The 408,866-nt window shown below is 40.2% G+C and overlaps 18 protein-coding genes and 3 long non-coding RNA genes across 60 annotated transcripts; 14 read left to right on the top strand and 7 right to left on the bottom strand.

The window, feature by feature from the left end:
* Positions 1-39,556: 39,556 nt before the first annotated feature.
* On the bottom strand, positions 39,557-111,712 carry KIF14 (kinesin family member 14). Of its 8 annotated transcripts, none has more exons than XM_072041640.1 (31): positions 66,115-66,855; positions 65,847-66,014; positions 61,929-63,107; positions 61,303-61,557; positions 60,640-60,718; positions 59,865-59,963; positions 59,239-59,291; positions 58,624-58,654; positions 58,159-58,266; positions 57,138-57,254; positions 56,506-56,624; positions 55,523-55,695; positions 54,774-54,918; positions 54,604-54,667; positions 54,221-54,405; positions 53,362-53,464; positions 52,990-53,150; positions 51,991-52,138; positions 51,117-51,269; positions 50,394-50,520; positions 49,715-49,808; positions 48,816-48,954; positions 48,211-48,311; positions 47,437-47,531; positions 46,487-46,708; positions 46,142-46,326; positions 45,068-45,226; positions 44,231-44,350; positions 42,670-42,744; positions 41,923-42,061; positions 39,557-41,788 (listed from the first exon to the last, which is right to left on the bottom strand). In XM_072041640.1, the coding sequence occupies exons 3-31, from the start codon at positions 63,017-63,019 to the stop codon at positions 41,397-41,399; spliced, it is 4,932 nt and encodes a 1,643-aa protein (XP_071897741.1). In that variant the 5' UTR covers positions 63,020-63,107; positions 65,847-66,014; positions 66,115-66,855; the 3' UTR covers positions 39,557-41,396. The 8 variants fall into 8 exon arrangements, with proteins under 8 accessions (XP_071897741.1, XP_027318943.2, XP_027318944.2 ...); XM_027463142.3 differs by lacking the exons at positions 65,847-66,014; positions 66,115-66,855 and adding exons at positions 63,808-63,959; positions 64,241-64,701; XM_027463143.3 differs by lacking the exons at positions 65,847-66,014; positions 66,115-66,855 and adding exons at positions 63,808-63,959; positions 64,046-64,128.
* Positions 67,959-73,408, top strand: LOC140003014 (maestro heat-like repeat-containing protein family member 6). The gene is made up of 14 exons (XM_072041646.1): positions 67,959-68,196; positions 68,601-68,704; positions 68,891-69,045; positions 69,363-69,510; positions 69,909-70,096; positions 70,186-70,323; positions 70,611-70,725; positions 70,958-71,095; positions 71,345-71,521; positions 71,689-71,847; positions 72,151-72,252; positions 72,381-72,477; positions 72,627-72,686; positions 72,996-73,408. Exons 1-14 carry the CDS (start codon positions 68,076-68,078, stop codon positions 73,190-73,192), a joined length of 1,899 nt encoding a protein of 632 aa, XP_071897747.1. The 5' UTR covers positions 67,959-68,075; the 3' UTR covers positions 73,193-73,408.
* On the top strand, positions 76,804-82,253 carry LOC140003124 (maestro heat-like repeat-containing protein family member 6). Its single transcript, XM_072041957.1, has 14 exons — positions 76,804-77,041; positions 77,446-77,549; positions 77,736-77,890; positions 78,208-78,355; positions 78,754-78,941; positions 79,031-79,168; positions 79,456-79,570; positions 79,803-79,940; positions 80,190-80,366; positions 80,534-80,692; positions 80,996-81,097; positions 81,226-81,322; positions 81,472-81,531; positions 81,841-82,253. Exons 1-14 carry the CDS (start codon positions 76,921-76,923, stop codon positions 82,035-82,037), a joined length of 1,899 nt encoding a protein of 632 aa, XP_071898058.1. The 5' UTR covers positions 76,804-76,920; the 3' UTR covers positions 82,038-82,253.
* On the top strand, positions 85,129-91,134 carry LOC140003123 (maestro heat-like repeat-containing protein family member 6). Its single transcript, XM_072041956.1, has 14 exons — positions 85,129-85,922; positions 86,327-86,430; positions 86,617-86,771; positions 87,089-87,236; positions 87,635-87,822; positions 87,912-88,049; positions 88,337-88,451; positions 88,684-88,821; positions 89,071-89,247; positions 89,415-89,573; positions 89,877-89,978; positions 90,107-90,203; positions 90,353-90,412; positions 90,722-91,134. Exons 1-14 carry the CDS (start codon positions 85,490-85,492, stop codon positions 90,916-90,918), a joined length of 2,211 nt encoding a protein of 736 aa, XP_071898057.1. The 5' UTR covers positions 85,129-85,489; the 3' UTR covers positions 90,919-91,134.
* Positions 94,010-100,016, top strand: LOC140003132 (maestro heat-like repeat-containing protein family member 6). Its single transcript, XM_072041968.1, has 14 exons — positions 94,010-94,803; positions 95,208-95,311; positions 95,498-95,652; positions 95,970-96,117; positions 96,516-96,703; positions 96,793-96,930; positions 97,218-97,332; positions 97,565-97,702; positions 97,952-98,128; positions 98,297-98,455; positions 98,759-98,860; positions 98,989-99,085; positions 99,235-99,294; positions 99,604-100,016. Exons 1-14 carry the CDS (start codon positions 94,371-94,373, stop codon positions 99,798-99,800), a joined length of 2,211 nt encoding a protein of 736 aa, XP_071898069.1. The 5' UTR covers positions 94,010-94,370; the 3' UTR covers positions 99,801-100,016.
* On the top strand, positions 102,776-108,781 carry LOC106018697 (maestro heat-like repeat-containing protein family member 6). Its single transcript, XM_072041643.1, has 14 exons — positions 102,776-103,569; positions 103,974-104,077; positions 104,264-104,418; positions 104,736-104,883; positions 105,282-105,469; positions 105,559-105,696; positions 105,984-106,098; positions 106,331-106,468; positions 106,718-106,894; positions 107,062-107,220; positions 107,524-107,625; positions 107,754-107,850; positions 108,000-108,059; positions 108,369-108,781. The coding sequence occupies exons 1-14, from the start codon at positions 103,137-103,139 to the stop codon at positions 108,563-108,565; spliced, it is 2,211 nt and encodes a 736-aa protein (XP_071897744.1). The 5' UTR covers positions 102,776-103,136; the 3' UTR covers positions 108,566-108,781.
* Positions 111,713-111,858: 146 nt separating the features above from the next.
* On the bottom strand, positions 111,859-139,222 carry DDX59 (DEAD-box helicase 59). Of its 8 annotated transcripts, none has more exons than XM_038182669.2 (9): positions 139,155-139,222; positions 138,846-138,978; positions 119,278-120,106; positions 117,315-117,482; positions 116,674-116,763; positions 116,018-116,269; positions 115,004-115,156; positions 113,907-114,035; positions 111,859-112,195 (listed from the first exon to the last, which is right to left on the bottom strand). In XM_038182669.2, exons 2-9 carry the CDS (start codon positions 138,884-138,886, stop codon positions 111,932-111,934), a joined length of 1,926 nt encoding a protein of 641 aa, XP_038038597.2. In that variant the 5' UTR covers positions 138,887-138,978; positions 139,155-139,222; the 3' UTR covers positions 111,859-111,931. The 8 variants fall into 8 exon arrangements, 7 of the variants coding, with proteins under 7 accessions (XP_038038597.2, XP_038038596.2, XP_038038598.2 ...); XM_038182668.2 differs by having other exon boundaries at positions 139,057-139,195; XM_038182670.2 differs by lacking the exon at positions 139,155-139,222 and adding an exon at positions 133,833-133,950 and having other exon boundaries at positions 138,846-139,099.
* Positions 122,463-123,565, top strand: LOC119717567 (uncharacterized). Its single transcript, XR_005267351.2, has 2 exons — positions 122,463-122,916; positions 123,467-123,565. It is a non-coding gene; the product is annotated as an uncharacterized lncRNA (long non-coding RNA).
* LOC140003015 (uncharacterized) lies at positions 128,627-131,624 on the bottom strand. Its single transcript, XR_011810916.1, has 2 exons — positions 129,137-131,624; positions 128,627-128,872 (listed from the first exon to the last, which is right to left on the bottom strand). It is a non-coding gene; the product is annotated as an uncharacterized lncRNA (long non-coding RNA).
* Positions 139,223-139,345: 123 nt separating the features above from the next.
* Positions 139,346-218,666, top strand: CAMSAP2 (calmodulin regulated spectrin associated protein family member 2). Of its 4 annotated transcripts, none has more exons than XM_005029168.6 (18): positions 139,346-139,866; positions 150,938-151,197; positions 180,075-180,236; positions 180,894-180,977; positions 186,486-186,518; positions 190,718-190,859; positions 193,875-194,014; positions 201,356-201,449; positions 202,543-202,630; positions 205,195-205,265; positions 205,773-205,842; positions 206,614-208,825; positions 209,957-210,093; positions 210,563-210,783; positions 211,803-211,875; positions 213,255-213,370; positions 214,198-214,316; positions 215,381-218,666. In XM_005029168.6, the coding sequence occupies exons 1-18, from the start codon at positions 139,728-139,730 to the stop codon at positions 215,684-215,686; spliced, it is 4,467 nt and encodes a 1,488-aa protein (XP_005029225.1). In that variant the 5' UTR covers positions 139,346-139,727; the 3' UTR covers positions 215,687-218,666. The 4 variants fall into 4 exon arrangements, with proteins under 4 accessions (XP_005029225.1, XP_005029224.1, XP_005029227.1 ...); XM_005029167.6 differs by having other exon boundaries at positions 211,776-211,875; XM_005029170.6 differs by lacking the exon at positions 186,486-186,518.
* A 4,583-nt stretch (positions 218,667-223,249) lies between these two features.
* WDR47 (WD repeat domain 47) lies at positions 223,250-246,349 on the top strand. 5 transcript variants are annotated; one of them, XM_027463666.3, is made up of 17 exons: positions 223,250-223,457; positions 224,267-224,383; positions 228,205-228,371; positions 229,901-229,984; positions 230,438-230,522; positions 232,159-232,961; positions 234,548-234,674; positions 237,088-237,266; positions 237,377-237,408; positions 237,517-237,634; positions 238,457-238,532; positions 240,333-240,490; positions 241,947-242,116; positions 243,072-243,242; positions 243,660-243,791; positions 244,256-244,474; positions 244,946-246,349. In XM_027463666.3, the coding sequence occupies exons 2-17, from the start codon at positions 224,279-224,281 to the stop codon at positions 245,086-245,088; spliced, it is 2,769 nt and encodes a 922-aa protein (XP_027319467.1). In that variant the 5' UTR covers positions 223,250-223,457; positions 224,267-224,278; the 3' UTR covers positions 245,089-246,349. The 5 variants fall into 5 exon arrangements, with proteins under 5 accessions (XP_027319467.1, XP_027319465.1, XP_027319468.1 ...); XM_027463664.3 differs by having other exon boundaries at positions 223,252-223,457; positions 237,377-237,634; XM_027463665.3 differs by having other exon boundaries at positions 223,253-223,457; positions 234,551-234,674; positions 237,377-237,634.
* Positions 246,350-247,143: 794 nt separating this feature from the next.
* Positions 247,144-261,763, top strand: CLCC1 (chloride channel CLIC like 1). Its single transcript, XM_038182912.2, has 11 exons — positions 247,144-247,407; positions 249,044-249,139; positions 249,969-250,076; positions 251,006-251,227; positions 252,347-252,487; positions 252,938-253,031; positions 254,121-254,218; positions 254,298-254,444; positions 255,035-255,325; positions 255,886-256,135; positions 259,446-261,763. Exons 1-10 carry the CDS (start codon positions 247,255-247,257, stop codon positions 256,114-256,116), a joined length of 1,581 nt encoding a protein of 526 aa, XP_038038840.1. The 5' UTR covers positions 247,144-247,254; the 3' UTR covers positions 256,117-256,135; positions 259,446-261,763.
* On the bottom strand, positions 257,270-283,013 carry GPSM2 (G protein signaling modulator 2). 5 transcript variants are annotated; one of them, XM_027463670.3, is made up of 15 exons: positions 282,828-282,984; positions 273,971-274,283; positions 267,504-267,725; positions 266,302-266,437; positions 265,729-265,871; positions 265,112-265,235; positions 264,717-264,832; positions 263,918-264,073; positions 262,995-263,103; positions 262,460-262,589; positions 261,760-261,830; positions 260,376-260,552; positions 259,428-259,590; positions 259,091-259,308; positions 257,270-257,890 (listed from the first exon to the last, which is right to left on the bottom strand). In XM_027463670.3, exons 2-15 carry the CDS (start codon positions 274,030-274,032, stop codon positions 257,726-257,728), a joined length of 1,992 nt encoding a protein of 663 aa, XP_027319471.1. In that variant the 5' UTR covers positions 274,033-274,283; positions 282,828-282,984; the 3' UTR covers positions 257,270-257,725. The 5 variants fall into 5 exon arrangements, with proteins under 5 accessions (XP_027319471.1, XP_027319470.1, XP_071897745.1 ...); XM_027463669.3 differs by lacking the exon at positions 282,828-282,984 and adding an exon at positions 282,550-282,766; XM_072041644.1 differs by lacking the exon at positions 282,828-282,984 and adding an exon at positions 276,766-276,896.
* A 46-nt stretch (positions 283,014-283,059) lies between these two features.
* Positions 283,060-293,820, top strand: AKNAD1 (AKNA domain containing 1). 2 transcript variants are annotated; one of them, XM_038182910.2, is made up of 15 exons: positions 283,060-284,008; positions 284,564-284,681; positions 284,794-284,945; positions 285,054-285,113; positions 285,604-285,737; positions 286,080-286,215; positions 286,551-286,705; positions 287,194-287,287; positions 287,848-287,939; positions 289,310-289,395; positions 290,537-290,656; positions 290,743-290,853; positions 291,136-291,217; positions 292,126-292,207; positions 292,601-293,820. In XM_038182910.2, the coding sequence occupies exons 1-15, from the start codon at positions 283,115-283,117 to the stop codon at positions 292,718-292,720; spliced, it is 2,436 nt and encodes an 811-aa protein (XP_038038838.2). In that variant the 5' UTR covers positions 283,060-283,114; the 3' UTR covers positions 292,721-293,820. The 2 variants fall into 2 exon arrangements, 1 of the variants encoding a protein (XP_038038838.2); XR_005267416.2 differs by lacking the exon at positions 292,601-293,820 and having other exon boundaries at positions 291,147-291,217; positions 292,126-292,189.
* A 689-nt stretch (positions 293,821-294,509) lies between these two features.
* Positions 294,510-318,206, bottom strand: STXBP3 (syntaxin binding protein 3). Of its 3 annotated transcripts, XM_072041933.1 has the most exons (20): positions 318,052-318,198; positions 315,622-315,725; positions 314,517-314,566; positions 312,826-312,907; positions 310,528-310,604; positions 309,808-309,886; positions 307,747-307,847; positions 306,988-307,142; positions 305,233-305,323; positions 304,515-304,639; positions 302,957-303,061; positions 302,380-302,437; positions 302,108-302,173; positions 301,604-301,684; positions 300,532-300,670; positions 299,827-299,933; positions 299,246-299,344; positions 298,249-298,334; positions 297,304-297,452; positions 294,510-295,182 (listed from the first exon to the last, which is right to left on the bottom strand). In XM_072041933.1, exons 2-20 carry the CDS (start codon positions 315,638-315,640, stop codon positions 295,091-295,093), a joined length of 1,761 nt encoding a protein of 586 aa, XP_071898034.1. In that variant the 5' UTR covers positions 315,641-315,725; positions 318,052-318,198; the 3' UTR covers positions 294,510-295,090. The 3 variants fall into 3 exon arrangements, with proteins under 3 accessions (XP_071898034.1, XP_027319482.1, XP_071898035.1); XM_027463681.3 differs by lacking the exon at positions 315,622-315,725 and having other exon boundaries at positions 318,052-318,206; XM_072041934.1 differs by lacking the exons at positions 315,622-315,725; positions 318,052-318,198 and adding an exon at positions 317,384-317,863.
* Positions 318,205-341,762, top strand: FNDC7 (fibronectin type III domain containing 7). 4 transcript variants are annotated; one of them, XR_011811105.1, is made up of 15 exons: positions 318,205-319,007; positions 319,486-319,504; positions 320,157-320,414; positions 322,196-322,450; positions 323,210-323,470; positions 323,990-324,247; positions 325,354-325,608; positions 326,320-326,577; positions 326,983-327,237; positions 327,980-328,234; positions 328,791-329,051; positions 329,708-329,737; positions 330,211-330,274; positions 340,384-340,439; positions 341,106-341,761. XR_011811105.1 is itself a non-coding variant. In XM_021278116.4 (14 exons), the coding sequence occupies exons 1-13, from the start codon at positions 318,945-318,947 to the stop codon at positions 330,246-330,248; spliced, it is 2,466 nt and encodes an 821-aa protein (XP_021133791.1). In that variant the 5' UTR covers positions 318,205-318,944; the 3' UTR covers positions 330,249-330,274; positions 340,384-340,554. The 4 variants fall into 4 exon arrangements, 1 of the variants encoding a protein (XP_021133791.1); XR_011811107.1 differs by lacking the exon at positions 323,990-324,247 and having other exon boundaries at positions 341,106-341,762; XR_011811106.1 differs by lacking the exon at positions 320,157-320,414.
* Positions 335,055-343,207, bottom strand: PRPF38B (pre-mRNA processing factor 38B). Its single transcript, XM_013107741.4, has 6 exons — positions 342,802-343,207; positions 339,806-339,874; positions 339,328-339,479; positions 339,183-339,243; positions 336,577-336,800; positions 335,055-336,276 (listed from the first exon to the last, which is right to left on the bottom strand). The coding sequence occupies exons 1-6, from the start codon at positions 343,084-343,086 to the stop codon at positions 335,418-335,420; spliced, it is 1,650 nt and encodes a 549-aa protein (XP_012963195.2). The 5' UTR covers positions 343,087-343,207; the 3' UTR covers positions 335,055-335,417.
* A 90-nt stretch (positions 343,208-343,297) lies between these two features.
* Positions 343,298-368,572, top strand: HENMT1 (HEN methyltransferase 1). 9 transcript variants are annotated; one of them, XR_011811108.1, is made up of 11 exons: positions 343,298-343,496; positions 344,648-344,773; positions 346,516-346,647; positions 347,491-347,603; positions 348,706-348,840; positions 349,116-349,298; positions 350,027-350,204; positions 351,745-352,222; positions 355,907-355,976; positions 363,250-363,368; positions 368,553-368,572. XR_011811108.1 is itself a non-coding variant. In XM_005028543.5 (8 exons), exons 3-8 carry the CDS (start codon positions 346,531-346,533, stop codon positions 352,153-352,155), a joined length of 1,137 nt encoding a protein of 378 aa, XP_005028600.1. In that variant the 5' UTR covers positions 343,298-343,496; positions 344,648-344,725; positions 346,516-346,530; the 3' UTR covers positions 352,156-353,368. The 9 variants fall into 9 exon arrangements, 7 of the variants coding, with proteins under 7 accessions (XP_005028600.1, XP_071898037.1, XP_012963205.1 ...); XR_011811109.1 differs by lacking the exons at positions 363,250-363,368; positions 368,553-368,572 and having other exon boundaries at positions 355,907-356,230; XM_005028543.5 differs by lacking the exons at positions 355,907-355,976; positions 363,250-363,368; positions 368,553-368,572 and having other exon boundaries at positions 344,648-344,725; positions 351,745-353,368.
* On the bottom strand, positions 356,347-378,594 carry EEIG2 (EEIG family member 2). Its single transcript, XM_027463684.3, has 11 exons — positions 378,259-378,594; positions 367,079-367,199; positions 366,426-366,455; positions 365,842-365,958; positions 365,039-365,085; positions 361,552-361,655; positions 360,511-360,606; positions 359,743-359,929; positions 359,525-359,652; positions 359,126-359,195; positions 356,347-358,794 (listed from the first exon to the last, which is right to left on the bottom strand). Exons 1-11 carry the CDS (start codon positions 378,498-378,500, stop codon positions 358,752-358,754), a joined length of 1,185 nt encoding a protein of 394 aa, XP_027319485.1. The 5' UTR covers positions 378,501-378,594; the 3' UTR covers positions 356,347-358,751.
* A 139-nt stretch (positions 378,595-378,733) lies between these two features.
* On the top strand, positions 378,734-383,427 carry LOC119717599 (uncharacterized). The gene is made up of 3 exons (XR_005267419.2): positions 378,734-380,300; positions 380,423-380,589; positions 382,719-383,427. It is a non-coding gene; the product is annotated as an uncharacterized lncRNA (long non-coding RNA).
* A 1,902-nt stretch (positions 383,428-385,329) lies between these two features.
* SLC25A24 (solute carrier family 25 member 24) lies at positions 385,330-408,418 on the top strand. Its single transcript, XM_027463683.3, has 10 exons — positions 385,330-385,646; positions 396,465-396,591; positions 397,038-397,125; positions 397,587-397,698; positions 400,261-400,419; positions 400,761-400,913; positions 401,867-401,974; positions 403,724-403,891; positions 405,043-405,193; positions 405,868-408,418. The coding sequence occupies exons 1-10, from the start codon at positions 385,464-385,466 to the stop codon at positions 406,044-406,046; spliced, it is 1,428 nt and encodes a 475-aa protein (XP_027319484.1). The 5' UTR covers positions 385,330-385,463; the 3' UTR covers positions 406,047-408,418.
* Positions 408,419-408,866: the final 448 nt, after the last annotated feature.

Raw genomic sequence — 408,866 nt, 5'->3', positions numbered from 1 at the left:
ATATAAGCTAGTCCAAGCATGAAGGGCAGTAGGACACTCATATGGAAAGCCAACTTTGTCCCTCAGTTATCAAGATAAGAAACCTGTCATTTCTCTCATTCACTCTGTCAGCCTTGAGATACTCCAAGCAGACTTACCTCTGTGTTGTACACCCCATATATCAGGAAGATGAAGAGACCCTGTAAAATAAAATGGAGGGAAAAAGCTGTTAACTCTAATCATTTCAGCAGTAGAAATACCTGAAATAAACTTTCCTGGGAACAGACAAAAGAAGACACACTTCATCAAGGTCAATTTATTTTTCTATTTTTCAACATTATAAGCTGTACCTTGAGCATTTATTTGATAACGTGGGAGTACATCACCTACGATGTTTGTGGTATTCAACTGTTTGGCAATGAAAAACTCGGCACACCAAGGGATCTAAAACACTAATTAGAAAAATTAATTTTAGGTTTGAATGATCTTCTGAACAAAACCACAAAATACATTAAAAATATGAAAACAGATGCTACTGCGAATGAAGAAGGAGCAAACATCTCTACTTCTCTTCATTATTTTTTTTTGTTTTGTTCTGTTGTATTGTGTTGTGTTTTTTTTTTTTTTTTCAATTGAAACCAGGAAAAAATTTATATTACCAGATTCTATACTAAAAAGATACGTATATACACACATACATGTATATGGACAAATATACACACTCCATTTCACAATTTTATAAGTCTAAGTAGGAAGAAAGCAAGAGATGCATGAGGGCAGAAAGAAGATTTAATGCAAACAAGCAAATAGTATAGATGAATAAAAAGAAAAAAAAAAAAAAGCTTTCTTGATATTGCACTAGAATAGCACAACACTAGCTAAAAACAACTAAGATATTCCCATTGATGAGTTTTCTCTGAACCTTTTCCCCTTATTGAAACATCTTTTTCTAGGACCTAAGTTAACACTAACACATTACCAATTCTTGCAGTCTGCAGTCAGGATACTGAAAAATGTGGGCAAATTACTAGGAAGAAAAGCATAGCAATTTGAAATAAAATGTAAAACAAAAATTTCCTTAGGAAAGACATTTGTAACACAGATTCACTCAGTGCTTATAACCATTTTTTTAAATTCATTTGTAAAATGACCCTTTCTTGTAATACTAATAATTACTAATGCTGGTAATTACTAATAAATACATGTCCATGTATCCATAAAAAAAATTGAAATTGAGTGTGTTTTTTTGTTTGTTTGTTTGCTTGTTTGTTTTTTTTTACAGGAACATACACTTAAGTAACAAAAAAAATCAAATTTTTTTATCCAACATGCAAATTACCTGAAGACAGCTGGATTAATTCTGGAGTTGTCCACCAGCAAAATCACTATTTTATTAGACAGGGAGCAATAACAGTTATCATTCATATGTAATGTTTCCCTGGAAAGGGAAGGTGTAAAGCCCTTGGGAAATAATAACAATAATAATAATTTTTTTCATTTCTTTTGTTAAAAATAAATTTAAAAACAAAATCCAACACCTTCTTTCAGTTATTTGCAGATACTATCAGTGAACTCAACAAGATATAAAAAATAGATTCAGAGAATATAACCGGAATCCAGAAACACTGCAACTCAGACCAGTAAATTTCTCATAAGCATAATTGCTTGTAGAATAAAGTCCCACATCTCTCTTTAAATTTATTGTTAGCAGACCATTCTGACTCCTTTCATAATATTGTCCAAAGTCTGCATTTAGACTATGAAAAAACAGACTGGAAACTTTCTCTAAAGTTACAGTTAAATAAAATTAGTTTTATCAGAGATAAAAGTAAATATTGAGGTTATAGGAAGAAAGATAAGCACGTCATAAAAAAACATCGAAGGTAGGCTACTGGCAGCTGATTAATCAGTTTAGTCAACATATAGCAGTGCAAGCAGCACCACAGTTTTTTTGTGTTTTTTTTTTTTTAACTGACTATTCTGAAAAAAATCAGTAAGCAAAATGATTTACTACAAAGCTTTTGAGGACTCATTAAGTTTTTGATACTACTGAAAGCTGTCAGTGACAACTTTTAACATTAATGGTAACAGTATAAGCATAAACAGTGAAAAAAATACAAAAGTTATTTTAGCTTTATTATTTATGAATCTGATTGCAACCTACTATATATATTAAAAAAAAAAAAAAAAAAAAAAAAAAAAAAAAGAGGAGGCGGATAAAGCGTACACCTTTAGTTCCGCCTTATCTTCATTGTCAGGTTCCTAGGATTTTAGGGACTTCCCTGCTGGGCAACAGGCCAGAACAGGTAGAGGCAGGGAGTCACAGAATCACAGAATTGTCTAGGTTGGCAGAGACCTCAAGATCATCGAGTCCAACCTCTGACCTAACACTAACAAGTCCTCCGCTAGGCCATACCACTAAGTTCAACATCTAATGATCAGATACAGATGAGGACACAGAGAATGATCAGCTGTTCCTAAAAAATGAAACAGAACAAACTGAAATATTTTTATAGATTATTATATATATATACTTATATATGTGTATATGTACGTACATATGTTTATACACACACACATATAAATTATTTCTCAGGCTACTCTGAATAGTTAGCAAAATCATACAGTGCCTGTTACGCAGAGATACTTCCAAGAGTGAAAAGTCTTGCCAAAACTGTCAATTAAGACAACTGTCAATTAAAATTAAAAATTATTCATGCTTTCTGGCACACTGGAACACTTTCTTTTTCCCTAGCAAATGTGGAAATGCACAGATATTGTTTTAATCATTTTTTATGCTCTTCTGAAGTCTATTGATTTCATATAATCACAGGTGAAAACGAGTTAGCTACTTAGGTTTGGATATACAGTAATCTTACAAAAACTTCAGAAACAAGTTATTAAGGTTCCCGTATCTTAAATTGGCATGCCAAGTTTTTAGTTTTATTGAGCTTGATAACAGCTCATATAAATATTTAACTGTTGGAGATATGAAGTGCTGTGGGCATGCTTATCTTAAACCTTCACATAGACTTCTGGGAATAATTTTTTTGGTTTGTTTTCGGAGGGAAGTTTCTCTCTCTCTCTCTCTCTCTGTTTTTGTTGTTGTTGTTTGTTGTTGTTTTGTTTTGTTTTGTTGTCTTGTTTTTTTTTTATTTGTTTGGTTGGTTTTTGTTTTTGTTTTGGAGGGGGCGGGGGGGGGTTTGGGAGGGGGAGGAGACACTTGAACATCAACAAATTACTTTAATCCAGTCAGCCTAACAAGGATTTTACTTATTGCTGCAGTAAGTTATGAGATATTAGCACCCACAAACGATAATGAGGGGTAGTTTTCCACAAAACACCGACATCCAAAATTACCAGTACAGGATTGTTTGTGGTTAGCCTGAGACCAAAATAAAGAGGTAAAGATCCTCAGGTGCTTTGAAATGTTAAAAATTATATGGTCTTACATAATTGATAGTTCAGCTTCTTTAGCTCATTAGTTGAAAACAAATGAGAGTTTCTCTGTTCTTCATCAGACTGTGGTGTTACCCACATTGTGGTTCTGTAAGCGGCTGCCTCAACTCTTCAGTTGCTCAGGCTTGTCAGTTCTTTGCACTTGGGAATTAAGTTGTGTTGTGATCAGGCCAATAATAAAAAGTTCTGGATAAAATTACATCGGCTGGGATTAAAAACAAATCCTTCATTAAGAAGTACAGCAGCCTTTTTTTGTGTCTGTGCACGCGTGCCAATCGCATGTACAAACACCCAGAGTAAATGTAACTGCATTGGGCTAGGTAGTGTATAAACACAGAGTAAAGCAGCCCATGCCTTGAAAAGGTTAAATTCTAGATGGAAAAAAAAGCAAGCTATGTGTAGAGAGAGAGGGAAAAAAAATAGAACACAACAGCACAATTGTCATTTTTCAAATCTACCAAGAACAAATCCTACTTTTCAGTGAGACATCAACTAGCAGCCAAAAACCTTCAGCTGAGCTACAAACCTGCTTTTTGGAGACGGAAGAACAGAACCTCTGCACACTTAATTACAGTTGTATTTGCAACTCTCTGCAGGGCATAAATTGATTGCTCAGCTTTTAAATTTGGCAGGTCTTAATAGAATTATCCTTGCTATCTTGAATAAATCAGTCTGTGGACAGTTCGCATCTTTAGCAAGTTTGTCAGGATCTGTTCCAATTTGGGCGGTACTACTGAAAGTTGATGCTCTTATCAGAAGCACATTCTACTTTATGGCAACACAAGTCTTCAAAGCAGGTTTTTTTTAATCAGTCCATCCCCCATCTTTCTTCCCTAACCTCCCCGCCAATTTTAACATTTGTCTTTAAATCTGTCACTATTTGACATTTCCTAAAAGCTTTCTTTTATAGACAGCATATTTCATTCAACATCATATAAGTTACAATTATTTTTGGTATAGTGGGGAATGTTACACCAGTACTTTTAATATTTCCCTTTTGAACAGTTTTCAACACACTTATCTTCAAGAAAGATACTTAACCCTTCTCCTGTTAATTTTTTGAACATTTGTTCTTTTGTTTGATATAACTAAAAAGATTTTCAAGAGCTCTGAACTACTAAAATTCAGACAAGTACTTTGTCAGGTCAATTAAATAAAATCATATTAACAAATTATGCATGTAAAAACTGTATAGAATTAAAATTATATATAAAAAAAAAAAAACATTCTTAGTAAATAGCTAATACCAACAATATTTTAAATCATTCCTCTACTATGAATTTAAAACTGCCCTTCACTGAAAAAAAAAAAAAAAAAAAAAAAGTTAATTGCAAGAAATTTTCTGCTGTATAGGAAGACAGACAGAAAGAGATTATACATAGCTGTACTGAACTAATTCTGCTTATTTTTAATTAATAAAAAGTTACTGTATTGTGGCAATGGAAACTGCAGAGCACTACAAGTAGTGCTCACTTCACTCACACAAGCAGCCTCTGTAATCCTAAAAGAATTAAAAATTGTCTTGGCAATGATAGATTAGGGTTTACTGTTTTAAATCTGAACCAGCGCTGTAATCTGGAAGCCTCAGAAAAACTTTGTCCATACAACATCAGTGTTAACACACATGACACCCAGCCCCAAAGTTACATTTTGTTTCTAGAATAGATGAAAAAGTTCCTTTAGGGTGTTATCAATCTTTATTTCTACAGTTAACAAGTTTGACATTTGAAACAGTACCACTTTGGAGTTTCTAAATCCATGTCCCACAGGCACTGTCCTGCTTCTGCAGTCACCACGGAAATCCTGGCAAACAGGAAGAGATAGCATGACTGATTCAGATTTTCTGCCTCTAAAAACTACAAGTTTAAAAATGAAAAATGAAGCAAAAGGTTTCTGGTGCTAAAAACTAATAACTCCCCAGAACTGGTAATAGTAATAATAATAACAAGAGTAACAATAATAAAGTCATAGCAAAGGCTCTGGAGCAAACAAGCATCCTACTCTGTCAAAAATTCTTTGGTATGATCTTGGAGATGAATTCCTCTCTACCTCAGCTGTGTGTAGAACAGGATGCTGTTTCCTTAGTTCAGAGCCATATTAGGAAGGAACTTTCATTAGTGTCAGATGAAGTAGAGATGAGTAGGCAGAGAATCACTCTGCTTCCGCACCAAGAATTCCCGCAAGAAATGTAGCATACATTTTTTTAAGGGTTTGTTTCGTACTTACTACAGATGGATGATCTACTATCATAATGTGCAAAACTTAATGAAAAAAAATCATATTTAGATGCGATGCTATAGCACCTATCCTCAAAAACATGTGCTAAGGAGCCACATAGGAAATAACAGATGAAACTGTATAATACATGCAGTAGAATATCTGAACTAGGACATCAAAAGAGCAGCTCATATTGTCCACAGCTTTAAGCAAATTAACATTTCGTATTGCTTTCTGCTACCCTGAAGTTTGTCTCAGATAAAAGTCAGCAATAACTTCTCCACACAAAGGTAATTTTAGAATGATAGGAAAATTTCATGTAAGTTTTTATATGGCAGGTGTAGCAAATTTGCGACTTCACTTAAGTATATCATCTGACTTGTGTTTTTTTTTAAACAACCCTACCAAAATCCTGTTGGAGAACCTGGATAATCCTGCACTGATCTACTTTTTCTGAGGTTATTGGTGTCCTTTTTTTCCACCTGTCTGTCCAGATGACTATTTGACTTTTACTGTAATTCTATGAGCAGTTAGATTACATGTTTTTTGTTTTTTTTTAAGTGAACTTTATTATGCAAAAAGAAAAAGATCCCTTCCCCTGTCAGCAAGTCTTTTGAGTGACTTGTGTCTCTCTTCAGTTACATCTTACAAATAAAGATATTGTTTTGTAGCATACTGTTTGCATGCAAAGCCAAAGCATGAAGCCATATTGAATTTGAATTAAAATTAGTTAAAATACCTATCAAAAATCTAGAGATAAATACAGTGATTCCAGTCACCAAGAGAGTGACTGTTAGGCTTTTGTCCAGTTTTTCAGGCATCTGCTGTTCACTCAGACACAGTGTTCAAACACAGCTAACGCCTACTCAGAGCTTGGTCTTGCTATTCCATTGCTTAATTCCCCTGCAGACAAGAAGTGTCCTTCTACACAGCACTGTACTTGGAATACCAGCAGTTGGAAAAGAGCTGCAAATTTCATTCTACCTGCTTACATTGAGCAGCTTATAACTTCTTCCAGCTGCCATCTGTTCCTCGTGACAGTCATCAGCTCAGAGATACCTCTTCTGTTTTTAAACTATGCTTTCTCACCTTACAAGAATTTTTCCAAGTACTTGTACTGAGCTATGGAAATGCAGGACAATACTTTATATTTCACCCAAAGAATTAATTCATGATATTTAAAACAATAACATCAAGCTAAAAAATTTGTATTGCAAAATTTTTAAACGACTCTCTCATTTTACAGGTTAATTTGCTCCATCCAAAGTAAGTTCCCATACATAATAAGTGTGAAATCTAATTGTGGTGAGTCATGTGGTGCAAAGTACATTGATTCATACCACATCAAGCAAAAATCTGCATTCCCTATGTTTACTAGCATCCCACAACAGTTAGCCAACTTAGTCAAGATCATTCACAGGCATTATTACATTATTGCTAAAGGTAAGTACAGGAGGAAAAAGGTTCTGTCTTTTGGGAAATTAAACAGTTATTAAAAGGCAGATTATACTATAAGAATCTCTGTAAGATCTCTACAATACAGCTAGAATACAATCAAAGTATAATCCCAGTGTTTCTGATATATACAAGGTTATATTTCCAAGCATTTCTCCACCTTATACTCACAAACAAGTACACGTATTGCAAAAGACCCCAAGGCTGTAGCACATGCTGGAAAGTACTTGAAACTGCCCTATCTTTTGACATTTAGTAATTCAAATATTAAGGTTAGAGTTTCTCTGAACATGCAGACCCTGGAAAATCTTCAGTGAAGTGCAGTGAATGTAATGTTCACTTTTCTAAATTTATTTTCTTGAACTCATTAGAAATAATAGTCAGAACCCACAAACCTATGGCCAATGGCTGAAAAACACCTATTTGTCATCCATAGCCCCAAGCCGGGATTTTTCCACAGATTTGAAAACATTTAGAACAGCTCCTCATACTACATCCTAAGCATTCTTATTTTAATATATATATATAAAAGTGCAATAAGTACTTACACCTAATGGTTGAGTGTGTTGGATTTTATTTTATTAATTATTTTTTAGCTATAACTCTGGGCAGAACTTTCACAGCTTAAAATATTTAGAAGATACAATAGTACACTTACATTTTCACACATTCTAAATGCAGTTATCCATCCTAGATTTCACTAGTAGCCTAAAAAAATAACTCCTAAGAGTTTTCTATCTAAATTGTCTCCAGTCAGATGGATTCATGATAGACTCTGTTTCCTATAGAGCTAATCTCCTTACTAGGAGTTTTGCCACGTCCTCTTTACTTTTTATGTCAGATCAACTCTGTTTGTATTAGATGTAGAGATATGGGTAACATGGTACCTGAGGCCTCATTCCAAATACATCTGTGCCTTTCACTTTAGGTTCCTAATGCTGCCCTCTGTATTAGCTGAATCCCTTTTGGGCTTTCACAGGAGAGTTCTGCTGAAGTGAGGAAAAGGACTCTTGGTACAAAGCAGTAAAGGTTTTGCTACCAAATCCCTCCAGAATGAACAGAAAACTGCATAAAGACAAGACAGCCTGGAGTGCTGTCTCTGGAGCTACTCCAGCACTCTCCTTTAAGTAAATCCTTTTCTAGAATAATACTCAACTTTAATATTAAAGACATTGCAGATGTCCTTAGACATCTTAGTTGTACTGATTATAAAATAAATTACAGAGTGAGTTAGATTCCAAGTGCTACTGCTGATCTGGAAATCTCTGCTGGGCCCATGATAATACATTGTTTCATTCAAGGCCATACATTTTCTCATTTATATTATGTTTACCAATACAAACTTACAAATATACTACAAATCCTTAGCAGGATGAGCAATTACCCAGAAATAGTTGTGGTTTGTTGTTTCTTTTTTTTTTTTTTCCTGATGCTTTTTGTCTTACAATTCTTCCTACTAAGGTAAGATCTGGTTTTCACATGGAAAAAAAAAATAGTGGCAAATATTAGTGTTGTAACTTCAAATTTATACTTTCAAAATGATAATTCAGATGCAAAAATAAAAGGCCAGATGTTTCCAAATTTTATTCCAGGTGTCAAATACAGTGTTTTGAGAAAGAAACTTAGAAATTTATACTAAGTCTTAAAAAGTTAAATGTGAAAATAGTTTCCAAAGGTCATGCTTACATTCTCTTGATTGTTCCATAGCAAATATGTTCAGTTTACAGTTTGAGTTCTTTCATGAGCCAGCACTGCCATGATTGTGAAAGCTGAGATGGATTCTGATTGCTCATGCATAATCAAGTTATCTCAGCTATTTAGATTTACAATGCATGTTGGGTTGCAAAAATGCCTTTGAAATTTTGCTTTCAATCATGTGTTGTTGCAGTTATAGTACAGACAAACCACTGTGCTTACATGCTTTGAAGGAATCTTCATAATTTTCTTGCATACTATTCAAGGAAGTCTTAATCTGCTGAGCTGAAGATGGTAGTTGACCTTTAGAAAAAAACAATAAGTATAAAATAGTATCTCAAGTATATTTAATAAAGAGAACATACAGAACTTGTCCACTTGTCCTTACAAAAAAAAAAAAAAAGCCCATTTAACAGTAGCGCTGAATGAAAAAGTGATTTTTTCAATCACTGTCTGAAGATAGGCACTGAAACTAATTGCGACTTTAGGATTGCCCCCGAAGGCCTATGTTATCTGTTTTTATGGCACAACCAACAAAACCACTTACTAATGGGGAAAGAATGGGGGAAAATAAATTTTTAAATCTGATTTGATTTCTTGTTGGAATTTTTGAGTCATTGTAAAAGTATATTTTAAAATGGTGGATTTTAAAAGGTTGAGCATATTAAAACAAATTTACACCCCAAAACAACTCACATTTTCACTATGCCTTGAGAAAACCATTCTGAAAATTCTGGTGCTAGTTCATGTATTTCTGTTGAACAAGTTTATATTTCTGCCCAATTCTAAATAATTCATAATTCAGCCAAGAAAATTTAAAATGACAAGGAAAAAAAAAATAAGGTCTATTTCCACATTAGCTTGCAAATGGGACAAAGTGCTCGAGCATCATATTTTAAGAAAAACAGTCATTTAAGTTCTATGTTACAAAGAATCTTCTCACTTCCATTTGCACTGCCTCCTTCAGCTGTTGTTATCTTTCATCAGCAGCCATCCTCGTGTTCTATTTAATATTGAAGGAGCACTATCAAATTGTTTTGGAGAACTAAAAGAAAAAAAAAGAAAAAGAAAAAAGAGGCTCAACCACCACAGATACACACAGATCAGAGTATATTTTCCTCAGAGTATGTTTTCTTTGTGCCAATTTTCTTAGTTGGAGTCCTTTCTACTTTTTTTTTTCCTCCTCTCCTTCTCTCCATATTTTCAGTGCTTTTTTCATCATTAATACTATTATTGACCATCAACAACCATCATGGAACATTTTTGTGCCCACCATCCCACTTTTCTCTTAGTGTTGTCCTTATGTATGTGGATAGCACGAAAGGGGAAGCAGCCATTCCATGAAACACAAAGCCACCCAGGGGCAATGTTACCAGTAAGTAAGAGTCAAACAAGAAGAGGAGCAGAAAAGTGTGAAGTCAGAGTCAGTATCAGGCTGCTCGGACAAGTGCAATAAAAATAGATCAGAAAAGATGGGCTAAATGCCAGAGATGTAGTCCCAAGGCTAGACAGCACAAAAAATCTTAAAGATAACTATGAAGAGAAACAATTCTGCAGCTTCCAGGAGATCACGAATAGGATATCTGTACAAGCAAGGAATTAATTGAATGCACATTGCATTAAATCCTCCTTTCAAAACAGAGGCAATCACCTGCAGTTCAATCCATTTTTAATCTATCCAGAAGAAAATGCACTTTAAAAGTACAGTGAGAGTTAGAATATCACGTAATGGCTAAAAACAAAAAAAGAGTTCGATGCAGAGTGATTTAAACCGAATCTTTGTTGACCACTCAAAGCACTGAAAGAGCCTATAGGAGAGCAAGGATGAAAAGCAAGGATGAAAATAGATACAGAAACGAACATTGTTTTCTCCTGTTGTCTTCCTTTTACTATATTTTACTATATATCTATATATTTGCATATTACCAAAAATGTTTATAGATCCAGTAGCCATTTTCATCAAGACTGTGCGTTGCCCAATTAATAATTTACTTGAGCTAGCTACAAGAGCAGATTAGTAGCAATTGAAGTTCTTTCCTGTTGAAAAACTCTTATGTCACAGGGTCAGTAAACACAGAAAGAAGCCAAAGAGTCTCCTAAGGCCTGAGAGAACTAAATTAATTTTAGGGAAAACAGGGTTTTAGTAGGAACACAATTGTTTGTTTGTTTGTTTAAGGTAGTCTTATAAGAAAAATCAAATCAACAGCATTGCTTTTACATCTGATGTAATACTTGGAAACACCCAACTAGTCTGGAGAACTCCAAGATATAAACACTGAATGGAAGAGGAGGTTTCATATTCCGCATCTAAGAGCGAATAAGAGATGTTGTTTTGTTGTTATGGTTTTGCTTTTTTGTTTGTTTGTTTTGTTTTATATCTCCTCCAAATATTTTAGATTTTTCTTCCAGAAAGTATTTTTCACCATGATTAGATTGGGTAGATTGCATGAAATTTTAATTTTAAGAGATGTATTCTAACAGCAATAAGCCATGCCAAGGCGTGCATTACTAGACTTATTGGCAAGTCTTTCCAGTGATTGATAGCGCTTGGTCTTTAGCCTGATTCGTTGCAATGAACTCAGGACATGCACTAATAGCCTACAAACATACATCTTTCTGGGGCTTATTACTACTACATGTTATTCAAACCAGCACAACGTGGCTTTCTAAGTATTCCCCTAGATTTAGAGAGTACTGAAAAACAAAGATTTTGTGTAGAGTTAAAAGAGCACAGTGTGTTTCGGGTCTTGGAAAAAACATCATTTTCAGTTCAAAGAGACAATACATTCGAAGTTCCAATCAGCACTTAATTTTGTGAATGCAACTTCAGGTACCATGCTGGGATTCCATTCCAAAAGCTGATGATAAACACACAACTGGTGGAAGTTGGTCCTACAGTGAATCTAAAAAAGGATCGTATGAAAGATTTTTTAATAAAAAAAGCACAATAAAGAAACAATTCTATGTCACTTATCACAAGAAATACATTGAGGTTTCAGTGCCTGAAGAACATGGACCGACTCTACTATATTTACAAGCTACATTTACTGTCTCAGTCTACAAAGCACAGTAATTCTAACAAAAAGCTGCCTGAAATTATGAGAGCATAATTACTGGCCTATAGAAACTCATTCATCAGTATCTACAAATTCCTGTACGCTGTATGTTTTACCTGCATCATCTTCATATTTTCGAAAATGTTCTTTCACTACTGCAATGGATTGATGTGTTATCTTGCGTGTGTATGCACAATATGCAACACTAATTGTATTCATGACATGGAACATTTTCTTTGGCTGATGGACTGAAAACAAGAACCCTGACTTACATGATTACTCAGTTAAAAAATAATTTTGATGTTTAGCTCATTATGGAGCATGTTTAAGAGCTGCAGTGCATCCATTCTGGAACTTCAGTGTTCCTATAGAATCCTATGTGATTTGTTTATGATGTGGTGATGATTGACTGTCAGTTACTAATAAATGGTAAATAAAAAAGTAACCTGTGATATTAAAGTACTACATTAGCTACATTGTGATTAAATTACAGTAACACCGCCAGCTATAAACCTTTATAGAATCTCCTCAGCCATGCAGTAATTCTCCTAACTATACTATTATGTAGAGCACAAATATTTCTTTGTAAGTCCAAAGCAATACATCAGGGAAGCATTTACTGCTAAAGCTAGATTGAGAGTAAATGCATCTTGGGTTGCTATGAATAAAGCTCTAGCTTCTCATTACTTTATGACAAGACACAGAAATTCACTTTACTTTTCATTTAAGCTTTTCTGCTCCAGTTTATAGATGTATGCCTTCACGCTTTTATTCCCTTCTCGCTTCAGCCGTACGTAATAAATGATTATAAATTTTCACATTTGACCACCTCTCTGCTAGTCTCATGCTTAATGCACAAAGTTGGGAAGCTGCAGGTAAAAATTTCACAAACACTTTTATTTATGATGTTGTCCTTGGTAACGGAAATTTCAATGTACTGAAATGAAAAGTATGATTAAAGGGATACGACGTCCTGACAAGGATAGTAGAGGGCAGCCTTCTATTTCCCACTGAAAATATATAATACTTTTCTGACATCAATTTCATAGAGAATAGACATGGGCTAGTCATGAAAAAAGACACAAACACGTTTTTAACTTCAGTGTTGTGCTGTCTGAAATGAAACTTATTCCAGAAATATCTTGCCCAAGTAACAGCTTTTAATTTTGAGTCAGACAGAGCTAATTTTGTGTAAACAAAAAACATGTCACTGTGCAATTAAAAAAGAAAAACTGTCTTAATGTTTTTTCTGCAAATTTTTTAAAAATACAAAACACCTCTCCACCTCTTAAGAGAGATACTCTCTTCTCATTTCCTCTTGTCACTTTCCCTATCACTTTACTACTACAATAAGATTTATTGCTTGGAGATTTTGTCAGTTTCTGGATCTAAATTCATTTTAGCTAACTTGTATTGTCCTACAGAGCCAAAGAGTTGTGAAGCATTTTAGTAGTGCCCTAATAACAACTGGTTTGTTTTAGCTTCTCTTTATTAAACTGGAAAAAGATATATATCTATACGGCATTAGCAGTTTTGATCCTGTTCATGCACAGAGGTGAAGGGAAATGAAATCACATTAGGTTTATGTTACTAAAAATTAACTTATTTTGGCATGTGATATCACCAATTAAAATAACTTTTTAACTTTAAAACAAATATAAATAGCCACTAAGCACCTGCTAGCACTTACCATAAAGACAAATATTTTATTCACTTTCCAATACAAATATCAAACATAGCTTTGAAATTTCATGTTTATGAAAATAACAATTGAACAACACCTACATTCCAGAGACCTAGAAATCAAATGGTGTTTAAATATATTAAGAAAAAGGGATTCAAGGAGAAGTAAAAAAAAAAAAAAAAAAAAAAACAAACAAACAAAAAAAAAAAACACTTCTATATTAAGGCTTTTTAGAAGTTAAAAAAAAAAAAAAAAAACACTATGTAGATGAACTGGATAGTTCAGGACTTCTCTACATGAAACACTGAACTTTTCACCCCTAAATGACTGTTTCCAATCCTGCTTGGATTGGTACAGACTAAAACTTGCTTCTATACATTGGATGTTCAACAATATATACAAAGCTCTTAGTTTATATTCACTGACAGATGGGTCTGTGTACACTTCACACTGAACATTTTCTGTAACTAGCATTAACAGGCATAGTTAGCAGAGAAATAGCAATGACCAAAATATTATTCTAATCCTGTGGATTCCATACGTTACTGCCCGTGCAGGGCAGTTATACCTTTTCTTTAAGGGTACAAATGATTTGAAGAAAAAAAATCCAGAATGTGATATCAGTACTAAAAAGTTATGCTTATTAAATTCTTAAGGCATTGTATGAAGACAGTAGTTGAGGATTTAGCATTTGCTATTTTTTTTCCTCCTTCCCCTCTTTAAAAGTGGGTAAGCAGCATTCTGTTACAGATACCCAATCATTACATTATTAAGCAAAATATCTCATAGACGTACACAACATTTTTCAGTCTGGACTCCTAACAGCATCATACCTTCTTCACTAACAGGAGCTGCAAATGTTTTGTGACACATCCCATTTGTTTGCTAGCTATCACAGAACCCCGAAAAATACATTATGTCCTCTGTCAGTTATTTAAAAAAAAAATCACAAAGCATAACGAAAACAAAATTACCAGCAATTATCATTTGAATTTCTATCTTAATCTATTTCAGATTGAAAGTTACTCCGAGGTTTTACACCTTGATATTTTTTCCTATCTTACCACCCAATTACAAGCTACTGTGGTCATTTAAATGATTCCTTGTATAATCGTTGCCATTATAATACCAGCAATCTACATTACTGAGTATCCTGCATAGTATCCTTACTGAAGCACACTTGATTCTAAACGCATTTTAATATTTGCAGTTTGAAACCTGACAAAAACCCCTTAGAGTAGACATATGGTATCAATTATGCCAAATAAAGCATACAGGTTAGAAGTACCACAGCAGAGATCACACTTTCTTTTTAACTCGCTAATGTCTCTGACCCCTCCGTACAAAAGCACTTTAATCAACATTTATATGTAACTTTTTCTTTTTTTTTTTTTTAGCCTTACCATTTAGCAGGCTGTAAAAAATGTTTAGCAATCAATTATACACATCAAGTTGATATGCTGCAGGACTGAGGGTCATTTAAGCTTAGAACTACATCTGAAAGAGTTTGGGCAAGCCACGTGGGGAGCAAACTAGCTTTCCCCTTTTTAGATTTGCAAGCAAAAGGACAGCTTAATTAAACCCAATAGAGAGCATCCCCTCAACGTTTCTGAAGCTCGCAGTAAAAGCACTGACAGCCATTCTGGGGCTCAAGAGCGTTTGGGCTGTGCGTACACACAGCACCGATAAGAAATGTCACCATCAAGTGATCATACTAGATAAATTTTATTCTGATTGCCAGGCCTAATCCAGCGCTGGAACAATAACCTAAATCTGGACCTGGCTACTGTTGTCTGGTATGAGATATGGGTCAGTAAACCTAAGTGCTCTATTTGTAATCATAAAAAGAGAGATAATGCATAGGATGCTAAACTATTGCTTTGCCTCCCCTTCATCTTATGGGGAAATTGATGGTGCATATTCTCCAGAATGATAGGGAGAGCATGTGGCTGATTAGGAATTAGGGATTTGCTCTGACTATGGATCTTTGTAAGAAACTTCTTTCCCTTCTCACCAGTATTTTCAGGAGAACGTGAGTAATAAGACTGTTCAACTAAGGTAATGCTTTTAGGGGAGGTTTCTCAGTGAACTCCACCTATTCTTTCCAGGTTCATACATGTACGTAGCCCAGCTTCTGAGCTTTTAAAGTGTCTCCAAGATGTCACATTATTTGCAGAGGCTCTTTGCTAGCCTCCAACTAAGCTAGTGTGAAAAACTGCAGCAGCTTTGTGACTTTCTCCCACTGTCACTGACAGGGAGCAGCGATGCTTATTTTACAAGTGTTTTTTGGCTAATATTAATCCCATAGCACCTGTTCCAATTGTGCTCTCTGTTCAGACCTTCTCAATTACTCATGGTGCCCAAAAGAAAAAAGGGGGGTGGCATTTCACTTCGACATCCTCATTTTCAGGTAAGTTCTTACTCAGAGAACAAGTCAACAGTGATACAGGAGATACAGTTTAGAGGTTTGACTTTGTTTTTCTCTGCTATAGTCTTCAAAATTAGGACAAGCAGCACTCTGGAACTGCATAGGACATCAGGTGTATTGTGTATACACAGAACAGACTGCATACTTTCCGTGCATCCCACACATTCGCAGTGCCTCAGCACGTGTGCTATAGAGTTAACAAATGTCCAAACACCTGGGATTCCACCTAGCTGACAATTCAGGATTGAAAAGATCCAGGGAAATCCAGACAAACAGTAGCCCTGTTTTTGAAATCTTTCCCAATGTAAGGAAGCTCTGTAGTTACACAAGTTAAATAGTAAAATGCGGTTTAGTTTGGAAGACCTCAAAAATAAAGTTTCTTGACCTCATTTTTGATGGTCCTTAACCTGCATTGGGCATTTGTCTGAATTATTACAGATGCATCGATCTGACTTCAAGCTGAAGTTACTAAGGTTTTATAAGACTGCAATAAAGCTTTCTTTGCATTAGCCAGCCAAGCACATAAACATTTTAATGAACTGTTTTTACATGGTTCGTTGAGTAGCTCCTGGTCTCCTATGATACAAATCATTTCTCTGTCACACTCAGCCCTCTCACAGGCCTTTCTTCTCAGCATACGAGATGCAAATTGAATAGCACTTCTATGGAAATCCAGCAAACACTACATTCCAGTCAGTATAGCTCCCGATATTAATTGTTTAAGCTGTTGTGTCAAATAAAGAAATTCTCCAGCAATCACCAGCAATGAGACAGAACATGTACAAAAGCAAGCTTCACTGTTATCGTGGGCAAACTGCTAGGGACCACTACAAAATAAGCCTCTTGGAGCTACCGCATTGCACCGCAAGCGTTTCAGACAATGAACTACAGTGTTGCCATGGAGTACTGGGGGAGCTAAATTGTCATTAATCATAGACCAGACCATCTCCCAAACAGGTATTTATTTTATATTGACCTAAAAGCTGAAATAAATTATTGAAATCAACATCAACGCAGAACAAATCTCTTTGGAATAATTAAGTAGCATTAATGATGAGCATTTTGGTGTATTCCAGTCAACCTTTAAAAAGCAACATGAAAAGCATAAAATATTTATTGTTATGTTTTCAAACAAACTTTACGACATATTATGTATTTTCGAGATTAAAGATTAGTTCTAACACATGATTTAATAATGAATGCAAATTATGAATGAATATTTAACAAACCATATCACGTTTTATGTCTTAACATATCCTTTGCCATTACTGTGACTGAATGAGAAATGGCTCTGTGATGTATTGTCCTGCTGCCTAGAGCTCTGGTGTTTTCACCTTGATATGGCCTTTAAAATAAATTAATTTGTTAACGTTTAAGAACTCTGTGTAAGGGTTGACATAAGACATTTGTAAGTCTGTTTATGATTGAACGAACCACACGCTAATCAGATAATATTTATTTTAAAAAGAATTTATTTGGCCAATTGTTCCAAGAAAAAGATTTGGAAATGTTTATTTCCAAATTGAGTTTAGGACTAAGTGGTACTAATGGTACCATAAAGATATTATATAGTGTTAATATAACCTGAGTATTAAAAACATAATGAATTTGCTATTTATGAACCATTAAGTTGTACCTCAACCCTAGAATAAACTTGATATCATTACAGACCTATTAATAACTTTGCTGTCCCTTTTACTTCTCCTTATCCTTCTTCCCATCACCGTTTTCCTCTACAAAATCACAGAGACATATTTTGAAGACATTTGTAAGGTGAATTAAATTGTTTTTTAAAAAATCAATATTTTATTTTGTTCTGGGCAATATACTCCAATATTTTGTTTGCTTAATTGGAGGTTTCACGAAGTTCTCCAAGTTTTAGTGAATGAAATTATAAATCTCATATCTGCCAGTGTTCAACTGACCTGACCACATAGATCATTGTCCTAATCTAGCTGGCTAGGAATCAGACCTATTGTAAGTTTTAACAAGAATTTGACTAGGAACATCATCTAATTACATATAATTCTAAATATTTCAAGAAGAATTTTAAAAAGAGAAAATTTGAATAAGGATTTTCCTCTACTTGCCCTTTCAACTCAGTATTTCTACATCACTTAATGATCCAAAGTACCTAAAGCATCAGATATTTAAGGGAAAAAAGAAGAAATATTAACATTAAGAATGGTAAGAGCAGAACAAGCCAGGAAGGATCAGATTCAAAAGGACACTGCAATTAAAGGACAGTAAGAAACAATGAAGTGATTATCCTTAGGTGAGGAACAAAGTCAAAATAAAAGGGCATTTCCTAACTGACAAGGCAATTCTTACAATAGCAATTCTTACTCTCCTCTGCTAGGATCTGTCTTTTCTGTCTGCATTGCACTATCACAGAGCTTTGGATATCCATTTGCTTTCACATTATGTGTTTTCTCATATTTTCCCCAGCATTTCTTTATCTCCTGCTGTCTTCTTGCAGTCATCTCTCCCTCTTCATTTTCTTCTATAATTTTCTACAAATCTTTGTCTCTACCAACGACCATCTATCTCATTGCTGTTTTCTCATGTTCACATCAAACTATTTCTGACATAAGCTTATCTTATGGTCAATTTGATGATCACTCCTATTTAGGCTCCAACTCAGTTCCGAATTTTTTTTCGTCTGCCTACTTCTGTATCTCGTGGAAAGCTGCCACCATCACAAATTCACTCTCATTTCACCTCTTGAAAGAGATCTGAGAGTATCCAGTACTTCATCATGGACTAAAAATGCAGGTGCTGCCTTGGATTTGGAGAGATTTTATTTTGAAGCCTTTCAAGAGGGCCTGGTAACTCAGTTCAGATACTACAACTAGTGGTATGAGAAAGAGAAAGCAAGCAGTGCCAGGTAGGACTATCTTGTCCACTGAACTGCTGTATGTCCATGTCCTGGCTTATACGAAGTTCTGTGATTGTACAGACTGATTCCCAGCCTAACCATAGGGAAGGACAGATGAAAGAAAAGGTGAGAAAGACAACTGTGTGAGGGTTATTCTGCGTTTACCCTTGTTTTCAGTTCTAAAAAGCTATTATTCTCATGGCACGCTGTAGTTCTGTGCTGATCTCTTCTCATATAAACAAAAACCTAAATTGAACACGGGATGACAACCTAGTTTCACACAGTAAAACAGCTTTTCAGTTCACCAGATCATTACTGATGATCCAGGATGCTTTTTTTTCCAGACCACAATCCAAAAAAAAAAAATATCTTTTATTTCTCTTTCCCACATTTTCACCTTCCTATACTGAAACTCAAACTCCCCTTAAACACTTCAGACCAGTGTCTTCTCCCTTTGTCTCCAAGCGATTAATGCAGCTGAGATAAAACACCATGCTTGGAAGAGAGAAGAATTTAAGAAGCCAGGAAGCAGAACAGACTCCAATGGGAAAGCTAACCAAATTTAGGTTTAACCATCTCTGCTCTCCATGTGTTAGCCTGTAATGCGAGGCCTGATACTCTTTTCGAGCCCAATTGAGATGACCATTTTTTTCTCAATGAGCTTAGAATAAAGCTAACAACAATCTCCTTGGAAAGATTTCCAGTGGAGATGCACGGATTTGCCTGCACAGCCACTGCTACGTCTCAAGTTTCTCAGCAGGCAGCGACCCCGCGCCCAGGCCCTGCCCCCATGAAAGCCAACTGGAGCAGCTCCAGAGACTTGGTCGTGTCTGATACGGGGCTTGGAGGTAGCCAACAACCATAGGTCAACAAGGAGCTCTTTCCGTAGATGTTGCTCTCTCACTCAACTCTCCTGAGCTCCTAAAAAGCACACACTAGGTGCAGCCTAATATGCTAGGTAAGAAGCATTAAAACATTAAGCATCACTGCACACTAAAGCCAAGAGCGGGGAAATCACTCCACCCGTGGCCACATTAAATTCGAGTTGAGGTTCACACAAAGTGGCAGTACAATATTGCGTTCATATTCATGTTGTGTTCATTCTGCCACACGTACCTAGCTACAATCTCCATTTTGAAAGCCAGCGGTTATACCTATGTCCAGAGGAAAACAATCAAGCAAAATTCAGATGTGTGAGACAGCGTTGTTAAACTGTTCGGGATAAACAAGGGGTTTCAGAAAGCAGCAACACTTTCAGTGTTTGCACCTGAAAACTTAGGAATGAAGAAAAGAGAAACAATTTCTGGCTGAAGTATAGACAAAGAAGATAACCCTCCCACAGGAGCACAGCATGATAAGTAGCCACAGCGAGAATCACTGTGATCAGTCAGAAAGGCAGGAGAGTTATTAGCTTAGCCCTGAACCTCCTACTTAATGTGGGGCCAGTGGTGATAGTTAACAGACCCTGGCTAAGGTGACAAGCTTTGGACCTGCTTGAGGAAATCCAATTGAGAAGCAGCCAAGAGGAACAAGAAGCTAGAAACAGATGTTCCAGCCACCAGGATGTGCACACATTTAACCTGAATATGTAGAAAAAAATATTATTTTCTATAGATAGTGATTTCATCTCCTTCTGCAGCTCGGGTACTGTCAGATCTCATTATCCACAGCTCAAGTGCTTCCTTCACATTTCGGAACAGATCTTAAATCCAAGCGGAACTGTTTGAGTGATGGCTACTGAATAAAGAACTCAAGGCACTGGATTGATATTCTGAAGATGATTCTAGCATTCAAGCAAAACAAGGCTAAAGACATGGGAATACAAAAAGTTGAATTCCAACAGAGAGTTGAAATAGCTCCTAATAGCCATTCAACACTCTGCATAAACCATCAGGAAAGCTAGCTTTCTTTCGGCTGTCAATTCATATTTAGCAACTGCTGCTGATTGCATGTACTTCTATCCAGAGAAAACTAGATCACTGCCAGAATGGGACAGAAACAGGTTCGTCAAAAGGAGCTAATTGCACTCAAAGGTGATTTGTGCCAAATACAAAAGAAATACACAGATTAGCTTTGGACTTGGACATCTCTGGGCTCCACAGTGTACAAAAGAGTGTAAACAAGTCTTGTGGGATATTATTTTCGTATACACAATATACACTCTGGTGCACATTTTCCTTTTCAGTTCTATAAATCTGATTAACATTCATGAAAAGTATATATGCACCTCAGGAGGAGAAAACACCCCCACTATGTCAGTTTTTACAACAAATTTCCTGTTCTCAACACAACATACATCTGGTCCAATTTCAAACATTTTTTTTTTTAGGGATGTAAAACATCCCTAGGTAGTTACTGCTAAATTTGTTTATGGTTCTACATTAAAAAAGTAAAATAAATGAAATATGCAAAAGAGAAACTAATACCAAAGACTGATTGCAAAAGCCTATCTGAGCACACAAGGAACAGTGAAATATCTTTACAACCAACATTTTGTTCTGTCTTCTAAGCCAGTATAGCTTTGGAGGATGGGATTAAAATAAACTACTCCTTCAAATTATAACTAATGTAACTATGTTCTCTTTTGCTGACATTTCCGAAGTAAATAATCACAGTAATTTCCAAAATAATCATAAATAAGTCCCTTGCTAAAGATTTTTTTAATTGCTTCTAATTAACAAAGTATGATAAATTATTCTGACATTTAACTTAAAAGAATGTTTAAGTCAAGTAATATCATAGCACGGAGAAAAAAAAAGGAGTGGGGGGATTAGCACATAAAATTAAAAACTTCACTAACCAACCAATATGGTATTTGTATGTAATCAAAGATATGAAACCTTTCTTCATTCTTAATTCTGGATCTTAAATTCTCAAAGTCAGGTGCTAAAGATACATTTTTTCAAATTATAAGCTGTAGATATAAGGATATAGAAATTTTTGTTCCACATAAATTTATGGTGTATTGTTTCTTACAAACCCAAAGCAAAACTTTGAAGTATGCAAATAATAACAACTTTGGAAACATCTGGAGAAAAAGTTTCTTCCTAAGGTAGGTTCTACTTGAGAGTAACTCAGTGGTCAAAAGGTCAGGAATATGCCTCTCCCTTCATACATACTTAAATATTTCATCTAAGCCACATACAACTTTCCTAAAATAAGAGATTTGAAATAAATAAATAAATCTTGTATGTACTGACTAAAATACCTGTAATGAACAAAATACTTGCTCCACTTGCACGTAATATGCAATTCAGTTTCTTCTCGTACTTCTGTGGACATAAACATCTGTATAGGTCTAACTAGAGACATTTTTTGGTAGCCTACAGACAGGCTTAAAATTCACACCTCTAGATCAAGCTAAGATGCTTCAGTTGTTCTGCAGCCTCCTTCCCCTGAGCTGCAGCAGTGTATTTTACATCACACATTAATCCTGACGTCACTAGCATCAGAAATACCACCTGGTCTTCCAGTGCTGAAAGGACTCCAACCTACACAACAGTTCAACACCTTACATCGAACCAAGGTCCAAAGCAAACCTCTCCCCTTAGCCAAGAAACCCCATCTCTATGTTGTTTCAAAATTGATTTAACAAAAACAACAGCAAAAAAAAAAAAAAAAAAAAACACACACACACACAATTCTGGTGCCAACCTCCACAGATTTCTCCATAGGACTCTATATACAAAAGACAAGGCCTGAATATCCAGGGACTTTTTGGAGGCGGGTTCTACTTTCTGTTTTTGCGGACGTTGACCCATGACTGGACATCCTAATTAGTGCTTCAATATAGCAATCAAAAACAGTGAATGTATTCTATTATCACACCATACCTCTAAGAGCCTTTCTGCATGTTAAAATAATTCTTATTTCAGCATTGTTCTTTGCAGGCCTAGCACACTGAAAAGACATCAAGTTCAACAAGCAACTCGGATTTTCATATAAAGCAATATATAAGACCCTATGAGTTCAGTTCTCTTCTCCATAATAGGTCTAAGTTAGATGCAACTGTTTCAAAACACGTAAGGCAAAGAAGTTCACTAATTACACAAGTTGAATCTTTTCATATTTAAGCATGCATTTATGTGTGTGCATATGACAACACAACCAGCTTAATATAGTTAAGTAAATCAGTTAAATATTTGTGGGCTTGTCTTGTGGCTGAGTGCGAGTACAAGCATCAACATTTTGAAGCCTCCCCAAAAGCACTCCTTTCAGCAAATGTGGGTTCTGTTTAAAGACTTGACTGTGCTTCACTGCCTACAGATTTATTAGTCATGAGTATTACATGACATTGATTGTGAAATGGTTCAACCAATTCTTCAAATTGGCTCTGAAATACTACCTTGTGTACTATGGGGTCATTCTATGAAGTATGTTGGAAATTCCTCTGAATATTTTCCAGGGTGATTCCGCTGAACAATAGCAGGTTTGGGGATTATGAGGTAAGTGCCAAGAATATTCTGTATACAGCCACATTTAAAGTGACTGTGGTTATATTAAATTAATAATGTATGAGGAATTCTTCACTACCACAGTGCAACTGGAAGCCTGCAGAATATAAAGGACAACCATCCAAAAAAAGTCACAAAGGCTAAAGGCTGCTAAGTTTCCTCTGGCCACAGATTCAGATGTGCATTTGTGTGAATTTTATCTTTTAAACTGCATTGCAAACATAGTTAAAAAACTTCAGTTGGACAGGTATTATCTCCATTAACAGGTGGGGAAGCTGAAAGCGAAGAGAATTTCCAAACATCATTCCTCCAGAGGCCTTAAAATTATCTGGGCCTGCTTAAGTACTGATCAACTTGTACAGCTATTTTTTTCATGTGCCCTGATGACTTGTTTTGGACAGCTATTAGATACCTTGCAAGTAGCAATCAATTTACTGTTACAAGATTTATTCTGTAATGCTAAGGGCTGAGATTACAACAGGCATTTCAGTATCTGACAGACTGCACTGCTGTGCTCCCTGTGTCATTTCCGTTTGGTTTTTGTTTTTGTTTTTCTGGTTCTGTATATGGCACTAGATTTGTACTGCAAATATGTTTTCTCTTCAATACCTGGAAAATAGAGTTATTTTCTAGCTCTCTGTCATTTGTTCTTTTGATAAAACATATCTGAATTCTTAAGTTACAAATAGACTTTCTCAATTTCTATTTCAATACTTCTAACAGTAGACTGTGAATCAGATTATTAGGACATAATAAATATTCAACATCCATATGAAATTTTAAGTGCTTTCAGCAGAACCTAAACAATATAATTTCCTGAAAGATAAATTAGGCAGACACAAGTCAGACAACAGATACGGGATACCAGAATGATCTTTAAGCCATCGGGCACTGTTCTAACAGGTTATTACAGTCTTTTCCTAATAACACAGGAGCTTAATACTAGAAGTAGATACCTATTTGGACAGCTTGCCTGCTCTAAGATTTGAAAGCAAAATTTTTCATCCCAGATTAATCTTTTCTCTATGAAAACATCATAGAGAAATCAGAAATTGTGGGGTATAGAAACACAGCTTCTTATTTTACCTTTTTCTTTCTTTCTTTCTTTTTTTTTCCTTTTTCCCTAGGAATATCTAGAAAAGAGTTACTGAGTTACTGCTACTAACCCTTCCTGCCTTGCAGAGGGCTATAGCCTTCATATTGCCCACAGGAGCATCAATTAGATTTCAGTATATTATGAATAAATTCATGCATCTATATGGGTATTAAGAGATTTTTCACCTAATGTAACTAAGTGAAACAGTACCAGGGGAGTAGTCATAAGATCACCACTTCCACTTCAAAAGTCCAAGCTAAAATGCCCTCAAAGATTGAGGGTCATTCCACCTCACCATGCTGAGCTACATTTCATGGCTTGCAACAAGTTAATCTTACTTGGTGCTGTGAAGAAATGTCACAGCCCAGCCCAGGACGAACAAACAGAAATCAAAAAAACATATAGGTGCCATCTCTGCTGTCTATAACACAAACACCTGAAGTCTATATGCAAGGAAACAAGACTAAAGCAAATGTCAGCTCCAAACGTCCTTGTTTTGTCCTTGTTTTCATGTTTCGGTCAGATTTCTATACTGTCATTTCTCGTGCAATTAGGCTAAGGTACCTTTGTTTTCAACTCCACTCAAAATACAATTTCCTGATCTAATCCTGTTTATTACCAGTGTGAACATTTTTTGAGCATAAAAGGTATCCTAGCAACATTAATGACCCAAACATTAATACTTAAAAAGGCAGTATGTCAATTTACTGAAGCAAATTCCTTTTTGCCCCCAAGTAATCACACCAAAAATGCTCCCTAAAAGATAAGTGAGGGTCTTTCTCACAGAACCTCCTTCCCTCAAATAAGCAAGACATCGTCTGTGATCAAAGCAGCATAGTAACTTTCAAAATATATAAAATTAGATCTAAATGTTTTCCTGTTACATCATAAAAGGAGGACAACTCTATTTTTTTTTTTTAAAGATATCTAGATGAAACCTTGGAAAAGCTTTTAACTTGCAGATACATTGCTATAATATATTTAGTCACCGTGTGTTTCGTGAAGTACTGTATCAAGCAAAAGCAACATAAATTTCATAACAAAATATTTTATATCCATATTGGAAATGCAGATGCATGTGCCTTGCAAATGACTGGTGTGTTTAAAGTATGAAGTTGATTGACACATGCTTTCACTTAATGATGGTAATTACAAAGAATAACAACTCCAAACCACATCTGTTCAATATAACAATCTTGTTGTGCTATGCAGATTACATTGAGAGCTGTCAGAAATGCCATTTTACCACAAATCATGCATAAGCACATTTGTAAGACAAGAAACAGATTAATAAGCATCAACACTTTTCTGTAAACACTTGTTGAAGAGAATAAAAGCTGTTAGCACTGAAGGAAATGATACAACAGTGGATGCTTTTTCTATCAAGTCTGAAATAAGAAATCACAGGAAGGACAAAAGTGCAGGCTGGATCCCTGAAGAACAAGAACCCTGTAGCAGATCAAGATGTGTAAAACTCAGCACCCACACCTCATATGAGAGATATTTAACCATACTTGCTCTTTGCTTTTGATCAATTTTCACTTATCTTCCTTTAACAAAACACTCAATAATATAGAAAATAACATCTTTAGACAGTATCAAATTCAAGCATCTAAAATACCGTACCGAAAAGAAAGCTTAGTTCTAAGTAAGCACAGATACAAGTCTATAAGAATTATTTGTTCATTATTTTAATATTCTTTTATCATTTTGAAAAAAAAAATAGCGCTTTCAGTGGGGTTATTTTTTTTTCAATTGCATAATATTCAAATGAAAATTGAAGTTAAAAAAACTGAATGAAGAAAACTAAAATAATTGAGTCATAAACGCTACGAACTTGTTACCACATTGTAATTGTAGGTGCCTTTACTCAAAGGCTGTTTAAGATTCAGGGTCATGTTTTTTCTACAGCAAAGGAGCATGGAATTATAGGCAGGCAGTCATATGATCTCAGACAAGTCATTAATGTAACATGACTTTGTTTGCTTTTGTATGACACAAGGCATTACAGGATATAGCTGACATACAATATAATTGTAGAATAAATAAACAGAATGGTTTGAAAACAAACAAAAAAAAAAGGTCCTTAGATATGTTCATCTTAGTAATATAACTTTTTCTTTCAATTTTTAGATAAAAAATATAATCTCTGAGAAATAATTTTCCACTAACATGACTTAGTTATTCCTAAATAATCAGCAGAGAAACTTGATTTGGTACATACAAATAATACAAATTTAACAGATTATCTTTTGGGCTGTAAGTATTTTCCAAAGTTGTCTGAATGTATTCTTGCTCACAGCCCACCACAGTGAAATAACTGTATACTTCCTGCAGATTTAGCCAGAAATGAGACCTTCTGCATGCAGCATTCACTTTCAAGTTTAGCTTCAATTTTCTTGTATTGCTCAAAGTTTTTGTTTTTTAATTTTTAGCAATAATGCTGACAGAGTTGTCTCAGGCTGTCTCAAGCATACAGATAAGCCAACAGTGATTTACATCACACCCAAAGATTTCATAAAGAAAATATTTACTACATAAGTATTATAATCTAGAACATGTCTAGAAATAACAGAACAGTTATTACCATGTTGCAGGCTTATTCAGTTGCAATAGAGCAAACAAAATTTTTGAGGCCAATAGGAGATATTCCCACAGAATATCAGATCCTATATCCTGCAAAGTTCTTCATTACTGAGACAATCCTCCTCAAGTTCATACAAAGTTATGATTCAGCTCCTATTTTGTATAAAAATCAACATAGCTTTAGTGTTGTTCTGTTAAAACTGTATGATTCTTATCAAGGTACTGAGCCACTTACGAGATCATGCTGGAGATCACGATTTCCAATAAAAAAAAAAAAAAAAAAAAAAAAAAAAAAAAAAAAGAGGGAGAAATATTTTTTAAAAGTATTCAGAACTTCAGAAATTTGCATTTATAAAGTGTCTACAAAACCTACTGAGCATTGCAACAAAAACGGCAGCTACCAGGATTTTAACACACCATAATATTGCTTCTATCAAGCTATTAGCAATAAAGTTTACATTGAGCGATTATTTATTGCACTGTCAAGCAGAAACTGCGATATTACTTAGCCAGCAGGTTTGCAAACTGTGTCACTGCATGAGCCAGGGTTGAAAGTTCTTGACTAAGGGGTGCACCTGCCCCTCAGAACCATTGTTTAACTCTCTCTTCAGGGTAGAGCACAGCATGCTTCCTAGTGCAGCAGCAAAGGATTCTTTAATGCAATATTCTTCATCACAACAAATATGTAAGCCTGAACAAATTTTCTCAGAAACAGCTGCTTCTATGGTATCTTGGCATTTGAGTAAATGATTTGCAGAAATTCCACAGGGAAGGAGGTACTTTAAAGGCTGCCAGGGAGTGTGATAGGGCTAGAAGAAGAGTGAAGAGGCACAGCTGTGACAGCTGAAAGCAGGATAAGCTGCCACTGATCTGTTTCTATGCTTATCACAACACCCATTAATCAATTCCAATCACAGCAGGCCCACCAACTAAACTACACTCCACCTCTCAAAAACTGACTACTCAGCCTTGTAATCCTCTTGAAAAATTGTTCATCTGAAAAAAAAATGTCAGAGGGACACTGTATTGCTTACTTTATTAAAATAAAGATATTTGTACTAAAATCATAATAATAACCCAGCAACATTAAAATATCCACAGGCCTTTCTTCCTAATTGGATTCAATATTTTGTTTACTTGATTTTTTTCTGCAATTTTTACTTTTATTTTCTGCCTTTTCTAAGTTGTGCTATAGATGCTACTTGTAGTGAATTTAACTTGACAGATTGCACTGTCTTCAAGTCAATCTGGAATATAAAATGGTTTATACCCTATAATTAAAAAAAAAAAATCCCTAAGTATAATTCTCATTAAAAAAAAAAAAATAGAACTAGAATTGCATTTAAAATATGACAAAATACACAAAATTATATAACAAGTTAAATTAGCTAAAGGCACATTCTAGCTGATAGTAAAATATCAATTATTTTAAAAGTGTGTTTTAATAAGTGTACTTCCCATTGACATTAAAGCCATCATATACTTGAGTTGTATTCTGAAGAAAAGAACTGAAAGGACATCACTGCTCACTACTTTTATATACCACCAGTTAATGTGGATGAGCAAATTTTGCAGGTTTTGAAGGAACAGTCTGATTTGTTCAGTACTTAAATTGCAATAATACTTGGTCACTAGAACAGCTGAGTAGGCAGTTCTGTAATCTGTTTGCTTGGTCACTAATTTTCCAGTCATTAAGGCATTTTAATTCCTGCTTTTGTTGACCCCAGGTCTATCCACACCAAAGCAGAAGTTGCAGATTCAGAGAACGTAAGAAATAATTAAAAGCAGAATGACGAAAAACATTTCTACCCAATGCCAGTTCCATGAGATGTTAAAGGATAGGAACACCTTTCCATAGATTTTCAGAAGTCAAGTTTGGCTGAGAGAGCTCTCTTGGACCAAGGAGGAAGGATATCTGAATTCCAGGCCCCCAGTGCTGTTACACAGAATTCAGTCCAGTGTTGACAGGCCAAAAGCTTTAAGCTCGACCAGGCATCAAAGAAAGCACTTAATCAGAAGCCTGGATACTTATAGCCACCACTTGGAAGGATTAAGTGCACTCGGTGTATCTCTTTGCAATGTCAGTTTAGAAGTAGGAAGCAGCTTTTCAGAATAACTAAATGGCTAAAGAAGCTGAAGTCCCTTTACTATTCAGAGGTATCTTTGCGCTAAATAACAGTTTTTCAAAAAAATCCCAGTCTGATACAACACTTTAGCAATCTCTTTATTTATGCAGCTGTCACATCTTTGAATAATTGTATTCAACCTTTTTATTTTAATAGTGGTATAGGTTTACAAGAGCTAAATACCTGTTGTGGCATTTGTGAAATTTCACTAGTTACCAGAGAATGGCACTGGTATTTTCCAAAGGCTACATCACAAATCCATGTGATATATACAGCTTCATTACATGTGTATTTGCTAAGAGTTGCTATCGTTTATACAGCATTGATAGTTTTCTAGTCGATATAAAAGTAAAGAGATCGTAGAATAATTACCATACAACGGCACAGAACAAACAGCAATATTTTATACTACTCTCTCAAGTAAATGGCAGCCTGCAATGGTTAACTTTTGAATTCTTTCTTTATTTTTTAAGGTGGTGTCAACTGTCAAAGAGTCAAGAGACATCTTTCATGATAACCTTAAATATCTTGTACTACCAGGCCAAAATTCTGAGAGATCTACATGTTTTCATGGAATATCACATGACCTACCTTTTGTCTGTTATTAAAATTATTCTGACAAATAGGTGATTATTTCATATGCATTGATATTGCAGAATGGACAGAAACATGACGGGGGAATTCAGGAAATGGAATCAAATCATTTAAGTGATGCAGCATTTGAAACAACTTTTGTAACTACAAAAAACTTCGCAAGAACAACTGCAACTCACTTTACTATGCACAATGTCTTCCTACCTTTTGTTGTCATCATCATGTTGGAGATTTAAGGAATTTATGTGTTTGTTTGGTTTTTTTTTTAGAAACAATAACATGACATAAGAAAAGCTACCTGTATAATATAAAGAAATGTTGATTCTCAGTCCCTGAGAATTAAATCCCCAGCTATAGTTTCCCAATTAAGTTTTTGCACTTGTTTTCTGCTCTAAACCCTTCAGGACAGAGATTTCCTCTATGCTTGGAAAATGTCTACCAAATGTTGAGTTAAAGCACAAGTTAAATAGCAAAAACAAATACCTGATCTAACAAAAATCCTGATGCAGCCCCTGCGGTAGCAAACTTTAAAAAGTTTCACCCTCTTCAAACTACTTTTATAACCTGAGTTTTAGTTTACACTAGAATAGAAATGTCTATATATTCCTCATATAAAAATAAACAAGAAAAGCTGAAGGGAGAAAAAAGTGCTTCCAGCAGACAAAGCACAGGCTAAGCAACTACAGGCAGCATGAACCTAGAGGTCTGCATCTCATGAAAATGGAATATAACAATGTGCTCTCAATATTGTGACATTTGAAAGTACAGAAGTAATAGAAAACAGATCAGATGTGCGCACACATAAGAATGTGCTTACTCTTTATTTGCAAAGAAAACATACTAGCTTGGAAATCTATCACATACGAGGTCTGGATGAATCTAACAGAAATACAGTAACTCAGTCAGAAATTACTATTCTACATGAATATGTAGAATATTCATATGGCTTTTATTAACCTATTTTCATCATAAAAAAAGAACATAGATAAGCTGTAAAAAGAAATGTACACAGCTCCTTATTTACACAAGCAAATACTCAAATGACACAATCAGAGAAAGTGACTGTAAAAATAAAATTATCTTATTCAATATAAAAGCTAACTGTGCATTTGGAGTTATATTTTCAATATAACAAAGTTTTACTAGTACTTCTTATTGTGACTTTACAGCGCAGACAGAAATGGGAAAAGGGGTTAGTGCACTGCATATGGAATTATTACCTTCCTATTGAAAATGCCTGACAGATGAATCCTTCCTCAAAAAGACATAGGAAATGAAGACATATCATGACAGGAAAATTTCTGGTAAGCAATAATCACGCTAACAGTAAAAGGTATCAGCATCCAGCTAAATACATGGCTTCCATCTTCTAACACCTAGACAAGGTAGAAAAATATTTCAGATTCACATTATGACTTCAGTTTCAAACAAACTTCCCATTTAACTTAAATATACCAGCCACAAGAACCTATTTTTGGGAGTATCTGTTTCTATGCAATATTCTGTTTCCAAAATATTTTGGTGATCTTCAGACATTTACGAAACAGTTTATTACATACTATTAACAGCAAAGTCTTTCAAGGATTTCTTCTTCAGTGTTTAGAATTTTCTCTGAAAGCTCCCGTTATCTCAGAAATCAGAATAAGAGACATTTATCTTGTTTTGCATCTCTGTGCATTTGTGCAGAAGAGGTCGCTGGTGCCTTTAGCAGTATTCTCTGCACTGAGAAGCGTGTGCCTTCTCAGCGTACAGTGCTGCACATAGCATGGGACTGTATTCTCTGGGCATCATAACCTACCAATACAGTGTTGCCACTGCAATGTGTCATAAATGTGTTTTATGTATTGTATATCTTACTGAAGTCTCATCTTTCCTAGACCACTGCTGTAAACGAATAGCGTGGAAGTCTAGTTTCAAGCAGAGTAAAAAGGGGTCATTTCAGTGACAGACATAAATGCAGGGTCCAGAGGGGTTCTGGGTACAGGTAAGCAAAACTGCAGGGCTCACCTGCATGCAGTGCTCCTAAGTTCAATCAGCAAAGCCAACTTCAATTATTGCTGCATAGAAGATTTTTGTCTACAGTTAGTTTTAGAAAGTTAACTGTAAGTTCCCGTACAGTGTTGTAACTGTTTCCATGCAAAGTACATACTAAATTAAGAATTAAACTCTTGTGACAATTTATGCATAGGCTATTCCCTAAAGGCTTAGAAATATAAATCATATAAACAAGACCCTGCAAAAGAACGTATTTCTTCAATAAGGGCTGTTCATATAGACAGAATTAGACCAACGATTTGCTGTGTAACCGAGGTAGGAGCCATCCAATCTGTTTGCATACTTGCTCTGCAACAGCGCCTTTCCCTGCCAGATCTGTAGAACAGGAAATAGTTTCTCACCTTTACAAAGCACTCTGAGATCTACTAGACAAGAAACACGGCAGATTTTCACATAACTCCAGCCACAGCAGGAGAACAGGAGATAGTGTTACAACAACTCAACAGCATCAGAAGTTGGAGAGATCAAGCTGCAACTATTATGATCCAAGTACATTAGCACTCTGCAAAGAGAAATCCTCTCTAAGATTTATCTGCCAAGAAATGTACCTAACTCGTGGTTTTCTAAAAACAAACACAACAAAAACAGCAGACCAGGAGATGTATTCAATACTGATCTGTCTACTAAGTGTATAATATTGCCTATTAGGTACAAAAAAAGATTTTTGTTTCTTTTTAGAGATGGGGCTGTTTGCTTTACTAGTGTTGCTTTCATTTCACATCTACTCATAATATTTGTTGACTCTTTTATTTCACTGCAACACCATTAAAGCGAAGACAGAATTCTGGAAGAATCCCACACCACCAAGACAGTTAATAAATTCCTTTCTAAACCCATGGTCTCAGTTTTTGTAAGCACCATAAATAGGCAAGTTGGATTGCTTTCTCTCCTTTTTTATGCTGTTATTGGAGGGGTGGGACATAGGTGAAATTGGAGGTAAATGCAGATTGCTCATTAAATTAAGAAACACTCCCAAAAATGTTCTCACAATCTGATTTACAACCTCGTTCTCCAAAACAGCTTAGCCAAGGCTGGAGAGACATATTTATGGTATATCTCAGATCTTCTTATACATTTAGATACATTGCAAAGTTATGATGTAAAGTGTGCTAACATATAGCAGGCAATATTTTAAAACAGAAAAGTTACCAAATAGGTAACTATTGAACTTCTTGATGACAATCAACAGTTTTTCTTGATAATGTTCCTTTTATTCGGAAGAAACATAAAACCTTCATTTTCACCTTGAGAACATATTCGCCATTTGTATTTACAAAGTTGATCTATATATTTAGAAAGGGGGGAAAACAAACAAACAAAACCAAAAAAAAATACAAAAAGACTGCAAGCATTTTCTTACCTGCTAGTTAAAACAGGTGACACCAGTTTGCCATTTCCATTCTGAATTTCATCCTTGATCCCCTATGTGACTGGCAGGAAAAAGAAAGAGCCATCTAAGATCCTGTGCAGCAAAACACTAGTTTATTTTAAAGCACTCTGGTGAATAGAAGTGACTGAAGAATGAGCAATAAACAAGCATAAAATTTGCTTCATTGGGCCATCATCTCTCCCTGCTTTTCACATTCCAATATTAAACTTGAAATTATAAAATGATTTCTTCTGTACTAGTCCTAGTGAACAACAGATGAAAATTTATTCCTTGAACTTGTTTATATATTAAAGTACACTATTTTAGAAATACACTTATGACATTGAGAAAAAACGTTATTGAATTTTATTTTGCACAATCAATCAAAATCGCATATTTAAAATAAATATTAATATTAATAAACTGAAAAATACTATGCTAACAACGTGAAAAACTAAGTCAAGCAATGTGCTTATTTTTAACAGCTATTATCACCTTCATGGTTGTGCTGTAGCTTTCATACAATTACTTACAGGACTATATAATAAAAAAATATTCTATAAGCTATACAAGCCCCAAATAGATTGTCTATGGCAATGAATTTTTTGATAATAATACGGTGTGAGCATTAACTTTTAGTCGGAGCTGAGATTCCTCCCATGCCTCCTCAGCAGATGCCGCCTGAAGCCTGCAACCCGAATACCCTTGTGAGACACTTCCATCTAGTGGCTGCAGGTGCAAGAACTGCGCCGCGGTAAATGCTGCAGGGCAGGCACTGTATATATAAACTTGGTATGGGTTGCTGTTTGGTTTCGTTTGGTTGTTGGTGGTGGTTTTAACACTTGATTAACAGTCTTGTGGAGAGATCCAAGTTTATGAGAAGGGGTTCATCTTGCATGTTACTGGTTATAACCAAACAAAAACTGAAGGCCAACTAAACCAACAGTGATAGAAACTTTTCTGATTCTACTCTCATTAATCAATAAATATTTAACAAATGCTTTCAGGAATATAGCTTTGATATTTCAGGGGTAAGAAACAAGTTCAGAAATCTTGAAAGAATTTCCCTGGATGGGGAAGGTGGCAGTGGGGGAACAAAACAGAAGACCAACAGAGGCCCATTTATCAACTTTGCTGTCCACTGCTGAGGACAGCTCAGGAGTTCAAAAACAACATTTATTTTATTCCACTCTTACCCTTCTGACTTTGTCAAACCCCTTGTGGCACAACTTTCTTTTACAAGCTGCTTAGGACACCTACTGCCAAGCATACTACAGATTTAACCTATAGGACACTTCACGTTTTAAACAAAGTATTTGACATTAAATATTTGATCTTTAACTTTCATCTTCATATTTTGTTGATTCACCTTAGGTTGGTTTGTTGTTTTTTGTCTCCTTGTATACATACACAGATAGTGAAGTTATACTACAAACTGATGGTAAAGAATTTCAGATTCCATTTGCTGTTTATAAGGTTGATTTTCTTTCCCTTGTATGTAGACCATCATCTTCAATAGTTCATCATCTTCATGAAAACCACCCTGAGTTGTCATTCTGCACTCCTTTTCTAGACAATAAGATTTACACTATACATTTACAGAAAATGCAGGAGTACATTTAAATTTAAGGTAATTACAGCAAACAAAATTACTAAAAAGCACAATTCTTAAAATAAAAACATTCTACTTTTTTAATTTTATTTATAATGCCTGAAGAATACCAGCACTAGTACTTTGCTATACCAAGAAACACTCAAACTTCCCCTAGCCACTAATGCACCTGATGGAACCTAGCTATCACAGTAGCACCCAATGCAGTCTCAGCAGAGATCAGACCTCTATTGGAGAGGTTACTACCCCAAGATTGTGCTAGTAGCTTACAGTCAAAATAGGTAGGCACAGGCTCCCAGAAACAGGAAACATACAATTTGAATAAAAGGCTTTAGCAGAAAACTGGAGAAGTGTCCATGTGTATGAATAGACATTTTCAAAGTAAAATAAATAATAATAAATAATAATAAATCTCTGGGAACACAATACCAGGGCCTGAACAAATCCTTAGAAGGCAGATAAAACCATTGAGACAACTCTAGACAAGCTGATCCAAAGATACTAGAAAATTATCACCACAACCAAAATGTACTAATCATTAGTTGTTCTACTTCCTATTCAGAGCTCGAAAGCTATTCTTCAGCTTGTAGGAAATGAGTTTTATTTCAGATCCATGACCAGTTCTTGGGCTATTGTTTTACAGATATGCCTTTTACACATTTATATGTATACAGATAGCTAACTACATATAGACCTTTACGTCAGAGTACAAGAATTTGCACAAATACACTTATGTGAGTTTGTATCGCAGCTTCTTGTTTTTCCAACATAATTTCTTTATCAATACCATTGTACGCACGCTAGGGGGAGTTGTAGAAATGCATTGATTTTATAGAAAATTACATCATAGATGAAACAGTTAACACACATATCACTTTAACATAATTCAGTAAATGTATTTTTATAGCAATATAAAATACAAATAGGCTATGAGACCAAAAGCAGAGCATTGTACTAAAATGTACTGATGCAGTTTAACAAATATCTTAATCACTATAAATGTTTCAAAATCACACTTTTAAGTAACAAGCCAAATCGTGGTTAATTGGTTGGTTACTTATTTTTGGTTGGTTGTTTTTTTTGTTTACCTTTTGAAGTTTGTCTCTTTCCTGCATATAACTCTACCAAAAAAAAAAAAAAAAAAAAATTGGACACTAGCTTATTGCAAGGTAAGTAATGTTACTAAAGCTACCAGATTTGTGTAGATATTAATGAAATAATGTTTGTAATAGGCTTTAGGAAACTGGATGAAAGACACTGAGTACAGTTAAACTTCATATGATTTTTGTTATTATTATTACAAATAACTGTTGTGAGTTCATCTATTTTCCCTTTTTTCCTTCAACTCTTCATAGACCTTTCTGAATTACTAATATTAATTGAGATATTCAGAATTAACTCACAAGACTGAATGATACCTCCAATATTTTTTTTTTATATTGTCTACGGTGCTCACTGTTGGTGATATGTCAGCTCAGGAGACTTCTTCAGTTTTGTTCTGTTTTCAATGCAACAGTCAAGTTATACAAACATGGATTAGGAAAAATACCATCTCCTATTCTAGAAGACAATATCGTCAGAAACACAGACACATGAAAACAAACACAGACATGCCAAAACAACAACTAAATAGAGGGCAGGGGGGAAAAAAATCAAGTCTAGCCAAATTGTATTACTTATATATTCCAAGTCCTAAAAACAAATAAAAATAAAAATAAAAATAAAAATAAAAATAAAAATAAAAATAAAAATAAAAATAAAAATAAAAATAAAAATAAAACAGAAGATGACAAAATATGATTTGTACTTTTTAATATAAAAATAAAAGGGCTTCAAAAATTGAGCAACCCATCCTTTGGAAAAGGCATGAACACTATCTCACTTCCTACTGAAAGCTAGGAAGCAAATGCTAAAACAAATAAAAACCACAACCTTACCATGAGATTAGAAAAGTTGTATAAACTTCAGTAAGCAACAGGACTCTTCTAATCACAGTATGTTAAAGTATATAATGAATGTGAAGAAATTTCCTGTCCAAAACCAGCAGCCTGTATTCACAGAGCATTCGCAGAAACAGATGTAGTCTCCTCTTCTGCCTGCAGGTGCCATTACTGGACAAAATTAAATGGCAACTTGCGTTTTTTCTTCATCTGCAGTATTCTTATGAGTGCTGTAAGAGTTTACCTATACTTAATTTCTAACACTGGCATGTGTCCTTTACGAGGCATAAGCATAACATGCCTTTTTCTAAAAATGTATTTAGATACAGTACGCCTCAAAAGATGGGCTAATGCTGTATAGAAGCTTCTCAAGTAATCTGCTGTTCATATTATGAGGATATGCTTCTCTCAGGATGGTTACCTGTGTCTAAAACAAAGTTTATTTTATCCTGATATGGAATAAAAATGAACTGCTTAGTTCATCAAACTAATCCATAGTTGATTCCTATGTTTCGACCAATTTAAATAACAAAGATCAATTTATTTGACATTTTAGTGTGGTAGCTTATCTCATCATGCTAGCTGATATTAAGATGTGTAATTTTAGTCTTATTTTCCTACTATAAACAAATAAAACTAGAGGCTGAGTTGTAAAACATAGTAAAGTATCAACGCTCTCAGAATCAGTACAACATATTAACATTTCCGTATAAAGTTTTTCAAATAAACTACCGAAGGGAAAAATACTTATTTCTTAGTAACTTCTTTAAGTTACTAGTTATAGTAACTTTAGTAACTTCTTAAGTTACTAAAGAAGTAACTTCTTTAAGTTACTTCTACTACAAAGAGAATGTGGATGGTGAGTTAGAGCTTTCTTTGTTTCTATTTTCGAATGCAACTACAGGGAAGATACCTGAATAACGTCCCCCACTACTTTGTATTTGAAATTAAAACAAAGCGAAGTCCCCAGTCCCTTTCCTTTCACGTTAATTATTAAAGTTCCATCAGAAAACCACCTGAAGTTCTAGTTACTTAAAAAAAAAAAAAAAAAAGAAAAAAAGAAAATCTGACTGAAGAACGTTTTCTTGGGGGAATAAAAAAGGACATCAAAGGAGAAGAGGAGAGAAGAAAAAAACCACTAACTACTGATTAAATGAATACATTAAAAAATAGAGCCATTATAACTTCAATAAACAATACCTCCTGTTCAAGTCTCTAAACATGTATTCTTAACGCTTTCCCCACCACCACCCCTCTCTGTGCATGTTTCTGATTGTTTCACTTTTTTTTCGCCCCTTTCCGAGACAGTTGAGAACTGTAAATTTGAGGTAAATGGGTGCACACCCACAATGAGAGAAAGGCCCCATTGAGAGACTCTCTGGGCACTTTCCTAAAAGCCACAGGTGAGCCAACACGACCCTTCACTTCAGAGTCAGACATTGGGATTGGCCTCACAGTTGTTGCACTGCTCCAGCCCCGTAATGAGGAGTGATTTGTAAGTGTGCAGGAGAACTGAACAAATAAGCAAAAGGACTGAACAGTTACCTGCTAGAAGTAAACATCTTAATCCTATTAACAGCAGTTGATTAATAAAGGTATTCTAATGACTGCTGGTTGTGATACCAGTCCCATGTCAATTCCACCAGGGAAATTTACACTAATGCATTCCTGTGGAAGTAATTAACAACTCTGTCACATACTAAAGTAATTCTTCTGAAACTGTGCTCCATAGTTACTATCACAACAAATACTACCAGTCTGCCAGAAGCTATTCAGATTCTGACTTCAGTCAGATCTCCAAATATGCAAGATGGAGAATAGATCAGGACTGCAAAATCCTTCATCTTGGCAGCATGAGGCTCTACTTCATTTCACCACTATGCCCAGCAGGTGACATAGACACTGTGCTCAGCCATGTCAATTGCTCTGCTGACCCAGGCCTAACTCACACCTACCTCTAACTACTTGGAACAGCAGAAACTAACGTACCATTCACAGCCATATCAATCCATCCCAAAATCTGCCTGCCTGCCATGATCCCAGTTCTTTGACATTGGTAATTTATAGGTTGACCAGCCTATAGTTATAAATATACCTTACTCTGATGGTATATTACACCAATAGATTACTGGAGCTCCAGCCAGGCTGGCTGATGTATTAATGCAATATGTTATGAGCACTAGCCCACCCTGATGATGTATGGTCACCATACATACCATAAGAGTGAAGTACTTCAATGATGTATAACTGTAACAAGGGCACCAAGCTGAAGAAAACACTAGCAGAAGTAGGTTTTGTTGACATATGCTAAAATGTAAATATGATATTAAGGTGCTTTAATCAGTTTCTACAATTCACCTTAGCATGGATGAGGAGAACACAAGCTACAGGAAGCTATTGGCAACATTTTCACTCATCGTTCAAAAGCCAGATGTGATGGGATTGAAGTTGCCCATCAACTTTCTGCTACCTCAGTTAAAACTATCAGAACCCGATTTGTTTGCATGGTGTTTTTCTCATGGTTTTGATAAAGGCTAAAAACTGAAAGTCAGTGTGAGCTTTGAGTTGTGACAACCTTGTTCTTTCATTCAAAAAAAATAAGTGAACAAATTCTAATAATACACAGAACCAGTTCTTCTCATTAAATAGAAAAAAATGCAAATATGATTAATCATCTAGCAGGTGGAATGTCAGCAAGTAACAGACTTTAATATCTTTGCAACCAAAACTTAGCATAACACCACAATATTAACAAATGGGAAAAGAAGGGAGTATTATGACCTTGATATGCATAGATTAAGTCACAAGTATTCAGCATCTAAACGTGTGCTGTTAAATGTCTTAACAGAGAAACTTAAAGTAGTCACTCTTCGGGTTTCACTTGAGTGCTATAGAAAAATATCTTTTATTAGTATTTCAGAATGTTACATTGCAATACTACCAGCAAAGGAAGGTCTCAAAAGCAACTGTGAACAGAAGAAAACTGGCAAAGAACTTACATGTGTTGTTGTACAGGTTTTTACAGAAGCCGTAGAAACTGGCGATCAGTTACATGATTCAGTTTCACAATACTTGCACTTAGATACATGATTCAGAAGAACCACAAATGTTTTTAAAACTTTCAGCCAAATACAAAATTGTACATTTACAGAAGTATAAATATATCAGGATTGTATTCACACTTATAAACATAAAAATCTGAGTAACTGAATAGACTTTGTTAACCCCTGAACAGACCTGTAAAGGTCTCTAAAGAAAGCAACTAAGCAACACTGCACCTCATGTGAGATAGAAATCAGCAGATAAAAAGTGTCAATTAATTTTCATGGTAGAACCGCACTGCAAGACATTTTTGGACAAAATATTAAGGTACACTAATCTTCAGAAAAAGATATGAGTTATGGATAATTACCATAACAGCATAATTACCTTTCTACATTTCCATCACGGCAGATAAGCACAAAACCACCAAATGACAGCATTGGTTACTACTATGAAAGTTATCACAGAAAAACGATGACTGATTCTCTTCAATGTAGTCCATTTGTAGAAAATGGTTTTAAGAGCCTGAACTGTTCTCACAGACTGAATCTCTCAAGATGCTGTGCCTCTTCTCTCAGAAGAAAAGATGGTATCTATGAATACCTGGCTCAGAAGCTTTGAAATAAACAAAAAACATTTAAGTGTCAGCTCCCAATTTTCTCAGCATGATTATGAGCAAGATGTGTGAGGTCCAGGCCTCCTAGTACGCAGTATTAAGGAATAAATATTCTTAAAACATTTTCATCCTTGCAGTTAGCTTTCAATGGCTTCAGCCAACAGACTAAAAGGTACGTGATAAACTACGTCTACAGTAAAAAGCACAAGGAAGTAGTTGACTGGCAAAGTCACCGTTTCAGCCTAATGAAGGTCCACTTGTAATGCTGCTGTCATTCTAAAAGCAAAAAGCATAGGAAACAATCCACAAAAGGCAAAGAGGAAGATCTGCTCCCTATCCTTTCACCAAATCACAGCCCAGTACAAGCAACAAAGGAACATGAGGAACATAAACATACAGCAATAGTCTTGTAAATAGCTCAGAGCAGCACAGTTAAGCTTAGGCCATAGCACGATGTTAACTTCTGGAGGCAGAATGGTAAGCTAATCCAACAGGTGACACGGAAGCAGTGGAGCACAACATTCTCTCAAACTTAAATTTCAGCATCAGTGACATGAATCAATCTTGTCTGCATTTATCACTGGGAGTTTTGTTATAATTCCTGAGTATAGAGTCATCTAGATTTACAGAATACCTGTGAAGGATGTTTAGTGATGCGTGTAGATTTGGTTATAATACATCTTTACCTCATTTTTTACCTTGAAAGTGTGGAACTTGAACCCCATCCAGCCCTACATCTCTAATACATACATTCTAGTTTTACTTGTAGATTGCTTACCAGTGCAACTCTCCACAGCATCATGGGATAACTCGCATATTATTTAGGAAGAGCTATGCTTCTAATGCACTGTGAATTAATACTGAAAGCGATTTGAGCAATCAAAGATAACCTCTAGCAACACCACACCTCACGAACTTACTTTAGAATGAGTTGAAGAGCATTATCACTGTTACTTCAGGCCAAGATTTTTCAATGGACTACAAAACCACTGAAGATATTTTTTGTGATATATTACTTTCCCCTCATAGAGTTTCCCTGAATTCTTGATAGTATTTTATACCCACTGTATCTTGCCAAGTGAGAGCTCCTCTGGAAACGTAGGTGGTGACTGGAGTTTATACGTGTGTTTTGGAATCCCCTTCAGTTTCAAAGGAAATTCATCTCCACCTGTTTCACTTTGGCTTCCTTCGGTCTCAGTAGTTTCATTACACAGAGGCTGAGATTTCAGATTTTGCTGCCCTTGGTCAAGTTCAAAATTCACAATAAGGGAATCAACCAGAGAGTCCAATTCATCCAAGTTCATAAATGGCATGGGTGTTCTCTGGATAGGATTGTTTGTAGAAGTAGAAGCCAAAGGAAATGAACTGAAATAATTGTACAAACATCCAGATATGAAACAAATCTCTCCTGCAAAGCTCCTGAGAGGGCTTGTGTTTCTGAATGACCCTATGAGAAACAAAAACAGTAAGAATTAAATGCGGTATTCTGCAAAAAGAGACCAGTCTTCCCTTCCTCTTGCTATACATGTCTCCTTTAGTCTACATGTTATTAGCAAGACAGGCAATAACCCAGGTAAATACCTTGTAATGTAGAAGAAACGATCTGATAGACTTCAGTGAGGCACTGCTCCAATTCCAAGTATTTCACAGCGATCTTAGTACTTCTCTTGATTTCCATATACACATAATCTTCTTCTGGTAATTGAGATTCTACTTCTTTCTGTATTAATAAAAAGCAATTTTACAAGACCCAAGTACATGACAGGAATGTTTAATAGTTAATACATTATTATGGATTTAGTCACACAAAACAGGCCACTGAAATATAGTATGAAAGTGATATTAGGTTACAGTACATAAGACAGCTCTGGAAAGAAGTACATATCATTGAAAGAAGGAAAAGAGAAAAAAATAAACTAACTCCCAAAAATGCTCTTAATGGCATTTTAAAACATCTGTCCTGCCTTTTAATTCAAAATATCAATAGCTGTGTGCATAAAATATTGCAGTAGCTATTTATACCACTATTACCCTAGCATTACTGAACTTCAGGGTGTTCATAATAAACACAAATGGACAAGGATAAGCTACAAGTAGCTCTAGAAACACCAAGTGAAATGAAAACCAAGCATCTTTGAGTGGAAATGCAGTGGCTAGAACAGCTGCAATGTTCCAATCACAAGAATGCCACTGAGCAGGAATTGTCATCATGAAACTGTAAATATGGCAATTTCAGATCCAGGTAGTTTCAGATTTGTTTTGTTAAGTGTATCCGTTACATTTAAAACCCAGCTTCAAAGCCCACATTAGGTGAAACATTTCCCTTACCTTTCTGCAAGAAGAGATGTTATTTTCAAGGAACCTGGCTAATGCCACAGCATCATCCCTTATTCGATTTTGAATCTACAAAAGAATTTTTAATTATATTGCACACTTCATTCAAGGCACAGTAAAAGTACGTGAATCTTTTAGAAGCATAACAATGAACACCAGCATGCTGATGAGGAAAACATTCAAAAGCAAGAGTTTCTGCAATATGACATGTATTTTTCAAATGAAATTATTAACAATGTTGTCTACCTGTTCACATATCTGCAAGACTTCATATAACCCCTTAACACAGGAGGGTCAAATGAGCAAAAGTAAGCGCTCACTAAAGAAAGGTTCTCCAGTAATTTTTATATCGCTGCCATTCTAAGTGGCGGGGTAAGCTCTTAGCTAATACCTTTGTGTTCTCTTTGCAGCTTCGCACTAGCTGGAGACATTAGCCAAAACATTAGCTCAGCCAACAACAAGCATGTATAGGATCTCTGCTAGTAGATAAAAATCTGCTGCAAGCGAACAGAAATATTGATAAAGCAGACTGCTCGATTCTTTTTGCTAGAAACATGAAACGTTTTGGAGTTAAGTAGACAGAAATATAAAAGATATGGGGCAGTTTCACTGCTACCTGTAGGATTAAGAAACAGTGAAAATCTGAGTAAAAAGAAATTTTTGCTTTCCTTGCAACAAGCAGTTTATCACTCTTTTCCAACTGATACGAACCATTTACTCCAGATCATTTATTATCTACTTTTGAACAGAAATAAATTCTTCAGAAGTATGTATCATATCTAGCCCAACTCACTATTCAGACTTTCTTACTGGCCACAGCCCTGCAAGTTTATCAGCTTTGACAGAAAAAAAAAAAAGAGAAATCCATGGTACAAGACAGGATTGCTCAGATACAGGTACACTGCCACCATTGGTCTTGACAGTACAAAAAATGTTAAAAGATAACACTGAACTATTTTAATATTTAGACGGCACATTGTTTGGGACTAGGAGCAAAAGAACCATATGTGACAAAATAAAGTCTACAAAAAAAAAAACAGTCTTTTAAACTTCATCATCTTCTCAAAAATAATGGTGTAGGAAAAAGAGGTGTTTGCTATTATCATTATAAAATAGCAATTAACTTTTAGGATCATAAGACATTACTAAGTGTTTTTTTGTTTGTTTGTTTTATACAAAACAACTTAAGAACAGTATACAGAATAAAAAAATGGCATCTTCATCATTTTGTCCAGTGGCAGCTTTGTGAAAGTTTTTTGTATTCTCCTTCTTCCTCATGATTACACTATGAAATTCTATCCAACGTGTCCCCAAAGTGCCCTTCAATTCAGAAATTACTCTGAATTAAATACATTTAAATGTTCAGATTACATATGGGTGAAAGGCTAAACACTGGAAAAAAAAATCTGCAAGACTGGCCTCACCCATCTCAAACTTCTGTTCAACTGTAATAGCATTCCACACAATCTTTCTAAAAGAACAGCTGAAAAATAAGAAATATGATCAAGTGCCTCTAAAAATGTATCAGTTGTTTATAATCTTCTTGAAATCTCACCTCATTTTGTGGATGTTGTTTCAATAGTTCTTCCTGCACCGTTCTTGCTTTTTCCTGTACTGTTTCTGTAAGAAAGTCCAGCCCCAAACCTACTCCATCATAAACAGCAAGTACGAAGTCCTTTTAAAATAAAGGTTCAAAACATAATGATTAAAGGAGTTGATTTGGCCTAGAAGCTAAAACAGATTTTCCCATAACGGACTAAAAACAATTTGGGGGCGTGGGGTGCAAATTGTTCAGCGCTGGCCTATTCAGACACATGTGATTCTCAGATCACAGTGGCTCAGCACTCTAACCTCCTTTTCCCCAATTTTCTTCACATTTCTAAAAATTGAGTGTGGTATTCAGCCAGATTATTCATATTAGTATTGAATTCTATTGAAGTAGGTATACTTATGCAATCTCTGCAGAGATGAAACCCTAAAAGCACAGCATTTCTTCTTGCTTGTAGGTGAAACTCATACAAACTTAAAAGTTTGGGATTTTTGTTTCATTGTTTTTTATTTCAAAAACATTCAGGGCATTAACACATTTATATTAACACATTTTTTCCTCCAGAGGAAGAAAAAAAAGGAGTATTAGATAAACTGAAAACACTTAATTGATCAAATTGTTTTATATAACCATTATAATTATGAGCTTGTTTACTTGAAAAAAAAAGTGAATGTCAACATGTATATTACTTCATTATTTAGTGCTGTATCCTAGGACACAGAAGCACAAAGAATACAAAGGAAAAAAACAAAGATATTGTTTGGAATAAACGTAAAGTTTTCAAGCTCGAGTATTTTTGATACTCATCTACAAAGCCATTATTTCTAACAAACATTTTTTCACCTGTAGACTAGTTGCAGGAATGTCGTTCTCTTCAAAAATGGAAATATCAGTTCTTGTGAATACTGCCAAGTGTCCTATGCATTTAATTGTTTGTTTTACTGCTTCGTTCACTTTGCTCTGTGCTTCTGTTACCATTGAGGAAATATCTGAAGAACATCCCTTAGAAACAAAAGCGTTATCATTCACTGAAACTAGCAAGCATCACTGGTCAAACAGCACAAGACTTTGAGAGAGGTTGCACTGCATGATAGTTTAATTTGTTTTCAGCTTTCTATCTTCCCACTTCCAATGACTTATCTACTACATCTAAAAGAAGCCAATGCAGCCATCAAGAAAAATGGTATCATTATACTACGCAATTAAAATAGAATTACTCTTCACAAGGCTGTACCAGGAATAACATTTACCAGTGACTGGTTTTATAAATCCATAAACAGTAGCACTTTCCAGAATACAAACTAGCAATCACGATTGTCACTGTATATTTTATTTTCCCCTTTTACCTTCATGGAAAACAAGAGGGCTAAGTGGCATTCCTATCATCACTTTGAATGATTTGCTTAATTGTCAGATAAAACTGGTATCTGAATTACAGATACTTTTGAGGATACCTGTGTGACTCAAAGAAATACAGGTATGATCCAATTAATAGTATCTATGGTAATTCTAATTTTATAGTTAAAAACACAAACAAAAAAATAAAAACACCACCCCATCCACCCACAACAAAAGCAATGCATCACATTGATTCTGTGCCATCCTTGGGAAGCAGAACCTACCAGATCAGGACTGACAGCATACTGACAAACTTTTGCTGTTGTCAGGGCCTAGACACAGAAGTCTACATCACACTGAACTAGCAAAACAAAAAAAAAATATATATATAGTACCAGTTTAGCCGGTACAAACATACCCTTTGCTATTCATTTTCCATAGGTCTGTCTATTTGTTGTTTTATATGCTAGGTATTTAACTGTGTTTAGCCCATCTGTAGTCTATATTGTTTTAATGCACAGAACTTCTCTACACACAGCAGTTGAATTATATTTTCTTCTTCCAAAATATATACTTTACCTGCAACAGTAACTGTAAATAACCTCCCAGGTTCTTTACTTCCTGTTTCAATTCTTCATCAGTCTTCACAGAGCTAGGGCTCTTTTGCACATGGTTAAGCCAAACCTTGACTAGAACCACAAGCTGGCCAAACACAGAGGTGATTTTGATGCTGTAGGACTGAGCAGCAGGATCAGTAGAGAAAACTAAAAAAGAAATAGGAGATCTATCAGCAGGTCTGCTCTGCAAATAAAAGTAGGAATATTTATTCTTTCCCTCAGCAAACATACGAATGCTTGTAAGTCTGAAAGACAAAACAAGACATTTAATAATGTTTACTTCAATAGTTATGAAAGTGAGACTTACAATTTTTTTGACATTCTTCATCTTGCTGTTCATAGGCTTTTGAAATGGCAGAAACTCCAGAGAAAATGGTAAACAAATTCCTTAGGAGATGATCTGCTATGCTCTTTCTCCCTTCATGATTCTGTTCCAGTAAATCTAAAGCTGAACTTACAGATTCTTTGCAAATTCCAGGAAGAAGTGATTCAGAGAAGTTTGGGCATATGCTGGATTTACTCTGTGAACCTGTAAGGTGAAAAAGTAAAATACATTGTCAAGAAACTCTTCACAAGAATAAGCAGTCAGAAAATCCATATAATGACTATTTTGTATTTCGTAATTCTACATAGTTTTTAGATTCAGTTAGTACAAAGAAATTCCCCAGTGAAATTCTTTAACATTAATCCATCTTTTTCAATAATGGAACCTACGGAGACACAGAAAATAAACCTCAGCCAATCTAAAATAACTCCATAAAAACATTTGGAAGCCTGAGGCATCTAGTTTTTCACCAAAAAAAAAAAAAGATAAAACCTGACAAAGAGCTAGGGGAAACCTTAGCAGTTAAATGAATAGCAACAACTCAAGCACAGTCTCCAAATGATTGTATCAGGATTCAGCCTCAGGCAATTTGTTACATGAATTATCCTCATCTCCAGTAAAAATGCTTAGTTAAGGATGGGGTAATGTTTCAAGTAAAACTCTTTCAACAGGGCTGAGAGGGATGGTTAGGAAGTTTTCACTCTAAAAAAAACAATCAGAGAAACCAAAAAAAGATCTACTGTTAACAGCTTGATATTATCAGCTTGAATACATTACAAACAAGACATTTTCCAGTTTGTTCTCTGGCCCACACTTTTTTAGATATGTTTTTAAAAATAAGTATTAGAAGTACATGTGTTTTATACAGATAGTATTTTCATCAAGTTCTCAGTATGAAATGAAAGGTGATCTACCTGTATATCAATAAATACCTGAAATATAGGAAGTTTGTGTATCATGGGTTGGTTCCAATTTTATACCAGACAAACATCTAGAAATTCTCTTGTTCTTCATTAAACTTCTACTTCTAGAAAGGATGAGAGAAGAAAAACATAAAAGACAAAAAAACAACCTCTCCCCTAGTGCCCACTGAAGATGCAATGAATATTAACAACCACCAGACAAAAAATATTTATATGTACATTTTATAATATATTCTTTTTATATTAAAAGTTGTATATGTACTCTTTTGGATCTTGTTTGTTGGACAGACTAAATTGCTTCTGTAAAGTCAAATGGGAAGGTTTTTTTTCTTGGTAAAACAGATATATTCTACGAAGCTCTCCACCATCAAACAAGCCAAAAACTTCTTTAGGCTGGCTCTGGTTGCTTGCTTAGTCCCTGGCACCCAAGACCAGTTCTTGATAAGAGAGCAATTTGAGAAGCGTCAGCCAACCTTTAAGTTGTGAAACAGCTGGAAGGAGACTCATAAGGAACTCCCCCACTCATTTTGGGAGCTGTGTTTAAGCTTAGGCACTTGCCCTTGGTACTGCCTGACTTGTTTTAACTGTGCTTTAAGCTTTCCCCACTCCTCACAAATGGTTACATAACTTTTCACTTAATTTATAAGTTTAGCACTATAAAAAGGTAAAAGAAGAATTCAGAAATAAAAAGTTCCATGAGTGGCAGAAAAGCACGTTTACATAATTATACAAATTAACTTCTGCTTTCTTTCAAGCATAGCTGAAGGAGCTACAAATTATCACCTTCTCCTGGAAAGAGAGGAAACTGAGGCATCTGAAAGGTCGGGTTCCCATTCATCAGCAGGGTCATAAAACACATCAGCAGCTTTATTGTTATCATTACTCTGGAAAACAAAGAAAACAGAGGAGGAGTGTTAAGCAGAAATAGAGTGACAACGAAGCATCCAACCCATAGATGAAGTCAACATTTTGGCTGTACAATAGCAGATTCAATGTTTTTCTTTTTGTTAGAATAGATGTAATCTAGAAAATAATGGACTGCAAACTACGTTGAGATGTAATTGCTAAAAATAAATAATTTAAACATATATTTAAGAATATATATAAATAAATAATTGACTAAAAATAAATAAATATAATGTTTAGCAAAGACAACCAACTATCTGGCATCTGAGATATAGGAATACCAAGTTTAGAAAAAAATACAGTTTTTCAGAGCTTTCATATGCCTTCTGAGTAATAAAGGAGCACACGTTTAAAAAATAAAAATAAAATTAAGAACACATTGAAAAAAAAAAAAAAACAAGCTTCCCATCCTATATGATTATTGTACTCTCTTCGAGAAAACACTACAAATTATTAGTGTTTTTTCCTCAGTTCTTACTGACCTCATAGAGTTCTTTCATTGCTGCTAGTTTGCATTCAAATTTCTCCAGGCTCCAGAACGTTGCTATTCCCAGTTTGATATTACGAACCTGCACTTGAATAGAAGATACTGTTCCTGTTTTATCATCAACTTTGTCGCGCCTAAGAATTTGAGAAAGTTTAAAAAAATAATGACAACTAAGTATAAAAACTCTAATTCATGTTTCAAAAATAAAATATTTGCAGGAAGGAACAAATAAAGAAGTTGATAACAAGTCCAGTAATCCAAGCCTGGGACATCAAATTTCTCACAAAACACAAACATTAAGTATCAGCCACTAAACTTTTTATGAAAAACAAAAAAGGAATCTCTGTAATCAGAGAAAGAAGTCAGTACTAGCATACAAATTCCTGGTTCTCAAGAATCTCAGAACTAAATATATGCTACAGAACTCTACTGGCAAAGTTCTTGTTCTCCTGCTAAGAACACCTGGCCATTATAGGGATCAACTTCTAGAACGCTCTCTTCAGCTATGACTGACAAGTAACACAGCACAGCAAGAGATCTATAGAGTACAATGGATTTGAATTCTTGCTATCTGCTATTTGCATGTTCTGAGGTTTTTACTGTGTGTTTTAGGACTGTTTTAATAAGCAAAACAAAGCATGATGGACAAAGATATCATGAGATTCACCTCCAAAGCACATGTGATCCAAAAATGAATTGTCTAATGTAAACATTTAAAGTCTTAATAAAAAACTCTTCAAACCAACATTGCTAAGCTACACACTACACTAAACCTAGCTGAGAAAAGTGAAATGTCATGTCCAATTTAACAAAAAGCTGTTACAAGAAAAGCAAACAGTACAGTGCACTTCCAGCATCCCCACCATATTTGTATAAATCCACTCAGATACTCACCTGCAGAAAACAGTGTTTTTCCCTAGTTCATTACTAATGGTGTTGGCCTCTTTGATCATCACAGATAACTTCAAAGAATTCCAGTTAAGAGGAACTAATAAAGAATATAGGACATATTGATTAAACTGATCAAACAACACTTTGCAACAGCTAAAAGTTTAAAAAAAAAAATCAAATAGAGTTTAGCTATTAGTAGCTCTCTCAATAGCTTGGGAGGGGGAAAAAAGGAAAAAAAAAGGCCTTCCCAGCCAAGATAACACTTCAAAAAAGAACACATAAAGGGTATTTCAGAAATAGAGACATAACACTAGACACTATGTAGTACACTACTAAGAGGTAGGAAACTAAACAGAAACAATTTTTAGTCTAGTTTCCCCAGTGAGTTAAAATCTTAACTAGTTCAGCCAGACAGAGGAAGGGCTTTTAAGTAATAGGGGAAAATGCAGATTACATGTATATCTGCCAAACCACCCTGACTTTTGATTAAAACAGATCTCTTCGCACTGTCTGATAAACATTGCTTAAGAAGGTAAAGGATCATAGGAACCATAAGGCTCTCATCGTTCCAGACTGTTAGAGAAGTGTTGGAGGAAGAAAGAAAAAGGGTTCACAGCCACTAAATCCAAGTCCACTGAGCAAGAAGTCAGCATTGCTCCTGCAACATTATGTACACACGTACTAGTCATAGTTTTATTCCCACTTCCACGGTTCTTCTGAAGGGTTTGTATTTCTTCAGCAATCTTCTGTTTCTCAGCTTCCAGAGCCTGAAGTATCTTTGCATGATGAATACTATGATCTTCCAGAGCCTGAGAAAGAGGAAAAAAACCGAAGCCTATCACACTCAATGGTGTTTACTTATGTGAAATATTTTTGTTGCTGTCATTTTAAGGACTATTAGAGCAGAATGAAACTTATCTTCCCCATCTGCCATCAGTATGAAGCCCTTCATGTTTAAACTTCAATTTTCTTGTTTTACTTACATACCCAAATTCTTAAAATAAATATTAAAATGAAAAGGATGTAACATTAAAAAAATGAAATAGAATTTGTTGCAGAAGTCAGATATATGAATACCAGCCAAAAAACATTACCACCACATTAATTGTTAGAGTCGTACCTTTTGGCGTACGAGCAAAATGGTTCATGTGACATAAGAAATAACAAGGTCAGTACTAGTTTCTCTCCAAAGTGTATGCTTACCTTCTGAGTATACTATTGCAATCTAGTTATTTGTGTAAAACCCACACAGAAGAAAGATATTCGGAAAAAGAGTCCCCCAAGCCACTGTGTCATCCCTCCCTTCTGCCCAAAAACCAAACATATCATGTGGTGCAATGATTTATTTAAAAGGCAAGGTTTATCACCTAAAAAGCTTTGGGTTTGTTTGTTTGTTTTTAAATACCTGCTTCGTAGCTAAGGTCTCCACTTCCAAACGCTTCTTGTTGAAGTGTAATTCTAGCTCAAGATTTTGCTTTGCCTTCTCTAGCTCCTGTATTTTAGTTGCAGCCTTTTGGTTTTTCAGTTCTTGCATTTGCTTCTTACGAGATTCTTCTCTCTAATATAATAAAGGACAGACAAAAGGAGGTATACTACTTGTACAGCATTTCTGATCCATCCTGTAAGCAGATATCAAGGTTTATTTTTACTTCAATACATTGAGAATATGCAGCTCCTGTGGACCACTCAAGCCCACTGCCAGCAATGAAAGGTTATACGAATGAAAGCTTCACAAGCATCACATTATGCCATCTATAGCATGTTTAAGAAATAAAATACTCCATCTTTATTATTGTTTTGCCATGATGCACAATTCTATACAGAATAATAGTCTTGTAAATATTTTTACATTATATAACAAACAAGCACGCAAACTTAGCAGAAAAAAACCAACATGTTCACTAAAACACTAAAATTGTAGTAATTTACATAGAAGAAAATCTGTATGCAAAAAATCACAAGTTACATCCTTATCAAATTCACACTGGATTAATATTTTAATTCCTAACTACTTCTATAAACCAAAATGGCTAAAATAATTCTGAAGAGGATATCTACTTTACAACTTTTTGTGTGAGCAACAGTGACTGTATTTATGTATATATGTTTAAATAACTCCCTAAGACAATGTTACGATATGCAAGAAAAAAAAAAAGAACAATAACCACCACATAAAACACAACAAATAAATCCCTACATACCACTGCTTCTGTTTCATTACCTTCTGACTTACTGTACTTTACTGCTATGTTTTATACAATGATGCTAAGGCAACTTACCACCTCTGCTTCCAGTGATTTTATTTTGCTTTCATAAGCTTCTTTTTGTGATGTCAGTTCTTGCTGAATCATCTCTTTTGCTATTTGGACACTTTGCATCATTTCTTCCTTGGCTTTGAGTCGTGCCTCTTCAATTTCTGATTCAAGCCTACAAATGGAAACATCATACACATAAAATGCTGGCTTTAATCTCTTACAACTTGCATACGGATTATATTCTCATTCACTTCTATCATAACAGGAAGAGTTACTCTACAGCCTCCAAACTTAACAGTGAAAATGTATTTCACAATTTTAATTTTTTACGTAGGTATTTTTGATTTCACAGGGGAAACAGACACAGGTGAAAAAGAAAAAAATCCTAATATTTCACACTCTACTTGATTTCCAAATTTATTGTATTATCTATATGTTGCAAAATTAAAAAACGTAATAGAAACTTGCTAAATCACACTAAGATGAAGAAAAGTATATTTTAAGTCAATGAGACTCACACTTATTAACTCCCAGGAAAGAAGCAACTACGAATAACACTGCACTACCTGAAATTCTCCACTATCACAGACAACCAAGGTCATAACTTTGGTCTCTCGTCTCCTTTCGTAGCATGTTTGTTTTTCAGCTTTGTGCCATTCTCTAAAACATCAGAAGTCAATTTCTGACTCATTATGTGCCTGGGGAGAAATGCAACTAAGGAGATAAACTACTCAGTGGACCTCTGTAGCTTAGTGTTTCTTAAATCGTGGTCTGTTTTCTTGACAAGTGAACTGCATTGTAGTGATCATCTCATATTATTTATACACACACACACACACACACTCACTTCAGCTAAGTCTGGGACTTACATTTCCATTATAGAATTAATTAAAAATAAGCATTGTTTTCCAGCTTTCATGTACAGTGAAATAATTAACGACCTTAAGTTTCTTAGTAAAGTTATTGCATAGTTGCATTAACAATTGTGAATTTATTCTTAGAATAAAAAGATACAATGCTTACTGAGTTTTCTGTGCAATAAGCAGCTCGTTCTTTGCAAATTCAAAATCTTTAGGACCATCATGCAAAAGTGTAGTCCCACAAGATGGTCTCTTAACTTTCTGAACCTCTACTGGATGATTAAACCTGAAATAATGGTCTCCCCCAAGGATCACTCGATCACCCTACAGGAGGAAAAAAAAAGGGTTCATTCTGTAACTTCTATATTTATAGGCTTGAAACAGAGAAGGTAGGAGTAGAAATTGAAGGGGAACACAGAAGTATTTAAAGGTTTCAGAGCCCTCTTAGAAAACCTTTAGTCTGAAATTGTAACATTAATACAGCTACAAAATCTACACATGCTTATATTCTTCTTTTACCAAGTCAATTACTTACATGATGCAGAACTGTCGGGTCTAAAATGCATTTCCCATTTACATATGTCTTTGCTTCTCTCCGTGGAATAATACTCACTTGGCCAAGGTTATTTTTTATAACGCTGAAAACAAGAAACATTTGTGATATCAGTAGCTTATGTTAATTGTAAGCGATGTTTCTTAATGTGTAAAAATCACGCTGTACATAGTATGCTGTTATCCTTTTTCTACATGTAGAGTGTCTTCTTCCTGTTTAGTTACGTTACACAACTCCTGAGTGACCTGTATGTTGGAAGAGAATCTGTACTTAAATTTAAGAACTTTCTACTAAAAAAATCGTTATGATACCCTGTCATCTGAGCATTTCTTTGATAAAGCGTAATTTCTCAACATATCCAGGTCTTTCCTATTTTCAGTAATTGATTCGTTAAATTTCCTCCAGCATTCTGTCTAGGATCCATAGCACAGGATGCACTTCAAACATTTCAGAAAGCTGGCCAAGTTGTTCTCTAGTTTCAGTTTTAATTGAAAATTGTAAAGGCATTTCACTATTACATTAAGTTGAATGGGAGAGTTATAGACAGCACCATTTGATCAGGTCCTTCTCCAGAATTTCTACATGAACAGAAAATTTCACTCCACTAACAAAATATACTAAGAAGTTAAACTACCTTGGTTAACAGATTTCTACGGAGAAATAGAACGAAGTTACCTTAGTCACTGAAGAATACAAAAATTATCCTTCAGTAATATCTTCCCTAGTTAGAAAACCATATTTTGTTAGAAGGAAGAGCGACTCCAAAAGTAGGAGAAAGCCCAGAGCAAGAGATACTTCTGATCTAAGTATAAGAAAAACAAAATCAAAGAATACTACGTACCAATGGTCATCAGCAATTAGCACTCCAGAAAGCTGGATATCATGTTTTGAATTCGGTGTATACCTTCCAACTGTAGTTTCTCCTTCTTTAATCATATACAACAGCACCTCAGAAAGCTGGGGATCTTCACTGAGATTAACAAGGTTTGGTAAGTGATTGTCCATTTTGAATGCAATTCCTGCTTTCTAGATAAAAGAGATACCAGCAAAAAAGACAATTTACTTTGTGTATCCAAATATCTATATTAATCTGTTAAAAGAACAGCATTCATGAAACCAAATCTTTGAACTACTCTAATTCTTCTGCAAGAATTGCCAATGTTATTTTTTTCTGTCCTAGCTCCTATGTAAAGTGAAAGGACAAGTGGAAGAAAGAAAACATACCTGCAATTCCTTTATATCTTCTAATTTCCTCTTTTCTGCTTGCTCAAGTTTTTCTTTCCAGGCCCTTAATATATTAAGGGGAAAAATAACTTAACACTGTCTTAGGAGCAAAATTAAACCATATACATTTTCCCACTTGCTTTTTTAGAAGATGTTATTGACTGTCCCACCTTTGCATTTCTGCTGTGTCCCTCTCCTGTTGATGCAATTTCATCCTCAGAGATGTTATTTCCTGCAAATAACGCCTGTATTTTTCAGGATCAGTGTTCTGAGCACTTTTCTGTGCCTTCAGTTTTTCAATTTCAGCTTTCAATTCTATATTAGACAAACCAAAAACACAGTACACACACACACACAAATTACAGATAAAATAGTATTTAGACATTTCAGTACAATACTAGAAAATTTATCCTTGTATCTAATTAAAAGCAAAACATCTTTCCCTGTTAAAGGTTCTCAACTGTTGCCCAAGATACTGTCTTTGGAAAGGAAAAAAATAAAAATAAACACAACTCACAAAGACAAATAGAATTACAAAGAAGATATCCTGTTAGACTAGTTGCAAGATTATACATGAAAACCAGAGAGGAAAGATTTTTGTATTTAAAAATCACAAAGCACCTGATTAGTGTGTTATTAGGAAAAACTGAACACAAATAATACTCAGCGGTAAGCATCATTGGGGCATACCAGAGTGTTATTTATGAATTGAATCAATTTTTAAAAGTTAATGAAACAGCAAAACTGTCTCAAAGATGACGGTGTGTGTAATTTATAAAAATCTTGACTAGCAAACATTAGAGGAGTAAATAAACCAGTGGTCAGCACAATTATTAGTAGTAATCTTTCTTATGAGTAATAAGTTAAACCCAGACAGAAATTAAAAAAAACTATTAAAAGCTGCAGATGTCAACCTCACCTCTGATCAACTTGGCATTCACATCTTCATTTACTTTAGCAGTGTTGATAATTGAACAAGCTTGTTTTGCATAGCGAAGAGTGCTGAGAGTTTCTTCTGTGCTGCTGGCAGCTGGACTTATTGTGGCAATCATAGCCGTTTGTGAATTTCCACCAAGACTTTCCTTCAATAACCTTCATTTGAGCAGAAATCAGAAGTTATTTCTCTCCCTCCCAGCATCAAAATCAAAGTTAAATCTGAACAGAATAAATACAAAATACCTAGGGTCTTGCAACTTTGAGAGTAGTGGGAGAGTGATTGACAGCTACTAATAGTACAAACCAAGGTCCTGTTTGTTCTTTATCTGATTTATTCTTCCCTCTATGTGTCACCTTGAAATGCGAGTTTCAGATTTCTAAGCAGAAAGATTATTTGTACTGGGTGCAGAAACACGGGAATTGCTCTAACAGCAAGCCATACTTTGTCCTTACCTGAATGTCACTGCGAAATTAGCACTAGGATGTGGAAGTAACTTTTGTGCTAAGCCACCTAAAAGCATCTGTCTTAGTTCAAATCACTTCAACCTGTTGCTATCAAACCCATCACCAGTAACACAAGAAGCATTACAAAACCAAAGTATTTGATGCAAGATGACATAACAAGTAGTTGAAAAACAAATGATACATGATGCAAAAGAGCTGTAACATTCGTCCCATGGTAAGACAGACAAGGAACAATACTAAAGTGAGGGTGGTATCAGCCAAGCATAGTAACACATTTCTTTGTGAAGCATATGGAGGAAAAGAGGTGATGAATGTACTAGACCCCAAATCAGAGATGGAATAACTCCATCTACCCTGCCTCTCCTATCACCCTACTTCTGCAGCAGGGGTCTTGGGGTGGGCTGCACAGCAGTCAAGGGGGAAATGGCTCCTGTGCAGAAGGGGAATCCACAACCTGCAAAGGCCTTTACTTCTATATAAAAAATTCTGGAGCATACATACCAAGTAAGGACAGACTCCCGGTAAGGAATGAAAGTTTTCTTTCCATTTTGAGACTGCTTTGAGAGTGCAGAAATAACCTTTCCAAGGGTTAAGAGTGATTTATTAATACTCACACCCTCCTACACAAAGCAAAAATAAAAATAATTATAATACAACTGTATTTACTTGTGTGATGTTAATGACTGTTGATTAACAATGTTAATTGTGCTTATTCAATGTGTAGTACAGATGTGCCATATTAAATGTCACCAATTAAAAAACAAGATGATACAAGAATATCCTAGATCTTCACTTGGAAATAACAGAGACCCCAGTCTTAAAGAGTCTTGAGAACCATGAAACCATTTCAGTCAGGCAGACTGAAAGAAAGGATCTTACTAGAACTGTTTACTGAATCCCAAGAAAAGGTGCAAGCCTGAACTCTGTGTACAGCATCTGAGACGTAAATGCAAAGTCAGCTGCTCATGCGTGCAGTTCACACTCATTCCTTTCAGATGATCACCAGGCCTGCACAGCAGAGGGAGTGTCTTGCCCAAGAACCCTGGTATGTGAGGATATTTGGGAGTTGAAGTTTAAGGGTATTCTGTGGAGTCTGTCTTTCCCTGCTCCACACATTTCCAATTGTGGTTTACCTTCAGCCTTTCTCCAGTGGTCTGAGCCGTAGAACAGCATTCGCTGCCTGCTAAATCAATTAGATTTATGTGACTGGTAAGACTACGGTCACGTTGCTGTTCATCCACAGATTCTACCTGAAAAAAGTAGAGAAGCTTGCACTTGAATCAAAATAAAAAGCCTGAGGACAAACAAAAAAACAACAAACTTTTCACTTAAAAAATACATAAATGAAAATCGACATTTCCATTTACTTTTTTGCAAGGACACCTTTGTGTACATTCCTGGAAGGTGACTAAACCCATACCATTAACCATAACATTAAGTGTTTGCAGTTGAATAACTATATAAGCATGAACTGCACAACACCAGATCCACTTAAATCCATAGTTTGCTGCTGAAGTTTGACTATTGCCTCTGGCCATTACCCACAGAAATCAGTAGGCTGTCACTGCCTTACATTAATGAAGATTAGTTAAATAGTCAGTGGAAAAGTCTCCAGGCTAATTCTGATAGAGAGTAGTAGTAATCCAGGGGTAAGAATGGTGAAGGGAAGGATGACAGACTAGGTAATTGTGCTGAAAAATTAGTACAGCCAAGAACAAGCAAACAAGTTATTTGTAAATAAAGAAAACTGATAGTGTGTAGACTACTGAGGAGCTCTACTTATTTCACTTCTGTTTTCAGGATTATCTCACAATGTCAGGTTTTGTCTCTTACACATCTGTAAGAGAAACGAAAAATTGTAGTGACCATATTCTGGAGACAAACAGGTGAGAGATATCCTGAACTACTTGAAACTATTCCTAGATCTGCCAGTCTAGGAATAATTATATTGCTTCTATAAATATATGTAGAACAGAGAGAACAGAATGTAATCATCAAAGCACATAAAATGAAACATGCTGGCTGCAGAGAAAGACGTTAAAAATTCACTGGCCTTTATTCACCTCATTCAAGTATACTCTGCCAATTCTCTAGGCATCACACAATTTTCTACTATACAAGTTGAACAGATAATTAAAACACACGCAGCAATACCTTGGTTTGTGTCATGACAAGGGTGAAGACAGAATGAGATCTAGAACTCTTGTCATTCATTACCGTAGCAGCTGTTGCTCTCTGCTTATTCCCTAGCTCAAGCCAACTCTGTAAGAGATAAGCCAGAACATGAAACCAAAATGTAATTTGAGTAATCAACTGCAGTTTAAAATGTTTGCAACTGAAATTATTAACATAAATGACGACTCTGTAAGGGAGAAATCAAAACCTGAGCTTAAGAGGTAATCACTTAAAGAGAGTGACGCATGCCTGTACGCATCTACTCAGCTCCACGACATAGGACTAATGCTCTTTATACTTCAGCATCATCAAGCGAAACATCACAGAATATTGGGCAACCTGTAAAGTGTGTTTTGTTGTTTTTTTTTTTTATTCCTTTTCATGGAATAGATTTTTCAGCAGCAACAGAAGAAGCAAGGAGATATATAACCAAATAAATCTTACCTGGATATCAGAGTAAGAACTGACAACATTCCTACAGAGGGGGAGAAAAAAACAAGTTTGTATTCAGACTGTTTCTTTCTGTGGTTTCCCAGTCACACGAGCTTTGAAACACTTCCTGACTTACAGACAAAATCCAAATATACCATGAAAACTCTTGTTGTCTTTAGACTTCCATTTGTTTCTAAACCTACTAAAATAATTCCAATTATACTAAGGCCAGTGGAAATACAGCAAGTCAAACTAGGGTACGTGTTTCTACAAAACTGCCTTAAACTAAGATTTTTCTTAATTCACTCGTGAGTTAACAGGCTTTCACAGAGCCTCAAAATAACAGCACGCCGTTTCAGGATTATGCCATAGATCTATTAAAAACGCAGGATGCTCAAGATCAGAAAAGGCCTCTGGAGATCATCTGGTCCAGTCCCCCTGCTCAGGGAACGATACCGAAAGCAGGTTGCCCATGACCATGTCCAAGCAGTTTTTGAAGCTCTCCAATGCCAGTCTGAAGATCTCCACAGCCTCTCTTTGCAACCTATTTCAGTGCTCCATCATCCCCACAGTAAAGGGAGTGCTTCCTGATGTAGTTAGGATTTTCTGAGAATAGCTAAGACTTACACTGTTAGGTCCTCCACATACGGTCCTAACACCGGGTGTTCCCTTACACGGAGCTGGTAAGAACAGTTAAAAAAGAAAACGACTGTTAGGATCAGTAGCAAACAGGCATCCCAGAAGATAAAAAATACACAGATATTTTTCAAAGTGAACTGACATTTCAGTAGGACCAAGAACTGAGGAGAGAGATTGTAGTGGATGAAATGCAGTGTTAATGCATTATCCATATATTTATATTATATTAATATGTTAATAATATTAATCTGAATTATGTATGTTATATCAATATAATCTGAAGATGTCCTAGACAAATAATATTCTATAGGTCTTTCTCATAAAGGCTGACAATATCTTCTTCACTTTGCAGATACAAGATGTTAACAATTTTTAGAGATTCAACTGAATCATTTTGCTTCTATTTCAGCAAGATTTTTTGCTTAGCATTTCTGGAGTGCCACACATTTTGCTTGAAGTCCTAAGACTTGCTTTTTTTAACCTGGAATTCCACCAGCAATTTAAAGTACTTAGATAACAAAGCAATGATCACTTGCCATCTGCGTATTTTTATTTACAGAATAAATGCCACTATTTTGAGATTGTGTATATACTTGTTTCTGTGTGCAACTTACTGGTTGTTTCTTCTGTCTGTTTTCAGCTTTGAAGACAAGCAAATCATGAATTTTCTCATTGTAAACTTCAAAATAGCTCATTTCAAGGTGATACAAGACCTAATAATAACAAAAAGAAATACTCATACAGCCCAAGAAACATTTCATCATTCTTTCTGTTTTGGAAGTTTACCAGATCCTTCTATTCAATAGGATTCTCTAAGATTACTATTACTATACCAGTCAACGTGGGGAGAAACAGAAAGAAAAAACACTTTAAATCATTCTGGAAAGGATCATCACACACACACACACACACACACACACACACACAAAAACTATTCTCAGAACAGAAAAGGAAACAAAACATTATTTACAACTCAAATTTTAAGCCTCAAGAATTAAGGCGGGCTTTGCTTAATTTTTATTTAAGTAGTTTCAGTAATACTGAACTAGGAAAACAGAATTAAAATACTATTCAAGCGTATTTCACATCAACGTGACAATGTTTTAAGATTAATTCATATGCTTAGAATTCTATTCTATCATGCCCTTAATTCTTCTGTACGTCATTGTCACTCAGGAAGCAAACAATGTTGTTTTGAACTAGCTAGAGAATCCTGTTAATCAGATGTGCTATCAAAAATAAGATCTCAATCAGCAATAAAATGCAGGCATTAGCAGTAAGTGGATCAGTACTAAGGTATAAAGAGAAGGAATGAAACAGTTATCAAGATACTGAAACGCACCAGTCTCCTCATAATTCAACAGAAGCTCGAACGTATAAACATACTACCTGTTGTTTGTCCATTTGACTGAAAAGATCTTCACAGAGTCTTGGAATTATCCCTCGGTCTTCATCAAACCCCATCATCCTGTAGTTACAAAAAACATTAGTTCAGTTTTTTCTCTCTTTATAGCTAGTTTTAATATTAATTGTAAAGCTAAAGTTAAAACATCATACATTTATTTAAGTAATAGAAACACCTAGTTACAGAAATAAACCTCATCTAAGTTGGCATGTGTTCAAGCAGGAGAGTGGACATGATGATACCTGAGGTCTCTTATAATTTCCATTTCACCCCTTGATAGGTAGAAAAGCCAAGGCAAAGAGAAACCCTAGAGTAACTGAAGATTAGTAAATTGTACTATAAACATGAAACCTATAGACGTTTCATATCCTAAAATGTATGTATACCCTATTCTCTGCATCCTGTCAGTGTAGTAATGCAAGCCCCTCTCCACCTCTGGCCTAGATGCTTTCTGCTCAGCTTCGCCACTGCAGAAAATAGTTTTAAATATTATTGTTTTCTTTATTTATATTGTCTTAAAACATATAAAAACATTTTAACACAACTTAGTAACTATTAAATCTATTACATATAATCTCTTCTCATAACTTCACACTGCATAGAAATTTGTGCCTGCAATATTTTAACAATTATTTTTAGGAACTTACGTGTATGATTTTCCAGTACCAGTTTGCCCATAAGCAAAAAGACACGCATTATAGCCCTCAAAAGCTCTTTCTAGGAGTGGCAGCGCCAAAGTTTTATAAATCATTGCTTGGCTTGCAAAATTAGGATGACACTTGTCAAAAGACCAGAAAGAGAAGTCATAACTGAAGGTGTAAACTTGGTTTGTGCTTGGATTTCGTACAGCTGTCTCCGAGCCACTCATGGAGACTACAGGAAGTGAGTTTTCATTTTTCTCTCTGAACAGAAGGAAAAAACATAATTAAAAAAAATAAAAGGCATAAGCTACATTCTTTAAGTTAGTAATTTCAATCAATCACCTTATGAAAATAAAAAGTGGGGTAACCATTGTTTAAAAACAGACCTGTCTGATGAACATAAAAAACATTCAAGCTCAAGTACTTTAGCTAATGACTATTTAAAGCATAGTCCCAAACTACCATGAAATGAATTCCTCTTAAAATCTTCACCTTGATGTTGAAATACTTGCTAATTTTGAAGTATATATTATTTGGCTAATGAAAAACAAACAATTCAGAAAATAAAACAGAAATGTACATACACTAAAGAAGGCATTATGTAGCATCAGAAACAAGTCCAAGATACAAACCTGTTACTGAAAGGCCGTACACGCACAGCTACAGTCACTTTGCTGTTTTCTACTTTGAAAATATCTTCCTCAGTGCTGTTGTTCTCTGTAAGCGTTTCTACTTTCTCTTTTGCACTTATACTCACAGGACAACTAGAAACACCGGTTTTCTTTTTTGACACCAACGGAGGATGAAGTGGTCGTTTATTTAAAGCTGACAGAGATGACTTATCCTGAAATGTGCTGTTCTTTGGTGTAAGCATAAATCCTTCTGTTGAACCTTTTGTTGGTATCCTTGGCCTTTCTAAACTGTTATGCTTTATCATTAAGTGTTGTAACCTTTGTTTTTCCTCTAGCTTATTTACATCACCTTTTTCATTCAGTTGCTCTCCTGATATCCTATTAATGTTCTTTGAGGTAACTAATTGCTCTGATATATGAGCTTCATTTTGAAGTTTTGAGTCAGCAGTGCTTGTCTTACGTTTTACAGGTGTGCGTTTGTCATTTTCAACATTGCCAAACAAGTCCTTGCTGTTCAGGTTAAAATGCATCTTCGTATTTGACTGACCCTCAGCTAATTTACAGCTTGGATTACCATGCCGAGTATCATTATTATTAATATTTGGTCGAAGTGCAGTCTTGTAATTTCTTTCTGCAAAGTCATTATTTTCTATTCCAGGCACAGCATTCCAATTAATTTTACTCTTCTCCACAGAGCCAGTCCTCACACGCCTCTGTAGAGTACATCTTTTGCCTGTTTGTGTATTTTCTATGCTCTGTCTTATTTTGTTATCTGATTGTTCACTGCTGGACACCAAGTTTTTGTTTACTCTTGTTCTCCTCTGGAGTGTTAATCTGTCCTGAGGCTTCAATGTAACTGATGCGTCGTTTGCATTATTACAGGCTGATATCACATAGGTGCTATTTACTTCCTCAGTCCTATTCCGAGATGATGAAAGAAGACCATCTTTTTCTTTTCCTGACATCTGTGATGTCAGTTGCTGCCCAGACATTTTGCTGCTGGTAAAAGCACTTCGTGAAGAAATCCTCTGAGAAGTGGTAGTACATTGTGTCTCTGAGGGATTTCTTGCAGGAACCTTGTAATCAGGCATTTTGTCTTCAAGCAAGTTAACGTTAGGATTATAACCAATACAACAGCTTTCCTAGAAGATTGTATCTCATTGCTTCTTCTCGCTGAACCTGGATAAACAAAGCAAAAATTTTATGCTTTTGACAGATATGAGGTGTATTTCAGGGCATAAAGAGCTCCTTACATATTCTGCAGTAAATATATGTTCCCAAACATTAACAATTAGTGTCCCCATCTCACCTCCAGCACTTAAAAATAGAAAAGAAGTCATCCTATACTTGAATGACAATCTCTACCCACAGTAGGCTATTTGATTCCATTTATTGAACTCTCTGATTCGCTTCAGAAACATCATGAAGCAGCACCATTTAATACGAAGGACAATCTAATTATTTAGTAACAAAGATGACCACGGACATTTGTTCCTAATGATTTCCAATGGTTCCCAAGTAAAAGGAATTCAAGTTCCTGCCTCCATTCACTCAGAACTATGCACACTGATGGTGCTTGACAACTAACAGACAACAACAGAATAACAACATTATTAACGGGGGCTAGGAAAGCTGCAAACACAGAGAACAGATATTTTTTTTCAGGATTCTTATATTTGAAAGCCAATGTCAAAATAAGGCAGTTAATAAAGACACCTGGTAGAATATGTTTGGAACTTATTTTAGATCACCACATTACATATACGCATAGCTAAAGCAACAAATAACTAACTGAACAGATTGAAGAAAAATTGTAAAGAGAGCATGGATACAACTTTCCACATTTTTAAACGTGGCAAAGATGAGAAACAACCCGTACAGAAAAACACCCTTTCACTGTTGTGTATGCAACAGGGCTGTTGTAGGAGTGCCACCACCACGCTCCGCAGACCTGTCAGGCGCTAGCAATTTGTCGTTAAAAATCAACAGTAAATCATCCGCCTCGAGATCCTGTAAGAACTGCGTGCATCGCTGAGATAAAAAAGTGAATGGTCACAAAGGGAGAGAAAAGAGAAAAAAAAAAAAAAAAAGGAAGTGTATCAAAGCGGCAACCTAACCCCTGCTTCAGCAGAAGGGGTTTGTAACGCTGAGCTCTGAAATTACGGCTCCGTCCACGGCTGCCCGCCCCCTCAGGGACCCTCCTCGGGGACCGCCACCACCCCCGAGGCCCCGACCCCCGCGGGCCGCCCCGGGCGCCGTGAGGGAGCCGAGCCCGGGCCCCGGCCCCAGCCCCAGCCCCGTCCCCGCCTCACCACACAGCGGCCACCGCCCGCGCTCGCCTCGGCCCCGTTTGAATGCGGCGGGCGGGCGGGGATTGGCTCGGCCCCCCCCTTCCGCAGGCGGGAGGAACGGGAGGGCCTGCCCCAGGAACACGGCAGCTGCCCCCGCCTCACGGAGCGGCTTTGTGGCTGAATGCCGTGTAGCTTGTGCTTACCCAGCACGCCCCTAGTCTGGGCCCCCTGTCCTGCAGCAAGTCATAGCTGCGCTTTTTCGCTCCAGCCAGGGGAGGGGGATTCAAAACAAAACCAAACCAAACCAGCCATGAAGATTTAAAGATCAGCTCGATACCAAAGTCATCCTCTCACACCGCTGTACTTTGGCCAAACAGCAGACAGACAACACCTAGCGGTACCCCATAACTACCTGGGAGGGCTGTCTGACTGACAGGGACATAGTAAGGCAGGAAAAAACTCCGAAAAAAATAACAACTTAATAATTTCTTAGCCTCAGTCCAAAAAAAAAAAAAAAAAAAAAAAGTTGTAGTAACTCTATAAGTAATGTTATCTTGATTGATAGAGTATTAGTCTGTTTTCCTGGAAGAAAAAAGAGCACCTGGTGCCGGGGACTACCAGGAGGTACACTTAAATAAGTAGCAAGAAAATGCAATCAGTTATACATTAATTACCCACTTTCATAAAAAAAAAAAAAAAAAAAAATCCCATTTCTTCCTTAAGTAGTTCACCCTATTTCTCTACAATGAAGCTACACTAACAACCAAGTCTTTCTACTATTGCAAAAGTGCTTGAACAGGAGTGGTTTGGAGGCGATAAAGGTGAAACTAAATTTTCTTTTTGAAAAGTTCATTACTGTTTACAAACAAAACCTGTATATACATTCATAACAGACCTCCGGTGACCATCCTGAGGATTAGGAAATCTTCTCAGCAGAAGCATTTATGTAAACTAAAAGGGGGGAGCTTCAGGGCTTCTTTTCAGAGACTCATCTGCCACCTTTTTTTTTATTCCTTTTGCGCAAAAGGTGTCCTTTACAAAGATCTTAACTTAGTATAATAACATAAAAATTACAAGGTGTCATGGTTCTGCTCAAGTGGGCAGCCGAGCTCCACCACAGCTGCTCTCTCACTCCCCCTCCTCAAAGAGGAATGGGGAGAAAATATGTGAAAAGGGCTCAAAGGTTGAGATAAGGATGAGAAAATCACTCAGTTATTATTGTAATGGGCAAAACAGACTCGGCATAAGGAGATAGTAAGATTTATTGCTCATTACTAACAAGCTAGAGGAGTGAGAAACAAAAGGAAAGAAACCAAAAGCACCTTCCCCCCCATCCACCCTCTTCCACCTCCTCCCCCCGAGTGGCGCAGGGGAACGGGGGAATGGGGGTTATGGTCAGTCTACAGCACTTCTTCTCTGCCGCTCCTTCTCGGTCACTCTCGTCCCCTGTGCTGTGGGGTCCCACCCACGGGTACAGTCCTTGATGAACTGATCCAGCGTGGGCTTCCCACAGGCAGCAGCTCTTCCAGAACTGCTCCAGATATGGGTCCATACCACAGGGTCCATCCCTCAGGAGAAAACTGCTCCAACCTGGCTCCCCCACGGGCAGCAGCTCCTGCCAGGTCACCTGCTCCTGCGTGGTCTCCCCTCCACGGGCTACAGGTCCGGCCCGGAATCTGCTCCGGCAGGGGTCTTCCACAGCGGCAGCCTCCATCGGTGCAGGGCCACCTGCTCCACCGTGGTCTCCTCCACGGGCTGCAGCGTGGAACCCTGCTCCACCGTGGTACTCCATGGGCTGCAGGGGGACATCCTGCTTCACCATGGTCCTCACCACAGGCCACAGGGGACTTCTGCTCCGGCGCCTGGAGCACCTCTCCCCCTCCTTCTGCACTGACCTTGGCGCCTGGAAGGCTGTTCCTCATTCCTCTCACTCTCCCAGCTGCTGTGTGGCGCAGCGTTTTTTTCCCTGTCTTAAATATGCTCTCACAGAGGCGCAAAACAACATCGCTTATTGGCTCGGCTCTGGTCAGCAGTGGGGCCCTTACCAAACATGGGGCAGCTCCTAGATCCTTCTCACAGAAAACACCCCTATGGCCCCCTGCTACCAAAACCTTGCCACGTAAACCCACTACATTCCACCCCTCGCCTCTGTTAAAAGCATAGTTAAGATTAATCACAATATCCTCTTACTTTACAATTATCACAGCCTTCTCAAACTTCATTTACTTCAAAAAGAAAAAGAATTCACCACACCAAAATAAACATAACACCATCACAGCACCGACAAGGTGGGCATTTTACACACACACCACCCCTCGTCCCTTCACCACGCTAACATCTCACAGTTACTGCTTTCTTAAATTCAAAGCCCTTTGAATTCTTAAATTCAAAGCCTGACGTCAGCTGGGGTGACCAGGTTGCAACCGAGGGCGAGCGAAGCGCACAGGCAGGAGAGCTGGGAGCAGACTGGAGTGCGATGGAAAGGGACGAGGGAAGCAGTGATCCGGTACACACCCAAACGGCTTCCCAAGCGGTGATCAATGGCTGTAGGGAACGGATGCCCTTTGGGGAGCAGAATCAGTGGGAAGTTAACTGGGGGCCAGTATGGCCAACAGAGAAGTAGGAGGAGATGCTGGACAATGCTCAGCATAAGCCTGTCTCGGTGGGACGGTTGCGGCACCCTCCTGCTGCACCGTCTGCACAGGAGTCTCTTGGCGTGGTGGTTGTTATAAGTTGCCCCCTTAATTAATTTTCAGAGAGCATTGCATTAATAATAGAAAGGAATTTATTGAGTAAGCAACAGCAAGCAAAACAGCGCTGGGCGGCCGGGGAATCTCGGCTCTGCCAACGGCGCGCACCTCACCCCCGCCAGGGTCCCTTTTTATATCTTGGTGATTTCAGGATTACGCAGCACATCCTGGTATATTCTGCGGCTGCGTGCGCTGTTGCTAGGGGGTCGTCTCTGTCCCTCTGGTGGTCGTGAAGATGAAGGCCGTAGTCTTCCTCGGCGTTGTGGTTCAACTTTTTTTTTTATTTTCTCATGTTGGCCCAGCATGAGACAGGAAGGCAGGATGTTGATACACTAGTTTAGCAACTTATCAGGAGATGGTTACATGAGCTTTGCAGCAGTGTCTTTAAACAAAAGAGACAACTGAGATGCAGAAGGAGAGAAGGGGAGGGGGGGTTCTCTTTTTTGTTACATTAAGCAAAAGAATTTTCATAGTGTCTAGCCAAGCATTATACAGCTCCTTACTTCAGCAGGGAGTTTTCACAACTCCCGTTCCTCAAACAGAACTCCTTGTTTTTATAATACAAAAGACAATGAACAAACATTTCTTGTGTATTACAGTGGTGACACTGCTGCGCTGCTCCCCAGCGTGCGGCAGGTCTGGGGCCCACCTGCCTTGATGGCTCCACAAGTTGTCACCACAGGTTTGGTGACCCAGCCCCACAGGTCCCTTCCCAGCCAGCGCTTGGTGGTCCTGTGACAAGGGGCTGCTGATGGGTGCTTCAGAGAGCTGGGGCACTGGGAAGCCGTGAGGGGATGGGGTGGCAGGAGGGGGCTGAGGGGCGAGGCAGGTGGCAGCGGGTCGCGGGGCCCTTTGTGAGCTGCCATGATGCGGGCTGTGTCCAGGCAACGGGGCACGGGGCCCTTTGTGACCTCCGGGATAGAAATGCTGCTGGCAGCCTGGTTTCCCCACTTTTCCTGGAGGACGAGGCGGGACAGGTCGGAAAGGAGTGGAGCTGCAAGGAGTCCCTGCAGAGCCACCCCATTCCTGCTGCCCGTGTCTTTGGTGCTTCCTGGAAGCGTTTCCCATCCCTGTGGTGGGAGCCCTTGAGGCCAGACCTCAGCAGCATGGCGGGGAGAGACCCCAGCATGCCCAAGCTGGCCTGGACGGAGGAGGAGGAGGCCAAGGTTAATGCCCCTCCAGCGCAGCAGCCCCATGAGCTGACCGAGGTGCAGGTGCTGCAGGCAGGTGAGAGGCTGAGCTGGGCTGAAGGGCTGGCAGCTGCGAGCTGCCTCTGCCCCTTGCCGTCCTCACAGGAGCTTCTGTCCCATGTGGCACGGGGCGAGGGGAACCGTCCAAACCCATGGGATGAGCAGGGAGAGGCAGGCCGTGGGCAGCCATCCTGTGGCTACAGACCTCTCCTGCGCCATGGCAGCAAGCACCTTGTGGGGTGCAGGGCTCTCCGCCCTTACCATGCCGCGTCTGCTGGGGAACACCTGGCTCCCATGCATGCACAAGAGAGGTTGGGCTCAGTGCCCAGCTAGTTCCTGGCTCGGGGATCACCCTGCCTGGGCAGCATGGTCTTGGCTGTGTCCTCCAGCCTCTCCCACGGACCCTCAGCTCTGTCTGTGCTTGGTCTTCACCAAATCCAGGCTGGGACCAGCCAGAACAGGAGCAGCAGCAACATCAGGAGCAGGAGGCCATTGCAGTCGAGCTGGATAAGCGTGTACTACACAGCGTCATCCCTCTACATCATGTAAGTATCCAGTCAGTGGCTCTCAAGCCCTTGGGGGATCGTGTGCCCCCCTTGAAGCTCTGTCTGCTGGGCATGTGACATCCTTTTTGGCCAGCCCTGAGTGGTGGGAAGAGAAGCGCTTGTCAGTGGACCCCAGGAAAGGGATTGCTCTGGCAGCAGCCCCACTCTCAGCCCTTTCTCCTTCAGGCACCGGGCATCTTGAGGAGCATCTACCAGTGGCTCGTGTCCAACACAGAACAGTCTGCCCAGCACCGCCTGGACAGGAGCCTTCTGGAACTGGCCGAGGAGCACCCCCACGACGTGGTGGTGACTCTGCTGCGCTGCTCCCCAGCGTGCGACAGGTATGGGGCCCGCCTGCCCTGATGGCTCGGGGCCCGTCAGCCTTTCGAGCCCATCCAGCGCCAGCTGCCAGGCAGATGGCAGTTTTCAGGGTGCTCTGCAGGGGCCGAGCCCTGCATCGCCCCATTTCCCAGCCCTGGCACGTCAGCCCCAGAGCCTGCCACCACAATCCCTCCCTGCCCCACAGGGCCCGCCAGGGGCTGCCTGTGAGGGGCAGGGGGCAGAGGCAGGACTGGCGGCCAGCCTGGGCCCCTCCACGGGTGCCCAGGTCTTGGTGCTGTGGCCAAGGCCCCCCTGACCCAGCTCTCTGGCCCTGCAGAGCTGCCGTGACCATGTGGAGGGTGATGGTCGTCTCATCCCGGACTAAAAAGAAGGTGATGGCAGAGCTGTGCCGCGTGCTGAAGGACTGGCCCTTTCACAGGACGTCCACCTCTGACGGGGACAACACGGATGTCTTCGCCCTGGCCGTGAGTTTCTGAACAAGCCCTCTCTCCCCCCAGGGGCTGCATCTCGGGGCAGCTATCCCTCCTCCCCTGTCACTACGTCTCCCTGCCTCAGGCGGTGGGCTGCAAACCTGGCTTAGGGCATTTTAGGGGACAGGCCAGGGCCAAGGCACAGCCCAGCAGGCTGCAGGGGCTGGGATGGAGAGCCCAGGCTGGTGGCAGGCCGCAGGAGGCTCAGCCAGGGCACACTGCCACCGCCCCAGGGAGGCTGCCTGTGGCTCAGCTCCGGATGGGAGCCAGGCCGGGTGCTCTGCCTGCATCTCCCGTGGCCCACGTCTGCACCTGAGCCTCGGCCTCCCACACTGGGGCCGTGCCACGGGGCTGGCTCAGCAGTGAGTGCCATCTCTGGGTCTTTTCTGCAGGCAACCAGGGTGCTGTGGGAGCTCCTTCGGCCAGCCAACTACCCAATGGAGGAGGAGATGAGCTTCTCTCTACCCCTGATGGTGTTGCTCTTCCAAATCTTCGCAAGCGCGCAGCAGACACCAGAAGAGGTGGAGACCTTCTTCAGGGAATGCCAGCAGGAGGAGGGCATTGCCACCAGCCCCAGCAGGTGCTTCGTCCCCCTCCTCCCATCCTTCCCATGGTCCTGGAGCCTGGGCCAGGGATCCGGGTGTGACCTGGGCTGTGCTCTGCCTGCAGGTTCGCACTGCTGACTCTGAAAGCACTGCTCTGCCATGTTGGGTATGATATGCTGGTGCTTGAATTGGGAAAGAGGAATATCTGGGAGATGCTACTCCACGCTGAGAGCCACCACTGGGCAGTGGGTCTGCTGGCCAGGTGAGGGCACTGAGGGACACCGGCAGAGCCCGGGGCGCGTGAATTGCCCGTGGGCACAAATGAGGTCTCCTCAGAAGGGGCAGGAAGCCCATGGTGCACCCGAGGTGCACACTGCTGTGGGGCACTGGCTTCCTCCCTGCAAGGAGAGGTGGGGAAAGACCAGGCCTCCGGGAGCATGAAATGCTGGTGGCTGCTGGAACAGAGCCAGGAGCACTTCACCCGTCCTGCTCGGGACTTCTGCTCAGGACTCCTGCTCAGGACTCACCCTGCCTTCTTCCCTCTGCCAGGGCGATGAAACATGTCTCAAGAACAGAGCGCCGACAGATTGTGCTGTATCTGGAAACGTGGCTCATCAACAACGAGCCACGCTGGAAGGTCCCTGCCATGGCCTTCCTGGTCGAGGTGAGCCCGATGGCAAGCGGTGCCGGCCTGAGCTGCCTCTCGCCACTCCACCCTCTGGTGGCCACAGCTGTGGGGAGAGGCCGGCCGGTGGAGCTGGGGCAGGGCTTCATCCCTTGGGGCTCATCCCCTTGGCACACACTGCCAGAGTGACACTTGTCTGCGGTTTCTCGTGCTTCCCGTGAGCGAGGTCTCTGCCGGCCAATTCCAGCCTTGACTGAGGCGTGTTTTTCAGATGCTGGCCTGTAAGGACCTCAAAATGGAGTGTCTTCGAGTCATGCAGCTCTTCCCAAGATACCTGAGGAGTGAGTGCACGGCGGTGCGTCAGCTGGTGCTCAAGGGCCTCAAAACGCTCAGCAGAAGACCCTATGTGGTAAGCAGGGTTCAGCTGGCTGAACACACCCCATTGGTGGTGTGGCTCTGGGCCAGGGATGCTGGCTAACACCGTTGCTTGGACTTGGCTGGGCACCGAGTGCTGTGGGAGCTGCTCCCAACTCTTGTGCCTCCCCATGCGCCTGCCCAAGTCCTCTGGGGCAGGACCGTGGCTTCTGGGCACTGTGGGCTCTGACAGCCTGAGAGTGTTTGCCAGCACAGCCCAACACGGTGTTGTTGCTCCCCACAGGCGAAAAAAATGGAGTTCCTGCTGCCAGAGATCATGGGGATACTGCCAGAGTTGGAAGGGGACGTGGCTGGAAATGCGCTGTTTGTGCTCAAAAACATGCTCAAGGAGATGACCATCAGCAAGGCCAACCCCACCGCTCTGCAGCTGGCAGAGAGGCTGCCAGCGTTCTTTGACAGTGTAAGGCTGAGGGTACAGGGCCCAGCGGGGGTCTCTGAGGGCCGGTGCCTTTCCTGATGGATGTTGGGTGCTGTCAGGAAGCATTGTGCCCTGTGAATTTTCACACCCTTGCCCAGGTGGGCCTGGAGCAGCTGGTGCTGAGGTCTTCGCTTCTTCCTTCCCACCAGGAATCCAGCTCCACGCAGCTGCAATCCATCCACTTCTTCAGAGCTGTGATGAGCCGCCTTTTTGCAGCAAGGGAGAAAGAGCAGCTGAAGACACACGTGCGCCAGAGCGTGATCCCGCTGTTCTTCCACTTGCACGACGAGAACCAGCAAGTGGCCGAGGTTGGCTTCTCTGCCCAGCGTGGGCATTTGGGGAGGGCGATGCTGACACCCCGGGGTGGGACTGAGCACCCGCAGTAGGGACGGAGCCGTGGGCTCTGCTGCCATCCCTGCTCCCTGCATCCAGCCCCAGCTCCCTCGGGCACTACACCGCGGAGCAGACGCCTGCTCCCTGTGGTCAGCCTGCCCCACACAGCGCCCTGGGCCGTGCAGAGGCGTGCAGCCCCTGCAGCCTCGCCAAGGGGCTGGGGACACAGGTCCCCTGAGAGCTGGGGGTGCCACTTCAAAGTCTCTGCTGCTCTTCAGGCCGCGGAGGAAACCCTTCTCGATGCTGCCAAATTCCTGCAGAGGACAAAGCTCGTGGACCTGCTGGAGCGAAAGCAAACATGGAGACTCGGCAAGTGCCTGGTAAGGACAGCTCTGAAGGCCCCGACCCAGACTGGACAAGCCCACAGCGCCCCAGGGCATGGGGCAGGCAGCTGTCCGAGGGGGAGGCTCTGCACCAGCCCCATGCCCTTGCGCTCTCTCTTGTGCAGCTGGAGGACAACAGCCTGGGTGAGCACCTGCGCCAGAGCCTGCCGTACCTGCAGAGCCCGCAGGAGCCCTTGCGATTGGAGGCTGTCACGTTCATCGGTGAGCCCGAGCCCCGGGGTCCCTCTGTGCCCGAGGGAAGGAGGAGGAGGTGGCCCGGCCAGCAGGGCCAGCGGGGGGTAGATGGGGAAGGGGTGCTGCTGGGAAGGGCTGGCGGGCAGAGTTTGTGACAGGCTGTGTGTACTACCTAGGGCTCATTGCACGGCGAGTGAGGGATTGGCGTGAGGAGGAGCTCCCCATCATCTATGAAGGTAAGTGAGGGCAGCGGGGTATCGGCGGATTGCCCCCTGCTCCTGCCTGGCCACAGGAAGAGCTGGGTGGCGCTGGCCACAGCAGGAGCTGGTAGAATCATAAAACCAGAGTCACAGAATGCTTTGGGTTGGAAGGGAGCTGTAACGTCATCGAACTCCAACCCATCTGCCTGGTCAGGGATGCCTCGCGCTAGACCAGGGTGCTGAAAGCCCTGTCCAACCTTGCTTGAATACTTCCAGGGATGGGGCCCTTCCCGGGGTACCCGCAAACACAAGCTCTGACCTTGCCTCCGCTCCTCTCTCTCACAGCCATTCAAGGCATGACGGACGACGTCAGCTCCTCTGTCTCTTCGCTTGCAACTGAGACCCTCTTCATTATACGAGCTGCAATGAGGTTGCCACGCAGTGTACCTGGATTACGAGGGCTGAGCTACCGGCTCTGGAAGGCGCGGAAGAAGTGCTCTGCACTGGCCTTCCTGTGCTGCTGTTGCTGTGCACAGGGATGATGGCAGGCATCCTGTGTGCTGGGGCCACCCAAAAGCGTGTGGAAGGCTGGGTGTCCCCTGGACTCTCCCAGCATGTGTCACACCTCCAGCCTTCAGGACCTTCTGCCCCCTTCGCTTGCTCCCAGATCTGCTTGGCCTTCCCCAGACAAGCAGTCCGTCTTCTTCCCCTCATCTGCGTGTCTTTCCTTTGCGGCAATAAAATCGTGGAAGACTTGGGCCCTGAAGTGACTGGGAACCTCCAGCGAATGGCTGGCTGTGGAGTAATTGCTGGGGGTGACTTAATGAGACTAAACATCTTGCCCCAGTTACGCCTGGGGAAGGAGTTCAAGCATATCGGTATCTCAACGGTGTGCTCATTGGTGGCCCCGGCGTCTTGTGTCTCTGTGGTGGGGCAGACTCAAAAGGATATAGTTGCCCGTCTTGACAGCTGAGGGCTCCAAGCTCCAGCAGAAAAGATAAAAATCCCAGGCCGCCATGCCACCCACGGGCTCTCACCTCACATGTGGCAGCACGGACCCAAAGGTCCCACTCGCCCCAAGCAAACTTTCCCGAAGTTTCAAGGATGCTGAGAAGCCCTACTTTACCTGGGAAAAGGGCCATTTGTAGTCCGTCCAGCTTCACAGGGGGGTGTCAGAACGATAAACCAAGAGCCAACCATTCTGCCAGGGCCCTCCAAAGCGCTCAAGTGACCGGTAACTGCCGGAACCCCACCCCTGCTGCAGGGGTGCAAACGGAATCCCTTAGAAAATGGTATGTGCAACGAGCTCCCTATGGGCATGCCCATCAAATAGAGGAGAGCACACCTCAGATTCTTCCCATGCGCTAACCAGTAGAGGTTAAGCCAGATGAGAAGCCCCCTTCCTGCCCCGGTGAACATGCTCCTCCCCAGTTTGAGCCCGATTTCAGCAGCGTGTGGTTCACTGAGGCAGCCCCAAGAAGGAGAAGCGTGGAAGTATCAAGCCGTAGCATTACTGCCCTGGTTCCGCTCGAGTGGGCAGCCGAGCTCCACCACAGCCGCTCTCTCACTCCCCCTCCTCAAAGAGGAATGGGGAGAAAATATGTGAAAGGGGCTCAAAGGTTGAGATAAGGACAAGGCGATCACGCAGTAGTTACCGTAACGGGCTAAACAGACTCGGCATAGGGAGATAGTAAGATTTGTTGTTTATTACTAACAAGCTAGAGAAGTGAGAAACAAAAGGAAAGAAACCAAAAGCACCTTCCCCCCCATCCACCCTCTTCCACCTCCTCCCCCCGAGCGGCGCAGGGGAACGGGAGAATGGGGGTTATGGTCAGTCTACAGCACTTCTTCTCTGCCGCTCCTTCTCGGTCACTCTCGTCCCCTGTGCTGTAGGGTCCCACCCACTGGATGCCATCCTTCATGAACTGAACCGGCGTGGGCTTCCCACAGGCAGCAGCTCCTCCAGAACTGCTCCAGATATGGGTCCGTACCCATATCTGAGGGATGGGGGTCCATCCCTCGGGAGAAAACTGCTCCAACCTGGGTCCACCCAGGTCTCCTCTCCACGGGCTACAGGTCCGGCCTGGAATCTGCTCCGGCAGGGGTCTTCCACAGCGGCAGCCTCCATCGGTGCAGGGCCACCTGCTCCACCGTGGTCTCCTCCACGGGCTGCAGCGTGGAACCCTGCTCCACCGTGGTACTCCATGGGCTGCAGGGGGACATCCTGCTTCACCATGGTCCTCACCACAGGCCACAGGGGACTTCTGCTCCGGCGCCTGGAGCACCTCTCCCCCTCCTTCTGCACTGACCTTGGCGCCTGGAAGGCTGTTCCTCATTCCTCTCACTCTCCCAGCTGCTGTGTGGCGCAGCGTTTTTTTCCCTGTCTTAAATATGCTCTCACAGAGGCGCAAAACAACATCGCTTATTGGCTCGGCTCTGGTCAGCAGTGGGGCCCTTACCAAACATGGGGCAGCTCCTAGATCCTTCTCACAGAAAACACCCCTATGGCCCCCTGCTACCAAAACCTTGCCACGTAAACCCACTACATTCCACCCCTCGCCTCTGTTAAAAGCATAGTTAAGATTAATCACAATATCCTCTTACTTTACAATTATCACAGCCTTCTCAAACTTCATTTACTTCAAAAAGAAAAAGAATTCACCACACCAAAATAAACATAACACCATCACAGCACCGACAAGGTGGGCATTTTACACACACACCACCCCTCGTCCCTTCACCACGCTAACATCTCACAGTTACTGCTTTCTTAAATTCAAAGCCCTTTGAATTCTTAAATTCAAAGCCTGACGTCAGCTGGGGTGACCAGGTTGCAACCGAGGGCGAGCGAAGCGCACAGGCAGGAGAGCTGGGAGCAGACTGGAGTGCGATGGAAAGGGACGAGGGAAGCAGTGATCCGGTACACACCCAAACGGCTTCCCAAGCGGTGATCAATGGCTGTAGGGAACGGATGCCCTTTGGGGAGCAGAATCAGTGGGAAGTTAACTGGGGGCCAGTATGGCCAACAGAGAAGTAGGAGGAGATGCTGGACAATGCTCAGCATAAGCCTGTCTCGGTGGGACGGTTGCGGCACCCTCCTGCTGCACCGTCTGCACAGGAGTCTCTTGGCGTGGTGGTTGTTATAAGTTGCCCCCTTAATTAATTTTCAGAGAGCATTGCATTAATAATAGAAAGGAATTTATTGAGTAAGCAACAGCAAGCAAAACAGCGCTGGGCAGCCGGGGAATCTCGGCTCTGCCAACGGCGCGCACCTCACCCCCGCCAGGGTCCCTTTTTATATCTTGGTGATTTCAGGATTACGCAGCACATCCTGGTATATTCTGCGGCTGCGTGCGCTGTTGCTAGGGGGTCGTCTCTGTCCCTCTGGTGGTCGTGAAGATGAAGGCCGTAGTCTTCCTCGGCGTTGTGGTTCAACTTTTTTTTTTATTTTCTCATGTTGGCCCAGCATGAGACAGGAAGGCAGGATGTTGATACACTAGTTTAGCAACTTATCAGGAGATGGTTACATGAGCTTTGCAGCAGTGTCTTTAAACAAAAGAGACAACTGAGATGCAGAAGGAGAGAAGGGGAGGGGGGGTTCTCTTTTTTGTTACATTAAGCAAAAGAATTTTCATAGTGTCTAGCCAAGCATTATACAGCTCCTTACTTCAGCAGGGAGTTTTCACAACTCCCGTTCCTCAAACAGAACTCCTTGTTTTTATAATACAAAAGACAATGAACAAACATTTCTTGTGTATTACAGTGGTGACACTGCTGCGCTGCTCCCCAGCGTGCGGCAGGTCTGGGGCCCACCTGCCTTGATGGCTCCACAAGTTGTCACCACAGGTTTGGTGACCCAGCCCCACAGGTCCCTTCCCAGCCAGCGCTTGGTGGTCCTGTGACAAGGGGCTGCTGATGGGTGCTTCAGAGAGCTGGGGCACTGGGAAGCCGTGAGGGGATGGGGTGGCAGGAGGGGGCTGAGGGGCGAGGCAGGTGGCAGCGGGTCGCGGGGCCCTTTGTGAGCTGCCATGATGCGGGCTGTGTCCAGGCAACGGGGCACGGGGCCCTTTGTGACCTCCGGGATAGAAATGCTGCTGGCAGCCTGGTTTCCCCACTTTTCCTGGAGGACGAGGCGGGACAGGTCGGAAAGGAGTGGAGCTGCAAGGAGTCCCTGCAGAGCCACCCCATTCCTGCTGCCCGTGTCTTTGGTGCTTCCTGGAAGCGTTTCCCATCCCTGTGGTGGGAGCCCTTGAGGCCAGACCTCAGCAGCATGGCGGGGAGAGACCCCAGCATGCCCAAGCTGGCCTGGACGGAGGAGGAGGAGGCCAAGGTTAATGCCCCTCCAGCGCAGCAGCCCCATGAGCTGACCGAGGTGCAGGTGCTGCAGGCAGGTGAGAGGCTGAGCTGGGCTGAAGGGCTGGCAGCTGCGAGCTGCCTCTGCCCCTTGCCGTCCTCACAGGAGCTTCTGTCCCATGTGGCACGGGGCGAGGGGAACCGTCCAAACCCATGGGATGAGCAGGGAGAGGCAGGCCGTGGGCAGCCATCCTGTGGCTACAGACCTCTCCTGCGCCATGGCAGCAAGCACCTTGTGGGGTGCAGGGCTCTCCGCCCTTACCATGCCGCGTCTGCTGGGGAACACCTGGCTCCCATGCATGCACAAGAGAGGTTGGGCTCAGTGCCCAGCTAGTTCCTGGCTCGGGGATCACCCTGCCTGGGCAGCATGGTCTTGGCTGTGTCCTCCAGCCTCTCCCACGGACCCTCAGCTCTGTCTGTGCTTGGTCTTCACCAAATCCAGGCTGGGACCAGCCAGAACAGGAGCAGCAGCAACATCAGGAGCAGGAGGCCATTGCAGTCGAGCTGGATAAGCGTGTACTACACAGCGTCATCCCTCTACATCATGTAAGTATCCAGTCAGTGGGTCTCAAGCCCTTGGGGGATCGTGTGCCCCCCTTGAAGCTCTGTCTGCTGGGCATGTGACATCCTTTTTGGCCAGCCCTGAGTGGTGGGAAGAGAAGCGCTTGTCAGTGGACCCCAGGAAAGGGATTGCTCTGGCAGCAGCCCCACTCTCAGCCCTTTCTCCTTCAGGCACCGGGCATCTTGAGGAGCATCTACCAGTGGCTCGTGTCCAACACAGAACAGTCTGCCCAGCACCGCCTGGACAGGAGCCTTCTGGAACTGGCCGAGGAGCACCCCCACGACGTGGTGGTGACTCTGCTGCGCTGCTCCCCAGCGTGCGACAGGTATGGGGCCCGCCTGCCCTGATGGCTCGGGGCCCGTCAGCCTTTCGAGCCCATCCAGCGCCAGCTGCCAGGCAGATGGCAGTTTTCAGGGTGCTCTGCAGGGGCCGAGCCCTGCATCGCCCCATTTCCCAGCCCTGGCACGTCAGCCCCAGAGCCTGCCACCACAATCCCTCCCTGCCCCACAGGGCCCGCCAGGGGCTGCCTGTGAGGGGCAGGGGGCAGAGGCAGGACTGGCGGCCAGCCTGGGCCCCTCCACGGGTGCCCAGGTCTTGGTGCTGTGGCCAAGGCCCCCCTGACCCAGCTCTCTGGCCCTGCAGAGCTGCCGTGACCATGTGGAGGGTGATGGTCGTCTCATCCCGGACTAAAAAGAAGGTGATGGCAGAGCTGTGCCGCGTGCTGAAGGACTGGCCCTTTCACAGGACGTCCACCTCTGACGGGGACAACACGGATGTCTTCGCCCTGGCCGTGAGTTTCTGAACAAGCCCTCTCTCCCCCCAGGGGCTGCATCTCGGGGCAGCTATCCCTCCTCCCCTGTCACTACGTCTCCCTGCCTCAGGCGGTGGGCTGCAAACCTGGCTTAGGGCATTTTAGGGGACAGGCCAGGGCCAAGGCACAGCCCAGCAGGCTGCAGGGGCTGGGATGGAGAGCCCAGGCTGGTGGCAGGCCGCAGGAGGCTCAGCCAGGGCACACTGCCACCGCCCCAGGGAGGCTGCCTGTGGCTCAGCTCCGGATGGGAGCCAGGCCGGGTGCTCTGCCTGCATCTCCCGTGGCCCACGTCTGCACCTGAGCCTCGGCCTCCCACACTGGGGCCGTGCCACGGGGCTGGCTCAGCAGTGAGTGCCATCTCTGGGTCTTTTCTGCAGGCAACCAGGGTGCTGTGGGAGCTCCTTCGGCCAGCCAACTACCCAATGGAGGAGGAGATGAGCTTCTCTCTACCCCTGATGGTGTTGCTCTTCCAAATCTTCGCAAGCGCGCAGCAGACACCAGAAGAGGTGGAGACCTTCTTCAGGGAATGCCAGCAGGAGGAGGGCATTGCCACCAGCCCCAGCAGGTGCTTCGTCCCCCTCCTCCCATCCTTCCCATGGTCCTGGAGCCTGGGCCAGGGATCCGGGTGTGACCTGGGCTGTGCTCTGCCTGCAGGTTCGCACTGCTGACTCTGAAAGCACTGCTCTGCCATGTTGGGTATGATATGCTGGTGCTTGAATTGGGAAAGAGGAATATCTGGGAGATGCTACTCCACGCTGAGAGCCACCACTGGGCAGTGGGTCTGCTGGCCAGGTGAGGGCACTGAGGGACACCGGCAGAGCCCGGGGCGCGTGAATTGCCCGTGGGCACAAATGAGGTCTCCTCAGAAGGGGCAGGAAGCCCATGGTGCACCCGAGGTGCACACTGCTGTGGGGCACTGGCTTCCTCCCTGCAAGGAGGGGTGGGGAAAGACCAGGCCTCCGGGAGCATGAAATGCTGGTGGCTGCTGGAACAGAGCCAGGAGCACTTCACCCGTCCTGCTCGGGACTTCTGCTCAGGACTCCTGCTCAGGACTCACCCTGCCTTCTTCCCTCTGCCAGGGCGATGAAACATGTCTCAAGAACAGAGCGCCGACAGATTGTGCTGTATCTGGAAACGTGGCTCATCAACAACGAGCCACGCTGGAAGGTCCCTGCCATGGCCTTCCTGGTCGAGGTGAGCCCGATGGCAAGCGGTGCCGGCCTGAGCTGCCTCTCGCCACTCCACCCTCTGGTGGCCACAGCTGTGGGGAGAGGCCGGCCGGTGGAGCTGGGGCAGGGCTTCATCCCTTGGGGCTCATCCCCTTGGCACACACTGCCAGAGTGACACTTGTCTGCGGTTTCTCGTGCTTCCCGTGAGCGAGGTCTCTGCCGGCCAATTCCAGCCTTGACTGAGGCGTGTTTTTCAGATGCTGGCCTGTAAGGACCTCAAAATGGAGTGTCTTCGAGTCATGCAGCTCTTCCCAAGATACCTGAGGAGTGAGTGCACGGCGGTGCGTCAGCTGGTGCTCAAGGGCCTCAAAACGCTCAGCAGAAGACCCTATGTGGTAAGCAGGGTTCAGCTGGCTGAACACACCCCATTGGTGGTGTGGCTCTGGGCCAGGGATGCTGGCTAACACCGTTGCTTGGACTTGGCTGGGCACCGAGTGCTGTGGGAGCTGCTCCCAACTCTTGTGCCTCCCCATGCGCCTGCCCAAGTCCTCTGGGGCAGGACCGTGGCTTCTGGGCACTGTGGGCTCTGACAGCCTGAGAGTGTTTGCCAGCACAGCCCAACACGGTGTTGTTGCTCCCCACAGGCGAAAAAAATGGAGTTCCTGCTGCCAGAGATCATGGGGATACTGCCAGAGTTGGAAGGGGACGTGGCTGGAAATGCGCTGTTTGTGCTCAAAAACATGCTCAAGGAGATGACCATCAGCAAGGCCAACCCCACCGCTCTGCAGCTGGCAGAGAGGCTGCCAGCGTTCTTTGACAGTGTAAGGCTGAGGGTACAGGGCCCAGCGGGGGTCTCTGAGGGCCGGTGCCTTTCCTGATGGATGTTGGGTGCTGTCAGGAAGCATTGTGCCCTGTGAATTTTCACACCCTTGCCCAGGTGGGCCTGGAGCAGCTGGTGCTGAGGTCTTCGCTTCTTCCTTCCCACCAGGAATCCAGCTCCACGCAGCTGCAATCCATCCACTTCTTCAGAGCTGTGATGAGCCGCCTTTTTGCAGCAAGGGAGAAAGAGCAGCTGAAGACACACGTGCGCCAGAGCGTGATCCCGCTGTTCTTCCACTTGCACGACGAGAACCAGCAAGTGGCCGAGGTTGGCTTCTCTGCCCAGCGTGGGCATTTGGGGAGGGCGATGCTGACACCCCGGGGTGGGACTGAGCACCCGCAGTAGGGACGGAGCCGTGGGCTCTGCTGCCATCCCTGCTCCCTGCATCCAGCCCCAGCTCCCTCGGGCACTACACCGCGGAGCAGACGCCTGCTCCCTGTGGTCAGCCTGCCCCACACAGCGCCCTGGGCCGTGCAGAGGCGTGCAGCCCCTGCAGCCTCGCCAAGGGGCTGGGGACACAGGTCCCCTGAGAGCTGGGGGTGCCACTTCAAAGTCTCTGCTGCTCTTCAGGCCGCGGAGGAAACCCTTCTCGATGCTGCCAAATTCCTGCAGAGGACAAAGCTCGTGGACCTGCTGGAGCGAAAGCAAACATGGAGACTCGGCAAGTGCCTGGTAAGGACAGCTCTGAAGGCCCCGACCCAGACTGGACAAGCCCACAGCGCCCCAGGGCATGGGGCAGGCAGCTGTCCGAGGGGGAGGCTCTGCACCAGCCCCATGCCCTTGCGCTCTCTCTTGTGCAGCTGGAGGACAACAGCCTGGGTGAGCACCTGCGCCAGAGCCTGCCGTACCTGCAGAGCCCGCAGGAGCCCTTGCGATTGGAGGCTGTCACGTTCATCGGTGAGCCCGAGCCCCGGGGTCCCTCTGTGCCCGAGGGAAGGAGGAGGAGGTGGCCCGGCCAGCAGGGCCAGCGGGGGGTAGATGGGGAAGGGGTGCTGCTGGGAAGGGCTGGCGGGCAGAGTTTGTGACAGGCTGTGTGTACTACCTAGGGCTCATTGCACGGCGAGTGAGGGATTGGCGTGAGGAGGAGCTCCCCATCATCTATGAAGGTAAGTGAGGGCAGCGGGGTATCGGCGGATTGCCCCCTGCTCCTGCCTGGCCACAGGAAGAGCTGGGTGGCGCTGGCCACAGCAGGAGCTGGTAGAATCATAAAACCAGAGTCACAGAATGCTTTGGGTTGGAAGGGAGCTGTAACGTCATCGAACTCCAACCCATCTGCCTGGTCAGGGATGCCTCGCGCTAGACCAGGGTGCTGAAAGCCCTGTCCAACCTTGCTTGAATACTTCCAGGGATGGGGCCCTTCCCGGGGTACCCGCAAACACAAGCTCTGACCTTGCCTCCGCTCCTCTCTCTCACAGCCATTCAAGGCATGACGGACGACGTCAGCTCCTCTGTCTCTTCGCTTGCAACTGAGACCCTCTTCATTATACGAGCTGCAATGAGGTTGCCACGCAGTGTACCTGGATTACGAGGGCTGAGCTACCGGCTCTGGAAGGCGCGGAAGAAGTGCTCTGCACTGGCCTTCCTGTGCTGCTGTTGCTGTGCACAGGGATGATGGCAGGCATCCTGTGTGCTGGGGCCACCCAAAAGCGTGTGGAAGGCTGGGTGTCCCCTGGACTCTCCCAGCATGTGTCACACCTCCAGCCTTCAGGACCTTCTGCCCCCTTCGCTTGCTCCCAGATCTGCTTGGCCTTCCCCAGACAAGCAGTCCGTCTTCTTCCCCTCATCTGCGTGTCTTTCCTTTGCGGCAATAAAATCGTGGAAGACTTGGGCCCTGAAGTGACTGGGAACCTCCAGCGAATGGCTGGCTGTGGAGTAATTGCTGGGGGTGACTTAATGAGACTAAACATCTTGCCCCAGTTACGCCTGGGGAAGGAGTTCAAGCATATCGGTATCTCAACGGTGTGCTCATTGGTGGCCCCGGCGTCTTGTGTCTCTGTGGTGGGGCAGACTCAAAAGGATATAGTTGCCCGTCTTGACAGCTGAGGGCTCCAAGCTCCAGCAGAAAAGATAAAAATCCCAGGCCGCCATGCCACCCATGGGCTCTCACCTCACATGTGGCAGCACGGACCCAAAGGTCCCACTCGCCCCAAGCAAACTTTCCCGAAGTTTCAAGGATGCCGAGAAGCCCTACTTTACCTGGGAAAAGGGCCATTTGTAGTCCGTCCAGCTTCACAGGGGGGTGTCAGAACGATAAACCAAGAGCCAACCATTCTGCCAGGGCCCTCCAAAGCGCTCAAGTGCCCGGTAACTGCCGGAACCCCACCCCTGCCGCAGGGGTGCAAACGGAATCCCTTAGAAAATGGTATGTGCAACGAGCTCCCTATGGGCATGCCCATCAAATAGAGGAGAGCACACCTCAGATTCTTCCCATGCGCTAACCAGTAGAGGTTAAGCCAGATGAGAAGCCCCCTTCCTGCCCCGGTGAACATGCTCCTCCCCAGTTTGAGCCCGATTTCAGCAGCGTGTGGTTCACTGAGGCAGCCCCAAGAAGGAGAAGCGTGGAAGTATCAAGCCGTAGCATTACTGCCCTGGTTCCGCTCGAGTGGGCAGCCGAGCTCCACCACAGCCGCTCTCTCACTCCCCTTCCTCAAAGAGGAATGGGGAGAAAATATGTGAAAGGGGCTCAAAGGTTGAGATAAGGACAAGGCGATCACGCAGTAGTTACCGTAACGGGCTAAACAGACTCGGCATAGGGAGATAGTAAGATTTGTTGTTTATTACTAACAAGCTAGAGAAGTGAGAAACAAAAGGAAAGAAACCAAAAGCACCTTCCCCCCCATCCACCCTCTTCCACCTCCTCCCCCCGAGCGGTGCAGGGGAACGGGAGAATGGGGGTTATGGTCAGTCTACAGCACTTCTTCTCTGCCGCTCCTTCTCGGTCATTCTCGTCCCCTGTGCTGTGGGGTCCCATCCACAGGATGCAGTCCTTGATGAACTGATCCAGCGTGGGCTTCCCACAGGCAGCAGCTCTTCCAGAACTGCTCCAGATATGGGTCCGTACCCATATCTGAGGGATGGGGGTCCATCCCTCAGGAGAAAACTGCTCCAACCTGGCTCCCCCACGGGCAGCAGCTCCTGCCAGGTCACCTGCTCCTGCGTGGTCTCCCCTCCACGGGCTACAGGTCCGGCCTGGAATCTGCTCCGGCAGGGGTCTTCCACAGCGGCAGCCTCCATCGGTGCAGGGCCACCTGCTCCACCGTGGTCTCCTCCACGGGCTGCAGCATGGAACCCTGCTCCACCGTGGTACTCCATGGGCTGCAGGGGGACATCCTGCTTCACCATGGTCCTCACCACAGGCCACAGGGGACTTCTGCTCCGGCGCCTGGAGCACCTCTCCCCCTCCTTCTTCACTGACCTTGGCGCCTGCAAGGCTGTTCCTCATTCCTCTCACTCTCCCAGCTGCTGTGTGGCGCAGCATTTTTTTCCCTGTCTTAAATATGCTCTCACAGAGGCGCAAAACAACATCGCTTATTGACTCAGCTCTGGTCAGCAGTGGGGCCCTTACCAAACATGGGGCAGCTCCTAGATCCTTCTCACAGAAAACACCCCTATGGCCCCCTGCTACCAAAACCTTGCCACGTAAACCCACTACATTCCACCCCTCGCCTCTGTTAAAAGCATAGTTAAGATTAATCACAATATCCTCTTACTTTACAATTATCACAGCCTTCTCAAACTTCATTTACTTCAAAAAGAAAAAGAATTCACCACACCAAAATAAACATAACACCATCACAGCACCGACAAGGTGGGCATTTTACACACACACCACCCCTCGTCCCTTCACCACGCTAACATCTCACAGTTACTGCTTTCTTAAATTCAAAGCCCTTTGAATTCTTAAATTCAAAGCCTGACGTCAGCTGGGGTGACCAGGTTGCAACCGAGGGCGAGCGAAGCGCACAGGCAGGAGAGCTGGGAGCAGACTGGAGTGCGATGGAAAGGGACGAGGGAAGCAGTGATCCGGTACACACCCAAATGGCTTCCCAAGCGGTGATCAATGGCTGTAGGGAACGGATGCCCTTTGGGGAGCAGAATCAGTGGGAAGTTAACTGGGGGCCAGTATGGCCAACAGAGAAGTAGGAGGAGATGCTGGACAATGCTCAGCATAAGCCTGTCTCGGTGGGACGGTTGCGGCACCCTCCTGCTGCACCGTCTGCACAGGAGTCTCTTGGCGTGGTGGTTGTTATAAGTTGCCCCCTTAATTAATTTTCAGAGAGCATTGCATTAATAATAGAAAGGAATTTATTGAGTAAGCAACAGCAAGCAAAACAGCGCTGGGCAGCCGGGGAATCTCGGCTCTGCCAACGGCGCGCACCTCACCCCCGCCAGGGTCCCTTTTTATATCTTGGTGATTTCAGGATTACGCAGCACATCCTGGTATATTCTGCGGCTGCGTGCGCTGTTGCTAGGGGGTCGTCTCTGTCCCTCTGGTGGTCGTGAAGATGAAGGCCGTAGTCTTCCTCGGCGTTGTGGTTCAACTTTTTTTTTTATTTTCTCATGTTGGCCCAGCATGAGACAGGAAGGCAGGATGTTGATACACTAGTTTAGCAACTTATCAGGAGATGGTTACATGAGCTTTGCAGCAGTGTCTTTAAACAAAAGAGACAACTGAGATGCAGAAGGAGAGAAGGGGAGGGGGGGTTCTCTTTTTTGTTACATTAAGCAAAAGAATTTTCATAGTGTCTAGCCAAGCATTATACAGCTCCTTACTTCAGCAGGGAGTTTTCACAACTCCCGTTCCTCAAACAGAACTCCTTGTTTTTATAATACAAAAGACAATGAACAAACATTTCTTGCGTATTACAGTGGTGACACTGCTGCGCTGCTCCCCAGCGTGCGGCAGGTCTGGGGCCCACCTGCCTTGATGGCTCCACAAGTTGTCACCACAGGTTTGGTGACCCAGCCCCACAGGTCCCTTCCCAGCCAGCGCTTGGTGGTCCTGTGACAAGGGGCTGCTGATGGGTGCTTCAGAGAGCTGGGGCACTGGGAAGCCGTGAGGGGATGGGGTGGCAGGAGGGGGCTGAGGGGCGAGGCAGGTGGCAGCGGGTCGCGGGGCCCTTTGTGAGCTGCCATGATGCGGGCTGTGTCCAGGCAACGGGGCACGGGGCCCTTTGTGACCTCCGGGATAGAAATGCTGCTGGCAGCCTGGTTTCCCCACTTTTCCTGGAGGACGAGGCGGGACAGGTCGGGAAGGAGTGGAGCTGCAAGGAGTCCCTGCAGAGCCACCCCATTCCTGCTGCCCGTGTCTTTGGTGCTTCCTGGAAGCGTTTCCCATCCCTGTGGTGGGAGCCCTTGAGGCCAGACCTCAGCAGCATGGCGGGGAGAGACCCCAGCATGCCCAAGCTGGCCTGGACGGAGGAGGAGGAGGCCAAGGTTAATGCCCCTCCAGCGCAGCAGCCCCATGAGCTGACCGAGGTGCAGGTGCTGCAGGCAGGTGAGAGGCTGAGCTGGGCTGAAGGGCTGGCAGCTGCGAGCTGCCTCTGCCCCTTGCCGTCCTCACAGGAGCTTCTGTCCCATGTGGCACGGGGCGAGGGGAACCGTCCAAACCCATGGGATGAGCAGGGAGAGGCAGGCCGTGGGCAGCCATCCTGTGGCTACAGACCTCTCCTGCGCCATGGCAGCAAGCACCTTGTGGGGTGCAGGGCTCTCCGCCCTTACCATGCCGCGTCTGCTGGGGAACACCTGGCTCCCATGCATGCACAAGAGAGGTTGGGCTCAGTGCCCAGCTAGTTCCTGGCTCGGGGATCACCCTGCCTGGGCAGCATGGTCTTGGCTGTGTCCTCCAGCCTCTCCCACGGACCCTCAGCTCTGTCTGTGCTTGGTCTTCACCAAATCCAGGCTGGGACCAGCCAGAACAGGAGCAGCAGCAACATCAGGAGCAGGAGGCCATTGCAGTCGAGCTGGATAAGCGTGTACTACACAGCGTCATCCCTCTACATCATGTAAGTATCCAGTCAGTGGCTCTCAAGCCCTTGGGGGATCGTGTGCCCCCCTTGAAGCTCTGTCTGCTGGGCATGTGACATCCTTTTTGGCCAGCCCTGAGTGGTGGGAAGAGAAGCGCTTGTCAGTGGACCCCAGGAAAGGGATTGCTCTGGCAGCAGCCCCACTCTCAGCCCTTTCTCCTTCAGGCACCGGGCATCTTGAGGAGCATCTACCAGTGGCTCGTGTCCAACACAGAACAGTCTGCCCAGCACCGCCTGGACAGGAGCCTTCTGGAACTGGCCGAGGAGCACCCCCACGACGTGGTGGTGACTCTGCTGCGCTGCTCCCCAGCGTGCGACAGGTATGGGGCCCGCCTGCCCTGATGGCTCGGGGCCCGTCAGCCTTTCGAGCCCATCCAGCGCCAGCTGCCAGGCAGATGGCAGTTTTCAGGGTGCTCTGCAGGGGCCGAGCCCTGCATCGCCCCATTTCCCAGCCCTGGCACGTCAGCCCCAGAGCCTGCCACCACAATCCCTCCCTGCCCCACAGGGCCCGCCAGGGGCTGCCTGTGAGGGGCAGGGGGCAGAGGCAGGACTGGCGGCCAGCCTGGGCCCCTCCACGGGTGCCCAGGTCTTGGTGCTGTGGCCAAGGCCCCCCTGACCCAGCTCTCTGGCCCTGCAGAGCTGCCGTGACCATGTGGAGGGTGATGGTCGTCTCATCCCGGACTAAAAAGAAGGTGATGGCAGAGCTGTGCCGCGTGCTGAAGGACTGGCCCTTTCACAGGACGTCCACCTCTGACGGGGACAACACGGATGTCTTCGCCCTGGCCGTGAGTTTCTGAACAAGCCCTCTCTCCCCCCAGGGGCTGCATCTCGGGGCAGCTATCCCTCCTCCCCTGTCACTACGTCTCCCTGCCTCAGGCGGTGGGCTGCAAACCTGGCTTAGGGCATTTTAGGGGACAGGCCAGGGCCAAGGCACAGCCCAGCAGGCTGCAGGGGCTGGGATGGAGAGCCCAGGCTGGTGGCAGGCCGCAGGAGGCTCAGCCAGGGCACACTGCCACCGCCCCAGGGAGGCTGCCTGTGGCTCAGCTCCGGATGGGAGCCAGGCCGGGTGCTCTGCCTGCATCTCCCGTGGCCCACGTCTGCACCTGAGCCTCGGCCTCCCACACTGGGGCCGTGCCACGGGGCTGGCTCAGCAGTGAGTGCCATCTCTGGGTCTTTTCTGCAGGCAACCAGGGTGCTGTGGGAGCTCCTTCGGCCAGCCAACTACCCAATGGAGGAGGAGATGAGCTTCTCTCTACCCCTGATGGTGTTGCTCTTCCAAATCTTCGCAAGCGCGCAGCAGACACCAGAAGAGGTGGAGACCTTCTTCAGGGAATGCCAGCAGGAGGAGGGCATTGCCACCAGCCCCAGCAGGTGCTTCGTCCCCCTCCTCCCATCCTTCCCATGGTCCTGGAGCCTGGGCCAGGGATCCGGGTGTGACCTGGGCTGTGCTCTGCCTGCAGGTTCGCACTGCTGACTCTGAAAGCACTGCTCTGCCGTGTTGGGTATGATATGCTGGTGCTTGAATTGGGAAAGAGGAATATCTGGGAGATGCTACTCCACGCTGAGAGCCACCACTGGGCAGTGGGTCTGCTGGCCAGGTGAGGGCACTGAGGGACACCGGCAGAGCCCGGGGCGCGTGAATTGCCCGTGGGCACAAATGAGGTCTCCTCAGAAGGGGCAGGAAGCCCATGGTGCACCCGAGGTGCACACTGCTGTGGGGCACTGGCTTCCTCCCTGCAAGGAGAGGTGGGGAAAGACCAGGCCTCCGGGAGCATGAAATGCTGGTGGCTGCTGGAACAGAGCCAGGAGCACTTCACCCGTCCTGCTCGGGACTTCTGCTCAGGACTCCTGCTCAGGACTCACCCTGCCTTCTTCCCTCTGCCAGGGCGATGAAACATGTCTCAAGAACAGAGCGCCGACAGATTGTGCTGTATCTGGAAACGTGGCTCATCAACAACGAGCCACGCTGGAAGGTCCCTGCCATGGCCTTCCTGGTCGAGGTGAGCCCGATGGCAAGCGGTGCCGGCCTGAGCTGCCTCTCGCCACTCCACCCTCTGGTGGCCACAGCTGTGGGGAGAGGCCGGCCGGTGGAGCTGGGGCAGGGCTTCATCCCTTGGGGCTCATCCCCTTGGCACACACTGCCAGAGTGACACTTGTCTGCGGTTTCTCGTGCTTCCCGTGAGCGAGGTCTCTGCCGGCCAATTCCAGCCTTGACTGAGGCGTGTTTTTCAGATGCTGGCCTGTAAGGACCTCAAAATGGAGTGTCTTCGAGTCATGCAGCTCTTCCCAAGATACCTGAGGAGTGAGTGCACGGCGGTGCGTCAGCTGGTGCTCAAGGGCCTCAAAACGCTCAGCAGAAGACCCTATGTGGTAAGCAGGGTTCAGCTGGCTGAACACACCCCATTGGTGGTGTGGCTCTGGGCCAGGGATGCTGGCTAACACCGTTGCTTGGACTTGGCTGGGCACCGAGTGCTGTGGGAGCTGCTCCCAACTCTTGTGCCTCCCCATGCGCCTGCCCAAGTCCTCTGGGGCAGGACCGTGGCTTCTGGGCACTGTGGGCTCTGACAGCCTGAGAGTGTTTGCCAGCACAGCCCAACACGGTGTTGTTGCTCCCCACAGGCGAAAAAAATGGAGTTCCTGCTGCCAGAGATCATGGGGATACTGCCAGAGTTGGAAGGGGACGTGGCTGGAAATGCGCTGTTTGTGCTCAAAAACATGCTCAAGGAGATGACCATCAGCAAGGCCAACCCCACCGCTCTGCAGCTGGCAGAGAGGCTGCCAGCGTTCTTTGACAGTGTAAGGCTGAGGGTACAGGGCCCAGCGGGGGTCTCTGAGGGCCGGTGCCTTTCCTGATGGATGTTGGGTGCTGTCAGGAAGCATTGTGCCCTGTGAATTTTCACACCCTTGCCCAGGTGGGCCTGGAGCAGCTGGTGCTGAGGTCTTCGCTTCTTCCTTCCCACCAGGAATCCAGCTCCACGCAGCTGCAATCCATCCACTTCTTCAGAGCTGTGATGAGCCGCCTTTTTGCAGCAAGGGAGAAAGAGCAGCTGAAGACACACGTGCGCCAGAGCGTGATCCCGCTGTTCTTCCACTTGCACGACGAGAACCAGCAAGTGGCCGAGGTTGGCTTCTCTGCCCAGCGTGGGCATTTGGGGAGGGCGATGCTGACACCCCGGGGTGGGACTGAGCACCCGCAGTAGGGACGGAGCCGTGGGCTCTGCTGCCATCCCTGCTCCCTGCATCCAGCCCCAGCTCCCTCGGGCACTACACCGCGGAGCAGACGCCTGCTCCCTGTGGTCAGCCTGCCCCACACAGCGCCCTGGGCCGTGCAGAGGCGTGCAGCCCCTGCAGCCTCGCCAAGGGGCTGGGGACACAGGTCCCCTGAGAGCTGGGGGTGCCACTTCAAAGTCTCTGCTGCTCTTCAGGCCGCGGAGGAAACCCTTCTCGATGCTGCCAAATTCCTGCAGAGGACAAAGCTCGTGGACCTGCTGGAGCGAAAGCAAACATGGAGACTCGGCAAGTGCCTGGTAAGGACAGCTCTGAAGGCCCCGACCCAGACTGGACAAGCCCACAGCGCCCCAGGGCATGGGGCAGGCAGCTGTCCGAGGGGGAGGCTCTGCACCAGCCCCATGCCCTTGCGCTCTCTCTTGTGCAGCTGGAGGACAACAGCCTGGGTGAGCACCTGCGCCAGAGCCTGCCGTACCTGCAGAGCCCGCAGGAGCCCTTGCGATTGGAGGCTGTCACGTTCATCGGTGAGCCCGAGCCCCGGGGTCCCTCTGTGCCCGAGGGAAGGAGGAGGAGGTGGCCCGGCCAGCAGGGCCAGCGGGGGGTAGATGGGGAAGGGGTGCTGCTGGGAAGGGCTGGCGGGCAGAGTTTGTGACAGGCTGTGTGTACTACCTAGGGCTCATTGCACGGCGAGTGAGGGATTGGCGTGAGGAGGAGCTCCCCATCATCTATGAAGGTAAGTGAGGGCAGCGGGGTATCGGCGGATTGCCCCCTGCTCCTGCCTGGCCACAGGAAGAGCTGGGTGGCGCTGGCCACAGCAGGAGCTGGTAGAATCATAAAACCAGAGTCACAGAATGCTTTGGGTTGGAAGGGAGCTGTAACGTCATCGAACTCCAACCCATCTGCCTGGTCAGGGATGCCTCGCGCTAGACCAGGGTGCTGAAAGCCCTGTCCAACCTTGCTTGAATACTTCCAGGGATGGGGCCCTTCCCGGGGTACCCGCAAACACAAGCTCTGACCTTGCCTCCGCTCCTCTCTCTCACAGCCATTCAAGGCATGACGGACGACGTCAGCTCCTCTGTCTCTTCGCTTGCAACTGAGACCCTCTTCATTATACGAGCTGCAATGAGGTTGCCACGCAGTGTACCTGGATTACGAGGGCTGAGCTACCGGCTCTGGAAGGCGCGGAAGAAGTGCTCTGCACTGGCCTTCCTGTGCTGCTGTTGCTGTGCACAGGGATGATGGCAGGCATCCTGTGTGCTGGGGCCACCCAAAAGCGTGTGGAAGGCTGGGTGTCCCCTGGACTCTCCCAGCATGTGTCACACCTCCAGCCTTCAGGACCTTCTGCCCCCTTCGCTTGCTCCCAGATCTGCTTGGCCTTCCCCAGACAAGCAGTCCGTCTTCTTCCCCTCATCTGCGTGTCTTTCCTTTGCGGCAATAAAATCGTGGAAGACTTGGGCCCTGAAGTGACTGGGAACCTCCAGCGAATGGCTGGCTGTGGAGTAATTGCTGGGGGTGACTTAATGAGACTAAACATCTTGCCCCAGTTACGCCTGGGGAAGGAGTTCAAGCATATCGGTATCTCAACGGTGTGCTCATTGGTGGCCCCGGCGTCTTGTGTCTCTGTGGTGGGGCAGACTCAAAAGGATATAGTTGCCCGTCTTGACAGCTGAGGGCTCCAAGCTCCAGCAGAAAAGATAAAAATCCCAGGCCGCCATGCCACCCATGGGCTCTCACCTCACATGTGGCAGCACGGACCCAAAGGTCCCACTCGCCCCAAGCAAACTTTCCCGAAGTTTCAAGGATGCCGAGAAGCCCTACTTTACCTGGGAAAAGGGCCATTTGTAGTCCGTCCAGCTTCACAGGGGGGTGTCAGAACGATAAACCAAGAGCCAACCATTCTGCCAGGGCCCTCCAAAGCGCTCAAGTGCCCGGTAACTGCCGGAACCCCACCCCTGCCGCAGGGGTGCAAACGGAATCCCTTAGAAAATGGTATGTGCAACGAGCTCCCTATGGGCATGCCCATCAAATAGAGGAGAGCACACCTCAGATTCTTCCCATGCGCTAACCAGTAGAGGTTAAGCCAGATGAGAAGCCCCCTTCCTGCCCCGGTGAACATGCTCCTCCCCAGTTTGAGCCCGATTTCAGCAGCGTGTGGTTCACTGAGGCAGCCCCAAGAAGGAGAAGCGTGGAAGTATCAAGCCGTAGCATTACTGCCCTGGTTCCGCTCGAGTGGGCAGCCGAGCTCCACCACAGCCGCTCTCTCACTCCCCTTCCTCAAAGAGGAATGGGGAGAAAATATGTGAAAGGGGCTCAAAGGTTGAGATAAGGACAAGGCGATCACGCAGTAGTTACCGTAACGGGCTAAACAGACTCGGCATAGGGAGATAGTAAGATTTGTTGTTTATTACTAACAAGCTAGAGAAGTGAGAAACAAAAGGAAAGAAACCAAAAGCACCTTCCCCCCCATCCACCCTCTTCCACCTCCTCCCCCCGAGCGGTGCAGGGGAACGGGAGAATGGGGGTTATGGTCAGTCTACAGCACTTCTTCTCTGCCGCTCCTTCTCGGTCATTCTCGTCCCCTGTGCTGTGGGGTCCCATCCACAGGATGCAGTCCTTGATGAACTGATCCAGCGTGGGCTTCCCACAGGCAGCAGCTCTTCCAGAACTGCTCCAGATATGGGTCCGTACCCATATCTGAGGGATGGGGGTCCATCCCTCAGGAGAAAACTGCTCCAACCTGGCTCCCCCACGGGCAGCAGCTCCTGCCAGGTCACCTGCTCCTGCGTGGTCTCCCCTCCACGGGCTACAGGTCCAGCCTGGAATCTGCTCCGGCAGGGGTCTTCCACAGCGGCAGCCTCCATCGGTGCAGGGCCACCTGCTCCACCGTGGTCTCCTCCACGGGCTGCAGCATGGAACCCTGCTCCACCGTGGTACTCCATGGGCTGCAGGGGGACATCCTGCTTCACCATGGTCCTCACCACAGGCCACAGGGGACTTCTGCTCCGGCGCCTGGAGCACCTCTCCCCCTCCTTCTTCACTGACCTTGGCGCCTGCAAGGCTGTTCCTCATTCCTCTCACTCTCCCAGCTGCTGTGTGGCGCAGCATTTTTTTCCCTGTCTTAAATATGCTCTCACAGAGGCGCAAAACAACATCGCTTATTGACTCAGCTCTGGTCAGCAGTGGGGCCCTTACCAAACATGGGGCAGCTCCTAGATCCTTCTCACAGAAAACACCCCTATGGCCCCCTGCTACCAAAACCTTGCCACGTAAACCCACTACATTCCACCCCTCGCCTCTGTTAAAAGCATAGTTAAGATTAATCACAATATCCTCTTACTTTACAATTATCACAGCCTTCTCAAACTTCATTTACTTCAAAAAGAAAAAGAATTCACCACACCAAAATAAACATAACACCATCACAGCACCGACAAGGTGGGCATTTTACACACACACCACCCCTCGTCCCTTCACCACGCTAACATCTCACAGTTACTGCTTTCTTAAATTCAAAGCCCTTTGAATTCTTAAATTCAAAGCCTGACGTCAGCTGGGGTGACCAGGTTGCAACCGAGGGCGAGCGAAGCGCACAGGCAGGAGAGCTGGGAGCAGACTGGAGTGCGATGGAAAGGGACGAGGGAAGCAGTGATCCGGTACACACCCAAATGGCTTCCCAAGCGGTGATCAATGGCTGTAGGGAACGGATGCCCTTTGGGGAGCAGAATCAGTGGGAAGTTAACTGGGGGCCAGTATGGCCAACAGAGAAGTAGGAGGAGATGCTGGACAATGCTCAGCATAAGCCTGTCTCGGTGGGACGGTTGCGGCACCCTCCTGCTGCACCGTCTGCACAGGAGTCTCTTGGCGTGGTGGTTGTTATAAGTTGCCCCCTTAATTAATTTTCAGAGAGCATTGCATTAATAATAGAAAGGAATTTATTGAGTAAGCAACAGCAAGCAAAACAGCGCTGGGCAGCCGGGGAATCTCGGCTCTGCCAACGGCGCGCACCTCACCCCCGCCAGGGTCCCTTTTTATATCTTGGTGATTTCAGGATTACGCAGCACATCCTGGTATATTCTGCGGCTGCGTGCGCTGTTGCTAGGGGGTCGTCTCTGTCCCTCTGGTGGTCGTGAAGATGAAGGCCGTAGTCTTCCTCGGCGTTGTGGTTCAACTTTTTTTTTTATTTTCTCATGTTGGCCCAGCATGAGACAGGAAGGCAGGATGTTGATACACTAGTTTAGCAACTTATCAGGAGATGGTTACATGAGCTTTGCAGCAGTGTCTTTAAACAAAAGAGACAACTGAGATGCAGAAGGAGAGAAGGGGAGGGGGGGTTCTCTTTTTTGTTACATTAAGCAAAAGAATTTTCATAGTGTCTAGCCAAGCATTATACAGCTCCTTACTTCAGCAGGGAGTTTTCACAACTCCCGTTCCTCAAACAGAACTCCTTGTTTTTATAATACAAAAGACAATGAACAAACATTTCTTGCGTATTACAGTGGTGACACTGCTGCGCTGCTCCCCAGCGTGCGGCAGGTCTGGGGCCCACCTGCCTTGATGGCTCCACAAGTTGTCACCACAGGTTTGGTGACCCAGCCCCACAGGTCCCTTCCCAGCCAGCGCTTGGTGGTCCTGTGACAAGGGGCTGCTGATGGGTGCTTCAGAGAGCTGGGGCACTGGGAAGCCGTGAGGGGATGGGGTGGCAGGAGGGGGCTGAGGGGCGAGGCAGGTGGCAGCGGGTCGCGGGGCCCTTTGTGAGCTGCCATGATGCGGGCTGTGTCCAGGCAACGGGGCACGGGGCCCTTTGTGACCTCCGGGATAGAAATGCTGCTGGCAGCCTGGTTTCCCCACTTTTCCTGGAGGACGAGGCGGGACAGGTCGGGAAGGAGTGGAGCTGCAAGGAGTCCCTGCAGAGCCACCCCATTCCTGCTGCCCGTGTCTTTGGTGCTTCCTGGAAGCGTTTCCCATCCCTGTGGTGGGAGCCCTTGAGGCCAGACCTCAGCAGCATGGCGGGGAGAGACCCCAGCATGCCCAAGCTGGCCTGGACGGAGGAGGAGGAGGCCAAGGTTAATGCCCCTCCAGCGCAGCAGCCCCATGAGCTGACCGAGGTGCAGGTGCTGCAGGCAGGTGAGAGGCTGAGCTGGGCTGAAGGGCTGGCAGCTGCGAGCTGCCTCTGCCCCTTGCCGTCCTCACAGGAGCTTCTGTCCCATGTGGCACGGGGCGAGGGGAACCGTCCAAACCCATGGGATGAGCAGGGAGAGGCAGGCCGTGGGCAGCCATCCTGTGGCTACAGACCTCTCCTGCGCCATGGCAGCAAGCACCTTGTGGGGTGCAGGGCTCTCCGCCCTTACCATGCCGCGTCTGCTGGGGAACACCTGGCTCCCATGCATGCACAAGAGAGGTTGGGCTCAGTGCCCAGCTAGTTCCTGGCTCGGGGATCACCCTGCCTGGGCAGCATGGTCTTGGCTGTGTCCTCCAGCCTCTCCCACGGACCCTCAGCTCTGTCTGTGCTTGGTCTTCACCAAATCCAGGCTGGGACCAGCCAGAACAGGAGCAGCAGCAACATCAGGAGCAGGAGGCCATTGCAGTCGAGCTGGATAAGCGTGTACTACACAGCGTCATCCCTCTACATCATGTAAGTATCCAGTCAGTGGGTCTCAAGCCCTTGGGGGATCGTGTGCCCCCCTTGAAGCTCTGTCTGCTGGGCATGTGACATCCTTTTTGGCCAGCCCTGAGTGGTGGGAAGAGAAGCGCTTGTCAGTGGACCCCAGGAAAGGGATTGCTCTGGCAGCAGCCCCACTCTCAGCCCTTTCTCCTTCAGGCACCGGGCATCTTGAGGAGCATCTACCAGTGGCTCGTGTCCAACACAGAACAGTCTGCCCAGCACCGCCTGGACAAGAGCCTTCTGGAACTGGCCGAGGAGCACCCCCACGACGTGGTGGTGACTCTGCTGCGCTGCTCCCCAGCGTGCGACAGGTATGGGGCCCGCCTGCCCTGATGGCTCGGGGCCCGTCAGCCTTTCGAGCCCATCCAGCGCCAGCTGCCAGGCAGATGGCAGTTTTCAGGGTGCTCTGCAGGGGCCGAGCCCTGCATCGCCCCATTTCCCAGCCCTGGCACGTCAGCCCCAGAGCCTGCCACCACAATCCCTCCCTGCCCCACAGGGCCCGCCAGGGGCTGCCTGTGAGGGGCAGGGGGCAGAGGCAGGACTGGCGGCCAGCCTGGGCCCCTCCACGGGTGCCCAGGTCTTGGTGCTGTGGCCAAGGCCCCCCTGACCCAGCTCTCGGGCCCTGCAGAGCTGCCGTGACCATGTGGAGGGTGCTGGTCGTCTCATCCCGGACTAAAAAGAAGGTGATGGCAGAGCTGTGCCGCGTGCTGAAGGACTGGCCCTTTCACAGGACGTCCACCTCTGACGGGGACAACACGGATGTCTTCGCCCTGGCCGTGAGTTTCTGAACAAGCCCTCTCTCCCCCCACGGGCTGCATCTCGGGGCAGCTATCCCTCCTCCCCTGTCACTACGTCTCCCTGCCTCAGGCGGTGGGCTGCAAACCTGGCTTAGGGCATTTTAGGGGACAGGCCAGGGCCAAGGCACAGCCCAGCAGGCTGCAGGGGCTGGGATGGAGAGCCCAGGCTGGTGGCAGGCCGCAGGAGGCTCAGCCAGGGCACACTGCCACCGCCCCAGGGAGGCTGCCTGTGGCTCAGCTCCGGATGGGAGCCAGGCCGGGTGCTCTGCCTGCATCTCCCGTGGCCCACGTCTGCACCTGAGCCTCGGCCTTCCACACTGGGGCCGTGCCACGGGGCTGGCTCAGCAGTGAGTGCCATCTCTGGGTCTTTTCTGCAGGCAACCAGGGTGCTGTGGGAGCTCCTTCGGCCAGCCAACTACCCAATGGAGGAGGAGATGAGCTTCTCTCTACCCCTGATGGTGTTGCTCTTCCAAATCTTCGCAAGCGCGCAGCAGACACCAGAAGAGGTGGAGACCTTCTTCAGGGAATGCCAGCAGGAGGAGGGCATTGCCACCAGCCCCAGCAGGTGCTTCGTCCCCCTCCTGCCATCCTTCCCATGGTCCTGGAGCCTGGGCCAGGGATCCGGGTGTGACCTGGGCTGTGCTCTGCCTGCAGGTTCGCACTGCTGACTCTGAAAGCACTGCTCTGCCGTGTTGGGTATGATATGCTGGTGCTTGAATTGGGAAAGAGGAATATCTGGGAGATGCTACTCCACGCTGAGAGCCACCACTGGGCAGTGGGTCTGCTGGCCAGGTGAGGGCACTGAGGGACACCGGCAGAGCCCGGGGCGCGTGAATTGCCCGTGGGCACAAATGAGGTCTCCTCAGAAGGGGCAGGAAGCCCATGGTGCACCCGAGGTGCACACTGCTGTGGGGCACTGGCTTCCTCCCTGCAAGGAGAGGTGGGGAAAGACCAGGCCTCCGGGAGCATGAAATGCTGGTGGCTGCTGGAACAGAGCCAGGAGCACTTCACCCGTCCTGCTCGGGACTTCTGCTCAGGACTCCTGCTCAGGACTCACCCTGCCTTCTTCCCTCTGCCAGGGCGATGAAACATGTCTCAAGAACAGAGCGCCGACAGATTGTGCTGTATCTGGAAACGTGGCTCATCAACAACGAGCCACGCTGGAAGGTCCCTGCCATGGCCTTCCTGGTCGAGGTGAGCCCGATGGCAAGCGGTGCCGGCCTGAGCTGCCTCTCGCCACTCCACCCTCTGGTGGCCACAGCTGTGGGGAGAGGCCGGCCGGTGGAGCTGGGGCAGGGCTTCATCCCTTGGGGCTCATCCCCTTGGCACACACTGCCAGAGTGACACTTGTCTGCGGTTTCTCGTGCTTCCCGTGAGCGAGGTCTCTGCCGGCCAATTCCAGCCTTGACTGAGGCGTGTTTTTCAGATGCTGGCCTGTAAGGACCTCAAAATGGAGTGTCTTCGAGTCATGCAGCTCTTCCCAAGATACCTGAGGAGTGAGTGCACGGCGGTGCGTCAGCTGGTGCTCAAGGGCCTCAAAACGCTCAGCAGAAGACCCTATGTGGTAAGCAGGGTTCAGCTGGCTGAACACACCCCATTGGTGGTGTGGCTCTGGGCCAGGGATGCTGGCTAACACCGTTGCTTGGACTTGGCTGGGCACCGAGTGCTGTGGGAGCTGCTCCCAACTCTTGTGCCTCCCCATGCGCCTGCCCAAGTCCTCTGGGGCAGGACCGTGGCTTCTGGGCACTGTGGGCTCTGACAGCCTGAGAGTGTTTGCCAGCACAGCCCAACACGGTGTTGTTGCTCCCCACAGGCGAAAAAAATGGAGTTCCTGCTGCCAGAGATCATGGGGATACTGCCAGAGTTGGAAGGGGACGTGGCTGGAAATGCGCTGTTTGTGCTCAAAAACATGCTCAAGGAGATGACCATCAGCAAGGCCAACCCCACCGCTCTGCAGCTGGCAGAGAGGCTGCCAGCGTTCTTTGACAGTGTAAGGCTGAGGGTACAGGGCCCAGCGGGGGGTCTCTGAGGGCCGGTGCCTTTCCTGATGGATGTTGGGTGCTGTCAGGAAGCATTGTGCCCTGTGAATTTTCACACCCTTGCCCAGGTGGGCCTGGAGCAGCTGGTGCTGAGGTCTTCGCTTCTTCCTTCCCACCAGGAATCCAGCTCCACGCAGCTGCAATCCATCCACTTCTTCAGAGCTGTGATGAGCCGCCTTTTTGCAGCAAGGGAGAAAGAGCAGCTGAAGACACACGTGCGCCAGAGCGTGATCCCGCTGTTCTTCCACTTGCACGACGAGAACCAGCAAGTGGCCGAGGTTGGCTTCTCTGCCCAGCGTGGGCATTTGGGGAGGGCGATGCTGACACCCCGGGGTGGGACTGAGCACCCGCAGTAGGGACGGAGCCGTGGGCTCTGCTGCCATCCCTGCTCCCTGCATCCAGCCCCAGCTCCCTCGGGCACTACACCGCGGAGCAGACGCCTGCTCCCTGTAGTCAGCCTGCCCCACACAGCGCCCTGGGCCGTGCAGAGGCGTGCAGCCCCTGCAGCCTCGCCAAGGGGCTGGGGACACAGGTCCCCTGAGAGCTGGGGGTGCCACTTCAAAGTCTCTGCTGCTCTTCAGGCCGCGGAGGAAACCCTTCTCGATGCTGCCAAATTCCTGCAGAGGACACAGCTCGTGGACCTGCTGGAGCGAAAGCAAACATGGAGACTCGGCAAGTGCCTGGTAAGGACAGCTCTGAAGGCCCCGACCCAGACTGGACAAGCCCACAGCGCCCCAGGGCATGGGGCAGGCAGCTGTCCGAGGGGGAGGCTCTGCACCAGCCCCATGCCCTTGCGCTCTCTCTTGTGCAGCTGGAGGACAACAGCCTGGGTGAGCACCTGCGCCAGAGCCTGCCGTACCTGCAGAGCCCGCAGGAGCCCTTGCGATTGGAGGCTGTCACGTTCATCGGTGAGCCCGAGCCCCGGGGTCCCTCTGTGCCCGAGGGAAGGAGGAGGAGGTGGCCCGGCCAGCAGGGCCAGCGGGGGGTAGATGGGGAAGGGGTGCTGCTGGGAAGGGCTGGCGGGCAGAGTTTGTGACAGGCTGTGTGTACTACCTAGGGCTCATTGCACGGCGAGTGAGGGATTGGCGTGAGGAGGAGCTCCCCATCATCTATGAAGGTAAGTGAGGGCAGCGGGGTATCGGCGGATTGCCCCCTGCTCCTGCCTGGCCACAGGAAGAGCTGGGTGGCGCTGGCCACAGCAGGAGCTGGTAGAATCATAAAACCAGAGTCACAGAATGCTTTGGGTTGGAAGGGAGCTGTAACGTCATCGAACTCCAACCCATCTGCCTGGTCAGGGATGCCTCGCGCTAGACCAGGGTGCTGAAAGCCCTGTCCAACCTTGCTTGAATACTTCCAGGGATGGGGCCCTTCCCGGGGTACCCGCAAACACAAGCTCTGACCTTGCCTCCGCTCCTCTCTCTCACAGCCATTCAAGGCATGACGGACGACGTCAGCTCCTCTGTCTCTTCGCTTGCAACTGAGACCCTCTTCATTATACGAGCTGCAATGAGGTTGCCACGCAGTGTACCTGGATTACGAGGGCTGAGCTACCGGCTCTGGAAGGCGCGGAAGAAGTGCTCTGCACTGGCCTTCCTGTGCTGCTGTTGCTGTGCACAGGGATGATGGCAGGCATCCTGTGTGCTGGGGCCACCCAAAAGCGTGTGGAAGGCTGGGTGTCCCCTGGACTCTCCCAGCATGTGTCACACCTCCAGCCTTCAGGACCTTCTGCCCCCTTCGCTTGCTCCCAGATCTGCTTGGCCTTCCCCAGACAAGCAGTCCGTCTTCTTCCCCTCATCTGCGTGTCTTTCCTTTGCGGCAATAAAATCGTGGAAGACTTGGGTCCTGAAGTGACTGGGAACCTCCAGCGAATGGCTGGCTGTGGAGTAATTGCTGGGGGTGACTTAATGAGACTAAACATCTTGCCCCAGTTACGCCTGGGGAAGGAGTTCAAGCATATCGGTATCTCAACGGTGTGCTCATTGGTGGCCCCGGCGTCTTGTGTCTCTGTGGTGGGGCAGACTCAAAAGGATATAGTTGCCCGTCTTGACAGCTGAGGGCTCCAAGCTCCAGCAGAAAAGATAAAAATCCCAGGCCGCCATGCCACCCACGGGCTCTCACCTCACATGTGGCAGCACGGACCCAAAGGTCCCACTCGCCCCAAGCAAACTTTCCCGAAGTTTCAAGGATGCCGAGAAGCCCTACTTTACCTGGGAAAAGGGCCATTTGTAGTCCGTCCAGCTTCACAGGGGGGTGTCAGAACGATAAACCAAGAGCCAACCATTCTGCCAGGGCCCTCCAAAGCGCTCAAGTGCCCGGTAACTGCCGGAACCCCACCCCTGCCGCAGGGGTGCAAACAGAATCCCTTAGAAAATGGTATGTGCAACGAGCTCCCTATGGGCATGCCCATCAAATAGAGGAGAGCACACCTCAGATTCTTCCCATGCGCTAACCAGTAGAGGTTAAGCCAGATGAGAAGCCCCCTTCCTGCCCCGGTGAACATGCTCCTCCCCAGTTTGAGCCCGATTTCAGCAGCGTGTGGTTCACTGAGGCAGCCCCAAGAAGGAGAAGCGTGGAAGTATCAAGCCGTAGCATTACTGCCCTGGTTCCGCTCGAGTGGGCAGCCGAGCTCCACCACAGCCGCTCTCTCACTCCCCTTCCTCAAAGAGGAATGGGGAGAAAATATGTGAAAGGGGCTCAAAGGTTGAGATAAGGACAAGGCGATCACGCAGTAGTTACCGTAACGGGCTAAACAGACTCGGCATAGGGAGATAGTAAGATTTGTTGTTTATTACTAACAAGCTAGAGAAGTGAGAAACAAAAGGAAAGAAACCAAAAGCACCTTCCTCCCCATCCACCCTCTTCCACCTCCTCCCCCCGAGCGGTGCAGGGGAACGGGGGAATGGGGGTTATGGTCAGTCTACAGCACTTCTTCTCTGCCGCTCCTTCTCGGTCACTCTCGTCCCCTGTGCTGTAGGGTCCCACCCACGGGATGCCATCCTTCATGAACTGAACCGGCGTGGGCTTCCCACAGGCAGCAGCTCCTCCAGAACTGCTCCAGATATGGGTCCGTACCCATATCTGAGGGATGGGGGTCCATCCCTCGGGAGAAAACTGCTCCAACCTGGGTCCACCCAGGTCTCCTCTCCACGGGCTACAGGTCCGGCCTGGAATCTGCTCCGGCAGGGGTCTTCCACAGGCAGCAGCCTCCGTCAGTGCAGGGCCACCTGCTCCACCATGGTCCTCACCACAGGCCGCAGGGGACTTCTGCTCCGGCGCCTGGAGCACCTCTCCCCCCTCCTTCTTCACTGACCTTGGCGCCTGCAAGGCTGTTCCTCATTCCTCTCACTCTCCCAGCTGCTGTGTGGCGCAGCGTTTTTTTCCCTGTCTTAAATATGCTCTCACAGAGGCGCAAAACAACATCGCTTATTGGCTCGGCTCTGGTCAGCAGTGGGGCCCTTACCAAACATGGGGCAGCTCCTAGATCCTTCTCACAGAAAACACCCCTATGGCCCCCTGCTACCAAAACCTTGCCACGTAAACCCACTACATTCCACCCCTCGCCTCTGTTAAAAGCATAGTTAAGATTAATCACAATATCCTCTTACTTTACAATTATCACAGCCTTCTCAAACTTCATTTACTTCAAAAAGAAAAAGAATTCACCACACCAAAATAAACATAACACCATCACAGCACCGACAAGGTGGGCATTTTACACACACACCACCCCTCGTCCCTTCACCACGCTAACATCTCACAGTTACTGCTTTCTTAAATTCAAAGCCCTTTGAATTCTTAAATTCAAAGCCTGACGTCAGCTGGGGTGACCAGGTTGCAACCGAGGGCGAGCGAAGCGCACAGGCAGGAGAGCTGGGAGCAGACTGGAGTGCGATGGAAAGGGACGAGGGAAGCAGTGATCCGGTACACACCCAAACGGCTTCCCAAGCGGTGATCAATGGCTGTAGGGAACGGATGCCCTTTGGGGAGCAGAATCAGTGGGAAGTTAACTGGGGGCCAGTATGGCCAACAGAGAAGTAGGAGGAGATGCTGGACAATGCTCAGCATAAGCCTGTCTCGGTGGGACGGTTGCGGCACCCTCCTGCTGCACCGTCTGCACAGGAGTCTCTTGGCGTGGTGGTTGTTATAAGTTGCCCCCTTAATTAATTTTCAGAGAGCATTGCATTAATAATAGAAAGGAATTTATTGAGTAAGCAACAGCAAGCAAAACAGCGCTGGGCGGCCGGGGAATCTCGGCTCTGCCAACGGCGCGCACCTCACCCCCGCCAGGGTCCCTTTTTATATCTTGGTGATTTCAGGATTACGCAGCACATCCTGGTATATTCTGCGGCTGCGTGCACTGTTGCTAGGGGGTCGTCTCTGTCCCTCTGGTGGTCGTGAAGATGAAGGCCGTAGTCTTCCTCGGCGTTGTGGTTCAACTTTTTTTTTTATTTTCTCATGTTGGCCCAGCATGAGACAGGAAGGCAGGATGTTGATACACTAGTTTAGCAACTTATCAGGAGATGGTTACATGAGCTTTGCAGCAGTGTCTTTAAACAAAAGAGACAACTGAGATGCAGAAGGAGAGAAGGGGAGGGGGGGTTCTCTTTTTTGTTACATTAAGCAAAAGAATTTTCATAGTGTCTAGCCAAGCATTATACAGCTCCTTACTTCAGCAGGGAGTTTTCACAACTCCCGTTCCTCAAACAGAACTCCTTGTTTTTATAATACAAAAGACAATGAACAAACATTTCTTGCGTATTACAGTGGTGACACTGCTGCGCTGCTCCCCAGCGTGCGGCAGGTCTGGGGCCCACCTGCCTTGATGGCTCCACAAGTTGTCACCACAGGTTTGGTGACCCAGCCCCACAGGTCCCTTCCCAGCCAGCGCTTGGTGGTCCTGTGACAAGGGGCTGCTGATGGGTGCTTCAGAGAGCTGGGGCACTGGGAAGCCGTGAGGGGATGGGGTGGCAGGAGGGGGCTGAGGGGCGAGGCAGGTGGCAGCGGGTCGCGGGGCCCTTTGTGAGCTGCCATGATGCGGGCTGTGTCCAGGCAACGGGGCACGGGGCCCTTTGTGACCTCCGGGATAGAAATGCTGCTGGCAGCCTGGTTTCCCCACTTTTCCTGGAGGACGAGGCGGGACAGGTCGGGAAGGAGTGGAGCTGCAAGGAGTCCCTGCAGAGCCACCCCATTCCTGCTGCCCGTGTCTTTGGTGCTTCCTGGAAGCGTTTCCCATCCCTGTGGTGGGAGCCCTTGAGGCCAGACCTCAGCAGCATGGCGGGGAGAGACCCCAGCATGCCCAAGCTGGCCTGGACGGAGGAGGAGGAGGCCAAGGTTAATGCCCCTCCAGCGCAGCAGCCCCATGAGCTGACCGAGGTGCAGGTGCTGCAGGCAGGTGAGAGGCTGAGCTGGGCTGAAGGGCTGGCAGCTGCGAGCTGCCTCTGCCCCTTGCCGTCCTCACAGGAGCTTCTGTCCCATGTGGCACGGGGCGAGGGGAACCGTCCAAACCCATGGGATGAGCAGGGAGAGGCAGGCCGTGGGCAGCCATCCTGTGGCTACAGACCTCTCCTGCGCCATGGCAGCAAGCACCTTGTGGGGTGCAGGGCTCTCCGCCCTTACCATGCCGCGTCTGCTGGGGAACACCTGGCTCCCATGCATGCACAAGAGAGGTTGGGCTCAGTGCCCAGCTAGTTCCTGGCTCGGGGATCACCCTGCCTGGGCAGCATGGTCTTGGCTGTGTCCTCCAGCCTCTCCCACGGACCCTCAGCTCTGTCTGTGCTTGGTCTTCACCAAATCCAGGCTGGGACCAGCCAGAACAGGAGCAGCAGCAACATCAGGAGCAGGAGGCCATTGCAGTCGAGCTGGATAAGCGTGTACTACACAGCGTCATCCCTCTACATCATGTAAGTATCCAGTCAGTGGCTCTCAAGCCCTTGGGGGATCGTGTGCCCCCCTTGAAGCTCTGTCTGCTGGGCATGTGACATCCTTTTTGGCCAGCCCTGAGTGGTGGGAAGAGAAGCGCTTGTCAGTGGACCCCAGGAAAGGGATTGCTCTGGCAGCAGCCCCACTCTCAGCCCTTTCTCCTTCAGGCACCGGGCATCTTGAGGAGCATCTACCAGTGGCTCGTGTCCAACACAGAACAGTCTGCCCAGCACCGCCTGGACAAGAGCCTTCTGGAACTGGCCGAGGAGCACCCCCACGACGTGGTGGTGACTCTGCTGCGCTGCTCCCCAGCGTGCGACAGGTATGGGGCCCGCCTGCCCTGATGGCTCGGGGCCCGTCAGCCTTTCGAGCCCATCCAGCGCCAGCTGCCAGGCAGATGGCAGTTTTCAGGGTGCTCTGCAGGGGCCGAGCCCTGCATCGCCCCATTTCCCAGCCCTGGCACGTCAGCCCCAGAGCCTGCCACCACAATCCCTCCCTGCCCCACAGGGCCCGCCAGGGGCTGCCTGTGAGGGGCAGGGGGCAGAGGCAGGACTGGCGGCCAGCCTGGGCCCCTCCACGGGTGCCCAGGTCTTGGTGCTGTGGCCAAGGCCCCCCTGACCCAGCTCTCGGGCCCTGCAGAGCTGCCGTGACCATGTGGAGGGTGCTGGTCGTCTCATCCCGGACTAAAAAGAAGGTGATGGCAGAGCTGTGCCGCGTGCTGAAGGACTGGCCCTTTCACAGGACGTCCACCTCTGACGGGGACAACACGGATGTCTTCGCCCTGGCCGTGAGTTTCTGAACAAGCCCTCTCTCCCCCCAGGGGCTGCATCTCGGGGCAGCTATCCCTCCTCCCCTGTCACTACGTCTCCCTGCCTCAGGCGGTGGGCTGCAAACCTGGCTTAGGGCATTTTAGGGGACAGGCCAGGGCCAAGGCACAGCCCAGCAGGCTGCAGGGGCTGGGATGGAGAGCCCAGGCTGGTGGCAGGCCGCAGGAGGCTCAGCCAGGGCACACTGCCACCGCCCCAGGGAGGCTGCCTGTGGCTCAGCTCCGGATGGGAGCCAGGCCGGGTGCTCTGCCTGCATCTCCCGTGGCCCACGTCTGCACCTGAGCCTCGGCCTCCCACACTGGGGCCGTGCCACGGGGCTGGCTCAGCAGTGAGTGCCATCTCTGGGTCTTTTCTGCAGGCAACCAGGGTGCTGTGGGAGCTCCTTCGGCCAGCCAACTACCCAATGGAGGAGGAGATGAGCTTCTCTCTACCCCTGATGGTGTTGCTCTTCCAAATCTTCGCAAGCGCGCAGCAGACACCAGAAGAGGTGGAGACCTTCTTCAGGGAATGCCAGCAGGAGGAGGGCATTGCCACCAGCCCCAGCAGGTGCTTCGTCCCCCTCCTCCCATCCTTCCCATGGTCCTGGAGCCTGGGCCAGGGATCCGGGTGTGACCTGGGCTGTGCTCTGCCTGCAGGTTCGCACTGCTGACTCTGAAAGCACTGCTCTGCCATGTTGGGTATGATATGCTGGTGCTTGAATTGGGAAAGAGGAATATCTGGGAGATGCTACTCCACGCTGAGAGCCACCACTGGGCAGTGGGTCTGCTGGCCAGGTGAGGGCACTGAGGGACACCGGCAGAGCCCGGGGCGCGTGAATTGCCCGTGGGCACAAATGAGGTCTCCTCAGAAGGGGCAGGAAGCCCATGGTGCACCCGAGGTGCACACTGCTGTGGGGCACTGGCTTCCTCCCTGCAAGGAGAGGTGGGGAAAGACCAGGCCTCCGGGAGCATGAAATGCTGGTGGCTGCTGGAACAGAGCCAGGAGCACTTCACCCGTCCTGCTCGGGACTTCTGCTCAGGACTCCTGCTCAGGACTCACCCTGCCTTCTTCCCTCTGCCAGGGCGATGAAACATGTCTCAAGAACAGAGCGCCGACAGATTGTGCTGTATCTGGAAACGTGGCTCATCAACAACGAGCCACGCTGGAAGGTCCCTGCCATGGCCTTCCTGGTCGAGGTGAGCCCGATGGCAAGCGGTGCCGGCCTGAGCTGCCTCTCGCCACTCCACCCTCTGGTGGCCACAGCTGTGGGGAGAGGCCGGCCGGTGGAGCTGGGGCAGGGCTTCATCCCTTGGGGCTCATCCCCTTGGCACACACTGCCAGAGTGACACTTGTCTGCGGTTTCTCGTGCTTCCCGTGAGCGAGGTCTCTGCCGGCCAATTCCAGCCTTGACTGAGGCGTGTTTTTCAGATGCTGGCCTGTAAGGACCTCAAAATGGAGTGTCTTCGAGTCATGCAGCTCTTCCCAAGATACCTGAGGAGTGAGTGCACGGCGGTGCGTCAGCTGGTGCTCAAGGGCCTCAAAACGCTCAGCAGAAGACCCTATGTGGTAAGCAGGGTTCAGCTGGCTGAACACACCCCATTGGTGGTGTGGCTCTGGGCCAGGGATGCTGGCTAACACCGTTGCTTGGACTTGGCTGGGCACCGAGTGCTGTGGGAGCTGCTCCCAACTCTTGTGCCTCCCCATGCGCCTGCCCAAGTCCTCTGGGGCAGGACCGTGGCTTCTGGGCACTGTGGGCTCTGACAGCCTGAGAGTGTTTGCCAGCACAGCCCAACACGGTGTTGTTGCTCCCCACAGGCGAAAAAAATGGAGTTCCTGCTGCCAGAGATCATGGGGATACTGCCAGAGTTGGAAGGGGACGTGGCTGGAAATGCGCTGTTTGTGCTCAAAAACATGCTCAAGGAGATGACCATCAGCAAGGCCAACCCCACCGCTCTGCAGCTGGCAGAGAGGCTGCCAGCGTTCTTTGACAGTGTAAGGCTGAGGGTACAGGGCCCAGCGGGGGTCTCTGAGGGCCGGTGCCTTTCCTGATGGATGTTGGGTGCTGTCAGGAAGCATTGTGCCCTGTGAATTTTCACACCCTTGCCCAGGTGGGCCTGGAGCAGCTGGTGCTGAGGTCTTCGCTTCTTCCTTCCCACCAGGAATCCAGCTCCACGCAGCTGCAATCCATCCACTTCTTCAGAGCTGTGATGAGCCGCCTTTTTGCAGCAAGGGAGAAAGAGCAGCTGAAGACACACGTGCGCCAGAGCGTGATCCCGCTGTTCTTCCACTTGCACGACGAGAACCAGCAAGTGGCCGAGGTTGGCTTCTCTGCCCAGCGTGGGCATTTGGGGAGGGCGATGCTGACACCCCGGGGTGGGACTGAGCACCCGCAGTAGGGACGGAGCCGTGGGCTCTGCTGCCATCCCTGCTCCCTGCATCCAGCCCCAGCTCCCTCGGGCACTACACCGCGGAGCAGACGCCTGCTCCCTGTGGTCAGCCTGCCCCACACAGCGCCCTGGGCCGTGCAGAGGCGTGCAGCCCCTGCAGCCTCGCCAAGGGGCTGGGGACACAGGTCCCCTGAGAGCTGGGGGTGCCACTTCAAAGTCTCTGCTGCTCTTCAGGCCGCGGAGGAAACCCTTCTCGATGCTGCCAAATTCCTGCAGAGGACACAGCTCGTGGACCTGCTGGAGCGAAAGCAAACATGGAGACTCGGCAAGTGCCTGGTAAGGACAGCTCTGAAGGCCCCGACCCAGACTGGACAAGCCCACAGCGCCCCAGGGCATGGGGCAGGCAGCTGTCCGAGGGGGAGGCTCTGCACCAGCCCCATGCCCTTGCGCTCTCTCTTGTGCAGCTGGAGGACAACAGCCTGGGTGAGCACCTGCGCCAGAGCCTGCCGTACCTGCAGAGCCCGCAGGAGCCCTTGCGATTGGAGGCTGTCACGTTCATCGGTGAGCCCGAGCCCCGGGGTCCCTCTGTGCCCGAGGGAAGGAGGAGGAGGTGGCCCGGCCAGCAGGGCCAGCGGGGGGTAGATGGGGAAGGGGTGCTGCTGGGAAGGGCTGGCGGGCAGAGTTTGTGACAGGCTGTGTGTACTACCTAGGGCTCATTGCACGGCGAGTGAGGGATTGGCGTGAGGAGGAGCTCCCCATCATCTATGAAGGTAAGTGAGGGCAGCGGGGTATCGGCGGATTGCCCCCTGCTCCTGCCTGGCCACAGGAAGAGCTGGGTGGCGCTGGCCACAGCGGGAGCTGGTAGAATCATAAAACCAGAGTCACAGAATGCTTTGGGTTGGAAGGGAGCTGTAACGTCATCGAACTCCAACCCATCTGCCTGGTCAGGGATGCCTCGCGCTAGACCAGGGTGCTGAAAGCCCTGTCCAACCTTGCTTGAATACTTCCAGGGATGGGGCCCTTCCCGGGGTACCCGCAAACACAAGCTCTGACCTTGCCTCCGCTCCTCTCTCTCACAGCCATTCAAGGCATGACGGACGACGTCAGCTCCTCTGTCTCTTCGCTTGCAACTGAGACCCTCTTCATTATACGAGCTGCAATGAGGTTGCCACGCAGTGTACCTGGATTACGAGGGCTGAGCTACCGGCTCTGGAAGGCGCGGAAGAAGTGCTCTGCACTGGCCTTCCTGTGCTGCTGTTGCTGTGCACAGGGATGATGGCAGGCATCCTGTGTGCTGGGGCCACCCAAAAGCGTGTGGAAGGCTGGGTGTCCCCTGGACTCTCCCAGCATGTGTCACACCTCCAGCCTTCAGGACCTTCTGCCCCCTTCGCTTGCTCCCAGATCTGCTTGGCCTTCCCCAGACAAGCAGTCCGTCTTCTTCCCCTCATCTGCGTGTCTTTCCTTTGCGGCAATAAAATCGTGGAAGACTTGGGCCCTGAAGTGACTGGGAACCTCCAGCGAATGGCTGGCTGTGGAGTAATTGCTGGGGGTGACTTAATGAGACTAAACATCTTGCCCCAGTTACGCCTGGGGAAGGAGTTCAAGCATATCGGTATCTCAACGGTGTGCTCATTGGTGGCCCCGGCGTCTTGTGTCTCTGTGGTGGGGCAGACTCAAAAGGATATAGTTGCCCGTCTTGACAGCTGAGGGCTCCAAGCTCCAGCAGAAAAGATAAAAATCCCAGGCCGCCATGCCACCCACGGGCTCTCACCTCACATGTGGCAGCACGGACCCAAAGGTCCCACTCGCCCCAAGCAAACTTTCCCGAAGTTTCAAGGATGCTGAGAAGCCCTACTTTACCTGGGAAAAGGGCCATTTGTAGTCCGTCCAGCTTCACAGGGGGGTGTCAGAACGATAAACCAAGAGCCAACCATTCTGCCAGGGCCCTCCAAAGCGCTCAAGTGCCCGGTAACTGCCGGAACCCCACCCCTGCCGCAGGGGTGCAAACGGAATCCCTTAGAAAATGGTATGTGCAACGAGCTCCCTATGGGCATGCCCATCAAATAGAGGAGAGCACACCTCAGATTCTTCCCATGCGCTAACCAGTAGAGGTTAAGCCAGATGAGAAGCCCCCTTCCTGCCCCGGTGAACATGCTCCTCCCCAGTTTGAGCCCGATTTCAGCAGCGTGTGGTTCACTGAGGCAGCCCCAAGAAGGAGAAGCGTGGAAGTATCAAGCCGTAGCATTACTGCCCTGGTTCCGCTCGAGTGGGCAGCCGAGCTCCACCACAGCCGCTCTCTCACTCCCCCTCCTCAAAGAGGAATGGGGAGAAAATATGTGAAAGGGGCTCAAAGGTTGAGATAAGGACAAGGCGATCACGCAGTAGTTACCGTAACGGGCTAAACAGACTCGGCATAGGGAGATAGTAAGATTTGTTGTTTATTACTAACAAGCTAGAGAAGTGAGAAACAAAAGGAAAGAAACCAAAAGCACCTTCCTCCCCATCCACCCTCTTCCACCTCCTCCCCCCGAGCGGTGCAGGGGAACGGGGGAATGGGGGTTATGGTCAGTCTACAGCACTTCTCTGCCGCTCCTTCTCGGTCACTCTCGTCCCCTGTGCTGTGAGGTCCCACCCACGGGTACAGTCCTTGATGAACTGATCCAGCGTGGGCTTCCCACAGGCAGCAGCTCTTCCAGAACTGCTCCAGATATGGGTCCGTACCCATATCTGAGGGATGGGGGTCCATCCCTCGGGAGAAAACTGCTCCAACCTGGCTCCCCCACGGGCAGCAGCTCCTGCCAGGTCACCTGCTCCTGCGTGGTCTCCTCTCCACGGGCTACAGGTCCGGCCTGGAATCTGCTCCGGCAGGGGTCTTCCACAGCGGCAGCCTCCATCGGTGCAGGGCCACCTGCTCCACCGTGGTCTCCTCCACGGGCTGCAGCGTGGAACCCTGCTCCACCGTGGTACTCCATGGGCTGCAGGGGGACATCCTGCTTCACCATGGTCCTCACCACAGGCCACAGGGGACTTCTGCTCCGGTGCCTGGAGCACCTCTCCCCCTCCTTCTTCACTGACCTTGGCGCCTGCAAGGCTGTTCCTCATTCCTCTCACTCTCCCAGCTGCTGTGTGGCGCAGCGTTTTTTTCCCTGTCTTAAATATGCTCTCACAGAGGCGCAAAACAACATCGCTTATTGGCTCGGCTCTGGTCAGCAGTGGGGCCCTTACCAAACATGGGGCAGCTCCTAGATCCTTCTCACAGAAAACACCCCTATGGCCCCCTGCTACCAAAACCTTGCCACGTAAACCCACTACATTCCACCCCTCGCCTCTGTTAAAAGCATAGTTAAGATTAATCACAATATCCTCTTACTTTACAATTATCACAGCCTTCTCAAACTTCATTTACTTCAAAAAGAAAAAGAATTCACCACACCAAAATAAACATAACACCATCACAGCACCGACAAGGTGGGCATTTTACACACACACCACCCCTCGTCCCTTCACCACGCTAACATCTCACAGTTACTGCTTTCTTAAATTCAAAGCCCTTTGAATTCTTAAATTCAAAGCCTGACGTCAGCTGGGGTGACCAGGTTGCAACCGAGGGCGAGCGAAGCGCACAGGCAGGAGAGCTGGGAGCAGACTGGAGTGCGATGGAAAGGGACGAGGGAAGCAGTGATCCGGTACACACCCAAACGGCTTCCCAAGCGGTGATCAATGGCTGTAGGGAACGGATGCCCTTTGGGGAGCAGAATCAGTGGGAAGTTAACTGGGGGCCAAAACCTTGCCACGTAAACCCACTACACAAGGAGAATGTTTCTTAGGAAGTCTGAAGTGATCACTTAGAAATATTAGAACAAGATGAACAGTATCTTCTCCATTTATGCTTTAAGACAAAAGACTACTGATTTTGAAAAAAAAAGGCTTACACAAAATAGTTTAATTAGGCACTACTTCTGTTACAACCCAGTATTTTGTATTTCAAAATAATGATGTGAATAAGGAGACATTGGGGAGGCAAGAACAATCCCCAGATAAGGAAGCGGCAGACAGACAGAGAAACAGATGTAAGGACTATAAATCTCGAAACAGAACATTGGAATTCATGATAAAGATACAACAAACAGAAGAATCAGCAAAAGCCAGCTCTTGCAATTAAGAAATGTGCCAACTCAGCAGAATCCTGACCAAAGGTGAAAAGTACACTGTGAGGAAGACTTGGGGTCTTCCTCCCAAAGACCACTGCCCACGTTCCGAAGGCCCCTGCCCACAATTCTTGGGAGGCTCTACGCAGGCACAAGGTGACAAAAGGCTAATTAGCATGAGAAGCGAGGGAAGGTGGGGATAGGTGATGAATATGTATAGGCCCTTGTAGAATATTGATTGTATAAATTCAAGACTGCTTTCCGCTTTGTGCATGCACGATAGGTGGAGAGATCCCCCGTGCATCCAGCGCTGCAATAAAGAATATACAACTTAAAGGAATTTTGGCTTCGATCTTTGAATCAATGTAAAAATTAGACTCCTTAAAAAATGAATATGTAAATTCCTTTTAAAAAGGCAATATACAAGACATCATAATTCTATGTTTATTTTTTGCCACACTTCCATTATAATTACAAATATACTTATGTCTTTGTTACCTCTGAGAATTATTTTTGTCATGTTTCCTAATGATGTCCATAATATTATCTCCTGTTACAAGACTATTCTGTAACTGCTTAAGTCTTTGTTGTTCCCTCCTCTTTTGGTCATGAAGATATGGGGAATTAAGCAGCTGTGGGGGAAGAATAGTGCCTGTTGGTTTTACTCTCTTCACAACATCCCAGAAGAGTTTCTTGCTGTTGTTATTGATAAAAGTTATTGCAGTTCCACTGTGACCCAGCCGCCCTGCTCTTCCAACCTGAAAAAGCAAAAACTCAGTTTAAGTTATCAGTATCAAATGGATTTCCTTCATACCTCCTTTATTTCCTATTGTAAAACAGGTTTAGGTGCAAACGTTAGTTAATGAAAAAGGCCAAATTTCTTTATCTCATCCCCAAAACACAAAGATTTGATACACTCACTTCCTAAATTCGGAACATCTGAAGCTGTAATTGAAATGCACCTAAAATTATCACTTGCTTATGGGGCTTACCAGAAGTCCAATGTTGATACTGAGATGCATGATACAGCCTATATAGGCAATCAAACGCTTATAGTAAATGTCACACACCTGTACATCAAGTAGGATATGTACAAATATTACCATAAAAAAAAAAGCTTTTATTTCAGTGTTCTCATGACTTAAAAGTATTTCTTAGTATTATCCTATTTTTAATACTATTAATTAGTATTAAAATTTAGAGAAGAATCTAAGACTCTTTATTTACGAGAAGAAATAGGATTGTAGTACTGGCATAATTCTGATGTGGGGAAAGACCATTTTTTATTTACAACTTGCTTGAAATCTAAACAGAAAGATAATAAAAAGCCAGACAGTAACTGCAGTTATTAACATGGAATACTGTAGATTAGGAGGCCTTCTATTCAGAACAGGGATAACTTCCAAGTTAGATCTTGTTGCTCAGGGTCTCGTCCTCCTGAGTTGCCAATGTCTCCAAGGACAGAGTTCCCACAACCACCCTGGGCAATTTGTTCCACTGCCTAACCACTCTCTTTATGAAAACCATCATTCCCTTTCATTGGGTCAGAATCTCTCTTGCAGCAAGTTATTTCTCATCCTTTCACAGTACATCTCCAAGAATAGTCTGTTTCTGTCTCCTCTGTAACCACCCATTACCAAATGGAAGACAGCAATTAAATCTCCCCTTAGCCTTTTCTTCTCCAGCCCACACAAGTACAGCTCCCTCACCACTCTTCATGTATCACGTGCACCACCCCCCTGACTTTGTCTGGATTTGTTCCACTTTGGTTTTGGTTGGCTTTTCTTGTAGTGATGTCCTCAAAACTGTACACAGAGTTATAGAGTACAGTGGCTTCAAGAATGGCAAAAAGAGGGTAGTAATCAGTTCTCATGACCTGCTACTACATATATGTAAATACACACAACTCACAAAACTTATTTTTAAACAGGAAATCCTCAGGCACATAACACACAAAAAAATCAGACACAGGAGATACTGGACCAGACAGAGGAGATACTGAGTAAGAAGAGAGAATGAAAAAGTATTAAATTTCCTCTGTTGTATTACATGCATACCCCACACTGCAGATCAGCTGCAGCAGGAAGAGGGTTGTTTGGCCTTTCTTCAGACAGACAGTAAAAACATGGTAAACTTTGGTTTCTGCATATGTATACAATTACAAAAGACAGTACAAAGTGGAAAGAATAATGTTGCAAGCAATTGTAAGTAATCTAAGAACAATGTTCTAGTTGTTGGCAACATACAGGAGATGCAAGAACAGTGTTCTGAATTTTTAGTAACTTGCATAAAAACATATAAGACAGTCAAGCCACTGTACTATAAAGACAATCTTGACAATCTTCTGAAGATAAAAATTATCTTTATGTTTGCATCTCAATTTACACTTCCATAAGTGAATGTCATATTTCAGGATACTTTTCAAATAATGCTTTGACAAATAACTAATACAATCTTTTTTATTTTTACCTGATGTACATATTCATCCATACTTGAAGGCATGTCAAAATTTACTACCAATTTGACATTGACAAGGTCAAGCCCTCGTCCGAGGACTCCAGTACTTACTATTACTTCATATTTTTCTTGAAGCAATCCCTGGCAAGTGAAGAAAAACAAAAATTACTATTTTTTATCTGTATTTCAAACACATCCAATCATAGGCTATAGTTACTCATAGAGTTGTGGTATAACACCAAGCTCTTACATACAGTTGGAAGAGAAATTCCCTGCAGTAAACACAGGGAAGCAGTAGGGGAAGGCACTGTGGGTGGCTTCTCCTTTAGGAAAACACAAACCTATTTGTGGGATTGGCTTTGCTCAAGGACCTGGGTGCACTTGGTGGTTGATGTAGAAAGATGGGGATATCCAGTGTGTGCCTCAAGGAGACGGGTGAAACTAACCTGTATTCTAAGTTGTATGGTTTGGGAAGACACTGCAGAAGCAACAAAGAGCTAACCTCACAAGGATTTGAGCGAACACAGTAATCCAAGCTGCTTCTCCTGTCCTGATTGACCACTTGAACAGATGGGGCCTAAGTCACTGCTGGTTCTTACGGACATGTTGTGAACTGAGAGAGGCCCATGGAAATGGAAGACAGTATCTATATATCTGTTAAGGCACAGGGGATAGTGGTGATGAGAATATACAAATCTGTATGTTGGATGTAACGATGACCAATGATTTTGTTTCATTGTGAAAGAAAGAATGGCCCCCTTTTATTCTTGATTTAAACAGGAGTATCATTTAGGAAGAGATAGAGAGAGAGACCAAAACCACGATACTAATAAAAAAGCATCAACTAAGGTTAAATGCATCTTCAAATTCCTGTTTCAAAGCAAATAGCCCAGGAAATAGTAGTGTCCAGTATTTATCTACATTTAAAATGGTCTCATCTGTAATTTTGCCTGGTCCCATCCATCTTCCTCTTCTCCCCCAGCAATACTGCAGGTTTTACTGCAGAAAAGCAGTAAATTATGATGTAACTCATTCAAATTATGCCACCTTTAAAACTACATTGGCCATTTTAAATCTATCAAAACCATTGTACTATATGAGGCACAAACCTGTAATACGGCTGTTCTTTCCACCTGAGACTTTTCAGAATGCATAGATGTACACTGTAGTCCTGTAATCTTATGAACAGCATCGCTCAACAGATCTGCTCCTAACTTGCAGTCCACAAATACCAACACTGGGGGCTTGAAGAGTTTCTTATCCTGGAAAATAAAACAGTTTATAGAAGAAGGTACTGCAACAGTTTGCCGCTCATCATCAGAAACTTGGATTCAATCTCTACTGATTATCTCTAATAGTAACAACACTTTTAGATGAATAAATATTCTTACATTCTAGATAAGAAGGAAAATGATGCCAGCCACGGAACTACACAAATTTGTACATCATAAACATATAATTATTTGTAAAGTCAGAACCAAAATTTTTCTCAATGCATACACTCTGAAGCCTTCTTTAAAAAAAAAAGCTACATGATAATTCTGACTTCCTTTAAGTTTTGAGGTTCAGTTAAAAATTCTTATTTATTTCTTGCATAACCTCAGCCACCCTCCCCAAAGTACTCTTAAAATATTCATATATTCATATGTAATTAAGGTCTGTATTATCCATACAAAGAAGATTCAAGAAAAAAAAAAAAAAAAAAAACACAAACGCTTTCACTGTTCTGTTTTTTTTCCATGATCTTTAAAATGACAAACCACCCCTATGCCATAAAGCAACTAGGACAGTTTAAGAAAATCCTGTTCCTCCTCTATTCACAGATAACCAGTGCAAATCTTTGAGGTGCCATTCTGTGAATCACAAAAGTATCAACGTTGTCTTTTTTAACTCAGTTCGCTGCAGAAAAGGAGGTGTGAGCGACAGGGTTGGAGTAATTCCTAAAACTGCCACTAAAGTTCCTGCATTGCAGCACCACTGAAATAGTTAGTGCAGTTACATGTTCAACATCATTCCACCTCCTCACTACATACCAATCAGAATTAAAGATGAGAACCTAACAGAGCTTTGTAAAGACACACAAGCACTTTTGTAAGTTGTCATGAGAAAAATATTACACTTACGTTTAGAATTTCAAACAGTTTCTTCTTTTTAGATGGTTCTTCTACCCACAAAATAATCTGGCGAACATTGGAACATGGCCGATTCTTTTCTCCGACTGTTATTCTTACAAAATCGTGCAGAAGCTGATTTGCTAGGTGTTCAATGCCCACTGGAATTGTGGCTGACACCAGGATGGTTTGATGATCATGAGAGATGTCTTCCAAAATATCCAGCACTTGCTGCTGGAAACCCATTTTTAACATGGTGTCCACCTGAGTTAAAAACACTAGGTCTGTACCAGACTCCTTACTAAAGAGCAAAATCCTGAGCTCAAATTCAAACATACACATAATGTGTATGATTGGCATGTAATAATCCAAATGCGGAGTACTTTGAGTTAGAAGAAAAGCTACCATGGGAAAATTAAAAATAACTGGTTCACAATGGTCTAGCAGTATTATCCTAGCTGTCAGGTATGCAAGCCCTCTGTAGCCAAAACAATATACATTGTTCAAACGCATTTAAAATTGTTAAAATGAAATTGTCTCATACATAAGAAATGTATTTTATCTTTATAGCAAGCATTCTTTACATTTAATCATTTTGACTAGGCACCCACAGTGACTCTTCAAGGACCTCTGCATAGGCAATACAGCCTTCGTAACTAAAAACTTACTTCATCCACGACGACAATTTTTATGCCATGAAGTTGAACAGAATTTTGCTTCAAGATCTCTAGAAGTCTTCCAGGTGTTGCTATTATAACCTTAAAAAAAAAAAAAAAGACAATAACAGGAGTTAAAAATTCCCTGAAAGGAGAGATGATTGTCCTAGAAAAACTATAAAGTTACAGCATTAAGGAGAGAAGGGCAGTAATTAGTTAAATTACTTATGTTCAAATAACTCCAGAAACTTTTATAGATAACTTCATGAATTATGAAGACCTAAAAGGAAATGGCTTTTTAGTATTCTAATGGTAATGTCTAAATACCAGCACTGTAATCTACATTAAAAAGAACTATTTTTGCTGTAAACTACAACTCTGTGACTAATAAAATGGCATGTTTCAGTCCTAGAAAGTGGAATGTTATGCGCAAATCTTTTTCAAAACCGAAAAGGCTACTGTATGTTTAACGTAAAATGTGAAAAAGTATTATTGTAAAAATTTCAATAGTTAACAATTGTTTTAGCAGTTTACACTTATTCAGGAAAAACTCCGCATCTTTGTATATATACGTAAACAGTAACATTTTTCTTTGCTGTGAGTATCACGGAAACACAACTCTCCAAAGGACCTTTCCCCACTGTGGTCTTTACCTTCACACTTTGCTTGAGACGATGAAGCTGCGGTGGCAGTGGTAAACCTCCTACCAGGAGAACTGTCCTCATGTTCGGTAAACCAACCATCAGTTCTTTAGCTTGTCTCTCTATCTGAATTGCTAATTCTCGTGTCGGTGCCAAAATAAGGGCAGATGGAGTTTCTGCCTAGAAAGGAGGGGGAGGTAGGAAATATGTTGAACTCAGAATTGCTTTAATTCTTAGGTTAAAAGCTTTCAAGATTACATCTTAGAAAACGAAAATACAAAATATATAGTGCAGATACAATTAGACTGCTAATATCTTTTCTGTGTGATCTGAAGACAGAATATAGAAAGGGATTATACCTGAAACAATATATACCAAGGAAGTCTACCCTTCAATTACTCAACTTTTGAAAACAAAAAATAATGAGTAAGTGCACTGTTAGAATAGCTTCCTGACAATAAAAAAGGCCCAGAAACAAAGAAATCTGCTGGGATTTGTTTCGTTTTTGTTTGTTTAGTTTTGTATTTTAGTTACTGCACTGAATTTACAACAGAAATTCAGAATAAATTCCACATGAACTCAAAATACAGGACGTTAGCTATCTAGAGAGAATGCAAAAACAGCTTCTAGAAGCCTTGATATTACAGGAACAGTATTTTTCTGGACCATGATTTGTTTCTTTCTGTTCTTCAACTGGAATATCTACAAATGACCAACAGAAGCAGGTTATTCCTTTCTTGCTGCATTATCAGAGAAGCTACATAGTTAAATACTTGTATCCAGAAGAACTTGGTTAAATTAAACACTGCTGCCTAGTTGGAAATAACTGAAAACTCACCACCACACAAAAAAGGCTTCTAAGTAGATGAAGAAAAGACAGGAACCATCAAATATTATCTCATAACCAGATTACCATTATGTTCTTAATGCCTCATTTCTCTGTTACATCAAAATGAAAATTGTATTAAACAAACAAAACCTTTTCTTGCGAAGTACATCAATGTGTATCCCAAAGAGGGAGAATTAAAGAGATCTTGTAGTAAAATACTGATCATTGAGAATCCAATTTTGTGCTTGCCATTATAAGAATATAACTGTCATGCAAATTTTAATGATAATCAGACAGAAGAGATACTAGAGTATAATACTCCTGTTGATAAATGCTTCTGTATAATCCCTAATGATATATAGTACTTTGAAGATTGTTACTTTTTTTTTTTAATTTTATATATGTATTTATATATTTTAAATTACTTAGACATTTAAACAGTCCAAAACATCTATTAGAATAAGGTATAGAATTTTCAAATATATTCTAATTCATCACTTTTTCAATAAAGCCACTAAAGCAATAGTGAACTAATATACAAGGTACAGAATACCATTTGCTGTTATTTCTCATCATAAATTCACATTCTTCTGAAGCACAGGTTTTCTTAACTGCTTTCTCCCCTCTTATATTACAAGCTCTTTGTAAAACCAGATGATATGGGGAGTTATATTACCCCAAATTACCGTAGTTATTTGATGGTCAGCTAAGACTATTTCAACACAAATTACTCCAAGGAATCATATAAATGTCAAAAATCTTTTTTAAGTCACCTGATGCATTACAATCTTGCAACAACTACTTGCAGAGTACCTGGAATCATTTGCATTTCCTATTTTAAGTCATTTAGGAAGTTTACCTCAAAATGTGTTTAGCTTTCTTAACAAGCAGAAACCATCACTAAGTAATATTAATGGAGATGATTTAGCTCCTGAACAAGGTGAAAAAACATTCAAAGTCATTAAAAATAATCAACAGACCACTCCACACACACACACCCCAAGAACCAATGCTCATCAGTCAAAAGTAAAATAAATAAACAATTTCCAATTAAAAAAAAATACTGCAATTACATTCTCAATTACACTGAGAATCCTGGAGACAGAGCTGCAAACCACTTTATCTAAATACATGCAGTTTTATTACCTCTTTTAAAACCTTCATAATAACAGGGAGTAGGAAGGCCGCTGTTTTTCCTGAGCCTGTGTCTGCACTAGCCACAATATCCCTCCCTAACAGACCAACAGGAATCATTTGCATTTGGATGGGAGTTGGGACTTCATAACCAGAATTCTTTAAATTGCTGTTTAAAGTTTCAGGAAAACCACAGTGTTCAAACTCTATAATGGGTCTTGGAACTTGCTGGCCCTGGATTGCAATACCTAATTGCAGTTTAAGGTTCTCAACCTGCTCATCTTGCAAGCCTAAAATAAAGGAGTGATCTTTGTAGAAATAAGGGGTATTAAGCAGGTCAGCTTCTGCTTGAGATTCTGCTTTTGTGGGCTGATCAGATTTCAGCTTTTTCTCCTTCTCTTGAATTTGCAGAAGGTGTTTGGCTTTACACTCCAGGCTACAAATATCTTCATCTGTTTTATCACAGATATACTCTCCGTATCGACCACAGACAACACATACAGGTTCTCCAGGCTCTGCCCAACGCTGGGATTTGCTGAAGGATTTTATGGGCTCTTCCAAAGAGCCATCTTCATTGGTATTTTGGTTGTCCTTTCCCAAAGATGTATTACCCAAACCAAGATTTGATGGAATAGCTACAGGTTCTGTGCATTCTTGTACAAGTTCATTCGAATCGCATCTTGAAGCAGAAGTTTCTGTTGTAACTGATTTACAGTCTTGGAGCTCAGCATTCTCCTCTAACAAAGGTTTTCCAGAAGACAACTTATTTTTCTTAGCTGTACAAGTTTTGTCCTCATCAGCACTCCTCTTGACTTTAACAGATCTTGGCAAAAACATGTTTCTGTACAGTGGAAAGAAAATTGTTAGATGTTAGAAACTACTATCACTGAGAAAGGTAAGAAGTTGAAGAAATAAACTTTCAAACCTAGGAACCAACCCTTAATCCTCAACAAGTTGTAGGAGGATAATCCTTTAAACGATTTTGGTCTTTGCCATGTTGATATAATGTAAAGTAATACTTTAAAACAAAATGGAAGCATGGAACAAAACAGAGACATCCACCTAGCTTCTGATATGAAAAAAAAAAAAAAACAAACAAACAAAAAAAACTTTTCATTTTCACTATCTACAAACTTAGTTAGTCATATTGAAATGCTCAGAAAGTTTTGTTCCTAAAATGACACATAGACGCAAAATACCCACTCTAGTTTAGTTTAGAAAATTGTTAAAAACAAACAAAATCATCAGTCTTGAAACTGACATGAAATTTATCATGACACCCTCCCAAGATCACTACTTTTGTTGTCCTTTTCAAAGTTCACCCAAATTTGGTAAAGCTGTAAACTTTGCAATCCACTTGGGGTCCAGCTCTGTTCAGGGAATCAAAGAAAAAGCAAACGCCTACGTGACCTATTTGCTAAGCCCCTGCTGTAATACAAGGAAGCTGAATTAAGTGCCCATAAGTAATTGTAACAATATATTCTGAAACTTGACCCCAAAGAGTCCTGGTGAATGGAGTCAAATCCAGTTTGAGGCTGGTCACTAGTGGCATTCCCCAGGGCTCCGTGCTGGGGCCAGTCCTCTTTAATATCTTCATCAATGATCTGGACGAGGGCATTGAGTGCAGCCTCAGTAAGTTTGCAGATGACACCAAGTTAGGTGCGTGTGTCGATCTGCTTGAGGGTAGGAAAGCTCTGCAGGAGGATCTGGATAGGCTGCACCGATGGGCTGAGGTCAACTGCATGAAGTTCAACAAGGCCAAGTGCCAGGTCCTCCACCTGGGGCGCAATAACCCCAAGCAGAGCTACAGGCTGGGAGAGGAATGGTTGGAGAGCTGCCAGGCAGAGATGGACCTGGGAGTGATGGTTGATAGTCGGCTGAATATGAGCCAGCAGTGTGCTCAGGTGGCCAAGAAGGCCAACGGCATCCTGGCTTGCATAAGAAGCAGTGTGGCCAGCAGGGCTAGGGAGGTGATCGTCCCCCTGTACTCGGCTCTGGTGAGGCCGCACCTCGAGTACTGTGTTCAGTTTTGGGCCCCTCGCTACAAGGACATGGAGGTGCTCAAGCGAGTCCAGAGAAGGGCGACGAAGCTGGTGAGGGGCCTGGAGAACAAGTCCTACGAGGAGCGGCTGAGGGAGCTGGGCTTGTTCAGCCTGGAGGAGGCTCAGGGGCGACCTTATTGCTCTCTACAGGTACCTCAAAGGAGGCTGTAGCGAGGTGGGGCTTGGTCTGTTCTCCCACGTGCCTGGTGATAGGACGAGAGGGAATGGGCTTAAGTTGTGCCAGGGGAGTTTTAGGTCGGATCTTAGGAAGAACTTCTTTACCGAAAGGGTTGTTAGACACTGGAACAGGCTGCCCAGAGAGGTGGTGGAGTCACCATCCCTGGAAGTCTTTAAAAGACGTTTAGATGTAGAGCTTAGGGATATGGTTTAGTGGGGACTGTTAGTGTTAGGTCAGAGGTTGGACTCGATGATCTTGAGGTCTCTTCCAATCTAGAAATTCTGTGAGTTCTGTGAAAACGTCAGATGCTCTCAGTGATCATTCGGTATAGCACAATCCACAAGCAAAGCACAAAATACTGTAACTTTACTCGGAACAAATCATGCCATGCACACCAATCCGTCAGCGCCTTTGCACACCAGTTTTCTAAAGGCAAAGGAAGCCACCCCCGTGTTTACAGAGAGCTTTTTGTCCCCTGTGCGATTCAAAGCAATTCTGAACGAGGAAGGACCATCAGCGACGCCGGATTAGCTAAAACCGCCGCCCGGGCACACGGGCCGATGCCGGGGGCCTCGGGGAATGCCGCGCCCCGCTCGCTGTCGGGCTGGGAGCCAAATTCCCCCCGCTGCCCCCCTCCCGGGCCGCCAGCCGTCCCCCGCCCTGCCCGCACCCCCACCTCCGTGCTGCCAGGGGGAGCCCGCCGCCTCTGCCTCCTTCCTCCTTCCTCCTTCTCCTCCTCCTCCTCCTCCCCGTCACACAGCAGCGACACCGCCTCCCGCCCCGCCGCCCGCCTCCCCTCACAAAATGGCGGCGGGCGGGGCGAGCTGAGGGAAGGGAGAGCCGAGGGAGCGGGGGGCGGCCCGCCGGGAGGAGCGGTGTCGGGCCGCCTCGGGGCTGCCTGAGGTGCCGCGGACACACACCGAGTTATTCGCAGAACACATCACTGCGTGTGACAGAGGCGCAAAATACGCTAAATAAATGCCTAGCACGTCTATTTACCCACTTAAAACAGGTACAAGGGCATGACGGAGCTGTTCATATATGGCAATCAAGGAAACGACTTTATTTCAGTAATAAGCACACTGTACTTATCCTGTTGCTATGTCACACTGGAGAACACCAGAATTTATCACATTTCGCAGAAGGGCAGCAGCAGCTTTCAGAAAGTTGGTGACCACCACCACTGCCTTCCTGCTAGCAGCTGATAAATGCTGGCAGCCCATCCGCCAACTTTTGTGGCAGTCAAGTGGACCAGAGGAGCCGGGAACAGTGTTCAAACATGCACACAAAGCTGGGGCAGGCGGGCAGGTGAGGCGCCCCAGCAGCAGTTGGCCCTGTGCTCTGCACCTCTCAGGATCCAGTCACGCTTACACAGCGGCTTGGCCTACGCTACGCTGGATTCCATTGTGGTGGATTTCTCACAGGAGCAAGGTCAAGCTTGTGCACATGGGAGGGTTTGGTCTGAGGGATTTTTAATTATCTGGTACAACTAGAGGACACGGTTAAGATATTGGAAAGATTAAATAGATATTATTAGAACCGAAAAAGTTCTAATAGAAAGTTCTAAAAGTCAAGACGCTCTTTACCCACACTCCTTGCATTCTTCATTGCCTGAAAATCTCCACCTTTCCCTAATTCAGCCTCTGTCATTCCTCTTTGTTTGCACTGACTTTTTTCCCTCCCAGAAAGCTTCTACCATGGAGTAATTTCCTGTTCTTACTTCCATTTTTGAGCAGTCCTTTCCAGAAATTCAAAACATCATTTGCTAAATAAAGACCAATATTTGAACAATATTCAATATGCTTCATATTCTATAAAGACCATATACATATGGGATGTTTTATTTGGGGTATCAGCTATTTCTACTTCTTTGCTAACAGTAGATTTCTGTGACAGAAATGTTAGCCTAACAGAAACAAGTGAATATAAAGAACATTAAAATAACTTTTTATAATAGTAAAATCACTTGTTTGTTTTGCAGAAAGCTACCATTCTGCCTCAACCTGCCATGAGAGAAAAGTTCTCGCTTCAATTACACCCAAACTCCTAAGATCAGCTAATACCAACCACACATAGCACAGCTCCTTACTGGTTTTGTTCTTCGTGCATATTCCTGACGCTCTGAGCTGCCAAGTGCAGAAGGAATAATGTAGCTGGTGGGTGTATTCCGTGATTCATTTTGGGATGCATGACTTGCAGTTTTTGCTCAACACCGTATTTGTTCCACGAGAACGCTGTTTGGTTAATAATGGATACTTTCTGATTAGGTACTTTTTTTATCATAATTTTGGAGACGCACATGTTACGTTGCATTTTTAACACCACTGTTATGTAACACACGATTATAAATATAACACAAATGGAGCTTGTCCAAACAGAAAGCCTGTCTTGACTGTTGTTAATACACGTTCTATTCCTCTCACTTTCCCAAGCTTTAAAAAGAATGCTGAAAAATATAAGAATAGATAACCTTGGCAAATTTCATTCCCATTCTTCCAGCTCTTGATGCTGCTAATGACATCTAAATAAAATTTTGAACTTCAAGTTTTGTACCTCTAGAGTTCACCAGATTGTACAAAATATGCCCAGATAAGATACCCTTAAAAATCCTATGGGAGTTTTGTCTTGGTATCCTTCCTCCTGAAAACTAGTTAGTTCAAACACTCGCTGAACTACGTTGGTTTTAAGTCCTGTTAGAAAGCCATTAATAATTAGGACAATCATTTAAGCATATTCTGCACAATTTATCCAGGGATATCTTTATCAAAAATCTTAAGGATTCCAGGTCATGTTAAAAAAATAGTACTAGCATCTGGATTTTGTGTAGTCACGTTGTTATTTTTTAAAGCACTAAAACTTTACAATTGCCTTGTCTTAGCAGTGAAATGAGCATCACACTCTATGCTGCATGTGTTACAGTACAATAGCTGCTACAAAAATTATCATGTGTGGTTACTAGAAATCCATCAAGTATTGTTATTAAAAATCCCTGTCCAAATATACCCCTTATCTAATTAATATGACTCTTGAGAGTAACTTCTTAAACAAATATTAGGAGTTAATGTTATAGCAATGTAATAGAGCACACACAAACCCACATGTGCAAACGAGCTAATGCATACTGACACAGATTCACCACAACAGATAATTCATAAATTTATACAATTTTCTGTTGGAATAGTGAAGATATTCACTACAGACGAAAAGGTAAATAATGAAAACTCGTTCAAACACAAATTACCAACATTAAAGGATGCCACTTTTTGTTCTATTTTAAATGATACCAAGAAGATTTTTCCATGTTCATTCATGGCTTCCATATCAAATACACAGAAAGCAAGTGTGGCATCTTGGATTCCTGCCTTCAAGTTAATACCAGATACTTTGCCCTACAGTTTCTAACATCTCACAGCCCTTCTATAGAAGAAGTATGAACAGACTTTTTGCATCACTTGTAAACAGTAAATAATTCAGTAACACAAGACTGGATTAAATCAGGAGACTAAAATCCCTCTATTCCCAGGCATGTTCAGAAGAAACAGGTGTTGTGCATAGTAAATCAGAGATGGTATCACAAGCATTTCAAGGAGCTGCTTAGCTGTAGCAGCTCTCCACAGTGATACCTGCCCAGAGCGACCCCTATTAATTAAAACCTCTACCAGAACACAACCTGTAGGCAGCTTTCCAAGAATCTGGCAAGAAAGGTATTCACAAGTTCCTTACAGGGTCTGATTAACATATAAATACACCTCAAAAGGTACGTGTCCAAAATGTTTTAATACGGTACATTTTAAGTTTTCTTTGTAGCGAAAATACCCTCATGCAAAGTCTGCATCTTCGAAATGGAGTGAACTCCCAGTGTAGGTAAACATTCTGAGAATGGACTCAAATTAGTGTCAAAATAGAGCCTAACACGTCACTCCCTCAAGTGGCAAGTGGCAGTACTGACAAATCTAAAAATTAAATTATGCCTCAAAAGAATGTATCAAGGGTGGTATTTTAGGTTTTCTTTATGGTATTATTTTAATTGTCTGCATATGTATCCTATGGATCAGGATAAAGAGCAAGAAATTCACAATGATGTCACTTACAGAATGATTCCCTGCAATTAAAAAAAAAAAAAAGCACATGCCACAGCACCTATATGTGGTGGCAACAACACATCTGCTGGTAGGGGGAAAAGGAAGGAGGCTGCCTTTCAGACCACATGGAATCAAACACACCTTTAGGGATTGGCCCTTTGTCTGCTCAACCTGATGCTACAAAATTCTTGTTTTTGTTTGCTTCTTTCGTGTTTAGGGATTTAGAAGCCATTTTGCAGATTTGTAGGTAAGGTAGTCAACAGCAGCTCAAAGCCAAAGCATGCTTAATGAATAGTTCTTTGACTGAATGAATCAGTGAGTCAATGACTCCACTGGTTTCTGAATTACAGCTTTGAAGCAACCACACAGGAAAAAAAAAAAAACTAGATAATCTAAAAATAAACAATGGTAGCTAACCATTAACTAGTCAATTTTGCTATTATTCATATAAATTGTCCTGATGTAGTACTGACATTTAACACACTACATTTATTTTGAGGCCCAGATTTATTTTTTTTTTTTAATTTTGCTTAATGCAAACAGGCAACTCCTGTTAGTAAATAATCAGTAAAAAATCAGTAAATAATAAGTAAAAGAAAGCCTGGACTAAGATTTTTAGGCTTCCTGAGCATTCTTTGTTTGAATAGCCACTTTCTATGGAGACACTGGTTGACATTAGTCTCTGCAGAAATTTGCAGTAAAATTGGAATTAATGCAAGTCTATTTAAATCTGAATACTTAAAGTATATTACTGAGCTGTGGGTTTGTTTGTTTTTAAAAAGCAAACAGCAGTCCTACCCTGAAGCTCTGGCACTGAATGCCAGATTCCCACAGGTACAGAATGTATTGATTTTTCTGTGCTAAGCCTGCCAGATGAGAAGCAGTAATCATCACCTATTTCTGCTATTTGTATTTTTGTTTTACTTCTTGTTTCTCCTTTTATTTCATTTACTGCTTCTTGTTTTACTTAGGAGTTTTAAATGTCATGTTTACAAAACACACTGCTTCTGGGCTTCTCAGCTTGGCTTTTTTTTTCTGTCATCAGTTTTTTCCTCTATTAATGTTACAGATCCAACTATTACACTGTACAATTCCTTAGGTGGCTAGAGTAAAATTTTATTCATGTTTTTCCATTATGTGACTGTGACACTAGCAGAGATCCACAGAAGTATTCTACAAAAGGTAGATGACCTATGTTTGACGTGCATTTCTACCTCCCTCCCCAATAAACCCTTTCCAACCATATTGCTTCTTAAGAGATGAAACCCTTTCTTGTTAACCAGCAAGTCAAATAAACTTAAGAGTTTATGCTCTGGTATGTTGCATTTGCACTACAGGGACAGTTGTGATCCATTACTGTGGCAGACTGAAAAGAAAAATCCATTATAAGCTTTTTGAATAACTGGATAAAAATGTCCATGACATCACTAAAGCTCTTACCAGCATTACTAATTTTGAAAACAGAAATCGCTGGACTAAGAATGCACTGGGAAACATGCAAGGGAGCTGCTAGAAACTAGACTTTTTACCAGTCTTGTTTAAAATCTATGCCAATATTAATCATTGCGTTTAACCTTATTTCCCTACAATACGTTTTGTCCTATTCTGCCTACCCATGAAGGCCTACTTGAATCCTTCACACAGAAATTATTAGAGGGCACAGAAAGGCTCTAAATGAATCTACAAAAGCTAACTCACTGCTGCCAGGGTAGAAGGCAAATTCAGGCTGTCTTTGCTGCTGACTGCCAGCTGCCACTCCTGGCTTTGGCAGCCAGTGGCAGCTGTTACAAAACAGAGGAGCCTTCCAGTGCCTGTACTTTCTGCTAGCGGCTGGCTAGGTGGCTACACAGCTCTAGGATTCAAGTCTCAAAAGCTTCCTTTATGTCAGTCTGCTACTGCTCAGAGTGACTGTTACTGTTGGGCTCTAGCCTACAGATTTTTAAAATCTAAAACGTTACCCTTTACACAGAGTATTCAATGCAGTCTTAATAGTTCAATTAAAAAAAAAAAAAAAAAAAAAACACTTCAGGGATAATTTTTTCCACTGACTCACCGTGAAGATCTCTGACGTTCATTTTGCAGACCTGTAACTTATTTGGCATTCTTCTCATTAGCAGAAATCTTAGTCACGTGCTAAATACTTTGTACATGACTTCCAAGCAAAACAGAGGATGAAGTAATTGTGACTAATTTACCTAAATAAATTTGCATCTTCAGCTAAAATCCTTTCCAAAAGCATTTTCTTGCAATATAGATACCTGGTCACTGAGTCGACCCTTTGTCCATGACTTTTTAACAGAAAAGAATGCCAGAGCTCAAAAGGAAAACATTTTATTACTTTCATTTATCTCCAAAATATGTGCATCATTTTCACTGCTCCTTCCCTAGAAGTGTTTCTTTCCTGTTTACTTCTTTTACACAGAGAAAAGAATGAGCAAAACAACTGTTAACATTTGCTATGGCTAACACTCATTTTTTCCCATAACTTTTTTCATAAACACCATATGCATAAATTTGAGAAGCTAGAAAAGCAGGGCTAGAGCCTCCTGCCAGTTCCTCTGTACTAAATAATGTATAATCACTTGCCCAAAGGTTTGTTTGTTTGTTTTCCTATCACCTGTGAGGCCATGGTTTTCATTAGCTGTAACAAATAACATAGTGGTAAAAAAGTAATCTGGATGTGGCCTTAGCAGCATTACCTTTCTGTCCTAATAGCCAGAATACACAATAGAGTGTTTATGCCAGCTGCACCAATACGGACAACACCTAACTCCATGTAGAACCTATCAACAGAAAGCTACCATGCTGAAATTTGAAATGGAAAAACAATTTTATAGTGGACAAATGGTTTGCATTATATAGCACCGTTAGTGCCAGCAATGATTCAGTGTCATTTAACTAAGACTTCAAATATAGTTCTGCCCCTTTAGTTCTTCATATAATCATTTTGTAAGTATTTCTATGCGAAGATGAAATAAGATAGCTTCCCGTGTAGTAGAACTTCTTTATTTTTTCTTAAAATGTATTTCAATATAGCTAAAAATGCCACAATCGAGTCATTACAGAACCAATGCACTACTCAGATTTTATTGAGTTAAAACACCTGTGCAATGTGTGAAAGCACATGTTAAAATTCCAATATTTCAATTTGCTCAGTTATTTTTCTTGCTTCATCAATACAAATAATTACCATTGATGTGATCATTTAACTAAATTTATCCTGGCACTTGGATATTCATGCACGGCAAGGATGAACTGCCCTCCCAGACAAATGCTACTGTATGCATACATGTGCAACAGTCATCCTACAAAACACAAATGCAGAGATTTAAGAATGACAGAGTAACAGCACTGAATAGCAAGTCTTGGAGTTATTTATACCTATCTCCTGGCATAAAGTGCCTAGGATGTAAGGGAGTAACACATTTTATGCTACATCCTAATCTGAGAAAACCAAAGCCCCATGGATCAGTTTGAAGATGGACTGAGGAAACAAGAAAAGGAGCAATCTGTGTAAATAGAAAATTAACTTCACCCTAGGCCTTAGTAGTCCATCTCTGAACACATACCTTGTCAAAGCTTGGCTCTAATTACAGGTTTCTCAGGTTGTTCTTATTTACATTCTTCTAAGAAACCCAGTTCAGACAAAACAACTGAGCTCCGAGTTCAAGTTCAGCTAACTTCGCACTTGCTGGTACCAGCACATTAATTCAGAATATCCCCTCAAATCCAAACCTAAAAAGTAGAAATTATTCCTGAATTTGAAAACAGCTTCCACTCCATCCCCTCTAAGTCCAGTGAAGACACTCTCAGAACATAGCTTGGCTCCTCTGATCAGAGAATGGCACTGCACCAAATACTGGATAACGTATGGATTTTTCACATAAATGTAATTCTTACACAGCTCAGCAAGGAAGAACACTATTAAATATGAAAACATAAAACTGAAGAACTATTATCTTATGGGATATATCTAAACTCAGTAATGTATAATTAAGCTTTACAGCATAAAAGAGAATGTTGTCTCTTTTAGACTACGCATAACAGCAAATACAGTTAAGGTGTGATAAAGCTGAGGCCTTGAAAGGACCGAGTAAGTGGAACTACTAATAAACAACAATTATACAAGACTATAGTATTCAAGGTTACCAAAAAAAAAAAGGAGATTATATCACTAAATGCTCAAGAAAAGAAACCCTTTAACTCCCTTGAGCTTTTGCTTCTATGAACCATTTATCACTATTTACCACTTAGTTACACTAAGTAGACAAACCTCCACTTCTCACACGTTGTGGCCCTAAGTTGTCAGGCTGTTTAATCACAGGTTGCAGGACCATGAAGCTCTGAAGATAAAGCCACAGATTTGTCCCGAATTTCAGCAAGTTTCCTGAACTTTGTTTGCTGTGAGAACATGCAGGCGATGCACTAGCTCAGGTTGATAAAGCATGGCAGCTATTAAAAAAGAAAGTGAGCCTAAAATACAGAACAGATCTCTCACTACCACACTTAAATGACTGCTCCCTATGCTTTTTATTAGAAAAATTCAAAGATGCCAGTAACCTTACAGCTGGTGACTCCACAATAACAGAGGGTAGCAAGACAGAAATAATGAATGCCTCCTTGTTAAGCAGTTTAGTTTGTACTGTTCCAAGAGAGATCTGCCAAGAACTTTCCATGCAAACCTTATTTTTCTGGGATTTGTAAGTTGGCTACAAAAAATTCCAGCATGATAATGCCTGCTTCAACTCAGATTATAAGTTTTAATATATACTTCTAAATTTTGGAATCACTTGAATTTACACTAAATAAACAATTTAGTACTTCATACATTTTTAGTTTTTATATTGAAAAAAATTCTGATTAGCAACTTTGCACTCCAGATCACTACGTGTTTTCTAACCCTTTGGGTATTAAAGTCTGAAGTACTGCAGTGTAAAAGGAGACTTTTGTGCTATATGTTAAAGACTCCACTGACGTATTTGCTTTTTAAGGAAAGCAATATGAAATTCTTATGAAAGACTCATGGGATTCTATCTGCTGAACAACTCAGTGGATTAAATCTGTGCAAATTCGTAATACAACTCAGCTGACTTGGGTGTTAGGATAGGTTGTGAAAAAAATTGGCAAAATAACACACCATTCTTACACAACGCTTAGAATTTCCATGTTAAAATGGTTTGGTTTTGTTTAAATCCAATGATTCAAAACTGAGCTGTGCTAAAGTCCAATTTCACTGCTCCAGCTTTCTTTTCTGGCACACAACCCATTAGGACAAGGTCATTCTGTACAGTTTCTTGCCACAGCAATATTGTTTTCAGTGGCAACTAGCAAGATACATAGAAATTAGATTTCAGACACAACAGAGGCCGAAGCCCATGCTAAAGAATCTCTCTTTCAGGCAATGGTGAGGTATCAAGAAGCAAGAAGGCTATGACAGTTGCCCAAGCACTGAAAAGAGCTGTGGACAGGTGGTGGCTTAGGCTCATGCCCAAGAGGAAGAAACCTCCCAGCAATTAAAAACTAAGAGAGAGAATCAAAATATACCAATCAATTGGTATGTTCTGGATATGTCTGGTGAGATCATTTCAAAGGAAATACTGGAAGGAACAGGGCCAGAAAATACCAACAGACAAAAGGAGCACAGAAATGTTTCTGCTCTCTAGGCTAATTTCTTTTTTTCCTTGGGGAGGAGGTGGGGGGGATGTCTAGAGCACGTTGGCCCCCAGAATATCTCTGCCTGCCTTACAGTTAAGCACAATTTAATACTAAGTAAGCCTATGAAACAGCAATTCTGCTGACAATATTTGCAATTCAGCCAAACATGCTGGGTATGTAAGGAAAAAGGCCAGAGACATGCTTCACTGGTCCCAAGTAGCCTGTGTGAAATGACATGGCTCTCATTCTCATTCCATTCAGCTTCAGAGTAAACTAAAGATGCAGGGAAACATCTCCCCTTGACATTAGTGATTTAAATACTTGAAAATAGAGCATTACTGCACTATACAACCTGAACAAGGAAAAAGTGTGGCTAGACAGACGAGACAAGTAAGAACAAAGAGCTCCTACCAGATCAGTGGGACTGGGAGCAAAAAACATAAGGTAGAGAAAAGGCTTCTGTGTTACCAACACCGTCTGTTCTGCAAGAAGCTGCAAAGGTAGGCAGTGGTTATAAGAGGGTGTTGGCCCTGGGAAGCATGACAGTGTGTCTTCAATGATTAAAGAGCCAGCAGAAGTGCAGACACACAGCATCTCCATGCAGATGGCTCTTAATCTTCTGCTGATACACAGGAAACCTGCTCTCTAGCAGCAGCGAGGATATTTCTGTGGGACTCAAGTAATGAAATCAGAGCAATATAATAATATCAAAGCCTTATTTGCTACTGCTTGCTACCCAAAACATTATCATTCTGACTCTGAACTAACATAGTTCATCACTTTGTTCTGCACTGTGACATCCTGGCCTCTGACTAGAGCTTCTACAACACAATACAACAAAAATAGTATTTATAATTCTTATTTTTCATCTCTTTGTGCTTCGGTATCCCACCTCCAATTCATCTCTTCCCCCAAAGAAGACAAATAGTGCTGCTAATTATACCAGCAAAAAAAAAACACTTAAAGCCTTGGTGGTAAAAGGGAAGAAAATACAGCACTGTGCTCTCTACTTCGCGTACACTTTCTTATTAAGCCAGTTTTTGCTTCCCAGTGTCTCTCTTCTGGTGACCACAACTTACTGCTCTTCCCAATCCTAAAAGAAAACACTGCCAGCTGAGACAGAGACTTAAGTACCCAATCCCAACAGACGCCCTATGCATAGCAAACTGCTCACTCAACTGAACAAGCTGGACCTGCATCAACGCAGGGGTTCATTGCAATGATATCTCTCCTGCTACCTTACGTTCTCCAGTCAGGCAATTGCTTCCTTTCTGTTAAGAACAGAAAATAAAGCAGGGAAGAGCTTGCAACAGACAAAATTTGCCAGACCAAAGAGAAACTTACAGATATATACCCCATCATCTCCACTTTCTTGTACGAAATCTCCAGGGGTTACTTCTGTTGCTTCACATAACCATCCCCTTGATTCAATGCAACGCCTACAGGCATGCTCTTACCCTGGCTGCATCTTCCCTCATTTAGTAAATTGTCATCTGTAAGGACTGTACTGTGGCTGTTAAGACAAAGCCTGTATTATGCGGGATTATGAAGAACTGTGCAGAACTAAGAGTCCCAGATGTTCTTTGTCTGGCTTAACTGTGTGCAGGGCAATGACCATCACAACCCGGGCTCACATATTCCCTTAAAGAGGAAGTTTCAGCCTTCCTTCATCCTTATTCAACTACACTGGGTACTACAAAGAGATGGCTCCGAGTCTGGCACCCTTGATTTCGACTGCCACTTCCATACTCTGTGCTAACAGTGGAACCATGGCTGCTCCCTGCCCAGGTAAGACAGCCAAGAGAATGCCTTGTGCTTCACCACAGCTGTGTATACTGTATGGTGGCAGAGCAACCCGGCCTCTGGTTGCTTTAGGGCAGCTGAGAAAGAGCTAGTTGATAGGTACTGGGGTGGAGCAGTTGATGAGAGTCTGCAGTTAAGCATATAGTCAGCTGAAGTCATCCTAAAGAAATGGGCTCTACTTCATAACATCAGTAAATGAAGATATGGTAATATATGGTGACTATATGGTAATATCCACACACAATATAGGGCAGTATTCACACACAGCTTTTAAGAAGCTGTCAAGAAGCATCATTACTGACATTAACAGAATGGGCAGAGAATTAAATTGTGCAATTCTTAAATGAGCAGAATCCTATTAGGATCAACATTTGTTTCAGCAGGAGAGCACCCGGATTAGTGTCTGCAGTAATGGACTATGATATTTACATGTTTATGTTAACTGGTCAAATAGATCTGCAGCAAAAAGTTGTAATTCTATCAATTTCCAATAAATTTCTATAGGTGTTATAGTAAAGGTGAAGTAAAAATCTCTTTAACATTACAGTTATTCACATAAAAACAAAATGCTCTTTATGAATCATTTAGCAATAGATACTGTCACTAACCAACCAAACAAAGAAACAGACCAAATGTAATACTGGAGTCATATGACTGGAGGGGCTTAAAGATGCAGGGGGCTGCACGCTGCTGGATGGGTACAAGGGAAATGACAGAGGGAAAAGCGAAATTATACAGAAGCCTTCAAGAAGACAGCAAAGTTACGGCAAACCGTTACAGATGGTATTAAAAAAATAAAATTCTAACCTTAAACAGCGGTGTGAAAGGTGCTGACATAACAGAGGAACTCTTTACGTGCCTTCTTGGTGAATAAACAGCTAATAGAAAAGTAACCATCCAATCCACTTAGCAGTTTTTCAACCTGCTGGAAACAAAGTGCAGGACATTAAATGCTGGAAAAGCTGTCACACCAGAGTAGGTAAAGCATCCCACGTATAACAGATGGGGACGTAAGTACCCCGAACTGTTGGGTGGTAGGCTAAGTGATTATGTGAAGGTTAACCAGAGCAGTGAAGACTAAACAAGCAGAGGACAGAACAACCAGACAGATGCATAAATCTTTTGTAGTTAATTTCTCTTTTGAGACTCTGTAGAAGAAAGAAATCATCCGGGTTATTGCTGCAAGAACAAATATTCTGCATGACACCTTTAACCCAGAAAGCCAATTACATACAGACTTAAATTTAATCACGTCTGTAGTGGCAGTGATTTCAAATGGGAACTACACATACAATTAACCTTAAAAATCTTTGTTGGAGCCTAGTATTTATTACTAAATATAAATGTAAACACATACATTTAGTTTAGGGCGACCATTAAAGTAATTGTTGCTCTTTCCATGTTTCTAATATATATTGAAATAGGAGACTATTTAAATCAAGTTGTTCTACATGAGGCTTAGACATCCTATACATTTTCGTACATTGAAAATGTTTCCAAATTAACTCTAAGGTACACTTCTTTAAAGCTACTCAGAAAATATTATAAACAAATTAAAATGATGGCAGAAGAGAACTAAATGTAGTAGAATTCTGGGCACTCAAATTGTGATGACCTTCCCATGTGTGCATAACCAAAATCTCCAGGAACAGCAAGGGTCACAATATACCGATGAATGGATACAGCACAACTCTTTGTGAAGCACACTTTCCGCAGCCACTTTTCAAAAAGCATTCCAGCTATTTGTCCTTTCCTAATAAAATCTTTAAAAAATCCTCAATAACATGCAACCTTTCTGGAAGTTAAGGGAAACTTAGAAACTGCCTAAAAATTCAGTGAATTAGATAATGATGTTTTGAAGTAGATAAATAGAATAAAAAAAAACCTTCTTCAGGTAGTTCTACACTATTCTCTTGCTTTCCCCTTCATCCACCTTCACTCCCATGCCTTCTAAAAACATAATTCTTTTGCAATTAATTTTTCCCATTCTAACAGAGCATTCTCTAGTATTTGCTGCTGGTCTCATTCAGACACACACAGGCTTCAAGGAAAACTGAAAGCAGGACCAAAAGATGGAAAACTAAAGTCTATTCATGCTCCACCAACACACACACATATGCTTCCAACAAATTACCTCTTTTGAGCACTGAAAACTTTCTTCACGTACAGAAGCAGAATGAAAAACAAAACATCCAGTCACTTCAGTATAGTTCAGGATAATTCAAGAGGAAAAAGCGCACAATTTAGTACTTGCTCTCATTCACACTTGGTAAAAAAGTCTTCCTAACTAATTTAAACTTCTTAGACCTGAATACACAATTCAAAAACTAGAGACACATCCATTTTCCTCTGAACTAGAGTACAAATAAAGCTTTACCTAACAGCTGTCATTATGGTAATAACACTGCATTTTATTTTTCTACAACATGTTTTTTGAATTAAATTACCCATTATAAAATTTATTTTACAGTGCAGCTAAGCTAGCTCTAGTCTTTAAAGGTAACATTTGTAAAATCATGCTTAGGATTTTCCTCAGAAAACAGTTCAGGCACCTAGATGGCCATAAAGGAAATAGATCTCTCTTATTGAAGGAGGGCAGGATCTATTCAATAGGTTTCCAACAAAAAACATTAGTTATAGTAGGGGAAACAGTAGTATTCTCTCTCTGCACACACACCCTGATGGTATTGGAACGTTAAGAAGAGAACAGTGGAATTAGGGAATACTACACAGTGCCCAGAAAGAGAAGTCATCGAAAAACCCCTGGCACAAGTACAAGTCCAGGAGATGGGCAGGACATGAAAGCTGCCAATGGGAAAAACAGATGTAAACCAACAAACAAAAAAATCTTGGAAAAGACACAAAAGTAAGCAGAGAAAAAAGGACAAGGGGAGACAAACCAACACATTGTAAGTATCAAGCAAGCTGAAAGTTTTCATTTCTGATTGCAAATTAACAGAAGTTGAAACATGAAAAATACTTAACTGTTCCTGCACTTTTGTATCATCCTGAAACAGGAAGAGCACACTCCCCTCCAAAATCATGCCCTGAGAAAACTCCTACCTTGCAGAAACTGCATACATACACGTACATTTCCGTAATGGCACCGGAGAAGTTTAATTATTCAGACAATCACTTGCACTTAACAACACCTATTAAAAAAATATACTTTCCTAACTCTCCTGCTTTTACTGGTCTTATCATCACTTACGAAGAAGTATTTAAAAAAATACTGTAAGATTTAAAGGCTGGCATATCATAGCATCATAGAATATCCCGAGTTGGAAAGGACCTGTAAGGATAAGGATCATCAAGTCTGACTCCTGGCACTGCACAGGTCTACCCAAAAGTTCAGACCATGTGACTAAGTACACAGTCCAATCGCTTCTTAAATTCAGACAGGCTTGGTGCAGTGACCACTTCCCTGGGGAGCCTGTTCCACTGTGCAACTACCCTCTCGGAGAAGAGCCTCTTCCTGATGTCCAGTGATATAAAACGTATCATATAACATATATATCCACATAGCAGTGATTCAATTTCAGACATCATCCTTATGTTGTAATATCTACCAGTGAATCCTTTATAGACTACTTGCTCAGTCTCATACATCCAACCCAGACCTTCTAAGGTCAACAAGCACACTTCTAAGGATTGCAGCAGGATGTGACTGGTCCTTCATCTGCACGTTGGCAGTCTGGCAGCATCACATCAAGCTGGGCACGCTGCCTCTTCACCAGGGGCTACAGGGCACACCTCACCCCTCAGCTGCTGCCCTTTCTGTCACGAGTGCCGTAACCTCTAGAAGAGCTAAGAAAAATAAATGGGAGCATCTTATGTAGGCAAATTTCATAGTAGTAATTAAAGATAATATCCCCACAGTGTTCTTCCTAGCCTTTTTCCAACATCAGGACTAAAGTATTACAGGCTAGAAAACTTTCCATAAACTGCTGTTTGTGGATTTTCCCTACTACAGTAGTTTAAAGCAGCTGTTGCTGGTTGGTATTGTAAATTAAAAACATTTTACTTCAATGTTATCACACAGTATTATTAAAAATATATAAATATATATGTATATAGAACTTATTCCAGCCTGAACATTCCCTAATCTAGTGCTAGCCCTAATTTAGAGTACGGACATGTACTCTACACACAGCTTCTTCAGAAGCCCCGTGAAATCTTGACACAAGTCAGAAAACCAAGATACATCATTGTTAGTCAAGGTCCGTTCCACTATCTCTCAAGGTTAAGACTATTAGCAACAACTATTAGCAACAGCCATCATCCACACCATTATCCATAGCTTCATGGTCAGATCTGTTCCTGGTGCCTGACACTGGCTACAGGCTTGGTACAACTGCTGGGTGCGTGACCAGGCACGTGACAGTGAAGAATCAGGTCTATGACATAATTTCAGAATAAAACCGGGCAAATGGGTTTCTTATCCAGGGGAGAGGGAAGGTGAGCAAAGGAAGGGAAAATGAAGGAAAAGACATCTGGGAGCTGCTGGTTTTATTTCTTAATGCTTTGTATTTCCACTTGGAATAAACTTTAAAGTATAAAATACTTTGCAACAAAAAGATTGTGTACAGAAGAGATTATCACTATTTAAAATATTTTGAGATGAATAGACAGGAACAAAGCAGAAGGGGATGAGTCCTCGCTCAGTTTTTCCACTTATCTCCTCTGGACAATTAAATTTTAATCGTTTTCCATGTTGACTGTCGATATCTTTAACAATGCAGTAACCAAGATCACATCTGGCATGTTTGCAAAAGCAGAAGAACTGGCACGAGCAACTAGTGGTGGTGGTCTTTTTCACTTACACAGACTTCATATTCATGTGTTCACTTCTAAAAGCAAGCTAAAAACATTTTTATTACACTTACCACAGCCCACCTGTTCTAAAAATTCTTCTGGGGCTTTTAAAATCTTGTGACCTTTTAAAGTGGACCCATACCCATCATACCTAAACAATGGCCTTAGAATTTTCATAATCATGTCTTCCTGTAAGTCAACCTAACTTTTAGGTATTTTCTTAGTCATACAAGAAGCAAGTGACTTGGAACATAGGAACTTGTTTTAGGTCTAATCATTTGAGGCTTTAAAGTTCCTGAATTCCAGGTGTTCGTTGTTATATACACAGGAGGGATTAAACAGGCTTTCCAGAAACAATGTAAAAAATCCGTATCAGGTAAAATAATTTTAAGTGTCTTATATGTAACTTAGTTCCAAAGTATATTAAAAAAAAAAAAAACACACACAATTAATTCAGGAAAACACACAAGTACAGGTGTAACTTTAGTTGTTGAAAGCTAAGTATGTACTCTTTCTGAATGCAGAACATGTTCCTGAGTCACACCTATATTTTAATTTGTTCTTATTCCTCTTCCTGCTGGGGAGGATCTGGGAATTTCAGCCATATGTGTGCTAAAAAAGGGATTTCTAAACTTTTCTCCTTCCCTGCCTCCTGCTGCATACTGCAAACAGCAAGCCCTTGTTTTGTAGCTGGCTGTGCAGCACTTATGAGCGGTATGCATGACAGCCTGGGAATCCCGTCCCAGAGAGCATGTGTCAGCAGCAGCTCCTCACACGCTGGCCTCCCCAAACCCCTCATTTATGTGCTCACTGCTGGTAACTACAGGCTGCTGGCACTAAGGCTGGGGAGCACAGCACGGCCTCCTAATGACAGCCTGGTATCACCAGCGCTAGCAGCAGGGCTAGCCGCGGAACCACGCCAAACCCTGTGCCCTGATCCATTTCAAGTCCTCTTTGGAAGTAACGAGATGACAATTTCCATAAAACACCCCCTGAAAGCCTTACCGCTGCGTGCCCGGGCTGCACCTAGAGCCTCCCCTCCACATTCAGCTGGGGGATATAGAGCTGCTGCCGGGCGGGCGGGGGGCGAGCGGGTGAGCTTATTCTTGCTCGGGGCAGCTCCCTTCACGGAAAACCTCTGCGAAAAAAGATTAAAAAAAAATAAGTTTCCAGTCAGGCGAAGCGGCTGCACAGAGCAGGAGACGCTCGGGGTCACCTCAGCGGGCCGGACCCGGAGGGAGGGCTCAGGCGGGATCCCCCCACACCCCTCACGGGGTCCCTGAGGGGGTCCCTGAGGGGGTCCCGCTCCCTCACCGCCCCCGGGGGCCTCGGCCCGGGCCCAGCGCCCTCCCGCCCCGCCCCGGCGGGGAGGCGGCAGCGCCTGCGCACGGCGCCTCGCCCGGCCAGTGCGGCAGCGGCGGGCGGGCGGCAGCCGCAGCGGCGGCGGCGGGCGGGGGGCCGAGGGCGGCGGCGGCGGCGGCAGCGCCCGGCTGAGGGGCGGTGGGGGGCGGCCGGCCCCGCTCCCGGCTCGCTGCGGGCCGCTGCGTTTTGTGGGGCGGGGGCCGCTCAGCCGGCGTTTTGACATCTCGGGGCCGGGCAGGGCCCGGCCGGCGGCTGTCGGGGCCGAGCCGGGGGCTGGCGGCCGGTTTTGGGGGGGGCGGTGGCGTGAGGGAAGCGAGACAAAGAGCGAGGAGGAGGAGGAGGAGGAGGAGGAGGAGGAGGAAGGGGACGCTCGGGCTCTGCCACATTCCTGCGCGGAGGAAGGCGGCGTTAGCCCGGCACGGCCAGCTGGGCTCCGCGCCCTCGGCTGCTCCTGCAGGAGGAGGAGGAGGAGGAGGAGGAGGATCAACCATGTAAGTTGGGAGCCGCGAGGGGTCCTGCAGGAAGATGGGGGATGCCGCGGACGCCAAGGAGATGAGGAAGACTTTCATCGTCCCCGCCATCAAGCCCTTCGACCATTATGATTTCTCCCGAGCCAAAATCGCCTGTAATCTCGCCTGGCTGGTGGCCAAAGCCTTTGGGACAGGTAGGTGGCGTCGGCTCCTTCCCGGCCTTTGATGCTGGTTCCTGCCTGGTGGCTCCGCTCCCGAGCAGCTGCCGAGGGGCGGCAGGAGGGGCCGGAGGAGGCAGCGCGGTCCTGGGGGGTTTCTCGGGTGTTGTTCCCTCAATCACCTTCTGGCCTCCTCAGCACCGCCGCCTCCTTCAGTATTTTCGTGTATTTTACAGCCAATGTAATTTTATTTTAGGATTTGAACTCTGCAAATCGTGGTTTGTCTTATTTTTTTTCCCGGGGTCACGCTTCTAGAAGGCCAAAAATAAATAATAATAAAAAAAAACAAGCCAGCACAACAAGTCTGTGTTTGGGTGTTTGAGAGCGGAATTGAGGGTTAGCGATGGAAATGGACGTGCGCTGCAGTTTTGACGTGTGTGCCAGTAGCCTGTAGCCATTTGAGTGGTTAAGCAATAAGAAGGATTTGGGGGAAAAGCGTTTAATGCCGGGTTTTGGCCTGCAGAGTACAGCAGGCTTTCCTTGTCCGAGTGTAAATAGAGCTGATTGTAATGCCTCCGAGAGGCGACACTTCTGGGTCTCTGAAATCCCGGGCCTTGAGGAATACCAGAGCTATTATCCTATCCTTGAAATGCTGTCAGGCGCTGAGGAACACCAGGCTGCAGAGGTCTTCTGAGGAAGGCATCTTGAAAACTTACCAGGCTGGGTGGTTTTGTTGTTGTTGTTGTTTGTTTTTATACTGTAGTATATTAATCGTCTGTTTTTCTATGATTTAAAAACAGGGGTTTTCTTTGAAAGGTGAGCTAAATGTTTGCAGTCTATATTTTCACCCCTCTCCTATGTAGAATAACAGGAAAAGGTCCCTCCTTTTGGAATTTTGTGGCTTTTGCATTTAAGGCCAGAGCATTGTTTTACATATTTCACCAGGGTTAAAGGTGTACCATTATGATGCCCCTGGGAACCAATGATATTTGACACGGGGCTTCCAAAAAGCCGCTTTCAAAGTGTTTGAACCCAGTGAAATTTTGCTAAGGTCAGTGACTACTGAAATGAAATGCATATTCATCACACGAGAAACGAAAACAGTACTTTGATGTTTTTCCATTATAAAAACCTGCCAGTAAGTATTCCCTACTTTCCTTTGTAAAACTGAGGAGGTATTTAATGCTTTTGTATAAGGCTTTATCAGCTTTGCAGGCATAAGAGGGAAATAGTACTAGTGATAATTCTTCAAGTCCTTGTTCCTAGGTGTTGAGAGATGATGATCTTTTTGAGTAGCTTGGCTTTATAGGCTGTATTTGTGGGGTGTTGGGTGCACAGTGCTTGTGCAATTGCATAACCCAGCATTCTAACCTGAAAAGCTTTTTCTATTGGAGTTGGACAAATTCTCAGGCTGTGGTTGAAATGTCTTGGTTCACGTTGGTGGCGTTGTTACTGGATGTGTAAATCAACTTCCTGGGTACTTGTCAGTTAACACTTTATGGAAAGCGTGATCCAAAACAGGTTCTTGTACTCCTTGTTACTGTGGTGGTTCAGAGACACACAAATGAGACATCGTTAGAGGAGGTGATAGCTCCTTTTGCCCCCTAAATAATTCCATAACCTAACTGGTAAGAAGAGAGCTAAACAAATGCACTTGTAGTGTCTATTCCCACGGTTCCTCTATCTGGTTAATATCACTAGTAGCTTCAGAGTTCCTGTCTAAAGCAGGGAAAAACGGTACACGAGACTTACATGTCTGCAATACAAACGCTTCCTTTATGCTTGGAGAGAAACAGAAGAACTGACCTTCACCTTTTCCAAGAAGGAAGGAAGTTTGACAGGGTTGGATTTTTTAAACTATTTGTTTTAGCTCTTCAGAGTAGATGACAACCTCAGCCACGTCTCCTGCTGGCTATCACTATATGCATTCATACAAAGGAATTACAGAGGATTATTAGAGTGCTTACAGAGGCCACGTTTTATTTCTTTTTTTAATCCTTGAAATACTGGAATTCCTTGAGTGGGTGGGGGAAGTGAAGGATTTTTCCCCACCCTCTCTGCAAGAAATGATTGCTGTTCACTTGGATTAATGAAAGACATAAGTTGCTGTGATCCACTGGAGAAGTCCATATCTTTATATATCAGATGGGTACATCTTTCAGCTCCAGTGGGCATGTTTTGCATTCCTAAAAGCATATTGTAGTACAGTCAAAATTGATGGGTAAAGCTTGAGTAGGAGTTGTGAAGAGAATTCTCTTGAAGAATAATTCTGGAATATGGAGCATCCATTAAGACGTAGCAGTGACTTTTGGTGGTTGATAATTGTTATCTGCATCGAAAACCAGAGACTGACTGTGTGTTGTTATCCGTGAAGCTGTGAGAACAGTCTGGCTGACAACATAGCCAAGTCAAAGTAAGTTGTCTTGCTGGTAAGCTGTCTTTATAAGAGTAAGTACACTAACATCTTGAAGGCATCTTGTTTGAAGAATATTTTATAGGAAGATTTTTTTTTTTAAGAAATACTGACTGAAGACAGCATTCATATTTATGTATTGACAGTCTAGGGTTTTGTATCTTGATGGTTCTTGTTTTGTTTTGTTTTGCAAAAAGCATCTCCATGTTAGTGCAGGATAGATTAAACATTTTGTGATAACATTTTGTGATGATTTTAGTGACACAGCTAACAGTAACTGAGGGGCAATGTTTGACCTTAGAAATGAAATCTGCAAGCACTCAATTTCAGCATTAGCTCCCAATGCTGGGAGTTAACTATTTGAGTATAGGAAAACTGCTTTCCGAAGGAGTGCTTGAATTGTGTTGATGATATTATATGTTTTGACTTAAAATATAATAATAATTACTAATCTTATTAAAAAGAATCTAATTAACAAGAATAATTTTTTAAAAGGTCTTGGTGTTTTGCTCTGTATCCTTTTTTTCTCAAACAACAAAAGTGAATGTCATCATTTTCAAGTATGAGGTTTTGTCTTCTCACTCTACTGTAGTCACAGAAGATGTAGCTGGAAAAGTTCTTCTGTCCAGCATCCTGAAGATAGGCTGAGCTAAATATACATTATTCCTGATGTTTGTTTAGCCTGGGTTCTTTTTTTGTTTTGTTTTTAATCTGTAATTATAGAGATTCCATTGTATGTCTGGTAGTCAGTTTGAATCCTTATATATCTCTAGATCTTGGAAGAGTATAATAATCTTGGTGCTTCTTGCCACATTGTAAATCCATTACTTCCTTGTTTTATTGCTGGTAGATGTGAGGACTGTGGACGCCTTACCTCTTTATAACACCTTTCACATAATAAAGACATCATCTCCTCTCTGTTCTGCAGTTTAGACAAAACATGCTTTTTTCAAATTCATTTTAAGTCAAGCGTTTCTGGATTCTTTTTTTCCTCTTCATCATGTCTTCTGTGATCCTGTTCAGCGTGAATGCTATACACGAACCTAGATCTAGTTGTCCAGAAAAGCCCTTGCCAAATTTACAGGGTAGATTTGAAAAAAATTACCTCATCTTTCCAACCTATAATATTCTTTTATTCACTAGAATATGTTTGTCATTTTTGCATCAGCCTAGAATTGTTGACTCATACAATTTGTGATTCACTATCGCTCCATATCTTTCGCTGCAGAACTACTGCCTACTCAGTTGTTCCCATCTTGTAATCGTGTGGTTGTAGGTTCCTGCTTTGCAGCTATACTTATATAACTGCATCCTATTTTCAAACCACTTCTTCCACTAATCAAAATCATCTTGAATTATAATTTTGTTTTCCAAAATGCTTTTAATCCCTTTGGAGCTTGGAATCAGTTCTCTAGAACCTCGGCCAGTGTGAATGAAAGCTCTCATTCTTGAACCTTGAACCATACATTCTTCCAATTTGGTAGGGAACCTCTGAATATTTTTTGAATATCTCTTTTTTTTCAGCCAGCTTTGCATCCAATTTTTAGTTTCTAAGTTAAGACTCTCTCTGACATTTATGATTCTGAGAATATTATGGGAACAATTTTAAAGTCAAGATAAACCTCTTGCTTTTCAACTATCCATACAACGTGTTATGCTGCCACAGTAATAAATTTCACTGACTTAGCATGATTCTTTTTGACAGGACTGAAGCTAAATAAAAGATGCACAGGTCTGAGTGCTTGCACTAAACCTCAGTTTGAGTGTTTTCTGCAGTCAAAACAGAACAGTCTATGTGGATTTTAACATCCAATTTGCCACCTATAGGTGTCTGAAGCAGTAGATTAGTTGCAGATGATGCAATTCATAAACATTAGCCAAGAAACTTAAAAATAGCTTGCTCCTGATGATTAATATGTTCAGAATTGATTATATGCTGCTACTTACTGCTGTTTGCAGATGTTGCCAGTAGAACCAGGAAGGGAGGAAATGCACATTGTATGTCTGACAGAAGCAAGTTTTAACTAAATACTCTCATTTGCTGTGCTGGTTGTTGCAGGCCAGAACGCCTCATCATCTTTCCTTAGCAGAACTCATTTCTTTACTCTGGCTCAGTTTGACAGCTAGCTAAAACTTGCACAAGAGTTGGGAGTATAAAAGCAGACGTTAGGGATTCTTGCCAGGATAACCTTTTATTTTTATATATATATATATATATGTGTGTGTGTGTGTGTGTGTGTGTGTATGTATGTATGTATGTATCATGATCTTTTTTCTCACCTTTCTAAACTATTTACTGACAAATTGATACTTTGGTCAATCCTACTAGAATCAGTTGATTGGACTAATCATTGACTGTGATGGTCTACTTGAAGTTTATTGTATCCCTAATTTCTGTCTAATGTATGAAACATGGTTTGACTGTAGATTTTTTCTATTTTTTATTTTTTTTTAAGTAAATGAAAGCAAGTGAGTTTTTGAGCTTAACAGGTTTGCCAAAGTCATTTGTAGTTGTAGACTGTGCATATACAGAAGTATGGAAGATGAATTATTAAGTTGTTAGGATTCTTACTACATGATAAAACACCAGGTAAGGGAGTTTATGATCTATTCCTTTAATGACTTCATGTTATCCAGCCTACCTGGAGCATAGATGTCATTAAAACTGAAGTGCCTGCCTGCAGAAGGTAATGTGAAGAGGCTAACGAAATGCTCATCTATGTGACAAGATGAAGTATACTTCCCTTTTACATTCTTCAACAATCATTGCCACTACTACAGCAGTCCTCTAACTTCATTCTTCCAGTGATTTAGGATAGTCAGTTGGGTTAATTTAGTGACTCCATGTTTAAAGGTGCTCTCGTTCTGTCTGTTCATGGAAAGTGAATTGGGAACTTCTCAGCTTTCCCATATGAGATGTTCTTGAATGAATGAATGCTTTTGGTGATCACAGTCCAGAAAATAGTGCTGGGGGTGAAAATCCCTCCAGGCTAGCAAGAAAAATTAAGCGACCCGCCCCTCTTCCCTCCCAAAAGTACATCATTACTGGTTCAGGTGGTAAAAATTGGAGATCCTTGTTACAAAGTTGAAATGCGTTTGCCTCATGCAAGAGTTGTATAGTTCTAGCAGTTTCTTAACCGTTTTATTTTTCTCAATTAGAAGCTAAGAGAGCCTGTAGTACAGACACCGAGGTAGATGTTTCACCTCCTGTCTGTGTAGTTATGGCTGACAAAAAGTTTTCTTTGTGGTTTGAGGTCCTTAAGTTCAAGAAGTGAGTTTTTATCTCTAAATTTCTGAAGTAATCCTTTTTTTAAAACAGTTGTAATAAAGATATGTTATCAAGATTACAAATGAGTGTGATGGGATTATAACTATATGATTATCTTTATTTCTTGTATCTCACCCATCTTGAAAACAAGTTCTGAAGGTATTTATGCAAGTTAGAGTTGATCCCTTTACTTCCAGGGGTAATTTTAAGTTATCCTTAGGTTTATCAGAACTTGAATAAATAGGCAGGTGTTGGTAAAGCGGATGTTATACTTTCCCGTTTTTTCCTGTATGCTTGGTGAGCATCTCCTGTTGTGCTACTGAAGACAGAATATGGGACAGGCTAGACACGTAGTGTGGCCCAGAACAGCTTTTCTTACGTGATGCTCAGTGCTTCAGAAAAATAACTGAGATCTGGATGGGGCATGAAGTTAGAGTCTGTTTTGTTTACTTTGTGGTGTTTGTTTTGTGTCTGAGATAAGAAATCTTTCTAGAAACGGAGACCCCTATAAAAAATAATAATAAAAAAAAGCCTCAGTGACACTATACCTGAAATTTAGATCTGATGTAACTAGCACTCTTCAAAACAATACTGAGTTGCAAGAAAATATATTTGGCTTATTGTTCGATAGCGTGTCTTCTATAAAACATTTTTTTCCATGCAAAGATCAGGCCTTCTGTTGTATTCTTCTTCAAGCAGTCATCACGACAGAGAAAATAGTTCTCTTCCTTTGTCCAAAATAGTCATCCATAGGCAAATGGCTTTTGTTGAGTTTATTTGCACAAGATTTCAAAAAAGACATGTTCCAATTGGTAAAGCAGGAGATGTAAGGTGAGGAGTAGCTTGCAATGTACTCAACCCCTTCGTATCTTTATGAGTTGTTTTCCAATTCAGTGCATGAGGCAGAACTGAGGACTCTAGGCTTTTTGTCAGGGTAAGCCTGTGGGTATTGGAAGCTACTTACTTGCTGTGTTTGAGGGTGGCAGGGCTTCTGTGTTTTTATTTCATGATGGCTCATCAGCAAGACACCCTCAGAATGTTATGTGAACTGCTTGCTCAGAGTGCAGAGCTGCTCCCCAAGGAGTGGACTAGCAGTCTATTTTTGTGGCATTTAGAGATGGGGGTAGGGCCTGGATTTGTTTTCACAGAAATACTTCAAATAAACAAGTATCTCTCAAGTTCAGTTTAGTTGCAGTGGAGAAAGGTAAGAATTGTGACAGCAAAAGTCAGTCTGCCCTAAGTCTGTAGAAGCTGATCTTCTAGGTAGTTGCTCCTTGGCACAAATTAGTCAAGAACAGCAAAGAAAGTGGCAGACAGAGCAAATCAAAGGCCCCTCCAAAACACAACGGCAAACTGAAATGTCTTCCTCATCTAGGAAGATGAGGAAGAGTTTCATGAGGAAACTGAAAATTCATCAAAAGCTATGTTATATGAATCTCGTCTTCCTGGCCTGTTCTTGGTCCTCAGGGACTCACCTTTCATGAAGGCTCTAGCTCTACTCTGGGTCGAAATGGCAATGTGGCATGTTAGCAAGTGGAGTCTGAATGGCAGAAACTTACATTGATACCGTATGGCAAAGGCATACCTTTGCTGGCCCGCAGAAAACGGCCAAGTGACTGAGTCCATTAAGAGCTGGCATAAATTCATCTACAGGTTTGTGCTAGGAAGTGCTTGAAGGTATTAGTCAGAACTTTCACAGAATAAATCTTTGTTAAATCTCAAAGCCTTTTACAGGTAGTTTTTTTCTTAATGTGCTTGTTGGTGGAAGTCAGTAACCTGCAGAGATGGAAATTTTCTAGTCTGAGGTTTAATGTGGCCTTTGGCTCCCAAGAATAGGGAAGCCCTAGTATTTTTAACTTGTTTATGTTATCTTCTGGAATAGAAGCCTCCATCAAAAAGGCCTCTTTTTGAAGTGTGTACGCTTCCTGAATGCAAGCATTCAAAAATCTGGAGTTGTTCACTATCGTAATCTTGTAGTCATGTAACTCAGGAATTATATTAGTCTATATGGAAATCTGGAAATTTTACCACAAAAAAAGTTAATTTTTAGAGAAAGCTTAGACTTTCCACATTATAATGAATAACTTTTTTCCAAGAAGGAAATGACACTGTCTCAAGGAGTAATTCATCTGAGCAGAGTTGTGTGTATGTTTTTTAAATAAAGCCAGTTCTAAAGGTAAATTCAGGGCTAGTAGCCATGAATTATTTTTAGGTAATTCCATCCCTTTAAAGTTAACTTTTAAACTTGAAAGGTAAGCTAGAATTATTTCATTTATAAACATCCCTTGTTTATTTTAAAGCTTGGAATGCATCCTTTCATGTTTTTCTTCTCCAAAGAGAACTTCTTTAAAAATAAAAATCAATCAATATCAAGAACAGGCTTCCAAAACTGCAACCTGTGATCCTGGTGACAATTTCAGGGGAGAAGAACGTTGTGAGCGCTCTCTGGACGTATGGTTTATCTTCCTGCTCCCAGCAGGGCTGTTTCCCAAACCAGCTCAGGCCTCTCAGGGTTTTGACCCACGGAGGCCTGAAGCCTGTGAGGTGGCAGCTTCCCAGCCTCCTGGGCAACCTGTTCCAGCGCTTGGCCACCATTCCTGTGGAGAATTCTCATGCTGAGCTGAAATTTCCCTCGTGGCAGCCTGTGACCGCTGCCTGGTTTGAGAACAGCCCGAGTCCGTCTGCCCGTGAGGTGCCTGCTGGGTGCTGCAGGCCAGGCCTCCCAGCCTCTGCAGCACATCCCCTGCTCCTCATGGGCTCAGTGTCCCCCTCATATCTCTAACATAATCACCCATATATCTCTAACATAATCACTCTTCTTTGCCACAAACTCCAAGGTCAATGGTACGTTGTGGCAGAATGTGCAACACTATTGATTATGAAACTGTTACTTACTGTTCCAGTTTAATATGAAGGACTCTTGTTAGCTGGGCAAGGAAAGGGACTGCTGAAATGCACATAATGGGCATCAGTGTTAGGGCACTGCCCTGCCTCACGGGGCAGTTCCACTCTCTCCAGTCATGCCGGCGCTGCTGCTAATAGCTTTTGGCCCCGTGGTGGTTGTGGCAGGGTGCTAGGCACAGCCGTCGGGTTGCAGCTCCCCTCGCATTGAGCTGCTGTGTTTTGCCCTGTGCTGTGCTCCTCAGCTGTCACAAGATAGCCTCCAGTCCAAATCTTCTGGCAGGATCCAGTCTGGCATCAGGCAGTCGGATACACACATTAGAAGTGGGGAAGAAGTGCATATCTTCCTGTGTGCAAAACTTAGGGAACTCTTTCTGAAAACAGGTTTTCATCTTGTTACAGCAGGGATTCTTTAGGTGTACGCTTTCACAATGGTTTGTTGTGTTGTTTTTTTTTTAACTTCAGAATATGTCTGCAGTCACCATGTCTTGTGGTAGCACCTTCTATCCATGTTCTGTTTCTCCAATAATTTTTAATTCCAAGTTTATTTTCATGAACACCATTAAGGTTCTATTCTGGGTTCATTTTTGTGACCACCAAGGAAAAAAAAGAAATGGCATAGGTATATTTTTCTCTCTTGCTGTATTTTTCAAATACAGAAATATTTTATAAAAAAATCTGTTTGTCTTTGATAGCTATCATCTTGATTTTCGTGTATTGTTTTTTTCCTTATTAAACCCCAGGAATGGATGTCCTTCTTTCATGACAAATACACTTAATGCATCTTGTCATTTTCAGGTATGTTTCAGAGATAAAGATCAGTAAAGACTCACAGGCAAAGGGTTTGCTGTTTCCTATCTTAAGATTTCTCCTCTGGCTCAATTTTGGGACTTGAAATCTGAATTTCAAACTTTCAGTCTTAAAATCCATTGTTCTGAATCTAAAGCGCAGAGTGCGTAACTGCTGTTTGTGTGTATCTAACTGCTCCTGCCTCAAGGTTTTGTTTGATGTGGTAATGAAGTTTTTAGGCTTTCTAAGAAATCACAAAGGATTTGATCTACTCATTTCCACCACCACCCCAGCCCAACTTCCCATGTAACTCAGAAGGTCTGATATTTGTCTTATCCTTTCTTGGCTAGAAGGCGGCCAGCTCTTCGTCTGGAGCCCTTAATGGGAGCACATGGGCAGTAATAGAATATGTATGAGGAAGAAGATAATCTGTTATTATCTTGTGATGGCATGTTCTGTGGGTTTTTCTCTGTCTCTCCTGCTCCACCCGTATTGGGCTGTTTACTCCACCCTCTGCTTCAAATCTCATCTGCGTAGCCATTTAGCCAGCTGAAGGCGGCGGGGATGGGAATTGGACAGAAACCTGGAGTTGCATCACTGTTTTCCTACACGCTTTGTTCCTTGCAGCAATTAAATAGGCTTTTCCACTTGGGTTCAGGGAAGGAATCACATGCTTTTTCTCTCATAAATGCTCTTGGCTTAACTAATTTTGAAACAATGTGGCCTGAAATTCTTAAAGGGGGATGTGGAGTATCTTGTAGTCCATATCTCTAGAAATGTGAAGTCTGAAATGACGTCCAAATTATTTTCCCCATCGCTGGTGATTTGTTTTACTTGATTTAATATCATATCAAATTAATTTGTAACTATTGCATGTATGGTAGACAGCAAGAAGTATACTCCCTCTTAGGCTTTATAAAGTATTTGGAAAAACTGTTACAGATCATCTTGGACTGCCAATTTTGGGGTTAAAATCGCAGTATAAACTTGAAAGAATTTTGCATAGCTTTCTGTTTGTACTAAGCTAGTTCATTTTAAAAGAAAAAAGTCTACTATTAAAAGAGAAGCACTAACACAAATAGGCAAATAACACTTCAGTATTTTGTCAGAAGAGGGATACCTATAATTTTCCTTGTTGTTTTTTTTTTTTTTTTCATTTTAATTTCATTAAAACTCTCATTTATTTATGCGTAACTGCTGGATTGTCATTCTGTGATGCATAACCTTTGACATAAGCAGCACAATACACATATATAAAACCTAGAAGGATGCTGACTGGAAGTTTCCCTTTTTGCCTCAGGAATTAATCTTTGCTCAAATGTTCCATTCCATTTTATTACAGTAACAGACGGTTTTTCTGTTTTTGAATGGACATTGTTTTGTCTCTAAATGTCTGACCTATATAATATTGTGCTGAAGGAACTTAGGATGTTTGAGCATGTATTTGGAAACTCCAGAAAATCTGAAATTAATGGTAATGTAAACCACAGGTTGTCCTTCTGGTGTAGCCTTCGCAGAGTGGAACTCTTTGAATTTTTCCTTAAGTTTCTATATATTGTTTAACTGTTACCTTTGTATGCAAAGTTACTGAGTAATGGTTCTGGCCTTCCCTTGAAGGTGCTTTCTGTGACATAATTTGGAGTCCACATGCTTAAAAACAAACCAAACAAGAACTAGTGCTATACCTATCCTTTCTAATACTGACAGGTGTTTTATTCATTTTTCTTTTTTGGTAGAAAATGTTCCAGAAGAGCTGCGAGAACCATTTTACACAGACCAATATGACCAGGAGCACATTAAACCACCTGTTGTTAACTTGCTGCTGTCTGCAGAACTCTACTGTCGTGCTGGGAGCCTTATTCTCAAGAGTGATGCTGCAAAACCACTTCTGGGTCATGATGCGGTTATACAAGCTCTGGCACAAAAAGGCCTTTATGTCACTGACCAAGAAAAATTGGTGACTGAACGAGATCTTCACAAAAAACCCATTCAGATGGTGAGTGTTTAAAGTTCACGTGTTTTCTACGTTTCTTCTGTGTACTCCCAAAAATTGCATACCTATTTCTTTTTAACATGCATCATTTTGTTAGTTGTTTTTTTTTTTCAAATGCATTTCATTACTGGGAGGCTTATGGTTGTTTTGTTTTGTTTTTCCATCTCCTCATAGCTGTCAGTACAAATGTATTACCTTAGTATTAATGATTGAAAACAACTATCATTCTGCTTAGTGCAAGTGTTACATTTTTAAACATAGTAGTGGCAGTGTGTTCACTTTCACTTCTGTTCTACAGCATTGACTGCGAGTGAAAATTTCTGTTTGAAAGGTAGTTTGAAAATTAAGGTGTGTTTTTAACCAGAGATCTCTGTAAGGATGGAAAAAAAAGTTGAGATCATGCAGGCTATTCAACCTAATAACATTTGGTAGTCACTAGTTACATATTAAATTACTGTAAAACTTAACAATGATATATTCTTTTATGAAGACTTAATATGCTTTTGCTTTCTCCAGTTACTTAAAACATAAGTTTAATAGATGAATGTTTCTGTTACTAATCTCCTAAGCCATGGATTCTCCTCCTTGATTGGAGAGGAAGGAAAAAAAAGTCTAAAACAGCTACATATGGCTGATCCTTTCCTCTAAGTTGTATATAAACTGGCACTATGATATAATAATCTTCAAAGTGAGGTATTTGAAACTGTTTTCACCTTCCTGTGTATTTAATGTTTGATACAGAAAATAAGAAAACAACAGTATGAGACTACTGGCATTGAGGTGACAACTTCCATTCTAACACAGAACATTACTCAAGTTTGTTCATTTGAAATAGCTTGCAATTTTTATTATGATCTCAATAGAATTACTGTTCCTACTGCACTCTGTTCTCTTGAACTCCTCTGGATTTTATGGTCAGCAATTTGTAGCTGCTGCTCAAATGGAGGAAAAATTAATGTAGCAATATTTTTATGCTCAGCTCATTGGGAGTGTGTGTTTACTGACATGTGAGAACACTACCAGCATTTGGCAGAGTATGACTAAAGGCAGCTTCTCATTTCATCAATTGTTACTGGTTGATAAGTTACAGAGGCTTTACGGGTGTGAAATTAAAGCTGCTGATTAGTAACTAATGATTTCTTCGATGCAGTATTGCCAGGAAGTACTAGACCTAATAGTTTGCACTTTGTTTTTGTTTTTTAGAGGTGGTAGTAGTCAATCTGATATCAAGATGAAATTCTGAATGTTGGCTTTGGTTTTATTTTTTGATTGAAAATTCTGTCCTGCTCAGAGTGCTCAAGATCTAAAAATGCCAATATTTCAACAGTAGCATAATGAAACAAGTCAAGACACCCTTTCTATGTGTTTTAGCTGTGATCACTGAATGCAGTGAACTTGAGATCTTACCACTCTGTTTTTTGATGTCGATATCCCTTTTATAAAGGAGAGCTCAGCAAAGAACCAGCAGCGTTTCAGTTAAAGAAGATATGGATATCAAATGAGGTGTTCTGAAGTGATATGAAACTTGCAGGATGTTTGCAGCAGTCATGAGGCGTTGGTTTAAAATGTTCATAGAAGTAAGAACTCTTAAAAGAATAAGAAACAAACGTCCTGACTGTTCATGTTTTTATGTAACTTCCATTCATGTCCCTGAATGAAGATAAGGTTGCTGACTTGCGTTTCTGAGTCCGGCTTTTTCATTTGATCCCTCTCTAGAGCAGTTGTACGAGGTATCTGTTTTCAGAGCTGTCAGTTGAGATATGTCTGTATTTTCCAATATGCCAATCTTTAATTTAGTAATTAATGTTGCTTAAAACACACTTCAGTTGCAGTCTTGTATTTCTCCAGTGCTTGAGGAAATCTGAGGCTCTTCCCTGTGTTGTTTAGGTGTGGTCCAGCAGGTACTTATTCAGGCATGAATGCTGTAACAGCCGGCATCCAAGATTTCTACTCTGGGTCACTTGTCCCTGCCTCAGTACCAGCAACAGATCCTACAATCATAGAATGGTTTGGGTTGGAAGGGACCTTAAAACCCATCTAATTCCAACTACCTGCTATGCGCAGGGACACCTCCCACCAGACCAGGTTGCTCACAAACCCATCCAGGCTGTCCTTGAACACCTCCAGGGACGGGGCTTCTCTGAGCAGCCTGTGCCAGTGCCTCACCACTTTCATTGTGACGAATTTCTTCCTTATATATAATCTAAATCTCCCCTGTTTTAATTAAAAGCCACTCCTATCACTCCACCCCCTGACAAGGAGTCCCTCCCCAGCTTTCCTGCAGCCCCCTTTAGTACTAGAAGGCTGCTGTAAGGTCTCCCCGGAGCCTTCTTTTCTGGGCTAGCTGTTTCATGAGCAGCTGTGCAACAGCTGGGCCAAGGCAATGTGACAGGGAACACCAGGAAGCCCAACTGTCCTGGGCAGAAGGACAGCCAAGTCTGACACAGTTGCTACCAGAGAAATGGCTGTGAAAACTGGAGTCTTGATCCTAATATTCGTAGCCCAGGGGTTTTAATTTGTCATGCCATGCTGAAGTCCCCAAGCAAATTCCTAGCAGCAGCACTGTGTCTTAATTAGGAAGTCTCAACCTTTTTCCTTATTACTCAGTAGGGTTGGCAGAGGATGTCAAATCTGGTGGTTGTACTATTGCCAGTCTTAAAATTATCCCTTTGACATCTTGCAGTACCTTTTCCTAGTCTTCCATATGTCTCCGTTCCTCCAACTCGTACTATGTAAGCTATATATCCTGTTTTAGAGCATGGAATGATTTTTCTTTTTCAACTATGTAGAACAGGAAAATCTGCATGTGTAATTAACTCATGCGTTCCTCTGTTGAGCCAGATTGTGTTAAACCTGTGCTCAGTCTAATTCTGAGTAATTTACTGGAAAGCTGTATGGTAGTTCTTACCTTTGTTATCCTGTCTTCCACATGAAAAAGGAAAAGATGATGTTTGTTAGAGGATATTGAGTGTTTTCTGCTTAGATGTATTGCATTTCTATAGCAGAGAAAGGGTGAGTTACCTTAGGAAAATAGGAAAAGAGATATGAGTACAGAATGGCTTGTTTGATTTATGCTCTGTGTGTAGCTGCAGTCAGACTGGGAATTGCTTGTACTGTGTACGTGTTTGTAGCAAAGGGATGGCTGCAGTGATTAATTCCTGGTTTGCTTCATGTGTGACTAGAATACTTAAAGCAGCGATGTCAAACGCTGGCCTTCACAGTTTCTTAGACAGCAATAACTGAACCTTTCGTTAGGGAGCACCTCATGTAATGGAAACCGAAAAGCCTGCAGTGGATGTGTTTCGTTCTTTATACATTTGGGTCAGGATGGGTGCTAGTTTCTGTGTTAGTTGTTACTGCATTGGTGTCTAATTGGGGAAACTGCAAGTTTTTGTGTATGTTTATAAGTATGCGTGTAAATCCATGTATATTGTATGTATGTGCATACATAAACTAGGTTCCTACATGGCAATGAATTGGGAAAGACACAAAATTAACAGACAAAAACAGGAGAAAAGGTTTCTGTTAGAGACTCCCCTGTGTAGGGTGGGGAAGTCTGTGTGGGGTCAGGCTTGTTTTGGTTTCTCATGTTTGGTTTGTTCACATCTTGTATTGTTTTTGTAGTAAAACTGAAAGCTAGGTTTTTTTTAGGCTTGTTCTGATTTAAAAACTTGTGATTGAAACTGTTCCTGAGAGACTGCATCTTGACACAGTATTTTATATCTCTTCAGTGGTACCTCTATTTCTGTTCTCCATCTATTGCAAGCCATTAATACTGTGTTTGCTTTTGTTAAATTTTATTATTTGATAGGATTCTCCTGTTGCTTTTATTTTTGGCAGGGGAGCAAAAAATGAAATACCACCTTATTGCTCTCCAGTTTGGAACTCAAGGAGTCTTGGTTCTGCCACTTTAGACTTTGAGCATTGCAAAAATAGACCAGAGCTTGAAATTGACACAACGTTCAACCAAGAACAGAAGTATTTTTGCTTCTGAAATCTATGCTCCAATAGTGAAAAAAGAATTAACTGTTACTTAAAAGGTTGATGAAAACTGAGTTGCAAAAACATGAGCAAGGCTACTTTGGCAAGTTCCAATGCGTTAACACAAAAAAAAAAGTCTTCAGCAGGCACTTCCATATGGAGATTTTGACAGGCTATAGAAATTAGAAATAAGAAATAGCTTAAGAATTCAGCACAGTTCTGGTAGTTATGCAATAATTTTTGCTTCCAGATAAACATGTGTAGGATCGGAGTTCAAATCAAGCTTAACTTTTATATTTCCAAGTTGATTTTTTCCATGTTAATTTATATATATTTTATATACATATATATATTCACATAGGATGAACCAGAGGAGACTTGGAGACAATTTTCAGCATTTTACCAATAATTGTATACTGACTGAATAGTATATTTATGGCAAGCCCAACCCTTTTACAACGAATTTTGGTATTTAATCATTCTGACCATTTTGTATCCATGTGCTAGTGGTCTCTGTCAATTTTCTTCAAGGGGTTGGAAGAACAGATAGATTCAGTGAGGAATTAAAAATGTTTTCCCTCCCCTAAGTCCCTGTAATGCATTTCAGCCATTTGGGGGGAAGGAATAAAGAAGCAGCATCTTAATTCTCTGCTGCCTGGTACTCTGCAGGGAAACTGCCTGATGCTCTGCAGGGAAGCTGAAGCTGCGTAATTACCCAAGCTGTGGACTTCGGTGCTGCCCAGTTTCTGTCCCTAACATGGCAGGGCCAAGTCTAACTAAATTTCAAGCTTGAGGGATAATAATGTGGAATCTGAAGTACCTGTTTAAAACCAGCGTGTATTAAGGGCTGAGGGGGAAAGAGCATGAACAGCTGTAGTAATACTATAGACTACTGCCAAGCTTGCACCAAAAATCTATCAATATATGACAATGAGGGCAGGAATGTGGAACGTGTTCACTTGATTTAAATACATAAAATACCTATTTCTTAAAATTTAGGGACTAGAAAGAGATGAGTGAATATGTCATACATAAACACTATCTCCAGGCAAATAGGCTATTATAACAATATTTTCTTTACATGATTGTCTCAATAGTGAAAAATGCTTAAAAACCAAACTACCACCACCACTGCCAATAAAAAAAAAGCATAATGCAGTCAAAAAGCTTGTAAGGTGTGCATACACCTGAACTCCTATTTGGAAAAATACTGCTGCAGAAAAACATTAGCCAGCTGAACAGTGATCTTAAATGTATAATAATTTTTGAAAAATGCTCTCATTAATCAAGAAACTCTGAAATTCTCTGTGTACTCCGTGTTTGTCAGCCAGTAGTGCACTATCATCCACATTGTTTATTAATTCAGCTGCAGATTACTTTCTTCCTTGAAAATGTCTCCTGTGAGGAAGTCTGGCAATGATTTTCTTTGTAGTGATTTGTGAACCTGGGCTACAGCTGATGCATAATTAGATGCCTGTATTAGCTTTTCAGTTGTGATCAGGAGTGCTCTTTTGATGCAAATCTCTATATCTCTCCCAGTTACTGGCTTGTGTTGCGGAGTGATCACAGCACAAACTCTGCCTCTTTCAGAAGCAGCAAAACTGGAAGATGTGCTTGCTCTAGGATCACATCTACAGTTACCAACCTGCCAAGGGGTACTCGTTTCACAGGAGCAGAGCTGATCTGAAGCAAATCTGAGAAGGGAGTAGAGGCAGTTCCTGGGACCTGTGCACCAGCTCAGCTCTTCTGTTGTCTGCTAGTAATGATGAAGTTAGTTGTGGCCTCTGAATTGTCTGGGGAAGGAAGGGGGATTGACGATGCCATTTTGTACCCGTAGCTAGAATCTGCATCTTTTCCTGGATAAGGCAGCAGACGATAAGTAGTTAACTCATCCTCCAATCCAGATTTTTGATCTCAGAGTGGATTCATTTGAAATGCCATTCCCTCTCATCAGAGGAATATTTATCCTTGACGAAGGACTCCAGCAGCTCACCCGTTAGCTTGCAGCTACACGCTGCAGCCTCTGCATGTTGCTGAATTCCTTTAACTCTGTAACGCAACAAGAAGTGTACTCACTTCGCAGAACAAAGAAATTGCATGTGGCTTCTGCCTTGAAGAATTTGTTGTCTGGTTTTGGGCGTGATGTAACAAGTTCCCATTCCTGTGCTATTGTGAATTACTTGTTAGTTAAGGGCACATAAAAAGAGCGTGCAGTTACTCGACTTGAGCCATGAGATACTACAATCTTAGTTAAAATAGCAGTCAAATATTAACTGACTTGTGATCCTTAAGCATCTTGCATGGCGGTATGCTTCAGTAATAAACAAAAGTAGTTTTGGCACAACCTGATTTTAGAATTATTTTCCTAGGTTTAGACCTTTCAGAGACTAACGCACCACACAGAAGGCTGGGCTAAGGTATTCCTTAGCTGTTCCATATTTTTCCTCTGTTTCTGCTGCAGACTGAGTTCTAGGTCAGTCTCTTCACACAAGTCCCTTGTCGGGTTCTCATTTGCTTAAGAAGAGTAATCTGGTATTTTTGTGAGGCTGTATCAGATACCCCATCTCCCTTTGGTTAGTATTGCACAGACATCTGTCCAAGGTAGGAAATCGGTGTCCCACAGGGGGGCGTGGATCCCAGGCCCCTGGGGCACAAGGTGTCAGTTTGTACTCTGCTTGTGGTAACTGCTACACTCCTGATAAACCTTGTTCTGCTCATAGGGTCCCAGCATATTCCATGCAGTTTATGTTGATTTATAGGCTCGGGATTTTGTTCTGCCATCTCACCCTGCTGCTTGTTTTTTAAACGTTTCTTATGCAAAATGTTTTTTTCAGTTTCATGTAAATAGCAGCAGGAACTGGGGATTGTTTCCAGGCTACCTTTGTCTAGAACTCTGTGTGCACAGAACCAGTGCAGATTATCAGTGCGAGTCACTGGGATGTGTTTTATTTACCCAGTTTTCTGGGACTGAAGAATGTATTTAATCTCAGTCTGTTCCTTTTCTGAAACTGAATTGTCTTTTTGATTATTTGGTGTTAATTCATTCTTTAGCACTGTTGATGATTAGCACGGGCTGTAGTCAAAAGAAACTGCAGCTGAACTAAAATTCCATATCTAAGTTGTTCTCAGTTTACTTTTATCCATACACATCTTAGCCTACAAATAGCTGAAAAGAAAAATTGTAGCAAAAGACAATTAGTTATTAGTAATCTCTTATGGGAGAAAATAGATATCTATTCATAGAGCATCATTTTTGAAGTCTGTTTAACACGGGCTATAGGCAAGTATGGGTAGGAATGAACTTCAGGCATGTAGGTATTGATATCAAATTTGTGAAAGACCTAAGTAACCACAAAGCCTTTGGCAACATCATTAAGGTTTCCATGGAAAGCTGTCTACTCAACTTGTGCACCAACTAATACAGCAGGTAGCAGAGCTGCTGATGCCAAAGTTGTCTATAAAGTGTACAAAGTAGGAGTACTTTGCTGATCCTTCCCAAAACTTTTAGTGCTTTAAAAACAAACAAAACTTTTCAAATTTACAACAGCCCCAACACAAGAAAACTGAAGTCTTCTGTTTCTTTAGCTTTAATTTTCACGCTTGTCATTTTTTTCCTCTTTTGTATCCTAAATTTCAGTACAAACGTCTGCGCAGGATCGTGGCTTTACTCAGGGTTCCAGCAACGTATCTGCAGTTTCAGATTGGCACTGATAAAAATTCTTGCTTGTAGAATAACACAATCTGATTGCTTTTTAACAGCTCTTGTAAGATTCATTTCAGTTGTGCAGGTTGAATAGGTCATAATGCTTTTATTGCATTTAAAGTACCTTCTCAGAACCATTGTAAACTCCCTGATCTGTGCAGAGCTGGCCTTAGAGCTCTCTTTGCCAGAGGAATGTAATAGGCAATGTTCAGGAACAACAACCAAGTACTTTGTGCTTGTTTTGATGTGAAATTATGGGCATCGTATTTCCTCACTCTCCAAAATGAGAAGAGAATATTGCAGAATATCTTCTTTCAATTGATATGTAACACTAAATAAACACTAACTAAACCAAACGACTATACTTAGAACGATGGCAGGAAATAAAGTGGAAGCATACCTAAGAGAAGCTGATGCTTTCCAAAGTCTCATGACTTTTGTGAGAAAATGCAGTAGTGCATCATTTTTGGTTGGCTGTTTTGTTCACTTCCTTGCAAATTAGGAAGCAAAGTGCTGCTGGGGCTGAAAAAATACTTGGTGTTCCTCTGCCTTAAGTTCACTACAGTTCTGAACCCAAAAGCTTTGGATTGTATTCTTGTTTTATGTTCTTTCTCACGCTACTGTTAATCTCACACAGAAAAGGGGAAGAGTAGGAAGGGCTTAAAACAGCAACAGCAACAACACAGCAATCCTGGAGCCACACAAGGGAAAACAGTTAAATGGAGCGACAGATTAGGAAAGAAAAATATTAAGAACTAAAGCCTGTGAAGGATGGCAGATATCATTTAGAAAACGCTTTCTAAACTGGTCAGGAAGTATTTTCATTAATCTTGAAAGAAATACGGTTTTGTTAAACAGCTTAAGATCATCTTCTCCCAGTTTTAACGATACTGCTTAAGTAGTGCAGTTCAGCTTTTGGCAGCAAACTGGCTGCCATAAAACTTTCTTTGTCTCTTTTTAAATATGTGAAAAGTTTATTTAAATATTTAGGAATGGTCTTAATTCTTCTTGGTTAAATACGTATTTGGAGTTACAGCAACTAAGCTGCTTCTGAAAGAAGAATCTGTGACTTGTTTTACAGACTACCTGGAAGATCTTTCTTCAGCGGTCTGTTTATATTACATGAAGAGAAATCTTTCCTAATGTTCTTCTGATGGATAGGGGAAAGCTAAAGATCCTGCACGTTTGTAGTAGGCAGCGACTTGGTTAAGAGCAGTGCTTTCTTCCTATTATGGAAAATAGTGAGCTGCATTCAGCAGGAGGTATGGGTCTGTCATGTAAACATAAGGAGAGCTTCACTACCAACTCTGTGGAGTACGCACACAGGCAACGAGGGGACAAAACAGCACTGAATGCTGAAGGAATACAGTTTGTACTCACCATAATGCAGCAGCTGCTCCCATGCACTACAAAAGAATGCTGCTAATCTACATTTGTTAATCTGCACACATGAACCTGGCAGTCCGCCCTCGCTTATCAGCCAAGAGCACACTCTGTCATCACAGTAGATGTATCATAACATTAAAATCTTTGTTCTTACAATCTCTTTGGAATTTAACAAATTTCTGGGACTTTTTTTTCCTCTGAAATTGAATGAACAAAGTGCTGTGAGGTGTTCATAGTATGTCCAGTCTTTATGTTTGTCATTTAATGAAATGCAGTAAATATCCGTACGCTTGAGTCTTTCATATGAAGTGGTAGGTTTTTATAAGTTTTCTATGGACTAATAGGAAATGTTATTACTTTGCAGAATGTGTTTCCAAGTTACCCAAAGTAAAATCTAATACATTTCTCCTATGTAAATAAAGCAGTGTAAGAGTTTTAATAAAACACTAACGATCTAGTAACTTGTTCAACTATTTAAATTACAAGCTAACTGCAATAGTGCTCTTCAACAAAGTGACTGTCTACAATAAACGTGGAAGATTTTCAGCTTGATGCTATCCACCAGGAATCCATCAGGAAGGGTATCTCCCAGCAGAAGATACCTCTCTGGCTTCTGAAACATGAATCTAACACCAGTGGATGAGAAGCAAAACATGTTTCAGAAAGAGATGCTACAACTTGATCATTTTTAGGGAGTGGAAAAAGCTATTTTTATCGCAATTTATATAATCATGTATCTGGATCATATATAATCTCTGCTAGCTGGAGATCTACAACAGTCTGTCAAGATTGATGGCATCTCTCAGAAGTTGAAGTGGCAAAAGCTCTTCATAAGCTTTAAGCTGGATGTGTTTGAAACACAGTTTAGAACACCTCCAAGTCAGTATTTATTAAATGACATTCCTATACAATGTGAAGTATGTATTGTATTTTTAAACTGCTTGGTTTAATAAAAAGAAGTGTCAGAAAAGAAGAGTTTTAAAGGATGAAAATTCCCAAGAATAGGAGACCTAACACACAGATACTGGGTGAGCATGTAAAGGTGGATCACACTAATTTTTCATTTGGAATACTGAGTTTTATAGGATATGACTATGAAATGTACACTAGGAAATCGCATACATAAACTTACGATTCTTAAAATAGATTTGAGGTATCTGTTACTAAAGGGTACTAATATCTTTTGAAGTAATCTGGATAGTGGCATTTAGGCAACTAACCTACTACTATAGTAGATACAAATTAAATGCTGTTAAAAACAGCTAGATAGCATGCCATTTAATAAATGCAATCTGTTTTATCAACATCATTTGTTTTGAGGCTCGCTTACAGGTCCTTTACCACCATAGCCCTGTTGTTACTGACATTTGCCTGCTGACCTGTGATTTATGAATTAAGCTCTGAGGTTTGGGGGCAGCTGTGAGGTCTTTTTTATTCCACAAAATTATTTTGCTGCATCAGCAGTCAGGAGAACCCTACCACAGGGTCTCAAAATTTCATGAGTAATGGCCAGGAGCGGATGAGCTAGTGGTGATGAGGAGGTAAGATACAGATCAGAGCAAGCAGGCAGTGATGAGATGCTCTCTCTGTCTCAAGCTGCAAGTGCCATTCCTAGGAGGTGTCTGGCTACCTCTGAAACCAGGCTAAATAATAAACGCTTCGGAGCCTTCCCAGGGAATTTGTTGTGATGATTCCACTGTCCTTATTGTTGCCTTTACTTTTATCCTACTTAAGTCTTTTCTGTTGCTGTGTCAGCCTCTTATTTTGTGCTGTGTCTCTGTGAACACGGAGAACAGTTCATTCCCTTCCTTTCTGTAGCACTCTTCTGTGGGCAGATAACGTCTTTCTTGCACTTTATTTTCCACACCTGAACTTCATGCAGAGTGTCCTCTGTTGGATCCTAACCCTTCTTGATATGTTGTGCAAAAAATGAACTCAGGATTTTACCTGGGACCTCGTGGAGGCTTGTAGGGCACAGCAGCTTCTGGGGCGTTTTGCAGCCTCAGGAATGCAAGTCACCCGGATGGAAGTGGCTGCTGATGTGCAGGTGACAGCACAACGTTGCATGCTCACGGTCAGGTGGTTATATGCTCTAGCATCAGATCCTGTCTGCTGACCAGCTGCCTCACTGTTTTCCCCCCTGTAATGATACAAAAGGTGACTTTGGACACTTATTTATTGTTTTGAAGCTGAATATACCACATTACTGCCTCATGCTCTTGGTGGAAAATGGCCTGTGTTTGATGTTTCAAGGACATGCTATGAGGGTAATAAACATTTTTAAAAGCTTCCTTTGCTATTACATAGCAGTAAGCCCAGGCGCTGTGTTTCTGGGGTATTGGTTTATGAAGGTAGCCAGCTTAGGTAAGGACCTCCACTTGCTTTTAAGAGTTATTACATTGATGCTTTTAATCACAGAGTTGTACGGGTTGGAAGGGACCTTGAAAGATCATCTGGTCCAACTCCCTGCCAAAGCAGGTTCCCTAGAGCAGGTTGCCCAGGTAGGCGTCCAGGTGGGCCTTGAATATCTCCAGGGGAGACTCAACATAATGCTGAGTGGAGAGAGAAAAAAAAAAAAAAAAAAAGGTTCAATGTGAAATGACTGTGTGGGGTTACATCTTAATTGATAAAAGGAAAACAAAGAAATTGACAATATGTTGATGGAAAGAAAATTCAGTTCAATTTTGAAGAGCTTTTACTCTTTTCCCTGTGCCTGACCTCCTGCCCCCCCCCCAAAAAAAAAAAAAAAAAATCTGTTATTTAGAAGTTCTACGTAAAGACATGTTTGTGCATATGAGGTTAAAAAAAAAAAGTTCCCATAGAAAGACTAATTTAGGGTAACTGTTCATCATTCTGTCAGGGAGCTTCATGACTTCTATGTTGCTGAATTTCTTATAGGGCAGTACACCTAACAGATAGGCTCTTGCAAAGAGCGAGAATGTTCAAACTTTGGACTTTAGCTTCATGTTCAGCAGCAGGAAGAAATACAGAGAAAACTTACAGGGTGGTTTGGGGGAAGTAGAATGGTATAATAATGAGGGAGCTGAAGAAGAGAGATGTCCAGAGACCAGTAGAGGACTGACAGAGAGGAAGTCCCTGGTGCTGCAAGTCCTGCTCAGTTTACTTACTGAACTCGCTGTCAGATTTAGGGTAGTAGCCAATAACTGCATCAGTCAAATAAACAACTCGGGTATATTCTAAGGTGTTATGGTGTCCCCCAGGTAATCCCCAGTGCTTTTTGTATTTATTTTTTTCACCCTAATTTTTAGTTAGAATTATGAATTGTATTTTCTTTAAGTCTCAACACGCATATGCTAGAAAATTCTTAATTTTCCAGGTCAGAGCTTTTTTTTTTTTTTTTTGGGGGGTGGGGGGAATCCCAATCCTGCTCAAGTACAATGTGCTTCTGAAAAACTAAATAGTAATTATAATACCCATAAGCCTCTAGGTACGGAGGGATAATTTGGTTTTCCCAGAACACAGGGAGACTGAGAATTTATGTAACAGGCTACATGTGGCTTGGTATTATTGGCTTGTACTGATTATGGGGGAGAGGGAAGGATAATGCAGCCTTGCTTGTTCTAACAAGATCTGATGTCTTAATGACTTAAACACAATTATGCTCTTATCATACATGTGGCTGTAGTGTCAATTCCTTAAGCTTAAGGTTCTTTTCCTCAAGCAACTTTAAACCTTTCTTTTATTAGAAAAGATACCAACTTTATGATAAATGTAGCTTGCTTCATTTTTTTGTTTTTTGTTTTTTGTTTTTTTTTTAAGCTGAAGTGGGCCCCTCCATTTCACTGTGATTTATTTGGTTCTCTTCTCAGCCCCCTCCTTACCCTTCAAATCTGAGAAGCAATTGCTTTACTCTGATCCGTTCTCTTCTTTAATCACTTTTCCCACAAATCTTGCATTCTCTTCAAACTTGATCAATGATGAGTTTTTCTTCCAGGCCATTAATAAATATAAGTAGTAAGAAATGGCAAGATAGCTCATCCCTGTGGTGTTTCTCAGAGAATTCACATGTTCAGTGACGATTTGGGGCTTAGAGTTGCATTTTAAGCTTAGCTGACCAGATTATAACTCCACTTAATGTATCTAGAATTAAAAATTCTATTTAATCAGGATGGATTAGTATCAAGTCAGATGCCGTGTACTTCTCAGCTACATTTATAAATGAGTTTTTAAAGAGTGGCTTATGTTGCATAGGTTCATATTTTTAATTAGTATTTTTATCTTTTTTTTTTTAATAAACCAAGCTGCTTTGTGACTCTGAAATTGTTTTACATGGGATGAGAAGAAGAATATGAATTCTTATAATTATCTGTATTGTCTGCTGATAATAATAATAATGATCCACTGTTTCATTGCTTCTAGTCATTTGGAATGTCCCCAGTGTTCTTAGTGTTACTGAAAGAATAGCACGATATGTACAAAGAGATTCTCTTTAAATTGTTTTGCAATTCTTTGATACAACTTTTTTTGTTCATTTATTAGCTTTAGTCTCTGAGATGAAGATGTAGGTTATGCATGAAATCGGTAGACTTGCAGGTAGTCCAAAGGCTATCAATACTATGCCTTTTGGAAGGCAGAAAAGACTTAAAGGTACTCGTTTCTGCAGAGCCAGACACAGTTCAGATATATAAGCTATCTTTCATACTGCATTATTTGTTTACGTCACTGCTTCTATGAAACTGGAACTATTGGAAGAAAATAAAACTTTGGGACCATCCATTCTAACAATTATTCAATTTAAAGTGTCGGTGTTGCATATTGTTCCCAACTGAGCTATGACTTCAGATGGCAACACAGGCAAGTTCAGAAGGGATTGCGTTTTGTGACCATGGAAGCAGCAGCTTGTGCAACAAATTGATAATGGGAAATAAAGCACTGAGCAGCCGATATGAATGGGATGAATAAATACATGCTGTGTTGAACTTACAGTAGAGTGGTGCTATATGCTTTTCGGAGGATCATGATGAATTTCTATTAAACCAGCTATCTTAGGCATCACTTTATGCATCTGAACTCCATTGAGGAATCATGATTAATGTCTCTGAATTGGTAAATAAACTTAATGATGCATATCGGTAAAATATTTATGCAAAAAGCATGTTTTTGCTTTTCAGAAAGATTGGAGAAGATAGGTGCTTTCATGTCTGAATTTAAATATGCATATCTCCTGTCAACCCCTTCGCCTTTATGAACAGCATTCAGTTATAAAATTTCAACATCATGGTGACTAACAATTTTCACCAGGTCAACACTGAGCGTACTTAAGGAGGACTATGACCTCCAGAGGTCCCTTCCAACCTCAACCATCCTGTGATTCTGTGACTACCTACAGAATTGCTGGTGGTCTCTTTTGCATTTGCAGTTTTCTTGAAAAATATGAAATTTCTTTCAGGATGGCTCAACTAGAAGTCCTTCTTATCAGGCCATCATCTGATTTGATCTCACAGGTGATCATGTTAGGGTTGAGAAGCTTCATTGTCCACCATTATTTCTTATCCTTAAACGTAGTAAGTATCTTCAGTCATCAGTGAAATGAGCAACCAGCCATCTTTATAAGGCTGAGAGCTTGGAGAGCAGCACAAAAGACTGCCTGCATTGTTATCTAAAATGTTACTACATTCTCTGGGGTAAAAAATGTCTGCTTTTCTTGCCAATTATATCGCTTTTTTCCTTTATGAAGGTCTTCGTTCATAATTACTTTTAGATAACACTTAACTAGCATCTTTATGAATAAATTCAAGTTCAAATCATGCAAGACTGATTTCCTAGTATTTTAAAATATGATTATTTGACTGTATTGTCCCTTTTGTTGTCTTATCCAAATTGTAGTCTTCCAGATTTTATCTGCTACTTATTTCATTGAGAAAAACACCATTCTTCCAGTATGATCACTGACTACATTTATCTTCAAGTTTTCCTGAAGAGACACACTGCTGATATTTTTGTTCTTGGTATTGCTTCAGTATCTTTCCCAACCCTTCTTTCAAGAGAATTTAAAATATGGTCTGAATTTGCAAATTTAATTCTAGTCAAATGACACTTTGTTTCTGACTGTTGTTCCGTTTATTTAATGGCCTCTGTCTGTCTTCTCCTTGTTATTTATCTTACAAATTCTTTCTTGTTCAAGTTCTTACAAGTATATTGGAGATAGCTGTTGGACTGGAGAAGAAGGAGACAAATTTACTGATGTGACAAAGGAAAGATGGAAGCGCAATCCAAATAGCTGTGGATTCTGATGAGCTTCCTTCCTGGCCAGCCAGCACATATTGAGAATTGTTCAGGAAGGCCCTCAGGATGCAGGTTTGAGGAAAAATGGGAGAGATTAGAGGGCTCAGGGTGGCAACTGGGTCTTCCATGAGGGCTGCGTAGGAGGGTAAAGGGAAGTGAAGTTACTGCTGAGCCTGAAGAACACAGTGCATCAATTCACAAAGCTTGGTTGTCATCAAGCAACTTAACAACTTTCTACTTCCTTCTATTTTGTTACCAAAAGATAACCAGAGCTGAGTGGTTGGAGATCCTTCCTGAAAGTTCTTCAGTTGTATCATCTAAAAGGTATCATCTCTCTGTGCCAACCCCGATAAAGCAGAGACCTCAAGATCTGTGTGTAGGCACGTTGTGATTATGCCTATTGCCAGGAATATCTTCTGCAGAAGGATGATAAATGATTTTCTTCTGCAGTATAACTCCCACCTCTCCTCCTCTGTCCTTGCAGTGGCATCTGTGTAGATGGTACTTTGCAGATTAAAATAATACACTGCAAATCGTTAGGCGTGACAGTATTACTTACCTTATTGTCATAGTTTCTGGGGCAGAAAAATGTATTTTAGTTTAAAACAGGAAATCAGAATATATTACAGGAAGTTAACGATTTTGATAATTGTTTTGTGGTTTTTTTGTTGTTTTTTTTTGATAATGCTTTTCTAGCCATGCATTAAAGTGATATTTGCACTGATGCCAGTTACTAGTGTTGCTCTAAGCCCACATGGAATTCAGTAGTGAAGTGTTACAGGTTAGCTTTGAGAAGAGACAAGGTGAAAATGAACTCTGTGGTGCACAGCTCAGGGAAATACCTTTCTTTGAGAAGTGTTGGATTACCGTGTGCTATATATCTGAGAAGAAGCAAAAAGCTTTTTTTTTTTTCTATCTTACTTTTCAATCAAAGTACAGGACCTACAGAACAAGTAAATTGATTCTCTCTGAAAATCTGGCAGTGAAGTATCTTCAGGACTTTGATTCATTGTACTACCAGCATCACTGTAACTAACACAGTAACAGGTGAGGGTCCCAACTTGCACTCTCTAAGTCACTTTCATGAGAACAGCAGGTCCACATGCAGGAAAGATTGATTTTAAATCCACTATTTACTTTGTAACTGAGGCTTCCAGATGAAAATATTTGTTTAGAGCATCAGAGACTTTCAGAGAATTTCCTCATTTGAGTAGTGCTTGAGTATGCTAAGTGTTCATGCATCTATAGTGTGTACTACATTGATTTTCTTTAGCAGAATTGTTTACTGTTTGGGATTATCAGGCAGACTGTGCAGACACTGTACTGGGCATTGCCTGTTAGCTGTGATTAAATGTGCTGTGATATTGCTTCTTTAGAGAATTATATACCAGTTTTTCTAACGGTGTCCATGCCACCTGGTGCTATTGCAATGCTGATTTTTATCTTCCTGAAATGGATTGGTCTGCCCATGCTGACAGACAGATTTTTAGGTTTGATAATGTTTTCCTTTGGGTTCTCAGGTAACATAAGTTACACTTACTGCCTTTTATTCTGACGGCACGTACTTCAAGCTGCTGACTTGTGTTTGCTCATACATTTAGTAGTGTATCTCACGAGCAGTTCAGACAAGCTTCCAATAATCACCCTTTCCCATTTAGGGATTAGGGGATTACAGAGTCGGGATGTTTGTAAAGAAAGAACAGATGTCTCTCGGTTTATAATTTTAGTGAGAAGGAGGTGTGGAAAAGAAAACACAAACATTTAAACACAAAGTGCAATAAGGCAGTCAGAGTTGGACAATCCAGTGAACAGCAATTTCTACATTGCTTTATTTAGTCCCATTAAAAAAAAAAATCATTAGTGGGATTCTTCTAGCAGTACCTTGTAGCAGTGTAGGAGTTTTTGGCCTGCCCTGATGTCATTCCTCTGTGGTCCTTATTGTTCACACCACCTTTTAAACACACAACATCTGTACATATTGCCTGCACTGATCTCACTATTGCAGCATGTGGCACTGCTGGTGGGGCATGATGCTTAATTATGGCTCTTATTTTCTGAATCTATTAAAGAAGATTTAAAAATCCTTGGCTTTCCAGAACCTTCCCTTCTCCACCCCTCTTCACAGTTCCCCCCAGCACAAGGAGGCATGGGCAGATAGGACAAGGGGCATGGTTTTAAACTAAAAAAGGTAGATTTAGATTAGAAGTTAGGAGGAAATTCTTCACTCAGAGGGTGGTGAGGCCCTGGCACAGGCTGCCCAGAGGAGCTGTGGATGCCCCATCTCTGGAGCTGTGGGCAGCCTGGGCTGGTGGGAGGTGTCCCTGCCCATGGCAGGGGGGCTGGAACTGGGTGGACTCTAAGGTCCCTTCCAACCCAAACCTTTCTGTGATTCTGTGGTTAACAGTGTGATTTAATAGCTGAGATTGGGGATCATTTGTTTTGCTGAAGCACGGGATCATTCATTTTACTGAAGCAAAGACTTTGTCATTATGCCAAGGCCTGTGTGGTTTCTGGGCAGCGTGCACTGACATCTCTTGTGCTCGTAGCAGAGGTTTCGAATAATGCCGCTGGTATTTACCGCTGGTGTTGGAGGCACAGCAGATGCCTACATGCATTCCAGAGATCGCCATCTTAACTCATTGAAAAGTGATATTTTGCAAATGAAAGGGTAGGAGTTAAGATTTGTCATCTTTCTGTGTTCTGCTCTTGTCTTCAGCTGTTTTGTCTGGTTTAGTTTCATTTATCATCCCGGCCTCTTACTCAGCTTGCCTCGGTTGGGGAGAAAAGGAGGAGCGGGATTTTGCCAAAGAAAATAGTTGTTTACCCCAATGTGAATGTTATTGCTGCAGCTTACTTTACCATTTTGAGAGGTACTAATTACGCAACACCTCCTGGAATAACATTATAAACCAAAAAGGCATGAGGAATGAGAACATGATCGTGTGTTTTATTGTTTTAATCTTTAAATAGACACATGAACTGGCAATTATTTCATTACCAAAGGGAAGTGGAGGGGAGAGACTTTTCCAATTCATTTTCATGCCTTAAAAAGTGTAACTTACAGTCAGATACCCGTGTAGCGTGAGACCAGGCCTCTTTTTTATCTTGGTTACCAGTTAACTAAGAGGTGCTCACAGCATCTCAGAGTGGGCTCCTGTCATGGCTTTTACCTTTGGGGAAAAAGCATTCTGGTGTTTTCTATGGGAGGGAGAGAGGGGCGCACAAACTGATTATCCTTTTGATTTTTAAAAAGGCTTCTTGGAAAGAAAATGTGCTTAGGGAAGATGGTATTATAATTATTTTCCATGCCTTCACCAAAATAATTTCTAAAAGGAAAAGTCTCAGTTACTATTCCAGTGAACTTCCCATTTTTGTGAAAAGCTGATAGAAAGACATTCTGTCACCTTGCCAGGACAGGCCTTAAATTCCAGATTAACTTCAAAGCGAAGAGGTTCTTGACAAGAGAAGCCTGTATCGTAGCCTGTTTGAAGATGTTCAAGATCAGTCGCAAGGAAGCTTGGTGTTTAGTCTGGATTAACCAAACCAGTGGAAAGGCTTTTGAATGCATTTACCAAAACGCTGTGCACCTTTCCCACTGATGTTATAGCATCTCTGTGGACCATTTCCATGCTTAGTAGCCACTGTTACAGCTGGCCTGTCACAATCCTTTAATCACTAGATGAAAAAATGTTGGTCAGCTGTCTGATTTAGTAATGCTATTAGTCAGCAGCTTGTCACCTACAAGGCTTTACGACAAGAACAGCCATAGGGAAGCAGGTTTCTTATAATCAGTGTAATTTCCTGTGTCTGTTTTAATTTCTTTAATGCTGCTGCTAGAATTCACTTAAGTAGGAGACTGGGAAATTTCTTTTGACCTTAGCTGTTATTTTGAAAGAAAATGTTTGACAAGGTCAATTTCCCTCTCATGTCTTACTGTGCTATGTTATGGTTCATAGATGTGATGTTGCTCTTAACCCTTCAGGAAAAGGACAAATACTTCCTATTCTTAATGTAATTGCCATTACAATAATGAGTATGATGACTATTTCTCTGCCTTTTTTATGGTTAATAAAGAATTAGTAAGGAATGTTCCTATGCAAATGCAGGAAGGTTTCATACGTTTCCATACAAAAATTGAAGCTAGTTTTTCTCTTTTTAAAGACAGCATGCTGAAATGACCAGGCATAATGTTCTGAATTCTTTAACTGATATTTTCCTGGATTAATGTAGATCTAAGGTGCTTAAAGATGTACGTTTGCCCAACAAACAGTAAAAATACACATTTGGACCAAGAAGAATGACCACCTAAAAGAAATGAAATGACTTCTGCAATAAAAAAAAAAAAAAAAAAACTTTGTTTACAATCAAAAATTCTTGCTAAAATGTCTTCACTGAGTTATTTAAGTCTTGATTTCCGATGTAGTATTTAAGCAAGAGTCACACACAGCTTTCAGCTATGAGGCACATCTCCTAAGGAAAGGGAGAGGAACGTAGTAGCTGAAATTTTACCCTTCTAGGCTGGTCCCAGCACTGTGCAGATGAAGCCACATCACCATAACATTAGTAAATGAAAATTTAGAAAAAAATGTGTAAGGAAAAAGGCAGAATGGAATTTATAAGGAGCCTTGTCAGATGAAAATGTAGGAATGTTTCATATAGCTCTTCACACACAAATTCAAGCTCGTTTCCTACGTTTGAAAGATAACATCCTGTTTGTTTTCCCACTTCTCATATTGTCTGGTGAAACCTTAGATTTATGTGGTAGGCTGAATTATGCTGAACAGAAGTCTGTATTGTTTATGCTTGTATTAAAGGAATACTTGATTTATATTGTAAAAGACAACAACGGCATGGTAACTTGTGTTTGCTTGTGCTGTGGATGACTTTGCAGGGTTTTGTTTGTTTATTTTAGCACCAACACTGGACTTTAGTTGAAGATTTCAATTGAATGTCCTATTGTACCAGTTTTTGGTTTGAGAAATGAGAGAACCACTTCTAATTTGATCTCTTTTACTATACATGTAGGAGAGGAAGTGGTCTGTATTTACCTGTATCAAATAGTGCTATGGAGAGCTCAGACTTGTATTCTCTTACTGAACCAAATGAGCTGCATAGTCTTCCTGTAGGGTTTAATTTAGCCATATAGTTTCCCTGAAGCTAGGATTTTGTACTGAGATTGAAACCAGCCAACTTTGACATGATGGAAGACATTAGGTAGGTGGTTGCCCAAAGAGACTGTAGGTTCTCCATCCTTGTTGATATTAAGAACGTGACTGGAGAAGCCACTGAGAAACAGGAGCTTGCTGGACCTGCCTTGAAGATATTGCTCTAAATGAAATCCAGAGGTCACTTCCAACATCAGGTTTTCTTTGACTTGGTGTTCTTTCAAATGTTATTTGAGGTTTGCTCCAGCAAATTGTAGAAAATGATCTACTACTTACATTCTGTGTAAAACTGAGAATCATCCTAAATTGCAATGAGTAATCAACCTTCCAATCTCTGCTGCGTGTCAAACGTAGTAAGTCAACAAACCAGTGTATCGTATTATTCATCACAGTAATGAGAGCAAAGAGAAAAATGACGCTAATTAGTACTCTGTGCAGAGGAGCTCATTATTAGACCTCACTTTGTCAGAACCCAAGGCCATAGGGCAGTAGAAAGAGATATGTTAAGTTGCGTGACAGTAGAGAACCAGTTTCATGGTAAGGAAAAGGCAAAACAGAAGTGTCATCAGTCAGAAAGCATGCTGCATCGCTTACCTGAGGAGCACAACTCTCATTTGTCATTCAGAAATGGCTATTGATAGTTTAATGGGAAGTAAATGAACTAGAAGTCTGGGTTGCAAGGTTTCAAAATGTCTCAAACTCCAGGGGGCTGTGGGTGGCTTTGTCAGTGGAACTTGAAGCACAAGGTGTTGTGCACTGGAGAAGACAGCCTCTGTTGTCGCTGCCTTAAATTAGTACCCCAGACCTACATATCCTCTTATTCTGGGATCTCAGCCTCTTTTCTTTCTCTCCCTTTCTTATACTTATAGCACACCCCCCAAATTCTGTAGCAGTGTGGCTTGTCTTGTCTCTGCTGCTGTGTCTCCACCCAGAAGTGGTGGTTCTCCAGTATTTCTGCGATGAACAGGCTAGGGTACTGCTGCCTGCGACAACAGCCTCCGGACGTGCTTAGCTGAGCTGCCGGAGGAGTTACACCACTGCTTGCAGTGGCATTGCCATGCAGGTATGAGTGAGTCAGGAAGAGGGAACTACTTCCCATTTGGATATGGATATGCGTGGTTTGCAACCCAAGCCCTGTCTCTCTCTTTCCCAACTCCTGTATTCTGCAAAGTTTGGTGGAGGTTGTTGTGACACAAAAAAGTTCAGATGGTATTTTATATAATTACTGTTTCTTCTTGGTTTAAATGTCTAGAGCATAAGAACAAGCAAACAATGCACGTTTGTGCAAGCACAAAACAAAAATTGTATGTTATTTTTGTTTCTAGTTTATCTGGACAGGGTTTGACTGTGCGATCTAGCAAAACCTTTAATTATCAACAAAAGCAAAATACTCCAGGAAATCTGAGGCCAGTGCTGTTTATTCCTCTAAATGTGTATAACTCATCTTGCTATCAGTTATCCTGTATTAATTTCTCATTTTAGTTTAGCCTATGTAACTGCAAATATTTTATTTGGGAAAATGAGAACTTGATATGAAGACACTGATGTGCCAGTTTCTGGAGTAATTCTTGGCGGAGTGTCTGTGTGGGGATATATAAATATATATATAAATATATATATTTTTTTAAGTAGTGTGAAACTCTAAAATGATAAAAATAATAGAATGACCTTCATTTGGTAGTTCTTGATTCCAGTACTCGTTGTGCAAGAATTTCATGTGTGGTTTTTTTTCACTCTGAGGAGACCTGGAAGGGTTCAGGGGCAAAGTCCCACTTAGTGATGTGATTCTAAAAGAATTTGGGAATCCGTTAAGCATTTAACTAGGATTGAGTTAATAGATTAAGATACTAAATTTCCTAACAAGCATTATGAAGAAACCTTAGGCAGGAGAACTGTTACCAAAATGCCTGACTTACCTAGCTTATATACTTAACAAATCTATTTCTAGATATGAATTATTTCCCATGTCAAATATATATAGTGAATCAAACCACGATGTTTTTATACATTTATGTAACTGATTACCAAATGTAAAAAGTTAACCAAATACGGCAGGTTATAATAAACACTGAAAATAAAAGCATTCCCCCGACCTTGCAGAACCTGTTACGATGTGTTTGGCATGACTCAGTAATGCCCGTTCTTGCTGAACAAGCATCTTACTGGAGCTAAGTGCTTGTTCCTCATGAAAATGCCATGAGGTAATTCAACATGATCATTGCATTGCAGGGCAAGAATAACGAGACAACTGGGCTTATTTTAGAGTTGTGCTACGCATTAGTATTGTGTGAGGCAAGTGAAGAAGTAAGTCCAAAAATTGTGACAAATGGCAGGACCGAATACTTCTGACTGTTCATTTTGTTCATCAGTCTTTTAAAAGTATCCCCTTTAAAGTATCTGAATTGTTTCAATTTTAGCACATAATAAATACATACATGATACAATAACCTTGAAGTTTGTAGTAGGTTTATTGCCTATTGTCTCCACTCATAATTTCCTTCCTCACCTCCTGCAGTATCAAGCCTTGCCTGTGCTTTCCATGAGCTGCAGTTCAACCCTTTTCCACTCCTAAACGAGAACTGGAATATAGATAGTCCTCTCATTATTCTCGTAGATTCTCTTAAGACGTGGACAGTTGTAATTTCAGTGATGTTTTCTATGGGAATGATCTCTTGGCTATTGTATTCTTTCTTATTTTGTTTCTTTCCAGTTATCCTTGTTCTGTATTAACTAGCAAATAACCTGCAGTAGTAATCATGACAGGAAATTCAACATTAATTCAAGAACTGGCATATACTGGCAGAACATTTGTGAGAATTGCCATTTTATTTTAGGAAATGTTACTTAGAGTTAGCATTAACAGATCAGCTATTTTTAAGAACGCACTAAACATTTAACATATTTGTAGTTTTAGTGCTTGCATGTAGTATCTTCAGGCTGAATTTCATCAAGCCCATGGAGTTTACTCTGTATGTTTTTGTTCACTGGAGTAGCTGTCTGCAGTGGTGTGAATGCTACATGTGAACTTTGTGACCCAAACTTGGTTGTTTTTTTTTTTGTTTTTTTTTTCTGTATTTTGAGAAATACATGGATCCAAAACCTTTTTTCAACAGGTGAGCACAGTTGGCAACAAGTATAGCTATTGATGCAAAAGGTGATAAACCATTCTCTCAGTTAATTGTAGTGATCTGATCTTTTTTGTTTTCTGTTCAGGTGCCCAGTCCAGCTTGGGCAAAATCTTTAGAGAGTTTAACTAGAAATGCATCTTTATTGTGCAAGTGAGAACTACAGTGTAAAGACTTTTTTCCTAAATGTGACCAAATTCCTTCACAAAATTCTTGTCAAAAAATTCTTGAACCACAACGAGCTTCCTTCCATAAGAACATAAATATGTATTTCTGTTTACAGAAGCCATGTCCTGTCAAAGATTGTCTATCAAAGCATAGTGAGATCAGGGGACATTTTTTTCTTCAATAAAAAAAAAAAAAATAAGGAAAGAGTTGGTGTTTTTGTTTGTGTGTGTGTGTTTGTGTGTGTGTTTTACACATGAAGATAACAATTATATCATCTACTTTCCTTCTTTTTTTCTTTATTTTTTTTCCTGTCCCTTGCCTCAAATACCAAACTGGGAGATGGTTTTATCTATGATTTTCCTAAAGGGCCAGGACAAAAGAGACTTCCTGACTTGGATCCTTTAATGGAGTATGGTAACTGTTCTTAGTAGTATGTAATAATAGCAGAGGTGTCTACAATATGCAGTATCTATCCATAAGTATCTGTCTGTGTACGATATCATGTACACCTTTATCACAGCACGTTTCTCTGTGAAGTTGTTGGCAGTTCTTCAAGGGAGATGGAGCAAGCTCTGTAACCGAAGATGAGGCAGACAGAGGAAGCATTAGCAGCGATGCTTCAGAATAATAATTCTACAGTTCAGTAAGCCTCTTACTGAACTATTCAGTAGCAGAAAATAAAGCTGTGGAACCTACATTAAAGAATCAGAAATGAACCAGTAATTATATGAGATTATTGAGTTAAAACTCTTAACATTCTGTGCAGGGTGGTGTAGCTGAGAAAGACGAAACCACGTTTGTCTTAAAAATAAAGTATCTCTAATAATATAGCATTTTGTATTTTTTTTTTTAATAATTCACACTGTGCCATACAAAATCTTAGTACTTTGCACCATTGTAGTGATATGATCAAGGAATGGAAAGATTATTTTTTTTTAATTTGGCTTAGACCAAATCTCAGCATAACTGTGATAAGTGCATTACTTCCTATGTTGTTCACTGCTCATGTATTATAGAAATATCTAGAAGAAAAAAAGAAAAAAGATTAATGCTTTTGTAAATCAGTCTATAAATGTTAATATAAAATAAAAAAATTTATTTATCCCTCAACAAAGTGTGTTTTTTTCCAAAATAATGCATATTTATTGAAATATGCTTTGCAGTTCTGGATGTGGGAGGGATATGACAGCGTGATATCCTGCCTGGCTTTCTATTCTGCGTGTCAGAATGCTGACGTGTTGGAGGAAATGGCAGGAGTTAGAGTACCATCTAGGTACCAGGCAGCAGCAGCTCCTGGGACTTCCTTCAGATGTTGTATTACAGCTTCTGTAGAGAAAGAAGACAATGCTGTGCAATGATCCCAGTTTCTGCCCAGCTGAGAACGGTATCGGTGTTTCTCTTTGGGTATGAAAGATCGCTTATTTATAACAAGGTTCAGTCACATTGTGGACCTTACTAGTAAAAATGGCTTCTCCCTTTTGCTTTATTAGCTCTACCTAAAATACACTGCGCAGTGAGATGCACAAGAAAGGGAACTTGACTGCTACAATAACTTGAAACTTATTTTTTTCAGAACTTCACCAGTTATGCTGATAAACACTGTGTTTAGAACAGTATGATATTACATTTTTTAGCACAGTTTTTAATTTAGGCTGTCTTGTTTAGCACAATGAATGAAAATATGTAAAAGAATGCAGCTTGTCTGACTTTCTCCAGGTTAAGTGGGGAAAAAACAGTGGAACAGTGTGTGAAATTAATTTAAAATGAAAATAAAAAAATTAAGTTATCTTACTTGTTATTTGTTTGCTTGCAGTGTTCTGGGGAGAAAAATCATATTTGATAACTTTTAATATTTTAATTACTACAGTAACAGTCTGTTAAATAAAATCTGTTTTTTTCAGATGGCAAAAATCTGTGAATTTGTGGATTGTTTCTCAGGATCATAGATGCAAATTGACTAAAGTTCTTATTTTTAATGTTCTATAAAAATGACCTTTTGAGTGTCCTATCTGAACTATAAGGAAAACAGGGTTGTGATGTGGGTCCCACTGGTGTGTGTGAAAGTTGATTAAACCTTGTTTTGATAGTACAGACTGGCTAAGGTCATCCTTTTTGTTCCTCTCTCTGTTTGCTTAAGTAGTTTGCGGTTCATTAATAATTTGCTAGAAACATTGAAAATAGGTGACTCAGCTAGCTTGTTGTCATTAATCTAATTTTCTCAATTCATTTATAACGTATTGAGCATATTGGTAGGCAGCAAGCAAGTAGTGAATAAAGTTTCAGAGTGGTAGCAGTGGTTTTTGAACTTTGCTCTATTGTTTTTCTCTCCAAACAGTCATTCAGCAACACGTGTATCAAACATAGACTGGGCAATGTTGTAGGTGTGTATTAAATACATGAATGTGTCGATGTTTGAGCCGAAGAAATGGACTGCATTTTAAGGTGTGGGTGTCAGAACTAAGTGGAATTTGTGTGAATGCTGTGGTAGAGTGAAGAGAGTTTTACATGTAGGCAAGGGTTTATTTTAAAAGTCACAGCTTAAATCGGAAAACTTACTGAAATCAAACCACAAATGTTGGTATGGGATGCAAAAGAATAGAAAGTACTCTTCCATGAAAGTATATATCCAGAAATAAAAACATTTTTGCAACTCACAGAAACTTAGGTTTCATTTTTGTAAATTTCATTTGTAGCACAGTGTAATGAGTTTACTTCCTTTAAATCACGTTTTCAGCCAATTTCTGTATTTATGGATACTGACTCTAAGATGTGAATAATCTGTTTACCAGTTTGTTTGCACACATATAGGTATTTTTCCTCTATAATGAGGGCAGACTTCACTGCAGCACCATGCCGTTTAATGCGATTCTTCAGCTGTTGCTTCATAACCTAATTCTGCAGTCTCTGAACCAAGCTGCTCAATGACTTCTTTCCATGTCATGATAAAACACCAGAGAAGGCAATGTACTTCCCTCCCTGTGTCTCAGGGTGTATTTAGGTGCAGGCCTTGGCCTTCCCCCAGCTTTGGAGTGTGTCAGAGAGCCTGTGTGTGAACGCACTGTGAGGAGCAGCTGTGTCACACACTGGGGTGTAGTTTTCCAGTCACCTGTGTTCTGCTCTGAGGTGAGAGCTTGGTCTTCAACCGAGGAGCTGTAATGCCTTAAGTCAATGTGTCTGCACACAGGAGGCTGAGGCAGGTCTTTTTCAGCTCCTAAACCACCATGGAACAAGGGGAACAGCCATTTCTGTGAACTGACTTCTTGCTCGGTATGGTGAGGCCTGCCCAGCCTTGTCCTTGAGGAGTCTGCTCCCTGCATCTTTTCAGGCAGGCACCTGAGTTACTGGGGGCAGGTGGCAGGTGGCTGAAGAGAAAGGATGTGTGGGCTGGAATGAGCCTTCTGGGTGCAAGAGATGGGCACTGACATCTTGTGAGGGGACGAAGAAGCGCCGGGTGATGCTGGTTACCGGCCCAGCCATGCTGCCTGTGCTTGCAGCATGGATAGAGTCTGCATGAGGCAGAAGGACTCACGGGGCACATCAGGGTGTGCAGAGCCTAAGCTCTTGCCAGGAAGGTTGCCTGTCAGGAACAGTTCTGTGAACATCTCTAGGTAATGTATACAGTAAGTATAGCCTGCCTTTTTTTGTCAAACAAAGCAGCTTAACTGCGTAAAAAATGGTGTGTGCTGCTCCCAAGGCCAGCATCCTCACTTTCTCTAGTAATACAAACACTAAGGGCAGCATGAAACCTGAATCTGTTGGTCTTTTTCCCCCCTCAGAATCCTGGACCAAGCAGTGTGTGTGCACAGCCTCAGCTGTGGTGATTACAGCGTATGGCTGCCTGACTCGTGTCGTTCATTGCTGTTGCCATGGCTGTAAAAGCTACCTTCTGAAATATTTATAGGAATATTTTCCTACAGAATTGAACTGAAGCGATGGTGTTAACGAGTGTTTGGGGTCTTTGTATGCAATGTGAGATGTGTTTAAAGGCAGTGTTTTCAAAAATAGCGTCCTTGGAAATCTGGAAATCGTTCTGGTTCAGGAGAAATGTTCCTTAATGCTTAGAAAGCTGCTGCTGTTCTCTACTCATGGAACAGAAACACATGTGTTTCAGAAGACAGTGCCTCTACAAACTGATATCACTTCTGTAGTCATAAGAATCTAAGGAAAATCCTGGTTGTTTGTGTTTGTTTGTTGTTTTTTTTTTATTATTATTATTAGAAAATGTGAAATAGTCCTTGTCTTTCAATACATAACAATATCAGGAGAAACACATCTGTTAACAGAAGATACATTTTATTTATAATGCCTATCATAAATCAAGTTGTGCATATATAACTATATCTACATAGAATCATAGAATGGTTTGGGTTGGAAGGGACCTTAAAGATCACCCAGTTCCAGCCCCCCTGCCATGGGCAGGGACACCTCCCACCAGCCCAGGTTGCCCAAAGACCCATCCCAGCTGGCCTTGAGCACCTCCAGGGATGGAGCATCCACAGCTCCTCTGAGCAGCCTGTGCCAGAGCCTCACCACCCTCTGAGTGAAGAATTTTGTATAAGATAATTAGTTTGCTAGAAGAAAAATAAATGTTTTCTGTCATTTTTTTTAATTAAGGTTTTTATAATTGTATCATCTTCCTGGATGATGAGTTTAAAAATAGGTAAGCCTCCACTTATGCAGTGTTCACATGATAATGATGGTTGTTTGCCAGCCACTCTCAGCTTTTATTTCCAGTACAAATAATATCGATCAGGCAGGGGGGTTGTTTTCACTAGGGTGAAAACTTCAGAAGATCTCTTTGGCTCTGATAAAACATCAAAGTGATTTAATGTTTGAATCATAAAAATTACTTATTCTTTCAAGTTCATTAATTTTTATTGATTTTACTACAAGTTATTTTAATTTGCAATATCTTTCCAGTAAATGTTCCTGTGCTTTGTGTTGCTTTCTCAAATCCACTATGCATATTTCTGTCATTTGTCTTTGATTCAAAAAGTGAAAAACAGAAAATTTATAGCTCTTACAGTTGCGGTCTTTGTGCATGTCTGGGTATGTTTGCAAACAGTAAGTAAGTAAGTGATTAGGCATTCCTGCTTCTCTTTGTAGAGCGCTCACTTGGCTATGATCGATACTCTTATGATGGCATACACTGTAGAGATGGTCAGCGTTGAGAAAGTAATTGCATGCACTCAGCAGTATTCATCCTTCTTCCAAGCTACAGATCTACCTTATGACATTGAGGATGCTGTCATGTTTTGGATAAACAAGGTATGTATATGGGAAAAGCAAGCTGTGATTTTCTTCGTAGCCCATGTAATTCAATTAGAGGTGGATAGGGAGATGTAGGTACATAGGTCTGTCAAAACTGCATCTGATGCAGATTGTGGCTTCATCTGCTGCGTGTGGATAGTAAAAAGCAAAGTTTGCAGAAATCGGTTAAACGCGGTATGTGAACAAGATGAATGACAAGTTCAAATAAAAAACAGTAATACTACCTATGACATTGACACGTTGACTATCGTGTTGATATTCTGTGATGGTTGGTTGAGGGTCTCTTGTTGGCCCTGTTAAGAGTTGACTTCATATTGTGTAATTTATCATGCAAGGTGTGTTCTGTTTATATTTGAATGCATTTTGCTTGAAGTGATCTACCTTCACCACGTAATCTAATCAAATGACAGCAACACACTCTTAATCAAATGTGATGAAGCATAATAAGGGAGGTAGTTTGAACAATGTAAAGCTAACAGCAAGTGACCTAAAATGCAGTTGAAACATTGACATTTGCTGGTTATGCTTCAGGGTTATAGAGTCAGAAATAAGTGTTCAATCTTTTCATTTAACTTGGTGGTGATTTACAGACCTTTAGAAAACTTGCAATTTCTACAGTTTGTTAGACCACTGAACAAGCTGTTTTGTCTCCAGGTAAATGAACATTTGAAAGACATAATGGAACAGGAGCAAAAACTAAAAGAGCATCACAGTGCAGAATCTGCAGGAGGTCAAAAGGTAGGTGTAAGAGTTAAAATGCTTTAAACAAGAATAAATTTATTTGTAAACAAAAACTACTTGCGTATGGTATGTATAGGCAGACATACATTTGCAGATATTGAACTTTTAACTGTTTGTTAAAGAAAGCTTTTAGTTTTCATAGAATATGGTGGGTTGGAAGGGGCTCACAAGGATCATTGAGGTTCATCTCCTTTTCAGTTGTTTTGTTATTAGTTTAATGATTTCCATGAAATGGTTATTTTAAATGTAACAATGGTAGATTTGCACTTCCTGTTCCTGTTGCTCTTTTTGACAAATAAATCTTCAGTATCAGGGAAACATCAGTTATATTAGTCTTAAGGAATTTTATTAAGTTAATGAATTCAAACTGCAGTTGGAACTAAGATGAAAAAGAAAAGCATATTTTTATTCATGTTTTTTTTAGTGTTTACCCTTGTGAGTTAGACGCATCTCAGAAGAGATAAATCTGTATGTGGCATCATGGGAAGCATTGCTCTGATCCATGATACCGGTTGATTACAAGTTTTATTATATAAACGATAAAATTGTTTGATACCCTTTCCTAACAAGTTTTTGTTTGGTTTGGTTTGGTTTTGTGGAGCTCAGTTAATTAAATAGCATTACATCCATTGAAATGTAGAAGGCTTGCATATGGTTCCAAAATACATAGAATTGCTTGTTTCAGAAGGAGATTATTTACCCTATTGTGATATAATTATTACTGGGGAATTGGTAGTCAATTAGATCACCCGTTGGTATTATCCCTGCACTTGAAAGCAGAACAGATTTCCTATCTGCTTAAAGATTGTAATCCTAGTTCCCTTCCTGGTCCTGTTTTTCTGTGAGCAGCTAGCTCCCTTTTAGTGCTTCTCCGAAGGAGTTGAGGGTTACCTGGCTAGATTAGAAGTCTGGCTTCAAAAAGCATAGATGCAATGAATGTTCTTGCACTTGTGGTTTCTTTTTAAACATAAGGAATGATGAAGGCTGATTAGTAGGTATGTGACTCAGCAAAAGAAAGCAGTATTCCTTACAGTTGTAGTGAGACCCTGATGCATGTGTTACTGTGTTCAGTAATGGCATAGAAGTTTTGAGAATACTAAATGCTTGACAGGTTCATTTCTCAAGTTAAAATAAAACAAACTGGGGGTGTGAAGCAAGTTAGATCCTCTGTCTTCTAGTGATTATTTTTTTCCTTGAAGATAATAGTAGGAAGTTTTATGTATTGCTTAGGTCATATTTGAAAGATTAGAATAATTTTTAAAATCTAAAGCACATGAGAGTCTTATTGTGGCAAAGAGTGGCATATGAAATAAAACATTATCAAAGCAATGACACAAAATTATCTGTATTTGTTAATAATAAATCAGTGTTGATTTTCACTTATTACTGTTTCCATTTTGTTAAGAATATTAAGATTAAATTTTTAGTTTATAATGTCATTGTTTTTTCAACTGTTGGAAGATATGTATAGGCTATAACTCTATCCCATAAATAAACCCAATAGAAGAAAAAAATGCCTGAAGATGGTGCATGTATTTGTGGAGTTTTTCTTCTGAATTGTGAATATCTAAATCAAACACAGCCCTATTCTGTTGGCCAACGTATGAATGTATTTCCAAAATAGTAAAATCAGGCTACAGTTGCCGTATCATGGAAAAATGTGTAATTAAGGCCTTCTGGACACTGATTTTTAGATAGTGTTATCCCAGGTGCATGTTAGGTTGTTAGACTCAGTGTGAGGTTCAGCAGCATAGATTACATTGTCATGTGAAGCATTCCCTTCTAGGGGTTTGTATTAGGAGATTGCATTATCTGTATTATTTTATGTGTTATCTAAAAGACTTAGTGTGGGCAAAACCTCAGGTTGACCCCTGGATGTCTTATCTGCCAGTAAGAGTTTTTTGTAGACTACAATTTAAAAAAAAAATAAAAATAAAAAAAGGAATAAGTTCTTGGGAAAATGAGTCAACGTATCATTTGTACCATAAGGTTTCAGTGAATGCAATGACAAGTGGAATCTGCCTTTAGAAAGTAAGTCTAGCATCTGGAATATTTGGTAAGCTCTATTTTAAAGTACTTAAGGATATTGAATCACTGAACTTTTTAATTTTTCATGCAGGTAGATGGTAGTTTGTTTTCAACTTAGGTTATTTTATTCCAGGTTTTCTTTGAGAAACACTGATCTGTTCAACTGATGGCTAATTTATTAGGAAATCTCAGCCATTTTTTTGTATCTCACAGTATTTATAGAATTTCCACCTATTTTTGCTAAAGTAAAGGGGCGGCTGCCATTGCATTAGTTTCTAAAATGTGGTGAGGTTTTGAACCCAAGATAAATTTAAATGAAGAATGTCTCATCTGCAGATTTAGAGGGAAGGCCAAATAACCGTGGGAAGAATAGGTTGTTCTAGTGGTTAGAGAAAATTTTTCTTTAGTTTTAATTTCTGGCCGAGAAGCAACAAACTTAGGTATCTGAAAGCTAAAACGGAGTTAATAAGTAGCCTTCTGATTTCTTTTCTAATTTCTACTGTGATAAATTGCTAAATTTATCAGTTGTAAAAATAGATTGACCGTAATGCCTTATCTTGTCACAAATCTGCTGTAAGCCTTTCACAATCAATAGTATATCTAGTATATAGTGTGTATTTATATAAAAAAGTGTCATATACATAAGTAATACAACTGGTAAGATATAGCTGTTACCTATTTCTTGGTAGATAAAAACAGTGTTAACAGATTATGAGATTGCTTTTGTTTTCCTTCACTTTCTTCTGCTGCTAGCTTCCTGTAGAAGATAAGAGAGGAAGGAGTATGTATGATTTTTAGCTCCAGGTAGTCCTCTGTGGATCTTGATCTGCCGGTGGTTGTGGTAATCTCATCTTTTTCTGGTAGAGTCTCTGCATCTTCTTTCAGAATTAGGATTTCAAGTTTTGTAGTAGCTTTGGTTTTCAGGCTTCTGTTGAATAATATGTAGTGAATGTACAGTTGCATTGGTTAAACTAATTTTCATTGTAATCAAAGCTTTCTGCAAAAACACCTTCTATTTGTCCCTGCTTTTGTGTTAGAGACTGACTTGGTCTTAATTACAAGTTTTGAGCCAAATCAGCGCAAATCCCATGTGAAAAACAAATTTAAGTGTATTCAATCCAAGACCTGAATTCTTCAAACATTTTTGTAATTAGTTTAAACAATGCAACTTTTTGTGTGAAGGTAAAACTCTAACACTATAGTTCCACGATTTAATGTGTCATAAATCCACACTGCTAGTAAAAGCTAACTGGTCAAGAAGAGTTTGCAGCAAGGTCAGCCTCCTGATCTGGTTAATGCACAGCTGCATGAATACTAACTATGGTGCAAAGACCAGAAACAAGTACTTGATGAAAGGCATGACTGCCATTTTTAAATCATGTTTTAAGCATGAATCATGTTTAAAACTTCTCTTAAGAATAAACAACAGCAATATTACTATAAGATAGTAGGTGAAGACACAAGGGACTGTTTTTATTTTTGCCTTATTTAAATATATATATACGTGTGTGTGTATTGGGAGAGGTCAGTCAGATCAATCTTTTCAGATTTTTTGTAGTGAGTGACTAATTTTTAATAATTTCCAGTATAATAAGTTGATATAAAGGGCGAGTTCAGCAGCCATTGAATTCCCACTGCGTTGCCCAAGAGATTTCAGCTTTTCTTTTTCCCCTTAAATACCTTTACAAAGTACATGTTTATACATCTTGTAGTGTCTCCAAATTAAAAATTGATAATATTCAGTCTTTCAGCCTCTTGAAGCATATTCATCATCTTAACCATAATTACAGCTAAATAGATAACTAAAACCTAGCAATCTGATACATGTTTCCGTTTGTACCGTTATGGAGAACTAAGCTCTGGAATTGAAACAGCTGTGTGAAATAAATAATTTAAAAATTAATTTTTTTTTTTATTTTTTTTTTTCCAGCCTGTCATTGAATAGATGTTGGTAAAACTTTGAGTGCAGACTGGACCAATAGTGGGAAGTCTGAACTATGCTTTGCCTTTCTAAATCAAGTAATATCATTCATATCAACGTTAAGTAAAATGATAGGCAGAACAGATCTTATCTTAGTTCCTTTACATAAAACCTGTCTTTGCTTTACTTCCCAATTGCAGCTAAAATAGATATTTTTTAAAAATTTAAGTACTTTTCCATCAATTGTCTGGATTTCAGTTTGTTGAAGACAAACTGAACCCTCTAGGAAGTGGTTACTTGAGTGTGATTGGAATATCTAGACCCATACATTAACATGCATCTCTTGGTTCATTTCTTCTAAGTGGCTCTGAGATTCTCCACGGTGACAGCTGAATGGAATAGAGGGGAAGAATGCTGAGAATAGTCATGTTAGGAGTGTGCACATTTCCTATGCAATAACTTTTTATATAAAGCTCTTTTTATCACTACTGTTGAAGTTCCTTTTTTTATGAAGTGCAGTATTCTACAGAACCTTGATATTTTATGTAGTTGTTAGCAGTTGGAGTTTTAAAACTACTTTTTCACTATTTCCAGGGAATATTTCTCTATACATAAAAATATTTTTGGTTCCTACACTACAATAACATAGAGTGGGTTTCTGTGTGTACTTTTAATGTTGGTACATGTTCTCTTTTTTTCCTGAGCAGTAGAAATATTACTCTAGGCTAGTCTGCATAGTTAACAGAAAAATCCACCAACTTCGGTATGCTTCATCTTAAGCTTTTAGGTCAAATTTAATACCTGTAAAACTTTCTTGATAATTTGTACTTTTTGATGGCGTATCAGTTTAAAATTGCATATACCAGTTGTGACCACTTCTGTGCTAGTAGCCCAAATTCCATCTACATTTCAGATCATTGCACATCATGCAGCTGATGCTAATGTGATTTGCCATTGCAAAACTGTAACTGCCTGCACCTCTTGTTGTTATGAAAACTTATATGACTGTTTAAAAATACTCTTAAACATTATAAACAACTGTATGGCTTTGAAGTAACTAATGCAAACTTCACTGCAATTGGTTGTAATGTACTACGGTGTGTTTATACCTTTTTTTCATTGCTTTAGCTTCCCTGCTTCCCCATCTATGCTATTGGAGTTCATTTTGATACTTGTGATATCATGGCTTCAAGTCTCAAATGAATTCTTTAGTCAGATTGCATATTCAGAGTATAATTAGATGTGTGAAAGCGCTTAATAAAACTGCATTGATATAACAATCTTATCTGTTCATGTGGGAAAATTATAACGTTGATCTACAAAGATTGCAGATACTTATTTCTCCAGTATTATTTCTGCTAATGAGCTCAATACACAAAGGTTAGAGTGCACTAATGTTTACCATTAAATTACAACTCAATGTTTTACAAAACTGAGAATGTTAAAGAAAATTGCTTTGTAAAAGTAATTTATGAAATCTGATAAATTGTTCCTTTTTTTTTTTTTTTCCTTTGCTTTCTGCTTTTATGCTTTTTTTCCTACTGCTTCCTCTGAAGTCTCCTACCAAATGGTTTTGGAAACTGGTTCCTGTAAGTTTGCCCAACTGCTTCACTTTGATCAACTAGCTTATTTTGGGAATGGCATTGTCCATGTCATGCTGGTCTAGTTATTCATTTCATTTATCTCTACAAGATAATTTTGTAAGAAATTGCTCTGCAAAGGTGTGCATAATTCAAAACCCTGTTCTGCAAGGTAATCTGTGCAAAGTAGATGTAAGATATGTTGTTGGATAAGGAATTACTTTTTAAGCGGTAAAGTTCTCTATGGTTTTGTATAAGATGGTACTACCTCTTACTAATTCATATATTTTCTTTTTTTTTTTTTTTGCAAAACACTTTCCCATAAAGTTCCAGTAAAGATAAGCTATTTGGTATTGACCATTTTAAAAAGAGCCTTGCAGAAAATATTTCTGATCATTCATACTATGTAGAATCTCAGATTTTCTTTTATTCTAACAACATTCAATCATTACAGCATTTGTCTAGAATCCCCTAACTTTTCAGCTGACTTCAGGTAGGTCTCTCCCCAAAGAAAGTAACCCAAACCAATCCACTGCTAGTTAGACAATAATTTAATTTAAAAAGTAACTGTTCAGGTTACTTTAATAATATTAAAGTTTTAATATAAAGTTAATATTTGTTTTCTCTCTGTTTTTCCCTTGGGATTTTCATTACTGTTCATCAAATGTAAGGGGCTATTACTTATTCTACAACAGGTTTTTCAATATGTATAATATCTTATCATGGACAGACACCCATGCTTTGGCAGGGAATGAAATAGTCAGCTGTTTAGGTATATGCAGAATGGCATATTTCTGGTCTGAATTCCAATGAACTGATCCCGATCCATCTTTGATCTAAGTATTACCAAATAACTGACCTAGCAGTACCTCAAGTCTTTGTTGTCCTAACTAGTAAAAGATTGTTCATACATTGCAAGGAGAATTTAAAAAGTAACAAGATAGTTGCATGTAGACAGCAACAGAAATTACCTGGTATCTGGATTTAAAAAAATAAAAATAAAACAAAATAGTACTCTTTTCAGTAGACTAATCAGTATTCTAAGCTCATAACAGTCGATGCTATTCATGCAATTTCTCTGTAATGCTGTGTATTACAGTTGTGACATTTACACGCACAAAGACTCTGCTCTTCACAGTATAGAACTTGAATTTTGTTTTGGAATTAAGATAGCACAATTAAGTGGAGGGTATAATGCAAAAAATAAAAATAAATCAACAGCTGCCCGTGGCCTTCACTTACACTACAGAAAATTAAGCACATTTTTGGTTTTTGTTCCATTGATACAACAAAGGGGCTACTTCAGCGCAATCTCAGAATGTTTTTGTTCTATTTTTGCCTACAGTGTTAGTTTACTAATCATTCATTCATTGCACAGAATTTGTATTCAAATATAAAGTACTCTACTGGAAACTATAACCTAAATTTGCCTGCCAGTTGTCTGTAAACAACCTGAGGTAGAGGTATTTTATTTACTTTGAACTCGTTAGTTTAGAAGGGATACAGCAGAAACCCTGGTGCCTACTGACAGTATAGTAGGAAGGCAGTGGCTCAGATGTTCTAACACTTCCACCATTCTTCTCATCTCCTCACTATGCATAGTGCAAGTGGTCTACAGTGAGATAAACCAGAGCACATAGGCAGCTGAAAAGAGGAGTTAATTTATAATATGTTACCTACTATACGGTAAATGGATCAGAGTGTTCATTATTAATAACCTCAGAATACACATGAGCACTTCTGACAGGGTAGCTGATGGGCTTTCAGTTCATTTTTAGCTGACTTTGTTTATATGGCAGTGTCTAAACTATACTTAGATTTGTTCAGTGGAATTAGCTCAAAGATACTAATTTAGGCTGGTTTCTGTAGAATCTCAGGAATAAGATGCCCGTGTGAGCGCTTGTATTTAAAAGAGCACTATAAGATTATAATAAATGCAGAGGTTTGTGTCTTGCATTATTGCATCCATATTTATTAGCAAACATTGCACCTGATTAGAAGACTTTATTGAAATGGAAGTTTATTAAAAATGCAGTGCAATTACCAGTGTCTTTTATTTTTCAGTATAATTTCTTTTATCTTTTCAACCAAATTGAAACATGATGCCTATTATACCTTAATGAACCTAGTATATCAGGTTCTATTAGTTTCTTTTTCCTGAAGTAATGTGCTTGGCCTACTGTCTGCAATGAATTAAGTCCTCTTTCTAGGTCCAATTTAATGATTTGACACAGTTTCCAGAATTTGTAGGCACTGTTCATCAGGCTCTTTGAGGCATCATTAAAATGACAGACTTTGACAGAATTTACTGCACAAGGTGATTGTATTATCAATTTAAAAACATTTTCAAATATTCCATTAAAAAGGTACTAGAAGAATATATAAAATATACAGGACTAGGTGGACAATAATGTTAGAGTCTATCTGTATCCCATATTTTTGGTTATTATTTCATAATTAAGTCATAAAGCTGTAAAGCACTTAATTCCAGTCATTGGGGAGTGGGGAGTACAGGGACATATTAACGTGGTATTTGAAACTTAGAGGGTTTTCATAGCAGCAGGTCAGTGTATTTCCAAACAATGAAAAAGAAGAACCTTTCAGTGCGAGCAAAATTGGCCTGTTTCATTCGAAATAGTAGGAAATATCATTAACATGAGAAAAACAGTATTAATAATGCATGAAACACTACCATGGTTTTGTTTGGTGTTAGTGAATCTTTACCATAGCATGCAAAATACGTGACAAAAATACCAGTCCATTTCAAGTATGAAATAAAGACTAAATCCGGTTTATTTTAAATATTACTTGGTTAAAGTGATAGTTCTCAGGGCCAAACACAAGCCCTTTGTTTTCCTAGAACTGATGTCTGCTATTGTCAGGCTAGATTTGTGCTTCTTGGGTCAGTTAGAGGACATTGACATACACTACAAATAATCCCATGTGATCCTCCACAGAAATGCAGTGACAGTAAGTATAGCCTTCAGGGTTGGTTAGTCTGTGGTTCCCTGGGTTGCCTTTTTTTTTTTTTCCCCCAGTACAGCTAGTTAAAACAGTTCCCACTCCACCCATAAAACCTCCAGCCCTGCCCTACTCAGTTGCTACAGAAGCAAAAGAGAAGAGATGTTTTACGTGGATCAACTCTTCCCGCACAGCCCCATCAGTAACTGCTCCAGCACGACTGAAAGGTCGAGGGTAGGAGATAGGAACTTTCAGCTTCAGCTTTGCAAGGAAGAATTACATCCACTAAGACTTCTCAGAATCCCCACAGGGCGACTGCCAGTTTAATGTATTTGAATGAAAGTAGTGTAAAATTTACTCTGAAACGTTCTTGGCATCATAAGTAGTTCTGTGGTATGAATGGAAAAGTAATCCTTCAGGACCATTGTAAAAAAGTCTAACTAAATATTAACACATTAAAATCTTCTGCCTCCATTTGTTTTGAAGTCATGAAACAAAACTAAGAATGATAAATAACTTTTTTTCAAGTTAGCCCTAAGCCCTTTGCCCCCTTCTGCTCAAAAAAGAAAACCAGAAAAATTCATTCACTTCAGGTAAATGCTCTCTTAGTATTCTGAGCTACTGATCTCTTTATATAGTGAGTTATTTTTAAAATTGTTTCCTTTTTATACCTGGACCACTGCCTGGCCATCACACTTGACCATTAATGTTTCTCTATGTTTACCACTGCTTAGAGTCATACTTGCTAGTAATAAAAATGTAGTTGAACAGATGCAAATTTCCTTGTTACTCAATTTGCCATTGAGTCAGATACATGATTGAGATTTTGGGAAAGATTCTTAGGTGTTTTAATTTAATGGTCATTTGAATTGGCAGTAAACTGAAGTTACAGCAGCTAAGGGTCTGTCTGTGTTTACATAGAGAGAATTTCTGATTGTATAGTGATGTGTTGGATGTTAAAGAAGTTGTATGATACTTAATTTAGCGTGCTATACAGGGATCATCAAAGTTCAGTAGTTTTAAAAGAAAGCCTCAATTTTAGCATGTAGGCACCTTTCCTCTTAGGTGTTATTTCTGTCATTCAAAATGAGGTATAAAGTGAATAGCTCGAGGAAATTTGACACTGAGAATTTTATTTATTGAATACTGCTTTTTCACTAACTGAGCATAAAACTTACAATACAAACCTGTTTCTTCATATGTTTCAGAGCCTTTGTCTCTCTTAATCTCTTCATTCTATATTGTAGGCTCGCTACAGGAAGGAGCAAACGTTGCTCAAGCAGCTGCCCTGCATTCCATTGGTGGAAAATCTGCTGAAAGATGGTACAGATGGTTGTGCTTTAGCAGCCCTGATCCACTTCTACTGTCCAGATATCGTTAAACTGGAGGGTATGTCTAACGCGTCTCAGCTTGTAAACATGTGTCTGCATAAGCTGAAATGTCTGTATTTGATATATATGTCAAGGAAGGTAATAAAATACTACACAGAAGAGGCATAATTTGAGTGTGGCAGTGACAAGTTCAGTATTTACTTGGTAGTTATTAAATAGAAAGAACCAAGGTATCCTTCCATCTTGTATTTACTTTTATGTTATCACACTAATATAATTGTACTACACTATATTATTGCAGATCTGACTGTGGCAACACATTTTGCTGTCATGTTATGAAACTTGCAACCATCTGGAAAACTCTGGTTCTTGAAGCTGCAAAAGTGCTTTCATGTGAATCTGAGCAGTTACAGTTATAAAACATGGAAGGGTCACTTCTGTCTTTCAGGTAGACAAGCTCTGCATAGCTGCATTGTGTGGCAAGTAGTTGTTCTCTGTTCAGGGCTTCTTTGATAGCTACCTATAATATTGATAAACAGGAATATAGTGTAGAACCTAGTGGTGGTGTGCTGTTCTGGAACAGCAGTTGTCTGAGGATGAGCAGCTTCATCTTCTTTTGCTCTGCAGCCTGGTTAAACTCATATCTTCCTCTTGGCAATTGAGAGCCTCGTGTAGCTGTAAAATGTCTTGGCAGCTAACACCCGTCATTTTCTGCCTATGTTCTGTCCATGATACCTTTGATGTCGTGGGAACACTTGTACATAAGCATCCTGAGAAATCCAGGAATTATGAGCCAAGGGTATAAAGCTTGAAAAGGTACTGGAATATGGAATTCATATACACATCTGCTTTATAGGGAGCTTCCAGCACAGTAGGCGTTGAAGATGAAAGAGAATGAGATGCATGCATTCTCCATTCTTCTTTGGCCTGTGAATTTTGAAAAATACAACTTTCAATTTACATAAATGTTGCAGCCAAATATATACAATTGTATATGGTTACAGAAAAGTTAATACCTGGGTTGTGTTGAAATTGGGTAACACCTCGTTCCTTCTTACTGCCTGACTGAAAATATGGACTGTCTGAAGGACATTGTATACCACTGCAGGATGACATATGTATTTATCAGCAGATTCCTCCAGCCTCTGACTTCGAGCACAGTGAAACACAACAAGGCACTTGTCATCTTTGAACTTAGCTTTAATGTCTGTTGAGTGTCCTTCCCTAAAGACATACAAACATGCATGTCATTGTCTCGGAAGTAAATTCAAAGATACTCTAAGCAAATAGAAGCACCGTAAAAGACTTTGCACATCTTCCCTGTATTTAAATACTGTTTTTGATGCATGTTACATTTCGCTGAGATTCTGTTCTGCGTTGAAACTGAGAAAAGCAGGTAGCAAATGCATATGCAAAAATACTTTAAAATGCTTTAACAACAAAGAAAGAAAGAAAAAAAGGAACCAGACTACAGAGCTCTAAAATAGGTGTTTTCTTCTCATAATGTCTTTATTTAACTTCCAAATCTGGGTTTCCTTCTAGGAATGTAAGACTATAAAGGGCTTCATGTGTCAGTCAGACAAGAAATTGGCTATTGTTCAAAATTATATAATCCTTTGCAAGACGTTATCATGCTCTATGATAAAACCGCCTAGCTCTTGAAAATCTGTACTCTTATTCAGACTGTTGTAGAGCTCCACCTTTTACATAATTTTAAATCATATTCTTCTTTCCTACCTAAATGGGCTTGGAGCCTGTCTACGTGCATCTGTTGTTCTTCCAGCAGTGTCCTTTGCCTTGAATATCTTGTCCTAATCTGACATCTACCCCTCTGATATGTTTTGTTTCATTTTGTCTTTTTGCCCAGGCTACTGAATCAAGCCTTTTCCATTTCCCCTTGTGATGTGGATTTCCATTCTTGTCATTATCCTTAATAGTTATTTTCTGTAACCAGTCTAGTTTTGGTTCATCTTTCTTGAATATGGAAGGTCATAATTGTACACAGGAATCCTGACTGACACCTTAGTACTGCCTTTTACAATGCTTCCCTGTCACTACTAGATATAAATTTTCTGATACATGTTTGCATCCTGTTTGCTTCTTTCATAGCTACTTGATGCTGAAAGCTCATAAGCTATCTCTGCATTGGCCAAAACACAGTGCCTTCCTACTCTGTATGGCTTTCAGCTACTGAATCACATTAGAATGTTATTAGGTTAAAATGCATGAGTTTGAATTTGCATTACTAAACTTAATCCTATTTTGGTCACTTTAGTCAAATGTTTTTTCTATCAGTATTATACCCGGGATTGGTTGGGGTGATAAAAAAATTCTGAATCCCTCAGGATGGGAATCCTTATCCTGTTAGCATCAAAGTTCCCTTCCAAAGCAACCTTGTATCCTACATGCTTTAAAACTGTTAAGTGGAGCTCTGTCATACACTGTTGCTTTGGAAATAAAAACTAATGCATGCTCTCCAAGGACATCTCCTTTCTTTTATTTTCTTCATTCCTCTTTTTTACAAGGGCTGTCTTTTTTTCTATTTAGTCTCCTAAGAAGCTGTAATAAAAAGAGAGCAGGAGGTTAGCTGGGTATAAATAATATTCAGAGCAGACTGTATAACCACAGTAGTCTATCTACTGCTTTGTCTTTAAATAGCACTTTGAAACATGGAGCGGTAATTCATGTATCATGTTATCTGAAAACTCATTTCAAGCATCCAAATCCACAAACAGAAATATATAAGACTAAACTGATGCTGCATTCACAGTTAATAACATTAAAGTATGCTCCCTATGCAAAGAGAACTTAGTGAGAAAGCATGCACTCATATAGAGAAAATCTAAATTTAAAAAAGGTTAGAAAATATCTAAAGCTACAAAACTGTCTTAAGATTAAATATAACATTGTTATTTCTTACAGTTCTGAAATAGAAAAATAAGTCTCCTGACATACAAAATAAAAACCAAGTTTGCATTTATCCAGAAGATGGTCTAGAATCCATCGAAAGAAAATTACTTTTTGCAGATCTGTCACTATATCTAATCTTGGCTTCTTTTTTTTTTTTTTTTAGATATTTGTTTGAAAGAGACGATGTCTTTGGCTGACAGCTTGTATAATCTGCAGTTGATTCAAGAATTTTGTCAGGAATATCTTAATCAGTGTTGCCATTTCAGTCTTGAGGATATGCTCTATGCAGCTTCTTCAATAAAGGTAACAAAAATTGAAAAATGTAAGCAGTGTCCACAGGACTGTTTGGTTTTGTTTTGTTTTGTTTCTAGTGGTATATAGAGCCTTTTAATCTATTGCTATATGACTGACTGAAAAAGCATGTTGCATCTTTTTGTGGTACAGCATGCAACAGATTTCAGCAGGATGTTAAAACACTTTCTGCATTAGTTGTAACTTCTAAGACTTTCACAAAAACACAAATTTTTTAATAGTTGTTTATGGAATTATTGTTTACCATCACTATTCATTTCTATGTACTCTGTAATTTTATGTTTTTTAATCTTAGACTTTTTACTTTTGTAAACATGCTATATTTATATGCAGTTTTGGTTGGGGTTTTTATTGTGTTTTTCAGTTTTTGCTCTCCTGAGTTAATTTTGTTGAATAATCTGTTGTTTTTATGCCTGGAATACAAGCAGGGATGCAAGTCCCACACACAGATGTTTGAACAAGCAATTAAGCATTTTTAGTCATTCTAAGATTATTCTCTTTTTAGAAAGTTAAAAAAAAAAAAAAAAAAAAGTATTCTGTTTGGTTATCCTATAATTTTTAAGCTGTGTGGGAAGTCAGAATAATTGAATTATACCTTGTCTAATTGTAAATTTAATTCTTCATTATTGTGTTTCTCTAAGACTTTTCTATGTAAAACACTGTTCATTTGCTTAAGATTCTTATTGGCCTGCCTTTAGGGAATGAAATCTTATTTTTAGGGAGTCAGCATATCCATTGCAGATGGTACGTAATTGGTTTCTTAATATCTGGGTCATTTCACTGCTTTTTATGATCTTTGTAGCAACCTCACAAGCTGAGTCACAGAGGCCAAAGCCTGAATACAGCTTTGTTGTCTCCTGTAGGGTTGAACCTAATCCTTTGCAAATAAGTAATGAGCTGCCAGGATGAGTAAGGGCAGTAGGTCCAGGCCCTGTAAAGTCTAGACTACTTAGCCGTTGCTGTTCTATTTCGTGTATGCAAAGCTGTCTACTGGCTGTTTTCATTGAGCTTTTGGTGTCTTGAAATTTCATGTACAGTAATCTACATACTTGAAAAAGTGTGTTGTATTGCAGTCTCTCTTGTCTGTATTTCCAACGTATGGTCCTACAAATATTTTGGAAGAGTAGGTGTCCTTTACTGGATTTTGATTATTTCTTTTTGCTTGCCGATATCTGGAATAAATGGAATTCATTTGTCTTCAGTTTCATCCATAAAAACTAATAATGCCGTTGCTTTATAGTACTGGTTTGAATTATTTCACAAGCCACTATGAAGCATCAATTAAAAAAAAAATGTCGATATCTCAGTGCATCAGACTTAACATTGATAGAATGCTACAAACTCAGTAACTTTGCTGCTTCTGAACAGTGTTTTAGAGTGGCTTTAGAGTTCTTCCAAAGATTTGGAGTATTTCTAGAACTAGAAGGCCCTTTTGTGATCATGTTTTTACAAGTTGCCGTGGTGTGGATGCTTATTTAGATGTAAATGCTACAGAGTAGGGCTGCCAAGTTTTTCCTTTAAACCTTGGCATAGAAACTTTGGCTAGTGCTATAAACTCTGTTTTTCCTGTGTTAAGAAGTAGTTTGCTTTCAAAATAAATTCACAGTTAAAGGAGCTCTTTTTAAGCTTTCCAGTGCATCTGATTAGAGTAGGTTTTAATAAATGAGTATATTCCCCTGATGAATGTTATTGTCACTTGGAAAAACTTGTATTGCAAACAGATATTTTAAATATTATGCATTGAATTATACTTTTCTGCAAAAAGTATTTAATTTCAAGGTTTAGCAGCATGCTTTTTCTAGCAGCATGCTTTCAGGTGTCTGTTAATCAGCAAAAAATTCTCTGTATTTTCAGGGTGACTCATACTGCACAGTAGGTGGCACTATGTTTTAGTTTAAAAGTCTGTTACACTCTCATATTGATGACAGAAACAAGAGAACCAAACTGCTAAGTTACTGGAAAAAGTTTCAAGAAAACATAAAAATAAAGCTGAGTTTTTGCAATGATGCTGCTGGTCCTAGAAATTATGCTAGATATCCTAACTTCATGCTTGTCCCAAAAGAAGGGAGCAGAGCCTCCCTCTCTTTAAAGTGGTCAAGCACAAAGAGCTCACCTTACATTCTTCACTGGGTACACTGCACTGTGGCTTTGTGCTGAATCAGGGTAGGTTGTGGATAGCATATGGTAAGGAAATCTGGTGCAGGTCTTGACCTGATTGTGCCCACTTGTATCTTCCCTATCAAAAAGTACAGAAGCCAAGTTGGATTAATATCAAACTTCAGTTAACAAGCATACAGAACATTTGGTATAGGCTCTCAGCTTTTACAGCAGATGAAACTTTTTATTCTTTTTTAACATGGAGGAAAAATAGGCTTTGTCGGGGTTTCTAGACAACTTTAATGTGTCATAATCAAATGAAGCCAGAAAGTAAGTTTTGTTGCTCCTCGCTTGCCCATTTCCTCTCCACTAAGAAAAATACATTTGTGAAATTCATCATAAATGTCTACAAGGGCAGGGCTACTCATACATTCCGTGGATGCTTGAGGCACTGCTAAGGGGCCATGCTGGTTCTTGTTTGTTTTCCTTTGAGACAGGGAAATACAAGTAGAGAGAGATGACAAAAATAATCACAGTAATTTCTGAATCCTTCCTGCCCATTTAACAAAAGGAAAGAATTAAAAGTCTTGGATTTCTGGTTTTGTGCATTGCTTTTTTTGCCCTGATCATCCCTCTTCCCTTCTGTAAGCAATTTTATCCCACAAGCACTTTTTATTTTTTTTTCTTTACTTGTATGTAGGAGATGACGTAGCTCTGAAATCTTAAGCGACCTGTGTGTTGATACACGTGTTCTGCCAATCCAGAGAACAAGTTTGTAGAACTAGAACTTGAATGAGAGGAGTGCCTTTACAGGGAGCTTAAACTGCCCTGCTGGACAGTAAAGGCTTCTTTGTTGCTTTGGCCCTGAAATTAATTAGCACTGCAGTGTGATAGGGTGTAGAATCAGGGCATTAAGTAAAGGTCTTATGGTGCACGTACAATGAATGTTGTAAGGGTCCTGTGAGGTTTCTGAATAGAAAGAAAAATGACATCTCACTTGTTCTCCTTGTAATGTGAGATATCCGTTGGAAGTACTTCTAAAAGAGGAAGAACCCATCTTTGGCTGTATTTGTTTATCTTCTTGATGTGTGAGATAGTTCTCTGCCAGTTTGTTCTCGGAGGTCCATAGGGCCCTGACCCAAGAACTGGTTCACTATCAAAGAGGGGACTGAGAGAGAGCTTAAATCTTCTGATGTTTACCACGGTTTGAGAGCTCCCATAGGAACTTGGCATTGAATCAGTTGACACAGTTATTGCCTGTTGTAAGTGTTCCTACATCTAAGCCTTCAAAGACGTGGTTGGGTTTTGTTTGTTTGCTGTAAATAGTGATCCTAAACTTGTGCTACACGTATTGTTGTGCATTCACTTTTCCTTGGTAGAGGATTGAGTCAGGGTGAGAGATCGTGATGTTAGAAGACCTTCTATTAATTAAACTGCTATTATTAAGAGAACAAATCCATTATTAATAGGAGATAGCTATTCACACAGCACATTGATTTGCTCACACAGTTCACACCAGCTCAGTTATTCTTACTGGATTGGAGTACCACCTGGGAGCCTGCCCAGTGGCCTCCCGAAGCAGGGGTCTTACTGGCCCACTGGTGGCTTTTATGAAGGTGTCCAAAAAATCTCTCAAGAGGCTCCTTCTCTTGTTATTGTGTGTGCGTGTTCATGTAGTCTCTGCAGACAGCAGCTCCTGCTTCCTTGGTTAGGGTTATACAACCCTAATGGCTGATGTTGTATGCTGGTGGCCTTGGCCAGCCAGCTCCTGCTCTTCTGAGTGTTTGGGTTCGTGTGGGTTTGACAGGGCCACAAGTCTCTGCAGCCCCTCAGTTCTGGGGAGGCTTTCACGTGCTGCTGCTCATCACACACACCACCTCTCTTCGGCTGCTTTTTTCTGGTAACCAGAGTCCTCTCACCCAAACCCATGCAGAAGAGGGCACTTCAGGAGAACAAAAGCTTTCTGAATGTGAAGTGAAACAATCCTGAGCCATTGCTGCCATTCCTCTGAGAAGCAGGTTCCTCTGACCTAAATGTGGGCCAGAGTCTCAGCTGTTTGGCATTGCAAACAAGCACAGGGAATAGGTGCCTTATTTTGCACTTAGCTACGAAGTTAGAGCAGCATCAACACCTGCACTGTCACCCGGTAAGCCAGATGGAGAGAGCCTGGTTCCAGAGCCTACAATAAACGTACCTATTGCGTGTGAGCAGTTCTGAGTACGTGCACTCGCCCACGTGAAGTGGAAGGCGACTTTGCTAACCATATAAGCAGGAGCTGTAAACGAGCCCCATCTCCTCTGAGATACCCGTATACATCACAGAGATTAATCGTAGAAATTAAGGGCCAGGCTTTGTCCACTAGCAGAGCCTTCCCTCCCTGGCAAACCAGTGCAGATGAGGCTGTGGCCGCCAGGGTCAGGCCTGTGGCTCCTGTGGGAGCTGGCAGAGCAGCTGCGGGGCTGGGGGCGGCTGGGCCGGGTGGTGGGGGGCTGCCCCGGGACTGGCTTCCCATCTGGAGGCTTTAAAAGGATTGCGGATCGGGGATGAAAAGGAAGATGCAGCTGGTGAACAGGTTTTTGTTTTTTTTAAAGAGATTTCCCTCACAAGAGGGACCTTTGGTTCCTCACTTATTATTTAAAGGGTAGCAGCAGGGCTTTATTTCACTGATGCTAATTGGCGCGTTGTTCTGCTTCTCTGTTATGTTCTGAAATAAGTCATTCTGGCATCTTCAACTTGTGGCATTCGTTAACCTGTGACGGGAATAGGACAAACTTGCAGCTCATGGATCCTACACAGAACAGTAATCAGGACCTGTACAGTGTTTGAAACACTCCAGTTTTCCTCAGTCTTGATGCATCTACATTGACACTTCGTAATATGCAAACTATGGATTTGCATTTGAGGTAGCTTGCTTTCCTGGCCTGCAGAGCAGACAGCTTAATGTGCATCACGACATGAATTTTACAGTATATTTTTATGTTCATTTTGAGAAAATTCCTAAATGCATCTGTGGCTGCTTTTCCGTTCAAATCCAGTGGATTCTAGTCTGTCTGTAGGTGATTTGTATCCTTAGAATATATGAACTTGTAGTTGTTCCCCAAGTGTGCAGATCTAAAGCCTATGAATGTTACAAGTGAAGTGATTTATTTGTGTGGCAAGATTGGATGTACTATTTTTGTTTTCTGTATTTTCCATTTCTTGTATTTGGAATAGGGATATTAAAGGGAAGAACTTATCTTTTCCATTTATGTTTTTATAAAACAAGCTAGCTTATGTCTTCCTTTGATACAAAAGCAAGTAACGACTTTAGATTTTATATTCAAAATAAGGGAGGTTTTTTTCAAAATATTCCAAAATCTATTAAACGGTAGAATTTTTGTTGTACAACCAGAAGATACAATAGGTAAAATTTAACCAGTAGTATACCTTATTACATGCAATTTTAATGAACAATCTGCAAATAAGGTAGAAATATGAATCTGAAAAAAAAAATCAGGACGTTTAGCAATTAAAGGCAGCTATGAAGCTCCATGTCTGCCATCTGCTGTTCAGTATTATTCAGCCAGTCTGAACTGTTCAGAGCTTAGTGGTGGTGTGTTTAACTGTTAAAGTCCTGTTATGCTTCTGAGTATTTCTGTGTATACATGCCTGTGATAATCATGTGACAAACTATTAGAACACTGGTTGGCATAATCAAACTGAAATCTGGAAATACCATCCTTTCCAACCCTTGGTAGCAGGATTACTACACACACATCATTTTTCCCCAAAAAAAATAAGTTACTGATCATCTGTTTTCCCCTTTGATAATTATTAACATTTCTTTATGACTATCAATGACTTGAGAGTAAATGCAGTTTCCATCATGATGTTTCACTATGAAACATCTAAAGTAGCCTGAATTCTAAATTAGCTGTGCAGCCCAGAGTTTTATATTTTCTTCAATAAATACCAATTTTGTTTTCTGAAAAAGGATCTTTACTCTGTAGTTCAGGACTGCACAGAAAATATTTTCAGAAGGAATATCTTAGTCCTTCATGAAATAGTCACACTATTAAATGTGGCATCTCAACATAAAAATAAGAAATTGGAGTACTGAAATCCAAGACTATTTTAGATTGGAACAAAGCTACAATTAGAATATTTTATAATTATTTTCATAGTAAAAATATTTCATGTTAAATATGTAAAACTTGTAGGGGAGGGAAGAGTGGGAGTATTAATAGCTGGCATTGAAATTGTAATATTAAAGATTAAACTTTGTCTCAGAAGTGAATTTGATTTTTTTTCTATATGTGTATTCTTTCCTAATGAAACATGTCATACTGAAACGCTATGCTTAGCATTTTGTTTGAATGGAAACGACTTTGCTGTGAATCTTCCCTCATTCAGCTTCTGTTGTGCTGAGTAAGCAGATACGGGGTTTTCCTAGCCTATTTGTAGCTTGTGTATAACAACTGGCAACATCTGACTGATCCCTACACCATATGCTGAAGTATAAATGTACACTACATATATCAGTATTAATGATGTGAAAAAAGTGACTGAGGGCACTCGTAAGCACTGCTAGGTAGATATTATTGCATTTTATTGCAGGAAGACTTTTTTTTTTTTTTTTTTAATAACAAAGCGGTTTAAATGTGGTTTCCCAATTTAAAGCATAGAGATTGGTATTGTTCAGATTTTCAGCCTCTGTAGCACTGGTGGCACGAGTGTGTGCCTGCTGGAGCCCTCAGGCTCCTCTGTATTATAGACAATATACTCTTGCACCAGAAACTGCTATTACTGCTTCTGCCTATTTTTCCTCTGTGATTTTTTTTTTGTTGCAGTTTGTATCACCAGCTGTTTCTTCCTTTTCATTTATTTTTTCCTCTGTTAAACCTTACAGCTCTAGTACTTCTGTACTACTTCATGTACACATGCCTGACACAGCCTCAAAATTCCATGGCTAATCTGTTTGACAGGCGTCCTCTTCCACCCATCCTGTACCTCTCTACCCTGCCTGCAAGACATCAGGCCCATGTGTATGCCCATTATGAAACATTTTGACCCAAACGGTTATGATCTGGTCAAGTTACAGGTAGTTGTACTACAGATCACTCTGACTGATCTTGTTTTCTACAGAAGTAACAGAGATGAGAATGTAAACTGTGTGAAATAGAGGCATATTACGCTATTTGTTTGTAGTTCAGGTTTATGTTTTAACATACATTTCTCTTATTACCATTTCCATAGAGCAACTACATGGTGTTCATGGCAGAACTGTTCTGGTGGTTTGAAGTGGTGAAGCCATCATTTGTACAACCTCGTGTTGTTGTGCATCCCCAAGGTAATTGTAAAGGATTGGTTTTAATATGTATGTTTTTAATATGTATGTGTTCAGATTACCATAGTGTTCACAAATACAGTGAGTATTTTAGTTAACGGGATTTGGCAGTGTACCACCCCCTTAAAGAAGGAGCTATGTACTCTGTCCTGTGTTAATCTTCATCTTATCTTATAAATCATAATTAGATTTTGTTGTTTATTACCAAAGCCTTATTTAAATTATTGTGGTATAATCACTTGCAAATTTTCCTGACCAAAACAAGCCTAGAATCCATTTACGTCCATGCAGGGATTACAAACATAATGAGCCAAGAACATAATTTAGCCTGAAAACTTGTACTGCTGAGGAAAAGGTACCAAGAGAAAGGGACAAAAATCTAGGGAAAGCAGACAAATAGTTAACTGCAGGCTTGCATTTTGCACCTGGGTGCAAAGGCACAGGCTTCTTTCAGTAAATTCCTAAATAAAAAAATGCATCTCTCAAGCAGATCTTGAGATCTGTTAGTAAGTATAAAGTAATGGTTATTTAAACATTCATATAGTAGTAGTACGATTGTGTGGCCAAACACTAGGAAGAAAATCCCATTGTGTAGCTTTAACACCTTTTTTTTTCACTTATATACTTTATGACACACAAAAATATGATTTAAATTCTTAAAATGTTGCTAACTAATTTAGGATGTGACCAAAATGTTGTTTCCTAGCTGGAAAGTTAAGTCTAAGGGCTTGGGGGAAGAAAAACTTTTATGGAAAACAATTTCTTTCAGAATAAGTATATTTATTTTTGATTTTAAAAAAAAAGATGGTTTTACTTTTAATTTTGTCTCTTACCATTTTTTTAATTATTTCTTCCTTTTGCCTTACCTAGTCTTTTTTTTTTTTTCATTCTCTATTGTCTTAATCAGTGTCAATATGGGAACTTTGTAGAAAGTAGAGCTGAAGGGAAGTGACTTCATTTTTAATCCAAATAATGGAATCTCTGAAAATGTTTTAAATCTTTGGAAATAGTACAGGTTATTTCAAACAGCTTTTCTGCTGTGGATTTTTAACTGAATACTAAACTATGATAACTTGAGCTTTGTTCTTCCTGGCAGCTGGAAAAGAGACAGCTTCTGCTCACAGTATGAATGCTAACAGAAGAAATTATGTGGATGGCCCATGTGGTTCTGACTTCGTAGCCAGGTAATGCTGGAGAAGCAGTAGTACTCTTTCATGGTCTTTCAGTCTTCCTTTTGATGGGATAAAGGAAAACTTTCAGTGATCTGGTCGGAACATAGTGAATGCATTATATTTATCATTTGAGGACAAAGGTTCATGGATTGTGTCTGAACAGACACAAGAATAAAATTAGGAATTAATTTGAATATTCAGCAAATTTCTTTCTTGCCAACCCAGCTTATCCTGTTCAGCCTTTTGTGGTATTTAGGAATCTGTACTGACTGTGAATTAGGGAATTATATTTCATACAATCATAAAATGCTTTGATCCTGAATCTTTTTACTGTGTGTATCTGAAGTGTTTCACATGTAGTCAATGAAGTTATTTTAATGTAAATTGAGCATATACGCCAGGAGAAAATGTAGTTTTGGATATACCTTTTGAAAGAGAGGTTCCCAAACCCATTCACACCTTGCAAAGCCCCTGCAAGCAGTCCAGTTAAGAACTTTGCACTTCATTTTTTCCTTTGTTTGTCCTACAGAATTCATCCCTGTTCTGACAAATTCTGTCAGTAACAAAGTATCATTTTCATTGAAATAAATCCACATTTTATCCAAATGTGTACATTTTGTCTGCAGATGATTTTGGCTTCTAAGATGAAGAGGACTTATTGAAAATTCTAAGATAAACATCTGAATTCAATTCCTAAACACACCAGTCCCATTCCAAATTTAACTATCAAGTCTGTAAGTTGCCACCAGTGTGGTTTGTAATATTCCTTGTTTCCCGAGGCACATACAGAGATACAATAAAAATCATTGTGAGCTTTGTATGGTTGGTGGAAAGCATGTTGTACTAGCTCATCACAACCCTTGTTTAGTTTCTCTGCAAGTGATGGGTATGGTTTGGTGTTGGAGGATTATGAGAGCAATCCATAAGTAGGAGAAGGAGCTATATCTTCCTTCATTGACCAGTGTATTTTATACAACTTGGTGATACTTCACAGCATCGTATGACAGAGAAGGGACCTAAGAAGTTACTTCAGATGCTAGAAATGTAAAACACACAGGCTGCAGTTCCCCATCAGCCGAGACTGCAGGATGGCTTGGTCCTGGCCTTCTTCCTTGTCCCAACTGCACGGTCCTGTCTGATGCAGCTTTTGGTGTTGTTATTTTAGTACACTGACAGGAGAAAAAAAAAATCAGAAAAAGTGAATGTTTTCTGCTGGCTGAGCTACTGACATGACTCAGAGCAGACTCCAGCGGAGAGCCAGCTCCAGCGCAGAGGAGGAGTGGGTCTGAGGCAGTGAGCAGTTACAGTGTCTGAGGTTGCCATGGAGCCACAGTCATGGTGCCAAAATCAGTCTTTTTGTGAGGGAAAATGAAGCGTATAGATTTTCTTTGTGGCAGAACATATTTTGAAAGGCTGCTGGATGAAATTTTGAATGCATACTTTTCTTTTAAGATAACTATAAACATTACTTCTATGATTTAATAGTTTTTGCAGAAATCTTAAATGCCATTTAAAGCAGATAACTTATTTAGCTAATGTGTAGTTTTTTTAAACACCAAAAGAACAGGAATTTACAAGAAACTATTTTGAATAATTATAATATATAATTATAGAAAATGCTTCTGTACAATGTAAACTAACAATATTTTTCTTAAATTGACATGAATATTCTTCCCACAAATATTCTTCAGAAACATTTCTAAGCATACTGTATGTAAACTATAAAAGCTCTAAACAAATATTTTGAAATTAATGATTTGAAAAAGAGAGTTTGGGAGTGTGCTTTTAAAATTCAGTGAACAAGATTCAGAACATGAAAGAACTTAATTCAGCTTGTTTTGAAGTTTGGTTTCTTTACAAGCATTTTACATTCAAAAGCATGTGTCTTTATGTATATGGCTTTGTTGTCCTGGTCCTGAGAAGTGCCTGGATCACAAATCACTGAATTATGAAAGCCTATTCTGGATTAGAACAACTGGTCTATTACAGACCTTCTCTGTGAACAAGAACAACAAAAAAATCTGTTTTAACTAGAAACAGAGAAAATCTTTGTAATTAGTGTTTTAGTAGTGAATATATTTGTTCTATTTATTAAGTCATGTCTGTCGCAAAATCTCCATTATCCACTCCTAGTGCATATTGCAGTTCAGACACAGTTTGACAATTGCAGGCTAAGCAACTGAAAAGAGAGATGTGTGACAAGTGAGTGTTACTTGCTGCAGTCACTCAATTTTTATTTTGTCGCTAAAATCAAAACTAAAAATGAGAACCTTCTAACAATGACATTTATTTGAAGTACATCGGGAGACACATATGCTAACGCTGCTCTGTGGCCATTCGTGTAGTAGAAATACCTTTTTGACTTTTTGTGTTTTTGCATTGCATCTAGTTAAAGGTAATAACATAGTATGCTCCTTCTAATTAATAAGGTAATGCTTCAAGAGGAGAACTACACCTTACTTTCTCCCTTGTCTTAAAAAAGAAATCTCCTTTGACCCAGGACAAGAAGTCTGGCTGCCCTTTTGTAACATGGCTTTTGATGTATTCCTACTAAGTTAATGTCTCTTGCTTTATAGGTTAGAAAGTCCAACTTACACACCACCTCACCAACTGCATACACCCCAGCAGCCTTATTCATCTGTCCCAGGTAATAATTTACAAGTGTGTAGAAAGGGTAATGTGGCAAGGTGTCATCTTCTGAGTATGTTGCTATGTTGTTTATATTTCTTCAAACCTTGTTTAAGCAGAAGTTACTGGGAGAGATTGACATGAAAGGCTTGTGAATGAGTTCTGTGATCCACAAAACGTACAAATGGGAAGCTTGTGTTTGTACCTCTTGTACATGTTGTAATTTTTTTTTAATTTGAATTCTGTTTTCATTATGTGGAACGTGGGTTGCAACAATTATCTGTAGTATATTTGGTAGTACTTGTAGTATATTTTAATCAATAGTAAATTCTCTGAGGGATATAGTATATATACAGGATGAAATTAATTAACTCAATTGTTCTATTCTTAATATAAAAGCTTTTTTTTTTTTTGCCATTGCAATGCTCTAAGTAGTGAAATAAACTGATTTGTTAAAGCAGCAGAATATAATGTTAAAATGATTTTTCATGGCAGTTACCTTGGATTCTATTTTAATTTCACTTAGGAGTCATCAGAAGGTCCACGTCAATGTCTTATGTAGATGGATATGTGGGGACATGGCCAAAAGAAAAAAGGCAAGTAGTCCTATCATAAGAGCTGCTTAAAAAATGATAATGTATTGGTCATAAACAGTAGTAAACTCTCCATTGTAGTTTGAATTTCCAAAATCTTGTAACAACTTGCAGAAGTAGAAAAACAAAGGGAAAACTGCATCATGGATTCAGAACTAAGTAATAGGAAAAAAGCTTCAGAAATAAACTATCAGTCTTTTACATTGAGATGCGGTATTCTTGATGAGGTATTCTTGCATTAAATGTTTGAATTATTGGCATTAAATATTTTTACACTTACCTATTGCAATTAACCAAATGAGGTAAGAGTCACGTTGCTAAAGAGCTCACTAGTATCAAAAATTGTATTACAGTATGTAAGAATAATCAGGCTGGATGTTTTGTTTTTTTCAGTTAGACCCATCATAAACTCTTCATGTGTAGGATGTAAACTAAAGTTCAAATGGTAAGAGTTAGAGTGAGGGATTATTCAGCAAATCTAAATTGTCTTTTTATACTTTTCTTATCTAGCATGGTAATTCCTGTATTCCTAAAGTGCCCAGAACTTATCCCAAACTACTAAAAAGCATTGTTTGGCTCTGAAGAAAACACACACAATAAAATAGAATATAACATTTTAATTACTTTATTTTCATATTAACCTAGTCAAAATACAATACGTAACAGTCCGTTTAATACTACAGTCTTAAAAGTAATTGAAAACCCAAATGTGAATATATTGCTATTACTAATCATGAGCTGGTCAGTTATTTCCTTTATTTTTATCTCAATTAGGTCATCATTGCATGGAGTTTCATTTGACATTTCTTTTGACAAAGAAAAAAGCATTCCAGTATCTACTCCAAACAGAGGTATTACTAGATCTGTGAGCAATGAAGGCCTTACAGTAAACACCAACCGTGTGCCCAAGCATATTAGAAAAAATCTGTCCTTCAAACCTGTAAATGGAGAAGAGGAAAATCAAGATATTGAAGAGGAAAAGGATGTGATAACTCATAAAGACACAAAGGCCAATCAGTCTCTTACCATAAATCAAAGAAATGCCAATGAGAGCCATCACTACAGGTTTCCAAATGGAGCTTTGCAAAACAGAGCAGTTCTGGATGATTTTGGCAATCAGATTGAGACACCAACCATTGAAGAGGCTTTGCAGATAATTCATGACACTGAAAAATCTCCCAGAGTTATCCCACCAGACCAAATTACAAATGGATTCTTTCTTCACAATCAGGAAATGAGCATCTTGAATTCAAACATTAAACCAAATCAGTCTACTCCTGATATCATCACAGACACAAAAGGTGCTCTAAGTCCTGTGACTGACAATACGGAAGTAGATACTGGAATACATGTTCCTTCAGAAGATATCCCAGAGACTATGGATGAGGATTCTTCTTTGAGAGATTACACTGTAAGCATGGACTCTGACATGGAAGAACCATCCAAGTTTCTTCAGGATTATGACATACGAGCTGGCAATCACAGAGATCAGTTAAGTCCCTGTCCCAGCTCAGTAAGTACCAAATCACAGGCAGGCAGCAGTGCTTCTTCGAGTTCAGGAGTTAAAATGACTAGCTTTGCAGAGCAGAAATTCAGGAAGTTGAATCATACGGATAGTAGAAGCAGTGGAAGCAGTTCTCAGAAAACCACACCAGAAGGTTCTGAGCTGAACATTCCTCATGTGGTTGCTTGGACTCACATTCCTGAGGAGGCACCTGTTCCCCAAGGAAGAGACACTACACAGTTGCTAGCTTCAGAAATGGTGCATCTCAGGATGAAGCTGGAGGAAAAGAGGCGAGCAATAGAAGCACAGAAGAAGAAAGTTGAAGCTGCGTTCACTAAGCAGCGGCAGAAAATGGGAAGAACAGCATTTCTTAATGTTGTGAAAAAGAAAGGTGACGGAGTATCACCTCTCCGAGAAGAAGCAGCAGGAGCTGAAGATGAGAAGGTATTCACTGACAGTAATCGGTTGAAAGAAAGAGAAACTCTAAAACCGGATGAGCAAACTAGTAAAACTTCAGATGTAATAAAGGAAAACCCTGAAAATTCTCACAACAAATGGTCAAAGTCTCCTGCTACTCCTATGGATGCTGAAAAACAGTGGAATTTGGCAAGCCCCTCAGAAGAAAATTTTAATGAAGGAGATATCTTAGAATATACAAAGTCTATTGAAAAACTGAATTCTTCCTTACACTTCCTACAACAAGAAATGCAACGGCTATCCCTTCAACAGGAGATGCTGATGCAGATGAGAGAGCAACAGGCTTGGGTTATTTCTCCTCCTCAGCCGTCTCCTCAGAAGCAAATTCGGGAGTTTAAGTCCTCATCAAGGCAACTGGGAGCTCCGTCTCCCATTGCACCTTTCTCACAGGAATCTCCTCGTTCTACACATCAGTCTCCACAGTCATCCAACAGGAAGAATGCCTCTTTTCACATTAAAATGCAAAGGACTCCTAGGCCAAATGAATTGAAAATAACACCTCTCAATCGTACATTGACTGCCCCACGGTCCGTGGATAGTCTTCCCCGTTTGAGAAGATTTTCTCCAAGTCAGGTTCCCATTCAGACGAGATCATTTGTTTGTTTTGGAGATGATGGAGAACATATAGGTGAACCGCAGGTAAGGGGAAATCTTTTGAAGGAAGTCAAACCTACGGAAGAGGTAGCAAAAGAAGAAGGACCAAAAGCACTGAAAAAGAGTGAACAGAAGTTGGAGGAAAAGGAGATCAAACCTCTTGAATCTAATGTTTCTGAAGTATTATCTCAACCCATCACAGAAACTGTCTGTCTCACCCCAAATGAAGATCAACTAAGCCACCCAGTTTTACCAACAGCCGCTCCCAAAACAGCTAGCTTAATTGAAGTTTCCCTATCAGATTTGAAGCCACCAGAAAAAAATGAAGTACCTGTTGAGAAATATGAAGGTGAGAGTGATAGAGAACAATTTGAAGATGACCAGAAAGTGTGTTGTGGATTCTTTTTTAAGGTAAGAGCTGCTACTCAGCTTCCTTTGAAAGGCACCTTCTTAATTCAGATACAGCGTTTCAGTGATGACTTTCCATTGAAGTCAAAGGAGATAGTTTTGCAGTCCTAAATGTGCACATGTACCTCTCGCACCTGATGACTCGTAAGAGTGGTCAGATTCTAGCACACTACAATTCTGAGTGTGCTAGAGTACTCCTTTCCTTCCATAGTCATGGAAGAGTGCTTGGGGTTTTGGGGGAGAAAGATGCATGCTGAATGTAGATTGCTTTTTAACATAAGACCTTAATTAAATATGCTCACTTTTCACTCTCACTTCCCAATTCCACACCCAAGTGTAACTGAAAGCTTGTAAAGTACGTGTACATCCTGGGTTTTTCAACATGGGGAATGTCTCGGAGTTGCACTTCAGAGAGCATTTTTTCCCTCGACTGTCTAGCTGAGGGAGAATAGTCTTTTGAGACTCCCTTTTGAAGTTGGCATTTGGAACACTCCCTGTTGTCTTATTAAAGAGTTATATTCAGGCAGGCTTATAACTATAATGTACATTATTAAGAGAGAGGTCTAGACACTGGAAGCTATCAAGATTTAGAATTTCCTTCTTGGAGTACCCCAAAATCTTGCAACAATCTTTGCTCTGCTTGTCTGGGACCATTGCTTTGTTCTAAGAAAACACCTGAATTGATCAGCCAAAATTACCTTTATATGATGCATATTTATTGCTTTTTGTGATAAATTGTCTTCCTCTCCATAAACAGAATCTTCCAAAGCTGAATCCAGTTTTTGCAGTGTGGAATCTGATTCTAAAGTAGAATATTTCACCTGGAAGTTCTTCCATGTGTCCAATATGTTTATATATATATCATGGTTTATATATCATATATTTATATATATATGAGATATATATATATATATATGTATATAAACGTATATATCATATATGTATATAAACGTCTATATCATATGTTTATATATATATCATATATATATACATCATGGTTGACTTGGGAAGTAAAAATTCCTTTATGGAAACTTTTTAGTAGTCCTAAGAAAAATCTCTTGAAATAAAATCAGTTGAGAAATGTAGAGATTTTAATAAATCATGTCCTTTTCCTTCCAATACTGTTTCTGCTAGGATGATCAAAAGGCAGAAAATGATATGGCAATGAAACGAGCAGCATTATTGGAGAAGCGTTTGAGAAGGGAAAGAGAGACACTGCTTCGAAAGCAGCAGCTGGAAGCAGAACTAGAACATAAGAAAGAAGAGACAAGGTAAAACTAACTATATGTCCTGTTTCAACTGACCAGTAACCCTGAACAAAAACATGGCATAGCAGAAAGTGCTACTTCCTTGTTAAATAATTGCATCTTAATATGCAAGAATATTTAATCCTAGAGCCAGATGTGCTGAGGAGCCCAGCTTGAAGACACGTGCCAGCTGGTCCCATGAAATCAGCAGGTGGCATCAGTCCGTAGCTTAGATTCAACATGAACCCTGCTTCCCTGATTGAAGCTGCTCAGACTGTTACCATGCCTTGCACTTTATATTCTGAGGGAGAGCTTATCACTTTGGGCTTCAGCCTGCACAAGTGCACAATGGCAAGTTCCTCTTGCGGATGTCCAAGAGTATTAAAGTTCTGAAAATTTAATGCCAGTATTTTCCTCGCTGGCAATGTGCTAGCTATAACTGTTACCCTTTAACGTTCTGACTGTTGGATGTATTTTATGGGGATTTTTTTAGACGAAAAACAGAAGAAGAACGTCAGAAGAAGGAGGATGAACGAGCACGGCGAGAATTCATTAAGCAGGAATATATGAGAAGGAAACAGCTAAAGCTTATGGAAGAGATGGATACTGTCATAAAACCACGTTCCCTGTCAATCAAGCAGAAAAAGCCCCGTCCAAAATCTATTCATAGGGATCACATTGAATCACCTAAGACACCAGTCAAAGGTCCACCAGGTAACCGATGTTCATGTGGAAGAAGAGTCTGTTCATGCTAAAACACCAGCCTGGGTTTTGGTACTAACAAGCACATGCATTTATTAGTGCCTTGTGCCAAACTGAAGTTGCACGTGACAAAACCAGAAAACAAAATTTGCCAATAGAAATGAAAAGATGAATGTCACTTACCTGTTATGCATGCATGCATATATCAACAAACAAAAAGGTTAACTGTATTGACCCCATGGAAGCACCAACGTATGTGACAAGTTTCATACATACCCATGTATAATTCCCAGTCACTAATCTCTTCTTACACCTGTAGAGCTAAGAATGAATAACACTTGGCAGAAAAGAGATCAGTAAATAAAATGGTCATTATAAGGTAAGAGTACTTGAGCTCCTGCTTAATACGGACAGAATTAAAATAAACTTAATGTTTTCATTCTATTTTACTCAGCTACTGCATGTGTTGTTATGAACCTAGCAGCACTAATTGTATGGAAAACTATAACATCCTTTTAGATACCAAATGACTGCAGTAATAACTAAAAGAAGTGTTGCCAATTTACAAAAAAAATAACCAGAGTGCTCAGTGATCCTTTTTATTATAGCATCATATAGCTGCATTTTCTCTAGCTGCTTCCCTCCATCTTCCAGTATAATTTATTCTCTTAACATCTTCCAAGAGTCCATCCCTAAGCTTTAAATTAAGTCTCCTAAGCTCTTTTATGAGAGCTTTTTAACTTTGATTTGCATAGAGCCCATGTACCCATGTCCACGCCTCATGTTAATGCTTAGTCACAGACTATCCCAGATGGCTGCAAGTGGCTGGGTGTCCAGAAGTGTTCAGATAAAGCATGCCACATATGCATGTAGGTATATCATGTATGGGAGTAAGAGTCACGTGTATAAAAGCACTTAGAAACTTTCTTACGCTGGTGTTGGGTATAATGAACAGACTCTACTACTTGCATAGGTTTATAAGCTTTAACTTTGTTTTTATCCAGGTTCACAGCTTTATCGTGTTTTTTCAGTATCTAGTCTTTCATTGGCGTCGCTGAATACAGGGGACAATGAGAGTGTGCAGTCAGGCAAGAGAACACCAAGGTAAAGCTAAAATAAGCATTTTATTTAATAAAATTTGATAATCACCTACATAAAATTAGCATTAATTTTAAAGAGGTGATGTCTATATTTTTCCTACTCCAAGAGCAGGCATGTTTTTCTGATATGAAATATTGATTGATTCCTCTGTTGAGTATTAGGGAACCAAGCCATGATAATTTGTTTTACAAATTTTACCAAGTAAACCAGTTGGGTGGCTATAAATGAGATCAAAATAAAATGCTATTCACACAGCCTCTTTAATTCACCTGTTTATACTTAAGTCTCAGCTTGTGGTTATTTTATTAAACCTGTACACTACATGCAGCTATACAGCTTCTTTTCTTCCTTAACAGGACAACTTCAGTTCTGTTATTTCCCCTTAACAGTAGTACAAGTATTAAGCGTTAACTGTAATTTCAGGCTTTTCTGAACACAAGAATTTATCTTGTATTAGAAATCACCTGAAAATGAACTGAGATAAAAATTAAAACATTCTTAAGTACAAAATCTATATTATAGTTCAAACAAATAAAAATACTATTGCTGTATAATTATTTAATTTTATTCAAATAAATACTATTCTTTAATAGAAAAGAAATGGAAGAAAGGCAAACTAGCAAAAGGGGTTTAATCACGAGTATTGCCATGTTACTTTATCATGTCATGTTTTCATGGCCAGTGTATATGCCCCATCAAATCCAACATGCCTGCAGCTGTTTCCAATTGACCTTTCCATTTCCCTGATATCTTGAGAACTGATTTTCAGGTTATTACATAAAAAAACATTAATGCAGTGATCCAAGTACCCTAGCATCTCTCGGCATCTCTTAAAAATGATCAGCTTTATTTAAAAGGGGGGCTTCTTACAGCCATATTATCTGTTGGAAGAGGCTTGATGTCGCTTACATGGACAGACTTGACAGGAGATGACCCCTATCTCTGTAGATTTAGTTGTGCTATGCTCTACTACAGCTATAATGAACAATATCTGGCTTTAGATTCATTTCAGGGGTTGGGATTTCTTTAAATGTAATTCAGAACAAATTGCTGAGTAGGAAAGTGTTAGAAAAATTTTCGCTATCTTTCCAGAGCCATACTATAACCTCCTCTTCAAATCAGAATCGTCTTTCAGTGATGACACAGAGTGAATTTCAGTGATACGTTTAAAGGTCTCCTTCATGCATCACTCAGAATAGTTTATACAGAACACTAACACAGTTATCCATGAATTTCTTCTGTTAATATTATGCATTTAAGTCTACCACATATGATTCAAATTATTGTGTTCTACATTAATACACTCTGCTTTCTTTTCATGTTAAAAGGCTTCTTTTCTGAAAACTGTAGTGTTTTAAATAAATTTTAAAATTAATGTTCAGGTCGGAGTCAGTGGAAGGATTCTTATCTCCGAGTCGTTGTGGTAGTCGTAATGGAGAAAAAGATTGGGAGAATGCATCTACAACTTCTTCAGTTGCCTCTGCTACAGAATACACAGGTTGGTGGCAACAATATTTAGAAAAGTACCTGGCTATTAGTAGTTCTATGCATGAAAATATTTCAGTTATCTGTGTTTGGAATTTTTAAACTTATTTTAGGATCCTTCCATAGAAATGTAACTTTAACCTATCTAAAACAGGCAGTAATAATGCAAGATAAAAACTTTAAATCCAAAATAAAAGTACTGACTCAGTAGCATTTGTGATAATCAGAATAATCTGCAGTTAGGCTCAGAACAGCAAATGGACCCACCAGTTACTCTGTGCATTTTAGTAGTCTCTCTAGAAAGGCAAGAAAAGTCGAAATTTAAGTTCAATTCAGAATAGAGTTAGGGGGCAGAAAACAAACTGGAATGGGAAAATCTGCCTAATAATGTGGATTTAAATATTCTGCACCTTTTATTTTGTTGTTTACAAAAACTTAACAGTCTGACTTGTAATCCTTTGTTATATTATGAATTAAATAATAATGGTATCTCTGTCTCTTTTCTCATGATATCACAAAGACCTTGCATCATCGTGATTTTAAGGCTGTGTTTTTGCTCACCTCATGTCAATTTGTATGGTAAAGAGGATAATAACATCAGGTATATTAGATAAACTTTTAGGGAGATCAGGTTTGAATGATGGACCTGCATAGCTTTATCTGTGCTGGCAAACGATTATTAATAACAAAAGAATGTCATTTTACTTGCTTGTGAAATTTGTGATCTCTAGTCTTATTCATAGATTTGTATTTTTATGCATGCAAAATATGAAGGGATTTCAATTAATTATTTGTTGGCTTATTGATTAACTTAGCTGATTTGTCATTCCTCCTTCACAGGACCAAAGCTGTTCAAAGAACCCAGTGCTAAATCCAATAAATATATAATTCAGAATGCCTTGGCACATTGCTGCTTGGCTGGAAAAGTAAATGAAGGTCAAAAGAAAAAGATACTGGAGGTAAGGGTATTTTTCCCTTAAAATCATAAACACACTAGTCAAACCACAGTTAAGGTACTAGAAAAACATTCGAGCATAAATACAAATATCAAAAGGAATCTTCTGAGGTTATGTCAGCTCTTACTAAAAGGTTTGAGTAATTTGTGTGACTTGTTTCCTTTGTGGACAGCAAGATTCTCTCTAAGTACTGTAAAAACAATAGCTATTGCCTTGTACATGCAGCATGGGAGTCTGAATTAATTGACATGTTAATAATAGCTACTGTCTGTTTAGTGTGGGAACTTCAATATGATTTGTTTGCAAACTTTGTTTCCCTAACGTGAAAAATATTTGTTTTATACGTATGGATCCTCAGACTGAGACCTTTAGAACTAAAGATACTTTTTTGGAAATAACAAGTGAAATATTAATACAGATTCTTGTAGTTGGAGTAACTCAGAGCATAATAACCCCCAGAAACCTCAGGAAAGATCAGCTGTAAAGTGGTTACGCTTAACTCTAGAATGCAGCGTACATCTTGGCTAAAACTGTATGTGTTCAGAGCACATCCCATAGAAGTTGTATTGGGTGGAGGAGGGATCTGAAAAAGAACCTTTGCTTAATACATACCAACTAACTTTATAGTTTGAGTAAACTTGAGTGGATATAGGGATGAGTGAAACCCATTTCAGCACTGGACGGTCTTTTAGGCCCATCCAGACATGTTTAAATTTTCCTGTTCGTAAACTTGAAGGTATTAGACTTGCTTACTGAAATGGCTCTAAGAATCTTTATTTGGTCTACAAAAAATGTTGGGATGTCTGTTCTTTAGGGACAACAAGACAAGTGCAGCTGAAATTGTCTAAACAAATAGGATTTCATTTGATAAATACCTACCTTATCAAAATTCAGGTGGTTGAAGCTTAGCAAATCGTAATGCATTAAAATAAGGTATTTTAATAGAAAGACGGAAGTTTCAGCTCTGATAGATTAGAAATTCAAAATGCCAGTCTGACAATTTTGAATGTTTTCTAACTACAATGCAAATTTAATGTTGTGAATCTTTCTCTTTCTTTCTTTTAAAGGAAATGGAGAAATCTGATGCCAATAATTTCTTAATCTTGTTCCGGGATTCAGGCTGCCAATTCAGATCTCTGTACACGTACTGCCCCGACACTGAAGAAATTAATAAATTAACAGGGATAGGTCCCAAATCTATCACAAAGAAAATGATAGAGGGACTGTATAAATACAACTCTGACAGGAAGCAGTTTAGCCACATACCTGCTAAAACTTTGTCTGCCAGTGTTGATGCAATTACCATTCACAGCCATTTGTGGCAAACCAAGAGACCAGTAACTCCTAAGAAACTTCTACCCACCAAGGCATAGTAGATGGGAAAATCTTGCTCCAGACAATTATGATAAACTTGCACTTCATCTTTACTGCCTATAGGAAATAGATTTCTAGTTGCCAACAAGACTCTTAGAACTTAAAACTGGACACCAAGTTCTATTATCATGTCCAACTGGAATGTAAACACAGTGTTTAGGAGTGCAGAAGATATCACTTCAGTGAGTACTTATGAGTGACTATGGAAATGTCTGACTTGTGTGGAGATTTGTATGTGCTAATACAACATATGGAGTATATTTGCTCTGTATTTTGATTAGATACACTGAAGCACTGAATGTTCATATTTAGTGAATCAAACTACATTTTTTTACATCTGTTGCCTTATATGTTTGTATTTGTGCTTGTCTCAAAATATTTTTTCTTTCTCTAAAGAAACACTTAATATCCTCAATACCATTGACCTTTGCATATTGACTCTTACAGTAAAGACTCAAATGATAAGTTAATGACATGTCACTGAAGAACATAAGAATGGGTCTGTTTTGCAAAATCCTATTGTGTGCTGCAACAAAATTAATTCATTCTCCTAAGTATTTATAATTCCGTTTCAATTAAATAATACTGATTTGCTTATAGACTAAACAGTAAGGGGAAAATCTTTGAATTGCATAAAGAAATATTTCCTCCAGGTGAACTATTTAGCAAGTCAGGGTGTAGTTGGATGAAGTAATTATTCCTGTTTTAATAAGTTACCATCTGAGATGTAATGACTATGTGCGCGCTCACAATCCCATTAAAATGCAAAACAAAAAGATTTGGCAGGCCTCTAAAACAGTTGAAGCAAATATGCATTATTCTACATTGTTGGAGATAGTGAGCACATAGTCAGCTACTGCTCCTCCATGGGAGGAATAGAAACGTGTGAAACACTCAGAACTAGATCCCTGATTTTTGCCTGACAGAACACTAAAAATATTCAGAAGAATCACAGAATACACTAAGTCACAGATCTTTTGGAAGCACTGCATCTAATTCCCGCTGATTTGAAGATCTAGGCCACTGTCCATTCTTCCTGCCTGCAGATCAGATTTAAAACAATTTTTCAGGGAATAGACATCCAATAAGAATTTTTGGTGTCCTAGTAAATTGTTTTCTCAATATGCTCTAACAAATGATGTCTTGTGACACCTAGCAATTCTAAATATGTATGGCAAAAAAGACTAAGTGACATTTCAATAAATTTATAATACAACCAGTTACAAAAACAAACTTTAAGCATATTTCAGTATTATTTACAAAGGGCTGCATTTTATTTCAAAACAGTGTTTGATTATTTTATAAATAACTATTCCGTTTCAGTGTTTGTTTCTCTTAATTTGCTTTTAACATAGCACTGTTCTGAAAAGAAAAAAAAAAAAAAGCTACAAACTTGAAGCCTCCCCTAAATCTGTGGCTATTTTGATAACGTACACCAGAGGATTTGTTGGGGGAAAAATCTCATTCTCAGGAAAAGACTTGAATGATTTGTGATTCTGTTCTGTTTCAGTGTTGTGACAACTACATTAACATAAGACAGTATTGTGCTATAAGTATGTAGTCCATTCTGTTTCACGGGGAGACTAAAACTAAGTTCATATTTCTCTCATTAAACTGCTTTGAGAGAAACAACGCCTCACTACTATGATGTACTCATTTACTTATATAAGAGATGCACCTGAATGAGATACCATTAAACAGTTTAGAACAGTACTTTTTTAAATTATTATAAAGCCTTAGGCATCAATGCATCTGGGTTATAAACATTTTCTCAAAAATGCTGTCAGTTTTACTGTAATTTATGTTCTTATATTTATGTATATTTGTTAAATCTGTAAAAGAAAAAAAGAAAAAACACTTTAAAATACATGTTTAATATGTATGTGGCTCAAAACTATTTGTGGTTAGCTGATTCCTACTGTTTGCATGTATATCACCAGGATATGTAACTCTTATATTTCAAGTGTATACATATTGTGTATATAGGATATAAATAATATTAAAAAGGGGGGAAGAGGGTTTGCACATTCTGCCTGTTAGACAGTTCCTACAAGTACCATTGTAGGAACACCATGAATAACTCTATGAAATTGTCTGTAATATACAGTGATTCAAGAAACAAGGAGGTTGGAATTAACTCTTACACGTGGCGAATTACTTCAAAAGAAGTTTTAGAATGGGAGGCTTTTTATTTCTAAAATCTGTCCTATGGTTTAACTGAAGATTTGCAACACCATAAAGACACACGCATCAGTCTAATCAAAGTGAGCTTACATACATGACAGAGAAATTATGTGAGACATTTTAAATATGTCTGAATGTACTGCAAAATTTACATTTGTCAACAGGTTAAAGATTTGTGCAATGTCTAAAAGCAGAATGTGAATAATGCAGCTGAAGAGTCTGTTGCTCGAAGTATAAAGTTTTACTTAATACGGGAAAAGTAAAGCTATATACGCTTTTCCTTTTTAAGCCTGCAAATTTTCTAATTACAGTGGATCTATGGTTGGGATCATGTTTAAAAAATAAAAATAAAAAATAAAAAAATAAAGGAAGCTTTCCATAAAGGCCAGTATTTATCACTGACCTTTTCAGAACACACTGGTGCTTTCATCAGGGGTATTATTATCGTTGCTATGACTGAATTGCCAAACTATCATCTTAGTTTTTGGAGCAAAATTTCATATTCTAACAGTCATAATAGCTACTGAAATCTTTTTTTTTTTTTTTTTTTAATTTTAGTATGACTGTTAGTTTTTATTATTTGGCTGTTTAAAGCCAAATTCAGCTATTTAATTATGATTTAATGGGCACTGTTGAAAAAAATGTACAGTGTATTGTGTGCTTACTTGTCTACTCTATGGAGCATAGCTTCCATATTTTTTCAGATGCTGTGCTGTAAAATATTGTCATTGCTACTTATGTGGTACAGTGTAGTTTTTCCTTTCATTTAAATAAAAGCATGGCACCAAAAGTCAACTTTTTTGTTCTCTTGCTTACATCTAAACATAAATTGAAACTATAACAAGTTCACATTCGTGGTTAAATTTTTTTCTTACTGTATTTCAGCAATGTAGAAATTTTAGGATATAGCAAAATTTTGATTTCTCATTTTGTTTGTATTGCTGTCTTTCACATGTATTCCAGCTCTCTGATGTTACCAGACTGAGGCTGTTAAAGAATTAGGCTTCTCATTACATTCTTGAGGACAACAAAGAGTTTTCCTGTTCTTTTTAAAAGTGAGTTTCACAATTGTAAGTCAGCTGATAAACTCCTGTACTCTGGGGTGTTGAAAAAAAAAACATAGAAACTTGATGGTCAGCATAATAGGATGGCTTCAGAAGGTAAGGTTTTCAAGATTATCGAGCCTTATCTTCACACAGACAGCTAATAAAGAATATGACATTTTGTGAAATAAATTGTGCACAAGTTGTGCAATCTTGAACAGCAATAGTATGCAAAAAAAGAAATTTTATTTTCCAGATATGTGAATTAGAAAGTTTTTCCATTCCAAATATTGCCTGTTTTGTTCTTGTGGTGTTGTGCTGGATTGCAGAGCAAGGGCTTCTGTTGAAAAGGGACATGACATGGCTGCAGTGTCAACAGGCAGGCTGAATTGTTAGCCTAACAGGCAGATAATGAATCTGTAAATTTCAGAGGTACTCAAAAGGGCAGCTTCGATAATACAGGAAATCTGATAGCAGGGCTTTTAGTAGTGAATTGGAAACTAATGTGGATGAAAATGAATAGCCTTCCTTCCACCCTTACCCCCTCCAACTGGTTATTTTTCAGCCAGCTCAATCAGTTCCCGTATAGCATCAAAACAGGCTCACACAAGCAAAGAATTCTGTTGGAAAACAAATGGCAATTGCACCCAGTAAAGCTATTTTTTAGTGGTGGGTCCAGTTCAAAATTTTCAGCTAAAACCAGCCTTTGTACAGAGAGGCTCTGGAACAGACTTTTTCTTTACCCGTTGACAAGTAACACCATACTTGACAAACTTCTGATCACGCCCTAGTTAATTTGACTGAGCCGTGTGTCTGAATTTGTACAGCATTTGGGAATCAAAACATATGTACACTGCTGTGGGATTCAGTGCAGATTTCTGGTACCAACAACTGCAGAATAATCATTTCAGTTACACTTAGAAACTAAGCTTTCAGATCAAGCACAACACAAAGGCGATGTACAAAATAGGTTTTTTTTCTTCCCAATCCAGCTATACTGATCAGGCATAGATCAGTATATTTAAAAAAAAAAAAAAAAAAAAAAAAAAAAAAAAAGCTTTTCAAGAGCAAAACCTTTAACTACTTAAGTCTTTTCAAATAGGAAGTTACCATTTTTGTGATACTGTTACTACTTTGATGAACCAAACAAAGAGTTGGAAGAATTAGAGCTATAGAGATCTACCTTTATGGCTACAGCCCCTTATGCTGGCTTTTTCATTTACCATTCTAAGTTCTTCAAACCTGAAAATTCTACTTAAATATATATCTTATTCCAGATTTGGATGCCAGAAAAAAATCAGTATTTTTATATGCGTGGCAACTTTGTTCATTTATAAGCAACTGGTTGTAAAAGGCAAACTATACCATCATTCAGAAAAAAGGTACGAAGTGTGTCTGTGTATGCATATGTACAAATGCGCGTATACTTTCAGATTTAGATGTTTACATACAGATATAAAACACACTTTATTTAGACAACCACAGCAAGGTTAGATATGGTAATAAAGTTACTCTAGCTTATTCCTTCTAGAAAGCAGCTACTTTGTTTTATTCAGAATGACTGGTCTACATATGAGGAGGGAAGCAATATACAATACATACATTTAAGACCTCAATAGGCAAAGCCTTTGGAAGATGGAGTTCTTACCACTAAGAACTATCATTTCCTGAATTCAAGGACAACACTAATGGACTCAAGACAGAATTGCCTCTGATCAGAAAAGATAAAAACTAGGATTTCAAGAAAGGATGGTAGAACAGAGGTAAGCATTCCACTGGGAAAAATAAAATATATATATATATATATAATATATATATTTAAAAGTTTCTTCAGCCTCTTATTCAGCATTATTAAACAACTGGATGTATAAAACTGTAGGGTTAGTGGATAATTCATTATCCATTGACAGATTTATTAAGCACGATACTGAAAATATTTTTTTTCGTGTAAAATATATGTACTTTTACGTCACTGTTAATCTGTTAATGGAGTTTTGCACAAAGACAAAGCTAATATAAAGCTTTCCATCAAGGCGGCTCTGCCTTATCCTTTCTACATCATCGCTGATCTAAATATCTGCATTACAAGACCTGGCAAGGCCCCACAAGCCTGCAATTATTTAAATGACTTGAAGCCAGATTATCCTTTAGCTTGGTATTTTTCTTGTTTAAGCTACCTGAAACTCAAGTTGTGATGCTGACATAAGCGCCTAATTCTCCCACAGGTTATGCAAGAGCATTTTAACTTGTTTGCTGCATTGTCACCTCAAAGTTTTGGGAAACCTCTCTTGAAATGAGTGAAGACTGTTTCCAGAAGAAATGTTTTCAACAAATTTATTTTTTTTTTTTTGCAACTTTTTACAAGATAATGCAAACATATTATAAAAAGTAAAGACCTGAATGGGCCTGTTATAATCACTAAAAATCAAGGGCCCATTTTAATGATGACAACACAAAGATGCTTTACACGAACTGCTGGACTCCACTGGCAGATCTTGTGTAAGGTTAGCACTGGAGAGTAGTTATAAGAATGTATCCGACCGTGCTAACATTGTCTGTGGCCACCTGCAACATCTGCAAAATAGTTGCTTTTTTTTTTTTTTTTATTTTTTCTGAATTGGTTCCAGAACAGACTGCAGTGCTCTGCCTTGTCACTAGGCAATGGAGAGCTCCTCCTCTACTAATCCTGATTTTCAGGCTCCCTGAAGCCCACACCCAACAGCTTTGCTATTCATGGGAGTTACCTTCTCTGCAATAACCACTTGGGAGTTCAAAGCAAGCTGAGGCCATCCCAAAGACATCTTTCTATGCCAGAGCAAAAAGTTCTTAGTGACCAGAGAACAGGGGCTTCTCTCTCCTTTACTGATAGGATGCTTCTATGGCTCCTCTCCAGATATTTAAGAGTAAAATTATTGCCCTCCCAAGCTGGCACATCAACTGTTCTTCATCCCTCTTCCTGAAGGCACACTTGTTTCTTGAAATCTCTTTCCAGACTATAGGAATTTAGTACATTCCTGTGAAAGGCCCTATATTATGAGCAGGAGGGACAAAAACAAAAAACAAAAAACAAAAAACAAAAAACAAAAAAAAAAAAAAAAAAAAAACTCTTCTTTTTGGGTCTATAACTTGGAAAAAGCCTCACCTCTTTCTTCCATTCCATAACTCCAGAGGTGAAGTCACAGGCTTGATCTCAGGGCCTCCACTGAACACAAAATTATTACAAAAAGATTGGTAAACCACTGTAACACCGCTGTAAAATCAATATTAAATTTAAAAACAGATGTGCTCAGCCCTAGCTTTGTTAAACAAAGTTTAAAGGAGACTCATCCAAATGTATGTTCAGCAAAGCTATACATACAGCTTTGTTTGGACAACCAAATTATCTTGTATCACTTGTATGGGGAAGCAGTTTCATTTCTATAATTAATTTGTCTATTAATCCATGCCTCCAGATGTAACTAAGCAACAAGTGAGAGTTTCATTAGCAGGAGGAAGGATTCAGTGTTTTACTGGAGAACCGAGCTTCCTGGGCGCGATGCTGGGACTTGGGTGGTGCAGAAGGAGCCAGCAGGTGCCTCAGCCCCGCTTCTCCATTGCAGTCACTGCTGCGCAGCCAGGTGGCACCTTGCCGGGGCTGCTCCTCACCAGACGGACTGCAGGACAGCTCAGTGCAGCTCTGTGCATTCCTTTCCAGAGAGAGAGGAGGACGGTGTGAGGGGATTTCCCTGCTGCCCTTTGGCTGATTCTCAGCAAAACAGTTTGTGAGCAGAACCAGCTCACTGCTGAACATCTGCTACTTCATATTTTTAACCATCGTTGTGAGAGAGAATCCAGTTCAGCTTCTTGTCAACCCCTGACAACCTGACACGTGTATACACGAAAGTTATTTAAAATATATGTGTATATATGTAGATATATCAGGTCTTTGCTACTTCTGCAGTCCCACATGTTCTCTGTCAGGAAATGGTCAGTCTCCATTTTGATGGGGCCTGCCGATGCACTGCTGTATCCACGCCGTGTGTTGTCCACGTACAGCACTGGCACCTCAGCGTGACTTTTGTATTTCACCTCACAGCTCTATGTGAACACAGAGAGAGCTTATTGACTGTTCCCCTTGATCTTCCTTAGACGCTACCCTCTCCTGACAATTACAAACAGGCATTACATTTAGCTGAATATGAAGTTAAAGGGGGAAGACGGGGCAGGTGCGAGGTGCTTGTGCTTTGCTGACCCCGCACCTGGCGCGGGGCTCCCTCAGCGGCTCCCTCAGCCCCGTCAGGCAGCGCCGGCAGCGGGCCCGCCCCGCCGCCCCCGCCGGGCCGCCCCTTCCCGGTCCCCGCCCGCTCCGCCCCGGCTCGGGGAGGGGCCTGGTGGCCGGGCAGCAGCGTCGGGCCGGGCGGCAGCCGCAGCGCCGAGCGGCAGCGAGACCCCGGCCGGCAGCGGCACCGCCAGCGGCAGCGGCACCGAGCCGAGCCGAGCCCCGCCGCGCCCCGCCGCCATCTTCTCGTCCCGGCAGCGGCCGTCGCCGCGCGGGGCCCCGCGGGTGAGCGCCGCAGAGCGGGGCCAGAGGGGCCGGGTGGGGCTGGGCAGGGCCGCCCGCAGGGGCTGTCGCCTCCCCCGCCGAGGGAAGGGACGGGAAGGGAGGGGAGGGGAGGGGAGGGCAGCGCAGCCCCGCACCGCACCGCCGAGCCCACAGCGGCGTCTGGGGCGGTGGCGGCGCCGCCGTCTCTTTGTTGTGGCATCCGCGGGGCGGCTTGGCCGGGCTGGCGGCGTGTGTCGGGCCCGGGGAGGCTCCGTGAGGCGGCTTTGCCCTGCCCGGCCCTGCCCTGCCCTGTGGGGGCGGCGGGGACCCGGCCGCTGTGTCACGGGCAGGGCTGGTGCCGGGAGCGGCGGAGGGGAAGCCGCCTGGGGGCTGTGTCAAGGCGCGGCAGCGGGCGCTGCCTCGTTCCGTGCCTGCCTTCCTCATGCAGCCCCCGTGCTGCCATCTGTTTGCTCTCGCCTTTGTGGTGTGCGGGGTGCTCGGTGTGTGTGAGCTGGCTGGGAGGCAGCGCCCGCGGTGAGGCAGGCGCCCCCAAAGCAGGGTGAGCTGGGTGGGGGCCGCCCTGAGCTGTGTGGTGCTTCCCCTGCAGCAGCCAGGGCACGGGGTCAGCCCCAGAGGACCCCTGGCTATTGAAAACGAAGAGAGTGGAGCTGTGCAAAGTGGCGAAGGGCTTCGTGTCCTCAGTGCAGCTCATCTGGAGGTACAAATCCTGGAGTGGCGTGGGCTAAAATGGTTGTGATTGAGTTGCGCTCGCTGCTGTGGAAACCAGCTGGAAAAAAGCGTTGGCCCACAGACCTTTCTTTCGATTGTAGAGTAACTGGAAGATGACTGAGGGCACTTCAGGAGCGGAGCCGCTGGGTACTGCCCAGGCCCCAATTCCCCCGTGGTGGGACCGCGGAGCAGCCGCTGGGCAGGCCGCAGGGTCGGATGTAAGTTCCTGCGGGGGGATGAAGGGGTGAGAGCGCTCTGCAGAGCTGTCCGCTGCCTGAATACGTAGCACTTCAATTTCTGATGCCAAATAGCTCGTGGAGATGCTGAGGTTTTGTATTATGCACTACAGCTGTCACTGAAGTCGGCTAAGCAAGACTTTTCATGAGGTGTTGCTTCACGTTCGAAACGCAGGGCTGGTCTCTGTCAGTGTGACAGCTAGGATCCGAACTGTAATCTCCAACCACCCAGAAATACAAGGGAGAAGTTCTGAAATGCCTTGCCTATTTTTGTGAATGCATAGTGTATACTCTTAGCAAGTGGTCTGCTTTGGGCAATTAAGGCATTGGAATAACAATTATTTTAGAATTTTGCAATTCATTTCTATTTCAGAATATTAAACCTTACTGTTACTTTCTGTCATGTGATTACATATGTATTTTCAATTTCTTCTAGAAAACGTACCTTAAAGACTACCTAAAAGTCACAGTTTATAAGCATTTTCCCAAAATACTGTGTTTGCAGGCCTACTTAATCATAGGAAAATAGTTCTTTTAAAAAATTATAGCACCGTGAGAGGATTCTTGCTGTTGGTTTGTTCTTAGAACGTAAGTAAAAGAACTGAACAAGAATGGAATTTCTCCCTACAAAATATACAAATAGATAGATGATGTTCCAAAGAGCCTGTTCAAAGGACATCTTGTCCACTGAAGCTAGAGGAAAGGTGTGTCAGGTTAGTGGCAGGAAAGATTTTTGTTGTTGTTGGTTTTTGTTTTTTTTTGTGTGTGTGCTGTAGGTTAATTTAGGAGGAAAACGTGCTGAAGTACAGAACTAGGGGACAGGAGTGTGGAAAAGTTCTGTTCTACAAAGGTTGGGTAAGAAAAAATGGTTGTAGCAAAAACCCCGTCAGTAGAAGGCACCTGAAATTTTAAGCTTTAATACACATTTATCTTCATTTATATCTCAAGCTAGTGCTGCGCTTCACTTGTTCTTGAGTATTAGTGCTTGAGCTGATCGGATTGTGACGCTACGTGCCATATGGGCTGGCAGAAAGCAATGCAGTGGGGTGGACTGGGATGCAGCTTGAGCTCTTATATTGCGTTTCCCTGCTGTTCGTTTTATTTATTTATTTATTAACACACACACACCCCACCGAATGTCAGAATAACTGATTTATTTCATAGTGTCATGTGTAAACCTATGTATATTTATGATCTCATCATGGTGTTACAGTGCTGCTTACTATTTTGACAGCATAATGCAGAGAAGCCTGGACTCATCAGTCTAAAAAAAACTCAATTAAGTGGAAATCTTTTATAGTAGGTTTACCGTTTTCTAGCTGTATGTCAATAGGAGTGTTCCTCTGACATCAAATGCGTGCTAGGTATTTTCAACATATGTCTAATTTATGAGCTTATTAGTATATTTCAAATCTATTTATTTCATTTTTCTTAGCAGGACCCCAAAAGTGTCATTACTTAGACCTATAAAACAGAGGGTGCTGATCATCCATTATCCGATTTATATGGATGATATAAATAAAGCAAAAGAACATAAGTTTTAGAACTTGGCAAAAGGATCTACATGCAGGACAAACCAGTCCTGTTAAAACTCTAATGGAAAATGGAAGCTAACTACTTCTTGCAAATGTTAAATTTTACTTAATGTAGTTGTACTCTTAAGCAAAGTACTGAGTGTTACGCTCGCTTTTCCATCAACAGCCTATATGAATAATTCAAGGTCATCTTGAAGCTGTGTAGGGTGGCTTCCTATTCAGATTTGAGTTCAATGGATATAGTTGAAGAGAGAGCTGGACTTGTTCCTTTCTTCAAAGGGAATATTAGTGCGAATTATTCTAGTAGTTTTTTTATGGCGACTCTCCATGCAGCTTTGCCTAAGTTTTACTTTGTTGTTTGGCAAGGAAGCTCATGTAAGTTACATGAAAACTACCAACACAATAAAGTATAATAAAAGTGAAATGCAAACTCACTAGGTGGGGAATTAAGATGTTAATGCTAAACTGCTGGCTAGATTTGTGTTGATTTCTTCCCCAGTCTGTAAGAATGGAGTTGATTCTTTTTCTCTGGGAACAAAAATCCCTGTGCGGTTGCCAAAAAGGGGAAATGGAAACAGTGCTAAAACATAAGGAAAAAGCATCTTTCTACATGTGCTGGCTTTAGGTTTGTGTGTTGTCTGTTTTCTTTCCTGCAGAAAAGCATGCTGCATGCCAGATGTTCCTTTTTTTTCTTTTGACTTTACTAGGCAGGAGCGGGCACGTGGTCTCTGGGTGAGTCTTCCATGAGACCTGTCAAAACGCTTGGTGATTGGAGTCTTCTGTGACTAAAATAAGAATTAAACACAGACATTTTAAAAAAGAAGTTAGGCCATTTCATCTGGCACAACTAGGTCTCTGTTGTTCCAAAATAAACTGTGCTGCTATAATCAAATGCTTTCCTAGTCAAAAGTTCATGCAAAAACCTCCTTGGAAAAAGGCTGGCATATAACTGTGAGGAAGATGGAAAAAAAATCCTATTAATGCCTCACTTTCTGTGTCTCTTATAGTTCAGTAGCCCTGGTTTGTGAGGAACAGTGAGAGGTTTCACTGGAGTGTTTCTCTTCCCTTTGTCTCTGTTAATTAATGAATTACCATGTAATACTTGGAGTCTCCTATTTGAATTATTCAAACTTTCACAGAAGTAAGTAGTTGGATGAAGGAATTCAGCAGTGTTTTTATCTTGACTTTTGACTTAAAAGGGGGAGCAATTAGGGTAACTCCAACTCCTTACTGCGGACATTTTGCTCTGTGTGCTAATCTCCCTTTTTTCATTTTCCTCTCACTTTCATTCTACTTTCCTTGTTTCTGGGGATAATGCTTCCTGCTGGGGGGTTCATCACAGATACCAGCTTCTCTTCTTTTGTGCGCTCTCATAATCGATTTAAGTCGCTTGGATGCTTTGCTTCTGCCACGGAGCGCAGCTGTGCTGGTCCCTGTCAGCGTTAGGGCCCTGTGCCTGCAGGCCAAACCCGCCGGCCTTCAGTGTATGCCCAGCTCAGCGCAAAGTGTCTGGGATGCGGGGCAGAAAGCAGGGGAGCGTTTTCCTTTTTGCAGGAACCTGGATGTCAGCTGAGCCCTGCTGGGTGGGAAGCCGTGCATACCCAGGTAGCCACCAGGCTGCTGGGTCTTTTGGAAGAAGCCAAGCACCCAGGGACAGGGGAGTGAATGGGCCTTGTTAAATGGGCCTGGGATGGCTTGGGTTTGCAGGTTTAGATTCTTCATAAAGCATGCAGACAGAGGTAGATGTCCTTACAAAGAAAGAATAGAAAGCTTTAGCTTTAGCATCATTGCCATTTACAACTTCAAAAAAGGGGGTGAAGAAACTGCCTTTTGGTGGGCTTTGCTTTTTGGATATATTAGAAGCATTTAAGTTTACATGTGAGATATCTAGATAGTGACATAACTGGCTTGATTCATGGTTTTTGAGCTTGTTTTCTGACATGCAGATAGTCCAATAAAATTTTACATACTGTATACTCACTAACAGCAATACTTCCATACTGTGGTAGGATTGAAGCTTCTGTAGATCTGTTTCTCTGGGCCTACATGCAAAGCACAGAAATACAAAGATGCAGTGTTAATCTTAACTGTGGCTTCATAATCAACCTCTTAAATAAACAAGATTAGGAAATTGGATTTTATTTTTGTAATGCTACGATGTTCTGCCCTTTAAGACTAGACAGAAAAAAATGGTAGCCATGATTTGTTAAACAAGCATAAAATAAGATACTGAGCATGGCTAAAATTCTCTCTTCTCTTTCCTTTTAGGCTGCCATCATGACGGCTGAAGAAACAGTGAACGTTAAAGAAGCTGAAATAATCAAACTAATTCTAGACTTTCTGAACTCCAGGAAACTTCATATCAGTATGCTGGCACTTGAGAAAGAAAGTGGGGTCATTAATGGCCTGTTTTCAGATGACATGCTTTTTTTAAGGTAGGACTTCTTTCTCCAGTGCTTAAATACCACGTACATGAAAGCATGTTGGGCTATGATTCCGTGGGCAGCCCCATGCCACTAAATAGGAGGTATCATCTTATTCTGCTTCTTCCTGGTTCCAATTGTGTGGTCCAGCCCTGTTGAGTTCCAGCTCTGAAGGTAATGAAGTAACTTCAGTCACTTGAAGTAACTGACTAAGCATCAACATAGGCTTTAGAGTTACATTTGAGGTTTTAGTGTTACATTTTTCTGTTTTGTTTTTTTTTTGTTCCCTCGTGTGTTCATTCATTTTGACCTTGGTTATTTTTCTGGCATGCTAGTGAATTAAAGTAGGAAGGGGTCTTAACAAGGGCCAGTGTCAGCACAGGTTAAGTCAGAAAAAGTACACGAGCAGACGTAAACAGGAGAACAAGATCTTCTGTTAACAGCAGCGATCTGTTGTTTCCTGCTTACCATGTCACATGAACTGAGCATGTAGTTTATTGACTTCTAATATAAATAGAATATTTTCAGTGTTCTAGCCCTATGCTCTGGGATGAGTATAGATGTTTCCAGAGCTTTTCCCCTTAAAAATATCTGTATTTTGAAACAATACCTAGGTTTCTCTTAAAGTTAGCAATATGAAAGGGGTGCCTGAGGTCATCAAGGCATGAAAGTTTGTGTGATTTACCATAAATGATATCACCCTCCTAAATTATGAAAAGTAGTTATTGTAAATGGTAGGTTGTAGGTCTTCAGCATTGCAGTCTTCCTTTTCATGCCGAAGGTATTTAAAAAACTTTTCTGGAAGCATAAGAAAACAATTTATTCAACTGTTCTTATCTTGTTTGGTTGTAAAAACATTTTTAACATTTTTTCTCATGTGGCTTTCCTTTTGATAAAATTACACATATTGGAATAAAATGAAAGCAGAATTAGAGAAAGATTGCAATTATTAATACTTTGTGTTTCATTCTTAGTTCAGTATACATCTAATGAGAAATGCAGCCTTTCCTTCTAGAACTGGACATTTTACAGAGAACACTGTGCATTATGAAGAAGTGAAGGAACAAAATTAATCTACCTGTGCAGTCTAACACACTGGTCTTGGAGTTGAAGTTCTTTTGCTGACGTAGTTAGTTCCAAGCTGTTCCTTTTACATTCCTAATACTGGAGGCCTGCCCCTCTTGGTATAAAATAGGTCCAGCAGTATTTATACAATTAAAACTTTAGGTCCATTTTCATTCTTCAGGATGTCTTAATCGAATAAATGTATTTCATTTATACTTTTCAAGCAAGAATTTAAAAAATAATCAATTATCTTATACAAAATACTGAGAAAGGACTTGGATTTTGCACTTACTGCATATGTCAACTTAACATCTGTACAAAGCATTAGTTTTTCCAGACAGGTTGATCACCTGTTGTATGCTTAAATATTCATTTGTCATCTAAATATACAACTCGTGATATTAAATGAGCTGATTGCTTAGAAGAAAGCTGTACTTGTCCAGTGAAATTAAAGCAGTATTTTTTTCTTTTACTAGGCAGTTGATTCTTGACGGTCAGTGGGATGAGGTTCTTCAATTTATTCAGCCTCTTGAATGTATGGAAAAATTCGACAAGAAAAGGTAAAATAGAATGTATGTTAGAGTTCAGGTTTTTGTGATTTTTTTTTTAAACTTAAACTGTGAAAAATATATGCAAAATATGTGCAAAATATGTGTAATGAGTTTTCATTTCCTGCATACTTTTGGAATACGGTACTACATGTACTATTATTTTTACAGTCGGCTGAGCTATCACATTTCTGTTTAAGAAGGGAGTATGCTTCCTATACTTATTTTACTTGTGACCCTTCAATTATTTTTACTGTGCTGTTTCTGAAAGCAATAATAGAAAAAAAATCTGCTAAAATGTTTAGGTTACCAATTTGTTGAACTTTGATCAGAGTTATTTGTCACTGCAATTTCTATGCCTACCTCAAAAAGTAGCTGTAAAATACCCTGCTCATCTCTAAGAGAATATTGACCTATTTGATCGAGATGTGTGGTGTTTCACTGCATTTCACTTCTTACCTGCAGATTTCGTTACATTATAATGAAGCAGAAGTTCTTGGAAGCCTTATGTGTAAACAATGCAATGTCAGCAGAGGATGAGCCTCAGCATGTAAGATTTCTCTGTTTTGTTTTGTTTTTGTTGGCAAAAAGCTTATTGAGATATTGTAATTAAAAGCAAACTGAAAACTCCCACACTTAATACACAAATTCTACCTATTACCAAATGGTTTCATAGATTAAAAAAAAAAAAAAAAAAAAATAGATGTCCTTTGGAAACGAATGTGATTGCCAGGTCTCAAATAGAATTTCATATGCAAGGGTTGCTTGAAATTTAGCAGTATAGATCAGTGACCACATGTCATCTTTGTGGTCCTGATCTTTGAAGTTTACTTTAGGCCATTATGCTAAAGTACAATGCTTCTTTTCAGGAGTACTCTGAAGCAAGCTTGAGAATCAGGGATATTTATTGTCAGAGTCAGGTCCAAACGAAAGATTCTAGTTTCAATTAATCTTAAACATAATTTCTGTAGCTTTTAGAGAGAAAGGACATTGTTGTTTTTTTTGAAAGGAACAGATGTGGTCACAAAGGACTGATTTAGTTAAATGTGCAAACAGCAGTAGCTGTGAACCTAGGTTCTTAGTATAGAAAGGGACATGAATGGCAACTCACACTGACAGAAAAGGCACGCAGGTTGTGAAGGTTATTAGTGTATCATTTCTGTTGATAACACAGAATAATAAATTTCTAACATAAATTATTAAATTAAAGGATTATAGTAATTTTAGAATGACTGATTTTCTTATCCAAACTGGATTAACTTTAATTATCTGTCCCTTTACATATATATTAAACTTCAGCGCCTTGACAGTATAGAGAAAGCTTAAAGTCAGTCTTTATTGTTGCAAAGGAAATGCATGCTTATCCACTAAGCAGTCTATCTTTTCACGATTATTAGATAACAGCACAGGGAAAAATAAGTCAGATGTATGTTTATTTTTGTGCTGAATGTTAACAAATGTGTTGACATATTGTGGATAAAAGGTTGGTGTATCGAGAATGTGCTAGGGAACGTGGATAGGATTTTTTCAATACATATTTAAAATCTTTGTAACTAAAAATACTAAGTTACGTGTACTTAGCATGTTTTTTGGCTTTTAGCTTCAACAAGCTTTCTACTAAAGCCGTGTATTCATTTGGAGGTCTTATCTTCAGAGATTAACTTCTTGAACTTTGTTTTGTTTTGTTTTTTTACATTTTTATGATTGGAGAACAGAAAACCTTGATATAAAACACAACCTACAGTTGCTACTCACTGAAAACTAGAGAAATATGCAGCTTTTCACATGCACACAAAAGAAAAAAGAAATTCATTTGGCCCTGTGAGTGGAATTAACCTTCTGTGCTACAATAAAATTGAAGCTATTTAGCTGCTGGCTTAAAATGTTAAACCTGTAAAACATGCAGTGACATGAAAGTTCCGTAGACCTGTAGGCAATGAGACTGGGAGTGGGGCTGGGAGGGATTTCAGAAAGCCAAAACATCCAGGAATTTGACTCTGTAACTGTACTTGCACCAGCAATTTCGGTCTCTATATTATGTGCTATTTTCCTTAACTATAGACAGTAATAGTAATAGAGGAATGGTAGTGGAGAAATTCCACTACTTTTTGTTCTTCTTCAACTAACTGTGAAAACTGTGGAAACATATGTGCTACCAACTACTGTTCACCTCAATATTTCTGTAGCTGGAATTCACAATGCGAGAGGCTGTGCAGTGCCTACATGCATTGGAAGAATACTGTCCCTCTAAGGAAGACTACAGTAAACTCTGCTTGCTGCTCACGTTGCCTCGCTTGACCAACCATGCAGAATTCAAAGACTGGAATCCCAGCACAGCCCGGGTGCACTGCTTTGAAGAAGCTTGTGTAATGGTGGCAGAGTTTATTCCTGCTGATAGGAAACTGAGTGAAGCTGGTTTCAAAGCAAGTAACAATCGTTTATTCCAGCTTGTAATGAAGGGATTGCTTTATGAATGTTGTGTGGAATTCTGTCAGAGTAAAGCAACGGGAGAAGAAATTACAGAAAGTGAAGTATTGCTGGGCATCGATCTCTTATGCGGTAATGGGTGTGATGACTTGGACCTTAGCTTATTGTCATGGCTGCAGAATCTGCCAGCTACTGTTTTTTCCTGTGCTTTTGAACAAAAGATGCTTAATATTCATGTTGATAAACTCCTCAAGCCTACAAAAGCTGCATATGCTGATCTTTTGACACCTCTTATCAGCAAGCTTTCTCCATATCCATCATCCCCAATGAGACGGCCTCAGTCTGCTGATGCTTACATGACCCGTTCCCTAAACCCTGCCTTAGATGGGCTGTCATGTGGATTAACAAATCATGATAAGAGAGTCACAGACCTTGGGACCAAAACTTCTCCAATGTCGCACTCCTTTGCTAATTTCCATTACCCAGGAGTACAGAATCTCAGCCGAAGTCTCATGCTTGAGAATACTGAGTGTCACAGTATTTTTGAAGAGTCACCTGAGCGGTAAGTGCAACTGTAGCTTTATTTTTTACCTTGGCTCACATTACATTACTAGATTCTTACACATGTTGTATTTTTGAACATAATTGTAACTTTGAAATAATTGTTTAACTTTTGTAAGTAAAACTGTAACTGGAGTTCATTTTTTACACTTTTATGATTAAAAGTAGATTTTCATATTTGGGTCATGAGCCTTCTGGTTTTAAGCTGGACTTTCTTAAAGTTTAGATGTACAGAAACTTGAAATCCTGATGGACTTGATATTTTTTTCATATTGGACTTAGAGGTATTTAACATTTATTGCTATCATAACTTAAAACAACTTTGTTTAATGCGGTGTAGACTGCAAAGTTGACTTCTTTATTAAGAAATAACACATGAAATCTTTGCCTTTCTACTTTACCCTTTTGAGAGAAAAGTCTTGGTAACAAGGAGAAATAGTACTTGTCAGTTGAACACTTAAGTTTTTGCTTGGCCTTTATTTTGATCAGTAATTCTGTTCCTTTTTAAAAGTTTTGTATAAATGCAGTAACTTACTGCAATCTTCTGAAGACCATTTGTATAGGCATTTGAATGTGATACGATATTAAATGAATTTGATAGATCTTAACTTTTTCTTTTTTTCAATGAATCTCTTGAAGTTCAGAATGACCCTAGATAGCTTTCAAGACAGCATTATATTTTTCAGGAAAAATCCAATTCTGGATTGTGTATCCAACTGAAGTGGCAGTATTTGTGAGGGTACAAGCTGGAAAGCTAAGTTTTCTCGGTATCTAGCCCCTCCATCGTTTTGGATATGGAAGAAATATGGTATTATATTTATAAATTGTATTTGGCAAGTAGTTACTTGTCTTTTAGTCAGTTAAGTAACTTTTGTTAGCACACAGAGATAACGAAGAGTTCAGAATAACCTTAAAGAGCTTTGCTCCAAGTCACTGAGTAAATAGGACTTTGTAAGCTGACAAAGCTGGAGTTGGGAATCCAAGTATTCTAATGTGTTATGTGCACTTACTGCTTGCTAAAGCATTTTGGAAGGTGTTCCATGGGAAATATTTTATTATATAAGGATGGCCAATTTCATACAAACTTTTTCCTAAATAACACTTTCAAGAATGTTCAATCTGATGAATGTTAAGCATAGCTTACCAATTTAGATTGGTAGCAGTAGGTTAGTATTAATCTATCTATTGATCGATTGGTAGATTAGTATTAAAACTTAATACCTGCTAGAAAGCACTAGTCACATGGTTAGTTTAAAGGTATGTAACTAAAGTGTAAGGATAGAAAATAGAGGGCTTTGATATCGCATGATGCTAAGGTATTTAGGAAAATGTTGGCACATCACAGTGCCTCTCTACTTTTTTGGTTTGTTAGTTTTTGTTGTTGTTTGGGTGTGGCTTCTTTTTAGTGCAATCAATTTTTTCTGAAGCAGTATCTTCAGTTTTATGACTTAAGTAGGTTGCACACTTTGTTATCAGTTTTTACTCTAGAATATTACCTGTCTTACCAGGGGATTTTCTACTCACAATTTTTCTCATTTATGCTTTTTTATGCTTCTATGCTTTTCTTCTTCTCCATGTTGCGACAAGAAGTGATACTCCCGTGGAGCCACAGCATCCCATCAGCAGCGAGACTTTGTGCCAGAGTTCTGTTCCAGAAAATGAGCCAGTTAATGGAGCACAGAGTCAGGGATCTGCCAAACAAGAGAAAAATGAGGTAGTGGTTGTTTATTTAAAAATAATGAGGCCCTTTGAGCTATGTTCTGATACATTCATAATTATTTGTTTTTTGTGTTGAGAACTCCATGTATGACAATGGATTGTTTTAAATCTTGTTTTCACATTAACAAGTGAAAACACAATGTTACATCTCTGACAAATTTCTTTTTTTCCATTATATGAAGTTCTGCCATCACTTCAGTCTACAAGGCACCTGATGAGTGCATTCTTGCATCAGTGTTGCTAAACTATTGCCTGTGTCTTAAAACAAAGACTTCAGTACTCAACACCAGCAACATTGAATTAACCATGGTTAAGAGTCCTAGTGTTTTAGTCATGAATCTGGCACGTAGTCTGCGATTTTGGTGTTAATAGCAAGTTTCACAGGCCACCTAATGTCTAGAATACAGTGGTAAAAATCAAATAATTCCCTAGTAAATGTATCTTTGCCATTCAGAATTCAATAGCATAACCTTTTTCGAAAATAAATAAATAAAAATTATTCTTTTGAAGGCCCTGTGCCTTGGCTTTCTTTTTTTCCTTAACAGCAATGTGGAAAAAGGAAAGTAGCAGTTTAGTAGAAAGCAATGAGAATAGTTACCTATTCTATTCCCTTTCCACAGTTTTAAATATCTGCCTCTTATTTCAGTAAGGATGAATTATGTCATCTGAATATTTGCGCTAAATGTTTGAGTGCTGAAATAACATCAACTCTGCAGTTTGTTTGGTTTGCAGACTCCAGTTTGATTTTCTTAAGTAAACTCCTGTCTTGGCTTGTGACATCTATATGGCACTGAAAACCAGTCCAGTCTTGACGGGGTTATTCTCTTGTAGACTCTGGGTGCTTGAGTGAGGCAATGGGGCTATGGGAGGATTACCAGAGTCCTTCAAACACAAGGACTGGACTGCATAACTTTGCCACTGCAACAGAATTGTGTATGTGGATTGGGAATAAGGGCGAGAGGAAAGAGCTTTAACTAGAACTATGACAGAGCAGACTTGAAATGGCAGAAAACCAGGGGGAAGATTTCTGGGAGAGAATGAAGACAATAGATGCTATACTGTAGGTGAATATGTTGGCCAGACTATTGTACACATGTATAAAAGAATGTAACACCAGTCCAATTGCTTCTTGTTTTCTATGTCTTAGTGGTATATGTGAGAAAGAAATTCTGTTATGTATATTTTCATTATTTCTTATTTTTGTATTGCTCCTGGAAAGATTGATTTATACGGCAGGATTTATACAAAAGAACATCTGGGCAACACATTTTAGGTTTAGGTGTTGGATCATTATTATATCTTTATATAATTTATCTTATATATATTGTTATTGTGTTATTACTCAGACTAAACAATCCAAGCATCAGATCCAATTGCAACAAACAAGTGTCATTCATGCAAAGAAATATTGGCCAGAATATACCTGTTCCTTAAAAGGATAACCCAGTGACCAGGAAATAGCTTACGTATTTGAAATATTGAGAATGCTTGTTAAACTTCTGAAGACAATTGCCCAATTTTGATCTTTGGAAACCCAATGTGGTAAATGTTTTACAAGTGCTGCAGCGATAGAAAACTACTAGATGACAAAGATGTCATTTCTCTTTAAGCAAGAAACGTTTTTTTCTTATACTGCTTTTTTTTTCCTTTTAGTTGGTAAAAACGGTGTTTGATTAGTTTTCTTGGGAAAACACATGGCACAGTTGTTGATACTTCTGGCCTTGGACCGAAGTTCTTTCGTTTTCCTGTGTGTTCCATTTTTAATTTTCAGCTTGTTCTCATCTGGTTTTGATGGTAGTATTTGGGACTGGTGACAGAGGGAGACAGTGAGGATCAGAGAGTGCAGATGGCAGAGAGTCCTGAGGAGTTGGCAGTGGGTGACACCAAAGATAGTACATAAATAGGAAGAGATCATGGAAAAGGAAGCGCTAATTTGTTTTGTCCAGAAGTGCTGCATCTTATTTTGATGTTGATAAATGGCAGATTGATAGCAGGGAGGTGTCAACACAGCAGAAAATACAAAAGTTACACTGGAAATATTACTTGGAAATTGGAAAGTAGCTTATGTTGCTTTCCGACTTCTATTTTTTTCCTTTTATTTTCAGCTTTGGTTTACTTATTTGTTCTGATATTAATTACTACTTTGGGAGTTTTATGGGCAAAAGCAGTCTTGTCCTGAATAAGGCACAAAGGCAGAACTACTTCAACAGTACAGAAAGACAGGGATTTCCTTCTTTAGTACGTAAATTATATCTGCTTTTAGGGGAAAACGAAAGCATTGCTCTTCAGAGGACGATTTGATGGCTTTGTGATGCATGTGGTGAAGTAGTGAACCGGAGTGTAAGTATTTAGGTTAACTACTGCAACTAACTATTTAATTCTCATTAATAATTCTCACTTCTTTCAAGCTTCGTGATTCAACAGAGCAGTTTCAAGAATATTACAGACAAAGACTACGTTACCAGCAGCACTTAGAACAAAAGGAGCAGCAACGTCAGTTGTACCAGCAAATGTTGTTGGAAGGAGGTGTAAACCAAGAAGATGGAGCTGACCAGCAACAGAATCTTACTGAGCAGTTTCTTAACAGGTTGGGGACATCTGTTAACTTCCTTCTTCACCCACCCCTATGCCTTGTCAAGGTCTCATAATAACCTGGTTTGGTCTCCTCCCCCCTTTTTTTTTTTTTTTTAATATTAGATCTATCCAGAAGCTAGGAGAATTAAATATAGGTATGGACAGTCTTGGAAATGATGTGCAAACACTTAGCCAGCAATGTAATGGGAGCAGAGGGAATGCAGCTACTAACCCAGCAAGTAACTTTACATCACCACCTTCAGATGCTTCTCAGAGGCTAACGGCTGATGGCCAAAACATTAACACAAGCACTCCTCGAAAACGTGGATCAGCTAATCAAATACCCTTTCCTGAAGAGTCGCCTGTGCAGGGGAACCAAACGTAAGTTATCTGAAACTGCTTAGGACTGGAAATCCCCCTATTTTAGGAGGGAAGAGCCGTTTGTATTTGTTTTGTTATCACGTTAATTTGTTGTTGATTTGGGGGTATATAGTTAATGACTGTTGTTACCTAGGTATTTTTATATTGATGATAAAAATCAATGTTTTAAGATGCAAGAAATAGTGGTTATTTGTGGTTTATGTTGTGTACTTATTTTTAATTTCTTCTTATTCCACCTTATTTGTATAGTTCTTGTTTATTTTGTATTTCTACTAAGCTTTTGAAAGCTTTTTTTGGTGGTTGTTTTTTTTCCCCTTATGAAATATTAGTTAAAAAGAATGAGAGGCAGGACAGAGTGGCAACTGGATTTCTGCCCTTAATCATAGAATGGCTCAGGTTGGAAGGGACTTTAAAGATCATCTAACTCCAACCGCCCGTCAGAGGCAGGGATGCCAGCCACTAGATCAGGTTGGCCAAGGCCACATCCAGCCTTAGGTAAAGGTACCACTGATGTGAAAGAAATAACCATTCTTCCAAGTGTGTGTATGTTATGGAATGAAAACAAAAATCTTGTTTTTTTCTTCTAACTTTCTTTGACTCATTCAATACTTGGAGTACCTGCAAAAAATGGCAACATCTTGCAAAAACGGTAGTTTAATGATAAAGAATCAGACATGCGTAACACTAGTCCACCTAAGTTAGTTCTCAGTACGAGTTAATGTAACTTCAGTCCAAAAATATTTATAAACAAATCTATTCCTCCTGTTGTTTATTTTTTTTTGTTTTTGTTATGAATTCAAATTCTTCACCAAATCAAAACAGTGCATCAGAACATGCTGTCACTCAGCCACCATTGGACGACTCTTCAGGGAGCTTAAGTAGGACAAGAGGTGATGAGGTGAGTTTCCTTACTGTCATTTGCGGTATGTTTTCACAAGATTCAGTGTTTTATCCTGAGTATGCAGCATGCTCTCAGTGTTAACAGAAGTTTACACTGAATTTTGGCTGATGTAGTACTTTGAGAATCACAGAACTGTTGATTGGAAGGGACCTCTGGAGATTGAATCCAAACCAACTACTCAAGATCCAACTAGAGCAGGTTGCTCAGGGCCTGTTCCAGTTGGGTTTTGAGCATCTCCAGGGATGGAGACTCCCCAGCCTCTGTGGGCAGCCTGCATCCGTGTTTGACCACCTGACCACCCTTTTTTTTTTATTGTATTTAAAACAACAGAAATGTTTAAATTGAACCTCCTGCATTTCAATTTCTGTCTATTGCCTCTTGCCCTTCAGTGGATACCACAGCAGAGAGTCTTGCTCTGTCTTTATAAATACTGGACAGGAGGAGTATTCACTGATGAAATCTGCCCCACCAGCCCCCTTCAAGCCTCTCTCTCTCTCAAGGGCAAACAGTCCTAGCTTTTTTAGCTTCTCCATGTGTAACAGAGATTCCATCCAGTCCCTTAGTTGTTTCAGTGGAGCCCAGCACTGGAGGCAGTATTCTAGATGTGAGGTGTTAAAATGTGGCAAAAAGAACACTGAGCGGTAACTCAATTGTTTTTTAATCTATTGTACCTTATATTCACTGTAAATAATAAAGCTGCTCCTGATTACAGCTTCCATTTGACTGTCCTTGCATTTGTCTCTTCCGAGTCTGTACCTAAAAACTACTGCAGAGTTAACTCGTTGGTCCAGTAACATGATTTGCTGATTGAATCAGCAAATAGCTATCCAATTAATACTACTTCTGTTGGTGAAACAATTAGGATACACAGGAATTACATAAACTGCTTATCAGTAATTAAGTACTTATTTCCTCTGCTTTTTAGGTAGCCCCAAAGCTGTAATCTCTCCTCCTTACGAAGGAAGCTACTTTGTATAGAAATTGAACCTAATGATTTCTGTCCTGCTTCCTGGGGATGTAGGGCAACAGAGTCAATACTTTCAAATTCGAAGTTGTGGGTGCTGACAACTTGCTCAGTAGCATTGCAAGAATACTTACTGTACTAACTGCTGTTGCTATAATTAGCAGCAGTGTAATAGGTGATTACTTTGTGTTCTCCAGGTTAAAATTAAGATCATTTGACTCAACTCAGTATGGCCAAACTCTAGGGAAATAACTTTGCAATGAGGACATTCCAAAGTTTCTGTATCATACAAATGAAACCAAAACATTAGAAAGATGGTGATGAAGCCTTCTGGAGGACAATGTAATAAAGTTTTGCATAAGTTGAATTATAAAATTATTTTAAGTGTTAACTGCATGGTGGAAAAGTTCTTATGCTTAGTATTATATCTGTTTTATAAATCATTTGACCTGGACTGTTTTCATTAAAAATGTACCTTTGCTCTCCTTACAATTTACACCCAGATCAAATACGTTCACACAAATAAATCATAATATCAGGCTTCTGAGATGGGCTGTTAAGAAGGAGAGTTGTTGGTAGCCTGGAGGGAAACTGAGAAATGTTCATCTAATGTCAGCTTCAGAGGGAGTTGAGGTAAAGAACTTCTTGAAGAGTGCAATTCCATGACCAGGAATAGACATTGTTTTACAAATCCCTCAGTTTAGTCTGGTGCTACTGCTTTTTAATACTTATAATAGTTATAAATTATTCTAAAAAAAAAAAATAAGTCAAATACACTTAAATGTCTAGTTTGATATTGTAGAGCCTAATCTGACTGTGATCATTCTACACAGGATGACAAATCAAAAAAACAGTTCATTTGCATTAATACTCTAGAAGACACACAAGCTGTCAGAGCTGTAGCCTTTCATCCCAGTGGGAGTTTATATGCTGTTGGCTCCAACTCTAAAACTTTGAGAGTGTGTGCCTACCCAGAAGTAATTGACCCAAGGTAAGAAAGCTTGTATAGTTCTGTATTTTCCTGAGTCATAGCACTTTTCCCCTGTAGCTACTGAAATCTGTATGTTTCATACCTTTATTTTGTTGTCATAAATAGTGCAATGTTTTCTTTCAAAACCAGAACTGACAAGCAAAAATAAAAAGAATCTACTGAAGAATTTGTGTATTTGTGGACTAGTTTTTGTTCTCTTCTGTTATGTGCTAGATGCTTTGCTGCAGTACTACAGCTTTACCATATAAGTGTTTTTTTTGCCCTTGTGGTTGGGCCTCTGTTTACTCTGATCGCTTCTGCTTTCAGTACTTTGGTTGTAAAAGTGGGAGAAGAAAGCATGTGTCAGCCTAAGCAAGAACAAAGGTGGGTTTAATGAGATGGAGTGTTTAGCAGAAGGACAGATTCGACAGAGGAGAAATCAACAAATCCAGCTGTTACAGAAAAGTTACAGACTATGTCTGAGTCTCTTGTTATTTTAAAGACTGTTTTCCTGATACTTAAGCTCCTTGAAAAGAAAAGGGTCCTTTGTGATTTACTGGCTACCTAGTCTTTTCTGTTAGTTTTTCTTTTTTCTCGTTTCCCCCTCAAAACCCTTATTTTTAATAGAGGGATATGTGTGTGCCTCTTTTTTCACCTGGAAGAAAATACTGCCATCTCAATAGTCATCATGTCTCTACTGTAGATACGTTATTTTCTTGGACCAGAGGGGAAAAACATGTCTAAAACTTAACTTGAGGGAGCTACAAGTATGCACAGTGACTTTATCTGGGAGACCTTTCAGTTTAGAATTTGTGGTCAGGCTTCTAAAGTGTTCAATAAGTAATCCAATTTATTTTTTTCCCCACCAGAATATAATCAGTAAAGTAGCCTTTGAAGTTTAAGTCTGAAATATTTATTGGCAGTATATGAAACAACAAAAAAAGCTGTTGATTTTTCTGATACTCAGTGCAACCTGGCTTGCTGGGCTTGAAGCCCAGATAACCTCTCCTTGATCGGTAAAAAGTGCAAAACTCTCTCAGTAGGACAGACGCTTTTTTATCGACTAATTACAGTCTCCTCTCACACACCTTACTTCTCTAACTATTGGGAAACATTCAGTTGACTCTGTAGCCTTTGTCTCTTGTTTAGAAAAATCTTACCAATTTAGGAGCCTGGGGATAAGGATTCATTCATTCATATGTAGCTACAATTTCTGTATTTTTATCAGCCCTCTATAGATGAAGGGATCCTGTAAGTTCTTTTACATGCCTAATCACAAACACAATGGAAGACAGGGGGAAAAAGATAAAATGGGATGAAGATCATTTTGTCTTAGATCCCATGCATTTGTTTCAGTGCTAACAGTCTTACCTATGTCATGTTATCCAAAACTAGGAAAAAAAAAAGCAGTATTTTTGTTTTAGAGCACACAACTTTCCTTGCAAATAAAAACACGCTTTTCTGTTTTCTTTTGCAGTGCTTATAATACTCCTAAACAACCTGTGGTTCGCTTCAAAAGAAACAAGCATCATAAAGGATCAATCTACTGTGTAGCATGGAGTCCCTGTGGACAGTTGCTGGCTACTGGTTCTAATGATAAATACGTGAAAGTACTACCTTTTAATGCTGAAACTTGTAATGCAACAGGTAGGTCTCTGTATAGTTTAAAGAATTTATTTTTACTTGTTTATCCACTATTGGGCAAGACCCTTGAAATAAATATGTATTAAAGTTTTGTTATTCTTACTCCAATACTTGAATTAATTTAGCCCCTTTTCCCATTCACTATTCCTGTAGTCTTTGTTCAGCAAATAGCCCCAGAGGTGTTGGTAGTGGGGATTATCGTTTGGGCTTTATTTTAGTTGGGTATTCTGGGCTTGTCTTCATTGCAGGCATTTTTTTCTTGTTTTGGAAGATTCTGTGCTATTGTGTTGTCTTCTTGTAAAGTCTTTTTTTTTTTTTTTTTTTTTTTTTTTTTTAAGACATGGGTAAACAATTGGATATTCTTACCCAATTCTAGTTCTTGATTGTCAGTAGGAATTCAAGTTCTAGTTTTCCTTACCTACCTCTGTCATCTTCTTCCCCATCTTAAAAATCCAGTATTTCTTTCCTGCAAATACTATTTTCTATGCCTGGTCCTTCTAGTCAATTCCCAGAATGTGGCTCTTCTTTATTTTGACCTCAGGGTGACTTGTCCTACGTGACTCAGTGTTCTTAATGATCCTTTCCTCCTGGCAGAGGAAGCCTTCTTAGTTCTGTTACTTCGCCGCAGTTTACAAAAATATATGATTTTACTGTATAATGTTGCCTGGGATTGGCTATAGAGATACATCTTTGGTATGCTTTAGGAACTGTGGGCAGCTCAAGCAACACTCGGTGTAAATAAGATCATTGAAGCTTTTATTTGAACACTCATAACTCAAATGGGATATTCTGCAGAAAGTATGCAGTGTTTATAGTAGGTAGTGTGCCGCCCTTGGCTGAAATACTCTGCGTTATCACTGTAACTGCTTTAAAGATTGTAGCGCTAACTGTGCTAAACAAAGTATGCCTCATCTTGTTTTTTATTTTTTTTATTATTTGTATTTTATTATTATTTTAGGACCAGATTTGGAATTCAGCATGCATGATGGGACAATCAGAGATCTTGCTTTTATGGAAGGCCCAGAAAGTGGTGGTGCTATTTTAATAAGTGCTGGAGCAGGGGACTGTAATATTTACACTACAGATTGTCAGCGAGGACAAGGTCTGCACGCTCTAAGTGGTCACACTGGTATGTTGCTGTTTCTCTTTGGCACTTCTGAAGCCTGTATTAGATTCAAATAATGTTTGTTTTCAAAAGCTTTTATTTGTCTTTTTCTTGCTAGAAAGTCTTTGGTCCTCTCAAAACTGCTCCAGTTGTTTTTGTGTTTGGGGATTTGGAGTATTTTTTGTTTTCTTTCTTTGTGGGTGACTCTGGTTGGGTTTGTTTAAATATCCTGGCTGTTAATTTAATGGGAAGTGCATGCTTCACTCCAGAGAAGGTGCAAAGCTGGCTATTGCCTTATACTGTTGGCATTTTAGACCATGCAGCTTGCAGGTTTTCCATGGGACTGTTTAATTTCTGAATACAGAAACATAATCAGAACTGCAGTATTTAATTATTTGATTAACATTGTTTGATCAAATTAAGAAATCTTCTTGTTCATAGGTCATATTTTAGCACTTTATACGTGGAGTGGTTGGATGATTGCATCTGGATCCCAAGACAAGACTGTAAGATTCTGGGATCTGAGAGTGCCAAGTTGTGTTCGCGTTGTGGGAACGACATTTCATGGAACAGGTAAGATTTGCTATCATGCCTCTGATCATTTTTGCATAAAAACTTATTTTAAGGACATCTAAGTAGTGTAGAGTGAATGTAAGGTGTGGGGTGTTTTTCTTTTATATATATCTTATATATAAATATATATATAAGAATAAAAATATATATATTATATTCTGTGATATATATATTACAGAATGGAGATGCACTTAAGGACATCCTCACCAATTTTCTTTTATGTGTGTTTTTTTCCCTTAAAAATCAATAAATAAAATAACATACTTTCAAAAATTAGCTACTTTTTTGCCTTGTGATTATCAGACATCAAAGCTGAAGCACATCAGAACAAAAGCTGTATGGCTGTTTCAGAGTAAAAAGAAGGCCAGCATTTGGTATTTTTATATAATAGCTTTTCTTTTAAGCAAGAACATACATTTGCATAAATGTACATGAATTCGGGGGGGGTTGTTTTTCTCTTGTAGGAAGTGCTGTAGCTTCAGTAGCTGTAGATCCTAGTGGTCGTCTCCTGGCTACTGGACAAGAGGACTCTAGCTGTATGTTGTATGATATTCGAGGAGGACGAATGGTTCAGAGCTACCACCCTCATGCCAGTGATGTTCGCTCTGTGCGCTTCTCTCCAGGGGCTCACTACTTGCTCACGGGATCATATGATATGAAAATAAAGGTGACAGACTTGCAAGGTAACATACTTCAAAAGATGCAAGGTTAACTTTGGTTTTAATATTAAGGTTGTAAGAATTTCACTCAAAAGATAGGGTTTTAGTTTAAAAGGGGAGAAAAAAAAGAAGCTTGAAGCATTTGAAATGTGTATAAGTGTGATTGTGTTGAGGAGGGTTGGGAGGCTGATAATGGTAAAACTAATACTGTTGCTGGATGAGTTGGCCTTCGCTTTCAGACAGCATTTAGAAAATCGACTCTAAAAAGATTTTTATGCTTACTGTGAAGAGTTGAGATATCTGATATCTTCCCTTTTCCTATGAACTTGTTTTTCCTGGACTGCTAAATTGTATGTGTGTGTGTTGAGAGTTCAACTGTGCTTCACAAGGTGAAGTACATAGTAAATTTTATTAAACAAAAACACACACACACAAAAAAAAGAGCTAAGATGTGAGTTCATGGAGTGACTAATGATTTCTGTTCCTCTGCTGTAGGGGACCTCACGAAGCAGCTTCCTCTTATGGTAGTAGGAGAGCACAAGGACAAAGTTATTCAATGCAGATGGCATACGCAAGATCTTTCCTTCTTGTCTTCGTCTGCAGACAGAACTGTAACCCTGTGGACCTACAATGGCTAGAGTGCAGCTAAAGGCAACCTATGCAGCTAAAGCACAGAGACCTGAGACTACGGAACTGTAAAAACCAAGTAATAATAAATAGGCATTCAGAGAGCAGCAGTTGAGTAGGAAAGTGTCTTATCAAGAGGAAAGGCGCTTGTCACAGATTTTTCTGGTTTCTCGGAGGTCTTGGTGTTTTCAGTATATTCTTTTGCAGTGCTTTCAGTCTTCCATGTGAACTCATGCTGCTGTGACCTATTGTAGTCTTGTTGCCAAAGTCTGAGAAGAACTCCTTTGTTGTCGATGTGCACTCTGAGTAACATGAATGACGTGTTTACAGTTTGGTATTAATTGCATTCCTTGGTCTTTGCCTCAATGAGAATTTTATATAGAACCTTAAGTTGAACAAAACTTCAAGTTAATATCAAACTAGTTCCACATGCACATAAAAGATAAACTACTTCCACTGTTTTTTCAGATTTATTATATTCATCACTTCTCCACGAGAGGTCAAACTTTTTAACATCTCCATGGTTTCAACTTTTTTAGTAATAAACTCTGAACTTTAAAGTTGACTAGGCAGTAACCACATCTTGATTATGGTCCATTGTATAGTGGGGGTCTTTCCTTTCTCTTCATCTAAACAGGGGGAAATGTTGCCGTTTTTACTACATGACATTGTTTTCAAAAAGCTAACATGTTGGAGGGGGGGAAGTAAAATATTGTTGTTTGTTTTTTTTTTTTTTTTTGCTGTAGAAACATACAATATTTTACTTTTTGAATGCAACAGAATACCTCTGTGTATAATGTACTGTAGAGAAGAGTGGATTGGCAGCAGTTGTCACAGTGAGCTTAACGGCTATCAGTTTTCAAAGTAAAAGGGATACCATTAACACTATAATAGAAACCAGCATGGCTTTAAATGCTATGTCTGCATGGTAATTTAAGAATTAAGTCATTTAAATTCCCAGGTCAGAAGCTTATTTGAATTTTATTTCTTGCACTGTTTATGTATGGGAAATTTCAGTTTTATTTCTACAGAACTTTAGATTCTAATGTTTATGTATTGTTATATTTTTCATATTGTACAGTTTCTTTTACTTTTTAATTTTAAACATTAGGTTATTTATTTATTTGAACACTTAAGTTTTGGATTCTCTTACATACTAAATTATATGTGCACTGTAGCAAGCAATTTTAACTATTGTATCAAAGTGGAAAGGTAAATATAGAAGTGTATCTGTGCTATAATCTCAATAAAGACCTCCAACACCTGCAGCTATCTCATTTGTTGTTTTAGACTGTTGTTCTATAATTCCTCCGTGCTGCTCTGATACCTGAACTATCCATCAAGATCTGTTGTATGATTTGAATTATAAAAGGCTTCGGATGTTCGATATGATTTCCAAGTATCTCACTTTGCAGTGTGGTAAGTAATAGTATGGCAGAGGTAAGAGTTTGGTAATTTGATATGTAGAAGTCATGTTTTCCTTAGCATTAGGGCCTTAATCAAACTATTCTATGCCTCGGGCTGTGTGCCTATTTGTGGACATAGCTGACAGGCTGTTATTAAGTAGCACCTCGTGTTAAATGCCACCTTTCCTGCATGGGTGTTACAACAGCGTGTCTTGGCACTGTTATATGTGCTCAGCTTTTGTTGTGAAGCTGAATTGTTAATAGGGCAGAGAGCTCCTGTGTTTATTGCTTGGGTGTTCTGCAGCCAAACAAGAAAGAAAGGGGAATCTTTCTTCCTCTATCTATGCCTGCAACTGCAGATGACACAAAAAAAAAAATAGCAATTTTGGACTAAAACCCTGCATTCGCCAATCAATAAGCATTTCTCCATCCTCTGCCACCCAGCTGCGCCTGCCTCGTGTGGCCGTACTTGGTTTTTAGCCTCTTTATAACCGGGGGGGCCCCGTTTGGCAGCGCAGCCGGCGCCGCTCCCCCCCCTCAGGGGCCGCCGCCATGGCGCGGGCAGCGCCGCCCGGGGCCTGAGGGCCGCGGCCGGGCCTCGGGGCGGGGCCGGGCCCGCGGAGGAGGCGGCACCGGGGCCGCTGGGCCTCGCGAGGGCCGCGCTGAGGCGGAGCGGGGCGGGCCGGGGGCCGGGGGCGCTGCCGGGAGCCGGGCGAGGAGCGCGGCCTGCGGCGGGGGCCGGGACCGGGGCTGGGGCGCGGTGCGGGCGCCATGAGGCGCGGCGGGCCCGCGCTGCTGCCGGCCCTGCTGCTGTGCGCCGCGCTGCTGCCCCGAGCCGCCGCGGCGCCCGACGAGGAGTGGATCGACCCCACCGACATGCTCAACTACGACGCGGCCGCCGGGGCCATGAGGAGGCCCTACAAGGTGCGGGGAGCGGCGGGCGGGGGGGGGGGAGCTGGGGGCTGCGGCAGCCGCGGAGAGATTGCCCCGGGGCTGTGGAGTTTGGCAGGGTTGTGTGACAGAACAGTAGACGCTATTTATAGTACGAGATAAGGCGTATAGCAATATATCATTATTTATAATAGAATTATGCTTGTATCACCTTGTAAAGTTATATCCGCCATGGCGGGCGGCGGCTCTGCAGCCGCTGCGCTGAGTCCGGGGCTCAGCAGCTCCTGGTGGTCTCTGAGGTAAGTGCTGAGGATCTCCAAGGGTTCAGTCGGTAAAAGTTGGAAGATCCGCAGTTAGTGGTCACGTTTGGCTTGGATTACCTGGTTCCCCAGTAATACAGGAATAAAGCCCTCCAACGCCGCGTGAGTTGTGTGAAGTTTTGTAGCGCTGGGCACTGGGATCTGTGGAAGGGGATCAGAGGGGCTGGTACCGCACTGCCCTGAGTCTGGAGACGGTGAGACATGAACAGGTAACTGTGAGGCAGAGAAGTGCACTCAGCTGTCCCGCATCGGGGGCTGTGTGCGTGTATCGTGAGATGCATTATTTGTCTACGGTACATGTGCACACAAGGCCCTGTAAGCCATCAGGTGGTTGTACAGGCACCCCTGATCTTGCCGTCCTTCAGTTTTAAAGTTTGGCTTTGCAGTCTTGAGTGATACTATTTTAATGGTTCAGAAGTTAGTTTTATGGAGCTTAAAAAATGCAGACTACATTATTCATCTCCACAGAGTTCCCCCTCAGCCTGCACCGACCTCAGGTGCAGCTGGTAGTTGTCAGCATTCGTGAAGTTCAGCAGCAAGCTTTGGACTCTTTAACTTCGCTGCCCGACTGCTTCTTCCTTTATCAGAAATATGCAGAGTTCTCCTATTGTCTCCCATGAAAAAAGGGAGAAATATGACTGCTTTGGAATAATCCTTCAAGAATTTACTTTCTGCTCTACAGGGAGATTTTAGTTTTCTGCTGTACAGTGAGAGGTGGTAGGCAGGCTCTGCAGCCGAAACAAAACTTGCTATCGGGTGATGTGTTCTCGTGAGGTCACTTAATTCTGTGACATTGTGCTTCCTTTTGGAGACTTTCTGCAAGGTGCATACCAAATTGTGTAGAAGAAGCACTGCTAAGACTGCAGCTGGGCAATAGCCAGAGAACATGGGGTGTTGTTTCAGAGCGAAGGGGAACAGGAAGGTTAGAGCATGCAACAAGGAACGTGCTTGGTGTTTGCTTCCAGTCGGGCTGTGTGGCCAGCCAGGCTGGGAATTTCATCTGGCTGAAAATGGTGTGTGCTTGCTGAGTCAGTTTTTAGCCAGTTGGATATCTAATCTGGTGCTCTGTGGGCTCATGTGGTCACCAACACTCAGAGGAGGGGAAAGGGCAGGTGGGGGAGGAAAGGGCACGACCTCTCCTTTTGATGGCAGCATGCATTTAGATAAGCATAAAGCAATTGTCACTCTGGGTGGAGCCTAAAACAACAGCAGAGAGGCAGCAGAATATAGCTGAGGGAGTACATGCAGAAAAGGCCAACACTGTTTTTAGCCCCTTTGCTTTTTTTAAAGTGAGCTGACCATAAGAGTGTAACATGGCATATTGACAATTTGTTCTTTTGTAATTTTAGGTAAACTATTATGACTCTGAGGATAAGACAGTGGATACAGTCAACACTGAAAAGTTACCAAGTTGCTTCAGGGAAGTGGATTCCTTGCAACAGAAGGTTTGTGGTGGAGCTTCAGAATGTTTTCTGATCTTTTCTAGTTTGTGCTTTCTGACAGTGCAGAGGCAGCGGATAGCATAGAGCAGGTGAATTGCTGCACGGTTTGAGAGAGATCATGGATTGTATAGGGGGAACTTCTTCATGTAACTTTAGAGGAAAAACTAAAAGTGATTTGACCTTAATTCCAAATTGCTGCTCAGCCTACCAAGGCCTGTTCCCTAAAACATTCTGAGCTGTAACAGAAGTCAGGAGGAGTTGTGTGCTGTTCGGTGCTGACAGTTTAACCATGGTGGTGGCGGTGTTACTCCTTGCTGCCAATAGCCGGGGTACCTGACCTGTTTGAGCTGTTCAGTTCCGTAAGATTTTAAGGGGTGGGCTGTGGGTGTAAGGAGTGCACTTCCCCTGAGCTCAGAAGGATGCAGTCATGCTGTTTAGCTACCGAGACCTGCTTCCCTCATCCGTTTGGAGACCTAGTGTGAAATGTAATTTTAATACTGCTTGACTTAGTATGTTTGGATAGGAACTTAAAAATTAAGGAGATCCAGATCTTAAGTTTTTCTCGTCTTACTGAGGTTGGTATTCAAACCATGCTGTCACCAGAGCTGAAACCCCTCCTATTTGGCCAAAGCCATGGAAAGCAGCAGCAGAATGGAAACTTACACTGTAGCAACTACATATGATTTTTAATTTGGGATTCAATTGTGGGATTATTGCCAAACTAATGTGTTTCCATTAACTGTGGGTGTAATGTGTTTTTGTGGTGGTTTTTTATCTCTTACAAATGAGCTGGTTTGAGCAACAAACGAGTGAAAGCATCTTTACATTGTAGATCGCAGAATGCGAGAAGAGGAATGCCAAATCCCGGGAAAGCCGGAGCTTTTATATTTTTAAGCGATACTTGAATAAGATTCTAAATGAGGCTGGAAAACTTGGCCTTGTAAGTATTTGAATATTGCTTTAAAATGAATTCATACTACCGCTTCCTTTGTTTTTCACAGTTAATAAGTATCGATTAATTATTCTCTCATACTTTACAATTCAGTTCCCTTCATTTTAATTTAAAGATGATACAAGAATGTGCAACCAGTATTGCTGTTAGAGTTACCACTGTTTGTTCAGTTGCCACTTTATCTGTAAAGCATCTGAGGGAAGATTGTGAAATCAGAATGTGTATCCAAGTATCGGTTGCTGGGGTGCAGCTACAGTAATACCTCCTCCAGTTCATGTCAATGGCGGTTAAACTGAAGAGAGCCTGATCTCGTTTGTTCATTGTTTTTATGCCTTTGTTTTAGACTTACCACGCTACCCATCTAGGAGTAGTAGCTTCTGGAGTCTGCGTATAAGAATCACCTCGTTACTTTATTGTCTTTGGAAATACTTTCTTTTCTGTTCAGAGGTAGAAGGATAAATTTTTAGCAATTAGCAAAAGTAATATTTTTAAAAAGAACATTATACTTAGCAATGTAAAATTTCTTATTTCCATGCTTAATAGCTTCTATCTGTATTACCTAGGCAAGATCGAGTTCAGTGTCACACACAATGCATTAGTCATTAATAGCTATTAATGAGAAGCAATTATAAAATTTTAATAACACTTCATTGGTTTTAGTTTTTTGCAGTAGAATTGAAAGAGAACAAAACAGTTGAGCTCATGATTTATAGGGGTGAGGTGAATGAACAGAAGGATTGTAGAGCTATAGTGGGCTCCCTACCCCATGTCTTCATTCTGCAGACTACCACAAAAAGGGGCTGGCATAGGACGAGGGTCATTAATCAGGATTTGGCACAGCGATACAGTTTTCCATATACCCATGTATTTCCCAATAGACAACTTCTGACCATCGTTTTGCTTTGCTTTTAACTCAGCCTGAGGAAGACACGGACCGTGTGCATTACGATGCTGAGATCATCCTTACAAAACAGACGCATTTGGAAATCCTCAAGTTTCTCAACGAGGAAACGTGGCAGTCAGGGGCTGTGGATGATGCCCTTAGCGATATTCTGATCAATTTTAAGCACCATGATAGTGAAGCTTGGCATTGGAACTTTGAAGACACTTTTGGAATTGATTTATATAATATGTTTGTGGTAAGAGAAGGAAGGTGATATATTTATTTATTTATTTATTTATTTATTTATTTATTTATTTATTTTTTAATTACTGTTTTCTCCAGTTTTTTTGTGCAAGTCTAGCCAATGATAATACAGTCTTAAATCCACATGAAAATCAGCTCCTTCCATTGTATGTACAGTGAGTCACTCTTGCTTCTTGGCTGCTGAAGGTAGAGGTAATATAGTCAGTTAAAGTAAGAACTAACTTTTTTTTTTTTCTTCATGGTCTGCTTATCTTTTTGTAGAATTGCAATTTTTTATTATTTTTTTTTTGTGGTATGCATTTTTTTTTTGCTTTTATATCTGTGTTGTGTGATTCCTTAGACTAGTTTCTCATCACTTACATTTATAATGCACAAGTTGCTCATTTTACAGATTTGCCTCTTGTTCAGGCTCCTGCAGGAGCTGGAATACTTTTCTATGGAAACAAGTATATATTTGATGTCTTAGATTTTATAGGTTAGAGTTGTGAATTGAGTAGAAAAAAAAGTGTCTAGTGTTGGAGATGAGATTGTGACTGTGTGAAAACGTCATATTCTCTAAATGGAATTAGAAAATGTTGAACTGAGAATAAGCTTGTCTAGTTTTCAGGTAGTTCATAGAAGACAAATAAAAAAGCAAGTGGTCCACATCGTAACTTTGCTCTCAGGAGTCCTCAGATGGAAAAAGGCTGCAGAGTGCTTCCCCGAAGTCCTGCTGCTGGTACTTAAACCGTAACTTGGCCTCTTAACTGCGGCAGTTGGCTGCAGTGGTTCTGTGGTTCATAGCATGCACTTCAACACTGGTGTTGGATTGTATCCATTTTGTAGTTTTAACTTATGATAGGTAATGTGATACATGTCATAAGGAAGAAATAACAAAATATAAGGAAGAAAAGAGCAATGGAAACATAAGGCTGTGATAGGAATGACTGCTAGTAATACCATGATGCTTTTCTGCTTTGTGCTGCAACAGATGTGCTATGAAAACAAGAAGTTTCCTAACTGCTTCTGTGTAAGTGATGCTGGTAAAAATGAAAGCTGACAGTTTTTTCAAATGTCCTGATTGTAAGCTTGGAAAATCCAGATCACAATTCTTTCCTATCTTCTCTTTCAGATGCTCTTGTGCTTAGTGTGCATTGTGATTTTAATAGCTACAGAGCTGTGGACACGTATTCATTTGTTTGTTCAGCTGAAACGTATTGTATTAATAAGTTTTCTCATCAGTTTTGGATGGAACTGGTTTTACTTATATAAAGTAAGTCATTTTGAAACCTAAATGGCTTTTAGGCTTAAAACCTGACAGTAGTGAGGGAGTTCAGGTTATTTAGTTGACTGCAAAATAAAAGAAGGGATGAAAGGCTGTGTTTTGTTCTGCGCAGGTGGCTCTGTGCTGCCCGCTGCCAAGCAGGGTTTGGGGTCTGGGTGCCCTGCACCCGACCTGTGCACGCTGCGGGGATGGGTCTCGGCCCCCGGGGGCTGCAAAGCTCTTGTGGACTGTCCCAAGGGTTGTGCTGCTGGCGGCAGGAAGATCTGTGGTGGGAGCAGTCAGTGCTTTTCAAACTAGTTTTGTCCCTGCAAAGAAACTTCAAACAGGGTTTGGCTCGTGGAATGTTGCTTTTTCAGATGTGCAATGTATCTTAAAAGTTTTTACAGATGATGACATCTCTCTCTTTATTTTTTACAAATATTTCTGATTCTCCTGCAGCTGGCCTTCGCGCAGCACCAAGCAGAAATTGCCAAAATGGAGCAGTTTGATAACGTCTGTGCTGAGAAATTGAACTGGAAGGACAGCCTTTTTGGTAAATATTTGTGTAATTGTTTTGTGATAGTTTTTAAGATCACAAAATACTCAGTAATTGTGCCCCAAATACTCTAATTTCTTCATAAATTGTAAGTACACTGAATGTTCTTGAGCAATAAATGATTATGTGGTTTTACCATTTTTCCATTTCACAAGACTTTCCTTGCTAGGCCTTTGAAGGAGAGACGATGGCAAAAATGTTCTTAGGTCCTGTCCTGGGGTTACTTCTTTTCCTTTAAAACTTGGCCCATGAGTGTTTCACCAGCTCCCCCACCCCCTGTGCCGTTCGGTGCAGGTCATCAAAGATAGAATGGCAGAATCAAAGATTTTTTTCCATCTTTCAGGCATGTGAATACAACAGAGTTTGGAAATTCAATCTTGCAACTCTACTTTCATTATTATACAGAGATGTCTAAATTTTTTGATAGCCATTCTTTGTTATCCAGTGGTATCACAGGTAGATTAAGTATAGCAACTCTTAATGAGTGTCTGTTGTCGTCTTTTCTTGGAACGAAGTGGCTGTGATTGCTTTATGTCAAACTTCGATGGTTTTTGGTATGACTACACTGAATTCAAACTACAGGAACAAACACTGGTGTCATAAATTACTTGAAGTTGTCAGAAGGAGTGAGACTTTCAGGTTAGATCTAAGATGCTCTCTTGAAATGTACCAGGTGCACAAACATTCTTCTGCATACTTGCAGCCTGGCAGGTAAGTGGAAACACGCAACGTTACTTCTGTTTCAGTGCCTATGGACAAAATGTGCCAGATTATAAGTGTTTCCAGAGGCCGTGCTGCTGCTTCTTCTGTGACTTCTAGACTCTAAATTCTTCCAATAGAGAGAACTTTCTTGACTAAACATGGGAAAAACTTAGTTTCTTCTCTTTCCTTCCTTCTCTGCATCCCTGTGACTGAATAAGCTACATTGCCAAGCTAATCTCAGATTGTTAAAAAAAAAAATCTGGGCTTTGAACCATATCTAGAAGATTTCCATTAGAAGTTGAAATGCTACTTTCTGTATTATAACGATGTCATAAAATGCATTTTTTAAAAAGTAGTAAAAATGTGTCTCTGCTTTGATGACAGAATGGCTCAGAAGTAAGTGGACACTTCAGGATGATCCCTGCCAGAAGTACTATGAAACACTACTAGTGAATCCTGTTCTGCTGGTTCCACCAACAAAGGTACATGCCAGACCCAGACAGACTGCGTATATTTGTTTGTCAGCAGCGACAACATCATTTTGGGGTTGTGTTTCTCTAGGCATTGGCTATTACTTTCACCAACTTCGTAACTGAGCCTTTGAAGCACGTGGGACAAGGCATTGGAGAATTCATCAAGGCGCTTATGAAGGAGATACCACTGATCCTGCAGATCCCAGTGCTAATTATAATGGCTCTGGGTGTCCTGGTTTGTATGCGTTTCTTATATTTCAAAGCTCATGTTTATTTTTATATACTAAACTTATTTATACTTAAGTATCATTATGTTATTAATTATTGCTTATTTGTACTGATAAACAGATTTCCTAGCACAGATGAAATTATTTCTACAAGGGATTTTTTTCTAGACTATACTCTTTATAAGTACAGCTGGTTTAGCTATTAAAATAACTTCAGTTTGTATTGAAATTGCATCACTTTCACATTACACAAGTAGGATAAAATAGCATGAAACTGCTTACAATCCTAGACTCTGACAGTTTAGTTGAAATTATGTTCCCTTTTCTTAAGTATCATTACACAGTGATGCATCTAATTGGCATTTTGTACATAACACATTGAGGTAGAGCCTTCAGCACCTTCCTTCTAGCACTAAGGACGGGCTACAACCTGGCAGCTGCTGCAGCATGGTCAGACTGCGGAGAGCTTGAATTTTATCACAGCCATTCTGGTCATCCATGCTTTTCTTTGTGCTTTTCAGGTTTGTGACTATGAATTCTGTGTGAAACCTGTAGGTTGCAAATGTTTGCAGTTCTGTTTCTGTTTTCCCACACCCAGGCTTTCTGCTATGGTGCAGGATCATCCGTGCCTATGATAAGATACTTCACATCTTCTCAGAGGAAGACACTTCCTCCACCTGACAGTCAACAGGAGAAAATAGACTTTGGGCGATATGACAGGAGTGCATCGGATGGCTGCTATTCACAGATTGCTTACATTTATAGAGGACCTTATGACAGAGGAGATGCTCAGCTGAGACCTGGAAATGGCAGCAGAAGCCCTGACATGTTGCATGCGAGCAGTGAGCCAGACACACAAGTAGAAGAGTCTCAAAAAACAGACCCTGGTGTATGTTAGTCTCTGAGCTGGGATTCAGTTTGCTAGATTTCTGTGCCATGTGCTAGAACGTGGTTAAACAACAGGCTTACCCAAGCCTTGTGAGGAGAGGTACCTGTGCTCTGCTATAGAACCACGTGGTACAGGTTGTTTTGGGCATATTTTGCTCTGGAAAAATACTGTGTGATGGTTAACTCTGTCAGGAACACAGTGAACGAAAATATTTGGTAGTAGAGACTTCCCTTGTTTTGAGAGATCTTATGTACTTGTAACTGTATGACAGTATTTATGTCAGCCTCAGGAATATAGATTACTCGTGTAAGAGGAAAAAAGCCCAATGGACTTTCCTTTGAATTACAGGAAATTTTAAACAGATTTGTACTCTAGATTGTGCTTATTTCCATGTGCTGTTTCCCTAAGGGGAAAAAAAAAGAGATACCAAGACACCAGTCAATTGTACTTAAAAGTTAGGAGATCTGGGGGAATTCTGCCCTTGAGCTAAGAGGCACTTGAAGGAATGGCCACCATCAGTTTGGGTTGGTTGATTAATAGCTTATTATTAATTTTTACAGAAGAGATTGCACACTGAGTCTGAAGTCTGTAGAGTAGAAACTGCCCCAGCTACAACTGTTACCGAAGAACATGCACGGGAACAGCAGAAACAGCAGACAGGCAAAGCAGAGCAAGAGACTGGAGAAAAATGCGATCCCAATAAAAACCTAGAAGGAACAAGTTCTACAGGGGGGCCACTTGAAGAGAAGAAAAAGAGCAGCACGTGCGACTCACAGGAAGGAGGAGAGTGAGGAACCTGCAACCTTTGCTGTAAGTTTTGTCTAATCTTTAATTGTCCCATACTTAAGTAGCTCTGCTCTAGTTCTGAAATGTTTCAGTTCTAAGTGAGGGCTCAGTAAGCTGATGAGAACTCACTGTTGGTCAGAGCAGTGGTCAGCATAGCTGTGAGGCAGGGGTGAAAAGTGGTGATGGTGTACGTACTACTGGAACTGGAAATCAATCTGCATTTAAGAAGGATAATACAACATTAAGTAGCCAAGAGAACAGCTCTGTGCAGGTGGCTGGCATTGTTTGAAATCAAGTTTGTGGCACAAGTTTCAAGTAAAAGTAGATAGTCTGTGGTAGGAAATCACCGATACTCTGTGATTAGCAAACATAACCCTAATAAGATAACTGGAAAACAGCCTGAAGAAAGTTGCTGATAGTCACATAATTGATGTAAGACTAATTGCAGCTGAAATAGAAGTCTCAGGAAAGCCTACCCTTGTTTTTATTCTTTAAAACCAGTTTTCAGTAGATAGAATTGCTATTCATCAGCTCAGTTCTGGGGCATCTTGAAATCAAGGGCAGAAATGTGAGAAACTGATGTTGTATCAGTTTGTTTTAGGGATGTTCAAAGCTGAACAAGGAATAAGAAGCACTAAAGCACATGTACCAAAGATGAGCTCACTAAAATGATGGTACACCTGATTGTGGAGCAATGTTCTGGCATTTCTCCTTAGAAGAAAAAAAAAAATATTTCAGTAGAGGTCGATTTTTCAGGGCTTAAAAAACTATGAGAGCAGGTCTGTAAAACTTTACTGTAGAACACCAGTGGTGGTGGAAATGTACCACAATCTATAGAACAGCATTGATAGCTGGTAAATAAATGTACTATTATAAATATACACTAAATAATATATAAATATACTTAGATACAAGTATATGTTTAAAATAGTCTTCTGCTTCCTACATTGCAGTAGTGCAGTACAGTGTAGTAGTACACATTGTACAGTGCAGTTTTATATTTAAGTTAACTAAATACTGCCCAAATAAACCCAGCATAGTTTTAAAATAATGTTTTTGTTTCAAAGAGGAGTAAAACTAGGTTTTGAAATATTTTTTTTCTTTTTTAAATAATCATGACTGCAGAAAGTTTGGAAGAAGAAAAGACAGACTAAGTACTCAAGCTATTTCACAATTACTTTTATTTTTTAAAAAAATTATAAAAGAAAATGGGACAGTTTTCCAGGGAGGTACAAATCAGAAAAAAAAATCAAGTTTTCTTTAAAAAGAACATATACACTTAGGTCTTAACACTAGATGTGGGAGAGTCCACACATCAGCACTGAGAATACCTTGATGACAGCAAAAAAAATGATGTTAATGTTCATCAACTAGAGCAGTTAACAGGGAGATACAGTAATCAGTATCTCAGACACTGCTAAAAGTAGCTGCCAATATAAGGAACAGTGGCAACTCCAACTACTGATCACAAGCATGATGCTGCTATTATACAAAAATGATTAGAAAGGAGACAAAACTACTAATTAAAGTCTTTTGTAAAAAGGCATTTATGTTTTCCAACAAATATAATTGATTCCTAAGATGCTAGTGTACAGTACGAGCCTGTTAATTTCCTCAGCTAGAACTTGGTCCTTTTATAGCAGAGGGTAAGTGGACTCTTTGCTCATCCATTCTCTTAGCTTGTGAACGCAAAATCAGGCTGAAAAAGTCCTCATCTGGTACAGTTGGTCCTTTTGCAGATGATGGAGGAGCACATCTTTGATCATCCAGTCTGGAGCCCTGCAGACAGACCAGGCAATAAAGCTGCATATTTACAGGAATATATATACACATATACACAGTCTGTCTCTCTTCCTCCTCTCCCTCCCCCCCCCATGTATATATCGATAAGTGAACAATATGAGTGAAAAATCATTAAAAGTAAGTTTCTGTTTTCCCAGAGTTAAAGCTATTCATGGATTTAACAGTTAGTTAAGCTTTGGTGCAAGTAGCTAACTAGGCCTTAACCATTCTCAAATGAAGTTACTAATGTAAAATTACAAGTGTAGAAAAATGGTGCCTCCAACTGTATCAGAAAATAAAACCCCCAATTTAGTTCTTGTTCCTATTGCAGAACATGGTTCAACTGTCTTTTGCTGGAAGAATTTCAGTGTTAATTCTATTAGTTCTAGTCTCGTATGACCAAAAACATGGTTGTCTTCTGACATAGCAGCATTGTTCTTTAGGCTAGGGTTGCTACCCTTAGCGCTTCTATTACAAAAATAAGGATTTTACAACTGACTTCCTTCCTTCCACTATACAGGGAATAAAAATAGCTACACTGTAGTAAGGTTTGGATAAGCAATATTAGAGAGAGTTTTCTTCAGACTCATCAGACTGCCATTTAAATGTACTGATGTTACAGAGCAGTTTGCATGAAATGCCTGAGCTTGTTTCTGTGTTCATTTCACACAGCTGCCAGCTCCTGGTCAGATTTTACAAGCTCTGGCTGTGGACTGCAACCATGTCCTTGAATAGAGTTGACTTTGAGATAAAAGTCTCAAAATAAGCAACTCTTTTGTGCTTTTGTGCATAAAGCAGTAACATTAGTACTGGATGACAAGACTAAAGTTTTCTGTTCTTTTCAGACTGAGCACAGCCCAGGCGTATTACATATTTGCTACATTTAGTGCACATAAGGAGACAAAAAAAGAGACAAAATTTATCATACTAATTTCTAGATTTTTTGCTCGACTCAAAAAAAAGTAAATAGACAAGTTGCTAAAATAGGTATTTCATCAGATTATATAAATATATATTTTATATATATAAATATACATACGTGTATGTGTGTATATTTATGTACCTATGTGTATGTATTTACTTCCTTACCCACCAAATCAATTTGTATCTTAAAACACATGAGAAGCACAGAGACTTAGTTGAAGACACTAAATATTTAGGATGCACAATCAAACCCCGAAAGACTCAGACTCTTACCTGGCATTTTATCAATATATCAAAGAAGTCATCGTCTAGCTCTCTGTTGTTACTTGCCATCAAGTGCCCCAGGACTGACTGGCTGTTGTGCTGGTTAAGACGAAGGCCCGGCAGGTTACTGAAGCTAGCGCGCTGGTCGTCTAGGCGGCGGCTCTGGGAGCTGGCAAGTAAGTCCAGAAATTCATCCGTGTGGGGTGAGACTACAGAAGCAGAAAAGGCTGGGGGAGGAAGAACAAAAACAAATGAGCCCAGAAGCAAGCACCCTTCCATTCAAATACAGTTTTAGGATGTCATTCGACAGGAACTGAAAGCTACAGGTTTTGTTTTTAAAACTTACATTTTCTCATTGTTTTAGGTGGAGTAGAGGATGTTGCTACTGAAGCAGCTGAGAATCTGTTCTTCTCCTGGAAGTAGCATCTCTGATCATCCATCCTGTTACTCTGGAATCGACTCAGCAGATCAAAGAACCCTTCATCTGCCATCGTCTCTCGACTGTTTCTCTGGAGAGGAGAGAAAAAATAAAGGTACTTTGAACTCAGAAGTACCTAAACCCAGGACAGCTGCGTGGCAGTTTCATTCCAGTTATGTGTTTGATAACTGAAATCCAGTAAGCTAATTTTTTTTTAGTCGTCCATTTCTATAGACAGAGATTTAGCCTAATAAGAAATGTTAATAATATGGCAAACACTTCTGGAAGGTAAATCTATTAGAAACATTTTGTTCTCCAAAACATTACAAAATAGTGCTATTATCAGTACAAATGGAATTATTCCTCCTCAGCCATTAATCAACCAACAACCCAAACAAATTCCCATGAAAGAGAAGACAAAAAAACAGCAATGAGCAATATCCATTTGCTCCTCAGGTCTGTGGTCAAAACCTCTCTTCTCTTACCAAGACCAAATGACTTTTTTTTTTTTCTTAAACTGATTTTTGTGAAGAGTGCAATAACCTAGAAAATACACCAAATATCTTCCTCTATTTGAATCAGAAAAGCTACTTTTTTTTGTAAGTTAGGAAAAGCAGGGTTTGGGAGAAATTCTAGACATAAAATGTATGTGCAAGCTGACCTGTAACTTGAGAAAATCCCCCAGGAAAAAAACTTCCAACAGTAGAAAAAGCTTAAAGCTGTCACCACCCAGGAGACAAACGAAGAGTGCCAGATTCACCCATCAGTGTTTAAACATGTAAAAGTGAAATGGGCATCTGCAGGAATGTGTTTTTCATAATTTTGGACAAACTGAGATAAGTAAAGGCTGTCATCTCTACAGCTCTCTGAACCTACCCTCTGAGAGTTGGGAAGACGATGATCAATAGAATTACTGGCATCCTGCAAAACTTTGGAGGCGGTGCTGGTTTTGTACTTTTTGCCTTTTAGGCGATTTACAAAATGCAGTTTTGCTGAAGGTTTGGCAACGAGTGGTTTCTGTTTAGCAAGAATCTCACTGTTCCAGTTCTGAACCTAAAAAAAAGGAAGACTCATGAAAGTAAGCCACCTAATTTTGATCAGGTACGGTTACCTCTTACTCAGGTCTTCTTTTCCTCCCCAAAATAAAACGTTTTACAATATTTATTTTATCCAACCACTAGGAAGTAAAAAGTTAGTTTTTAGTTCTATTTACTTGACGTGCAATTATTGATATCTCGTTACCTGAGGCAGGTTAGTACTGTTACTGACCGAAATACGGTCAAGTGGTGCCTTTAATCAAACTCCCTGAAATTTTCCTTGCTGACTGCAGTGCAGGAGCTATAGTTCATGTCAACTCAAAACATGGCATTCTTATCATAATAACTTTTACAAAGCATGAGTGCAAAACAAACCTAGATATTTAATCAGCTTTCTATATAGTCCTTCATATGCACAGAATTCCCAATGAAGATTGGAGAGGAAGAGAGAGAAAAATGCGAGCACAAGAGTAAACAGGAATAGCTGTCCATCTAATTTCAGTGAGTAACAGAATGGATAGCTTTATCAACCTGAAAGCGTTTTCATAAAAGAGAATTCCCCTAAATTCTCTTAAAATATTTTATCTATAAAATGATAATTTCATCCAGAACTAACAAACTTCTGTAATATCTACACAAAAAAAAGAAAACCTTTAATCTTGATCCTAGATCAGAAAGTGTGAACACAATCACAAATCTTTCAGCAATACTGCCTACCCCGATGAAATGACTTCTGAAGCTTATTAAAGACCAACACACATTCCACCTCCAAGCAGATGGTATCCCTGTGCAGCCAAACCATAGCGCTAGTGCCATACGTTCTCTATATCAAAGACATTTATGGAAAGACTTTTTGGAACCTACCACATGAGGATCTTGAGGAAAAAAAAACTTTATAAGAAATAAGCTGCAATATTGTGTCACTAGTTGCTAATAAGACTACACATTAAGCATTTTAGTGTATTTATTAGTGAAACACACTATGTGTATGTTAAGTAAATTGATTGTAGCCAAAGGAAAACTGGTCAGAGCAGCTGAGCTAAAACTTTGGCGTTTTACACTGAGTCACTTTCTGCACCAACCTCAAAACACTTTTTAAAAGGAGATGAAAGGAATTCCTTTGATGCGCACTACATTGATAATTTTGAATATTAAAACTTTACAGAAGCCTTTAGATTTTGTTGCTGTCTCACCAGCAGAACAAAAAGAATAAAATTGCCAACCTTTTCTGGTGTTAATTTCATAAGTTCCATGTTCTCCATGCTGTGACGGCGTCCTACTCTGGGTCTGGTACCTTCAAGAAAGAAAAAAGAAGTTTATCTTGTTATCATTAAGACTTACTGTGTCACCTTCAAAGCTGTGGCAGTTTTCATCAAATATCCAAGATAAAGCAATTCTGAGTTCCAGAACTCAGCGCAGAATAAATAATCACTAGTAAAGGCAGCCTTTAAAACCACACCAATCTCAGGTATGTAAGCTGCTTTCATGGGACACAGAGAAGAGCCAAGGACCTTAGATTCAATCATGAACATCAAATGAACCAGCTTTAACTCTAACCCCGTGTTCCAAAAAGAAGAAATTGAAGAATTAGAAGAAAAAAAAGAAAGACATAATTTTGCAGGTATTAGACAAATCTCCCACATTAAAAAAAAAGGGAAAAAAAATCCAAACACAAAACCCAGGAACAATTAGAAACTGAAGATGAGGGATCATATGAAGGAACGAGGCATTAAGCTGTGATTCACAACATAAACCCATCAAAAAAGCAGGAGGTGAGGAGGTCCCATACTGCAAAAAACAACTAGTTTGGTTTTTTTTTGCTGGTGGGGAAAAAATATAAAGCACCTATAGTCAGAAAACAGTGCAAATAACAGATGCATTTTGAAGTTTACTGTTAGAAAGCATTCGGAAAAAAGCACATACCATGCAAATTGTTATCTACCACGTGGCTTTCTGACATCATGGAGTTGTTTGTGCTGTAGCTTAATCCAAGAACCATTTGAAGATCTGAGAGATTAAGTCTAGCAGTGAGTTCTCCACTTTTATCTCCCACCTGCAAACCAAATAAAATAAGCAGTTGTAAAGAAATATATACATATGTAAATACAAACACTGTCCTTCCAGACTTCTGGGAGAAAAAGGTTTTCCTCACTGAAAACTGAGACCACCTTTTTCATGAAGTACACAAAAACTAAAAGGTTCAAACCAAAGCCTAAACTAACCTCTGCTAGGCTAATAACTTGGATCCCATGCTGATGTTACTGGAGGTGACACTAGAACTAAGGATGCAACTGCAGTGATGTATGGCTGACATAACTTTGAATAAACTAGCTCAGACATTATCCAATATCCTTTCCATTACTCACAATCACATGTACTGACACAACCTCTGTACCATCACTGCGTTACGTGAGAGCAAAAACCATGCAACCACTGTATGTAAGCGTGAGCATCATACCTCTCGTGAAATCTCCAGGTGCCTCTCAGCAAAATGCATAGCCTGGTCATGATTTCCCAGCGCCGTGTACGCGTTCCCTAAACTCCAGCACGCTCTTCCTTCACCGATTCTGCAGAAGAGAAACATGCTCAAGGCTGTCTCCTAATACTCGCTGAACGCTAGGGGTCGGGTGTGCGTGATATTACCAGATTACTGTGCCAGGAACAATTAAGACTATCTTCAGAAACCATTCCACCACCACCAACACGCTAAGTATTGTAATTAAAGGACTGTGATCTGGCATAAGCATAAATACAAACAAATCTTATCAAAACTTGAATTTTTAAATTTACAGCAAACATTTAAGTCACTATTTTCAGTTTTAGAGGCGTGGAACATTTTATAACCTCCTTACTTTGCCTCAGATTGCATACTTCATTGTTTTTCACAAATTTTGCTTCCTGAATTACAAAAAGTGCATTTATGAGTTGTAAAAAAAAAAAAAAAAAAAAAAAAAAAAAAGGTAAGTGTACCAAATATTACAAAAAAACTATTATAGTTATTATTTTAAAATAAGCATTATTTACTACTGGATTATTCTCCCTTCCCCACCCCTTACTATTTTCTTCATTTGTGGAAAATTAGAAGATGTATTCTTATGAAGGTATGCAAAATTATTGTAAGCAAATCATGGGAAAAAATGCTAACATTACAAAGATGATACCAACATAAGAAGATTCAGAGACATCCATTCATCAATCCCCCTTTCATCTCAGATTCATTAGCCACAATCCTTTCACGAGCAGTTTTTCTCTCCATTTGAAAACAAGTTGTAGGGAATTCACGTTAATTCAGATGTCATTTATAGAACAACAACAGTGGAGTTAGAAGTAACAGGATTCAGTTTAAGTGTCATATACATAAAACAATCTCTTAGGACTTACTTATCATTTAATTCCTGAGCAATCACAAGGTGCTTCAAGTGATAATCAATTGCTTTTTCATAGTCCTGAAGCAAAGTGTATGTGTTTCCAAGGCTGTAGCAGGCCTGTGCTTCCACAGCTCTATCTTTAAGCTGTCGAGCCAGCTGTAATGTCCTCCTGCAAAAAAAAAAAACAAAAGTCAGTTACCTCAAAAAAAATCACTAAAGTTTTGAAAAGCGTATTTGCACAACTAAAAATCAGTTGCACAAGTTAAACAAATTATGACAACTTCTAAATTAGCTGCTAGCAAACTACCATCTTGCAAAATCTTAAGAGAAGAAGAAGAATCCATCTTGATTACAACCATGGACTAAATGTGTAAAACCATGTTGATACGCACCACCAACCCCAGCTAATGAGCGTACCTAGGCCAGGTAACCATCTCCAGTGTACTACACTTACTCAGATCATTCCAGAACTTGCTAAGACAGGAATGCTTGTTTCTAGAATAAAGCTGAATAAATGTGTCTCAACAAAAAGATGTCTACAGTGCTGAGAAGAATATATTTAAAGTAACAAAACATCGAAAGATTAGCTCCCCTAAAAGAACCTGAATAGTTAAGTACGTAGGGAAAAATGCTGGGTGGTTGGTTCGTGGGGTTTTGTTGCTTTTTTTTTTTTTTTTTTTTAAACAAATGCAGCTCTTTCCTAAGTATATTTTGAAGAGATGGCTGTTCTACAGTGAGCTATAGTACTAGGCACAACAGAAATTAACTAGACAAGAAGAGGTATAAACTATATTTATAAACAGTCAACTAACTTGTAGTATTCAGAAGCAGTTTCAAATTCTCCCAGGAATATGTGGGCATTTCCAAGATTGCTGTATGCTCTTCTTTCCGCTGATCTATCACCAAATTCTTTTGCAATTAGGAGACGCTTAAAAATGGGAAAGAATTGCATTAATTACTCCATTTTGTACTTCATAGTGTACATTTGCATACAAAAACACATGTTCATTGATTTCCCACCCTATCTGTTCTTTAGACCAACAATGCTTGAAAAGAACAGCCTGGACTTGAGGCTGTGCCCTTAAGATCTAAAGCTTGCATTAAAAAGCTTGTGACAATATCCAAAAACCTACATGTATATAAAATCTGTAGCAACCGGTGATATTTCACAGAACAAACAAAATTGTTGACTAGCACATTGCAGTACCTGTTCATGAGCTAAAACTGCACTCCTGAAGTTGCCCAGAAGGTAGTGTGTGTTTCCCAGATTTCCAAAGGCACGTCCTTGTGCTGCTCTATCACCCAGCTCTGTTACTATCGTCAGGTTCTCTCTGTTTTGGGGGAAGGGAGGACAAGAGCAAGACTCATGACTTTTAAGTTACGTTCTTCTCATAATCACTTAAACAAAAAAATCTTTTTCCCATTTAAATAAAAGTAGATTATTCTACCTTGTCCTATTTTAATAGCCCTTATGCAACACAAGTTTTCCACTGAGTAGGAAACATTTGCTGTGAGATATCCAACTTAACTGCGTTCTTACGCTGGCACGCTCATTTCTAGTGAAGCAGCTACGTTAGATGCAGAATACGTCTCAGCCTGGTTCTAAGAGTTATGCTGAATTCTAACATACAGAAAGAACGTGCCAGCTAGTTAGAGGTGTGCTGAAAATGGCAGCTTGACAAAAAATAACATACTCTCCTGTTTAAAGGGGGGGGGGAAAAATCACAGGTGCATTAGTTCATGATACCACAAACCTCAATATTTTAACAAGCCAGATGACCAATCATATCCTCTCAATCACTAACATTTAAAACTGCTACTTACTCATAATAATCTGCAGCTTTTTGTAAAGCAGTTTTCACATCATCTGGAAGTTCCCCTGGATCGTAAGTCCCAGCACAAGCTACATTTTTCCCTTTAGAGTGATAAACATTCCCCAGATTATACAGCGCTCTAGCTTCTCCGACCTAAAACAAAAACAAGGTATTAAAAGGACGCCTCAAAGACTTGTGTCACAACAGCAATTAGAGCAAGCCACAGAAGGGAGAAGAGGTTTGGTAGCTACTTGTCAACACATGCTCTCATTGCCCAAATTATTCCCACCCGGTCACATTCCTCAATCAAATTGTTTTGCGCATTATTCCCTTCTGATCTGTAAGATACATAATAACTGTTGAGGCCAATTATCATTAAAAACTAAACTTAAAAAATATTTGGGAATCTGGATACTGTAGACTTCTAGGTGCAAACAGCCATCTGACATTCTTATAATCAGGAAGGAATATTTCAATATGCAATATTTAATTCCCCCTGAAAGGTGGCACACTCATTACCAATACAACAAGGTTCACCTTTATTTGTTCGGAGTTCATTTCCAGATTCCTAAGCAATTCTTACCTTATCATTAAGTTCTCTGGAAATATCCAGATGTCTTTGACAACAAACAATAGCTTCTTCAAAGTTCCCAAGTACCTTTAAGGTATTGCCCAGATTCCCACTAGCTTTAGCTTCTCCCAGTAGATCTCCAATTGTCCTAAAATTGCAGCAGAAAAGCACCCAGTAAACAGTGTGCAATTTGAAACCAAGGACATGATCAATGCATGGCAGACAATTCAAAGAATTTACTGAAAGAAATTAAAATTGTGTGTGTATTCAGTTCATTTTATATCTAAAATGCATTCGCATAAATACAGCTCACTCTGGTTACAGAAACATTTGGTTTTGTTGGTGCTGTTTGTGCAGTATTGATCTACCTACTGTAAATCAAAAAAGAAAAAAGACATCACTTCTCCTAGGAAGAGAACATGGATTATGCAGAAAGACTGTCCCAGGATTACAAATAGTTTTATAAAAATACAAATATAAATTTATACAAATAGTTTTAACTGTTTCTGCATTTGACTTGACTATCATTCTTACATGATGTATCAGACCTGCCAGTCTCCCAGAAAGCTCAGAGGAAACATTATATTTCTAGCTTCTAAATAAGCCTAAGGCAGAAGAAGGGCACTTGAGCCACTCAGTGTCGAATATTTGGGGAAAAACACAACAAAAAAAAACAGGTTCCCACAAGAACACTTAGTGAATTTAGGTACCTCTCTGCTTACGGTATTTGAACAGATAAAGGGGGTGGGGAGAACAGATTTTTGCCTAAACTGTGGTTAAATTCTACATTAGGTACTTGTGTCTTTTATTGGATCCATACTAATTAAAAGTTGGATGCATAAATAGTGTATGAAATGCACAGTAGTTTTAGACCTCACAGGATTATACTGTGAGTTTTACATAGAGAACCATGAATGTGCTCTGTCTATTAAACAAGACGGCCAGAAAGACTGAATTTTAGAAACAGGAAAGGGCGGATTTAAAGAAGCTACTTAATTACCCACAACCCGGTGAGGCCTCAGTTAGTACCAGGATTATGGTGCTCCCAGGTTAAAGGGCAATCGAGTTACCTCCCTGACTCCCCAGCCCCCTGCCCTCACCTCCTTCGCTCATTATCTACTGTTAATAGCAGGCTTTGGTAGGCAAAGAAACAGCCAACTGCTCATCCCTGCAAGAACGGGATCAAACAGAGAACATGGTTAAAGCCAGATTACCTTGCAAGAGTTAAATCATGGTGATGGTATTCCAAGGCCTTCGCATATTCATGCAAGTAGAAATAGGCATTGCCCAGCTGGCTGTAAATAGCACTGAGTGTTTTTAAATCTTCAGTTCCCACTTGAACAGCTGCTTCAAAGAAAGACACACCAGCTCGGCAGTCTCCTGCTTTACACAGCCGCTCACCTTCCAAAGCCAGCTCTAGGCAGGAAGCCTCCATCCTGCACAATTTAAGTAAAAAGGGAAAACTGTTATTCTGCATGCAGTACTCTGTCCAATAACCTAAGTTCTGAAGAGATGTATTTTACTCCAAGGCTCTCTATTTGTTCGGGACAGGAAGTCAGCACCACAGTACAAGCAATGAGCTTGACACTCTAATATCAATGGTGCTATGAAGCGAAGGCTGCAATCTAACTTGGCACTTCAGTAGTGATAAGCAAATATTTGTTCTACATAACAGTAGAACAAATGGCTTCAACTATATATTTATATTTAATTTTTTATGTCTTGAGGAGAAAATCCGAAGTCTGCTTCATCCATACATAGCAGCACCTGTAGGTTCTAAAATGCAGAGTATTTTCCGCCCAGGCGATGTCAGAACAACGACCTCAGACTGCTGTGACTACTGGCAAATACTGATTTTGACAAATGTTGTGTAGTATTAGCTTTTTATCAGTAGGCTTATGGATGCAGAACAATCAACAAAATAAGCGTTGTAACAGCAAAACATAGGTGCAGATGGATGTGGCAGTATTTACAGCAAAAGGCAATTGCTTGCTGCTTTCCACCTCTTCCTTCCCCAAAAAAGTGGAATTGATTTTTAGGAAGATAACACAGTTACATGCAAAATGTCTTAAAAACAAACAACAAAAATCTTCCAAGTTCAATATTCCTGTGTATCAAAGATCATGATTACTTTTCCTCAAGCTGTTTCCTATGTAGCTAAGCACTACTTGGCACTTCATTTCCTACTGTCACTGTTAGAAAAATTCTCACAGTGTGAAGAAAAAAGTAGACTTAATTAACAAAATGCACATCAATTCCAGTTACTTAACTGAGCAGCAATAATTTCAGAAGCCATTGTAATATTTTGATTATTATCAGCAAATAACTGTGTGACCATACATGTATAAAATGCTGCAAGAAGCAGGTACTAGTTAATTTGCAAATTACATGTTGAACAATGAATAAAGAAGCTCTTATAGAAAACAGTGGCTACCAAAACACATTCATATACATTTATGCTATTGTGAATTTTGGTGTACAAAAGGCAAAATTTTATTAAGTGTTAATGAATATACACGAACACTTCCTACTTCCCAGTTCTAAGATGTGAGGGAGGTAGGGAGGAGGAAGATGAAGATGACAACCTCAGGGTCTTAGTCTTGAAGCAATGTGGTTCTCTAGCTTTTTAAGGCTGTATGCACTTGAAAAAGCTCACAAAAATGCCACCATTCTACTTTCTAGAAGACTTTTTTTGAAAAGAAAATCAGTAAGAGACATCCTCTAAGTGTTATACAAGCGTGCACTTATATTTCCAGAAAATGTTGGACATCAGCCTTGCAAATTTGTATCTTGTTTTGCATTTTTCTTCAAGATGGACTGTTTTGGTTTTTTGGCTTGCAGTCCAGAACAGAACATTTTGCATGATTTAATATATCTTTGTTATATCATTATTTGATATTTACCTAGTTTTAAGAATAGATCTTCTGTAATTCTAGCCCTAAAACAGTTTTCCTTCATATGCAAGATCAGTAATAGCAGCAATCACAAACGCTCAGTACTCCAACAGCTATTTTAACAGCAACACCAGAAGACAGCTGTTTTGTCAAGATACAGAAATGCAGTATGTGACAGACCCGCAATGTTTGCATTTCTTTGTTTGTCTAAATCAGAAAAAAAACAATCTACACAACATTCTACTGAAATCTGAGTAAGGAGGAAGTATTTTTGAAAAATCCCAAGTTTCCAAGAGAAATTGAAGAATTTGGATCGAAAGCAGAACAAGCTACTAGCACAAAAGAGTACCGTACCTGCTGGTCTTCGACATTCCACAACTCAAGCACAGTGAGATGACAGACATATTTAACTTTTGCAATTAAAAATACTGTATGCGTGGCACCTGGTAAAGATGCAGACAGCGAACAAGAACTCAAGCATGAAGTTCTTCCCAGGCCCAGCTTCTCAGGTTGGATATCCATACCACATGCAGTATTTCTAGGTTTGGAAACTTCTCAGAGCAGTTAAAGCATTGCTAGGTTGCTAGAACAAACAACCTGGTTTTCACTACATTGTGCATTTGTTGAATGTGAGACAGAAAAAGGCAGAAATGATTAAGTACAGCATGTTACACCATCAGCAACTCAAGGTTTAAGATTTAAAACACTTCATTGGGTAATCTTAATCCTATCCAAAGAGGTTCTCTCCGGGCACCTCATGTTAACTGACACGTCCAATTAAAGTGATGGCTAGGAAATATGGCGCTCCTTCCTGCAAAGATTTAGAGCATTATACAATCACATTCATTTCCTGCAATTTTTAGCTTGAAGGGATTACATTAGAGCTTCCAGGAAAATGTGCATATGGCATCATAGTCACAACGCTGTACCAGGCTCCAGTTCCATAAGGGAATTGTTATGATTTCCAATTTGTGATGCAACAGTCATCAAATCAATTAAGAAAAGGTATAGACTAAAACGGTACAAAGATAATATCAGAGAAGGCTATGAAGCAGGAATTTTCAGGTACCTCTCCACTCAAATAATTTCACATTATTCCAAAGACAGCCAAACGCCAAGGCAGCATTAGGCAGCATTACCGTTTTGGCACGGAACTTGAAACAATCTTCCGACTCTGCAGCCCAGACTTAATATAACTTCGAGAAAGGAAAGATGTGGTTGGTTGTGGTTTCATACAGAACCTAAATAGCTACAAAGCCAAGTCTTATACCCAGGCTGATGAGAATCAGCTGTTCTTACAGGGCGTCAACTCAACCAGAATTACAGGAAGTAAATGAGAATAAGAATTAGCAATTGCTTGGGTATAAAAGAACTCCAAATGTAATATTACTATTGAGAACAGCTCTGGAAAGGCTGCATTAGCAGGTAGCTAGAACCTGTACAACAAACTAAAGCTACACAGCCATCTGGATCTGTGCTCACTGACCTTCTACAGTTTCAAAGTCTAAGTAAGCTACTAAAAGGGATGAACAGAGAAAATGAAATATTTATTTTCATCTTATTACAGTGGCCTGCACCCAATATAAATATTTTATTCACACTACATAAAAGCTTTGGAATTACTTAGTTTTGTTTGCTTGTTTGTTTTTTACCACTGAAGAGCACAAAGGTTTCTTCAAAAAGTACAGAAGTGGACTCAGAAAAGGTGGTGTTTGTTTGTTTCAGTCCTTGAAAGACTGTTAGGAAAATCATGCAACATTTTAAAAAGAGGCACATAATTCTACAGTCAAAACCCTGTCATCTCTTGTTCTCAGAGGCTGCTTTAACCATCATTTCCAATGGCTGAATAGCATGTCAGCAGACTAAACAGGGCCAGGTTATCAATGTTTTAGGAAGTCATTAAATAGTTACAAGGAGAATATAAAATTACTTTCTCTGTTCCCAGAGCTGAATTGAATTACTTATTTATTCAATACCGAACGGCTAAACAAAAGATACATTGAGCCCATAGAGACAAGAGGAGAACAAGACCCATTCATCTGGGTACTTCTAATGAAATTCTGTTCCTGCTAAACAGGATAAGGTTCTTCCAGATATTACTGTGGAAATACTCTTACAGGGCTTCATTTTATTATTCTGCTTATAGTTGCCTCGACCTGTTCTCTGAAAGACTGGCATCTCCTGAATAATTTCTCATCTGTAAAACTACCTCATCCTTATCTCTCCCTCTAAGCTCTTCATCTTGCCTGGCTCCCTTATGCTTTTTTTTTTTGTGTGTGTGTATGGTTTTATTTTTTGGTCTTGTTTCTCATCTTAGCAAAAAAGAAAGAAAACTGGTAGGAAATAAGACAACAGAAAACAGCAAGAAGATTACACTGATTATTACAGTCTAAACACTACTAACATAGTTTTACCCCATTCAGTCCCAACTAAGAGCATTTCTGAACATTTTTGCTATTGGGGGGAGCTGCCGCATGACTATGCTGTGAGACACATGGATACACAAAACACATGGACACAGAAACAAAAAAAAATCCTCTCTAATTCAGAGGCATAAAACTGCTACTGCCAGTGAATCCTCGCCAAAGATCCCACGCCATTCGCCACTCCTGCCCCTGCTTCTATGCATCGTGCAGAAGCGTATCGCACTGACCACTCCAACCAACCTGCTGCATGTCCACTGCAGCACTGTGCTTAGTCAAACTCTTCAAAAAGTTTTAAATTTTGGTGGTGTATGGACTCAGCAGGCTAAGACAAATTAGTTCTGCAAATATTTACTCAACAGATCACTTATCAGTCCAATTTATTAACATCAGCATTTTATTTTCAGTCATTAATCTGTTCTGATTAACCACATCAGAACAACAAATAGTTTCCTTCCGTCACTTTTATGGCTGCTGAAGTCAGCTCTAAGTTTACATGGGTCAGATACCTGCAGTGAGGGGAAAGAAACAGCTCGCCCAGAAAGAAACTGACCCAGAGCAAACCCTTCCCTTAGGAGTGGGCCACCAGTTTCTTTTAAAGTCAGTTCCACTACAAGACCAGTAGGAAAGAAAAAGCAGTGTGAGAATCCAATGAACCTGGGATAAAAAAAAAATAAAACACCCCCTGATACACATTCGCCCAGTAATCCGTTTTTTCCTGGATTAAATTTTAAACTACAAACAAATCAAATCTTTTGAAATTATAGGTATTAAAGCATCATAAAAGTCTTATTTCTATACTGAATTAATTTGCAGTTTCTTCTTAGGGAAGTTTAATATTTGAAAAAATTTAAAAGGATTACTCCTCAGTGACTTTTAGATGTTCATCAGATTACAGTTCTTACAGAACAGTTTAATAAGGCCACGGATATTTTTGTTGTTAATCAGCACCATTCAAGCCTGGACTGAAATACAGAATAAAGCTGTAGGACACTTTGCCTTGGCTGTGCTTGCCATACTTTTTAGAAGTTATTTTCGGCTTGTCAATTTGAAACAGGCAGCTGGCCATGCCGCTTTCTTCATCCATTTACTTCCACAAGGGTAACCTGAGCAGCCCCTGCTTTAACTGGAGAGCGGGGCCGTGTGGGGTTGCATGGGGATGGGCAGGGGCACCAGCTTGCTACACCCCAGAAATGCTGAGCACAGCAGAAATGTCATGCTCAGACACTCAGGGATTCCTGCAGTCGAAGCCACAACATCAAGTTTTTAGCAAAATAACGAGCAGAAAGTAAATTACATTTGCCCATTTTTTTCCATATTGAGCACGAAAAAGCTCTTCCTGCTGAGTGCGCTGCTGAGCAGACCCAGCACTGCGCTTCTGTGGAGGAAGGCCAATCCATCAGCAATCCAACGCTGTCACAACAGCTGGATGAGAATGTTCTCAAAGCACCTCCCTGTTTTCCAGCATTAATTTTAAGCCACAGCACGTGCTGTTGTACAAGTAAGGGTAGTGGTTTGTTCCTGTCAGTTAGCCAGGAAAAAGCCCCCAAGCACAGCTGCCTGGGGGCGAGGCTGGGGGAACGTAAAGAACCGCGCTTCCCATTTGTGTTCAGAACAATCACTGCAGTGTTCCCGCGCCCCTTCCTGCTGAATGAGCAGCAAGATTTACCCTCCCCAACACCAGCCAGCCAAACACCGTGCGCTACACAATGTTTCTGTTGTTCTGGCTCATTAGAGCGAGGCTGCAACGCTAACACGCTATCCCACGTCTGCAAAGGGGATTCCAGAAGAAAAATGATAAAAGCTCTGGGAGGGAAATGGCACATCTCTTGACTTGCAATAATAGCACTGTTCTAGTCCCAAGTATCACAGCAGTTTTTATCTGTCAAGCATAACTATTATAGGCAGGGAAAACGGTGCTGCTCTATGTGACAGTGCAGCTAAAAAGTCATCATTCATAGCAGCAACAAGGGGACAAGTAGAGAGGACATCAGCAGGCAGAACTCAACCACTTGCACAGGCAGCCCAAAAGCTAAAAAGAGAGAGCACATATTACCAGGCAGGGATCACACCTCGTATCATTCTGTCACAAGCCCAGGCAGAAAGACAGCGAGGTACAAACACTCACACATTATTCTGTAGCTGCACACAGCTCCAGCATTAGGCAAGCCTGTAATTGTGCCAGTATAATCTGCTGTGCAACAACAGTGAATTTTTGTAACTCAAAAATCAAGAAAAGCAAAGAAGGTGTCATTTTAGCTTGCAGTTTCATTAGTACTGGTAACAGAAACACCGAGCTATTTGCTTGTTTACTTCTCTACCACTAGCAGTACTCAAGCACCCACACTGATTTAGTTGCCTTACCTGTATCGCACATGGAAGGAGCGATCTTCACGCATGCTTATCAACACATTACTTTCCTCCATCGAGTTGCATTATCAGCAGAGCAGGGACCGCTGTTCTGCAGCAGGTAAGTGCTCTGCTGTGGAGAACTGCTGTCAGAACACCATTCCAGTCAGTACATTAACAAGGTGGAGCACAGGTATCCTAAGCTCCTGTTGAAATACTCTTCTTTGTTACTAAGGTAAGGAAGTCACTGCCAGACACATCTCACGCTTTCAGAAACATGTTCAAGTTCTTGCATCTGTGGCCCTTTCAGTTCCATTCAGCTGCGTTTCTGCAAAGGGAACACAAGACGCGTGGCTTGAAGTCTGACAGTCAGTTCATAACTCATAACCACTCGCAGAGCGCTGCTCCCACCAAGCAGGAAGTGTCAATCAACAACTTGAAGCTAACCCCGGAGCCAAAACCTGCTACATACACACGGCAGTTCTCGTAGGCAAGCAAGAAAGCAGGAAGGTTTAATGAAAAACAACGCTCTCTTTTCTGCTGGAAACTTGGAGTCATTTATCTTTGTTAGTACTCCTTGGCCTCATTCGATTCCAAGTAAAAGGCTTAAAGGATGAAAGCTGCAGGGTGAAAGGCATAGTAGGAAGCAAATCACAAACTGCTTCACATGCAAACAGCCCTGTTGAGACCATGCAGCTTCCCCGGAGTCAGAACAGGCTGACACAATCCCACCTAGAGATGAGCTGTTCTGGAGCTCATCCCGCCTTGAACATGAGGAGCACAGAAGCCAGCAGATGTTTAAGCCCTATTCCCCTTCCCCTCCTTCCTCAAAAGGGATTTTTTTGTTTTGCTTTTTTTTTTTTTTCCATTGGCTTCACATTCCAGAACGCCACAACGTTGTCATATGAGCTCCAAACTCGGCTTCAAAGGGATCACAGCAGCCAGTACTCAGAAGTCAGACGCGTTTAGGCTGGCAGGGAAAGTAATTTACAAAAAAAAAAAGCAAACAAAAAACACCTCTATTCAAAAAGTTTACCCACTTTAAAGTATATTTTTAGTAAAAGAGTTGACATATTTATTGCTCAGCACTAACGTTACCTTCCTTTGCACGTAAATGCAGAGTTGTGTAACTCACAAATGCATATTTCATCAAGAGATGGCGGAGATGTCACAAAGTAAGAGCAGAACTCAGATTTAAAGCTGTCACCAGAAGAAAATGCGTCCGTCTTTAACTGTCAGTGCAGGCAGTGCTTTTCCTCTCATGAGCTTTATCAAGTGCCAGGAATGAAGATTTGTGCTTCCCATCCTCCTCCTCCTCAAGAGCATCCTTCAGACCGCCCATCCACCTTCCTCCCGTCAAACACCTCTGCCCTTCCATGCTCCGCAGCAGAGTTACTTGCCATCAACACGTGGGTGTGGGCATGTTTTTGCAATTACGAAGTGTGACACATACATTTTAATACCATTACAGCCCACGTCCTGGGAAGACTGCATTACTGCTATTCACCCTCTGGAAGCCTGTCCAGAGCACTCACACCAGGAGACAGCTCTAAGTCACCCATGAGCAGTCCTGGTGCTCAGCAATAGCAGGGAATTGAAAGTTTGTTCGGCTGATGGCCACCCTCACGTACCCTACAGCGTGCCACCGACCAACAGGTGTGTGCTTGGGCAACTGGTGGGGCTCAGGAAATAATGGCTGTGGCAAATTGTTTGTCCATTTGCTCTGTAATGGTAATTAATAATTTGTATCAACCACACCAACAGGCAATCAGAAACAAACCTAAAGCACATTATTTAGAGTGACGGATTAAAAATTAAGGAGGCAGGTATCAATGAAGCCTTTTGCAGACACGATTTCAGGTGTAAGCTGGCCTTGGAGGATCACACTTCAGCAAACTGAGCCTGGCTCTTTCAGTTGAAGCACGGTGACTTCACGTATCTCCTCTATAATCCAGCCCTCCAGAGCTGGAGATCAGCACCTCTGAGGGCGCCGTACTTGAGCAGCACAGCATCAGGAGTTCAGGGAAGCTGGGAAAAGTCCTACCATATCTGCGTCTCTCACAGTGAGAGTTTCTCCTAAACTTGTTTTTAATTAAAGCTTCATACAGCATGAGAAAAGCACTTGTGATTACTAGGAAACCTCTGCATTAGTGCGAAGCAAAAGCTTTACATTTATTCTCTCCACAATCTGAAGCAATGAAAAATTCCTATACACCTAAAAGAGCTGCCTTTCATGCAAGCATGACTGCCATATTGTAGTTGCACATACAACTGGAAAATGCCCAATTTTACTACTCCAGCTAACAAATGCAAGAAGTCCTAGCCCCTTTTGCCATTTTAAAATGGGTGAGAAAAGCACAGAGAAAAGAGTGGGCTTCCTTGAGAAGTGGAAAATTAACTGAACTAGTGTTCACAGCTACACAACAGCAAAACATCGAACAAACAAACAAAAATGAAATACAGCAAGGCAGATAGTAGGCAAAGTGGCAGAGTTCATACCCCCAACTGACAAAATAGGCACTCTAATAAACTCCTTCTAATAAAGAAGAAAACGGTGAGCCACAGAGGCTTATCCATCCCGTCAACAAACAGGTAAAGGATCTCTAAATCAAACCATCAGTAAAAGCTCTCTCAGCATCAGCTGGTAATCACAAGGCAGATGCAGAGGGAGATGTTTTTTTCCCCTGCATTTCCCTAACTCAGTAAATGCCTGCAGCTTCATTGGCTCTTTCCCTCACCCCACGGTCTCCCTGAGCCCGAACTTTCCCCTGCGGAGCTGTCAGACGATGCGAGGACATTTCCGTGCTCACCTACTGCTGCTGGCTGGGCACCCGGCGGCTGGCTAGGAGAATTTCACAGTTCACTTCTGCCTGCCTTTCCCTAAAGGAAGCAACCGAGTCATGCCTTCCCCATCCATCTGCTATTTTCACAAAGCTATAGGGAAGGAGCATCTGCCAAATGAAGTCATCACTGCCTGAGAGATATAAGTTACCAGGGGAAAGGAAAGTACAGATTGAGGCAGTCCAATCACACAAATTCTATTTCTGTACATAAACTAGCTACAGAGGTTTGCTGTTTCGAGATTGAGGCGAATTTTCCAAGGTTGAACTAAGTTTGAATTTCCTTTCAGAGACAGGCAGGGGTGGGAAAGAAAAAAAAAAAAAAAAGCTTGTAATGGATTACTTGAAAATAAAGAAGAGTTTTGCAGCCCTTATGGAGAAAAAGAGACTAAGCAACAAAAAAATGTAGTGACAGCTGTGTTACCGAAATACAGAGAGTAGCTTGACTCCAGACGCTGAAATTATAAAGCAGCATATAAACATAAATAGTAAGACCAGGAACACCAAAACCACAACCAGAACCAGACAAACCAAAATTTCAGTCTTCAGTGTTGCCCAAGGATATTTTTAAAAATCACCTGAGCTAACACAAATAAGCCAAAAAAAACTATATCAAGTTTAATATTGTATTTGCACAGAAAACAGCATGGTCCACAGTGTTTGTGCAGTAAGAAACATTCCCCTCTGAACAAGCCTTAAAATAACCGTGCAACATGTTGGGACATGGGCTAGGTTTTGCAAACCTTGAGCACAGCAGATACAAGTGGTGCAAGTGGGACAGGCAGATACGAGGAACGCTGTAAGAAGATGACCAGCGTGGTGACTCTTGGAAGCTGAATTTTATATTCCTCTCTGCACGACTTTTGACACAAGCTCAACAGCTGATAAGCTAACAGCAAACAGAAACCACCTTCACTGGTGAAGTGAATTTGAGGTTTTATTCAGGGTGAGCTATGCCGTGCAGCAATCCCTGCTCTGATATACTGGCTTCTTTCTCCAGGTGGATTTCCACATGGAGCAGATACCCTCAGAATAAACCACGGGGCTTCTGTGAAAGGACTGGCTTCGAAGCACGCGAGATGAGCAGCGCTCTAGTCCGACACAAGCGGGCTGCACCCGACAGACTGCACAGGAAAGCGGAGGTTCGTCAACAACCACCCCACCTAGGTGCTAGTCCGACAAAGGGCATTCTGCAGAGCTTGTAATTCCTGCAGAGCATGGGCAAGACCCAGCCTAGCACATCCCATGCTATCAGGCACACCAGACAAGCTGTAAATAAATTAATACCAGTATACAGTGTGCCTCATTCAGATGCTTCCTCCTCCGCCCCAATTATACTTGCTGACTTATAAATATCGGGCCCTATGAAACCAAGTCACATTACTGAATACTGCAGACAATCCTAAAACAATCCTGGCAGTAAGATCCCTTCCAGTCTTAAAATGCTAAAAAAATACACAAACAAACCAACCAAAAGAAACCTAATAGGTGGTGAGTATATTGGAGACCAATTTTGCTCACAGAGCAGTGAGGATCTCGCTGCATCCACAGCTGAAAACGACAGCATGGGCTTGAATTCACTGCTTGAGAGCGCAGCTCCAGCACCAACACCTGCTCCCGAACTGCTAACACAGTGCTGCATTATGGTAAGCATGAATCACAGAATTTCTAGGTTGGAAGAGACCTCAAGATCATCGAGTCCAACCTCTGACCTAACACTAACAGTCCCCACTAAACCATATCCCTAAGCTCTACATCTAAACGTCTTTTAAAGACTTCCAGGGATGGTGACTCCACCACTTCCCTGGGCAGCCTGTTCCAGTGCCTAACAACCCTTTCAGCATGGTAACAACAGAGAGAATTACTTTATTGCCCTGTTTCTAAAAAGGCTTGATCTAATTTTTATGTTCTTTGGTTACCTAAACCCAACTGGGCTTGCTGCATGGCGGGTTGTATACAAGGTTAGCAAAAGCTCGTTGCTTCAGTGCCCTTTTATGTGCACTCAGTCCTCCTCCTCCCCTCACGACTCTTTTTGGCCTACCACTCCAGCCAGCCTGCCTTATACAATATCATGGTAAAGGCAAACAGATGTGTCGGAGCATTTCTGTATGCCCTCTACTGTTATCTGTATATATTTTCCACTTATTCTGCAGATGAGGAGTAGGATTTTTTTCTTCCATGTTTGCGGAGTACCTAGTTGAGCAGAGTTTGGGGCTTCAATATGGCAAGCCCTTTAAACTCTACACATGCGTTTTGTTCGTTTTTTCTCTCTGCCGTTACAGGGTTGTGCAAGCGTCTCCCTTAACAAGTTGGCATTGCTTAGCATTACTTTCAACATTACTCACAATTATCAGCCTAAAAGACACGCAGAGTCTTAATGACACACGTTATTTCTGCCAGATCATAAAAAAACTATTCCCAACAACCATGATAACTGATTCCAGAAGCATCTTCCCACTGTGAGTCAGAAGGAAACTCGCCCGCATTCTTAAGGGTTATTTTCTTTTCCTTCCACACAAAACACCCAAGCCATAAATAAAAGCTGCATATATATATGCTTTGAAACAAGAGAAAAGTACATTATACATGAAACCAAAGGAGGGAAAAAAAAAATCAATTAAGGAACTTGCAAATATCTGGCAAGAATCTGGGAGCTCTGCTCAACCCTAAATGCCCTATTTTCACCCAGCAATCAGAAGCGTAAATACATTCCCTATAATGGAATCATTAATTAAGCACAGAAAGAAATGCCAGAAACTTAGGAGAGTGATGCAATACATAAGTGGCAAAGCCCCACATATCCTCATTGCTAGCATGCTCAGCAGAGCACTGTCACAGTTGCAGGGCAGCTCCATTAGCTCCAGCACGAGGAGGTGCCCTGCCAGGCAGCACTCGGTCCTACAGGTTTGTGAAAAGAAATACTTCAGGCACCTGGCAGCGATGCAGGCCCTATCCTGACTTACAGGCTAAGCATGTACTGGTGACAAAAACAACCAAAACTATCACACAGATTTCCACTACATAGAGTAACACAAAGCAGCAGCAAATGCACATGATACCAGACTGATACCCAAGTACATGAAATATCCAAGTGCAAAGGCGGACTTCTCAGTGCCTCTCTCACAGAGCAGCTCTCAGAACAGAAAAGAATTAATATTTAGCTGGAAATCAGCGTGCTACTTAATGTCTGTAATTGCTGCCTAGTGTGCAAGCTAAAGAACCGGGTGTAGCTAACGCACGTAACCACAAGCATTTTTATTATACGGACAGTTCTGCAAATAGTTTACGTAAGCCATCCATTTAAACTCTGAAGTAAGGCAATCCCGCACCAAGACAAAATACGAAAGGAAGAGCGCACAAAGTGCCTGCAGCACAACATAACTAATATCCCTACATCCCTATAATAAATCTAATCAGGCAACTGGGAGCTCATTCTAAATGCAATAAGATTAAGATTTCAGATGCAATATGCTAGAGTAACATCCTCTGTGCATTAAAAAAAAGAGCAAAATAGCAAAATCTAAATAGCTTTTTTTTTTTTTTTATGTATTTGATACATCAAGTTATTAGGATTCCTTTATTTTTATTTTTGATTGGAATAATGAGTTCTAAGTTTTTACACATTGTCATTCCCAGACTGAAAAATATTGTGCTGCCAGCAACCTCCTTTCCAAGCATCCCAAAACAGGAGATGAGATTCACAGTTTTCAAGCACTTAAATGCCACACCAGCCTTCAATGACGATTCACAAGAAAACAGTATCTTGTGATCTTTTTCTTCTTCTCACATAAGTTTTAAATCACATTACCACAAAATCGGTACGAGTTGTGTAACCACGACCTGATCTTAAATTTGAATCTCACTCCTTCTGCTTGTCAGGGACAAGCTCATCATGCAAATAATGGGGTTTCTCTTTCTCAGCCATCCAAATACCTTCAGTTTGGTAAATGGAGCACGTTATAAGATGCAATAGAACACCAGATGGGAAAAGTTCAACGCAAAATGTTGTAAATATTGTGCTTAAGCTGATGGAGCATGTTTATCGCAAATCTTTCCAACAAAGTGTTCCACTTAGCTCAGCTCCTTCTTGGCCTGTAACATCTGTTAATAAGAGATCCTGGGAAGTAAAGAAAGAAGCCAGACTGAGACTGCACAAGCACCTTGCAAAGAGAGGAAAAAATCAATCTTAAGATCTGATAAATCAAAAAAAAAAAAAAAGTCTTTCTATAGAATCACAGGCAATAAAACACACTAGCATGTACAGGTGAAGGAACAGAAGTGATGTATCAAATTTCCTATTTCATGCTCATTCAGAGATTAAGCAAGCATTCAGCATAAAGAACTAATTGCCACCCCAGCAAGAGTTTATCCTGCAAGGAGCAGGTGTAGCTCTTACAGCAGCTGTGTTACACAACTGAAATGATTCCTGATTGCTTACTGCCACCAGCATCGCTTGGTGCATCACCTGTGTCCCCTAGTTTGCAAGGACCAAGAGCAAGTATTAACATTCCTCACCTCTGAGCCTACAGCTGAACAATGTGCAGCTACAGCCTAGGTGCGGATGAACACATAGCACAGAAAGAAGAGCAGGTGCTGTTTTTCCAATCGTTTGCTTTTTATAGACACAGGTACTGTTTATTTATGGCACAACGCCTATGCAGATTTAAGGAAAAAAATATGTGTTGAGGTGCCAAGTTGCAAATTGCTTTGCATATTTATCCCGACATTTGGGATGCAGGTGCAGGTCTTTTTAGGAGCTGTTCAAATCCATTTTTTCAGTCTGTGTGACAGATGTTGAACTGGCCTCTTTTTGCCTCTGTTGCCCACGGATTTATCTAACTATATTTTCACATTGTCACACAGATACTCTTGGTCACGACACTGTATGCTGTCCAGTAGCAGCCAACGATTGCCAGGTAAGATACAGCCTCCAAAGTGTTGCTTGCCTGGAACAATATCCTGAACAGCAAGACAACAGTAGGAAAAAAACGTGGTGCAAAGAAATAAAAGAAGACTTAGAGAAGCTTAGGTAGGTCATGTACGATTTTCTTCCCCATAATTTTCTTCCCCATAACTCTGCTGTGTGAACATTTCTCCTTCTTATCAGTAAAAGGTTCAAATTACACAGAAGTTTTATGATCTGAACAGGATCCCTACTTTTTAAACAATCAGATTCAAGTCCTAGGAGGCAACTTGACGTTAATCATCTGTTCAATACTATGTATGTCTCAGACCATCTCTTACCAGCTTTTCCACTTTTTTCCTGTATTTTCCACTATTTGCTTCCTTTTTTGATGTAATCATTTGCCTAGCTGACTCATTCTTAAACACCTAAATGGAAGTTGCAGGCTTTTTCCTTCTCCTGGAAGCTTGCTATTCTTTCATTCAGGGACCAGTAACAGCCAGAGCAGGTTAATCTTTCTGAAGGCCCTAAGATCAGCACCCACTCCTTGAACACAAACAACTTCATTGAGATGTTAACGCTAGAGACTACTAAAACCAAAACCATAGTTACCAGATCCGGGCATGGACGTGGAAGGTGAAACTGACCGCAGGACAGCTACAAGAACTATGAATGAGAGCAAGAAAAACATACCAACACCTTTGCTGTTAAATTAAAGAAGCGGAAAAGCAGAAGCTAAAAATGATCCTGTTGTAAGCAAAACCAAAGGGATCATGAGAAGATTGTGCCAGAGCGAAAAAAAACATCTCATGCTCAATAGTCAGGACCGCGGCCAGGCAGCCTTTAGTTACTTATTTCTTATTGCTGATTTCTTGTGAACGCCGCTCCCCGGCGATCAGCAGCGTTGCGACGAGGCCTGGCCGAGCCGGGAGGGCCGCGGGGGCCGTGGCGGTGCCCGAGGGGCCGCTCGCTGCCCGCCCCACAGCCACAGACGCGGCGCGGTGCCGGAGGCTCAGGCCGGCTGCCCCCGGTGCCTCAGGCGGCCCCGCGCCCCCGCCGCGCTCCCCAGCCCGCAGCCCCGCCACCAACACCGGGGGCCCGGCCCAGCCCCCCCCTCCTTTCGCCTCACCTCAGCCGGGCTCCGCCGCAGGCCGCGGCCCCCCCCGCGCGCCCCCGCCCGTCTCCACAGCGACGGCGGCGGCTGAGGGGAGCGCGCGCGCGGCCGCCCCCACCCCGCCCCCGCGCAGCCGCGCTTCGAACCCGCCAATGGGCGCGCGGCCCCGGCCCCAACGGCCGGCGGGAGGCAGCGCCCGGAGAGGGGGGCGGGGCTTGGGGAAGCCACGCCCCCTGCTGGGACAAGGGGGCGGGGCCAGGCGGCGCGGGCGCGGGAAGGGCCGGGGGGAGCCGCAGGGGGAGATGGAGCCTGGCAGCGAGCAGCTGGGGACGCCGGCACACAGCGCGCTCGGCACCGAGCACAGCGCCAGCCCCAGCTGCAGTGCCGGGGAGCAGGAGGAGCTGCCCTACGATGGAGACGAGGGGCCCAGCTGTAAATGCAACAGCAATGCAGGGCGGCTGCGGGACTGCACAGGAAACGTTCCGCACATGTTAAGTTTGTCCTGCTCTGAAGATGAAGCAGCTGGCACGGAACAGCTGCCTAACGCAAAGATGTCCAACGTCCTCTGGCGTCATTTTCCTGAAGGAGAGTTACTGAACACAGGGCAGCTAATCGAGTGTGAGACCATACCGGAGATGTCCTACACGGAAAGCCTTGGTGAAACCACAAACAAACCTGAGAGTTACGAGCACAGCAAAGGCTCTTCAACACCTGAACAGTGGGCAACGACAGGGGAAGAGGATCATCTAGGAAAGCAGGAGGATGGATGCACGGGTGGGAAAAATCCAAGTGTGCTAAATGAAAAACTTGTTTCAAAGCGATCTGTTTCGTCTGCTGGTAGCTGCGGGTGCAGACACAACAGGTCACAGTTGAGGAACAAATACGAAGACACACACCTCTCTCACAACACGAAGGAACAGAGAGAAGTGTTTAAGAAAAACGCTTCATCTCACAGGCTCATACATGGTGACATTCACCATTGCATTCCTGACTTCTCTGAAATTACTACAGAACTAAAAGTGCCAAAAATAAACGAAAATATTAAATCAGTTCCTACAACTGAACCAACAAAATCCTTCCCTATTCTGCTCTGTCAGTCAGAAACTGTGGACAACATTCTAGAAAGTAACTGTTCCCGTTCTGTTGAAGTAGAGAATCAAGAAATGAGAATTCCAGAATTGTTGCAACAGCTCAAGGTAATTAAGATGCTTTAGAACATTGTTAATACTTGTCAGGAGTGATGTTTACTATAAAAAAAAGATATTCTGTGTCAAGTAAGATGTAACATGACTAATTCACAAAAGCATTCTGCAGCTATCAGCAAGTGTCTCCCTTCTGTCAATAATTGCTTTCATGTAGTGTTGTGGGACTGAATTTCTACCGAGCTTAAACATCCAGTTAATGATGCACTGAAGTATTATTTGTGATTGCAAGTCATCCTATCTTTAGGAAATTATTAATTTGTTCTCTTACCTCTAAGAATATGAATATTCTCCCAGCTGTTGTCACCTTTATATTGTGCTACCCATTTACACAAGTTCTCTGAACACAGATTTCCCTGACATTGAGTTAAAATATTCCAGCATTTACACAGTGAGATAGTATCTGTACTGAAAACACAGCAAATTATATGGTGCAATTATAATATGCCTCTCATTAACAACTTGTCCTATGTATTTCTAAATTTTTTAGTTAAATGTTCACAAGTGTTCTGGACCCTGTTTCTCTAACAGAAGTTCCCATTTTAACAGATACTGCCTCAGTCGGATTTTGCACCTCCAAGCTTTGTTGTTTACTCGGGAGGCGCTGGGACATTTCAAGTCTTTACAGCACGTGTCCCTAAAACTACACAGCACTTGCCTGATCCAAGTAAATGAAATGGCAGTAACTATGCAAATTACTCATTTAATGCAATTTGATAGTACTTTCAGGCAGAAGTTTTTGGCAGAAATTCTAACTGATCTTCTCTTGTATTATATAGGATTACCACATGGGACAACGGTATCAGCATTTCCAGCAGCTGGTACAGTACAAGTACACTGTGCAAATCCTTCTAATTTACTGCCAGAACTAACACAAGGAGAAAAGATGTCTCAGATACTAAAAGAACAGACAGATCAACTGAAAATTAAAGTAATAAAGAGCTCTGTTTCCATATCTATTTTGCATTGACGTTCAGATTATATACCCTTTCAGAATGCTCATTTTTAAAATCCAATATAAAAGTATTTTCTCTTGAAGGTGGAAGATTTCACTAAACATATGACCCATGAGACATTCGTTCCACAAGACAATTACCTGGTAAATTAATATATTTTCAGTAATCAGAAATGTTCTTGAATTGTCTATAGACTTAAAATTTTCTGGCAAGATATTCAATATTTTCCTCAAATTGATTAAAAAAAAAAAAAAGATTTTTAAATGTCTATCTCAGATTTAAATTGAGTTTCAGAAGCAAAAAAATGAAATTGTTCATTACATGGCTGAATTAGATTTAAGGATTTACAATTCAAACCTATCAGTTAAAAGCCTTAAATTGCCACAGAAGCTATGAATTTTGACATGTAGAGTATAAGTTCTGAAGTCAGTTCGATATTTTACTTGTACATAATTGAACAGCACAGTGTCCTGGGTGGGCATATGAGATGCAGTCCTGTTCTAATTCAGAGCAGTAGCCCAATTCTTACCAACATCACTGCAAACAGCAACTGCCTTACATAGCGTAACTATGGTTACCACGACTTACTAATGAAAATGGAATTTACTATTGAATTATTTCTCACTGGTGAAGGCGTTAAATCAATTGAAAAAATACCTGGATGCCTTGGAAAGGAGTTACTTAACTGCTAGAGAGGAGCACCGTGTTTTACAGCTGCAGAACTACAAGGACAAGTCTATCCACGTTGGAGAGTTTGATCCTGAAAGGTTAGAATATAAGTGCTGAGTATTGCATCCATATATTTTCCATATTTTGAGTGTCTTCGAACTATTACTTCATTTATCCATTAACATTCTCAAGAGGTGAAAACATCACCTTAACATTACATGGAGTAAGCTAGAAGTGATTTGGCCAAAATTCATGTCAGGCTTTACATATTGCTGTTATAATTAGGCTAATGGATTAATTCAAGTACTTAAAAGAGACTCAGTGAACTCTATTAATACCCCTCCCCCCCGAATATTGAATGCAATGCCAAATATAGTTATTATAAGATAAGAAATGGTAAGAAATAAGTTTCACTAGCTGTGTATTGTGATTGGTTTTAGGAAGGTGGAAGGGGAAATATTTAGACTTGGCATGCTGCTTGAAGACATCCAAGAGCAGACTGATGACTGCAAATACAGCTTGGCTCCTTCGCTTATTTCTGATGAATCTGCCCATTCATCAAATCCTCTTTGGGAGGTAATTCTGAGATTTATCATTTAAAAACTATATTATACAGTTTTACTGAAGAAAATCTCAAAACGGTGTAGTTGTATGTTTTCCTCTAATATTTGTAAAGCATGACAGTTTTGGATAGCATGTCACTGCAAAGAAATTTTTTTCCCCATTAAATATCAGCTCCATTAATTTTGTTAATTCTAACAGAAAATTAAGAGAGCTTTCATAGTCACTATTTTAGAGACCAGTCTTCTCTGAATCCCAAGCTAGAGACGTTCAGAAAATGCTGGCTGGTGGAAGTCATGTACTTGTGATACACTGACCATATACTACCATCCTATGGTTACTTTGTACAGAGCTCAGTAGTTCCAAGCATTACTGATCCTCCAGAAGAAACCACATTTCTTCACAAGAACAAGGGAGAAAATACAAGTCAGACAAGCGATGTAATCCCACAAACAAATCATCTGTTTTCTTTCGAAGCTGCAAAGTACAATCTTTGTCCTCACATGTAAGTGTAAAGCAGACAGCTACCAAAGTTATTAAAACCTTTTCTATAACTATTTGCTGAGTACAGAAAGTCGGGATGTCTAGAATATCTGCAAGTAGGTAGAATATTTCCAAATGGCACTTAGAGAGTTCTGACACCCAGGAATTCCTTCCAGCCTGGCATTTCTACTTTGAGGCCCTTCCTGAAGCCAAACCACTACCAGTAGTTTCACTAGAAGTTATCATATCTCTGCATAAAATTTATTGCAGCCACACTAATTCAGGATGTGAAACACTAGTCAAAATGCAATACTGCTACAGAAGAATTTGCATTAAATTTTTAATAAAAAAATGAGGGATGCAGATATATTCATGTAATTAACCATTAAAATTTTGTGAAACAATTCTAGAGGCCATCTCTCTACCCTTTCAGGGAGTATTTCATAGGTGTTAATCATTTCAATGAGATTAGGAAAGTAAAAACAAACGTTTTTTGCTTAACCAATTCAGGTTACAAAAGAGAGCTGAATCAACTTCCAGAAGAGAAATGGAGCCTCAGGGAAAAGGTTATCTGCTAGCAAGCAAGCATTCTTCCAGTGTAATGGTAGGAGATCTGTTTGCATATTCATTTGAACTTAGATAACCATATTCAGCTTTAACATTATTTATGGAACATTTTTCCCCTTTTTGCACAGCGTGATGGCTCAGCTTTTGAGATACTACAGTCTATCATAACACTGCTGAATTGGTTTCCAAACTTTTGAAATTTGTGATTCAGTTCACTTCTCTTAAGAAAGATTTAGCTGTGTTTACTGGCCTGCCTTGGTTATTTGTTCAGAAGGCAAAAATCTACAGGCAATTCCTTGCTTACAACATTTACTGTAATTCTGAGGCAATGAGAGATGTGAATGAATATAGGCTAATCCTTCTCAAAGCTACATAGGACTTTGCATACTCCCGACTTCACAGATTAAGAAGTGTTCTTATGATGTCCAGCCTGCTTTACAGTTACAATTGTAATAGATGAAGTTGTAGAGCTGATGGCAACTAAAGCAATACAAAAATAATGTACACCCAATGCTACTGTTCACACTTACCCTGTTTGATGAGTACACAGTAATATGAACAATACTAGCAGTTTGTTTTGCTTTCTGGGTGCTACAGAGATTCCTTTCACCAGAAGAAAAAGGTCTTAGATTCCATACTCAGGGTACGTTAAGTCAAAAGTGTAATGCTGATGAAGAAAATGTGAAAGGGTAAGTGTATTGTGTGTTTCGGCTAGTCATAGACACTGTTTTCTACAGCTAAATAAACTGACACACGTATGTGCACCAGTCTTGTCTCTACACTGGATTCTGCCTAGAACACTGCACATTTAGTATGTATAAGATACAAGGATTACCTGTTTTCAGGAGTATTCCTAGTTAATCACATAAGGAACGTGATACAGCAGACCACTGGAGAAAGGGCAAAACTCCCATCAATTTCATTAAAGATTGGAATGATTTCATATTTAAAAAGCCCATCTCACTGGACCACTGTAAGGCCTGTGGTACTTAAATACCACAAACAAATTTTAATAGCGCATGAAAAGAAGAGGCTTTGTGTCAAGCCCCCCACCCCTTCAGTAATAAATGACAGAACTCTGAATAATTAACTATGAACTATTCAGCAACTACAAATATTGGAAATTATCATTGTCATAAAACAAATCTGGTAGGCCTGGAGCATATTGATAATTCTGCATATAGTTCAGGTGGAAGGTGTAAAGGCCAATCTGTAGAGTTTCGTTTACAGAAATCTCCATGTGATAAAATAATTCTACGTGCCTTATTTGGGAGTTTGAAGTTTTGCCAAATTAAATCTCTATCCAAAGTCACATCTTATGATAACATGCAGTGTAGAATACAACAATACCCTAAGTTTGCTGGGAGAAGAATGCAAGCGTAAGAGAAGAATGCTCTCAGACTATTTTACTGAATAGATAATACTTATCTAGTAAAACTCACCTAACTTCATTTTTTCCCCTCTCTGTTACTTAAGTAAAAATAACTCAATCTTCTGATCCTTGTTTTCATGAGTGGCTGGAAACACTTTCCAAATAAATTTGACGATACTTCATGCCCTGTTGAGAATACATACACCAAACATGGCAAACAAGGATCTTTGATCTTGTTCCGTCAGAACGCACATCCCAAATATTGCTCTAATTCCGGAAAGGCCGTAAAAATTAAAACCTTAACTTGGCTCAAAGTTACTAAAAGAAAACTACATAATCTTTACCATTGATAATGTTGTTATAGCATGTTTAAACACTTATATGTAAATGTATACTGTTGTATGCTACATTGCTATTTAAAGCTATAGCTGTTACTTCACTTTTAGGCATGTTTAACTGCTCTGATAAGGCAAGGTCTTTCTGACAGACTGTATTCTTGGACAAAAAATCATTATTTTGTGATTGGTTCATTTTTCATTTAAACTTCTACTTCCCACCTTTTCAGAACAGTGAAAGTAAATCTGCTATCTTCTTAGTTAAGATCTGGTTAGACGTTATTTTATGTCCATAAGACTCATACAGGTATTAAGCTAAAATTAAGATATCATTCTGTTTCCATGCTCAAAGAAATAAAAACATCCAGGAAAGGAAAACCGGAGTATGTTCCATCTTCATTCAGAGAAAACCAACTGATTTATCAGACACAAATCTGAGTAAGTAGCGATGCAATACAAAGGTCAGAACCCTGTGCTTATACCTCCTTTTCAATCTTGCTTAGAAATGCATTCCTATCACATCTAAGCAGCATGAAAATTGTTTTGGAGTTTCAGCAGATGGTACTGCTTAGCACAGCACAAGGCAATAACAACACAAAGTTGACTTTTGAGGAGACCACATCAAATCCACTCTTGGTCGGTGACAGACCAAGAGGCAACAGACAAGTCTGGGTACAACCAAACATTGAAACAAATTTGGTAATTAAAACATTGCACATTAAGATTTCCACTTTCATTTTTGGAATTCAACTTCCTTATTCTGCATGAAAATCAAGAACGGTTTCTTAAATCTTTCTTCCATTCAGGATAGAGACAGACTGGAAGTGTTCTGCTTCCTCCATCCAGCTCCTAATAGTTTCACCAAATGCAAACCAGAGCCTACACAGGCTACTGTGAATGAACTAATTAAATCAGCTGTCATCTAAGACTCCAGTTCTTAGAGGTTCACTAGGAATCTGTAAGCATTTCTTTCTCTTAGGGCATCTTAAATTTATCTTTCTAATGTAGAATACTCTGAGGCTGTCTGACAAACTAAAAGAACAGCATGAGCTGTAGTAGATTCAGCTTGAAATCTCAGCACGTGGGCTATTCATGCTTTGGGCCTACCTTTTTTCTTTGACTTCTCCGTGACGTCCTTCCACTTTAATATAATACATTGGGGCCATTATTCTTAATGCTGATTTGTGCAATAACTAAAGCAGTGCCATACTATATCCTCCCAGCTTCTTTGTTATGTTCCTCTTGGGCTGCATTGTTTTCCTAATGCTTGTTTTCAGTGATTTTAACCTCCAGAACAAAAACCTAAGGACAGTGAGAGGGTGTGTTTAGTTTTATAAAAACACTTCTGGGACTGGAAATAACATCTGCATTTGAGGCTTAGAGTTAAAGCTGAAATCCAGTCTTTACAGCTCAATCCCCACCTGTAAAATGGAGGAAAAAGAACTTTTTCTAACTGCAGTATTGCTAGTGGCTGTGAAGGGATCAGAAATTACAGTGCTGAAAGCCCAGTAATTGTTTAGGTACACAGGCCAAAACTTTTAGTATTTCAGGTCTTTAATATCTATTTTGGGGATTTTAGGCAGTGATTCAGAAGACATCTCAGCCTGTGACTCTTACGGTTCACAAAGCGAGGAATTTATGGAACATGAGACTGAAAGTTACAGAACACTCAATACAAGATTACATCAAGAGAAAAAAGGTAAAACAATTGCAAAAAATACTAAAATCTACACAAAATATTCTTGTTTATAGTGTTCTACTTTTTAAACATGTCTTTGTTTTCAGGATTTATATTCAGATGCCCTAGAGAAAGCAGTTATCAACTCAAACACAGGAATTACAAACAGTCTGTTCAGTCTTGTGCCCTGTGTAGAAATAAAAATGCTGGTTCAACCTGTAAGTATGGTTTGTTACAGAAATATTTTAAATTGTGGGCTAGATCTTGAAGAGCAAAAAGTCATGTTGCTCATGTACCAAGAAAAATTTAGCTTAGCATAAGAAACAGCACTATGGCTAACCAGTAAATGGAAAAATTTGGCCTCATTTACAAAAAAATCATAACGTATTCAAATTTTAATTCAGCAGTGACATTGAGTTGAATTTATGCTAAATGGAGAAATATGATAAATATATAGAAAATACATTTATCAGTTTTAAACACAGCCTCAATATCTTAAGCTTATTCACAGAAGAGAATCTCCACTCAGAAGACTCAAACAAATAAACGGCCCCGTGAACTTGTAAACAGACTTTCTGAAAGGTAAGCTGTAGTAGTTAAGTGTGTGTAGCACAACAGATAATAACATTAATAAAGGTCCAGCATGAAAAATATTCAGCACTATCATAAGCAGGGGTGGTGCTTTGTCTTTTTCAGAGCACACTATCTTTTAATTTAATTAGTGAGTAAAATTTTAATATATTTACCATAAGCACTAATGTAAGTAACTCTTGGAGTAGTTCTTCAATGTTTCTAGTTTAACAAATCAACATCTGACCTCGGTAGCTGACATATTTATTCTGAAAAACAAGACAGAATCAGGACTCCTGTAGCAAAAATAATTGCATATTAAGTATTAGACTTGTTTTAGGGATCTGTGAATGGAAACATACTCTCATACTCTTAATAAAGTAAGGTGGTTTGTTTTGTTTTTTGTTTTGTTTTTTTTTTACCCCTAATGATTTGTTAACATTAAATTACACTCAGAGTCTGAGGAATCAAATGGATTCTTAACTATAGTTAACACAGATGACGTAACCCGGGGCAAGTTTTGCAACCATAGTGTTTGACAGCATTACTCTGAGTAGCAGTAATTGCCTGGAAGTACGGTAGCTGCGCTTGAGTATCAATGGCAGACTACTCAAGAAGGTTACAGCACTGAGACAATGATGCTAGCGAGATTTTCTAACTCTTCATTGGGGAATGTTTATTGTCTTACTGCAGTACAGCTGCAAATTATGATTGGCTGTATTTTCACAGGTAAATGAAAGATTCTATTCACTGTTAAGTTTACTTGCAAACGTGTTATCAAGGTGTATTTATCTAATTCACAGTTTAAAATAATTTTGCATGTTTTATTATATACTTTATATCTAGACAGATTTTTTAGGTTGATGAATCCTCCTTTTCAAATATATATGATAAAGTTGTCCTTTCACTCCAATATTTAGGAATGTCAATGTCAAGAAGTCTGCCCGAAACAAACCTGCAATCAACATCAGAAACAGAAATACCAATGATTTCAACGCAAATGTAAGACTTGAGGGTAAAAATTAAAAGCCATATCATTATCTTAAAAAAACATATGTCCACACCGTCATAGAACTGTTTAACAATACCCTTTCTCAGCACACCACTTATTACCATTTAAGCTTGTCTAATCCATTTGAGGATAATAATGGAACAGGAGAGAGTTTAAAAAAACATGTTCCATAGCTGAAACTTTCCATACTAAGTTAAAATAATGATTTATTACACTCAAATCTTGGAGTAGTCTACCGCATTTTTTGTTTTAAACTTGTCAACATATTTTTAGAGTACACCTGTGGAAAATGCTACACAGAGCCTTAACTGGACATCACTTCCTATTTCATACCTATGGAAACAATCGTACTCAAGATGGCTGTATTTTATTATCCCTAACAGATTTTAAATTCTACCCTGGATCATGCCATACAGACAGCAAACAGTTTGAAGAAAGCTACAGAACAAATGATACAAGCAATTTCAGAAGATCTAGCTAAAGTTGCAAGAAATCAGCTTTAATTATCCAGTTTCAAATGCTGTGTTTTGCTGGTTAATACTGAAATATCAGTGTGTCTGCAAATATAAAATAATAAATACAACGACTGGGTAGTCAGCTTGCTTCAGTTTTATGACCATCAATACTAAATGAGAGCATACTGGTACTCTGCATCTTTACACTCAGTGCCTGAACTAGAAGACAAATCACTAATTTTAGTAGAAGTCTTTGGTACGTTTGCTAATACCTATTCTTGCTTACAGCTGCCTTCTCTAAGAATTCACTTAAGGGAGCATTACAAAAATTGATTTAAACAAGCAAGGTTAGCTTTTTGGCTTCTGTTTTCCTTCTACCCCAAACAGCAGAATAAGTATCTCATTCATTACATATATTTTTCTCTTCAGAATTTAAAGCAGCTGCTTAAGCATGTGAGCAAATGCAAACAGCCTCTGCATCTGTAAGCATCATACTAGCATACCAAATCGCTGTTAACATATGTAATTATTTGGGTTTTAGAGTGTGTCACATTGAGAGTGCTTAAATTTTAAGATACTCCTCACGTCTCAATAACCAAGTAATACCATTGGTTGTCTTGTGTATCCGTAACAATTAAACAGTTCTCTCACTGTGATGGTCTTACCTTGTCCAATATACCTGTTTCTGAGATTTCAGCTGATGATGTAGGCTGCAGAATTTTAAAAGTTATGTAGAAATACAGTCAATCAAGAAAATTAATCTATTCTTTTTCTTCTGGAAGAAGAGCGTGATGGATTCCAAAGCCACAAATTTTTAGTTTCAAATTTATCAGCTATGAAGCATTGAGTTATTGATAGCATTTAAACCCAAAAAAACGAACACTTGAAGAAAGTTTAAATGCCAACAGTGGGAAAATAGTCCAACACTTCAAGTTGATATTTCTTCAACCATATACAATACATAGGTATTAATACAGCGAGTTTCATGCGACTTCTCAATTATTTTAGTCCTTAAATACGACACTGATATCAGTTATTGCATTCTGCACTTACTGCTTTTAAATCATTTAGTTTTATAATTTATAAACTCTTTTGAAGGAAGGAAAAAAAACCTGACCTTTTGCCACCTTCTAATTAACTTCGACCAAACTTACCTATCAAGGATGTTTTCTTAACCTACTAGTTAACCTGAGGGCAAAAAGAAGGAAAAGAAAACACATTTCTGCAAAACAGAAGATGAATACCCTTACAGTTTGTAAAAATGGTAAATAAACAACTTGAGTAATCATGTTTTATGACATTTCTCTCAGATTTCTCTCACATACAATAAACTAGCATATCAATGCACATCAACACAATATTATCCCTTTAAAGGGTTAATAAAAGTTTACACTTAAATAACTAAGACAAATCTAATTATTAGCAGTATTACAGAACTAATATAATTTATTTGATCCACTTAATCACAAACTAATGTATTTCTTTCTTAATAAGTAACAAAAAAAAAAAAAAAAATTCTCCTTGAATGCATTAGGTTTTGTTGTTTGGTTTGCTTTTCATTACCAAGCCCTGCCAAAGATTTGGCTGCTTTCCCCTCTTCTTCTCTCACATCTTCCCCCCCCCTTCAAAAAAAAAAAAATGAAGCTTACAATTTTGAAAATTACATGGGAGCTAGCAGAATACTATTATAGGCAATTCCATTTATAAAACAGGCGCACTATACAGACACAATCACAAGCAAGTCTGTAAAAAAAAAAAAAAAAAAACAAAACTATTTTTGGAAATTTTTAGAGATAAGTATATGCTTACAGTGTACTTCAGTCCACAATTGACAGCATTTCTTTAATGTTATTTATTGAAATTAAGTGCTCAATATGTCTATGACTGGATTTCTACATTACCCACAACCACCCAGAAAAAATATTTTTTCATAATGACATGCATTTAAAGTTATTTTACAGAGAAATTAGAGACATTGCACTTTTTTGAAATATACATTATTTTTTTTTTAACAAACTAGTATTTACAGCTTTCTTTTGAAGCCTCTCCCTCAGATCCTAGAGTCTTTAATTCAGTGATTTTTAGAAATAAACTATTATAGAAGGGTTTCACAGTTTTCAAAAACAATTGGAGTATACATATATATAATCATGATAACTTTTATCATAACTTGTTAGGGAAGAACATGCTCGTTTGAAAAGGCACTTACAGTGTACCACCGCCTATATTAAATACAACCTAGGAAACATGTTATTCTTTTTCCCTCTTCTCTGCCTTCTAGTTCCCCCAAAAAGCAGCAACTTCAGATTTTAAATGACATTCCATTAGTCCCTGTAGTATTCCAGTACAGTATTTGCAAAAGTCAGTTGCATGAGAACGTGTACATACTATTTGTCTTTTCCTAACGCATCACCCTTTCTATTCATCCTTAACGCAGACCGTATCCTTGGGTTTAGTGAGGCTCTTTACTTCATCCAGTAGTCTTCTAGGTGTCAAAATGTGTGTAGAACCTGACAAAGCAAACAAATTTTTAGACTGATTAAGTTAATTGTTACACTTTGCAGTCATTAGAAGTATACACACACACACACAGAAAAACAGTTCCAAATGTTTTCGTGTGTTACGTAAAGTTGTGTGTTACATAAAGCCCAACTGTCACGATTAGGAAGGCCTAAAAGGGAGGTGTCCACCTTCCACACACAGTGGACAACCAGGAAAAAAAAATGGTTGTCTTTCTTGCTCTGCCCCTTGCCCCAGTTAAACAAAGGCTACAAGGATTTGGGGACCAGGAGAGAGTGGAGAAGCGAGGATGGGAGGGCAAAGACCACATCCCTAGTACTCTTACTTTGGACACCAGTTTCAAGTTCCTGCTCCATCTGGTTTGAAACACAGCCTTGAACTTTTCACTCCATAATTGTCCCAAGCTGCAATAAATCTGCCCATTCTGTGAAAGGGTGAGTTAATGACAGGCTTTATCCTAAAAATCAGGAAGTCGTCTGCATTAAGGATTACCACAAACAGTTCTCCATACAAATAATGGTTAGAGAAAAAGTTATCTTTTACCAGCCAACATTTCCTAAAAATTTTCACAACAATTTCAAATTTGGAGCGGCCAAGAAAAAACATGCTTTTCCTCAAGAGCACACTACTATTACTTCTCTGATTCTCATGGAGTGTGATATAACTTCTGCCTTGAAGGGTCACCCTGCAGTTATAAAGGAAAATCTTAACCATTTAAGATCAGGGCAGTCTCAAACCTTGAGTTTTAGCAGTGACAATCTGTACAGGTTAGTATTCCTTGAATTCTCAATTCAAAATTGAGTAATGTTTTCATCTCGTATGGAATGTTATCACCTTCCCTCAGAAAGCAGGATTACATGCAAAGCTACAAGAATCACTTCCAAATAAAAAAAGGAAGATGATGCCAGAAATTACAATGGAAGTGACCTATGCTAGATGCAATTTTGTAAACAAGTCTTAGATGAAGAAACAGTCTTGTCAAACTACATTCCTCTTGTCCTTGTCTTCCAATTGCAACTCAACACTGGTGTTAAACCTACCTCAATCACTACTAACAAGACCAGCAACCAAAAGAAAAAAAATACTAATGGCAGATTCTCATTCTCAGAATCAAGTTGTTACTGCTTTAGGGAAGAGTCTTATTTACTTAAGTGACAGTAGATAGGATTATTCTTGAGTGTCAAAAAGGATTTAAAGTTTAGTTGCCAAAACACAGGCATCTCAGGCAATTTAGGATGCTTTAGATGACTCCGCACCCAGACAGCAGTTGCCACTGCACATCAATACAGGTCTCTGGTAAGGTTCTAAATCTGGGATTTTTGTTTTGATATATCATGTACCCAAGGGTTTTAGCAATTAAATTTAAATAGCAATAAATGATTATCTGGAACACAGCAGATGATAGAAAAAGCATTTTCTGCCTCTAGGTATTAACTGAGGGATTATTACTCCTGCTAGTGATTCATGCATTTACACCGCAGAATCCTAAAAAGATTAGGGAGATAACTAATTTTCGCGGAAAAAGCTATTGAGCATGGTGTGTTTTGTTTAATTTTTCTGAAAGAAAAACAAAAACATGACAAGATCCGCAAGATGTTGTAAAACAGACTTAGCTACACTTGAAAAAAACTTTTTAAAAAAATTAAGAAATAATTATTTCTCCTCCCTCCCACAAGAAGGGATTACTTTTGCACTATTCTACCAGCTTTCCTACTACTTACAAAATTAACCAGAATAATAATTGTAGCTGTAGGTAATTGTAGGTACAATAATTGTAGGTAAAGCACAGGCAGATGCACGAGTTTGTGAGGAGACAGTGTAATGCAAGGAAATATAGATCTATTTAATATTTTTTGTTATACATCAGACTACTTTAATAATACATTTTTCTGATTTAATTCATGATGATCCTTCTATGTTGAAAACTACAGAAGTAACTTCTCAGTTTGAACATCTGGTTTTAAAAGATACATTGACTGTAGTATTAGTTTACTGAACCAATGTTGAAAAAGAAAAAGATGCTTACATTTTTACAGAAACACATCTTTAGACTACATACTCTTGTTTAAAGTAAATCTCTACATATCACCCTGGTCCCAGGACAGACTTACCAATGATAACTTCACATGACTTGTGGGCTTGAGAAACTTCGTAAGCACTGCGCATCTCAGAATATGTAATTCCTCCAATCACAAATATAATCAGTCTTGCACTGCTCTTTCGCTCATCTTGATAACTAGCTTTAGTTTTCTGGCGAGCACTGCAAAATATTTCATAAGATGACATTTATATAGTTTTATGGATTAATTTTTGGTAAAAATGACACACTTAATGAGCAGTAATGGTTTCTGTCATGCAGTTCAAACAGCAAAAAAAAAATCCAGTAACTAGAAGAGTTTCTAAGAAAACAAGTTAGTACATTACACAAACTACTCAGATATCCAAAGGGAAAATAAATACAAAGCAAAAATCTTGTTGTACGCAGCTTCTCTGTCAGGAAGCTTTGTTCTGCATGCTACCAATTACAGCAGAAGCTTTCAGAAGAGTTCATTTGAAAAAGCTAAAATCTCAAGTACTTCAGTGCCCATACACAAATAGAATATAACTAAAAATAGATATATTTAGCTGTTATCAAGTAAGATTCACATAGCTAGGAAAGATAAAAAATAAAACATACTTTTTCTAACATATATACTAATTGCAGATTCAAATTACCAGTATACTGACAACACATTCTTAAAACTACTTCACAGTAAAAAGCTCAGTTGTTTAAGCTTCTCATTCTAGGAATATGGAAATGCTATTTCTAAATTAGAAGCAAAAAGGAGATATTCTACACGAGCAGCCATGCAGGACTAGGAAGAGTTACTAAACTAACAATCCAGTTCAGGGTGTTTTAGATGAGTTAAAAATTATGGTTTTACACCTCAACATTACATAACCATTTATAAATCATTTCACCACTTAGAAAGTGCACTTGTATAATGCTTAACAACACACGTGACAGAAGTACTGAGAAACAGGAACATCGCATCTCAAGATATTAACCACTTTACCTTACTGCTCCTGAACCATTCCAGGTAGGTGGACACTGGGAACAATAGGGCCAGTCTTTTGAATCTAGTTTGTTTTCTATAGCATCCTGAAGGGCAAAACAAAAACCCATTTTAAAGAACCATGGAGAACCAAAGCCCAACAAGCTTCAACTTCCAGTAAGGATGTCTACCTGACATTTAATGACAGCACATATGATTTCTTAGAACAACCAATGGCAACCAGCATCGCCAAAACAGTGTTCTTGCATACCAAAATGCTAGACCACATAATACTAGAAGTAATTATAAGACTGTCATACATCATAAGGAATGGAAGTACACATGCTTTCTTTCTCAAAAGGATAGTGATTTAACTGCTCAGATATCACTAGCAGTTTTTCATCTGCAACTACTCTAACTTAACTCATTTCTCTAGGGGACTATATGAGAGAAGTCATGGTCTCCTGAAGGCACATCCAGTTAATGAATTAACAAAGTCAGCAAAACTCTGAAAATGTGTGCACTGAGTCAGACCAAAGACCCAGTAAGCCCACTATTGTCTGACATCACCAACAGACCGATGCTTAGGAGGAGATTTAAGAATAGAGCAGCAACTTCTGCCAAGTAAAATTTTCTGGCTTCTACCAATCTGCAACTTAGATTTGCATTACAGCTTGAAGACCTACTAGAAGAAAACAAAAATGACAAAGGAGGTAATATCCAGATCTTTAGATTACACTAAATATTACCAGTGACAGGGCAGGCAGCTCAAAACAAACATACAAATGTTCACTTTGGTTTGTTTTACTCTTAAGTCAACCTCCAGTAAGTAGCATTAACAATAAACAGCACTCTAATTGCCTATATTATAAACAGAATAGAATTGATTGTTTTACCAACAGAAGTATTAATAGTAGTAAGTTAAAATACTATAAAATTTCATAAGATGGAATACAATTGCACACTTGGATATATATTCCTGCACTGCACCATGAAATAATTACTTGTTCGAAATTACCTCCATAACATCTTTGATAACAGGCGTCCACCTAGAGAGTTGAAAAGTTTCTTCTAAAGAACGGTCCCTTCTTGTTTGTTTCTGTTGCTGAACAGCAGACTGAAAAGATTTTCAAAACCACAGATATATTATACAGTACTTTTGTTTTGTTTTGAAAATTTATTCCCAGTTCACAGCAGGTGGGAGAAAAAAATCAGTAAGAAATTGTAAAGAAATTATAATCAATTACGGTGATAGCATAGTATGATTGATAATCACTCCACAGGTATGATTACCTGTAGATTTCAGGATACACTAAGAAAACACCTTTCAGAGGCAAGGAACTGAGTAAGTTAGTGCTTCCCAAAACCAACCAGCTAGAGTCACCATCTGATGATGTTACAAGGGAACATTATAGACATCTCTTTGAGAAGTATTCAAGTTAATTGTTTAAAGGATTTCTCCTAGACACGTCATGACAATAGGAACGCCTAGTAATTGCCTGCTTCCAAAACAGAACCTGGTCAATATTGCTAAGAGTTGCTGAAAGAGCTGTAGACAAGTGCTTGGATGGTAGGAAATTTAAAAAAAAAAAATCTTACTGAAGAGATAATAGGAACATCAAGGTATTTCCAGTTTCTTATCATATCACTATCACTTTCTATTTGTACATTCTGGATCAGCTTGTCCAAGTTCTCCTGGGTAGTTCCTTTGATATAAGAAAAACATACGACTTGGTTACCACGTGACTTCGTCAATGCAATGAGACCAATTTTGTCTCACATATTCTGGGCTGTTATTCTTTAGTCCAGGATTTATTTTTTTTTATTTGGTTGGCCAATACACTACTGTGTGTTTAACATAAGCAAATTTTTATGCTAAAATATAGGATTAACAGTCCATTTTTGAGAACAGAACTCAATATTGTTACAGATTCCTTAGACCCACATTCTGATAGTTTCCTCCTTTTTTTAGTACAGATTTTCTCCCACTGACTTCGTTTGCAGGTTCCCTTAACAACTTCAACATTGTGTGAAAAGGAGAAAAATTCTTACAAACATTCAAGCACAGGAATGATGCTAAAAGAGGGTATGGATCCGCACTTCTACTGAACCTCTTGTTTCTGGTAGTAAAGATAGTATTGATACAATCTGAGGGAAGACAAGTTACAGAGGACAGACTGCTTCTCTTAAATTTGACCATCAACTAACACATATGCTTGAGTTAGTTAAAATATTGGACTCTTTCACAAAATTTGAGTTGAAGTCCATAGCACTGAGACAAAAAAACAGGGCAGTTTAACATACCATTTGTGCTGAAGATATACAGGAGAATAGCTCTAATTTTGTCATAGTTGTCATGATTTTTGTTGAGCAGAACTGGCAGGAGGACTCTCATCGAGTCTTTCACTTTTTGACCTTCTGCATCAGTTCCAAGAGCCAAGTCCTAAATTAAAAACGAAGTAAATCATTTCAGCAATTACCCATTTAAGAAAGTGTTTTGTTTGTTCTGAAATATATTTTTATGAAAATACAGGCTTCAAGAAAAAACGCTGCATAAATTTAAACTCCGTACGAAAAGTTTTAGACATAACTATTTCAATAGTGATGTGGTAATACTATATAATGCTTTTAGACATTTAATATTGTTTGAATACAGTTTGCAATGGACTTTGAAAAAGCTGCAATACAGTTTAGGTAAACAGATTCAAATTCTCATACAGATGTCTTTGATTGTCTTATAAGAGGAATAAACCAACAGCTCAAACACAAGCAGCTACAGTCTTTGTTGTATTGTTATTTTTGGACAAGAGTTCTGCCAGATTTAAACTTCTAGCCTCAATCCAGGCTACAATAAAAACAGTTGTATCCCTCTCCCCGCCCAAAATAAAGATATTCTATACCTCAAAACTGTTATTAAATATTAATTCAGAAGTATTACTATATCCTGTGAAGTTCCCTAGAATTCATAATAATATGAATGTTGAACTTGAGATTAGTAGTACAACTGCAGTGTCTCACCCAAGCAGGTGCTTTTTCCAGACATTTAGAAAGGGCTTCCTTCAGCAGAAATAGTAAGGCAACTTCATAGATTTGAATTAAGAAAATTCAAAGATCATGTTTATACAGATCAGCCAAATTCAAAGAAAAAACAGAACTCTAATAAGAACTCTTAAATTGGCAGAGTAAGAGTCTTGTATATCTCACTTAGTTCCAATACTACTACCTCAAAAAGTGACTGCAAAGAAGGAAAAAAAATGCAAGGGAGAGACTAGGTTTGTCAGTTAAAACTAAGCACCTATTCCTGCCAGCAAAAAAGTTGCATTTGCAGTAGTTTTGTGGGGTTGTTGTTTTTTTTTTTTGTTTGTTTTAAACATACCTGTTCAGTTTTACAAAGCCTTTCTATATTAGGCTTGAACTTGCTCATGCAATCTTCTGCTAAGCTAAGGTGGACAACTTGCTAGAAGAAAAAAAAAAAAAAAAAATCAATTTTCATAGCTTGTTTTTTTATTTTATTTTAAACAGAGCAATCATTTTTATTGGTTACAAAACTCAGTCTTTCATCAATATTCAGAATCATCATGCATTTTCCACATTTTACCCTTCACTTAAAGATTGATCCCCCCAAATACTTTCTAGAACATTACTCTTACATCTTCATCCCTTAAAGTACATACAGTTTACAGTTAAGTATTTTTATGTATTTAAATGAAACACCTGGAAACAAGTTTTCTTCTCAAAAATTTACAGTAGTTGATCATAAATTGGAGAAAAGTTATACAGCACGTTCAACGCAATAACAAGTGAATAAATCTAAACATCAACAACACAATTATAGCACAAATTATTTAGCACTGAGCTGTACTTACGAAATACCACTTACCCTACTAATCTCTTTACGATAGTGTGGCATCTTTTTCATCAATTGGGACAAACTGGATAATGATAACTGTGAAAAAACAATAGAAATTTATTTTTCCCCCCAGTATTAGACACTGCTATTTCCCTTCCTGATGTAGCTCTGCATTTTCCAAACATTGCAATTGGTATAGGTTTGCACGTGTATATTTAGGTTTCTCTAGTAGATCCATGAATTACACAGATCTGACCATCTGAAAATTCCATTACCAGGAAAAACAGCACTAAAGAACTTACTTTTCCTTCTGTTGCTTTCTTTTTTGATGAAACTTCTTTCAGCAGTTTTGGTATTTCCCTGCATAAAAATAATGAAATAAATAATGCATGCAACAGCATCACAGTTCTTAAAATCTTGAAGAGAACTAAGCAGAAATAAGTTCTGAATGAAAGTAAAAGCTTCAAATACAGGTTTTCTACAGAGTAATAGGTGTTTTCTACAGCGTGTTTTTCAGCAGAGGAAACTGAAGTTAAACAATTTATTTTATGATATTTATCATGTCATTTGAGGCAATAACTTCTTGGTACTTGAAAAATCCATATGAATTTAAAAGATTTGAAGATATTTCCTAGGAAATTATTTTTCCTCAAGAACTGTAATGACTATTCACAAAATTGCATACCTTTATACATACATGTTATGATTCTCAAAGTATGTTTTCTTCCTGGCAACAACTATTCAACAGCTTAACGTGCATATGATAAGCTATTTTCATTATTCCCTATACTCCTACTTCCCTGGCTGTTTGTGAGACATATACCCCTCAAAGAAACATTTATAACTTGTATTTAACAATTTGTTAATTGATTCACATACTCTATCACATCTGCAATATGCTTGTGCCGAATCTTCACCCAGAGCTCATCATCTTCCTCCAGAATTGCTTCCTTTTCCTTCCCAGCTGATGCATCTGTTTTGTACCTTCAAAAAGAAGATTTGAATGACAGGTTGTTTTGCTTTGTTTTTTCTTTCTAATAACTAGCTAGATTATTAATTCTTATCATTTAACCAACATACATGGTAGTAGAAGCAATGTACACAGGTTTTCATTCGCAAGTCCAGCTATGGTCTTACAGAGAACGCAATTTATGTAAGCTATATTCTAAGATTGCATCTTAGAATACACAAGGAGATGAATTTTCGAATGATTCTTAGGGGCAATTCCTTCTAGATATTCTTTTAAACCAGCAGTAACTCCAGTTTCAACCATTTGTTTATATGCACCTCAACTTCTTTTTAGCTTCTAAAATAAATTTCCCTTCAGATTTAAATTGTGTGTGAAATAATATACATTGATATTGCAAAGCACAAATTTTTGTACCTACTATAAAATATTCTATAACTCTGAGGGAAAAATCAAGATTCTTAGTCCCCAAATTAAATCCCATTCACACATAGAATAGACAAGGCACGACAAATTATTTCACATACAAGTAACATGCTTCACAGCATTACAGACTATTACTTTCAACTATTACTTTTCTACTAACACAAATCAATCTACATAACAAAATAATCTTACTATATAACACTTCCAGTTACAGAAACTCACAGATAGGGTGTGAAGCCAGAATGTAGAAAAATAGAAAAAAAAAAGATTAATTGTGAAAGCTGGATCATGACTCTACTTAGAAAACATACTCTGCTATGTTCCCATACCCAACAAATTTCAGATTTGCAAAATTCTACGTTACATGAAAATACTCAGTATTTCCAATGAGCATTCCTGTTTGACTATAGCAAATCAGGTCAAATTGCCTCATTGTTCCAAGAGGCAGTCATCAAAAAGAAAAGTCTTACCAAAATCTTTGGTGTCAGAACAATCCAACAGCAAAGTACCATACTCAAACAAAGTCGTTATTCCAATTAGTGATAAAACAACACATACAAACTGAGCACAGCTTACCTAAATGTCTATTTGGGGTAGAAACATGTAAGTTTACAGCAACCACACAAATTAAATGATGAACTCTAAAAGTCTTATGGAAAAAAAAAAAGCTTTTTCTCCAGAATTATTATGCTATTAGTGGTCTTGTTTATCTTACCAGAAGCCAGGAATCTGAATGTGCCCTACCAATGCCTTGATACAAGTCTAGCACAAAGGTTGAAAACATTAGAAATAGAGATTACTTAAGCAGGCAAGTAAGAATAAGGTGTCAAATTTAGCAAAAACATTAATTAGTCCCCACCTAATCTCAACTAAATGAGGAAGTTAATTAAAAAAAATTTGCAAATTCAAGAGGAAAGACTAATAACTAAAGCAACTCTTACATATTAAAAGCACCTTAAAAACACCTATAGTGCAATTCAGCTCAACAATTCTGTATATATTATCAAGAATAAAGTGTTTAGATTAAAAAGAAAAAGTACTTGCTTGTAAGTATCATTTTCAATTGGTAGCAGATCATATGCCATTGCCTGGAACGTGAGTTCATGAAGTACAGTTGATACTGGGTCAAAGCCACGATCAATTATTATTAATTGTGAGTGGGTTTTAGCCTAGAAATCCATCAAATAAATGTAAAGATAAGATGCACAGTACAAACCCAACGCATCTTAAATCTATTTACAGTAAATTACATTGCTGTACACGTTCTTGGAATAAAACCTATCCTATTCCTTGAGGAATTCTCCATAACTGAAAAAAGTGGGGTCCAGATGGTTATCAACAAAAACAGAAACAAATATTTAAATGATAATCAGAACACAGTGCTTTTAAATAGTAATCCTAACGCAATGCTCTTAGGACAACTGCATTACATTCACCTAACCTAATCAAAAGAAAATAAAAATGCTTAAAAAACAAAAGCTTTTAAGGCCTCTCATTATCTATTCATAAATCTGTAAATTGCTTTTATTTCAGAGTAGATTATCTACACTGTGCTGCAATACATCAAAAAAAGATCTGCCCTAAGGCCTCCAAACATTCAGCTCAAAGTTCTATTTTGGGCTTTAGTGCAGTAGCATCAGATACATTTATTTCTGTAGCAGAGTGGAACATCACTAAGTCAAATCCTTTACACCATACTTTTGTGTTTAGGCTGCTGCCCATGATGTAGCAAAAAAAGCAAACGTTTTAGTTCATTTTCTACCTTTATTTGGCTTTTCTCATCAGTTTTGTAGTAGTCTTCAAGATGTTTTTCAACAAGGTGTGCAAGTTTGCTGGCATTATCTGATGGCGTGCTGGGAAAAAAGGAAATGAACACAATTTCTTAATCGAAAAATTAAAATGCTACCTTTAAAACAAGGATCTCCTTAGACCAATTCCCTGGTTTTACATGCAGTTTCAGTACACCATTCTAAGTATTCCCATTATGTTTTCATTCCGATATTATAATTCCACTCTTTTAATGTTTCAGGTACTTCAGACAGTAGGAGCAGTGTTAGTCAGAAGATCGACATAAACTGTCCTATTACCTAGTACCAAAAATTCTCAGGGACACACACACTTTTGTCCCAAACCACCACCCGGTCAAGAGCCTGAAGCTACTGTTTTAATAGCCCACCATTACCTTTGCCTACTTTCCAAATTATTTTTCTTACAGGAATGTTACAGCCAACTTGACTAATGTTTTAAGGCAAAACCCAATTTAGGAAGTGCACATTATTACCTCTAGCAATGCCCACAGCCCCCAGGCTTTTCAGATAAGTGTAGACATGCAAAGGAACAAGTCATCTGCAAAGCCAGATGGTACTGTGGCCTAGGCAGGGCACTGCTCATAGTAGACATTAAGACACTCTTCAGAACATCATGAGGAGAAAAGTCTCACTGCTAAATTTTCAGGCAGCTACACATTTAAATTAACACCTGGAAAAGATATCTAAGATTTTTTTTTTTTTAATCACTTATTTCTTTGCTTCCAATATACCACAAAAATCTTTTATAACTAGCAAAGAGAGATAAGAGTTACATTTTTCCATTAAAAGAAACTTGAGTCTAATTTTAGAAGTGGAAGTGGCAATTCAGGAAAGCACAAGACTAAGTCCCTGATGAATAGTCTCTACGCAGAAATCCTAAAATTTTTGGTGCATGAAGCTTATTACAGATGAATATCAAATCAACAAGCAAATACAACACATGCAGTTCAAACTAGGGTAGGTCCGATACACCTTGGATATGCCTTACTGCAACACATGACACATATGTATATATTTCAAATCATGACTTTTCCCAAAAATTTAAGGTCACAGAATAAATCTGTGGTCAAATCTCAAAAAAGTTTCATATCCTTTTGGAAAAGGAAAACAGAACAGAAGAAAAACAAGGAAACACACCCACAGTCGAGCAATTATTGTTTCATTACTCTCATTAAAAATATTAGAATGCCATTTTTGGGTGTAATTTCAGATGCTTACTCTGATTTCAAAGCTACTACCCTGTACTCTATCAAAGCTCAACAAAAGTATTCTCAATTTCTGTACTATGAAGAAATTCAGAAAAAGCATTATCGTCTCTCCTGATCTCATCTGCCTCAGCAATTTATTAATTCCCTGATCTTAACTGGAGCTACAAAGCTCCCAACAGCAGCATTTCTGTTAGAGGACTCAGTAGGCATACTGTGTAATGGATGGCAGCATGTTAGCATCACCCTATAGCCCAAACATGAAATACAAGCAATTCACAACAGAATTTAATAAGGTAAGCACTGGTATGTGAATACACACAAAGGAAGAATCCACTGTTTCACATACACTTTATGAATTCCTACCTTTCTGTAATAGAGTTGTGGATTATAAATCAATTAATTCACAATAAAAGAAACAATTCTACAGCTTCAAGCTATTATAAACAATGTGGCAAGTCCCAAAAGTGAAAGCAGCTATACAAACCACTATTTTTGCCCCACCTTTTACATCGTACTCCTGGATTCTCTTCTAGTGTGGCACACAGAGTAACAATTTGTTCAGCCATTGTTTCCATTACAGCATCTTTATCCTTTGTCTTTTCCAGAGTTGGACTATAACAGCGGTAGAATGCATCTGGGACATTGAGAGTAAATACCTAGGTAAAGTACAACCAAGAAAAAAAAATGGCATAAATCATACATTTCCAAAGCATCTGTTAAACTGCAGGATTCACTAAAAACTTATGTAATAATTATGTAATAAATAATAATAGCAAAGCAACCAAATCCACAGTGATGGCTTCTCAAACTAAATAATAATAATAAAAAAAAATGCGGCCCTATCTGCTATTCTAGTTTCCACTGAGCAATTAGCTCTGGAATTTTACCTATTCCTACTCCTACATGCCAACCTACCTAAGTCTGTCAAAATACCGAAACTTACTGCTTCAAGACAAACAGGAATACCTGCCTTCTCTTAAGGAACAGATTCCTTCTATTTCCTTTCTACTACAGCTCTCTACCACAACTGACTGAGTCTTGCTAAGAGATCAGACACAACCAGTAAATGCTCTTCCAGCACGGGAGCATTTGTTTTCAACAGAAAAATACAGGAATGCCCTGGAAATACATCAAAGTGGTAACCAGTCTCACAGTTTGCGAATAAAAGAATAGAAGAGGTACTTTATGTGATCATTTTCTAGTACATCAACAACAGTCATATAGATTTAAAGTGCTGTTGAGATAAAGAATGAAACTTACCTGAGACTCATATGGGAAGAAGGAAATGTTGATCTCCTTGCATCTCCTTATTGATTTGGAGCAGGAAGACTTAATTTTATTGAAGAGGTTATCAGGACAAACTATGGAAAGAAGATACTACACTAAAAATCTTTTGGGCATATTCCAGCAATTACTTATGTCATTTATAAACTTACAACCTTAAAAACCTCTAACATTACTTTTTTTGTTTTGTTTTCCAAAAATGAGCATTTGCAATTATTTATGTGCTTTTAGTATGACTTCCCTGTAGGTTGAGTTCTGATCCCACGGCTTTCATGAAATGGATCAGTTTACCACACCATTCAATTATTCTCCTTTCAAAGCAATACTAATTAAGAGCCAGTTATCAGTAACGTAACAAAGTTGCCAAAACTTCCTGAAGTGAAAGAAAATACACAATCAGTATCTTGTACAGATCTCTTTTTAAAGATGCATTGCTGATCATTTTTACTAGCTTTTGGCAGGTGAGTTTGTATAATAATTTTTAGTAGTGTACAGCAGTGAAGGATATCAACTATAATAAAGCAAAAATTTCTACTGTTTTCTTTTTTTTTTCTATATAGGAGAGAGAAAACATTTCCCATGCTACAAAAAAAAAAAAGTTAAAGGAAGAAGTACTGTGTAGATATCAAGTATAAAAACAGAAATATAGCATTCAATTACAGATTTCACGTGTTCCGCCAATTCACAGGCTACATTGGATCACAGTCTAGAAACTGAACTAAAAACCACCACCACTTTGATGACAAATTCTACATAGACTTGAAAGTGACCATAGAAAGTATTTCTCTCTCTCAGAGAAATTTTGGCAAATACTCATAGTGAAAGCTTGCAACATGAGAATACACAGGAGTATTTTTTCAGGAGTACCAAAAACTGCTGCATTAGCAGCAAATGAAACAAGCTGGGAGATGTTGCTATGAATTTGACAACTTCTCTGAGAAAACACAGTTCCTTGAGAAAGTAACCAACAATACCAACCTGAAACACCTAAAAACTTAACTGCTAGAAACAAGACTAATTCATGAAATAAATGGTTTTGTAAATCTGAAAGTGATTTGAGTGTAAAACAGAGACAAAGAATTACTAGCCTTTACTAAGTTCCTGTCAGTGACAGGCAGACAGAAGCAGACCCACAGGAGTGGCTTGTCAGGCACAAAGAACAGTCTTCCCAGAAATACTCAATAGAAAGGGAACTTCACTGGATAAGCTTGAATAGTTTCCAACTGCAACTTTAATGATGGAAATCTGACAAACACCTTAAAGAAACACCACAGAAATTCTGTCTTTCATTTCACTCTAAATTGCTACACACGATATAGAGTGAAAGGGTATGATTCAAACACCAAAACATAGTTGAGATTTGTAGTAACAAAAACCCAACCAAAGAACTACATTTGAATTTTGGTTCAGGAGCTTTTTTTCCCTATGAGCTAGATTGAGGTGGCAAAGCAACTCCAAAGTAGCAGACACACATACATCATCCACAACACCTATAGAAACTGCCACAATTCAGCAGCACATTTTGTTTCTTTACTTTCTCCCCTCTCTCCGTGCCATTTTAGTCACAGAGAGTGACAGTGGAAGAACACACAATCACATTAATCACTTGGTAGGTACCAAGGCAGATGCCTTGCATCACCCATGCAAGGGCTACATAGGCACCATATTCGCTTTTCAGTTGCGCACAAAAAAATGCTGGCTCACAAGTAGCAGTGAGCCTTCTCTCCTACATGAGAAGGAACTATCTACAATAAAAAAAAATATAAAACATCATTCTTGCAGCAAAGCAAATCGTCGTGCATTTATATTTTTAAATAGTTTTATTTATATGAGGTACATAGTTTTACTTGATTTGTGGAATGACTGAGCATTGCCACACGAGCAAGTTCTGGCAGCCAAAGGACAGTTGATGACTGGAGTCTCAAAACCTCTCTAGAGAAACAGGACCCAAATATTAATGCATTAACCTACAGAAAAGACAGACAAGAGGCTTATTTACTACAACAAAGTCAGACTACAACATAAAAGCTTACTTACAGTCAGTGAAATACACATATGCTGCCTTGTATCTGCTTGATGATCTGCTGATGAAGTCATCAATAAGTCCATCTACAGACTTGTGGGGGAAGAAAAATATCACTGTAGTATTTTGCCCTTCATCAAGTACCAAAGCTTCTCCCCCTACCCTTTTAGTTACCCAGTCTAACTAAAGAATGCTGCAAATCAGCACAAAATACTTAAGTAGATTTTTTATTATTATTATTCAAAAGCAACATTAATAAGCAGTTACAGAAAGTCACTCCTGACTGACTTTCCATACCCCTCTGCCAAGATTACTTTGGGAACCCAAGCAGGATACTTGTATCATTTTCCACCTGTCACAGTGCTACGATTTGTTCTCTTACGAAGTTTTAGGAAGTAGCTGTAACCTCTTACTAGAGCCATCACTTCAAATTCCATTCTTTAGTGTATTGCATTATTTGCTGCATTGTGTCTGTCAGTGAGGTTACCAAAATCTACACAACGAAACATTGTCTCCCTTGATCAAAAGCTACACACCTGCAACTCAATCAGTGGTGACAATGCACTGCCTTTTCACTAGGGCAAGTTAAGCATGACACAGAGCAGCATCACACAAATATAAAAAAAAACAACAATGCATAGTCATAATCAGTACATCAATACTCAAAAAAAGATCGCTTTTTCAGTCTGAAAGATTTTACAGTACTTTTTTCTGTAAAAAAAAAAAATACGCACCTTTTTGGTTGGAGTTATGAAATATATTGCTTTCATGTGTGGAACAGGCTCCCGGTTTTTATACACGTTCTCCACCACTACAAAGTAAAAAAAATAATACTTGAAATTAAGAGCTTTATGCTTTCATAATAGACAAATATTTTAGTATAGACAATAAAATTAAGACTAATGAAGTTGTCCTCAAAATTACTGCCAAGCATTTTTTTTTTTTTTTTTAACTTATTTATTACATTAAATAGAACAAATTACCAGAAGACTTTTGCAGCCTGCACCCTTGTGTCTACTTAAGTTTTACATCCAGATTTTCCTGGATATTCTATACAATGTTTGCCCTCACACAGAAACTTAGGGCAATACAAAGATGCTCAAGCTATGAGGCCCAGTATGAAATATCTTACAAGAGGACTGCAAAATTATTCTTTTTCCAGTACACTGAAGTAGAGGGAGAATGAAAACATGGAGGGCAACATTTTGGACTCTAATCCTCTATTGTCTTTTGTTCACCCTTTTCCTGTGTACTTATTCTGTTTCAATATAATAGCAGGCACAAATTAGATGTTTTCAACAAATCAGCAGGTTCATTCATCTCTTGCTTTTCTGTTTATTAAGGTCATTACTGTACACAGTGGTACAATACATCAGATCAAGAATGCAGAATGATTCATGATGCTCAGTAATTTTGAGGGGGAGAAAAGAGCAGGATAAATAATGTCAGATGTGGAAAGACAGGTTCTTTTCAACACTGTGTTCACTGAAAGGGAAAGACCTCGTATTGATGAATAGAATGCATACTTACTGATTTTTTCTCACAAAGGATGGATAAGTGGTACTAATCATGATCAAAGTACATAGAAAAAAATCAGTGCGTACAGCTCTGCTATCATTCTTCCTAAAGAATCATGTTATACAGAATATTCAGAACATGTAAACGCGTTGTAAAAGATAACACTGAGCAAATTTTCATAGCTTCAGGTTATAAATTGAAAGCCTAATCATGTAATCTCTTCTTTAAGCAATCTTGCTACTTATGTGAAAAAAGCTAATTCTCAATGTCGCCTCACCCTCTTACAGAAGTATTTCTAAAAATCTAGAACTAGAGGCAATGAAATAAAAAAAAAAAATCAGTAATTTAGTTTATCTGTTTCAATTTCAAAAGTAAGTTTGGCACAATGATATACTAATAAGCATTACAGAATGGCCAATAAAAATTTGACAAGTGGCTTATGGTAGGAAAAACATCTGTTAGTTTTTATTTTTTTAAACTGTTCACTAGAGGAAAAACGCTTTCATAAAATGTGCAGAAAAACAAAGCCTAATATAATCAGGCATACCAGATCTGTTTACCAGATCTATCACAATCTGTCTCTTATTCACTTCTGACAGCAGCTAACACCAAGCATCAAGGAACATCAAAGACACTCCAGAATATGTGAGAAAAACATATCCACTAGAAACTACTTACAAGCTACTGAGAAAAGTGACAACCTGATTACTTTACCTAGAAGAAAACTATACGTAGCATGAACAGTGATCATTGATATCACCTAGTTTCAAGTATTTTTTCCTGTTTTTTTTGTTGTTGTTGTTGTTTTCCCAGTAAAAGTTATCTTGTTTTGAAAATAGGCCAGAATATTTCCACACAACACAACTCAAATTTAAATTTTTGTATCCCATTCATTTGCTTGCAACCACCCCTTATCAGTTTTCTGTTGTTGCCTGTTGTTTTCATTTTGTCTTCAGCACTTACTTTTCCATACCCTTCTATACCCATACCCCAATTCTGCTGCTCATGAGCATACATGCATTCAAAGCAGTGGGTATTAGTCACTTGCAGAACACATTAAGAAAGTTATAGAGAGCAGTTTGCCTATTCTTTTAAGTGAACTTTAGTAAAAACATAATTCTTTACTATGCTCCTGTATTCACTTCAGCTCACAGGTAACATCCTCAAAAAATTCAGTGTCATGGATAATTCATTTACCACATCCAGGACATCAGGAAAACAAAACAAAAACAACAAAAAACAACCACCAACACCCTTAAAGCAATCTTTTGCAGTAAGACAGGAAAAAAATAGCTTCCGAGCACAGAAATGTTTAATTTTCTATTCAAATAATGAAATTGCAATTGGTTGGTTATTATAAAAGCCAGTTTTCTAGTCTAATACGCCATGGTAATTTGGCTGTTGAAGACAAGAAAAAATAAAGTTTTATGTGAGGGTACCATCAACTTTATTCTTTGCTTCCTTTTTTTAAAAAAAGACATAATAACGTGTATATTGAGAAGAGCTGTGCTTACCTGTGATACCCTCTGCCAGCAGATCAGTCATCTTACAGCAGAGTGACAGTAATTTAGTAGTATAGTCATCTAAAAGAATTATCTAAATACATAAAACATCGATTAGATAAATTAATCAGCTATAATAAAACTGTATTATTTCCTGAATAACTTGCCGTGAAAATTTGACACTGAAATCCACTTCTTTACTCTGTATCTTTCATTACCTGTATATAGCAGCTGTAGGAAGAGGAAGAAATTCATCTCCAGTAACATCAGAAGGATGCTACGTATAGCATTTCAGAAGACGAACTGCATCTTAAGTACCTTGGTACCTTGTCCCCTTGTCTCAAAACTTTCACTTGGACACAAGTCTTGAGTTCTGCCTAACTTACACTACGGCCTTAGGTGTATCTGTTCTTAGTCTAAAAACAGTTTGACAGCTTAAGCAGCTGTTCTCTCCTCCCATCCCACCCGCCCAGTTCCAATATATTTTATGAGATAATAATTTCTCTTAACTAACCAAGTCTCCTTCCTTTCACACTCTTCCAGTGATCAAGCTCTCTCACCCTTCCTGACCATCTCTGTATATCTTCCTGTGCTTACATCAGTCTTGAGCCATTTACAATAAAATGCAAGACCTCGCTGGTATATTGTATCACTGCTTAAGTACTTTCTCTTGTCTTCACTTCTCCACAGCTCAGAAGACACATGTGAATTTGAAATATTTCATTATAAAAAAAAAAAAATCAGTCAAAATGAAGTCAAACTAATTGGCATAATTTTAGTCCCGAGAGGAAAAAATATGACAATGGATTTCAGACACAAAGTCAGCTGAAAAAAAAAAAAAAAAAAAAAAAAAAGAACAGTCTGTTTGCATTTCTTCCCAAAATAAAGGGATCAGTAACAATTGGCTTAAACTACAACAACAAAAAATATTAGCTAGAAAAAAAGGAAACATAGACGTAAGAATATATCATGTACTGAAAAAAACAGAACATAAAATCAGGAGCTTTCCTTTAAACAAAACTTTCAAGAATGACAAATAATAATTAGATGATTAATATGGTCAAGTGCCTTTCAAAGGCAATCTACAGAACCCCAGGAATCTGTGGGCTGCTTGAGGGCATCAGCTGAAAAGTAATTCAGAAAAACAAGGCAACAGTCAGCAGACTACGGGACAAGAGGGAGTAAGAAATAGGTCATACTTGTTCAGGAAGATATATAGAAATTACAGATCAAAAAAAAAAAAAAGGAACACTTAAATAGATGATTTTCTCAGAGCCATTTCAGCTGCACTTTCCTATTATTTTTATTACTGTTGACGTTATCACTGAAAACAGCAAACATTGGTGGAGCTGGAGTCTGGAGCAAAGTCTGTCTCATACTGTTGAATCCTGCTCCACGCATACCATACAGCAATATTATTTTCTCCTGGCCACCACTGCAGTTAAGGCAGAAACGTGGAGTTCTGGAGAACTGAATAAAGTGCAAGTCATTCAGAAGAAAAGCAAAGATAAACAGGAAGAATTTCTAAATTTAGCAAAAAAAAAGAATTGAGACAACTGCCATTTGTTCTTCCTCTGCTAACCCTTACGTTTTTCTTTGTGTGTTACACAGACCCAACTTAACAGAACTAAAATTCCACTATTTGGAAAGCAAACAACATTAAGAAAAAATAGCCATTAAATTATATTTATACAAAACTATACCTTCCATTCATCCTCTTTCCTGCAGTCATCAAATATTGCTGATTTCAGCTCTGTAAGAAGGAATAGAGATGTTACCAATTAGAAGAATCAAATTGTTCTAAAAAATACTAATTTTTGCTAATGTAGAGAATCTCCATAAAATCAATCTAAACGGTCATAGGCCTGTAAATATTTCATTTTGTCTTTTTTTCTTTATTTAGTGGAACGGTTTAGTTCAATAAAACAGATTGCACACATGCAAAAATCAAAGTTACTCTTCAAGAAATGATAGTTACACCAACACAGTTAAACCTGTTTTCCAATATGTGTACACTTCACATGTCCTTGCTCTTTCTCTAGAATTCCAGAAAAAAAGAAAAAATACCAGTTTAATCAGGAAATAAAAGTTACCTTAAAACAGGTATCCATTAACTTTTCCTGCTATTACAACTTTGGGAGAAATGTCAATTATAAATCACGTATAGGATTCAGCAGTAAGAGTTATGTCCCACAGCCATTACAGATCACCAGAACTATGAGCTGCAGCTTTCCAGAGCACAGTCCTCACTCTAGTGCAAATCTGACCATGGCAGTAGTATTTACAAATTACAAGTCAGAAAATTTGGAGAACTGATGAGCCTATACTTTTATAAACACAACCATAAAGAAGCCTTCCCAAAGAACAGAATTTCAGATGAAGCTGTGAACTATGGCTTTCATCAGTTAGGCCTTTTTCCCAAGTCCAAATATAAAAGGCTAACAGAGTTCTAAAATACAGACTAACAAAATCAACACACATTTTGTGATTCCTGCCAAGTGAGACAATCACAAAGAGCTCCAGAATAGTAGCTGCACATACAGCAAAGTCCATCTACTTCTTAAGTTTTTGTAAATATTGAGATCTTCATTTACATTCAAGGTCCTTTGGCATGATACTATCTACACCCAAGATACCCAAAACTAATACCCGAGGCCATTGTGTAATACAGGAACGTTTTTTCCTGTCCCTTTTTACACTTTGTACATTCGTTGCATTTTCTTCTGTGTTTCTACACAAGTTATAATTAAAAAACCTTTAGATTCATTAAAGTTTATTAGCCTTTGTATTTTCTGAAAACACTCTTACCAGACTTAGTCTTTAGCATTACAGAGATCTTTTTAATACTTGGACTCAGAGTCCCATCCAAAATCTCAAGTATACTGTTTCCTACAATGCTTTCACTTGCTTGCCTATAAAATAATCCAAAACACAGAAATGCATTATCCAGTTGTCTCAAACTTACTCAAACTTAGCAAAAAATCAAAAAAAGTCAGCTTTCTCCCACTGTGAAAGATAAATACATTATTCCAAGCTACCAGTTTCCCAAATGCGGCATATTTTCCAACTGCTATTTATTTTATCCCCAGCCTGCAACTACTTTACTCAAATAACTGGAACACCAAAGAAACTATACTGATTTACAGGATCTCAAAGTCATCTCATTTGCCTCCAGTAAGTATTCTGAAGGCAACAAAAACTATCATAAGGCCATGCATAAGTAGTGCTCCATTCTCATCTATGGTGTCATTTCCTTAGTTCTTGTAAAAGTTTCATACTTAGCTACCTTTTCCACTTCTGGCTTCTCCAAAAACATTCAATTAAGTAAAAGAAAAATGCCTTAAACTAAGAGGATCAAGAAGTAAAAGACTAGACACAACTGGGACAGATCATTAGACTGCTAAACTGCCATATGGCAAATAAAGCCAAACACAAACAAAAAAAAGCAACCCACGCCTTGGCAAGCTAATGACCCATTCATGCTGTACTTCCTTAAAGTACTACAACTGCGGCTTTCACCAGAAGCAAGTGCCAGGGAAAACAAAGCTGAAAAAAAAAAAAATGCTGAATCATAAAAATATTCATGGCTAGGTTAAAATGTTACTATACACATCTAGAACACATTTTAAAACTGTTACAAGTTTTTAATGACAGAATTGCTTAGGGAAAATAACCTTATTTACAGATACTGCGTGTGTGTGTGTGTGTGTGTGTGTGTGTATCTGGTTAGTTTTCTAACTTCATTCAAAAAAAAACCTAATGTCTTCTAAATATAAGTAGCTTTCTTTTTATCTCCCTCCCTCTTTATTCTCTGTAAACTTTGGTAACTTTTTCCACATACTTCTGCTTAGATTTCATCTCAAAGCGCACCTTACAGAAATATGCGTTCCCAAGGAACAAAGACTCTTAATAGCACCATGCTGCAGCATAGATAAAACACTCATTATTTTTTTTCCTATTCACGAAACAGGAATAAGATATGCATTGTTAACAATGTGCCACATGAAATGTCAGCATTACTGATGGATTATTTCCAGACAAACCAGCGTTAAAAACATTTCACAGAAATATTACAAAGCTTCCACTTCTGGCCTTGAATTACCCATAAACAAAATGCCAATTCACTAAAAACACCTGAAACTTGTTCACCAATTTCAGAATTGTTGTGGTCTTGAGAAGACACCAGTTACTAGCTATCTAACAACAATTATTTTCAAAGGAAACTTGACTTTTACGAGACGTTTTATTATTAAACCATGAAGCGGTGCTAATCTTTTTTCCCCCTTCAGTCTCGTCCACACCAGCAATGCCACTTTCCCAAGTTCGTGTGTGCCCTGATAACACACCAGCACTTTGATCAGGTTCCCTCCTCATGAGGCCCAGCTCTTCTCTAAACACCTCAGCATCCCCCAGAAGAAAATCTCAAGAAAATGTCACAGTCAAAGGCACAAATAACTTGGAGCAACCCAGGAGAATGAAAGCAGCAAAAGAGGGGATTTCTGAAGCTCAAACGCTAAATAAATGCCTCTATTTACAGCAGCTAGGATATTTATGCCAGTAATTTACACACTGAGCGCTCCAAAAACGTGCCCCTTTCCTCTTTCCGCCCTTTTTCTGTTCCTTCAATCCCTTCCAGCAGCCAGCCCCCGGAGCTCGCAGGTGGCAGCAGAAGGCAGGGCGGCCACAGGCCCTTCCTTTCCAGCCAGGGTCGGCCGGTCACCGGGCTGCCCGAGCAGCCCCAAACCACCTCAGCCTGGCGTGGGGCCGCTGCCCGCCCCTCCCGAGGCTGGTTGGAGGCTCCCTGAGGCACTGCCAGCCCGCCTCCTCCAGCCAAACACCCGGCCGCCACCGCTCGGCGCTTTGGGAGCGACACCGGCAGAACCTGCTCCCGAGCACGGCCATAAAACCCTGCAGCTCACTAATAAAAATACCTCCAGAGTTGTTTATTATTATTATTATTTGTATTTAGTTTTACTTCCGAACCCTGCCAGGCGCACGCTGCCGCTCGCTGACGGGCTCGGCTCCCCCGGCAGCTCCGAGGTACCGGGAGCCCCCCAGCGGGACCCCTGAGGCGCTGACTCCCCTTCCCCTCCCCGGGAGCAGGCAGGGCTGCCCCGACCCGTGTCCCACCCAGCCTCGGAAAGAGGCAGAGCCGTAATCCCAAAGCCGTGGCAGCGCAGTCCCCTCGGACGGCAGCCCCCGCGGCTCCCTCACGGCGGCAGCGAGCCGCGCACTCACTCTGCCACACCAAGCTCTTCAGCCCCCGCACCGCCGGCGCCATCTTGTCCGCGCTGCCGGCCCTGCCCTGCCCTTCTCCCCTTCTTCCCTTCTCCTCCTTCCCTTCCCTTCCTTCCCTTCCGCCGCCCCGGCCCGGCCCCACCGCGCCCCTTTCTGAGGCGGCCCCGGCCGGCCAGAGCCGTGCCCGCCCCGCTGCAGCCGCTGTGGGGCACCGCGGGTCCCCCGTGCTCGGAGCCTGCAGCCCGGCCCCTGGGGAAAGGGCTCCCCCGTAAAAACTTCCCCCAGACCCTCTGTAAAAAGTAATCCGACACAGCCCTGGCAGTTCACAACAAGGTCCCCTTTCTGAGCCCGTAAAATCAGCGATATGGAGTTTCAGCTTGAAGTTGCAAAGGCCGTGTCGTTAAAAAAAATCCCAGAAGGAGTTAGAAAAACTGAGAGGAAATGTCTGCTTCTCCTCACACAGCACAAGGCCTGAGGGAGGCTAAAGCTTGTACAACATCTTTCCACTCAAAGTATGACAAGGGGTTAATTCCAGACGGAAAAATGGTGCTTGTAAGTGGACAAAAGTAGCAACAGTGAACTAAACAGCAAATTCCTAATTTGTGTTGAGCTTAATTACTTCACGTATCATGTGTACTCAATACAGAAACCGTATCTTGAAGAAAGAAAAAAAAAAAAAAGAAAGGAAAAAAAAAAAAAAAAAACGACCTGCCTGCCTAAAAGCTCCTTTCTGTGTGGGGCTGTCACAGAGGAGGGCCCAAGCTAAGGCAGCCTGCCCTCACCCCGCAAGTAAAGCTCCTGTGGCCACAGAGCCGCTGTGAAGTATTTCCAGTCATCGCAGGCATCGGCTTGAGCTCATCCAGATGTGAAGCCTGGAGCAAAGTTCTGTCACGATGTGCGGCTCAAAAAGTCGGTCATTAGTATTCCTTGGACTGGTTTGCAACAGCCTAGAAATGGTGAGTGCAACTGATTTTCTTTCAGATTATTTTCTAGAATGATACTGTGCTCTTTGTAAAGGTAAACTAAAAGCTAGAAGCTATTTGATAGAGACTATCCAACACCTGCTTCCACATTCATACTTTGTTACTGTTACCCTTATGCAAATATTTACAAGCAACTGGCTAGGTTTTGAAAATAAGGGTCAAACATAAAACAGTATTTTAGGGTCCTTTCAAAGTCTTCCAGCAAGTGAACACTAACTCAACAGGCAGATTCAGAGAGGAAAATCAAGTAATACAATCTGCACATCTGTACCAAATCTCACTGGTTGCACAAACCATCTGCGCTTAAAGAATTGGAACAAACACATCACATCAGTAGCTTTGTGCTAAAAAGTAATGTTTTAAGCTGTTACTAGTACTATCAGGAGTTTTTTAATTTCCCAAGTAAGATATTTCACTTTGTATTTCTAATTTTTTACATCTTCCTTTTCAGGTTTTTTCATCTAGCACAGGTAAATCTTCAAAATGGCATTTTGTTTGTGCATGCTTATTTTTGAATGGGTCTGAAGAGAACAAACAAGTTTCTGATTTATAATAAGTACTGTTTTCACAGTTTTATAAACAAAAATGTTTTCAAGTTTGATTGAGTTTCAAAAAAATAAAAATAAAAAAATCTGTTGATATCTTTATAAACTTGAAATCTCATTTTGAAGAGCCCCAATTCTGTTGAACACTCACACAAAGATTCTCACAGGCCACTTATACCCTGACATTGGTATTATCTCCTAAGCACTAAACGTTTTTAATATTTCGTGGCATTTTATACTTCTTACAATCTCACATTTTGTGCCAAGAACTCCTAGTATCTTAAGCATGCATACATGTATTAACTAGATTAAAATATGAGGAATGCAAGACTACAAGGAATGCTTTCAGAATCGATTCATTCTCTAAGAAGGCTGATAGTACATGTTTCTGCATATACTGAACTGTTAGAGTCTTGTTAGAGCAAGAGTTAGATTTACTGATTTTCTTGCTAGAGTTAGATTTACTGAAATGTTTTTCTGATTGTGGTTGTTTTGTTGTTTTTTTTTTTTCTTTCTTTCTGTTCTTTCTGTTTGTTTGTTTGTTTGTTTTTGTTTGTTTGATTGGTTGTTTTTTTAGGTTTCTCTATGTCTATATATGATGTGACATCAAGAAGCATTTATCTCAGATGGCCCAAGTTTTCAGGAGCCTTTACCTACAGAATCACAGCTACAGCTGTGAATACTGTGGGCCATTCTTTACAGGCTCATTTCAGTGGTATTACATTTACAGGCACGCTAACTTCATTAATTCCCAATACTGTTTATGTTATACAAGCAGAAGCCATTGACATGAATGGAATTATTCTGGCTGAAACACAGATTATGCAGTCAACAGGTTAGTAAGAGAACCTACATGAAATATGATTTCCATTGACTTCTGTAGCACTGGAATTTCATCCCTGGTGTTTATTGTACCTGTAGGGAAAAGCTGCCGTTCCTGTTGAAGCCTTTTGTTGGTCCTCATACTGAGTTCAGTAGTAGCATGATTAGCTCATTTTCCCCTCTTCTTTTTTCATGTATGTTTCCCTAAACTGCCACACACAGCTCACTCAGACTGCAGCTTTCCAAATCATCTACTTTCTCATTACAAATGCTGATGTGAAGCTGGATACATTTTTTGGTACTAATGCTGATAAATTATATTTTTGTTTCATTTGCAAAAGGACTTGTAGCATAAAGTCATTGATGGATAATGCAGAATCTGCATAAACAAATTTCCTTTTTTATCTGAAATGTAATGTAAAACCGCTGAAATGTAATTGAGAAACATTCTGTTGAAATTTGTTTTTTAAAATACTTCAAAAATAAGGATCAAAATTAAAAAGTAGCAGTGTTTATCCCAATAAATATAAAACCCCTCTAGTGATAGATTAGTTATCCAAGAACGGATGTTAATGACTCACGGTCTATAATTTATTTCTGATATAAATCATATGCTATATATTGTCTACTTGATCTTTGGGCAAGCAACTCCCTTAGATTTTCATAAGGATTTCCTGCACATATTTTTTAATGAGTTGCTTATGAAGATAATTTATTATAAGGAAAAATAAGATCATAGTGCAGTAGCTGACAATTTGCCCAAAGACAGAGAAAGACACACCTGCAGATGTTCCATAGGTATCATGATATAGAATATATGTTACCATTTTTAAGAGGGGGCAAAAGAAGATGTATGCCTATAACTAAATGAGAAAATGTTTGGGTCTAAGAGTGCGGAGATAATGCTCAAGGGTTGTACACCTATGCCTAATATTTTCTGCCATCTCGGAAATCCCAAATTAGCTGCATTGCTACAAGTAATTTTGCCTCAAGGAGCATACTGATGTCCCCCATTTCAATAGTGATTTCAGGAGTACTAGAATATCTTAATTGGAAGATTAAAAATGATCTAGAATACCTGAAAATTACACGTTTTGTTAATGTTTATTTACACTTGTTTTAGACTTAGTGCAGAATCATTTGCCTTTGAGATATGTAACATCTTTCATATGAGGAGAGGCTGAAAGAGTTGTGACCATTTAGCTTTGAGAAGAAAAGGCTCAGGGAGGATCTCAGCAATCTGCATATATTTGCTTGATGGGAAAGAATGAGGGAACCAAACTTCTCAGAAGCACCCATAACAGAACAAGAGACAGTGGGCACAAATTCAGACACAAATTCCATATGAAGAGGAGAAAACAGTTTTATACTGTGAGGGTTGTCAAACACTGGAGAAAGTTGTCCAGAGAAGCTGTGGGAAAGACAAGCAGACCTGTATAAACCCTAGAAAAGCCACATCCTCCCAAACAGTACCTATCAATCTAATTGATGCAGTCTTTCACCCTTGAAAGACAAATGTGTGTCATACCAGTAGCAAGTCTCCTAAGAGTACCCAAATATTACACAGTTTTCAGTAGTCATTGTACTGCATGCACTGAAAAAAGTTTTATTTCCTGAAACAAAAGTAAATACACCGTACTATTTAACTTAGTTTAAATTGAATAATAAATTTAAAACATTAATAGAAGGTGTAGACCATTTGTTCTCATCAGTCTTTGTGCAATGTTCAGAGCACACTGTTTTAGAGGGCTAAGTACCCCAATGTCAGCACATCTCCTGTTATTTCTGTTTTAGCTCCAGACATACCTGTTATCGATCAAGCTTACTCAAAACTTAGCAACAGTATCACAGTGGAATGGAGAGTGGTACCTGGAGCTACAAGTTATCTACTGTCTGCACAAGATGGAGATTCCTGCATTGAAACTACAGTCACAAATTCACCGGGTACAGTTATGGGATTGAAACCTGCCACCTCGTACAGAATCACTATCAGATCTATAAATGCAGGAGGAAAAAGCCAGCCTTCACCTTCCAGAAAAGCAAAAACAGGTGGACTTTATTTTTATTTCAAATTCTTTAATATTATACTATAAAGCACTCATGAAAGCATCCTAGCTTAAATATATATAGTATAACATACATATATATATATATATATATGTTATATATATATATAACATACATATATATATATGTTCCATATATATATGTATGTTATATATATGTTTCATATATATATGGAACAAAGAAGAAACAGTGTAACCCAGAAATGTACCAGTACCACTTATTATAATTTTGTATTTTAAATTGTATTGAGCATACTCTCCTTGCAGTTTTTGAGGACTGGAATTTGTCTAACTTAATGAGCAGGACATGAGTCTGACTTGGTGGTTTGCTTTGTGACATTAAATTAAATGTTTAATAGAGAAGTTTTAATAGAGTCTGTATGAATATGCAGATTTTATTTTAACAAAAGACACATCTTGAGATAACAGAATTCATAAAAAAAGTAAAAATAAGACAATGCAAAACTTAGATGATGGGAAATACAGTATCTTCTTAGTGATTTTCATTCTTCTGCACACACTACTTTCATACATTGTGTATGAGTTGCTTTCACTTTACAAAACCTGTTACATAATGGTTCTACCAAATCAGTTTCCAGATTTATTCTGTCAAATTTGCACTATTTTGTCTTCCTGTTGTTGTTTTAATAATTTGTTGATTTTGTATATTCATCTGGAATTTGGACCTTCCAAACAGTATTACTAGCTAACTGCAAGCTGAATTGATGTTCTTTCTCAACAGTCCTGGCTGCTCCAGTTCTGTCTGTTAGTTCCCCGAGCTGTGACTCCATTGCAGTGAGCTGGAAAGCTGTGTATATGGCAGCTGGATTCTCTGTGTCCCTGATGAGATCAGATGGTTTGGGCAGAATGCTGAAGCAGAACACCACCAATACTTCCTTCGTATTTACAAATTTAGATCCAGGAACTCTCTATACTATCAAGGCATATGCCTGGAATGCCAATGGGCTTCCTGGAGATGATTTCACATACAACCAAAGAACAAGTAAGAAATTTTATTTTCTAAAACTAAGTAAGTATTAAAAAAAAAAAAAAAAAGGATATACGAAGAAGTGTTTGTGTGTGTATGACTTGACTGTGTTATGTTTTTCAAAGATATATTGGGTAGATTTTCAGAACATGTAAATCTTAGCCCATCTCAAACTTCCTGGAAACCAGATGGTGTGGCTATGTCTGATGAGTATTACTGAGGCAAACATGCCATTAACTACCACTGAAGATTTACAGGCCTAGGTAAGGATTACACAAGCTTAAACTGTTTGGGGGATTTTTCTAACTGTGAACAGCAAGTGTTCAAATAAGACAAGGAATTTCAACAGAAAGCTTTATGTCAGTGTACAAATAGAATCATTTATTTAGAAAATTATGTTGCAACTTTACTATGAACAAGGGTAAGGTGTGCACCACAAAAAATTGTACTTCATTTGCAAGTTCTGAAAAACTTCATGTCTGTAGGCCATACGCAAAGTTGTACTTACAATTATTCCTAACTGATATGCCATAGGTCCTCAGGCGCCAGTGGATGTTCAAGTAGTTTTCAATAGTGGTGCTTTAAGAGCTGTTGTTTCTTGGATGCCAGCAGAAGGAGCTCTAACTTACACTGTGACAGCCTCCAGTGGACTCCTGAAACTGAAGTGTAACACATCTTCTGCCTCCTGCGTGGTACTGCCACTCCAGTGTGGATCTGAATATTCTGTTTTTGTCACAGCACATAATGATGCTGGATCCAGTAAACCTACTGATGCAGTAAGCTTAAAAACTAGTATGTGAATCACTGATTCTTACATAGCTTATGGCATTTTAACATACATTTCTTTAACTTCAAATGCTAGTCCGATACAATTCATGATTCTCAAATAGTTGTTTCTGCTTCTGAACTCTGCACATGAACTATACCATATACTTTTGTACTAAGGGGATAATAGCCTAAATTTTCTTCATATTTCCGTGAGAAACTTGCATCAGTATATATATTGTTAGATGAAACAATAAGCCTGCATTTTCCTCCTCCCAGAAGTACTTGTTCTAAAGTCAATTTTCTGAGTGTAAAACTAATCTAAGGTATAACAGATCTGCCCAAATAGATTGGGAAAAGTCTGTGAGGAAATAGCATGGAGAAGTGGCTTTAGGCTGAGAACTGCTCTAGGCTAGATTTAGTTGCAACTTAGAAAGCAGGTTAACAAATAATCACTCCCAGCTAAATGGTGCCATGAAACTGAATTCAGATAGTCACAGGCTGTTTGCAGGTTGCAGCTTTGTCAGTACAAAAGATTGCTAGTCTCAGCTACTTAGCACCACTGCCATGTCAGAGATTTGTGCTTCCTGATCTGTTAGATGAATGGCTCACATAAACAAAACCTAAACCATTTTTGTTATGTGCTACCTTAAGGACTGAGCTTTATTTAATGATTTATTTAATGTTACTTGTCTCATTCTGACCTCTCACTGTATCAATTAGAGATCACCCATGTGAGCAACTCAGAAGTAGTTCTAATGGGATGAAAGCCTTTAGCAAGAGACACTTTTAAGCTGTTGGCTGTAATCTTCTCAACCAACATTGCTTCAATTAGATCATTTATGTTCTAGTAGCAGCAAGCTATACTTTTTGAACCAGGAGAGGAAAGCAGGTCTCTTTTATGTAAGGGATAAAGGTAAGATCTGTTTTTTTCTGTAAAAATCATACTCACTTTTCATCTAAATGTAAGAAGCATCCTCTGTAAAGAGGTATGAGTTGCTTTTTTTGATCAAGACAATGATAAATGTTCAAGCTGAGTAGGATAATTCTGTATATTCCTGTATTCCTGATTTTACTTTTTTTTCCATAAAGTATAACTTTAAAATATTTTGATGACAATTTTTTTTTTTCAGTCCCTTGTGCCCCAGGAAATATATCAATTGAAGAGGATGAACCTGGCAACTTGTTGGTATCATGGTCTAGTGTCAATTTTGGCCATTATTATGTGGTTTTTGTGAAGAGCGATGATGGCTTGGAAGTGCACTGCAACACATCACATACTCAATGCCATTTCCAATCAGACTGCGGTTTCACCTACTTCATTAGTGTCTTTGCATACAACAAGGCAGGGCAGAGTCCTTTAGGCGATGTATTCAATTACACCACTGGTAAGTATTAATATATTCTTGCAAATTCATTTTGGATCCGTTAACTGTATTTATGATAGAGCTGACTGGACTTTTCGTTTGTTTGGTTTTGGTTTTTGCGAGATAATGACTTGAACAGTTTTTATTCAATTTGGGGACAAAACACACAGAAGTTGGCAGAGAAAAATAACCACTTCACATTGAAGTTGATTTTAACTTAACTACTCAAATGCAACATACTTACAAACTGGAAGATAGCTTTACGTTCTACAAACATTAGACAGGAATGTATGAACAACACACAGTCCTGGGATGACATTTGAATTGTAGCCCTGGATTTTTTTCTGTTGCCTTGAGAAGGATGTACAAAAGTGTTAAACTTCTTTAGAGATGGTTTTCATATTTGGAAAACTAAAAATAACAATTTAAATGTGAAGAACATCGTTGGAGTTACTTTAATGTTACTAGAGTTACTTGGAATTTTAAATCAAGGACATACATAATTCTGTGTATATATAAATATGTGTTGCATTAGAATGCCCTCCATTAAAGGAGGGATATGGAAGTAATTCAAAAAGTAAGTCTGTAATTAATGGTTTTCAATTTGCACAAAATAAAACACTTCTAGAGATTTAAGATATGAATCACAGAGGTAAACAACACAACACTGTTCAGTTTAATGCCCGGTCTCTGTTCCTGCTGAAGTTTCCACCTCTTTCTTGCCTCTCCTAGCACCTTGCTGCCCCAGTGACTTCCACGCTGTGCTGGTGACAAGTGACACTGTGGAGGTGACCTGGGCTCCTGTCCGCGGTGCTGAACTGTACGAGACAAAAGCTGCTGAGGGGAGCAGCGCTGTGCTCTGCAACGACACCGCCACGGCCTGCACCTTGTCTGCTCTGCGCTGCAACACCCTCTACAACATCACTGTTTACTCATTCAGCGAGGCCAGGGGCAGCAACACATCATGCACATCTAAATACGTGGCAACAGGTATTATGATCTTTCTGATTTTCCTTTCGAAATAATTAGGCTGCAGTGATTAATGGATGAAAAGAATTAATAGAGGGAGTGCTAAGGTACTATAACTAACCCAAATGAAAAAGCCTGCTGGAAATATTTAAAAATATATTGTAATTGGGGACCTTAAAAGGGGTTGGACTGAAAGCTACTCAATGCTCCAAGTTTTTGAACCTCAGATGTACAATTCGTCTGTTTTTCTATGCAAAATACTTACATTGCTCTTTCTCTCACAAGTTCCAATTTCTCACCAGAAGCAACTCTTTAAGGATTATAAACTTCTCAGTAGTTTGTCAGTTCTCACTGGAAGGTAATTTTTATGTGTAACTGATTTAGTATGCATAAACACTATTTAGCTGTTAATGTGAAACTTTTCAGCTCCCTGCAGTCCTGAAATTAAAAATATCTCAAAGGAGGCTCTTTCTGTAGTCACTGTGCATTGGCAGTCTAACAATGAAGAAGCTACATATACCGTAACTGCACGAGGAGACGCTGGACTTTGGCATTGCACAAGCTCTGGAAACTCCTGTACCCTAGTTAATCTTCCCTGTGGATCTGCTTTCTCTGTTAGTGCTATAGCAAGGTCACCCGCTGGACAGAGCTTACCCAGCTACAGCGTTCCTTTAGAGACAGGTAAGTGGGAATTGTAAAATATTTAGCATCTTGACATTAAAATACTTCTACTTTGTTTATATTTTAACTTTTTTAATTACCACATGTGTAAATTATATTTTCTGTTGCTGGATGTCTTCTGCTTAAATGTGTGTGAGAGAGAAAGAGAAAAGCATTTGACTGATACTGAGAAACACGAGTGCAATCAGTTATCATTTGTCACAGCTAACTACTATAGTAACATCATCCACTAATATAGTGCATAAACTCCTTGACAACATTTTGACTTTTAATACTGCCAGGAGAAGCAATAAGGCGGTGTCCATCCCAACAACTAGAATAGTCTGAAGAACAGATTAAAACGCATCTTACCACCCTTCCTGCTATTAATTTGTTAACACGGTTTTGTCCTGTATTGTTTGCCCACATAATTCCCAGGCACAGTTGTGGGATAAATGTAGGCCAGTGTCAATTTTTAGCAGGCAGTTTGTCTGTTAACAGTCATTTTATTTTGTAGAGGAGGAAAACTTAAATAGAGACAGAGCTAGACTGAGTCATATGACTTGACGGGTAGAGATGGACCCTGCTTAAACAAACTATAGGTACAGCCTGAGATTGTTTTTCACTATGCTAATACTTGCTTGAAAAGTATGCAAGCTTTCATTCCTTCACTCTTCAAAATGTAATACCGTAGCAGCAATGCCTTAATTATTTCAGTTCTACAAGTAAAAAGCAGAAAACATTTTTTTTTCCCCTTTTTAAGCTCCTTGTTGCCCTAACGACCTGACACTGACTCAAGTGACACAGTCTGTAACAAACATCAGCTGGTCTGCTGGGATGGGTGCTCAGACATATGTAACAGTGCTGGAGTCTTCCAAAGGATGGGCAAAGTGTCACACTCTCCAAAACTACTGTCTCCTGGGATGCATCGCATGTGGCACCACCTATACAGTATCACTGAGAGCAATCAGTGAAACTGGTTTGACATCCAGTTGCACGTATCAAGGATACTCTTCCAGTACGTAAATAATAAAAGCAATTGGGAAGACCTAATATACAACTTGGCGTAGCGTTCCTCTCGTACAAATAGTGAAGCTGAAATTCAACAAATAGTCAATACACTTGCAGTTCCCTCTTTTACATAAATGCACTTTGGATTGATTTCACATATCATTCAACCCCTGTTCTTTTAACTGTTATCAGGGGCTATATAAGTAAGTTTTAATAACAACATTCCAGAACCAAATATTTAATTATGCTATAGCATAATTAAAATCTGGAGTCCACAAAAGGATCCTTACCTTCTAGGTAGCCCTAGAGCCTCCAAGAGACAGGCAAGAGCAACAATATTCCCATGTATAGAACAAGTACCAAATTTCAGCTTTATAGTATATTAGAGTCTGATAGAACACTTTCATCCCTATTCAATATTATTCTGGCTTTCTGCTAAATGTTAATTGCTCATTGAAATGCTGGTATTTAGTGGGTTAGTAATCATATCACATGGTATAAATTCACTATAAAGTATTGTGGATTTACAAGTAAGGTTATTGATATATTGAATATCCTATTAGGTGCTTGCTGTCCTTCTGGAGTGAAGCTGTACAGAATTGGCAACAACGGTATCCGGGTGTACTGGCGAGCTTCTGCAGAAGCAAAAAGCTACAATACTGATTTACGTGGTTCAAAAGGCAATTTCACCTGTACCCCTAGCTCTGGGCAAAGTTACTGTGATATCACTGAGATACCTTGTGGGGACGTCTACACAGTGGTAGTATCTCCAGTTACCGATACGGAGCCAAAGCTGACTTTTTGTCCTAAGAAAATATATTCAGGTAAAACTTAATTGAACAATATATTTCTGTCAATACATGCTAGATTGTTAAAATGTAATCAGAAGTTATGTGAGTAAAGTTATGTGAGTAAAGGTAGCACAACCCAGAACTTTTCTATTTTAATGTTGACTCCAGAGTAACTTTTATGAGTGCTATCACGCAGCATCTGTGACTGGAGCTTCACAGGGACATTTTGGGATTAATGCAAGAAAAAAGTTGTTTGTCTCAATGTATTTCTTGCATAAGGATCACTAGCACTTATCTACACAGATGCTTCTCAACTAGATCATTTCTTTGCATAGTGAATGCAGAGAAGTTCAGTTTCAGCTGGCATAGTAGTGGTTAGACTACAGAAGCAAGTAAAAGAGGATTTTAATTGATTTGTCTTCTGCTGTTATTGTTTGTGGAAAAAAAAAATTAAGAACTTTTTATGAACCACTCTTAACAGGATAGGAGGTATTATACATAAAAATTGTAGTAGTAATAGTTGCAGTAATCTCCTTGGGATTCCTTTCCCAGGACATAAATTTAAACTATTGTAACTACAGTTGTCTGATGAAAATGCACAGTTGAATAACATGAACTACATTGTACAGCCTACTGTTTTCCAGTTTACAACCTCATCTAACATCCATACTGCTTTCATATCATTTCAGTAACCTGTTCTGGAAGCTCTGTTGGAATGGGTAAGAACAAATAGCACATTCATTCCAAATTCATGATGTTTGCAAAGCTAATTAACACTGTGACAACAAATAAGTTGCAAATAAGTTACATTGGATAGTTAAGGCTTAGTGTTATGCAGGGTTGTCTCACCACTATCTTATAACGCATTATTTTAAAAAATCTTGTTACCTACATTATTGACTTTATGGTATCATGCCATTCTACCCCATCACATGACATCTACTGTTTATCTAATAGTACATAACAAAAGGCAGGCTTTTGTAGCATAGCCATATCCAATTACAGATTAAACTAGGTCACTACTCTGGCTATGACGTACCTGAATCTATTCTACCTTATTTTGCAAGTGCTTCAGAGTAGTCTTGTGCTTCATTTCTCTACAAAAAAATGCTGAAAACAGTTTCAAAAGCTTTTCCCTAGACAGTTGCTTTACTCTAATTGAAATCACCTTAATTTCTGAATTCTGTTACAGTGATTTATAGAGGAAAGAACAATGCAGAACATGTCTAGATGGACAATGTGGTTCAGACAGGGAGGTAAGTTCTAAGAGTCCTAGGATTAGGATGTTTGCTTTTTTCAGCTGCTTAAATCTTCGGGACTGAAGGGATAAACTGCATTCATTCTATATAAGTTATTTGTTAAAATCCATCTTATATACCTCATGTTGCCTACTCCTACTACCAATACTCATTTGTCCTCTCCTACAGTAACCCATCTTCAGCTTCCTTAAGCCTTTTCTATTGATTTTATAATCCCCCATCAGAGGAACCCTACACCAAAGACAAACAAATCAAGCTACTCTCCAGTACTCAATTGCCTTCTTTCTCCCATCCAAAACTACTCAATCTCCCACAAAGTACTCGTTTTCTGGGCAAGTTACTGTCCTTGTCTCAAGGATGTTCTCAAAAGGATGGTGAGAAGTCACTGCCGGCTTTTTTCTTCCCCAGGGTTGATAATTTCCTCTCCTCTGCTCTCCAAGAGCTACCTTGGATATTAAAGATGTTGCTAATACCATCCTCCCTATTGCTCTTTCCCTGAAGCTCGAAAGATTACATCTATGCTTAATTGCAACAGTCACAGCTGCTTCAAGATGGGGAGGGAAGCTGAACACCTAGCTCTATCTGAAATCTAATCCAGAACACTGAATTTCAGCCCTAAATGAGATCATTTTTAAATGCGGATGAATGTAGATAGTGATATTGGTTACCGTGAACTGTAATTTTCCCTGTACAGCAATCAGTTTTAGAAGCTGTTCCAAAAAGCTGTTACCAATCACTAGGGGCATTCTAGACCTAATATACCACTGAAGTACTGAAAGCCAAAAGAAAGAGTAAAATTTAACTTTTTTTTTTTAAAGAAAAAACAAGTTTAGGTGCTCTCAAAACTATTTTGACACAATCTAAGTATGCTATTTGATTTTAATTAAAAGAGTAAGTTTCCTCTTTATAATTTTGAGGTGACTCATGAGGGTAAACAACAACCTCTTCAATCCATATTCTGCTTTGTAGCTAACTAACAAATGCCATTTACTAACATTGTTAGCTTTTTTTCTTTTTCCCAAGGCAGAACTTTTTTCATACTCCACTGTGGTTACTTTTTCAGCCAACATAGCAAATATGATAAAACATGTTCAGGAGTTCCAGTTATACATGAAATTATGAAAAGGTATTTTACAAATGTCTTCAGAAAATTATGGAAATAATGTTACCGAAGTCAAGAGGTTTGTTTGGAACACTTTTCAGGTTATAAATGCCATGCATTGTGAAGTTTCCTTTCTCTGCAGACCACAGTTGTACTGGCTCCGTCACAGGTTCTGCTCTCTTACACAAAACCATCTCATAGGAATCTGGCACTTGAGCGTAGATGTCACAAGAAATCACATTGCTTCTTAGAAAATGGTTTGCATTTGACTCACTGTCAATCAAGTCCTTCAGAAAAGAAGGCCTAAAACTGCCCTGTATTATTTAACAGTTGAAATTTCTTATATGTTAGGGAGAAAAAGTTTTGTTCAGTTTACCTGTTATAAAAAGATTTTGCAACAGTATTTGATAAGTGACTGGACTTTCAAAAGTCTAAGGCCGTCTCTTTTGGAATCATCTTAAATTTAGACCACAGCTTTCCTCCTTTCATGTAAAGAATCCTGATACTTTTGTTCTCTCACTTCCATCAACGAAGTGCTCAAGCATGTAGCAGTCAGTGGAAGTCATCTAATTCTTTTAGCTTCTCCTTAGCATTTCCTGATGCTTTGTATACTGTTTTTATTATGAGTCTACTGTGACATTCAGCTTTAAATACAAAAACTACAAGCTCAGTAATATTTCAGCAACATATGAAAACAGGTGCACACAAGTACTCCCACAGAATGCAATCTGGTGTATAGCCCTGCCATTCAGATTACTTTTTCCAATACAGAGACAATCAAAATACCATTCTCAACATGTTCAGAATTCAGAGATGCACAAATTTTTATTTTTTTTATTTACACCTATTCCCTGTATAGTTGTGTGGCAATAGATGGATGTAAATCGTTGGGGTCACAAAGCCTTCATCCTTACTTAAAGGATGCCAGTTTACTACCTCTTAATATCTGAAATAATGTTCAGCTAATTAGGTAATATCTTCAAAAGGAAAGAAAAGTAATTAAGTATTTTATTTCTTAAATTAGTATCGTTAGTCCAGATAAGTACTTACCTTTGAAGCTACAGGAAATTTCCAAGACATATTTGGCTTCAAGAGAAATGATTACATAGGTGTGTCAATATGATCAAACACTATGGACACACGGTAAAACCTTGGAAACTTCAAGTTCACAGTGTTTGACCTGTTGCACCTTTAACCTCAGAACAGAGTAATCGAACAGGCTCTTGTCAGGACAAAGCTCTGTAACCATGCCTCCTGGGAGAAATGAAGTTTTACAGAACTTTCTCCAACAACCAGGAGACAAATCAGTGCTGCAGCTTGTACTGCTAGCTACCACATCAGACCTATCAGCGCTCTACAGATCTTACTGTTTCTGATCAGAGCTGTTGTGGAAGTTCTTTGGATCTGTTCCTTCAGGTTTCAAGGACAGTAGCACAAATTAAAATAGCATCAGAAAGACAAAAAGAATTAAAGAGTCCCTGTATCCAAACCCAAGAGCTGTAAGATACTAAATCCCAATAATTTAAGACAGGTGTCTTGGTTTAAATGATTTTCACATTTTGGTCAGTCACAAATACTGTGCTATCCCCTACACTGCTAGCTCAAGTACAGTATACAGATAAATCAGGTCCAAGAGTCAAAAAGTCCTATTTATTGAAAAAAGGCAAAGTCCTCAAATTATTGCATTTGTAAGAGACACTGGCATGGGCTGGCCTTTGCACAAGCTGTATCAAAATGTTCACTATTGTTATTACAGTAAGACAGCTCTATCCACTTCAAGGAGATAGTTTCTCATGTATCTGGAGTTTGTCTGCAAATAAACCAATCCTTCATCGTAACTCCAAGCAATGGGAAAAGAGAAGCACTGAAGACAACTTGAAATCAGTAATTAATTTTCCCTGGCATAATGAACACTGGCCTTACAGCTGCTCTGCCACAAAATATACTTATTTCAGAAACTCAGTGGCTGAAGGTTAAAAGCTTACAAGCCCTCCAGTAGCAAATAAGGTGTTCCACAGACATCAAAGCTGTCCTAATTCTTTTGAAAAATCCTTCCAGACTCTTCTGGTGGACTGCAAGGTTAGTTCTAATCATCTACTAATCAAGGTATTTCTTGAATGGCCAACACAGCTTTTCTCCTCTGCCACTAAAAGTTCAAACACCGCAATTAAATTGCGGTGAAACTTGTTCAAGGATACACTTAGTTTCAAGCTTAGATTTTAAATTCAGATAAAAATATAACACCAACTAAACAACCTCATTATCGACGCTTCTCATACTGCTGATCATGGTGACAAAAGAAAGACTAACTCCTTGCAAAGCACTAAGTGCAGAGAGGAAGAGAAAATTGAGTTTGTTATTTTTGCTTCCTTAACTCCTACAGAATGAATGGTATTATTACAAATCAAGCACTTTTTGTTTTTTCTCCTCATGAAAGATTAGTGACAATGTAAGAATTGTTTTACTACAGTAGGATTTAAGATAAATATTTAGTGAATACTCAGGAAAATGGTTTAAGAAAACATTAATATTTCAATATATTATACCTAGATGACCTGCATTAGACAGAAGCAAAAAAGCACAAACATCAATTTATTCCTACCTTCACTTCACTTCAAGACCCTAACTTAAGTCACCCGCACGTTCTTCCCATTTCCCAGGCTACTCCATTTCTTTGTTAGTTACATGTTCTACATAAGGTACCTGTTACATAAAAGGCCTTATTCATAAAGTGTCACTTGGTTTAAGATGAAAGATGGAGGAACACAAACACTTCGACTGGCAATAAGCATGCAGGGAAAAGCTGAGACCCAATACAAAGGAATTAATTGAGAGTTTATTCCAGATGGTTCTCCTCACTTAGTATACAAGTCAGAATAATCTATCAAATAAGCCTGGACTTTAATGAAATGGATTTTGTTTTTCCCTATAATGCATTTTGGTTTTTGCTTCTAACAACCTGTTTAAAAAAAATCTGCCAGATGAAACGTTCTGCACAAACTGCAATCTTCCTATTTGTAGAAAATATGACTTAAAAAAGGACACTATTAGGTAATTCATATTTTAAATGTTTACACTTAGAAAAATGCTTTGGAAGCTTGAAACTGAAATCTTTTGTAATGATCTTCTTCCTCCTACCTCCCTCTTCCCATCTTAAATGCCTTTATTAGCCCAGGATTACCATAAATGACAGAGTGCAGCTGCTGATTAAAGACATTAGAAGACCACAAATGGATGAACTGTTTAAATGAATTGGAAGCTTACATGATTATTTTTTTTTTTTCCCCAAACAAAATGCATAGATGGCTACAGTACTCATCCATCAACCTTTACAGTGTCTGCTTGAGGTAGCCTTCCTAAAGAATTACTAAACAAGCCCCAACATAATCTAAAATCTTTGCATCAAAACCACTATCTCCTTCAAAGTCCACTCTCAGTTTAACACCAGCGGTGATCAACAACATAATACATTTTAAAAGCTTTTGAAAACAGCAGGTACAGTGGACATAAACGTTATTCTAAATCTGCAGCCCTCCGTGTACGTTGTATGCACATAAATATCTCAGCTATAATACACATTCAAGATCCACCCCTAAAATTGCCATACTATTATGTAAAGCACAGCCATGCTAACTTCAGGATACAAACCATAATTCCACGTCTACAAAATGCAAGTAGAATTAGTGGCAGTTTATTGCCTCATACAAATTTAACCAACATGGCAACCATGCCAAAGGAATTAAAACATTTTCAGGACATATGTACAGACTGTACATTTCAGAAACATCTGAACAATAAAAATGCAAGAACAATCTCTGCATTACGAATTAAACTAAACAAATGGTTCGAAACCGTCGATGTGTTGAATGGGTTTACAAAGGCACTTCCCTACCCAAAATAGGAAATGACAATCTGCAGCCTAGAGGGAGGTCGGAGAAGAGTGCTCATCAACTACTGCACAATCTCAACTTTAAGAAAAAATAAGCAGGATTTAATCAAACATTTATAGGATTCAATGTGATCCACTTCCGAAAGAGTTCACACAGTCTCATCTTTGTTTTTGTGTTGCTTTTCTTGGCTCTCTCGCTCTGTACTTTGGCTCCTTCGACGATCGTGTTTGTCTGAATGGTCCTTGCTATCACTGGGATCATGTTTGTGGGAACGGTCTTTGCTTCTACTACGCTTTCTAGATCTTTCTTTACTGGGACTGTGGTCTCGTTTTTTGGACTTCTCGACACTATCTGTTCTTCCTCTGCTTCTGCTCCTACTTCGTTTATTTGATTTCTCTTTGCTTTCGCTTTTATGTTTACTTGATTTCTCTTTGCTCCTGCTTCTGCTGCGCTTACCTGTATTCTTACTTCGACTTCTACTCCTATGCTTTCTTTCCCGGCTTCGACTTCTACTATGTTTTCTCTCTTTTTTGGAATCCCTCTTATCATCCCGGTGTTTCTTGTCATCTTTGTCATCCTTGTGTCTTCTCTCTTCTGGATCACCCTTACTTCTCCTTTCTTTTGATCTTTCTCTAGACCGATCACTATCTTTTTCCCTCTCGCTACCTCTCTCCTTGTCATAATCTCTCTCTTTTTTCCGGCTGCGTTCATTCTCTTTCTCTCGCTCCCTGTCCCTGTCTCGTCTATCTCCTTTCCTGTCACGACTCCGACTACGGCTTCTGTACCGTTCCCTGCTTCTGCTTCGTCTCCGTTCTAGCGCGCGATCAGTGCTTCGAGATCTCCGCCTTTCTTTTTCTCTCTCCTTAGCTTCACGTTCTAATCTCTGCCGTTCCCTCTCTCTTTCTAGCTCTCTGTCAAAGCTAGATGATCCATGGGGTTCCCGGTGATGACTTCTGCTTCTGGATCTTCTGGGAGACCTCCTGGGACTGATGGATCGCCTTGGAGACCTTTAAAAAAAAAAAAAAAAAAAAAAAAAGGATAATCAGTAAGAAACACACTTTTAAAAGCAGAGGGAATCTCCTTACTTTCCAATTTAAATATAGGCTGTGTATGTGAAGTATAATCTTAAATACCAAGTATCCCGCAAATACTATATCATCTAATCTTAGCCATTAGCATTCATAAACACTTTGGGCTATTGCCCTGAAACTCATCTCATTGGGAAAAAAAAAAAAGACACATTTCTGGTAGCAAGTCATTCAATATTGACATTTCAATGTTAATTTTCAAAATAACATGCATATGACCTTGAACGTCTACGTTCTACATGCCGGTCTATTTCTTCCATTCCCTCCTTGCCATCTTTCTTGATTTTTCTGGGTCTGCTTTTAATTTGTTGGTCGATAGTTTTCTGGACTGGCACAGGAATTCTTGGAAACAACGTGGAAAACCATTCCAGCTTAGTAAGGAAGGAACGAAGCATCTCCCCGATGGTCATAACACAGCCCCCACCTGCCTTCACGTCCAAGTCCTACAAAATACAAACAAAAAGTATTCTGATGGTCAAACATATTCTTTACTGACTTTCAAAAAAAATGCTGCTACATTACTGCCCTCTTGAAGTCTCATGACTATGAAAGTTTACTTGTCTTTTATTCTAATACATTTCCTTAGAAAAGTTCAAACTCTGTACCCTTTGCATTTGGCAGTATGTTACAGATAGGGCCTGGGACTTAATACAAATGCATGCAGGAACACGCTAATCCTGCAGCCATCTGGGTGGTAAGGGACTGTCAATGAGGAGATTAAGACAAAATCCCCTTACAGTCTGGTTACATGGTATGATCCTGTATTTTATATAAATGCCACAAAGTTGAGAAGTCCTCTCAAACTACATTTAATACTTCATTTTGTGGATGCACAACTGCGTACCATCATACCCAACCCTGTGGCCTAAATCATTTAAGAACTACATCATTGCCTATCTAAAAATGATCACAGAAAAATCTGGAGTACAAAATGGCATCCTACCAAAATTGGAAGCAATAGCAAACCAACTGCCATGAAGCAGTGAGGTTTCTAATTTAGAAACATGTAAAAAAATAAATAAATGAACAAATAATTGGAAACGCATAATCCATGATGACCATTGTCTCTGAAAAGGGTCATTACCGCATGAAGGCCTTCTTGCTATGCCCTCTCACAGCTCAGGACATGTTAGTCAGCTATTGTCAGTCCCAAACCTATAGTGCAAGCACACAAGGAAAGTGAGATTTGTTATCTAAACAGGAAGAGAAAATCTAAATGTAAAACTGCTTGCACTCACACACATTTAAGTGTTCAGATATACAGTATTTCCAAATATAATCGCTGCAGAGATCTAAAGAAGAAAAAAAGGAGTTAAACGTAGCACCTGGAGAGTACGTACAGTTAAACAAAATAAACATAAGAAGCATTTTGAAAGAAACCCTGGGAAGTTTTTCACGGCAGCATGAGAAAAGATGAACTGCTTCCATATACTTAAGAACTGGAAGAAAAAAGAATCCTGTAGGTTTAAATAATTTTATCGATAAGTTGGCTTCATCCTTCAAGTTTGACCAGGACTGGTAAGAAACTTAGGAAAAAACAGCCCCAAAGTACCTTTTCCTACATAATGCAACACTACTGAAAGCGGCTTGGAAAGAAACACTAATTCCAAAAAAAAACAGCATTCCAATGGGATGTTTTCAACAATACACAAATATGTCCTGATAACCAATCTTCCTGGTAAAGTTTAACGCAGCACTGCAGAGAAGAGTTGATAATAACTAGCTCCACCTAGGGGAGAAGGAGGGTATCACAGCTATGCAATCAAGATTTACATTTATTTTGATTTTGTTACAAACATACAGTAATATCAAGTTCCCTGAAATAACTGCTACCTTTGCACACTGTTTTTGAAACTTAACATGAAGGAAGCTGTTTAAATACACTGTATGGCATGTGAGATAGAGGTATAATTAACACTTCTTTAATACAAGTATTTGGATATCATTCGCAACTACACGTGAAGTTCCTTGAAGTAGACACCTACTGTCACACTGAAGAGGGCAAATGATTTTGCCTGTCCAATTCCCTAACCATGGGATGCAATTTTAAACGTGCTAAATAAATACAAATCACCACATTACATAGCTGACTATCTACCTTGAAACCTCATCCACAAGCTCCTTGTTCATTTCTCCAAACAGTAAACAGGACTAAAGGCATTATCCTACCCTATGGCATAATGCCACCTTCTTTACTGCATTTTTTAAGTTATCAACTCATGTTGCTTTTTAGTGCCCCTCACCGAAGACAGTAAGGTCAATAACATCACTTGACGCAGCAGTTGTTGGTTACTCCTCCCCAAAAATGCTGCCTTTATTTATTCCAAAACATAAAAACAATTACCAGAGATATTTTTTTTGATAATTTCATCTTATTCTAACGTGAATGTTGGTTTCTACTACATACTTTCCACTCTTCATGTGAATACCAACTCCCTCCGTCCCAGTAATAAACAGGAAAGACCAATTTAGCACTCAGTACTTACTATACCTTGTTTAAATAATGATTTTGTCTTGAAAAAAGCATACAGAACCCACACTCAGCCTACTGCCCATTCTGATTTAATAACAACTCTTTCGCATGGCATCATATTATTTGACACAGAAACATCCTCATCAATTGAAAACTCCGTTACGTCTTGGAAATCCAAGCAAAATGACCCAGGTCCCAGCTCTGATCTGCTTTCTGCACCATTTAATGAAAGAATACAGTAACAATATTATTTGCAGCATTCAAACTACAGCAAAACTTATCAGTCTTTAATCCTAAAGCAGTTATATGAAAAGAAACAAAAGAAAACAAATTATTACCCTCGGCGACATACCTCTTCATCATCAAGAAAGGATTCAAACCAGTCCCATAGATCTGTAGGTGGTTGTGTGTACCTTTAAGTACAAAAAGAATGCAAAAGCTTTAATGCAACTTTCTGTACAGTAAACTGGTCATTAGCTGACTGTATTGACACTTACCTAATATACATAAATCCAAGAGCCCTAATATATGGAGAGTCTGTATGAGTTATAAGGCCCATCACTTGCTTACGGGTCAGCTTCAGTGTAAATAATTTGTAGAGCAGACAAAAGGCAGTGGACACAATTCCTCCAGTTCCAACACCACGGACCTTTCAAAAAAAAAAAAGTTAGGTGACGATACAGGAAGCCACAAAATCTTTATCCAGTATCTACAAACATACAGTAACTAATACAGGAAGAATTCTAAATCTACAAATGTAATTACGTGAACAAAGTACCACTACTTAAGTAACACTACTTGCCTCCGCAGTTTCAGCTCCTCTGGAAGCAAGGGGAATATACCAACTCTTTGTAATAAATCCTTTTACATGTAGGGACTTAGCCAACAACCAACATACAAGAAGTTTCAGCTATGCTTGGGAAATGTTTTCTATCAGACACAGAAAAACGTAAGAAGGCACGTACTTCTACTTACCCCTCCACACATTCCTGTCTGGCCTGCTGTTTTTCTACTCCCCTTTTCCCATGGTTCAACATGCGTAACCTGAAAGGGTGGGGGAAACAAAAGAAAGTTACAATTATAAACTTATAATGTTTAGCTGCCTATACAAACTTAATTTAGTCAACGGGTTTCCTAAATCAATCTTGAATAGCTTGTTAAAAGACAAACTCAAAACCAAGTCTGCTCTGTCCCTAAAGCAGAGCATTTGGCTTCTTTAATTACATCAAAAAAAATTGATACCCCCAAATTATGGATGAAGTAAAAACAAAGTTACCAACTCAAGTGTCTTATTCTATACTCCAGTTTCATGACTCCATGACTAAAACACATCATTACTATTTTCAGTGGTGACTAAATGACCTTTATTTAAACTGTCTCAAGTTCAGTGATACCTGCTGGTGACAAAAATCTAGTCTCATATCCATAAATCTCATTTATGCAGTGAGCTTATCTAGAGATTTCTTCTGGTTATTACCTACAATTAGAAAAAAAAAAAAGATGCCCACAACATAGTGTTTTAATCTAACAAGCTGATGTTATTTTTCTTGTAGACTGCAATGATGATCCTGTAGATGATGATCTTGAAGACCGCAATGAAAAATCCTAGGTAAAATGCTTCCTACATAATAAGGAATAAAGTTTGCCCAATTCAAATCTTCTTTTGAGATGCATTTAGAATGCAAGAACATAATTAGCCATCATTCCTTAAATATGACAATAAGAGTCAAATTAAGAATCATAAGAAGGCCCAAACTATATTTGACATAGTGAAATTCAGAGATGAAACGTCTGTGTTAATGAACAAGTAGATTTCCTAAACGCAACTTAAAACCAGGAAAAAAAAGTGCAAAGCACACTGTGGTATTATGCTAGACTGGGAGTAAAGGCATGTGGCCAAGAGGCACCATAGTTGAGATATTACAGTTCTTGACCAGTACATGAAATAAAGCTAAGTACATACGCAATCACTGGAAATCCTAGAATTAATATTTAATATTTATTAATGCACAAAGGAAGCTACTGAACTGCTTTTGACAGCTGCTGTCTTATCCGAATGTGAAAACTGAGAGATGCCAATACTACATGATTTGAAATCCACAACTTCCCACGTTATTAGCATCACGTGAGAAGTTCAGAAATGCTACATAAATAATAGTGCATACCCTTCAAATTACTTGGTTTTGCCTCAAACTAAAAACTGCTTTTCATATCCTATAAAAGGATTAAGTGTGACACTACCACAATAGTAATCCCTGATTTTTTCCTTCTTAAGTTACAGTTACATTTTTATCATACAAGTCTTGATCCTTCAAAGACTACTGCACGCACTCAACTTGTTGGAAGTACACAGATGAAATGAAGTTGAGGAAGAGCACAAAGATGTAAGATCAAGAATAAAGAAAGAAGTCACCCATTTTGCAGATACAGAACTAAAACAGATAAACAGAAAATTAGAACTACATGTGAATTAATTTAAGTATCTACAAAGAATCTCTGTTTTCAATAACGGATCCTACCACTAGCTGTCTGTGTTAATTTAGAACTTTTTTTCCTATGTCTTCAGCACCTAACATTTGATTTTTTATTTTTATTTTTTTTTCCAAGTGAGCCATTTATCCTGGTTCCTAAAACAAATACGCCTAAAAATACTCGTGCTGCAGTGGATATTGTGCTCATTAAAAAAAAAAAAAAAAAAGGAAAAAAAATCAGGAAGAAAAATGGAGACCATAAGATATTCAACATGATTCAGGAACCTGAAAATATAAGCAGAACTGAAGTCTTGTGAGTATCAGCTAAGTACCTGAACCATCGGGCCATTTTCTGCCTCACATCTACTATTTATGAGTAAGTCAGGGTCTGAGCGTTCTCTTCAATGTGTATTTTTGAGTCAAATAACTGTCAAGTTCAGTAAATCTTATTTATAAGGAATTAATATATTGATATCTAATGATTCATCCAAATTCTTCTCCAATTTAAGATGAAGCCACTTCTGGAATGAAACACTAGGACAAGCAAATAGAACTAGCTGAACTATTGCAGTTGAGCTCTACCAATATAAAGAAGGTGGATCACATCAAGTATTTTTGATTTCATCTGAAGAGATCCACCTAACAAATGTTATGTTCTCAAATTTCCTCCAAATGTCTTAAATCAATTTTGAGCTCTTGACCTCAGTTGCAAAAATAAATTTTACTGTTTTACACTCCAACAAAACAAATATATTTTTTATCTCATATGCAGCAAGTGCTAAGTTTACTAACAAGCCTTCTCTATAATCTATGTTACTCAAAGTACTAAAAAAATTAAGTAGTCTGCTCAAAGTGCCAAAGTCCAATCAGAGATGTGTTGTCAACCTGAGGAACAACACACGGTCTTCATAAGTGCATGCAAACAACGTCAAAGATCTCAAAATGCTTCCAAGGAGTTATTTTTCACAATTATGGTGACTTGACTTGCCTCGGTTAAATGGATGCTTTTTTTTTTTCTTTCAAAGAAATTAAATCTGTTTGGTGACCCAGTAACGTTACTGAGGAGAAACAACATCCCTCAAAGAGAATCCCCTTAATGTCCTACCTACAGCTGACTGAAAACAGCAACCTGAATTATCAAAGCTTTGCTCTCGTTATCAAAACAAAGAATGGGGCTGTGTTGATGAGCATTAATTATGCATACCTCTACCTGGGAGAGCGGCTTGATGGAAGCCTCGCTGCAAAACTGATTCAATCCTGCTAACAAAACAAGAACTGAGACGGGGCGCGCTGACGGTTATCCTCCCAGCACACCCAACCTAACGCCAGGAGCGACGCTAGGAAGAACTGGGGTTCGAATGGGAAGAGAGGCAGTGGATTTGACTGGAAAGAGCGCCGGGGGGCAATCCTGACGGAGCTGAGGCAAAGACCACACGCAGGCCGCTGCGGCGAGCACCTCCTACCCGCCCGCCCGGCCCTGAGGGCCCCGCAGCCCCTCACCTTGAAGTAGATCTCGTCCACCACCTCGTGGTACGTCTTGAGCTCGTAGAGCTGCACCTTGAAGTATGGCGAGGAGAGGATGTTGGTGAGGATCATGGGGTTGAGGTTCATGGTCTTCTCGTTGCCCCACAGCGGCAGCACGTTGCCCTGCTTGCCGGAGGCCGCCGGCTTCGGGGCGCCGCTCTGCAGCTGCTGCTGGCCCGGGGCGGCGGCGCCGGCCTGGTGCTGCGCCGCCTGCTGCCCCTGGCAGTTGCCGGCGCCCACGGCGGGGCTGTTGTTGGCCATGGCGGCGGCGCGGGGCCTGCGGGGCGGCGGCGGCCGCGGCGGGACCGGGCGGGACGGGACGGGACGGGCCGGGCGCTGCCTCCGCCGACGGCCGACAAGATGGCGGCCCCCGCGGAAGTGACGCCCGCGCCTTCCGGGGCCGAGCCCGCCAATCCCCGCGGGGCCGCGCGGCCGGGCTGGGGGGAGGGGCCCGCGGAGAGCGGGAGCGGGGCGGGGGCGGCGCCTCACGCTGAGGGGGGGGCGCCGCGGGGCGGTTACGGCCGTTAAACGGCACGGAGGGCAAAGGGGCTGCGCTTAGCAATCCCGTGCCGCTTTTATAATAGGTTTTATGATAATTGCTAACAGGGACCAACAAACTGCGCCGGTTTTGGCTGGGATACCTGAGAGACAAAATCAACTTACGTTTTCAGGTTGTATTTAACTTATTACTCGAGTTTCCCACAGTTTTTTTCATTGCATGCTCTTGTAAAAGCAACCTCCCCTCCCCCCACCTATTAAACCTATTATTTGGGTTTAATATTTTTCCCTCATCAACAAAAGGGAGACAATGCAAGGTTTAGAAGAGTAGTAAAGGCGCTGTAAACACCAAATGGCTGCAACAAAACCGAAATTCCACCAAAGTTACTGCAAACTGTGCATGGTGGAAGAAAACAAACCCAGTTGTACACACAGACACGAGATCCAGGTTTCTCAGCTTGTCAGGAAATGAGTGGAGGGTGAAGTTGTGGAAGCATCCATGGAAATCACCTCTCTACACTCGGGTGATTTAACACCAATTGAGATTTTGAATTTAAAAAACAGGAAATTAATACCACTGGAAGTAGCAATACACTACCTTCACTCTTCATTACACGCCCAAGATTCAAGACCTGAGAAAGAGTACCTCATCTTCATTACTCAGGTCTTTTAATCTACCTTGGAGCAGTGCTCATACTATAGCATTATCGGACCACAGCAGTTAACAGTTTCTCTAAACTGCCTGCTCTGCTATCTAGGCTTTTCATTCCTGTTTTCTAAGAATAACTTCACCAGCCGCCCTTCGGCCTGCACTTCCATGTCATCTAATTTCCAACAATTGGAGGACTCTGCTGTCATCATCATCATTGCTTCTGCAGTAAACATCCACTTAATCTACAAAATTAAAAGAACTAATCACAAAATAAATTCTGAAATAGAATCTTTATAGCAATAAAGTAATCTTATTCTGCAGACAGCTAGAGCAGTAACTTTACTTTGAAGTTGAGGGGTTGGTTTTTTTTGTTTGTTTAGCATAGCCTTGACTCTTTGAGCATGTCCTTCATTTTTCTTGCATAATCACTTCAGGACAGCTTGCATTTGTTATCATTTATATTGCCACAATTGTTTATTCACATATTGCTATTTTTTTTCTCATATTTCCTCTTGGAATATTTAGTATGTTCCAGAAACTCAGTGTTCTTGCTCTGTAAAAGTTATCATTTTTGTAATTCTTACACAGTTCCTGTTTTGTGGTGATGCCGCAAGCTTAAGTTTAGCTGGAACCTATAATCCATTTGCTTCAAATTAGATTTTCTTCCCTCAGGCATCCCAGCTGGTCTTCATACAGAATCAGAGCCAAAGGAAAAAAAATCAACAAGAAAGTGATTTTGACTTGCAAAGAGTAAGGAACTACATATAATTACAAAAAAGGAAGATGATGGTGATGTGTGTAAGAGCTCACTTCTCATTCACATAGATTAATTGAGAATTTTTCTGGAACAGGCATGATCTGTTAGTTGAAGCTCAGAAGAAAGACGGTAATACCTAGTCATAAAACATTCTTAAATTTGGTTTGGGCGGAATGATTGTTAGCTCTTGAGTGATAGATTAAATAGTACTGATACGTGGATTTTCCTGTCAAATGTCAGTGTGGACTGGTGTCTTCTGGCAGCGGCACTGCATTAGTTTTCTTTTGCTATCATATTTAATTATATGTATTGCAACTTCAAAGGGAAAGTACAGGAACTCCACACCGTTGTTTTTCTCATCCCAAGAGCATTAAATAAATGTCAGCAGTTTAGGATTTCTTGATTAATGCATTTCTACTGTGAGATGCATTTCTTTATAACCACGATTTGTTGCACTCTTTGTAGTACAAATAGAATTAATTCCATAAGAATAATCCACAGAATTTTGCTGAAATTTATTTTCTGGTAATTTTGAAGGATTGACAAACAGCAGTACATTTTGGAGTACTGTTAGAAAATTGTACAAATTAACGTGTTACTATAAATAGGATTTTGTAGGATACCAGAATCTATAGAATATTTAAGCCAGGAAATACAAAACTAATAATGAACTATATCATCTCTCTCTGAGGTAGAAAAATATTATGTGCAGTATATAGATGGTACAATTGAAACGGAGATACTAAATGATGGTTGAAGACTAAATAGTAACTCAACGGCCCAAAAGAGCAAATGCATTATAAACCACAGAGCTTTCATCAGACATTCTGAGTATCAACCTATCACATCTTGCTCATGTGTCCTTGTTACAGTGTGTTTTCTAAAATCAAAACCTAATTGAAGGGTAAAATGAATTTACTGGATTAATCAGAGGGATTTCATGGGGATTACTGTCCAGGCAAGTGTTTCTGTGTATGGCCAGCTTTGGCTGTATGGGTCCTTAAGTCTGCTGGGAGGAAAAATCCTACAAAAAATGATTGGTCAGGTTTTGTGTATCCTTTAAAGTAAACTTCTTGTATGATTAGAGATTGGTATTAGTGCAGCACTTATTTAAAGCCTGTTTGCCATCCACATTCTGTTTGGCTTACCCGCTCTCAGGCTGCCTTGCCTGTGCTCTGGTCAGCACTTGAGCTGTTGTAACGAAAGGAGTTGTAGAATTGTAGACCTGCTACTCACACCAGAAGTGAGTATGAGCAAGAGGCCAGCACTGCTCCTCTAAGGTAACTGAGAGACGAGCTCCCCCGGCCCCTCTCCGCTCCCTCCTGCTGCCCCTGCGACCGCTTGCGGGAGGTGGGCGGCGGGGGAGAAAATGGAGGGCAAGGTGCTGGCAGGAGGGCGGCAGGTGCTGAGGCTGAGAAATTGATTTTTTCTGTCCTTGACGGAAAAGTTAAGGAACGTTTGATGTTGTAGTCGTGCCAACACCATGGAGGATGGCCATGTTCTGGATGGGGAAGAACAATAAATTATGAAACACGCGTTTTTAAAAATGTGTATAATATATGATTGCTTTATAAAAGGGTTATTCCCATCACTGTACGTGGATGGGGCAGCTACAGCCTAGTTGTGCTAATTCCTGTTTTTTTGTCATTCTCTAAACACAACAGGGACCAGGCCTTCCCCTGCCTAATTGTTAATTTGTTGCCACTGAAGACAGCAAATTCTGTATTTTGACATTATAGAGTACTTAAGAAAATCTTTTTTTATATATTTATTATTATTTCAGACTTACCAAAATACAATGGATGAGAACTTTCAAGAAGAACGGTGTACTGGCATGATCAAATTCACACCACCATTGTACAAACAACGGTACCAGTTTGTTAAAGATTTAGTGGGAAAATACAAACCTAAGAAGGTTGGTGTACTTTGTCTTTTTGCATTATAAATTTGAAAAAAAATACATTAGGTATTTCAGAAAGGTGGGAAATGACTAGATAATCCGGTGACCTAATTAGCAAGCAACAGTACTGGAGGAGCAGTTGTTAAAACTGAACTGCTTTAAGAGAAATCTTATGATCTTGTTTGTTTGTTTTATCAGGAATTAATATAATTAATGCTAGTTGATGGGAAAAGGGGAAATATGAACAAGAAAAATGCCTTAGCATTTCCTATCTTGGAGAGTAGTTAGCATTCTGGTTGTAATTTAATGTTGAAGACTTCAGTTCAAGTGTCTCTCATCATAGTGTTTTTGTTTTTTAAAAAACTTTCTAAAGCTTTTAGGTCCACGTACACTATTGGGTTTACATCATCATTGACATAGATGCTTTCAGATGAGAAGTGACGTTAACAGTGTGGGATTACGTAAGGCTAACTTTTCTCCACCTAAAAGTCTGATTGATGACTCCTGTTCCTCCTCCAAGCTATCCTGGGGCTGGTGAGCCTACAGCTTTAATACTTACTCCCTCAAATCACTAAAGTATGATATTATGTCTTCATGTGGAAGGCATTCTCTGGAGTCAGTGAATGATGTACATGCGTTTGTTTATAGCTGTAATAACAAAAGGTCAACCCACTTTAAGCATCTTGTAAGATCCTCATATTATTTTTAACATTTTTTAACTTTGTCTAGCCTGCTAGAAGTTAGAATCGTGAAACGTTTTATCATTATGATATTTTGATTATAAATACAGAATTATTTATGAAAGTCTCAAATTATTTAATGTATAAGTGCTCCGTATTTCTAATATCTAATTTACAGGTGGCAGATTTAGGATGTGCAGACTGTACACTTCTCTGGATGCTGAAATTCTACAATTGCATTGAAGTGTTAGCTGGGCTAGATATCTGTGCAAGTGTGATGAAAGAGAAAATGTAAGCTTTTGCATTGTGTTTTTTTAAGGCTTATGATTGGTTTGACCTACTGGCAAGATACATAATTTATAGTCAGTCATTTCAAAATGAGGGCAAATGCGGAAATACCAGCTTCGCAAATGGAGAGCTATCCATTGCTAATTGGTTATGATGCAGGCTGTGTCAGATTTGCTGGGAGGATTGCTGGGCTTTAACATCCCCTAGTGCAGCAGAAGGCTGTGGCCATGAGGTGTACATCTGAGAAATAGACTATTTGGAAAGATACAAATACCTCGAGTGTAGCTGATGTTACTCAGTTTATGCTCATACATGAGATAATTGTATGCAAAACTGATCTTTTTGAAATGGGCACATTACACTTCTGGTCACTGTGGTGGTGCCTTCGTTTTTGTTCACCCATTTGAAATGGGAAGGCTAGCTCAGTGGTTTGTGTTTGACTTATAAAGCTCTAAAACTTGAAGTTTGTATGATGTTTGAGGCATGGGGCAGACTTCTGAGGAACACCGAAGTTTTTCTCTTGAAAGGTGTTTTCAATTCAAAGCTTGATATGGTTTCAATGAATATGTATCATCTAGATGCTGATCTTGTCATTTGCTTTCTCAAGAATGAAGGAAATAAACCTTTTATTAAGTTTAATTTATTTTTTTCTGATGCAGTCTTTCAGAATTAAATTTGCACATATATTTTACTTTATTTTCACTTCTTTTTACCTTTTTTTTTTTTTTAATTTGAAAAAATACATTAATATGCTTGCTTCGTAACTTCTCCGAAAATCCTGTAAAGCAGGTCTAAAACAGACTTACCATGTTTCTAGAGTTGAGCTATTGTCAGAATTTACAGTATCTTCTCTGTGCAAGTGTTTGGAATATAGTGAAAATTTTTGTAAACTTGAAGGACAATTGCTGGCTTAATTCCTCTGCTCTTTCTGTCCTATTGCAGATGGTCATCAAACATGCTTTTGTGTTGTTTTTGTTCTGTAAATATTTAACCTTTTGGAGATTTCCAAAGTATCTAGGTAGGGCATTTGCTAGTACAGTTGCATGCAAAATTCATCTTGTCCTAAGGGCCTTTGTATAGTATCGTGTTTTTAATGCTTTTATAGGCACAGGTTGTATCCTCTTCCTGCTGATTATTTGCAGCCATCTGAAAGATCCTTAACTGTTACACTGCATCACGGCTCAGTTGCGCATGAAGATCCCTGCATGCTTGGTTTTGACTTGGTGACATGCATTGAATTGTGAGTATTAGGCCAACATGCTGTGTTTTTCTAAACTCATTAGGGTTTAAGAATTTTATTCATAATCTAAACAAGACTTGATCAAACCTCTCAAATAGAGGAGTAGCAAAATGTTGCATCTTCTAAGTTGTGCTTAAAATTAATTACACCAAGAAATTCAAGTGGTGCTAGCTCATTGTGGCAAAAGGAGATGCCACAATTTGAATTTGATTGGCTAAGAAAATTAAAATGCAGTAGGGCCTTTTTAAAGGACATATGTAAATGTATGCTTGCAGGATAGAGCACCTGGAAGAATCAGAGCTAGAGAAGTTTCCTGAAGTGGTGTTTGGTTTCATGGCTCCAACCATGGTGGTTATCAGTACTCCAAATTCTGAATTTAACCCCTTGCTTCCAGGAGTGACAGTTTTCAGGCATCAAGACCACAAATTTGAATGGGACCGAGCACAATTTCAAAGTTGGTGAGTTTACTAACCATATGCAGACAGTTTTGAGTGCTAAGTAATGTGAAAGAGGAATATAGATTCGGAGGGGTTTGTATATGTGGTTTGCTCTCAGAGTTTGACGCCTACTGATTTGGTGAAATGTTTCTTGGCTGTTGTAAATAGTTAAGTATGCACTGTGGGTGTTGTGTTTTATGATGAGTTGGCTTGCTTTTACTCTAACTGCTCTGCAAAAAAATATTTAAATTTTGTCATACATTACTGTTACACTTAGTGTGTTTCAAGTGTAAAGTACTAAATAAGCCCTTTCACATAGTAATACCCTGCTGTAGAAAAGCTTCATGGAAACAGAAGGATTGTGCTCACTATGTACGGTGTGTAATCAAGGCACTCAGTCACCCTGGGCCTTTCTGTAATAGAACACGAGCAGATTTATGAAATAATAATTACAATAGAAGAATGATTTAAATAAAGTTAATGATGGTTTAGTGGATTCTGGCACAACGAAAGACTTGATGCAAAACACGCAACCAGGAGAGGGTTGAACTAAGATACAGCAGTAAGTTTTGGTTGCCTAAGTTTGTGATACTAAATGATTCAGACTGGTAGGAATACGGTTATGGCTCTGATCCAGCAGAAGCCTTTATAGTGCTTATCTTCAGGCATGTATTCTCGCATCTGAGGGAATGCATCTTTATCGCATTAAAGATGAATATTTATTATGATCAAAACATGTTTTCTTTTAGGGCTTTAGATGCTGCTAAACGCTATGGTTACTCAGTGGAATTTACTGGTGTAGGGAACCCACCAACAGGAATGGAGGATGTTGGGTTTTGTACCCAAATAGCCGTGTTTGTTAAAAAATATCCTCAAACCAGTGAACCAGCGCAGTCTAAGAAACCCACTGAAGCAGCTTACAAAACAGTAAGTATTCTTTTTTTCCTTTAGGAAGATGAATATAGAATAAAACTTTCTATGACCTGCTGGTGACGCTGTTCTTGCTATAGTCTACTGTTGCTGTCTGGTCTTAGCTCCAATTAACACAAACCAATCACCTCTAAAAACTCAGAGTCTATGACTTGTGTTTCTAATTGTATGAAGGCCTTTAACCTCTCAATTTTTTGCTAAATAGCAATATGGATAATTATTCTTGTTTCACCAGACTGTTATCCTTAGAATGAAAATTCTCCATTTTTACAGGTATACTCTGACACTATAATTTTCTTCTAATCACTTTTTACTTTATCATAAGGCCATTAAGTGTGTTGGCACTGATACAGACTGTTATACATTCGTACAAAATAAAAAGCATGAAGAAGTATTTCTAAAGTCTTGAAGAACTGCATAACCTTGTCAAATATACTACTTAAGGCGTTTTCCTGAAATTGCATTGACAAGAGCTGTTTTCTGTGGTTGGCCTTACTGTCTAGTGTTTCTTACACCCTAGCTTTAGGGTTTTCAGGTAACTGGTTCAGGCTTTTTGCAAAGTCATAGGATCTTGCAAAGTACCCTGTTCTCTAGTGGTACACAGGAAATCTTTCTTTTTTGTTGTTGTTGTTGTTTTTAGGACTAAATGGTTTGAAGCTTTGTGGTAAAGGTTTGTGTATACCTGTTTTTCAGAAAACAAACAAAACAGCAAAACCAACAAAAGACCTTTTTGGACTGATTGTTTTATGATTAGATACATGTAGTTCTTTATGACTGAGGGACATTGGTTTCAGTGACACACTTCTGTGTTCCCTTGCTGTGCTCTTAGGACTGGTGTAGATCCAACATTTCTATGTAGTTACATAACCATTTTGTGGGAATAAATCAACAGTTCAAGATCTCATCAGAAAGTAATGAGAAATTGTTATATACTTCCAACTTCAGTGGCAGTGTTTGGTATAAGGCAGTTACTAGTAAGCTAGTGGGAATGAGGTTGTCTACCAGATTTCTTTAACTTCTTGGAGAATAGCTCAGCATAGCACATAAAACATGTTCACTGATTTTTTGATGTCACAATGTTTTTTAGCATTCTCCGCATCTGAGAGAAACTTGTAATGGTTTGCTCTGAAAACAGAATAAAAGGCGTATTTGCAGTCCTAGTTTCTAGATCAATTTAGAACCTATGTAGCCATGGAATTGTCACCAGAGCCTCGTGATCAGTAATTTGTGAAGAGAATGATTAAAAAGAATTAAATAATTGCAGGGCTTTACCTGGCCTGATTTAAAAGTACAACTTGTAGATTAAAGCCTGATTTTTATTTTTTAATTTATTACCTTTTCTAATCACCACTGTAGTTCTAATATATAAAATCAAGTCATATTGTCCAGTTTTTCAGTACCTGAAAATGTTTAAAGTCCAAAAATGAAACAGGACTGAATCAAAGTGGTTTGCATTTTAGAAGCTTTTTGACAAGTGTGTGTTTAAAATCAGAATCTGTGGTAATAAGTGTTTTGTATGTTCCTGCATGTTGTAAAGGTCTTCAGAGCAGTGTATCCAAGTCTTAAAGATGAGAAGTACCTGCAGAGTGCAGTGGTCAGTGAAGTTATGTTCACAGCACATGCCATTAAACGAAGTCTGCTGGACCATTTAGTGTCAGAACAAGAGGACTATAATGATGATCCTACTGAGAGAAAATTGCAACTCCAACATTCAGTGAACTGTTTTTCAGAAGAACTTGAAACACTGGCTGTTGAAAAAAGCATGGAGCCACTTACCAATGGAAGTGTGGTTTATATACCTCTAAGGAAAATATTTTCTTTTCCTAAAGTGAATCAACTTTGTGGTACCTTTGAGAAGTTGCGCGAGCTTATTACTGGCAAGGTCACACTGAGCAGCGATGGTTCTGCTGTGGTGCTCGATACTGACCATGAAAACGAAGAGAATTAGATCACAGATTTCTCATTTAAAGTTAAATTAAAGTAATGAAAGTATTGACTTTAGTAGCTATAGAATGGTATGTTTTGTATGGTAACTATAACCACAAAATCATTCTTAAACTTAAACCCAGTTGTGTATCCGTTCTGACAAAGATTCATAATCACACTTGGGATTTTGAGGTGGAGTATCAGGTGCTAAAAAAGAATTAATTTCATGAAGCAAAATTGTGTGTTTGCCGTTATGATGTTGAAGCTATCATGACTAGACTCTTGGTAATATTTTGCTAGCTTCAAGGGCGGTTGATAACACAGAACTACATTGTCATGCTGAATAATAGTGTCAGACATAGATTTGGGGCAAGGTTGTTTTTTGTTTTGTTTTTAATAGAACAAAATTTATGAATGCCTTGTTCAAGATGAGCATGTGCCCAGCCTTGGTAAAAAACAAATGTTATTCTAGTAGATGTCTGTGACATTCCAGTTTAAAGGTCAGTAAATTCAACAATCAGAGAAAGTACCAGGATGTTGAATTTAAGGTGACAAAAAAGGGGGATTTAGTCCTATGTCTTTATCCAGTCTCTTGTTAACGGCTGGTTGGGAAAATAATATGCATCTCGCAACTTTCCAGAAGCTGAATTTCAGCAATTTGGAACTGCTATCTTTGACTGTTGTGTTTTTGAAAAAATGAAAACCCTGTCATTGTGAATGCCAACCTGGACCCAGTTATGAAAAAGTATCTGCATTTTCATTAATTAACCAAAAGGCTGCATTTATCTTTCACAGTATCATTGGCAGCCTGGAATAAGCTAGTACTATTGGAACTGATTGATATTTGTGAAACAGGATTTTTACAGTTTTCTGAAAAAAAAAAAAATGTGTAAGCCGTGACTGTTTCTTAGAGAGGATGGTTGCATTCTACCTTACATTTTTTTTGAGTTTGTTTAAAGTTGGTCCAGGTGAGAGACTAGGCATAAAAGGAAAAGGCAGCTGTAATTCTTGGAATTGAGAAGTGGTATGTAGTCTATAGCAGGCTGTGTTTCAAGGAAAAGGGAATTACTTACCATGTTCTGTCTAATTTTTTATATATATTTTTTTAATTAAGCTTACTTTAACTTTCCTTTTTGGGAGATTGTTCTCCCACAAAAAATAGACATGGATTATTAAAAGTAATATACTAGTCAGAAGTACTTATTAGAATTAATTAAAATTAATCTTGAATACAATATTGGGAATGGTTTCACTTTTGAAAATGAACTTGCCATACTCTCTACGTTACAAAGTAAGCATAGCTGTTTGAGAGTGGGCATGGTAGCACTGGTTTGCTATTAGAAAATCCCCACAGTTCACTGTATGGTTTAGCGTAGTTAGGGTTTTGTACCACGGAGCTTCTTCTCGTGTAGTCTCTTCTTGAAACATTACTTCAGTGTGCTTTGTAGCATGGTCAATTGAAAGTGAGGAAAACGGAGTGGGGAGAGGATCTGTCAGATTTGGAATGATAGGTGCTTTGAGTGCTGTATTCAGGTAGCATCTCATTACAGGGATGTCTTGTGAACAGCCAAGAGTGTATACAAGTACACACTTGTCTTCTGCAAACGTCGTACCCCTAAGTCTTCATAGCTCTATTTGGAAAATGGATGAGGTGAATATTTGGTGGACTGAGCTGAGGGACACAAACAGTAATCTAGTTTTTAAGGGCTTGATGAATTCTACCTTTCTTCTTTGTAAAAGGGTAGAGGTGTTGTTGTTGTTGTTGTTTTTTATTTGTTTGTTTTTTAATGATAGTTTGGGCAAGTATCAGGTCTTATATTCTTGCTTATGCCTTTCCTGCGCAAAAATCTAATGTCAAATGACAGATGTTTGGCCATATCTGTTCAGTGTTCCTTATTACATGTATGCATACTGAAACTGAAGACTCTATTACATATCATATCCAGAAGACCTATTTGGAATATATACATTTTAATTGAGGCTGCTACCTTTTAGTGAAATAAGCTCTATCATTTTGTGTGCCAGCTTTCCAGGTTTCCACTGGCTTAAATCAGTTTTAATTAAAGAAGTCTTCTTTAAAGGATTGAGTTAATAGTCTTTTCAGGAGCAGTTAAGCCCTCTCACACAATTCATTGTGCACAGCTCTCTGTTTATCAGCTTGATGGTTCTGTTATTAGGCCTTCACTGTGTCACATTTAAACTTGTAGCATGAAACCGACCAAGGTCAATTATGATGTCTGGAATCAGGATGCTGAAAATAAGTTTATGAAGAGTAGATTTTTTAAGTTGCATGTGGCCATATTACCAGAAGATGGCACACACATCTCAAAACAGGTCAACCTTAGGTTGTTCAAAACTAAAATTCAAATCAGGTAAATCTGATTGACATTTTGATAAAACATTCTGATGTGAGAAATATGTATCTATTACTATCACAGGAATTGTATAAAAAGATAACAGGTATAATAACTATTTGCTCCATTTCTATTTACTTTGCATCGAATGGCTTTATGTTAAGATTTTGACTTTGGGCTTCACACAGAAGAGAAACTGCTATAGGAATTGCGTTTAGTTCCCTAGAAAGCCCAGTTGCTGTATAGGCTGAAGCTGGGTCCAAGAAGAATTTGGTCTGCTTTTACTTTTTTGCATTTATTCTTTTATAAAACTTTCTTAATGAGGGTTGGTAAGCAGATTTCTATATACTGCACTATTGAAGGCTTTGGGGGTGGAATTGCTACTGATTTGGCAGAAGAAAATCTCAGTGAAAGCCTTTTCAGTTACTTTAGCAATTTTGTGTGTAATTAGTATCAAAGTGAATTAAGAACATCAGAAGCCCAAATTTACTGTTGCGAAATCTTAAAAGTAGAATAAGCTCACACCCAGATGTGTTCAATGCATTGTGGCATCAAAACCAAAGCAGGGAAGTGGAGAAAGCGCACAAAAAAAAAAAAAAAAAAAAAGCCAAGATGGTAAAAATTAGAGTGGAGTATCCTGAATATAAAGAAAGGAACTATTTAGCAAGTTAATAAGGATTGATTTTGGCCAGAAGGGCTCAACAGAGCCTAAATCTGAGAGCCTGGAGGCACCTAAGTTTCTATTTTCCCAAACCTTTCTCAGCTAATAAACTTCTGATCTGTGTTGGGCCCAGCACAGGTGGGCTTCCAAGTTATTAGGCTCTATTTCACACTCATTACCATTATATTGATAAATGAGGTTTGGATCATTCAGTTAGGTTATGTGTAACTCAGGGTTAGTTTTAAGGACGTTCCTGTTTTTCCCTTTAAATTGAGTTGAAGGAACACAGGCATCTGAAATGACAGAAGAGTTCTTATGCAAAAGTCCTTTGCGTTTCCTTCCTGATATACAAATGGACCACATTTTATGCAGTAATGTATGCAAGCAATTTGCTGGGAACTTTCCAAAATCTAATGCAGTGGCACTACTGTATATTTAAGTGAAGATACTGGGGAAACATTAGCAGATCATAAGAGAAGGCAGTTAAAAAACAAACCCCCAAAATGAGGGCCATGTTTACAACTGTGTGATCAGTTTTAGCTGTTGGAAGAGCAGTGTGTACAACTCTGAACTTAGGCAAAGCTTTATTTGATATCTTGCTCATGTATTCCTTCATTTAAAAAAAAAAAAAAGTGGAAGGAATGTAACTTAATGATTATTGGTTTCTAATAGTTAAGCAACACTGTGAAAATAACCTGCCCCACAGAAATGTTAAGAAATGTATTGAGAATATCTGTCTCTCCCCTTCTTGTTGGCAGATCCTGCTGTGTGGTGATACAGGGAATTGCATTGTCTAAGCTGTCGCAGACACTTGGACTGGTCCAACAGGTAGGAGAGGAGAGCAGGCACGAATGAGCAGCTAGCTGGGGAGAAGGCAGAACTACTTACATTAGAAAGAATTTTATTAAGTCATTTTTCTTCCATTTTAATCTTTCCCTCTGTGTTGTTAGCTCATGTCAGAAGGTCCATAAAATGCACCCATGTGTTCAGTGATAGCATCTATAGTGTTGAGGGATAGCACGGGTAGTTCTGGTGCTTTGTATCTCGTTTTTTTTTTTGTTTAAAAGTAAAATTGTTTCCCAGACTACAATAATGATTGGGTCTTGATATACTACGTATGTGTTTGAAACAGTGGTGCACAGTGTTATTTTCATTATTTTCCTTCCAGCTTAAACAATAACCATGTGTAAACAGCACATTTTCCTTGCAACATGAGTTTATTGCGTCTGAAACATTTACATTAAATACAGTTTAAAAACATATCCCAAACAGTTCACAACATGTGTTCAATATTCTTACAACACAGTTTACAAAAAATATCCAAGTATGAAGGTTATGTTCCACTTAAAATATGCACAATTACAGAATCACTACATAGAGAGTTTTAGCTTGAAGTGTGAACAATAAAATGGTACAACACAGCTTTATTTAAAGCTTGATTTCCATGTAAACTTCCTTCCTACTTAAAAGATCTTCTCAGTCAAGAAACAGCAGTTTCTAGTAAACAAAATACCTAAGCTATGGCAGTTACCTGTGTCTTTTAACACAGAATACAAATCTAGGCTATGGAAATTTCCTTAAGAATTACGTAAGCAGCTGTACAACACTTTTTTTACATTTCTTCTTACTATGCCTATTTTTCCTAATAAACTTAAGTAAACTACCATCTAACTACTACTGGTTTTAACAGATTTGTCAAAAAGTCTAGCAGTGTCCAGGAGTACTGAAAGCAACATAATTCAAATTTCATGCATCTTTTGGCTTGCAGTAGGATATTTTTGACAAAATAGGTATATAAAAGGAAACTTATGCTCTGACAGATACTATACTAATAGTTATTTGTTTTCTGTTTAAAATTCCTGTGAAGAAATGGATAGATAATACCACATTTCTATTAACAGCAGCTAAAATAGAATATTTGTGTTAATTCTTTTTACCCATTAAAACGCTTAGAGATTATGGTTTACAGTAGGAAATAAGTGTTGAAGTACCGTAACTGAGGAACAATTCATACTTAGTAACACTACTCAAGCTTCAAACTCTGAAATTTCCTTAAGAAATTTCTTTAAGAAATAATTTCCTTAAAAAATAAGAGTTTAATAACTACTCTGGATTTATGGAAAACAAATAAGGCTTACTTATACTTCAGTATAAAAGAATGTCAAACATCAATTTGGGAAGAATTTAAAGCTTTCTAAGATGGCCATGCAATTTTTATTTGTATTTAATCTAAGCCTTACTGATTAACAATACAATCAATTGTAACAAAATACAGGTCACATGCAATTTGCAGTTAAAAATACAGCAGATCCGAGCCTACATTCGAAACATGTCACCTAGCACATTACTTGAAAGATGGAATCTTTCATAATTCTTAATGCAAATTTGAAGAGATCTTTCATCTTTTCTGTCTGGCAGGCAGATGGCTATTTGTGCAAATTTAAATACAGTACATTGACCTTAACGTAACAGTGGACAGATAGCGAAGGAGTAAGTGTTCAACATCAAAAGACGAATTTGTTGCACGTTAATTCCTTTTCAGAGTGCAGAATATGTCTACAATAAAGTGCTTCTCTTAATAAGTTATACTGGTAGCAGTTTAGATGTTTACCTAGTTTTAAAGCTTAAGTTGTTTAGTAAATATTTTAATATCCCTGTACCTCCCCTATCCTTCAAGGCACCTTCAAAATGCAAGCAGAACACTAACTGGGAAGAGGTAAGCTACAATAAAAAGTTCAAAGTGGTAGTAAACTATTGATAAGGTTTGTAAACAGTCCCATCCCTCTGAATCTTAGGGCTTGTGCATTATTGAAGCAAGTTTCTGTTGGAAGAAGCATTTGAACTCCAGAGTTAGCAATCCTTAGGGACACAGCCAGCTTTCTTGATAATACACTACTGTGCCACATTTTCATGTGGTATCCTGCTTCTTTTGTTACTTGTACAAAACCATCTTATTTGATGTATGTAAGCCTCTAGACTTCAAGTAACGCAACCTATTATGGGCTGGTTTAGATCTATTGAGTCTTTTTTAATGCATGTACATTTCACCTCCATTAACGCAACCTTATGAGAAGGTTTTGGTTATGATGAAAATATATTTGGGTTGTTCTGTGGAAGCCATAACCTTCACCTGGTACTAACTTTTGACTGGATAGAAGGAGTTAGCTTCTTTAAGACTTCAATGACAGGTACAGTCAAAATTGAGGCTAATTGGTTTCTTCAGGTCTGTTTAAGGCTTTCTGGAACTTCTTTAGAAAAGAAGATGTGGAGCACATGACCCCACGTGACCTCTGCTGTGAAATACTAAAATAGGATCCACTTAATCATGTTTCTAAAAAGTGAATAACTTGAAAAGTTATTCTCTAACATCAGATACAGCTTACAAAACCTGTCCAAGTGCTTTCACAATGTATACAGAGCTTTATCTTCTATGGTATCAAGGCAATGTTTAGCTATATGAGCAGGAGGCATTCCATTACTTTTCCAGAAGAAGTTCTCACTGAGTTCATCTTGGCTTTCACAGCTCTTGCAAGAGAGTGAACTTGAAGAAAAGTATCAATGCCAGAGTTCCACGTTCTCCGCTTCTGTTCAAGTCATTCTAGTCTAACGTTTTATCACCACCTGCTCATATGCTCCAGATCCAACTCTGAAAATGTTTGTAAGAAATCAGATGAGTTGCAATTAAAATAGAAGTTAAAGAAGTTAAGTTTGAAACACTACACATAACTGAGAACTTTGGAACTAAGACTTCAGGACCTCCAAAAGTAGTGTTTTCAGCTGGCACATCAGTTTGATTTTAGAATAAACCTTTGTGTTCTGGTTTACAGCCTGACAATCTAGTTCTTTTGGTGCCACAAGAATGATAAAGAACAGAAAGACGAAAAGATCACGAATGTAGATACAGAATAATTGCTGTGTAAGATACATGTACATTTCTGTTTAGTGTTACTCATTGATTAGTCATTCAGGCTACATACCTGTTAGGTAGATGATGGCTTCCAAAAGAAGTGCTTCCACCAGGGCCCACAAATAATCTTAAGCCTTCCTCTAGAAAGCAAGACAATTCATTTGTTAGCTTCATTTCTAAAACTGACATTTTAAATCTACCAATTTGGTAACTGATCCTTTGCAGGTTAGAGGTTGGAGAACCTAACTTCCCTGTAGGTTTGTCCCTGCTGTTATCTTTTTGAGAAAAGCAATTGACTGGGAAAGTTACTGGAGTCATGCAACAAGGGTCTTTTCAACTTCTGGGAACAGGATCAAGCATATGCAGAGTCCTTACAATTACAAGCAACAGGGACTACGAAGAGAGTCAGTTTTCTTAAGGCCTTTAATGTGCATCAACTTTCCCTAAGCTTCCTTATTTCTCTCCATACCTTCTGCACTTGAGTCTAAACTGAAGTCTTGACTCTGGAGTATTTTTTCAACTACATCATCAGCATCAACTCTGGTAGCATCAACCCTCTTCAGCTGTGACTCCACAGAGTCTTGTTTTACAGGATGTCTGCAGAAAGAAATATATTGAGAGGTCTTAGAAGTGATACAGTAAATTCTGTTTTGCTTCTGCTAGGTAAGGCTTTCAAGTTGAGCATACCTGCAAAGTTTTTCTGATGATGCATCTTTAATAGATGTATCAATGTTGGTTTCAGTTACTTTTGGATCCATCTCTTCACAGGGCCCTAGAATACTTCCAATTCCTGTTGAGGTGCTGCCTTCTGAGGTGTTTCTCCTGTGGCACAGTTCAGACATACTGGATGACCTGGAGTGAGATGTGCTGTAGCCTGTTGGGAGAACACAGGAGAGCTAGATTAGGTATGCTGCTGACAGCCTTGGTCATCAATTGTCTTTTACAAAGCAGAATTGGTGTTTTGTCTTCTTGAAAAGGAACTTCAAAAGACTTGCGAGTATATATACGTATATGCATACACCGAGTAGACAATACATTTTGGTTTTTGTATTCTAGCATGTGTTGTTTTCCTTTTCTTCTGAATAACTTAGTTTCCTAACAATTACAATAACGTGGTGTCATTACTTCCTCTTAAACTTTCAGAGCTGAGTCTCCATTCATAAGCCATTTATTTTTATCCATGTAAATAATCTTTCAGATACATTAATTGGAGTAGCAAAGCTCAGGGAAAAAGCTTCCTTGCATTTGAACAGGTCATGTACCATTATGCTTTTAAGAGGAGAAAATGTTACTTTTCCCCACAACCCCTCCCACACCTGAAACTCCTAGGAAAAGGTTTCAAGTTCACACTGTTTTGTTTTTTTTAAACATAGAAGTATACTTATTGTCTACAGTCTAAAAGCATGGAAGCTAATAAAAAATGCAACAATTCATAAAGAAATGGTTAACAGCTACCTGACAGTTTTGACTGCTGACTTGCATAGCTTGATGTTCTGGAATGTCCGCATGCACCAAGTTCATCTGGGACTGAGGCACTCTTTGATGAAAGATCTGCAAAACATGCAAGTCAGAAAGGTCCTAAAGCCAACTTTATTATCACTTTGCCTGTAGTCTTGATTAGACTCCAATGTCAGATTTCCCAAAGGGATTTAGTGATTTCACACTGTTTTTTTATGAACCTTGACAAAGATGCAACTGCTCAAAAATACTGTGCATGTTAAGGAATTCTCTTAAAAGAAAAATCCATTAGGAATGTAGTAATATGGTTCTGCCCCAATAAAATTGAGAGTAGCATTAAGTTAAACTATTTTCTAAGAAGTACAGTTCTAGATTTGTCTGTACTGGGGACACTGAAGAGACTGCCATGCTTTTCATAATAGAATAGCGTGTGAAGTGTTTTCTAATAGAAAGTACATAAAACAACTGTGGTTAAGATGAATTAAGCTGTGTTTAGGGTGGAAATTAATAATCCGTATAAGGGCCTCAAACTTGTTTTTAAAAAAATCAACCCATAATACAGTATTTTCATACTAATCATTTTTTCATATTGTTTACATATATAATTTCAGATAAACGACTTCAATTTTTAAAAATGTATAGAGCTTTCACTGTTCAAAATTTGGGGATAGGTGTATCCCTAAAGACCTGATTCATAAATTGAAAATCAAGGGCCAAATTAAACGTACTGTTGAAACACAAATCCAAAGCAAATCAAGAAATGTGTCACACAGAAAATGAATGATTTTAAATATTAAAAAGAAGACAGGCCATCAAGCCCATTTTCTCTCTTTCTGTGAAATAAACTGTTACAGAAGTAAAAAAGAGGGATTCTACTGCTGTTATTTAAGATAAGGTATCTGAGCAAATAAACCAAAGAAGGTCCCTTTGTGAGACAACTGACAACATCCCTTTAAGATGAGGAGTATTTCATGTGTCTCCTTGAAGCTATGAAGCCAGTTAAAAAAGAATTGAGAAGTTAAGAACATTATTTTATACCTCCGATACCCAGATGTACTATTAAGTTTTCTCTGCCTTTCCTGTCTTCATGCAAAGATTCTGATTCTCCAGCAATTGCTATAGACGTTGCTGTGGAAGGAGGCCTGTAAGAGAAAAAGGTGGTTAGAATTTGCTCTGGTTTTGCTGATTCCTCCAAACTGATCAGCTTTTTTTTTTTTTTTTCTCAAGTAAATAGACGTAATTTGTACTGTGCTTCAAGTTAGTCATTTCATAACCTTTTTCTGAGAACATGCTGTCTAGCCCCCTTTAAAAAAAAAAAAAAAGCTTTAGCTATTGAGCTTCATGACATTTTATAGAATCCCTCTGCTCGCTCAGTCCTTCAGGCTTCTGGGGGTCTGTGGAAGAGTTTTATTGATAAGCCTTTGATAATTGGTAGTGATGTGTTAATTTTGAAGTTTGTTTTTTTTTCCAAGTGTGAATTGCAGGATCATTTGTGTGTAAAGAACGTGTGTACCTCAATACTTTCTGGAATACATGACAAGATGGTAAATTTAAAAAAAAAGCAACTAAACATACAACTACAGTTCTCCTACTTGGCTTGTGCACTGTGATGTACTCCTGGCTGATTAATCCCTGTTGCAGTATACAAGCAGACTCTGGGCTGACAGCCCTCCCCTCCTAGCAGAGGGGCCTCTGTTACTATCTCCATGTGTTCCCCTCTAACTTCCACCTCCAGTGAATTAAAAAGAAAAAAAAAAAATCACATACCACATAATTTAAATTTGGCTCACTACTAAAAAGCTTTTCATACAGTGTAAGTGCTTGTTTCAATTTATACCAACACCCAAAGAGGTATTTTATTAAAAAGAATAAGGCTTTCAAGTTTGTGTTTTGGGAAAAGTAACCCGCACTTGCAAGTAGCCAAATAAAACTAAAATGCATTTCAAGACATTGCCTATGTTTTTTTAATGCTTTGTTATTTTGACCTTGAGATCCAGACTCTTGGTCTGCATACAAATGGATATTTGTTGACATTTTTACATTGGATAGTCCATAAATTAGCTGCTGTCTTTCTATACAGTAGTATGTCTCCTCTTATGTTAAGTTTGAAATTAAGAGAGAAAGACAGAAAAAGCCCTTCTGGAAATAAAAAGCTTTTGTGACTTAAAAGCCTAATATACCTTTGAAAGCAAGAGTTGAATGCTTTAAGGGATGTCACCCCAGATCAAATGGCAAGCCTTCTTGACTGCTTCATAAAATATGTAGCTGCTTCCAGATCGTGCAACTGTTTTAAGGCTTATTTTTCCTTCTACAAAGAACATCTGTGTTGGATAAATTATTTGTTCTGTTTGTGTTGAAAGTTTGTGCTCTGGGAAATGGTTATATCATCAGTTTGGAAGAAAATGCCAAGACTAAATAATTTCAATCAGAGTTTATCCTGGGGTTGCAGAAAACTATTTAGTTACAAAGTTCAACTATATGAGTACCTGCACAGAAATTCATTGTTTCATGAGTATACAAGACCAATTATTAGTTAATTGGCTTTGAGAAACTTGTTTATGTGTACGAGTGAGATATTTGTTAATAGGTCTCACTCAAAGTAAATGAGGAAGTACTCAAAAACCAGCAAAACAGAAAACCTTTGCCTGCTCAAACAGATTGAGATAGTACCATCTTACTAGTTGTCCAATGAGCACAGGACAAGATTTCACACTGTTCTACTCTTCTTTTTAAAAGGTTAGAAGAAGAGGGGAAAGAAACCTTTGTGGTGCAAGTGGATATCAAAGAGTTCCTACAGCAAATCATCTGAGCTTTACTGGTGCAGGCCACGTTCTCAGATCCCTTCAGAAACAGTGGTAAGGATACAGCCACAGCAGTAATCTGAAGTCTGTAGTTGGTATAGAAAAGTTTTCAACTGTCCTAATTACACGAGGATACATCTCAAAACTGCTGAGACGTTACTTCATATTTCTGCCTCAAAATAAGTTGGGAGTTCAGTGCTGCTTTTCTTGGAGCTGCAGCTTTTTTTTTTTTTTAAACTTAAGATTTTAGTATATATTTATTGCTACGTAATATAGCCGTATGAGACTGGTATCCCACTCTGTTTTATTATTCAGAGGGACACTGATTGCCCATATTTATCTAATAAATAAAAGATGAGTTCAAATTCAGATTATAAGAGTATTTTGAACAAAAACTAAGTCCTGCTGAAGTAAAAGTGTGTCTGTACAGAGTTAGTAACCACTAACCATATCTTTAGTAGATATTTTTGATCCAGTATAAGGTTTGGAAGCATAGATTAAAGTTGAAAACCTACGGAAAAAGATCAAACTGACGTAAGGGTGAAGCTAGCAATTTTTTCCAGATTGCTTTTCTTTTCCCTAAGCTGAGCTTTTTATGTTATATATAATACTTCAAACTGTCTTAGATTGTTTTTGAAAGTGTTAGTAAGAGAACAAGCATATTGTCTCAGAACTGTTCATAACTGAAACGTCCTGTTTCTGTCAGCAGCAAACAGGTACTGAGAGAATAGGGGGCACATATGGTAATTCACCTCATTATTATTCTTCCAACATCTCATCTGTAGTTTAGGTATTTTCTGAACCATGTGTGATATTTTATATTTAATAGCTCACAATTTTTAATTCAGGAATTTCTCTTAATTCTTTCTTGAACTTAGAGTTTTAGTATTCATGAAATGTAGTAGCGAGAAGTTCCACAACTTAATTGATTCCATCTCCTAGTTTCAGTATAACAACATAGCAGTCAATGAAAAGAACTGAAGAAAAATTCAAGTTAAAGTAGGACTTAAAAGATCAAATTTATTTTGAAGGAATTATTTCATTAACCCGTCCCCCAAACATCTGTAACAAGTAAAATGCAACCAAGTTGTTTTAAACCTGTTATAGACAAAATTGCCATCTACTGTTATATGAAATTAGAAAAGACTGGCATTAAACTGAAAAGCACATCAAGACAGCTTACCAGTTTTAAGAGACGGAAGATTATCAACTTCCTAAGTTAGGGAAAAGCAATGGCAGTAAGTTTCTTAGCAAGTATTGAGGAATTTTTTGACACTGCATTCATGAAAGCATTCTATATATTTTTCCAATTCTGTCCTTAGAATGAATGGCTTTCAGGTTCTTGTAAAACATCTCTTACAATACAGAAGCCACGTAGAGTCCTTCATTTCCTATTGGTCAGGATAACTCGGTCATGGCTATGTTCATGTAGGGTTGCTGTATGAGTGACTTCCCGGAAGCGTTTCTTTATTTTTATTATTATTGAAGATGTACAGGCTAGTACTTTTGCTTGAAAATATACTGACTATTTAACTGCAAGGAGAACTGTGAGACTTCTGATATTTTTACCATGTTAGCCATTATTCAGCTACTATTCTTTTTTATAAAATACTGTTGTCAGATTTGAGATATTCATGTATGCAAAATGGAATTCTAATTCTGAACATGGACTGAGGCACTTATGCATGACCAAAACACTATCCAACAGCTTTTTATAAACTTACATTTTAAAACATGGGTCTCCAGACATTAGCTGCATGTTGATCAAAACCTACACATCAAGAAAACAAAACACGGAAAAAAAATTGAATTCATCTGTGATACATGGTCATGTCACTAAGTTAGATTTGCCACAAATCTTACATTATGTAAAGTAAAAAAGCATCATATATGCAAATAAACACTTCTGAAAAAAAATACTTCTTGTTCTTAGTACACATGCAAACACTTGCAAAAAAAAAAAAAAAAAGCACATAGACTAACATTAATGCACTTAAAGGATTCTCTAAAAGATATGCAGATCAGGAAGAGTCTTAAAATTATTAATAGCTAGATAGATTTCCCGTCCCTTTTATTTTTCCCTTGAAACCAAAAGATTCATGAGCAAACAGAATTTGGTTTGAAACGCTGGATGCTGATGTGTGTTCTTTGCTTGATAATAGTGTTTAGCAAACTGCCAGCACACACGAACTGTACATGCAAACATCAGAGATAAAATAAACCCACAAAATGTGAACAATGCCATAGGACAAACTCTATTGTTGACCATACGGATTTTAATGATTCTCTGAAAGCAAAGCCAGTATTTGCACCTTTAAATATTTTCCCTCTAGAAAGAGGTTCAGCACATACATGCTGAAATACGTTTTAAATACGTAATTAATAATTACATAATAATAATTAATAATAACATTTTAATACATTTTAAATACAAAATATGTTTTAATACATTTTAAATCTCATTAATGTTTAATCATAACACTTGTTTTCTGCTTTATTAGTTTAAGTATGAGAAAAGAAAAATTACCTTGAGAATGGAGTTATCCTGTCTTGTATTTTTGGTATCATAACCTTCTAGTAAACAGCGACGAGTGGTATTTCCTGATCCAGCAAACTCTGCTAGATTTAGATCTGCAAAGCCCAGCTGTTAAGAGAAAATGACAAGTTAGTAGTAATCAGTACTAAATGCAGGCACTTGTTACATGCACAGTGTTGAGTGCCACTCAACACTAGCTTCTCTCAAATGTAAGATGATGCCCACTGAAGGAAGAGGCCCAAGGCAAAAAGCAGAAAAGAAATGCAGAGCATCAAATTCTGCGTAGCTCTATCTTCAGTTATAAATTACAGTCTCAAGTCAGGAAAAAAAATATGTATTTTTAAAAGTAAATATATGCAAAAGGATTTACTTTCATCAACCCTTTCTGTATATTAAATTGAAAGAAAAAAACATTCCAGGAGTAGAATATTGTATAATAATATTAAACTTACTAAACACAATGATCAGGAGCTCAAACAACACTGTGTCACTATAATGTACCTAATGAAATCATAGGTGTTACAGCAGTACTATTCTGCAATTGGTTTAAAAGGGCATAAATACATTAAATTTACCTTTGCATATGCCTTTCCTCCTTTTAACTCCTAGGGGAAAAAACAAACAAACATACTAGTAATTATGCAAGCCATCCATTAAAGATAGCAACTATTTTTTATTTTATTTTTTTAAGAAAAGCAAATAATAATCTTCATTTTAAAATAGCTCAGCACACATTTGCTAGGTTATACCATGGTCATTTTGAACTTCGTATTAATCAGTGCAGGCCAGCAGGAGACTGTCATCTTGTAGAAGGAGGGGACCAGGGGAGAGACGAGAGCCTGATGCCAGGCCAGCATTTGCCTCCTGTAAAGTCTAACCCCATGGGCAGGAAGTGCTTCATACAAAATTCTGATACTTAGCACAGTTCAAGGCTTCTAAGTTTACTCGTGCATACCAGCAGTACCTATCAAGGGCTAACTTTATGAAGGCCGATGAGTGATTCCCTACCTGTCCTGCTGGAATAACTTCTTTTCAATAAGAATGTAAAAACTCCTCAATTAGTCAGGATAATGTAATAAATAGGATTCCTATGTAAATGTTTTTAGAATACCTGACATGGTTGCATCTAAAATGAATTTTATGGAATTCATCATCTGACTAAAAATACAATTAAAACAAGTGATGAAAGAGCAGGGGAAGAGAGGAGGAGGGAAAAAATGCTACTTACCTTCCGTACAGACACCCTGCAGATGCAAGTATCCAGAATTCCTGTTGTGGCACTGGCACTGATTTTACACATAAATAGGAACTTTTTCTTCCAGCGGACACAGTTTGCCTGTACCACCTCCCTGCAAATAGGGAAGATAAGCTTAATACCAGTTGTACATGCGCTCAGGACAATAAAATGCAATAGGATAGCTTAAAAACAATCACTTCTGTTTGTGAAGTGGCCGCTTCAAGCAAAATCTGGTTCAAAGCCTGAATAGCCATCCTTCACTCTTCTCTTTGTGTAGCAAGACTATTAACTGCTTCATAACCTGAACACAGTATTAAACCTAGAGGGAAAAAATAAAAGAACAGCCATGTGTTTTTGCAAATGACTGAGATTGTCATTTCTCCACTCTCCTCCGGAGAGTGTGAAGTCTTTCTTCCTGAACATTAGCTCCCAGGCACTCTCTTACAAGCTGCTGAGTTTTGGAATGTGCTCAGGGATACCATCTTGGATAAATCACATTTCAATACAGGCAGAACTAGATAAATTTGAGGCCTGCACCAGTTCAGAGGAGACGATGTACAATAATCAGATACAAAGTCATGCACTCAAGGCATAGAATAATTTCAACTACATTCTGGGTATTTGTCTTTTGAGAACAAAGTAAGATGACTAATATCTGAATGACTTTGTTCATCGTAAGAGAATTACAAGCCAGCAAAATGACTTAGCTAAGAAAAAAGCAATCATTGGATGCTTTCAGCTATATTAATGTTATTATATAAGTCTCAAGTGGCACACATTTTTCTATTAGGGTAACTCCAGTTGAGAACAGATAGACTCCAAAATAAACACACGCAGGGAGAATAGCTAGAAAACTTCTGTATCTTATCAAGAAAAAAAATGAATCACAGAATCACAGAATCTCTAGGTTGGAAGAGACCTCAAGATCATCGAGTCCAACCTCTGACCTAACACTAACAGTCCCGCTTTTCAGACTATCAGTCTGAAAAAGAAAAAAGAAAAAAAAAAACAAACATGGTAAGTGATTCAAACATGGTAAGCACCTGCTAACTTTTTAAGCTAAATGAGAAGTGGCTGGGGCCAAAATAAGGCATAATCAAACACATTTAAAACTGAAAATTACAAGGTCTCAAACCACAGAGCACATTTCTAGAACAGCTTTCCAATAACAGAAATAGAAGCAAAGCCGTCTTACTGTATGTAAAGAAAAGGTTAGCAAGTTTGCCAATTACATGATGTAAGGACTGTGATTCTGGGGAACCTGCCTCAGTGATCAAAAAGTTCTTTTCTAGTCCTATGTTTCTGAACACAGACCTTGGGAGCGTGGAGAATCTCTGATAATTTCTTCTACCACTCTAGTCATTCAAGCACAGTCTTCACATATTAAAGCAAATCTGTCCTTCTTTTACTTTTTTTTTTTTTCTCTAATGCACATATTCCTGTGTTTTATGTTAACTTCCTACAGCACTTGATTATTGAAGATCCAGTCTGACATCTTTAGCACAGAAGAATTCTTTGGTTCCCCATACGCTGGAGTCAGAGTTTGTCACCTACGGAGGAACAGTGAATCACACGGCTCCTATGCGCTGTGCTGGGGACACTGCCAGCTGCAGCGCTCACATCCACAATTACTTGCTAAGGTAGGAACAAACTACCCTGTCTAAAATGAGTCAGTTTAATTACCACAACAGACTAACGGATTCAAATGATGCAACACTGAGTCATGTTCAAGCATGTGACCTAAGAGGAACACGTTGTACATACCACAATCTACCTTTTATCCATTGTTTTCTCTTGTAACCTTTCCTGTGCTACGGGAGAAGAAAAAGCCAACCTGCCAGTGTGTGAGTTATTTAAATACAGAATAGAAGCAGAATTCAAAAAAGGCAAATTACAAATAGCTACTACATCCTCTATTGGAAACAGGCTCAAGCAAGAAGGAGCCAAGTCAAATACAACCTTTAAGGGATGTGTGATAATTGTTAACATTCGTTACACTTAGAAAGGTTTAACTGCTATTGTAGCACTTCAGTGACAGTTGCTCATCCCTCAGGTAAAGCAAACAGCCAGCTAGATGTCCACTGTCAGGCAGGATACAGCTGTGCACGTGTGTGGGTATCTGGGATGTGCATATTTAGGTTTCACGCACTGTGCTCTCCAGACAACACAACTCCTGAGAATGATCTGCTTTTCTGCCGATCACAGTGGTCCAGCCTTACTTAAAGTAATTTACAAATGAAACCTCTAGAATTTACATGTATTGCTATTTTCTTGAACCTATTTTTTTCTGAGTAATATTTGGATGTTGTCCTAAAAATGAAAAAATTAAAGACCTTTGTTGCTTAAAAATACCACCATATCAAAAGCAGTTGTACTGTAAGCAGGAAAAAAGGCGAAAAGCCTTTTCTCTTGAGCTGCCCAGCTACAATATTTTGCTTCAAATGGAGAAGAGATATTAAGTCACTAAATTCACTGTAGTACTCCAGTCCTTCTGTGAACAGTACTATCAGTACATTCAAGAATGTAAGAAAATCACATGAAACAATACTAATGTCCTCATGCAAGCACTAGAAGCAACAGGCGTCACTGATAGTAAAAGACAATAGATGTGGTCATCTCCTTAACCCTGATGGTAATTAGCCAAACTTTTGGGAATTCGTTAGGCTAAAAAGACTGCGTGGGAAGGTGAACTTGAATGCAGGTGAACTAAGTAATATGGTTTGTCAAGACTTCTTTTACAAAAAACACGATATTTTGGCACACTGGTAGAATTCCACCCCCACGGAAACAAATGCACAGACACAAAATCCCAGAATCAGATTTTGTTTTGTTTCATCACAGACTAAGAATCTTGGTTTAAGCACAACACTGTATTTAAAAACCTCTACATTAAGAGGATAGCTGAAAATGGTGTTCCTTAAAATAAGTGATTTTTGTAACTGTCAGTTGTGCTGCACCTCAAAGAATTCCTGAAATTAAATCCTAGCGGAAGTATCTATTTAATACTGTAAGACATAAAATTGTACAAACTTGTATTGAGCTTGCAAGAACTCTTGCCAATCCTTTGACCTGACCTCCTCCTCCATTCTACCTCTAGTCTCAGATCAAGGCATGTCAGCTGTGGCCACAGGGAACCTGCATTTATACATTACTATGCATCCAATAATATCTGAAGAAAAAAAATCTGATGTCTTTTTTTGTAAATAGAAGAAATGCAGACTTTTGCTGAGTCTCTCACTGTCACCCAGAAAGGTCAGAAAATGACTTCCCCTAGTATCTGCTCATCATACAAGTAAGGACATGGTCATCATTGTCATTTCAAGATATTTGAAAGATTTATCTACAATGTGCAGAAACAACAAAGTGAATTGTTCTTATTTAATTTCATTAAACAATTAAAAAAATCATCACATTTTAATAAAGGTATTTTTTGTGTGAATAAAAGCACCAGCAAGTTAATCCCTTTATGCTGAAAGGATATCAGTAAAATATTCAGAACATTATTATCTAAATTTCTGAGAATCTTAGTTCATGTGCAAGGCCTTCAGAAAATAAATAGTTTTATTGACTAGTTACTATGGAAATGAACCGACATAACTTCTTGGCAACCGTGCCTATGTTACAGGGCAGGCTGGAGAAAGCTTTCCGTTATGAGTCAGTTTCCTATGAGCCTCTTAGTCACTTCACCACATGCAAAGCAAAAGCAGTTGTTTTATGAATCAAAATGCATCTTGGTTACTAAGACGCATTCAAATATGTACTAGGCTGTAGTTTAAGAGCAAACACTGTTAGTAAGACCTAGCCAAGAATAACGCAAAATAGACGGATATTGTAAGATAAATTGATTCTAAACTATAGTTTAAGCTAACCATCAGTTTAACTAATTGTTTTTCTCTTCAGAGGGTCATTTTCACCTTGACTAAATTTCAAATGCCTGATTTCAGCTGTAGACAAGGCCTTTCCCCTATGTATTTTATGTGCTGTACACAATTCCCATTTAGAATAATGAACAGAAGTCTTCTATTTTCTCTTCTCATCCACAAAGGAGAAAGCTCAACACAGCAAACAACATAAGAGAAGCAACAATTCCTAATCCAATCATCATCTCAGCCTATCACTTGTTAAAGATTAGGGCTTTTTTATTTTTTAAGAAACATTTATGATCACCAAATTGTTTGTTCATTCCCACATGGATAAAGAATCTGAGTAACAGCTTGTTTCAGCAAATAGCCACAAATGCAAAAATAAATCACTTCTAAAGACCTTAAGTGTCATGTGAAAAATTCCTTCTTGCCAAACTGAAAAGCTTAAGCAGGAAAGGCCTAGAAATAAATAAGCTAAAACTCTTTAGGACATTTAGCAAAATATCATGTTCCATCAATTAGAAACTTGTTTATTCAAGTTTTTATTTTAATTATTCTAGACAGCTAGTTATAACATTTACCCATATGCAGATGATCATGTTAAACAGATTCTTTTTCTAGCACAATTACTTTAGAATTATTGGTCACCAAGGAAATAAAAAATTGGGGGCATTTGTTTTTAGTTTCAAGGTGCCATTCAGGCTTTATATTAGGTAAATTTTATATGAAACTTTCAAAATTACTTTCAGAATCAAGTAGGTAGTCTTCTTTATGTTAAGGAATGGAAGGGTTGCTTAGACATCTTACAGCTTTTGTACAAAATGTAAGTTATCTAAAACCTCGCTCTAAATACTTCGAAAAAATATCTTTTTCAGTCCACAAGGTAAATAGGGATATTATTTTTACTTATTATTACTATTTTTTAAAGCTGGTGATTTTGTGCAAATGTTTGCTTTAGACTTTCAAAAATTTTTTGAGACTGGGCATTGACAGTCCAAAGTATAGTAAATAAAATGCCTTTAGAAGAGTTCTCTCTGAATTAGTGCAACTTTTTCCAATACTACCTATGTTTTGCTTGGTTCTTTCAGGAGAAAATATATTATGCTGGATCAAGGCTGCTGCAGCTCCACATCCCAGGTCCCACCAGCAGTGAGACTGAAGACGTGTTCCCAGTACATACACGAAAACACCACAGATACACAGCCAGCCACAAATCCCAGACACAAACAGCACCAACAGCCTTGTTCCACTCCCCTCTCTGGCTGGACAGGACAGAGGCTCACTAACAAGGTCTATATATATATATACATGGACTTGATCAGCTTGATTCCTGATAGTGCTTATGTTACCATAAAAGTCAGTCAAAGAAAATCTCCAAGACTCAATTTGGAGTTTTAGAAGGCAAACATTCTTTAATTGCAGCACTGGACACACAGAGGATCATGCCACCTAGTATGCATGTCAAATTGTTCAAGCTACAAGGGTTATATACAATCAAAACATATTCATTTCATTTCCAAGAAGTAACTAACATAGCCACGCTATTTTCCAGACCTTGTTAAAGTATGTAAATATCCCTGACCTATGCACATCTGTTTCTACTGGTGGTCTTTCAGGGCCTTCATAGTCAACTTCGGCATGCATACTAGGCTTAGTCATTTACAGGTCCAAGGACATAGGCATGCCACGAGTTCCTCACCCAATCTTTTCAGATACATCCTCCCAGACTGGGTTATCATTTACACATAGAAAGTTTCCTGTTTTAATGCAGGTCTTTTAAAATGTAAATAATATCATATTTGTATATATGCACGTCTATAGAATATATATAAACATACGTTTCTTCTGCAGAATGCCAAAGCACTTACAGAAGGTCATCCCATTTTTCTGAGGCAGGAATGAAGAAGGCATTAGCCTGTAATCTTAACAGTTTTATCAGCCACAATTCCAGTGCCCTTGGTGGTTCAGGTATGTTACTGTAAGACTTGATCTCTCCTAGGCTATCTGCAGCATTAAGAAGGTATCGTTGGATACAGCTCTCACTTGTATAAAGGAACACACAGTGGCTTGGCATGCAAAAGAGGAATGCTGACATCCCGCTTGCACGATCTTCCCCCTAATTCACTTCTATTTCAAATTAGTAAAGTCTCACTGTTGAGGAAAAAATGGAGGTACCTATGCAGCTGACTCCTGGAGCAATCAAATGTCTGTTTCTAATTAGCCAACTTTCAAGCAAAACATCACATGGTTAAGATCCTTCAAAAAAAATTACTGTACAGTTCTCTCTTCTTGTTTGGTTTAGATCCATGCAGCTGTGGTGTCACACAATGGGGTTTACTCATGATTTTTCGTTTAATGTCTCTACTGTATACACAAAAATGTAAACAAGATCATGCAACAGAGAAATCCTTTACTTTCAAATTAAACTAAAAGCTTTTCCATTAATTTGATAACGGAAGTAAAAGCAAATGCAAATAGACAAATATGGAAATCACAGAGGTATTATAAAGGAAATGAAAAAGATCTATCACCAACTACGGCAGGACCAATTTTATTCAAATGCATTCTATGCATCTAATACATAACAAGTGTTGACTACATGCTGCCCATGCACATTCCAAATCCAATTTATTTCCTATATTCAGGAAGACAGGTTTACTTTAATATTCTGTTTCCTCCATGCCTGAGTCATACAAGATGCATTCCCTCCAACACAAACATTTTTTCCTAAGCACTGCAAAAACAAACAAAACCAGTCATTTACAAACAGAGCTTCAACGTTTCCTTACTGTTTCACAAATTTCAGCACGAAGCAAACCAGCGAACAGTGAGCTCTGCAGGAAGAGCTCCACTTGTTTACAGTGCACTACTCCCCAGTTATTTTGCTGTTATTGCAAGCAAAACTAACCACTGTCTTTTTCACGTTTTTACTCACAGTAACCAGGTTAAAGATTTAACTAGCAGTATTTCACATTAGGTATTCCCTATAAAATGTGTATACACTGACCGTGACATCAAAGCAGAGCTGCTCTCAGCTAATTTTTACTTATGAAAAACCGCTGGTTACAAGCAAATGCAGAGACCTAAGAGAACTGGTGAAGTGAAGGGCAAGCTGTACTAGTGAGACTGTAGCCAGCAGTTCAAAGGAAGTGTCTGTTCCCTCTGCTGAACATTTGCAAAGCTTCACTGTAGCACTGAATCCAGTTTGGGATCCTTGAGTGAAAGACACGATAAACTGAGGCAAGTCCTGGGGGTATGAGATGAGGATCTGGAGTCAGAGCAACAGGGCTGAAGCCGGAGGATAAACTGGGAAAACTGGATTTTTACAATCTCAAGAAAAGATGGAAACGGATTTAATTGCTGTCTTCAGCCATCCCTACTGAGTTAGAGAGAAGATGAAGCAAGACGTTTCTCAGTGGGGAGCAGAGAAAGGACAAGGGGCAGTAAGAGTGGTGAACCCAAGGTGCAGGTTGGTTACAAAAACTTATCTCCATTCTTGCAGGCCACATGAAGTCAACTGGACGACGCTGAGATTCCTGATCTGAGCTTAGTCCTGTTGGACTACACGATCTCTAGCAGTCCCCTCCATCCTAATTTATTCCACTAAGTAACAGAAATACTCCTTAAAATACAAAGGCAGTCAAGCATTATAGTGCTTGCAAATAGCAAGTTTACGACAGCAACATAACACAGGAAAATGTGCTCTGTGTCCTGCGCTGGGGAAAAAGTTCTCCTGCATAAACCAACGGACATGTTATGCTTTTTTTTAATAAACAAGCACTTTTAATAGATGTCTGTCATAAACCCGTTTCCAGGAACCTTTTCCTGAGAAGTTAGCTGGTGCTGTATCTCCTACCAGTATTTACAGTAAGTCGTCTCACATGGATGATGCTTCCATCTGTATTAACCAATTAATTCCATGCAAAATGTAATCAATACAAACATTTTATTCTGTGCTACTATGGACCAGAGACATCCCTCCTCAAATCTGATTTTCTTTGTAATACTACTTTGAATTCCTGCCCTTCTCTTTCAGGAACTTGATTTTTTCATCCCTCTTGTTTCCATATCGTTATTCTTCTACCTCTCCCAATGAACTCTGACAATGTTTCAGCCTTGTTTGCTGCTCCTTCAGCTCTGTCTGGCATATTCATGCCAATCCTTGCACATCATGTGACCTTCCTCAAGCACGTTCTCTAAATCTTTCATCTAAACCCATTTTATTGTACCTCTTCAGCCTTTCATTAACAGATGCGAAGAAACTACACTTAAAAAAGTATCCTGTAATTTGTGTACAGAACTACTTCTTACCTTTTTCCCCATAAGGTCCCTTCTTACCTTACCTCCACCAACAGAGAGTGACGGCCTGAAAGCTTCTCACTAACAGCCTGTTTGCAACCAAGGCAAACTTTTAAATGGATTTTCAGGAATATGAAAAGAGCAACTACAAAACTGCTAGGCAGGATTTTTTTTTCCTACCACTTTCTTGCCTCACAGCTATTGAAAACTTACTTTGTTCCATTTTCTCTATTGGCAAATCAGGTTGTAGCCGCAGAACTATTAGAAGTATCACTGCCCACTGCCAAGTCTGAGGACTGCAAACAGAATTCATACATAGTGCAAGAAGGTGAGAGTGGGATGGACAGCAGTTCCGTGTGACAGGTAGGTCATTCTAACAAGTACTGTTGTTTAAGAACAGAAAACTGTTTAAGCTCTCTTACTATCAGGAGAAGTTCTCCCTTTCAAACGCAATAGCAGCAAGAAGGGAAATGATGATTAGAAAGCAATTTGAAGAGTCCAGTGAGGCAGATGTGCTTACCAGAGTCAAAAAAGCAAATGTAGTTTTAGTCAGTTGAGAAGAAAGCAGGTAAGCATCACTAGAAATAAGAAACACCTATATCTGGAAGATAAATCAAATTCTACAGAACAAAGTTACTTATTTTTTCAGTATCTGTTAGGAATAAGAACATATTCATGCAAGTAATGCAAGAGCTCTGTGAGTGCCTCTCAGAACTCAAAAGCTTGTTGTATGCAAACTTCTCTGGAATTTGCTGGAGAATAAAATGTTTTGATGAAAAAAGCTAGTTCTCAGCCCCCTCCCCCCTCATCTCTATCAATTATGCTTGTCACACAGATACAGATCATAATCAGCTTCTTAGTTTTGGTTGTGTTGAATGCTGTATTGTAACAGAATGAAGAGAGAAGCATCAGCAGTCTAAAATACCAGAAAGCAGAACTGAGAGGCAAGTGGAACATGACCAAACTGAAGACTGCAAGCGTAAGAACACAAAAATCCATTGCTGTACTACATGCCAGGGGGTGGTGGTAGGGAAATTCAAGCAAAAAATGTAACTATCAGGCTTACAACCAGCGTAGCCTAAATGTGTACAGTACAGTGTTGAAAGCACCCTCTTAAGAAATAAGATGGTTTACTTTCCTAAAGTCTTTGAGTTCCTCATACCAACATCTTCTCTTTTGCTGGTGGTGAAATAATTCAGCCTATGAGCAGTTACCTACCCTAGGAGGCTTATCAATTATTTCTTCAGTCTATTTAGGTCAATTACAGACAGCCTATGATTCCAGTACATTTGTGTCTGCATTGTACTAGCCTTAAGGAATATGCATAGTATTCCTCCAAGTCTGTATCTTAGAACACCGTTCTCTTCTGTTCAAAATATTCACGGGTGTAATTTCTGCCCTGACGTTTTTATCAGTACTAACTGGAGAACAGTAACTTCTCCCTTAAAAGCTATAGTATACTAGACCTTGATCAGTAACAAAAATAAAGCTATTAAGGAGACATGGTCATTTTTTCATGTATTATACAATACTTTAAGATGAGTATGTATATGTTCTGAAATACAATCAAGTTTTTCAAGCTTTTTATGACACTTCAAAGAGCTCTACTTTCAGAAAATGACCACCAGTTCACACTAGAATAAACACATGCATGCAGAAGATGACAGCAATTTAAAAAAAAAGTTTGTAACTTGACAAGTTTTTAAATGATGCCATATTTGTTAACTTAATTTCATCCTTATTTATTCAGACCATTGCTGAATCACCACTGTGAAAATCCATCTGTTAATTCTTAAGCCAAGAGCAAAGGCACTCCCTAAATTGGCATTGAAGGATCACTGCAGAGGAATGCTATACCTTTCTATAAACATACCTCAACGCTTTTCAGTCCAGCAGGAATAGACCAGTTACACTCACAGGGATTTTGATACACCAGCAAGTTTCTCTGCTGTTCTTATTTTGAAACCATACCCCAAGAAAAATAGAAGGATGGTAAAGCCTGAGTCCAGGATAATATTTCAGCAGCAGCAGAACTGTGCTGTCATGCTTCCACTGACACTTCCTAGGGACACATATCATACACATTGCTCACATCAGCTAATCTGAAATCAACTTCTTTGAAAGAGACTACCCAGCAAATACACGTCAGCCTGTGAAAGTGACTCCGAAGCAGTAAGGGCTGCGTTAGAACAGTAATGGCACATCAGTGCCTGAACTCATGACTGTCATCATCTGTTACCCATGATGAAGTTGCTTGGAAGAAAAATGACAAGGAAAATGAAATGAGAACAGAACACCACGGAGCTGAAGACCCTCCAACCATACAGAGAAAAGATTAATGTTTGACTGTACATGCAAGTATATTAGAACGGTTAAATAAGGAGTTTTCATTTCTGTTTTGGTGCTCTTTATTCTCTTTAATTTCATTTGCAAAATCAAAAGCAGATATTGCAGTGAGCTCTGTAATATCAGCATCTATTTTAATAAGAAAATAACCGAATAGGCATAGATTTGTTACTAATTTCTGTCTGCTCCCGGCATTCCATGAGGCATTTTTCAGTCAGTCCTTCTAGTAACAACATTAGAGTACCACAATAAGCCGTGCAGCGTCCTCTCCCCCCAGCAGAGCCCTGTGCAGCCCAGCACACCCTTCCCTGCCCGACACCTGCACACGAAGCCCCTGGCAGGCACTGGCCCGTCACACCCAGCAGGTGCGGTCCCTGCAGCTGGCAGCCCTGCTGCTGGGGCGTGAAGAAGAAGAAAGGGCACCTGCGTGTGCGCTGCAGCGTTAAACACCAGGTCAGTGCAGCATAAAGCTCTGAACACATGCAGGAACGCAGACAGCGCTTTTCCACAATGTGCTCGGTTATTTCTCCACACAAGCCGAGGCGCAGCGAGCCCAGCAGGGCGCTGAGGCCCCAGCCCGCCCCGGCCGCCTCGCAGCGCCCCTCGCAGCGCCCCCGGCCGCCAGCGGGGCCCCGCCAGGGGAGCCGGGGCAGGGCCACCTACCGGGAGGACTCCCCGCTGAAGCTGCCGCCGTCCAGCAGCCGCACCTTGCAGAAGAGGATGCCGTTGACGAAGGGCACGGAGGAGAGCTCGTCCAGCTCCAGCTCCACGCGGAACTTGAACTTCTTCTTCTTCACCAGCATGGCGAAGGACGCGGGACGCGGAGCCCCCGCCGCCCGCCCCCACGGGCGCTCAGCGCCCCGCGGCAGCTCCGCGTTGCGCCGCCCGCCCCGCTCCGCGCCCATTCCCCGGCGGGACGGGACGGGACGGGGCTCGGCTCCGCTCCCCGCCCGCCTCAGCCCCTGGCGGCCGCTTACATGGCAGCCGGCGCCTCCCTCCGGCCCACCCGCCCCGCTCCGGCCGCCCCCGGCGCCGCCTCCCCGTGGCCCCGAGCGGGAGCTCGGCCGGGCTGGGGCCCGAGCCCCACAGCCAGCGGACCTCGGGGCTTGGGATCCGCTTTTGGGATCCCTCTGTTGTCTTTCAGCCCCTGCCGCGGGCTCTTACCCGCTCAGCTGGTGGTTATAGCGGTGTTTCGGCTCCACTTCGATGCAAGGAACAGCTGTTGATAGCCTTGCACAGCTGTGTTTGCACTTAATGCTCTGACACAGCTCATGCCAGCAGCACGCACACAGCACTGTGTGTAGAATGAATAGCTCCTGTGATCGTCAGGGAAAGCTTTGTTTCGCCAACCCATTCCGGAACACTAGAACACAAAGCCAGCGTTGAGCAGCCTCTCCCAGCATGTCAGCTTCCTCTTCACAGAGCGTTGCATGAGCTGAGCCTTAAGTGCAGCGTGTGCCCACAGCCCAGCATCTGTTCTCATGGACAGAGAAGGAACTTGTAAGATTATATGGGCTGTGTGATGCTGAGCACCTGAAATCTGCAGAAAGTTCGTGAAAATAACTGCTGCCTCTCAGCCAGGAAGAGTACTTTGAAGTTTAGTTAAGTATAATACGTGCCCCATGAATGCAAACATGTTTTGTGATGTGCACAGCTAAACATACCAAAATATCACTAACTGTCCTGTGGCACGATTTTAGAAGAAAAACATTAGAGTAAAAAAATCAGACTGGAGTGAGTGGAAGAAAAATGATTTTATTTCCTCTGTCTTACAATACCCTGAGCATAGGAAGCATTTTTATACAGAGCATTACAGTACTTTAAAAAAAAGTAATTCTGACCCCATTATCAGTTTCTATTCATAGTGAAGATACCCCTAAGACACCCAGATGTTTAGTAACATCCAGTAACTACTGTGAAGACATCTTTTATAGAATACCTAAATATTAGGTCTTGACATAGGAATTCCCTTCTCAGAAGTATTTCTGTGACATGCTCTAAAAGAATTCTGGATGTATTTTAATAGTCTCCAACAGCCTAAAGATCTCTCATTATAGCAGTTCCTTAGGTATCACATTAATTAGCTCTCAAGTTAAACAGAAGGCCTTCAACATCTAAGGAGAAGGCATTTGTACTGTTTAATAAACAGTAATTAATACTAGAACAATACTTCTTTGCAAAACACATAACTCCAGAGCTCTTAAAAAGAAGTTTCAGATTAATAAAAGTTTTCATAATTAGCTTGAAAGTTACAGAGAATAAGCATATAAAGAACTATTAAGAAGTAAATATTGAGATATAAAAGGATTAGAAAAAAGAGCTAGGTACCAGACAGACAACCTGCTGAAAATTTGAGATACAGTTGGTACAACTATTAAATAGTACCTTAAGAAAAAAGCCTGAACATACTTAACTTTCCTGAACACACTTAACTTCAGCTGAAAGATATGAGAAACAGATAAACAACCATTAAAGACCCTCTCAAGATAACATCAGCAGCCCCCAACACAAACAACCCCCCACCATATATCCAAAAACCCCCTATATATCCAAAACCATGGGGGAGCTGTGAGAGTTTATATGCTCAGTCAGGGCCCCAAGCACACCACTGAGCTGTTCCAGCCCATGACCAGCCACACCTGGAGCCTCACCCACACCCTGCCCAGGAACCTATTTGAGCTCAGCTCCAGGGCAACAGTTTTTGTGTAAGCTGTGGTATTGTTTGGTCTGCTTTAGTTTCTTTCTTTTTTTTTTTCCTCTCTTTGTTTTCTATAATTTTTTTGGGGCTCGTATTTGGCTTGATCTTAGATTTGTCTTGTCATTGTAGATCCCTTCCACAATTACTAGATGGTGGATGATCACCAGTATTTGACCTGGCCTTGCATTGTGTTCCTGATATGACTTCAGATGTGTCTTGTTGGATGCTAATTGCTGTGGATGCTGATGCCTGTTCTCCTTCCTCAGCTATTGTAGGGTGGGCTCTAGCCTTGTGAGGTATGTTATTGAACCCTTGTCCCTATTTTCTCTAAGGGAAGGGCTTCCTTGAGGAAGAGTTCTCTTGCTGTGACTTTTCATCCTTAGATGATTGCTACTGAAATGAAAGGGGTGTTGCTCAGTTACCTCAGGTTTTGATTTAAATACAATCCTTGCTTTCTAATGCCCCTTGTTACACCAAAAAAAAAAAAAAAAAAAAAAACAGTTACATGTATAGTCTGAAAGTACTAGCTTTGGGTCTTTTATATCAAATATAACCTTTTTGATCAGAGTCAAAGTCAAAGGTGTCAGATGCATGGGTTTCTAAATGTATTTAGGATCTTTAATCAAAATATTCTCAAAATAGCAGAGGACTTCTTTGAAGAAGGATAAACACTGAGTAATGTGAGAATCCTGCCTTGTCATTGGTATAAAGCTTCTGCAAACTTAAAGCACTGAATTTTATTTTGGGAGAGCTTCATACATTTTTAAACAAACTGGATGTTTCTCAAGCAGGTATAAAACTCAGTTTCAGGGGAAAAACACTTTTTGAAATACCATAGTTATATCAAGATAAAATAAATAATTCCAAAGTTGTCTATTATCTTAAAAGTAGAGGTTTTCACTTGCAAAAGGTCAGGAATTAAGTGTTTCTTCATGCACAAGTGATTTTGTGGGCAGGCTAAGTCAATATCCTTGGGCTTTTAAAATCCTCTGAAGCATCATTGTATATATCATCATTGGAGATAGAGTAGTAATGTGACCTGTGTTCATCTGCTCACCTACTTGCCTTCTATAGCATTGCTTCTCTGCTGGGTGCTGCTGGTCCTGACTTGCATCACTTTTTCCTGAGAAGAGTATTACTAAGAAAATTTAAACATGTGCTTGCTTTGGCTTTAGGGGACTTAACGGTATTGATCCAATGCAATGTCTGGGCTACCACCTGTACCCAGACTAGTGCTTCCAATGGCAAGCACTTTTAAATATTTTATTTTGGCCATGGAGTAGATTAATTTAGATGTCTGAAACTAAATTAAGAAGTGGGTTCAGTTGGAGCTACTTGTAATGTGGGTAAGCAAACTAATCATGAGACTTTTCACAGAGATTTAAGAAAAGCATGCAAAGTCTCAGTTCTCCAAATATGCTTGAACATATTTAGTATTAACCTACATAGATAGTTCCTCTAATTTATCCACTGAATGATCACTACCTGAATGTTGTATGCCTGTTTAAAGCTGTGTGGTAAATGAAACTCGGGTAACAGCCCCAGTCGTATAAGGTGTTCTGTGTCCTTCAAAATCATGATGTGTAACAAGAAAACTTGTGCCTTCCAAGTCAAAACACAGCTAAAGCATCTCTAGCTTAACTTCCACTGACAGATAACAATTTGACTTACAGATACTTCTGTATTACAGTAAAAAAAAAAAAGTAAAAAATAATAATAGAACTTGAATTTACCATTGCATGTTGTCAGAAGGTAGTAAGATTGCAAAATGTTCACTTTGATGAAATAATCTGTTGATGATTTAAAGCTGAGCTAATTAAATCTATGCAATAAAGTATTTATTTTATCCAAAAGCAACAACAGAAAACCTGAACATTGACTTTTCCTTTTAAATATGTGTTGCCTTAGTGTTTTCTAATTGTATTTTATGTATCCTGATAATAATTATTTCAGGTGCAATAAAATTGCTGGAGGTACTCACATTTCTCAGTTGTAGCAGAGATGGATATGATCTCATTAAAAATTACTCTACTCCCTAGAGTTAAGCCAGAAATGATTTTTGGCTCATGCAGTAGTCTATTTTAATAATTTTAAGGGTATTATGAAGTGTTTCTCTTTCACAGAAAGAGCTATATCTAGAGTAGGTATTGAATCATGCAATTCAGCTGAACTATCTTTTATCTTCTAGTCTATTAATAAAATATATTGTCTGTATCTAGCCTCTTAGGGTCTGTGATATTTATAGCACTTTCTCTAAGTGGGTAGTATTGATGTAATTTAAAATGGATTGATATACTAATTAAAAGCTCTTGTTTTAGTAAAAATGTATATATGTTTTTCATGTTCTGATACTATTCACTGTTCATATAAGTAGTCATATAATAGAATACAAATGTTACAGAATTATATTGACATCTTTTTTTAGGTGCGTATCCTCAGGAAACATCTCCTGATTCACAGATGTCCTCTGTGGCTATGCAGTTCCTTCAAGCATGGTAAAAATTGCCAGACTTTTTTTTTTTTTTTTTTTTTTTGACAAGACGTCAATAAATAATGCAGTCTCCAAATCTGTTGTGCAAGACCATCTGCAGAAGAACTAATGATTTTGGTACTGCTATCTTCATAATGGGGAAGACTTATTTACTGGTTACTAGAGATGTAAATGAAGTGGAGTTGTGGAACTGTATTTGTGGTTGCTGTCTTGAACATCCCTGCAGCAGGGTACTTCAGCCTGACAAGTGTCTGAATCTTTTAACAAGGGTAATGGCTTCCTCATAGACACATAGCTAAGCGTTTATCTATTGCCACATGCAAAATTTGAGACCTTTACCTGCTTTTCTTATTGGTATCAGCTATTCATGCTACAGTCAGAGCACTTAAACATTCGGCACAGACACAGGCTTACTCCATTTTCAGGCAGATCAGCGTGAGTCTGGAGTCATTCCATGAAATAAATTTAAATTTTGATTCACATCTTAGATAAACAGTTGGGCCAATAAAATACAACCTGTTCTTTCAACCATCTTCCCTGTGTGCAAGTCAAAGCAGAAACTGTTGGCAAATATGGATTCCTGAAGCATCAAGCTTTATCAGTTCTGTGGCCTGTTTTCCCACACAACTGCTGATGGCATAATGCACAATATAGTGCTTATACCTATGTATGATCCATTTATGAAAGTCAAATCTGTCAAAACTAGCTCTTCTTGCTTCAGGTATATCTTTTACCTTTTAATTTTGGGCCATGACACTAACATTTCACAAGTGCAAATGACAGCTACCAAGTCCTTTTTAAAACAAAGTATCACAATGAGGTTCTCTGTCTTGATTTTTAATTCAAGTAAGAAGTGGCAAAAATCATTCCCTATCAGGCATTCCTTTTAATTCACGCTTCAAGTAAATTAGAGCAAGTTCTCAAGCTACAAACTTGTATTTCCACTAAAATAATATTTTTATACTAATAGATAAATATTTGTGTATGTGTACATATACATCTCTATGGCACTGAAATTTGGGAAATTCAACAAAGAAATGTGAAGTACTGCATGTGGGAAGGAATAATATCCTGCAGTGATACAGGTGGGGGAGTGACCTGCTGAGAAAGACCTGGGGTCTTGGCACAGAGCAAGCCGGAGCATGCCAGCAGTGTGCCCGGGCAGTAAAAAAAGCCAGCAGCGTCCCAGGCTCTATCAACAGAAGGGAAGAAATGGTCTCTCTCTACTTAGCACAAATTACACTGCATTTAGATCGTCTGGGTTGGTCTGGGGCTCTCCAGTACCTAAAAGATACAAACTGGAGAGTTTTGTAGGGGGGCACTAGGATGTTTAGAGGCTGGAGCATTTTCTGCGAGGGGAGGTTGAAGAGCGTGGGCTGTTTCAGCTGGTACAAGAGATGTGTTTTCTGTGGGCCTAGATGGAGGCCTCTGTCCTACCAGTACCTACACAGATGTTAGAGAAGATATTATGATCCTGGCAGTGGGGTATGGTGGGGGGATGAGACACCAGGCACAAAATGAAACAGAAGCTTATACTGGGTTAAAGGGAGAAGTGTATTCCCCATGAGGACAGTGAGGTGGTAGGGCAGGCTACCTGAGGAGATTGTGCAGTCTCAGTCTGTAGAGGCTTTTAAGACTGGTTCAAGTCCTCAGCAACCTGGGCTACCTACATGGCTGAGCTTGCTTTGAGCAGGAGGCTGGAGTAGGTACCCCCTGAGGTCTCTTCCCGCCTAATTTTGTTGATTCAGTAAACCTATAATGCAATCATAGCCTTTAAAACTGCAAGGTTACCTATTCAATAGTGTCTAACCCGGTAAGTAGTCTGTGGTCAGACAGTATTCCAGGTTAGCTTTATTGATTACTTTCTGAGCAAGGCCGGCGCGTTCACGCTGTAAGGCCGAACCACTCTGCCCTGCCATATGCTGCCTGCCTACTGTGCCACGAGGATGAGGCTGGGTTCAGGCGCTCTGTCATTCGCCGCAGCTCTCTGCATGGGCAATGGGCTGTCAGATGAACAGCCTTCTTGCTGACAATTTTCCATCCACTTGTTCTCATACCCACTGTGCCCTTGAGGTAGCTCCTTTTGCATTCTGACGTTCGTGCTGCTGATTTATGTATGGAGCAACAGCTTCCTCCTCTAGCCTTTGTTCCAGCGGGCAGAACGAGCCCAGCTCTGTCAAAGGCTTGTGTTGGGTCTCTGGATTATCCTACTGACTGTTCATCTGGCTCCGGTGCTGGCCTGACTGTAGCTGTGTCGGGGACTGCGATGACCCCCAGTACCCGAATTAGACCTCAGAGTGTCTTGTGCAATATCGTTGGGATTTCCACGCTGGGGTGGGATCTATTTAACTTAACACAACCCCGAAAGCGCACATCGCCTCAGCCAATTCGCAGCAACGCGATGGAGCACGGCCAATCCCCTCTGTAAGGAAAAAACACCTTCCCTGGTGGTAAGAAACCCACAGGCACGCCTTGAGAGCAGCCCCCCCCCTCCTCCGGGGCCGGCCGGGGGGAGCGGCCATTTCGTGGCGCCTCCCGCCGCGGGCGTGGCGCTGCGGCCCGGCCCGGCCCGGCCCGGCCCTTTCTCCCCTCCCTTTTTCCCCTCCCTTTCTCCCCTCCTCTCCCCGGGCGCGGCCCCAGGCGTTGTTCGTGTTCCCGCTGCCCGCCCCGCTGCCCACCATGCTCCAGCTCCTGCTCCGGGCGCTGCCCGCCGCCGCCTGCGATGGGGGCCGTGAGGGCGAGTCGCGCTACGCCAGCCTCTTCAAGAAGCTGGACCTCAACGAGGACGGCCGGGTGGACATCGCCGAGCTGCAGACCGGCCTCCGCGCCATGGGCATCCCGCTGGGCAAGGAGGCGGAGGAGGTAGGAGCCGGCGGGGCTCGGCCTGCTGCTGCCGCCGTGTTTGTGCTCCGGCACGGCTCGGGGGGGGCTCACGGCGTCTGGGGTCGCACACGCTGTAGTGTGGCCATCAGCCCCCGCACAGCCCTTGGGCTGTGGGTTCTGGGGGATCCGCCTGGACTGTTACATTTCCTTGTCCACTTTTACCAGTGATGCCTCCTGAGTCACTACAACTTGAGTCACCGGGTGTCCAAGTGCTGGCACAGCAAATCTGGCCCGTACCTGGGGGAGAAACTCGCGTTTCCTAGTTGTTATCGTGGATACCTCAGGAGCAGAACATAAAGTCACTTAATGCGCGGTTCTCCGGCTGTATTTGTGCGATAAGGCACATTGTGCTGAAAAGGCAGCTTTTAGGTTCAGCATTTATCTCTTTAAAAGGTATTGCTTATGGAAGCTGGGGAGGTTGTCTTCAGTGGGCTCCATTAATTCTAGAAGTCGTAACACTCTGTGGGCAGTAAGGTGAGAGCTGGCACACAGAGATGTCAATTTGTTTGCAAAGAAAGTAGGTGGTATCTGCAGCCACATAAGACCTACAGATTGGACTCGTTAACAACATTTGTGCTTAGGCATGTGCTGTTTGCTTTTGTACATCGTTCAGAGGGCATGGGCGTAACGTCCAGGTTTTATGGAGGAATTTGCATTTTGGCTGCGCGTATGAAAATCAGACATAGCTGCAGTTAGGCCAAACAGGTACAGCGGAGGTCTGTGCTGGAGCTGTTGCTGTAGCAGTGCTGTTCTTTATTTCAATATGACGACTGATCAGATGGCATTGCACTGCCATGCCTACATTAGGCACTGTGTAGCTTTGTAAAGAGGGTCAGAAAAGTCAGCCTAAATTTTGGCTGCAGTGTTCAGGTGTGGTGGGTAAGCCGTACAATTTCAGTGACCTGACGCTAATCCTGGGATGAGGCCTCTTCTTTCTTCATTACTTGGTCTCTATTTGACCTCTTTATATTTAACTCAGTCTCATATGCTTAAGGAAAAGTATCCAACAGGTCTCCAAAGTTAGAATCATAGAATCATAGAATATCCTGAGTTGGAAGGGACCCTTAAGGATCATCAAGTCCAACTCTTGACACCGCACAGGTCTACCCAAAAGTTCAGACCATGTGACTAAGTGCACAGTCCAATCTCTTCTTAAATTCAGTCAGGCTCGGTGCAGTGACCACTTCCCTGGGGAGCCTGTTCCAGTGTGCAACCACTCTCTCTGTGAAGAACCCCCTCCTGATGTCAAGCCTAAACTTCCCCTGCCTCAGCTTAACCCCGTTCCCGCGGGTCCTGTCGCTGGTGTTAATGGAGAAAAGGTCTCCTGCCTCTCGACACCCCCTTACGAGGAAGTTGTAGACTGCGATGAGGTCTCCCCTCATCAGTTTCAATAGCAGTTGATGCTATTGAGAGTGTAAATGAGAGTCCTAAGCGTGCATTCACTTCAGTATTGCTTCTGGTCAAAAGCATCTCAGTGAGTGTGTATCTTGCATTCTCAGACTTTGGTCTGTAAAGCAGGGACCGGCTCTGCTTCCCGTGAGAGCTGTCATGTTACTGGTTGTAGGCTTCACTCAGGCATTGCGGATGCATTGTTGGGAACCTGTTGTGCCAGTTTGACTCTAACAGTGCTTTTTTAACCTAGAGTGAACAGAGGAATAGGTGCCCAGTTTTCTGACAACTAATGGGGATGGTCTTCCAACATAATTTACTGAAAGCCCTGAGACATGGTGTATATCTTAACGTTGGAACAACTTGTAATTGAAATCTCAAGTTATTTTCTCTTATATTCAGCATGATATTTTCCATTCAAAGTGCAGATCTAAGTATCCGCCAAAGCCTCGATTGGTGTAGGATAAACTGGAAGTGAAACCATGAAATCAATTGAGATAAGCTACACTCCCGTGGATGTAGCGGGGAGCCAAGCTGGCTGTTTTAGTTGCCTGAGAAACACAGAGTAAACAAAGTAAGCTGTGAGTCACACTACATGTCTGGGATGGGTGGAAGAATTAGTGCCGCTAGCTGCAGCGTTTATATTCACCATTGTAAACTTAACGATGCACATGATTTTCACTTGAAATGACTTGTTAGAATGAGACCCTCAGTAAGACTTGCCTCCAGTTTCTTTCCTGCCTTTAGTAGCTAATCTGCTTCCTGTGCTCTTCCTTGGGGCTTGAAGCTGCCTTCTACAACTTCTTCCACTTCAAGCTCTAAACTGATGTTTAATTCAGTAAAATACCTTTTTACTACTTGATAAAAAGGCATTTTATTAATAAAATTATGCATGCAATTTTACTCCTTGTGTTTGCAGAGGCAGAATTAGTCTTATAATTGCTAACAACTAATGAGTAAGGAAATAAAACCTGTAAATATACAATGTGGCTGCACATTCAGCACTGCTGATTCAGTGGTTTTATGGGTGTGGGCAGACCTTTGGATGTACTGAAGAAGAGTAGACTTCAGTTCCTCGTGGCTGAGTCAGGGTTTCAGGCCTTGCACTCTGCTGTTCCCAGATGCAGGTGGGGGTCAGGTTTCCAGAAATGCTCCTGCGTGTAGTGAGATAGACGAGCTGGGCAGTGTTGGTCACTACTGGTGGGCAGCGCTGCTCACCCTGGTAACTGTCAGTAGGCTACCAGCCAGGTGGGTGTTAGGTGTTTTCACTGCCAAGTCACTTGGGTCATCCTCAGTCATCACCTTCACAGTGTTAAAAATCAGTGTTTGTGCTACTAATACTGCTTTCTTCTCTTCTCTTGAAACAGTATGTAATCCCTTACTGGAAGGAACATGCGTGCGTTTAGAAGTTACCAAGCTGCTATCCATTTGAGTAATAAACACAAGAGTATGCTCTTTTCCTCTGACCTTACATCCATTTTCTTGATGGCTTTATTAATGCTTAATGTGTGATGAGACACTCTTCTAGGCAAGGGAATATTGTAGACATCAAATAGATGTGGTAAGTGTTGGAAGTAGGTCTCATGTTCTTCTTGAGGGAAGAATCGTTCTTTTTCCTCCATAGAAGACTTCATTGCACAAAGTGACACAAGCTTCTGACTCTTCTGCTTCACCTGCCTCCTGTAAGTGTGTGACAGGGAAGAAAGCCACTGAGAAGTCTAAAATGTGTACTTCTTAGGGGCTGCCACGATGACTCCTGTTTTATATTTTAGTATGTTACTTGCTAGGAATGGGTAACTTTGCTGAGCTTTACAAAAGATTCCTGACTTCGTATATTAGCACCTACAAAGAGGGAGTTGATTGCAGTGACAGTACCAAAGGGCTCTTTACAAGCCCTGATAGCAGCTATTGTACAGTCAGTTCTGATTAGCCGAGTTGTCTGGTAGAGATACCAGATAGATGCTGGGATCAGATCTCAAATGATCTCATCCTGTGCCTTCAAAATGCAGTGAGTCTCTTAGATGTGAGTACCATACATGGTGTGAGTGGTTATACTATTTTTATTCCCGCTTTCCTTCTGTTGCAATCAATCCTTACAGTAAACCTGCAGGAGGCAAATTCCGTCTTTCACGCTTCAGTTTGTGGTAGAAACAGCCAAGCGTCCACATTCAGGTACTATTTATACATTGAGTCCCGGAGCTAAGAGCAGCAAGATGTTACTGAAATGAATAACTACATTCTGGAAACAATATGATGTTCTTATTTAGACTGACTGTCAGATTTAGACACAAGTCTTGTCATTCCTGGCTACAGTAAGGCTTTAAATGAAAATAAAACAGTGTGATGAGATAACTCACATGAAGGTACAGCATGATGTAATGGAAACAAGGCCCAAGGAGACTAAATTCTCAGCCATCGGAATACGATCTGCTTGGAGTAGTCAACTGTGTTTATGAGAATTGTAGGCCAGCTATGTTAAAAATACTCAGAACACTTGAAGTGTGTTGCCACGTTTAAAATAAAGGGAACTAAGCATTTTGTCAAGCAGACCAGATTCCTGTGCTGTATCACAGTGTGCGCTGTGGTGTGAGAGAGACCACAGGTGAGAGCAGAACCAGGTGTGAATGCTGAGCTTTCCTCTGGCCTCCTAAACACTTGAGCTTAGTAGTGCTTCAGACCGTGAAACTTACAGCTGTTGTTAGCCCAGCAGCATATCCCTTTACAGATATTTGTTGAGTAACTGAGCTAAACATAGCCATTAATATTTCTCCACTGTTTTATTATGCTATTTGCGCTCTTCTTACTTTTGGTAACTTCCCTTACATGGCAAAATTAGGAGGCTAGTAGAGCAAATTACATGAAGCCTCTTGTTATATTGCACTTTGGTTAGGAATGTATAAAAACAGCACCAGCTGCTTTAGCAGCTTCTACACAATACCTACACTTAGAAATCATTGCCTTACGTGACATTAAGATTCACAGTCTGTAGAAGCAGAAATCTTTTGTACTTCCCTGTCTCTCAGTGCCATTTTTGTGAAATGAAACTTTGTTCTTAATTGTATGCCAAAAACTAATACTGTCGGTTTAGAGTAGGTAGACACCTTCTGCTTTTACAAAAAACAGATGTCATGTGTTCATAGAGAACTGGCATTACTTAGTTACTTTAAACCTTGCTTTTCAGGTCATAATAGGTGTTAGAAATGTCTCATTATAGGGATCTAATAGTGGAATACCACAAACATCTTCAGTAACGTATCTGAGTCTGGTTGTAAGCCAACATTTAAGTTGTTACTTGATTTCAACATGCACAACTTCAGAAGCTTTTAACTGATGCATGCTGTAGTCACTTGCAAGTCTCCATATGAAATAGCAAGATGAATTTAAGTTAATTTTCATAACACTTTAAGCATACAAGGATGGAGGAAGAAATGTTTTTCTAATACTAACTTGATAGTTGTTTGTTTTTGTTTTTTTCCTTCCTGAACAGGGTACAGTGAATGATTCATTCTTGTTGTGCAAGACACAAGAATGCTAGGTACCGAATACGTGAACCCCTCTGCCCACCCTGGCAGATCTCTTAACCACATGTTGAAATGCTTTGCTAAATCACTGTCTTGGGACAGCAGTGTGTCCCAGGAGAAAATGCAAGGTGCGCTGGTAAATCTTCTAAGACGTGCGCAAGGTAGGGATGCCTGTGCAGTAGAATAGGCTCATTTGTCAGAGCAGTTTGTCTACCAAGTATGTTCAGAGTTTGAAAAAAAAGAAGTGTAACTTGCAAGGAATGCTGAATGAAGTTACAAGGGAGGATAGTTTGCATCTCCCATTTACGCCGTTTCAGATTCTTGGAATCTAATTCATAGTTGTGAGTTGAGAGTTTATCCAGGTCCTGTGGGAGCAGCTTCTGCAACGCGTGCTGGAGAGCATACGCACAGCTTGCATCTCTTCCTTTTTAGGCTCATTTTATAGAGATTGTTACCTGAGGTGAACCAGTGGGAAGGCTGTGGCTAGCCCTTCTGTCTTGCAAAGCAAAGAGGTGCTCAGGGCAAAGAAGAGGAAGGGGAAGCTACTCTAGCTGATGGGACCACTACATCTCAGTGCAAAAGTCTGCTGTATGGGGTGGGAGGTAGTGTCAGGGTCTGGCAGGTCACCTGCTTGTTTAAATGATGGTAGCGTCCTGTGGGAAGGAAGTGAACAAATGGGAACGGAGCATTTCAGTAAGCTGGGGGCTCTTCGGAGGTAGTGCAGACAGCTGTATTGCTCAACGCAGTATCGTGTAGGTGTTTTTAAACTTACCAGCAGTCTCCTTTGTGTGTTATTTGGGCTCACTGGTTGGGGTGATGTGTGGGCGCATCCTGGGACTTCCAGCCCTTTCGCTTTGTTTTGCATTTATCCCTCAACCGATTCAGAATGACGAGACCGATTTAAACAATCTTTACTACTGAGTTTTGGGTTATTCTTGTGTCCTGAACTTCTGCAGTCCTGGCATGTATAGGTAGGGAAAGAGCACCATCGAGTTTCAGGATTGTAGGATACATGTTTAGGACATGTAGGATACATGTCAACTTCTTTACTGAAAGGGTTGTTAGGCACTGGAACAGGCTGCCCAGGGAGGTGGTGGAGTCGCCATCCCTGGAGGTCTTTAAAAGACGTTTAGATGTAGAGCTTAGGGATATGGTTTAGTGGGGACTGTTAGCATTAGGTCAGAGGTTGGACTCGATGATCTTGAGGTCTCTTCCAACCTAGAAATTCTGTGATTCTGTGATGTTCAGGAAACAGAGCTGCGTGTGTTTGAGCTACGGCTGAATTTGGCTTGCAGTAGGAGTTGGATAAATTCATCACAAATCGGTAAGGGTAGAATGCAGAGTTATATGAATGACTGTCGCTAATTGTTCTGGCTCCAAAAGGGGGAAAGAATAGGAAGAGAAAGAAGAAGGGAGTGGCAAGGTTGCTGTTGAGATAATCTACGTAAGATGAATATGAAGTTTTGAAAGAAAACGTGAACTTTCTGAATGTTCAAAGACATGCTGTCCTTACCTTGGTGCTGGTGCATTTTGTGTGTGACTTTATTAACTGTGCCCTTTGGAGCTCTATTATTAGATCACAGAACAATGAACTGCTAATTGCACCAATTATGAGTCTTTAACTGCTGTTTGTTTTTATTGTGTCTTGTAGGTAGATAGCATGATAGGAAGCCAGAAATGCCCAGTAACTTCTTGATGGATCACTTCCTGTTAAGTACTCTTTACGTTGTCTTAATTAGCTGAAATAACAAGCTAAAGAATAACTGATTGGCAATCAGTTTTACTGTGTAGCCCCACCTTCCCCATACAATTGAATTTTGTAACCAGAAGAATGCGAAGGCTTATCCAGAATACAGGCAAAATTGCGACACATAACATCAACATTCGACTGTGAATTAAAAAGAAAAGGGTACCTAAAAGCACTAAGACTTGTATTATCTTGTGTTCTCTTTCTTTACACAATAGCTATGAATGCGTAAAAGTTCATGACTTTGTCACAGAGTAATTTAATAACTCTTTGGGATACTTATGTGTGTTCAGTATCTTTAGGTGTATCTAAAGCTTGTCCATAACTTTCCTGATTTTTGTCGACAGACCTGCTGGCTTAGGTTTATACAGCCAGAGGACTTCCAGAGGAGTAGAAATTAAGCACTGCAGTGTGCTGTATGTAATATGGAAATTGTAAAATAAATTTCTTCTGTGTTTTGGCTTTTCAAACTGGTGTTGCACTGCTGTGCAAGACTTCAAAAGCAGCTGCATTAACTGACTACAGAGCAGAAAACAAAGATAACAGAACTGTTTTTAAAAGGCAGCAAGGTCATGACCAAATAGGCCAGCATGAGTATTCTAGTCCGTAGGTGCGAGGGCCCTAAGTGATAACAGGAGAGAACCTAAATCGGCATCTTAGTTCTGTAATTCTTTGTGGTCACTGTTTCATTGTACGGTGGGTTATATTTATTGCCTCAGGGTTAAAGTTCTCGCATGAGAAAAGAAATGGCACACCTTGAAAAAATAAATCATTTCCTTTTGGGGCTGGGCCTGCCTAAAGGTGAAGCGATTCCAGGGTTAGCCTGTAACAACACATGGCAGGGTTTAGGTGCCAGGCACACTCAGCATTGTTTCCCAGGGCTCCAGTGCACGGGCTGGCAGCTGGGTTGGTTCCTGCCCGACTGTTGTAAACGCACCCTCGTTACAAGGCATCCAGTTCCCCGACAGAGAAGTTGGTGAACCAGGAAGCGGCACGATGACAGGTGGCTGTGACAGTAAATCCTGGGATCTGGCACTGTATGAAATGCAGAGCAGCAGTCTGGTTCCTCGCTGAACTTCAGCGAGGGTGGTCAGACGCTGGAGTAGGCTGCCTGGGGAGGGGAGGCTGTGCAATCTCCTCCCTTGGAGGTGTTCAGGAGTCGGATGGACGTGGTCCTGCGCCCCCTGATCTCGCTGGGCTGAATTCTTCCATGATGCTGTGGACGGGCAGCTTGCATCTGGGTGGTGGTGTCAGGCTTGCTTGCAGAATCCAGTGTTTGCCCCCTGCCTGTGCCCACGCAGCCTCCCGAGTGGAAGGCAAGCTCTCTGAGCATGCCTGTTTGTTCCACAAATTGGCTAATTAGGGGGTTTAATCTGAAGCTTTAAAACCCACGTAAATAGTACATTTTTTTTAGACTGTAAGAAGCTTTTGTTTGTATGAACTTTATGTTCGTAGTGTGAGGAAATAGGCACGTGCCTGCTGAAGTACAGCACGCATTTTGTTCCCTGTTCCTTTGTTCAGCTGCACTGAGGGTGGTTGATGCTGGCCTGAGGTGTGGAAAATAACTAAAACCAAAAGTAGGGAACAGAGAGTGAGCTTGTGCTCATCCTTTTCTAGTTGTTGCAGTGTAAAATCTGCTTATTTGGCAGATAAAATGGAAGGTGCCCCCCTTCACACACACTGATCGCCAGCTCTCTAAGCCTCCTAGGAATTTCTGTTTTCTTTGGCTTACATCATCCTTAGCACTGGAGGTTTTGCAATTGGAATTTTGTCATATCTCTGAGCCAGAACAACACTTCCCCTGTTTTATATTTTTGTGTGCTTCAGATAGCAGCAGGGCATGGCAGCAGTTCGTGTTGGTTGGAACTAGCTCTGTGTGTGTGACTGCCACGGAAACTGCCCCTTCTCTGCTGCTTGTGAGAGCCTAGCAAGGCACCAGCATCTTGTGGTGCAAGGCGCTGTGCATGCAGTACAAGAGGGGCTGAGATGGCATTTTCTTGGAGGTGGGGGCTCCTTCTGCCCAGAGTCATTTTTAATAGATATATTTTTTGAATGATTAATCTGTTAGCTTTTTTGTTTAATTTCTTACTGGAAGGACGTAGTCAGGAATGCATTGTTTAACTTGAGTACCCATTAACTATTTTTTGGTAAGGCAAGGCCTGAGATAAGACTGAATTGGTGAGTGTGTTTGTGTTGACAAGTTATTGGTAGCACTGGCAAGCTGGACTTGAGAACATATTAAGATCAGTACTGCAGAATTGTGTTTCTAGGCTGAAATCAGACACTTGTCTGAGTATGCAATATCTTGCATCTGTTTTAGTGTGCATAACTTGCTGTATTATAGGAGATAGATAATTTGCCTTGTATTTCACTGTGGAGTACCACATAATCCTCCCCTTGTTTAATTGGGAATTATTAATATTTTTTTTTAAAGATTAAATATTAAAGTTCTCTTTTTAGTAGAGAAGTAGGAAAAAAATGATGCAATATAAATGTATTTAGATGTTTTCAAAAGTCCTCAGACACCTACAACATGTACACCAGTGTTTTTAGCTTCCTTTATGTTGCGCTTTTGTAGGCTAGGTCTTTTTGGACTTGGTTCTTTTAAGGACTTATGCTGATTATAGTGGAGTAAACAAAATTATGTAAAAACAGATATTGCAAATTAGAACAGCAATGCTTTTTAATATATGCTGTAAGCATACTCTGAAGTGCTCAGAAACTTGCTGCAACTCAGTGGAGAAATTCTGCTCTCAGGTTTGTCTCCTACCTACCCCGTACAGCTCTGGTATGGTGTGCTGGCCCCTTAGGATTTCACAGACTCAGCAACAACACAGGAACTAGTGCCCATGTGATGAGGTGTGGCATAACTTCCCTTAAATCTTCTGTTTTAGAGCAGGGGTTTTGCGGTGGCCGTGCCTCCTGTTTCCTTGTGTCCTGCTGGATGTGTGAGAGGATGGGAGGTGCCTGTTGCAGCAGTGCTGCTTGGCCTTTCCTCTGCTGACCCCGGCTGCCGGCTCTGCAGGGCTTTCTTTTTTTTTTTCTTTTTTTTTTTTTTTTTCTTGGAGTATCTGTTGCTGTGGCTTAAATCTCCTGCTAGTAAATCCTGTGGAGCTTACTAGCCTTGGCTTCGCTGTTCCTGGGGCTTTACCTCTGAAGACCTACTTCAGTGGTTACAGACTGATGCTCTGCGGGGTTGCTGGAATTTCCCTTTTTTTCCTAAAGTATGTTTTCACACAGGAAGATGATAGACCTTTCAGGTGCTTTGATGAAGGGAAAGTATATGCCCAGGCAGCCGTGCCACACCCCTTGTCTGTATTTCAGGCCTGTTTCCTGCTGTGCTGGCAATCGTTCATTATACTCAACTCATAGTTAATTTTATACGTAGGCGTTTCTGATCCGCAGGCCTGTTACTAGCAAATGCATGCATAAGTGGAAAATAACTATTTGTATTTGCTACAGGTTCGTTGTAGTGTGTTTGTATGGTGTGTGGTGTTTTATGTGTGGTGTGTGTGTGTTTTGTTCTGTTTGTTTTCTGTCAGGCCTTAGGCTTGCCTTCCCAAATGCTTAGGGGTGGAAGTGCTAGTCAGTTAAGACCCTAGTACAAAAAGTACTACACTTAAGGTCAAAGCTTAAATATTTAATTGCTATTTATATCATTATCTTAATACTTAGAACACAGGACACAACTGAAAAGGATAGTTAAAACTACTTAATTTGACTGGAATATTGTCGACCCTGTGTACAGCTAGAAAGTCGGAGGTCTAAAATTGTTCTTTTTTGTGAGTTTGTCACGTTCACCGAGCCTTCCTCCACAAATAACTTCGTCCCTTTAGGGTACCTTTAGGTGTAACTTTCCAGTGCTAGCAAGAAACCCTAACATCTTTGAATAGAAAGGTTTAGAAATAATAAATAACACTTTCTTAAAGCTATCTTTGCTGCTGGGAGTTTTCTGTCTTCATGAAACTACTGTGAATATGTTTAATTCTGGAAACAAAACTGGTTCTGAAGTGTATGCATAGGTATTTTCCTGATTTGACTCTCAAAGTGACCAATATGATACTTCGTAAGCCTGAACTTTCTTTACTTTGTGAGTTTCTATAATTTGGAAAATTGAAATGTTAAATTTTCTCTCAACAGAAAATCTTTAAGGCTGGAGATACTAACCAGGATGGGCAGCTAGATTTTGAAGAATTTATGCAGTATCTTAAAGATCATGAAAAGAAAATGAAACTGGCGTTTAAGAGCCTGGACAAAAACAATGATGGTATGCCTTTATTATCTTAATTTATATTCTTTGTCTAAACTGGAGACCACAAATTGTGTTTGAAACCTCTACTTCATTCCTTTAATAGGAATGTAGTTATTGGATACTATAGATTGAAATAATAATTATAGTCATTTTTATTATCTTCCAGGTTGGTTGATCTGTGGATCTTTGCTTTCCAGATAGGAATGTCCTTGTATTTTATCCATGTATCTATTAAACTATTAGCTATTAACTTACTGGATGTTTGCATCTCATTTAGCTGTATGATTTTAATTTACTTACATTTGCTCGGTCCTGATAGTGTATAATAAAAATGCATCATCTCTGTTTAAAATTTAAAGCGTTTTTGCTCTTGTGTAGGTGGTATGATTTAATTCAACGAGCTGCAAGTGTATGAAGTTCAAAGTTTTAAATATGTATTATTTTTCTTTTAATGTTTCAAGGAAAAATTGAAGCATCAGAAGTTGTCCAGTCCCTCAAGATACTGGGTATAAACATTTCAGAAAAACAGGCGGAAAAGATCCTGCAAAGGTCAGGAATTGTCATTTCTTAAAATATTTTGAGCTTCTTTGTATTCTTCATAAGTACATTTTCTAATTCACAGAACATAATAATTGAATGGGATTATAACTTGGAAAGATTGTTGGAAACTTCAGTGGCACCTCTACAGTAATTCTTGCATATTTCATCTATTCTTGGGTTATACAAAGTCTGACCACTGTTTAGGATCTGGTTATAGGAGGGGAATGTTTATGCCTCAGTTTTGTGCAAATGTTGATAGAATCAAGTGTTCTATGTTTTTAAATGGGAAAATGTTACATACGCTTGTCTAAGAACCACATGATATTGAAAGACCATGGCAGATCTACCCTTTAAGTCTCCATGTCCAGTCTACAGACGGTATCTCTGTGCTGGCCAGTATTTAAAAACAAACAAACACACACTCAATGCTGCTGCTGTTGCCTTACCTGTTTTGGTTCAATTTCTTGTAGTATTGATGCTGATGGGACAATGTCAGTAGACTGGAATGAGTGGAGAGATCACTTTATGTTTAACCCTGCTACAGACATTGAGGAAATAATTCGATATTGGAAACATTCCACTGTAAGTTGAACTTCTATTTTTAATTCAGTCTAGCTCTTAAATTAATTTCTGCTGTGATAAGTTGCAGTATTGAGTATGACAGCATCACAGTTGTATTTCATAGATTTAAAAGATTGGTTTTCCTTTTTGCTTAATGCCCTCTCGTTTACAAGCAGGATGGTGTCATTTGAGTTTCTTTAGAACAAGAACTCTTTCTTCATCTAAATTTTAATGCCAGTGTTTCCTAGGAAGAAATCCTCTTCTTCCTTTGAAGATACTCCACAGAAAGATACTAACCACAGTATTAAATCTTTTTTTTGTTTCATATTACAGTACATTTGTATGTTTCACCACATCAAAAGCACAGAACACATGTAGATTTCATTACCTTGAAATTGCAAGTGTTATTATCGATGACTTTCTATGCTATATGTTCTTATATTTATTATGTTATGGAATTTGATTGAAGAATGACAGGGCGTACAGCAACAAGTAGGTCGTTATTTTAAGTTACTATTGAACAGAGCTCTTAATGCCTTAGTCACTGACTTTTAAGAAGCAATAATATGGTAAATAAGCCAATAATAATCGAGTTTGCTAATATCCTTCCTGTAAATGGAAGGATAAACTACATAGTTATGGAATAATTCATAATGTTAGGTAAAGACAGATTTGAGTATAGTGAGACCATTTATATCTTGAGGGATCAGTCAGCATTTCTGTAGTAAAATTCAGTTTGAGACATGAAAGTTTTGAGCAGTTCACACTGTACAAACTCATTTCAGAGATGCTTGACAAAAGGGAGTCAGCTCCCTGTTTGCTGAGGGAAAACCCTTGGAGCACTGCTGTGAGATAAGGTAGTCCTGCTCCCAGCTTGTTTAGTGAAACATACTTTGGCTGTAATAATATGCTTTCTACCACTATTAAATTTTTTTGTTACACGGAATAGCCTCTGTTATCCCCAAGGAAAATGTTTAGGCGTCTCTTCTGACTGCGACACTGGGAGATCACTTGACCCAGTTATCACAGCGAGCAAAATCCAGCCATACGGTAGCACAGCTGGTGCTTCAGATAAGAGCAGATGTGAGACCTCACATGTCTGGCTGTCATTCACTGGTTTTTTTAATTGTAAAATTGCTGTCACTCTTCTTAGCAGACAGCTGCGTTGGCATAGAAGTATTATGATAGCTGTGGTGTTCTGTTACAAATCCCCCCTAAATTTAGCTTTAACTTTTGATTTTCTTAGTCTTCATGTTAAAGTTGCATTTGGGACTAAGTAGATGTAAGGTTTAAACTCTGGTAGGTATGTGTAATATCTGTAAGAACCCTGAATCTATATTTTAAGAGTTCTGATTGTTCTTTTGATGACTTAATTTGTGATTGAGTAACTGAAGGCACCTTGCTTGGAAACAATGTCAGAAAGATGAAGGGATTTTCTCATTAATCTATTTTATATTCAATATCCAGACTAGTTAGGTCTTTCCCTCTTTGTACAGTGGATAAATGCATAAACTGCATACTGCAGTTCTTAAATTTCAAGTGAGCAAGACAGAATAGTCTACTTAACAGATAGTGAACTCAGCATAAATAAGGTGTAGTGTCCAAAATCAACATTAGCCATAGTTTAAAACAAAAAGTTTTTGTCAGTTGACATGCTTGCTGGTCAGTACTTGTTATCAGTTATTAAAACATTCTTGCTTCTTTATAGGCTTAATTTATGCATAATACTGGCTTTGCATCATCTAAGGTGCAATTTTTCTCTTTTGTTATGGCTATAAGTTACATGGAGAGCAAAGATTGCTTTTAAGAGATACATAAAATTACTACAGGTTTTAGCAATAAAGCTGTCCAAGGCATAAGACTGTGGAATGTTCTTCTCTGATCAAGTTGAATAGTCATGCACACATGCACCTGGTAATGACATGTCAAACTTTTATAGCTGAGTAAAAGTCATTAATATGTATTTCAGAATAATTGATAATGAGAGGCAACTTAATAAAGCAGTCAAATTCATCATTTTGTAAGGTAATACACAACAGCTGCTGGGAATTTAATATTCTGATATATCGGCTATAAAAATGTTACTTTAAAATGTCAGGGTGAGGGGAAAATTCCCCACATACTTATTCATAAATTACTGTGAGAGTGAAATCTCTTGTTAGCATCCTTAAGAGATTACCAAACTAATCCTAGAAGACTGTCCTGCGAAAGGTTAAAATCACCATGTAGGCATTAGTGCTCGCTGAAGAGGTTTACAGATCATGACAGGATGTCTTTGTTTGGGATATACTCAGGACAGAAATTTGTCATAATTTTTAATGACGATGGTGCAGTCTTTGAAATGGTGGGTCCGTGGTGTTATTGCTCTGTAGAAGTATTTAAGAATGCTGTTAACTGAATAACAATAGCAATCCATAGCAAGTTGATTTTAGAATGTAAATTATGTTTTATTTATTTTGTACTGGCATTTTTACTTACATATTTTCAGGATCTAGGCCAATTTGGAATTAGAACTGTTGATAAAGTTGAGATGGTAGAATAAGACGTTCTTTTTTTGCATCTGTTTGCTTTGGATTCTAATAGGTGCTGGATATTGGAGATAGTCTGACTGTTCCAGATGAGTTCACAGAGGAAGAGAAAAAGACTGGGCAGTGGTGGAAGCAGCTATTAGCAGGAGGAGTGGCTGGTGCTGTCTCTCGAACAGGTACAGCACCATTAGATCGCCTTAAAGTGATGATGCAGGTAGGTGCAATGTTTAAGTTCCTATTAGTCTCCATTGTATCATTTCAGTTTTTAGAGAGTTGATAGAGAAAGGTGATGGCCAAATACAATATCTGAATTCTGGAGGTCTAGCTGTGTTTCCACAGTTTCAGTACTTTGTGTCCACAAGACTGTTTTGCACAGTGATACTGGCAAAAATGCAAGCAAAGTATTATACTGCTTGTGCAATTAATACAATATTTTCAATAGTGAATATGATTTTGCTAATTCATTTAAGCAATGGTAGGCTACTTAGATGACCAGTTTTACAGCCTAATCAGAGCACTGTTCTTACTGTGATTTTTTTTTTTTTTTTTGTTTAGGTTCATGGTTCAAAGTCAAACAAAATGAATATAGCCAGTGGTTTTAAGCAAATGTTGAAAGAAGGTGGTGTCCGATCCCTCTGGAGGGGAAATGGTGTGAATGTTGTGAAAATAGCTCCCGAAACAGCTATTAAGTTCTGGGCTTATGAACAGGTAAGATACTAAATCAAGAATGAAAATAATGGTATATAAAATACTATATCGTTCTCACTGTTTGTCATTTGCACTATTGTATTGTATAGGAAGGAGTTCCTATGGGTGGGGATTGTACCATAGCAATTTAGACTGACTTTCCGATTTCAAATAGTCTATTTTTTTCTGTTAATAGAATACTTAGTTTGCAGATTTTGCTATTATATTATAAGCAGTATAAATAGTCATTAATTTTTAACTGTCTTCCCATTTTTATAGCTTTATATATAGTGAAAACGACCAAAACCCTGATGCATTATACTAACTGAACTCATACAGGATCCTGTTTAAGTCAAATATCTTGGTTCTATGTAAGATGCCCTTGTCCTGGATTTCAGAGTTATATTTACCTCTGAATCAGCTTTACACATCATGTTAAGGCCTAATCTTCCTTTGGAAAATGAGCTCCAGTTCTGGTATAGCTAACCGATCTTTGTTTTTCATCTATTTGCCTCAAATAATACTCAAGTAACACGTATATTTTTGTACAACTATGAAATCAAACCAACAAAAAGTTAAGTAAATTTTGGGGTATTGCACGACTGAATGGCCAAATTCCATAGGGAAACTTTGAGCACACTGTTAATCTCGTTGAGCCTTTTGGGAGCTGACGATGGTGCATTCTTGCATGATGGCATCTGTCTTGAATGAAGCAATATGCAAAGCTCTCTGGGAGCCTCTGAACAATAAACGTAATGTAAAGGATCCTTGCATGTTAGTGTTTTTGTGAATCCCTGATGACAGAGTTGGAGCAAGCGTAGTGCAAAGTTTGCCGGTTTAGTAAATACAACTATTAATATATACACACAATGCAGTTTGAAAAGACATTTTGTACTGTACTCTTACCTCTTGAGGTAACTCTTGCTGAAAAGCATGCAAAGATGATACTTATTTTATGTACTTTATCTTTACAGTATAAGAAGATACTCACTAAGGATGATGGAAATCTAGGCACTGTTGAAAGATTCGTATCTGGTTCTTTGGCTGGGGCAACAGCACAAACTTCTATTTATCCCATGGAGGTTAGTAACAGGACATCTGTTTCCATTGGAGACAGCCAAATGTCTGGTTCAGCATTTTTACTCTTGAAAGTATTGGAATTCCTATATCCTAACTTATTTTCACTTTGCACTTCCTTTCAGAATTTCAGTGCTAGACACTAAAGAATATGCTGTGTTCTAATTGATACCTCTCATTTTTATGTATGTGTGGATGTCCTGTTTAATTCAGGTGATGGTGTCATTTACCTCTGGATGTGAGCCTGAAACTTGGGTTATTGTGTTTTGTGTGATTGCACCTTCTGAATTTGGTATTCAAGTATGTCTCTCCATAGAGCAAAGTTTAAATGTATCTTCGCAACCTTGTCCAGGAAAAGAAATCCTGTAATGCATTTAAGATGAAGTACACGTTAAAGGCAGTTTCTGAATTCGGCCTAAATCTTTCCTACTATATATGTAACCAAGGAATGATCTTCCCTGTAACAGATAGGAAGTTGTTGCATTGTGATTTGGGAGCTGGGTCAGATCAGGAGATCAGTTGGGAAGGAGAACAAAACAGCTACAGCTGAGGCATGATGGATTAAATGGTCTTTCCTCTGTAGGACATATTTGTATGTAGTACTATGTATGTTGCAATTTAATTAGCATTAAAATATGAACTGCTGTAGGGTAGCAATTTCACATCCTGCTTTTTTCATTAGAAGTACAAAGTATTTCCTTATTTTCTTATTCCTTAGAACACATATTTTTGTGCAAGTAACTCGAATGTATGTTGGGGCTGGCATTAAACCAATATTGACATCAAAATTTTGAATTTATTTAAAATATAACCTAAATACTTTTCCATAAGGAAGGTGTCATTTGTAATAAAACCTACATGTTTATTGCTGGCAGTGATAATTTTAATATATATTTTTTTAACTCTATCCTTGTCATTAGAGCTGCTGAGTCACAGGTAGCCTGAGCACAGAGATGGCTACATCATAGGTTTAACTGAAATGTTAGGTCAAATATTACAAATAGGCTGGTCAATAGAGAAGTGATTTGTTCTACAAGGTAATATTCCCGTCTACTGTCCTAGAAATGCTTTTTAGGATGCTTCTAAGCAAAAGAAAAAAAAAAAAGCCTCAGGAAACTCCTGAGGAAGCTGCAGTCTTAAGAGGTTTTAAAGTAGGCCAAATTCTTGCTCATAAATTCTATCTGTGGTTTCTTTTAGATACTGTTTTTCATTTATTTGTCCTAAGATGCTGTATAGACGCATTTTATTATTAACCTAATGTTGGGTTTCATTAGTGAAAAGCAATCTTTATATCCCTTAAGTACTTCTCACAGGGTCATGCCTTTTGAAAAACTTTCTTAATGTGCTCTGCTGTTTGTAGATCAGAAGTAAGACCTGCTAGTATGTGAATGCTCTTTTTCTTCAGCTAATGCTTATGTTAAATATTGTTTACACTGATGCCTTCAAATTGATTAAAATCTGCTTGTTTTAATCAGGAAGATAAAGGTAAAAAGAAACTTTAAAAAAAAAAAAAGTTCCATCATATTTTCATTTTTTTGACTAAGTTGTAATGTAGTGTATGTTAGTGTGTGCTATTCTGCAGTAATGATAAAATCTGAAGAAACTGCTAGCCAGGCCTCAACAGCAGTTGCAACAAAGGAGACCTGAAGTACCAAAATGCAAAACAGTTCCAACAGATACATCGTGTTTTTCTGTATTTACAAACTACCATAATGAAAAGTATGTAATTAAGGCTACTGTTTTTTCCCTTTTAGGTTTTGAAGACCAGATTGGCTGTGGGTAAAACTGGGCAATATTCTGGGATGTTTGACTGTGCTAAGAAGATCTTGAAAAGAGAAGGTTTAAAGGCCTTCTACAAAGGCTATATTCCTAACATTTTGGGAATAATTCCTTATGCTGGCATTGACCTTGCTGTTTATGAGGTGAGTTTAATCACTGAATGTATGCAGCTTTTACTAGTTAATTTATGTAAAGTGTGAATGTTCTTTAGTCAGATCTTGTGATATGCTTGTAGTATTGCAGTTGCTATCAATTTGAAATAGATAAATGAGGACTTGCATTGGATTTTAGTTATAAGATTTTTCTTTTTTGCCCTTCCTGGAGGAAATGCCTGTACAGATGGGTCCTTACTTACAAGTTTCATTTAGCATGCAGGGCTCCTTTCTTTCACTGGATCAATCAAGAAATCTGCTAAAAAGGAGGCATTGCATAGACTTGGGCGATACAACTCTTGTGTAACTAAATGACCCAGTTGGCTTGGAACGTACCCCTTACATAGCCATCCTGAGTCAGGTTTTTACCTGACTGATAGGAATAGTGTGCTACGTATTTTGCAGCTTTGCACGTTTTTTGCCATCTTCTCTGATTTGTAATTGGATTATAGTAGCTTGTATTACATATGCATCTGTTCCTGCCACCAGAATTCTTTGTAGCTGACATGTAGTTGTCCTGAGGAGTTTAAAATACCTTTTCCTTTAAAGACGAACTGACACATCTTACACCCATCATCACAAATTAAAATATTTTTATCTACTTTAGGTGCTAAGAGTTGTTACTTAGCACATTTTGAAACTTATGTGCATAGACTAAATTTTTTCTAGATTAGACAAATCTTGTTGTGATATTGCAGTAATACTAATCAGCAGAATTACTTGTGTGAATGTTTCAAAGCAGTATGGGAGTTCTGTCCTACAGTTTGCATCTGTACTTCTGCACGGAGTAACACACCCAGCCATGTGAGCTTTTGGTACACCCTGTGGAATGCTGGTTCATTCCCACCCCCCTTTCCTGAAGTCTTAACTGGTTTAGAGTAGGGGCACTGCTGCCGCCTGTTCCTGTGGCTGGATATTTAAGGATTTATCTTCTAGGCAGTAGCTATTATAGTCTGGTTCAAGTCCGTTCCTGTGTGTGAAGGTATTTACCTCTACACTTTACACCAGCCCTACAAGTGTATTTTCAGTGAGTTTGATGCTTTTCTGGTTTGAACCCATAACAAGTCTTATAAATAAACGTGTTTATTTACTTTCTGGAATGCAAGTATCTCGTCTTACTATTTAATCTTATATCTTGACAGCTCTTAAAGACTACATGGCTAGAACACTATGCATCGAGCTCTGCTAACCCGGGTGTTTTTGTACTGCTGGGATGTGGCACTGTTTCCAGTACATGTGGGCAGCTAGCCAGTTACCCTCTCGCTCTTGTCAGAACGCGCATGCAGGCTCAAGGTGAGTCCGGTTGTACTGAAAATCTTTTGTGTGATCACATCAAAATTGTACCATTTGTGATGGCTGCAACAGGAATGTGGGAGTAAAAAAAATAATAATGGAGTCAGGAAAAAAAATACTTGAAAAAGCAAGGATTATCTGGAAAAATCTTAACAGTAGGTGTTTGTCCCTGTTGCTCATCACTGTTCTTTAGCATACTGGATTCAAATGTAACGTTACAGACAGACACCAGTGTTCTGTGTGTTCGGAGAGCCACATTCCATGCAAGATATAGAGCTCCTGCCATAGTCTCAGAATTCTGTCATAAAAGTTAGAAGAGGGTTTCCTAAACTTTAGTGGCAAAATGAAGAGTACTTTGATCATGCTGTGAATGTTGACAGCAATGTTTGCTCTGGAGTACATTTCAGGAAAACAATTTCATAGTAAAGATTCTTGCTTGATAAGTTTGTGCACAAGACTAATAATAGGAGCAAGAAGAGTATAGGTGGACAGTGCATTTCAGTTGGATTTAGATGCATGGATCTCAAATGTCTGTGCATTAAAGAGAGATCTCACTGTGAGCATAGAAGTTCTAAACGATGACCCTAGAATTGATGGGCTCACTACCTAGGTGTAGTGAGAATTAATTTTTAATATTACTATAACTGTTGTATAACCCTATCTTCTTGTTCTAGCCTCAGTGGAAGGAGCTCCACAGCTAAACATGGTCGGTCTCTTTCAAAGAATTATTGCTACAGAAGGAATCCAAGGACTTTATCGGGGCATAGCCCCTAATTTTATGAAAGTGCTTCCAGCTGTCAGCATCAGTTATGTTGTATACGAAAAAATGAAACAGAATTTGGGAATAGCATGAAATGAAGGAAAAAGGTGAGATGTTTCTAATGTTGTTGGAAACACCAGAACAAAAATGATTTCTCAGTCTCCTCTTACAATTAGAGACAGACCTTTGTGGAGAGGTGCTGCAACTTCTGTTTTTGTCCTGAAGAGGGGAAAATCTTTCTTAATTTGTAATTCACCATTTCTAAATAACATTTCTAAACCTATATTGCACTTTAATGTCACTGAATTGAGAAAAAAATCAAGAATCTGTATCTTTAAATCAATAATATGTTTATATTTTCAGGAAATCATGCATATTTTACTTAGGGGCTTTTTTTCTTGTATTTGTCTTCTCTAACTATGTATTTGGCTCAGATGAAACCAAAGGTAGGAGAACTTTGTATTGCCTCGATAATGAACAGATGAAAGTGACTTTCTGTTTTGTCATGCTGCCTATACTCAAGCAATTCACAGGCAACATTTTGCACTTCTAGAAGTAAGCACTTACTATTGTTATTTCTGAAGATTTAATCTAAGTTCTGAAAAACATGACCTTGAGATACAGAAACGAACGGAGTAACACATTCAAGTGTAGCCCATCACCTTTATCTTCAAGCTAACCTTTTTAATTAAAGTCTGAGAGCCTGAGAAATTGTTGTTCCACAGTATCAAGAATACCTCACTTGATTTGCATGGTATTTTTGTAATACAATCAGTGATTTTCATATCTTGCTTAGTTGGACCTGATTTCCATTGCACTTGTAAATGCTGTTGTGACAAGCTTTGGGTTACAGTTGTATGTTTTTTTTTTAGGATCATAATATACAGAAACAGAAAAAGCTAATGAGTTACTGATTTTTTTTTTCTTCATACAAGTGCAAGTTACTATTTAAAAATAGGGTGAAGGATCCAGTATTAAGTTAATAATGAATTATTTATTGGCTGTATTAGAAGAAATAGACTGAATTAGTCAAGAACTCAGAGCTCATCAAAACTGCCTTGAGGAGAGAAACACTTCTCACTTTGGATTTGCCATTTCTTCCCTTATTCTGAGGGTTACAGTCCACTGTGTGCTTGTAGCCAGTAAGGGATTACATTATTATGTAAAGGTTTTTCGGGATCATCATGTTAGATAAATCTGCTTTCCTCCACAGTTATCTATGGACTGTGCATGCTGACTGTTTTTGTGAAATTTAGGTCATAAAATACTGAAATATTTTGTCCAAGTGACCAAATGGAACCGTGATCTCAGGTGCCCATCAGATTCATGTTAATGAAGCAACAGAAGCACACGCAGAGAACTTGTTAGTATTGGGAGACAGTTCCTCCTCAAAAACCAAACCAGCACTTCCTCAATGCAGAAAGTAGGATATTCCATGTATAAGCAATTCCCAAGTGACTTTCTTTTTTTTGGAGATGCGGGGTGGGTTTGGGGCTGGTAATGTGACATTTCAGTTGCTTTTGGGCAACATTGAGATAGAGTAACAATTACTGCTCAACTCTCTTCTTACACTTTTTCTGCAGCTTGTGTGGTGTCTTAATCCCAAATTTACTAAGATCATCTTTATACTTGACCTTCTAAAAGCCACTTCTCTTAGACCACTTCCTGAAATCGGATTACTGCAGGAAGAACTTTCTTCCTATGCTAAATTCCTGTAAGGTCTTTGAGGATCTGTGTGTGTACACACACAACTAAACACCCATGAACAGCTGCTGCATATATATGTGTGTATATATATACACACACACACAAGAAATCAAGCACACAGGTAACTGCCCCCTTTAGGCCATATTCTTCAGACAACAGGTCAGATATAAATCTGTGCTTCCTTGGTTGCAGTTTATATTCCATAAACCAATATGAAACTCCATAAGATTCATGTTATAAACGTTTTATGAGATTTTTAGAAAATGGCAGCATTAGCTGTGTCTTTTGGCCTTCAATTTAGGGAAGCCTTTGATATTGCACATTTAAAAAAAAAAAATCATTGTATGAAAATCATCATCCACGTGCACAAAGCCTTTCTGATCTGAATGTTTCTTGGTCTTGCCAATATCTTTTGTATTTTTATGGGATTTGTGATATCAGTTCTGTTTCCCAAACATTTTGTCTGACTGTGACCAATGAGCCAATGTATTGCATGTGTGATATGGAGATGACTTCAGAAGTGTGTGTCTTCTAGACTTGGTTCATTTTGTTTATAGTGTGCAAGTGCCATTGCAAATATTGAAAATTATGTTGGTGATGTTTTCAAACGTGGAAAAGTGGAGTCGTCTTCAAATTTCATTTTGCATTGTGTGCCTCTTTGATGACTGTGTTCAATTGTATATTCTTTGTCTCTTAAAAAATGAATGTTTACCTTTTTAGCTCAAACTACCAGTTTCTAATAAATGTTCATTTCCTTATCTGGCTCGATTGTGCTGATCTTTCTCATGACCCAACAGATAGATGACATTTCTTTATTGCACTGCATGCATACTACACACTGTCAAAGGTAATTCATCTAATGGTGTTAAAGAGACTAGCCTATATTTTACTGTTATTTAATGTATGAAAACCTGCTTTGAGATTAAGAAAAATATTCACAGTTAGTCATCCTCTTAAAACACTATTTCGTTGATGAATGGAAGATCAAATAATGATCAACATTGTCTTCTTGCTCTTTGGACGATCTAACACCACAACTGCCATCTGCATGACAGAACTCTTGATAATCCAACGTGTTTGTGTTCTTCATATTTATCTTCTTTGTTAATCTTTCTTCGTCAGTAAAAGGATCAATATAAAACATTTTCAAGGTAATTGTCTTAATTTACATGTGTAGCATAGCTATCATACTAAAAGGGTGCTCAG

The sequence above is a fragment of the Anas platyrhynchos genome, chromosome 8 (genome assembly GCF_047663525.1).
Source record: "Anas platyrhynchos isolate ZD024472 breed Pekin duck chromosome 8, IASCAAS_PekinDuck_T2T, whole genome shotgun sequence".
In the NCBI taxonomy this organism is placed as follows: domain Eukaryota; kingdom Metazoa; phylum Chordata; class Aves; order Anseriformes; family Anatidae; genus Anas; species Anas platyrhynchos.
Note: the sequence above shows the minus strand (reverse complement) of the source record. Positions and strands in the feature narration are given on the sequence as shown.

Excerpts from the sequence above, each read along its gene's own strand:
- PRPF38B (XM_013107741.4), bottom strand. The coding sequence starts at position 343,086 with ATGGCCAACAACAGCCCCGCCGTGGGCGCCGGCAACTGCCAGGGGCAG. Across the intron at positions 336,801-339,182 it reads CCTTTCTTGATGATGAAGAG|GACTTGGACGTGAAGGCAGG; the intron begins GTATGTCGCCGA and ends TGTATTTTGTAG. Across the intron at positions 336,277-336,576 it reads GTAGAACGTAGACGTTCAAG|GTCTCCAAGGCGATCCATCA; the intron begins GTCATATGCATG and ends TTTTTTTTAAAG.
- CLCC1 (XM_038182912.2), top strand. The coding sequence starts at position 247,255 with ATGAGGCGCGGCGGGCCCGCGCTGCTGCCGGCCCTGCTGCTGTGCGCC. Across the intron at positions 254,219-254,297 it reads TGCTGGTTCCACCAACAAAG|GCATTGGCTATTACTTTCAC; the intron begins GTACATGCCAGA and ends GTGTTTCTCTAG. Across the intron at positions 255,326-255,885 it reads CTCAAAAAACAGACCCTGGT|AAGAGATTGCACACTGAGTC; the intron begins GTATGTTAGTCT and ends TAATTTTTACAG.
- STXBP3 (XM_027463681.3), bottom strand. The coding sequence starts at position 318,094 with ATGGCGCCGGCGGTGCGGGGGCTGAAGAGCTTGGTGTGGCAGA. Across the intron at positions 302,174-302,379 it reads AGAAAGCAACAGAAGGAAAA|TTATCATTATCCAGTTTGTC; the intron begins GTAAGTTCTTTA and ends GTTTTTTCACAG. Across the intron at positions 298,335-299,245 it reads TTATCAAAGATGTTATGGAG|GATGCTATAGAAAACAAACT; the intron begins GTAATTTCGAAC and ends TTTGCCCTTCAG.
- KIF14 (XM_072041641.1), bottom strand. The coding sequence starts at position 63,019 with ATGCCTGATTACAAGGTTCCTGCAAGAAATCCCTCAGAGACACAATGT. Across the intron at positions 48,312-48,815 it reads CAATGAAAGAACTCTATGAG|AGTAATGATAACAATAAAGC; the intron begins GTCAGTAAGAAC and ends TTTGTTTTCCAG. Across the intron at positions 44,351-45,067 it reads TTCCTGCAACTAGTCTACAG|GACTTCGTACTTGCTGTTTA; the intron begins GTGAAAAAATGT and ends TTATTTTAAAAG.
- GPSM2 (XM_027463670.3), bottom strand. The coding sequence starts at position 274,032 with ATGGAGGAAAGTAATGTGTTGATAAGCATGCGTGAAGATCGCTCCTTC. Across the intron at positions 266,438-267,503 it reads CATGATTTAACTCTTGCAAG|GACAATTGGAGATCTACTGG; the intron begins GTAATCTGGCTT and ends CTGCAATTTTAG. Across the intron at positions 265,872-266,301 it reads CCAGAGAACTTAATGATAAG|GTCGGAGAAGCTAGAGCGCT; the intron begins GTAAGAATTGCT and ends TTTTTGTTTTAG.
- LOC140003124 (XM_072041957.1), top strand. The coding sequence starts at position 76,921 with ATGGCGGGGAGAGACCCCAGCATGCCCAAGCTGGCCTGGACGGAGGAG. Across the intron at positions 79,169-79,455 it reads GCAGTGGGTCTGCTGGCCAG|GGCGATGAAACATGTCTCAA; the intron begins GTGAGGGCACTG and ends TCCCTCTGCCAG. Across the intron at positions 79,571-79,802 it reads CCATGGCCTTCCTGGTCGAG|ATGCTGGCCTGTAAGGACCT; the intron begins GTGAGCCCGATG and ends CGTGTTTTTCAG.
- LOC140003132 (XM_072041968.1), top strand. The coding sequence starts at position 94,371 with ATGGGGTGGCAGGAGGGGGCTGAGGGGCGAGGCAGGTGGCAGCGGGTC. Across the intron at positions 97,703-97,951 it reads TCAGCAGAAGACCCTATGTG|GCGAAAAAAATGGAGTTCCT; the intron begins GTAAGCAGGGTT and ends TGCTCCCCACAG. Across the intron at positions 99,086-99,234 it reads GGAGGCTGTCACGTTCATCG|GGCTCATTGCACGGCGAGTG; the intron begins GTGAGCCCGAGC and ends TGTACTACCTAG.
- AKNAD1 (XM_038182910.2), top strand. The coding sequence starts at position 283,115 with ATGGAGCCTGGCAGCGAGCAGCTGGGGACGCCGGCACACAGCGCGCTC. Across the intron at positions 287,940-289,309 it reads GATGAAGAAAATGTGAAAGG|AAATAAAAACATCCAGGAAA; the intron begins GTAAGTGTATTG and ends CCATGCTCAAAG. Across the intron at positions 292,208-292,600 it reads CCAATGATTTCAACGCAAAT|ATTTTAAATTCTACCCTGGA; the intron begins GTAAGACTTGAG and ends TATCCCTAACAG.
- EEIG2 (XM_027463684.3), bottom strand. The coding sequence starts at position 378,500 with ATGGGCGCGGAGCGGGGCGGGCGGCGCAACGCGGAGCTGCCGCGGGGC. Across the intron at positions 359,930-360,510 it reads TCAGCAGTCAAAACTGTCAG|GCTACAGCACATCTCACTCC; the intron begins GTAGCTGTTAAC and ends TTCTCCCAACAG. Across the intron at positions 358,795-359,125 it reads AGCCATCATCTACCTAACAG|AGTTGGATCTGGAGCATATG; the intron begins GTATGTAGCCTG and ends AAACATTTTCAG.
- CAMSAP2 (XM_005029167.6), top strand. The coding sequence starts at position 139,728 with ATGGGGGATGCCGCGGACGCCAAGGAGATGAGGAAGACTTTCATCGTC. Across the intron at positions 201,450-202,542 it reads TGTTGTTGTGCATCCCCAAG|CTGGAAAAGAGACAGCTTCT; the intron begins GTAATTGTAAAG and ends TCTTCCTGGCAG. Across the intron at positions 210,784-211,775 it reads ACCAGTCAAAGGTCCACCAG|GTTCACAGCTTTATCGTGTT; the intron begins GTAACCGATGTT and ends GTTTTTATCCAG.
- DDX59 (XM_038182669.2), bottom strand. The coding sequence starts at position 138,886 with ATGTGGAGGGGAGGCTCTAGGTGCAGCCCGGGCACGCAGCG. Across the intron at positions 120,107-138,845 it reads TGCAGCCCGGGCACGCAGCG|AAACATGTTTTTGCCAAGAT; the intron begins GTAAGGCTTTCA and ends TCCACTGTACAG. Across the intron at positions 116,764-117,314 it reads GTCTCAAGCAAAGTGTGAAG|GTTATAATAGCAACACCTGG; the intron begins GTAAAGACCACA and ends TTTTTTTTTAAG.
- WDR47 (XM_027463664.3), top strand. The coding sequence starts at position 224,279 with ATGACTGAGGGCACTTCAGGAGCGGAGCCGCTGGGTACTGCCCAGGCC. Across the intron at positions 228,372-229,900 it reads GATGACATGCTTTTTTTAAG|GCAGTTGATTCTTGACGGTC; the intron begins GTAGGACTTCTT and ends TTCTTTTACTAG. Across the intron at positions 244,475-244,945 it reads AAAGGTGACAGACTTGCAAG|GGGACCTCACGAAGCAGCTT; the intron begins GTAACATACTTC and ends CCTCTGCTGTAG.
- LOC140003123 (XM_072041956.1), top strand. The coding sequence starts at position 85,490 with ATGGGGTGGCAGGAGGGGGCTGAGGGGCGAGGCAGGTGGCAGCGGGTC. Across the intron at positions 88,050-88,336 it reads GCAGTGGGTCTGCTGGCCAG|GGCGATGAAACATGTCTCAA; the intron begins GTGAGGGCACTG and ends TCCCTCTGCCAG. Across the intron at positions 88,822-89,070 it reads TCAGCAGAAGACCCTATGTG|GCGAAAAAAATGGAGTTCCT; the intron begins GTAAGCAGGGTT and ends TGCTCCCCACAG.
- LOC106018697 (XM_072041643.1), top strand. The coding sequence starts at position 103,137 with ATGGGGTGGCAGGAGGGGGCTGAGGGGCGAGGCAGGTGGCAGCGGGTC. Across the intron at positions 105,697-105,983 it reads GCAGTGGGTCTGCTGGCCAG|GGCGATGAAACATGTCTCAA; the intron begins GTGAGGGCACTG and ends TCCCTCTGCCAG. Across the intron at positions 106,469-106,717 it reads TCAGCAGAAGACCCTATGTG|GCGAAAAAAATGGAGTTCCT; the intron begins GTAAGCAGGGTT and ends TGCTCCCCACAG.
- FNDC7 (XM_021278116.4), top strand. The coding sequence starts at position 318,945 with ATGTGCGGCTCAAAAAGTCGGTCATTAGTATTCCTTGGACTGGTTTGC. Across the intron at positions 327,238-327,979 it reads CAGCGTTCCTTTAGAGACAG|CTCCTTGTTGCCCTAACGAC; the intron begins GTAAGTGGGAAT and ends CCCCTTTTTAAG. Across the intron at positions 328,235-328,790 it reads GTATCAAGGATACTCTTCCA|GTGCTTGCTGTCCTTCTGGA; the intron begins GTACGTAAATAA and ends ATATCCTATTAG.
- SLC25A24 (XM_027463683.3), top strand. The coding sequence starts at position 385,464 with ATGCTCCAGCTCCTGCTCCGGGCGCTGCCCGCCGCCGCCTGCGATGGG. Across the intron at positions 400,420-400,760 it reads GCCTTAAAGTGATGATGCAG|GTTCATGGTTCAAAGTCAAA; the intron begins GTAGGTGCAATG and ends TTTTTTGTTTAG. Across the intron at positions 401,975-403,723 it reads CTTCTATTTATCCCATGGAG|GTTTTGAAGACCAGATTGGC; the intron begins GTTAGTAACAGG and ends TTTCCCTTTTAG.
- HENMT1 (XM_072041936.1), top strand. Across the intron at positions 348,841-349,115 it reads TTGGTGACATGCATTGAATT|GATAGAGCACCTGGAAGAAT; the intron begins GTGAGTATTAGG and ends GTATGCTTGCAG. Across the intron at positions 350,205-351,744 it reads CTGAAGCAGCTTACAAAACA|GTCTTCAGAGCAGTGTATCC; the intron begins GTAAGTATTCTT and ends CATGTTGTAAAG.
- LOC140003014 (XM_072041646.1), top strand. The coding sequence starts at position 68,076 with ATGGCGGGGAGAGACCCCAGCATGCCCAAGCTGGCCTGGACGGAGGAG. Across the intron at positions 68,705-68,890 it reads GCGTCATCCCTCTACATCAT|GCACCGGGCATCTTGAGGAG; the intron begins GTAAGTATCCAG and ends TTTCTCCTTCAG. Across the intron at positions 69,511-69,908 it reads CGGATGTCTTCGCCCTGGCC|GCAACCAGGGTGCTGTGGGA; the intron begins GTGAGTTTCTGA and ends TCTTTTCTGCAG.